At 39.7% G+C, this 562,583-nt stretch overlaps 114 protein-coding genes across 114 annotated transcripts; 48 read left to right on the top strand and 66 right to left on the bottom strand.

The window, feature by feature from the left end:
* Positions 1-137: 137 nt before the first annotated feature.
* Positions 138-2,654, bottom strand: PCOAH_00027030 (Uncharacterized protein; the record flags this gene model as incomplete). Its single annotated transcript, XM_020059508.1, has 1 exon — positions 138-2,654. The coding sequence occupies one exon, from the start codon at positions 2,652-2,654 to the stop codon at positions 138-140; it is 2,517 nt and encodes an 838-aa protein (XP_019915081.1).
* A 3,171-nt stretch (positions 2,655-5,825) lies between these two features.
* PCOAH_00027040 (Casein kinase I) lies at positions 5,826-10,495 on the bottom strand (the record flags this gene model as incomplete). Its single annotated transcript, XM_020059509.1, has 9 exons — positions 5,826-5,961; positions 6,186-6,285; positions 6,559-6,735; positions 6,873-7,022; positions 7,170-7,242; positions 7,381-7,529; positions 7,724-7,793; positions 7,970-8,107; positions 10,034-10,495. 8 exons carry the CDS (start codon positions 8,084-8,086, stop codon positions 5,826-5,828), a joined length of 972 nt encoding a protein of 323 aa, XP_019914864.1.
* A 4,670-nt stretch (positions 10,496-15,165) lies between these two features.
* PCOAH_00027050 (Uncharacterized protein) lies at positions 15,166-17,988 on the top strand (the record flags this gene model as incomplete). Its single annotated transcript, XM_020059510.1, has 1 exon — positions 15,166-17,988. One exon carries the CDS (start codon positions 15,166-15,168, stop codon positions 17,986-17,988), a length of 2,823 nt encoding a protein of 940 aa, XP_019914726.1.
* A 1,007-nt stretch (positions 17,989-18,995) lies between these two features.
* Positions 18,996-21,218, top strand: PCOAH_00027060 (Uncharacterized protein; the record flags this gene model as incomplete). Its single annotated transcript, XM_020059511.1, has 7 exons — positions 18,996-19,068; positions 19,186-19,429; positions 19,556-19,615; positions 19,807-19,907; positions 20,067-20,153; positions 20,357-20,435; positions 20,600-21,218. The coding sequence occupies 7 exons, from the start codon at positions 18,996-18,998 to the stop codon at positions 21,216-21,218; spliced, it is 1,263 nt and encodes a 420-aa protein (XP_019915130.1).
* A 1,503-nt stretch (positions 21,219-22,721) lies between these two features.
* Positions 22,722-24,428, bottom strand: PCOAH_00027070 (DnaJ protein; the record flags this gene model as incomplete). The annotated part of the gene is made up of 5 exons (XM_020059512.1): positions 22,722-22,763; positions 22,879-22,937; positions 23,131-23,227; positions 23,322-23,450; positions 23,622-24,428. 5 exons carry the CDS (start codon positions 24,426-24,428, stop codon positions 22,722-22,724), a joined length of 1,134 nt encoding a protein of 377 aa, XP_019914993.1.
* Positions 24,429-29,461: 5,033 nt separating this feature from the next.
* Positions 29,462-29,699, top strand: PCOAH_00027080 (Subtilisin-like protease 2; the record flags this gene model as incomplete). The annotated part of the gene is given in 2 exon segments (XM_020059513.1): positions 29,462-29,667; positions 29,687-29,699. 2 exon segments carry the CDS (start codon positions 29,462-29,464, stop codon positions 29,697-29,699), a joined length of 219 nt encoding a protein of 72 aa, XP_019915063.1.
* A 3-nt stretch (positions 29,700-29,702) lies between these two features.
* Positions 29,703-33,400, top strand: PCOAH_00027090 (Subtilisin-like protease 2; the record flags this gene model as incomplete). The annotated part of the gene is made up of 2 exons (XM_020059514.1): positions 29,703-32,266; positions 32,428-33,400. The coding sequence occupies 2 exons, from the start codon at positions 29,703-29,705 to the stop codon at positions 33,398-33,400; spliced, it is 3,537 nt and encodes a 1,178-aa protein (XP_019914930.1).
* A 2,700-nt stretch (positions 33,401-36,100) lies between these two features.
* PCOAH_00027100 (Uncharacterized protein) lies at positions 36,101-37,018 on the top strand (the record flags this gene model as incomplete). Its single annotated transcript, XM_020059515.1, has 1 exon — positions 36,101-37,018. The coding sequence occupies one exon, from the start codon at positions 36,101-36,103 to the stop codon at positions 37,016-37,018; it is 918 nt and encodes a 305-aa protein (XP_019915069.1).
* Positions 37,019-37,639: 621 nt separating this feature from the next.
* Positions 37,640-38,947, bottom strand: PCOAH_00027110 (Uncharacterized protein; the record flags this gene model as incomplete). Its single annotated transcript, XM_020059516.1, has 1 exon — positions 37,640-38,947. The coding sequence occupies one exon, from the start codon at positions 38,945-38,947 to the stop codon at positions 37,640-37,642; it is 1,308 nt and encodes a 435-aa protein (XP_019914723.1).
* Positions 38,948-40,143: 1,196 nt separating this feature from the next.
* On the bottom strand, positions 40,144-42,093 carry PCOAH_00027120 (Transmembrane protein; the record flags this gene model as incomplete). The annotated part of the gene is made up of 1 exon (XM_020059517.1): positions 40,144-42,093. The coding sequence occupies one exon, from the start codon at positions 42,091-42,093 to the stop codon at positions 40,144-40,146; it is 1,950 nt and encodes a 649-aa protein (XP_019914802.1).
* A 1,518-nt stretch (positions 42,094-43,611) lies between these two features.
* PCOAH_00027130 (Uncharacterized protein) lies at positions 43,612-44,919 on the bottom strand (the record flags this gene model as incomplete). The annotated part of the gene is made up of 1 exon (XM_020059518.1): positions 43,612-44,919. One exon carries the CDS (start codon positions 44,917-44,919, stop codon positions 43,612-43,614), a length of 1,308 nt encoding a protein of 435 aa, XP_019914937.1.
* Positions 44,920-46,511: 1,592 nt separating this feature from the next.
* PCOAH_00027140 (30S ribosomal protein S14) lies at positions 46,512-47,178 on the bottom strand (the record flags this gene model as incomplete). Its single annotated transcript, XM_020059519.1, has 2 exons — positions 46,512-46,615; positions 46,770-47,178. 2 exons carry the CDS (start codon positions 47,176-47,178, stop codon positions 46,512-46,514), a joined length of 513 nt encoding a protein of 170 aa, XP_019915166.1.
* Positions 47,179-48,165: 987 nt separating this feature from the next.
* Positions 48,166-49,966, bottom strand: PCOAH_00027150 (Uncharacterized protein; the record flags this gene model as incomplete). The annotated part of the gene is made up of 2 exons (XM_020059520.1): positions 48,166-49,257; positions 49,355-49,966. 2 exons carry the CDS (start codon positions 49,664-49,666, stop codon positions 48,166-48,168), a joined length of 1,404 nt encoding a protein of 467 aa, XP_019914817.1.
* Positions 49,967-50,384: 418 nt separating this feature from the next.
* PCOAH_00027160 (Uncharacterized protein) lies at positions 50,385-52,436 on the top strand (the record flags this gene model as incomplete). Its single annotated transcript, XM_020059521.1, has 1 exon — positions 50,385-52,436. One exon carries the CDS (start codon positions 50,385-50,387, stop codon positions 52,434-52,436), a length of 2,052 nt encoding a protein of 683 aa, XP_019914862.1.
* Positions 52,437-53,556: 1,120 nt separating this feature from the next.
* PCOAH_00027170 (Uncharacterized protein) lies at positions 53,557-54,215 on the bottom strand (the record flags this gene model as incomplete). Its single annotated transcript, XM_020059522.1, has 2 exons — positions 53,557-53,978; positions 54,173-54,215. The coding sequence occupies 2 exons, from the start codon at positions 54,213-54,215 to the stop codon at positions 53,557-53,559; spliced, it is 465 nt and encodes a 154-aa protein (XP_019914991.1).
* A 2,049-nt stretch (positions 54,216-56,264) lies between these two features.
* PCOAH_00027180 (Uncharacterized protein) lies at positions 56,265-58,867 on the top strand (the record flags this gene model as incomplete). The annotated part of the gene is made up of 2 exons (XM_020059523.1): positions 56,265-58,297; positions 58,558-58,867. The coding sequence occupies 2 exons, from the start codon at positions 56,265-56,267 to the stop codon at positions 58,865-58,867; spliced, it is 2,343 nt and encodes a 780-aa protein (XP_019914733.1).
* Positions 58,868-60,308: 1,441 nt separating this feature from the next.
* On the top strand, positions 60,309-68,558 carry PCOAH_00027190 (Uncharacterized protein; the record flags this gene model as incomplete). Its single annotated transcript, XM_020059524.1, has 1 exon — positions 60,309-68,558. The coding sequence occupies one exon, from the start codon at positions 60,309-60,311 to the stop codon at positions 68,556-68,558; it is 8,250 nt and encodes a 2,749-aa protein (XP_019914868.1).
* A 1,049-nt stretch (positions 68,559-69,607) lies between these two features.
* Positions 69,608-69,985, top strand: PCOAH_00027200 (Ubiquitin-related modifier 1-like protein; the record flags this gene model as incomplete). Its single annotated transcript, XM_020059525.1, has 1 exon — positions 69,608-69,985. The coding sequence occupies one exon, from the start codon at positions 69,608-69,610 to the stop codon at positions 69,983-69,985; it is 378 nt and encodes a 125-aa protein (XP_019915141.1).
* A 708-nt stretch (positions 69,986-70,693) lies between these two features.
* Positions 70,694-71,401, top strand: PCOAH_00027210 (Uncharacterized protein; the record flags this gene model as incomplete). The annotated part of the gene is made up of 2 exons (XM_020059526.1): positions 70,694-70,907; positions 71,058-71,401. The coding sequence occupies 2 exons, from the start codon at positions 70,694-70,696 to the stop codon at positions 71,399-71,401; spliced, it is 558 nt and encodes a 185-aa protein (XP_019914824.1).
* Positions 71,402-71,753: 352 nt separating this feature from the next.
* Positions 71,754-72,185, bottom strand: PCOAH_00027220 (Uncharacterized protein; the record flags this gene model as incomplete). The annotated part of the gene is made up of 1 exon (XM_020059527.1): positions 71,754-72,185. The coding sequence occupies one exon, from the start codon at positions 72,183-72,185 to the stop codon at positions 71,754-71,756; it is 432 nt and encodes a 143-aa protein (XP_019914989.1).
* Positions 72,186-73,635: 1,450 nt separating this feature from the next.
* On the bottom strand, positions 73,636-85,245 carry PCOAH_00027230 (Adenylate and guanylate cyclase catalytic domain containing protein; the record flags this gene model as incomplete). Its single annotated transcript, XM_020059528.1, has 1 exon — positions 73,636-85,245. One exon carries the CDS (start codon positions 85,243-85,245, stop codon positions 73,636-73,638), a length of 11,610 nt encoding a protein of 3,869 aa, XP_019914859.1.
* Positions 85,246-90,539: 5,294 nt separating this feature from the next.
* Positions 90,540-93,038, top strand: PCOAH_00027240 (Protein phosphatase 2C; the record flags this gene model as incomplete). Its single annotated transcript, XM_020059529.1, has 1 exon — positions 90,540-93,038. One exon carries the CDS (start codon positions 90,540-90,542, stop codon positions 93,036-93,038), a length of 2,499 nt encoding a protein of 832 aa, XP_019914721.1.
* A 1,314-nt stretch (positions 93,039-94,352) lies between these two features.
* PCOAH_00027250 (Uncharacterized protein) lies at positions 94,353-96,594 on the bottom strand (the record flags this gene model as incomplete). Its single annotated transcript, XM_020059530.1, has 4 exons — positions 94,353-94,453; positions 94,566-94,650; positions 94,713-95,972; positions 96,167-96,594. 4 exons carry the CDS (start codon positions 96,224-96,226, stop codon positions 94,353-94,355), a joined length of 1,506 nt encoding a protein of 501 aa, XP_019915039.1.
* A 1,410-nt stretch (positions 96,595-98,004) lies between these two features.
* PCOAH_00027260 (Uncharacterized protein) lies at positions 98,005-103,963 on the bottom strand (the record flags this gene model as incomplete). The annotated part of the gene is given in 5 exon segments (XM_020059531.1): positions 98,005-101,503; positions 101,521-103,340; positions 103,477-103,555; positions 103,715-103,754; positions 103,882-103,963. 5 exon segments carry the CDS (start codon positions 103,961-103,963, stop codon positions 98,005-98,007), a joined length of 5,520 nt encoding a protein of 1,839 aa, XP_019914907.1.
* Positions 103,964-105,857: 1,894 nt separating this feature from the next.
* PCOAH_00027270 (Uncharacterized protein) lies at positions 105,858-112,088 on the bottom strand (the record flags this gene model as incomplete). Its single annotated transcript, XM_020059532.1, has 8 exons — positions 105,858-105,877; positions 106,024-106,188; positions 106,437-106,754; positions 106,901-107,029; positions 107,146-107,896; positions 108,063-108,288; positions 108,437-110,649; positions 110,676-112,088. The coding sequence occupies 8 exons, from the start codon at positions 112,086-112,088 to the stop codon at positions 105,858-105,860; spliced, it is 5,235 nt and encodes a 1,744-aa protein (XP_019914775.1).
* An 8,480-nt stretch (positions 112,089-120,568) lies between these two features.
* PCOAH_00027280 (Uncharacterized protein) lies at positions 120,569-125,242 on the top strand (the record flags this gene model as incomplete). Its single annotated transcript, XM_020059533.1, has 1 exon — positions 120,569-125,242. One exon carries the CDS (start codon positions 120,569-120,571, stop codon positions 125,240-125,242), a length of 4,674 nt encoding a protein of 1,557 aa, XP_019914757.1.
* A 1,926-nt stretch (positions 125,243-127,168) lies between these two features.
* On the bottom strand, positions 127,169-128,587 carry PCOAH_00027290 (Uncharacterized protein; the record flags this gene model as incomplete). Its single annotated transcript, XM_020059534.1, has 2 exons — positions 127,169-127,489; positions 127,712-128,587. The coding sequence occupies 2 exons, from the start codon at positions 128,585-128,587 to the stop codon at positions 127,169-127,171; spliced, it is 1,197 nt and encodes a 398-aa protein (XP_019914909.1).
* Positions 128,588-130,003: 1,416 nt separating this feature from the next.
* Positions 130,004-138,284, bottom strand: PCOAH_00027300 (Malaria antigen; the record flags this gene model as incomplete). The annotated part of the gene is made up of 3 exons (XM_020059535.1): positions 130,004-130,390; positions 130,595-137,322; positions 137,465-138,284. 3 exons carry the CDS (start codon positions 138,282-138,284, stop codon positions 130,004-130,006), a joined length of 7,935 nt encoding a protein of 2,644 aa, XP_019914932.1.
* Positions 138,285-149,027: 10,743 nt separating this feature from the next.
* Positions 149,028-151,774, bottom strand: PCOAH_00027310 (ATPase; the record flags this gene model as incomplete). Its single annotated transcript, XM_020059536.1, has 7 exons — positions 149,028-149,165; positions 149,361-149,463; positions 149,578-149,609; positions 149,728-149,796; positions 149,895-150,001; positions 150,123-150,419; positions 150,673-151,774. 7 exons carry the CDS (start codon positions 151,772-151,774, stop codon positions 149,028-149,030), a joined length of 1,848 nt encoding a protein of 615 aa, XP_019915064.1.
* A 1,747-nt stretch (positions 151,775-153,521) lies between these two features.
* PCOAH_00027320 (Uncharacterized protein) lies at positions 153,522-155,456 on the top strand (the record flags this gene model as incomplete). The annotated part of the gene is made up of 1 exon (XM_020059537.1): positions 153,522-155,456. The coding sequence occupies one exon, from the start codon at positions 153,522-153,524 to the stop codon at positions 155,454-155,456; it is 1,935 nt and encodes a 644-aa protein (XP_019914716.1).
* Positions 155,457-155,990: 534 nt separating this feature from the next.
* PCOAH_00027330 (NADPH:adrenodoxin oxidoreductase) lies at positions 155,991-157,514 on the bottom strand (the record flags this gene model as incomplete). The annotated part of the gene is made up of 1 exon (XM_020059538.1): positions 155,991-157,514. The coding sequence occupies one exon, from the start codon at positions 157,512-157,514 to the stop codon at positions 155,991-155,993; it is 1,524 nt and encodes a 507-aa protein (XP_019914857.1).
* An 827-nt stretch (positions 157,515-158,341) lies between these two features.
* Positions 158,342-164,327, bottom strand: PCOAH_00027340 (Uncharacterized protein; the record flags this gene model as incomplete). The annotated part of the gene is made up of 2 exons (XM_020059539.1): positions 158,342-163,661; positions 163,708-164,327. The coding sequence occupies 2 exons, from the start codon at positions 164,325-164,327 to the stop codon at positions 158,342-158,344; spliced, it is 5,940 nt and encodes a 1,979-aa protein (XP_019914850.1).
* Positions 164,328-166,148: 1,821 nt separating this feature from the next.
* Positions 166,149-167,206, top strand: PCOAH_00027350 (Uncharacterized protein; the record flags this gene model as incomplete). The annotated part of the gene is made up of 4 exons (XM_020059540.1): positions 166,149-166,358; positions 166,514-166,714; positions 166,870-166,970; positions 167,122-167,206. 4 exons carry the CDS (start codon positions 166,149-166,151, stop codon positions 167,204-167,206), a joined length of 597 nt encoding a protein of 198 aa, XP_019914981.1.
* Positions 167,207-168,328: 1,122 nt separating this feature from the next.
* On the bottom strand, positions 168,329-169,423 carry PCOAH_00027360 (V-type proton ATPase subunit F; the record flags this gene model as incomplete). The annotated part of the gene is made up of 4 exons (XM_020059541.1): positions 168,329-168,487; positions 168,770-168,852; positions 169,119-169,200; positions 169,358-169,423. The coding sequence occupies 4 exons, from the start codon at positions 169,421-169,423 to the stop codon at positions 168,329-168,331; spliced, it is 390 nt and encodes a 129-aa protein (XP_019915117.1).
* Positions 169,424-171,139: 1,716 nt separating this feature from the next.
* On the bottom strand, positions 171,140-172,825 carry PCOAH_00027370 (Uncharacterized protein; the record flags this gene model as incomplete). The annotated part of the gene is made up of 2 exons (XM_020059542.1): positions 171,140-172,464; positions 172,660-172,825. 2 exons carry the CDS (start codon positions 172,661-172,663, stop codon positions 171,140-171,142), a joined length of 1,329 nt encoding a protein of 442 aa, XP_019914798.1.
* A 2,734-nt stretch (positions 172,826-175,559) lies between these two features.
* Positions 175,560-176,696, top strand: PCOAH_00027380 (Uncharacterized protein; the record flags this gene model as incomplete). The annotated part of the gene is made up of 1 exon (XM_020059543.1): positions 175,560-176,696. The coding sequence occupies one exon, from the start codon at positions 175,560-175,562 to the stop codon at positions 176,694-176,696; it is 1,137 nt and encodes a 378-aa protein (XP_019914789.1).
* A 1,574-nt stretch (positions 176,697-178,270) lies between these two features.
* PCOAH_00027390 (Uncharacterized protein) lies at positions 178,271-179,387 on the top strand (the record flags this gene model as incomplete). The annotated part of the gene is made up of 2 exons (XM_020059544.1): positions 178,271-178,737; positions 178,896-179,387. 2 exons carry the CDS (start codon positions 178,417-178,419, stop codon positions 179,070-179,072), a joined length of 498 nt encoding a protein of 165 aa, XP_019914922.1.
* Positions 179,388-180,753: 1,366 nt separating this feature from the next.
* On the top strand, positions 180,754-186,269 carry PCOAH_00027400 (Uncharacterized protein; the record flags this gene model as incomplete). The annotated part of the gene is made up of 6 exons (XM_020059545.1): positions 180,754-184,935; positions 185,103-185,502; positions 185,585-185,717; positions 185,746-185,875; positions 186,004-186,075; positions 186,180-186,269. The coding sequence occupies 6 exons, from the start codon at positions 180,754-180,756 to the stop codon at positions 186,267-186,269; spliced, it is 5,007 nt and encodes a 1,668-aa protein (XP_019915053.1).
* Positions 186,270-186,506: 237 nt separating this feature from the next.
* On the bottom strand, positions 186,507-193,208 carry PCOAH_00027410 (Uncharacterized protein; the record flags this gene model as incomplete). Its single annotated transcript, XM_020059546.1, has 1 exon — positions 186,507-193,208. One exon carries the CDS (start codon positions 193,206-193,208, stop codon positions 186,507-186,509), a length of 6,702 nt encoding a protein of 2,233 aa, XP_019914919.1.
* Positions 193,209-195,190: 1,982 nt separating this feature from the next.
* On the bottom strand, positions 195,191-202,300 carry PCOAH_00027420 (Uncharacterized protein; the record flags this gene model as incomplete). The annotated part of the gene is made up of 1 exon (XM_020059547.1): positions 195,191-202,300. One exon carries the CDS (start codon positions 202,298-202,300, stop codon positions 195,191-195,193), a length of 7,110 nt encoding a protein of 2,369 aa, XP_019914870.1.
* Positions 202,301-207,569: 5,269 nt separating this feature from the next.
* PCOAH_00027430 (Uncharacterized protein) lies at positions 207,570-209,945 on the top strand (the record flags this gene model as incomplete). The annotated part of the gene is made up of 1 exon (XM_020059548.1): positions 207,570-209,945. One exon carries the CDS (start codon positions 207,570-207,572, stop codon positions 209,943-209,945), a length of 2,376 nt encoding a protein of 791 aa, XP_019914705.1.
* A 249-nt stretch (positions 209,946-210,194) lies between these two features.
* PCOAH_00027440 (Uncharacterized protein) lies at positions 210,195-216,408 on the bottom strand (the record flags this gene model as incomplete). Its single annotated transcript, XM_020059549.1, has 7 exons — positions 210,195-210,338; positions 210,509-210,556; positions 210,740-212,091; positions 212,191-214,668; positions 214,770-215,445; positions 215,578-215,778; positions 215,950-216,408. 7 exons carry the CDS (start codon positions 216,406-216,408, stop codon positions 210,195-210,197), a joined length of 5,358 nt encoding a protein of 1,785 aa, XP_019915142.1.
* A 1,929-nt stretch (positions 216,409-218,337) lies between these two features.
* Positions 218,338-226,953, top strand: PCOAH_00027450 (Uncharacterized protein; the record flags this gene model as incomplete). The annotated part of the gene is made up of 1 exon (XM_020059550.1): positions 218,338-226,953. One exon carries the CDS (start codon positions 218,338-218,340, stop codon positions 226,951-226,953), a length of 8,616 nt encoding a protein of 2,871 aa, XP_019915002.1.
* Positions 226,954-228,333: 1,380 nt separating this feature from the next.
* PCOAH_00027460 (Uncharacterized protein) lies at positions 228,334-235,842 on the top strand (the record flags this gene model as incomplete). The annotated part of the gene is made up of 1 exon (XM_020059551.1): positions 228,334-235,842. One exon carries the CDS (start codon positions 228,334-228,336, stop codon positions 235,840-235,842), a length of 7,509 nt encoding a protein of 2,502 aa, XP_019914931.1.
* Positions 235,843-236,638: 796 nt separating this feature from the next.
* On the bottom strand, positions 236,639-237,139 carry PCOAH_00027470 (Uncharacterized protein; the record flags this gene model as incomplete). The annotated part of the gene is made up of 2 exons (XM_020059552.1): positions 236,639-236,813; positions 236,979-237,139. The coding sequence occupies 2 exons, from the start codon at positions 237,137-237,139 to the stop codon at positions 236,639-236,641; spliced, it is 336 nt and encodes a 111-aa protein (XP_019914796.1).
* A 1,094-nt stretch (positions 237,140-238,233) lies between these two features.
* Positions 238,234-241,272, bottom strand: PCOAH_00027480 (Uncharacterized protein; the record flags this gene model as incomplete). Its single annotated transcript, XM_020059553.1, has 2 exons — positions 238,234-238,629; positions 238,777-241,272. The coding sequence occupies 2 exons, from the start codon at positions 241,270-241,272 to the stop codon at positions 238,234-238,236; spliced, it is 2,892 nt and encodes a 963-aa protein (XP_019914941.1).
* A 1,383-nt stretch (positions 241,273-242,655) lies between these two features.
* PCOAH_00027490 (Uncharacterized protein) lies at positions 242,656-247,016 on the top strand (the record flags this gene model as incomplete). The annotated part of the gene is made up of 16 exons (XM_020059554.1): positions 242,656-242,787; positions 243,085-243,184; positions 243,321-243,433; positions 243,573-243,647; positions 243,833-244,166; positions 244,455-244,691; positions 244,798-244,859; positions 245,146-245,275; positions 245,398-245,493; positions 245,704-245,764; positions 245,937-246,037; positions 246,228-246,362; positions 246,519-246,549; positions 246,677-246,720; positions 246,811-246,898; positions 246,995-247,016. The coding sequence occupies 16 exons, from the start codon at positions 242,656-242,658 to the stop codon at positions 247,014-247,016; spliced, it is 1,761 nt and encodes a 586-aa protein (XP_019914807.1).
* Positions 247,017-247,457: 441 nt separating this feature from the next.
* PCOAH_00027500 (Dolichyl-phosphate b-d-mannosyltransferase) lies at positions 247,458-248,234 on the bottom strand (the record flags this gene model as incomplete). Its single annotated transcript, XM_020059555.1, has 1 exon — positions 247,458-248,234. One exon carries the CDS (start codon positions 248,232-248,234, stop codon positions 247,458-247,460), a length of 777 nt encoding a protein of 258 aa, XP_019914819.1.
* Positions 248,235-249,177: 943 nt separating this feature from the next.
* PCOAH_00027510 (Uncharacterized protein) lies at positions 249,178-250,874 on the top strand (the record flags this gene model as incomplete). Its single annotated transcript, XM_020059556.1, has 5 exons — positions 249,178-249,940; positions 250,098-250,143; positions 250,491-250,572; positions 250,685-250,742; positions 250,843-250,874. 5 exons carry the CDS (start codon positions 249,178-249,180, stop codon positions 250,872-250,874), a joined length of 981 nt encoding a protein of 326 aa, XP_019915146.1.
* Positions 250,875-251,584: 710 nt separating this feature from the next.
* On the bottom strand, positions 251,585-253,747 carry PCOAH_00027520 (Uncharacterized protein; the record flags this gene model as incomplete). The annotated part of the gene is made up of 7 exons (XM_020059557.1): positions 251,585-252,006; positions 252,177-252,248; positions 252,362-252,625; positions 252,747-252,886; positions 253,038-253,089; positions 253,203-253,272; positions 253,463-253,747. The coding sequence occupies 7 exons, from the start codon at positions 253,745-253,747 to the stop codon at positions 251,585-251,587; spliced, it is 1,305 nt and encodes a 434-aa protein (XP_019914938.1).
* A 3,069-nt stretch (positions 253,748-256,816) lies between these two features.
* Positions 256,817-258,364, bottom strand: PCOAH_00027530 (Membrane skeletal protein; the record flags this gene model as incomplete). The annotated part of the gene is made up of 1 exon (XM_020059558.1): positions 256,817-258,364. The coding sequence occupies one exon, from the start codon at positions 258,362-258,364 to the stop codon at positions 256,817-256,819; it is 1,548 nt and encodes a 515-aa protein (XP_019915070.1).
* A 1,208-nt stretch (positions 258,365-259,572) lies between these two features.
* On the top strand, positions 259,573-261,783 carry PCOAH_00027540 (Uncharacterized protein; the record flags this gene model as incomplete). The annotated part of the gene is made up of 1 exon (XM_020059559.1): positions 259,573-261,783. One exon carries the CDS (start codon positions 259,573-259,575, stop codon positions 261,781-261,783), a length of 2,211 nt encoding a protein of 736 aa, XP_019915152.1.
* A 464-nt stretch (positions 261,784-262,247) lies between these two features.
* PCOAH_00027550 (Uncharacterized protein) lies at positions 262,248-270,095 on the bottom strand (the record flags this gene model as incomplete). Its single annotated transcript, XM_020059560.1, has 1 exon — positions 262,248-270,095. The coding sequence occupies one exon, from the start codon at positions 270,093-270,095 to the stop codon at positions 262,248-262,250; it is 7,848 nt and encodes a 2,615-aa protein (XP_019914804.1).
* A 2,759-nt stretch (positions 270,096-272,854) lies between these two features.
* On the bottom strand, positions 272,855-273,976 carry PCOAH_00027560 (Uncharacterized protein; the record flags this gene model as incomplete). The annotated part of the gene is made up of 3 exons (XM_020059561.1): positions 272,855-273,464; positions 273,689-273,758; positions 273,892-273,976. 3 exons carry the CDS (start codon positions 273,974-273,976, stop codon positions 272,855-272,857), a joined length of 765 nt encoding a protein of 254 aa, XP_019914880.1.
* A 1,677-nt stretch (positions 273,977-275,653) lies between these two features.
* Positions 275,654-280,613, top strand: PCOAH_00027570 (Uncharacterized protein; the record flags this gene model as incomplete). Its single annotated transcript, XM_020059562.1, has 3 exons — positions 275,654-275,770; positions 275,947-280,318; positions 280,480-280,613. The coding sequence occupies 3 exons, from the start codon at positions 275,654-275,656 to the stop codon at positions 280,611-280,613; spliced, it is 4,623 nt and encodes a 1,540-aa protein (XP_019915011.1).
* An 835-nt stretch (positions 280,614-281,448) lies between these two features.
* PCOAH_00027580 (Uncharacterized protein) lies at positions 281,449-283,251 on the bottom strand (the record flags this gene model as incomplete). Its single annotated transcript, XM_020059563.1, has 2 exons — positions 281,449-282,987; positions 283,165-283,251. The coding sequence occupies 2 exons, from the start codon at positions 283,249-283,251 to the stop codon at positions 281,449-281,451; spliced, it is 1,626 nt and encodes a 541-aa protein (XP_019914719.1).
* Positions 283,252-285,053: 1,802 nt separating this feature from the next.
* On the bottom strand, positions 285,054-286,107 carry PCOAH_00027590 (Uncharacterized protein; the record flags this gene model as incomplete). Its single annotated transcript, XM_020059564.1, has 3 exons — positions 285,054-285,348; positions 285,477-285,555; positions 285,658-286,107. 3 exons carry the CDS (start codon positions 285,797-285,799, stop codon positions 285,189-285,191), a joined length of 381 nt encoding a protein of 126 aa, XP_019915048.1.
* Positions 286,108-287,166: 1,059 nt separating this feature from the next.
* PCOAH_00027600 (50S ribosomal protein L35Ae) lies at positions 287,167-288,615 on the bottom strand (the record flags this gene model as incomplete). Its single annotated transcript, XM_020059565.1, has 3 exons — positions 287,167-287,398; positions 287,566-287,707; positions 288,189-288,615. 3 exons carry the CDS (start codon positions 288,356-288,358, stop codon positions 287,270-287,272), a joined length of 441 nt encoding a protein of 146 aa, XP_019914877.1.
* Positions 288,616-290,787: 2,172 nt separating this feature from the next.
* On the bottom strand, positions 290,788-292,746 carry PCOAH_00027610 (KIR-like protein; the record flags this gene model as incomplete). Its single annotated transcript, XM_020059566.1, has 3 exons — positions 290,788-291,129; positions 291,727-292,560; positions 292,735-292,746. The coding sequence occupies 3 exons, from the start codon at positions 292,744-292,746 to the stop codon at positions 290,788-290,790; spliced, it is 1,188 nt and encodes a 395-aa protein (XP_019914740.1).
* An 8,031-nt stretch (positions 292,747-300,777) lies between these two features.
* PCOAH_00027620 (SICA antigen) lies at positions 300,778-301,158 on the top strand (the record flags this gene model as incomplete). The annotated part of the gene is made up of 2 exons (XM_020059567.1): positions 300,778-300,926; positions 300,990-301,158. The coding sequence occupies 2 exons, from the start codon at positions 300,778-300,780 to the stop codon at positions 301,156-301,158; spliced, it is 318 nt and encodes a 105-aa protein (XP_019915087.1).
* Positions 301,159-301,805: 647 nt separating this feature from the next.
* PCOAH_00027630 (Uncharacterized protein) lies at positions 301,806-303,500 on the bottom strand (the record flags this gene model as incomplete). The annotated part of the gene is made up of 1 exon (XM_020059568.1): positions 301,806-303,500. The coding sequence occupies one exon, from the start codon at positions 303,498-303,500 to the stop codon at positions 301,806-301,808; it is 1,695 nt and encodes a 564-aa protein (XP_019914955.1).
* A 1,259-nt stretch (positions 303,501-304,759) lies between these two features.
* Positions 304,760-305,608, top strand: PCOAH_00027640 (Uncharacterized protein; the record flags this gene model as incomplete). The annotated part of the gene is made up of 1 exon (XM_020059569.1): positions 304,760-305,608. The coding sequence occupies one exon, from the start codon at positions 304,760-304,762 to the stop codon at positions 305,606-305,608; it is 849 nt and encodes a 282-aa protein (XP_019914936.1).
* A 2,348-nt stretch (positions 305,609-307,956) lies between these two features.
* On the top strand, positions 307,957-309,945 carry PCOAH_00027650 (Uncharacterized protein; the record flags this gene model as incomplete). The annotated part of the gene is made up of 1 exon (XM_020059570.1): positions 307,957-309,945. One exon carries the CDS (start codon positions 307,957-307,959, stop codon positions 309,943-309,945), a length of 1,989 nt encoding a protein of 662 aa, XP_019914801.1.
* A 1,091-nt stretch (positions 309,946-311,036) lies between these two features.
* On the top strand, positions 311,037-312,179 carry PCOAH_00027660 (Uncharacterized protein; the record flags this gene model as incomplete). Its single annotated transcript, XM_020059571.1, has 1 exon — positions 311,037-312,179. One exon carries the CDS (start codon positions 311,037-311,039, stop codon positions 312,177-312,179), a length of 1,143 nt encoding a protein of 380 aa, XP_019914942.1.
* Positions 312,180-313,258: 1,079 nt separating this feature from the next.
* On the bottom strand, positions 313,259-318,202 carry PCOAH_00027670 (Uncharacterized protein; the record flags this gene model as incomplete). The annotated part of the gene is made up of 1 exon (XM_020059572.1): positions 313,259-318,202. The coding sequence occupies one exon, from the start codon at positions 318,200-318,202 to the stop codon at positions 313,259-313,261; it is 4,944 nt and encodes a 1,647-aa protein (XP_019915092.1).
* Positions 318,203-323,289: 5,087 nt separating this feature from the next.
* On the top strand, positions 323,290-324,389 carry PCOAH_00027680 (Uncharacterized protein; the record flags this gene model as incomplete). Its single annotated transcript, XM_020059573.1, has 2 exons — positions 323,290-323,413; positions 323,548-324,389. The coding sequence occupies 2 exons, from the start codon at positions 323,290-323,292 to the stop codon at positions 324,387-324,389; spliced, it is 966 nt and encodes a 321-aa protein (XP_019915165.1).
* Positions 324,390-325,127: 738 nt separating this feature from the next.
* Positions 325,128-326,129, bottom strand: PCOAH_00027690 (DNA-diDNA-directed RNA polymerase I; the record flags this gene model as incomplete). Its single annotated transcript, XM_020059574.1, has 1 exon — positions 325,128-326,129. The coding sequence occupies one exon, from the start codon at positions 326,127-326,129 to the stop codon at positions 325,128-325,130; it is 1,002 nt and encodes a 333-aa protein (XP_019915128.1).
* Positions 326,130-328,424: 2,295 nt separating this feature from the next.
* PCOAH_00027700 (Translation initiation factor eif-1a) lies at positions 328,425-330,116 on the top strand (the record flags this gene model as incomplete). The annotated part of the gene is made up of 6 exons (XM_020059575.1): positions 328,425-328,474; positions 328,727-328,810; positions 329,055-329,139; positions 329,277-329,372; positions 329,534-329,714; positions 329,876-330,116. The coding sequence occupies 6 exons, from the start codon at positions 328,459-328,461 to the stop codon at positions 329,879-329,881; spliced, it is 468 nt and encodes a 155-aa protein (XP_019914717.1).
* Positions 330,117-330,495: 379 nt separating this feature from the next.
* PCOAH_00027710 (Uncharacterized protein) lies at positions 330,496-333,442 on the bottom strand (the record flags this gene model as incomplete). The annotated part of the gene is made up of 2 exons (XM_020059576.1): positions 330,496-330,635; positions 330,814-333,442. 2 exons carry the CDS (start codon positions 333,440-333,442, stop codon positions 330,496-330,498), a joined length of 2,769 nt encoding a protein of 922 aa, XP_019915045.1.
* An 811-nt stretch (positions 333,443-334,253) lies between these two features.
* On the bottom strand, positions 334,254-335,216 carry PCOAH_00027720 (Uncharacterized protein; the record flags this gene model as incomplete). Its single annotated transcript, XM_020059577.1, has 1 exon — positions 334,254-335,216. The coding sequence occupies one exon, from the start codon at positions 335,214-335,216 to the stop codon at positions 334,254-334,256; it is 963 nt and encodes a 320-aa protein (XP_019914825.1).
* Positions 335,217-335,840: 624 nt separating this feature from the next.
* Positions 335,841-339,134, top strand: PCOAH_00027730 (Uncharacterized protein; the record flags this gene model as incomplete). Its single annotated transcript, XM_020059578.1, has 6 exons — positions 335,841-336,340; positions 336,455-337,296; positions 337,408-338,027; positions 338,168-338,341; positions 338,576-338,747; positions 338,953-339,134. The coding sequence occupies 6 exons, from the start codon at positions 335,841-335,843 to the stop codon at positions 339,132-339,134; spliced, it is 2,490 nt and encodes an 829-aa protein (XP_019914954.1).
* Positions 339,135-340,871: 1,737 nt separating this feature from the next.
* Positions 340,872-343,304, top strand: PCOAH_00027740 (Uncharacterized protein; the record flags this gene model as incomplete). The annotated part of the gene is made up of 1 exon (XM_020059579.1): positions 340,872-343,304. The coding sequence occupies one exon, from the start codon at positions 340,872-340,874 to the stop codon at positions 343,302-343,304; it is 2,433 nt and encodes an 810-aa protein (XP_019915086.1).
* A 690-nt stretch (positions 343,305-343,994) lies between these two features.
* Positions 343,995-345,488, bottom strand: PCOAH_00027750 (Carbohydrate kinase; the record flags this gene model as incomplete). Its single annotated transcript, XM_020059580.1, has 3 exons — positions 343,995-344,279; positions 344,400-345,148; positions 345,422-345,488. 3 exons carry the CDS (start codon positions 345,486-345,488, stop codon positions 343,995-343,997), a joined length of 1,101 nt encoding a protein of 366 aa, XP_019914738.1.
* Positions 345,489-346,643: 1,155 nt separating this feature from the next.
* PCOAH_00027760 (40S ribosomal protein S21) lies at positions 346,644-347,318 on the top strand (the record flags this gene model as incomplete). Its single annotated transcript, XM_020059581.1, has 2 exons — positions 346,644-346,757; positions 347,184-347,318. The coding sequence occupies 2 exons, from the start codon at positions 346,644-346,646 to the stop codon at positions 347,316-347,318; spliced, it is 249 nt and encodes an 82-aa protein (XP_019914874.1).
* Positions 347,319-347,905: 587 nt separating this feature from the next.
* Positions 347,906-348,548, bottom strand: PCOAH_00027770 (Uncharacterized protein; the record flags this gene model as incomplete). Its single annotated transcript, XM_020059582.1, has 3 exons — positions 347,906-348,028; positions 348,143-348,244; positions 348,405-348,548. 3 exons carry the CDS (start codon positions 348,546-348,548, stop codon positions 347,906-347,908), a joined length of 369 nt encoding a protein of 122 aa, XP_019915006.1.
* A 529-nt stretch (positions 348,549-349,077) lies between these two features.
* Positions 349,078-350,036, bottom strand: PCOAH_00027780 (Uncharacterized protein; the record flags this gene model as incomplete). Its single annotated transcript, XM_020059583.1, has 2 exons — positions 349,078-349,221; positions 349,347-350,036. The coding sequence occupies 2 exons, from the start codon at positions 350,034-350,036 to the stop codon at positions 349,078-349,080; spliced, it is 834 nt and encodes a 277-aa protein (XP_019914927.1).
* A 3,869-nt stretch (positions 350,037-353,905) lies between these two features.
* Positions 353,906-358,201, top strand: PCOAH_00027790 (Uncharacterized protein; the record flags this gene model as incomplete). Its single annotated transcript, XM_020059584.1, has 1 exon — positions 353,906-358,201. One exon carries the CDS (start codon positions 353,906-353,908, stop codon positions 358,199-358,201), a length of 4,296 nt encoding a protein of 1,431 aa, XP_019914778.1.
* Positions 358,202-359,674: 1,473 nt separating this feature from the next.
* Positions 359,675-360,712, top strand: PCOAH_00027800 (Uncharacterized protein; the record flags this gene model as incomplete). The annotated part of the gene is made up of 1 exon (XM_020059585.1): positions 359,675-360,712. The coding sequence occupies one exon, from the start codon at positions 359,675-359,677 to the stop codon at positions 360,710-360,712; it is 1,038 nt and encodes a 345-aa protein (XP_019915042.1).
* Positions 360,713-362,586: 1,874 nt separating this feature from the next.
* On the top strand, positions 362,587-363,642 carry PCOAH_00027810 (Uncharacterized protein; the record flags this gene model as incomplete). Its single annotated transcript, XM_020059586.1, has 1 exon — positions 362,587-363,642. The coding sequence occupies one exon, from the start codon at positions 362,587-362,589 to the stop codon at positions 363,640-363,642; it is 1,056 nt and encodes a 351-aa protein (XP_019915100.1).
* A 525-nt stretch (positions 363,643-364,167) lies between these two features.
* PCOAH_00027820 (Uncharacterized protein) lies at positions 364,168-365,964 on the bottom strand (the record flags this gene model as incomplete). The annotated part of the gene is made up of 5 exons (XM_020059587.1): positions 364,168-364,252; positions 364,377-364,543; positions 364,686-364,830; positions 364,997-365,043; positions 365,226-365,964. The coding sequence occupies 5 exons, from the start codon at positions 365,577-365,579 to the stop codon at positions 364,168-364,170; spliced, it is 798 nt and encodes a 265-aa protein (XP_019914953.1).
* Positions 365,965-366,948: 984 nt separating this feature from the next.
* Positions 366,949-375,473, bottom strand: PCOAH_00027830 (SICA antigen; the record flags this gene model as incomplete). The annotated part of the gene is made up of 13 exons (XM_020059588.1): positions 366,949-367,449; positions 368,396-368,533; positions 368,973-369,020; positions 369,160-369,192; positions 369,385-369,474; positions 369,572-370,228; positions 370,386-371,036; positions 371,189-371,833; positions 372,014-372,688; positions 372,846-372,943; positions 373,298-373,504; positions 374,468-375,269; positions 375,399-375,473. 13 exons carry the CDS (start codon positions 375,471-375,473, stop codon positions 366,949-366,951), a joined length of 4,620 nt encoding a protein of 1,539 aa, XP_019914823.1.
* Positions 375,474-377,347: 1,874 nt separating this feature from the next.
* PCOAH_00027840 (Uncharacterized protein) lies at positions 377,348-377,575 on the top strand (the record flags this gene model as incomplete). The annotated part of the gene is made up of 1 exon (XM_020059589.1): positions 377,348-377,575. One exon carries the CDS (start codon positions 377,348-377,350, stop codon positions 377,573-377,575), a length of 228 nt encoding a protein of 75 aa, XP_019915109.1.
* Positions 377,576-379,638: 2,063 nt separating this feature from the next.
* On the bottom strand, positions 379,639-381,030 carry PCOAH_00027850 (Small GTPase Rab6; the record flags this gene model as incomplete). Its single annotated transcript, XM_020059590.1, has 4 exons — positions 379,639-380,139; positions 380,448-380,513; positions 380,641-380,681; positions 381,015-381,030. The coding sequence occupies 4 exons, from the start codon at positions 381,028-381,030 to the stop codon at positions 379,639-379,641; spliced, it is 624 nt and encodes a 207-aa protein (XP_019914972.1).
* Positions 381,031-382,876: 1,846 nt separating this feature from the next.
* PCOAH_00027860 (Uncharacterized protein) lies at positions 382,877-385,775 on the bottom strand (the record flags this gene model as incomplete). Its single annotated transcript, XM_020059591.1, has 6 exons — positions 382,877-383,398; positions 383,510-383,778; positions 383,892-384,033; positions 384,333-384,550; positions 384,692-384,765; positions 385,096-385,775. The coding sequence occupies 6 exons, from the start codon at positions 385,773-385,775 to the stop codon at positions 382,877-382,879; spliced, it is 1,905 nt and encodes a 634-aa protein (XP_019914898.1).
* A 1,545-nt stretch (positions 385,776-387,320) lies between these two features.
* PCOAH_00027870 (Coatomer subunit gamma) lies at positions 387,321-390,314 on the bottom strand (the record flags this gene model as incomplete). The annotated part of the gene is made up of 1 exon (XM_020059592.1): positions 387,321-390,314. One exon carries the CDS (start codon positions 390,312-390,314, stop codon positions 387,321-387,323), a length of 2,994 nt encoding a protein of 997 aa, XP_019914764.1.
* A 2,490-nt stretch (positions 390,315-392,804) lies between these two features.
* PCOAH_00027880 (Protein kinase domain containing protein) lies at positions 392,805-398,459 on the bottom strand (the record flags this gene model as incomplete). Its single annotated transcript, XM_020059593.1, has 1 exon — positions 392,805-398,459. One exon carries the CDS (start codon positions 398,457-398,459, stop codon positions 392,805-392,807), a length of 5,655 nt encoding a protein of 1,884 aa, XP_019914842.1.
* Positions 398,460-402,815: 4,356 nt separating this feature from the next.
* Positions 402,816-404,293, bottom strand: PCOAH_00027890 (Uncharacterized protein; the record flags this gene model as incomplete). The annotated part of the gene is made up of 4 exons (XM_020059594.1): positions 402,816-403,288; positions 403,438-403,512; positions 403,647-403,704; positions 404,020-404,293. 4 exons carry the CDS (start codon positions 404,078-404,080, stop codon positions 403,210-403,212), a joined length of 273 nt encoding a protein of 90 aa, XP_019914987.1.
* A 614-nt stretch (positions 404,294-404,907) lies between these two features.
* PCOAH_00027900 (Dynamin protein) lies at positions 404,908-407,744 on the bottom strand (the record flags this gene model as incomplete). The annotated part of the gene is made up of 4 exons (XM_020059595.1): positions 404,908-404,934; positions 405,053-405,099; positions 405,265-405,395; positions 405,502-407,744. The coding sequence occupies 4 exons, from the start codon at positions 407,742-407,744 to the stop codon at positions 404,908-404,910; spliced, it is 2,448 nt and encodes an 815-aa protein (XP_019914840.1).
* A 3,332-nt stretch (positions 407,745-411,076) lies between these two features.
* On the top strand, positions 411,077-413,703 carry PCOAH_00027910 (Transport protein; the record flags this gene model as incomplete). Its single annotated transcript, XM_020059596.1, has 3 exons — positions 411,077-413,224; positions 413,372-413,534; positions 413,672-413,703. The coding sequence occupies 3 exons, from the start codon at positions 411,077-411,079 to the stop codon at positions 413,701-413,703; spliced, it is 2,343 nt and encodes a 780-aa protein (XP_019914971.1).
* A 266-nt stretch (positions 413,704-413,969) lies between these two features.
* PCOAH_00027920 (Uncharacterized protein) lies at positions 413,970-416,344 on the bottom strand (the record flags this gene model as incomplete). The annotated part of the gene is made up of 3 exons (XM_020059597.1): positions 413,970-413,997; positions 414,214-414,356; positions 414,473-416,344. 3 exons carry the CDS (start codon positions 416,342-416,344, stop codon positions 413,970-413,972), a joined length of 2,043 nt encoding a protein of 680 aa, XP_019914827.1.
* A 1,657-nt stretch (positions 416,345-418,001) lies between these two features.
* On the top strand, positions 418,002-419,189 carry PCOAH_00027930 (Uncharacterized protein; the record flags this gene model as incomplete). The annotated part of the gene is made up of 1 exon (XM_020059598.1): positions 418,002-419,189. The coding sequence occupies one exon, from the start codon at positions 418,002-418,004 to the stop codon at positions 419,187-419,189; it is 1,188 nt and encodes a 395-aa protein (XP_019915059.1).
* Positions 419,190-419,728: 539 nt separating this feature from the next.
* On the bottom strand, positions 419,729-422,692 carry PCOAH_00027940 (Uncharacterized protein; the record flags this gene model as incomplete). The annotated part of the gene is made up of 1 exon (XM_020059599.1): positions 419,729-422,692. One exon carries the CDS (start codon positions 422,690-422,692, stop codon positions 419,729-419,731), a length of 2,964 nt encoding a protein of 987 aa, XP_019914896.1.
* A 1,329-nt stretch (positions 422,693-424,021) lies between these two features.
* Positions 424,022-426,346, top strand: PCOAH_00027950 (Uncharacterized protein; the record flags this gene model as incomplete). Its single annotated transcript, XM_020059600.1, has 10 exons — positions 424,022-424,471; positions 424,624-424,719; positions 424,845-424,910; positions 425,006-425,085; positions 425,230-425,270; positions 425,389-425,431; positions 425,627-425,709; positions 425,859-425,893; positions 426,028-426,131; positions 426,280-426,346. 10 exons carry the CDS (start codon positions 424,022-424,024, stop codon positions 426,344-426,346), a joined length of 1,065 nt encoding a protein of 354 aa, XP_019915027.1.
* A 342-nt stretch (positions 426,347-426,688) lies between these two features.
* PCOAH_00027960 (Uncharacterized protein) lies at positions 426,689-428,608 on the bottom strand (the record flags this gene model as incomplete). The annotated part of the gene is made up of 1 exon (XM_020059601.1): positions 426,689-428,608. The coding sequence occupies one exon, from the start codon at positions 428,606-428,608 to the stop codon at positions 426,689-426,691; it is 1,920 nt and encodes a 639-aa protein (XP_019915107.1).
* Positions 428,609-429,666: 1,058 nt separating this feature from the next.
* On the bottom strand, positions 429,667-432,619 carry PCOAH_00027970 (Uncharacterized protein; the record flags this gene model as incomplete). Its single annotated transcript, XM_020059602.1, has 11 exons — positions 429,667-429,839; positions 429,976-430,045; positions 430,194-430,286; positions 430,401-430,431; positions 430,595-430,619; positions 430,851-430,945; positions 431,093-431,154; positions 431,291-431,487; positions 431,605-431,641; positions 431,986-432,052; positions 432,222-432,619. The coding sequence occupies 11 exons, from the start codon at positions 432,617-432,619 to the stop codon at positions 429,817-429,819; spliced, it is 1,098 nt and encodes a 365-aa protein (XP_019914761.1).
* Positions 432,620-434,558: 1,939 nt separating this feature from the next.
* Positions 434,559-435,389, bottom strand: PCOAH_00027980 (Uncharacterized protein; the record flags this gene model as incomplete). Its single annotated transcript, XM_020059603.1, has 1 exon — positions 434,559-435,389. The coding sequence occupies one exon, from the start codon at positions 435,387-435,389 to the stop codon at positions 434,559-434,561; it is 831 nt and encodes a 276-aa protein (XP_019914788.1).
* A 1,835-nt stretch (positions 435,390-437,224) lies between these two features.
* PCOAH_00027990 (Uncharacterized protein) lies at positions 437,225-438,145 on the top strand (the record flags this gene model as incomplete). Its single annotated transcript, XM_020059604.1, has 1 exon — positions 437,225-438,145. The coding sequence occupies one exon, from the start codon at positions 437,225-437,227 to the stop codon at positions 438,143-438,145; it is 921 nt and encodes a 306-aa protein (XP_019915104.1).
* A 2,310-nt stretch (positions 438,146-440,455) lies between these two features.
* On the top strand, positions 440,456-444,134 carry PCOAH_00028000 (Ccaat-box dna binding protein subunit b; the record flags this gene model as incomplete). The annotated part of the gene is made up of 5 exons (XM_020059605.1): positions 440,456-441,285; positions 441,399-443,283; positions 443,423-443,498; positions 443,701-443,753; positions 443,895-444,134. The coding sequence occupies 5 exons, from the start codon at positions 440,456-440,458 to the stop codon at positions 444,132-444,134; spliced, it is 3,084 nt and encodes a 1,027-aa protein (XP_019915000.1).
* An 872-nt stretch (positions 444,135-445,006) lies between these two features.
* Positions 445,007-448,671, bottom strand: PCOAH_00028010 (Kinesin-like protein; the record flags this gene model as incomplete). The annotated part of the gene is made up of 9 exons (XM_020059606.1): positions 445,007-446,329; positions 446,491-446,692; positions 446,818-446,886; positions 447,030-447,145; positions 447,289-447,336; positions 447,449-447,552; positions 447,660-447,717; positions 447,861-448,006; positions 448,117-448,671. The coding sequence occupies 9 exons, from the start codon at positions 448,367-448,369 to the stop codon at positions 445,007-445,009; spliced, it is 2,319 nt and encodes a 772-aa protein (XP_019915139.1).
* A 776-nt stretch (positions 448,672-449,447) lies between these two features.
* PCOAH_00028020 (Uncharacterized protein) lies at positions 449,448-457,934 on the bottom strand (the record flags this gene model as incomplete). Its single annotated transcript, XM_020059607.1, has 2 exons — positions 449,448-456,640; positions 456,770-457,934. 2 exons carry the CDS (start codon positions 457,932-457,934, stop codon positions 449,448-449,450), a joined length of 8,358 nt encoding a protein of 2,785 aa, XP_019914732.1.
* Positions 457,935-460,507: 2,573 nt separating this feature from the next.
* PCOAH_00028030 (Protein YIPF) lies at positions 460,508-462,066 on the top strand (the record flags this gene model as incomplete). The annotated part of the gene is made up of 7 exons (XM_020059608.1): positions 460,508-460,520; positions 460,618-460,673; positions 460,937-461,018; positions 461,170-461,212; positions 461,357-461,476; positions 461,636-461,772; positions 461,957-462,066. The coding sequence occupies 7 exons, from the start codon at positions 460,508-460,510 to the stop codon at positions 462,064-462,066; spliced, it is 561 nt and encodes a 186-aa protein (XP_019914867.1).
* Positions 462,067-462,840: 774 nt separating this feature from the next.
* PCOAH_00028040 (Uncharacterized protein) lies at positions 462,841-472,025 on the bottom strand (the record flags this gene model as incomplete). The annotated part of the gene is made up of 3 exons (XM_020059609.1): positions 462,841-463,158; positions 463,287-463,503; positions 463,654-472,025. The coding sequence occupies 3 exons, from the start codon at positions 472,023-472,025 to the stop codon at positions 462,841-462,843; spliced, it is 8,907 nt and encodes a 2,968-aa protein (XP_019915060.1).
* Positions 472,026-475,816: 3,791 nt separating this feature from the next.
* PCOAH_00028050 (Uncharacterized protein) lies at positions 475,817-477,080 on the bottom strand (the record flags this gene model as incomplete). The annotated part of the gene is made up of 5 exons (XM_020059610.1): positions 475,817-476,149; positions 476,356-476,419; positions 476,607-476,676; positions 476,790-476,920; positions 477,067-477,080. The coding sequence occupies 5 exons, from the start codon at positions 477,078-477,080 to the stop codon at positions 476,105-476,107; spliced, it is 324 nt and encodes a 107-aa protein (XP_019914713.1).
* Positions 477,081-479,976: 2,896 nt separating this feature from the next.
* Positions 479,977-488,292, top strand: PCOAH_00028060 (Tubulin-tyrosine ligase; the record flags this gene model as incomplete). Its single annotated transcript, XM_020059611.1, has 1 exon — positions 479,977-488,292. One exon carries the CDS (start codon positions 479,977-479,979, stop codon positions 488,290-488,292), a length of 8,316 nt encoding a protein of 2,771 aa, XP_019914794.1.
* Positions 488,293-490,234: 1,942 nt separating this feature from the next.
* On the top strand, positions 490,235-494,425 carry PCOAH_00028070 (Uncharacterized protein; the record flags this gene model as incomplete). Its single annotated transcript, XM_020059612.1, has 1 exon — positions 490,235-494,425. One exon carries the CDS (start codon positions 490,235-490,237, stop codon positions 494,423-494,425), a length of 4,191 nt encoding a protein of 1,396 aa, XP_019914926.1.
* A 12,482-nt stretch (positions 494,426-506,907) lies between these two features.
* On the bottom strand, positions 506,908-508,178 carry PCOAH_00028080 (Uncharacterized protein; the record flags this gene model as incomplete). The annotated part of the gene is made up of 2 exons (XM_020059613.1): positions 506,908-507,474; positions 507,772-508,178. The coding sequence occupies 2 exons, from the start codon at positions 507,855-507,857 to the stop codon at positions 507,327-507,329; spliced, it is 234 nt and encodes a 77-aa protein (XP_019915121.1).
* A 609-nt stretch (positions 508,179-508,787) lies between these two features.
* On the bottom strand, positions 508,788-511,649 carry PCOAH_00028090 (Farnesyltransferase beta subunit; the record flags this gene model as incomplete). Its single annotated transcript, XM_020059614.1, has 1 exon — positions 508,788-511,649. One exon carries the CDS (start codon positions 511,647-511,649, stop codon positions 508,788-508,790), a length of 2,862 nt encoding a protein of 953 aa, XP_019914776.1.
* A 785-nt stretch (positions 511,650-512,434) lies between these two features.
* On the bottom strand, positions 512,435-514,768 carry PCOAH_00028100 (Uncharacterized protein; the record flags this gene model as incomplete). The annotated part of the gene is made up of 5 exons (XM_020059615.1): positions 512,435-512,506; positions 512,662-512,747; positions 512,894-512,969; positions 513,118-513,207; positions 513,443-514,768. The coding sequence occupies 5 exons, from the start codon at positions 514,766-514,768 to the stop codon at positions 512,435-512,437; spliced, it is 1,650 nt and encodes a 549-aa protein (XP_019914856.1).
* A 936-nt stretch (positions 514,769-515,704) lies between these two features.
* PCOAH_00028110 (Uncharacterized protein) lies at positions 515,705-517,001 on the top strand (the record flags this gene model as incomplete). The annotated part of the gene is made up of 3 exons (XM_020059616.1): positions 515,705-516,422; positions 516,532-516,832; positions 516,962-517,001. 3 exons carry the CDS (start codon positions 516,299-516,301, stop codon positions 516,999-517,001), a joined length of 465 nt encoding a protein of 154 aa, XP_019914715.1.
* A 1,393-nt stretch (positions 517,002-518,394) lies between these two features.
* Positions 518,395-525,528, top strand: PCOAH_00028120 (MAEBL; the record flags this gene model as incomplete). The annotated part of the gene is made up of 5 exons (XM_020059617.1): positions 518,395-518,569; positions 518,767-524,877; positions 525,054-525,132; positions 525,273-525,340; positions 525,467-525,528. The coding sequence occupies 5 exons, from the start codon at positions 518,395-518,397 to the stop codon at positions 525,526-525,528; spliced, it is 6,495 nt and encodes a 2,164-aa protein (XP_019915122.1).
* Positions 525,529-526,895: 1,367 nt separating this feature from the next.
* PCOAH_00028130 (Uncharacterized protein) lies at positions 526,896-527,552 on the bottom strand (the record flags this gene model as incomplete). The annotated part of the gene is made up of 1 exon (XM_020059618.1): positions 526,896-527,552. The coding sequence occupies one exon, from the start codon at positions 527,550-527,552 to the stop codon at positions 526,896-526,898; it is 657 nt and encodes a 218-aa protein (XP_019914985.1).
* Positions 527,553-529,404: 1,852 nt separating this feature from the next.
* PCOAH_00028140 (Protein kinase) lies at positions 529,405-533,721 on the bottom strand (the record flags this gene model as incomplete). The annotated part of the gene is made up of 1 exon (XM_020059619.1): positions 529,405-533,721. The coding sequence occupies one exon, from the start codon at positions 533,719-533,721 to the stop codon at positions 529,405-529,407; it is 4,317 nt and encodes a 1,438-aa protein (XP_019914795.1).
* A 1,872-nt stretch (positions 533,722-535,593) lies between these two features.
* Positions 535,594-536,540, bottom strand: PCOAH_00028150 (Uncharacterized protein; the record flags this gene model as incomplete). The annotated part of the gene is made up of 2 exons (XM_020059620.1): positions 535,594-536,337; positions 536,466-536,540. The coding sequence occupies 2 exons, from the start codon at positions 536,538-536,540 to the stop codon at positions 535,594-535,596; spliced, it is 819 nt and encodes a 272-aa protein (XP_019915140.1).
* Positions 536,541-541,857: 5,317 nt separating this feature from the next.
* On the top strand, positions 541,858-551,527 carry PCOAH_00028160 (Erythrocyte binding protein; the record flags this gene model as incomplete). The annotated part of the gene is made up of 4 exons (XM_020059621.1): positions 541,858-541,920; positions 542,306-542,398; positions 542,520-542,866; positions 542,974-551,527. 4 exons carry the CDS (start codon positions 541,858-541,860, stop codon positions 551,525-551,527), a joined length of 9,057 nt encoding a protein of 3,018 aa, XP_019915062.1.
* Positions 551,528-562,583: the final 11,056 nt, after the last annotated feature.

A 562,583-nucleotide genomic window follows, 5' to 3' on the forward strand; every position in this document is an offset into this window, starting at 1 on the left:
ATGTTATTTAGGTAAAGGGGGGGAAAGCCAAAATGGGGGGTAGGAAAAGGCGAAAGATGGTAGTGGATGTAAAGGCGTCGTTATAGCATCATTGAAACTGTGTGCAATGTGTGTGGAAAGTTATGCTTCCTATGAAGTCACTTCTTGCGGCGCTTCTTCAACCCCTGCAGTTTTGACGAAGCGGCTGGATTGTTCTTAGGCTCCTCCACGACGACCACCTTCGGTTTGGGGGGGGCGTCCGCCGTTTTCTGCTTCTTCTTCTTGGACTTCTTAAACCCGGTTTTCTCATGCTTCGGAAGCCACTTCTCTGGGTCGTAACCAGCGTGGTTACCCATCCCGTCCTTCTTACTCTTTGCCTTCTTCGATCTCTTTCGTTTTTTCTTGTTCCTATCGATGGGCACTGTGGAGGGGGAAGCAGTATGGACGTTTCCCCCACCAGGAGTGGTAGTAGTACCGAAAGAGGAGGAGAAGCCGAGCGTGAAGTCTTTATTCTCAAGATCCTCTACATCGATAAGGTAGGTCTCCGCCAAAACGGCCTTCTTCAATTTATCCTCATACTTTCGTGTAAGTTCCATATTGATGTAGGTATATATATAAGTGAAGCAGGAAAAAAAGTGAAAGTCATTTTTGACGTGTCTGGACAAATGGTCGAAGAGATCCGTGAGTAACTCTTCCTTCCCGTGGTGTAGTAAATATTTGCTGACTAGAAAAACCGTCTCGTAGTTAACTATTCTTACATCTGCTTTGATAGCTTGTTTGTACTTGTTGAAGAGGTCTACCACGAGGGTTAGGTTACGCGGTGGAATTGCACCGTCACCGTCGTTATTGTTCACACAACCTTTGGTGACGGGGGTATTATTCTTCCCCACCAGGGGGAGAGACTCCCCTCCGTAGCGAGCACATATATAAACGTAAAATAAGTTGGAAAAAAAAGTGCTATAATGTTGGACATCCATTTTAAATACGTACTCATACTTCCTATACATTTTTACTATTTCTGTGAAACTTTTTTTTTCATAGCATAAGGATAAATATGCGTTTAGAAATTTTATTTTGTTCTGATGAGAGTACATCAAATGGATATTTTTCAACAGATGGTGCTTACATTTGATGTGTGCATTTTCGCTTTTTAAAAAAAGAGCTATTAATTTATCTAGGAGGATGGAATTTCCAAAACGTGTTGTAAAACTTTTCAACTTGGATTTGAATTCGTCCTTCTGGTCATTTTTCAGACTACTAACGCATTCGTTGAAGAGCGCTACGGACCTCATAAACTCGCTCTCGTTGTGTAAATAACGTTTGCTCATTCGTAGGTCGCTTTTTATTTTGTTCAGTTTGTCCTGGCTGAGGGTGAATGTGGGGTGGGAACCGGATGGAGCCTGTCCGGATGGAACCTGCCCAGATGGGGGCACGTTCTTCCCCTTGGGCTTCACATGGCGAACAGTTTCACCTTCACAGTTATGCCTCAGAGCGATGTAGTTGTTGTAGGCCACCAAAGGGATGAGACTGTCAACACCTTCGGCGTCTTCCTTTTGGCCATTTTCCAAGTAGCTTTCCAAAACATTTTCATATATCGCTATGGCGTCCTTCAGACGGTTCGACTTGGAGTACACGTAGGCTCTCTGTAACTGGACGAGAGTCCGTTTGTTCGTTAGTATGTCCTCCTGCGAGAGGGAAACTTTCACGCTGTGATCACTCAAGCGTTTTTTTGCTTCATCGAGTTGTCCTTCTTCGTCATCCATATCGTCTCCCCCTTCGTGGTTCACTTCCTCCTCCCCATCAACGACGCCAGAATCGGATGCACTTCCCCCAATGAGGGTACTCCTACAAATGGCATCTGCCAAATCGAGAAATTTTACCGCTTCAGGGTAATTCTTTTCAATTAAAAAAAAAGTGGCATAGTTAAATATCTGCTCAAAGCTATCCCTTTCTTCGTCGTATTTAAACCCATCCGTGTTTGTTACGATTTGATTTTTCACCTCTTCGATGTCTTTCTGTTTCGCCTTATCAGAACTGTTTCTCGAGTTAACACTTCGCAAAAAATTATACTCATATAGCAGTTTGAAGTAAAGGGAGAAGTAACCGCTGTTGAGGTTAATGGAGGCCGCTATTGCCTGCTTGGCATTTTGACACTCTAGCAAATTTTCGTACCAACCAATGGACGCTTCGAAATGGTGTAGTTGGAAATTTACCTCTGCCAGGAGTACATCCATAAACTGGGGCAGATTCTTTTCCTTCTCAGATACGTACTTCAAACAGCCGTTCAGTTTTTTTAGCTTCTTCAGTTTGTACATACAGTAGAAGAGCTCGAATAGGACGTTTTTCCTCTTAATGCATTCATAGCTTCCTTGGAAGAGGTCCTTAAATGTGCTCTTCCCCTTGTTACCAAGGGTGGATGGACCTTTCCCACCCTTTGCAGCGTTCTTCGCTCCATCACCTACTAACATGTGCATAATTTCGTGCAGCAATTTTGTGAACTCTCCCTTCTCAATCAGACAGTAGTACCTGGCCCTGAGTGCGTACTCATCGAACTCCTCACTGGAGTAAATCTTCTTCGTTAAATTCAGCACATGTTCAAATTTCTTCTTTTCAAAATGGGACTTTATTTCATCCAGCGTGCAGACTTCCGACGCGTTCGCTGGGGCATCCCTCATGGTTGGAGGGTATGTCAAACGGTGGATGCAACGTTACGTCTTCGTACACTTGTGCGTCGTCTATGGCAGGACACTCTTTCGTCTGAGTATTCTCCGATTTACTCAGTTTGTATGTTTGGGTAACCCATTCAGGAGTGTAACTTTTTGCGAAGGAACTTTTCTTCGTCCCTTAAGATAAAACGTACTAAAAAAAAAAACTGCTCAAAATTGTCAAACGGAGAATGGAAAACGAAGGAGCCACTACTTAGTAGGACCTTTCCCAACTCCACACGGTTGGCGTTTACCCTAAATGACCCTTTATATTTTACGAGGCGATGAAAAAAAAAAAATGGAACAAAAGAAATGCCCTATTTTGTAACCCCGCACGGGGAGAAGCTAATTTTATTCTTTTCAAAAATGAGCAAAGGCATCATAAAGTTGCAAAAGCGCGTGTAGATATTAACGTAAAACACCCGCATAGAGGGGGGAGGTTCGCCTGAGTAGCCTCCTCACATCACATGAACTGTATGGAAAAGGAAGCAAACAAAGGTGTTAAAAAAAAAAAAATAATAAAATAAATTGGTTCCCACAAGGAATACAAAACGGGGACACCGCTTTTCACATTGATATATGGCTCACCGCGCAGGATTATTGTTTTCTGCAAAATTTTCCTCAAATTTTTTTTTTTTTCGCGGGAAAACGCACAAATGATGGGAAGTACCTGTACCCATAAAACGACCCCAGCACGAAGTTTCAATGTTCTGCTTAGCATGTTGTGAAATTGTTACCTTTTTTTTTTTTAATGCTCCAAGGCAGTTGGCACCTTGGGCATGCGCGGCGTACAACGGGAAAATAAGCTTATACATGCATATGTAATATAATTGTACGTATAGCCAAAGAGTGACGCATACGTAGTTCGTTACAGGGGGTAGAGAGGCGACGAGCAACGCAGGAAGAAGTATAGAGGGCACAAATTCATTTTATGCCCCTCTGCTTCCTTAAATGCGCAGGGGAGGCCATTTCGGGGAAAATTAGCATGGCAACCTTCTCCAAGGCAAGCTAGCCGATTTGTTCATTCGTTTATCTGTTTATTTATTTATGTATTTATTTATTTTTTTTTTATTTATTGACTTTTTTTTTCTTTTTAATATTTTTTTAAAACGTCTTTGGGGGGCCACGTTATGAGGTATTTTTATACCACCCCTGTAAAAAGAAAAAGTCAAAGAGGACAACTGCCATGCTTCTTTTTTCCCCCCCGCTATATGGTCAGATGGGTCGAAGGAGTATCCCCTCATGTGTTTACATGCACATTTGTCACACCCCCGCCTCTTCATTTTTAAGGCAGTCTATGTTCGCCAAGCTGCGTAAAAATTCCCCATCGGGCAAAAAAGGAAAGGGCGCCGCTGTCCATTTGGTCCATAGCGTATCGGCTCATTTATCGGCTTATTTGTCGACTTATTTGTGTCCACCTTATGCGCGGCAAACGCAGCGTGCCCTAGACGGCTTCCACATAAGGCGCAACTATTTTTGTGTCTACTAAAATGTTATACTTTTCACTTTTTTTAGAATTTCAAAAATAAATATTTCATATGTTTGTTTAAAGGATTAGGGGAAAGGGGGGTAAAAAAAAAAAAGGGGATAATAATAATGTTTAAAAAAAAAACAACTACAACTTATAATGCAGGGTAAAAAAAAAAAAAAGGAGAGGGAAAAGAAAAAAAAGAAGAAAAGGAAAAAAGAAAAAGAAAAAAATATATCTTGAATCACATAACATTCTAGGTATTTCTAATTTCTTTTTTTTTTTTTTTTTTTCCACTTAAAATTATAATCCAATGTTAAAAAATACATACACACATTTACACGTGTACGCACATACGCGTATACACATATGTCAGTATATATGTATAAATATTTCCGCACAATTATCCGCATACATAGTAGCATATGTATGCATTTTATATACGTGTCTATATACGCACGTATGTTATGTACATAGTGTACGCACACGGGCGTCCGCCTAGATTCGCACGCCGCTGTGTGCATACAACACTGTATTGTAAAACATGGACCATTCTGTAGAGGGGTATGGGGGCACAACACACATTCACACGTACATAAATGTGTAGAAATATGTGTGTGTGCAGAAACAGGGGTATCTATACGCGCGCCTGTATATGTCGATATATATGTACGTGTATATATGTACGTATATATATGTACGTGTATATATGTACGCGTATATATATGTATAAGCCTGTACATACGTGTGGACACCCCTCTGGAGCGTGTAGCGGTAGGGGCGTGCTCACACATATTCACATGCGCGCAACGTATTCTTTAAAAAAGATGGAAAAAATGAAAAAAAAAAAAAAAAAAAATGGGCACAAGTGGCAATACGTGTGGAGGCACATAACACACGTACAAAGGGGCGAGCAACTACCAACACATGGACACGCCATGACACGACATGATATGATACGATACGACATCCACCTAGCAACAACGTAGGGACACACCAACAGCCACGCACGCACATACATACGCACAAGTTGTACACATTAGTCACATAAAGATCGTTACATTAACATGTACAATTAAACATATAGGAAGGTAGAGAGAAATAAACTGGGCTCTAATGGGGTTCGTACAAATTGAAATGGAGGAGGTTTAATAATAACAATAGAGAGAGTATTGTGCGCGCGTGGGGGGTACCAACATGTAGGACGTGTGTGGTAGGGCGTGGGGGTGCTCACATGTACTACAGGCGGGCAGGTCGACCAGCACGCACGCATCGATTTACGCATTGATATACGCATTGATGTACACATGGATGTACGCATGAATATACGCATGGGTGTACACATTCATGTAAGCGCGAATGTAGGAACATGCACACATATATTGTGCGCACATTTGGGGGGGATGTAACTTTTTCAGGTTAACAGTACACAAGAACATTAAGAAAACAACGCGAGGTTCTTTTTTACCACAATTTTTATGTCGCGAAAGGAAAAAAAAAAAAAAAAAAAAATAGCACACATACGTGCATACATACATATATGTATAAACATATATAGTATATACATATATATGTAATAACATTTTCATATATATCTACACATCGATAAATCTCCATGTAGGCATTTTAAAGTTGGCTACTTAATTTTTCCCAAACTGGACACTGAAAAATTGCTAATTCTGCTTCACTCTTCCTTCCTGATCCGCCGTTTGGTCGAAACGGTTTTTATTTTCTAACATTTTTTTTTTGTCCTTCTCTGACGCGTAGACGCAGGTCCAGTCGAACAAAAAGTCGTAAGAGAATCCCTCTCTGCGGTGCAAACGTGGGGAAGGGGGGGAATTAGTCAAACGTGGAGACACCCAAAAGGAGTCTTCAACCATATACGTATGCTCGCCTAAGCAAACGTTACCCTCGCCGGGCAGAATAACCCCCTTCCTCTTAATACAACCACCCTTGGTTGGTAAAAAATTGCCATAACATTTTGCTCTATCTGCAGGGGACCTTTCTGCCGCACACCTCCTCGCGCTACTCACCTTATGAACAAATCCTTTAGGAGTCTCCTCAGGTAGGTATAATCGGGTCTATCTTCAAATCGTAAAGATCGACAGTAATTTAAATAGGTTACAAATTCGACTGCAGGGGGGAACGGTGGAGAGGTGGGTTAAGAAATGAAGCGGGAATACATGTGCATATATGCTCATATAACAGGTTCAGCGTTCAGGGTGACAGGAGAAGGAGTGATCACATAGGCTTGTCGTCAACACAGTCCTGTCTCTCCATCCGTAGAGCATACACATTGCACACATTTCGACGGTTTATGACACCTTCTCTTCTCCCCCCAAAAAAAAAGAAACACATCCCCCTTTTTAATGCATAAAGAAAACTGCGCTCGCCTCTTTTCCTTACAGCTTGAATTTCTACACAAGACTTCTACAGAGGTGGATATTTTCTTTTCCATAATTTTATCGTATTTATCCTTTTTGGAAATAGCCTTCAGGCCTTGCCATGGTAAACTGCCTCGCAGGAAATACATGAGAACATAACCCAGGGCTTCTATATCGTCCCTGCGCGATTGCTCGATGCCTAGCGTAAGAAGAAGAAAAAAAATGAGTAAACCATGTAGAGGTACAATTTGACGAACACGCCACATTTGCAAATGTCGTTAGAGGTTTGCTGCTTCTTAACAACCCGCGTTGCTAACGCACGGAAAAAGGGCTTACCTAAATGTGTGTTTATGCTGGCATATCTTGCCGTCCCCGTTAAATTTTTTCCCTCCTTGTATGGAATGTGCGTATGCGATCTTGAATCTCTATACTTTTTCGCAAGTCCAAAATCGATGATATGAATTAGGGTAACTTTTTTTCCTCTTCCTGAAAAAGGGATATACACACAAGTGCATGCATATTTATAAGAAAATGTCACGTATGTACACATGTAGGTTGGGCTTGGATGACTCTACGTGGTCTAAATCGAACTGAGGTAACCACCACCCGATTGCAATTCCTCGCGCAATTTACCTATCAAGAAGTTATCCGGTTTGATATCTCTGTGTATGAAATTTTTGGAGTGAACGTACTCAATTCGGTTTAACTGCAGGAGTAAAATTTTGAAAGAAGAAAAAATGAAAAAATATAAATAAATATTTTATATCATACCTGTAGCTCCATCAGATCATTGCACACATATATATTGCCTTTTTTTTTTTTACGATTATGCTCTTTGTCTAACCATTTGATCGGCTGTCATGAGGACAGTCTTTAAAGAGAATTTTCTGTTACAAAGGGTGAACAAATCTTCGAGAGATGGCCCCAAGAGGTCGAGAACCATGATGGTGAAGTCCCCTTCTATGCCATACCAATACACTTTGGGTACTCCGACTAACAGGGTGGTGGTGGAAAGGATAAACAGGAGAAATGAAAACGGAACAAACGCATCTTTGGTTTGTACTCTCTAAGGGGGGTGTGTTAACGCACAGTGATGTAACCACGTGCATTCATCTATAGATCCGCGCGGCGCCTTTTGCGCATATGGCAACGTTTTAATGTTGGCAAAAAGATAAAAGTGAACGTACTTCCTCCTCCCAATATTTTGTACAACTTCGATTCGTACAGCAACTGAGGGTGCTTCGACCTCGTTGATTCCTACAGGGGGAGAGATGGAACAAATGCACACAATGTTGATAAGGAAAAGTACAACACAGATGTAAATAAAAGCAGAGCGAAGATTTATCCTTCCACGGCGGGTTCGCTGACTGGGGATCATTTCACAAGCATAACACCTCTAACGTGAAATATCATCTGCCCATTTTTGCACTTACTAATTTTACGGCGTACTCTTCCATTGTTACAATATCTTTGGCGACATAAATGTCACCGAAAGAGCCGCTCCCTAATTTTTTTCCTAACGCATATTTATTCGCTACTCTTATTTCCATGATTTCTTCGTTGTGTTATAGCTGCAGGGGTATGGAAGGGTGAAAAAGGGACGACATTACTATGGGCGCGGGTACTAATAGGGGTACACCTGTACGCACTAAACGTGCATATGGTTATGCATATGGTTATGTATATGAATGTGTATATGGTTGTGCGTGTGGATATGCACGGGGTAGGTAGCCGTCTGATTCGTGCATTATAACTGGGCATGTAAATGTGCATGGGGGCATATTCATTCTTGCATCCGTTCATCTACTAATCCGTCTGCGGATCCACCCGCTGACGCATCCACACTCGTACACGTGCGAACGAAGGCGCGTTCGGCTGGTCACACGTGTAAAGAGTAGTACTCCTTATCCAAACAAAGGAAGAGACTCTTCATACGCGAAGAAGTGGCCACGCTGTGGCATGTAGCAAGAAAAGTACATGAATGCAATTTTTCCTTTTTCAATTTTTTCCCTCAACACAATTGTCCAGCGTACATTATTGACGTGGGGGGAAAAAAAAGGGGAAACATAAAAATGTACCATAAAAGAAATGAAAACAATAACACTGAGCAATGTTGCGATAATTTTTCTTTTCATGCCAATGTCATATGCAAGTGAAAAAATGGATAAGGCCTCTCCCTGCTTGGTATGATAAAAATGTCTTCTCGTAAAGGGGATAAAAAATGACAATATTCATATTTCACATTAGGTTAAAAGCTTTTTTTTTTTTTTTTTTTCTTTTTTGCACATGAAAGCATTTTACATCATCACTCACAGCATGATCATCACACCATCATAATTTTGCGCCTTTGCAAAAATAAAACTTCCAAAGCGAGCAAAAAATGATATTTCGCGTATGTATTTTTTTTCCTTTTTTTTTTTTTTTTTTTTTTTTCTTTTTTACATTCAGAGCACCATTTCTGCGCATACAAGGTGAGCGAGCTTCACTTCTGGTGACCACTGCGTAAGTGTATATTTACACGTATGCACGCAGCGGGACGGGCAGAGGAATATATAAACGGAATTATGCATGGACGTGCTCGGACACATATGTGGTCATGTAAGTGCATTCTCTTCAACTCGGCGTGGTGTGCACATCTGCGCCAACTACCTAGCACGCCGGCGAACCGGAAGTGGCACCCATACCGGCGTACACACAGGTACGTTTGTATGCAAGCATGTAAATAAGCATGCACATAATTATGCACGTCAGCATGTGAGCAGGTGCGTATGCATATATATACATATGCACATATGTGTACACTACTATGTGCGCTGTTTTATAACGGCTCGACGGAATATGTACACCCCTCCGTAAGGCTGCCTCTGACGAAGGGAGGACGAAACCTGTCGAACATTCATACGATCGACATGAGGCAAGTTGGACAATCGACATGGAACACATAGACACACATACATATGCACATGCTCGTTTACGAGTATATAACCCGTTTGAAAACGACGTGTCATACTGGGTTGGACGGAAAATCCACTGCACGGATGAATGTACACGCCGACTATTCCTACGCTCACACATATGTACAATGAGAACGAACACAAAAACACACATATATGTCCATGCCTACGTGCATACAAACACGCCGTGCAGGTAGGCTTCGCAACTCTATAGCTGTCCCATCATGCCACGTGCACACCACAGAGAGCAAGAAGCCATCACGTTAATATAGTACATATAACTTGCTACCATGTTTACGTACATGTACCAAACACAACAGTGTACATAATTATGCACGGTGGATTATGTAGGCAATGGGATATGCTATACTCTCTGTTGTGCCCACTTTTACAAGTAATGTGTGTGCCATATCAAAAGCTCTTCGAACCACATAACATTTGCCAAGCTATGCATCTTTTTCTTTTCACCCCCCCACGTACGCATTTTCCACGTTATAAATCACACTCATCTGGCATTTGCATACATCACTTATGAATGATTACCAAATAAGAAAAGTAACACTCGTTCCTTAGTCGTGTTTTAAGTTAACATACTTTCGAATATGTATATTTGTTTAAAACAATTTCCTCCTTTTTCTTTTTCTGCTCTTCCTTTTTTTTCTTGCTCTCCTTTTTCTGCTTCTTGCTTTTCCTCTTCTTAGGATTATCTTGTTTTCCTTCCTTCCGAATTACTAATCTCTGTTCGTTTCTCGTTTGTAATGATATATTTATATATACAATTAATTATACATATAAATGCATAATGAGTAATTTATGTATAAATTTATATGTATATATATACATAATGTTTTTTTTTTTTTTTTCTTCTTTTTTCAATTTTTTTTTTTTTTTTTTTTTTCCTCTTTGGAAAAGCTACGCTTTGCTGGTTTGTTTCTTCTGATTAAGTCAGGCGTTCTTATAAACTCTTAAATTCAAAACTCATTTTTAATTTTGCTTGGTCAGTACATGTAAATATATGGTGCAGATATGCGAGGTAAAAGCGCATTATTTTTTATGTGTATACTAGGCACGAACTGTAAGCGATAAATAATGTATAGTGTATATTACATTATATATTGCAGATACATTACGTGTATATATTATTTACATATATACACGTGGGACGTAGTGCGCGATGTGAATGCATTAACATATTCATGTTTCGTAAGAATATACACGCGTATAACATATGCGTAATACGTTCGTGATTACGTATAATGGCACAAATATTTTCACCCAACTGCTATGCTATGAGGATTTGCTTCGACTTTATGGGAAAAAGCAACGCATAATGTAAACAAATGAATGTATTTATGTGAGCGCGAGGGGAGGCGTACAAATGGGCGTAGCAGTAAGCGACCAGCAAGTGTACTAGCAAGCGTAAAGTGAGCGTGCCAGTAAGCGTACAATAATAAGCGTAGAAAAGAAGCGTACTTATAGGCGCACGGCGCACAAATGAACACACAAACAGCACAATACGGAGTAGAAAAAACGCTTCAACTGGCACGGCGAAGAATAAAATAAAATTCCGGGTACAGAAAGCTTACCAGCCATGCAAATACTCTATCACGCGCGCGCAAAGTGTTTCCTAAGTACATAAGGAAAGAAAAAAAAAAAAAAAATGTTTTTGTGCTTCGCGAGTAGTTAATGGTTGTCGTTCACCAAAATGTTATAATTCTTTTCTTTAAAAACATATTAATAGCTATTTCGTTTAGGATAGCAAAAAAGGTACATATTGTGTTATAGTAAATGGTGTTCAGTAATAACATATATGCAATATGTACAATTTTATGAGGATTGAAAAAAAAAAAAAGCGAACGGACGATGGTGAAAACTTCCTTCACGAATATTTTAAGTTAGCAAAAGTGAAAGAAGCATCTCGCAAGTTTGACATGTATATAACAACTTTTTCTGGCATTCCCTTTGTCATTCATTTTTGGCGATCATTTGGCCATCATTTTTGTTTTGTTTTTTTTACCCCTTTGTGGGAGTAGTAGGATGTGTGCGATTTTTATAATTTTTTTTTTTTTTTTTTTTTTAATTACCTTTAAGAAAGCTTTATGGGTAGTAAATCACTTCAAAATAACGCATAGCTTTTTAGCTATTTTTTTTTTTTTTCCTTTTGGGTTATAGATGATTTCTTATAGTTGGTTGTACACATCATTTTATCTACCACATTGTGCGTTCACATTTATGCTAAGTTCTGTTACCTTTTTCTGTGTTTTTATATTAGGTTTCCTTTTCTTTCCTTTCGTTGGTGTTTATGTTTATGTTTGGGTTTGTATTTTTTTTTTTTTTTTTTTTTTTTTTTTTTTTTATGAACGTTCAGGCAAATATTAGTCTTTTTTTTAGAATTGGCTACTTGGATGGATATATGTAGCACACATACACGTACACATGTGAACTTGTACGTTTGCACATAAGCGGTATGCATATACCCTCCCTTTTGGCCTATGAAGCAATTTTTCACGTTCATACTGGTCGCTCAGCGCAAGGTATTGCTTGCGCAGAAGCACACATTTACTTGGGTCAGTGTATATATATGTATACATATGAAGACCTCCAGCTGTGCATGTGTGCGGTCTGGCACGCTACATGAGGAGGCTGGCGCGCAAATGCAGACACGGCATAGCTCACATGGAAATGCAACAGGTACGCGTGCGGATGTATATACACGCGCCGGTTTCTTGCCCCCCCCCTGGGTTGTTTCAAACCATGGTTTATTTTGCTTTATCTTTTTGAATTCTGAAAAGCTATTTCATCCACTAAAATGTACGCAAATGCATCCACGTCATGCTGCCCGCATCGGCTTTTTCTCAATTTGGCCTCTCACACGTTAGCCTATTTTTAAGACAGTACTGCTTGTTGCCTTTACTGCACACACGGATGCATGGTTGCATGGTTGCAGGAGCCCTTTACAAAATGGTGAAAAAAAAAAAATTCTATTTCAGCCATTTAGCCATTTCGAAGGAGGATTAAAACGTCAGCCATGTTTATTTGACATTTACTTGCTGTCACACCCCGTGGGGTTGCCCTGTCAATAAAGTTGTTCCCTGCCTCTATTGTTTAATATTATGCATTAGTATCATAACATTTATGTTGGGGGAGGTGTACACATATGGGTTTCGCACCGAAAGCATGACACCAAAAAGGGGTCATCACAACAAACCGTGACCAGTGTCCATACTTGTGCATTACTCCCTTTTTATTTCCTCCTTCTGCCAAATGATTGGTCCATTGAAAATTACTTGCGTGAGTGTTGTGCACATAATAAGGAAAAATCATCGGTGTAGCTATACAATTGGCGTGTCACTCATCTACACAGAAATTTCGCCTACTTCAACGGGGAAGAAGCACACCTTTTTCATTCGTCATAGAAAAGCGTCCCATTCAGCCCCAAATGGAAGGAAAAAAAGGAAACGGAATGGGAAACGGAAACATAAGGCATTATGCACCAGGGTTACAAATCGCACAATTGGAAAAAACTACGTACATGGTAGAAATTGCTTTTTTCGCGTCACCCTGTGAGGTGCTCAAATGGGGTGGTAAAAGCTGTTATCCAGTTGGGAAGCGTTTCGGGCAATTTTCCTTCATACCCACAGTCGGGTTTTATGCGTCCCTTATCAACGCTTCTTTTTTAGCTCCGTGCACGAACCTGAGGCTCTCCCTTCCCCCCCAAAAAATAATCCAACATAACGCATGGACGGTGGAATAGACACTGTTGGGTAACCCTTTTGCGCTATTGCAACAAACGTGCAGCTTAAGTTGTACTTATTCGAATGGGGAAAGGCCACTTCTCTGTTCCTGTGACTACATGTTGTTCCTCCCCCTAGAAGGGTATACTCTCACAGGGGTAGCTTCCCATTATAACATAAAAGAATCACAAAGCTGTATAGACGGTGGGGCAATTTTTTTCTCTTTCTTTTTTTCATTTCAGCCGTTTGGCAGTTTACTCCACTTGAAATGGAAAGAACTACGCGGGGTTCTGTATAACCAGGGGTGTTGTCCCCCTTGTAATATGCCCATTTGCTGCGTATATATTTTTCTTGGACCCTTCGTGAACAATGCGAATGACACCAGAGTTCTTTCCGTTTACATTATTCACTCTCCCCGTTCGTCAAATGGGCATGCGAGCCGATGGAACAACCTGCTTATATTTTTTTTTTCACAGACCTTTCGTTGAAAATGTACGAAAAAAAAAAAAAATTTAACTTTTCGCAAAGTGGGTATATAGTTGTAGAAGTATTTGCCTGTTCATGCGACGGAAGAACAAAATTTTTAAATCTTCATTTTTTAAGTAAAAATTTTTTGGGGGGGGTCAAAATGTTGTTATAGCACGTAAAAAAAAAAATGGTGTCGCACTATCCTTTTTACGACTCAGATTGGTGAACGGGTAAAGAAGAATATACCTTCCGCCGTGCGTATTATCTTATACGATGTGATAACATGGGTTAGTCAACCGACCAGTCGCTTTTTCCTGCGCATTCTCGCCGCCCGATTGCCACCTCTATATTTCCCATTACGCAGGAACGGTTTGTTTATATATACTAAGTAGAACATTCATTGGCGTGGAAAAATATACAACCCCGCCAAAAAAAAAAAAAAAAAAAAAAAATGCATTTGTATTCTTCATAATACGACTGCTTCCTTTATGGAAAAGGAAAAAATAATACCTATAAAATGTAGGGCAATTTTTCCTGTCGCATGAGAAAAGGAGGAAAATTGCCATTCCATTCCTATTCGTGTTTTTGAGGAAGTCCTTTGTGACACCATTTCGCGTTGCAATTTATGTAGCTAAGAGAACGCAAAAAAAAAAAAAAAAAAAAAAAAAAAAAAAAGGAAAAACGGGAGAAACGCATGCTACATATTTATATTTACGTTGTATTTTTTTTACCTACATATGATGTTTGAGCATCCAAATTGAAATAAATTTTTTGTTTCAAAAGTTTAACCCTTTTTTTCCCCATTTGGCTTTGAAAAAAGCATAATTTTGAGCATTCTTAAAAATTGTCGATTGCTGATTGGAGAAGTCGGCAAAGCAAAACTGTGTAGGAGGCATACCACATAGAGAAGTCACAAAGAGCAGACGCTGCAGAATTGTACCCTCCTGCGAGCGCAGATAGGTAGAGATACGCTGAAGGCAAACATATGGTGTGAAGGCACGGCTGGTGGAACTACATATGTAGCAAAAGGGGAAGGAGTCGTTTTGGAAAGTCACCCTGATCGCGGCAAAGGGGGAAAAACGCTCATTTGAACCACGCACCGTATACGTCCATCAAGTTTATTGCTACATATGTTCCACTTTTGCACGTGTTTCAAATATTACGTACTTTTAATTCATGTTCCAAGAGGCTGTCAGAGCGATATGCCCCCATTAGCGCACCATTTGTGAGGGGATGATCTGATCTGCTTGGTCATTTCCCGATAGGTGAGACAAAGAGAGCGCTTAAGAGTGAACCGCCACACAGGGAATTACCATACGGTGCACCTTCCCCCCCGTCCTCCACATTAGTAACAATCACTTTGGTGTCCCAAAAGGGGAACACTTTATGGGGAGAAAAATTTGCAACGTTGCAGAGACCGTTTCAACAGTTCATCCCCAAGTGTGGAAAAGAATAAATGCGTCGAACAGAACGATGGCGGATTACAACGGAGATGTCATAGACATGGAGGGAAACGACCTGCTAATAAGTCACGTGGAAAGTAAAGACAAAGGTGGAAAGTACAACGTCCGTTTGTTTAAATTAAAGTCGAAAAATGATAAGTCAAGGGAGTATGAAATAAACGACTCCATGTCGTCGGAGGCATTCTTGAAAGGATACCTACACAATAGCTCCGATTTGGTAATGCTCTCAGATGACACTTTTTCTCTCTACGATAGTGAAAAAAAAAAAAAAAACACATTAACAAATTTGAATGACTGCGAACCAAGCGACTTTGTATACTTTAAAAAAAACATCATTTTTATACAAAAGAATAAGTGTTCCCTATTTCAAGCGAGGACAAATGGCAAATGTAGCACTATGCTAAATTTGAAGGAGCCTCCTGTGAAGGTGAATTTTTGCTCCCATATGAAAAACATCATATATCTGAGTACCAAGAGTAGAGTGTACTTTTTGAAGCTGCTTCATTTGAAGGACAAAACGTTGAAGCTTAGGAATACTAATATGAGTCTCCCTACCAAATATCGACAGGAGGAACATGTATACCATTCGCACAGGAATGAAAATCCGCAGGGCAAGAATGAATACAAAGAAGTCATACACGTCTGTAGTTACTCATGTAAGGATGTCACTGTATACAAATTTGTAAAGGGACAAGTGAAGAATAAGAAGAAGTGCTTTACCAAGCTCGATATAAGGATGCTAAATGATGAGTCCATAAAGGGGGTCTTCTTTTTCAAAGTCAAACATTCGTCAAGGGGTTGCAACAATGGGGAGGAATCCGCACGTGAGGGGGGACACCTTAGTACCTCCAACGCAAGTGGTGATGAAAATGTGAATCATGTAAGTCATGCCAACGAGGGAGAAAACTCCCACGATGTTGCAGATTCTAAAGAAGTATCTGAACGGGAAGACCAAAATGGAGAGGTAGAAGTAGCCCATGAAGGACAAACAAGCAGCACATCCCCTACGAAGGAAGATGTTATAAAACTGTACCTACTCATATATAGTAATAGTGGCAAAGTTCTGATTTACCTCATCGATTACTTGAACTTGCCCCATTTTAAGTTCGGTCTAGCACACGTCAGCAAGTGCCCGCTAGCACAGATGGAGCTGCCATTCAAAGTAGCGCAAATATACGACGCATCTGATAATCTCCTTAAAAGAGTAATGAAGCAAAAAAATATCCTAAAAAAGAAAAAAGAAAATTCCCCCAATTTTTCAAAATATCTACACCATATGGATAACAAATACGCCTACATAAATAGTAACTTTTTCATGGATACAATTTTTATAAGTGAAAAATCTGCTGTTATTTATACTATACAAATACGGCATGATTTTTTAACCATCCCAGAAGAGGGTGAAGAAGTTGTGCTCCTAAAGGTCATGAACGCGAATGAGAAAATTGTAGCCATTAAAGATGTGGAGGATAGTGAAGTGAAAAAAAATTTGGTTCACAAAATTTTGAACGAATCTAAATTTTCCTGCTACTCCGATAGCGACTCCTACATTGACAGTGACATCACGTGGAATGACGACAGTGACAAAACGGACAGTTGTGATGAGGACAAATCGGATTACAGCGAATGTGACGTAACTGCCGATCAGGGACATGTGAATAACAGCACAGGTGATGATACGGTGAAACAGGATTTGCCTCTCCCAGGGGGTAAAATCCAATTAGTACAAATGGCCTGCAATGAGCCGAGTAAAAACGCTGCAAAAAGTTGTGCCCACAATGATCAGGACATCGATGTGCAGGACGATGTGCATGACGATGTGCGTGACGACGCATCCGCCCCCGAAGAAGAACCGTCCAATGCAAGCAGCCACGAAACGGATCACCTCAAACAGGGCGAAAAAGGCGCCGCAAGGGAAACCCACCAAGGGATCGACGAATTTGAGGTCACCACGAATGTGTCAAGAAATGATGGAAGTGTGTCCAACTCGACGAGGGAAAAGAACGGGACGCACGCGTCGTGCAGTTCGACGCCTTCCTTGGGGGGCAGCGACACTGTGCTAGGCAGGGTGGATGAGGAGGAACAAACAGACGAATTGGGAGAAGCCAACTTAACGGACCAAAAGGGCGAGGAAAGGAAAAAAAGAAAATTAAAAAAGGAGGAAAGTGCACCAGGCGTGGACATTCCAGAGGGAAATTTTTTACAACGCGAAAATGTGAAGAAGTCTAAAGTAGGAGACAGTTCATTAGACGAATTGACATGCGAAGTAACGGGCCAAGTGGCAGATGACGTGCCGAGACGGAACAAAATGAACATCACGGAGGACTGCTTTAACGATATGGAAAGTCCCTCCGAAGGGGAAACAAAAAACAACAACAGCGAAAATGTAGTAACCCCGAGTGATAAATTTTTAGCCCTGTCATCCATGATAAAGCTAAATATATCCCTAGGAAGATACCATATTGTTAGTATGCTGGTTAAAGTAAAAGACAAGAAATTGATAAAAGATACAGTTTCCAATTTGGGAAAAAAATATTCCATAAAATTGTTAGAGGTTCTTTTGAATTCTCTTGCCAGGAGTAGATTTTTTCTAGGCACTTTTTTTTTCTGGATTAAAGCCATATGTAAAGAACATAAAGAAACGCTGAAGGGCAAGAAGTATCGGAAATTGGTGACCAAAATATCTCTCCTCGCGGAAAATAATTTGAAAAATGAAGGTATAATAAAACATGTTATAAACAAAATTGATTTTACAATCGATCATATTAGAAAAAACCTAATTTCCGACAATGATCAAATTTTAAATTATCAAGATGGAACCATCATGAAGTGAAAATAATACTGCAGGGGGGGAATGTTTTGCCGCACTGCAAGAAAAAAAAAAAAAAAAAAAACACATCTTGTTAGGAATGGTGTCTCATCCTGCAGAACGACCCATTTAGCATTAGACGCACGCGCGGAGGGCGTACTTTATGCGTACCGCCATACGTGTGTATGAGCGTGCGCTGCTGTTGTAAAGGAAAAGGCAAAACGTTGAATTTTTTTTTTTTTTTTTCCTTGAGTACAAATTATGGGAGACCAATGTGTGTACATATTTACATGCATCTTTCCCAACGTATATGCATTTGTCTTCGTATGCAAAACAGCACCCCGTGAACCGCTTACACGTGGGTGAAAAAGGTGGTAACCCTAACGGAAAACCGCCCCAACTGCATACTTTTTTTTACCACTTGAACGTGTATTCGCTTGATCATTGTCTGTTTGCATGAAATTGCCAATCGGAAAAAAAAACGAATACCACTCCATATGGGTAATTGCGGAATCATACTTTGTGCGCAGTTAAAAGTAGAAAACAAAATCATGTTTGGTTTTATATATCAAAATTTTATGTAAATTTGTTTTAAGTGCGCATCTTCATTTTACTTAAGTGTTTATTTGTTTCCCGTTTTTTATTGACCACTTTTTTTTAATCGTTGTTTATTCGTTGCCCATTCGGCGTTGTTCATTCGTTGCATATGCGTTACCTATTCGCAGCCTATTCGTTACCTATTTATTTATTACCTAATTAACTTTTTTTTTTTTTTTCTTAAAAATGTTTACCGCCCGAAAAGGAAGTTTTAAAAAATGACACCCTTAGCGTAACAAAGGGGAAGGAGCCATCGATCAACACAGCAGCTGCTGTGACCTTTTGAAAATCCATCGGCGTCGCGTCCCTACAGTTGTATATGAACGTGTGCGTGTGCATATACGTGCATACATAAGTGTCTATTCACGCCCATTACCTTTTCGGATTTCCTCCTTCATTCTCGTTGCCCTCCGCAATCCCCATTTAATGGACGAATGAAAGAACAACCTGTCGACTCATTAATGGACGAAAACATGGATGAAGTTTTTGTGTCCTACAACGATATGAGTACGTCTACACATCCACACATCAACACGCTTGTGCAAGGGAGCGTTCATTTTCCTCTTTTCCCCCATTCTTCTTGCGCAAAAATAACACGGTTGCCTTCCTTGTCCTATTCTTTAGTACAAGACAATGATTATGCGACGAGCGTGGAATCATACAAAGATGTGTACGAATTTCTGGAGAATTCTGCTGAATCCGATTTCCACTATTCAAATGAAAGTCAAAATTCGAGCCTTGGCAACTCGTGTTCCACGGATGAAAAAAACATCCCCCTATTCTCCTACGTAAGTAATGATTTCAAGTTGAAAAGGGGGAAAAAGTATAAAAAATGCTACACAGTTAGCTACATAAATAATATGAACAGGTCAGTAAAAAAAAAAAAAAAAAAAAAAAAAACAGCCAAAAAAACAGCCAAAAAACAGTCAAAAAATGCTATACCAAATTAACCACCAACCCTTCTTAATTCACCCCCCCTTTGTACCTCCGAAAGTGCTGAGAACTTCCCGCTTAAGGCATATGGACGAGTGCCCCCCAACAGAGATAAAACAAAGTGAGTTCTCCTTAAATTTCCTCGGCAAATTCCCCTACACAATTAGACATTTTGTGTGTGCAGGGAACTGCTCTCTTGTATATAACAAAGGATGGATCCCGCGCGAAATTCTGCTTACGTGCAAAAGGTTAAGTCACTTCCAAATAAAAAACCGTACATATGTAACACTATGTATCCACCCCTCGTGTCAGCAGAGTAACCAGTTTTCAGTGGAAACCCTTAGGAAAAAATGTTCCCGAAATTGATAAGATAAACTTATCCTATAAGAAAGCTTGGGATATAGGAAAAGAAGGTATAAACAGGAGTGTAAAAAATGAATGCTTGTTTGTTTAAGCAAAATAGAGACATTACGCCCTGTGTACTAGATTAAAATGTCTTGTATGCACCATTTAAATAATTTTGCACCGTGAGAGGACAGGCACAAAATTTCCCCCTTTTTCATGTTAAACAGGTTGCAATGGGTTACTCATTAAAAATATGTTCGAAAGTTATAAACAGAAAAAGCTGAATTACATGGTGTTAGATGGCACAAATATAGGTACAACACTTACGTAATCATAAAAAGTGATAGCATTTCTTTTGAATAAGTATACCATATGCATGTACAGAATACACATGTGTCCGTCTTTTTTTTGTTCACCCATTTGGCTACATTTAGTGAACCCATTTTTCGATCGATAGTATAACTATCTATTCAATGGGTATGATGCTCAAACTCCATTCGCTGATTCACCTCTGTAGACAATTTTTTGACGGTGTACTCTCACACGTACCAGGCCGCTATAAAGGGCGTGACCCCCAATGTGCTACGAACATTCAGGTAAATACCGCATGCCAAAGGGGCGTCCTCCTAAAAGTGGAGGAGTGTGTTCATACCCATAGGTATCCCTCCGCAGGGAAGAATGGATGTACGCGCTCGTTCAGTATTTCAGAAGAGGTGGAACCTACACGCAATCCCCCCCTTTTCTTTACATGAACATGCAGCTTCTACGATCTGGAGAATGCCTACTTTATGTACGACGTTAAAAGCATCCACATTTTCAGAAAAGTGAAGGATAAGGATAAAGGAAAAGGTGTGGTATTAAAAGGCCTAAACGATAACTTCTTTAACGCTATATTGGTGTGTATGTACGAAATAGTAGTTTATTTAAATTTCGTCAATTATAATTATGATTCGACGAATAAACCGGGTAAAAAGAAGAAAAAAAAAAAGGTGGACGAGAGAAACGAGAAAACTTACTACGTTAAATCAGCGAGGAACGAACACAATGTGTATTCCAGTAACATAAAGGACGTCATATCCCATAACAAAAATAAGAAAAAAATAAATGGTACCGCGGGGAATGCCGCTTTTATCCGTGAAGAAATGGGAAAGGTGGAACGCAGTAGGAATTTCCCCAGAGGAGGGAAAAACATGGACGTTGATAGAGAGAACCCAAACCAGATCACCCTTTGGTCGTCCAATAATCAAGAAGAGTTCGGTTATGAGTATATTAAAGACATAATAAAAAAAGAAGAGAAGGAATTGTACGAGACGGACAAAATGTACCACAACAGTAATGATGAGTATTCGTCCCACACGTCTGAGAGCGTAGAGCAGTAAATATGTAAATGGAGCAGAACGGCCGAGGGAGAACTTTAGCAGCGTTAGCCGTGTCTGAGGTATCAGCTTGTCGAGCGATCATCCAATGGGAGTCTCCATCTGGGGGAACCACATATCCAACTACGCGCAAACACATACAGGGACGATGCGTGGTGCATAAACATCAACTATGTATAAGTAGAAAAATTGGGATGTGTAGCATCCGGGGATAGGACAAATAACGGGGCGAGCACGGAAGGAACACTGACCTACCCCCGCAGCGTTGGCATCCTTTGCCCTATCGTTGCACCCCTTTATTGTGTACGTCCACCAAAAAATAAGTCCTAATTAATTATTTTTCACATTTTGGGTATCGTATTACTATAAAAATTAAGTTGCGGCACAGAGCCGTACACTCATGCGTGCGCAGGGGTATATATAATACATACATATATAAGTACATACGTACGCAAATATATATGAACATACTTGTATGTACTATGCTAGCGCTGTCTGCATATACGCTTGCACACACGAAAATGTTGCCAGTGGCTAGAAAAAAAAAATTAAAAAAAAAAAAATTACAAGCGAAAAAAATTCACGCAACATGAACGATTTAAAAAAAAAACAGGAGAAAAGGGGAGAAGAAAGAAGAGCAGTTTCACATCTTATGTGCAGAAAAAATGCAACAACTTCAACAAAAATTGATAAGGTATATAATATATGCGCGGAAGGCGCAGGAAGGAGAGGAGCATAAAATAAATATATTTCACACATTCATGGGGAAGCGCGTGACACAAATGGATGGATGGTCTAGGATGTGCACCTTAGACCATTCCCATTTTGGATGTACGCACATGTGCAGGCATACATACGAACAAATATGTATGCAGCGGGGTGAGGGAAGTCGTTATACATTTATACACTTATATGTATATGCATACAATACATACTTGTGCATATGAAGTGGTTATACAATTTTTAAGCATACTCATCTAATTAGACTGAATTTAAAAAAAAAAAAAAAAAGGGGGGCAATGTTGAAACTACAAATAAATAAACGAAAAAAGTGAAAGGTGTGGAATAGGTAGGGCGGGAAAGGAAAGTGAAGCATGAGGCAAAACGTAATAGTGTAATTACGTAGTAACGTAAAAATTGTGAAACTATAGGTCACGAAATAAACGTGATTGGGAAGGCACAAACCCTATGGGGTAAACCATCCGTGTGCAAGCATTAACAACTGCGTTTGAAATGCTTAAGTCTGGGAAACACGGAGGGGCGAAGGGAATAGGGCTGTGTTTATACGCCGTGGGGCTATAATTAAATAGGGACAAATTTGTGTCGCTTTAAAATATTATTTCACAAAAGAAGGGGGGGATTATTTAAAACAAGAAGGAAAGGGTATAGCATTCCGAAATGTTAAAATCAAAAGGGGGAAAAAATTGTTTATCATTTTTATTCTATTTATTCAAACAAGGTATTTTGAATTTAAAAGGTGAATTCATCAGGTGTGTATATTTTCTGCTATCGCCTTTTTAACTTCATGATGTAGCTGTTGTATTGATCCTGTGATGGGAAAAAAAAAGGGCGTGGATAAATGTTCGCATGTAGGCAGGCGTACAGGTATATGCGTACACATGTCACCTCTAAATGGAGCGACGCAGTTGGGGAAGGAAATTACCTCTAGCGTTTTCAACTTCATACAGCTTTCGGGAATTTCGTGGTAATTTATTTTTTTTTCTGAAAAGAATAAAAAAAAAAAAAGAGGGTCACCAAACTGTTTTATCACTGGGGAAAGATACACAAAAACGTGTATACTACGAATATGCCGATGTATATTCGCATTTGAAAAGCGCACTAAACCACCCATGAAAATATTTTTCACTATATGTGGAATAACGAAAACAGGGAGGCGCATATAAAAATCGCTTACGGTATTGGTTTTTTTCTCGGTAGTAATCATTTTTTATTTTCTTCGTTAACATGTGACATTCGTGCTCGTAATATTTGTACTCAACTTCGTACTCGATCTGCGATAAGGGCGATGGGGAGGAGGCACAATGTAGGCATGGTGTAACTAATGAAATGACCACGCGTGAACGCTGCACAGTGAGGAAAACTTACTTGAAAGCGCGGATGGCTATTCTTCGGGTAATTATAATTAAACGTCTTCTTTGTGTAAAACCGTACTTTGTTCAACGAGGTATAATTTAGCGTATCAAAGTAGCTCGTTTTATTGAGCGAGTAGACAGCCTAAATGGGGAAAAATAAAAAAAAAAAAAAATCACCATAAAACGATGGTAAAATGTTAAAATTAGCTGACCTGTTCATAATTTTTTTTTTTTTTCACTTTCTCTTTGGCTGTTTTTTCATAGGGCAGACAACATAGGAGAGCGGCAAAGAATGGGTGAAATGGGCATTTACCTTGGGCTGCTCGAAATGACTGGATAAGAAAAAAATAACAAACATGATAAAGAATATAGCGATTTGAATGAAGGAATGTGTCCGTTGGTTATTGGCACTATTGTTACTATTTGTATAGGCCCTGCTGTTGTTCATATTGGTCCTGAACGTCCTGCTATTACATGTGGCAAAATTGATGCCAAAAAAATTACGAAAAATATCTTCAGGCGTAAACAAATCATCGTTATAATAATAATGCGTGGTTCTATAGGTTGGGTGATGGTGTGAATGATCCGTTTCTGAATTGTTGTCATATTCGTGTCTTTTTTCTTTATTTATTAAATGTTGAAAGGCTATCGAAACTTTTTTGAAAGCTTCTTCCGTTCCTTTTTCTTTGTTCTTATCCGGGTGATATAACTTTGCCAGTTTTTTATATGCAGCTCTAATCGTTTCATCATTGCTGTTTTTTGGAATACCCAAAATTTCGTAATAATTGTTGGTTCTCAATATTCTTTCTATGCCGTCATCCTTTGCCCGAGGATGCCGTTCATGCAGATTGTTATGATTAGGTCGATACGTTGTACTGTTGTAATTATCACTGTTGTCGTTGTTGTTTCCGTTGTCGTGGCTTGCGTTGCCCTGTGATGCGGCGTTTTCCCTCTTCCTTAATTCCTCTTCACATATTTTCACTTGCTCACTAATGTCAATATCGGGGAACATGCGCTTGGATTTGAGGAAGAGGTTCTTCGCATGGCTGTAATTCCCTGCCTTGAGGTATCGGTTCGCCAGGTTGAAACATTCGTACGCGTCTTCTTTGTTCCCTATCATTTTGTTAGACGCGAGAGGGTGGAGGGTCTACGGATAGTCTCCTTCTAGTTAATGGCCTGCCGCTTAATCAATATGCTGACTAACCAACTCACCGATTAGACAACCTATTAGCTGCTTCTCTTTCGGCTAGTTCCACGCCCTTTTCCTCCGTATACAGCCCTCTCCACAATTGCGTTATACTAGACGTTGCACTTTTTGTCACGCGTTCGGGAAATTTCACCCCTACGAATGGACCTGTATGGACATACCCCTGTGAATGTGTATATGCAGATGTCCCTCTCTCCACTTTTACCATCCGACCGATCATAATTTAACGAAATAAAGTGATGCGTATATGAGAAGTGACATTAGCATGTGTGCAATATGTCAACAGGATCTTGTGTGTGCGTATGGGGGGCAAGAGCAAAGTGAGGCGTTCATGCGTTCGTATACATGAGAAGGTATAACTGTGCTAATTTGGGTAAGCGGTACAAAATGGGAAAAACAATTCCCAAGTTTTTTTTTTCTTCCTTTTGGGGATAAACCCAACTTTGTAAATTCCCTTTTGGGGAAAATGCTCTGTTCACCTGGTGGGTCACAAATTGGTTGTCTCTTCCTCTGGACAACCGTATAAGCATGTGTGCATGTGCATATGTACGTATATACGCATATACGTATAGACGTGCTCCCTTGTGCGCATATTATAAAGTTCCCTAGGGTGATGTCTTTATGTTGCTACGCATTATGTGCCTCGGAACGCAGCTATTCTGTGCATGTACGTAAATGTATATATATATATATTTTCTTTTTCCCTGTTGCTATTCTGGTATATACTTGTGTGGTATACATTTGTGGGTGATGATAAAAAAAAAGGGGGGGGAAACATTCCTCCTTTACCAATTCAAGAACATATGAGGATTAATATACAGATAACTTGTGAGAATATTAAAATATACGAGCTGGAAAATACTTCCTTTGTTTTGTATCGTATTGAAGGGCTTCTTCACCTACGTTTCCCCTCTTTATTTGTCGGTCCCTCAAAAATATAAGTACGTATTTTTCATCATATATGTTCCAGTTATGTGTATCTTCTGGATGGGTTAACAAAAAGCAGCGCAGCAAAATTCGCTACTTCTTCCGTTTGAAGGATTTCTGTTCCTTTGATATAAGTGCTCGCATTAAATGAGGAAGAATAAAAAATAAAGGAATATCCGCATGACACGTAAAAATGGGAAAAAATACCCACGCTAACAAAATGAATAAATGTACAGTAGCATGGCAGCACAATCGCGTAAACAAATGCATGAATTTGTATACAGGAACATAACCCAATATATGCGGATGTAATTCTCGCATACGTCACGTTTGTGACTTCTCTACGCAGAGATAAGCTTACCAACGAATCAGAAAAATGAAATATTTTTCAAAGAACGAAAAAAAAAAAAAAAAAATGCCCTTTCAGCTTAAAAAAAAAATTCAGCTGGCTCTTTTACTTTTGATAAATAACTTTTCCCTCACGGGAAAATGTAGTAGTGCTTCTTCTTCGCTAATATAACCATTTATTCATCCTTTCTTCCTACATTTTTCTGTTTGTTTCTTTTTTTTTACTCTTAACCGTTCCATCATTTCATTGTTTTAAATTCGGTATTAACTTATCACTTAGCTGTTTTGGAATAAAAAAAAAAAAATGTTAAGCGGCAAATACTCTGTTGAGTTTCATTTATTTTTTTTGAGGAAGCAAAAATGGAGTATTAAAAAAATGAACGCGCAAAATTTTCACCTTTGAAGGGAAAGTAAAAAAAAACGCAAATGTACGTTTGCCTATGCGTATACAAAATAAACTAGGTACATTTTGGGGAAGTATATTCTGTGGGGAACACCATGTTCGATGCTCCAGCGGAATGGACGAATGGTTGTGTAACCGAATGGCCTAGCGAACAGCAGTGCAAAGGCGCTAAACAGAGAAAAGGGTGCAGGACAAATGCATACATGATAAACGTTGAATAAAGGGAAGAGGCCATATAATATGTTGTGTATATACGCAATGTCGTTGTACCCCTGGACGTACGTCCTGATGTGGGAGTCTGGCGCGAGTTTCAGTTGGTGGAGTTGTTACTCAGTCTGTCATGTGGCCCCCTCGATCTGTGTAGCTATTGTGTGTATATTTGTGGACAAGGAAAATACCTAGCACATAACAAGAAATGCTTCACATTTATGTGCCACCTTTTTGTCAAAACAGGGTAGAACAGGCGCACTCTTGTGTGTGTATGTGTGTTATGTTATTATATATTTGTACACACCTTTTCCTATTTGGCTACTGTCGTTCCCCCCTTTCGTGGAAAGTTTCGATTTGCGCAGGTGAAAATTGAAATGGGAAAGGCATGGACAATGGAAGAAAAAAAAAGGAGTTTATTTTGCTCCCCATTGAGGGTCCATCCATTTGGCAAAAATAATTCGTGAAAAAAAAAAACTTTTTGTGAAACTTTTTTGTGTTAAAAAATTTAGCCATTTTATAAAAATGAACAAACCTTTTCAGGAACATTTTGAAGGCAGTATAAAATTGTATGTCGCAAAATATTTTGCGCAAACCTAAATTTGTAATGGGAAGTACTTTGGGCTATCCATTTTTTCTTACAATTTTGTAGGCAAATGATTGCTCAAAAATGGCTTTGTGATGTGTAAACACCATTTCATTTGTATGTTTTCCCCAACGGAGAGTTATACACTTAAATTTTTTTTTTTTTTAAGAGTAAATGAGAAGTACACTAAATTTTTAACAACCATTTTGCATGTTATGTTTTTTCAAGTCGGCTTTTTTACGTAGGGTCCCATTCGTGAGAGTGACCTTTTTTTTTTTCTTTTTCCAAAGGAACCATGCAATACCCTTCATAGATTAGTCGCATTGAGGGTGTAGGGAAAAACATTTTTGCACAACTGGATCTACAGCAGTTGCAATGACGGAGATCGTGGATGGGAAAAAACTCCCTACATGGTCCCAAATGCTCCCTTAATTTATGGTGAAAAATTTGCGTTCCTTTTTAGTAAAATTTGTGTAACATCTGCTTAACTTATGGGTAAATTTTGCCCTGCCTTCTCCTCAACTTTTTCCGTTTTTTTCCAAATTTCCAAAAAATGACACCCAAAATGTTACACATAAATCCCCCATTGGAGTGGAAAATTTGCCCCATCGCAAAGCAACATATTTTCCCTTCCTTTTTGAAGAAGTTCGAAGGTTCGCAACTTAGCGAGGTGAAAAAAGCTGGAAACTTTTTAAATTTGCGCAATTTGTAGATAAGTCCTTTTTTTTTTTTTTTTTTTTTTTTTAATATTTTTGCCCTTTTTTCGAGAATTTTATGCGAATTTTGCAAAAGTTACAACTTCTAGGCACTCACACAGTTCTGCAACAACTTTGTGACTGTTTTCCGCTATATTCCAATTCTCCTTAAGCACTTGAATTTTCATGCGAAAAAGCATGGCTCGCTATAGAGCCACGAGGCAACAGTTGTGTGATTTGTTCTCCGGAAAAATTAAAAAGTTCCCCATTTTGATTGCGAAAAAGGAGAGACTTGCACATTATATACTTATAAATGTGTATTAAAAAAAAAAAAATCCTTGTAAGGAGAATAATGCCAAAGAGTGAAAAAGAAAAAAATTAAAAAGCTCATTTGTAATCATTGATAAGAACTTTTTTCAAATTTGACCATTTTTTCCCTTATGCCAACTATTTTCGATCTCCCTGAATGGTTTACTTTAAGCACAAAAAAAAAAAAAAAAAAAAAAAAATATTTATATATACATGTACACATGCCATTATGTACATTGGAAGAAATGTAGAACACGTGGGGGACATTGAAAAAAGTGTTATAACTCACGTCTGAATCATTCTGAGGAGTCGTTTTTTTTTTTTCCCGTTTTTCCCTTTTTACGCTTTTGATTTTTTTTTTCCCCATGAGTACCACAGCATCTCAAGTTCCTTTTCACGAATTTTTACCTGCTTAAAAATGCTTTACAACAAAAGGATTCGAAACTATATAGGCCACAAATTTTGACAAAAAAAAAAAAAAGAATTAAATGTTACAGAAGAGAAAGCATGTGTCATATGTGTTTTCTTTGAATAAATTGAATTGTTTGTATTAAAGCGCTTTTTTTTTTTTTTTTTTTTTACACATTTGTTTTGCGAATGAAAATGCTCAACTAGCAATAGAGACTATTTTACACACACCGGAGAAACACACTTTCTCGCGGAAAATTGTAAGAGCGTGTAATGCTAAAGTGAGTGTGCCGTCGGGCAAATGTGTAAATAAGCACATGTGGAAATGTGCTTAAGTGCGAATGTATATCTACAAGTGTGGATACCCTTCTATATCATAGCTTCATGCACGCGGGCAGTTAAGGTCATAGTGGAAAATAAAATTTTAAAGGGCTACGACCCTGCCAGTCCGCTCTGTACAAGTGCATTTGCACGCTCCCTTTTTTTTGTTTGTTTCACTTTTTTACGTCTTCACTTTCTAAGTTTTTCTCCATTCGCCCTTATCATATTCTCCCGTTTTTTCCACGCTCGTGCGGCTTCAGCGATTTGTGCCGTACCACCGTTCGCAACTTTTCCCCACTGCATATTTTTTCTCAAGTGGCTAGTCTGAGCAACGGCCACACTGTATTTTTCCAACCAACATGTGGGTACACCTTTGTGTTAACATTTCCCTTGATCGCTACTAATGTGCATTCCCTTAGTAGTTGTAAAGATCTTCGTCTGCATACATGATGAGCTTCCGCTGAGTGGTGATGTTTCGTCCAATTACAGCTAGCTCCACCCTCCGTCTTGTGCGCACACCGAAGCGTGCATAAATATATACGTACATGAATATGTGCATACGAGTTTATTTCATCTACCACGCTTGAGCTGTTATAACATCGGTTAATGTTAATTTTGTTCTAAATGAAAGAAAAGACCCTTCAAAATATAATTAAACTTTTATTTCCCTGTTCCTTCCTCTATATGGTCATTTTTTTTTTTTTTTTTTGTGTACTTTTGTTTTTCCTAAAGTGTTCATAAAATGCTGAGCTTACTTTATGTGCTGCCGCTCATCTTGATGGATATTTTTTTTCAGAATGACTGGCATAGGAAAAAGATTTTAAGCGAGTTGGGGAATTATAACGTCAAATTGGTAAGAAGAAGAAGTCGCGTTTTATCGGACAACACAACAGGTCGAATAAACTTTTTGGATGGAATTAAAGAAGGGTACAAACCGCTGTTTGACGTGTACGAATTGTCAGCCAAGTTTGAAAAATTAAGAAATGCCAAAGGGAAAGAAGAAGAAAAAAGAGGACGACAAAAAAAAAAAAAAAAAAAAAAAAAAAAAAGACCATATAGAGGAGGGGAAGGACAAAAAGACGCCCCACGTAGTAAATCTAATCCAGTTGTTCGCTACACAACCCGATGGAAGTGAACAAATTCAAGGAGGAAACTCCAATGAAATGCCAATTAGTGAAGCAAGCAATGGAATATCAACAAGCATAAACAAACATGCCGATGCTTCAGAACACATGTTAAATGATGGAAAGTCAGATGAAAAAGGAAGTGCACAAATGGGTATGCAGAAAGAAGCAGATATATTTAGCAACTTAGTTAACGAAGGAAATATAGAAGACTTTGGTAGGTTAGGGGAAGACGAACAGGGGGAGACAGAACAAAATCTACTGAAGGGAAATTCTCCCGAGGGGGATAATGAGGAAGAAGCGAGTGCCGCGGGTCAGGGGGAAAATTCCTATGAGGAGAAGAAGGAGGAGGAAGGTAAGCAGGGCGAATTGGATGACGATGAAGTGGACGACGAGGTGGATGAGAAAACGGAGCAGATGAGTGAATACGAACTACAAGAAGGAGAAAACGACGCACAACAAGACATTATAGTACAAGAATTTAACCACTACAAAATCGTCACAAACTCGAATGATATCCTTAACGACATTAGTGTTGACGCGTCAGACATTTCGAAGCTGAGCATTGAAAGCATAAACATACCTTACAGCGAACAGAACAAAACTTCCTTCACGCATCAGAGGCATATAGTCCTAAAGAACAAGGGAAATAAAAAATATAGAGTTGTTCTTATGACGAAGAATCCAAAGTTTATCGAATTGGAGGATGAAACGAATGAAAAAGATGCGAATAGTACATTCATTGAGAAGGAGAGGATGGAAAAGGAAAAGACATCCAACAATCAGGGTGAAGAAGATAAGGACCGAACGAATTTGTACGGAGGAATGGGAACACTCGATTTTAGTAAGGCTTATCGAGGCAACAGGAAGGGAAAGGGTGAACAGATGGCAAAACCCAATATGGAGATGCACACCAATGAGGGGGGTGGCATACGGGGAACGATAAACAGACTGTTCAGCTTTTTATCCTTCAAGGGGAATCCAAATGAATCTGCCAATGGGACAGATGAATCGAAGGACACTGACGGAAAGGATGGGGAAAAAGATGAAAATGCTAACGGAGAAGAGGACCACCGTGACAATAATCGTGATAGTAATCGTGAGAGTGCCCCCCACGATGACCGTACGCACGACTTGGGCGAAATTTTAAGTGTCGATAAGCTGGTGGACCAGTACCTCCTAAATCTGAAAAACGACACCCCCGACAAGCAGGAGCTAATATTCGTCCTGAGAGGAGACTTGGATTTGCAATCAGCATACATGAAAATGGTTATCCAAAGAAGCAACACCAAATTTGAGCAGGAGATAAAGAAAAACTTTCAACAAGTCGATAGAATAGTTTATGACGTCTCATCGCCGATCAACTTTCTGTGTTTTTTTGTTCCAACGGTTTTTGACATGAGCAACTTTCACTTGTTGAAGGAGGCCCTGATGGTGTTGCGTAGGGAGCTGGAGAGGTACATGGAAAACTGGAGCTTCTCCAACACGTATGTAACGTTGGACGCACCGCAAGTGGGAGGCGGGGTTGGCGTATCTTCGGCGGAGGGGGGAAATGATGGTCAGAACAATGCACACAAAGACAGTCATGCCAACAACCACACAAGCAACAACACAGGCAACCACCACCAGAACAACACAGGGAACAACGCGGATAAGCACGCGGATGGCCACCCATCCAAGAAGGGGGGGAAATTCATCAAGAAGAAAAAAAACCTCTACAATGGTAGGTACTCCTTTCTACGCAAACTGTGGAGCTTAGACTCAATCATTGGATTCGCTACAAGAAAGAACAAATCAAGCATGGATATAGAAAATGAAATTCTAAACTTCCTACCGAAGGAATTGAGAGAGTATTCTACGTGGAATCTTTCCGTGATCCGAGTATTTAATGCGTGGTTTCTAGCAGGGTATGGGAACAAAAATGTGAAGGTGTGTATAATAGACTCTGGGATCGATAAGAATCACATCGACCTAATGAAAAATGTTTACATTCCGGAATATTCGGATGAGTACAAAATGACAGAAGATTTTTACGACTTTATGGTGAAGAACCCAACAGACTCATCTGGACATGGGACACATGTCACAGGAATTGTCGGTGGAGTCGCCAATGGTTTAGGCATGGTCGGTGTGGCCCCCAATGTTACTTTAATATCGTTAAGGTTTATAGACGGAGTGAAATATGGAGGAAGTTTCCACGCCATTAAAGCCATTAACGTTTGCATTTTAAATAAAGCCCCTATTATAAATGCCAGTTGGGGATCTAGTAAATACGACGCCAATATTTACCTTGCTGTGCAAAGGTTGAAATACACCTTCAACGGGAAGGGTACCGTATTGGTTACTGCCGCCGGGAATGAGAACAAGAACAATGATGAGCATCCCTTGTACCCCTCCAGTTTTAAGTTGCCCCACGTGTACAGGTAGGCCAACAGGGTGGGCCAAATGTTGAGCTGGTATTCGCACGATATCGTATGACTTCCCATTTATTCGCAAGTATTTATGTTATTTCACACGTCGTACCGTTTATTTTCCGCGTGACAACCCGATGGACATTCTTCCACGCCTTTTTCCCCCCCTGCAGCGTCGCCTCCATGAGCAAGAACTTTGCAATTTCTCCCTTCTCAAACTACGGAGTGAACAGCGTGCACATTATGGCACCCGGTCACCACATATACTCCACCACGCCAAACAATTCGTACAAAATAAACACGGGCACGTCCATGGCGGCCCCTCATGTGTGTGGAGTGAATGCCTTAATATACTCAGTGTGTTACAACCAAGGGTTCATCCCTTCCGCAGAAGAAGTCTTAGATATATTGACACGGACGTCTATTAAGGTTATCTCACGAAGGAGGAGAACAATCACTGACAGTCTTGTAAATGCAGAAGCAGCTGTGCTTACAACATTGTTAGGAGGGTTGTGGATGCAGATGGATTGCCATTTTGTGAAGTTCAATTTAGAAGGAGGAAAAAAAAAACACATCCCTGTTGTGTTTTCAGCATATAAAAAAGGAATATACGAAACAGACATAGTTATAGCAGTCATATCTACGGAAGAAAATTCCAATGTGTATGGGGAAATTTTAATACCCATCCGAATAGTGACTGATCCGAAGGTGGAAAACTTTAAGGAGAGCCCACGAACTGGAAAAAAAATGATTCTCGATGAGAATGAAGCAAGTCATGATGAAGTGCTCTCCTACATTTGTGAAAATGCACTATATAATTTGTACGAGATGGACAGTAATTTCCTTGTCATCTCTTTAGTGCTATTCTTTGTGGCGTTCATTCTGATCGTCGTGGGAACGGTGGTGCTTATCAAGAGAAAGCGCCACAGCAAATACTGCGATGATGAAGACCATTACCACAATATCTTGAGGTGTAGTGTCCTCGAGCAACACCATATTTTAAACAATATCAAAAACAAGGAACACGATGCAGCCAAACGTTCGCATGTAGAAAGAATAAGAAACAGCGTCCGATTCAGTCTTGTGATGGGGAAACAAAATGCTTGTATGTTCAAGGAGAGGGCATCCCAAAGGATAAATTTCTAAAACTACGGCGATTCGGTAAAAAGGCTCCTTCTGGAATTTGTGTACAACAAATTTACCAGTCACAAGGTGGAGCAAAAGTGAGCCTGTGGGATGCACAAAGGGAAGGTCCAAACGATTGAGGAGACATGCGAACACCACATAAGGGGCAGCGCGTCTCCGCACCGGTCCTGCTGACAAAGGTGAACAAGTTAGGGTGAAGAAACTTTGGAGTTCATATTTTTTGGCGCAAATTTGTTCACACAAATGTTTTTCCCCTTTGATGCATGTTCCCAAGGGAACTGCAAAAACGTGGAGAAGAGACCATTACACGCACCTTTTTGGCAGAAAAGAACCCACAACAACCATTTGTTGTAATTTTTTTTTCTTTTCTTTGGACAATGTGCCCCCACACACATACTAATTTGTTAAGCGGCACATACAATTCATTTTTTTCACTCCACAATGCAAGCGTCCACAAGCTTACCGTTTTTTTTTTTTTTTTTAATATTCCGACTTTCTTTATGATTTTTTAGGATCCTTAATTTGTTATACATATACATACATGTGCTCATATATTTCTTCCCCCACCGTTTATTCTCTTTTTTCAAAAATTTTGTGCGCCTTTTTCACGTTACAATTACCACTGATTCAGCTCACTCGTGGGTGAATTGTGCATTTACGACGTACAGCCCGTAATAGCTTTTAATAAAGTGGGTACCGGGTACCGTACGTACCTTTTCCCCCTTTTACATAAGTGAACAGAAGGGGGAATGAATTAGCGCGCCGCATACGTACCACGCTGCACAGGTATGTATACATATACTACTACATCATCATAACCATTCACACGCGGTGCTTGTGCGTGCAGAACCAACTCTATTCAACCGCCCTAACCCTATAGTAAGGGCTGCGGAAACATTTAGCAGCCAAGTCAGTTCTAGTAACTAACCCTGCGAATAACAACGGGCGGCAGCGCTGTCATATGGCACTAAGCAGCATTTGCCGAATAAACACAACAAATACATATATGTATATATTACTACCAAACATGGCAGAAAATTATCCTCTCTTAAAGGAATAGTCATAATATGTATGCGATGTACACCCTTAAGCAGTGCGCTTTATAATATAATTTTGGTAGGATGGTAAAATTGGCCAAATTACAATCTATGAGGGTCAAAATAACGAAACGTTTATTACGCGCTAAATTATCACGCGACGTGGCCTCTTTTAAAGGAAGAATGATGTGGTATAATATAGCCAAATAAATGTATTCCATCAGAAAAGCTCCTCAAATTAAAGTTCCCACCGTTAACGGGGAAAATAACGCAATAAAACTTTATTATTAACAGTCAAATGATATAGGAACCCGTTTTCATTTATAAGCAACGCAAACTTTGCTGCGCAATGCCGAAAAATGCAGCAATATAAAAAAAAACTCCTCCTTTAATTTGTTCACATATTTAAGGGAAAAAAAAAAAAAAAAAAAAAATTAGGAAATTAGTAGCTAGCCAGCTAGCTAAAATTGCAATTAATTTGATCGCGTGAAAAAGGTTGATTGGTTATACTTGTAAAGGGTGCACTGTACAAACCTATTTGTGCTAGGGTAGGACAACGCGCGAAAGGTTACATGAAGCAAGCTTCAAATTATCCTTTCCCCCATCAAAAATTACTGTGAAAATTGATAAGGTCTCGATTGAGACCATATCAGCTATCACGCTGATAAGAACAGGTACTACAAATTGATCTTAGCCAAGAGGCCGAGAAGGTTAAACTTCAACATGCTTGAAAATTCACTGGGTATTTCTTTCCCTACCAAAAGTGTACCTATTCGTCGCATAATACGTTTCGACCCACGTGGGTTCATTTAGGGCGTTCGGAAAAAATGTAGCGCACCATGGGAGTGCGCATACGATAATGCAAGCTGCGTGGCTTTTATAGGTAAAACTTCTTGCGCACGTATGCACTACGGTTCCTAAACGTGTAATCGTTTTCCCATTTTTAAGCAAACATATGGCTAGTTCATATCTATATGTTCGAGGGACACACCTCTTCACTCTGTAAATATGTTATCAGTAAAATCGCGCGGCAACAGCTTGGCAAATCGCCAATTTGGGAAAATGCCTCCCGGTTTAAGTTGCGTATATTTGTAGTCCCATTTGGTATGCACGTTTAAGGAGTTTTTTTTTTTTTTTTTTTCCCGATAGTTCATTTTTTCCACAGTATTATAAAAAAGGCAATTAACCCTAGTAACTGCAGAATGCGTCATGCAAAAACTGGGGGAATGGGAAAATTAGAAAATATAAATTATGAATTGTAAGGAACATTTTAAAATGGGCAAAAAAGGGGACGCTCAGCGAAGTATCCCTGTAAGGTGTTAGTGTAACGCAGCTACAACAACGCAACACCGCAACTTTGCAGTGTGTTTGCGAAATCGTGATACACTAAGCATTCCACGACAGTGGAATGGTATAACACCTTTGGTAATGCAACACAGTAGTGTAACCCCTTTTTTGCACCCGTAAGAAGTATCACTTTCCCCTTTGTCGAGAGAGGCGCTGCGGAATTTACCCTCCAAAAAGAAAAAAAAAACGGCACGATCAAAATGGAAGCACACCCCTAAGAAGTGAGCGCAACAGATAGGTAGTGTGTACCCCAAGGTCATAACGAATATTCCGCAAGTGCATGTTATTACGGTATGAAAAGTCATGCAAGTAAGGAATGATGGCTGTAGGGAAGATGCTCCGAAGAATAATCATAAAAAATGGAAACGTGACCAACGCGGTGTGGGTTCCTAACCGATTTATAAACATGACCCCAACGCGGAATGAAGAAAACGTAACACAAAAAAGGAACAAACGGGATTACATATTGTCACTCGATGAAGCATTATATTTGTCCAAAGAAATGGGGATCAAGACAACGACGGAGGTACAAAAAATTATAATGAGGTCCCCCCCTTTTTCGCCAGACATGAGTCCATTTCTCATTGATAATTTTTTGTGTAGTGCTAATAGGGACAGCCACTCGGATGAAATAGCTCAAATTGATCGAAAGTTGAAAGCGCTAGAGGAAGGGGAAAACAACCCTGAGGAGAGTGAAAAAGAAGAAGAAAAAGAAGATGCTCTGCAAAACAACAAAATGAGTGATGTTGCGCAAAATCGTGAGGAAGATATTATTAACAAAATTCTTATTGATAAATTTAATAGAAAAAGGGGAAAGACTTTTACCCATAATGATATGGAATGGTTGGAAGAGTCAGAAGGAATTGGGACGAACAAAAGATCGTCTGCTTATGTTTATATAAGAAGAGGCAGTGGTATTGTTAAGGTAAATGAGGAGGAAGATCTATACATTAGGTGGCCTTATTTTTATAATCGAATGGATGTTCTGGAACCCTTTTATGTGACTAATACTTCCTGCGTTTTTGATGTGTTTATAAAATTGAAAGGCGGTGGAATCAGTGGGCAGTCCAAAGCAGCTAGGTTGGCCATAGGAAGAGCTCTACTCAACGCATGTCCTCTCATTTATGATGACCTTAAACAGCACCATATTCTGTATGAAGATATGAGGCAGAAATTTCCAAAAATGCCAGGAAGGAAAAAATCAAGGGCTATGAAGCAGTGGTCCAAGAGGTGACTCTCCCCAAGCGGCGTCACCCAACATACGTTGCTATGTTGTGTCATCTGCTTCCCTTTTTCACGCTACTAATAAATTCCGAACTTTGTTATGTAATCGGTGCATCGGTCAAGGAATGGAACGGCCACCATTTGTCCTCTGCAAAGACGAATTAGCCGTTATGAAGACACTTCCTTTGGATATACATGACCACCCGTTTTACGCGTCGGTCAGGGGAATGCGCCCTCCGAAATGTAAACTGTGAAATATTCCTTATAAATCTTCTCCGATTATACAAAAGGTTAAGTAAATCCGTGCCTCCTTGTAGGCATACCCGCAGGTACAAGTGATGTGTCGCATTTTCTATCACTCCATATGGAGCAAGTGCCATTCTGTGAGTGCACCGGCCTGGATGCCTTTTATACCCCCTGCGGAATTATCCCTTTGGACGAGCGTAAATGACTAATTAGTTTGTTTTTTTTAAAAAATTGGCCCCAAATGGGGGACCCCCAGGAGCGAGTGGGACGAGAAGCACATAGAGGGGTGATCCCCAAAAAGGGTGATTGTCCAAACGTGTGCATACCATTTGGGGGGGGGGGAAAAAAATGGCATATATAATTACCCATACCTGTACATTCTTTACTACACGACGTACCTCCCGTTGCACACCGTTTTCGTTTTATTTTCCTTCTTTGGTATCTTAAAGTTAATAGTAAAATTGGCCGCTTTTTTTCCTTCCTCCCCATTGTTCAGTAAATTTTTCAATTTGGCACTGGAACTTTCTAGCTGCTCCTTGGTCACTGAATAAATGTCCTTCTTGTAGCCTTTTTTTATTTTCTCCGATTTGATATTATTCATAACTTCATTTTCATTTGTTTTCCAGTACTTCCCCAGTTCTGCATCGATGGCGATGTAAATGTAGGGGCATTTGAAAAGGTCGTCAATAAAATTTGCATACGTGTGTAGGCTACTCAGAGGGACTAAACAATTTTTTGGGTGTTTTGTTTTCCGAACGTTGGCAGGTAAAATAATATCAGGAATTTGCCCAAACAATAATTCTTTTTTCTTAAATTCGGGCAAATCTTTTTCAAAGATATTTTTATTTTTTTTGTAAAATTTGTAAGTACTTAAATAACTTTCCAAATTATTTTCTTCTTTTAATTTTACTATAAAGTTTTGATCTTTAAAACTTAATTTTGCATATTCCTTTTGGAATTTTTTTTTTTCTTCTTCCTCTTTTTTCTCTTCTTCTTCCACATTTTTTTCTTTTTTTTTATTTATCTGCTCATTCAGTTGCATCCGTTTGATGAAGAATTCATCATCCAAGTTGTAGTACTTTCTGTATATATCTTCATGCTCGTTCATGTCTAATTTTTTCCCGTAAAGGTAGTACTTACCTCCTTCGTCTTTTTTTTTCACTTGGTAGGGCTTTTTAAAAAATCGCTCGTAATCCTTCGCTGCTTGCTGTTCCACGTAATCTTCATAGAACATGACTTCTCCGTCGTATATTTTTTTCCGCAGAGTTTTTTTTTCCGTCGCTTGTTTTTGTCCCTGTTGTTCATTTTGAGGAATCCAAATTTTAAAATCCCCTTCGTAGCAGTTTTGGTTATTTTCCGTTCCGTCTGTCACTGCTTCGCCAAGTTTCCCCCCAGCAAAGTGCGCATTTATTTGGTCATATATGTACTCCGTTTTTATTTCATCAAAATTGGCATTTTTCAAATTGGGGGGATATCTGTATGGAGACACAGGCAGCTTGTTAACCCACTTGGCTGCATTTTTTTCTTTGTATTTTCTGTACAGTTCAGTGTAGTCTAGAATGTTGTGGAGCGCCAGACTTTGTCCATCTGCTGTGCCCTCCCCCTCCGCAGCGCCCCAACGGTCTTCTTCTTCCTTTACCCATCTGCAATGCGCAGGTCTGTCTAAAATTTCGCAGTTGAACAGTTTTTCCATGTCTGCGTCGATATGCAGTACATCCCCTGTCGTGTACTTGTCAAAAATGGAAGCAATTTCTAACCAAAGGAAGCTACCAACACGACTGAAACGCCAGCGAGGTCAAATATGTCTGCAAGAACATTGACCGCTTTGCACATTCGTTGGTCACCACTGCCGCGCAATTTTTATTTTTTTATGAACAACTGCGTTGGTACAAATGGACAAATGGAAGATGTTAAAGAAAAAAAAAAAAAAAAACACTCAAACGAATACGTACACCATGCACGCACTGCATGTTGTAAACGTATGACGCACAAAAAACAACTGGCAATTTTACAATGAAGCGTGGAAAAAAAAAAAAAAAAAAAAAAACCAACACAAAACAAAACAAAACACAGCGACACGCACGTGTGAATTGCTCACATTAATATTTTTTAAAATGTACACACAAAAAAAAAAAATACATCTTCCATGGATACATGACGCATGATGTGTGCAACAGATTTAAATGCCCAGACGTATGCACACGCGTCTTTTCCTCATCGAGTAGTTAGACACAACCGATGTAATGCCCCCTTTGTGTTACTTTCCCAGGGGAAGGATTGCCAACGGGATGAACACACACAGAGAAGATTCTCCCGTTTGCTGTTCCTCCCTTATAACAGTCCGTAATTGAAAAGAGAAAGTATTATTTATTAAGAACTATTTATTTTTTCAAGTTTAGGGTTATTCAAAAAAAAAAAAAAAAAAAAAATTAATTGTAAAGTTGGGGACGCAAACTGGGCGATGTGTGTAAAATTATAAACAACGATATGCCAAAAAGGACAGCATGGAAAGGTGGGGAATGCATGAAGGGGTAGTTACTACAAGTAGAATTAAAAAGGATGAGGTGATGGGGTTTACATTTTACGTAGCAGTTAAAACAATTTTAGGAACAGACAAGAAATAGGTTTACCATTGGTGCATGCACAGCAGTGTATATGTGTGTGTGTGTGCGGGGCTAACTACTACCCTGACGAATGAGACGCGTGTGCCAAAAAGGGCAAACATGCCAGTATACGCACATGTTCCGACAAATGGGACGTATACACACATACCCACTCGTTTTAACCAGCGAAATGAACAGCAGGGGGAGGTGAATCAAAAGAAGAAAAAAAAAATTGGTAAAAACAAGGTAGACGCATAAGTGGCGTCATACAGTTGTGCAGCAACGCCTAGTCGTTTTTCTTGTCTGCCGGAGCGGACTGAGCCACCACCTGGTGCTGCCCCTGGGCCAGGTGCTCGTGCCGGTTCTTGTCCACTTTATAGATGCACCTCTGATATATGTAGCACAAAAATATAACATCGTCTCGAAAGCAAGAAAGCTTGTGCATCCACGGCATGTCAATTAGGAAAAAGGCAATGTCATCGATGAAGGTGTTTAGCGACTTGTAAATGAGAGCCTTCCATGGTAGGTGCTCCACAGATTTTAGCTTATAATTTATGTATAATTGTGGGGTCATCATAATAAACCCAAAGGTATAAACTGTTCCAGCAAGCACAGAGATTATGTAGGAGTACCAAGACTTGTATTTATAGTAGAATAGAGAATAAATAGCATATCCAATGAAACAGGGGATGAGAACAATTCCAACATATTTAACTGCAATTTTGTCGTACTTCTTGGTCATCGATTCTGTGTAATTTTTTTTGTCCTTTAATATGATATAGGGATAGGATTTACTAAAAGATACATGCACTGCTTTGGTAACTTTCCACGCAGAGAGTGCCACTCCAACGAACATCTCGAATAGAAGTAACCAGGACGTGTTCTCAGAATCGTATAAATATAAGGCTAATATTATGTCACACACAAAGGTCGTTATAACGCTAAGAGCTGACAGTCCCTCCATGGACTCATTTTGGTACCAAAATTGCATATCATTTTTGAAGGCGAAAAAGGAAAATATAGAATGGAGTAAAATAAAAAGAGCAGAAAAAATTAACATGTAAATATTTGTAGTCATAATAATTTTTTTCATCATGTTAATTTCCTTTGTAGCTGTTGCGTTTGTCAAATTTTGGAAAGAAAACGTCTGGTCATTTTTATCCATCATTTGTATCGATGTATCCAACTGTTTTATGAACATATAATACATAAAACTGCAGGTGCCATAATTTATTTCAATTTTTACTAACTTATTTTCGTCTGCATTTTTTTCCACCACGTAGGAATGAATGTCTTTTTCACTTTTTGTTATCCTATACGGATCGTACACTGAGATGTAACTCGTCCTCTTATCCTTATCCTTTAAAAAGGTTCTGTCTAAAACATAGTAATCATTTTCTATGAGCCAAAAATCGGACAAAAATATTGGGGGAGTATACGTACCATTGTGTATATTAATTTTCCACCTTTTCAAATGAGGCATATTAAATTCGTTAATTCGGTGCTTCGCTTGATCATAAATAATGTTAATATCTATTCTCTTTTTTATGTGATAGAATTCTTCTTTTTTTCCTTTTTCCCCTTTCTTCTCTTCTTCCTCTTTTATTCTTTTCTTCTTATTCGTGTAGCTTCCGTCCATTAAGTTATATTTTTCATCTTCCTCCGATTCGAAAGGCTTCATTTTCACCGTCAGGGGGATGTTTTCAATGAGAAGCTGTTTCTTGAATTCGTCTTTTATTGTGCTACCTAGCAGGTTGGACGCATTACGGTTTTTATAAAAGTGCAATGGGATCATAATGACGCTGAGGTACTTTTCTCCCTTCCACGAATCATTTAAATAAAAGCTAAAGTTAGTCGGGTCATATTTGCTGAACTTTTTATATGTGTATAATTCCTTCTCCCTCACTTGTATCATTTTACTTTTCTTTTTTATGTATTCATAGTCGACTGAATGGTTGTCACTAAGGAATAGGTAGAGGTCAAATATGTCCCCATGTTCTAGACTATTGCTTAGGGTCAAATTGTTGCCTTCTATTTTACTTCCATATTTTGACCCCGTTTTGTTTTTCCCTCCTGTTATGAAATACATCACCATGTGCATGATTAGCATTTGCGCAATGATGGATATAAGTTTCTGGAAAAATGGGGTCCTCGCATTTTCGTTTCCTGCCCCGTTATCGTTTGCGGCGTTCGCCCCGCCGCCTGGGGCGTTTGGCACACTTAGTTGGGATCCCATACTACACGGTTTGTCGACACAACGGGATCGATGAAAAGTTGATCTACGTTCGTGTGGGGTGCTACTCACTCAGCTATACACACATTCATACGTATGACGCACTTGAGGGGGGTAAATATGCTCGTACCCACAGACAGAACCCTTCACGGAACTGTTACTCCTGTAGAGCAATAGAATCACCCCTAACGTGCAGTGTAGTAACTCTTCTCTTGAGCGCTTGTACTCCTATGTGTTTTCACCTTGCGCATTTACATGGCTCCTAAGTGGTGGTCAGTTTGCTGGGGGCTAACATGCGGAAATGCAATAGCAGAGGGGGATATACATACGGGCACGCTACGTGCAGATATTATATGCATAAATGCATCCACACGTTACAGCCAAAGGGAGATTTCATCTACATGGGCATACTGAAGAAACTGATGCAAATTTAGCGTATATTACTGAGCGATAAATTCAGCACGGTCAACCTTGACACAAGTGCTTTTTCCTCTTTCCTCTTTCCTATTTTTGACTTTTTTACATCCCTGTAAAGATATGAACCCATCTGCTACAACAAGGGCAATTTTCTCCTCATATTTTGCTGAAAAGCGATTACTTCCTTTTTTCTACTTTGGCAATTTAAAAAAAAAAAAAAAAAAAATGACTGACGTGGGGGAATTAACCGAGTCGTATAGCAGTAGTGCAAAGGTTTAGAAGCCACAATCCAGTGCCATAAAATGTGTTCTCCCGCTACCGCGCATGAATTTATTATTTTGCTATATTTATTCTTTTATTTTCCTATATGTTAAAAGAGGCAAAATGGGCATTTTTTTAATCTGCCCCTTAAATGATATAGTGGCTTACATTTTACATTTGTGCAAATTGCCATGTTGCAAATATGCGAAAATAAAAAAAAAAAAAAAACTCCCAAAATGGTTAGGATCCATCTACAGTTACAGGCGTTTATCAGTCTATGAATAAATTCTCCTGTGTAGAAGGAATACATTCACGGGTGGTATATCCTACACGCCGTTGACATGCAAACTCTGCTTCGATATAGTTTTCGCAGTTGCCATGAAAAAAAAAAAGCTGTAACATTTGCCACGGTCAAAATTTTGATACGTTATGTAGAGCATATGTGAGGGAGTAAAAGCGCCCACGTGGCGAACGTCTATGGGGGGTGTATGGACCTATGCCTTTGTCATCCCCTTTTAAGGAGAGTTGGTAACATTCAGCAGGATGGTACATACATTGTATATTTTTAAAAAAGGGAAAAATGAAAGGCAAACGGGCACACGTTGTTTTTAAGTCCAAAGATATTCATGAAAGACAAAAAAAAAAAAAAAAAAAAAAAATGAACATAAATCGTAAAACATATCGCGTGAAATGTACGGCGCAGAACGCTACGCGGGAGAAACGGACTGACGGTGCGCATGCCAACAAATGAGCTGCACCATGGGGGGTAGCCAAGTGGGTAGGCAAATTGGGGGCACATCATGGGTTAAGGGGGGGATAACATAGGATTGGACGGCAGGCAGGTCAATCGACGGCCAAAGTCTTCGCGAGGACCCTTCCCCGACCACAAGAAATGTCACACACTATTTCGCCATTAAACAGTTCAGAATCCACGAGCGTAGGTTCGTTATGATTTTTTTTATCGCTTAGCGCCAAACAGGAGGAGTTGTATTTCCCCCAAGAGTACAATTTATTGTCGGAAAGAAGCATAGAATAGTAGTAGGTATTTCCACCTGCCTGTATTTTGTCTATATTTTTTTTAATTATGCTATTTTGGTAGAGAGGACTTAAAGTTATGGCTTTGGGTTCCAGCCATGCTCTTGAGCCCCAAAAGAAGATGACGTTATTTTCTGAGCAAGCAATCATATGATTGTCCCCACAAGCAATAAATTTGATTTTAATATTTTCCATGTCGAAATATTTCACTTTATTTGGATATACCTCATGGGAGTATAAATCTCCGATGCTATTTTCTATGCCAAGCTGTCCATAGTCATTCCTTCCCCAAACGTATACCTCTCCATCCGTTGACAACGCAGCAGAAAAACTATGACCACAAGAAATTCCCTTCACGGTAATATTGTTACTAATGAAAAAATCTATTTCTTCAAAAAATAATTGATCTCCGTGGTTTCCTTTACCTAATCTACCAAATTCACCTCGTCCACATCCGTACACCTTCCCATTTTTTGTCAACACTAAACTGTGTTGTTCACCACAACAGATATTTACAAAATCAGAATCATCACTTTTAAATGACTCCACTTTTTTGGGGGTACTTAAATTCTGCTTGTTTCCATGTCCTAATCCATTTGCTCCTTTGAAAAAATTCCCACCCCATCCCCACGTGTATAGGTTATTATTCACATCCACTGCCATAGTGTGTTTAAAACCACAACACACGTCTTTGAATTTTACATCGCCCTCTGTCTTCACTTCCTTTGGTGTTAAGGAATAATTTTTATTTCCATCATTTTCTTCCTCTATCGGTCTCCCTAACTGTCCTTTATCATTCAAACCGTAAGTGTATATTTTCCCGTCGACTATAAAAGCTGCGTGATTACAACCAGCTGATAATTTTTCAATTTTTGCATTTTCGAAATTTGGAACTTTTTCCGGCATTTTGTTCTTCTCCCCAACCTTGACGGAGGAAAAAATACTTTCGCCGGAGCACCCCCACCTCCACAGGTTGTACCTCTTCTCCTTCCCCTGCAGGTTTTCGTTGTGCCTCTTCTCTGCCTTCTTTTCCACCTTTACCTTACTGCTGTAAAACTTCACGTCCCACTTGAAGAAGCGACTTCTTCGCTTCACCTCGTTTTGAATTCTTTGCATTTTCGCATCTTACGTAGTGTGTGTATTTTTTTGGGTTACTCTCCTCGGGCAAAAACGAACCAGTGGGATGCTCACAGAGGAACAGCGAGACAACGCTAAACATATCTTCCGCTTTTGCGTAGACACTCTTCGGGGGTGCAGGAGATGTGCTATGTCTGTATATGCGTTTCCTACGTTAGTTCTATGCGGGAAAACGTCCGGTTGTTGCGACGTTCGTTCGTTCTGACTTGGTTTACTACCACGTGTGATGCCGCTGTGTGGATTGCCTCTACAGATTACACAACTTACGCAAAAAAAAATTGTATCTTCCAATTTGGCGACAAACAGTTGCACCTTTTCTCGATTTAAAAAGTTCAAATGGAGATTTTCCCCACAGGAGTTAGGCTAACTAGGTCCTTTTTTTTTTTTAAATTATTTTTTGCCAGCGTTGATTTGACCCCTTGGGGGAATTGTAAACATGTACTAACGCATGGTAAGCGCGCACCGCCACAAAAAATAGAGAGCAGCTTCTCACCTGTTGAGAGCTTTCTACTTAAAAATACAATACACGGGGGAATACGGAAAAAATAGAAAAAAATAAAAATCTAAGAATTACGTTGCAAATATGCGAAAATAAAAAAAGCGGACCATAATTTTCTACGAATTAAAAAAAAAAAAAAAACTCTACAAAGAACGTTGCGCAAAAAAAGGAGGCAATAAGGTATCACTGTGTTGCTTTTTATTTTTCCCCTTTTAATTAACCCCATTTTAGTGCGCTGCAGTGGTGCTTAGTATATATACATACTAATGCTCTTGCCCCTACCGATACAGGTGACACACAAATGCGGTGCAACTTACAACTCGGAGAAACATAAAAAATGGACTGTGCAAATTTTATCGCATATATGTCACACCCCCGGCACGAAATGAGAGAGAGCATTTGAAAAAAAAAAAAAAAAAAAGTTAAGCGTAGAAGACGAACGTACATGTAGGCACACAACTAGCACACAAGCGCGATCACCTCGCTGAACCGAAAAAGCACATATGAAGAAACTTCTTTTGTAACGGTGTCACCCTTTCAGGCAGCTTATATTCAGGGGAAGAACAGGCGACTCTGGACTGATCGCAAAAATGGGATTAAAAAAAAAGGACTCTGCTTTTTTCCCATATGTGTGCAGGGCACTGAACTAGGCGAAATGCTCCTCAGCACTTTTGGGAAATTGTTGGAGTAAGCTTTCACGCATTGGGGAGTTGGCAATCATGCAAGGATAACCTTCTCAGGAGGGAAAAAAAAAAAAAAAAAGTAAAAAAAAATGTCAAATTTGCTAATCAAATGTCCATTTATTATATTTTTTTTTTTTTTTTTCACTACTATGTTAACGTTGTGATGTATCTGGGTTGACACATTGCGAATAGGGGAATGCAGACAACTGTTTGCAGAACTGCGTTGTGTTCCCCCCAAAAGAGGTGAAAAAAACACACAACAGTAGAACTCATGCAAAACGTGAAAACATCCATTTGTCAATTTGGCCGTGTCTGGCATAGCGGCCAAATCATCCCTAGCGGCATCACAAAATTTCCTAACCCATCATCCCTGGAGAGCTTTTCAAAAGCTACCAACATGCCTTGACAAAACCGGGGAAGAACATTTTCTGTATGAGCGCACGAGCTTGGTGTCTACACAGGCCGAAGAAGGAGTAATATCCGCGAGCTCTGCCTGGGGGGGGAAGGAAGGACGCGTTTTATTGTGTTCACGTTGTGTAGGAGGTAGGTACATGCATGTAAATATGGACATTTCTCTTTGTTTATTTTTTTGCGCATTTTTTCGTGTATTTATGTGCATTTTTCTGCCTGCCCTTGTTTGCACCTACCTGTGATTGCACACCTGTTCCGGAACCTGACAGGGCAGGAGTCCCTGGGAAGAGAAGACAACTTATATTTCCAGTAAACATATTCAATAGGGGACGATGCTTCTGCTATGTACTTTTTTAGTAGCTCTCTTTTTTCCTTGTATCTTTCAATGAGGTACTTCCTCTTTAAATTTCTCTGTACTCTTGCTTCATGTCTTTTGATTACTGTGTACTTGTCGTTTGGGTCTAGCCTTTTCTTCAAATGCAAGGGGGTTATTTTTCCAACACAACTTTGGTTCTTCCTTTTTGCACCCAACGTTGTGGATCCATTTAAAAATAACTGGAAGGGGCACCTCTCATTTCTGTGCAGGGTCTTCTTAGCGTTCGTTAAAACGAGATAAACGAAAAAAAATTTTATGAACTTCAGCATTTCACATCTTCATCCGTTGGGGAAATACGTGCCGTGTAGTGATTTAATATATTTGTGTGAGTGTGAGGGGGGATGTTGGGACCAAATGGGGGGACAATTCCCCAGTGTGTGCAGTGTATGAAAATGAGAAAGCCTCCTCTGGCATGCCAAACTGGTGTGGCACTTTTTTAGCATCCCTCAGCAAGTGTGCACAAGTGTGTGCAAGTACATATGCGCATTTTGGCGAATGTCCTTATATGTGTTGCCTCATCACTCGGAAGGAGGAATTCCTCATGTTTCCGCTTCTTTTGGCACATCGGAGGAAGAAAGGGTTGCTCACTCGTTCGAACAGGGGATATATACAAACGTTCTGTGATCTCTTCAGAGGTCACCTTTAAGATGTTCCCAAATGAAAAAAAAAAAAAAAAAAAAAAAAATTGTACTGAATTAGCATGCCTGAAAAATCATTTTGAACAACTCCTTCCTATTTGCCTGTTCAAAGGTGAAGAAAAATATTGGTCAATTTTGGAGCAAGGGGAAGGAAAAAAAAGAGCGCCGCTGCGTTGTCGGGGGTAAGCCAGGCCGGAGTTTTTTCCCTTTCTCGGAATGGATAACATTTTACAGGCGGCCCAATGTGCAGAATATATATATATATATATTTATTTATTTTCTTCTTTTCAGGGTTGCCCTTCGCATAACTTCCAAAATGTGGCTTTAAAAATAAAAGAAGTTTTAAAAAAAAAAAATAAAAAAAAAAAATTCATAAATTTTTAAAAGACCAAAAAATGTGACCGTACAGTGGGGAGAAACATACACTATGTACTACTTTAAAAAAAGAACTGACAAGACAAACGGTTCATAATGGACACTTCCCATTGAGGGGTTCTTATTTAATGGCACAGGGGCATTATCAGAAAGGAACTCAGTAGGGTTGTCCTTTACTAACGCGGTGTGTTTTACCGGAGGGGACGTTCTACGGTGGAGCGCTCCACACATACAGCGAAGTCATTACAGGCAAATTATATGATCAACAGAATTTTTGTTCTGCTTAACAAAGTGTTGACGTGGATTCATAATTTCCCGATGTATAGTGTTATATTTGACGTACTTGGGGGTAGTGCTACTTTCTATGTGCTCCAACGAAGCCTTATGTATTCGATTATTTAAAATATCCATAATATTGCTTTGAACACTTGGGACTTTAGTGGAAGGATTGTTCTTTGCAGCCACGTCGTTATTTTTTTTGTTTCCCCTACTACTACTACTACTACTACTACTACTTACGTCGTTTACCAAATTGTTTAACCTTTTTTTTATGTCCTTATCATAATCCGCAATGTTGTCCGGTCTCTTTTGTGCATCCACTTTGCTTCCATTCATTTTTTTGTATGTCACTTTTTCACGTATTTTTCCATCCCCTAAATGTTCACTATGGGCTAGTTTTATGTCCTCATCATTCTCCAGTTGGTACTCCTGCATAGGGTCATTCTCCCACCCTGAATGGAATGTCTCACCAAGCTGACTATCTAAGGTTTTTTTTTTTTTCTTTTTTTTTTGCTTTGACGAAAGGGGAAGATTCCCATTTGGTTTTCTACTTCCATCGGAATTGCCCGATTTGGAAGACTCATTGTCTATATTTCTGAATGATTCGCATAGACTTTTTATTTTTTCGATTCTTTCGTTGCACCTGTCTTGTTCTTCCTTCATTCGTGACTCATCAAGGGGGGACATATCGGCACGGTTGGATGTTTTACCGTGCGTGTTCATCCTGTTATGTGTGCATTCCCTTGTCACGGTTAAATAATTAGACCGTTGTTTTTGTATTTTGTTTTCTTCATCTTCCGAATTGGCGTAACCGCGATTGTCATCGTCATTGTCGGATGTGCAGGCTGAAGAGGACCCTTTTGGTTGCCCCCTTTGGTGGTAACTTTCCCCATCAAGGGGGCTGCTAACACGGGGAGAGGCACTTCCTTCTCCTCGGTTTCCATCCGTGTCAAACGAAACAATCGACTGGATAATTTTATTCAGGTTTGCGAAGAAGTTTCTAAAGTACTTGTCTTGCTCTCCGATCAGTTCGCAGCACTCGTTTTGTTTGTCCTTCTGCGGGGGAAGCGGGGGGCAGTGTACATTTTGTTGCTTCCACGCAAAGCGAAGAGGCGGAATACTCCCCAAGGATTTGCTCTTCTCACACACTTACTGCGTAACCCATGAGCGCATTCACTTTGCGGCTGAGCTGCTCCAACTTGTCCTTGTAGTTCTTTCCATTTTGATAAAACTGGTCATAATTTTTTGCTAAGCTTTCTAAATTCTTCACCCTCACCGTAAGGATGTTTATTTTTTTGAGCGATTCAATGTTTACTGAGTGCAGCCTTTTATTTTCGCTGTTCAGGAAGGTTATTAAATTTTTAAGCTCCTCCACAGTTTCGCAGTCGTTTTCTTTTAGCATGTCCTGGATGCACTTCTTTTCGACCTTCCCCTGTCTGTCAGCGGATTCTGCATTTTTCTTCATTTTGTTCGTTCTTCTCTGCGTTCGCTTCAGATGCTCCTGCTAGGGATGGTTAATTACTTTTTCTTTTTTTTTCCCTGCACCTGGACCTGCTCAAGGTTCATGAAGATGTCCTATTTTATGTAACTGAACGGATTAGCGAATGAGCCAAGGAATGAAGGGGAGGGATAAAAATCCTCTGCATTTTGACCCTTACATTTGTGCATGCATAAGTGTGCCTATGTCTACGTGGGCACAGATGTCGTAAGGGATCCCAATGTGCAGTGCGCCGCGTGAGTATACTCTTTTGCCTAAAGCGCAAAACAATTGTGTCATTCCTGCTCCTCCCTTTTTAGGAATATTCCCATGAGTCGAATTTATCCCAACCGTAATAATGTGCAATTAAGCAAAAAGGGGGTGCGTTTATTATAAAAAAAAAAAAAAAAAAAAAAGACACCCATTTGTGGAACCCGCGATGAGAGTGAAACATTTCAGACCTATATAAACGCATCGCATTTTTTATGAATAAACCATTTTGATATTTAAACATTTATGATTGCATACTGTTATATGCTTCCACTTCTTACCCATATGAAATGTTTCTTTTTATCCACCGATTTATCCGCTTCGGTGCGAGTATGCTAACCACATAACACACGCTACATCCACCCATAGTAAGAACAAAGCATGAAAATATTATTACACTCCCTGCTGTTTTACCCAACCTGTTTGTGTGTCCTAAATGGCAACAAGAAAAAAGGAAAGATGTCATAAAACGGGGAAATCGAACAAACCAAGTTTCCACTCCGTCGTGTCTGATTATTCCAATGTGAGCCATTGCGACGGCGATGGTGACAGGCGAGGAAACCCTGCCACTGCTGGAATGATGAATAGTGCCATTTTCTCAGATCAACTAAAGGAAAAATATAAAAACGAACGAAGGGAATTTCTCCAACCTGGGAAAAGTGAAAAGAAGTGCGGGAAGGAAGAGTTTGTCCAACTTTTTAAAATTACTGATGGTGCGCAAAATGGGTATGTTATAGACACCCCATGTAAATTTAAGCCAAACAAATGCAAAAAAAAAATAAACGTAACGAATGTGAATTTACAAGATAGATCAAATGAGAAGGTCGAAAAAGAAATTGACGTGACGGAGTTGTGGAGCTATTTAAGTCATGTGCACAATTCGGAGGGCAGCAGGCTGAGGTACAAAATTGGCCAAATAATGGATACGCGAAATGCAAAAAGTCAGGCAGAAATGGAAAATCACACACATGGGGGGGATAAGGATCCATCCAAAGGGGGTGACCAAGAAAAATTTAACTATGACGAATATAAACACATGATCAAATATATACTTCCCAGCATGGGGGAAAACAAGATAAAATTCTCCTGGTGCGTTTTGAAAAGCAATTTAAATTGCGACGGGGAAGAAATAAATTACAAAGACTTTTCCACATTTATTAATCTCAAAGGGGGAAATGACCAAAATAGCTATGTAAACAAAATTGTGTGCAGTAAGTTAAAAAATAAAATGCTAAAGTACAATTTTAATCCAGAAGATGTGAAGCTAAAGACAATTAACTACATCGACAATGTCAGGCTGAAGGCTTCCGAATTTTCCAAACAGTTTAAGGAACTCATATCGGAGAGGGAGCTAGCCGATTTGTTCAAAGGGAAAGACAAAATAAAAATTGACGACCTGGAAAATTACGTCACGGAAATAATTGAACAACGGGGAAAGGATGTTCCGAACCCAACGGGGGGACCACGCTGGACCAACAGTGGTTATTCCCACGAATCGGAGAACAAATCAAAAGGAGCAAAAAAACGAGAAGGGTTGACAGAATTTAACATGAAGGCTTACATATCCACCCTGCTAACTAACAAAGATAATGAAGTGTCTGTGGATCACTTCATAAAAAATTTAAACATCGACTACGAAATGCTGAACAGCCAAAACAAAAGCATAAAAGACGCGTACGATTTTTACTCCAGAAATATTCCCCCCTCAGAAATTGTAGGGGAGCTATACGCAGAAGAATTGAACAAGGAGGAAATTAAAAGGGCAAAATTTTTAATCGAAGAAATAGACTACTCGGTGAGGAACAATTTCAAGTCAAATTATCTAGGCACAAAAAAGGAAAATAAAAAAACGGATTCGCAAGTTTCTTACTTATCCATTTATGAAATTTTTAAACATTTAGACATTGATAAAGATAGCTACATAACGAAGGAAGATTTACGTAAAAGTTTTGAAAAGCTAAAAATTAAAGATATCTCAAATACGGATGTTGATATACTGCTAAAATATATCGATACGGAAAAAAAGGGATTCATCAATGTGAATGATTTTTTAGCAAATTATCAACTTGAGGAGAAGTCTATGCTCAATTGGATTAAAAATACCAACAAGCCATATTTTGAATTCGTTAAAAATTTGCAGAGGGAGAGATATAACTTTGGTAAGGGTGCTCGGGAAAGGTCCTCCAGTGAGCATGTCCCGAACAACAGAAATGCCAATACTGCCAAAAAATACGACGATGTGGTTGCCAATTACAACTTGCAGCTGGACCCCTTTTGCCCCTCCTACGTTATAAGGGAGAGAATACGGGACAATTTCATGGCTAAAAAGGAAGACTTCTTAAACAAACATCTGCATGCCACTCGATTCCACTTAACGCAATACAAAAATACCAATAACCTGGTCCAACCAGTTGAAAATTCAGACCTCTATATGAGTGAAAACCTGAGGTTTAAAACGACCTATAATAACAGTTACAACAAGTCGTAAGACGTTTGCGCGAAGAGGTGAAGGAACAGACACTCCGTGGATTAGCGCATGGTGACTGTGTGGCGGTGCAGACTACTGTGCATACGGGCAGGACACAATTAAACATGGTATAAACGAACAGTACAGTGTAGTGCAGTATACATTGTAGTGGAGCGAACTTTTACCTGGCCCGATTGCTCCAGTCAGACCAGCGTCCTTCCTTTTGGTTAATATTTGTTCAGGGCGCACACATCTCGTTTGTCGCAATACTGGGAACAAATATGCAGCGGATCGATGATCAGTAAAATACAAAGCGAACCTTCTAATTCTGTTTCTTCACAGGTGTGCGTACTTTTACATCGAGGGCGAACTTTTTCTCAGGGCATCCTGGATGAGTCTTCCCTTTTTCCTACCTACCGCTAGCAGTGGTGGACTTGCAAGGGAGCGCACACACATCACCTTTTTAATTTTGAATTTTTCCAATGATTTTTTATTTTATTTATTTATTTTTTTGTAACAAAACACGAATTATTCTCCAATCGAGGCAGTCGCTTCATCGACGCACCCATTTGATTAAATCTTTTGTTTTTAAAGAAATTAACGAATGTAGAAAAATGCGTATTTTAAAGCGCTGCTTCAGTTATGTTCTCACATTAATAATGATCGTTTCAAGGGGAACATTTCGTATGAACGGTTCAGGTAAAAATGAAAATAAAAAAAACATTACCAAAAAAACATTGTAAAAACGTCGCAATGTTGTAAAACGAGTTTGTTCTTAAAGGAGAAACGTGTGCTGCTGCAACAAATATTAAATATAAAAGACAAAAGAAATTAAAAAGAAGGATATTCAAAAATATGAGCACTTACGATAAAATGAAAAAAAAAAAAAGAAAATATTCAAATGGTCATGAAGTAAGCCACTTTTTTTTTTTTTTCTTCTTCACGGGGGGATAAGCAATATGGTGCATATATACATATTTATATGCGTGCCCCGTGAGTTTTACCACGATTCGAGCTCATCGAGGAGGAAAATTCACGCACGCGCGAACCGGTGTGCAAAATGGCATATATAACATTGAGGGTAATTTCCATGCAGGCTTTTCTGCCTACACGATCTTTCTCCCTATCGCAGCGGCGAACACTATGGGAAAAGAATTGCACGTGGAACGTAATAGCTCCTGGTGCAATAGTACGGTTCCACTACGGGTACGTAAGTCCTCACCACTCTTTCTCCTTCAACATATTCATACTTCTTTTTGCCTGAACTTTTTTTTAATTCTTCCTCTTTTTCACTTCCCTCCTTTGAAGATTCGTCTTTTAGCTCTTTCTTATCTTCGTCCTTTTTCTTTTTTTTATCCTTGATTACTTTCTTATTGGATGAGCAGACGATGGAAGATTCGGCGGGGGTGTAGTAAACATAGTAATAGTAATATGGGTAGTAGTATGTCTCTGGGGTCAAGGTGTATTTTTTCGTTGTTCCGAAGCAGCCTGTCGATTTCGAGCTTACGACATATTTCCACGTCATGCCTAGGGGGTAGTAGTACGTGCTTGCTGGTTGCGGTCCTGCGGAAAAAAAAAAAAAAAAAAAACATGTACAAGTGTATATGTGCAAATGTTCACGCGCATGGACATATTTTGTAACGAAAGGAGGCGCCTCGCAAGGCACGCATTGGGAGAAATTTCCACATATGAATGACGCCCGAACGTACATATATACACATAACGAATTCTTTTTTTTTTTTTTTCTGTTTCATTACTTAAATAGACGCAGTCATAGGTATCTACAACTAGAGGAGCCATTTTGTTCGTTTTTCTGGTGTCTACTCTCTTGAGGTGTAAAATTCTTGTGCGCAGGGATTGCTATACGTATGTATGTATGTTGTATATATGAATGTATATTGCATAAAGGGGGAATTTCGCCGAAAAAGTTTTTCAAAAAAATGTGTGTACATAAAATTTCGTTTTTGAATGTTTTCTTAAGTGTTTTTATTGTGATGTTTTTGATTTAATTTTTAACACAACGAATGGTCTTTTTTTTCGCTTTCTCTGAATTAATTTTTTAATGTCTTTGTGTGTGGCTGCTTTTTTGAGCACACTTTTTCGCTTTCACCATTTTTTTGATCTTATTATCTGTCATTTGTTTCCCCTTGGTTTTTTTTTTTTTTTTTTAATGATTTAATGTGGTAGGCGAATAAACAGAGCGAAAAATCATTTCCAGCTCAAAGGCTCTAAAACAGCAGCAACTGTTGTACATGTTTGTGACATCCCTGTTGAAGAAGGATAAAATGTGCCTCCATTTCGCTCGTTCGTTGAACTTTTCCTTTTATAAATTTTTTTTTCTTCCACTATTTTGTTTAATCTGTCCCTCTGCTAACTTTCATTGCTCACGCAATTTGCATGCATGAGTGTGAAAAATATGAAAAGGCATTGTCTCCCATCAGAGGGGGAAGAACAATTTGAGCTCACCGATCTATTTTACTTCGCTCTGTTTTGCTTCATTTTATCTTTTTGTGGAAACCCCAACTTGGTTTGCATGTAGCGTACTGAGCATATAACGTATGTCCGCCTTTCTGTCAACATTGGCCCATTCTCACATGTCAATGTTTAACCCCGCAAAGGAGGAAAAACGTTCCAAGTGACCCATCTATGTGTGCGTTTCTGCTCATTTGTATGAACTGTCACAGGGGTACCATAGACAAGGGTTAAAGCAGCCTACGTCATGGAAAAAGTGTGTTGGTACATTTTTCGCGTTATTTTTTTTCTCTCCCCAAAGGATTAAAACGTGTGAACAATATGGTGATGAAAAAAAATCCCTTTAAAGAGGCAAACATTAAATGTTTGAATTGCATGCTCATTTCGTAATATAAAAAAAAAAAATTATTTAACGATATTTATGTGGAGAACAGTATGAAATGGTGGAGACGTCTTGGTCAGAACTACCTACAAAATGGTCTGTTACAAAATTAAGGGTTTCCTTCAACAAGTTCGCCGTTTCAAATAAGTCACTGGCACGCGCGTGTTCGTGTTCACGTGCCAGGGGGGGATTTTTTAACCAAAGGGGAACAGACAATGGGGAAAAAAAAGCGACAATTTGTCCCCCACGTAACAGTGCAGGAAATAACGAAACATAGACTGTGCAAAAAAAACAAACGGAGGCACAATTGGGTTAAACAAAATTACGGTTTAAAAAAACGCTCACTACACAGGTGTTCACCCCAAGTGAGTTAAAAAGACTTAAAAAAAAAATGAAGTTCACTTTGTATCTTCTTAAATCGTAATCAATAGAAAATTTTTATTTCTCTATTTTGTCATAAAAGGTATGAACCATAATGGGCGGGAGGTTTGCTCGGTCTACAAGTGTGGCGTCGCTTACGGGCAAAGTGTGCTGCTCTTTTCTTCGTTTTTTTTTTTTTTTTTTTTTTTTTTTTTCTCTCGTCCTATTTTGCGCTTTAAATTGCACCTTTAAAAAATCTTAGCTCCATTTTTGCGCTCTCACTTTCGCCTCTTAATTTTCTCCCCCGAAAATGCTTGCCTTAATATTTCCCTTTTTAAATTCCAAAGTGAATTCTCGCAAAAGTCATGTCCTATGAGTACAAATAAAACAGAATAAAATAAGAAAGCGCAGATTTTCCTGCGCGAGTAATTTTCCGGGAGGAGGAACTAAAAAAGAAGGGCGCGCAATTGAATGTTATTTTTAAGTGAGCCTGCCTTGGGGACTTGTCTATGTATATGCGTGTCCAACTATGTCAACATACGAACCCATGTCTATGCACACACAGCTGCGGACATTTCTACAAACAAGCATACGCATGCACGCGCAGTGCGTTGCCTGGCTGATCCAGCATTAAAATGCCAACTAAAAATAAAAACCTTGTGAATAACGTGATTTATCAGTGTCATGGAAAATTAAAGCTCTACATAAAAGTAAAGCAACGAATTACCAACCATGGAGCAGTAGGCAGGGAAGTGGAGGAACTGAAAGATGGTTATAAAAAGTGTGTAAATTCGAACCCAGGACGGTTTCGCCAAGTGGAGTGCTGCTACGATGGTGGTGCTAATGACGATGTGAAGTTAGCCAGCTGTGCTGACTGCTCCAGTGATGATAAAATGAATAAAGACATACTAAATGGCTTGTTGAGAAGCCACGCAGAATATGGAAGTGGGTGTGTTGTCTCATTTATTAGCAACGCGAACAAATTACACACATGTAAATACAACAGCGATGGGGTTAAAAGGAATGACCCCGTTGACAGCCCTAGCGATGGGCAAATAAGAAACTTGGTAGATATTTTTTTTAAAAAAAACAACGAACAGAGAAGGTACTCATTAAGGTATGGCCTCCTGAATTCACGCAGTTGGCACGACCTACTACAAAATTATTGTGATAATAGAACGTATTACCAAAAAATAAAAAGTTGCACTTTAAGGAACGATGAAAGAAATGTCAAAGGAAGAATTAAAAGTGAGAAGGGGAGCAAAATAAGTAGCCCTCTCAAGAGTGAATTGAAAAAATTCAGAGAAAAGACAACCCCAGTGGAATTTTCAGACCCGCAGAAGTTGAAGGACCTCCTCGACTTTGCAGCAAAGGAGGAGAGGGCCGTCAGGCGTGAGGCGATAAAAAAGGGAGAACATTTCTTCTGTACATTAATCAGCATATACATTAGCAGCACAAAAGGGGAGGATACTCTTGTTAAGGATTCTGTGAGCGATGGCGAAAGTGACACAACGGGGAGGAACAATTTCTTCTTCGTTAACGTTTATTACGGGGGGCACGGTGAAAAAAAACGGGGAGAAGGACAACTTGGCGAAGCGGCTAATAAGATCGAACTGGTAGAAGTGAACACGGCGCTCGCTCAGTTAAGCAACTTCGTTAGACAACCTGTTACGGGGGAGGACCCCCCAGTAGACATTTCAAATTTTAACAGAGTAGCCAAAATGATATGCGAGATTTACTGCAATATGGGTGATATGCACGTGAATGTGTGCCTGAACATGTGCAGCAATTCCGGTGTGAAGGAGGAGGACGAACCGATTTTTAACTTCCTCTGCTCGGTTGATGCCCCCTTGGAGGAATTCTTCAATCTTTTCATAAAGTATATAAAGAGGTCCCCAATAGGAGGAGGTAGTTTGGGGATAGAAGGCGAACTTGGAAAAGAGAGGGAATCCCCAGAAACGGGGGAAAGCCCACCAAAATCGGAAGCGCAGAAAAGGATAGAAGAGGTCCTATTCGGTACTATCCCCCTGGATGAACAAACCAAATCTGATTTAATAAAGGAAGTGATGAATTTCCCGGAGCAACACTTGAACAAACTCACGTCACTAAACAAAACGCTGCAACATAATTATACCTTTTTTAAGGAAAGGGAAAAAGAACTGCACAGTAGCATTGCGCGTATAGTGGAGAAGCAAAACCAAATGATGAAGCACTATCAGGAGGAGGAAAAAAAACGAAAAAATGAAATAATTCAAATTCTTCAGGAAATATCCTTCGTTAGTGAACAAAATATGGAAATAAAAAATGAAATAGAAAACCACAAAGGGTTGAATTTGAAATATGGGGAAATCGAAAAGGATAGACAAGAGCAGCACTTGAAGAAATTCCAGTCAGTTGATACTATGCTTGATAAAGAGTTCGAATCGTTCCTCAAGTTTAGGCACGAGTCGTTAGTAAATACAGAATCGGTTGGGAAAAGGGAGAAAGAAGAAAGCGGTGCTGGGTCATCGAACAACAAAAGGGAAGAACGCACTACCTGTGGCGCTGAGTCCACTTCGCAAGCTGCCATAGCAGACATCCGCAAAAAGGAGGAAGAGCAGTACTTGAAAAATTTAAACGAAGCGATGAACCATGCGGAGAAAATATTTCGGGAAACTCAGGACGTGAGGTAATCATCGAGAGAAAATTCACCCGAAAATATGGTGTGGAAAATGATGTGTAATTTTCTTCCTCAGTAGGATGCGCAATGGGGGTGTTGCTCCAAAAAGGGAAGAGACGCTTCCCCTTTTAGTGAACAAAAGATTGGCGCACATGTGCGGTGCACGCTTGTTAGGATATTTGTTTCCCCCCTTGCTTCTTACATCACACATAATACATAATATATAATACATTTCTTTTTTTCTGCTTTTTCCCCCACGAACCCTCCAGAAAAAAGTATGACCAGGCCATACAACAGAAGGCGGAGTTGTTTTCCATTTTAAGGGACACCGCGGTAAGGTTCAACGAAAGGGCAAATTTTCTGATGAACAATTTTAAAGGCACAAAGGGGTTGAAGCTGGTAACCCCCATAGAGGACAAGTGCGTAAACTTTATGGAAAAATACGAGCGCCAAAACTTAGTCATAAATAATGACATGCGGGAGTATAAAGCCCTACTGGAGGAGCTACAGACACGCAACTTTAATGAGACACAGTTGCGCTGGATTCACAAAATGAGTTCTTTGTCCAAGCATTTTTAGAGACCTGCGTGTATGCGTGTAACAAACGCTCAGGGAAAATCCCCCCCAGGGGCGCTTAAAATTTGGAAAATGCAAAATGAAGGAGATCCGCAAAAAATTGTCGCATGGTTGGGGGGAAAGGGCACAATGTTTGCATTTGCAATGCTACCATTTAGTCGTAATTCTGCGATTATTATAAAGGTGCATTTTTTGGCATTTTTTTTTCTTCAATTTTTAACATTTTTTTATGGTGCATTTTTTTTTTTTTTCCTTTTTTACGTATTTCCCAATTTAGCATCCTTGTGCATTTGCCACTTTTGGACAATTTCGTGCTAAACGAATGTCTGACAAAGGGGGGACACCTCTTAACAATTTTTACAATTTTTTTTAATAAAAATGTGCACCTTTGCAACTGAATTGGGTGCCAGAAAAAGTCGTAAGTAATCTTCCCAGTAGGGCATTGTTCAATTGAAGGGGCAATTTGTTTGCGCGCATGTGCATGTGTGTTCGTATGCGTATGCTTATGTACATACGTATGCCAAGGTGGAAAATACAAATTCTGAAAATTATGCAAGCGCGATTGTTACACGCTTTGCGGTGCATGCGCTGGTCACATACTGAGATTTTCCCAATTTTGCAAAAGTGGAAAAAAAAAAAAAAAATTCCCAGAAAAACTAAAGAAAAAGTGCCTCCTTTTATTTGTTTAAATTCACCAATTTGGTCTCCGTTTGAACATTTCTGAGAATGCGTGTACTGGTGGAGGAACTTAGACAAAATGAAGAATATCAAATTAGTTCAAGCGATTTTTTATCACAATCGTGGAAATGTTTTTTTTTTTTTTTAGACATTTTCTTTGTAAAGTCGTAAAAGAGTACAGATTTTTTTATGTACCCCTCTTTGAGGGAAAATTGAGAACTTTGCCATGCTAAGCGGAAGTGTGCATGCTTTGCATTGACATGTTTGTTTTCACTTTTTTTGGATTTATTTCGAATTTTTTTTCGTTGTGTTTGAGTTTTTCCAATTTGCAATTTTATAGACAGTTGGCCCTGCCTCGCCTGCGACCCATTTTTGCCGCTTTTATGTTTTCTTATTGATAGACGTATACATGCATTTGTGTATACAAAAGTACATATGCCCTGCAGTAGATTTACTGACGTGCACAATTTTTTCAGTTCCGATCGCTTTTGAGGGATGCATACAGAAGTCCCCTCAAAAGCAACACCTTATATCTGTGATTTTTTTTTTTTTTGTTTTTCATTCTCACTTTTCTTACCTCTTAAGAGGAAATTTAATTTGGAGAATTGTTCCCCTTTTGACATTCCGCCTGTGCATAAGGGGGCACTCTCAAATATGCCCTCCGGAATGAGCACAAAGAGCGTCCCCTACGTCTATGTATATATTGACGGTTAAGCTTGTGTAAAAATTTGAGACCACCTCAGCCAAACCTCAAGAGTAGCGAAAAATGAGCGAACAGTACCAATTTGGCTTTTACGAAAATACCATGAAAGGACAATTCAGGGATTACGAAACGCATTCAGACGTTTCTTGCAAAATCGGATATAGCGACTCCGAATCGGAAGGAGTGGCATCCATTAAGGACGTACCCTATTATGCATATAACTATAATTTGAACAATTCTAAAAAGGAGAAATTAGAAAAACCCGTTTGGAAAAGTATCTATGACATTGAGGAGACAACCAAAAATTCGTTCTCCGATTATGAGTATAACAAGAATGAACAGTGTGACAGTGGAGTGGAGTCCCCAAGGTTTGGGAACACGTCGGGGGAGGAAGACACAGAGGAGCAGTTCCATCTAAACGGGGGAGAAGATCCGTATGCGGAGGTTCAGGAAGATGGCAAAATCGGCGAAGTTACTCTGATGGGAAGAGCCAACCAAATGGAGGACACCGATGAAGACGAGTGGGGAAAGGAACAAACCAAGACAGCTAATCGTCCTCAAAATTTATACGCACACATGAAAGGAGATGGTCAAATAGGGGCACTTCCTTTTAGGGAAACATTTGGGAACTTTTTCAATGAAGGTACACACATTGGGAACCACCTCAGTTATAACTTTAGAAAAGAATTTGAAAATAATATGTACAACAATTTAAGCGCCTTCAAACGTTCACAGAATAAGTTTTCTGTAGACGATGGGGATGATGCGTCTAGGCATTTCCTGAAGCCCAAGACGTTTAAGGACAGCAATGGGTTATTTGATGACTTGGGTGAGGAAAAGCTAGACATTGGGTTTTTGAGAAAGGAGCATGAGAAGCTAATGAAGGAGGGGGGGTCGTTTAAGGTGGTGAATAATGGCAACGCGGCTAAAGTGGTAACTACGGGGAAAAGACCAAATGGCTATCCCACCACAGGACAGTCCCTCCACAATCCCAATGCCCCCAAACAGAAGAGCAAACAGAATGGCAGCAAATTGAAAAAGAAACACACACTCCAGTATGCTGTAAACAGTGTGGATAAAAACTCCTCCTTATCGTCTGGCAACAGCACGTCAGATACGTACGAACAGGATTTTGTAGGCAAAAGGAAGGTCCACTTTAAGGGTGACGAAATGGGCAAAGAGGATGTCGACGACGCCGAGGAGGAGGAGGTAGATAATGAAGCGGATCATGAAGAATTAGACGAAGAGTCGGAAGAAGCAGACCAAGACACGGACGACGTGGATGACGAGATGGATGACAACACGGACGATAGTCTGGAGCAGCAAGAACACACCGCCGATCCTCTAACGTGGAAAGAAAAAAGAGGACATGCTAACACGAGGGGGGAAAAGAACGCCTGGAAGGAGCATACTGAGGAAGGAGATGACCCATACGAGAAGAAAACTGGGACTACACCGAGTCGAAGCGGCGCAGAAAGTGAGAGCAAACCGTTGAAGGAGGAAGCAGACGAAAATCGCATGAATGAACACATTGCGAAACAAATTGACTTTGAGTGGTGGAAGGTTAACGAAAAAACGAACAATCAAAACGACATGGCAAAGTCACAGGAGGGAAGTGACAAAAAGGGAAGGATATTAAATCGTTATGAAATACCAAAGGATATCTCCTACTATGTGGAAAGGTATCAAAGGAGAAAGGAAGGAAATAATACAGATCGTAGTGATGACACCGAGAAGGATAAACAAGAGAGGATGGAAGATTCATCCGAGGAGGCCTCTACCGATGGGAAGAGTAACCCTAGTGGTCACATCAGTAAAGAGGACTTCAAAGTAGGGGGGATGCACCATAAGAATATTGAGCAGGTTAGTAGTTCCCCATTTTTAAGTGAACAAATGGGGGAAGTGCACAATGCAGAAGATGCAGATGATACGGGAGAACCAACGGGAGAAGAGTCACAAAATGGAGACGTCTTCACCGAAGGGAGGTCTTCGTCTTATTCCCCCACTGATGGTATCAAAACGGTCATGCATAATGACCAAATGGAAACAGGTCCATTTGAAATTTTTAATCAAAGGAAGGAACCCTACTTTAATAAAAGGAGCACAAAAGGGAATGAAGTACATACAGGTGTTGACATTGGAGGGGGGGGTTCACCAGGTGACTATTTTTCTTATGATGAGAAGACAGGGGAAAGAACTATTTTGAACATATCACCAGAGGACAGTTTGGACAGGAAGAACTATCCAATGGATGGGACCTCTCCCTCCATGGACGAAATATATGATAAAATAAACGCCCACTTTGGAACAGGTATGAACAGCAAGAATTACGTGCAGATTATGGCGGAGGGCATTCATAGCGGAAATAAAAATATTCGTACAAATCTGGAAGGATCAAAGAATGGACCCTTTTTGGAAGAAGAGAAAAAAGAAAAAATGGATATTTTTTTAAACTACTTAAAATGCATCGATGGGGATTCATTAAATAAGGCCTTCCAATACTTCGTCGAGAAGGAGAATGACGAAAGTGTGAGGAAACAACTGGAAATGTGCCTAATGGGGAAGGAAAAGGAGGGGACGGCGAATAAAGGCACACTGACTGATGAACAAACAAGCACCCTCGTGGTGAGCAATCAAAACACACAAACGGTTAGCGCGAGTTTGAAAAATGAACAAGTGCAGACGAACAGTAAGGGAGGAAACATGGAGGACAATTTTATGCAAACGGATATAAAAGATGTTAACACAAAATTGTATGTTAAAAATGAGATGATAAATAAAAAGACAAGTGTGGATTCGATTTTTTTTAGAAGCCTCAGCAGGGATGGCAAGAATACGCCCAAGAGTGGTGCTGAAAGTGGTGAAGAAGTTGCACAATTGGAAGCGAAAATGGAGGACCCTCCGCATGATGCACACAACCCTGTGGATGATAATATAAGTCGGGAAGAATACAACGAACTGAAGAAGATCAACGAATTGAAGGAAAAAATTTTAGAAAAAATTAAATCCTGTTATGATAACATGAGCGAAAATAATGAAGAGGAGGCAGCCATCCTGATGCTGCACGATAGGAAGGAACGCAACAACATGGGGAGCTCCAACGGGATGGATAAAGGAAGCAATTGTTATGCTGAGCAAGGGAAAAATTACAATGCTAAGGGGAAGAAAAAAAGAAGCAAAGGTGTCCTCACGATGGAAACATTCGAGTCGATGAAGTCTTTCGAAAAAGAAATGAATTTGCTAAAATCGCACAACGAAAGGTTAAAAAGGAGAATTGAAAAACTGTATGGAGAGAAGGAAAGACTAAAAAGCGATTACGTTAAAATGGAAAAAATTAAGGAAAGCCAAGATAGCCTTTTCCTAGCAACGGAAAAGCATATAGAAAAGTTGCACGACCAGTTGGATAACCTGTCCAGACAGAACGAAAACATGAAGGGAGATTTGAAGCAGAAAAGTATTCAGATTATTGCGCTGGAGTCACAAATAGATTTAGATGATGCGGATGGGAAGAACAACGAAGGGGATGACCCTGTAGATGAATTTGTACAGCAAAGAATGTGCAAACCAAACGCAGATAAGACAACGGATAAGCTGCCCTTCCTCGACCTGAACAAACAGTTAGACAATTTCAAGGGACAAATAAAAGATAAAAAAATAATAAAGGAACAAATAAACCAGCTGCAAAAACAACTACACGCCTTAAAAGATGATATTAAAATGATGGAATCGCTAAAAATGGAAAATGAAAAATTGAAGAAATTGTTAAGTAAGAAAAATTCCAACCTTAGCGAATATGAAAAGAGCATAAATAGGTTAGAAAAAAATGTAGGAATGTTGAACGATCAGAATTTTGACTTGCGCAAGGAAAACACAAATTTGTCTGCAAATGTGATGGCCCTATCACGTTGCGATGAAACGATAAATGATCTCTCAGAACCATCGCAAAAGGGAACACGCACAAATCGAGGGGAAGCACAAAATAGAGAAGCAATAACAGATAGGGATAACAAAATAAAGCATTTAGAAGCACACGTTGATACGTTGAAACAGCAAATTTTTGACCTAAAGGAGGAGATCTTCGACTTGAAGGAGAAGAACGTCCAGCTGAAGAAATCGGCCATGGTGTCCAGCAGTGAAGATATCCAAACGGTACAATCCGAGGCGGAGAAAATATATGTGGACAAAATTAACCTGCTAAAAGGAAAGCTAGAAGAAAGTAAGACCAAAATTAGCATGCTTAACGGATTGCTCAAAACGTCCAACAATCAAACTACGCAGTTGAATAAGAAGGTTAGGACGATACTGAAGGAAAATAAAGCCTGGCAGAAAAAATATGAAAAATGTCTTACCTATTTGGAGAGCCTTAAGGCGAAATACGATGAGGAGGTTTTAAAAGTGCAGCGAGGGAAGTCCCCCTTCCTTTTGGGTGCACCAAGGGAAGTGAGTACGTCACCTCTGCGTAGTGTAGCAATCTCGCTCAACGAACCAAGCGGACACGATCCTCTTAATGCAGATGGTCTAATAGAACAAAAGGGTCGAATGTCACTCGAAGGGGAAATTTACCCAACTGGAGAAGCTCCCCTTGAAGAGGAAAAAAAGGGAGAAATCGACCTTGTTAACAAAGCAGACACGAACGGTGCTTCCCCCGGAAAAATGCACAGCCACGTGAGAAGAACCTTGAATCACCAACATGAGGAGAAAGAAGATCCAAATGAGGGTAAGTCCTACAAAGTTTCAAAACTCAACGGTGCAGAATCGGATAGGAATATTTACCTTCCCTTTGGTGAAAACTCAAATGCCAGCTTCCATATAATTCACAACGAAAATAAGGACGTCAGCATAAATGACATTTTCGAAATTGACAACATCACGAGAGATATCCATCGTATGTTCTCCGATGAGGAGGAGAGTTCTAATGGGAGGGAGAAGCAGCATTACGCTGAAAAGGTTAAGAAGGCCGATGATAGAGGCACAACGGATCAGCTGTACTATCCCCCCTATGGAATGCCACAGTTGGCTCAAAGAAACGTTCGTGAAGACACAATCAGCTTCAGTGATACACATGTAGTTAGCGGCACTGAGGAATCCTATCTTGTGAATAACCATTTAAGAGCAGCAAACAAAACGAACATTTCACATCGTGGTGGATTCACAAACGTATTAGACCACTCAGCACAGAAGAACGAGAACAATTTGAGAAGCGTGTTCAGGTATAAAATAAACGGTGAGGAGGAAGATGTGCAGATAGGAAACTACAATGGGGGTGATTACCCACAAAGTCAGCATAGCACAGCAGGCAGGATCGCCAAAACGGAGCAAAGCGGAATAAACGAATTGAACAACTCAAAATTTGGCGGGCACCTCATGGACGACATTTACACAAAGGCAGATGCGAATAAATCGACGAACAACCATTTGAATCCCTTGAGGTATAACCCGTACGAATATAATAGCGTGTCAGTTGGCACGAATACAGATGTGAACAGGTGGGGAATTCCGAGAGAGGACAGAACGAATAACAACCCTAACAGGAACGACGGGGAAAGAGCCGAACCAAAGGGAGAGGACGCAAATGCTCAAAACAAAAAGTCGCAGGCATGGATAATAGACCTCAAAAACAATGAAGTGTTCCCGTATAGGAAGTTGCAGAATACGTTCCTAACGGATGAGGAGACACACGTCATTTCACAAGGGGGTCCTACAACTGGTCAAAAGAAGGCCCCAATTAAAGGTCACGCTCGTCCGAAAAGCGCGAAGAAGAAGGCAAAGGTAGTAAAGCACACTCAGCGGGAAGAAAAAATATATAATCCAAATAACCGAATGAACAGGAGCACAAATTTTAGGACATTCCTGCGCGATCAGAAATGCACAAAGGGACAGTCCGTCAAAAAGGCGAAGAGTAAAGAAAAGCTACACCTGCTCGTTAATAACATCTCTAAGCTAGTTAAGAACAAAATAAAGGAGGAACTAAACAACAAAAATATTTCCAAGGACATACTAAACTTTGAAATTACAAAAATAAAAAAAAAAGCAAATAGGTCAAAGGAGAGCTTGAATAATAAACGGCAGGACACCACCATCATTTTGAGCAACGATTCCATGTCCCTATCGTCCGAAACGTTGAATGGAACGTTAGAAATGGAAGACGGTTCTAAGAAAAGTAGAAAGTGGCATAATGAAAATGCGACATCTTCCACTAGCGGAAGAGGCACACGCATGCACGCAAGCACGAATTCCACAGGCAGCTCCATGGATATCAATTTGGGAAGAATTGAAATGGAAGGCAGCAGAGAAATGTGTGAAACGAATCATACAAATGGTGCACATAGTGAAAATGCATCAAGACAGACTAACCATAAGCACAACGCGAGTGAGTTGTTTACCGGTAAGAAGAACTCCCCCCCGGTGAGCAAAGAAGACTACCTATATGACGATTTACTCTCCACCAATTTCATGCTAAATGACTTAAGCCTTAACAATGCCACGTGCTTAGGTCCAAATATGATTGGCATAGAACAAACCTTTCCACCAGAATTGGCCCTTGTCAACATGCAAGGGGAAGAAGCTATCCACTTGAATAAGCTTCCTAGTACGTACTTAGACAATATGAAGTTATATCACCACGAGGATAGAAATAAGACTTTCCAGTTGGGTTATAATGGCTATATGGAGATGAACCCTTCCAAACCGTTGGACTGCAACCATGCCAATGAGAAGGCAAAAATGAATGAGGTCCCAATTAATGGCGATTTAAAAATGAACATGGGGATGATTCATGACGGGGTAAGACGCGACATGGCAGCACCTGCATACTATGGGATCAACAGAAGCGTCGAAAATGTGAACACACAGTGGGGTGTAAATACGATAAATGGTGATTACCAAGGAGTGGGCAATGTCGCTGTAGGAGGTATGTATCCCCCCTGCCCAAATTACAACAGTGATAACACCATTTTCCAAGTTGAGAAGCTGAACAGCTCGTTCCTGTTCGACATTAACTCGTTGAGGCCAGAAGCGAACCCCCCATTTTACGATCACGCCTTTTTAAATTACAACCAGCTGGATAGAAGCAGTGCAGGCATTCCTAACTTTTCTAATGAGGGAAAGAGTACAGTAGGTGCAAGCCACAATGGCTTACAGGATGCATACCCCAATTGCAACAAAGCCATATCGCATAGTCAAGCGGAAAGAGGTGATCAACCCTGCGAAGAGAAAAACAGGAACGACACGAATGATAAGAATGACACTAATGATAGGAATGAGAGCGGAAAGATAAAGGAATATTTGCGGGACAACCAAAAGGGGGGCCTCAAAAATACCAGGAGATCCAAATCGGTGGACGTTAAAAAGGTAGGAGTGAAAAACAGCTTAACTAATGACCCTCCTTCTGAGAAGCCAAAAATGAAGACGCAGATATTCAACTATTCTGGAAATAGAAAAAACGGACTAAGAGATATGTCAACATATGTCGATAAAGTTCTTGAGGACATGAAGTCGCTCATTCCTTCGAACGTTAGTAGCATAGTTGATAAATCGCCCAGAGGGGGGAAGGTCACTAGTAGTGTGAACGAACTGGTTCCTATTAAGTGCAATTCTAATGGGAAGACGAACCAGAGTAAGAATCCCAACATGGGTGATGAAGATAAGGTAGGAATATTGGGCAAAGAAAATGATAAACTGCTGAACTTGCACGAAAAGGGGGACCTTATTAAGGACAATTCTGCAGATGCCAATTTGGACGGTACAACTAGGATGTCTAATTTGAGCCATACATCGCAGGATACGCTTCCATCCTTTAGCACCAAGGAAGGAGAAAGCGAGAATTCCCTAAGGATATACAACATGGAAGACAACGGGCATATAAGGGGAATTAACAAATCGAATGATGTGCAAAGGAATGACTACTTTTTAGAACGGGTAAATAATGAGGACGAACTGCTAGGCAAGCACTTCTCCCTCGATAGAGCGCAAAAAAAAGACACCATTTTGTTGGAAGAAAAGAATAGTGATGAAGGTGCAAAATTGAATGCCCATTTAGGTACCACCATGGGTGACATAACCTTTGCCGACATTGGGGATCTTCCACTCAACGCATTTAGCTTGGATAATATGCTAAAAGGAATCCACTTAAATAGTTACGCAAATAACGGAAGCAATGTCTTAGGAAATGCCTTAATTCCCAGTCCTAGTTTTGTGGAAAACGGCTTAAGGTACAAAAACCATACGGAAGAAAAACATCAATTTCAGTCCGAAACGCGCAAGAGCTTAAGTAGCTTCCGAGAAGCTTTAAAAAAACAAGGCATTCTGGGTTAGAAAAATTTACAAGTATGTTACCCTTCCTGAAAATGGTTAACTTATGCCACCTCACCACTGTGTTCAGCATGACACTCAAAACTTTAGTCACTTATTTTTTTTTTTTTTTTGTGATTCGTTTTACCTTCCTATAGCAAGGGTTCCTATATGCAGAGCAGTGTGTGTACTTTTGAACACATTTTCGGCCCTCTCTGCTTTTTTCTAAGACTTTTTTTTCGTTTTTTAGCAGTCTGTTGGGTCATCACTGGTGTGCAGATATTCTGCGGCACACTTGGAGACCGACCCAAAACTCATCGTTATGTTACTTAAAGGAACGTTTTCTCTTCACCCGTTGCAAATTTGTAAAAATGTAAAACATTTACACATGGTATGGCCACCCATGTGTTGCATGAAAATGTTACCCCATCGGGTAGCGCAAAAATGTGGCTAACGCTGTGGAAAGGCTTCGCGGCAATTATAAACTTACCAGTCTTCATACAACATGGCAGCTCAAGTAAAATGGTTTCCCTTTTTTCTTGTATAAAATGTTTAACAACTGTGTATGCCTGATGAGAGCTAGCATGATGATCAAAAAACGGAGATCCAAATAAGCTGCAAGAATTGCGCGACGCGTAGCAGCTCATGCAAGTTGTGCACAAAATGATATGTAGCCCGGTAGTCAAAAAAAAAAAAAAAAAAAAAAAAAAAAATTACAAAATTTTCTTAAATCGTTAGATAGCCGAACATACAAGAATGAAGTCAACCCACTGTGTTGCACTTCCGAGCGGACGCAAAAGCAGCCAAAATGTTCGCAAAAAAGAAATGCTTCTTTTTTTTGTTTTTTACGCGTTCAATTTATCAACCTGAACAGGAGCAAAAAAGGGTTGAAAATTAATTGCGTTAACATATAGCCAAATTGTGGCACTGAAAAGTTGCAAAAAGTTCAATTGCACTAGCCCAACAACTTTGGAAGGCACCCTGTTGATTGCCAAGAATAAACCTGCCCCACCTTTTCTGCTTAACACAAATCTGGCAACCCATTTGGGTTAACAGAAAGCACGTCCCACACCATGACGAAGAAGGTAGAATTAAAATTTTTGGGAGGCCTGGAAAGCTATTTGGAGGATAAGTCCAAAAATGTTGTGACGCTAGAAATAGAATCTGAGAAGTTCAGTTTTGAAAATTTAATTGCCTACATAAGAAATCATATCCTCGTTGACAGGAAAGACGTTTTTGCCGACCATGTTATATGTGATGGTACGGAGTTTTGCCAAGTGCTGGTTGACAATGTAGAGCGTAAAAACTACAACTTAAATGAAAAGGCCAAGATAAAACCAGGAATTATAGTCCTAATTAATGAGTATGATTGGGAAATTATGCACATGTATGAATACCAGATTAAGGATGGTGACAAGCTCTGCTTCCTGTCCACTTTGCACGGAGGTTGACCTGGGATGGGGGCGGAACGTTTGTGTGTATACGCATGTGGATGTGCATTAGTATATGCGTGGAGGTGTGACAAGAAGGAATGTCTTTCTTGTCCCATTGCGCTGCCTGGACGTGGTATAATACACGACTGTGAAGTGTAACATTTTTCACCCCCGTTCAGCGGCACCAAAAGGGGTGGTCGTGTGAACTTTTTTTTTTTTTTTTTTTTTTTGTTCAACCTTCTTGTAGAGAGGAATAAATGCGCCTTCTTCCTTTTGTAACAAAAAAAAAAAAAGGAAGAAGATAAATAACGAGGTTACATAATCTTGTGCAGTAAAATGACATGTGTAGGTATTTGGAATATACCCAAGCTGTTCCATGCCGTCTATTATGCACCCTAGTTTGTTTCCTTCGAACTGGCCTTCGTTAGTTTGTCACTTTCTCCCCCTTACGTGTGTATAGGATGTATGCGTGTTCATGTGTTTATATTTCTTTCCTTTTTTTTACGAAGACATTTTTGTAAATATTATTCTTTAAGTGCTCACCTGTGGCCGTAAAACTGTTCTCCTTTCCTAAAACAGGGGAATTCACATCGACCTGTACTTGTCCTACATATGGGAAGTCTAAACATGTGCACATATTTTTGCTCATATTTTCTTTGCCCTTTTCAAAACCGAAGGGGGTAAAGGAAAACCCGATCAAGATATATATATTTTTCTTTGCTCGAAATGAAAATTTTGAACTATATATGCGGGCGCCCTCTCAGAAGTGCAGGGACGGCCCCTCTCATTTACAACCCCATTCGAAAGTGGCTAATCATTTTAATGATACTATACATATGCTTGTCCCTTTTGTCTTATGGAGTCTTTTTATACCCCAAGGCATCAGATTTGCATTGCTCCCCTTTGATTGACTCCCTGTTCAGCTTTTCCGTATCTATAGGTAAGGACTCCAACTTGCAAGAGTGTTTCGGGCGTTTAACCTAAATGGGTTTTAACCTCAGTTTCACCATTTCTCTCCTTTCTGAGTCATTTTTTCCTCCCTCCTCCCCTCTTTTTTTTTTTTTTTTTGGACCCTTTTCACTTACTGAAGGGGCCTCCAACCTCATGGCTCCATACTACTCCGTGATTAGCTGCAGAGAATGGGGAACGGAAAACGAGTGGTCCGTGGTGGCAGTCGTTTCAGCCGTCATGGCAATTATTGACTTGAGTTCCAGCTTCTACGGGATATATGTACTGTGCACAATTATCGATGTAGTTTTTACTAACATTTCTGGGATGCCTGACTGTACTTGTTACAAAGCTATACTTTTTTTCTTTGCAAATGCTACGTTAGTTTTCCTGCACTTAGTTGTTGCCATAGTGAGCATCGTTGTGTATTTCGTACTCATGGCGAATATAGATAGACAGTTGGAAGACAATCGAAATGTTATTTGAATTTTTTTAAAAACTACCTACCTTCTTAGGTTGGTATGTTGTTTTATGCAAATTGGCTGTATCGTCCCGTTTAATTTTACACCCCTTAACCAGTTTTTTTTTTTTTTTTTTTTTTCCCTTTGTGGTCGCGTATCTCCTCCACCGTTTTGTCATTTCATTTTATGATTTTGATTTAATTTAATTCAATTTTATTTTACTTTCAAAGGTTGTGTGTTAAATGTGTACAAATTGGGAAAGGGCACAAAAAAAAAAAAAAAAATAAAATAATAAAATTAACAACTGGTGAATTGTTCAGTTGGAAAGGGTGTGCACTATGGTTTACTTGGAAGTAAAACCGGAAGACATTCGTCGTTTATATTTTTTTCTTTTCCTCATTTGCCGCATCGGCCATAATAAGTACTAAACCGACGATGATGAAAAGTCCTCCTAACAGCCAATAGGAGTCTCTCCTCTCACTGAAAAAAAGTACACCCATTATAGCACTTAAAAAAAAATTAAAAACAAAATTGAGGACGGTTGCAAGGAAAGCCGAGTAGTGGTTCATCAGCAGGAGGTAATATTTAAGCATCAGCATGTTGAAAATGAGAAACAGCAATAGGTAAATTATTCTCACTCCAATTTCGACGCTCCATGATATATTTACTCCATCCAAATTGGTACGAAAAATAGATACATCTGATGCCTTTTTGAAAAAGACGGAGGCCAAGGTTCCTGACAGGCTGCTAATGAGCGACTTGAGAATGTGGGAACTGCATACTTTGCTGATCAGGTGGCGGGCACTCATCGCATTTATTTTTTACCAAGCTGAAGGTGGATGGGGAAAAAAAAGATAGGCATACATGTGTACATTTACTGGAATACAACAGGATATATACATACAGATACATCCCGTTTGGAAGAAAGCTTGTCCACTGAAAAAAAGGGCGCCTCGGGGATGATTTCTGAGCGGCCTATCTGTTTACAAATAGGAAGGTATTCCTTATAGTTTGAAATATGTTAAAATAGAAGTTAAAAATGATGTTCTTTCTCTGATGATTGAAATTCCCAGGGGTAGGGAGTCGTTTGGTGTGGGGACGCACAGGTTCAATTTGGTCCGCTGGCTTTCGCGAGAATTTGGGTTTGGCTGCTATTCGTTCTTTAAATAGGTGTGTGAAATGGTCTACATGGGTTAGGGTGGTAAAGGAGAAAAAGGAAAAGCGCAATGGTGCAGTGAAATAATGGTGTAATAAAGGAGTTCATGGAAAAACGCGTTAAAAAGAGTCGCGTGTTGGCAAGCCATTTTGTCTGCCCTGCAACATGTGGGCAGCTCTATGCATGGTTAGCTCCTCATCACGTAAATTTGTCCCCCTTGCACTATATGAATTCATAGTATTTCCATTTTTTCAGGAAGGCGTACCAATTTCATCCTGCTTTAGTGCCACAAGGCGCTCGGCCAATTTTAAAACCTTTGGGTTTGCATTTTTTTTGCTCATTTCGTTAGAAGGGGCAGCTTAGTTTCGTCTTTTCGATAAATAAACTTTATGAAAAGGAGTTAAAAGGGGAGGTAATATATTCATACGTTCTTCCAGTGGGCGAAGATGCCACAGCGGAAGAGAAGCTGACACAGAACGGGTGAGCGCTCGTCCCTGCATGCGTGTAGATAATGCATGCCTGCAAAGGTTCAAACAAACAACTGCTAAAAAAGAAGAATAACAAGGATTCAAAAGAAGCGCGAGGAAAAAGGTTCGTGTGCAAGTTGGCTTAAAAAAAATAAATACTGGATGAAACACAACAGGGCATGTATTCACGTCGTTCACTTACGTAAAAGCGCACGATGCGCGCGTGAATGTTGAAGGCATAAATTCTGTTTTACAAAAAAAAAAAAAAAAAAAAAGGATGCGCAGAAAGGGAAAAATCAAAGTGGAACAAAAAATGGCAAGTGCATAAGGGAAAAACATACAAAAGTGGGGTTCGCGCATAAGGCAGATCAAAGGAAAAGAAAGAAGAACAACGTTCGCTCGAAGGTATATATGCATATATCATATGATGCTTCGAAAAAGGACAGTTTGAGTTAATTATGTGAGATTAATTAGTTACGAAGTGTTTGCAGAAACGTGTTAATTATGGAAATGCGCAGATAGGTACAACACAAAAAAGGGGGACACCCACAGGTGCATATATATTTGTGCATGTATGTGTGCATTGCCTTTGGAACGCCCCCAGCGATGCTAAGAAAGCTTCGCCGAAGTAGGAGACTACAAGTTGGACTCCTCATCTTTCACATTAATGTAATACAAATCCCTGTTGGGCGCGTGGCTATTTTCAAACGAATTGGAGTTGCACATGGAGCGAGTGAAGGTGCTTGGCTTCTTCCCATCAAATAGAAGGTCAGCATCCAAATGGTTCTGTCTGCGAATTTTTCGGTTAAGTAAGTACCCCCGACTGTGTATATTCTTAGAGTTATTCGTCGCATCGATTTCTTTCTTATCAGTTATGATAAAAGATTTGACGTCCTTGTAGATAACCCGAACGGTAGTATGCGGTTTAAATATGAACCTATTTTTAAACTGTTGTAGGAGAAAATTCTTGAGCGTTTCAGAGACGTTAATTTTACCAGGGACTCCGTTACTCTCCATGAGGTTCCCTGTAAGGACATCAATTCCCCAAAGGTCATATCGTAGTCGACCAGATCCAATAACTCCCCCGACACAGGACCCATAATGTAATCCAATACGCATATTTAAATTAGGAATACATAATTTCTCTCTTATTTCTTTTATTATTCGTATCATCGAATAGGCCATTTCTAGTACCCTTTCCGTTCCATCGACAGGATCATAATCCTGGTTGTCCTCCGTTACTGGCTCACTTATAGCTACGTATGCATCCCCGATGGTGCATAATTTGTATAGGCCATATTTAGTGCTGTCGTTGTCGAACTTGGCAAATAATTTCTGCAGTAATGTCAACACCTCAGATGCGTCAACACCATTGGCCCAGGATGTAAACCCACATATGTCCGCAAAGAGAAATGTTAATCTGTCATGTGTGTAGGCAAGTTTGAGTCTATCCTGTTGGAATTCCTCTAACACATGTTTTGGAAGCATATCGTTAAGTAGCTCTGTTGCTCTGTTTTCCGTCTTTTTGGCACTTTCATTTGCGTAAAAGGTTCTCCTATCTATGGATTCTTTGCAATAGGTGGATATCAAATTGAAGGCTACATACCAGGGAATCAACATTACAGTGGAGTCCGTAGTGATAGTCTTGACCACACTGGTCGATATGAACGTCAAAGACATGGTAATGAATAACAGGTCGACCAGGATGCATGTCTGGAATAACATCCCCGTGTTATGGTGCAATATAACTAGGTAAAAAAAAAACTCTATCGTATCGTTTGTCATCCATATGGTGTAGGAAGTTGTCTGATCCGTCTCGGAAATCGCCCATAGGTACGCAATGGAAAAAACGCAAGCAGCAGATATGAATAACAAATTGAGGAAAAAGATCATCCACTTTATGTTTAGCAGGGAAGACACTTCAGGTCTCGTTCTGTAGTGGAAAAGGAGCCAAAGGATGAAGCCAAGGTAAGTGTAGAGAGATCGAACAGACCAGTAGGCGAAGTAGTTCACTTCTAACGTCTGCGTTGCAAACTTATGGTCCACGAACACGATGGACACTGTGCTAGAAATTAAAGTTTGCATGACAAAGGTAACTAGGAATATGATCAGAGCCTGCTCTATCGAGTTGATATTCGATTTGTTGCTGTAGAAATGGGCCCTATATTTGGCCTCCAAATTTTTGTCGCTAAATTTGAGGAAGATCCACTCGCTGTTGAGCGATATTACTCGTTTGAATTTGTCCTCCTTTTCGATCGTGGGGGGGGTCCTTTCTGTATAACCCCTCATAGAGGAGGTTCGCTTTGCGCTTCTTTTCGGATCATCCAGTTGGGTTTTTCCCTGCGTGTTTCTACATTGGTTCCTTTTTCCCCATCCCAAAATGGAAAACACCTTCGATAAGCAGGATGCTACATAGCTGGTGGATAGGAGTCCTCCCTTGGAACCCCTTCCATCCAGTTCTTCCTTCCTTTCCGAATCCTTTTTCGCGTCCTTCCTAATATTCTTCAGATAATTCATCCTTATGTTACTTAGCATTTTATGATACGATACATGATTGACGTGATCATAATTGACACAATCATTTGGAGTGCAGTAGTTTTCCCCACAGGTGTTGCATTTCCGTGTACAAAGTTGGATGTCCTTGTATTCACCTTCATTGTTGTCCAGGAGGTCTCTATTCGAATGGGTAAAATTTTGTATGCTCTGTTTAGTATGCTGGTCAATTATTTCCTGCGTGCCAAGCTTATTCCTGTGCTGGAAGTTGTCATTTTCTGGATCCTTTTTTATAAAGTTATCGTTTAAGTAATATAGGGAATCACTAAGGGAGAGTTTGTTCATCCCTCCATCGAGGTCTTTCATCTCCTCGAAATTGTTGTTACTTTCAATGTAGGGGTTGAAATTTGTTGTGGTGTCATTGTTCAGGCCATTATTTAAAAATGTCATATTTAGAACATCCTTCTGTTTGAGCTGATGTCCTACAGCTGTGCCAATTTTTAAATTCCTCAATTTTATAATTTCGTAGAAATGGGTGTTTACATCTCTAGTGTACTCATTGGGAAAGTCTTTAAGAGACGGCTCCTTCAAATTCACGTATTCGTTATTTGTGTCATTATCTGATTCGTTAAAACTATACTCATCATTGTATATGGTGTCATTTATGTAGTACTCATTATTCTGGTTAGCTCTGTTTGAGTAGAAGCCGAAGATGTTGTGTGTTTGGTCCAGGTTTATGTTATTACTTGGGTCATTACTGTCTAGGTAAAGATCCGACGAAAAATTACCCTTTCCATCGTCGATCGGTTCATCTACAAATGGATAGTTTAATCCAATGACAGATGTTAGTAGGTATGTGGTCATCGTTCCCTTTCCTTTAATTTCTGTTTCCTTCTTTTCATATATCAACGTCTTGTCATCCTTTACCAAATCGTATGTTGCTTCGGATATGTGTATGTAGTCTGGCTTCCCCGTCGTCTTCATCCTAGACGCCGTGTTGACTGTATCCCCGAACAGGGCGTACTGCGGCTTCTTCGACCCCACCACACCTGCGATGATTCTGCCGGAGTTGATTCCAATTTTGACTCTGATTCGAGTTGGTCTTCTCTCCGTGCCGGTGCCACCGTTATCACCACGTGTTGTTTCGATACCCGTGCGGAGGGTGTTTTTTTTCGCAGCGCCGTTTTCGCTCCCTTCCGCCCGGCTACCGAAGGAGTCTCCCCCGTTCAACATATGCTTGGTCTTCTCATACTTCATGTGACTGCTAACCTGCAGAATTGACAATGCAAAGTCGATAGAATCGTGGGCATCCCGTTGACCCTTATTTTCCTTGGACTCACTTCCCTCCTTCTTCACCAACCCGCATGCAGCAAGGTACGTTTCGAAGACGGTTTCAATTTTGGTGCAGTTAAACTGTTCTGTGCATTTGTCGAAGCAGAGGAATAGTCTGTCCAGCACTTCAACCAGTCTCGTAGGTTCAATACTAGCAACGATATTTTGAAATTCATAAATGTCACAAAAAATTATGGTAACGGTTTCTATATCTTCTGCTTTTAACGAAATGGGGATTCCTTCTTCATTCAATTCAGAGTAAATCATCTCATCCACAACAAAAGGGGGAAGCATGGTGTTTAATATTTCTCTCTGCTTTCGTCTGGACGCTTCTACTGAATATTCCAGGAGGAAATTCTTCCTCTGATTATATTCCAAACGGTAACCAACAAAACCGACAAACACATCCACCCCAATGAACAAAGGAATGTAATGTGCTAATCCTTTTTTGTCTAAAAAGTGATCCCCCTTAAATCTAATAATGAAGAGGCTTAAAAAAATGATATTACATAAAACCGCATTAACGAAGGGCAATCTCAAAATGACAAATGTGTAGAGAGGGAATAGAACTGCTTGGAAAACTCCATCGATGTGCGTAATGGAATAAGTAACTACATGATGAGTTATAATCAGAATCACCACAGCGCTGATAATTTTGTTAAAATTTTCTATAAAAATATTTTGGAAAAAAGTCGTAACCGTTGCTGCAAGGAGAACTAATTCTAGTAGTAAGGACAAGATGAGGATGAACAAATCGGTGGAAGCATTGGATGATATGTTCCAGTACTTACTCAGTGACGACTCTAACTTCCAAATGTAGAGAAAAAAAATACCTAGGAGGATAAAAATGAATCTATACCAAGGGGTGAAAATTTTGTAAAATTTATTCTTCTTATGAATTTGAAATCCTGACTCCAGTTGCATGTCCTTAAATGCTAAAGTAAATCTGTTAATCAGGTTGCTAACTTTTACTATTTCCTTCTGTGCGTCTTCCTTTTTTTTCTTCTTTTTCCCATTGCTGTCATTTAGACTATCTGTACTTGTGTAGGAGAACTCGGACGTGGATTCGTTGTCGTAAAATTCAGGCTTATTTTGTATAATGTGATAGTTCCTCTTGTTCACATCTAGCGGCTCTGGAATGTGTTCCATCCTTTCGTTGTTTTTAAAAAATATGTGTTCCTCATTAATTCGGAAGCGCTTTCCTTGGGGTAGCAAATCTACCAGGAAGGTGTTCTTTAACGGGTTCAGGCAATTCTTCAGTTCAACCATGAGGGGTTCATCAATTCTGGGAACGGACGACTCGGTGTATTCGTCGGAGCTTGGGTCGATGAGATTTGCTCGGTCACCCCGGTCATTGGGCATTTCTCCATTGGGTATTTCGCCATTGGCCATTTCGCCATTCGTTGCGTCGTCACGTGGCGTCTCCTCATTTGCTTCCCCATTCTTTGCCCCGTCGGCAATCATCCGATTAGCTTCTTTTTTCTTCAATGGTGGCAGTTCCACCTCCTCACGCGCTTTCATTGCTATGTCCCTGTTGGATGGTGCGATGTCCCTACGCTGTTCTGTGCCATTTTTAGGCAGATCAACACCTTTTCCACGTTCCTTTGTGTGTTTCTTTTCCAAACGGGATTTATCCCTCTGCTCTGATGGTTTCACGGCTTTTTTTTCCTGCTGCCCATCGTTTCCATTTCCACCGTTTGGATTATCCCATCTCGTCTTCTTACGTTCACCGGGTTTCTTCTTCCTTGTGGTGCCTCCTTGCGCGTCCCATTTTTCACTTCCACCCTCTGAGTGATTCATATTTTCCATCCCGTGAACAGCCTGCTCGCACAAGGTGACTCTAGCGCTTCCATAAGTTTTCTCCTCATCGAAGTGCGTATCATCATTGCAGCCAAGGCAGACATCCCCTCCATCGAAGGTACTTTTTCCAAATTTTGAATTTCCCTCTTTGTTGAACCCTTTGGAGGGAGAGAAGGAGCTGTGTATATTGCGCTGTTTGTCTAGGCATTTCCTGCTGTTAATTACGTAGTCCTGTTCCTTATTTAGCGGCTTCATGGTTGGCTTAAATTTGTATGTCTTGTGGGCCGTTCTGCTAAATCGGTGCTTAAATTTTCTTCCAATTTTTTTTAAATTTATGAATTTTTTCTTCCCGGATAGAAAGTAGACGTACTTGTACTTGCTGTGCTTCTCCTGGTACTGCTCGAAGAGCCAATGGTTGACAACGCTGTAGATATTTGGGAACATCACAGCTTTAACAAAATTAATAAATATGTAGCAGATGATGCAGGTAGTAAACCAGAGAATTAGGAGAATGTAAAGGGGAGCCCACATGAAGGTCTGCCTGAAGACCTCCCTTATGTAGTCATTAGAAATGTAGGCTAATAATATAAACAAAATAGATGGGAAAAAGACAAAAAGAAAGAAACCAAAACAGGTGATCAGTATGGATGGCGACCATAATGATCCTTCCAAAAAAAGACGAACAATGGAAATTAAAAAACAACCAAGAAAACAAATATTGCCAAACGTGCTAATGGTAACCACCTCCCCATTACTCAAATGAGAATTCTCCCTAACTGCTGTGTAAGCAAAAAAAAAGACAACGACAGAGTAAAAAATGCCTTCGACAATCCAAGGGAAAAATTTCAATGTACTCATATTGTACTTCCTTCTACTGAGGGCATAAAATAAAGGAATGTTATACAATACGTCGTAATTCAAATTGTGCTGCAGGAAGGCGTAATAAATTACAGGGATAAAAATCCAAAAAATGTTAAAAAAGGTGTATAGCAATTCTGGGTAGATCTTTACACAACTCCATGAGGCATATGCTTGATAAAAAAAAACGGGTAATATGAGGACAATGTTTTTAAAAAAATTCCAGTACAGGATAATACTCATGGTGTATAAATGCTTGGATCCATATATAAATAGTAACTTGCGAAGACAACAGAAATTCTGTATACAATAATCTGCATAGCCAGAAGAAATTATACACTCAGGGGTCATGATACTCACACCTATATTTGCTTCCTGTAGCATCGCTATATCGTTGGCTCCATCTCCAATGGCTAATGTGTTTGGGGTTGGAGTTAATCTATGCTTTATCAACTGTACAATGAATGCCTTCTGTTTTGCAGTTATTCTACAGGCTATCACTACATCGGAACTGCATGCCATGTTTAGAAAATGGGTCTGTAAATCACTATGGTTTAGAAACGTTTGTAAATTCTTTCCATTGATTAGTAGACACATTTTTTCATGACACTTTTTTTCTTCCTTCTCTAATTGGAATAATTCATACAACGCTTTTCCTTCTCGTTTTAATTTTTTACAATTCGTATTTTCCAACATGGCGTGAAATATCTTCGTGTGTGAATTTAAAAATTTACACAAAAAGGAAATGTGTAATGAGTACTCTACATTGTCTCCCGTTAGCATCCATATTCGGATCCCCGACTGTCCCAAGATCTCTATCGTTTTGGATACCTTCTTCTGTAACCTATCCTTAACCCCGGTGATGCCTAAGTAAGTTAACTCCGTCTCTACCATTTCGGCCACCTTTTCTAATCTCTCCTCTTTATTATATATGGATAAGCACGCATCGTCGTACATTTTTTTATATTTTACCGTTTCTTCTTCGTTTAGATATTTAAAGGCAAACACCATCGTTCTTAGCCCCCTGACGGAGAACTTACGCAGCTGTTTTTCCAGCTGCCTGTATCGTCTCGCAAACCTGCAATTTTCACTCCTGGCGTTGGAGTCCGCATCGGGATGTGCATCTGTTCCGTGATGGGGGCATTCGCAGTCCGTGTTAATTCCACTGGTGGAGCCCTTCCCCTGGCTCGCGTCCAATTTGTCCCCTTTCTTGGGATGCCTTCCCTTGCTGCTGGATATTCCCGTCGGACTCGCTCTGGCTTGGCGCTTTCCCTTGTGCGCCTTCCTTTTTTTTCTTCTTTTTCCTGCCCTTTCCAAAAAACTGCTATACTTCAAATCGAGCAGGGACAGGATGGACGTGTCGGATCCCTTTACATAGAGAATGGATCCGGACTGCATAAACTCTGGCTTCACAACAATAGACATTCGCCCCCTCTTGTTGGTAAATTCATTAACCCCAATGATTGTCCACTTGTGCAGGTTTCCATCTATTTCGACGCACATGGTATTTTTGTTTCTCAGTATGAGTCTATACCCAATATAATTGGAGGTGTAAATTAGGCATTCCTCATCGAGGGAACTGGACTGATATTTGATGGCATCCAAGTAGGCATTCGAATCGGAGGTATAGTTATCCGTCATTCGGGAATCTCTACATTTGTCTAAATCAAAATCGGAGTGTTGTATAGTATTGCGCTCCTCCGTCTTTCTGGAGGTTGCTCCGTCATCATACACTGAGGGGGCAGCATTCGCGCTGTTATTTGGGACGTTACCTGCTATGTTACATGCGCTATTATTTGCAACGCTATTTGCGATGTTGTTGCGGGAACCCCTCTCATTAACTAAGGGAGCTAATTCGAAGATCCTTTCATCCAAGTTTCGCAACTTGGCTTTGTATTTCCTGTCCACTCCAGGTGCTCCATCCTCACTGTTTCTATTACTCACGTAACTGTTCATGGAAAGTAACTTCTCTTTCGATATTTGTTTAAACGAAACTGCGCTAATCCTCTTGGATATGTAAGCGCTTTCACTCATTTTATTGTTTTTCTCATCGGAAAACAAATTTTTATTCTTTTTCAGACTGAAGTAGGTGTTCCATCTGCTTTTGTGTTTTTTTTCTGCCCCTTTGTAAATCTCTGAGTTGGCCAAAGAAGTATAACTTTTTTTTTTTTTCCTAAATTTTTTATTAAAAAGGAATTTAAATTTTATGTTACTTTTTTTTTCATCTTTAAGGTTCAGAGTGTTCAACGAGTTGTAATTGTACAGGTTGGTTTCATTTTTCTTTTTCGCATTTTTGGCCGTGTCTGACATTTCGGTGGTCCACTTTGTTTGTCTATCCGCAAATTTACTTCCCCCCTGATGTTCTTCTTCTTCCTCCTCCATCCCTTCATACCCCATGGAGGTTTGTAAATTCAGCTCATTCTTCGCCTTGACCATATCGTTTGACTGTTGCTTGGGATGATTATTGTACTTTTCTATATATTGGGAAACTCCCTTGGAGCTCCTCGAGGGGAAATGAGTTAAGTTCTTATTTCGGATGTAGTCGAATTGGATGAAAGGTACAACCGCGTGGCACAGAGTCATACATTTGAAGAACTCATCAATGTAGTATCCCCTCCATGTGTTTGAATTTAAATCTTCGTAAATTTTTTTGTCATTAAAATCGCATTTCGCTTTAACAGATCCTGTGATCATATTCTTTCGAAAACTTTGGGGTCTCGAAAATTTACGTTGCATTAGATACGCTTGATAATTTGGGTCAAGGAAGCAGGACAGGTCAGCACTTTCCTGTGGGCATTCCTGGGGGTACTTCTCCCTTCCCCTGTCTGTAGTTTCATCCTTGGTGTCATCCTGCAGATGTGTCTGGTTGTTTTTTTCTTGCCCCAATTCGGAGTAACTCCTGATGCTATCAAAATCGTTAGTCATTTCGTGATGATCCTTGTTGGACGAGGAATATAAGAAGGACGAATGGGCGTTGTTCTGGACGCCACAGGAGGAGACGTAAGAAGCATAAGAGGAAGAAGATGATAAACCAGATGATGACGACGATGTGCAAGAAGACACGCAGGAGGATGAACGGGGTGAAGAAGAAGGGGCGGAAAAACGGGAGGAAGACATGGGTGATATGGAAGAGGATAACGTCACAGAATTTTGAAAAGATGGACATTTATTTAAAGAGTTGCCAGAAAATTTTCGATTTATATTCTTCGATTGGTAACTCCAGAAGGAACTGGATTTATGGTTCGGAAACATGTTGTCCTCTTTCTTCGCATTATCGGTATCCTGCGAGTGTGCATTGTCCGATTGGTTCTTACTTGTGTTGTTCCCACGCCATTTTTCATGATGATGATTGGGATGATCCCTCTTTTTACGCGCCCCTTCAGCAGCTTGTTCACCTTCATCAGAAGACTCATTGCAGATGTTCGTGGCGAAGGAAATTTTTTTTACAAGCGCGTCTTCCGAATAACGCTTTTTAAAGAAGCGGTTACTACTGCCATTCTTTACATCTTTGTAACCATTTTGGGAGGATCCCGTTCGACTACAAATGGAAGGTATTCCTTTCCCCGTTTTTACCTTTTTCCCTTTCTGTCGCTTTCCTCCATACGTTCGACCACCAATGGAACACATGTTGAAGGACATTTCATTGCTTGTTAAAGTTCCCGTTTTGTCTGTAAATATAAAATCTACGTTTCCTAAATCTCCATGCATGTTAGAATTGAGGCATATTCCCCAGCCGTATTCATCCTCCCTGGGGGTAAAACGATCCCTGGGGAAGTGGCACTTACTGGCGCTCTTCATTTTATCCACTTTTTTGACGGCGTCAATTGTTCTGTTTGTCTTCCTTCGAAAAAATGGGAAGAGGGCGTACAGCGGGTTTCTCCCTCGACTCGGCTCACCATCAGTATTCAATCCGGTTGGTTTGTCATTACTGGGGAAATTGTCAGCGTGGGTGCTAACCTGGTACTCACTTTGCACGTCGATTTTGCCGCGCAGGGTCCCCTGCGTGTTAGAGGAACCACCGCTCTTTACGCGTCCATGGTAGGAGGCACCGTGTTTGGGTACCATATTCGCCTGAAAATTGACAAGTTTATCTTTCCTCAGGAAGGCATTTCTCACCTTCGCGAGGAAGTGACTATTTCTGTTTGCCTTATTCACCTGCACACTGTTACTCTCACCCAGGGAGCTCCTATTATAAGAACTATTCACGTGCGACTTGGAGTTAAGCAGGCTACTTTTGTTATTAAAGTAACTTTTAAAAGCCCTGAGTTTATCAAATGTACCTATAAAGTTTTTCCTGTTGTCCATATTTGGTTCTGTGTTGGTTGAAGAGAATATACTTGGGGTAAAGTTCCTTCTACCAATGTTGTTTAAAAAGAAGGTGTATTTTCTGAAGAAGTTAGACGATTTCGTATTTTTCAAATCGGCACATTCATCACGTTCATCAGTTTCATCGATGAGGGACGGTTCGGATAGTTCATTCTCGAAGGTACTGATTCGGTTGTCATTTTCGATAAATACACTTTGCAGAATAGAAATTAGGTCAACCGTTATGAGGATGCTAATAGGAACGATGTTCGAATAGAGCAGCGTATACTTTACGATAGATTCGAACAAATTATCCTTCACAGTAATTAGCAAAAAGTGAATTCCATTTTTGAACTTATCATCTTCTGTCCATTTGCACAACACTGATATGAAGACACAAATGAAGGTAAAAATGATTGTCAGAATTGTGTATATATTTAATTCTCTGTTTATATTTCCAGATTTGTATACACTCTTTAAAATATTTTTCATAATTTTTGTATCCGTTCCTGTGTAAATAATAACTCCAAAAATGTAGTCTGTGTTTTTTATGTAAGACCCTTTAAAGACAACGTTGCTAATTGATAGGGAGGTAGCACGAGGATGAGCATCTAACTTTAAGGACCCGTTAAATGATTCCATATTACTGTTTGGCTTTTCACAAATTATTCTTCCTCTTATGTTACAGATCCCATAGATAGAATTCTCATTCCTCGTTTCATTAACACAACATTTTTTGTTTAAGTTTGTTTCCCCATTTATTAGCGACGTCTCTATGTATACCAGCCCTTCATTGTTGTTACAGCTTAGTAGGAGAATATCTGCAGGCACTTGTTCATTTTCTATTAACCTAATGATACTACCGACCGTTAGGTCCATCCACTTCACTGCTTTTAGCTGACTGTTCGAACCGTCCACAACGTGGCACAGCCTGTTATTGATCTGGGAGTCTATATTAGACCTCCTAGAATCTTCATACACATTTTTCACAATAGACACGCATACAAAAAAGGCTAGCAAATAAATGGATGACTGCTTAGTATAATACATATAGTTTGACAAATTCTGAAAAGCGGGAATAAATTCTAGCAGACAGATAATCAAAAACCATATATTTGGTAACCGTAAGAATTGCTCATATAGGCTCTTAAAAAGGAAGGAATATGTTCCATACTTATTGGAGGAGATCTGATTTGTTGGGAAACTAATCAATTCCTCTGTGTCTGTTGGGTTGATTTGTATTTTTCTAAAATCCCACAAGGGCTGATTATTTGTGTCTTTGTATAGTTTTTGCTTCTTTTCCATCCAGGCTGCTTCCGCTGAGGTAAAATCATTTTGCTGCTTATTTTCGTTCACATGTTGATTCCTCATCTTTGCATGATTTCCGAATAGCTTACCAGAGTACCTTGCCTTGTATCCTTTATTTGTCTTCTCGCGGATTTTTTTCTGTTCCATCATTTTGGCTTATTCATATGTTGGCATAGTTGATCTAAGTTGCTTTAACGTGGGCATGTTTTTCAGAGCTCGTGAGGAGGTAAACATTTTCGCCCTTTGTGCGTTAAAAATGGCGGGTGGCGAACAGCAGAATTTACCATAAATGAGAAAAAGGGCACATCAGGAACGCGACTTGTGACCGACAGCGAAACGGCGCGCATGTACTCTCTACATGTGCAACCGTTAAGAGGGTACTCTCTATCCACACTGCCACTGCTGGTATACAGATATACGTGGTTGTATTTACGAAATGTTTAATCACACACAAGGGGGGAATATAAACAGGGCAAATTGGGACCCCCGGAGAACAACCTTCTGTGTTGGTAAGGAACTACACAAACGCAGACGCAGAAACAGAAACAGACACGGGAGTATGGTTCAAACGTATGCGTATACGCGAGTGTCCAGTTCGAGGTAGAAACTCACGATGTGCCGCTTCACAACATGTTAACAAAAACACCCCCACGATTTAATCGTAGTTAAAAAATGTAGCTACGAACAAGTAGGGCATAATTCACTTTGGCGTCTGCGTGAGGGTAGCTCGCTGCATGTGCGAGTAAATCTGAGATATGAGAAGTGTGTACGGGTGTCAAGCGCGGGTTACAGAAATGCGCAGAAAATTGCACAAATTTATACAAATTTTTTCCCAAGTTTGCGTCAAGTGTGCATCCCTGCTAAGCAGAAAAAACTCAAAAAAAAATTAATAAGAGGAACATTAATTAGAAGGTAAGGGGAAAATTACCAAAATGCTCTTTACACATGTGCTCATCAAATTAGCGTACAATGTGGACATGCCTGGAATGACATAATAAAAAAAAAATAAAAAAAAATAAAAAATAAAAAATAAACAAAAACTGAAAATAGGAAAATACTCTAAAAACTTAAACAAATGTGTGAACTCTTTGAGTGTAAACAAATGATATTCTCATGATTAAAAATATTTTTGCTATGAAATTATTCGCGACTGAGGCAGGCATACGGGTGTGTACGTTTTTAACGTTTTTTAAATTGACCCTTTATTTATGTTTTTAGCATCCTGTCGGCACTCGTTCGGCCTTCTTTGGGGAAATTTTGAAGCAATTTTGGGTAGCCCATTATTGGAGCAATATATTGAATCACCTTTTTCGAGGAACCCTTTTGGCCATTTTTTCTGAAATTTACTCCAGTTCCTTATGTTAATCCTACTCCATTTAGCAACATGATGAGCACTATTCAACGCCTTAAATGGTATGGAAAAAAATAGACCGAAAAATGGAACACAAATGCCATATTATGTAACATTTGTGTGCACTGAAAATGTGTATGCGTAAAAGGGGGAACTCTTTACACATTTGAGATAGCAATAGAGGGGGGAAATTTTCCCACGTGCGTACACGGGCTCATGCGTTTGTCAATACGTATGGGATGAGAAAATGTAAACTGAAGATTGAAGGAATTTAGTGCAACGGAGGCATATCGCCCTATGTCATTTTTTTAAAATGTGAGAACTGTAAGGAGAGAAAAACGGGGGGATGGAAAAATAGCTGTGCTCGCTTATGCACCATGTTGTGCTTAAAATTGAGGATCAAATGGAACAAGTCAAGCCCTTAATTTGTGAAACGCAAAATTCGTCCTGTGGCATAAACCGGGAAGTGGGAGAATTAAGGGGTGGTTGGAGACCAAATGAGGAGCTCCCACAACGGAAGTACACTGTCTTCGCAACAAATGTAACTGTGGGAGGCCGGAGCGGAACTTACCAAAACGTACGACCATCCATTGTGCACATGGGCATTTTGAAGCGAGCACGTTCTTAAATGTGAGGCAACATCTGCCAGTGCTTAAATACAGGCGTGGACCAAATGTGCACACCATTATACCAACAGAAGTATGTAAACGAATTGGTGGCACAAAATTTTAGCCACATTATAATGCTTCATTCAACCGCTTCCGCCAGTCCCGTGGCTGTAATGAGGTCGTATTTTTTTTTTCTCGCATAGGACAAAAATGTGGAAAGTAAATGTACACAGGGTGCTGGTTGCTCGGCCACGTCTTCCCCGAGTTGGTAGAAAAATATTGTACACTCAAGTTGGCTCCGCAATATAGTCACATGCTTTACCGTACCACGCTTGAGCAGGGCGAACAAATTGCAACATTATTTTTTCGCATAATCAAAATGGAAGAATAAGGCTGTGTAACAACGTGAACAAAATTTATGACCATTTTATTTTTTGTAAATTCCGTTATCTTCCAACCTTTAGAGATGCATACATGGGTGAGAAGCGATAGGAAGAGCTGCTAGTTTCTAATTCTTTAATTTTGTGTAATTAGGGACTGAGGCGAGGTCTTTTCGCGCAACGTCGTTTTTCACTCTTTCACTCGGTTTAAAGAAAAATTGAGTTAACTACTACCCCCTTTTGCATATGTGAAATCTTATCATAAGAGATGATCGTTTCGTACAAAGAAAAGTTAAAAAAAAAAAAAAAAAAACACATTTAAATGTGAGGTAAATTTATACATTACGTTGACCTCTCTTTACCTTTGCATCTCCTGTTTGAAATTGGATCATTGAGACCCCTTTAATTGTCCTAATTTGAAAGGCACAAATACTATGGGAACGTACATAAAAATGGAGATCATATCTAACGCTTCCTTTTCGTCATGAATATTGGTTTTGCCTTTTGCAGCGGAGGGATTTTTCTCTCCCTGTGTGTGTTAACTACTTCTCCTTTAATGGGAATAGAACGAAGCGTTTCCACTTCACATGTTGACATCAAACGATTTGACCGTGCCTTTAAGGCATAAGCGCGGGGCGCACACCGTTCACGTTGCACATGCATATATATGCACATGTGGCGATTGTTCATACAGTTGCGAATTTGCTAATGTGTTAATGGACAACATAAGTAGCTACGCAAAACTGACACATGCCGGAGTTGTACACATTTTTTGGATTCATTTGGAAAATAACTAAAGCCAAAAGAATGTCCTAATTTTAGGCAGTATAAGTACTTAGCTCAAATGGGAACACCTCAAAATATTTGCCAAACTGCTCAAGGAAATATTTTGCAAATTTTTTGTCACCACGATATTTGCCTTCTTATGTGCACGTGTTACATCCAGTGGGGAAAAGAGATCTTTGCGCATTTTACGCAGCATGCATTCGTGTAAGCACATGCTACTCATACTAATGTGTGCTTGTAATTACAGTCAAAAAAAAAAAAAAGAAAACATTTCACAGGGTACGTAAATGCATTTTATACCTTCGTTCGCGTGTATGTTTATGTTTACACTATGTGCTAACGTCAACGATGATGCCAACTTTGCAGCTGACGTAATTTCGAAGCGAACTTACACGTTCGTTCATTTCATATGCATGTATTTACCTGTATCAAAATGTATGACACAACATGTGAGAGTGTGAAATAAGGCAGACGCAGCATATGCGGGCCTTTACTCCATTAAGCACTGTTTTTCGAGGAAGCGTTTTAAGCAGAATTTTTTTTTTTTCATTTTCTTACATACATAGGGGATAACCGAATTGTTCACATCCTTCCAACAATATTTAAAATGCGCCATAACTGCGCGTACACATTTTGCGTACATGTATACATTTAAGTGTACGCTTAAGGTGACGACGCATACATGTGTACGTTTAAGTATACTTGTATACTTAGCATTCTCTGCTTTACAAAATGTTACGAGAAATTCATATGTAAATATGCGAAGCATAACGATCGGTGAGTTTCATTGCAAGGTATTGCGAAGGGGAAAAATTACTTCCTCTCAGTTTTGTGCAGTTTTCCCAGTTGACGCAATTCGCCCAGTTGGCATAACCTTTTCCAAGTTCGCACAATTTCTTTTTTTTCAGAGCCAGCTGTGCAAAAAGCCTGAAATGACCTTCCGAAAAAGCTTCGCGAAAAATCTCAAATGTAATTTGATATCAAATAAAATTTAATGTTTTACGAAATGTAAATTCTGTTCCAATATACAAATAGCTTAACATGCTATTTTTTGGTGGTTTAATTTTTTTTAAAAAATCGCGTAGGTGCTTTTACGCCAGCATGTACATTCTCACATATATACATGGATATTTGATGGAAATATGTATTTATGATGACATATGCTTGCTCGTATTATTGAACCAAATTCATATGTTTACATAATAAGCATACGTGCATACAAACTTGCATACAAGCGTCCATACGAACGTGCCATATGTACCACTCACGGTTTTATATGCATACCATAATATAACAATATACGTTGTGCTCAATATGGATGTATATACATGCGGAATTACAGTTTTATTTTATGTGTATTTTTGACATAATTTTTTTTTTTATTTATGCCATTTTTTAATTTTTACAATTCAAGCTTTGATGAATTTTTTTTTTTTTTTTTTTTTCCTTTCTCATAAGTATAATGTTTATATAAAAAGAGAGGAAACAATTTTTCGTATTTCAAACAGTAAGCATTGCTCTCATATTCCATACTGGGGATTATATACGGTTTAGCAGCTTTGCAAGGGAAGAGGTAAATGGTCACCTGGATGTTTTTGAAGCTGTAAGGGAAGGTCATAAAGGTAAAGGGAAAAAAAGAAAAAAAAAATACCGAGTAACTTAAGCATTACAACAATAGATGCATGCGCGTCCCTGCGTTCCATACGTGTTTTATGTGAGCAGCTAAAGTGCCATCGTAATGCCGAGAAAGAGTGATGAGAGGAGTATTATGTAAGAATTGAGCGGGAGAGCGGCGGTTAATGAAGATATAAGATTTTACCCCCTGACGCAGCACATGACCAAGCGTGCACGTAAATGTACCATTTTACGCCAAACGCATGTGTGAAAATTTAAAGGAAAAGAAAAAAAACTGCTACATGGAAGGAAAAAATTAGCTAATTGCCAGCAAATAGACTCCCCCCAAATGAAAAGAAATGACACCATAACTGTGCAACCAAAGTGTATCATAAGAAAGTGCATACACATATAAGGGGCAAAATTTGCAAAGCAGCAATAATAAACGTATGTACCGCATAAGTGCAACTTAAGCACGTTTATTCAAGCGGGAAGAAATAATAAGTGAAAGTTTCCTTATTAGTCCAAATTGCAGTTCGTGTGGTTTATATTTACCTGAGCGAACTTTGGCAGGCGCATTCGTATGATTGTATTTGCCAATACGCTGAGGAGCGTCACTGCCGTACCGCTTCTAACGCAGTGGTGATAACCCTTTTTTTTACCATTCATAACTCGCATATCGACTGCTCTACTACCTTCCAACAGATGGGAGCTTACTTGTCGGCACCTAAAACGAATAAGGAGTCCCTGGATGGAGGAAACTTAGAGCTAGACCCAAGCAGATATGGACTGTCGTGCATGCAAGGATGGAGGAAGAACATGGAAGATAGTCACATTTGCTACAACAATCTGAAATTGAACGAAATAGAGGAGGACGTATCCATTTATGGTGTTTTCGATGGACATGGAGGACCAAATGTATCAAAATGGATTTCATATAATTTCAGAAGGATCTTTTTAAAATGCATAAAAGAAGCTAGTGAGGAATTAACAAAGAAAAATCTCAACAAGTCTAAACATTATAAATTAAAACTAATAAAATTAACCCTTGAAAAAACATTTCTGAAATTAGATGAAGAAATGCTTCTCACGGAAAATCAAGAAAAATTAAAAAAATATAGCGTACCAACACAGGAAAATGAAGAAGAATCGGACACAAGGGAAAATTATTTGTACTCCATTTTGAACGACATAATATCGAAAAATATAAGCATCAAAGCTATAGAGAAAGATGGGAAGAGGTGCTTACAGGTTGTTTATAATAAGGAAGGAAATCCAGTGGATGATGGCAACGCAGAATCGTCCACCACGCTGGCCGATGAGGAAAATAACAAATCGCCAGACTTGCTAGGCAGTACGGATAGTATAGTTAAGGAGGAGGAAGAAGAAGTTGACGAAGATGGTGATGAAGCTGGGGAAAAGGGGATAGCAAAAGAGGACGGAGCGAATAACGATGCCGTGAAGAAGGAGAGCTCCAAAGATGGTGGAAGCACACAAGATGGAAACAATAAAACCTTAAAGAAAGACGACGAAATTTCGGAAGGCTTAACTGCTAACGGTGGAGAAGAAAAAGGTGCCATCAAGGGGGAAGTAGAAAAGAGCGAAAAGACGGAAGAAGATGAGGAGAAAAATAAGGAAGCAAATGTTGCAGAGGGCAAGGTGAAAGAGGAGGATGGTAAGGAACACGTCGATGGGTATGCCGACAAGGGAGAAAGCGCGGAAACAAATACGAAGAGGTTAAAGAAAGGCATGAATAACGAGTATTCGAGCAGCGAAAAGGAGAGCAACAAGGAGGAAGATCTCTCCGATGGTGGTAGTGGTAGCACATGCGAACCGGTGGTGAAAGCCGAACTGACGTATGACAATCTAAAATGCATGGAGGAGGCCGCAGCCAAAGAAGCGAAAAATAATGGGCCAAACGGGAACTTACCAGGGTTTGATGAAAGCGCACTGAGGTTATATGAAAAAGGAAGCAGCAGCAGCGAAGAAGGATTTTCCTATGACGAGGCTGTGACAAATGTTATCGATAACAACATAAGTAGTAACAACGACGCCAGTAACGAGGCAGACGATTGCAATGGGTTATATTCGTCCGATGAGTTACGCCTATTTGAAAATTACTACTCAAATGACTATGAAGATAACATAGCTTATAGTTGCGGGTCGACAGCAATAGTTGCAGTTATCCTTAAGGGGTACCTTATAGTGGCCAATGCAGGAGATTCGAGAGCCATCGTTTGTTTTAATGGGAACTCCTTAGGTATGTCCACTGATCATAAGCCCCATTTGCAGGAAGAAGAAGCCCGAATTAAAAAGGCAGGAGGATATATTTCCAATGGAAGGGTAGATGGAAACTTAAATTTGACAAGAGCAATTGGTGATTTACACTATAAAAGGGATCCATTTTTACCTCAGAAGGATCAGAAAATTTCTGCTTTCCCGGAAGTTACTTGTGTTACCTTAACCCCGGAAGATGAATTTTTATTCCTTGCTTGTGATGGTATTTGGGATTGTAAGGATGGACAAGACGTGGTTGGGTTTGTGAAGACGAGACTTGAAAAGTTCGAAGAACCAACAAGTGATGAAACTGTCATTGACAATACAGGCAACAATAATGAAAATGCCACAACGACTATTATGACGAATGAAAATATCGTTAACAGTATGGGCAATGAGGAAAACGACAAATCGAAGGAGGTAGAACAAAGTGAAGGAAGCAAGGAGAAGGAAAATGCAGAAGGAGGGGTAGTTGGCTCACCGATAGGTAAGAAGAAAAACAAGAAGACTGCCAAAGGCACGAATAGCAACGATGAGGGTGTTGAAAATGGTAGCGAGCAAGAAGGCACAAAGGAACAAGGAGGCCTTTCTGAAGATGCTCACGTGGAGGACGAAAATGAAGATGATGAAGAGGATGATGAAGAAAACATCAGTGGAATGGGAACCCACGATGGATTAGACCTGGATGGGTATGATGAGGACGACGCGAAATTCGATTCCGCACCAGTTATTGTGAGGAAAAAATTCGAAAAATTTAATAAACTCTCCCAGATTTGTGAAGAACTGTGTGATGAGTGCTTGTCGAACAATTACAAAGAGAACGATGGAATTGGATGCGATAACATGACGTGCCTGATCGTTCAGTACAACCCCGTTTATAAAATACACACAGAGAAGAAGTTTTTAAATATAGACGAAATTGAGTAGATTGTGGGAGGCATCGTGCGGGTTGTGAAGGCTATAGAATCCTACATTCGACATGTAACAATAAGTGGTTGCGTGACTAGGATGAATGGGCACACATTGCCCATATACGTGCGTTATGTGTGCGTGATCCACCCGCGATGGCCACATCATGCAGAGAATGCACGCCCCATTTGTTCATTTGCTTCACATTTATAATAGCAAAGGCGCACCCTAATTTACGCTATTTAAATGTGCACTCAGGAACATTTGCATGCCCCAATGTTCTGCCAAGCTTTTTGCACTTTATATTGCCACGCTGAACCCTAAACAGTAGGTAGTGTGTATATTGTTTGAAGGACGGAGGGAAGAGATACAAAAAAAAAGAATAGCGAATAATAAATATGAAAGTGTTAGTGCGTGGGGAGATCCTTTTCATATGCATGAAAAACGCCCCTTTCCATTTTAAAAATGTGCGTCACGACGCCTACATTTTTATTTCCCTCACATTAGTACACAGACTGAAATGCATATGCTGGGGATCTTGCGTCCCACGTGTGCCCCCTTGGCGCGCTCGCCCGTGCGTGCGCTTGTTATATATGTGTGTTATACCCTCATTACTATTACTGTTAGTATTACTGTTAATATTACTGTTATTTATTTATTATTCCTTTTTTTTTGAAGTTACAGATCTCCCTTTATTTTTTTATTTTCCCTTCTAATGCCATGTTACTGGCATGCCAATATTTTCCTCACAATGTGAATAAGTTATATTTATCTATACAAATGGATTATTATGCAAATATGCCTCTGCTCATGTGTGTGCAGGGAAGTCATGGCATCACTTGTTGCCGTGCTGAAGTGTGGCTGCGCATATCTACATGCGCAGGCGCCTGCGCTGTGGTAGGCAATGGACCTACACCCGTTAGCGCATATATTACTGCGCAAATGTAACAGCACATATGTAGTATCACCTCACATAAAAAAAGAAAAAACGCGTGACTATATATATGTGCATGAGAATATATATACGCACAAGTGTTTTATTGCCAGCTATACATGGTGCTTTTTTTTTTACCCTATTTAACTGTCAATTATTTAAAAACCCCTAAATTAAGAAAAAAAAATAAGTAAAATTTGTAGTGCTTATCTCCCGAACCGTTTTTTAAAATAAGACGAGAACTTTTGCAGGTAGGCGAAACGTCGTTGCGAAAGTGTGTCCCACATGGGAGATACTGTTGGTGAGTGCAACTAACGTCAAAAGGGGATAGCTTCTCCTGCACGGCATACGTGCCGAAAAGTGATGCGCAAGAAAGGGGGGAGAAAGTGCCTTCGGCTTCATATGAACAGGTTTGATTCCTTGGAAGACGTCAGAAAAAATGTCAGCATTTTTTTGAGCTTCTTTTTCAGTTCGTCGTCGTCTAGGCAGTCCAAAAAATCTGCACGAAGGGGGGAGGTTAAAAAGGGCACATGTGTAACGTTGCAGGAGTTAACCTTTATTAAAGTTGACGCGTAGGCCGATTATGCGCATGCAAGGTATGTGTTACCTACCCAGTATGTTTTCATATATGGACTGTATATCAACACCACGCGTGTAGAGGTGAATAAAAATGTTGTTTGAAATGTAAGAGTTGTTCTGAAAAAAAAGAGCTATCAAAATGACGTCGATCAGCTGATAAATGAGGTACCCCTTGTCACACAATTCAATGTACTCCAAATTTTTTTACAATCATCGTCAATTTGAATGTTCATTTTTTGTAAATTTTCATTTAATAATAATTTTTGTTTTTTTTTCTTCTTATCGTTGAGAATAATATCGCTATATTTCTGTCTGATTTCTAACAGTCGACTTATTTTTTCACATTTTTTTTCTCCAAATTTGTTGAGGACTCTTCCGAGGGAAGTATCAGTACAGTATAGGCATAAGTTCGAAATGACGGTGATTATATTCTCCTCGAATTCAAAAATGTGAACTTTACTCTTTTTAATATTCCTTAGCATAAATAAACAGAAGAGATACTTGAGCCCGTTTAACTGCACAAATCTGTTACACGCATCCTTCTCGTTAAGTGTGATTGCAAAAATCTTAAGAGCAGGGAAGCAAAGGAATTTCCTCTCACTTAGTAACTTTAGCATTAATTCGAAACCATTAGTGCTATCGAATACACTTCTGTTATCACTTAGGAGAAGCAAATTTCCAAGCGCTTGAAAAATGTTAAGTAATATTTCTTTCTTGTTAATATTTGGGGGATCCTTATCTTTGTACTTTGAAATGTACTTAAGAAGAGAGTTAAAAATCGAAATGGTGTAGTAAAAATCCTTGTATACATTTTCTGCAAATTGGTTAATCCTCAAAATTAGGAGGACTAATATTTCACTGGCGTTTAACGAATTGGAGTCGTCACTTCTCACCTCCGTACTTATTCTTTTTAAGAGAAAAAATAATAGCTTTGAATTGGTTAGCAAATCATTTTGTAAGTCATTTTCCAGCTCGAAAATATTTTCCAAAATGTTCAGAATAGAGGACATGGCATTGTAGTACTCTTCATTCTCCTCCTCATTTATTTTGTCCAATATATTTATAAGAAAATGGCACAATTTTTTCTTGTTCAGACATTCCACTACCATGTCGTTTTGTTTATTATTCAGTTCGTACAAATTGGATGGGTTGGTTATTTCCTTAATTATGTCAATCACCTCAATCACGATGTCATTGTTTGGGTGATTTAACAAGTCAATGATGTCCCCCAGAATTTCGCTCTCCACCATGCTACTGTACAAGTTTGAGCACACACTTAGATTTTTTATATTCACTAAAATTTCGTCTAGATCTACTTCGCTCATTACCCACTTTTCGGGGTTGTCTGGGTGTTCCATTCTGTCTCGCTCATTTTTGTTCTTTTTTTTTCTCAAAACGGTGGCCAATTTTTTGATGCTGTTTTCGTCTACGCATTCGATCTGAGAGGGGGGGAAAAGAACGGGGGGGGTATGTACAGGGCGACATGAAGAAAACACATTATGGGGGAATTCTACTTGTTTACTCGAGGCGGCTAAAGGGAGGGTGAAGTAGCGGGTAAAAGGAGAAACCTGCTTCAAGGGCCCCCTATTTCGGCCACTTCGCTACCCCCTTTCAGCCGTTCCACAGTCCTTACGTTTTCGGCCTCCTTCAGAATTTCCTCCACGTCGATTTCGTCCTCGTCGCTGTATTCCATGATGCGCCGTGGCTACATTTTATGAGGTAGAAGGGGGGCAAAGAACCCCAGGAATGGATCCAAAAATGGAAGCAAATGCAGTAACAACAAAAACAGAAATGTTTTGATAAAAGGGTTGTAAAGCGGATGGCGCGCGGTTCAACAAGAAAGGTTAGCCAAAAAGGGGTCTATTCATTTTTCACATTTTGTGAATTTCCTAACATTTGAAAAGGAAAAAAAAAAAAATTTGTCAAGTGCAGCCAATTATATTCCCCCTTGATGCATATATCCGCATGAACAAATGGAAAGAAGCAGCTACAAATGTATCAGACGTATTTCTAAAGAGTCACCAAAAGTAACTTTGAAAATTTTTATCCTGGAGGGTGACGCATAACGTGACGGGAACGCCTAAAAATATGGTGGGAATTTCTTTAGGAGTGTGAATTTTGAGCAGCATTGCAAGCGCACCTCAAAAAGAAAGGCAATTTTTATTACCCGCTCAACATACAAATAAATAGAAGGATAATTCACAAAAGGGGGAACTACCAAACGGATTATAATTGACCAAAAGGACCATTGTACCGTTTACGTGGGACGATTAGAACTTGGCAATTATTTACCAATTAAGAATCGTAAAAGAATCCGCGGAGGAAAACCGCACAGGACACAGAAAAAAAAAAAAACTACATGAGATGTGAAGATATAGCCCCTAAATGAAAGGGATAACAGGAAAGAGAGACATAATTATACATTCCCCCTTAATGGATTAGTTTCCCTTTTTTACTTCATTCCATTTTGTAAAATGGGAAATCCATCGCAAGGGAAAGGCCTCCAATTGGAGCACACTGGACCTCTACCTTCATTTCGTGCATTTCTTATGTATCAAAAATTTTTAGCATACTCTGCTGCATGTTTTTAGTGTACACCTGCTACTGGTGGTACATTTTTTACCTTATGTGGCTGCTTGTATAGGCCCCAATTTGGTTCCCCTTTTGCGAAATGGGTAGTTAGTCTAATGTTAAAAAGGCTTCGCGTAGGCAGTAAAGATAGAACGTGGTACATTTTATATCTTTACCGACGGATTTGAAAAGGGAGAAGTGGAATATGAATTTTGTAATGTTAAATTAACGCGTTAGTAATTTAGTAATTCGTAAGGGTGGGAAGTACCACCATAGGGGGCATGTGAACCAAAGGGTAGACTAGATGCAGCAGGTCTGAACCCCGCATCGATGACGAAGGCTTGACAATGAGCGAGCATCCACTGAGACCACCACTGTAATTCACTTAACGGGTGCAAAGTAGGGGGTGGAGTTAATGTTACAATTCATCGGGTTGCGGAAAAAACGTCCACGTGGAATGGAAATTAATCACATCTGTAGAAAAACGAATCACGGAGAGAAACAACATGGTGCGCTTGTTAATACGACTTTCGCAAAAAAGTGAGGGAAAAAAAAAAGAAAAAAATGAGAAAATGCAAAAAGACGTAAAATTTTGCAATCGAACAAACGGACGAACAAATGTAAAGGCGCAAAAATGAACGGGCTGAAAATAAAACAACAAAAAAATACACAAAAAAAATTCGTTTCAAGCACAGTTCGTTCGATGATCGGTTGGTGCATAACAAAGGCGCAGACACGCTGCCCCAAGGGGTATAATCAATGGTGAGGGGGCTATGAACATACTCGGGTAGGAAGTAAAAAGTAAAAAGAAATGCGGAAAAATGGGTACACAAAATGGGTGCACAAAATGGCTGAGCAAACACAACAAATCGTGGGAGAGTGGCTCTCCCCCCGGGGGAACTACAAAATTTGCTTAAACAAATTTACGGAGAAACTAATCAAGCTGTTGGAGAGAGACACAAAATGTAACTTCACAGTATCATTGGAAGCTCCATTTTTTTTTTTCACAAAATCGCACACAATTAGCAAAAGCATCTTACATTTGTCATTAACAGGATATGTGCTGTACAGAATATTGTAGGAGTCAAAATGGAAAACGTTAAAGGAGTTATACAGTTTTATCGAATTGATAAAATCCTTAAAGGTTGAGAAATCTAGCATATTGTAGTAGTAAGATTTGTAATAATATTTTTGCTTTTGTGAGAAATTTTTTACAAAACTGTTGAGATAAAAGCTATTTGGTTTTAGGAGGAATAAATGCGGCAGGGGCAAAGCGATTTTCAACTTGATCGTACTATTGTCATTGTTTAAGCATTCTACATTTAAGAATAGGGGCAATTTTTGAAGGTGATTTCTTTTAAAGCGTAAGGTGTATAGTAAGCAAATTTCGTTTTTCTTTAAATTTATGTAGTCATTTTCCTCTGTCACTTTATTATAATTTTTTTTCAAATTTCTTTTTATAATCTTTATGTGGTCCATTTTGTTTTCACTCAGATCACTTTTGATATAGATGATGTTGTAGAGAATTGACTTCACGTAGATATTCATGTAGATGTTTTCTTTATTGGGTGTTTTTTCTGGTTTGTTTTCTGGGCCCTTTTTACAGTCATTATGGTTGGTATCACCGTCATTACTGTTAACTATATTTCCGTCGTTTTTGCATGCACCATTGGTACTTCCACAGGGAGGAACTTTGCTCGTTTCAGCACTGTCATCCTTCCTGTCGGGGGTTAGCAACCCTTTCTTTTTATACCCACTGCTTTTCCCTGAATCTTCGTTCACATAGTAAAGTTTGGCATATATCTTAACAAGGGTGTTTTCAAAAATGAGGCCTTTCGTATTCTTCCTGTAAAAATTGCGTAACTTACTTTTATGCTTCTTTATGTCTTCCTCCGATAAAAACATGGACTTTATTTGCGTGCTAAGATAACTATCGAGGTAGGAAAACGTCTGCTCCTTCTTATTACATTTGTGGATAATTCTTTCCAAATTGTTGAAGTAGCTTTTTTTGTTCATCTTGACTGGATAACTTATTTTATCGCTGCTATTGGAGAGAAGGCTTCCTTGCAGATTTTTGGACACCTTCACAAAGTAGTTAAATTTTTTTTCGAAATTTTTGTAGTCACTCATGTAGTCGTTGGTTGTTTTTTTTTTCAAGTGGACGAATCGTTTATGCTTTGCGCCTTTGTCTTTTCCATTTTCATCTATTCCACCTCGGCTGCTATCGTGACGGAGTCCCTTTTCTTCGTCAAGTTGGTTTTCCCCTAGGGGGTCCTTCCAGAAGAGTGAACCATCCTTCTGCTTCCCCTGCTTCCGTCTACTTGTACCCCTTTCGTTTAAATAAGTATCACTAACTATGTTCTTCTCTTTTTTGCTTCTCCCTTTCGATGGACCTTCCACCCCCTGAAATGCGTCATCGCTGGACATTTCACAGTTACTAAAGGTGTAATTTTCGTTGTACACTAATTTGTTTCTTTTCTTCTTTTTGTAATTACTTAAGGAGTGCTTTTTCATATTTTGCTTTTCCCTTCTGGTTCCCAAGGGGAGGAAAGTCCCATCGTAATCATCATGGTCCATGATGTCTCTGCGGAGGCCCTTCTGGTCTTTTCCGCTGGTAGTTCTGTCCCCTGTTTGTTTGATCGCATAGCTCAGTTTCTTCCTGTGTTGCTTCATTCCCTTTTCATCTAATTCTGGGCGTCCTTTTTGAGAAGTCTCATTTTGCTTATTTTTCCCTTCTTTTTTCTCCTCCTTTTTGCCCCTTTTTTGTTTTTTCAGGTGATCCCAATTGGAGTCATTCTTTACGTTGAAGGAAAATGTGCTATTCGTGTCGTTATCTGAGTGGTCTCTCGAGTGGTTAAAAAAATCGTCATGGAAAATATCGTTTGTATTGTGCCTAATTTGGAAGTTGCTGTTCATCTCGCTTATAATTCGCCTCGTTCGGATTTTTTCTTTATCACTCAGTAGGTGGCTCTTTTTCTTTCCCCTTCCGGAGATATCTTCTTCCCCGTTTTGCACTTCATCCATTCGCTTCACATTCAAGTCGAAGGAGTGCCTCTGTTTTTTCATCGCCTCTTCATCGCTGCTCCAGTTCACTTGAGGAAATTTGCATGGGAGATTATTTTGGGAACTTTTCTGTTTGCGTTCATTTTGGGGTACTCCCTTAAGTGTACTTTTTTCATCCCGTTTTTCCTTCATCTTCTTCTTTGCAAATGGGTGATGAATTTCCCCCTTAAGATGATTCTCTTGATTTATTTCCGTGGATGAAGTCTGGGTTATATATTTTTTGTATCCTTTCACGAGAAAGTCATCAATGTGGATATCCTTTTCTTCATCCTGCGATGCGTCCAGTTCTTCCGATAGAGTAGCACTTTTGTAAGCATCAGAATTAACCATGGGTTCCCCTTTTTGAAGATTACGTTTAGACGGATTTCTTCCCCCTTTGCTGTTATCACTACTGTAATTGAGAATCTGCTTTTTGGCATCATTACCTATGCCTAGAATTTTATGCAAATGTTTTGTGCTCAGATTAACCCCTTTCTGACTTTTAATGAAATTGTTCAGCATAATATCTTCGTACTTGGATCCGGTCTTCACATAACTGCAGTTGTTTGTGATGTCCTGTAACATATCCTGGTAATCCCTACCAATCGGTGATCCTTCTAAATTCCAATTAATTTTTTTTAACTTTATTAGACTTAACATATTGGCGTCATCGTCGCAGCTGCTCTTGTGGATATGTTTTACCAAGTAGGATAAGTACAGTAAAAGTTTTTCATTTTTCATCTGCGCATTTTGCAATTGGAATAGCAAATTGTTTACCTTGCTGTTTAAATTTTCATTAAGTTGATCATAATCTTTTAACTTCATTTTATTTTCCTCATAATTGTTACTCAGTTTGGTAATTTGTTGGGATAGGAAAACGTTTTCTTTTTTATTTTCTTCGATAAGTTTTTCTGCCTCTACAACTCTTTCATTTTCTTTTTCCAATTTTTCTATTTTGTTATTTTTCTTCTGTACAATATTTTCAATAACTTTGATTATTTCCTTGTTCGACTCTATAATTTCCTTCAACTTGTTGTTGGCTTCTACGTAACTTTCGTTGTCCAACTCGAGAAGCATTACTGCTTTGTCTAGTTGTTCGATTTTCTTTTCATTCTCTTTGTTCTTATTTTCATAGTACACCTTTTCCTTGTTGCACACGTTATATAGCTGCTTGTATAGGTTCAAATTGTTCTGTTTCATTAATTCCGTTTCGTGATCAAAATCTTTGTTTTTTAAAAAAATGCTCATTATGATGTAGGAGCAATCGCTTGAGAAGTTCTTTTCGTTTTTAGCTAGCTCGTTTTTTTTCTCTCTCTCTTCCCCTTCATTTGGTTTTTCGCCTCCTTTGGTTATCCTGCTGATCGGGGAGTCCACCTGTGGGGATGCGTTTGCGCCTTTTTTGCTCTCTCCGATGTTTGCGTTGTTGAGGGCGAAGGGGTCGAATTGTGCTTGATGAACGTTGGGGGGCTAATGTTGTAGTTGCTAAAGTGGGGGTTACTGAGGCTTCGGTTGTGGTCGCCAAAGGATGGATCTCCAAATGGTGCACCCCTAAACGATGGACCTCCAAATGTAGGTCCACCAAATGATGGGCTACCAAATGATGGACTTCCAAAGTTGTGATTGCCAAAATTGGGCGTGGCAAAGCCCTGGTTGGCATTCCCCCAATTGTACATATTTCTATTAGCGACATTTCTGCTGACAAAATTGAAGTTGTTCGAATTGGGGCCGTTTTGATTCGTGCGTGCAAAATTGAAGTTGCTCAAATTGGGGTTTCTCTGATTTTTGTTCATGGGGTAGAAGTTGTTCGAATTGGGACGCGCCATGGGAAAGTCGTTCAATCGGTTGTGTGTGCGGTTACTGCCAGTGGGGTTAATAGCGAAGAGGTCATCATTTGGGGGGTTACCAATATGTTGGTTATGCATTCCACGACGATCCAAAGCATTTCCCCACGAGAAGGAATTAACTGTCGGTGATATAAAGGAGAAATCTTTAATATCCTTGTCGACGTTTTCGCCTTTGGAATTCTGATGGTTAGCAGGAAATTTTATCGGGTTGGAAGGATTCAAATTTTGGTTACCACGTTTGTCATCAGAATTCTCACTAACTTGTGTTAATAAAAATGCCGTGGGGACAAGCAATTGAGTTTTTTTCAAAATTTTATTATTCAAATTTATTAGGCACCTGTAACAATAACTCCTTTTTTCTGTGTCCACTACATCTACGTATAGGAATAACTGTTTCTTGTGAGAAACAGAGAATTCAAAAAGTTCAGATACGTTTACAGAAAAATTACTAACGTCTTTACTTTTGGTTTTCTTTCTTATACTAATTTTCTTATCTATCGATTTTAGGGTTAGATAAATATAAACCGTTTTAAGATTTTGTGAAATGTTTATAATGTCTGATATGTGAATTACTATGACCACTGGATGGTGCTTTCCGTGTGTACTGATGGATTTTCCCCCTTTGCTTGTTCTTCCCTTTGTGCTGTTGCTGCTTCGCGGACTTAAATCGTCTAGCGAATCGATGTGATTGTTACTTAAGAACAGGTCTTCACTGTCATTTTCGTTATCGCTACCGTGCTGTCCCTTTAATTTGCCATCATGATGTTTTTTTTTTTTTTTCTTTTCTTTCTTTTTCTGTTTTATTTGAAAATCGTCCAGATCATCTTCCATTTCGCTGCTCAGAATATTCATGGTATCATGGAAGGTGCCAAATGCTTTGGTAAAAGATTCTAGCGAGTCTGACTTCATCATTTTTCTATTATCATTCGTATCTTTTTCTTTACTATTATTTTCTTCATCACTTTGGAAGTACTTCCTTCTTTCCTTCCCCTTTTCCTTCTTTTTCTTTTTCCTCTTTTCATGTTCTTTTCTTTTTCCGGAATTTCTGCTCAAGCTTCCACTTCGGCTTCTACTTCTGCTCATGCTTTGGCTTCTACTTCGATTCCTTTTATCGCTTTCTTCCTCCTCATCATCAGCGCTTTTGTATTTCTTCCCTTTCCTCTTACTATCCCGTTTTTTATACCCTTCGTGCGATTTCTTCCTTTTGGAATAGTCCCTATCGTCGTTTGCCATTTGGATTGCCCCATTTTGCGGGGACCATCCTCCTTGGGAGAAACTCCGCCTGCGTTCCTTGTGGTCTTTCTCGAAGCTTTCGAACAGCTTGATGGATCGATTTACGTGGGTAGACGCCTGTGTGGGGGGGTTCAACGAGGAGGTGCAGACATCAGCGCATATGCTCACAAAGGAATAAACGCATTCACATGTGCAGGAGAAGAGATGCCCTACTGCACAAATGCGAACGCGTCAGAAGAAAGAATAAGCATACCTCTACTAGCTGCTCAAACAAGAGCGCGTTTCCCTTTTCCAGAGCCTCCAGCGTCAGTTTCTCCAAAGTGATTAGGTCTCTAAAGGAGGGGAAAAAAGAGATAACGTTAATGAGTGCACATGAGAAGACAACCTGTTTACGCAGCAATACCTATCGACACAGACGCATCTGCTGATTGATATATTGTGAAGCTCCTTCTAGTAGACTTTCACAATAGACATTTTTGCGCGCTCCTTACTTTTTACATTCCGCGTAAATGTCCTGCATCACTTCGATATCTACATAAAAGATAAAAAAAAAAGTTTCAAATTAAAGTCAATTAATGTTCCACTTTGTCGTTTGTTTTAAATCATACGCGCTCACATGCGTGGGTTCCCATGTCTGCAAAAGCTAATCCTTCATTACCTGTTGAGTTGTACCGTACACATGCCTCCAGCTGCTTGGCTAGGTCCTTAAAATTTATGATATTCTCCTTAACGTTTTTCATTGTTTCGAAGATGCAAAATTTTAACTAATGCTATAACTTAAAAAAAAAATATAGGATTCTGTATTTTTTTCTATTCTTAATTGGTATTTATTATGTATGTTTCTCCATTTGAAAAACATTATAGAAATGATTCTCCATAATAAAGAAAAAAAAAAAGAAAAAAGTAAAATGGGACAAAAAGAAGAAACGAATTTTATATGTTTTTAGCAGATGCGATGGTACTCTTAAACATTACGAGAGATCTCTGCTACCAGTGTTGCATAATTAATGCCATGGCGTGCAGATCATCGCAGCCTAAACAAATCAGTCTGACTTCCTATTTCTAGGTTAAGAAAAGGTATACATAAAAAAAGCGAAAGGCAAATTGGGCGGGATGGACAAAACTTGCGTATTAGTACATACAAAAATGCAAACATAAGGATTTACGGATTTGCATAAATGTACATATAAAAATAAGCATATGATTAATTAAAGGGTAAATAAATAAAAAAAAAAAAAAAAAAAAGCCGGAAAAATCAGATAGTCCTTTAGCCACTAAATTTGGCCATAAAAATATTCCGCCTTTTTTTTTTTTTTTTTTTTTCTAATTTTTCAAAAAATATTTGAAATACATCAAATGGGTATATATATATTTTTTCCTTTTTTTCTTTATGCGCCTTTGTAATGTATACTATTCATCGGGGCTTCTTATGTTATACTTCACTTGGCATTCGCTGGTGCTTAAATTCGTCGTTTATGGCTAAACGGTAATCGCCTAATCGGTCAGTTGGTCAATCACTGGTTTCTTTATCCCATGTTAAGCAATTAAGCGGGCTTCTTCCCCAAATGAATATATTTTTTTCCCTTTCCAAGCGCTTGCCCCATAAATAAATCGACGCGTAAAAACTGTTCACACTTCGACCATTTAAAAAATTGTACGCGATATTTCTTTCACCGCCCCTTCTATAAATTTCCTTAATCCAAAAAATGTGGACTTACTGGTTTTTTCCCAAATAAGCACAACTTTTTTTGTAAATTGAGGAAAACGGGGTGTCGAAGTTTATAACTGCATTTCCGCAGAGTCGGGGTGGAGGTGAGGTTGCCTGTTTGGCACGTCACTCCTCATATTTGTGCAGTACAAGCAAATTTACAGATTTACATGTTTGCACGTTTGCATTTGCATGTTTCCATTTTTATAGATTTATTACATGCCTATCCACACGCACATGGTCCATTTTCCTTTTTCTCTATACACTATTTCGCTTTGGCATTTTCCCATAAATTCGGAAAAAAAAAAAAAAAAAAAAAAAAGAAGTTTCTTGAAAGTAAACGCAAACTCCTTTGGAAAAGTCGTAACCCAGGGGTGCAAAAAGTGGTGGGAAATTTGTGAAAAAAACGTGACACGAATTGGCACAAACTCAAAACACGAAGGGGACGGGGAAAAGAAGGTGGGACAAACACTTTCCAATTCACGCATTTAAATAAGGAAAAATTAGGCGAACGTGTTTGACAATGTCAATAAAATGCAAAAGCGAAAAGTGAAAAAGGTAAAACGAAAAAGAAAAAACGCTAAATCAAACAAACAACGTGAATCACTGAATTATTAAAAAATTGCGGAAAAAATGTGTAAACAAAGGGGAAGGAAAATTGGAAGGAAAATGGACGTACGTGCTGTTTCTATGTTAGTATAATATGCATGTGCACATAGGGAAAACATTCTACACACAAAAGGAGTAAAAAAAAGAAAGAAAAAAAAAAAAAACTAATTTGTAGAAATTCCAACACGGATGTACTACTAAAACATGTTTCGCATAGCATAACATATCAACTTTTTGCATATTAAAAAATGTTGTAAAATCAAAAAAACAGAAACAATGTTGAGGGGGAACAAGGGAGAGTCCATGGCCTTTTCCTATCATATTAAGGTATTTATGCCTGCGAGGGGGGTTAAAATGTTAACATGATGTGGCTAGCGAATCAGCAATATAAGTTGGCAGGGCAAAATAGGAAGTCCATCTTGCACACACACACAGAAGAGGGTGAATAACGCAGCTACGTCGGTACAAGCACATAAGTTTTACCAAACAGGAGGAGTACATTTTCGGGCGTAAATTTTGCAGACATTAAATTTGAGTGCTTAACGCCGTACGATTTGGACAGTTTGATATATGGGCGATTCCTTCCTCCTTTGGACTCTTCCAATTTGATTTTCTTTTTCTCCGTCGAATGTTTTATCTCATGTGATGCTGTGAAGGGGTGGGGTGGGGTGGCGTTAGATGTTGATATCTGTGTGGAGGTTACATTGCAGGGGCTATTTTTGCGTGGACTATATAACCGATGAACATGTATCTTTCTACACACACGTATATTGTGAACGTGTTTCTTTTTCTTGCCCCCCGCGTGGTCACTATCAACAAGTATACACACAATAGTAGTTACGAGGGGGAGGAGTAATTTTGATTGCCCCATTTTATTTTCGCCGTTCTCTCCTCACCTTTGGAGCAATTGTAAAAATCGATGAGGTTATTACAAGACATGGAAACTAATAAGTTATTGTCATAACTAAAGTCGATACTTAGAATTCTGTCCTCAAAGGAGTTTAAATCTGTGCCAAGTGCAACCCTGCCATTTTGTGTTCCCTCATTTGTTACGTTTGGCATATTTGTATCTAAGTTCGTTTCAAACGGTTTGTAGGTTTTCGTATATTCTGCATCACTGTGACAAGGCTCCGCTGAAACAGCCATTTTGTCCTCCACGTCAATAAATTTATCCATGGCCAAATCGATTAAATTGATATTATTTGTGTAGCCACCTGGTAGAATAAAAGAAGAGGGGTAGAGGATGGGGGAAAAGAGGTGTATCCGTGATGCTAACACAGTGCTACTCAATCTGATAATGCGCATAAGGAGAACAATCAATCTTCCGATCAACGCGAAATGAAGGAAAAAAAGGAAATACCTGCATACGATAGGAGTCTTCCATTTTTGGAAAAACTCAAGGAAGTAACTCCCTGGTTGCTTGGGTAGTTATTTTTGAATCTCTTGATAAAGGAGTTTACTCTGACATCGTAGAGGTGTACATAATTGTCTAACAGTGGTAGGGGGGTTGGAAGAAAAGTGCATAAAAAGTGTTAAGGCCAACGGACGTTACGGCGGGAACATCTAGGTTCGCTCTGTCAAAGCCTCACGCGATGCTGCGCTTACCGTAGTAGCCACAAGCCACAAGCGTGCTGTTGTAGTGGTACTTGGAAACATTGGCAGGGCAGTTGTACGTGTATGTAATAAAGGGGTATGTCCTATTAGTGGAGTAGATCCTCAAATTGCCGTCATCTTCACTCGAGCAAAAAAAGTAGCCTAGAAAGGCCGTGTCCAGAGACCATATAGGTGTATGCCCACCAACATATTTGACATAATTTTTGTTACTTACGGTGCTGTACAGGTATACATCCCCATTAACATTTCCTGACAGTAATATTTTATTCGATTCACCAAAACATAAACTCGTAACATTGAAGACGTTTCCATATAAAGTGCAAATTCCATCATTTTCGTCATCATAATTTAAGTCTATGGATGTGGCGTTGTGTTCGTCTAAATAATCATGTCTCCTTGTCATGGTATCGTTTATGTTAACATTACTAATCTTTTCCATGTCTTTTTTTTTTTCCTTAATTTTATTCATTTGTGCCTGTTTGATGTTCCACAATTTGATTACGTTATTTGAATGCGCCGTGGCGACAAAGGATCCATCCAGGCCAGAAATTTCCGCACATGTCATGTCATTACAATTGTTCAGGCAGTAATACAGCATACTGGGCATTCTGTTTTTCGTCACCCTTAGTCTGTTCTTTTTTTGCACTTTCAATATATGTTTGTAGTAATAAAACGCGTCACAGTTTTCGTTGGGCACGTAGTGATTTTCCTCCTTTTCACATCCCGGTTTGTTGCTCTCGTCCTGTGGTGTTCGATGGGGGGGAATGACCCGAATGCAACAGTTAGCACGATTGTGGTAACACAAACATTTTTCCGCATAAACATTCGTACATTAATACGCACATGCGTTTCTACCCTCCAATGCCTACGCATCCTTGGGGGCGTAGTTCGTTCCACTCCGCCAGTACCTCCACAATTTCCTCCTTCGTCAAATAAATAGACGGCAGGGACCACATAACGGGAAAATCCAGCTTTGCGTTGTAGAGAAAGTTGGCCGAAATGAACGAATTGAAAAAGTTAAAATTTCTCTCCTGGTCTTCTACTTCTACTATTTTAATTTTTGTCGTAATTAAGTTGTACAGCGAAATGCCTCCGTACACGGTTAGGTATTGCCACAGGGACTTCTTTCCCAGCCTGCACGGAAGGGGTAACATGGACGAAGGGCGTGTGGGCACAATAAAGCGAAATCGTTGCGTGAAACGGGCGCCTGAAAATGGACAAGTAGGAATAACATCAAAACGTTGCACACACTCATCACACTGTGTGATCTCGCGAAACTTACTTGGTCATGTGAACAACGTGCTTGGCATTCTTCTCCTTAAAGCGAACAAGCGATATTTCAAACATCTGGCTCAAGTTAACACAGGTGGACAAAAACTTTGTCACCGGTTCGTAGGCAGAAAATTTGTTTAAATATTTCTTCTTAAAATCGGAAATGTGTCCAGAACTGTTTGTTAATATGAGTATAAAAATTTCCAGCAACAAGCAGAAGGACACATTCTGTAGTTGGAGTTTTATTTGAATTAAATTATTTTCATACCAATTTATAAAATCATCAAAGAGTGTTAACAACTTTGCTAAATCGAAGTTTTCTCTCTCCCCTTTTGGCTCTGTTATCCCTTCATGGTGAACCCCAGATCGTATAGTCACATTAATATTTCTGTTAATATTATTTATTTTTTCCTTCAGTATTTCCAGGACGTCCTTATCTATATTTAAATTATTTAACAAAGTGTCCAGGGACATATTTTTCAATAATTCCAGATTAGGCGGGGCATTATTCTTAAACGGGGAGGGTGTTGGTGAATACGGCGGCTTATTTTCCATCACTCCGTCACTTATTTTGCTACTTGCCATGTTGTCATTTTCGTCAATTACGTCCCCAAAAAGTTGGGTCAGGGCTATCAATTTTCTGTCGCTTTCCATTTGCTCAGGCGTAAGGGGTGTTATCTCTCCACCGTAGAGGTCACTTAAATTTTTCTTCATTTTCGATGACCCCAAATCGTCTTCATTTAGTAAGTCCATTCGATTTGGCATACTTTTGTCCTTGTCCACGAATACGTTTGCTGCATTTTTATTCGGGTCGTAATTTGCAAGAAAAAAATTATTCTTGTTCTGCAGATTTTTTTGGTCGTTCACGTTTGATGGAAAGTTCATGGACGTGTTGAGGGACTCATTCGGAGTTGCATTCAGTGATGCGTTCAGCGATGCGCTCATCGATTCGTTCATCGATTCCTTCATCGATGCGTTTAATGATCCATTCATGGGGGCACCCATTTGCATGTCCAAGTGCATGTTCCTAATCATGTCTGTACCGGGTGTTACATTCAACCCTCTGCTGCTCATGCACCCATCCGTCGTCTGCAGCATGCTCTGCGTTGTGCTATTAAGAACGCCTTGTTCGCTGCTTTCGGTTATGTTGTACAGATTATTATTATAATCAAGATTTTTCTTTTTGCCCTTGGAATTTTGCTCAAAGGGGAATAATCCTCCCTTTTCATTTTTAGCCATTTCGATATTTTTATCCTTTCCCTTATCTTCCTTTTTCTCTCTTTTCTTTTTCCTTTTTTTCTCCTCAACTTGTTCGTTTTTTTTTAAATTTTCACTATCCACTTTTTGTTCCGTCTGTGCATTCTGGTTGTATGACCCTAGCATATCTGTTTCGTTTCCATTTATGGCATTTTTGCTGCTACTAATGTTGTACACGCCAGTACTATAGGGAGAGCTACTGCTGATGATGGATCCCCCCGCACCTTTAGTCAGATCGATCGTGTGGATATTATTTTCCTTCGATGGGTCCCCGTTAAAATGGGTGGAATTATTTCCTGTCTTATCAAAAGGAACACCATTGTTATCCATTTTCATTTCTTCATAAGCTCTACTATTATTCATATTTATAGTAGCCCCTGTAACGGTACCATCATTATCATTTCCTTTTTTGTTAACTAAATCTGCATCCATTTTACACACTGAGGGGGTTGAATTTTCTGCTTGATCTGTTTGCTTCATAATTTTGCTCTGATTGGTGTACTTCTTTACCGAAGTACTCTTGCCCTTGTTATCTTTTAGAATATTCACTGGGTTTGCAAAATGCGGACCTTCCTTTGCATTTAGGTTTTCCTTATTCACGTAAAATTTGTATGCATCAGCATTGTCAATGTGGGTGGGGACATTCGCGTGATGGTTACTACTTGGTATGACTCCACCTGGAATGGGGCTATTGGAAAAGTCTCCAGTTTTCAAGTTCATCTTTTGATTGTTCATGCTAATCCTTCCAAACGGCGATGGAGCCATGGTAGCATTTTCGGGGTTGGGGCCACTGTTGGGGTTATTTCCCTCGATTAAATTGTTGTACCTTACTTGTTTGTCTTCGTTCCCGTTTTTCTGTTCCTTCAGAATTTGCACATTTTTGTTATACGTCCTGGCGTCTAATAGGGCGTTCGGTGCAGTGAAAAAGGGTTTTGCACTGCCGGGGGGGTTGCCGTCGGGTTGCCACTGCCCTGATGATTGGCGCTACTCACGCCATAAGGACCATAATTCGTCTGCTCCTTAAACAACATATTAACTGCTTTATTCATGTGACTGTAGTTTGCGTCCTTGGCCTGATTGTTCAGCTTCGCGTTGGCCAAGGCTTCCGCGTGAAAGTTGCCTTTATCATTTTGGTTAAAGGTGAATACTTTATTCATATTTGTTTTGGCGCCCATCGGGGTTATATTCATGGGGTTGTACATTGGGGGGCCGTCTAAACTTTTCAAATTTCTCTCATGGGGGGAGGCACTGCTCATGCCGGTAACGCCGCTCATTGTGCCACTGGAGACAGTATTCCCACTGGGGGTGTTCGCAGAGTTCAAGCTACTCAACTGCTTAGGCGAGATGTACAAATTATCCTTTTCGCTCTTACCTAACATATACTTATCCCTATTTTTATAAATATTTTCTAGATATTCTTTTTCCCTATATTGGGATATGGCGCCACTTTGACTGTCTTTTACATTGTTCATTTTGTTGTTTAATTGGATCATATTGCTCTCCACATTTTTCATATCATTGACATAAAATCTGTTCATGCTAGTTCCATCAGAATTGCGATAGAGCTTGTTATTCACACTGGTTTGCACAACCATTTTGTTACTGTTAAATCTATTAGCAAAATTCTCCGCATTCTTATTTGCGTTATTGCTATCTTGCGGAGGTTTTCCTACACTGTCCCCATTGAACAATTTATTATTCATTTCTATGTTGCTTTTCATCATGCTGTTATAATTCACATTGTTGTAATTATAGTTTAAATTCTTCACTATATTTTCCCTCAGGTTATTATTATTATTACTATTGTTGTTACTAATGCTGTTGTTGTTGTTGCTGCTTTTGCTGAAAAGGTTGTTCATATTTCTGCTGGCATTTGGAATGTCCGAGCTACCCATTTGGATTCTGTTTTTCAAATTCATGTCCGTTTGCATATTCACGCTACTGTTGCTGATGTTCATTTTGGAGTTCATGTTACCCATTGGGGCATTCGCACTGCTTCTAATCATACTAATGTTGCCATGCCCCCCAGGTAGTGTGTTCATTCCACTAGGAATATTGCTCATACCGCTGCACATGTTGTTCACTCCAACGGGAATATTACTCATACCGCCTGGCATGCCATTCGCATAGCCAGACATGCTGTGCTTCATATTACTTGCCAAACTGTTGAGGTTACTGGATATGTTCTTTAAATTCCCGTGCATCTTGCTCATATTGCCATGCAGCTGGTTCCCTGGCTGGCCCATCCCGTTGAGGTTGCTCATCCCGCCCATACCGGGGGGGACATTCAAATTGCTTCCTACCAGACCACTGGAGTTGTTTCTGATGTTGTTGTAATTCTCGTTATTGTTGCCATTGTTACTGCTGTTGCGGTTGGTGTGCTTGTTGTTATTGTTATTATTCATGTTATTCCTGTGGTTGGGGGGTTTATGTTCACCTGCACGTTTTACGTTATGTGTGTTCTCGTGCTGTGCTCATGGATGGCTTCTTCTGCGAACGACTGAAATTCGGAAGGTGCTACAAACTGGGCAGGTGTTAAGAAGTGATACCTTTTATGGGTCACTCTACCGCGAACGTTTATGATGCTAACTCTTTGCCAACCTTCTTTATCATACGTTCATCCTTCAATATGGTGTCCCCCCTTGCTGCGTTTTATTTATTTTATTTTTCCAGCTAAGTATAATCACTATTTCTGCATATGCTTATTTATTTACACTCCCATGCATTCATTTTCCTTTCTTCTTTTTGCGATGAATTGAAACGCCTGCCTTTTCAAAAATCATGATTTGCCGAGCCTTCCGATTTATTCCCCGTTTTGCCGAATGCGGTGCTTTTATTTATTTATTTTATTTTCTCGCTGCTGCTTTATTTAATGTACGCCGGAACGGAAAGCCTGGTCTCGTCCCTTCTCATCGTTTTACTCCTCCCCAAAAATGGGCAATATATTGCTGCTTGTTGACTGGTGCCGTACGGCGTTCCCAAATATGATACGTGTGACCATGAAATGGGGAAGTACAAAAAAATATGCGATGTTTGCTAAAATTTATAAGCAGCGGGTGGGTGTTCACAGTTTTGGGGGAACAAATAAGAACTCGGGCGATTTTTCCACCCAACTGTTAACTTGCGCGAATTGAGCGAACTTTGGCAATTTTCGAAAAATCCACCAATTCGTCAATTCGCCAATTCGCGATGTTTAGTCACAGTTTGAATGATCGTATGACGCTTTCTTCCCCGTTTTTTTACGAATTATGCCTCAGATAGTTCGCCATGCATACATTTGTGTACTCTTATGTATACATAACACGCACATGCATTTATTTGTATGGCACACAGTACATCTTAACATGCCCGCAAAGGTGTACGCATATCCACTTCAGATTGTAACAAACTGAAAAAGAAAAAAAAAAAAAAAAAAAAAGTGTCCAAAAGTTATGCATAATTTTGTATGGCCTTATTTTTGTTTACCCGTAGGTTTTACATAAATTGTACTTCAGCATATGGGCACAAAAAATTATCCCGTGCTTGTACGCAAAGGTATGTTATAGTATGTGTAAAAAAATTGCTTATATGGGCGGTCACCTTTTAAGTGAATATATTATCCGCATATGTTAAGTCACATGGGATAACCTCCTTTGAAATTATTTTTTCACCCGCAAAAGTGAGGTTTTGGAAATGAGCTTTTGCTTTTTCTTTTTTTTTTTTACTATTTTTCCAAGTTATAAAGAAGTGTAGATATATTGCGTAAATCCGCGCCTTTTTCGCAAATTTTATCACGACGAAATATTTTTTTCTTTTTATCATACATAAGAAGATATGTATTAGTAAACGCGATTTGTTTCTCGCTCTCCCGTAAAACCTGTACAGGGCCGTAAATCCTTTGCAACAGTTGGAAAAGAGCAACAGAACAATTTTTTAGCAGTCGCAAAGAGGCAGCAAAAGGTTATGCGTGTTGTACTGCATATATATTGTGTATGCGAATTCCTGGTGAAGAGAAAATTATGTGGATTATATAATAGGAATTTACGTGGGCCCACATCACACCTTGATTGTAAAATATGTGCAGTGAAACAATGGTAAGGATTAAATTCTGTTCGTGTACGCCTCGTGCAGAGGACTCTGTAGCGCATATTTAAAGGAATTTTACTTCGCCATTTAGCAAAATGGGGAGGAAAAAAAAAATAAAAGGAAAGGAACGAAAAACAAAGCAACCGTAAATATATGGCCAAACTTTTCAACCAATTAAATTGTTTTTTTTTTATGCAAATACCATGGCAACTATGGACATTTACTGTCTTCAGTGAAATATCATTTTTTCCTAGGTTTATTAATAACCATTTTGCGAAAGTAAGAAAAAAAAAGGAAAGTTCACCATTCGCAGCAACCCCACGGCGAAGCACGCACATGAAAAATTAATGCGTACATTTGTTTTTTCTTTTTATTTTGTCACTCCTCCTTCCGTATGCGGCGTACTCACAGAAAAACCATACCGTTCTTTTTTTTGGGGAAGGGAGGGGTAGTTTTTTTTTCGCAAATAAGCAAAAGGAAAAGGTCGCAAAAAAAGTGAAAAAAAGGCATATCACGGAGCATTGTAGGTGAAAAATAAAATTAAAAAAATATAAGCACATCTGAACTTCTAAGATCTGAAGGTACACAGTGGCAAAGTGAAATTCCCACTTTTTAAAATAGCAAAAAATAAAAAATCATGACAAAAGGAGCCTAATACACAAAAGTTTGCCATACATTTATAGTGCATACCTTCCATTTTTGTGTACTTCGTTTTGTTCCCACCTGTGTTTTTGCTCTTTTGACCTTTTTCCATTTGAATGAAATATAAGCGAAGGGAAAAAATAAGTGTGCTAGCGATTATGCGTTTGTGGCCGCTCTAAATTTTAAATCATGTTCTTCCCTCTTTTGAAAAAATAGGGGGAGGTTATTATTCTCTAAATATATTTTATCTAAAAGGAATTTTCCGTAGAAGGGATGAATAAGAGGGTTTATGCTCGATCTAATGTTAAAAATGAACGTTTTCCTTCTCTTTCCCCCTTCCGAATGGAAGGCGCGAAAGAACAATAGGAATGAAATAGAACATCGCACATATATTGTGTACACATATGAGTTTATAAATTATTATTTTTCAGAAAAACTAAAGAAAAAGAGAGACCTGTAAGCATAATTTTTTTCTTTTCACAAAAACACACCTAGCGATATTAATGTACATCGTCCTAATGTGAGCACGTACTCCATGTGCTGCATCCGCAAATATAAAATACATCATCTGAATCAATGTTTTGCTAAATTCTGCGTACATTCCTGAATCCCCCTTCCACTGAACAAATGAAATGTGCATTTTTCTTCAATTTATATATCTGAATTACATTGAATCAGGCACATTTCTGCGGCAGAATTCTCTGAAAAATTTTAGCTTTTCCCGCGGCACCACGGAAATTTGTGTGTTCTGTTTTTATAATTGCTTTGATTTTTTCCTTATTTTTCTTTGTTTTATCGCTTAAAAATTTGCTGTGCATCACAAATGTATTTATTCAATGAAAAAAAAAGAAAAAGGTTAAAGAAAAAATAGGAAAATGTGCAATGGGATTTATGTCACGGCATAAGGTAAATCAATATATCTTCGTACTGAATAACCGATTCCGTTACAAAAAAAAAAATTTCAATGTTTTTAGTGAAAACGCACATACAGATTTTCCTTTATTTTTTTTATTTTTTTATTTTCATAACTTTATATTTCCCTCGCAATGGAAAGAATAAGAATGACCAAAGCCTTTTATGCAAAAAAACGATTGTTTTCTTTTGTACATTTTTTTTTTCCAAAAAAAAGGGCTATTTCTTTTTTAAAATAGTTTCCAGAATTTTGATAAAAATTAAATTTACTTTATATGGGCAGAATGCACATTCGAAAGGGCTAATATAAATTACCCCCCTGAACAAATGTGCATTATACCTATCGCCGAAATGGCTATAGTTTATATTCGTTTAACACATTCCCTTCTTTTCCTTTTTTTAACTGTTTTTTTCACTAAATTTGTTTAAGTGCTCATTTATTTCATTAGCCATTGTGTAAATGCAAAAATTTGCGCCCCAATTTATGGAAGTACCTCAAGTATGGTTAGCGCATTTTGTGTCATTTTACGTAAAAAAATGTATGTGCAGTAAAATTGTATTTCCACTTTTGGAAATTAAATACATTTGCATGTGTAAAACAAAAAAAGGATTTCAAAATTGGCCTTTTACGCTTAAATAAATTTCCCCTCTCCCTTTAAAAATTAAATAAATCCATAAAAATACTTATTTCACCTGGATTTGCTAAACTATATGGCATGTGCAAGGGAAAGCCAAAGGCCAAATGGCTAAGGTTAAATTAAAAGGGTGAACGCCCATTTGTAAAGTTCATATGGTAAAGGACGATTGGTAAAATGGCCAAAGGGCAAGGGTCAGAAGTCAAAAGTTGCAAATCGTAGTGGAAAGTCGAAATTAGCAAATCGATAGTTGCAAATTGAGTATTGCAAAGTGAAAGTCCCAAATGGAAAATCCCCTTCGTGTGACATAAAAAAAGAAACGCTTTGTAAAAAAAAGGAAAACAAAGAAAAAAGTACAAAGGTGAATCATGGCAAAGTAATTACACATATGCTTACACATGCATAAATGCGTACTTAGGAATAATGGGAAGAAATGTTTCTTATATATGGGGAAAAAAAAAATAAAATGTTTATGCATGCACGTAGCACATTTTACCGTTAAGCGAAATAGCCAAAATTGTACAAATTATTTATGTATAGCTAGTTTTTTTTTTTTTTTTTTTTTTTTTTTATTTGGCTATTTCATAAACAGCCATGCAAGAAACTCGTTTTTAAAGCCATGCTGATTACACTGGGGGAAAATAAAACATTTTTATGGAAAATAAATAAATAAGGGTTATTGTGCATCTCATATGGCTTAGCGAAGTTGTTAATTTTCCCAGCATTTTGCAAGATTTTATTGTTTTGTCATTATATCTTATTTTTGTTTTTCAATTTTACATATATATGAGTGTTTATAAGAATATGTACATATTTTCATATGCAAGCATATACATTTGTGCGTAACCTCTAAGTGCATAATGGAGTTCGTGGAATTTGCATACTAGCACATGTTCCATAAGTGTAAAAGTATTGATCTTCGTAGTTCCATTTGTGTGATTAGTTAAAATTTGAAAATTTAAAAATTTCATGCACAAGGTTATTTCCTTTCTTATGTTTTCCTGTTTTATTTAAAAAATATATATATTTTTTTTTTCATGAGTGCATTCAGTTTTATTTGACTTTTATTTTTACATGCCTGGATGAGAATTTTTTGCAGGTTGCAAATGAAAGAAACCACACCTGAATTTTTCATGTATTTCCTTTTTCTTCAATATTTATTTGTGGCAGTTGCGATTTTATATTTACACCAGAAGTTTATTCTTTTGATTGCTTTTTGGATGTTATATTGCATACGTATGCTGTGCATATGCACCTTTTTTAATATTTACATATACTCGCATGCACACATATTAATTTTTACGTTTATGAAGGTGCACCTGTGTCGACCTGTGGATATGGCTACATGCACATGTGGCTACTTTTGCGTGTGGCTATATGTACATATACTAACTTATGCATATGATAACCCGTACATTTCTTATGTGTCGGTGCCCCTATAATAAGCTGCACATGTATGAGCTCTTGCGTAATTTAGCCAGCATACATATTAGCGCATTTTCCTTTTGGCTACTAAGTGCATCGACCTCCATACGTATTTTTTTGCGCCCATATTGCCTTCTATATATATTGACGTGCACTTATATTTTCTGGTGCGTATTTTTCCGAGCACATACACTAGCTTGTTCGTACGTATGTTGACACCAAGGTACATGAACTTGTGCATGTATGCATTTTTACATGCGTGCTTTGGTATATATACGCATACGTGAATACACATCATGTATGATACCCTGTAAGAAGTGGTTCATGTATGTGCCAAGAAATAGAAGTTTACGAGGCTTTAAAACGCCTCCTTTCAGCTCATGTTAAGGTGCATGCGCCGATTTAAAGCCAGAGTGCGCATCTTTTATGTATGTGTATAAATTTTTTCCCTTTTTTGTTCACGCTATGGTTCCGTTTTGGTTTACCTTTTCGCTACTTTCATCTTTCCCACCTTGTTTTGTTTTACTTTTTTAAAGGTTCATGTTCGATAGGTGTTTTATTTGTGTACATCTTAATTTTTTCTTGTTTTTTTTCATTCATTAAGCATTTTGTGAGTTTTTTTTGAAAAATTCTGCAGATTGCCTATGATATTTGCAAATATATTTTTTTTATGGTTAACACCAATAAATGTTTTTTTTTTCCCATCTGGGTTGTTTTTGCCTGTTGTTTGTTGTGCTTATCAACAGAGAACATATTGTTTACCCACCATACATGCAATTTTGTGCCAAACATGAATGCATTCCCAGAGTTTAATGAAAAATGAGTTCATAATTGCCCCCATGAACTGGAGTTTATGTAGAGAGAGAGGAACATTTATATGACATGGTGTAAGTGCATTTGTTACGTAGCCTTAATTTTTTCTCTTAATTTGTTAGCGAAGTGCTTTGCCATTTGTTAACGAACTGTTGTGAGAACTCGTCGACGATTTGCCTTTCCACTTTGTTGCCGAATTGGGCTTCCACATTGTTGACGAATTGCGTTTCGAATTTTTTCATAAGTGCTTCACAGAATTGTTCGGGAAAAATTTCACGAACCCCACCACGTTTTTTCCCCCCCTACAATTTTGCTTATTTAACGATAATGTGGTGACGCAACCCTGTTTTTCATAGTTATTACTTTTTAATTTTTGGTGTTTGGTGGAACAGTGAACATATTTACAAATGCACGTAAGCGTTGGTGGTGCGTTCATCCTGTATGTTCCATATATTTTTTGCACTTTCCATCAGCATGTTTCATAATCGTCTTCAGATAATGTGTATGTAAGATCTTTTGTTTTCCATGCAAGAGTTTACACTGGAAATGGTATCCATCACGGTGTCGCAACGTTTGGTATCGTTTTGTATTATTTCCTCCTATTTCACTTTCTTTCGCACGCTTACTCCTATATGAGCGTCCCTTTTGTATGTTTACATATGAGGATCGCTTTGTAGGAGTGCTTACGTGTTGGCATCATTTCGTGTTCTTGCGCCATTTTGCTCTCTGTTTAACCCATTAGTTTTGTTACTGACTTATGCGTTTTCTTTTTAACCATTTCGCTTTCTTTCGCATCATTTGACATTACTCCAAATGATTTTGTATTTTTGTCGATCCACTTAGTATCGTTTCGATCCAGTTCATGTCATTTTTAACCATTTCGAGGTATACTTACACCATTTGCCATTTTTTCGAAATATTCCCGGCCATTTCACAATTTTCGTAAAATTTTATTCTTTTTAGGGTCATGCACTTTTTAGAATAATTTTATAGCTTTTCGAATTTTTGCATTTACGACCACGTGCCTTATCGCCCGCGTATTACACAATGTACTCCCTCCAAGGTGCATCTTGCAAACGGGTACATAAAAATGTGCTCTAGTGAGAATACGCATATGAATACGTGTACGCATGAATAATATGTATGTATGCAACGTGTATATGTTCGTACGTGCGTATACCAATGTGCATGCATATTTCCCCTTGTGCTTATTTTTTTTCCTTATATTTTGAATTCCCCCTAAATTCCCCACATGCAAGTTATATTATGTGTGTGTATATAGAAAAGGGAGTTGTGAAAAAATGAAAAAAGAAAAGAGTGTGTAAAAATGTACACATCAATTGTATGCATCTATCGTCCCTGTACACACACACATTCGTATAATCGTATGCATACGTGTATTCAAGTATAACTCTAAAGGCGAAAACCTGCGAGAGCGCAATTAAATATGTGAACGAATGTATGCATGTATCCCTGCATTAACGTACGAATGTGCATGCTTGTTGCAGTTGTTAAGCACGCTTTTACAACTGTGCAAATGCTCTAATGCGGAAATTTGTTCGTACGCTCCTGAGCACACATATGCCACAGGTGTATACGTGCTTATTTGTACGTGCATGCGTGTGGGGGCCGTTTCACTCCCCAGAGAAAGTGCATTTGCTAGTAATTCCTCCAGAGCTCCATTTGCATTATTTGCGTTATTTGCATTACTTTGGTTATTATATTATTACATGCATGCTACGAAGCCGTTTGCACTTTTTCCCACAAAATACCCTACGCAATTGAGAACGCGTCTGGGATAGGGTAAAATTGAAAAAGGGGAGGGGACTACTAATGCACATTTTTAGATAAAAAAAAAAGGAAAAAGGAAGAAAAGTTTTTATATCAATGAAACAACTGAATAAATTACTTTTTTTTTAATGGTAAGTTACATTTTTAAAAAAAATAAAGGAACAAAAGAGGCGAATATTAGTAAAGCATGCACAAATTGGCTGTTCATATTACTAGACCTGCACGCATGCAGTAGAAAAATTTATTCTTTTCATTTTTGTTTCCTTTTCCTTATATATTTTACTTTGTCAATTTTTATTTTCCCTAATAATACATGCTCCATTTTTACGTTTTTTATTTTTGCACGCTACCCCGCCTTCTGAGCCTTATTTTTTATTTTATTTCTTTTGGCACAAGATGTATTTGTTTTTTTGTAATTTTGTAATATTCATATAGTTATTTGTTATTCATTTGTATTTTTTTACTTTTTTTTTAATTTCCCCCTTATTTTCAATTTCTGACCTAATTCTTTTCCTCTCCCCTACTTGCTCTTTTTTTTTTTTTTTTCACCCTGCCCCGAATACCCCACCTAATTAATTATTGCACAGCTTTGGGTCGAAAAAATGAACGGCACTTATTACGATACAAAAGATAACAACTCGAATGACAACGTGAATGACGATTTTTTGAACTACCCGAATTTTAAAAAATTCATTGACAGTAATAATAATAATAGTGAACATGAAAATTTCGAGGAGTCCAGAAAGTACATACACAGGGAGATAACGAAAACGCTTAATGCGAATTCGGTGAAGGCATGCAGAAATGTGGATGAGCGGAATTTGGCAGGAAATACGTCTAATGAATTTTGCTTAAGAAGTATGGAAAATAAGAGTAACAAGAAGGACTTTTCGTATAGTGGTAAAAATGACTCGGAAATCAAGGGAAGTAGGAGCCTAAAGAACTTTGGGCATTTCAGTAATAGTAGTACTAGCGCTAGGAGGAGCAACGAGGGGAGTACCTTTAGCGGCCAAACAGGGCAGAGCAGTTTTTGTCACCCAAACAGCTCCAGCGGAATGAACAATTTGGGCAATGCAAGCAATCTAGGAAGCATGAACAGTCACCATGCAGGAAATGTAAAAGGAAATTTCGACACAGGATCCCCTCGATCATCGCAATTTTTTCATATAACCTCTTCGAACGAGTTAAGTGACAGGAACAACCATCATTACCGTCCTATTAGCTATTTGAAGGAAGGAGAAATGAACAATGAGAATATGGATCGAATAAACGAAGCATTATTATTAAAAGAGAAGAAAAATTTATTAAAGCATGAATTTTTTTTCTCGCAACCAAGATGTAACACCCCTCTCGAACAGGGAGATAACAGAACCGCTCTAAATTTAGATAATTCTATGTGTGAAAATGGGCATAAGTTAGGTTATGCGAGAAGTAGCAGTATGAATAACCATGCGTGCGATTTAGTAAGGAGCAATGGAATCATGGAGGACGCTAAATTTAATACTTTCACCTCCAACGAATTTGGCACCATGAGAAGGGAACCTCCCGGTTTGGTTCCTATCAAGGAGGAGGATATAAGAAAGAAGAAAACAAAGAAAAAGGAAAGGGACAGAGAAAAAATGAAGGACAGCGAAAAGTCGGAAGATGACGATGCAAAAGCAAGCGAAAAAAAGAAGGCAAAAAATGGGGAGCCTGAAAAGATAAGAAAAAAGGAACATCAAAACATTGCACATTTTATTAAGCAGCAAATTTTGGAAAATGCGAAAATGGAAATGGGTACGTTTGGCGATCATTTCAAGGGTAGTGAAATTTTCCCCAACTCACATGTCAACGGTGTTGGGGTTCCCCTTGACAGTAACAACGCCAAAATGAACATGAGCAATATAGTTGGCGGCATGCACAATGGCAACCACCCGCACAGATACGAAGTAAAAAACCACATGCTGGGTTTCCAAGGAAGAATGAGCGAAAAAAAGGACGTGAATAACTTTGTCGGATTGGAGAGCGATCCAAACAAGTTCAAAAAGTACAATCACCTGAAAGACAACTTTCACCTAAATAACAACCAGAGGCAATTCTACCCAAAAGTGGACCACAGAAAAAATAACTCAGAACTTTTCCTAACCACCGATGTTAATGAGAAGGTGTATGCAAATAATATAATGTATGATGATTATTTTACCATTGAAAATATGGAAACGTGTGAAGAAAAAAAAGAGTTTTTTAAGAATCAGGGATATAGCAATAAAATGAACAAAGAAAGCTCCTTATCATTTCGCATGCATCCAAATTTTGATAGGAAGGAATTAATAACACACAAAAAAAAAAATTTTCATTTTGCTGGAAATAGAGATTTAAGTACCAGCACGAACCATGTGAAGAGCGACTATTACAATGAAAGTAGTATGAACGAGTTTTCCGTCGATGAGTTTTCTAGTCAGTATATTTTTTCCCCGAAGGACTATCTGGGTAACAACTTGAATGGCGAAGTTATAGGCATGGATGGGCATATGGAGAAAATGGAATACGCTTCTTCCCTTTTAGGGGGAAGGGTAGGAGACCAATATTCTGCACACGGCTCGAGGTTACCAAACGGTGTCATTGTTGCACCGTCCCTAATGTACGACAATTGCAATGAGCATGCGGGTCGCCATAAAAACAGGAGTGCCGTTACGCATGCGGATTTTGCAAGTACTTCATTGAACGGAAATGTGCGAAGCTCCACGGTGCATACCGATAACAACGGGCAGGAGGGAGAAAAACAAACAATGAGTAACTTGGTGAATGCATTTACGCTGAAAAGAGATGAAAATTATTATCAAAATAGGAGGGAGATGATGCACCTAAATGAGATGAGCAAAACGAACAGCGTTAGCATCACAGATGTGGGAAGCGTTGTTTTTAACTCGAACAACTGTAGCGTAAGTAATGGGGACGGCAGGAGCATGAACAATAACAGTTATGTCAGTAGTAGCATTTTCCCTGGTGAAGCCGCCCAGGGTTCTAATTCAAGCATGTTCAGAACGTACGATATGGTTTCTCCAAAGGGTGGCATCCCTAACGGTAGCAATTACCAGCAGAGTGAGAATAACGGGATCGAAAATGGGATTGATAACCGAATCGATAATGGAATGGAAAACGAGAATGAAGAGTCTGTGATAAAATTATTCTTCGGAAACCTGGCCCCGATCACCACGGAAAAGGATATGCATAACCTCTTCAGCAATTTTGGCAAATGCGACTCTTTGATCATATTAAAAGATAGGAGGAGCAAATCCAGGGGTTCAGGATTCGTCACCTTTTACAATATGCAGGAAGCAGTGAACGCTATCAAAAGTTTAAATAATAAAATAATTCTGTCCGGGGCTCACAAACCACTGGAAGTTCGATTCCCTGAGAATAAGGAAGAGAAAAAAGTGAGGACGAAACTGTTAAATGCGGCAAAATGGAAAGGGAAGAAAATTGCCCCCAGTGGATGTTTGCCTATAAGTACAGAAGATATATTAAATCAGAACAGTTTACATATGAATAATGGCCCAGGGGGGAATCAACACGTGCCTTTTCTAAACCAGATGGAGACACGCTCGTACTTTTTAACAGAAAATGAGGGCGCTTTGTATGACATTAAGGAAAGCGTCATGTTTGGTTCCACGGGTGAGGGTATGCTGGAGCGCGCGAAGGAGAACCATTATGCCTGTTCGGAAGACTTTTCCGAAGTGAGAAAAGCAGCTAGCGAAACAACCAACGATACGGTTATCACGGACTATGTGAATAGAGTAGAAGAAGGCAGCAACATTTGCAGTAGTAGCCAACACAATTCGTACAAAAGGGGGCAGGATAATCTACCCGATAATATGAACAATATGAGTTTGTCCAAGCAGAGGAAAGAGTACAGTAAGTTTTTGCCCAAATTTTTATTGGATAATAACTCCCATGGGAATTTAGCCTCCAATTCCTTTCAATCGCTTGATGAAGCTTTTGGTAGCATCCGAAAATTTTACTTTGATGCGGATATGGAGGAGGTAAGCGTGGGTTCGAATGGATTTGCGGGAGCGTTAGAGGTGAATGGAGGGTTGGATCGCAAGGTTGTTCACGAAATAGTGCATGAGAAGATGCCTGCCCTGAGGAGTGAATCGAGCACCGTGGGGGAGGACACCGTGTATCGTCATGATAGCATCGATTCTGTGAGGAGTTTCCGCAAGGGGGACATCCAAAATGGGAATGTTACGAAGGCGAGTAATTTCAGCGCAAACGGCTTCCCCTCAGGCAATTTTCCTCCTAACAGTTTTAACTCTAGTGGGCAAGTCATGGACGAGGGGGACGAGGCCCATTCGTACTTCTCCAGCTTTTGCCACGGTTTCCCCCTGCAGAGTAAGATAATGGACGAACCAAACAACACGTTTTTCTCCTACCTGAATAAGGAAAAAAGTTTGGAGAGTCATAACATGGGAGAGGAAGAAGTCTACCAGCACAAGATCGACTTCTGTAAGAAGGGAGGACAATTCCCTGGAATGAACGAGTTGGACGAAATAAACCACTTTCGGCAGTTGACTGAATTGGAAGAGGTGAGTGAAGCATATGAACGAGGAAAGAGCGAAAATGACATGCGTAATCTGTTGTTGCGGGGAGTGGAAGAAATGGCAGAGGTAGGAAAGGAGGAGAATCTGCTAAGTGACATTTATGAAGGGAACAAAGACATGAACTCTCCCCCCACGGATGATGATGGGTACAGTAACATGAACGTACATTATCTGGGGTTCGATTTGTCCCGCCTGATACAGATAAATGAAGACATACTGTTGCCCCAGGGGGAGGATATGAAGAAAAACGACAGTAACAGCAATAGCAACAATAGCAACAGCAATTTCAATGTGGATTCCACAAGCCACGAAGTGGTGGAAGTCAGCCATCTAAATAGGAAGGAAATAATGGCAAGTGATTTTTACCAACACGGGAGGAGCAGTAGTAATGATGGTAGCGACAAGTGCAAACTGAACGTTGGGCATGAGCTTGGAACCATGGATCTACTAAATGCTGACCTGTTTGGTAATAAAAAATTTGACCTAAATGATAACTTAAGCGATGAAATGTTAGGAAATTTAATAAGCCTTTATGCGCAAAATAAATCCTCCATGATTACTTCTCACATGTTTAGTTACTTGAACAATGTCCTGGGTGAGATAAATAGCGCCCTGGAGATTTTTAACAAGTTCAGTGTAAAGACGTCGGTGAAGAATGTATCAGAGGAGGAGGAAGAGGACAGTCCTCCTGAGTGACGAAGTGTACAGCTGCGTAGCGACTGATGAGGAGTCCCTGATTTACACCCCACGAATCATTTTTTTCTCTTTTTACTCCAAGATGGGTATTATAAGTAAACTGATATATACACATAGCATACCACGTGTGTACGTGTTGGTGTGTGCCACAACGCATGGGCGATGATAGGCAAGATGAAGAGGAAGAGGAAGACGATGACGGTGACGCTGGAAGTTCCTGGGACAAACCCACACATCTGCATTATATCCCTCTTTCGCGCCTCCTCTTTCATTTTCTCATGATGGGAATGGTACTTTGTCATGGCCAAACAGCACGCATGCACGAAATGCGTGTTCTGATTTTGCAAAAAAATAAGTAGCCAAAATTAACTCATGAATTGTACTCACATTCAAAAGTACACATAAAAGCACACGCCATGTATACAAAGGTACCATATGAGTAATTTAAAAAAAATAAAAATAAATGATGACACCTAGTTGTTAAGCATATGGGGATGATTCTACAAGTGCAGGACTTTTCACGAAGAAATTGATCAGAACTTCGGTTCTCAAGATATGCGCGATAAATGGAAGAATGCAACAAAAAAATAACATTCTTTTATAGCACACTTTAGTGGAAAGTGTAATTTTTTCTTCTATTTTTCTTCACCTGTGTGCGATTCCCACTCCTCACAGTGGAACGCATTTATGCACCAAGCCAATTTTCAGAAATATCCCTTTACACGTTTTTTTGTTTTATATTTGTTTATCACCATCTGCATGTAAACACGTGCATACGATGGAGATGCTTATGCATTAGCACAACTGATGCAGTCTTCCCTTGATGACGTTACTGCTGAAGGTCAATGTATTTCAGCGAATGGAACGCACGGGGGAGTAACAGAAAAGAGGAGGAAAAAAGGAGAGCATGGCAGCATACGACAGCAGAACGATAGGGAGACGGGTGACACGAGCTCCTTATATAATACTAAAGGGATGTAATTCCACAGCTTTCTTTTTTATCCTCTCAGACTGTTTACACCTATAGGCATGCGTGTACACACACATAAATAGCACACTTAATGCTTGCCTTATGTGCAAAGGCAGAAAAAACATGCCTTTTCAGTTAAATGAGAGAAAAAAAAAGAACAAAAAAATAAGCAAATTCGATATTAAACAATAAGGGAAGTTTCTTCTCATTTGATAACAACAAATTATGAGACTGACAAATTTGTTTTATTGATTACATAAATTATGATGTACTCTCTTCATCGATCATTTTTTTATTTTTTTCTATTTTTTGTTTACTCCTTATTTTATTTTTTTTTTTCATTTTAGCCAATTCTTTGCCCTGTAAAAGTGTGCCTAATTAGAGCGCACTGGGATGTCATTTTATGTTTTTTTCTGTTATTCAATCAGTTATTTAATTTTGCTTTTTTTACTTTTTGGGCTTTTTTTTCAGCTATTTTTTTCCTTAATTTTACCCCAAACTTGTAATATAAAATTGTTAAAATATGCAATGTTTCATTTGGGTGTAAAGGAGATCGGCCACGGCGGGAAGCATAATCGCATGCATGCACTGCGTGTACCATATTTAGCCATGGGTGTTTAAATCGGGGCTGTTCTCACATGCACAGAATGTACGTGTGGATGCGGGGTTAGTCTGTTAATTTGTAAATTTGAAATAGGGGAAAGGTCTCCATGATGTTTTTTGAAAGGTGTGCAGAAAAGTTTTTTCTTTTTTTCTTTGGGGGGGAGGTTTTAGGGTTCAGATGCATCGAATGTGAGTCAAAATGGAAGCAAACATAAACATAAACGGTTTTAAGAAAAAAAAAAAAAAAAATTAAAAAAAAGTCAAACGGAATAAAAATGGGGGAAACTAAAGATGGAAAATCTAGAGTACGCACCTGCCTCGATTCGGTGGACTGCCACGATGGAGTGGGTAAGCTATGCCTCCTTCATATCGCACAGGTAAATAATTGAAGAGTGAAATATTGTGAAGACAAATGATAATTTATCAATTTTTTCGGACGCCTTTAAATTATCTATGTACATGTGCAAGTGAATGGAGTGGCTAATTATGTTTTTTATTTGACCAAAAGAAATAGCCGCCACGAGAATTGAAATAAGGCTGTCACTGTTAATGTCGTAAATTTTTAAGTTTTGTTTTTTCAAGTTTTGATTTGTGCATGAAATAATTTCGCATATTATTTTGCTGATGTTATCTAGGATGTATATTTTGTCGATTGGGTTGTTGCACTTTTCGATCTGCAAGAAGGGAGGGACATAAACACGGGTGTTAAGGCGAAGGTGTACAATGTGTGCAAATGTATACAATTGGTCATGCACAGGGTGTACAAACGGTGCAACAAATGCAAATGTGGATAGTGCTCTACACAGGTGAGCGTTTCAATGTTGAAATATGAACCGTTTTATATTTAAAGCTGCCTCGTTCGTTAATTTATTTTTTGGCGCGCCCGTCTTCCTAACCTGCTTGATATGAAAGGCAGTCGTTTCCACGTGGAACATGCTAATGTTTCCTAGATTTAACTTTTTTAAAAATCCGCTAATGTCCTTCCTCACGTAATTCATTTTTTCCTGAACTCTGTGTTCTATTTGTTGGTAATTCTTAGTTAGCTGTTTCCATATAATATTATACAGATAGGAGTAGGTGTACTTAATTAGTGGCATCCTTATGTCACTTTTAAATGTTCTTTCATTGGCGGTGCTTTGTAATTTCAGTGTGTCCTCTACCATGTTACTAATTTTTTTTCCGATGCAGTTTTCGAACCCCTTGACGATAATGTACGAGTGGGAAAATTGCAAAAGTTGCGTGTGCAGACATTTGCAACAGTTTCCGTTTTGCTTAAAAAATAGCGTTACGTCGTGTTTCCACTGTATTGCGTTGGGTTCCCCCCACGCGGGGTTACTGAAGTGGTTATCCTCCTGCTTATGCGTTTGTATATCTGTTTGTCCAACTTCATCGTTTATATAACTGGCGGATTCACTATCTTGGTATCCTCCTTCCAGTGGAATGTTAATAAAAATAATTTTCAAAAATCTATAATTGGCATTTGTTTCTATTTTCAAAATTTCACAAATCCTACTCTCCTCAAATCCGTACCCTGTGCAAACACACTTGGCGTCAATTTCGATGGACTGTCCGGCCAAGTTTATATATACATTTTTTAAGTGGCTCTTATAGCATATGTGTTTTTTCATAAAATCTATATCTATGCTGATATTTACCAGGGTTTTTGCTTCGGGGAGTAGAATAATGTGCGTCCTGTTGGACAGGTTTTCATGGAAGGGTTTGTACTTGCTCCCCAGGATGCTCAGCACGGGGTGCACTCTGGCGGGTTCCATTTGGGTGGGCTTCTCCTTCGGTGGGGTTTGCTTCGTAGCGGCAGGCAGGTACTCGCACTTTACGCTGCTTTCCTGACCTTTGCGTTACCTTGCATGGTGCCCAGTCTGGTGGGTAACACCTCAGTAGGGGACGTCACTTTCACAGGCTGCCTCTCTCCCACGCACGGGGGTATAACCTCTCACCTGATTCGAACTGAATTTCATTTGGAGTAACCCTATGGCGACATCCGCTCGGGGGACCAGCCTACGTGGTTCACTTACTACCCTCTGAGGCTTCTCCTTCCGTAATCCGCTCGGTGGAAAAGTACTCACGCGTTATGTCAATCAATTTGTGCAACTACGATTATGCATTCTTCTTTCTGCTTAGCATTTTACCTTCTGTGGAACTTCTCGATATTGTCGATATTTTTTTTTCTTTCCATTTTGTGAAAACCCCCCTCGGTGAGTGCGCGCTACACGCAATGAAAAAAACAGCGTTAATTCTTTAGATAGGCTGCTTAATTTTTTTTAAATAAAAAAGGAGCCTACAATGACGTATGACTCGCCCTTGTGGAACAAAATAGAATGAGCTGCTTCACCTCATGTTGCGATTTAAAATAAGCTTCTTCCCCCGTTGGCATTTCAAATTAGTGCAGTCATTTTTGCAAAAAGGGCAGCAAAAAAAAAAAAAAAAAAGGAAAAAAAAGTTACCCACCTATTGGTTGTCATATTTTTTTTTCAGTTGTTAGGAAAGCAGCGCAAAATGGCTAGAACCGTTCGGCTGCGTATCACGCGTGGTTCACATTTTGGCCAAGCATTGCTACTGAATGCCATGCTACATTTTGTTCCTTTTTGTGGGGAAACTTTTGCCCTTCTTTCCCTTGCTGAACAGCCATCTCCTCTCCACCACTTTATGCATCACCATTCTATATATGCGCTTTGTGGAGTTGAACGAAACACATCCTTATCGTAACTGCAAAACAGCTGTTTAACCGCAAAGGCGGGAACAGATGTATGAGAAAATTTAAAAAAAAAAGAGCGTTTTGGAGTTTTTATTTATATACAATTTTCTTTTATTTCCTCTGCGTCTGCATGTCCAGCGATATATGTTAGAAACGTATGCTTGTTGCTGGGTTCCTTTGCAGACACATCGAGGGTAAAAGTTACAAAAAAACTTCAAAATGGACGAATGGGAAAATAAAAAAAGGAACTGCTAATATGCAATTTAAAAGAATACGGCGATTAAATATCAACAGAATGATATACACATTAATTATAAAAAAAAAAAAAAAAAAAAAAAAAAATCCACTTTTGGCAACGCATCGATTTAATTATACATATATGTGTGGGTGTGGGAGGCCCTTTTTTTCTCGCTGCTTAAAGGTGCATTTTCTTCCGTTCGGGTGATTTCGCTTTCCCCCCTCCTACTGGCCACACTCAGTAGGACGTGTTGTAGGTCTGCAAATCGAGCGAGTGGATGATCTGCCTCTGAATTTCGAGGGACTGGGTTGACGGCAGAACGTTGTTTAAAATTTCCATGCTAAACAGTCGAAGGTACGGAATAAGAGATGATACACCAATGGAATTCTGGGTGTACTCTATGTGGTACTTGATGGACTGCTCCTTTTTCTTCTTCTCGGTATTTAACACGTCTTCAATTTTTACGTTCGTTGTGGAGCTGATATTTTTGTATAGATGAAACAACTTGGGGATGGAATTCATTAGAATGTCATTCAGGCAAATGATGATGGCCGTTTTGAGAAGCTCATAATACTTGTCGTCAATGTTGAGTGTTGGGAAGGCATTGTTATTTTCTCTTGGGACCTGCAATGCAAAAAGTGGGAGAAGAAAAAACAAACGTAAAATATATCATAGAATATATACAGGGAGGCGATTAATGTGGTTGCCACGTGAACAAATAAAAAAGCACACCAGGTTGGTAATCTCCCCTTAGTATGCTCAAATGAAGCAATCATGCATGTATGGAGGGATCGGACGAAAGATATACACATGGGGGATGCTTCTTACCTTTTTCGTTTCGCCCAAGGAATCGTCTCTGTTCGAGTCCACTTGCGTGGATTCATTATTGTTTACATCGGGTGCTTTTTCAAACATGCCATCTGCGAAATCGTTCTGCGTTTCCTGCTTGTTCTTGTACTGATGATAGTTGTAGAGTGGGCCGTGTTTGGAATTTTCTGGGCTGGAGTTGTAAAGGTGTGTTAAGTTGTTGGAGTTTATTTGTCCCTGCTCGGATGTGTTGTTCAGTTTTCCACCGACGAGATTTCCACTACTTGGGCTGTTGCCGTTCAGGCCGATATTCAGACCGCTTAGTGCTCCGATGTGTGCCTGCCCCCGAATCTGTTGAATAGCTGCAATGCTCAACTTGTAGGCCTCTTTAACACCACGTCTTATAACTGAGTAAGCCTTCCTGTACCCATTAATCTTAATTCGAAAGCACTTGTTAGCTTCGTCATATATGAGCCCTTCGACAAATTTGCACTTGTGGACCTCTTTGTTTATTCGTATGTCTCTTTCTTCGACAGTTTCGTCTAACAGTGAGCCAAAATTGAACGACTTATTATCCCCATCGAAGTTGTACGTTTTGTATAGATCTTCTTTTCCTTGTTCATAGTTTTCGTCTCCTGAATATGGCATATTATTTGAAAAGGATAAGCACAAATTTTCGTCGATGTTGTGCGATATCAATTTATTTAGCAATTCTACTTCGGTCATCGCTTTACTGTTCTGTGTGTGCACGTCGTAGTCGTTATGGGTGACGTTTTTTCCGTAGGGCTCCTCATGTGAAAGCTGCTCGCCGAACGTTGTTGATATTTTGTGCAGGTTGTTATTTGGAGCATCATCGCTGTCCAGCCCGGCAAAGCTTACATTACCCGTCTTGCTTCCATCATCGCTGTTCATGTTCATGGCAGCTTTTATCAAATTCATGCTTGGACTCACATGGTTGCTACTACTGTTGCTCTTTCCATTTTTGTAATCTTCTGATTTATTCAAGTCAGTTTTTCCATCCTCCCCCTTCAGGTAATAATCCTGGTTACCGTTATTATTATCCACTTCGTATATATGTGTTGGGGAATAATTGGTTGGGTTCCCACCGTTGTTGCTTATGGCGCTATTGCTAGAGGACACATTGTGCCCGTTTAGTTTCTTCAATTGGCCAGTTTTGTTATCTCTGAGCAATGCCTCTGCTCCTGTTCCTTCATTTAACAGCTGCATTAAATTCGAATCCGTCATCATTGACATTATTCCATTTTCGTTCTTGGATGGGATATAATTTCCTCGGAGTCTTTTTTCACCAATGTATTTATTAGTCTTTCCATTCAGGTTTGTTTTATCGTCCTCCAAATTGGTAAAATTTTCGTCATAACTTACGCTGTTCGTGGTGCTGTTGTTCGTTACGTCCTTCTTACCTCCACTACAGTTGCCTGAGCAGATTCCGCCACAGGCTCCGCTGCAAATTGTGCTTCCCCCAATTGCGGTACACATTCCCGTGCAAACTGCACCACAAACTGCACTGCAATTACTTGCGGAGACGCCTGCCATTCCGTTGGACTTCTTATCCCAAAGGTAGTCATAAATGTTGGAGGTAACGAATCCAAGGTTGTTGTTTCCCTTTGAGCCGAAGGCACCACTTCCCATGCCTGCTACACCTCGTGGGTCTCCCCCAGGAAGGAGATCCTTATCGTTATTACCATTGCCCATGTTACACAAAGACATGGTTTTTTTTTTAAAATTTTCGTCCTCCATATTGGGCACAGCAGACTCAAGTGCAAAACTTCCTTTTTCGTCTTTAATCAGTCCATTATTGTTGGCATTTTTTAAATTATATTTATAGTTGCTAGACATACTTGAGCTTTTCTGAGGATAGCATTTCCCTTTGTTCGTTTCTAAGATTCGGTTACGAAACTCGGCAGCCATTTTGTATGCTTGGTACACTCCTCTCGTTCGAACACCAAAGGATTTCCTAAATCCGCATACACTCACAGTCCAGTAGTTTCTTCTCTTGTCAAAGAACATTCCTTGCAACTTTGGCAAGCTCGCGGCTTGGTTTAGTATTTCACTTTTGGGCAGTCTCACATTTATGTTGTTCTCAATAAGGGAATCTAGCTTCTCATTCGTTTTGTTAATGGATCTATTGTCCATGTTGGATGTGTACTTTTCATAATTTCGCAGGGCACCCCCTTTGCCGTTATTATTACTATGCGTCAAGTCTGTATTCATGGTAGTAGTAGTACCGTTATCGGCATTATTTCTAACATACTCTAGCATAGCGGCAATATCCGCCCCTGCTACAACTCCCTGTTGTTGCTTCAACAAATTTATGTGATTACTATTTGCGTTGTTCCCATTCATCATTATGTCGCTATTGGAGTCGATATTATTCCCTCCTAGAAAATTCGAGTCATAATTTGCTTCGTTCTTTATGCCCCTTCCAGCGATGGCCGTACCATCCTCCTGATAAGTATTGCTATTATTGTTGTGGGTGGAGGATGTAATGTTGTAACCATATTCATTGGTTAGATTTGCCTTTTTCTGCCTCTCCGATCCGGAGTAATCCATTTTATAACTTCCATCTTCGTCATTCAACAGGTAGTCATTACTTCCGTTAAGTAGATGGCCACTCTCTTGGAGGTCAAAATATTTTTTGCTCTCCACTAGTAGTCCTTTTCGCACAGTACGACCACTGTTGCTGTTTCTGTTTGCATCGTTCCGGTCGTTTTCGTCATCACTTTCTGTGTTATCGCTACCTGCAGCAGCATTATCTGCGTTTTCTCCAATGCCATGTTTGCCCTTTCCAAATGCTCGTTTGTTGCCCTTTTTCCTCTTTCTTGTTTTCTCATTATCAACAAGATTGGAATGATTAATTTGGTTAAAAAATTCGCTATTTTGCATAAACAGCAAGTCGCCTTTTCCATTCCCTTTCCGATCGGCTAGATCTGCTGCGTACTTATATGCTTGAAGCAGCGCCATAGCGTTGTTCCCCTTTAGGTCATTCCCATTCTGAGAGGAGTGAAGAACCTCATCGTTGGGTAACTCCAACTTTATTAACTTCCTTGCGTCTGCATAGCTTAAATTGTTACTGTCATTTGCATTGTTCATCAGGTTGAATTTTCTTTTTTCAGCCGTTTTTCCACCATTTGGAAACTGCTGCATAGAAGCTGCATCATCCTGGTCCTCCTCATTCAATTCATCGTCATACTGCTCATTGCCATTACGATTGTTGTTTTGCTTCCGCATGGAAAGCAGCATTTCACTTATCTTACTGAGGTAGCTACTATTCACCTGGTTATAGTCACCAAAATTCATGTGGTCCTTATCTTTACTATAATAATCTAGGCTTTTGCTTTGGTTCGCTTTAATCAGATCTGCCCCTGCACCACCCTCATCGTCGTTTTCATCCCCCTCATTGTTACCTTCATTCGGGTGATGCTCACCTGTCGTGTTTTCAAACTCAAAGTTTTTAATGAAGTCTCGAATGGACTCAGAAAAATCCTCCTCATTTTCGTCAAAATTATTGGACTTTTTAATTTGAAGAAAATACTCACAGCATTTTTTATAAGAAAGTATAACATCGTTATTATAGTCACATGGATTGAAAAAGCTTATTCTTAAGTTTTTATTTATGTCTTTAAAGAACACAACCCACTTTTTCATTTTTTCTTCCCAAATTATTCCTTTTACCCAAGGTTTCAAGCTGTAGGCTAACTTGGTCTGCTCGCACGTGTTACTACTTGGTAATTTTTGCCTGCACTCGAAGTAGTTCAATTCTTTGAACGTGTCGTCTAGCTGGGCGTGGTTCCTTTCGTCCTGCACAAAGTCGGCAATGTTGTGCGGGTCATGGTTGCCATCTGTTTGGTTATTCAAATTTGTTTGGTTATTCAAATCCGTTTGGCTATTTTCATCTGTCTCCTTGTTCATGTCCACCTGGCTATCCCCTTCCTCTTGGTCCTCCTCTGCATTTTGCTTCTCACCATCAGCGCGATCACCACCACTGTCAAGTTCTTCGCCACCCTCTTCTACATTTTCTGCTGCGTTGTTTTCCTCGCCCTTTCGTTTATTCAAATACTCCACGGCATCCTCGAACGCCCTGCATATTCCCCCTTCGAATGAGTACCTCTTCTTTTCCTCATCCTTGTAGTCCACCACAAAGCACAGGTTTTGCAGGTCATACGAAATTTCTTCAATTGGGGGGAACTTCTTCAATTCACTGCTTAAGTAAAAATCAAACGAATTCATTCTCAACTTTGAGCAGTAGTTATAACCAATTTCTACTCCTTCTTTGTTCTTCACGTAGACATGTTTGGTAATTTCGTTTCCACTTTCGTCCCATAATTTGCATACCCACATATTTTTTTGCTCGTTCCACTGTATGCCTTTTTTCCATGGGTATAGCGTCATAGCAATTTCGTTACATTCGTTGTTTTGCTTTGTTTTTTTTTCCTCCAGTTGGTTTGCTTCCGTTGGGTTATCCTCCTGCGTTGTTGTCACGGCATCGTTTGGTGCATTGCTGTTCTCTGCATTTTGATCGATTATATTTTCGACATTTTTTTCTGGGCATTCCTCTTCCACTTCTTTTTGCGTATCCTCATGGGGGGAGTTTTCCCCATTCGGTTTCTCCTCTTCTTCACTGCCTGGTTGGTTTGTTACTACGTCGCCATTACTGCTCGTATGACAAACAGCCACATCATTCTGAGCAGACTGCACCTGGTTTTCACTTTCGGGATCCATCAACGGGGTGGCATCTTCCCCTTGTTCCTCCTCCTCATTCATCGCATCATCGTCCTGTTCATCCTTCACTGTGATGTAATCTTCATAATTGATGGACGCCTCCACGTGCCTTTTGACCACACCTTGCAGTTCGTTCATGGTGGAAGCACCATAACTCCTCTGTTCATTATCCCTGTTCTGATCCGTTACGTTTTCATCCGTTTTATCCCCCACGGGGGTAGTAGTCATATTTATTAAGGTGTTCATTCCTTTAATAATTTTCTCATCATTGTAACTGTTATTATTATTATTCTTGTTCATTAGGTTCCTTATCATTTTGTTAAAGTTGAGTAGATTTTCGTAATTTAAATGTTCATTCATTTTGCTTTTTTTTTCTACTTCATTTTGGAAATTCTCCTCATCATCGTTGGCATGTACTGATCCTTCTGTTTCCCTTTCTCCGTGGAAATATTGACCAAAGGCGCGATTTTTCTCCACCCGATTGGTGAGGTCATTTTGGTCACCGTGGCTTCCCTCTCCAGTATCCTCACCATAGTGTCGTGATTCATTTCGCACATGTTTGTCCTCCCTCTGTTGGTCATTTTCGTCCAGATTTATGGATGAGTCTAATGGTCCATCTTTTTCGCTGCTCAATTTTAAAAAGGCTTCAAGAATTTGCGGATTCGTTATTCCTTCATTGGTACTCCCTTGAAAGGGATTCTCTTTCTTCCTACTACTGCTACAGGCGTTGTTCATGTTGTTCATGTTGTTATTACTGCTATATTGCCCATTATTGTTTATCGCTTGATACTCCTGGCTCTTTATCAGATGGTTCCACTTTACTACTCCTATAGCCCTTTTTTCACTTTCCTCCTCATCCAACGTATGGTTCACCGTGGTGCTACCACTTTCGATGGATTTATTATTCACGTTGCTATGCTTAAGTACGTTGTTCAAGAGGTGGTAAGTATTTTGGTCTTCCTCGCTTATAAGGCTGGTATTCAGAAGGTGCAATAGCTTGGCACTGTTATCATCACTGTTCCTTTTCATACTACTCAAGTAGGCCAAATCTGACTGTTCGTTGCCGTCGTTGATGTCTTTGCCTGGCATATTACTACCACCACTTGTGAGGATATTTTTATGACTATCAAAAACGCTTCCAATAATTCCATCGTCCTCTACGAGGGGGAAACTGGAGCCGTTCACTGCTGCGTAACTTGACTCGTTGTACGAGTCCGGCTTGAAATGACTACTACTACTATCATTTGCATTGTTTGTGGAGTTTAACTGTTTTATTGCATTGTTAAAGTAATGAAAATCGTTACCCAAAAACGATGTTTCATTTTTGTAAAAATTGTTATATTCATTTGGGTGGGGGGTTTTATCCGAACGAGGATTCCCTACATCCGAATCTGATTGTCCCACTTTCTGCTTCTTGTCAGAGAGGTACTCACTACTGTATGTGTTATTATTGTACTCTCCTCCAAGGAAGTGTTTACTACCCCCGTTGTACATATTATTTTCATGATGGGAAATTAGCCCATTCATTTCTTCACTATCAATGGGGGTTGTTAATAGCTTATTCGCTAGGTTAAACAGTTTATTTGTTTTTTCTTTACGTTGAGCGAGGGATGCGGAAACAACGCCGCTTTGTTCGCTGAGGTCATTTTCTGACGCTATTAGTCCTTTCATATTTTCACCTTTGAACATTTTTGCAATTGGGCCGGCGTTCGCACCGACACTTTGATTAGCACTTTGATTGGCACTTTGGTTGAGACTTTGGCTAGCATCCTGGTTAACATTTTGGCTAGCATCCTGATTGACATTTTTACACATTTTTTCCTGATTACAGACCGTCAACCTGTTGATGCACTGAACGGCCATTTCGTATGCGTTATTGTATCCGTAGATGTCCACGGGGAATTTATTCACCAGGACCTTGTTGTCGTAGTCGTATGTGACTACCCACTCCTTTTGGATGGAGTCGTACGATAGATACTTGAAAATCAATTTGTTCTTTCCATGGATATCTGCAAGGAGGACGAGGGGGTGAATGTGAGGGGGGACATATCATCATATAAGGGACGCCACGCATACATAACGGAAGTGCAACTACAGAATGGTGCAATTATAGACTGATGCAGCAGTGCCCGTGAGGCCCCCTTGGCGTACCTTTAAATCCATTTGGTATTTGCGAATTGATGTTCAGAAGATTCAGGTGGGACGTTTTCGATTCGCCCTGCTGCTTCTTCAAGTGACCCAAATTAGCCGTTTCGAAATTTTTCCTGTGTTGTATGGCTAGCCTTCTGGCCTCCTCAAAACCATACTTATAGACTGGAAAGTATCTATTGATGCACCTTCCATTAATACAAATGCCGGAAAGCCATCTGTTCTGTGATTTGTCAAATCGAACGCCAACTACGTGAGGTAGCTTCTCTGCCATTTTGGCATAATTATTTTCACTACTATTGGATAAATGTTTGGCTCGATTACAATTTGCTTTGCTAGAACCATTTGCACCAGGGTTGTAGCTCTTCCCTTTATCTGCCTTAAGGGAGTTGTTATTTCCATTGTGCTCCATTTTTTCTTCATTTTTTATGTTCAAAATTTCTTCGTTTTGCGCCCGGTGGTTTTTTATTCTGATTCTTTTTTCATTGTCACTTGAATCCTTTAAGTTGTTACTATCGTCAAAGAATTCATTTTTTTTATTCTCATGCGATATCATCGAATTGACACGGAGGTCATTCATCATTGGGTTGTTTCCTACCCTTTGGTTGTGGTTATACATGTCATGATATTTCCTCTGTTCCTTCGTTTTACTCGTCCCTGATGTTTCATATTCGTCGGAAGCTTCACCTCTTTTTAGAAAGCTCATTCGTCCTTTGGACTCCTCACTGTTTAAGTCATTACTGTAATCGCTGTTATAATAGAACGAATTCATAGTTTTCTTCCTCCTCGCTCTGACCGGTCTTTTACTTAAATCTTTCTTCATCTTCTTTTATTTATTTATCTATTTATTTTTCCTTTCTTCCGTGGTTTACTGACCTAACGGCTAGTTCGAGTCTTCTCTCTAGCGACGTATCAAAGACCTGGTCTAACGATCTGTTGATTCACTCCTCTACGGATTATCCACTTTGTTGATTTATGTAAATGTCATAATATAAAGGTTCATGCAGGGAAAGCAGGTATGGGATGGTCGTGCTATGTCTAGCTGTACGATTATCTATGGGTCTGTCTAGGGGGTTACCTATGCGCCCGTTTGCGTCTCCACCAACGTGTCTTTCCACGTATAGGTATGTACGAAAGAAACGTAAGGTAGTACACGCTGGCAGAGCACTTTGACCTCAGGGGTTACAAAATGATTCAAGTATTACGAAACGGATGGTGATATATGCCCAAAAATAGGAAGAATGAATTACATAAATGGAATAAAAAATAAAACAAAAAAATAAAAGAAGCTCCTAAATTAAACACTACTACTACTGTGGCATTATATATATATACAAATGTATGTACTCATGCGCTATGGGCAGTAGTTTTTTGAAAGACTATATAATAAAAGACTGAAAAAAAAAAGCCCAAAGAAGGAGTATTGAGAGGCTCTATAAAAAGGAACTATGTGAGCAACTACAAAAAGACGTACAACAGGAGTGGTACAAAAGGAACTACAAAAAGAGTGATACAAAAAGATATACAAAAGGAACCATAAAAAACTGTAGAAAAAACTACATATGAACTATAAAAAACTATAAATAAAAACTATAAAAAATACTATAAAAAATACTATAAAAAATAAACTATTTAAAAAAAAGTTATAAAGGGGACAATAAAAAAAATATAAAAAGTGCTCTCAAAATTGTATAGAAAGCGTTACAAAAATATGGAACATGCAAATAATATCTCTGCCAATGAATTTATTAAATAGAGAGAAAAAAAGAAATGGAAACATACGCGTGCAAAAAAAAAGGAATGTTGTAAAATTATTTGTACTACGTATCCACGAATGTAGTGGGCATATATATATATGCGCACCGGAAGTGGCAAATACAGACGCCAATATAATGAACCAACATCTACATATCCACAGGGCGCAATGGAAAACAAATGTAAATGAAAATAAATTACAATTCTAGCTGTACTAATATTATTCTACATGTCATATTATGTACCGTGTGGCGTATTATGCCATACACTATGCAGTACACGCTAAGGGATAAATCTAAACGATAAATGTTGAATCGAAGTGGGCTTAAAACTACATGTACATAGCTTATGCCCATATTTCACTGGCGTATACTTAGGTTACAAGCCTAAGTCTGATAGCATCTGCATCTGTACACTCTGCAGGTTATCAGTATATATACGCATATAGGCAAAGAGATACACGGGAAAATGCGCAAACACGTTTGTGTTTCTCTAGGGACGCAATTTCCAATTCGTGAATCTTCCTCGTCGTCTATATAAAAGGCGATTCGAAATGTAAGAACAGGTAAAAAAGGTAGGTAAAAAAAAAAAAGGAATAAAAAAATGGAGAAATAAATATGCAAAAAGGTGATAAAAAAAAAACAAGTAGAACCTAAGAAAAAGGTTCAATCTAATTCAATCTAATCCAATTCAGTTCACTTTAGCTCAGTTCAGTTTACATAAAGTTGTAAAAAAAAGAATGTATACATAATATATATTATATACACGGATAATATACACAAATTAGAATAAACTTATGGTAAAATTGTATCTTTAATGCATGCCACATTCATAAAAATAGAATGAACATAATTCTCTAAGATTTAAAAGGGTAATGGAATAAAAAAATACATCTAAAAAAAAAGAAAAAAGTTCGATTTAATTAATATTTTTTTTTTAATTAATTTTTTCAAATTTAGAATAAATTTTTTTTAATTAATAAAATGGAAAAATAGAGCAGAGCAAATTTAAAATGTATAGAATAAATTTTTCGTTTTTAATTAATCTAAAATAAATCTATTACATGTATAACGCGACAACTATTTTCTCTTTTCCCCACCTGAAGTTAATGCAGTATACCATTTTTTTCCTTCGACCACAGTTGTATGTGTTGCAATGGTACAATACATATATTATGGTTGTGGGTAAAGAGTCGGGGCACAGGAAATATGCGAGGAGTGGGTGAAGAATAACGTGCAAATATATGTATACAATGCAAGGTAGTTATAATGTAAATAGATTATACAACAGACACTTGGTGCACAGGTTAAAAGGTCTCAAGCGTATATACGCAAACGCTTATGCGCATATATTAGCACGTACAACAGCGACCCTATACCATACACGGCGGGGAAACTCCGTCACGCAATGTAAACACGTATGGTAATAATTATATGTACATATATATATTCATATATACATTCATACGCACCTGCTTAAGTGTCCATAACTTCCCAATACATTTTTACAGGCCCACGCGTGAGTGTACAAAATATACCACGCAGTTTCTGCTTACAATGTTAGTATATTTTTGTACAACTTTATTTCGCGGCATGTATTTTTATACATATATAAATACAAAAAAAAAAAAAAAAAAAAAAAAAAAAGCCTTGCTTCCACTGTGTTTGTTTTATATATTCATTTGTTTAATTTTGTATAATGCGCGATATAGATGCGAACGTGTGGCGCGCGGTGGGTGAAGAAATTAAAAAAAGCTATGGAAACAACAACGCATAAGTGTTGTAAACGAACACGTATACCTACTTATATATACATATTTATGCCTACATGCGACAAGCGCACTTTATATATGTAAGTATATACAACAACGCGTTAAATAAACAGCGCGTGTATGCAAAAAAAAAAAAAAAAAAAAAAAAAAAAAAAGCGACTTAAATCTTAAATGAACGATAAATTTGGACACTTAAAACTGCTGCGACACATAGCGCATATATAATACATATAGGAAAAAACAAACAAATAAATGGAAAAGCAAAGGAGAACAAACAAAAAACAAATAAAGAAACAAGCGAACAAATAATTCATGAATTGCAAAACATTCATAATAGCATATATAAAATACAATCATACATTTATATATATGCATACAAAATACATGCGCGCACTTTTGAATCTCGCTTAAAGGAATTTTTCAAATTTTCCTCTTTTTAATACTCTTGCGAATATATTAAAAAAATAAATAAAATAAAATAAAATAAAAGTGTATAAAATAAATAAAAATAAAATAAACTTAATTTAATTTGTTTAATTTGCTTTAATTTATTTTAATTCAGCAAAAGGGATTTCCTCTTTTTTTACAAAACGTGAATTTATAAAATAAATTCTTAAAATGAGGAAATTAACAGTGTCCATGTAATGGCACAAATGATGCATTCAGCTGAGCATATATACACGAATATACATACGTGTGGATTGCTCGGATGTATAAATATGGCGCACGTATACACAACACGTATGGTCTTTACACGCATAGATAGCTTTAATCTGCCGGTTTAATTTATCCTGTGGAGAACGTACCCATAGGCAGTCCTCAATTCATCCCGGAGTAGGAAGCCGAATGGCTTCACCCACATCTAGGTTATTTATGTATATATGCACAAGTGCATATGGGCGTATATTCGTGTATGTACAAATTTATAAATTCAAGAATCTACAGATGTACTCTTTTGTATCTACGTGGCATCATATTAATACAAGACTGTAGATCTGCACACCGAGATGAATAAAAAAGATCATGAGTTGCACGCCGCCTGTGCACGTTTATGCGCATGGGTATGTTCCCCACCACAGTGCGATTATAATGAAATAGAACAAGCACTACGAGATGTGTAACCACCCCAATTCATTCACACACAAGTTGTAAACGCGTTGTACACACGTTGTACACACGTTGTATAAACGTTGTATAAACGTTGTATAAACGTTGTGCATAGTTTGCATGAAGTGAGATATACTTCCACATGCACAGATGCGTTTGCGCTTATTTGTAAGCTAGTCGCATCGATCATCACATCGCCACTTCCGCTTTGGTAAAAACCTCCACACTAACGTAACATGGAATGAAAGTAGCCTTCAAAGCAGCTACTATATGTTCTGCGTGAAGGAACAGGTACACATACACAAACGGGTGACAACAAAAGGCGGTGTGCAAAAAAGTGTAGGTGTGACATATGTTTATACAAACTATTAATGCGTGTATGTGAAGCATCAAATATGACGGCAAGAACGGGGGGCCGCGATACAATAGGGTACGTTCACTGATGTACGCACATACTAGTAATACGCAAGAATGTCACTACACGCTAAGCAGTTAAGCGCGGATGTGAGAGCACATATGCATAGGTGCTCATTCATATGTAACGAGGGTTGCCTTAGCGTATACGCAGAGGTACATACGTGCTAGTACATATGCAGATACATGTACTTGTATGTTACGCAAGTGTACATGTGCTTACGCGTAGGCGCATTTGAGTATATCACATATCGATGCTTGTGCAAAACTTATGGATAAGCATATGCATACAAGCCTGAACAGGTAATTATGTAACGAAAACGCAAGGTTGTTCAGAAAAAAAAAACATGTACATATGTTCACTTATGGTACACTCTTAAATGTGTTTTGTATACGTAAGCCACGAAGGCAAGGGCAAACGTAAGAGCGAGCGTAAACACATACTTTTATCTACGGTCGCGTATACAACGTGAAGAATTTTTTTTTTTTTTTTTTTTGCAATAAATGATCTCTTCGGTACGCAAGTTAATTCAAAGATACAGTGTATAGGTCCGAGTTCATTTATGCCGTGCAGTTGTGCATAATATTATTTTTTCTCAACTTTGCAATGTAGCCACGTATGCAGAAGTAGGTGGAGATGCACTTCTGTACAAGCACCTGCATAACATATAAGTATGTGTGAATGAGGTATTCATATATACATTGATATGAACATATGTACACGATTGTATACATGCACAGTTAACATTTACATGCAATAAAGCACCACGTGTGGTGGGAGGAGTATGCAAGGGAAAAGGAGCTGCACCCACCGCCTGGCTGATTCTCACTCGCCGTATAACTATACCATCTGTGATCTTGAGTTGTTCATTAATTTTTTTTTATTTTTTACTCTACGATTAACAATGGGTGCAGCTCTTCCTAAATTCACAGTTGAGTAGAATATATGCTCGTATGTTGAGTAGTTTCTGTGAATGAAATTTCTGTAGCGGCAAGCAAAAATAAAAAAAAAAAAAAATACAGTCACACCTTCGAAACGTTATTTTTTTAAAATTTTGTAACGTCGTAAAAGTGACTACAATGATAATCCCAGTAGGGAAGTCAATGTATGTCAGTTTATTCTTTCGCTGTGTTTTTTTATTTTTATTTTTATTTATATTTTTTTTTTTTTTTTGCGCACAATCAAGGAATGTTGTTAGTAGAACATAAATTATTCGGCATTACAACTTTTGCGAAAACGATTTACACGTTGGTAGATAAACGAAGAAACACTTCCGCGCGGGTATGCTTACGTAAATATGTACATGTATGAATTAATATATAACTGCCATATACATTTGGATGGGCTTTTATGGCCACGCAGCTGTCGTAGAAATGGGAGCACACGGGTGTAAAAGGAGTCACGTACGAAGTGGCATATGCAGGAAAATGTGTGCGTTGTTATTTAGGTTGTTATTTACGTTGTTGTGTACGTTTTTATGCACGAAGTTATGTGCGAAGTTACATGCAGGGGTAAACAAACACGTATGCTTATTCACACGTATGTATGCCCTTTTCTGTTTTTTTCTGTTCTTCCCATTACAACTCGTAATGCGTTGCTACTGTATCGCCACTGAGTCGTTTTCGTCGAAGGATCAGAAAGAACAACAGGTGAAACAGCGCACGAGGATGTGCTAGTGGGCACATGTGCACATTCGACAAGTGCACTTAGAAAAAAAAAAAAATGGATACATGTACGTACAGGGATGGCAGCTACTCTTACGTCGCTCTATTTGCCTTCCCACTTATACTAAATGGTTCATTGATCAAAATGTAACACTGTTGTACGCAGTTTACTGAAAGAAAAAAAAAAAAAAAAAACACGTCATGCAATTAACATGTATGCTGTGGGAGCATGCAAAAAAGGATAAATCGAGGGGATTAATGGTACGTCGAAATGTTAAAAACTGTGTTTACACGGGACAACTGTACTTTTCCCTGGTTGTCTACTGGCACCTTCACACTCACTGTGTGTTTGTAAATATATGCTCATATGCGCTTTTGCCAAATGGGAAATTCATTCATGTGCATTTGGAACGTGTAGAGAGAAAGGATGAAAAACAACAGTAAGTACATGTGCTTAAAGGCGTGAAAACCTTTCTGCACTGGAAACGCAAAAATATTCCCGCACTTGCAATGTGTAATTTAATTTACTCACACATGCGGTTAAACTTGCTTTCATCTACGTGTGTATGTCAAGAAGGGAACACAAAGGGAAGTAGTTGGCCCCTCTTCTCTAATTCTCATTAACATGTGTTGTTTCTGCGAGCGAAAGTTCCTCAATTTAAAGTGAGAAAAACGCAAAAGAGAGGTGACAATTTGTGAAAAACTTTGGATGAAAAATGCTAAGTAGGTAGCGCAAAACGATAAACGAGAATGGAAAAAGCAATTGTAAAGCGATATAGCATGAAGGTAGTAAACTGGCAAAATGGTAAAAATAAGAAAAGGAAAGTTTTGCGATAAAGTAATCATTCTGATGTCGAATTTAGCTCTTGTCAATTGATCAAAATCAAGAGGCACACTTTTTCACTTTACGAATTGCATCAGTGTAAAAAATAAAAAAGAACAATAGAAATGGAAGAAGAAAAAAAAATAAGTAAAGCAAAATGAAAAAAAAAAAAAAATGAGAAATACAAAAGGAGAAAAATAAAATGAGAAAAAATGGAATACGCGAAATTGCAAACATTCCAAATAACTCGCGGACACACTTCTACTGCAGCTGAGCTAGCGCAGATTTCGGCTCTATGGCGTTGCTAGGTAAGACCAGGTGAGCACGGAATGGGGAGGTATATAAAAGTACCTATTTTTGTACTTATATATGAGCCTTCCCACTGGCGTACTTTTGCACGGTTTTCACGAGTACACATGTAAAAAGCTAGTACAAGAAGAAAACGTCCCCGCCGTTCTTGGGGCTAATTTAGGAACTACACTTCTGCAGGGTGACTAAGCTGCGAAGAGATCCTTCCACTTGTTTAAATAAGAACTGCACAAATTTTTTAAAACATTCGCGGAATGACCGAGTAAGCGTAGTGTCAACGTTCGACAGATGTACGTCCGTAAAACAAAATGTAGAAAAAAACAATTTGAGTGAGCTTTAATGCCATACTTTTCTCGTAAGGTATCTTTCGAAAATCCGTATGTCCACTTATATACATAGGTACATATATTTTTTTTTTAAAAAAAAAAAGACCTCAAAAAATGGAAACTCTCACCACTTGTTAGCACGTAAACAGTTTTGTAAACCGGGTTAGATACATGAATAGTGTGCGTGAACATGAGACAAAAAAGAAAAAAAAAAAAAAATTAACTAACTGCATGTATAAAAAGAGCAAGCAGCGACATTACAAATAATTTTACGAAGTACCAACAGCACCAATCGCGCTAACAAAAATGGTAAAGCGAGGATATTTTTATTTTTCTCTGTTAAAATATATAAAAAAAAAAAAAAAAAATGCGTACACTAACGGAGTCATGCATGCAGGTACGCACGTCTCCGGCCAGGATAACTCGAGTTCACGCGGCCAAGCTGGCTGATTAAACGTGACACGATTTAAACGCCGCCAGGGTAGGTGCACAAAAGGGTGTGAATGCGCGCTCATATATGTGCAGTTCACCTCTCTGCGGCAGCTCGTTCTTGCAAGAGGGGCGGTGAACTCACTAGGAAAATTAAGCGAGTAGCCATGCATGCAAGTACGTATAAATATATAAAAGTGCATACATTTAGGTGCATCTACATAGTTATAAAAAAAAAAAAAAAACACATCAGCTTCGAGGTGTAACTTAACTGGAAACAAATTCATGTGAGCAAAAAGGCGTGTTAAAAAGGCCCCGGGAATGGATCAAAATAGCATACTACATTTGCGTATCCCCGCACGACATTCGCGGCAGCATGTGTGTTGAGTACGTGTGCCTCTACGGAGTTTTTTCCAAACGGAAATAGAATTACGCACATGATAAAAAAAAATCGCGCTTAGCGCATTGTTACATTATTATGGCTAGCCCGCGTATAGAGGCTCCGGCTAAGAGATAAAAGGAAAAACAAAATTCTTAAGATAAAAAATTTGCAAAGAAGGCAGCCGCGCACATTGCGCACTTTCCTGGGGACATCATCGGAGTGTACTTTTGCAATGGGGAATGCAAAACGTGGGGTGTAAAAAAAAAATAAAAAAAAACTCTCCCTTTATTATCTTCCTCCAAAATGAATAAACCGCTTTTTCAACTCGTTCGAAAATGTTAGGAAAAGCAGTAACCGCGCGAAGGTGTGTAATTTTGCTAAATTTCCACTTAGCGGATAATCTTCTTTTTAGGAACAATAAAACCTATATTGCATTCGCTACTTCTTTGACATCGCCAAGAATATGTGCGCAGACCACGAGTAGATCGTGTGCCAAAATGATTTTGTTTTATTCGTACGGTTAGCATTTCACCCCACAGGAAGGGGATTCTTACTTTATTACACCTTCCACACCCATGTGTAATTATCTAAATGTTTTTGCCTTAAAACACATAGCAAAAAAATATATGCCCTTTGCGCAACACATTGGCAGTGTAAATATTTTCCTACACTAAAATGTATTTTTCGCGCAAAGGTGTAGATAAAACAGCGCGCAGTTTGCGATCCTGTGGTGAACTAATCACCCCTACACCCCCCAAAAAAAACCCTCATTTTTATGCCTTACAAAGGTTAGATATTATTAGAGTTATATTGTGGTGAAAAAAAAAAACTACAATTCTTATCATATATTTTTTTTAAAAATAACAAAAAAGGGCCCTTAAACTGGTATGCACAAAGAATACGCATTAAAAATGGATAAATTTCTTTAAGCGATAAGCCAGGCTAGTTTCTACTACTTTTCGTTTTAGCTGAACAACAGTTTTGAACTAATATCTGCTCATCCTTCCTACGTAGGTGTGTAATTTTGATTCTTACTAGAAGTGAATACTTAATGGGTGAATTTAAAATGTATTTTTAATCTACTTAATTTTCTCATCAAATGAAAAGATCGGTAATGAAAGGGGGAAAAAAAAAAAAGTGTGTTTAATTGTGTGAAGCGTGTGGGGGAAAAATTGCCTCAACATATATGTAAGTGTATCCAAGGAAGAAAGTGAACTCAACGCGAGCATGAACACTTTTACAACTCTTCTCGAAATGCATGCGGGGGACGTGGGGCTCAACCGCCTAACCCCTTTGCATACACATTATATATATGTACAAACACATATATGGAGTACTATGGAACTATTTTTGAACTGACCCCATTTTTTCGTGCACGCACAATTGGAGGCATTGGCTCTATACACCGAAATGATATAAAAAGGAGAAGGCACCAGGAGCCGAACTGTATTTTCACTCGGATGCATCATTTATATATACACAGTACACCTCAACATATACAACTTTTATTTAAGCTTCTATGTGTAATATATTACCACTTTGTGAAGTTCTTCCTTAATGCTCCTCCTCCCTTAAACAGAAAAAAAAAAAAAAAAAAAAATTAACCCCCCAAATGCAACAGAATAAGGCGAAGTAACGCGAAGCGAATGTTCACCCCCTGTGTTACTAATCACGCTTCACCATTTTAAACATTTACAGGGGCGCGAATTGGCCACTTTTGTGTATTTTCTCTCGACCAGCGTAGCGTTTACGCTGTTATTTTTGGCATCAAGCGCGAAAGCAGCCTGCTCATTCGTGTGCACATGAATGCCCACTTGCATATGTACATATGTACCCTCTCCCACATATATGCATTACCCCAAATAGGGAAAGAAAAATGAAAAGAGGGGTCCCCTGTGTGCGCATTTTTCCAAGGCCACGCTCGTCAACCCTACATAATGGTATTTCCCCACGAATCGCGAAAAAGGAAAGGCAATATAAATTGCATTCGGTTGAGAGAAAAAAAGCGGCTTATGTAGAATGGTCAATAGCGCCTCATTTTTGTTAACTCATTTGTGGCTGCCCGATTTGGCAGGTACATAGGTAAAATTTTACGAGGAACTAAAAATGGGCATAAAATATTACCTAGCGAGCTAGCTAAAAAAGAAAAAAAAAAAAAAAAAAAAAAAAATTCTTAAGCTATTCCCTGCTGCGAAATGCTACAATGTGTAAGCATTTTTTCACGTTTTGTTAAAAGGAGGTGAAAAAGACATTTAGTCTCCATTTTATGAATAACCTAATCATGCTATGTCGGCAAAAGAACCCACACAATTGTGACAAAATAAAGTAACGTTACTGTTTGAACAAAAAAAAAAAAAAAAAAAAAAAAAAATTACTCTTAAAAAAAGCTAGATAAATTGAAAATATGGCAAAAAGAAAAGGCAACACAACGGGTGCATCGCATTATGGACAGTTACTCACATGAAAAAAGAAAAACAGGGGAAACGGTGAAATGCCCGAGGAACTATCCTTGCTGCGTCAATGCGTCATTGCAGCGAAACTTCTATGCTTGTGTGCATCGCGTGAGCGAAGCTGCCACTGAAGGGCTACTTCTTTTGGTCCATCAATTTACTCTTATTCATAACTTCCTTTCGAATGGCCCTCTGAAGAGCCATCAAAAAGTCCACCAGTGAAATTAAAACCTTCTGATTGTTATTATTTGTCGAATTGTAAAAGCGTAGGGTCTGCAAAGAAAAATTATCCGAATAGATAGAACAAAACATTTTGGGCCAATGTGTGTCACCCTGGGGTCAATTTCTGTTTACATGTTTGAATCCGGCATAACTTAAATTTTGTTACTCTCTTGTGTTGATTTTCCATAGAGAGAGTTTCATGTGGAGGTTCAACGTCAGCATGCCCCCGTGTGCATTTCTCATTACCGCTTGGCAGAAGTAGGCGTATGCTTGGAAGGGAACTCTCCTCAAGCAGCGGCCACTGAAACCGTTACTCATCCTGGCGCACTTCATCAGTTCGGTTCCGTAGCTACAGGGGAGCAGGTTAAAAGGGAATCGAATGAAGAGTAATTATCAGGGGGGGATTTCCTATTTGCCATTTCGTCCCCCCCAGCAAGGGTATCTTTTTGCACGCAGCCGTTACATGTATTCATCCGTCTCTTTCCCCGCTCCGTTCTACAAAATGAGGAGAAAAATTGCCGGAGTGAGTCTAAATGGTGACAACCATATAGGGCGTGAACTATAAAGGCGCTTGAAACGGCTTGACAACGCAATGAGATCGAAAGTTACGCACCTTGAGCAATTTCTTAACTCGCTCATAATTCGGAACCTTCGAGGAAAAGTGAATTATACCCTTCTCCATCTACGCAGTGAAAAGGAGTCAAAAAAGAATGGACGGGAAAGAATAGAGGCGTACACATTTTACACACTTAGCGAGATGTTACATTTTTCTGATGATACCAATTCTTCGATGCAGTCCTTGTAAATCTCGTATCTGCATTCTTCGTTTGGCAACCCAATGAACTGCTTTAGGTCTACTCTGTCGATGAAGGCGTCATCGATCATTTCTGCGAATTGGTGGGTGATGTGCAATGTATGGAGGATACTCCGTAGGGGCCTCTCCGCAGAGGTGCCATCGGGAGTGCCGCATTTACAATTGCGCCCCCATGAGTGCACTCTTTTTCACACCGGAAATGTTGGACGTGGTGAGCAACAACGTGTTGTGGTAATATTTAAGGGAGTCTATTTGGGTGAGCAACGTGTTGACGACTCGTATAGTATCCGAGGGCTCCGTGCTGTCCATGGACCTCCTCCTGTCTGCAGACAAACTTTCCACCTCGTCTATCAAGAGGCAGATGAAAATATCATTTTCGCCATAATCCTCGATTATCCTTTTAATCTTGTTAAATAACTTTAGCACTTGCTTCCCCGATTCACTAAACCATTTGGAGAACAACGTGTGGGTGTTCAGCTCAATCAAAACGCCTGCGTAGATAATAAAGAACGGATCTTCATGGGGAAAATTAGTAGGTTTCAAGAATGAGCCAATTTGTGCACACGCATGGGGGGGGGGGATTCACTCGAAATGCCCCTCGAACAAAGAAAAAGAAAATAAATAAATAAATAAATAAATAAATAAAACACACAGGTGTACATATTTATGGAAAAACCCCTCGACGGAGCCCTAGCGCCACCTGTCGCCTACGCAGCACAACGCTGTGAGAACTATAAACCGGACCTGTCGCATATATATTTGACAGACGAATGCAAATCTTGTTAGCCAGAGCTTTACAGAGGGAGGTTTTCCCCGTTCCTGGAGGTCCATACAACAACACAAGGTGATTATAATTAATTAAATTGCGATCAATTTTTTTTGTAGCAAAGAGCATTAAAGCAGAAACATATTCGAGTAAATCTCTTTTTATATTTTCCTCATAATATAGACTGTCCCATAATTTATGAAAACGTAAGTGCGGTAAAATATATTGAGAAAAAATGGGCACGCTCTTTCCATTTTTTTTTTTTTCTTCATGAGTATTTTCCCCGTCTTGATCTGAACCTTCTTCATTTTCACTTGGTTCGTTAAATTGTTCTTCCACCAGTTCGTCATTTTTGTAGTACGTGACTACATTTACAATGCAACAAAAGTTTGGCAAAATTATTGGATCTTCCTCCATGGAGGATGTTGATTTTTCACCTATCATGGGGATCGTAAATAACAATTTTGAACTTGGCTGTAAGATCTCTTTGTTTTGTATTTCGTTATATTGGGTAGATGAATTCACAGCATTTTGTGGAACGGCTAGAGGGCCAATTAGGTTGGTGTTGCTGTGCCCATTGGGAAGGCACTGTCCTTTTTGCTCCCCCCAATGGTTAGGCATATTTGTCCTTTCACAATTTGGGTTCCGCAACAGGGTTGTATTTTTTGCAAACACATCTTCTTCTCTTGGCCCTTCCATGGGGTGAGAATTCTCCCAACTGGGTAAACCACAATTGGGTGCATTATCCGTATGGACGTCCACATCGTAACATGAATTCATTTCATAAACGGAATAATGCGTAGTGCAGAATTTCCCATACACTCCATTGTCGTAATTTTCGTTGCTCTCCTTCACTATTTTTATTGGCACAGCTGGCTCGATAACTATATAGTCGCAAGAGTTGTTCAACTTTTCACAGTTAATTTTTTTGGGATCGTGCCGCCCTAACGTTATGGTTATTCCTAAGGAGAACAGCCACTTGTGGGCTGCCGTCTTTATTACTTCGTCAGATACGTCCTTTTCGTCTTTTAAGCAAATTTCGCAGCACAGGGGGATTCGCTTTTCCTTGTGCAGGTTCATTTTGGTTTACGTAGCGAAAAGGGGGAAAAGAAGAAAAAAAGAATTACACCTAAAATGGGCACAACTTTATGGTTCACAGTAGCAATTGGATAGCTCTACGACGATTTTCTCCCAAGTAGACTTTATGCAATGTGCACATTTTACCTAAAGTGTGGGGGAAAAAATACGCGTCTACTACATTTTTAAAGATTTTCCCTTGCGCATGAGATGTTTCCAAATGGTTTTTACCCCTTTTTGCCACAATGTTAAGAATAAAATGGAAACCACACCGCTTCTTCACATTTTAGCACTTGTGGGGAATGCCCACTCTTCGGATCGCTTGCCAGACGTGTGCATGCATGGCTAATACCAAAGTTTCGTCCTGCCACATGCAAATGCACATTTGTGTGTAACCCGTTTGACCTGTAAACAGGTAAAGGTCAATTCGCGCGCGCAGATAAGTGTATAGAAAAAAAAAAAAAAAAGCAAGCGGTGTACATACCGCGATGAATAGAAGCCCATTTCTTATGCGATACCATTTTGTGCGAACAGTGTAAAAAAAAAAAAAAAAAAAAAAAAATCGCAGCTTAGTGATCTCACCTCCGTTTCAACTTTTCGAGAAATCATTAAGGTGCGAAAGGAAGCCAAACTGACTGGACGGTCACAATGTTGAGACCCACCTGGAATGTTTGTATTACACCCCAGTGTGTCACCTGCTGTCACTCGTTCGTCGCTGTGACGTATATGCACACGAAAGGCACAAGAACAAATGGACGAAATGGTTCACGTTTTATGTGATTAATAGGGTCCTTTCAAAAGAGCTGCCATTTTTACATTTTAAGTGAGTTACAACTCGATTTGAAGGAAATGGACGCCCTCTTAGTGATACTATGTAGGGCGCATAAATTGGGGAGAAATTCCTTCCTTAAGTTGGTACATGTACAATAATAGGGCACTCGTCTTACTAAAATGGTGGTAGCATAGGTACCTGCACATTCTCACTTTGTTAGCTGTAATGATGTCTAAATAGGAGAACTTGCGACTATGCGCGTGCATGGGTTTTCACAAAATTTATAATTAGCAAAAGGAGAGTTTAGTTGGAACTTTCCGCGCGAAGAACGAATTTGGAGAATTTTCTTCGTGAGTATATTTTTGCGAACGCCTAGCTTTTCGAAAAAGCATGCAACTACTCTTTTGCTGTGCGGTTACGCGTCTTTTTTTTTGCAGCCCTTCGAAGGTGAAAAAATGAAGAGAGCGCTTCGCACACCACGGCCTGGGTCTCCATATGGGATTATGTTTCCCCTCTTTTTTTTCTCTTTTTTTGGCCCAATTTTTTAAGCTTTCACCTGATCATCTCCCCCTTGTGTTCGTCTCAGAACAGCTCTATTTTTCATTCGACAGAAAAATAAAAAAAGGCACAAACTGGGGGTATCTCATCACCCCCTTTTGCGATAACAACGGAAGTTACACTTGTCCACAGGCTGCTTTAAGATGTAAAAAAATTTCAAAGCGGTATTCGTAACAGGCAGCCAATTTGCGCGCAAGTTTGTTGAAAAGGGTGTACATGGAAAAAAAAAAAAAAAAAAAAAAAAAAAGCTAGCCAATTAAGAACAATTCTTTTTCAGCAAAAATACGCACAAAGGTATACCTGTAACATATGTAAACTGAAAAATATAAAGTAAAAACAAAGCACAGGAAAAAGCTCGTTAAAAAAAAAAAAAAAAAGACAAAACGAAGAGACAAATTTGCATTACAGAACAAAAGGCAAATGAAAGTTCTTCGAATTGATATGATGTCAACAGACAGCGATTTGAGCGAATCAAATTTTTACTCGGATGGTCAGGGGAGGTACTTAAAAAAAATGGAAGAAAAAAATACGAATTGGGGTTTGTACAACTCAGGCAGTGATGTAGACAGTGACAAGGAGTATTTTATTGACTGTATTGAAACGGGCACCAAAGCGATTCCGAACGGGGGGGAAATTTTTAACGAAAATGACACCACTGAGGAGGGTAAAAAGTGCCCGGATGACAATCGAGCAGGGGATAATCCTGCAGATGACAATGCCGCATGCGGCCATGGGGACGACGACTTAACGAGCGATTCGGAAAACTTCCAAAGCTTCGACTTAAGCACGTCCGACATGGACGACAAAGGATTTGAAAAGAAAGAAAAAACTTTCGAGCAGTACAAAATCAATATAAGAACAGAATCGGACATATCTTTTGAGGAAGAAAAATGTTTTAGACATAGCATAGAACTAAGCGACAACGCAGAAGAGCTGCAATGTAGGCCATTAAACGTTTATGGCGATGAATCGAATGACAAAGAGCTAGGATGTGCAGCACAAGGGGAGCATTTTCTCCATCCAGCAAATGATGCTGCAAGTGAAGTGGACGAAAGGGGTGACCATTCGGAAGGGATAGATGAATTAACCAGGGAGAAAGATGACTCGAATGAGGAGGAAGCCAAGTGGGAGAGGGGAAATCACAGGAATAAGGAACCTGAAGTGGAAGAAGAGTCAAATGTCAAGCAAATAGACACCGACGAAAGTGAATCTGGGAATGACACAAAACTTGTTGAAACGGAAAAGACAGTGGATGACTGCGACACGTCAGAAAGGGGCGTAAATTTTAATTATAGGAATTGTACCTTCAAAAAGGAACACGTGAACAAAATGAGTTTAACCAATGAGAAAAGGAATGCGATTACTAAGGGGAGTGGCCGTCCAGCTGGAAAATTCCCATTTGTGGTTGTAGGGGGTGTGAGGAATGGGAACCCGTTGCACAGGGGTGCACAGAAAGAGATGAAGCGCGGTGACGAAGTGGAAGAACTGGACATTGGAGGAAAAGTGGGCCATGTGGGAAAGGTCGAAAGGAAGCCAAACCGATTCGATCCACAAAGGAATACCCCCTTTTCTGATTATTGCTCCACGGGGAAGAACAGGCAAAATGGCGAATGGGAAAGAAACCAGGATCACCAAACTACGGACGAACTGATCACCAGCAGCGCCTACGAAAAGAGCGAGATTGGGGATTCGCTTAGCAGTGAGCCTGAAAATGGCGAAGAAAATAATCTTGACGATGGAAAATTTAACCGCTATGAGGACCAGAACATTTTCTCCAAAGAACGAAGGTCCCAATATCTCCCCCCGTATGGGAAAAGAAACAACCAGAACAAATATGGACAGCATAAAATTTGCTTAAAATCACCCCTGATTCGGAAGCAGTGTTTTACGAACGCCCCTGAGCAGTACAGGCAAAGTGAGAAAATAAATGCGTATAACAAGAAGGCTGACCATGACAACTACATGTGCAGGCAGAAGAGTGGAAAAGGCAGAAAGGACATTAATAATCCAAAATGCTATATTCCTCCGAAGAGGCCTAATTTATATGGGGAAAAGTTGTATAAGCATGGAATGATGAAAGCACCCAATAGTGCGAGCAAACGGACTGTTGGCACTCAAATAAATTTGAGAGCCAAAAAAGAATACAAAAAAAAGGGAAACACGAAAAGCGAATATTCCATCCCACGCTACCGAAGGGTGAAGATAAAAATCCCCGTGTTCGAACTGAAACAGGCTGAGATAAAGAATTACGATTTTGATGCAGTTCTGGTGAAGGATGGGAGGGTTGTTCCACGGAAAAAGGATCCCACACGGGAATTTCTCCAGGCTTACATTTCCTACATAAACCAGCGCTAGGGGGTACAACATATTAGGCGCGTATAAAATTTGCAAAAGACTTTCATCGGAGAAGTAGCAGCTCATTTGTGAGGGGCATTTTTAAAACGAATTTTTTTTTCAGGAAAAAGTTGTACATTTTGGTGTACTGAAAGGGGTGCACGTATTGTAGTGGCCCTAGCTGGTACCCCATGGGATGGCAACGGGCGTCTACCGTTACATGGGAAAAGAGTGAATGGCTCGAATGGCTAACTTTTTTATAACTACATATCAAATTTGATGAATAGAAAAATTACAAAAAAAGGAAGAAAGGATTCTGCTCAAATGTGGAACGTTTAAAAAAAAATGGAGAGGAAAATTTTACAGGGTGAGTGACAGATGGGAGGTGACACCTCTTTCGAATCTGTTCTAAATACATCGCTAAGGGGTGAGAGGTGGACGAAGGATAAATGTGCTCATCGGCGGGTACAAAAATAAGCAGAAAGGACTAAATGGAGGGTCTACCGCTAACAGCGCGTTGAAGGGGGGCACATTTAAGGGTTGCTTCGTCCGGATTCAGTGGCTTTGCCCCATTCTGTCCTTCAGTACACGCAACACCTCCCCCATTTGGGAGAACTTTTGGCCAATTTTGTTTTGCTGCTCCCCCATTTGTTTCTCCAGCTGGTGGAGGTAAGTCCAGTCATCAAAGGAAACATAGGGAATTTGCTTTCGTCGTAACAAGATAGAAATGTCATTGTCAAAAAAGGTGTCCACTTTCTGGAGGAAGTTTAAAACGAGGTGTGTTGAATATTTGGAGTTCAAAATCTGACTAGCTATATTCCCCTTGGGTCCTGTATCAAACCACCCTGCCTTGAAAATCCCAAACTTGTGCTGCTCTATATCTTCCCCAAACATTTGAACAGACTGATTGTACAAATTTTCTGTGAAGTTGCTTTTTTTAAATCCCGTAGCGAAGATGACCAGTGGAGTTACCAAGACTTTGTTTTCTTTAAAAGACGAATAGGACATGGGAATATTTTTGTTCAGTTCAAATTGTACGTTCTTCATGGCACTGTCGATGGGTTGTATTTCTTTTATTTCAAAGTAAAAAATAAATTCGATAATTTTATGTGTTTTGTAAAAATCTTTATTTTTTTCTACCTCCTCATAATTTTTTACCATTTTTTGAAAAATTTCATGTTGCCTTTTTTTCATATTTGTATTTCCCTCCTCATCGCTTTTTAAAAGGCAACAGAGGTCATAATTTTTTTTACTTAAAATGACTTTGGTATTCTCTAACGAAATTAATTCCCTGAGCTCTGCATTGGTAAACGATGACTGCCAGAATCCCCTTCTTCCAACGATGTAGATGTGTTTAATATTGTGTCGCTTTATCACCTTCAGGAAGTCACTGCTGATGTCTGTTTTATTTAAATCGTCGGGAGATTTTATCAATATGCGTGCTATGTCTAGGGACACATTTCCGTTCCCTATGATGACAGAGGTGGTGAAATTTTCGAATGAATTTAGGTAATTGTCTATTCTTCTGCATCGCATATCTTTGTACATGTTGTTGTAAAAGTAGATGAGATCCCTTGCATGGAAAAGACCGCTTCCTTTTCCGTGTTGATTTCCCCCCCCGATAAGCGCGTTATCCTCATCTTTCTGCCAAATGGGAAGTGACACTTCAGACGCGCCGCAACAGAAGATCACACAGTTGTAGTGGTCCCGAAGTTCTTCCATTGTTAGGTCCACCCCTACGTGCACATTTCCAAAAAATCTGTAATTGGAACTTAAAAAAACGGGGTCAAAAGTTCTGTATGTATTCTTCACATTAATGTGATCAGGGGCCACTCCATACCTAATCAGGCCATACGGGTTGGGTAGCTTTTCAAAAATGTCAACTTTAACTCTTTCATGTTTTAGTAAATGCTTGCAACAGTAGAGGGCCGACGGGCCAGCTCCAATGATGCCCACCTTAAACGGTTTGGCTTCATTGGTGTGGAAGAACTTTCCCGTGAAGGGGAGTTTCCCTTCGAGACACCACCCTCCTACTTTCGCGCGTTGTGCTCGGTTGCAAAGCAAGTTGCGCAAATTCATTGTTTTGCGCCCTTCACCAAAACGCGGTTCCTGAAAGGAGAAGTTCCCTCCACAGGGTTGTGTATTTACGTGGCGTGTACATTTATATCCCTCCACGTTATTCGAATGTATGCCCAGTGTTTACCTTCCTGCAGTGACGCAAGCGGGGTTACACAGCGCGAAAAAAAAAAAAAAAAAAAAAAAAAAAAAATCATCCTTAGTTAATATGCCTCTTGCGGCAGAACAACGTAGCTGCTTGGTAGGCAGGTGGAGTTATATCAATATTGAGGGTGGCAACCCGCATCTACACCCCGCTCCCAATTGTATGCTAAGCGGTTTATATTTTTTTCAGCTTTCTCAACTTTCCCAACCTTCGCGACGGGTGCGATTAGCAGACGCGTTCACAAATGTGCAACTGCAAATTAGGTGTAAATTTTCAAGTTGCGTTGTTTTAAAAAGGACAAAAAAAAGGAACGGGGTCATATCCCTTTAATCCGTTATGTTATCAAGGGAGTAAAAGAAAAGGGGTTGAAAAAACAAACGGAAAAATTGAGAGTAAAAAATGCCATCATATGGAGGGCATTAATTGGGACTAACGCATTACTTTACATTTGTCTGCACACTTATGTAGGTTCATAGGTTCGTTTATAATAACCCAAGGATAAGCTCGCTTGGGCACGCAAAGACATGTGCCCCCCTACGCAACAGATGATGCGTTCTGACAGTTGCCCACTCATGGTGTTAAACAAATCATGCTCATTCGTGCATATAAAAAAGGGGGAACTTTGAAGGGGGGAGGGTGCTTTCCATCGAATGGTTGTGTATATTACTCTCCTCGTTTAAGCACCCTATGCCAACTGCCACACTTTTGGGCTAAACTGCAGGGAGGGCGAAATGATAAGCTGAAAATTCTCGCTCTTTTTCAAAACTTCAGTTACTTCAACCCACCTGTCATTTAATTTTACGAAATATAAAATTGGGGGGAAATTAACTAAGCCGATTTTTAAAGGAAGGATAATCAAATTAATGATATGTGAAGAATTTTTTGGCAAAAAAACGACCTTCTTTTTAAAACCATTTATTAGCCAATTGTATTCATCTTCACTTTCGGACTGATCATTTTTTTTTCTCTCCTCCAGGTATACAAAATATTTCATATAAATATCCTCCCGCATATTGTTGGACAAGACAATTTTTACATTGAGCAATGTGTGTAGCGTCCCACATTTTGGAATCTCATAGTGGACATTAATTGGCAGCAGGAATGAGGGGATCGGCACATCCAGGGTGTAAATGTATTCCTTTGGGCTGCTTTCGAATGCCTTTAAGAGCAGGATGTTACGATATTCGTATGTGACACACAGGGTGCCCATCGTCATGCTTTCATGGATTAACATATTTGTCCCATTAGTACCAGCATCACTGTCATTATGGTCATTATGGCCACCACCATGAATGGCACTTTCCTGAGCTCCCCCGTAGGTCACCTCAAACAGGAAAAACACACTCATACCCCCGTGGATGTACCTGTTGACATCAATTTCGTCACAAAAGTAACTGACCTCGTTGCTTGGGTTTCTCTTCCCTCCCCCCTCCTCGTTCAGATCGTTTGCACTCAGTAGACTCAAGCTGCTCGTGCCAGATTCCTGCATGTGGTTTGCGCTCCACAGGTTGACATTGCTAGCGTCAGACTCGTTCGGGGTGTCCGTGCCCGGGGGAGGGGCCTCCTTCGTCCCTGCGTTATTCTCCTCCTTCATATCATCTTTCACTGACACATTCATTGACTCTTTTACTTCCATCATGTCACCCTCCATTGAATCCTCCACCTCCTGCTGTGTCCCCTTTGCATCCCCTTTGCGCGCCCCCAAGGTGTAGGCCTGCAGCTGAGCCATATCATTGGAGCTGTTATCCCCCGTGGCCAGGGAGTGACCCTGGACAAATCCCCCATTGTTGCCATTCAGAAGAAATATCTTTGCACCCGTTATATCTGTATCACACTTCTTCCTAATAGAAACGTGGAAACTTTTTAAAAAAACAGAATAACTATCTTTATGTAACTGTAAGATTAATTCATATAACATGGTGTTCTTCGATCTATACGTTTTAATTTTTTCATTAAAAATGCTGGCAAGCTGGAACGTTTTGTCAATCACTATTTGGTTATTAAATGGTGGATGACATGACGAGTCTTTTTCTAAATTAATAAAATGATCGAATTGGGTTTGTCCAACGTAATTCACATTTGATAATTCATAGAGGTCTGTTTTCCTTTGTCTCCTTTTTTTCTTCCCCAAATCTATGTTTATGACGCATTTGATTTTTACCTCGTTTGGGTTGGAAGAAGGTCTATCCGATGAATCAAACCCGTGTAGGTTCTTCTCACTATTCAAATTCAGTTGGGATTGTTCACTGTTGACAACGTTAGGGTTGTTTGTCTTTACTGGGACAAAGGATATAACTGCGTAGGAGTCCTTCCATTCTGCTGTTTGGTTGTAATAACCCCCGTCGTGATAATTACTTTCTTTTTCAACGGGGCATTCACTTGCGTCCCCTCCTTTTAAAACCTTCGGCTCGCAAATTTGTACCTGGTCGTTTGCTTCGATGACGAAAAACACCGAATCGGGGAGGGTGTACTTTTCGCTCATTTGTTGGATATCGGAGCTTTCGTTCCTTTTATTAACAAACAGGTGGACGTTTTTAATTTGGTTGGAGTAGCTTTTTGTGGGAATGTCCACATGAGGAACCTGCTCGGTTGCGTCCCTCTGCGTGGAAATAAACTCGTTCTCCTCCCTCGAGTCGACATGTCTATGACAATTGGACACGATCAGCTTGACATAATTCGTACTATTGTAAACTAAAGACGTGTTGTTCAAATATGATGCAACCAATTGGCAATTTAAAACGGATTGTAACGTTTTTATTTTTATGTAAAGAGGAGAAACTAGCTGATCTAGGAAGAAGCTAGCATACTTGTTTACCTCACATAATATATAATTGGACTTTACAAATTCCGTGTAGGCATTTAAAAAGGGAGTCAAAATATTCCCATTGGGAAGTATCCCCAGCTGTTGATACAAGCAAAAGTGATTCACCTGGAGGAAGACATAATTCATTTTGTAGAAAAAATTCTTCCATTCTATTTGGCTGTTTTCAAGAATGCTTGATATATTTAACTTAATTAGATTTAACCCCGTTTTGATAACATATTTGTTTTTGGAAAAATTTAAGTGCAACTTTTTATTTGCCCTTTCGTCGTATAACTCAATCATTACTTTATCGATGAGAAGGTTTTGCGATAAGGCGGAGAAGACAAAAAAGTCGATGTTTTCATCGTACTGCATGCATAGCTGTTTTACTCTGGGTGGGTGGGCCTTCCTTGTGTCTTTCCCCTGCTTCTGGGCGTATTTTTCTATTTTTAGGCGTAGCAGGGTTCCGATGTGGGGTAGTCTGGTGGAATCCCCCGGTTCGTTCGCGTTGCCCGCTTCACCGATATTCCCAAAGAGCATATTCGACGCGAAGAGGTAGAGGTTATAGTTCGACTGCACGAAGATCTTCACGTCCGAGTGGGGGATGTGCATCTCCTCCTGTTCATCATTTTTCGAAACGGAGAAGTTAAACCTGCGTAGGCTTTTCAGAAATCGCTCATTCGGCTTGAAGTAGTAATTGTTCTGGTAAAACACCTTCCTTTCAAAATTGATTACTTTGTTTTTGTTTACATCCGTGGGGGTAGTAGTTCCCTTGCAGGCGTCTTTTTGGGAGTGGGCACCAATTTGTTCTCCCTCCTTGGGTAGTCCCCCCTGGATCATACCCCTTCCTTCGGGCAACTGTTGTGTGTGCTCGGTTGACGGGTCCATTTCCCCCTTTCCAGTAACGGATCTCAAGACATGCTCCATTACGTTACGATAAGACACAACGATGTCCTTCCCGAGGGAAGAGAAAAAATCGTTGCCATAACATTTGTTCTGCTCAATTTGTAGAAGGGAATTTTTCGCGTGGAGAAAAAAGAGGTAATCCTGATAATGGCCAATCTTGGAAAAATTTATATTAACATCCTTGAAGGAACAAATAGGGGTGTACTTGTTGGATAAAAAGAAGGAAGAGCAGAAATGATAAAATTGGTTGTTCACCTTGTGTAAAGAAATAAGTTGCATACAGAAAAAGATAACAAAATCGTGGTTACATTTTTGGATGATTTTTTTTAAAATCTTCAAGGATTTGTTGCATTTCGAATTTTCAAATAAAATAATTGCCAAAAAGAATTTATTAATCATGGCAATGTTGCCGTATTTTCGATAACACAAATTGGTGACTTTATTCATAATACTTATAAGTAGGTTATTTTTTTCTTTTTCGTTATTTTTTGAAAAATATTTTATATGATATAGGGGGAAAGTGTGGTAGACATTTTTTTTTCCATTTTTCACTTGCTGCATGTCTTCCTTTTGTATATTTTTTTCAAACTGTTTTTCTTCCAAGTAATGGAGAAAGAAGTTAAGCAAGTACACCTTTTTTGCATTTCTCTGGTCGAATAATTTGTCTGTTTTGTAGCTATTTATTATAATTTTTAAAATGACAAAGGAGAGTTTAAAAATGTTTGAAACGTTTATGCAGAAATCGTTATTCTGATAAAAATTGTAGTTGTTGTTTCTTCCATCCGAGGGGTCTGATAATGTGGAGGATAACTGCGACGTGGATGATTCATTTAGCGAATTGCTCCTTTTCGTTTTAATTTTCAAACTTTTTTTCGATTTTTTTTTTTTGGAAAAATTCTTCTTATATCCCAATTTCATAATATTCTTCTGCAGCGATAGGTACTTGCTAATATTGGTGTTGTTTTTCTTCACACTTTTATCACTTTTGTTTTTTTTTTGCTCCTCCTGGTAAAAGGAGCTCCTTCGCTCGAAGAGGAACTTAATCAGGTTAGCCAAGTTGTAAAAATAAACGGCGAAGTAACTTTCCTTATTTATGAAGCAGCACTTTAGAAGGAACGTAATTTTGTCTCGCTCGTCTGGGAACTCCCCCAGGTGGTCTCCCTGGTTGTTCTGATCAGGGCGCGTGGACAACTCGTTGGAGGTCATCTTTTCAGGGCTTTCGCTCACGAGCTTATCGTCGTCCAACAGGCCGTCATCCTGTAGGTTGTCCTCCTTTAGGCTGTCCTCTTTTAGACAGTTGTCTTGTAGGTGATCTTCGTCCGGCCCGATCACGCCTTGGCCAACGTGCTCACCCACGGTGTCCACGTTGCCTACGCCCTTTCTGAAAACCTCCTTGAACTCGCTTATGAGGCTCTTTCTGTGCTTGCCCAGGTTTTTATCACGGATGGGGGAATGTCCCCTTGGAGTAGCATCCCTTGGTGCATGCTCCAGCGAACTGTTTTGGTCACTCTTGGGATTTTCTTCCTCCACTAAATCAAGTTGTGTACCCCTTTGTTTCTTCCCCCGCTGCGCTCCCCCGGGGGGAGGGACCCTGGCCGATGAACGTCCTAGGAGATCCCGGCGGCGATATTTTGTCACCTTCCTCTGGATATTCTTCAAGTAGTTAATCTGAGTGGAATTCCTGATGACGCTATTTTTAAATCGGCTGAAATTATGCATGAAGATAAAAATTTTATTGGTGTAAAAAAACTGGGCAAACCTTAAAGCCTTACTGGAAAGGTAGGAAAATTTATTTAAAAAAAGAAGAAGGGAAAATTTTTTAAAAAAAATGTACTCCAATAAGTGAATGGAGCAGATGTTCCTTTCCCTTATGTATCTAGCTAAGGTAAGATAATTTTTCTCAAACAGGATAGACGAATGGATGAAGCATTTCTTTTTTTTTACAAACACGTTTAAATGTTTCATGAACAATTTTGCCATGGTGCTGTAGAGGACGTAACTTTTTTTAAAAAGGTTTAACTTGCAGAAAAGTAGACACAGATTTTCACACCATATGAAGAGGAGTAAAAAATGGTCATACAGTTCTATATACAGCTCTTCATCATAATCTGTTACAAATTCTATTTCATTCATATAGGAGAACAGGTCGTTTTTTTTTAAAAAGAATTTCATATCTACAAATTCGTTGCAGAATAAGAAGACGTTATGTTTTTTATAAAAATTTACAAACTGAAGAATTTGATTTTCTTCCTGTCCGCTGTCTACTTGGTATGTAAAGTCAGTCAAATGAAATTTACTTTTTTGTAAATTTTTTTTTTTTTTTTTTTTCTCCTCCGATCGACTTTTTACTATGATCCACGAAATTTAAAAAGTTTGTCATGCTTTTTGTGTACCCACTTCTTATCATGTGGTATTTTTTTTCTATACAAATTTTTAAATGATCCATGTATCGTATTTTAAAGTGTTCATACAATTCTTTCATTTTGTTGTTCGAGTCATCGTAATCTTCATTTGTGAGGATTGGCAGGGACAATATTTTGATGCTTTTATAATTGTTGTGACTGAAGTCTGACTTTATTTTTTTAATATTCTTAATTTCGTTCAAGTTGTCCTCCAAGTTGTACGCATAAATAATTATGCATTCATCGTTTTCGTCATTTGCTGCATCTTTGTACCGGTTTAAAATGTACTCCTTTTCATTTCTATACTCCTCCAAATTGTTAAGGCATAGGAAATAAATATAAATTAGGGACTTTTCCGACAGCAGGTTGCCTTCATTTTTGAAGTACTCAGATAAGGGGTTGTCATAGAACACGTACTTCAGATGGATTCGAAGCAGGTTGATTCGCTCGTCCAGCTTCACGTCGGATAATTCATACAGGTCTTCTTTGAAAAAATACTTGAGCTTGCTGGGGATCTTCTTGTCCCCGTAGCAGGCCACTTGGATTCGGTCCGCATACATCGTGTGTATGTGTTTGGGTGGGGAAACGGCGTTGGTGGAAAGACTACGTGTGAACGCTAACAGATCGTAGCCGTTTCGTCGGCGAAGAGAACCACACGGGCGATGCTCACTGCGGGGTAGACCTAGCAACGGGTCTTAGTTATACCATTTTGTTTTCCCGCGTTTTTTCTCCCAACTTTTATTCCCCTTCCTGCGCTCGCGAAGGAACTACACACAGGGGGCTGTAGGTCTATTCACTCTTCAAATGTGCGCAGGCGAACTCGTGCTTACACCTACTTATTTGACAACCAAACCAGGTATGCGCGTTTGATATACATTCGTCAGTTCAACTACCCTTTGTAACATCGAGGGTGTGTTTCTGTGGAGGAAAGAGCACGAACCTCGGCGTGGTCAATGCCACCCTACAATATATACGAGCACACAAACATTCTTGCATGCATGTATTTCCCTTTGTGTATTTGTAGTCCTCCTCCCTCTTACTGGAGTTACTGGTAGGTGTACACACAAAAGGTGGAGGCTTGCTCAGGCCGTTCTTCTTATAAGGGGTAATATTTGGTCGGCAAATGATAAGGTATGAAATTTTAATGGTGAAGAAAAAAAAAAAAAAAAAAAAAAAACCCTTTTAATCATATGGATTATTCGCTTAACCCTAAACTGTGCCTCACGTTTTCCCACCCCCCACATTGGTACTACTACCATTAGAATAGGGTAAACACCTTACTGTGTATGCTCTCTCCTAAAGCTATTTTTCTCCGTTTTCATTGTTCCAATGAGTTATCAAATGGTATGGAAGATCGTGCGTTGTTTCTCCATCCACCGGTTGAGGTCTCACATTCTTGCGCCTTCCTGTATGCATCCTCATTTGTGCACGAAGGTTATATGTACATATCTTGGCTTTTTTTCTTTTTTTTAAATTGCCAAAATGGTGAAATTATCCCCAAGGGAAAGCAAATGTCTATATGACGAATGCCAAGCGGATTATCCTTCTAACGTGCACGTTGTGTAACGCACTGTACGGATATGTAAATGTAATATGTATAATTTTTTTTTTTTTTTTTTTTTTTTTTTTTTTGAGGTCCCCCGCTTTGCTGGCACCTTTTTTTTTCCTTTTACGTGACATCTGCAAAGGGCGCTTTTACAATTGTTCCCTTTCTCTTCATTCTGTGCTTTTTTATATTTACCTTTCCTCAATTTTCCCCATTTTCGCGTTGTACCACGCGTCACGGAGTTATTCACCGGCGAGTCGAACCCTTCTAACGGGCCAAACGTGGGGAGAATTAATTTCGCGTAGGAACGTAAAGTACGAGGTTTCATTAAAATGCGTCAGGGTATGATGAAGCAAAGGATCTCCAAGCGCAACCGAAGCGGAAGCAGAAGAAGCAACAGAGCAAAGTGTATATCACCAGGAACGACCTTTTCTATTTTGCTTCTTTCCGTCTAAATATACAACTGAGGGGAAGCAGATTTTTTGTTTTTAATATTTTTTTCGGCACTAACGAGTAGCTACATTTTTACGCATGTTGATAAGGCAACGTTTTTGTTTTCTCTAGCAAAGTGAATAACCACTTGGATGACGCAAAAGTGACACATCGGAAGGTCAGAATCTACTGCTCTTCCAGGAAGTATGCGGAGGTACACGGGTTTGTCCCTCTGATACGCTGATTGCCTCAACTGGACAGTTCCACTTAGAGGCAAAATAGAACAGAAGTTAAATTTATTTACAAGTGCATACAACACATGCTCATCTGCATTTACCCTCACAGAGTGAGTAACAGCACAATTTACATCATCGCAAAGGAAAAAAAAAAAAAAAAAAAAAAAATGAAGGAGACTGAAATTAGTATAGAAAACTTTGCATACGCGAAAATATTTATGCATGGTTTGAAAAACTCATATGATGACGTATGCGGGATTTTGATTGGAAAATATTACGATGTCGAAAAGAAAAAACAGAAATGTGTCATTACTGATAGTATTCCCTTGTTCCATACGCACATGCTGAGCCCCTTCCTGAATTTGGCCTTCACTTTGGTAAGTGCTATTAGTATTTGTTTGGCGAGGGGTAGACAGAGGGGTCTACCTCTTGGAACGTTCACAGTTTCTTGCACGCGATCACCACGGTATTATGACCATTGCGCTTATCCCATTTCACCTCCTCATAACTTCCCTCCTACGCACACACCCAGGTGGAGAACCACTACAAAGGCAAGGAAGAAAGGATCCTCGGGTACTACCACATAAGCATGGAGGACTCAAAAAATGAGGACATACAAAGCATAAAAGTTTGTGAGCTAATAGCCAACAAATTGGTGAAGAATTATAGCGATGCCATGATATGCCTAGTTCAGTTGTCCAAGTTGGAGCGTGATGATACCAACTGCTTAAACGTAATGATGCCAAACGGAATGGCTTTAACTGCAAAAAAAAAAAAAAAAAAAAAAAAAAAAGTTTTGACAGTACTAACCATCATGATATGGTTTACACGCACACGAAGCTCACAAATGGATGGCCTTTTTTACTTTTCCTTTTATAACCATTTTAGGTATTCATGCAAGACGATGCCACGGAGGAATGGAAAAATGTCGACGTGAATGTGACAAGAAATAACAAGGACTTCCTGAAAAGGAGCCTTTCGAACAATGAGTAAAATTCGATTGGAGAAAAATGGAACAACTTCCTGCTGAGCGATGTTTTTTCCCTCTTGTGTGTAACCGCGTCATATGATTAACAAGACGCTATGCGTGAATTAACCATGTACTCATGTTGCCTTTTTCCCGCCCCCCCCTCTTCGCAGATATCTCAACCTACACGATTTCGACGACCATCTAAACTGCATTAATCACGATTTTATGAATCCACATTTGTTTAGTAACGTTTAAGAAGTGATGGAAGTGGGAACCCAGTTCAATTCATCCATTTGTACGGCTATATGTACGTACAGTCTGTCTTTCTTTTTCTGTCGTATGTACATGAGTGTACCTTCCCGTTTTGACATGTATGTATATGTCTCTTCCCCTTGAAAAGGGCAATAGGGCCAATTCGTGATTTTGCCTTAATCTTTTTTCTCGTATTCTTCGTTTTGTAAATTGTGCAAAAAAGAAAATTACAAAGGGGAAATTTTTTCTTTCCTCATGTAACTCCCTCCCTTTTTGTTAAATTATTTCTGTAATAGTTAAGCTAAAGGAAGGGATAAGGTGAGCATCGTGGCCCCCACAGTTGCATATCACGTTGAGGATTTCCATGTCCTTTTTGCACTGTGGGCACAGATGAAAGGACTTTTTTTTTTCCAATACCAATGGGGATAGGTGAACTCATTTGCCTACTTGTACTTCTAATGTTGTACCAGTTCGGGAGCACCTTAACTGTTCACAGTTCACTACAAGCAAAAGTGTACTTAATTCATAAACAGTCGTCGAATTCCCTCACTAATTTTTTTTTCAAATGGGGCAATAACTTTTTTAACAAACGAAGCTGCCACAGGAGGGTCTATTCGACGCTTCTTCATGTGGCGAAGGGGATACATATATATGCATAAGTATGTGTGTATAATCCTGGAAAGTCCCTCCTCCCATGCACACTTACCGATGGACTGCTTTTAATAGCTGCTTTTACGTTAATATATACGTTTACAGTTTTTGTTTTCAACAAGTGAGGAGTATAAATCCGATGCAACAAAGAATAAAGGATATAAAAAGGACGAATAAAAAATTAATAAAAAAAGCTAATTTCCATGGGTCTACAAAAAAAACAGTAATCAGATAATCCGATATGATGAATGGCTGGACGAACAGATTTATCATTACGTAGATGTAGGTAGAAATGAGGACAGCAAGAAGTATGCTCCCCTTAACCTTTACGTCCATTATTGTGAAAAGGCAAATGGGGAGAAGAGGTGAGGAAGAGGGAAATACATTCGAAAAGGAGTCACGTCAAAGTGGAGCATGACGAGTGGCGAAAGTTGGATGAGAGCCTCCGTTCGGATGGCCATCCGGCTCAGATATTCACTTCAGATTTGATAAATCTCCCCCGAAAAAAAGCTTCACTCTCTGTATGATCGAATCTTTGTTGGGATCAAACGGTTTGTCTTTGGAAGGAATTTCCAAAACGGTTGGCAGAATCTTATCGTGCAGGTCAACCAGGTACCTTATTTCGTCGGCGATCTGGAGGGGGAAAACAAGTAACCACATAAATATGTAGACATATATATATACAAGTGTATATATGTATATAACTGTGTGGATGTGTTTGATCGCCCCGCGACGTTGGAGGGAAAATTCTTCCTCGTTATAACACTTCACAGGGATGTCCATTTGGTATAATAATATATTTTCTACACTACATGAGGTGAAACTGCCTCATCAGTCAGTCATTTTCCTGCTCGTTTCGTTTGTCACGTTATGCCAGTTCGATGCAGCGAGATTTTCCTTCCCTCCTGTGCTCACCTGTTGGTTCATCAGAATAACTCCGCAGTCACTTTTTGAGGTGTATTCCTTGAATACTTCTTCTATTTCGGATTTGTTCGTTTCTTTGGGGGGAAGTGAGGTGGTGATATGCATTAAGTACGTGTCAAGTGAGGAACGCAGTGCACACGTGTAAGGATAATAATGTATATACATTTCCTCACGCTGAGCATCAGGGGAAGCACATTAGCGTAACCCTTATTTTGCCATTGCTCAGAACGTCGCTCCATTCGGGAGTGAACATATATACACAAATGGAAAGGCCCCACGGTTGTGGTAGGTAAAGGTAAGTATGCGATATGGCAACTTTTTCCTCTCTGTCCGTTCTTACTTGAATTCACGATGAAGAAATTTTTTTTCCCTAGGCCATCCCGAAAGCCTATGCCAGCTAGTAAGAAGCCCACTACAGAGTCCTGAGAAGGGGAACGTTCGCGCAGGAGCAGGTGGGCACGTGTAACTCCATGTACTGTTCTGGCGCTATTGTGGCGCTTCCCTGGAGCTGCCCATCCGCACACATGCGTACTTTCGCACGTGGGTCAGGGTTCGCCGTGCACATCCGCTGCCCCTTACCTCATCCCCAATGATGTATATCTTTAAATCTGTTTCATTAAAATGCTTATGTCTTCTCGATGTCATTATAGGTTACCAAGCGGAGCGAGCGATAATGGTCGTATGTTCCTATGTTCATATGTTCCTACGTAACTACGTTCATATGTTCGTATTCCGTATGTAACTATCTTCTTGTTACTCTTTCTTCTCATACACCAAAAAATGGGGGTCACTTTATAAAAACGTGTTAACACGATCAAATGTTGATGAGAGATGTATGCTGTTAAATGAGCGGAGTTTGGGAAAAATTATCTGAAACCTTTTTTTTTTCCTTTCTTCGAACGCGCAGAAATTCGCTAAAGTGTTACGATTGTGAAAAAAAAAAAATAATTAATTAAAATAAAATAAAATAAAATAAACGTACGGCCATGTAGCCAAAGCGAAGCCATGAATTTTGTAAAAATGGCGACTTGTGGATCGCATTGTGCGAATGAGAACTCGAGGGAGAAAAGCCTCATTTGAATTTCAACACTGTGAAGGCGCGGAACGAAAAATGGGGAATGCGGAAAGATACGGCGAGGACAAAAAAATGCAGAACATGATGGTAAAAAAAAAAAAAAAAAATGCCAAAATGGTAAAAATGGTAAAAGTATGAGTTAAAAAAAAAAGAAAAAATTTCCCATTACCATAGCATAAAAATGAAACAAACAAATAAAAAGGCAAAGCTAAATAGAACACTTGTGCCTAGGCAAAGGACATGTTTTCCCCCATCTGCGGGGCCTATGGCACATTGGCTAGCAGTGAATCATATGTATGGATATACATCCCCCAAGTTGTTACACCCTTCATGGGGAAAAAAATCTCGAACACGTAGAGGAGCATCCAGAGAAGGGGGGCGAAGCGTCCTCTCAAGTTATTAGTAATACTCGTCTGGGGGATACCCCAACTGAAAAGGGCATAGCAGCGAAAAAAACGACTGGATGGGTAGTACTCGTCTGCAGTGGACTACGCTTCTTAACTGTTATCAAACAAACCCAACTTGCAACGAGGCTGTTGCCTCAATTTGACCAACCTCACTTTGCAGAATGATGAATACAAAAAAAGTTTTAAGGAAAAGAGAAAAGTTTCATAAGATTTAAAAAAAAAAGAACTATTTAGAAAAAGATCACATTGGGGGAATTTAAAAATAGTGCTAAGGCATTCTCTTCATATGTGTATGCAAACGTACGCAAATGCACATCTCAACCAAATCAAGGGGGTCAAAAAAAAAATGTGCACACCTGTTCGTGGAGCCTTAAATCATTGTACTGAGACGCTGACTTGGCGACCCAACTAAGGAGTAGTTTGGCACGTCATCAAGGTTATGCCTACCACATGGCTGCGTTTATCACCATCTCTGTCTCTGTCTCTTTTTTTTTTTGCCTACTGTCGCTTTCTCACGAACAGATCCTATGGTACATTATGCCAATACACGTTGCTGGACTTAAAAACTGCTCCGTTTTCCGCTTCTAACGTTGTCGCGAAAGGAAACGTGCATACACACGTACGCATTAAGTGTGTGTTCCAGAATGAAGACTCATACGCGAAATTTAAAAAAAAAAAAAAAAAAAAAAAAAAACATATATATTAATAGGGGTTCGAATCATGAAATTAAAAATAGGAAATAAATTGGGTATTCTCGCGTGATTCCTTGGGAAAAGGGTTCTCCCCTCTTTTTTTAAAATATCTGTATTTGGTTTATTTTTCCAGTGGTCACTTTTTCCCTTTGGCCGTTTACTGCAATGGACGGGCAGCATCGCATGCTTAGTCGTCGTCCTCCAACACACGAGTCTTCTTCTTGCTGATTGTTTTTATTAACTTTTTCTTCTTTTTAGATTTAGTCACCCCGTCCTCATCATCATCCTGATCATCGTCATCATATTCGTCGGAATCTTCACCATCGTCACCGTCATCGTCTTCTTCCTCCTCTTCATCGTCGTTGTCATCCGCTCCGTCGACCTCTTCATCATCCTCCTCGTCATCCTCATCTTCTTCCTCTTCCTCACCCTCTTCACCTTCCTCCTCCTCATCAATCTCTGCAAAGGACTGCGGCACATAAGCGTTGGGGTTCCTTCTCCTCACCCTTGTGCTGGAGTCGAGGATGTTGGACGGGTCAATACCATCTAATTCTTCCTTCAGTTTAATTTTTTTTCTGTACTCGTGTATTTCATTCGGATTGGGTAATCTTCCACTTTCCGAGCACACGTTTTTTTTTTCGCAAAACGTGATTATTTTCTGTTCTAGTTTTTTATTGTATGCTTCTTCATCTTCTTTGTTTAAGTCTTTAAAAATAGTGGGTCCAATTTTTAAATCCAAAACTAATTTTCTTAATTTTTCTTTTTTCATGGTATGTACATTTTTTTCTTTACTACTGTTATTTCCACTGCTGCTCATGTTTTTTTTTTTTTTTTTGGAAGCATCCTCATTAGTGTCTTTACGTTTGTTTGTATCATAATCGAAATCATTTGGTTCATCGTCTTCTTCATCCTCATCATATTCATCATTGTCATCATCATTTTTTTCCTTTCCCTTTTTCTTTTTCTTTGGTAATTGATTATCCTCGTCAGAATTTAATTCTCTCTTTTTTTTTTTTTTTATTTTATTTTTTTTTTTTGACTTCGTTGTACTATCGCCCATGCTGTCATCGGTGTAGTTGTCTTCTTCCTCTTCTTGTCCCTCATCATTATCGGAGTTTTTCTTCTCTGCATGTTTGTCTTTATTTTTCGGACTTTTCTTCGCGCTTTTGCTTGCACTTTTCTTTACTCTCTCTTTCGAATCGTCTTTCTTAACATCATCGTTGTATTCGCTATTTTCAACGTCATCCGTCGTCTCCTCCTCTTTCTGTTGCTTGTAAATTTTTAATAACTTTTCTTTCAAGATACTTTTCAGTAATTCTTTTTTTTCTTTGCTCTCCGAAAAGTACGATTCATCCACATTTAAATAATCCGCCACGTCTTTTCTTACGCTCTTTAGGGTTACTACGTTTATGTCCCTATACGGGAGAATTTTGTCAAGTATAGCTCCGATTTTTGATATTTCCGAGGGGCCCAGTGTGGCTCCTTCATCTGCGTTTGCGCTAGTGGCGGTGTCTGCGTGAGGAGGAATTAACCGTATGTGAGTAAGGGCCTTTTTCAAACGTGTAAATACGTACATATGTGCAAGTGTATGCTGAAGGTCCTCCAGCTGAGACAACGTCTCTTACACGCGAGTTGGGAAGTGAAAATACCTACATGTACATACCACCCACGCCGCATGTACCATTACGAACGTATACACAGACTTACCCATTGGTTGGATGATGACAAGTGTACCAGTCGGGAGATGAGGAATTTTTTTCTATGTGTGTCCAGCTAACTCTCAGTGAAAGGGCGTGTAACCTAACATAGGAAGGCACAAAGGAGGATATGAAAGGGTATCTGACGGTCCATAATGCAAAATTAAACCACAAGTATTAACATTTATTCATTCTTTTCGTATGTAAATTTTTTTTTTTTTTTTCTCCTTTTTGGTGCAGTTATACTTAAGGTATATATTCCGATGGGGGAGAAATCTTGTCACGGCGTGTGCAAAGACGTGAAAAAAGAATTGGTAAGGGGTGGGGAGAAATTCCTTGCGATTGGAAAACGTGCTGTTGGCGATTCGTTCATCAGTTGGACTTACGAGAAAAACCGAAGTTGAGAGGGGCACAGGCGTTCGCCATTTCGCTTTCTTTAACGTTCTTTATTTCTTTCCCTGGTTTTTTCGCTTTTTTTTTTTTTTTTTTTTTTTTTTTTTTTTTTTCCTTTTTGTTGCTTTTTAATTTTTTTTTTTTTTTTTTTTTTTTCGCAGCAGTTTATCTTGCTACTATTTTTATGTACCTTTGGGCTTCAGACCTTTTCCTTTCCCCGCACGCGCCTGCATGCACGATTGTATTTATTTTATTTTTTTTTCTTGGAAATAATGCAACTTTCGCGTAAAGTGCAATTTGTCAAGTTTGGAATAATTTAAAGCTAATCGATGTGTCATGTATCCACGTCGTACAAACTATATCGAAGGGGGAATGTACACGCACATGAACGACCGCAAATGAGCACATATTTTACTTGCCTATGCTATGCCTTCGTAGTGTCGCTCTCATTAAACGCTTGGCGTCGACTTATTTTTCTCTCCCAACAGCACATAGCGTGTGTTGATTTGTATGCTAACGGTTAGTGCATAATGTTTTGTGTGTTCTCTTTGTACGCACTCTTTTGAGGCAAAACTGGTTGTCACATTGTGGCCTTTCCTCTGTTAATGCAACTACTGTGCGCAGGGGGCGCGATTCCTTCATAGGAAAACGTAGTCAATGCGCATTTACCTTTACAGCCACCTCTGCTATTTAATGATCCGTGATAACATTCTCATGTGAATTCCGTACGTGTGTAGCACTTCCGAGCGCAAACTGTCTTAACTATGTCCCTATCCCGTTAAGCATGGGAAAAAATTGGGCAACCGCTATTTCTGCAATTTCCGACAGGGCATACTTACACATACACGTGTCCTCCGCATACAGGCACTTTAACGCGCGTTCCATTTCCGAGTTGGACAATAAATCATTTTAACTCTTCCCAGTTCGTAAAAAGGAGATGCTAAATGAATGAACACATGCTGGAATTATCATGTTTAATGTATGAATGGGGGAACAATAAATATGTGCCATTCGTGAAGCATAAAGAGGAAAAAAAAAAAAATAATAAAATGCACACACAACTCATCACATGAAAACAGTTAAAAAGCACCATTAAAGGACAATAATATAGAAAATGCAGTGTTCTCTTGGTTGTCCCCCAAAATATCTGATCTATACAACGAAGAAGAAAAGCGGGGAATTCATTGTAAAGGAGGGTTACCCCCAAATGCGCAGTTTCCCAAGCGTAGCTCATCATTTTTTGGTTTACCCTTTTTTCCAAATAAGTCAGTTAACCACCACATGAGTGACACACCTTAAAATGACATTCTACAATAAGGGGGTGAATGGGAAAGCGCTAAAAATGGTCTTTTCATATTTCATTTAAAAGTGTAAAATGATGGGCGTAATGATGAAGGGCAGAAAGAATCGTCTGGTATCTTCCTCCTCAGTGTGTGTGTGTATTTTTTTTTTTTTTTTTTTTTTTTTTATTTTGGCTAGTTGATCTTTTTAAGAAGGTTAATGTGCAGAATGAGTTATGCGCGAGAGATATACGACCGTGTGTTTAATCATAAACTTTATTCAGTAATTTTTTCTTTTTTTTTTCTTTTTCGACTTTCTACACACGTACACATGTATGTAGATATGTTTTCCTCACTTCGGCACGCCTCCCTCTTCAACATTTTTTTGTAACCCCCAGTGGGAATGCAACTTGTGGATATACATGTATCGGTGAGCGTTTTTTTTTCCCTTTTTTTTGGAGGACACATGGAAAATGTGCAAATTATCTAACTCGCGAAAGGAATGGGGAAACAAAATGAAACATTCTCAAATGAGCCTAAAAGGTGTAGTGACTGCCGCTTCCGCATCTCCCCCTGAGGTATGCCTATTGACAAGTAATCATACACAAAGTTCAAAAAAAAGAAGTGGAAAAGGAGCAGTCCCGAGGAAACGTTTAGCACTTCTTCATGCGAATGTAAATGAGGATAAGTGTACTGCACTGTACTAGGCTGTGTAAGTATCCATTTTGCGAATGTGCATAAACGTTTGCTAAGTTAACGGTACTCAAATTGATAAGCCAAATGTAGCAAAGAAAGGCTGGAGCAGGAAAAGGGAAGGCACACTATTTTGGTGAAAAAAATACCCCCCTTCTTTTTTTCTTTTTCATTTCCGCACAGTATATGTTTCGAGGACACCCCGTTGAAGTTGAGAAAACGGTGTAAAGCTTGTAAAGCGTATGCATAGATATTTATCTCATTTTCTCATCTTCTAACATTAACAGTTCCCTAGAGAGAAAAAAAAAATCCAACGTTTTTGCACACAAATGTATGACGCAGGAATGGATGGGTGTTTTTCTTAAAACCCAAGGGGAACGTACATTTTTGTGAGCGCAAAATAGTAGAGGAATACGTCCAAGGAACTTGGGAAAGGGGTAACGATAAGTGGGACGAAAAGAACGACCAGACGTGTGGCGAACCGAGCAGGCAATAGCCCCTCCTACAGCGCAGCCAAGTGCACCGCGGGCAGAGGCAAGACTGCATGGCAAATAAACACAGGGAACGTTACGAAATTGATTGTACATGTTTGGACCTATTCGAAAAGTGCACAAAAGGCTACAACTTCAGCGACTGTGTAGTGATAAAGAAGTGTATCAAAAATGGAACACTGGAGCAGGCAGATAGCGTGTGTATATATGGGAGAGAAAAATGCGGGAAGACGCTTCTTTTGACGGAGATAGTAGCCGAGATGACGGCGGTAAAAGAACTCAACGGAATGAACTGCAAAGTTGTGTACCTCGATTGTGACCTTACGTTTAACTATAAGAATTACGAAAGCATCATATGGAAAAAATTTAACAAACGTGTAAACTACGACCATAGTAGTACCTGGGCCAGTGGTGGTAGTTACCAAAAAATGAATTTAGGAAAAGTCTATTTGGAAAATTCCTTTTCGAACATATACTATTTTCGAATATTTAATCCAGGTCATCTACTACTCGTTTTAAATACGTTAAAAAATTTATTAAAAAAAAAAAAATTTTTTGAAGCTTTATTTATTGACTCCCTGTCTTTTTGGAATGCGTGCAAATATGACAAGGTAAATTTGTTCTCTGATAATAATTACGTAAAAAGGAAAACGTGCGATTTGCTGGACTATGCATTTACACTCATTTTGAATTTGAAGAAAAAGTACAACTTTTTATTCTTCTATTCGAAGCTATGTAACGAGGAGAAGTTTATTGACTATACAGTTAACTTGGTTGTTGAGAAGCCAGGGGGACAAAATAAAGGCAGTGTCACTCATGGAGGGACGCACAAGCGGAGAGGGAAAATTGAGAAAAAAGAAACGCACTTAACTGCTAAGGAGCATATCACACAGGAAGAGTCCTTTCTGATTCCACACAGCTTTAATGACATTTTAAATACACACATATTTCTAAAAAAAGACTTTATCAGCAATAATTTTTTAGTGGAAAAACCATTCTTCATTTATTTAATACCAAATGAGAAGAAGAGCAAGAAGAAGAAGCATTTTTCTGATATTCACCAGAAGGAGGATTTCCCCCATTTGAACATCTTAATGTGTTTATCGTCCGAAATGAAGGACGCTGACAAGGCTCAGTATTTAAAATTTTTTTTTATGATAACAAATTCGCACACAATTTCGCCTTTGTGAAGTACACCAAGGGGGGAAAAACAGGCAGTAGAGAATTAGTCCAAAGTTTGCGAAGCTTGTGCGCACATTTGACAGTTGCGTTGAAGGCTACCGCTTGGGTCTTATCCACGGGGGAAAACCCTAATTTCCATCAAAGAGTCTGCATAATATGTGTAAAAAAAAAAAACAAAACAAATAAGCTCCCGTGCCGTTTTTATTGCCCATGAGACCGCATGCTTACTCCCGTTTTTTTTTTTTTTTTTTCTTTCCTTCCCTATGGCCTCCGTTTGGACGAATAAAATACCGAATTCTACGCATAAACCTAGAGGCACGCTTTTTGTGTAGACGAGTAGGTTATTCATCACGAGGGGGGGTACGTCCTTGTAAAGCTAGAATATATTCATGTGGACGCGCGGGCATGGACCCCCGTTTTTTTGCATGACCAAATGTTTTTGTGTGGATATTTATTTATCCTAAAATTGTTTGTATGCCTATTAACGAATTAGCATATTCAGCACCAAAACCAGTAAGCAATTTTTTTCATTGGCTGCTTTATGTCATTCACCCCTTTTTCATTTATGAGGGAAATGTTTTGTTTTGCAACACTTGTGCGGTTTAAAAGAGTAAGGCAAAAGCGAAGTAATTAACCCTGTGTGGTTCATTGCACTTATTTTGCACGAAAAAAATTAATGCATTTGTTTGGTGCGTCCTTTCGGCACGTATTATCAGGAAAAAAAAAAAAAAAAAAAGAACTCCAATATGATGATTTATTTCAAAAAATTAAACTCATTCCCAACGCTTTGCTACACCCGCATTAGTAGAGAATGCACAGTGACACCTTCACACAGGCGTAAAACCGTGTGTAAAAATATTGATTACTGTCCGCGCTTTGGCTACTTGTGAAAATGTAATGAGGGGAACATAAATGAGCAGCATTTTTGAAGGCACACATTTGAAATGACATTTTAAAGCCCATTTTGAAGGAACATTCCTGCAAGGAAAAGCAGGGAGTCCCATGATAGCACCCCCGATTGTCATACCACGCATACCACATTTGCATGCACGTGTACGTGCTCGGAAAGTAAGGTCTACATTGAACAGAAAAAAAGAATAAGAATTTATAGAATTGTTGCATAACACGCACAAAATGATGGGCCATCTGTTTGTGCTATTTTGTTTTCCGCAGTAACTCAATGGGGGTGTTCATCATGTAACACAAATCAGTGAAAATGAGGTGCCGGATGTTTTTTCACAACTTTAACCAACTGCGGCACAATTTCTGCATAAGAGATGCTTACGCGGAATACTTAACAGGAAAGGCAAAACTTCCTTCGCAACTTTTTAACTTCACCTGCAGTTTTAGTGTTTAGAAAAAATCTTCCCTCTTTTTGCAGCATCAAAATGGGTGAAACGGAATTTCACAATAATTCTGGATAACATTTTTTTTTTTTTTTTTTCTGTAAATAGCTATTCTGCATAATTTTTTTTTTTTTTTTTTTTTTTTTTTTTAAATATAGCTATTTTGGATAACTTTTCTTTTTTCCCAAAAATGTAACAGCTGTGCGTGCATATTTGTGTACATTTATTTAATTACTTTTTTGTTCGTCTATTTGTTTACTCGTTTGTATATTTATTAACTTTTCCATTTTTCCCTTTTATGCGAAGTAAATTTTGCACCCGCACGCGCGTCTCGCCTTTTAATTCCCAAAACAAATATTAGCAACTCAGTTTTAACGACAAAATGGCGTCTTCCGAGGCACAAAGTTTAAAAGTTGTGCAGAGCAGCGCGAATGAACAGAGTGTGTACAAAGACACACACACCACGACGCTGCCAGAAAACTACAATGAATCTACCATCAACGTAGGCAAAACGAATCCCCTGGAAGGGTATTACACAGTGGCACAGGACAATAGCAGACCAATAGATGCTAACAATATTCCCTATATAATTCCTGAGATTAATGAATCCGGTATGACCGTCGACCCAACAGCCATGCAAGCGACTGCCGCGATTAATCAGAGTATGATGTACCAGAACCACGGCATTCCATCGGATTACCCCGTAAGTCTGCTTTTTTTTTTTTTTTTTTTTAACTTTTCTCTTTGCACATCGGTACAGGCACATGCATATACGTTTATATACATATATGTGTAATAACTTAACCAATTTGTTCTGCTTTTTTTTTACGGCTTCCTTCTCCCCCGCCTCTTCTGACGTAGTATCAAATGTTTAACGGAGCGAACCCAATGTATGGAGGAATTCCCCAGTATTATGGAGGTGTGAACATGCCAATGAACCCTTACTATGACCCGTATGGAATTATTAACCCTTTATCGTGTGCACCCCTAAACTCAGAAAATAGCAAAAAGAGGATCAAGAAGTTTTACTGTTGCTGAAAATGTCGCTTGTGGAAAATTATTATTTTTTTGTCTTTTGCGTAAATAAAACGAGCTGCTATAACTGCGAGGGAATTAAACTTGTTCGTTTTTTTAAAATATATGTTGTATCTTCACAACGTTCTCCCCCGTTCGATGTTGCACATTGCGTAATTCTGCGCGCATGTGTGCAACCAGGTTTGCTAAAAGGACGAGGAGGCACACTTATCCGTTCGTAAAATTTACCTTAAATTAAAAGGAAAGCAGCACACATGCGTGAGCTTACATATTTGTACACACGTCAGTGTGACCACCCCATATGTGAAGCCCCACAGCTGTGCGAGTTACAAACGAAAGAGACATTTCACTTGCTACATTTTTGTTTTTTTTTTTTTTTGTTGTAGTTTAACTTGTGAACCTTATTTCTTTTTTTATGATGAACATATTAAATTATTATTTTTTTCGTGCTACACGTTATTTAGACTTTAAGCTTTTACAAAATAATAGCTTACTTGTTAAAGGGCTCAACTGTGTGCGAGCTTCGGATGGGCATTTTCGTCTCCACATGGGAACGTCTTTTGGGGAACCCTTCCGGTGAGCAATATTGGACACATACGATACCCCTCGTTGCGGCTATTCCAACAGGGTGTTTAAAAAATGAATATACTCTACAATTTGACGTGTATTGCCCTTTTGACGAAACATTAGCAGAAATGTGAATGCAAATATTTATTTAAAATGAACTGAAAAAAGGACTGTGTGTGAAAGGTAGGCCATCAGGTATGGGGCGTTATTTTCCAAATTCGCTTGTTATATGCTGGACTTTTTTACAATTTGGGGGGAAATGTATTCTGGTTCGTTTTGTTAGTTCTGGTTAAAATGTATTTTTTCGTAATTGTTTATAGTTGGGGAGACATAAAGGATTTTTTTTAATTCCCCTATTTGGCCTATCATGGGTGAATGATCTAATAATAGAGAAAATTCAGTTGCGAGGATGTTGGTGGGAATGGGAAAAGGTTAAGCAAGTGCGCGAATATGTTCAGATACATATGTGCCCCTTCTTCCAGCGTTCCTGGGATATGATGCAAAGAAAAAACGTCGACGTGAGCGCGTTGTGGAACATTCCCGCTGTGTAGAAAACTTTAAAAGATCAGCGCGCACAATTTTCTTCTTTTTTTTTTTTTTTTTTTTTTTTTTCTCATTTTAGACATTGCTATGTTGAATGTTTTTCTAGTGTGACGCAAGAACTTTGGCAGAATGGGAAAGTCACATGCAAGTATTCATGAGTTGTTTTAAAATATTTCCTTTTCTTCACGTGTGAGTAGGAATAGGCAAACGCCTTTTTTTTTTTTTCTGTGTAGAGATTATAAAATTGCCATTTACGCGGGCATTAAAAGGCGTGTCTTTTTTTGACCAGTTTAATCTGTCAGCCCGTTTGTCAAAATTTCCCCCTTTTTTTTGTGAGGAACACTCGTTACATAGATCAAGCTAATTTCCGTACGTCATTGCTAGACGGTTGGAAATAGGCAAAACGGTAGAGCGTGCAATGTGAGGAGGTGGGGAAATTCCTTATCATTTGCATCCTTCTTCACGCAGTGCAGGGATACTCACATATAGCAACAACTATATTGGCCATTTTGACGCGGTTTATTGTGTTCACCCCGGTGGAGAAGAGCCCCCCCAAAATTGGGAGAAGCAAAAAATGTACAAACAAAAGTCGCTAGAACTGAGAGACATCAATTATGTGTATGAGAACTCATGGGTCTGGGTTAACATCAATTCGATAAAAAAAAAAAATGGAAATTTATATAAAGAAATATTCGAATATTACAAAAATAAGAATAGAATATTTTGCTTCTTCAAAGGAAAGGTAAAACGATTCGTGTCTAGCAGGGACGTAGAAATATGCATCAGCATAGACGACAATTATACCAACTTCAAAAGTAACATAAATTATAACATCACAGAAAATGTAAAATATTTATTACCCATTGATAGCAATTTTGGGTGTAGTGATAATACAGAGTTAATATATTTGAATGCGCCGAATTTGTTGGAAAATATTCGACAGAGATATAGTAAGGCATACTTAAATGAAGGAAGCAGAGAATGTATTTATACTTACATTGGGTACATCCTCTTGTCAGTGAATCCTTATGAGAATTTTAAAATTTACGATGAGAGTTACATGAGGAAGATTAAGAATGAGAATAATATGTTTGCTGTTCCTCACCCTTTTTCCATTGCTAATGATGCGTACAATTGTATGGTTAAGGATAAGGTGAGCCAGTCTATCATCATAAGCGGTGAAAGCGGGGCTGGCAAGACGGAGTCGTCCAAGCAGGTGCTGAGGTACCTTACCTACTTAAGCGCTTGCCACACAAGGGATAATGTGGCAGGAGTTGTAGACACATTGGAAAAATGTGACTACTCACGGAAGGGAGCCCCTCCGGGCAGCAGCAACCAACCCATGGGAAACGGCGACACTGGGGGTCGTCGCGCCAAACCGCCTGCCAAAGAAGGAAAAGACAAGTTCAACCCAAATATTAGGGATGCCCCCAAGCGGGAGGAAATAAACGGAAGGGGCTCCAAAAATGATTCCGAAAAAGGGGAAAAAGCCGTTCCGTCAAGGGAGGCATGCTTCGTCACTGTTTCTACCGCCGCATCCACTTACACCGCTACTACCCCCTCCTCCTATGAAGACAAAATCCAGAACAGCAACCCCCTGTTGGAATCGTTCGGAAATGCAAAGACGATCAAAAATGACAACAGCAGTAGGTTCGGAAAATTGATGAAGTTAAATTACGACGAGAATGGTGTGTTACGCTCTGCGTCGATTGAAACGTATCTGCTTGCAAAATCCAGGGTGGTGGATGTTCCCCCCAGGGAAGGGAATTACCACATTTTTTATTCCTTGTGTGAGAACTCGAAAATAAGTGAAGAGTTCGATCTACTACCATGGTACAAGTACAACTATTTGAAGGCCCAAAATGGTGTGAACAAATCAGGCGATAGTTCCCCCAATGGGAGGGAGGATTATGAGGAAGACGAAGAAGTGGACGATGGGGAGGACACTAACACAGATGGAAAGCGGAAGAACAAAAGCAGAAGCAGGACTAGGAGTAAGCGGAAAAAAGTGGACAAGTCGGACGAAACGGATAGGGAGGAAGTAACCTTGGATGAAGGTAAAAGGAAGAGAAGTAAACTTAAGGGGAAAGAAGGAAACGACTCACATCCATGTGATGACAGCGGGAAGGCGAACAAATGTTTATACAATTTGGACGCCATTATAGAGTGTTTTCACAGCATAGGGGTGTATGAAGAGGAACAAAAGGAAATTTACAAAACGCTTATCTGCATTTTGCTGCTTGGAAATGTGGACTTTGTTACGAACGAGGAGGAAGGAGGGATGCTCAAAATTAAGAGTGGAGAGGTGTGTGAAAAATTGGGTGACCTTCTTGAAATTAGCAGTGACCATTCGGGGAACAACGGATATAGTAACGGTGGAAACGGTGGGGCGAATAAGATCGTCGAAATTTTGACCATAAAGAAGGTGCGGGATACGCAGAAGAACTACACCTACCAGCAAGCAATCTACAACAGGGATGTCATATCGAAGGCCCTGTACCAGCTCCTGTTCGAGTATGTGATCATGCGGGTTAACGACTCATTGAATGTGCGCGAGGGGCAAATAAACCACGAAGACGGTGACGGCACGCATATGGAGGGAACGCCCACCGATCGGGAAGACGCTGGGGGGTACTACGCGGAATGCACAACGGTACAGGAACACGTGAAGCCTAACAAAAGAAAAAGGAGCAGCAATAGCACAACGCACCCCGATTGTGCTGCACGGAGAACGGGAAACAAGACCTACTTCATAGGCATTTTAGACATCTACGGATTTGAGAATTTCGCCAAGGAAGGCATGAACTGCTTTGAACAGCTCTGCATCAATTACGCAAACGAAGTTTTACACGCATTTTTTTTAAAGCAAATAATACACAATGAGCATAAAATACACTATGAAGAAAATTTGTTTCTCGAGAAAATACCTTACCATGATAACAGCGATGTGATCTCCCTGATAGGTGACACTAGGGATGTAAGCATCTACACCATTTTGGAAGATTTGTCTTTGCTATTCTCATCGAAGAAGTCCAACGAAGAGAGTAATAAAAATTTGTTCTTTGAAAAGTTAAGTAAAAATGTGATGAATTCAGCCAAGTATAAAAATATCGTGCGAAATTACAAAGCCTCGAGGAACTGCTTCATCATTTCGCACTACGCGGGAGAGGTCCTTTACGACTCTCATGACTTTTTTAACAAAAATGTAGACATCCTCACGAATGATATAGAGGAGTTTTTATCAAGCTGCAATTCTTTTATTAGGACGAATTTGCTTAAAAGGAGGAGATTCATTCCTGGTAAGAGTAACACACAGGGGAATCATCCCAATAGCAGTGGCAGAATGGTGGAGCTGAAAATTCAGGAAGAGCCAAAATTAGGGAGGAGAAAATTATCCGTGAAGGAAATGATATCCCACCATGAGATTGAGTCAAGGGCAGTTCTTCCTGTAAATGTGCAGGGGGATGATCCGTATATGAGTGATGAGGATGAGGATGGGGGCGAAGTAGAGGGGAACCATCGACACAGCGTTCGCAATGGAGTGAACAACAACGTTCTCACATATCAAGCAGGACGAAAGAATAAAGTGAAGAGCATATTTTCCTCATTCAAGAAGCAGCTAGAAATTCTAACCAACAAATTGGACAAAACGGCTTCTAAATTTATCAGGTGTATAAAACCAAATGAGCAAAAGAAGGCCAAATTTTTTAACAAAAATTTGGTGCTGAATCAGCTAGTAATGAGCGGAATGGTGGACGTCCTCAGTTTGATGAAAAATGGATACCCTTGTAGAGTGCTCTACGATGATATATGGATTACCTATAGTCACATATTGCAGGACGAAATGAAGTCCTTCCTTACCCCCAAAATGTTCTGCGAAATTGTACTCAAATTTTTAGACATCCACTCTAACGAATACACATTTGGAAGAACGAAAGTTTTTTTCCGCTTTGGTGTTTTATCTACCATAAATGAAATATTGAATAAAAATTTGGAGAAAAAAAATAAATTTATCGACTGTGTGTATAATTTCTGGCTACATAAAAGGAAGCGAAAAATTCTAAAGTTTGTCCTCTGCGGATGCAGGCTTAAAATGCTAATAAAAAGGATGAGAGCTAAACGTTTAATGGAGCACGGACTCTATTATTATAATAATTTCTTAACACAGAAGAAGAGGCAATGTCTTCGGAAAATCCTGTTTTACTACTTTTATGTGTATAAACAGAGAACCTACTTCCTACAATTGAAGAGAAGCTCCCTCGTCATTCAGAGGCACATTCGGGGATTCATGGCGCGCAAAAAATATTTACACATAAGAAGACAAATTCTTTTTATCCAGGATTATTTTATATTTCAAACGTACTTTAAGCAGAGAGTTACAGCCTCCAACATTATTAGGAAAAATTGGCTCACTTATATCACCAAATCGGACTACCTCTATGTCCGAATGGGCATTATAAAAATCCAGAGGGCCTTTCGAAGGTACATGAAGGGAAAATATATAAACTACTGCTTGAAGGTAGTCAATGTTAAGAAGCAGCCCAAACGAACCTACAGTGCGTTCGTGAAGAGTGAGGTCGGCCAGGGGAAGAAACTCCAGTTGGGGGCACAGCGGACGGTTCAGAGGGAATTCGCAAAAGGGGTGAAGCAGGAAAGAGGTCCTGATCGACAACGGGGGAAACGCCTCTTCCAGGAGGAGGAACGCATAGGATCCTTCATCTGCGTGGAGAGGACCAACCGTAGGCACTCCTTCGCGGTAAGTATACACGTGTAGTGTGCATACCTCTTTGTGCATGTGTGAAGATTTCCTTGCCGTAACGCAAGCACGCCGTAATGTCAGCACGCCGTAATGTCAGCACGCCGTAATGTCAGCACGCCGTAATGTCAGCACGCCGCAACGTTCTTGCACTTCTCCCACCTCAGATGGGCCAAAAGTTGGACGCCCCCTCGAGCAGCAGAAGCATCCTCAAAAGAAGAAAAACCTGGAGCGCTCGGGAGAGCACATCAAAGTATTACTACAACCGAAAGAGCTGCAGACACGCCCAACCAAATTATATGGACAGAGCTATTTCGAACCATAGCAGGAACCATATCAGCACAGGGAGTAACACACAGGAGAAACCATTTGTCCGTGTTGCATATGTAGGGATTAACGAAAAGGGGCAAATAAACGGAAGTCGTAGCCATATTTTTGGTAATGCTAGTCAGGGTAAGGATAGAGCAAAAAACAAGTTTAGGTTCAGCAACCTGAGCATATGCGATGATAACATACATGCGAAGGGTAGCAGCGGAAGTGGTGGTAAAAGTGGCTCGTTCAGCGTGGGTGCGTTGTGCGAATCGACACGTTTGCACCGATGCAGCGATTCGCTACTGCACTACTTCACCACTGCGTATTTCCCCCTTAGGCAAAAGCCGCATGAAAAGAAAAACGTACAATCATGCAAATCTGAAAAAGGACTTCTCCTCGAGCTACAAGAGGGAGAAAAATAAAGTGTCAAATTTTTTGAAAAACACCATTTATGACAGATACATCAGCAAGTACAAGCAGAATTACATGAGCAGACAGAAGGATAAAAAGAAAAAAATCGATTTACATAAAAAATAACTACAGCAACATCAGCAACATATACAGCGTTTACAGGCCTTCACGGGAGGAGAAGCTAGATGAACAGTATGACTTCGATCGCACGGACGCGGTAATGGCTTCTTCCATGTGATTCCACACATGGCATGTATATTGGCTAATGTATCTGGAAAGTGCACCTACACAGGGCGTTCACAAAACACGCACGAAACGAACAACCCCCTTTCCCCCTCACATCAGCTCATCATTCCGGAGGACTTTTACGTGAGCGAGTCGAACATTCCCGATCCAGACATAATGCAGGAAAATGATGTAATCGTTTTGTTATACCTGCATATAACACCACGCGTGCATGCAGCATTCGTGTGGACGTTTGTAAATACAAAAAAAAATTTACTCCTTGAAACCTTTTGCAGGAAAATTACCTATTGTTTTGTGCTTACCTGGACAACAATTTGGATTCGAAGATCCCCCTAATAGAGCTAAGTGCTTTCAAGTGCTCGTGAAGAAATGGCGGTCGAAGAATTGGCTCTGCATTTATAAAATAAGGGGAAGTTTTGTGATTTTTTTTTTTTTCCCAATTATATGCGTAAACTGTTCCTTCTCGATTTTGTGAAATGGGCGCCCGTCCTCGACTCTTGCAGTGAGACATTCGCATGACACACTCGCAGGACGTACATGCCGGACAAGGCAAGACTCCACTTGGCCCCCTCTTCCGTATCCCTCGAACGGATACTACGCAATTAAAATTTCGAGGACAAATTTTTTTTCAAAAAAACGTATTCATCTTTGTAAATCAAATGGTTCGATGCCATTCCTTCACGTTGTCTCCGTCTGAGGAATTCAATAACATTTTTCCTTTTAACTTTACTTGGTACATTTTTAATTTTTTTTAGCGACATTTCCATATTTTTTAACGGGCCTGATGTTCTCAGAGCCTTTGCATAGTTATCGATTCTCCGTCGTCTTTCTATCGAATCTTTCGTTCTGTAAATTCCCCCGGTGTGGAAGTCATAAATTGGTTTTTTCCTTCCGCAACTACTAGCCATTTTGGAATGCATTTTGTGCTTCACTTGGATGGGGAAAAGTGTTGTATATCCAGATGGAATATTTTTGCCACTTTCAATTCGATGAAGTGTTTTTTTTTTTCTTCTGCTGAACCATTCATTTAATGTTTTCCTAGCCATTTCGTTCACACGTGTGTCTTCATCTTCCTGTATTGGGATGTAATTTCCTTCCGTTGATACTTCACTTCGCTGATCTGTATAGTCAGCATTTTGACACCCCCCTGTTACTTTCCTTGGTGGGTCTCCTTTCTTCCCAATGGAGGAAAAATCCCCTTTCGTGATGCATTTAGAAGGGATCCTCTCCCTTTTGTTCCATTCATGCGTGTAATCTGATGGCTTATACTTTATGTTTCTTTTTGACACCCTCAGGGTGCATCTTTTTGGTTCGTTCTTGCTCTGCCTAGGGGAAAGGATAATATCCGTGTGCTCATTTTCGTCCTCTACTGCGGTAAAAAAATGCGTCTCCGATGGGGATGGCTCATATAATTTTTTCTTAAAAAAGGAATCAGTGAAATGGTCGTCAGTCTGGTGATGAATATAATCTTTGTTCTTCTCATTATCGAGGGTAACTTCGTCTTCACAATTTGTGTTCCCCTTTTTTAAATTCCTCCTTGTTTTATCGTTCATAATAATATTATAGTCCAGTGGGTTTGCCACTCCTTCTGATGTGTTAACTGCTTTTACGACATCCTTTTGCACTCCTTCATAATTTAAAATTCCATTAAGTCCGTTTTTTCCTGAACCTTTCAGGTGATTTCTGTCAAATGTGTAATCATCAAATTTGGTTAAGTGGTTATATGAGGGCATTTTTTCATGCGTAGTAGGAGCACTCTCCTCTCCATTTAAGTCCCCCAAAGGGGGCTTCTTTTTTCCCATTTTTCTGCATGTGGGGGTGGAATTTTTCAAATTGTCCAGAATGTCCTCTACGCATTTTTCCCCCCCCTCGGAAATAAGATGTGACGAAGCGCTTTCCGTATGGTTGCTAGGAACCTCCGTGGGGTATTCATCAGTGCAGATGCCCTGCCCCTTGTTTATCTGACACCTGATCACCGTGCCTATCCCGTTAATATCCTTCTTAACGAACGAGGTAAACAAGTCTTTTTTTTTATTTTTCAGTCCCCTAATTTTTAACAGCTTTATGTTGTTCCTTTTTGTAATTTTATTCAGTTTCCATTCGTTCAGTTTTTTTTTGAATTTTTCTTGTCTTTGAATTTCTTGTACGTGTTTATAATTTTTTTCAATTTCTTTTATCTTTTCAATGTTCTCAAGGATTTTTCTTTTTTTCTTTTCCTTTTTGTTGTATAGTGTGTTTTTTTCCTTGTTGCCTGACTGTTCAGGGGTATTTTGCTGCTCGATCAAGGCAGACTTGTATTTACAGCATGTGCGTCTGTCACTTGGGGGTGGCACGCCTCTTCCATTTGGATTGGTTTTGCAGGCCGCATTTTCCATGGAGCTGTTTTTTCTTAGGGGGTGCTTCTCTCCTTTTGCTTTCCTCCCCCGCTCGTACGTTTTGAAGACTTTCCTCATTTGGTCAATTCCATTTGCGACGATTTTTTTTTTCCTGGTGCAATTTAATTTGATGCAATTTTCTTCATTTTGGGGGGTAGGTCTGTTTAAATGCGCCTGAACGGTTGGGGGGAAGGAAAATTTCGACTTTTTTCCCTCACTGCATTTGCTTTTGTATGTCTCTTTTTTGTTCTTCCCCGAGCAGTTGTTTGATGAGGAGAGATTGTCTATATCTAGGGATCGTCTGATATTTTTTACTAAAGTTAGCGCATTGTTCGTTTTTAAAATTTTGCCGATGTTTTGTAAATACTTTGAATCTTCGCAGTCGTTTAGGGAGGAGCAGGTGGACAGGTTGTTCGTTGTGACATTAGACGGGACGCTCTCATTAGATTCTTCCACCAGTTCGTAGTTGTTCCCGCTTGGACCTACACCTGCGTCATGTTTCTCGTACTCCCCTTTCTGGTTTTCTTCTCCCCCTGTGGGTACGTTCCCCTTTTCATCCGTTCCAGTTTTACCACCACAAGGATTATTCCAGGCATCATGCGTGTTATTTAAATTACGAGGCGGTTTTCCCTTCTCTTGGAGAGACTGCACAGAAAGTTCGTCCGACGAGTTCCCCTGCAGTGTTTCTTCACCCTGTTGGCTGGGATGACGATCTGCCTTGACGCCGCCATTACGCAAAGAATTTTTCATGAGGCCATTTAGCTCATTGTAGAAAAAAATACTTTTTAACGTAACGTAAGCATTTTCCCCAACGGTTGTTTTAATCTTCTTCAAAATGTTATTTTTAATTTTTTTGTTCAAAAAGAGTGCATATATTTTCTTGTTTGTCTGAAAATTAGTGATGTCGAAATTGTGGCATATTTTCCTCACACTTATTTCACAGAGACTTTTCGATTTAACGAGGATGGAAAAGAGGAGAAGATCATATGGACATTTGCAATTAATTAAAATGTTAATTTTGCCAATCATATAATCTTTTTGGTACTTTTTAAAATTTTTCAATTCGATTAAATATATTTCTAATATTTGTTTAAACATGAATATTTTCCTGTAGTGAATATTTAAGTGATTTTCTAACTTTTTGTGGATTTTTTTGAGTGTGGATTTTTCTTGCCTGTTTAGGCAATTTTGATCTGCTTCCTCATTTTGCATGTTTTTTATTTGGACATAAAATGTTTCTATTTCGATTACACTGCTGGATATGTAGGTGGAGAATTTTTTTACAAAAAATAAATAACTGTTAATCATTTCGTTGTTAAATTTGAAATGTGAAAAAATCGCATTTTGTGTTTTTATCAAAGTGACGATGTTGCTGTATATGCTAGTTATGCGTAGGAAGAAGTTCATGCACTTTTGTATGACTGTAACTTTTGCCTCTTTTTTTACACTCCTTAGGAATTCCAATTGGGGTGTAAGGCTGTCTATTTCTTCTAGCTTCTTTTCTATCATTATGAGAAGCCTTCTTATTTCGTCTGTTATTTTGTTAATTTGTAGTAACAGAATGTTCATTTTTTTTTTCATTTTTAGGAGTGTAAATAGGACTGTGAAATTTTCCACGCTGAGCGAGTTACTGATGGTGCGTTGAATGTGTTCCTTCTGCTCACTCAGGGTCAAGCGATTGCAGTAACTTTTTATGATATCTTCCTTTTTGATAATGCGACTGGTCGCTTTGGTGGGGTTTACAGGAAGATCACTGCAATTTTGGCCGGCACTTCTGCTGACAGCTCGACCTAGATTTGCGTCCGAATTGGTGACTACCCCTGAACTCTCGCTTATACCCTTAAACAGTTTGCAGTTCTGTTCGAGTACCTCCAATTCGATACTAAATTGAAGGACCTTCGTTCCATTTTCTCCATAAAAATGTAGAGAGACATGCCCCTTCAAGAGGTTCAACTCTATTTCATGCACTGATTGATTCATTTGGGATGAGCCCATATCGCTACTGTGGTGGTCCAAAATGGCGTTATCAGGGAGTGGATCTTCTCCCTGGAAAGTGTCTCCACGCGTTCGATTTTTCGACGTGAAGACGTCACTGGATTTGTTACCGTATGTGACGATACCCTTTTTCCTTTTCAAATGGGTGTGCTCGTTATTACCCCTATGAGCAGTGAGATGGTCATTTTTTATGGGATTCGCTTGGAGTGGCTCACCGTTCGGTGAAGTCTGTGCATTACTTTCCATCCCGTTTGGAGTGAAGCCATTTTGGGAATGTTGCTCTCCTTTAATGGAATTTATTTCCGCTTTGTTATTTTCTTTATCAACATGTATCTCATTTGGAATGTTCCCTTGGGGGGTGCTTGTGTGTGTACTTCGATTTCTTACGTTGCGATTTGCCTGACCGACAATACGGTTTTGTTTGTCTTTCCCTTTTGCTGTTATTTGGACGCTCTCCTGAACGCTCTTAATGGTGGACAAAACTTTATGTTTTTCCTTTTTTTCTTCCAAATGGTAGGCACTTTCGGAGTCCCCACAGGGAGAAATGACATTTTGCGCCAGAGTCACAGGACATTCGTTACAATTATCCCCGTGGCTGTTTACACGTTTTTTTTTTTCTCCTTTTGTGGTTAAAAGGTTCTTCTTATAAAAGCGAAAATAGCTGATGGTTTCATTATCCTTCTTATCATTTTTTTTTCTTCTTATGTGTCTCTTATTGCATGCACTGTTGTGTAGACGGCAGGTAGGGGTATATGGGAGTCCCACATTAGGGCATATTTTCATCTTCATTTTGCAGCAATTTTTTTTTTTCTTCCCTTCATCTTTATTTGTATTTTTCTGGTCGGATAATGCCCCCTTATGATGGTCCTTCCCTACGGGTAATAGTACGAATGGATGTTTATCTTTCACACTTTTGTGCAATTTTTTCAGTGCGCAAATTTTTTCACCCTTGTGCGTGTCATGCTGTGCGTGTGTGTACAATTCTTCTTTATCCTGCCCCGATGGTCGAAACTCTTTCGATGCTATTTCTCCTCCTGGTGGTAGCACTTCGAATTGGTGAGAATTAATTTGGCCGCTTCTGCGCGAATTACGCACATATGTTGAGTTGGGGTTATTCCTGTGTTTTTCTTCTTCAGGGTGTTTTTTCTCAAGGGAGGAGTCGTCACAAATTGGTTGCCTCTCCTCTTTTACCAGTTGGCATTTTTCACCTTTTGGATTTGTTTCCCTCGGAAGGGTTCTTTCTTCTTGTCCACGATTTAGGTTCATAACCCAATCGTCATTAAGGAGGTCAATTTCGTCATAGTTCTGTGGGTGGAATTTGACGGAAAAGGTCCCCTTCCCTGTGGCCTCTGTCTGATTCGCTTGGGAAAAATCCTCCCCCGGGGGTTTGCTGGAGTGGTTGTTAAAAATACTGTTGCAGTTGCTTATGAGGGTTTTTATGGATTCGTCCAGGGAAAGGTTAACCTCACACGAATCGGCATGACACGGATGGGCATCACAACAGTCAGCGTCACTACCATGCACCATTGAAACGCTCCCCACGCAAAATTCCTCTTCGAGAAAGTTCTGCTCAAAATAATCTGCGTTTTTGTTCAGGTAAGAATCGACGATGCCACCGGCAGTCGACCATTCTGTCACTGGGGAATGATCATTTGGTTGTTCCCCCATGGGTGCATCCTCAGAATGTTTGGTCGCTGCTTTGTTTTCAATTTTATTTAGAAGTCCATGTGTATGGTCATAACTCCGGTTCGAACTGAAGTTTCCTTCCTGAGTTAAATTACTCATATTGGAAATGGCCCCACTTGAGTCTCCCTCCTTTATTAAATGAGTCAGTGGTCCAGTTCCACCAACTTGGTATGGGTGAGTATTACCCCTTTCCCCCCCTTTGGACTCTCCCAAGTAGTGCTTATGTTGGTGAAAAATTTCCGTCTTCCACATGAAGGGAATTTCATATTTCAACAGAATTTTCACAAACGGGTTGAAAAATCCTTCTGTTCCTTCCCCCTTTTGCATTTTCATCAATGCATGAATTTTACTCCTCATTAATCTTCTCCTAAAAAATTTAACATAGTTATCATTAACGCTTTTAAAGGTGCAAATATGGATGTTACTATAATTAAATCGGTATGTTTTTTTCGTTAACTTTTGGCCAATTCGGCTTGTGAGTGGATTGTCTAAACGCATGTCCAAATTTGCGGCCTCTTTCCAGGATTCCACTGATGGGCTGTACTTTTTAGGTGGACAATTTGGGATCCTCTGTTCTGGTAGCGATTCTTCAGATGGGATGATAAAATGTTTTTTTTCTTTCATGAATGGTCTAACAAGTTTGGCTGCGCGGAGATGGCTGCTGAATTTTGAAGGTGAACCAACCCATATGTTTTTGTCATTTGCAACACCATCAATCTGCTGATGTTTACTCCCCTTTTTGTTTTTTTCAAATTCCATTTGAAAAAATTTTCCAGAGTTCATTAGCCCTCTTTTCTCTATCAAATTTTTGTACATTTTAAGTTTTGTTTTTTTTACATTTTCTTGCAGTGCAGTTGGGTAGTTATTTGATCCCCTGCCCTGGAAATGAGAAGTATCCCCTTGAGGCATGTCTCCCCGATGAGCGTTGTTGCCCCACTTGGATACGCCTTTCTTCGAGTTGAAGTTTTCCTCTTTGGCAGATGGATTTCTTTTCTCGTCCCCATTGTGGTAGTGGTGGTAATCGCCATAATGATAATAACGTTGATCGTTCCGATCATCACCACTGCCACCGTCAACACCATTACAAGCACTGCCATCATGTTCATAGCGCTCGCGTAAGGGGGCTGTGCTTTTCATTCCCCCCCTGGGCGAGTTCCATTTTGGGGAAAACGGGTGTCTTATCCTGCCTTCAATGACCACGTCTTCATCACTCTGGTAGTCGCTCTGCAGTGTTTTTAAAGTGTGCATTTCGGAAAGGCCGTGCGATCGTGAAAAAGGTGTGCATATATCTATGTGTATGTGCCAGAGTATGCATGTTTGCTGGCTATGCCATTCTCGCTTTAACCCACCGAGTAAGTCAACTGTGCGTGTACGTAAAATGCATGCATATCTGATCAGCCGTTACGATGACGCCCCTTTCTTATTCATAAGTGTGAGGGAAAATTTTGTCCCATTCGTGAAGGAGTCCCAAAAAAAAAAAAAACTTTCGCCCAGACTGAATGGGCACAACAATTTGGGCAGATAAATCTTGGCGCCACTAAAATGTGCCTTGCGAATGTGCACACATATTTTGCTTAAGGGAGGATGCCATCCCCGCCTTTTCCCATTTTTGTGTTGTAAAAATGCGGAGAATTTTACCCCAATTTTTTTAAACTGCACAATGGGATGCGTTCATGCTGCGCAGGGCTAAAAGGGAGGAAAAAAAAATACAACGATCAGTGCAAAAGAACGATTGATCAGTAACAGACGGAAGTAATTTTTCGTGAGAACAGCTAAGTTCAACAATGCGGGAACAACTCATACGGCAAAAATACACCATAATGTGTGGGGCAGACAAAATTTGGCCAAATGGAAAAATGGAAAAATGAAAAAATGGAAAAATGAAAAAATGGGGGGAGTACCAAATTATGCGAAATAACACGGGGAAAATAAACTAAAAACTTACGTGCATACCTGGGTGACGGTACGCAGCAGGTACTTACTAACCCTAACGAGTAGCACAACTTCCATGAGGGCGCTTTCTCCGTTTCAACACATATAAACGTGCCGTCCAACAGGTGATGCAACTAAGCACACGCGAAGGAAAATCTTTAAAAGGAAGTTAACGTGGGAAAAGTCTTTATTTCATGAAAAATGTTCCGTAAAAAAATACGTAAACTTATATGAACAATAACAATTGCCATGTGGATAGAAGGATGATGTTAAAAGGAGCACAAGGAATGGTGATAAACGTGCAGCGTATACCACGAATGCACGCATTTGTGGCGACGCGTCTGCAACCTTTAGAGAGCGAAAAATAAAAGGTACCGAATGCATTAAAATTTAAAATGCGTATGATACCGTTGCAGGTTAACAACATTGTAATGCCATCAATTTGTTTTCCTGGCGATTTTCACATTTTTTTTAAAGCGACAAAAAACTCGACTGTTTTGCACATAATGAATACACACATATGTGGCTTAATAAATATGCACAAATGTGTTTCTACATTGTTCATTTTTTGCCAAGAAAAATGTCGGCCTGTCTTCGGTTGGGAATATGCGGATAATAAATGGGGCCAACAGTGAACGTCCTTCTGGGTGCGCGTTCACAGAGAGGTCCAAAGGTCTCAGTAGGAATGAACACATACACACATGTGTGCGTCCGTGCATGCATATGAGATGCCTCCCTTTGGTTTATTCTCTTAATATGTGTTTGTTGCCTTAACGAAATTGACACGGATGCCCCTCCCAAATAATTATGTGCAGACAAAACGACAAGAAAAAGGAAGCTAAATGGAATGGCTTCTTGTACTGGGGTGGAAAATATGAACGCATAAAAAGCGTTATGATAATTAAATGTTAATCCGTTTGGCGATATGTCACACTGGGGGGGAAAACCACTTTTTACCAACCTGCATTCTTGCACGTTCCTTTTGGGACTGCACAAAGTGGTCGCGTCTTGCAAATATACTCTCTATCACCCATTTTGCGTGCACAACGTGGGAAAGCCTCACAGCCGATTCTGCTTACAATCGCTAAAATGCAATAACGGGTATGCACACACCTATTAGCAAATGTTGCCACTTACAGGCACTGCGTCACGACAACTGGAATGTTATTATCTTGCTGACTGGTATGTACGTGTCAGGAGTGAGGTACTGTTTGCATCTTTGTTACCTTTTTCTTTTCACACGGTGCGGCGTATCCCCCTCCTTTTACCCGTTTTGTTTGAATAAATGCAGTAAAGGATCACGCCTTGAGAAGAGAAATCAGGGGGATGTCGCTCTGACTGTCATCTTCATCCAGGATATTGTCATCCTGTTTGAACAGGTCCTCGTTGTTGCCGCTGTCGTTGGCGTTGTCCTTGTTGATGTCACCGTTTTCATCCTGCTTATCATTATCGCTGCCGCTTCCCTGGGGGCTGTTCGAGTCGTCATTCCAGAGGCTCTTATTACCCAAGCTGGGGGGTGCATTCCCCTTAAAGACCCTTCGCCCAGCGTTCTTATTATTCCTAACCTTATAATCGCCTTTGTTTGTTCCATTCCTACGGCAGGGGTTAGCGTCCGTGTTACCTTTGCGCACATTTTTCGCACTACATTTGACGCTCACAGTGGCGCTGATCGCTGTGGCAGTACTGCTGTTGCTACAGTTTCGCTTATTCAATTGTTTGTTCCCTGATTTTTCGACGGTCTCACCAATTGGATCATTTTCGCCTACCTCCGTGGGGACAACAATACTATCCTTTTCTTCATCCCCCTCATCCTTATTAGAAATAATATCACCATCGGTCTGCTCATTGGGGGCATCACTTTGCGAGGATTCCTTTTCTCCTTTACTACCACGTAGTGCACGTACTCCACTAGATTTGTTCATCCGGATATGGTTTCCATTTTGCGTATCGCAAATGGATTCTAAAAGTGTGTCCTTGTTAACCGGATCTTCTGTAACCTTTTTCGAAGTGTCATCCCGACTGAGATTATTTTGCTGCACGGAGGAACCATCCACTTGGTCGATAGAGCTCATGGGGATGTATTCCAACTGACTGTTCGAATCGAAGTACATACAATTATTCATTCTTTGTATGCTGCTTGGCGAATTAAACTCACCAGTATTGGTGTCATCAGCAAATAGGTTGGATCCATTGTCTGTTGTAACAACATGGGGAAGCAGCACATCTGATATATCATTTGGTTCTTTTTCAACTAATGGGTCATCATTCTGCACTGTAGCATCTGTTCTAGCCTTCCTTCCGATATGGCTTCCATACGTTTCACCACTTGGTGCGTGTTCCTTATCATCCTCATGGGGATCGCCTTCTACTTCATTGTCATTTTTATTTTCCCACTGGATTATTGATCCATCAGTCCCTCTGGACAAACGCAATAAGCGGGAAAATAGTTCTTTTTCCTCCATTTGCCTGATATGTATTCCCCGCTGTGCGTTGCTTTCTTCCAGCAGAGGGGTACTGGCTCCTTCGGGGTACATGTCAGTGTCGTTCCTCACTTCATTGCTCACTTCATGACTGACCTCTTCGGTGACCTCTTCGGTTACTACTTCTGTAACTTCTTCGGTAGCATCTTCCTGTGGTAGGCCGTTCGCTGCTGAGTCCTCCCAAGGGTAACTACTGTTGGTGTTTCCCTGCGTGTGGCTTTCCTCGGTGTGCATATCATGGTGAGCCTCTTCATTGTCTCGTTCTTCCTCCAAGGTTCTCTCCTCCTGGCTGGCCTGCTCCGCAGCAACTTCCTTCTTCTCACCCAAGTGCAGGTAAAATCGCTCAAAATAATCCGGAGACGGAAAAATGAACAAATTTGGCTTCACATTTATGGACAAAAAAATATCCTTAAAAAATTCATTTAATTTGTTATTTAATTTAAAAATTTCATCAAAGAGCATAATATTTTTTGCCAGTTCGTTGAGCGAATTATCTGAGCTGAAATTTCTGCTCTCTGTTTTTGTATCGCACACATAATCCAGCAGAATATTTATAAATTCACAATTTTTATAAATAAAATTATAATTTCTGAAATCGCTAAAAATATCAAAGTAGAGGAAAATATTCGTGTAAGATTCTAACAGGTGTACTTGGAAATTTCCCTTAATAAAATTTATGCTGTTTTTATTTTTTCCGTTATAGAAATTTATTATGTTCATATTTTTTATGAGTGCGTCTATATTGTTCAGCGCTAGCTTGTTGATGGATTCGCTATACTCCAGGTATCTCTCCATGTAATTCATTTTCACAAGGGGGATGTTCAGCGCGTCTAACTTTGCGTACTTCACATTCGGTTCAACATACTCTGCACTATTCCTGTTGCTGCTTTGGTTGGGCATATTTTGTGGCGACAATTTGGGTTTCTTCGCGTGATTCATTTTTTGTGCACCCGTTTTGCTGCTTGGGTTTACATTCCATGCAATATCCTCATCATACACTTGTTTTTTCTTTTTCTTTTTCTCGCTTTTTTTGCTCACGTGGGATGTCACGCCTTTTTTCTCTCCATGTGTTTTTCTCACAGGGTTCGGGTTCTTCCCAACGTGGAAATGATGAACATTTGGGTGGTTCATCTCCTCCGCACGCAAATCATTGGTACCCTTAAATGGGGCGCAATTCTCACTAGAGAAGTTACCCCTGTTGTAGCTGTAGAAAATGTTGTTGAGTAGCACCTGCTTCGGGTTGTCATTATCCTGGGTTACCTTTTCAAAAAGGACCTTCTTTGGGTACTTGGGAAAATTTCCCATCTCGTGGGGGAACGTACTATTCATTCTGACATGATTACACATGGTGACCTGCTTATCCTTAAATAGATGCTGCAAATCTTTGTGCGAAGAATTTCGGGACTTCATCATAATTTCCACATTTCTCGGGGAAGCTAACTTCAGCTTCAGTTCGTTTAACAAATCTCCCTCGTCCGCTTGACATGACCTCTTTTCCTTCAGCGCGCTCAAAACGTTTTCAAAAAAGTTAATGTAGTAATCGCACTTTTCATTTTCTGTACTCAGCACGTCCTTTAAGTTTATTATCATGTCGGCGTCTTGGCAACCCATTCCGGAAAAGCTACCCATAGCGTTACCAATAGCACTTCCAAAGGCGCTGTCCGCTGGACCCACTGAGCGATGATCCGTCCTATGGTGCGCCTTCTTATAGTGGCCCTCTTTCTTCGCTCCTTTCACCCTGTGTGAGGTGTCACTGGAACAGTACTTTCCCTTACGATTATTCATCACTCCCTCGTTGCGTGAAAACAACACGTTGCCTTTGCTTTCCTGCAGTTTGAGCCTCATATGGTCACCGGCATCGACCGAAGTGCTAATGCGTTTCTTTCTTTTCTTCTTTCCTTCTTCACCTCTTCCCTTATTGGGGGCATCCGAATCGGTGTGCCTCATTTTTTTAAAAGAGAGTGAGTTTTCCATTTGTTCCTTTTGAGCAATATTCCTGGCGTATCCACTTAAATTATCCTTTTTGTCACGTATACTGCCGTTAACACTTGGGCTTCCACTAGTGCACGATCTGCTTTTGTTGAACACGTTCTTGACATATTCCAGTATTTCTTCCTCATCGTCGTAGTTGACTGCGTTGTGTCCGTCCTCTTTTATGCTGGCCTTACTCTTCACATCGCTTTTGCCACTTTTCCTGTGCGTCATCATCATGGCGCGCTTTCCCACAGATAAGCCATTCACATATTCAGCAAAGCTAATCGCATCATTGCCCTTCTGATCGTTGTTTACCAGATCAGGGTATTTTATATCTTCCGGGGTAAACTGGTTCAGGGCATATTTCTCTTCCGTCAGGCCATACAGATGAGGGTGACTCTTTTGCTGACTTTTCCTACTTCCCGAGTTGGCATTACTGGACACTTGGCTACCGGCACAATCCTTCAGTTTATCATCCATACTTCTTTCGTAGTTATTCATTTCAACAAAATTTTCTTCCCTTGGGTAACTTCCCTTGTCGGGACATTCATTTTCATTCTCCTCATATTGGGTGTTATTCGTATTAAGGATCTCGTCGGAGGTGTAATTTTCTACGCTGTTAAATATGTGCCTCGGAATGGCATTTCCCCTTTCGCTGTTTTTGGATTCCTTGCTTACGTCGTCTTGCATAAAATTGATGACGCTGTTTTTGGTCATGCTATCCATCGTGTTTTCCTTCTCGGGAAGAAAGTTTACCTTACCCTTTGGATACCCTTGTTCTTCCTTTTTGTCCTCTTCCTCTTCATAGTGGCACTTGTTTGCTTCCCCTTTGCTTTCCTCCGGTATGCTGGCCATTCGGTCGCTTCGCTCATTCAGGTACATTTCGTAGAGGGAGTTCACGTTGTGCAGTCCGCTGGAGAGATAAGGATCGCACCCTTCGAATGTGTGTTCCTCTGCTCTGTTGGAGGACCTTCCCTGGTAGTTGCACGCGTTTGAAATGTTCAGCCCACCAATGCTGTTACTTGCGCTTCGGACGCTGCTTCCATCCACATTTCCACCAGTGCTAACGGTTTCCCCCTTGCTCATGTCTACCACGTCCATGTATTCGATACTCGGATGAGCATCACCATTCTCTTGCATGAAGAAACTCTTTGCCTTCTTCTCCCCATGATCATTAAAGTTCATTATCTCATCCCTGTAGAGGTGCATGTCTTCCGTTCCATACTTTTTCCTGTAAACAATTTCTCTCGAATTGGATCTGCGTTCATGGTCTCGATAGCTAGCCTTCTTTTCACTCATTCCATGCGTTCCGTTCAGCCCGTGTATATTTAAGGCGTGCACATGTGTGCTGATCCCGTTTTTGGAAAACTTTTTCAAGCTCTTCTTAAAGGTACTCACTTTTTTTTTAAAAATATTTCCCGACGACAATTTGGATGGAGACTTATTCTTGTAGAACGGTTTCTTGTTGTGGTTGTTGATGGTGATGTAGTTCGTGCTGTTGTGGTTTATAATGCAGGTGTTATTATTATTGTTGTTGCTATTGCTGTTGTTGTTGAAGCAGGTGTTGTTGAAGCAGGTGTTGTTCGTGTTGTTGATGTTGTTCTCTCCGACGTTCAGTTTGTTCAAGCAGTTGTTTCCGCTCACGCTACTGCTAGTGACGTGGTTGAGGTACTTCTCCCGGTGGTCGATTTTTATCTTCTTCTTCATCTTCTTCTTTTTTATATAATTCGTGTTGCTGTTGGTGGTGGTACTGGTGTAGTGGGGTGCACCTGCACCGATGGCGCTATTATTGTTCAGGCAGTTGCTGCTGCTACGACTGCTGTTGTTAGCCTTTTCGCTCTCTAACCCTTTGGCACTACTCAAATGGGACGAGACAAATTTTTCCTTCTCCTTCGTGCTCATGCTTTCGTCATCCATCAGTTCTTTCTTCACTATGATGTACTGCTGGTTGTTTTTGATCCCATAAATATCGTCCATGTAGAATGTGTCCTTTCCAACATTCCTTCCATCGGATGATACAACAATTTTGGGATAACCATTTTTCGTCTTGTTACTGATGAATGGTTCTTGTTCGTCTACGTCCACCTTTTCTTTGCGTATTTCAAAAGTGGCCTTCTCCCCAAACTCACCAAATACTTCTTCCGTCATGTAGATTCGTTCAGATGAGCTCGTCGAATTGCATCTTATTTTTGGTAAAAATTCATCCTCATACGTTTGGTCCACGGTATCTGTGTGGTCAACCAGGTTGCCGTTCACGCCTCCATTAATATTGCTGTTGTTGCTGCCATTGGTGATGTTGTTCGTGGCGTCATTGTTACTTGCATCGTGGTTGGTTGCTATGTGGTTCATATTACTATGGTTGCTACTGCTATGGTTTATACTGCCGTTATTGCTTCCTGCATGGTTACTACTGCCGTGCGTACTGCTTCCATTGTTACTGCTCCGATTCAATTTCTTCAATCCATTGCTTTCGAACCCAAGGGGAACATCCCCGTTGCCCATTCTGCCGTTTGCACCTGCGAAGTTGTTGCTGTAACCCTGGTTGAGGGCCTCATACTTTCTCTTGTCCCTGACTTTCCAGAACAGATACGTATCATCATTGGCCACATTTTTCGAAACGCTTATTCCATTCTGCTTCTTATAACTCTCCGTTGGGAGGTTATTTGGATCGTCGTATGCGCGTGTAGGGGGCAGGTTGTGGTTGTGCATTTGGCTGGTCATTTGGTTGGACATTTGACTAGCCATTTGACTGTTCATTTGGCTGAACAGCTGCCCATGGAGATGACCGTGGCTCCTATTTCCATTGCGACTGAGACTATGGCCGTGGGAGAGAGACGGATAGTTGTGCATGCTTCCCTTGTACTGGTCATACGTACTTTCCAAATGGTCAAAAATGTTTAAGTCGTTACTCCTGGCACTTTTTCCCGTTTCATTACTCATCTCCCGACTTCTGCTGTTGATAAAATGGTCCAACAGGTTTTTATTATTCTGCAAAATAGCATTAAATTTATTTTTTTGTCTCACGTAATAATTATTGTCAAGGCGTTCCATTATTTTATTTTTCGTATGGCTAGCTATTTTTTCATTTTTATTTGAAATTCCCATACTGTTAATTCGGTTGCCTATACAGAGGATGCTTTTTATGTTTCCCAATTTTTTTCGATGACTAAATGTTGCGTCGTTTTTCTCGTAATGCTCATTTAGGGGGTTGCTTAGATTTATGTTCCCGCTCATATTTTTAAAGAGGCTGTCATTTTTTATGAAATCGTCGTCTTCTTCATGACCGTTCATCATATTTCTTGGGAAGAAATTATTGGAATGAAAATTTGCAGAACTGATTTCGTTTGATAAAAGTTTTGGTCCCCGTAGACGTCCCTCTTGTTCCTCTTCTTCATCATTCAGTCCTGTTCGATTCTTTTCCATCATTCCCTTTTTCTTTTTTCTTAAATTGTTCACACCGATCCCGCTCATGACGCTCATTGAAACATTACTATTCATTCCGTTTAATGCATTGGAATGGATGTGTGGGCTTCCTACCATCCCTGTGGAGACGCCAGCAGAATTATCCATGTTGGAAAGTGGAGTGCCTCCATTCCCATTTGGAATTTCCAACTCTTCCGTCAACTTCAGTGCTGCCTTCCTCGCCTGACCTTTCAATGTTGAGCTTAAATTTTCGAAAGGCTCCCACGTATTATCATCACTATCGTAATTTTTCCATTTTATGAAAAATTCAAAATTGTCAAGACTTTCTTCCTTTCTATTTTTTTTTCTCTTTACGTTTAATTTGTACCTGGCCATGACGATTTTTTCGACTTCAAACACTTCATTGTAGTCGGGTTCCCCGACTGCCGTTAGGCTCAGTTCCGAGCTGTAGTCATCGTCGATAATGTTCTTTAACTTGTTTTTCTTCTTCGGTTTCGTGGAGGCACCTCCTCTCCCTTTTTTTATTGGCATTTTATCGTTCGAGGGGGGAGTTATTAAGCGGTATGTGGTGGCTTCTTAGTATCCTTTTAGCAACGTTGTAGTAGTGTTGGTATGGTGTGCCGTTGTGTACGTTTGGGTGGATGGGTTCGTCAGAGGGGTTTGCGCGTGTAGGCGCGATCTCCTTGTGCGTTTTAGCGTAGGTGTGTATATATGCAGTGACACTCACATGTGCAAGTGCAAACATATGTTTGCTGCTTGTGGTATGTTCTCACGCACGTCAACGTGAACGCGAACAACACATGTATGCATACCTACAAGCACATACGCATATATTTTTGCAAGCCAAAAGTTAAAAAAAATTCTCATGACATATTTTAAAATTAATACAAAAAAAAAAAAGTATCAATGACCGAGTGTTACAGGTACAAAAAAAAAAAAAAAAAAGCGAAATGAATCTTATCCGTTTTGCGTGTAAAATGAATGTAATTCGGTGTATGTTTTATTCTTTTTGTTCTTCTTTTTCAGTGTTTTTTCTATCTCTCGCTCTTGACAAATAAAACAATTTTCCAGTTCAATGTATTACACGCGGTAGGAAAAAAGATTGATGTAATTAGCTTATATATATATTCATGCAGAGAAATGCAGCTCCAATCACTTCGGCTGCCGGACCTTTGGGTTCAAAATAAAAGATCCTTTCTTTTAAAGGCCGATGAACATTATTTTATTCGCGTGTGTGAGTGTATGTAGGAGCATGCAGAAATGCTAATCAATGTAAACAGGTCGAGTCGACACGTAGGGTTCAATGGGTGAATGCAAAATGTGAAAACATATAATTGATCATATACATGCACGCATATTTTTACGTGTTATCCTCTCTTCAGTGCTAAAAAGAAAAAAAAAAAAAAAAAAAAAAAAAATCCTTCCAACTTAGGCATACATATGCTCAGGATTTTTTATTTTATTTTATTATTATTATTTTTTTTTCTTCTTTAGTTGTGTGGAGGATGTGTGTCAGTCAAGCCAAAGTTAAAAGGCAAACGATGCATACGTACCTCGGCATGAAGGCACATAGGCGCATACGTTCATGCACAGGCATGCAGTGAATGGTTTGTCAGTCTTTTCTACGACTCCCTCTCACTGTGCATACAAAAAGGAAGTAAAAAAAAAAAAAAGAAAAAAACAATGCAGTGTGGTGCAGCCACTGGGACAAAACACAACAAGTGGTATATCAAGTTACGTAAAAATGACAATTGTAATAGGCGCAATTCTTTGATGCAACTTTTTTCCCGATCTAATTAGAATAAATCCTGAGAACAACGAACGGTTATTAAAATGTTCAAGCTGCCAGTGTGAATGCACAATCAAAGGGGGTGACGCAGTTACTGTAATCAGGCATGCACATAGGGGGCACATTGGAATATCTGCGTGAAAATACACATGTGCATATATTTAAATGTAAGTGCAACGGTAAGTGTATATTTTTTCCCTGTACGTACAGGTGCACATGCACCTTGGCATACACACCCCCGCCCACGCGTGTCTCACGGTGAATACTTCTTTTAAAAGTATGCACATTTAATCATTCATCAATTTTCCGTGTAAACGGGGACGGTGGGGGATATAAGTAATTAATGCTTAAGCACTTCACACAATTTTCACGTTGGATAAGCATGTACTGCATATAAGGTTGGTACGCCCCTGGTGGTTCGCATGAATTGTGTCAAAAGGTTACACAAGGCGGAACGGGACGAAATATGAGACATACAAATGAATGTAATCAATTCGCTATATGTCCTTTTGGAATACTGATATGTATGCATGCAGCGACATTCGGTTTTCCAAAAAAAAAAAAAAAAAAGTTTTTAATAATTTGTGAAATTCCCTCATTCATCAGGAGCAGTGGACACGGGAAGGGTACATGTATGCACGCCTATGCACCCATGCACACACAAACGATCGTTTCCAAGCTCCCCTATTTAAAATCGGGTGGGAGCATCATATGTGCGTACATAAAGTTGCATTGACCTAGACATACTTTTATGAGCACGGAAATCATTTAAAGCACTTGTTCGCATGGATAAAAGCGCACATTTTTCCCCTTTAACATTACAACGGAAAAGTGAAGGGGGAAACTCACGGACTAGCAAAAAGGGGAAATGCTCATTATTTTTGTCAGATCAATACAACAAAAAAAGGGGGGGGAGAATATTCGCCGAAAAGAGAGGCGTTGAAAATAGGAGATAAAAAAAAAAAAAAAATGCACATGCAAGATTAGCGGTGCTGAGCGGGTACAAGCGCATGTACATAAAATATTATACAGTACACAGGTAAGTACGTGGTAGCGTTTGACATAGCCTGGTCATTTGGGCACCTAAACAGGGGGTAGCGTTTTAAAAAAAAAAATTCATGGTGCGCGAAGGAAAGGGGTGAAAGGTTATCCTTATCTACACACAGACACGCACGCATGCATCCATATGTGCATACACATACAGTGTTGCACATTCACTCGTTTCACAGTTGCATTTAACGTCCGCTAGCATTGCATGCACGTTTAGCATATCGATTGTGTGCGGAATGTGACTTCAAATTGAAGCGTCCATGCGGTGCCTTCTTTCTGAGGGGTAACCTCTCACGCGGTAAAATGTATACACATAAAAATATGCACCATGTAATGATATATACTAAAAAAAAAAAAAAAAAAAAAGGTGACAACTATTCGTTACAGGGCCATTAATTTTTAAAACAAGATAAAAATTTCCTCGCTCTTGTATGCCGGAAAAAGCTTAGCCAACTTAATCTAACAATTTTCCCATTCCACCGTGCACACGTCCACCAATATGTATGCTTACTACGGTGAAATATGTATCCCCTGTTGGCAACGCCGCACAAAAGCGTAGCACGTCTTTCTTAATATGTTAAAATGGCGCTTCGTGCACATGTGCCCGGTTACGGGAGTTCTAAAAAATTAGCAACTGGACATTGGTGGGTCGCATCACTGTGCAAATGGTACGTAAGCAAAGGGAAGACGCCAATATGAAAATCGTGTATGGATGTATGTATGTATATATATATATATATATATATGTGTATTTTTTGGGGGGCTATCGCTGCGGGCCGTACCTCGGGGGACGCGTCACATAGACGGGTTTACACGTAAGCGCGTATATGTGAACACACATGCAAAGGTGTTTAGCTCCATGCATGGTGTGTGCCGGTTTGCCTGTAGGCGTATACGTACACATGCATGCTTACAAGCTATACGTGCGAAATGTGTTCATGTGACATGTTATAGCAGCTATAAAAAGTTTTATAATAGTTATAAATGGTTATGCATGGTCATAAATAACCATGAACAGGCATAAACAGGCATAAATAAGCATAAACATGCATAAATAGGCACAAACAGGCATAAGCATGCATAGATATTTTAGCACACCCCTTGTAAACTGACACAAGATCGTGTCAGCGACTGTGTTTGGGGGTTACTGAATCATCCGTTGTGCTTCACTAAAAAAAAAAAAAAAACTCGCTAAATTTTGGAAAAAAGAGGGGAAAAGGAAAAAACGGTAGGTAGGGGGTCTCCTGAAGAGGCTTTTTTTCTACTCTATTGAACAAGTATAAAATGGTTGAAAACAATAAAAAAAAAAAAGAATATGGGAAACGTTAAAATGGAAGAACAAAAACATCCACAACAGAAAGCGTAAATATTCGCAATATACGCTCGTATATGTATATGTGGATGGATATATTTTTCTTTTACCCATGCAAATATACATATTTTATTTATAAAACAGCAGCGCAAAAAATATAAACGCGAAAAATGGATATGCGCTTTGCTTTTTCTGTTATATACTTCCGACAGCTCGATTATATATTTTTAAGGGCTTACATATTTTTTTTTGCTGAAAAATTTCACGGTGCATTTTTTCTGTCACCTCGTTCGTTCACCATTGCAGGTAGTTCACAGTATACCTTCCACGACGCGTTATGCGTTTTGCCTGCCCCCTTCAAGGTCAATCTTCTTGATTGGTTCGCGTGTTTTTTCATATGAAACAGGTAGGCATTTGTAGGTCAGTGGTGAAAATTTTTACTTTCATGTACATGTGCTAAGCGCTTAGGGAAGATGCACAAAATGTACACGTAAATGTTTTTTTACATCACCAGGTGGGGTAAACTGCATCGTAATATACATCAGGCTTGGTATGGTGGAAGGTGCGCTCTCGAGACTATGCCGTTATGTAAGTTATGCAATTGTGCAATTGTGGAAGCACATTTTGAAGGCAAATAGGCGAACCTGTAAAACACGAACACTGCGTTACGTCGGCGTAAACTTCAACACAACGTGCACGCGTGTATACAAAAAATAACGTTCAAAAATTGCGCCTGTGAAATATACGCACATGCGCATAATTTGCATATATATATATATTTATTTACATATTTTTTATGCCAACTATGACGCGTAAAAATGCTTACGCGACGCGCGAACAAAAAAAGGGAAGAGCATATCGAACCTCGCAACAAGGATCGAAACAAATCGCAAAGCAATCCGCCATTAACGCAAAAAATGTAGATAGGGGAAAGAGCAACCCCCATTTCGAAAGGGATAAGGAAAAAAAAAAAAAAAACGTAACGAATCCGAACATGCGAACATACGAATGCTCATTTTATAAGAAGCAATCGTAACATTCACCTCGACCATGTGCCAGAAAAAAGAAAATATTTTTTCCAAATATGTGGTTAATGGCAGCATTATATATATACATATAATATTATTTTATATGTACATCTTTTGGGGCGCTCTCAGGAAATAACAAAGAACGTATGGGGTTTAAGCTTATATGATCATATGCAGCGCATTTTTTTTTTTTTTTAACATTTTAGCGAATGACTAGTTTTACGCAAAACCAACGGACATGGGTTTATTTCACTACATGATGATTTAATTTTTTTTTTTTGTGAAAGGGAAAAAATTTATATAAGGTTTGGTTTATTGCCGAGGATGGGTAACTCAGCATTCGCCTCATAGGATCTGAATGTTTGTACTTCACGTGTAAGCTGTTTCCGGGCAAGCCGTTCGTGTGTAAAAATTGGTTATAAACTTCACGAGGGTGTACTTTACCAAGGTGGACATTGCGAGGGTGTATATTGTGCAGGGGAATCCTCACGTGACATGCCCACGCATGAGTGTGAATTACACTATCTGGAAGGACACCCCTTATGTGCCACCTGTACGGACCCCTCTCCCCCATCTTGACTGTCATATACATTCTCCTGGTAAAGGCGCTGGACGTATAAAATGAAATATGAGAAAAAAAATTGGAACAATGATAAGGGGAAAAAAAGAAGTGAGAAATTTCCGAACGATGGCAGCTACGGCAGGGGGAGAGGCAGGAGGTATGGAAAACATGACGAGGGAGGAGGAGAGGGCCGGTTTAACAACATGTTGTATCCCCATGAAATGCGGCGTGATGAACCCATGCACAGGGACATGCGGCAGGGCGACGAGTTCAGTTCGGAAATGCCCACTTACACATCCGCTTCTTCCAATTTTAAGAGAAGCAATAATAATTATGATGTGAAAAATGAAACGCTAGATCAGTGGGGCCATGTAAATAGCCAGTACATGGCACCCCCATATAAAAAGGGGGCGATGAATCAAAAGGCGAACGTCCGAGGTGGTAGGAAAAATAATCATTCCCGTTATCGCAATAACTACGTAGGATATGATGGCGAAAGGGGGTCTAAATTTAGTGCGTACGAAAGTGGCACTCACAACGTAAATGACAACATTCAGGAGAATGGCCCACCTAATGAAGACAATTTCGACTACGCAGGTGATTTTTACAACAGTGATGAGTACTATGCGGAAGACGGCCACCATAGGGGGGATCACTACGGGGATGGAGACAATTACCACGGCGATCGAGACGACTATTACGATAATCGCGACGACCAGCACAGGCCGTACAACGATAGCTACAACAGGAACTACAAGCACGGCAGCAGTAACCACCCCTACAGTAAAGATGGATCCATGCGGCGTTCCCGCAAAAACAACCATGCGTTTGAGGACAGCCCAGACGATAACTACGCTGACAGTTACGATGAAAAATATGGCACCAATTTCGGAGACCACAGTAGTAACCCCCGTGGGGACTCCAGAAAGGCCAACATAAATGAGGAGCTGAGCAACCTCCATAGGAATCTGCACAATTTACTTTTCTCCCCTGCAAAAGCGGAGGGGGAGAACCCCCCTAGCGAAACGAACACCACATCGAAAAGCAAAGACTGTAACGAAAGCGTGTTGAACCAGTTGTCCATTCTGAGGAACATTCCTTTTAATGTGAAGCAGTCGGACGGGGAAGGCGACAAAGACGATGTGCCTACTAAGGACCAGGTCGATGCCGGGGTAAGCGACCAACGTAGCCTTTCCCCGGAGCAGAAAAAAAGCAGCCAGAGCAGCAAGACAGCCATGATACTGGACGACTTGAAGAAATGTCTCTACGGAAGTAACAGCAAAGAATTGCAAACGGACAGGGGGTACCAGTCAAACAGTTACCTAGCTAATGACGATAACCATTTTAATGTCACCAGTGGTAAAGGTTATAAAACGGTTGGGGAGGGTGAGATCAGAAGGCGGAATAGCAGCAACAGTAGTGGAATGCAGAATATTCCATTTTCCCCGCAAGGAAATGCAGAACAGATGAAGAAGGGTAAGGAGGAGGATGATATTACCAGTAGGCGTTACCGAAACGACGCTAATTATTACAACACCGATGACGTGGACGTCGAGTCGTCCATATCAAGCGACGACCACGTCGTCATGGATGTGTATAAGAACGAAGTGCATGAGGACCACATGATAACTTCCAGTGGAAATATATTTCCCAAAGGTCAAATAGCCGAATCGTTGCGGGTGTTAAATACGTTACAAGTAGACATTGAGAGAGTCTGCTGTTATATTAAGCATTTCATAGATCCTCCGGAACAGCTGTTCCAGGTCATGACGGATGTTTTCGTAGACAAGTCTGTTTCGGTAAATTCGAAAATTGCCATTTTTTATGTGTATAATCATTTAATACAAGAATTGAGAAACAATTTAAAAAACGATTTGATAAAATATTATTCCATCGCGGAAAGGGGGTTACAAATTTTTGTCGTCCCAGTATTGAGGTGTGTACTACACGAACAAGTCAACGTAGAGATGGTTAACAAATTTTACCGATGTGTAGCCATATGGAATGAAAGAAATGTGTATAGCAAAATAGTATGTGAACAGCTAAAATTGCTTCAGAAAAATCCACAAAAAAAAATTGATTTTACGGTGAAAAATGTAGCTAGCCAAGCTCATAGTTTGCTATCAAATGAACTATCCAAATTTGTACCCATAAATTTTATTTTAAAAATGCCAAGTGTGAATAATGAAAATAGGAAAGCGCTCCAAGATAAAACCCTCAGTGCGCTTTTTCAGAATATTTCCAAGGATACTCTCAAGGGGTACAATGAGGCAGACGTCGAGGAAGCTTCCAAAATGTCAGATAAGGTTATGCGCATGTATGGGCAGGAATTAATTTTACTAAATTCTCAAATTTTGGAGTTATCCTCCTTGATTTGTGATAATAATGACCATTTGGTGAAGCTGCAGAATGCGCTGGAAAATCTGCGGGATTGACGCGCCAACACGGGTGTATCATAAGGATAGCAAGGAATACGCCTTTCCATTCTGTCGTATACGCCGTCGTGGCCCGTACCATCCGTGGGGCCCCTCAATTTTTTTTTATTTGTCTTTGAATTTTATTGATTTATTTGCCTATTTATGCTCACTCGTGGGTGATCCGCATGTGTTTGCCCATTCGCTGACGCCCTCCTCCGTATCGCCTGTCTGCACTGCGTGCAGCCTATCTGCGTTGCGTCCCTTGTTTTAGTCCCGATTTGTGCTCCTGGTTTTAGTATTTCTTCCGTCTCTCCGGCGGGCGTAAGGGTCGAGCCGAGCCCAGTCGGGCGTCTGCTTTTTCCCCCCCTTTTTTATAAACGCCCATTTTTTTTTTAAGTCATTTTTACACGTCTGCGAATGTTAAAATGTTGCAGAAAGGAATGCGCTCCTTTTCCTTTAGCTGAATATGAGGTGTAATCCGGAAGGGTAACGTATTACATACTCGCTGCGAATGGGCTAAATGGGAAAGGGAGGAGACAAAGCGGGGCCAGATCGCAGAGGTGTTCCTTTAACAGGTGCACATGTGCAGTCTTCAGCAGGGCGGTCAAGTCCATTTTCGTAGCCACTCCCTGAAGGTAAGGGGAAAAAAAAAAGAGGGGAATGTGACCAGCGCGGTTGCAGCGAAGAGGGCGTGAAAAGATTGCGGCTTGGCGAGGGGGGAAGTCGGAAAGGGGGTAAAAACATCCCCCAGAATCTGCATCTCCCAATTGGCATTTCCGAAGCATGTTTTTCCCATCGCTGGGCAAATTTACGTACGAGGAAGTCATTTGTATGTTGAGCGAAAATGCCAGAGAACGTTTCCAAAGCTCCCTCGTATAATCATCGAACATGATGATTTTTATTTTTTTTTCCGGCAACTCTCCATGCTTGACTTTGTAATTAAGCGCTACTATACTTTCGTAATTATTGACAAATTTTATTTTGTTTAAATTTTCGTTATTGTATTTGTGTACAATTTTTAGGAAGGATTTGTTTGCAGATAGGTAGCTCTCGTTATGCTGGTAATGGTCACCACGCTGGCCGTCCGGGTGGCCACCACGCTGATCATCTGAGTGACCGTCTGGCTGATCGTCACTCTGCGTGGTGGACGTGGTGTTCGTCGAGAGGACCACATGCTCGTTCGTGTACTCCGTGTTGTTTGACGAGTACACCTGTTTGATGGTGTTCCGTACTGCACACTTCCTGGCGAATGCAACGTTCTCATCGTCAGTAGGACTGGCACAGAGTCCCAAGAAATTATTCAAATATATTTTTTCACTGGTGAAGATTTTTTTTTTTCCCCTGGTGAGTTCTTCTGCACTGTCCAGACTGGACTCAACGTAAAGGTGTATATCATCCTTTTCTCCATCGACAAATGGACTTAAACATAACCACTTTTTAAAATTCAATTTAAAAACGTATAAATGATTTTTCGTTAAAACGAAAAAGAACAGTTTCCTCTTTCTCTTACTGTTTGTGTTTCTCCTAAAAATGTTAAACTGTTCATCGTTCGATTCGGCTGCAGAAGAAGGTGGTTCTTCGTGGTTATGGAGTGTATGACTAGATTCGCTATAATGCGGGTCCGAGTTTTCTTCTGACTGGAGCGACCCTTCGTTTGGCTCCTCATCTGACCATCCATGAGACTGTACACCACTGTTTAGGTTGTCCTTCCTTTTGCTGCCTGCTTTCCCACTCTTTTTAGAGTACTCATCCGGTTTCATCTCCTTATACGCAAAAGACGTTATAATAATGTTCCGTATGTTCATATGCCTCTTCAGGTTATTTGCGAAGACCGTGTCCTGCACCAAGTCTACCTTCGTTTCTAAGCTCCCCCCGGATAAAAATTGCGCGTAGGAAATTATTTCATCGCGAAAATGTCTATTAACACTTATGAATATGTCATACAGTTCGTAGCTCTTATCGTCCTCGTGACTTATGTAACCGAAGACGAAAAAGTTTTCACTATGCTTGCTCAGGCATATTCTAGTTATGTCAGTGTATTTTTTCTCCGAGTGGATCACCAGCTTGATGTCCTTATCTTCTGTTATGTTTTCTTCAAAGTTGTCAGGTATATAAATTAGGTAGTACTTGTCCAGTCCGATTGCCAGGAAGTACCATTCGACGGCTGCAGGGGGGGAATGAACACAATTTACCATTTGACCGCCCCAATGGGGTAGATCCTCCTATTTACCACGAAGCGTTCGTCTTAGTTGCAAAGACTTACCATTCTCCCGCACGTAGATCACCGGGGAAATGTGATACACCTGCACGGGGGTGCGTCTCTCCAGAGACAGCTGATTCTGCAGGACGATCCGCAAGTATATCAACTTTTGGTAGAGAAAAAGCGAATGTAGGACGGACCTCCTGAAGAGGACCTTGTGAATATATTTCTTATAATTGATAAAGTACAAAATGAAATATTTCAACTTTTTGGAAAAGCACATCAAGTACGACAAGGTGAAGAGTGTGTAAAAAAAGATTGTATGAATGGAGGTAAAATTTTTCTTGTGGTAAATATAGGAGGCGTAGACAGACCCGTGGTGGACGCTGTTAATGTATATAAACAGGTAAAGTAGTAGGAGAATGTTATTTTTGTAAAAGAAAAAGAACAAGGAACAGTCCACACACCATTTCTGGATTTCGCTGTAGTGAGAAAATTGAATATAAATAATTTTTTGCGTAAAACAGTAAAAAAGCTTACAACATTCTGCGTAAAAATATTGCTCCTTCAACGAAAGGACGTATTCCTCATTAATAAGTTTGTTGATAAATTCCCTACTCAGCAATTTACAGTAGTAGAAAAAAATGTTGTAAAAAATTAGCATATCCATGGACTCCACTGCCGTCAAATTCTGCTTCAAAATTTCGCTGTACAAACGAAAGAAATGAGCATAAACGCTACAGTCGTAAAAACTGCACTGCGCTAGAAGGTTGATCATCGTCTTCAAGACAGTCGTTTTTAAAAAAAATTCCTTCACCCGTAGGTAGTGATCATGTTCATTACTGTTTACGCTATTTATTATGATGCTGAAAAATATGCGCAAAAATGTGTGCAAAATGTGCGCCACATTTATTTGCCCTCTGTTACAATTTACAAAAAGTCCTCTTTTGCTAAATAGGAGTATATTCAAGTGGTTATTTTTCTGCTGGTAAATTTTTTCCTTATCAAAGGAGAGGAGTTCACAGGCCATTTTGTCTAAGACCGTTTCGTTTGGATTTTCCTCTGCGAGGGAGGAGGCTGAAGATTCGTCATCACGGTAGGAGGGTTCACTCGTGGAGGAACCAAGGTGTACACCCAGGGGGGGGATATTCCCCGTTCGTGGTGTTTTCCCTTCGAGTTGGCTTGCGGCATTGTTTACACTTGTGGCATCCCCTGCTAGTGATTCCTCCAGAGACCCATCAGGAGGGTCTTTTCCGTTGTAGACATTTCCCCTACCAGGTCGAATGGTTTTTTTTTTCTTCACCACTTTGGGCATTTCGAACATGTGCTCAAGATTACACTCAATGTAATCATCCACGAGAGAAATATCAAACGTTTGCTGGAAGTTATTATTGTGTAACCACAAAAAGAGTTTCTTCTTTTTTTCCTTCACTTTTTGCAGTTCATCAAGGAGAGGAGTATTTACCCTGTTATCCCTTCCCTCCATTTGTTCAGGTAAAATTTTTGATCTGATTTCTTTTTCCTTTAATTTCAATTTGGAAATTCTTTTTTCATATTTCAACTTGTTAAACTTAAGCACCCCGGGGAAGTAATTTTCCCGTTGCTCTTTCTTCAATTCGGAGAAGATATTTTTCTCGACAAATACGTCCAGCAGAGTGTACAAATTTGTCATATAAAAGTGGACAAATGTGTGTAGCTGCTTTTTGTAATCCTCAACGTCAGCGCTATTCATCATGTAAAAATATTGCAGAATTTTTTTCCTCTTCCAGTGTTTTTCTTCCAGAGTACATAAGTCGAATATGTTGCAATGTGTATCCGTCTTGAACTGATAAAAGTAACCACTGAACATGTCAGCCACGTTGATTAGAAGACGTAAACATATCTTCTTATCCTTTGAAATGTTATTTTTCATTAATGCTTTGAAAACATTTTCAATGCTCGAACACCACGTCCGTTCGATTAGAATGTCGTAATCTACGTTTATTTCGCTGAACAGGCTGTCTTCATTTGTCAGGACGTTTATAAAATAATAGCTCGCGGAATTGTTTCTCATGAAGTATCTCAGGGGAGGGTACCTGGAGCACGTGCGTAGTAACTCCACCGTTATCTTGTTCAGGTCAACTTCTGCATCATCCAAATCGACTGTAGCGTACGTCTCTTGGTTACTGTAGTCTATTTCACCTCCTACATAATCGCCGTATCTTCCTGGAGCCGCTTTCCTCCCTTTGAATGTCACCAAATCGTTTTTCCTGTGGAGGATAACGGCCCTCAAGAGGAACTGGTTCATGATGCGTAGAATGCCCGTGAGGGTGTCCTCGAATTTGTACTGCTCTAAAATTTTGGAAATTTCTTCATTTTTTATCACCTTTATGTATATCCTAACGCAGTAGTAGTAGATTTCCTTCCACTTTTCGTTCAGCGTGATTTCCCGTTCACGGAGGAGGAAGAATATTTTGTGGAACTCGATGGACTTGCAGTCGTCGAAGGGGATGAGGTGAATGCACCTGAGGAGGCGGATCACCACGTCTTCGTTCTGGCTTTCTGGAGGGGGGGAAGTTAAACGGTGCAAGAATATCAATGGAGCAGACACAACAGACATGTTGTGAATGGCGTGTGTACCCCTGATTATGGAGGATACTCACCCAGGCAGACGAGCAAGTAGTAGTTAATGTCGCTGTCCCTGAAGCCCTTCTTCACCTTCATGGAAAATTTATCCACCTCCTTTATAAAAAAAAACGCAAAAATATCAAGTGTGCTTTTGACGACATCGTGGAGGTAGATTTCCACGTGCTCATCTTCTTTGTGGTAGTGACGAAGCATGGAGTTATATTTCTGTCCAAACAGAAAGGGTAACACTATTTTCAAATCCTTGGTGTTCTCTAAGATATATTCAATATTCTTTTTGTACAGCTCTTCATTTTTTAATACTAGTAATAGCCCAGCCAAACTTGCGCTTAAAAAGTACGGATTGCTCATCTCCATTTTTATGCCAATTAGAAGCAGATCGATCAGGTGGTGAGAGTTACACAACTCGAACAGAATTTCCTTCTCAAAGGTGCAAATATTATTTATCGTATGGAGAATAATATTGCAGAAAATGGATTTTTTTTTTTCAAAATGACTCATAAAATCCTTTTTTATTATTTCCTTGATTTTCTTGAAATAGAAGTTTAAGTGCATTTTTTCCTTTACGAGCATTGTGCAGTGCTTAACATGGTTCCCGCATAGTTGCTGTACGATTCGGTATACCATCTCGAGGTGGGGAGGCGCCTCTTCGAATTTGTCTTCCTCCCGTTTGGTCATCTCCGTGGTGAGGATCTGCGGTAATACATGGGCGTTCATGTTGGGGCATGTAGGTATTGCCATATATCCACGGAAGGGCAGAAAAAAATATTATCTGCCGGAAGACGCACTAAATTAAACGCCAAGTGTGCTACAAAATGAACGCACCTTCAGGAGCCCCTCGTCGTAGGCTATTAGGCAGTTGTGCCGATCTAACGTTGCCACGGAGAGGAATCCCAAGATGTGCTCATCAAGGGAATCCCTAAGCAGCTTGATGACTTTATGTATGCAACTGGAGAAGCTTTTTGCGACCGCTTCATCCCTGGGCATGTGTTGTAGTCCTCTGAAAATATTCTTCAGCGTTTCTTTCTACGGGGGGGAAAAACAAAGGGGGGTGGAATAACCCATCGGAAAAGTGTTCACACCAAATGAGTCATGTCAGCATGGTCATGGTTCGGTAGACCGCATTACGCGCACACAAGTAATTAATAAATAACAGATGAAAACTATTGTTCATTCCTCTGAGTTGTCCTTGCTCACCTCGGCCGAGTTCAGCATCGCCGCCGCCACGATTTCCTCGAAAACAGAGAGCACGTCATACTTGTATTCCTCGTTGTATGCCAAGTCACAGAGGGTGCGTAAAATTTCGACGTTTAAATCAAAAGCATTGATAAATATTAATTTGGCAATTGCGCAAAGAAATGTGCTCCTTGCGTCTTCATATTTTTCAAGGACAATTAATATTCTGTCCACTATCTGGTTGGCCTTCTTTTTCTGTTCTACGACATTTTCATTTTTTACAAAAAAAAATTTCCGAAAATTTAATGGATCCTCATAACATAGCGTTGTTAATTCGTTTAATATGTTCACATATTTCCAGTAGGAATTTTCGTGTATAATTATTCCTTCGATTAGGTTTAAAATATTTTCGCTGTGGCTGAAATTCTCATCCTTTTCTTCGTTTGAGATGTTCAGGTTGTTCAGTATCTTCTTTATCATTTTGGGGGGACCTACTGGTTGGGGTTACGTTAAATTAGGGTTATATCATATTAGGGTTATGCAAATATTTGGGTTATGCCTGCCTTGTTCTGCTTGGCTTTGTTACTCCTACTTGGGTGGGGCACTGTGTAATGTGTGAGCGTGTCTGGAGGGAAGGGCTCTCCCCACATGTACGCCCCGCGTGTAACTTCCTCGAAGGAACTTTCTCACGTTTGATGCATCCTTTGAGGGCATATGTGCTCACATTTTTATCTTGTCAACCCACTAGCCAATTCTTTGAAGGACTAGTTTGCTTATTTGCTCTTCTTTGCGATGGGGAAATGAGGACACGATATAGTGGGTGCATGTAATGATCTGGTGAAGGGGGTAAATCCCTGGTTGTAATGCTAAAGTGAGGGAGAAATCATCACGTGAAAATCTGCTTCAGTTGTAAAAAAGGGGGAGTGGAACAGAAGGAGAAGGAGTGCACTGAGGTGAGAAATGGGGTAGTAACTAGTAGGCACATAAGATTACTCCTACTGGATTGTTAACCTTGGGACGACACACTTGCTAGCTTAATAAACCACACCCGCTCTCACCTTGTAAGCGTCAAATTGGGTAACTCAACGACAAAAAAAAAAAAGAAAAATTCTTGCATCATACTTATGTGAGTGTCAGTCCTTGGGTGGACAAATTTACAAATAATTACAGCCAATCAGCGAAGGGCCAAAGAAGTGAACAAAATGAGGGGCAGTCAAGCAATTACACAATGGCAAAGTAGGCCAATCCTATGAAGGAGGCACAACTCATTTATTTCATTTTGATATTACACCTTCTTAACGTTTGTTACGCCCCAAAAGGATTCCCCCCAAATGTAACTTTTTTTTTTTTTTTCTGCTAAATGCTTCATTATGGTCAAACTTGTACAGACAAATTCACATGCAGGTGGAATTACCCAGCAGTTTTCCTCGCATTTGCCATGTAAGGACAGTTTGTGTGTGCCTCGAAATTTCTGTTTCGTTTTGTCCTGGGGTCATTTTGCCTGTTCGCCGTGTGCAACTTTTTGGGGACCTGTGTTTGACAAATTGAAAGCGCAGTTGTGGAGTTGGTAAAAAAGGGGCATACATAATCATCGAATGCGTGGGCGAATATATTGCCGCTTAAAGAAGCAATTAGGGATGAAAAAAGGGTAAACTCCAAAATGGGAAAGCCAAGAAGCGTTCTTTTCGATGATGTGCGTATTTCCCTGTGTAGACGGCGATGGGGTCGTAAAAGCAAAACGAGCCAAAATTAATTGAAAAATTCAGCTCCAAAATGTATGTTGCTTTGGGGAAGGGTATAAGGACAACAACTGAGTCAGGATAATGAAGGGAAAACGTGATTCGATCGGGTATGAAAAAAAAAGACGAAACATTTGAATAGAAAAGCGACATGTTGGAAAAAAAAAAAAAAAAAAAAAACGCTAAAAAAACAAACTTCACTTGTGCTAAACAGCACTTCAGGATGAAAAACTAAAGCGTTTTTCTTTTGTTTTTGTTTTTTTGTTCATAAGACGCGTTTGCCGTGACTGACTTTGTTTAAAAATAGTTGTCTTGGGATACTTCCTCTGTGCCGCTTCGCTGCGATATGGAAGTGGCAGAGGGTGAATGGCCTTTGTTGTGCACATAAAAGTTCGCAGTTTTGCAAATTACATCTGCGAGGTTGTTATGTTTGTCCTGTTTTGTCCCGTCTTTTGCACGATTTCTTTTTTACCTTCTATTTGTAAGCTGTCCCTTTCCCGTACATGGGTTCACTGCAACAATTACTGGATCAGAGAAAGGAGGAAGAACTGAAGCGCGTACTTCATTGTATGGGGAGTTGTTCACATCCACACTAAGCAGATAGGGAAAACCAAAGTGCATCCAGCATAACCGAATTCTTCACTGGCGAAGGGTGGACCATGTGCGTGCCATGAATACGGTGAAGTGCTATGGGCGTTTTTTACCTTCGCCAAAATTAGACAATGACCGAAAGGGAGAGAGGAATTTTTTAAAAAGTGAAGAAATTCTGACCAGAATATATGGAGAGAAAATATCCAATTTGAAAATTTATAATGACATACTTAAAAAGAGGATAAAAAAATTAACAGATGGGGTGAGTAATTTATTCATTGTTTTAAATAATGAGAAGAAAGACGCAACAATGTTGACTGTAGGGGATGGAAATACTTCCTCTGGGATTCTTTTTTACCTCATCAACGATTTGGTACATAACAATCGCTCCAACTGTAAGCTCCTTATCACATTTAGCCATTTCGAAATTGTCAAAAATAGGGTGAATGATAAATTGAAGAGGTGTGTCCTTCCTCAAAGCAACATGATCGACGTTGGCAGTTTTTTGGGATGTCAGAACGGAGACTACGACTGGGTTAGCAGCGGGAATAAACTTCGCAAAGATGCCATTCCCTCCAGTGGGTGCCCCTTAAAAGCTGAAAGGGATGAATGTCAACAAAAAAAAGAACGTTCCCCTGGTGGGCACTCAGAAAAAAGGGAAAGAAAGAACCCCTGTAGGATGTGCCCCGAGTGGAAAGAGAATCGACTAGTTAACTCGGATTACCTCCTTAATGCTGACACTTTTGTAATGGGAAAGAAAACTGAAAAGTACGGAAGGAGACACACTAAGCAGAGAAGTACAGGAGAGTGGGACCCCAGTGCTGTGAGAAAGGTGTACCTAAGTGGTCAGAATATAAGGCATATCTTTAAAATGCTATGCAGAAGCAGGAGGGGCAAGTCTGTGGAGGGCTTGAACGATGAGGTGACTTACGAGGTGGTTCAGTTCGACGTGGAGATGTCCGACGTGAGGGGTCTAGACGTGTCGAGTGTGAGAAGCTATTCTTCCCTAGGCAACGAATCGTCCATTTGTAGGAAGTCATCCATTTCCACCTGCTCCATAATCATCATCGTAGTTAACAATCTGAAAGGGGCGGACTCCTCCGAACGAGTCTTCCTCTCCCACTTGTGTGAGCTCTTCTTAAAAAGGAGAGAAGACACGAATCGGAGAAGAACCCCAAATTTAACCTTCCAAAAAAACCACTCACTAATAATTAAGTATTTGTTCAGTTTGTACAAATTACCTCCCTTAAGAGGAAGCGCCACGGGGGTGAATTGCCTCCCCTTTGAGCTAAACTTTATATACATTTCCAGCAATTTCAAAAAGTACAGAACAGCTAGCGAATTCATTTATGCCTACCTAAAACGCTTGAAGAGGTCAGAATATTTTGTGCAACCAAATAAAAAAAAAGAGTATCTGAAAAGTGGATTTCACAAAGTGGATGAAAATATCTACGTAGTTAAAAGTCTGTTGAATTATTACGCAGAGTTGGAGATACGGGGGTGGGAAATTAACCGGAGGGTCTTTAACTTGAGGAATTACCTTACCCTATTAGAATCGTCTGTAATTGTTGGAGAGAAAAGGAGAGACCACCACACATGGACTGAAAACAGAATCAACAACGTTTTAAACCTTTGCAGGAGCAGCACGTCCGAATCGGGTGAACAAATGCAACAAGTAGGAACAAACAATTCATGCTCTCTAGAGAAGGGAAATTTTTTCTTCTTGAACAAGGAAGTCAGAATAAGACGAAATGACAAGGAGGCTGAAAGGGGAAAGCAACATGGGGGAAAATACGAAGATAGGGGAACATCCCCAAGAAGTACACAGATGAAGGACAAAGCGGAAGATGAAGTAAATCATTTAAGGAGCGTAAAAAGTGTAAGGGAGATAAAAGAAGGAAAGCATAATCCGGATAAGATGCACTTTAAATTAAACTTGTACAGAAGGGGGAAAACAAATCTGGTTGGAAGTGGGGATCACCCTAGAATAGACACTGACTACTCAAGTGGGAATGCCATTTTAGAAAAATGCAACCAACATTGTTATAAACGCGCGGGGGAGAAAACGAACAATGTGCTACCCAATTCTTGTAAGAAAAAGGAAGAGACAATTTTGGTAGACCCCAATTCGCACAGAAAATGTTTCCCCGTCGAATATGGATCTAGTGGGGCGTACACACAATGCGAAAACGATGATTCTTTAAAATGTAGGGTAAAACTTTTTTTGCCGAGTGGTGAGGATTTACGTCATTCACCACAATTGGATAGGATTAACCATGGCCCTTTCCCTAGACGAAGCACCCCTATGCAGAATTTTGTGCCTACAAATGGAATGAACTTAAAAAGGATCCATTCATCATGTATGGATCCCTTCGGCAATACCATGGAGGTGGAGAAGCTATGCGATAGGAACATCGTCAGTCATAAGGGGAAGGAGAAGAAATTCCTGTCCTGTGACATTCTTGGGATGCCTCACCCGAATGGGTCAGCTAGCTCGTGCGAGGAGAATGAGAACCAACTCGAATCCGTTCTACAAAATATCGAACAGAATAGAGATTTCCTGAAAAGCATTTCCACCTTAAATTCGGATATTAAGAAGGGTAAGAAAAAAATCGACAGACGAGCGAAGAGCTTATTCGAGCAAGTGGACCAGTGCCTCGGGGGGGATACGCGCAGCGGCAAGGGCAGAGCAGGGTTGGAGAAGCGGCATGATCTGGGACAGTACCCTGAGCTGGACGGAAGGGACCACCCAAACGGAACGATCGAAGGGGTGCGAAAAAATGGAGAACCTCAAACAGGTCGACAAGTTGGGAAGCACAAAAAAAAGAAGGACTATACATGTGAAGAGATGGAGGTAAAAAGAGGATCCAACAAATTAGCCTTACAAGAATGTGCCAAATCGAAGCTAAGACGTGGGAAGAATAATCTGAGCTGCTCTGGAAAAGGGAACAAGTCTGCAAACAGCATGGATGGGCATAGAAAAACGGAAATCTCAAATAACAGTCTAACTTCGCCCATGTCAGAAGGAAAAGGGACGAATAAATTTGATGACCCGATAAGTGATCCTGTGGACACCCTGACACACCAGTCTTCCCTCCATACAAAAAAAGTTGATATTAAATCCAAGTGTGGAAAATTCCCCGTGGATGGACTGAGTAGTAAGCATATCTTCGATAGGGCAACTAATAAATTACCTGACAAAGGAAAAGAAAAAAAAACACGAAATTGTGTGGAACACCCTGTCCAATTGAATGGTCGCAAAATAGATAAAAAGAGCGTAGAACGTATTTTTTCTCCTACCAAAAGGGGGGATTCCAATTTGGCTTTAGATGCAAACGAATTAGACCCTCTCAATAAGGATAGCCCTTGGTTAGGTCAAAATGGAGGTAATATAGAAAAGGAAATCGGCATGGAAGAAAATACGCCGGGAATAGAGGAAGTTTTGCTTTACGAAGAGGGCATCAATTACAATGGTGATCACATTCTTATGTGCGTTGGAGAATCGCAAAGTGGGGGGCTATCCAGCATAGCTGAAATTGGCGCACTTACGCATGTTTCTAATAGTAAGGGTGATGATAGGGGAAAAAACACAATTAAGAAGGCGCAAGAGGAGGAAGAAAGTCATGTGCGTCCGTCGAACGAAAGCGTATTCTCATTTTCATCAGAGAATAAAAACGAGACGAGCAAAGACAACCACTACTGCAGCAGTCAAACTACCGACGATGAGATAATTAGTGGTTGCACATTAGACGGAGAAACAATCAGGGCAGTATCGCCAAATGGAAAAAAAAAATACGCAATAAGGGGATCAAGTGGAATGGCGAAGGTGAGAAAAAAACGACAAAACAATAGTTCGGATTGTGTAGATAATGAAAACGTGACGGTGACCAGTTCAGGTTCCCAATCGACAGAAGCACGCAGCAATGTCAGCGATTCCTGCGAAGAAGAACTGGAGCAAAGCATTACAAACTATCATAGTCATTTTAAAAAGCTGCTAAAATCGCACATGAGTTTATTACAGAAAAAATTTGTAGACGATAAGAACGATTTGGAGCTTCTGAAAAAGATAAAATTTGCAAAAGGAGTCCTGCGAGAGTACAACAAAGTTTTGGGTCGTAATTGGAATGACAAGCATGAGCAGAGCGTACTTCTGCGCCAAGTTATTTCGAACGGATGGGGAGTCGGAGATGCAATGTGTGAACAACACTGCGGGAGCAGTTGCCGTGATAGATACTCAAAACGTGTGGACATGTGCAAAAATTGCAAAGATGGATTTTTAAGAGGAAGGAATAAAACAACTGATGGTGAATTGGTACACAAAGGAGTGCACCCAGGAAGAGATGCGGAAAGTGCGGACGCAGTAATCTGCCTGACGGGGGGTCAAATGGATCTTTCTCCTCCTTACGGAGATGTGAGTGAGGTGGAACACACCGAAGGGTATAGTGTCGAGAGGAGTACTGCTCCCTACCGTACTGGTAAAAGTGTAGACACCGATAAGAGGCCCCCTCCTAGCGGCAACCCCAAGGAGAGCAATTATGGCAATAGTGACTATATTGACAATTTTGACGGGGCAGAAATGGAAGACAGTTATACCCCAGAGGGGGAATATGTCCAATGGGGGGAGCCCCAATTGCCCGTCAGTACAAACAGGGAAGAAAACGTATCCGGTGAAAATGATAAGAATGTTAATGCGTCTACACACTACTATGAAGAAAATGTCCCCACGGATGATCCTCCTCACAAGGGAAACGTCATGACATGTGACCCAAATGACATTTACAATGAATATGAGGAAGAACCATCGGGGAAAGAAGAAAAGAGCGCCTTACATGTCGACCATTTGGACGAATTACAAAGTGGAGGACGTGCCACCTCACAGGGAAATTACCCCTCAGAATCTTACGACTGGGAAAACCCTCCTCCCACGAATGGGGATAACGATAAAAAACGCTATAGTGGGAGCAGAGAAACGGACAGAATTGGACATGTGATGGGAAGGGACATGCACAAAAGTGACATGGTGGGAAACTTACATAGGGGCGAACTATTTTCGCAGAAAAGCTTCAGTTCCAAGTGGGACGAAGTTGAAAATGTCGTAGTAGAGGATAATTCACCTGACTGTACAGGCGAAAAAACAACTCTACGTAGACACGCAGTTATCCACAAAATAAGGAGAAAAAAAAAAGCGCTGAAAAGGGGTATACAGGATGAGGTAAACAAATTAAGCAAACTTTCCTCAAAAAAGAAAAAATTAATGTCCTTCATTTTGAGGGCCATAGAAAGAGGTGAAAAGGATGAAGAACTCATCGCAATTGTAAGAAGTGCTATTTTTAAGGTGGAATATTTTGAGCAAAAAAAAATAAGCAAACTGAAGAGGATGGAAAAGGAATTTCAAAAGTTAACTCATGTAGAGGAAAAAATTGCCAGTAATTTTTTCATGAGGAAAAGTCAATCTAGCGGGGAAATGCACAACAGAACTGCAAGGCGCAAAAGTGGACACGTGGGGAAAAACGACAACAGGGTTTACCAGAAGTGCGGCAGCCATTTGGACGAAAAGAAAAATAAAGACGCACACAGGGATGAGGACAAACGAAACGATAAAAATGTGGAAAACCATTTTCAGAAGAAATCGCAAAAGGATCACCAAACCGGTGGTGTGCATCCACTCCGCGGTGGGGAAAAAAAAGAAAAAAAAAATAACTGTGCACATGTGGACGCGTTTCAAAAGGGTCGTGTTTGCAACAATTTTTACAATTTAAATGGCCACAATAGGGAAAGCAAAAAATCGATCGCATTTTCCGACTTGTGCGTAAATTTGAAAAAGGAAAAGGACACCCCTAGAGGGCACCACAACGGGGGAAGCAGCGGCACTGGTGGAAATAAATGCAGAACGCGATTCACGCCAGCTGAGGACGCGAAGAAGTGCGACGCATTTTTCCAAAATTGTGGGGATACCGCTGACTGTTGGTCTGAACTAAGCGGCAATAAGTTGGATGGGGGTCAACAGCACATAGGGCATTTCCCCCAATGGGACAGGGACTCTTCCAAAGAAACAGATAAAAATAAAGACAGAAATATAACAGTAGCGTACAGAGATAGGAGCAAAGTACGGGGGTCCACCCGGAGTAGTAGTCATACGTTTAAGAAAAAGGTAAAGGGAAAAAGAAGAACCAAGCTGGGACACTCCTATGACAGATCGTTGGAGGGACAAAATAGAGTCCACCTAAAAAGGAATCCCGAGAAGGAGTGCACAACAGAAAGAGCAGAAAATTTAAGATTGGGTTCCTCTTGTTTCTCCAACGGGGGTAGAAGCAGAAGAGAGGGAATATCGCCATCCATTGGGAGTGACGACAAATCGACACGTCGATTCCAAGTCGGGGTGAAAGTCCCACTGACTGGGGGGAGCATGCCAACCCAGGAAAGACACAGAAGTAACCGGATTGAAAAAAAATCCTTACGTGGAAATCCAAACAACTTTCACGTAAGTGTAAGAATGGACCCCACACGAGGTAACCATTTGCAGAGAAAAGGTTCATTCCGTAGAGGACACGCAAACAGGGGATTTTTTCCCTCAGAAAATCCGCCATCCAGTCACACCCCATTTTTTTACGCACAACGTGAAGGTAGATACCAAGAATTGATTCCCCATTCGCCTAGCCTGCACCGCCAACATGTAGTCTCACCAAATTGGGATGAAACAAAGAGAACTGGTGGGAGTTCCCTACCCAGGTGCCAAGCCAAAGGCAAAGCCAAAACCAAGAGGTGTGAAGAAGAAGAAGAAGAAGTTGACGAAGAATTAGACGACGAAGAACAGACCAAACGGAACAGGAACCAACGCAACTTCATAAACGTGAAGCATAAGTCGACGCCCGAAACGGAGGAAAGCAAAAATATGGAAAAAATTTCAATCAAAACGGTTATAAATCGCCATAGAGAAAAAACGATCCCGTGCATTAACTACGACACTGATAGGTATCGCTTCAAATTGGGGTGGTGGAATTGGGGGAAACAGTCGAAGCTACTCGAAAATATAGAAAAATGTAAGGAAAACATTAAAGAGAAATACTATCAAAATAGGAAAGAGTGCAAACATAGGTCCTCTACCAATTGGACAAGCAAATATTTTACAAAGTTCCAACCAAATGAATATTTATACATCCCTGTGACGAACAAGAATTATTTTCGGAGCAAAAACTCCCTTAAAATTAGGAGCAACCCAGTGAGCGATTTCCACAAAGTCAATTTGAAACCCATAACTGGGTTTCTGCAATCTTATGAAAAGGAAAAGCAACGACAAAGAAAAGTCCCCCAAGCGGTCATTAGAGTATCTACTGTTCCATACGTTGTAGACGATTATAATGTGAAGAGAGCGGTACCCAAAGTGGGGGGGAAAACGGGGGTCAGCTTGGGAGAGGCAAACATTCTCCTTTCGGACGATGAGGAATCCAATTTGAATGACACATCAGGGTTTTTCGCCAAGGTTTCCAAGAAGAGTGCCCCCAGAGGGTACTTTCCCAACGGACGTGGAAGCTACTCCAGCGAAACCAACTCGAATGATGAGGAAAACTCCAAGGGAATTATATTCAAGTGCAGGACGAAACAGGCTCATAAAGGGGAAAACAGAAACAGCAACAATGGAAGAGCGCATGAAAAAAGGAGTTCTAAAACCAGGTTATACAACATTGGGGACGACATAAATGGGGGAAGGACACACGCTTGTAGGAAGGGTAAAGCGCATAGCGGTGACGAAGGATCGAATGGAAAAGACGGGTTGGGACAAAGGTGGGACCCCAAAAAAAAGACTACCGTGAAGGTAAGGCAATATAGAATTCGCTCCATCGAGTCGCTTTCTTCTGTGCACAGTGGCCCAGGGAGAAACCCCCAGGGGTGCAGCGCCTCTATGGTTCCTCTATCCTTTGGGAGCCCCGCAAGCGGAAGCGCAGAAAGTAGTGAAGTCGTAGGTCCCACTAATGCCAAATATAGGGTCAATTTAAAATCTAAGAAGAGGGCGGATTACCCGCAGGGGGAGGATCCCAGAAACACACCCTCATCCAAATGTAGCAATAAATCAGAAGTGCAAAACAGTAGCAGGCGCAGTGGTAGCAGCTGCTATAGTACATCCTCACTGGGAACCCAAAATGAGGAATTTCAAAAGGATGCCAAAAGGGATCCACACATGTGTACTCCACAGAGAAAAAAGTTGACAAATGATGAGGAGAAAAATTTATCTGGACGAAGTTACAAAAACATTAGCATGAGTAGCAAAAGGGAGTATCCCGGATACGCTAATAACAATGACACGCATTATAACAAGTACAGGGAAGGTTACACAAGCATGGAAAGTGAATTAGGAAGAAATCGTCACAGAATAGAATGGGATGGAAGCGAGAGGAGAGATTCGTCCTCTGGTTCAATTGGGAAAGTTTCAGAGGAAGGCCCATGCAGAAGGCAGTACCGTCCAAATGAGATAAACGAAGTAGACTACATACAGCCTGATAGGTACGACAGGGAAAGGAGAAAAAACAAAAATAAACAGACCTGTAAAAATTCCAATCATAATTATTACCCTCCCACGAATGATGGTTACTACGAAGGGCAGCATAGAGATAGTATCAACCCTCAGACACGTGGAAGGAAGGGGCACGATGCCGATTCTTTGGAAAAGCAGTACGATGAATATTTTTACGATAATTAGCAGGTGAACATGTAAGTACATTAATAATGATAAAGTTGTTGTTGGATGACCACAAATAGACTTGGGCAGAAGTTTCCCTTTTTCGTGTCCCCCAAATAACCAAAGCGTTAGCATGGAAGGGATTAATAGTGGCATTATATTTTAATCAGAAGTTTTGTTTTCTCTCTCTTTATAACTATCTCTATTTCAATTTCAATTTCAATTTTTTTCTTTTTTTTTTTTTTTTTTTTTTTTTTTTTAGCTTGCCAGCTAGCCATTTTGCCCATTTCGTGCACACGTTCGTCTGATTAACCTGTTCCCATAAACTGCGAAAAAAAAAAAAAAAAAAAAAAAATTGTGCTTCGAACAATTGAGAGGTTACCATTTTGTTCGTAAAAAATGCTGTTCCGTTATGTGGACAGGAATACTTATCTGGGGGGGGAAGGGCTTCCTCATTTTCTGTGTCCTGCAAAGTATGACGTTGTGGAATGTTGGACGTTTATGCCAATGTGTAAAATTGCACCTTTGATAAGAAAATTAAAACTTGAACTTATATGCGTGTCCATCTTTGGTGCGCACAAGTCGAGTGATCATTTTGTCGCGTGCGATGGGAAGCTTGTTTTTCTGTCCTTGCACTGAGCGTGTCGTCACCTCATGGTGTATTCTTTGAAAAAAAATGCACATGTCGCGGAGTAGAAATTTGCCTGAAAAAAAAAAAAAATAAAAATAAAAAATAAGTTAATCAAATGAACGGTTAAACTAACAACGATCTCCGATTTACTTGTTGTCTTATCCCAACTACAACGTGTTGGTCAATTTTTTACCAATCGTATGGAGATTTTCATTTTATTTATTTTTTTTCCTTTAGCCACACTCAGTGTAGCTAACACCCAGAATTGTTTTACACCTAAGGGGGCATCACCATTTAGTGGTACAATGTACACACACAAATGGGAGGAAAAAAAATAAAAAAAAAATGCCTCCTATATTTTTTGTTTCGTTTTGTCTAAAAGATTCACCTTGTTGATTTTTTATGTAGACCATTTTGTTTCAAATGAAGGGATGGAAGGTCCTCCTTTTTTGTCTTACAGTCTGGAGAGATAATTGTATTCGTTTAATTTTTTTTTTTTTTTTTTTTTTTTGTATTTTCGCCCAATTAGCGAGGATTCACTGGTGTTATTTCCTCCATTTTGTGTAATTTTTTTCATTTGTCCCTGGGCACAGCCCATTCCACGTTAAGGGGCTGCTCTAGGCCCTCCACTCAATGCCGCCATAAATTACGCAGCATAATTTTTTATCATTCACTTGTTAACAACGCAGTGTGCGTCATTTGTCCACTGGTGGAGCCAAAGCGAAGTAAAGCATAAAAACAAACTGCGCGTATCGAACGAATTGCTATAAATGCCAAAAGGAGTGTCACAACGGGAAGAACAAAACTACGCCAGACAAAATATGACACGAACGGGCAGGAGACCCTGTGGGGATTCCCCCCAGGAATGTCCCTTGTCATTGGGAAGATGTAAATCGAGCGAAGATAGCGTGTTAATCGACGAGGACAGACGTAGGGGAAGCGAGTCGAACGGGTCCAGCACCGAAGAAAGGTTGTTTACTCCAAATTATTACAGAGGAGGAAGTAAGAGAAATACGATCAACATAAGGATAAAAAAGAATGCAAACGGGAATTTACAACACTCTGGGGGAGGGAAAAAAAAAGAGGAACAGAAATCCTTCATCAAGTCGCTAATAGATAAGATAGAAGAAATGTACAAAAAAGGATCACACGGTGAGAAAGGGAATTCACATAAATTGCCATTTGAGTCCAGACCTGCCTTTCTTTTAAATGAATATATAAATGTAGAACCAACGAATAACGTGACGTATAGACGTAGGACACCACATAAGACTCTACGTCGAAGCGACTTCGTTGGAATAAATTTAAAGCCCTTTGTTAGATTTAAGAGTCATTCGAAGGGAGATGACGATCGTGCCAATCGGAGCGGTGATCCGAGGAAAAGGGCCATTATAAAAATTTCCAACCAAAGTCCTCACGAAATATTTAACCCCAGGTGCATCAATACGAATCGATGCTCGTCTGAGTACCCCAAAGCAGCAAATTTTTACTCCCTAAGGAATGATGTAATGGGGGGGAATTTCCCCTTCTGGGGGGGCCAGGGAGAGAAAAACAGAATAGGTACCTCGGTAGGCACGCACCATTGGGGAAAATTAACGGATAAAGAATGTAATTATCGCAATATGTATGACGCACCTTTCGTACACTTGAACCCAGTCCAAAGGTGTGCAACGTATAATCCATGGTGTGGGGGAAGCGCAGCGGGGAATGTGAACAAAGCGGGGGTTGCTTGTCACGTTAAGAAGAACCACCCACATAGACGCCTCGATAACAGTGCAGAAAAGAGAGAACACAGAATAAGAGTAAGAATAAACAGAAAGGGAGCAGGAAGAAAGAACGAAGGTGATGGTGACGGGGAAGATGGAGATAGTGAGGGAAGCAAAACTGAATCTGGCTCGATGATCAAACGTCCGCACCATGGAAGGAGCCCTCTAGCGAAGGATAATGATCACTTAGGGAAACATAACCCGAGAAATTTACAGGAAAAGGAGAGAGAGAAAAAATTCCTAGTTAACCTGTCTCTACCTTTGAAGAACCCTAGGGGGAACAATTGCACGGAAGGGAAAAGAACAACCAATTTGGGTGGCAACATCAACGGAGATGCTCCCTCCCACGTTTTATTCACTTCGAAAGGAAAAAGAGGAATGAACCTAAATGTGAAGAACAGATCGAATGAAAGAATTAGGCTTCGATATGCAGGTAAAGATGGAGAAGATAAGGAAAGCGCTAAAATGCGTTCCAATTCTACTTCTACATGTGACACCGCAAAGCATAATAAGCTCCTCTCCGGCACTTATTCATCATTTGGGGGGAGTCAACAGAGCTGCTGCAGGGAACCCACCAAATGCCATAGAAGCGGCTTAAACATACACTGTATGCATGGCAGCAACGATGGAAGCAACGATGGAAGCAAAGATAGAAGCAACAATGGAAGCAAAGATAGAAGCAACAATGGAAGCAACTCTTCGACGAACAAAACAAAGAAAGGGACAGAGATGCAGGTCCACCCAGAGGGGACGAAGCGGAGGAGTTCACACACATGGAGTAAAGCTCCAGAAGAGTATCACGACCAGTATGAAAGAAGACTTCACAACAGAGGGGATCACAAAACAATGGGGAAAAATTCATCTCAGCTTAGAGCACAGACGGAACAAAATAGATGCATAAGGGATGCCCGTGGGGTCAAGGGACAATATATCAGTTCCTATCTCCAATTGGAGGATAATAAAAAAGGGGAAAAAACTCTATCAACAGAGGGCTACGAATCGGGTGAATCAAAAAATGAACGCCATAAATACGAAGTGGATAAAAAAACGGACGCAGTGAAGAACGAAGGGAAGCTTCTCTTATTAGCGCAACATAATGAAAAGTTGATAAGCGATCGTGGAAAAGAGGCACCGCAGCAATACTGCAAAATGTTAACTTGGGGAACCTCAAATAATGGTGGCAACAGAAGCTACAAATCAGACCGTATTGCGCGGAAAAAGGGAGAAAAAAGTGCTAAAGGAAATGGAGAGAAATCCCTTACTTGCAGTAACTCCTTAGAAGGGCAACAGAAATATAAAAACTTGAGGACCATTACTATACCGTCAGACAGTGTAGACGGAACGAATGAGGAAAACCCAAGAGGAAGACAACCTATTAAGGGGGGTGGTGAAAAATCTACGGGGGAACACCGCATTGCAAGTTCCTTCAACATGTCAAACAGAATAGATACGCAAGACAATTCAATGGAAAAATACCAAATGGTGCAGTACTACAAATCGAGGGATAAAAAGGTATGTAGCGGTTCGTCCTGCATCTGCGAAGATAGTGCCCACAATGTTTGCTACAACAGGGTGGGAAAAAATAAAGGGAGTCACACAAATGCTAACCCATTTGGTCATATAAATGAAGTGTTAGAAATAAAAGACAAAGGGGGGAGGAGCAGAAGTGTTGCTACAGCGTTGTCAAATAGCCAGCGTAACAAAAAAAGGGAGGAATTTTTCCCTGATGAGGAAGGTAGAAGTTGCCCTTGGGGAAGTTCATCACGAAGGGGGGTACACACAACTGCTGTTCCACCGAAGGAAGTTGGGAGTAGCGATAGTGAAAGACATTATAAGAATGAGGAACGCCTATACTCGAAAGAAGAAAAAAAAAAATCGAATATGCATTCGAAGGGTAGTTCCCACTGCATAGAGGGAGAAGTAAATTACAACTCGGGGACGAATCAAAAACTTGACAGGTATAAATCACGCCGTGGGGACAACTCCAGTCGTCTCCACAATTTTGTGGAAGGTACAAAAAGTGAAGCTCGAGATTGTCCAGTTTGGGAACACAGCCAGGTGGATGACCCAGAAAAGTTCTTATGGCACCGTACAGAAAAGACATATGCCCCATCGGGTGAAGAAATTTCAGGCAGGAAAAATGAGGCGCACCAAGGTGTTGTGGGTCCGTTGGGGGAAGGCAGCATCCAAGTGAGGACAAGCAAAACAGGGAGTACTTCTGGTCCGCAAAAAATGGGAGGAAGGACAGATGATGGCATTTTAGCCAATCCTGATTTTGAAGACCATACAACAAATTACCGCACGAACAGCAAATTGCGTCACCGAAGTGACTTCCAGTCGACATCACATCGTAAGAAGGCTGGACGAAGGGACAAAACGGAGAAGCAACGGGAACACTATACAGAAGGCAACTCTCATTCGCATCACAGTTCTAAGGAGAATTTTGAAAATGTCCAACCATCGCAGTTGTCTTGCTCTAACAGCTTGCAAAGAAAAAGTAAAAAAATGAAGAGTGCTTTATCGGGTGACATTTTTGCACAGAAAAGGGTTTCCCATTCAAGGGAAAGAAGTAGTAGCTCGGGTGAAAGTCATGACAAGAAAGGGGCACACCATGGGGATGAAAGGTATGATAAAGGGAGAAGCAGCACCAAATGGGGAAAGGACTCCTCTTCCAATTTTTCCGATTATCATGCGATGAACAACATAGAAAGGGTTCTTTACAATTCGAGGGGGGCATCCAAGGAGGAAGAAAAGGTAGGCACTGAAGGTGGAACCATTGGTAGAAGAAGTCGTAGTATCGATCGTGGAAGCGTTGTGCATTACACACACGGAAGTCATCCCTATGGAGACACGAAAGAAATCGCAAAACGAAGCCTTCATCATGATAGTAACAATAATATGTCGTCTTGTAAAGGTGACGGTTCGCAAAAAAATGGAAAGCAGCATCTCCCCGTGGGCACTACCCCAAATAACTGCATCCACATGTCGCACCTAAGTAGAAGCCCCATGACATCAAAAAAGCCAACCGTGATAAATAGCGATGTGCATAGTGATAAGAGTGCTAGTACGCAGGGTGAACAGGTTAACGTTGAAAAGAGTTTCCACTACGGGGAAGATAGCCAATTATGTAGCGATAAGGATGAAGCAATAATTAGAAAAGTTAAATCGAAGGATGGAGAGAGTAACATTTATCAGATTCACGAATCGGTTTGTAGTGAGCGAAGGGGTGAAACGTCCAGCGAGCAAATGGTGGCTGGAAGGAGACTAAACAACGGAGGCACACACCAGAGTCGTCAGAACACCTTATCGAATGAGAAATATCGAACCCTGCAGAGGTCGCATAATTACCACGATGAAGATGAACACGAAAGAAGGTCAAACCGTAGAATGAGGAACTCGCTGAGGGAGGGATCAAAACATAGTGGGAACTGCTACTCGGAAGGGGCATCCGCAGATCAGTTAGCCATATTGGACAATTTAAATTATCGTCACGATGACGAATCGGACATGAACAGAAGTGATCATGGGGTAAACCTAGATGCAGCAAAATGTGGAAACAGCGAAAGGGGTAACTCCTACGTGAGGAGACACACAAAAGTGAGCACCTCTTCTGCGGGAAATATCTCCAATTGGGGAAACGTATTGAGAGAGAATTCTTCAATGGACAAAAATGGCTTCCCATATGGCTCCCACTTAATGCTGAAGGAAAGAAGTAGTGGAGATATTTTCAGAAAAGAAAATAGTAACTCGAATAATCAAAGCAGATTCACGCAAGGTACATGTGATTTCTCAAAAAATGAACACCATAGTAAGCATGAGCGTGATCAGCACATGAGCTTCATTTCGGATGCACAGAAGGAACCCGTAAGTATGGGTGATGAGGCAGGTAGAAGTATGTCTTTAGGTGGGGGAAGAGCTTCATCCAGAAGGGGCAAATGTGGCAAGAGTGAGAACAATTCAGGCCACTCGATCGATGAGCAGATAGACCAGCGAGGCGACAATCACTGGAGACGTGGAAGTAAACACACCCATTCGAACCGAAAGGGCGATTACGAGGAGGGGGAGGAAATAACCCCCCATAGTGGATCACCCAGAATGGAAGATAAAAAGAAGCACCATAATGGAGATGCTAATAAATATAAAGAAGGAAGAAAGCAGAAAGGAAGCCACATATCGGGTCGTTCTTATGGCCACTCCCAATGTTCCCAAAGAAGTGGCAGCATATCTGAGGGAAACATCACCAGCTGTTCAGGCAGTCATGCTATCTACGACAAGATTAACCCCTCGACAGTGTCCAGGTCGAATAGTTCCCTTCATCATGAGGAAAAAAAAAAAAGGGTTAAAAGTAGTGGTCCAAATTTAGGTGCTCATCATGGGGGGAATCGTCATTTGAGCAAAACATCCCGAGATTGGCACAGTGGCCATATCGCACAAGGGGACAAACACCGCAGCTACGATAGGGGCGCTTCTAAATGGGATGCTGAAAGATCATGGGTGGGGGAAAGGAATAGACACGATGAATATGTTCACGTGAGGGAAGACGGCATAAGCTCAGATCACAGAAGCGCACAACCTGCTGCTAATCAATTATGTGGAAAGGACTCAAAGCTAAAAAGCATCCCCTCCGTGCACAGCAATCAGGAGGGCACACGCGAAAGAAGACGTTCACATTGTAGTAGTGCATCGATCTGTATTAGCAACTGTAGAGAAGAAGAGGTTACCCTCCAACGACATCGCAGCAATTACGAGGGAACTAGTGAGATGGAAAGAAAACGAACTGTTCAGGAAAACAAAAATACTGTACGAAACAACTGGACAGGTAATGAAAGAATGAGCTGCTCTCGTGAGAAAGAAACCACTTCTTGCAATAGTGAAAAGGGAGAAATGAGGAATGGAGGCTTCCCCAGCAAAACGAATGAATACCAGCCAAACGTCAACATAGGAAAAGAAAACGACATGCCTTCTGCGCGAAGGGATATTCCAGTGATGAGTCGTACGATGGAACCCAAAACGGGAGAATATACGCAAGGATATGTAAATGAACAGATGGAAATGTCCAAACTAACCCCAATGATAACCCCAACCCAGTTCAACATTGTGGGAAGCGCAAATACTGTGGAGGGACCAATCCGTATGGAAAATCCCCACCCCATTTATCCTTCCAGAAATAATGGCCAGCAAATTATGATAAGCAAAACGGTTAGCGGAGTGGTGGGGCTGAAAAAGGCCAATGAGTACATGAAGAGCGAATTAAATTATTACCTATCTGGTGGTGGTAATTTTACCGAGGGGAGTCGTCATTCCTATGAGGAAGCAAATGGAAAAGTGGTAAACTCGTCTCAACCGTTGAGCGAAACAAATAGAGTTAAGAATGGAATAATCAGCGTAGATGTGGATTCCCCCAAATGTTGTAGCATCGGTGCAGTAGACGCTATCGACTCGACATTAGGGGGAGAATCGAACACAGGTAACCGTTTAGTAAATTACAAGGGGGGGGAGTTACGTGAAAGGAATAGAGGTCATATGAGCAATGTTAGCATCTTCAGGGGAGGTCAGGGTGGTACTGGTAGTTTAGGCCTTCCTAGTGAGAACACAAATGTGGATGCTACTAATGTCCAAGTAGGTAGTGCACCCCTTAACGACCCACCTGCGAATGGTGAAGAGGGAAATTTCTCCACGTTCAATGAAGACAAAGGCAGAAGCGCATTAGGTCAACAGAATGAAAAAATAAAATTTAACAATGGGATGTATTACTATGCCAATGTTGGTGCGAGTCAGGGTGTGCAGATTTTCAACCCGGGAGATACTTCCAATCTGAGGAATAATAACACTCTTTATGGACCCCCCAATAATGCCATCCCCATGAGCAAGCAATATTCCTACCTGTCTGACCCTACACATAGGCAATTCTTACCTCATCCTCCCAGTGTAACCCCAAACGGTAATAACTTCAACGGAATGCATTACGAAAATAAGGCGGTGAGTATGCCCAATTTAGGCAACATAAAATTTCAGGGCAATTTATTTAACGCTGGGATGGGAAACAAAATTGGTGACCCCGTTAATGTAACGAGAAGTGACATTCCCTCAGTTGTGCATGCTCAGACGGATCAGCTACCCCCTCAGCAGATCATTCACCCAAACTTTAGCAAAGCGTTGCAAATTCCCATTAACTATGCAAATATTTCAAATGGGTTAAACTACAATGCGACCAACGCACGGAGGAATGATCTGTTAATTAATAGCCGACCTTATGGTGGGAATATTTTCTACGACGTGAACGGTAAGGCGTACATAGTTGGCACAAACGGGGCGGCCCATACCAGCTCAGTGAAAACCCTCCGTAATTACGCCCTTCCTAGTTATCACCGTCCGATTGATAATGCAAATCAGAGCAATCTCAATAGGGACCAGCTCATCGGGCAAACCGGACATGCTAATTTGGTTACCCCTGTTGCCATGCATGGGGGGAGCGACATCGGTCTAAAGAAACCTTCCGTGGTGTTATCATAAGCAAGGTTATCATAACTATGTTGGATAGAAATTTGCAATTACCACCCGGAGAAACAGCAGAGCGGAAAAGTAACCACACATATACATGCTTAGAGATTAAATGGATCGTCACAACCGTGCGGTGCACTTCACTCCTTTGTTGGATGACCCGTTCGTCGCGCAGAAGCAGAACGAACTCATGTAACTATTTAAAGGAACATATCTGTGGAAGGCATCTTGGTACACTTTGTCGAATTTACTTCCTAATTTTGTTGGCCCACCAGTCGGGTTAATCCACCCTGGTGTGAAAAATTGTTCTTCATTTGGGGGGCCCAATTTACATTTCAGGGATACTGTGCCCGTTTTGTTGATTATATGCCCCCCTTTTTTTTTTGTGTGTATATTCTTTCCACCTTTGATAATTATTTCTCTTTGTTCTTATGTGGACCCCCACTGGCGCAAACCTTTTTTTTTACAGCGGCTGACGGTACACATGGTGTTGGCACCATTTGGTCATATCCACCTTTGTTACATTCATGTGGAAAAAAAAAATTTTTTTTTTTGTAATTAACAAATATGTTTGTGTGTTCCGCACATGGGGGAGCTACCGGTTAAATTAGTTTAACGACGAAAAAAAAGGAGGCGCTGTGCCAACAAGCAAAACGTGAACACAAACAGACACTGACACATATATGTGCTTATACGTGGCCATACTTATGGGCATCCGCCCCCCATAAAACAACAAACGGGGGGAACGACGTGGCCACCCTGAGGGGGACCGGTATTATCGTCATATCGGGAAGAAATCACTTTAGGCTCATTTCGGCACGGGGTTGAGCCACTGTCCACCTTGGCCATAGGCCGATGCAACGACCTGCGCTACCTTCCTCTGCTTGTGGTTCATGTAAACCATATACCATGCCTTGTACCCTAGGTAGAAAATGAGTCCCATGCCGAAGGGGTTGGCCCACCACCAGTATCTGTACTGGTACCTGTATTAAAGGGGGGAAGGGGTAGAAACATGTTACACTGCTAGGCATGAGCAAACACATGGGAGTGTCCCCCAAGCACATAATGCAACAAAGTCACATATGCAAATGCGTTGTAGGTGCATTTTGTTACGTTCGTTTTTCTTTTACAATCCATTTGATACTTACACTCTTGCGACTTGCGCTATTTGGTTATTCGTAAACTGGGCAGCTCCATTATACACATCTATGAGTTGCTTGTTCTTGTAGTTGATCCACATTTTCTTCCACGTTTTGGGGTTTATGCCCCTGCCCATCATGGCGATGTAGCCCTGGATGTGGAACCCCATTTTGTTGCTCGCCTCCGTTCTACTTCTTCTTTTTTTGCCGCTTCGTTAAGTGCGTTTCTGTGGATAAGCATACGACGAAGGGGTGGCGTTGCTAGAGATACCCCTTAAAAATGTACACTCATGTAGAGGTGTATATTTACACGTATGCCACTTGTGGTAGGGTATCATCCGCTGATTGTTCTTTGCGTAAGCTGGGTGATCAATTTGGGCGATAAATCCTTCCCCGCGTTTTCGCTGTGGGGTACACGCTTACGTAAAATACATTTGCCTTATGGCATGCGTGGTTTTTAAAAAAAATAAAATGTGATGAAATGAAATGTGAAGTTCGGCTTTTGCTGGTGACGCAAAATTGCGCAAAGTGCTGTGATGTACACCCTCCTGCGGGTAGATATGAAATTTTTTTTTTTTTTTTTTTTTTATGCAACACCTCACATGGCATATAAGGAGGCATGCCACTGCATTCATTTTCTGCTTGCCCTTTATTTGGCAGTAAATATATTATATCTGTGAGGACGGCGAGAGGATGTAAAATATAACAATTCCGCCAAAACAGGAGTGGTGCTTTTTCTTCCAATGGGCACCCTTTTTAAAGCCTTTTTCCGTTAGGATACTATTCTCGGGTTATCATTTTTTTAAGAGGAACACATACACAGTTTATCACCCTGGCACATGTTATCTCTTTGCCAATATGGTGAACTGCATTTTTTTTTTTTTTATATAAAAGTGGAGTTACAGTTAATGTATTTTTTTTACAAATTTAAGTGGATCTGAGGATACGAATGCGGTTCCCCTCTTCGGTTAAAAAATGATGCTTCTACAGATTAGGGGCGTGGAGCTGCGAATAGGCGTCCCAGCTCGAACCGCCCCATACGTAGGATGCACATTGGTGAGCAGCGTGAACGTCGCGACTTTGCGCAGGGGCGTGCTTCGACAGAGTTCGGCGGGCCAAGGAATGACGGAAAAAACGAAAGAACAAAAAAAAAACAAAAGAACGAAAAAATCATGTCAAGCGGGCTAAAGGAGGAATGGACAAATGACAAAAATGTTCCGGCGAGAACGCTTTTGCGCCACAACGACGGAGCGGCGCGTGGAGGTCACTCCGGCAGTTGCTCCTGCGTGCGTGTGATGGCCTCCTTCCAGAGAGTAGTGTAATTTATGTTCCGCTGAAGACAGTGGAGCTGCAATTTCAGCTGAGCCTTTTTTACAACAAATTCGGACCGCGATTGTATGTTGGCAGACTTGTTGTACTGGTAGCATAGCACGCCAAGTCCAACAACCCACGTGGCGATCGCTTCTTCATCGTTGGAGAAAAAATCATACGTCCTTTCTCGGGTGCGCAATGTGAAGCACTTACAGGGGTGTATTCCGTGTGCGTTATTGTAAAATTCGCTTGGTTTTATTTTTTTTTTCTCGAGTTTCTTTTTGTTGTGCTTTTCGATTAGCCAGTAGACGGGCGTGCTGTTCAGTCCGTAGTCTATGGAGGTCACGTCCTGCGGGGTGAACGGTGTGCAAAATGTGCAAGGTGTACAAGGTGAATAATTAACGGAGGAAACAACAGCGCAGCTGACGGTGTAGCAAACTGGGTAATAAACTGCTTCACCATCGATGTGCATTCGCTACACCACCACGTAACCAACCTGGATGTCGATGAGCTTCCTCCTCTTGAAGCCCGCCTTCCCCTTAACGTCCCTGGTCCAGGTGATAAAGCGGCCGTCCATAATTTTCACGAAAACGGGTACCGGTTTGTGCGTGAAGGAGTGATATTTGCACTTGTGAAGCAACATCCCGGCGTTCATTTTTTTGAGCTCTTTAATTATTGGTTTATCGTTTAATCTTCCTTGTGCAGTAGAAAAGAGTAGCGCTTTTTTCTTCAAATTATTTCTTTGCAAAAGGACGGACATGAGTTTATTTTTCAACTCCCCGATGTATTTATTGGCAACTTCCACATTGTTAATATTCGTTTCGTACATTTTCAAAATTTGGTCATCGAAAATTATTTCCATTTTTTCTTTCTGTTCAGTGTATTCCTTTTCTCTTTGCTTGAAGGAACCCACAAGGGAGTTCACCAAATTGACGTCTAGCAAACCAATGACATCGTCACATAGGTTGTCATTGTCTGCTAACTTCTCCTGAATAGAGGAAGAGTTTTCCTTAAAAAAATCAGCATAATTTAAAATATTTTCCTCATTGGATTTGAAAATTTCCAGCAGTTTGTTAATTATGTCTAGCAAATTTTCTATCTTGGGAATGAAAAAATTGGTGGTGGTATCTCCACTTTTGCTCATAGTTTTGTACTTATGTTTTATGTTCTCATTTTCCTCCTGCAAAATTTTGTTTTGGTTCTGCGATTCCTCTAACTGGGTGCTCATCTCGTTTAGTTTGCACGTTAAGTCGGCATTTTCCGAGTTGGCTTTTTCGAGGGCATTTTTCAAATTCACACATTCTTCCTTTTTTTTATTTAACACAACTTCTTTATCTTCTATATCTTTTATGTACTCATAAATTTGTCCCTGTATTTCTTCATTTTTTTTTTTTAAAAGATTCATTTCTTGTGTTAATTTTAAGCTCTCTTCACTTTTTATTTGCATAATTGCACAGAGGTTTTCAATTTTCGTCTGTTTTTCACGATAGGCATCTACATAGGAAATTCGGTGCTCATCCAGCTCCTGATACATATTAAAAAGTTTGTTATATTTGGACTCCAAGTTTTTTATAATTAATTCGTAATGCTGAATAGTTAGGTTATCCCTTTCTTGTGCGTCCATCAGGGTGTAGGTATTATCATGTAGGTCCTTAATTTTGTCATTTAGTAACTCCTTCTTGTGTTCCAAAATGTGCACCTTTTCCTCTAACAGGGTGGATAGCTTATTACATTTCTTATATTTCAGTTTGGCCCCATTTGGTTTTCCACCGCTGGGTATGGGTATGTCTTCATTACTATTAGATTGTAGCGTCGTGGAGGAGAAATTGTCCCTCGCGTGAATTGGGGATGCACCTGGCAAGAAGGTCTGCACGCTTTCGTTGGATGATTTGCAATGCGAAGGGTTTCTCGAATGGCTGCCTCTGTTATGGTTTGCATCGTAACCGGCGTGGTTCTTTTCAAACTGCACGCCAGACAGAAAATTAGCACCTAGCTTATGATCACTTGAATTTAAAAAATAGTTGGGGCTGCTTCTTACTTCTTTTGTTTTCACCTTCCTCGTTAATTTTATTCTCCTCTTCTGGTTAGCAGTGTTCATATTCGGAAAGGTGTTATCACCATGGGGGTTCCCTCCGCCCTTTTTATTTTGCACCTCATTGGGGACAGCTACTCCTGAGTTTTTTCCTTCTTCTCTCATTGGAATTTTAAAAAAATTTTCCTCAGTATATACAGTGGGTGAGAAATTATCGTATTCATAACTTACCCTTTTGCTAATTTTATTGTGGGACGACTTTGGTCCAATGGAACCTTCCGAACTGTCGTCACTGATTGGTTCCTCAAATTTGTTGCTTTGATGTTTATCCCCACGGTGATTCTTGTTTGCGTACTTTGGTCCATCTGAGTATTCCTCATCTTGGCTTTCTCGTCCATAACTTGATCCGCTTCCATATGTGTCTATTCTGCTTTTCTTGTTGTTATTCTTTCCCAAGTTGGACAGCATATTTTTACGTCCCTCCCTTAGTGGGTGTTCCTCTCCCAACATGCTGTCCCTCACCAGTGCGTTGAAGTTGCTCACGTTATCTGTACTTCCCCTTAGGGTTATTTTGTCTTTGTTCGCTCGCTGATTTGCACTCACGCTGTGGTAGTCATCATCACGATAGGATACGTTACCCTTACCGACAGTTGTGCCATTTTCGTCATCATCAGCCTCCTGTGAGGACGCACCATCCAGGAAATTATCCAATTCTTTACCTGCATTGGCGCTCCACCTAGCTTTCTTCATTTCCCCCTTACGAACCTGGGCATCGGAACCCCCCACCTCCAGCGAGTCATCACTTGAGTACTTCCTTTCCTCATCCAACTTCTCAGAATTTAAAAAAGACGAGTTATTATTCTTTAACTTCTGGGACCACTGAATTAATTTCTCCCTTTCCTCCTTCAGCTTCAGCAGGGGGTCTACCTGCTCTTTCGATTTCTTCGATGGCACGCTCATCCTACTTTCTTCTTCAGCAAAATAAAGGGCTTATCTAATTGGAACTACTGAGCGTGTGTGTGGGGGGGTCCTCTATTACGCAGCGTTGTAACAATGTGGGGGAAAAAACGGGGAGGTTGGTATGGAGGGGTGGGCACACGTAAATACAAGACGAATTAAAAAGTGTTACGAAAAAAAAAAAAAAAAAAAAAGTGTTATCTCCCCTTTGGAGTGTTGCTCCCCCCAAAATGGAATTAACACACTTGTCCATTTTCCCACTCGGGGGCGCATCCCATGCACATCGCGAGGGTACATTCGCAGAGTACCAGTAGGTCTCTATTCACACACTGGCCAAGCCACTCGCCATTTAACCTTACACACAAATATGCTGCGGATGTGCAAAACAAAAGCGTGTTAAAAATGAAAAAAATTCTCGTGTAATTTTGTCAAAGTGGGAAAGAAAAAAAGGTAAAAAAAGAGGGGGGAAACAAAATGGCAAAATAATACACTAATAAGATGGACGAGACGGGACAAAGTCACTAAAATAGTGCAAAAAAAAACAAACAGCAAAACGATGCAACAAAAAAATACAACAAAACAATACAACAAAACAACCCGTGCGGAAACGGTCTCTTATTACATACGTGCTATTCGTGCTAGGCATATTTTTCCTAACTCATTTTTTTTCTTCCAATTCCATTTCTCCTTGAAATGGTGTTAAGTGTGCAGTGAATTTTTTTTTTTAAAAAGAAATATTCCAAAATGGGAAATTAAAAAAAAAAAATCACCACACATGTTTAGCACCCCGCCCCGGAATGTTCCATGAGGCCACTTTATTTTGCCAAACGAAACGGGAAAAAAAAAAAGTGCCAAAGGGTTTCACGCTCCCGAGGGCTGTGCTATTTTGTCCGTCTTGTTTAATTTACCGGGCGGGGAAACACCCACGTGACAGCACGTGTTATGCCCTTTTTGGGTACCCGTTTGGACACCCATTTTGGAACTTGCGTGGGTACCCCCTCGGATCTGCTCCATTCTGTGCACGTCGCATGGTGACCGTATTCATTCGGCGTGTGTTCGGCCTACCCACTTGCCCTTGTGCACTCCGTGGGGGAAGAAAAAGGAGCAAAGGAGGAAGTACAAAAAGGTAACAGTGGAATGCTACAAAGGGAAAAGCCGAATTGGAAGATGAAGCAGAAGGGGGCACGCTGCAAAAACGGTATCGTCATTTAAAGCGTTCCACCCACGAAGCGAAAACAATTGCAGGAAGAGCAAGAAATGAATAAAAAAGAGAAAGAGTTTAATTTGGTGATTACAGGAGGAAGAATGCTGGGATTTTTTTTTTTTTTTTTGCATTCCCTTCCTTTTTATTCCTCGGATGACTAGCCAAAATTAAAAAAAAAAAAAATGAAAAATGAAATAAGGAAAATTGTGTATGACTATGGCATTGAATACGTTTCAGAACGAAGGGAAAAGAAAAGGGAGGTTTTGTTGGCCATACTAACTTTGACCACGTACTACCTGTATTGTCTCTACTCGGTATGAAAGTGTGAGCACACGGGTGTGTATACAGAGGGGCCCCTGATGAGGGGACGATTCGTCTGCTCCCACGTACGTAGGCACCCGCGGCACGAAGTCTAAGAAGAAATGATAAAACATGCAAAGATGGGGTGGGAGAATTGGCAGAGGGGTGCAATTCATGGGAGAGAACCCGCAAAGGCGAAAAGATGAAAAGATGAAAAAGTGGAGAGTCGTTGGACAAGTTTTTCGTTGCATTTACGCAATTCGGCACACCCATGCATGCTCAACCTTTTCCGGGCGTTACGCCTCTACCAGGGATTCAAGAAGGGCTACGTTTTGCTGGACGAATTTCAAATTTTCCTATTTGTTCTGTACATCTCGTTTATCATAATATACCTGAATAATCACCACATAGGTTAACTCCTAAGAGGAAAAAATATTTTACACAATAATGGTTGCTAGAGTGGGCACATGTGTATGTCACAGCTGCCCACACGACGTACTATGGAACTTTTTAATTTTTTTTTTTTTTCACCCCTACTGCTCAACAGAAAGACTATTCCTCGTGAACAACATTGGAATACAAATTGAGAGGAAAAGTTGGTTCCGACATCGGTTAAAATTTATTTGCATAAGTGACATAAAAAGCGTTTTTATTAACGAGGTAGGACTTTTTTTAAAAAGGAAATGTATGCAACGTGGTTTCCTCACTGTAGTTACCCCGCGTCCAGTTAAATCGTGCTTCCATTCTTTTCTATTCATATGTCTTCCCCGTTTTACCAATTTTTTTTTTTTTTTTAAAGGCCATCTACATATTCGAGATTTGCCCCTATTTGTGCATCACATTGCGGAACAATAAGCTCATCGTCCTGTTCGAGGTGGGAGAGGAGCGGAAATAGACACGGCAATTCAGCCGGCTATTCGGGTGTTTGCCTATTCTACACACCCAATGGGCTGGACGATAGGTGCACGTCCCTACAAACGTTCAATGTAGTAACAGTTTTAAGATGTGCGCTTGTCCACCTCACCCCAACTGCGATATTTCTGTTTCCCCCTTTGGCAGAACTTCAACCTAGGAATGAAGAGCCTCGTGAATATATACAGGGACGTGAAACAAGTAATCGTTCGTGGAGAGAAGGAGCAGTTTATAGGTGTCAAAGCTGTGGAAGTGAAAGAACAGGAAAAACACGGAAGTAGGGAAGAACAAAATTGCGCAGTCCCAAATGAGGTGTGCTCAACAAATAATCCCTCCTCGAGCGAAGAGGAAAATATTTTCAAGCTCTTGAATTTTAGTTCGTGCGAAAATTACAAAATGAATGATGAAGTTAGGGAAAAGGGAAAAATAAAAACGTACGACATATACATAAATAAAAAATTAGCACTGGACATAATGAATAGTTGACTGTCTTTTTTTTTTTTTTTTTTTTTTTTTTGATCTCGCTTATGTGGCGTTCATTTTCATCGATGATCATTTCTCGCCGCTGCGAGAGTGTCACTTTGTTTTTTTCTTTTTCGAAATTTACCAACTTTTCCAACTTTGCCTAACTTTTCCCAATTTTGCCAACCGTGCTTACATTTTTTCCCCCTCTTATGAGAAAAAACGCGCAATGGAAAACTGAAATGCAACTGACTTCGTGCGTCTGTGCGGTTAACACTTTCGCCTCTCGCAAGGGGATTTTTCACAGACCTGCGAAACGGATTTACATACATGCAAGTCTACCCTCATGCTTACACCTATCTCCAAACGTGCATACCGATCGCCATACACGCCGACAAAATGGGCGATTACAAAAGGAAAATCCCCGTCTATAACGATTATGAGAAAAAGAAAGATCTGTTAAAATATTCCTTTTTAAAAGATGGAGAGGAGGAACAAAGAGACGTCCAGAAAAAACACGCGATGGAGGAGGTCCAATTTATTAGTAAGTATCACAAAGGGAAAGAAAAATGGAAGGGCGTCTTTCGAAAAGGTGCAAAAATAGGGGACAAAAAAATACCCATTTTGCTTCTTCTACACTCTGTTTGCAGTAAAGAAAAGGGAGAACATGCGGGATATCCTGACCCACCGCCGGGATTTAAGTTCGTCCAATGTTCAGTCGTGCGAATGAATAAGCACGTGGATGTGTGAATATTCAAATGAACAAATGGGGGCGTCTGCATAGCTCTCCCCATGATTGTTCGTCACACATTGTGGTAATTCACTCGTTAAGGCAAACGGACGCAGGGGGACGTGCTGACTGAGAGGAAGGTACCTCGACTATGGGTGCACTGTGTGTGCACAAGTCAGGGACCACGAGTAGGGGCCAACTAAACTGGAAGGCAGAAATATACATAGGTATATATACATATGTGCAAACATTTCCCCTTTTCTGTTAGAACAAACTGAAAGAAGACAACAGCGAAAGGTACTACGCCCACGAGAAGAAATTCCCCTTCCTCATCGACACGACTGTGAAGAAACCTGATATAACGAGAAACATGCAGGATGTGCTAAATAACGTCTATGGTGAGGCAGTTACTACGTTGGAAGTGCGAGTATACACATGCGTGTAGACATGTATAGGAGCGCGTAGGAACATACACTGGTTACTACTTCCACATATCTGTATCACATCCCCACGCATGTAGAACAGGATGACGCCGAAAAAATTCGATTATCCGATGACATTAAAACGAAAGAGGTGTTGCTTGAAAGGAGGAAGGAATTGTTTCTTCAGGAGTTAAGTACGTCTGCTCGAAAAGAACACTGTTGCATATATTTTTGTGTAAGCTCCTTGGTGAATAGCGTGCCGTTAGCTGATCCTTTTAAGGGGGAATTCAATGGGGAAGATCAGGTTATCCCACCGGTGCAGGTGCATATAGTATGTAAATAAATATACATGTGTCGATCTGTATGTCCTTGCGGACCCCCTTTTCAACGCTCTCCCCCCTCAGGTGGTGGCGAGCTTGTAAACGTCCATACGGAGTTATATTTAGACCCACAGAAGGATTTCATGTATGCGATAAATGAACACGCAGGTGTTGTGCTCTCGGGGTGGTGGGGGGTACACCCGTGAGGGCATTCCTTTAAATGAAAAAAAAAAAAAAGAAAGACGTAACATGGCTAGACATACCATGACATAACCTAACATGGAACCGCGCGGAACGTTGCAACCTCCCCCTTTCAGTGACGCAGTAAAGAATAAGAACAAAATGTTGACTCTGAAGAATTACGGGTTGGGGCAGTCCCCTTCCGATTTTGTTTTTTCCTACCCGCATGTTAAAGCCAGTAAGTATAGACCCCCTTATTTAACCAGCAAGGAGCTAGTCTCTATATACGTACATTTGTGATCATAACGAGGAACATCATGCCCAGGCTACACACAAAACGGGGGCAAGAAAAATGCCAACACATTGACAGATGATATATATTGACTGATGCACCACATTTTTTTTTTTTTTGTCGTGACCCAAAACAGAAGGAAGAGGTGGATATGCCACCGAAATGGTGAAGTCGAACATATTGAAAAACAAAAACGAGGGAATCACAAAAAGGGTAAGTGTGGGGACAAAAATGTCTACCTTCTTTTTCTGCGTCTCATACGATTTTGCCCGTACATCATTTTTTTTTTTCTTACCTTAATTCAGTTAAACGTGCACAATGTAGAAGGTAAAGGGCAAATTTTTGGACTGAAAATGGGAAAAGAAAGACCAAAAAAAAGAAAAAAATTGCAACGCAATAACATGTCTCTATTTTTTTCACCCTGAAGATTTATACACAGGAAAAAATCACGAAATAAGGTTACCTGACCATTCGATGAAACAGTTTTTTTTTTTTTTTTTTTTTTTTTTTTTTTTTTGCGCTCATGCCGACGTTGGCGTGATGAACTCTACAACACTGTCTTCTTTTTTTTTTTACTCCGTTCAGGGAACAGGCGGGTTCGTACGGAGGAGACATCACAACGAAGAGCAGTGCATATAAATGTTATATATGTACACAAATGTACAAATTATGCCTTCATACACACACACTGGATTGTCTTTTCCCCCCTCCCGAAAAAGTCTTCTTGATGAAAAACAGACTGAGATATATTAACCACACCCGAAATAGCCACTTCGTAGAAAGTTATCTGAAGGTAATTACACCCATGTGAGAGAGGGGTATCCACCGGAGGCCATGCATTTAACTACCCAGTTGGCTTTCCACCTGACATGACCTCTTACCCCCCCCGTTGCTTCACCGAAGGAACGCCCGCGAATTGTTCTGAGATATAAAGGATTTCAAAAAAGGTTATAAGATGGAAAAAAAAAAAATTCATGTAAATAAATACATACATAAATGCACATATATATGAAGATAAAAAAACTTCGGGGTGACTTCCAAATGAGCACCTGGACAAGCGAGAGGACGACGTGGAGTCCATCCATTTGAAAAATGCAGAGCGAAGTTAACACAAAAAAAAAAAGAACAAATTGAGGCCAGTTTGGCAAAAAAAGGGCAGCTCGGTGAAGCGGCGTGGTGCATGCGTCTACGACCAACTAAAATATGGCACAGATGGGAAAAAAAAAAAAAAAAGACCACCTAAATTTAATCACTCATGGAGGATAACAGTTCGCAAAATGTACAAAAAGATACATTTTCACCCTTCTGGAGGTAGGATACGCTGTGACCACTCCATCGTTTCGCTGCTCCACCGTTGTGTCCCCCGCTAGACGGTCCAGAAGAGCCTCAAAAGGCCAAAGAGGTATTGAAAAATCTCGTTCGACGATAACTTGGACTGACCAAACATCCGGTCGACAAAGACGTATCCAACTTCCTCAATTTTCTTGCCCAACTTATTGGCCCGTACGATAACCTCCATTTGGAATACATAGCCACGTCCCTGCACCAACTGGATTACTTCCCTAAGAACGTCTGTTCTGTACAATCTAAACGAACCAGTCAAATCGGTTAGGTTAGTGAATAGAAGAAACTGGGAAAGGAAATTGGCCACTCGACTAATTATAACTCTTTTGAAAGTCCACCCTGATATTCCTCCTTGTTTATTATACCTAGTCCCTGTGACGATATCACAATTGGTCTCTTTCTGTTTTTTTATGAAGTCGTATATGTACTTAGGATGGTGTGATAAATCAGCATCCATAATTATTACAAAATTTCCTGATACGATTTTTAGAGCATCCATGTAAGCAGAACCTAATCCCAGTTTTTTCTTCCTTTCTATGAGTAATAAATTTTCTTCTGTAAAAATAGATTGCAACTTTCTGTACACATCAGCTGTCTTGTCTTCACTGTTGTCATCCACCACGATTATTTCAAAGTCGATGTTTTTTTCTTTCAGTTCCTTTATAATCATATATACTACGTATGGCAAATTGTCTTTCTCGTTGTAAGTTGGTAAGACGATGGAGTATTTCTGTGCTAACGTCATGCTTAGGTGGATGCACAGAAGGGGCATCAATAGGAGCCACACGTATTTCAGCATGTTCCGTGGGGGAGGTGCTGCTGCTGGTGGTGATGAGACGGTTTTACCCTTTTGCGGGTGAATCCGTGGGTGTTCCTATTTGCACACGCGTGGTTACCCGCAAAAGGGTGAACATCCCCTAACGTAGGGTCACGTGACAAGCACGCTGCACAAAAGGTAGAGAGGTTCTTCAGTACTCGCGGGAAGAGCCTCTAACATTTTGTTCTTCACAAGGTGTAGCTGCCAATCCCAAACGGAGTGATATGCCTTTTGCCCTTCTACTCATGGGGAAAAAAAATCCAAACTGTGTGTATTTTCATTGTGCCCAATTACCTTACTGGGGCTTCTTTTTCCCGTGCTTGCGGGGAGATAGGAAAATTCGCTGCGGCATAATGGCGTGGCAAAAATAGCAAATGCTTTTTTTTCCCCGCAAGGGCACATTTGATTAACGATTCTGCATGCCGTGCTTGTGCAACATTGTTCAGTTTGCAACAATTATTTTCGCGGTTTCCATTTTGCCGCATTGCGCTGCTGTGCAGCTGGTTTCCACTCCACGCTTTGCCCGAATGCTCTGTAACGTTTCGCTTCGATCTTTCGTCTGTTTGGTTTCGTTGAATTGGTTCCCTCATAATCTGCTCATTCGATTTTGCTGTGCCCCCTTTTTTTTAATATTTGAAAAAGCATGGGAGGGACACCATTCGCCCAAGGCTCATACCAATACCAACCAGCAAAAGAGAACCAATTTGTTCATCCGATAAGCGTGTAGAGTAATCTTTTGACCGTTTTTTTTTTTTTTTTTTTTTTTCCCTTTTGTGGATCACTGAACGTTTCATCTGTTGTGAAGAGGGAGGTGAAGTTCCTCAGTGGAGACATTTCCCCGAGGGAAGGAAGCAACTGCAGGTTCGCACCCCGTTGTAAAAATTACCTACGTTGACTAGAGTCAGTGTCCATTTTCCGTGCCAACATGGATGGGGGAGAGAACGAAACTCGCATCAGCTACCATGAGTACAAAAGGAGGTTGAAGAAACTCACGGAGGAAATAAAAAAAGAAAAGAAAAAAAAGACGATTAACAAAAATAAGAATAACGAAAATTTGACCAAACTGGAAGAGGAACTGAGCAAGCTAAACGCAATGTACAATCTTGGCAATGCAGACGAAGGAAGCGAAATGAATAACTCAGAAAAGCATAAGGATGGCGACAGAGAAGCAAATACACAGGAAGACGTGATCAATGGTGTAACTACCACGGAGCTATACTCATACAATGCAGTCTCGAAAAAGGCATTAAGAAATATAAAAAGGACACAGAGAAAAGAGATGGAGATAGAAAGGATTGAACAGTCAAGAAGCAAAGTAGGAGAGCTGGAATATGACGAATTGGCTGAATGTTTAAAAAAAGTAAATAAAACTATCCATCCTATCGCTCCTGATGGGAATTGTCTGTACGAGTCGATTTTACACCAACTCAGGCAGAGGGTAAACGGCTGTAAATATCACGAAGAAGACTTTTTAAATCTCCTACGTGAGGAAAGTTTTTCTCTGGATAATGTAAATTTGAGGGACTACCAAAACGGGGGTCCCTTTGACTTTGGCATTTTCTCCGATTTTGACCCACAGGGCTTGAGCAGTGACATCCTGCGCTTTCTCGCTGCCGTGTATATTTTGCAGAACGAGGAGCAGTTTGTTCACTTTGTGTGTGCCACTGAGGAGGACGAACCGTCTGCCGGTGAGTTGAAAGGGGCGTAACAATCCATTGTGATTCTAAGCATGCCGTGCCAAGGGGCCACATCCCCAAATGGTGATCCAAGTAAAAGAGAACGCTCCTCCACTGCAATACTCTCGTGTTAGCCTATCATCGTATACGCTTCTCCCCACTTCCGCAGACACCTACTTCTGTTACTGTGAGGCTATTACCAAGGGATGTTACGGGTGAGGGAATGGAACGAGAGCAGTGCGTACACACCCCTCCCATGCGAACACTCCTGTCGAAGTGAAGGAGGGGGGTGTTAGAAGTACCCATTTTATTTATGATGATATTCACGTAGCGGGGCATTTATATATAGAAGCTTTTCCATCATCGCGCTGGTCCACTTTGCTGTGATGAAGCCATTCGATGTGCACCCCCGCGTATTGTGGACTCCACTCCCAAATTATGAAGAGCCCCTATTTGACAGACTCGACGAAAGAAAACAGTCCATTTAGTTGCTACATAAAAAGGATGCCTACTTCCTTTTGCTTCCCCGTCACGCATTTTATTTTCACTCCCCTCTTCTCAGGAGCGAAATCGAAATCAATGCCCTGTCGAAAATTTTGAAGAAGAAAATTACTGTCTATGACGTAAATATGAAAATTTCCTATGTAAGTACACGCGCTGAAAATGACTCAAAAAAATAAAATGAAGTAAAATAAAACTAACACGTCTGCATATGTGTGTGCACCGTTTTCATGGCTCCCCCTTTTTTCTTCCCAGGGAGAGGAACATGAAACTGAGCTGTTCATATGCTTCCACCATAAGCTGTATGCATTAGGTAAGCGCGGGGAAAAAGGCCCATTCCAATTTCCATTAATCCCACATTAGTAACTTTTTACGTCCCTACTTCCTATGTCTGCGCTTTTTTTCTTCCGTAGGGAAGCACTACAATTCTGTCGTTGACATGTGAGCGTGTGACGTTGCCAGGTAGGTCCGCACCTGTGCAGTTGCGGAGATAAGTCTGATCAGTACACCCCACCGAACAACTTGGTGATAACCTTCATTTGAATCGTTTCCTATCATTTTTTTTTCAAATAACACAAAAAAAGCAGCTACGTCCAGACATGATATACACACACAGATAAGTAAAGTGGGGAAAAAATACCCCAAAATAAAACAGTTCCTTTTTAATTAAAACGTTTTGACAAATGTACAGGGGAAATATCATATGGCAATTATTTCAACAAAAAAAAAAAAAAAAATATGGAAAACTTTAATAATGTATTCTTTTTTTGTTTAAAAAATTACGTGCACATATGGGTACACATATATGTACATAATGCATTCACACACATGTACGAGATGGGCAAATTGGAAAAAAAAAAATGGTCCATTAGGAATGTGTACATTTTTTACATAATATACACAAATGTTGTTACAAATGGGGGTGGAGGCAGCCCGATGGTAGGTGCCTGGGGGAGGGGAAGAAACTGCAAAACGCAAAAAAAGGGGTGCAAAACTGCACCGCAAATGAAGGACGAAAAACGCTACGTCGGTGCGTGGACGCATTAGAACCATTTTTCACACCTTTGCCAGTTATAGAGACATTCATGCCGCACACGGGAAGAGACGAATTTCAAAGCAACGAAGGAGTAAAGAAATTAAATCGACTGAATCAAACTATTTATAATCCTCCCCATTGTATTCTTCATCGTCGTCATCTTCTTCTTCTTCCTCCTCTACTTCCTCCTCTTCCTCAGCTTCTTCCTCTTGCCCCTCTTCCTCCTGTTGTTCTTCTTCAACAGCTTCTTCTTCCTCCTTTTCTTCGTCTAATTCTAATTCTTCTTCTTCCTCTTCATTGTCCTCGCCAATGTCGTCCTCTTCCTCTTCCTCATCGTCTTCCTCGTCCTCCAGTTCCTTCTTCAGTGCATTCCTTGTCCGTTCGTGTGGGTAACTAGATTCTATTATATTGTTTTTATTTATTTCACAGTAGTACCTATTTTTCTCATTCATGTGGTAGTTGTACTTTTTCTCATCGAGCGAAATTTCAACGGAGCGTTTGATGTAACTTTGCAGTAGTTCCGAGGAGGGGTATGGCGAATCTGCTCGGGGGAGGGGGGCGAAGTGGTCACCATAGAAACGCACTGCATACAATACATGTGCTGCGTGAATTAAACGACGGCACAAACTGGCTTCTACTCTCTTATGCCTACGAAGCGGCATTGTACCAATTGGCACGGGCATCTTTATTTGCGTCCCTGCCGAGGCTTACCTGATATTTGGCCGCGCTTATCCCGTGGTCTCCACTTGTTCTCGTATTTTCGAATGGGAGGATCACATATTTCTTCGCATGGGAAAGGGGCATAAAGACAGTATGTGTCGGGATGAAAAAAGGGAGTTATTTGGTGGCGCATGCAAAATGGGTAACGTGAAGTTGCCACTTTATTTGTGGCTTACCTAAAAAATTAAAGTCAGCGCTTTTTAGCAGTTCTATGGCCCTTTTAGGGTTGTAATCCACGCGGTGTAAAATTTTGAAGGCGTATTCTGGCGTAAATGGGTGCCATCCAAGTTGACACTTCCAATTTTTCGCTAGTTCTTTTATAAAAATGGCTAGTTCGTAATCGTTTTTTATGACCAGTTCGTACTGTCCCTCGCTGAGGTAACTCTCTTTCATTCGTTCGAGCAGGTAGGGCGAGTAAACGAGCTCCGATTTGTTGGCCTCTGCGAAGGGGTAAACAGGGGCGAAATTTGGACCAGGGATGATATTATATCAGTGGGTACATCCCAATATCGACATGGGCATATAGAAGTGTGCAACTCATGAACGTGCAATTCGACATACCATCGTATTTTTCCGAATGGCTATTTAAAAAAAAAGTGGAGACATTTGACACTTGGTAATTCTCGCCCACGTTGATCTGACCCGTGTATTTGCTTCCTTCGCTTTTCTGTTTCACCTTTTCTTTTTTCTTCTCGAATGTGCTGTTAATGTGTGGTAATGATAGTGGTAGTGGGGGTGAGAATGTGAGAAGTTGCACGCTGGTAAAAAAAGAAATGTAAAAAAGGGGGGGCATCTCGGTTCCGCCACGAGTGTGTGAGTCCGCTGTGTCGCTAGTTCGACTTGCATGCTAACCTTATCGTTTTTAACTTTTTCCTCCTCTTTAAAGAAATATCAAAAGACACTCCTGTGAAAGGGGGAATAAAAAAAATAAATAAAGAAGTAACATTAGACGTGCCATTTTGAGTGGATGTTACCCTCTCGAAGTAGCGGCCAAATCGATCGACACGTGTGCTTTACCGTTTCTTCTGCAGAGGGGGCAGTACCAGTAGTTGTAGTTTGGTTGGGGCTTTTCGGATTCGCATATGCACTGCGAAGGGAAGGGGAGAAAAGGGTAAAAGTTGACGTGAAAGTAAAAGCGGAAATGTACGTAGACGGTTGAAAACAACAAATAGGGGTTATACACCCTGCGCAGAATGCAGTACACATATTATAACGATATGGGTGTGTTATACGGGAGAGAGGGTCGTTGGAGTGACGACCCCCGAAACGGCACTTACATATATATGGTAGGACCTAATACAATTGTCACAGCAAATTAAGTTACCCCCATGGTAGCATTCATAGCAAAAAGGATCATTCTGGTTATTCACATTAATATTCTTAAATTCTGCGTTGTTTTTGGAGGTCCTTCCATTTTTGCCATTTATTTTCCTGTCGTTACATGTGCCATTTTTATGATTACTCATTCGGTAGTTGTCAATTAAATTCATGTCCTTGTTTTTGGATTTGTCTATTTCTCTTCTTTTTATTTTGTTGTGCACAATCACAGACCCCTTTTCCATCTTCTTCTGAGCGCAAATAGGGGAGGGGGAAAGAACCCTGTTAGTGGTCAGTTTGCAGTGGGTAGTTTCCAGTGGGTAGTTTCCAGTGGGGCGAAGTTTCCTCGAGGAGAATGCTCCATTGGGTTAAGGTAAATTGGACACAGAGAAGCGATAAAATCGAAAAATGCCACAACAGGGGGAAATTAAATTCCCATGCATGGTTTCGAATGGGAGAAGAGACGTACTTACAACTATTCTGTTAAAAGTTGCGCGGGGGAAGGAACTGGTTGCATTGCTCCGTGTGACAACTTGAGTGTGAGTGGGGGGAAGTTACTAATGTGCCTTTTTTATGTGTCCCCCGGTTTTCTCACACGGGAAAAATTATCACTGCTTATAATTGATCTCTTCGAATTGGATGAAATGAAAGTATACATGGGCACGCACATGCGTGTATGAATTTATAAGTGTACACTTTTGCGTGTATATTCATCTCGCACTGTATATTTTTCACACTCTGTACATTTCGCAATACGTAAGTTTCACACTACGTTCTTCTATTTTTGGACAAAAGCACATTCAAATTAACCAATCAAGGGATGAATGAAAAAAAAAAAAAAAAAAAAAAAAACTGCAACTTTTCTTTTTTTTTTTTTTTTTTGTCTTACCAAAATTTATTTTTTTGCTCTCAAGCGCAAGATGTATTTTTTTTTTTTTTTTTTTTTTTTTGGTTACTCTCCCTTAATCTGCAAAATGTTGACGCTCGAATATTTTACTTTTTACTTTGTTACATGAATGAAAATACTTTTTGAGCCTTTTCATTTTCACTTGAGGACTTTTTCTTTGTCTTTGCTTGTTTTTGTGGTGAGCTATACAACATTGTGTAACAGATTTAATTTACGCTGCGTGTATGTGTCGCTGCACATTCGTGAGTACGTGCATGCACGTGGGGCCCCCCGCGTGCGCGTATGTATATGTGAGTAGTTATCTTCTGTATATATGGACGTATGTATTTAATTATTTATTTGTTCACTTGTCGGATTCCTCACGCGCGTGTATGTGCACTTTTGCAGCTTCCCCGAGCGCGTGACCGTACATACATTCCTTTTTTAACAAACCATGCTAGCAAGAATCGCAAGGTTATGTTGTGTTGTGTTATGTTATGTTATGTTATGTTATGATATGTTTTTTTTTTTTTTTTTCTCTTGAGCATTTCAATCTTTACAGAAAAAAATTGGACTGCGCGAAATTGCTCACTATTTAGACATAACAATTCACATGGCGGAGCACTAGAACTGTGCTTTTCAAGGTCAGGGGTGGGGGGTTCGTGTCCAATTTTTTCTAGCGCTACTGGGGGAAGCGGCACATAGACGCTAATTTACCTACATGTATGTGTGTGGTCCACCTACCCATAGGCACTCGTGCGCTTTTACTCCCTATACGAATTTGAAGACACGCAAGGGTGGTTGCACATATATCTGTGCGCACTTTTATGTAAATAAATTTTACACATCACGTGGGCACTTTGCCGATACAATACCGGGCAGTACCAGTATGCAGCAGAATCGATGCAATGTTGTGCAACTTTTTTTTTTTTTTTTTTCTAATTTTCGAGGCGGGATGTTACAAATGCATAGTATGTAAAAAGGCAGTTGGGAAAATTTTGCAAGTGGAAAAAATGGAAAAGGTGGGCAGAATGGGAGAGATGCAAAAATGGGAAATTTTTACAAAATGTAACAAAACACCGCTAAAAAAAAAAGGAATGTAAAATGAAAATACAAATTTGTTTATTCTGAAGTGTACACAATAATAATAAAAAAAAAAAAAAAAAAAAAAATGTAGCCACAAAAAAAATTCAACCGGTTGCATGAACTTGTGCGCACAGTCGGTAATTCACCTCCCTCACACGTTAAGGATATGAAAATTTTCACATTTGACATTATTCCCTTTTGTGGAAACTGACGAAAAAGATGCAAGTGTATATAGCTGTGGAGAAAATGTGAACGTACACACCGCTCACAGTTGACAGCTGTGTGTTCCTCGTTTTACAAGTTTGAGCACATGTGGGGGGGATGTACAGATAAAGGTGTGTACGAAAATGCATAGGCAGACATACAGTTTGCAAATGCGTATAATATATTTTTTCCTCTTTCATTTTTCATTTTTCATTTTTCATTTTTCCTTTTTTTTTTTTTTTTTTTTTTAATTGTCCCGCGTTAAACGAAAATACACGCGACGTCTTCAACCAGCGCTCTGCATGCAGCGTAAAATATTTCCCAGTTTGGTGTTCCCCCAGAGGGACATAAACGAAGGAAGCAAAATGTAGCAGATAGAAATCGATTTGTCTGCACTTCCACCGTCCATAATGATCCAGTCAGTCCAGTATTATTTTCTTACCGTCGAATAGCCTATACCTTGTTTTTAACGCAGAGGGGGGCATGGCGAAAAAAGGTAGACACTCTGCAAACCTACATTGGCGTAGATACCGCGAAAGGATTATACCCCTAAGAATGACACTCCTTAGCGAAGTTATGTATCCATTGGGGAAATAAAAACGGTAGCCCCCCCTTTAACAATATTCATACGAATGACCACGCAGAGAGGGACCGTTTTCACCATTTTTTATTCCTCGTTGTGACATAAACAAACTTGGCAAACATGTCGAACGAGAAGGAGGTTTTTCTATCAAAGTGCTGCTCAACGTGGCCATATATTCACAGTTCCAAATTGAGTAGACGGTTACTTTTGCACACATATAGGCACGAATGGCTATAAAGATATAACATATAGGTGAGTTCTCTTTTTTCTGCTCAAAAATGGGGAGGAGAAGTTTGGAGTTATTTCTTCCACGCGGCGGAAAAGAAAATCAATTCGCGCAAGTTCCCATTTGAGGGGGAAACAAAAAGTCATGCCGTTCAGTGGATGCTACACAACGTGCGCTTCCACGTGCACGAGAAGAGGTAATTGGGGGGGAACTTCCCCGACAAATTTAGCAAAAGGGGGAAAAATATTCCCTTGCAAACGCAGAAATGGTCGAGATTTCTACTTGCATATGTGTAAACATTTACACCCCCCCACGAAGCGAGTAGCTAATTAGTTGCCGCACTCCCGCTTCTCCGTGCACCGCTGCAGTTGCGCTATTTGCCTCACCTCTATCTCTGCCTCTCGCGGAATTCGAGTGGCCAAGTTAAACACTGCATTTCTGTGCGCGTCGAAGAAGCCGTCCTGGTACAATTCCTGCATTTTTGTTGTGTCCTGCTTGATCCACTTATTCTGCAAGTGAACGATTTCGAGGGGGTGTCCCGGGTGAATGGGAAGCGTGTCCAGAACATTTTCATTAGACGACTTGATGGTAGTTGCCCCGTCTTGGTAAGAATTCAACTCTGTAGTGGAAGAGCATTCCTCAAACGAATCCGAGTTTGAACATTCACATGTACGATCAGAGCAATTGTCTTGGCCCCTTTTCAAGGCGTCCTTTTCCTCTTTCAAGTCAGCATTTACCCTCATCCATAGTGCTAAATTATCTACTTCATATAATTCTTCTGGATTTATTTTAGTTATTCCCCTTGGGTACTCTCTAACGGAAATTTTCGTATCAGTTGGCACAATTTTTACAATATCGTGATAGACCAGATATGGCTTTTCCACCACACAATCCACTTTGTAAACTTTATCTGTCCATGTAACCTTTGGTATGATCCTTTGTCGAACTGGCACGGGCACATACTTATCATTAAACTTAAAAACGGGAATGTCTACATCTACGATTTTCGGTTTAGGAACAATGTAAGGAACTGGTAAATTAATCGGTATGTCAATTTTATTTTTCACTTCGACGACTTTTTCCACCTTTGGTATGAACACATTTTCGAATACCTTATTTTCTGTTATGTTTACTTGCGGTCCGAATGGTTCCAATAGGGCGGGTAACATACCATCTGAGGCGCCCCCCATACTGTTCCTGTTGTCGTTATGGTTACTGCTATGACGGATACTATTTCGTCTGATGTCGCTATTTTGGTAGGGGCATAACGCCGATGAGTCACACTCTCCTTCAGTTATCCCCGTAAGGGGTAAAATGGACCTACTGACGGATGGACTTCCTTCATCAGCGAAGATCCTGTTATTATCCTTATCAACGTAATTATAAACCTCCTCCACAATTTCCTGGTCTTTAAAACTTATTTTCTCCTGAACATAGAGAACGTCCACTTTTTTTTCCGATACGATGTTTTTTATTACTGGCTTTTCAATAATATTATATTTAGTAACTTGCTTCGGAACATACCTTAACTTCTCGATAACAAACGGGTCATATTCAATTTTATCTATGAACCTCAATTCGGGGACTTCTATCACTTTAGTTTTGTTTAGAGGGATATACGTTTGGGTGTCTACTTCCTTCCCTGCGAAGTCGGGGTTTGCGCTATCTATCAGCTTTGTTTCTTTTGTCTGGCCATTCGCGTAGTTGCGATCTCTGCTGAAAGGTGGAATACCCCTCTTCAGTGAGAGGGCGGACTGTTCTTCGTCTGCGCCATTTTTTGTCGCCGCAGTTCGTTCCATTTCGTGGTGCCTTGACAAATTCGTCATGCTTCTTTCGCTGCTTATGGCGCTGGTGCTTTTGCTTTTTGTCGTTTCCATGTTGGCGGCGTGAGGGGGAGTGCACAGGTCGAGCGAGCGTAAAGTGTAAATAAATAAATATATATATATAAGTATGAATGTGTACCCAAACAGGTAGTCGCGTTCTGATGCAAAACCGCGACAAAATGAGAGCACAAAAAACAATTCGTTTAACAATGGAGCGTGGGCTTAAAACGAAGCGAATCGAACTTGTAACGTTTCGAACAATACGTATCTACAAAAATGGGGAAGACGGCCACACACACGCGTGGGAGAACAAATATTTAACTACAAACAGGCTCATGTGCATTAGGCCTTGACCAGTGTCTTACCCAAAACAACTTTTAAAACATAAACAAAAAGGTGAAAATTGTAGCATACCGTTATATTGTACCTTTTCAAAGTTCATTTGGTGAAAAAAGTGCGAAATGTGTGCGCATACGGAAGATGTAGAGCATTATACACTTGGAAAAAAAAAAAAAAAAAAGCACCAAAAAAATATATGCCAGTTGAACGTTGCTGACGAGCAACAATCTGTGTTTGTGTGTGTGCATTTAAATATGCACTATAACGTATTATTCAAAACAGCGGAAAAAAAAAAAAAAAAAAAAAAAAAATGGTGACCTAAATAGCTAGCTGTTTCTTTCTCACATGAACAGAAAAAAAAAAAAAAAAAAAAAAATAGTTACCTAATTAATAAAATGGCGAAAAATGTATGACCCGTTCATATTTTTGCAACGTCCGTAACGCAGAAAAAGGTATTCTAACAAATGAGCGTATCATGGTTCGCAAAACCATTTGCAACCTTTTTGTGTGAAAATGATCTGTAGAAAATGCAACCGACAGAGGTCCAACTCGTAGCCTTCGCTTCACGTGATAGGTAGACTCATGGGAAACACGCGATGATAGAACCAATGAGGTGTAAGAATACGTAGCATTTTAGCTGTGCATGCATTATGCATATGTTTATGCGCACCGAAGGGAGAAAACTGTGGGAGTGAAAAGTGTAACGAGCGCGAAAAAATTCACCAAAAATTGAAGAATAAAAAGGCACCACGGGGAAAACGGCAAAGGGAACTGAGAAATGCCCAATGTAGGCACAACGTAAGTGAAATTAATCGCATGAATGTTCCGAACAATTGACCATTTGGGATCCACAACAACGTGATTTTTTAAACAATGCTCACTTCTTTTAAAATGGTGAGGAATGTACATTTTACGAAGGAAGGATGAATGAAGTAAAATGCATTTCGAGTCGCTTGAGAAACCTCGGAATTGTTCAACAGGGTGATTTGTTTTTAGATAGAAGGGTAGGCACAATTTTCAGAAATTTCCACAGCGCCTCATCCAGCGAACATGTGTTAAAAAATAAAGAAATAAATCGAAATAAGAAGCAGCAAATATGGATGAAAAAGATACACGTAAAGGAATTGCCGCGGAAAAAGTTTGGAAATAAACTGGGAACAGTGGCAAAAATGCTCTACATGAGGCATGTCCGTGGGGATGGAGCGGAAGAGCGTGTCCTTTACACGAACAAGGGTGCTGGCAATTGTGGGAAAAGTGTTCATTCGGATGCATTCCAACGTGGAGGAAATAATCCTGTTGATGAATCAAGTGACACACAAATTAGTCATAATGGTAAGAGCTATACCAACACATACCATTCAAATGGGCATAGCCCATGGCCCACTGAGGAGGAACAGCAATATAAACCGAACGGAAGAGAAATCATTCAACTTAGGAGCAACGAAAATGAAGTCGCTTCAACCCGAAGTAGCACAGATGTGCTCAGAATGGGCAACCCAAGTGATGACCACCGTGATAAACACCTGTGGGACGACATTTGCAACGAACTGAAGTACCATTTGCCGTTCCTTCAGCCGTATAGTATAACCACGGCTTTGAATTATCTGTCCAAAGTGAACTATGAGGAATATGACATTTTCAAGCTAGTTGCAGAAAATGTCGATGAAAGATGGATTAAAAATTTTAACATAAAAGATCTGTCCCAATTGCTCTTGTCTTATTCAAGACTTCACACAAAATATGACTCATTCGTAAATTTAATTAGCAGAGAATTGTTATATAAAATATGCTTTGCGAATATGGAGGAGATAGCTTTAATAGCCTATTCGTACACAAAAATGAAAATATACGATTATGAGGTTTTTCTTCATTTGTGTAATGAGACAAAACGGAGGTTGGAGAAGGAGCTATCACAAAGTGTAGAAAACTGTGTTGATGCTACCGGGGGTGGTTCACATAGCACCGTAGCGATAGCTGATAAGGGAAGGGATGGCCAATTGCATAGAAACTGCGATAAAGGGGAAAGGTTCCCCAGGGAAGAACATCCCTCTAAGTTATTGGAGGATGCACAAAGAGGGAAAATTTCCCAGATGAAAGTAATTCAGCAAGAAATGAACAAAACGGAAACAAACGATGGTGAAGCACACCCCAATTGGGGACACCACAACATGGGGGAATCATCCCTCCAAGTGGATAATCCTTACAGTAAGGAGAATATACATAAGGAGTCAAATTTTAGTGCCATCCTCACTCAGTTAAATAGAGGAGAAACGCAACAGGATAATGGCGAAGGAGAACCAAGCAAGAAATATTCCCACATTTGTCTGTTGACTTACTGCCTTGGGAAAAACAAACATCGGGATGATGCACTCCTTGGCTTAATTTCGAAATATGTAAATGTGCAAAGGATTAACAATATAGATGTAAGCAATTTGTCTTACGCATTTTCTCTGTTCGATTTTTATGAAGACCGTTTTTTTGAGCAGTTCTGTGAGAAGAGTCGCCAAATTGTGCACTCTGCGGAGCCTTCTCAGAAGGTAGTTATCATGTCATATCTTTTAAAACACCCAAGGGAAGAAATGCTAAGTGTATATGTGTTGTATGCTAAAAATATGGGAGACGAAATGGGACAGAATGATATATATAAAGAACCGCTCCTCCTGAACATGTGCATAAACAGCTTTTCGAGTGACGTATTTTTGAACTTCCTCCTTAATGTAGTAACTTCCCCAGGAAGGGATGGTAATGCGCAGGAAAAAATAAATCAAGCCAGTTTCGTGTTAAACTTTTTGGTTGACTACGCAACTTTTTTTATGAGAAAAAAGAAAATGTGTTCACGTGATTATCCGAAGGTTTTAAACATGCTGTTAAAAATATTTCCCATTATGCGGGAGAACAATAGCGGCATTGCTTCTCCATGTCCAGTTCCCTCTCCCGGCAGGGTTACCCCCCTGATAGAAGACCTCCTCGATTTGATCATAACAGAGATGCACACATTTCATGCCCTGGACTTGGCTCATATTAGGAATGTTTTTTTTCGTATGAAGGGGGAAAGTGGGGCTGCACAATTTGGCAGAAGGGAAGAAGCAATTTTAAATTTTGTCAATAAGCATGTCGGTAAAGGGGGAGGGTAATCAGCCATGCGACGATTACGCGGGGTGGCATATCGTCCCTCCCTGTATTCTTATCAAACTTGAACAAAATACACGTACTGCAAATTTTTTTTTACCATCTTGTGTGTTATTACAAAAAGTGGCGAGTTCAAATGGGGATGTAGAAAAAATATTCTCCCGTGTGCGTCTTTCAAAAGGTATAGAAAAAGTTAATTAAGAGAACATGACACAGGGAGGCTGTTGCAAACGGTTAAGCAGATCCAAGGAGGGAATAAATAGTTACATGTACACAGGTAGGAACGTACCTACGTTTACACACTCATGCAGCGCCGTCGCAGTTAAATGCCCAAAATACTTCGCAGTGAATATTTTTATACTGTTTGATCCTTTAGCTTCGTTGGTGAGGCGACCGCTTGGCGCGTTATACCTTTTGGGTTGGCCAGTGTAGAGGGTACACAACGGGCTTTACCCATCGCACGGACTGATCACTTGTTTTGCCTACTGCCGTTCGTGACGCCGCTGTCCGTGGTTTTTCCCTTCCCCCGTTTCATCTGATCGGCAGTCTTGTGTTTGTCATCTGCGTTCACGTTTTTTTTAAAAATTTTTTTCGGTAGAGAACCTTCGACGGGTGCAGTAGCAGGGGTAGCGGTACCACCCATCGTTGTCCCCGACGATAAGACAAAGGGCTTGGCTTTACTCGCATCAACTTTGGGGTTTCCCTTATCTAGGGAGGACTTCTTCAACTTGATGTAATTATTTTCCTCATTGGGGACTTTGCCATTTTTCACTTTCTGTTTGTCCACTTTTTGATTGAATGAGAATTTACTCTTCTGATTAAATTCTTTATCCAACGAAATGGAAGTTAAATCATTCGAAAATATTTTTTTCACATTTTTATTTTTTTCTTCATTTTCGTTTATGTGCATAAGTGAATTTCTCACTTTTATATTTTCATAATTGTATGACTTGTTGAGTTGATTTGCGTAAAAGTTGGAACTACTGTTCGGAAAATTATTGTCATCATAGAGGAAGCTATCTTCTTTGGAGTCCATCTCCTCTTCAGGGAATGGACTGTTCATATCATTGTCATACAGATGACTTGTATTACCTTCATTTGTGTTAATATCTGTTTGGAAGAAATTTTTTTCATCGTCATTGTTTGGACCACTTGGTGTGTCTTCATCCTCATCGGGTGCGTAGTAACTGTTGTGTCCCTGTTCGTGCTGATAATTTTCCTCATACCGTTCGTTGGCGTAGTGGGCATCGCTATTGGGGCTGTTATAGAAGGTTCCCCCTTCTGCATTTTTGTATCCCTGCTGCGACATGCGAATTGGCGTCTGTTGTTGTGATTCGACTTCCTGTTCATATTCATAGCTGCTTAAATGGGGAGGAAAAGCTTCGGCGTTGTTGCTGTCCCTTCGTGCGGTTGGGTTGCGATCTCCATTTTTTCTTCCATTTGCGGGTTGGCTAAAAAACGGGGCATCGAAGTTGTTCACTTGGTGATCACCACCACTATGCCCCCCAATACTATCATTATAGAGCCCGTAAAAATTTTCGCCTTTTCCTACTTCTTCCCCATCGCTGGCATACTTTGTGCCTGTCTGCTGCTTGAAGCTACTTCGCCTCCTCTCTCTGTCCACGGCGTCATTAGAGTACATTAAATTTTTCTTCACAAATTTCTCTGCGTAGGTCGAATTTAAATTTGCAGAGGAGTTACTTCCTGCTAGGTTGGCGTCCATGTTAAGTAGGTTAAACATATTTTGGTCTACGCCTTTGTTCGCGTAGCTGTTGCTACCGGGAAATCGCATTGTTGCGAATTGCTCCTCCTTCAAGCTGTTGTAGTTAACTGGGTCGTTTTCTTCACCGTCTATGTTATGGTCTGCTTCTTTTTTGGGGGGATGCTTTTTCCCTACACCGTGTATATGACGCTGATTCGTCGTTTCGTAGGGGTCATTTCTAAGGTAGCTATCATCGCTGTGGTTATCAGTGGAGCGATCCACGTGGAAATTGTTATTATAGTGAGAGGAGCTACCAGGCACTGCGCTATTTGTCATGCCATTATTTGTCGTCATCCCAACGCCGTGCTGGATGTCCTCATCTCCGTCACTTTGTTCGCTGCTATCGGAGCTGTTGCTACCGTTCTGGGGGACCTTCTTCACATTTCCAGGTGTCCCATTTGGGGTGCCCATCATATCCTTCATTCTTCCCCTGTGGTAGTCGTACACATCCTCCTCATTCGGGAAATTCATTTTATTCGAGTTGGCATTTGCGCTGTTCCCCGAGGCGATATTTGGGGCTTCCCCATCACCGGTGCGACTTTCCAACTCGTAATCGTAATTGCCTACGTGGGGGAAATCAAACGGGCCCCTTTCATTCATCGATTTTGCGAAATGTTGACTGTTGGTCATTGGACTGTTACTTCCTACTTCGTCTTCCCCTTCTACGTCTTGTTGAGCCGCATCCCCTTTTCCCTTGCTAGCAAAACTGTCGTTCTCATTCCCATCGTAAAACGATCCCGCTGCATTGTTCAGGCTGTTCTTCCCTTTGTTGCCCTTACTTGAGAAAAAAAAATTGTTCTCCTCTAACCTGTCACCAGTGAAGCTTTTTTCATATTCCCCCATGGAGTTGCTCTCTCCGGGTAGTCCGTTTGAGTGCCTAAATGGTTGGTTGGCCTGACTCGGCTGATTAGCACTGACACTGTCGAAGATGTTATTGCCATCATTTTTGACTTGACTTTTCCCTTGGAATATATCAGAACCCTCGAAGATGTATGATGTCTCCTTCCCCTCGTGGTGAGCATTCCCCTTCGCATCCCAAAATATGAAGTCCTCATGGTCGTTCTCTGTGGCCATTTTGTTTTTCACGTTTTTTTTTCCGTCACCTTTCTCCGTTTCGTCTTCCTCCCACTGTAGGTTGTTGTCCTTAAAATCTGCGTTTTTCTTTTTTCCCATACTTCTCTGATCGACATTGTCACCCCCTGTAAAATCGTTGCTGTTTCCACTTGGAGTGTTTTTATTTTTTTGTCTGTCCTCGAAGTATTCCCTGTCGTCATCGTGGAAGAACTTCTTGGCGGCGCCTTCGTGCATTTTATCTTCCTCAGCTTCTTTCTGCGTATTTTTTGCGTGTTCCATTTGGTCTCCGTTTCGCTTATTGGCACGTTGCTCTCCGGAGTCATCTCCATCGTCACTAACATCCATGGAATGATCGCCTTCTCCACCATGTTCATCACTTCCTTCGGGGTGTTGTTTCTTTTGGTCTGATGACGCAAGTCCGTTATCCCCTTTACTGTTCTGCGCATTTTGAAAAAATGCTGCATCCTCGAAAAAGCGGTCACCATTATCATCGGCGTTGCTTTTCCTTCTGGATTTTTCCCAATTGACCTCCGGTTCGGATGCGCCCTTTGCAAACTTGGATGAGTTCTTTTGCACATAATCCTTTTCCTTTCCGTCTTCCCCTTGTGGATCAGCAGCATCCCTTTCGCCTTCGCGTGGGATCTCCTCTTCTGTAGCGTCAACACTTTCATTTGTTTTACCCTGATTAACGGATTGTTCCCCACTTCTTCCCTTAATTATGCTATCTAGCACTTTCAGCTTCCTCTCTTTATCCAATCGCACACACAACGCTTTTTGTATCTCTTGCAAAATGCAGAGGCGGGCATTCATAATGACATTTGTCTTTTCCTTTATGCACAGCTCCTGGTATTCTCTCTTCAAGTTCAGTTCCGTCTGTATGAGGTTGTTAATCGAGTTGGAAATTTTCGTTTTAAAATTGGTGATCTCATCATCGGAGAGTCCTTCATATTCCTCTTTCAATTTTTTGTAAAAATTTTCATCCACTTTTTCGTTATTTAGGTTGGTGAGTTTCCCATCGAAGAGGTTCAAGAACGGGTTGGCATTTTTGTTGCTGTCCGTTTCGCTGTTCAATCCTTTGTTGAAGTTTTTTAGCTTCTCCTGAAATTTGTCTATGTCGTCTTTATACGTGTGGTAGAAGTTGTTCTTTCCTTCGCTGGAAAAGGTGGACCCCTGCGTGGTTGAGTTGTTAAATGTGCCTGCGTTGTTGTTAACGGGGGTGTTTCCTACATTGTCTGTTAGGTGATCCTTATGAGGGGTACTACCACTGTCATTCGTGTTGCTGGAATTGTTGGCAACGTTACCATCTCTTTGGTGAGATGTAGCGTTTACGCTATCACTTGACGTGGCCGCCTTTTTCTGCCTGTTATGCGAGCCGGTTCTGTTATTGCCAAATAAATGGTTGTTGACATCTTCGATAATTTGAGGATACACATAGTTGGTCTCTTTTTTCTTCTTCTCCTTCAACCTTTCCGCATCATTCAGGAGCAGCTGCTTAGCCTTAAAAAGTCTCTTAAAATGATTGTTGTGTCTTTTTTTAATATCTGGACTACTGTTTATGCCAAGTTTGTCAGGGTGCCACTTTTTGGATAAATTGGAGAAGGCCTGCTTGATTTCTGCGACGGAGCAATTTCTGTTCACATTTAGAATTTGAAAAGACGTGGCGTTTATTTGTGACTTTAGCTTGTCTTCCTTATCATCCGGTTTAATGTTACATTTCATGCACATATTTTTATACGTCATGAGGGCATTTTCATATTCTAACAAATTTTCATACGCGTGTATCTGTGTGTCAAACGCGTTAATATATTTGGGAATATATTTCAAGCAGTTGTTGCAATTTTCAATAACGTCAATCCACTTGTTCAGGTGCATTAATGTCCTAGCTCTGTTGTAGTAAAGCTTCCCTATATTTTCATTCATTGATTTACCCATCCTAACGGATTCGGAAAGCTTTATTTGTTTCTCCAGCGCTTCACTGTATAGTTCAAACGCTACGTCGTACTTTGCGTTTTTATAATTATCTGCTCCCTTTCCTGCTATGTCTAGGATGTACCCAGAAATGAGGTCAATTTTGATGTCCTCATTGTCTAGGTAGTCCAGTGGAGTTTTGTTTTCTCCATTTTTGCTAAATATATAGTTGTAATTTTTGCCAGACAATTTTAACAATTTCAGCAGGTCGAAGTTCTTCTTCTGTAACACATAGTGGTATATGTTGTCACAGCTTTGGGGGTTGATTGGGTCCTTGGCAAAGTTCAGGAACATGCTCGAAATCAGTCTCTTCAGTGTCTCATTGGAGCAGTAGAACATGGGGTGTTTAATGTGGTACTGCACTTGGTGGGAGTTATCCAAGTGTAGATTTTCCTGCTGGTAGGGAAGTACTTCTTCGGGCGGGACGTGGATCAGCAGCGCTTCCTTCACGTTTGGTAGGTTCATGCTCCCCTTCACATTCGAGTCGATCAAGCAAAGGTCGAAAAACTTCAAAAAAAGCGACTTCTTCATTAAACGTATCCACCGAAAATTATCGCATTTTAAGCAAGTCACGAAGAGACGATATAAATTATACATGTGCATATTTTTAAACAGTAGGGTTAGCATAATGGAGTTGATGAGGGGTACCTTCTCTTTATTCTTGTCCGAGTCTGGATTTTCGAGCTGCCTAATGACTTCCTTCTCCAGTTCCTTAATCGGCACATTGTCGCATCTTTCCCTCCGTAGGGACAAATGCACATTCAGCATTTTCGCTTCCACTAGGCAATGCTCCTGCAGGTGTTTCAATACCTTCCTGTGATTGCATATGTCTTTATTTTCTAAAATAAAGTTGGAGATGTAGCAGCCGTAAATTGTTGCCTTGGTTTCATCATCATACCTTTCGATATTTTTCTCATAAACAATTCTGACTGTTTTCATTTTTACTATTAAATCGTCAACAACGGATGGTTCAATTTCTTCACTGGTACCATAGTAAAAAGGGAACTCGTACAGAGTGGTTATTGGTTCTTTGGGGTTCTTCTCCTGGGGGGGTCCTCCAGAGTCTCCTCCGAGCTCATGCTTATCACTCAGTGCGGGGATTCTATTACCGTTGGTATCTGCGTTCGTGGAGTTAACAGCCCCATTGGCCATTTTCACATTACCGAATGGACCATTTGTTGCACTTGCATTGCTAATCCCAGATGCGTGAACAGTGGAGGGCACTACTCCTGTCCCTGTTGGCATTACGACATTCTCCCCACTTTGCTTCTTCGACAAGTCATTCCAATTTTCCATCTTCTTTATTTCGTTGTTTTTTTTCTCGATCTCCATTTTAAGTTTCTCGACTTCCTTCTTCAGCACATCATTCTGCGTCTTCGTATCGATCAATTCTTTGGCAAAGTTTTTATCAAATTTGTTTATTAAACTGCTTAGCTCATTTTCGAATGTGGAAAGAGTCAGTTTCATTTCTTCGTTCTGTTCCTTCAGCTTGGTTATGTCCTTTTCATAGTTAGCCATTTTGCTTTTATTGCTGTTGTTAAGGTCTTCCAGGTTTGCTATCTCTTGCTTTAGGTTCCTCGTTAGGAGTACATAGTCGTACAGTTTTGACTCCAATTTAGATCCTTTCTTTTCTTCATTGTAGATGGAATATTCCAAAATTTCTACGATTTTTTTCAGCTTGTTCATTCGTTTCTTGGTTGGGTTTTTTAAAAATTTCATGCTTCCTTCTTTCTTCGCGTCTGCCATTTTTCCCTCTTCCAACGGGTCGTCCAGCTCGATGGAGCACGAGCTGTCCAGGCTGATGTTGCTCGGGTTGCTGAGGTTGCTTGTATCACTGCCGTTACTCACGTTGCTGGTATTGCCCACATTGGTGACATTTCCAAGTTTGCCTTTCCGGTGGGGGGCTCCACCCGTGGCATTCATTTGCGACTTGGCCCTCTCCTTCACCGGGTTCGCATACTTCGCATAAACGGTGCTGCTGCTCAGTTCGCTATTTTCCTGGTTGTCAAACAGGCCGGGTTTTCTACCTCTCCCCTTTGACTTCCTACCAATACTGGCCACGTCCTCCGCAGGGTGGCTGAACTTCTTCTTCACCTTTTCCTTGCTTGTGTTTGCGCTTCCCCTCATGTCTGAAAAGTTGTGCTTGCCGTAGATGTCATCTACCCCTTTTTTCGGATCGCCCAGATTCTTTTTAAATTCAATCACGCTTGGGTTCCCACGTTCGGCACCATTAGCAGCAGAAGTCTGGTTAGTACTCTGGTTCGTGCTAAATTGCGTACTCAAATTGTCCCTATCGTTCACACTGATATCTTCGCTGGTGCTTTTTTTTTTCTTCTTCCTTTTTAAGGGGACGAATTTCTTCCTGTTATTTTTGAGCATCGAGTCTTTGTTCGCCTCGCTCTTTTTCAAGCTGTTTCGCTTCGCCCTCAGGGAGCCACTTCTGGCATAGAACTCATTCCGCAGGTCATTCATCGCTGCGGCCACATCAGTGCTGTCATGGTTAATGCTGTTATTGCTGTTGTTGCTATTGTCCATATTTGCCTTATGGCCCCGTGGGTCCTTCCCATCACCATTTTGGAAAACATTGTTGCTCAAAAACGCAAGGTTGATGTTACTACCAAGTTTAGCACTTCCCCCAGCGCTGTTCGAGTTGCTATTTTCTGCACCGGCGAGGTTGGGAATTGGGTGAGAGGCGTTTCCCCTGATATCCTTCGTATAGGGCTTATCAAAATGGTTTCCTTTTTTATTCGGATGGGCAATGGGGATGTGTTTTTCCTGCAGCTTTTTGCTCAAGTCCACCCCGTAGTTATATTCCTTATTTTCATACTTCTGATCGAAATTGGAAAAAACGTCCTTAAAATATTTGAACTTTTTTTTTTCATTTTTATCTTCCGTAAAAATATCATAATAGGAATATATGTTGGAGTAAATATCGTAATAATCGGAGTTGTAATTTTTTGGATTGACTTTATTTTTTGTACTGGATGTTTCTATTCCTTCGTAAAAGTTGTCATTTTTATGTGGGTTTTTTTCCTTCCCTTTTTTTTTCACGGAGAAATCGCTAATTTCGCTGCTGTTCGTCTCGTCGTCGTCAGCGTCGTCATCGCTTCCCTCATCGTCTTCATCTTCACTTTCCTCTTCTTCGTCTTCTTCCTCTGATAAGTCGTTCCCGTCGTCCTCCTCATCATCATCCTCATTATCGTCGGAATCTTCCTCGTCTTCGTCTTCGTCGTCATCCTCCTCTTCCACCTGCTGCTGCCGTTGTTTGCTTCTTCCTTTGCTACTTACACCGTAGGCTTTTCCATTCCGACTCGTGCTGGAGCTCTTGTCAGAATGCGTTCCGTCCAGTTTCTTACCGTAGCCATTATACTTCAAGTCGCTCATGAACTTGAAAACCTTCCCTCCGTTCGTCTGTCCGTAGGTGTTTTCCTTATAAGAATTATTCCTCCTCCCCAAATTGGGGTTCCCCGTTTGCCTCCCGACTTTGTTTAAATGGTTCTTTTTGGAGTTCATCTTCGGTTACGTTTATAGCGGTTTGTTCGTCTATCGGGGGAGGGGGTAGCTGATAACAGATTGGCAATCGCTCAAATGGGTTGCGTCTTCTTCAATGCCTTGCACGTAGAGGCGCATATACTTCTTTATATATATAATTTACACTTTTTTACACAGCGCGCTTGGTGCATGTGAAGGCGCACCCCTCCGTGGGATTTGCCTGATCGCTGCACCTCTTGAATTTTTTGGAAGGAAAAAAAGATATCATTCTTAAATTAGCTGCATGCGCAGGCGTGATCGGCAAAAAAAAAACACATACAGATATATACACATAAAGACGTGTGCGCCCTTCTTGTAACTTCCTCGGTCAGCAGCCCTGTGCTTCTGACGGCACAGCTGGAAGTATGCACAGTTCGCTGCCCCAATTAAACGCGCATTTATGCCACTACGCTCAGGCAAACGTAACAGCTAGAGAAAAAGTGAACTATCCACTGGGGTATGTACTTACGTGTATGGGCGTACAGGTACGTATACCCATTCCCAATGAGTCGAAAAAATGGACCACTCAGGATTTAAAACTTTCCCCCTCCGTGGCACAGCAATTAATAACAGAAAGACATAAAATTGTACTCGCGCGGGGCAATTACGCAACGTATGAATCATAAGGCGTGCATGCAAAGTGTGTATACATGATACATGGACAATTCGCACTTGTGGAAAGCATAATCCGTCCTTCGCATGTATGTACCCATTTAAGTGAGTTTACAAGTGCGTAGTAACTTGCGGGCGCGCTTAAGTACATACGCGTATATAGTGATAATTACAAAAAAAAAAAAAAAAAAAAATTCAGTAATGTCGTGCACGCGTAAGGGGAGGGAGGAAGAAAGGCAGGTGGGAAATACTTGGAGGGAGGGGAAAAAAGTAAAGTATAAAAAAAGTGACAGGTACATAAAAAGTGGGAAAAAAATGCGTGGTTTATTTGGTTCTTCCTTACAATTGTAAAGATGGGAAAAAGAAAAAATTCATACTAAAGGGATAAAGTTGGAGTGCCCTCTGCGCATACGCACGTTCTTATTAAACGCCTCATTCGCATAGGAGTGCCGATCGGCATGTAAAGCAAATGGGCTGGAGGGCGTTTATATACCTGTGGGATATGCTGCCTGCGCGAAGAAACGCAAAGGACATATAAGCCGTATTTCACACAAAAAAATGAGCACATAAATATGCCGCACGAAGCAGTGGTCTGTACACTGAAATTTCATATCAATCTTGTATGCTAAGATTGCCTAATTTGCATTTGGGACTTGCCCTTTTTGATATTTTGGGAAAAAAAAATATTCGCAAAAGTTACCAAACTTGCCTTGCATGGGGGTTAAGGCATTTTCACGAAAGTAATCATATAAAATCAAATTTTAAGTTAATATAAAACTTCCTGCGGTTGTATATTTAGTGGTGTTTTCCCTTCGGATGGCATGTCGGTATGCTCGACGCGCTCGGTTTTGCCTTTACATGGTTATACCAAGCATTACGTTCGTGGGGACGCATACTTACATATTGTATGCATGCAAAAAAAAAAAAATTCTGGTATGCAGCGCTAAAATGTTAGCTGTAACGTGAATACTATACCTTATTCAATCCATTATCAAGTTTTAAATTTTCCCAATCGTTTTTTCTTCCCTTTTCGTATAGTTAAAATTGCATAATAACCGATTTTGAGAATTGCAAAAAAAAAAAAAAAAAAAAAAACGGGCTTCTCTATAAAGCAGGCATATTTGGACGACCAAGCATGTTGCATATATATGGTACGCTCACTCCGTGGTGCGCATTTTTATGCAGTTTGCTTATTTTTCAAGTTGCTTGGCATATTCAAAAAAAAAGTATGAAAGAACGCAGATAAAAAAATGCTTACATACGTCTGCAGCAGTATTACTTATATATGCATGCTACGTGCGTGCCTAAATGGCGCAGGCAGGGGCACATACAACCGTATGCTTATTTCATTGTGGGCAATTTTTCCTCTTGAGAAACGAACTGGGCGAAAATATAACCTTGGTTGTTCTCTTACGAGCGTTTTTTGCAATCCTGCTAATATGCTTACTTTGGGAAGAAGGTAAAAAATTCTTTCAGAGCGTAGGTTGCGTCGAGGCCACTTTCCCTGCCACAGCCAAACTTTCTCTCAGTTGACAAAATTGCACATGTATACATACGTACTGCTTACTTGTGTGCATAAGAAGGTATATAATTTAAATTAAAAAATATGGAATTTTTTTTTTCCTTTTTTCCACTCACTGTTCCGCTGCACTTTTACGCGAAAAGTTTATGTACACGAATAGGCATTCAGGGATGATTTAAATAGGCGGCGATGTGTCCTATGCATGTACATGCTTGCACGTGCGTGTCTGCTGTGCATGGGTGCATACATATTTGTTACTTATTCACACATTTGCGTGATGGGAATGGGTCAATGCGTCCATTCTTGTATGCATTATTTCGCGCACCCTTCACATACTCGTGATGGCTTTACCTCCGTTGTCCACGGTGCAGGGCATTACAAAAAAAATGCTTCCTGCGTCACGCACGTAGGTGCATGTACATGATAAATATATATACGCGCACACGTGTGAGTCCCCCAGCGGGTAAACTTAACAAGCTTACAAGCACATAGTCCTTAACTTCTTCACAGAGGAGTGACGCAAAATGGTTACAAATTATGTAGTTACATGTCCAGGCAGTTAAGCCTAACATTGTAGCACGATTGATATGGTCGTACGTTTCTGTCCTTATTGGGTCACCCTCCCCAAAAGTGTCCTACTCAATTTCTGTATTAACTGAGCCTCCATATCTTGGAATATTTTTTTCTTCTCCAGATCGTGAACGCTCTCCGCATGAGTAGAGTACGTGTGGACGATCCGAAGAATGTCGTTTTTTTGCACGGCATGTAGAGTGCCATCCTTTGGGGAGAACTTGCAACATTTGCAATGACATGGATCTATCTGGTTATTTGTTGGTAACTCCATTTCGTGACAAAAGGTTTTATGCACCTGCGCTATTTCCTTATGGGAAAAGGTGTACTTGTTAATAACGTCACACATATTTCTGTCCAGGAGGAGATAGTCTTCTTCAACCTTTTCGATAAAGTCCTTTCCAAAGTGGTTCATAAAATGAGTGCGTACATTTGATGTGTTGCTAATGCTTAATTTGTTTGCACAGTAGAGGATGTTCCTAATGCATTTTCTTAGCCTCTTTTTATTTTCACTCTTCTGATGATTTAGCCCAGCTAGGGAAGTTGACTCGTTACATAGTGCAATCAGCTTACTACATATGTGGCATATGTTTTCGTTTCGAAGCATCCGGCAGATGCTCTCGTGGGCAGCTTCCGTTTGTCCATTTCTGTGCGCGCGTGAGGGAAAAGGAAAAAAATTTTAACAGAAAATACAATAATGAACAGCTAGGTGTGCACGCCTGCGTGATGAAGTACACAGGGGGGAAGGTCAAATAAGAAAGGACGAATAAACATACGTACAAGTTATGTGGGAATAACTGTGGGTGTAGCACTATGTACGTGTGACACCATTATCTAGAAGTGCCCATGTGGACATGTATGCAGACCTTACAGGATGAAAAAGAGGATGTTCTTCTTTTGCACCATGGTTTCAGTCCTGCTTTTTATTTGGAGCAGGTTGACTGCGAGGTGGGGGGGGATGCGCATGTGTGGGTGACGGTGCTACATACTAAACGCAACGAACGCATGATCTACTTTGTAAACGTTGTTCGGTGGGAGAAACGCACCCGACTGAGCAACATTCGCTCGTCTTACCTCTCGCCTTAAATAAATTCAAAAAAATGCCAAACCTCTTTGAGTCCTCCTGCCCCATGGGCATCTTTACTACTCCTGCGCTCATCGTTTTGGTTGCGTTTTTTAGCGTAAGGGAACACCTCTTTTTTTTATATATTTTGTGTCCCTACTGAGATGATTGATGGAGGAAAAATATAATTGCAGCCGTTTTTGGTGTCACGTAAGTAGGGGAAAAATTATAAACTCAGGTTCATCCCATATTGGGGGGAAATGCATCACATAGAAAAAAAAAAAAAAAAAATTGGGAACAAGCGAAATAGGGACGAATGACAGAACTTCGAATAAAGGTTGTGTGAGACTTCCACAGGTGGCCAAATGGTTATGCCGGAAAAAAGGGAAACGGAGTTATTCCCCCCATGCAACGGATCCTAAGAGCACCCCATTTTTAATCCCAAATGTGAAAATCCCGAACGTCACGGAGTTGTGGAAAGGTGAACCGTTGTCGTGTGTCTTCACCTGGAGCATGCACCTTTAACTTGACATGTACCGCTAAGCAGCTGTTCACGAAACTGTCGCACATGTTTTACGGAGATAAGTGGGAGGGGGGAAAATTAATCAGATCGGGTAATAACAGTTTGAATATCCTACTGTGTATTTTTTTTTTTTTTTTTGCCATTTTTCCGTCGATGCAACTTCGAAAAGATGCTAATGAATGCTCCCCCCATGGGGCGACCAAAGGTGTTGTTTGACGATTCTGTGGATGTTTTTATGAAAGGATTATTAAGTCTTATTCCACCGTGTTATTCTTTTTTTTTATAATTTTCGAGCCACGTAATGGTTATCCTCTATATGTCCAAGAATGTTGCCACGGTGGACATTTCGCGACAGCATGGCCCTTTGCAGGTTAAGGAGAAAATGTGCATGCATGGACTTACGTAAGGAGAGTTCAAACGGGGGGAGGAGGACAGCCTCCTTCGTAAGCAGGTTTGCACATTCGCATGATTTTTTATGCTTCCCCCCTTGGCTATTTCCTCTTCCATTCGCGCACACTTCTTCACGCTTGTGGAAGCACTGTTCTTCTGGGCCCTGCGAAATGGGCCAACAGTATAGGAAGCGGATTTTCCCGCAAAAAAAAAAATTGTGACCGCCCTGCGATGTGGTACTCCTCCTTTTCGCGAGGAAATATGTACAGGAAAAAAAAAAAAAAATTCCATTGTGCAGTTGAAAAAGCTCATGATGTTAAAATTCAGGAGCAGCTTTTTTCTTCTTCAAAAATATTTCACACATTTTTACTCCTTTTAAAGAATCATACGCACATATGCATAGAGTGATTTTTTTTTTCCATTTGGAAACATGCAATAGAAAATTAAGTATACATTTGCGAAGCTTTTTCACAATTCGTTTGGTCCCATGTGATAGGGGTACCATTTTGGGAAAAGAAAAAGAAACTATAGTGACGACGTTGGCTCTTCTTCTGATCCCTTTTCACCGCCATTCTGTCGCCTCCTTATCGTTTTGCTTTGCAAGCAATTTTCAACTTTATGTTGTTTTTAATTTTCTCCGTTCGTGGCTGCCTCCCACTTCTTTCCAACAGAATTGGTGTGACGTTCGACGGGGCTCGAGATCGAGGTTCACCCGTGTGTGGTACTTAGCCAAGCGGGGAGGGCGAAAATAACCCCCTCGAGAGGGCGCCTACACCTTTGCGTAGCCACAGAAAAAAAGATATTCTGCCCCCCGGGGTAGCGTTTTCCCCCCTTTGAACCCCATCCATATCGTTGCAACCATGTCAACATGGATAAACAAAAAGCTCATATCTATATCAGAGAAGGTCATCGAAAATGTAATAGATTCTATCGCGAATAAGAACACGCCCATTGATAACTTACAGAATATGCAAGGGGTAAGCATACTGGGGGTGTCTGTACGAGGCAGTTTTCACCCGTTTTGATTATAATGCTCATTTGTGTGTTGTCTGTGTGGTTTATTGTTTCATTTGGTGGTTACAGTCTATGTAGTTGCACCGAACAAGTGGCGCCCACATATTGCACCTTCCCCCCCGAAATACCCACATCGCAGACGCAATTAGGAAAAATAATAAGCAAGGTAATTTCCTCCAAGTACTTTTTCAAAAATGACGACATCTGCTACAACTCGAGGAATCTGGACTTCAACTGGAACATGAAGAGCATAACGAAGAGGAGAAAAAAGAGAATAAGAAAGGATAAAGGAAAACGGATCAAGCAAAGGACATCAGAAGGAAGAAGAAGCAACGGTCGGAGGGCTCATGGACACAGTGCAGGGGAAGAGAAAGAAACTGATTCGAAACATGACTCATATAGCAATATTTACATAAATTCGAAGAGCCCCAATTATTTAAACATTGATGAGTCGTACATTCGTACTTGCTCCCCCGTGAATGGCAACAAGGAAGGTGAAGGGGAAGACCATGAGAAGGAGACCTGGTTGAAAAAGGAAACAATAACATGCAACTCCAGTGTGCAAAGCATCCTTAGCGAAGCTCCAGAGGGTGTCACGTCAGTAAATTCAAATCCCGCATCGAGTTATGGTTCCTGTGCGGAGTACACAACGGAGGGTTCCAGAGGATCCTCAAAGAGGACCTCACACGATACGTCAGGTAACAACTCCGGGGGGACATCTTCTCGTAGTTCCCACGAAAGGGTAAAAAAAGATAACTCAGAGGAGGCATCTCTAAACCTGTCTACCAGTGCATCTGTATCGAGTGAAGCGAATGAGTCGTCTTCACGAAAATCGTCTAAAAGGAGAACGTCATCTTCAGAGGTGGCCCAAAGGGAAAGCTCCTTCAACTCGAATCAGTACGCAGAAGCAAGGGAAAACTACATGCTGCAGAAACAGGCACATTTGTGCAAAGTAAACCTTTTCATTAAAGAGGCCAAGTTATTATTTTTTAACAAAAATGTGAGCATCAGTGATATATCTATATTTGTGACAACCATTATGGAGGACAAAAAATACGTTGGCAAAATGAGAAAGCTAAGTTCAAGAAATCTGCCAATGAATAATTTACTAATCAACGAATGTATTAAACATAACGTGAAGGACATATACACCGATATTGTGATAAATATAAAGTACGTAAACAAAAAAAAAAACAATGAAGAAATAATCCTGGGGAGAGTAATAATTCCCTTCTTTCTTCTTCTAAATACATATAGATATAAAATTAAAAGGGTAAAGAATAGAATAAAATATTGTACCAAGTGCTTCCTATGGCTACACATCTTCCCATGTAACAACAAATTATTTAACTATAAATTTTTTAAACCAGTGGAAGGGTTCGAAGAATATGGAATGCTCAACCCTCTGTACACCTTAGGCTTTTTAAATATAAAAATGAAAATAATTTTTAAAAAAAATCCCCTTCTTTTAACTCTCTATAGTAACATGAGGAAACCTTTATTTTACTATAAATTACCTGTACAATTTGAGCCTCTTTATTGCCAGTACTATAGTGAAAATTTCTTCGTCTATGTTACTCAGTTGCCCATATGGCTATATAAATTTTTTTACCTCTTCAACCCCAGGAGGGTTGAAATGATTCCTTTAAATTATTATGATTACGTGTTTATTTTTTCCTTTTGGTTATTTTTTTTCCGATTAATTGTTATTTCTCCTTTTTTCCTCATCTTTGTTCATATTTTTTTTTGTCTGATTTTTATTTCTCTTTCGTACAAGTTCGGCCACGTCGACACTTTCTCCAGCAGCATGGCGTACAACTTTCGCCCCGTCCATGTGAAGAAGAGGCTGTCCCACGGGAATTCTTGTCACGCGAAGAGCCCCCAGGTTCACCAAATGCTCCCCCCCGAGAATAGACGCAATGTGCGTTTTTTTGACAGCAAGCGTAGGGAGGTTCTTCTTTCAGCGCATGATATAGACTCGAATTATTGCGGCGGGGAGGGAAGTATCAGTGCACAGGGGGGGAAGCAGTTCCTCCAAAGTAACCCACTTGCGGAGGCAACCCAGGGTGGAGTAAACAGTTCCGATGTTCCCCAACTGGTAGTGACAAATGATAAATTGAAAAAGAACCCAAGTGGGAACACACACGGTGGGGAACACACCAAAAGTGGTACCTCCCAGAAGAATGACGAATTTAATGCAGAACCAGTTAGTGCAATGAACAGCCAAAACGAATGCAGCAGTAATGGAAGCTTCTATGGAGAGAGTTTTAACAGCCCCGAAAGTCCACCCAAGGACGGAGGTAACCATGTGGCCCATTTCCAAATTGAAGAAAATTGTTTTGTAAATCAACCCAACTTGGATCACCAGGACGAAGAGTCGAATGGACAAATGAAGGATGGAAAAAATGAACTACCAGAAGAACAGAAGAAAAAAAGCCTAATCGAATTTATGCAAAATACACCTGATGAGATAAACAATAAATTTACCAATGTGACAAAATTTGCAAAGAAAATTCAGAACATGATGTTCGAAAGTAGAGATAAGAATCCGCTGGATTTTTTCAACGTGGGTTCACATGCAAATGGGCTAGCTGGGCTGTTTAACGGGATGAACGAGAAGCGCAAGAAAGCAGAGGGGGGAGAGACTACTCCCAGGAGGGAAGACCAAACTGAGAAAGTGGAAGATTTGCACCATTGGGGGGATACTCCAATAAAGGGAAAACAACGGAGGAACCACCAACCGGGAGAGGGAAACCAATCAGGAGGGAGTAACAAACCGAGTGATAGCGAACATAAGCAGGTGAGTACATCGAAGCAGGGGAAGGAAAATGTCTGTAGAGCGTATCGCAAAAAACAAAACGGAATGGAGCATAATATGCAGGGAGAGGTGCACACAGACGACTCAGCGGTAGATTCTTCATCGTGCCAAAATGGGACAGATGAATATTTAGCGCATTGCAAAACGGAAGTAAATATTGACGGAGTTTCTAACTCGAACGCATTGGAAACCACCAAAGTGATAAAACGTAGTTGCATGACCAGGAGCAGCGATGCCATCCCCTCGTTTGATCATATGGGGGTGGTGGAGGAGAGCCCCTGTTCCAACTCAAACACGTCGATAGAATCCAAATTTTTAAAAAAAAATTTCCTCTTCGATGCGATAAAGAATAATCTAGCATCCCCAAATGAGGAGAAGGCCGCCGAGTTTATTACGAAAAATGGTACCAGTGCAACAAATGAGAAGAAAGACATGTTTGCATTTAAAAAAAAATATGCTTTTATGCCAATCGTGAAGTCTCCCTTCCATAACTTTTATTTGTTTTTTAATTCAATTGAAGGAAAGAAGACATCGATCTTTTCAAACAACGTGGATGTACCAAATGTTCATTTGCTTCTCAAACGGTTCATAATGCTTATAACCTTAACGCAGAATTTTACAGGAGCCTTTACCATGGTTTACGAAAAAATTAACTATGCCTTCAATTGGGATTTCACATGTTACACGTTCGTAAATTTGGTCATTTTGTTTTTTTTAAGTTACGGCTTTTCTTTCATTTTGTATGCCATGTCGTTTGTCCCCCTTTTGTTTTATCGCTTTGTTCTGTTTTTGCTTATTTCTGTGTTGCTGATAAGGAGTTATGAGTTGACGGAGGTAGGCCACAGGGCTAGCCTCTACTATGAGAGGGTGCACAGGAAGAAAGCCCCCTGGTGGAGGTCTGCTTGGAGATTTATCACCAGGATGGGAACTCGAGTGGTTAAGGCGAAGAGGAAGAGGGAGGCACAGGAAGAAAACGAGCACGATCAAACCGTCACCCCCCATTTTGTAAGACGTCTTTTCAGATCGGTCTACCGAGCAGTCCGCCGATGGGCACGTCGATTGGTAAGGAACACCATTTACAGGTTCTTCCAGGTCACCTCCAAACAGGTAGAGAAGCTCTCACGCAGAGCGGTTGTCTATATTTACTTTGTAATTTTTTTTTTAAAAAACTGGGTGACAAGATTACTGATACTGAAGGATATTGAGCACATGAAGATAGCCAAGATGCAGGGATTTAAAAATTTATTTTTTTTTATTCACAATCGGATGATGCGCAGAGATGCGGGAATGAAATTATTCCTGAGGAGCAATGAAACTTGTCCCAGCAGTGGCCATAACAGGGGTGGTGACCCCGTCGGGGGAACTCCTAAACGGGTGGACAGCATGAAAGATCCCTCCAATGAGGAAAAACATAATAAAAATTTCATTCACACGCATATGTATGATAACTATAAAAATGGGGAGTCTTGTATATACTCTTCCAGTGATAAGGATGCTTTGAGTGTGAAAAATGGGGGCTACGATGCTGACCGCTTTACCCATGATGGGGATGACGACGATCGGGAATCTCTCAGCCAGCTCACCGACAACGGCACGATGAACGTAAATGTGGACATATTTCTGCACTACTATTTTAAGCGAAAGAAATACGACCACTTTAACAATATCATAAATATCAACAGGAACAATCTATGTAAGAGCGGCAACAAGCGGATCGACGCGGAGCCAGTGTGTGCAAGTCCGTTCGGACATACATTCACCCGTCTTCTTTTTCACGTTATTCATCTTTTCTCGATCCGTCCCTTTCAAACTTCCCATTTTTTTTTTCTCCCTTTCTTTTTCTTCCCCCCTCAGACTCCTACAAGGACATAAATCTGCTTCACTCAAACGACGACCAAAATATCAGCCACCTCAATTACGCAGAATACCTCAACAGTGAGAATAACTACTCCAGTTCGTATGACAATAACAAGAAGAAGAGGAGTTGAGGTGGGCACAACTATTGAACGGGGCATCAAATGCGATTGTCTGACTGTACGCCCTGGCTGGATTAATCCCCCGTCAGAAGGCGCGTGAACATTTGGGGGGGTTCGCCATCGAGGGTTGTTGCTTCCGCGTAGGGACCTGTTGTGTTTTTTTTTTTTTTTTTTTGAATGTTACTTAATTGCAGGGTAATTTTGGTTCACGTCACGTTTACTTCGCTATGCTTTTCTTTTATTTTGTTTCTTTTTTTTGTGTGTAACTGCGACCCATTGGATGCCCATATTCGTAGTTTCCCGTTGTGGAATGGGCCCCCACGGGAGGAACACATATCACCACGTCCACTTCCATTGCCACACCGATTGCTGCTTCGGCCGGTAGCGATGTGCGTGTATTGATAACGCGAGCTGGTTAAACAATGATTATTCAAACGGGTTCATCCATCAAGTGATCTATATCACGAATGAGACAAATTTAAAAAAGGCCTCCACAAGGTTAGCAGTGCACATGCGGGGAACTCCGCGATGTGGCTTGCATGTGTGGGGCCCACATAATACGTAGTCTAATATATGCGCCAAAAAAAAAAGTGGAAAGAATGAAAAAAGGCAAAGTTGAGTTGGCGCAAAATGCTTCCTCGACATGGTATATCAGTGTTGGTTACTAACATTGCCATGTTACGAAGGTAAGACGTTAGCCAGACGAGGTGATCCTTCTCAAGGGGTAGTACAAAGCCAAAAGGCAAGCTGCTTCTTCCCCCGTATGAAGGGTGGCTCCCCCTGGAGATGGCACACTGGGGAAATTCCCCCATAAGGTAATGACCAACCGAGCACATCGGTCGACCACCTAATAGTCGACCCACCGCTTTGGATGCTTCAACACCTGCAGCGTCTCATGCTCGCGCGAAAACTTCACAATTTTGTACTTGTAAAAAAATTCGCATTTCAGAGGGAGGGAGGAAAAAACGTTGTCGATCTTTTCATGCTCATCTGAGACGTAGTCAGAATTTTGGTCAGAAAAAACTTCATCCTTCAAAAAGGTGGAGGCATAATTGTCAATTTTGTCTGCTTGTTTTTTTCTCTTATAAGTTTTGTAAGTATTTAATTCGAGTCCAAATTTCGTGCCCCGGTCATATAATAAATTGAACTCTGCGTATCTGCCCCGGCAGACACGTTGCCAGTTAACCATGTTGTCGTCATACTTACAATGAATTGTCTGGGCGAGAATGTAGAGGTAGGATTTACGAAAATTGATGATGCACTCTTGGACAAATAAGAATATCATTCTGTAGCTGTTATCCATGATGGGGTTGCAGCTATGACATTTACATGGCCTCTCATCGGAGGGAAGTTTTTTATTCGTATGACTGTTATTATAGTTGGCGTTTAAGTTATTTCCGTTTCTGTTGCTAAGGTTGATGCTTATATTTTGCAGTTCCTTTGCTTTGCCATTTTTCGCTTTCCCTTTTGTCTTTGTCTTTATAGTGTTGTCCAATAAATTGTCGAAAAATATCCCCCCAATTCCTCTGCTCATATTTCTGTGCCGAATTCGAAAATACATGTCACACCATTTTTTGAAATATTTGTAAAATAAGTGATTATACTTATCGCAGACTACCTTAAAGGAGTGATGAAAGTGGATGAATAATTCTGGGAAAATATAACTAGGACTTAAGTCACATCCTCCCCCAAACCAATGTTTCAAACTTCGGTAGTTGTTATCTATATGACTCTTCGCAGTGGCAGCGCTGCTAACACCTGCGTTTATACTGGTGGCCTGTCCATTTTGGCATCCTTTATTGGTAGCGGGATAGGCATTTGCGCTGACGCTGCTTACCAGATTGGCGTTCCTATATGGCGTATTGTTACTATTCACCCCTGGGGTGTTTTTCTTTTTTTTACGCCCCGTTTTGATGAATACTTGAAAAAAGCGAAAGTTCATGTGGATGGAGGGCGCATTGGGGTTCACGGGATGTGCAATGATAGACAACCCAGAAGCATAGTATTTGTATTTCTCTCTAACTATCTTTAACCCTCCATTGTTTATTATACGAGAAATAACTTGGTTAAGATCATCTGTGAAGCAAATTTCCTTGCTATTGATGTATTCTTTATTGTACTGATTGACGCACATCTGTTTGGCAGTTTCCCTGTCAATGGTTCCATACACACACGAATAGTTCACTGCACATTTTTCAAACACTCGTCCATTTTCCAGGATCCTCGTTATTCCTGATCCTATTTTTTTCTTCTTCGAGTTCTTCTTCGTCCATGTTTCTTCGCGAAACTTTACTGTATCTAGTGACTCGAATAAACTACATATGTTGTTCTGTTCGAGCTTTAGGAGATTTTCCCAACAGTTCCGGAATTTTTCATTGGGAGATGCCTGCATGGGGAGTGGCAAACGGTGGAAAAACACATTTACTGTGAGACACTACACAAATGGGTATCCTCGTCGGAGGCTCCTCTAACGCGGAAGTGACTTCCCCAAGTGTTGGAATTCACATGGACTACCCCAGAATCATGTGCACGAGCGAACCCATTGGTCTTCAAAGGGGCATACTTCAAATATAGAACGCACAGATTGGGACGATACGTGCGTCTGCTTTGGGTTCTTCTTCATCCAGTTTGGACCTACCTCATCTTTCATTGTATATGAATTGGTGGAGCTCATCGAGGCGTTTACTAAAGGATAATTGAATGGCACCACGGCGTGGCAGTGTTGATAGAGGGTGGTTAAAAAGGATGAAATGAGGGAAGGTTGGGAAGATGCCAATGCGCCCGCTCTTCCTCTTCCCGTAGCTGCATCCAGCCCAGAAGAAAAACCGCTATCGGATCGAAGAAACAAAAAAAGGAATGCCCACTACGGCTGGCGTGATAAGTTAAAAAAAAGGAAAACAATACAATACAACAAAATGATACAGTCGACTAAAAACTATTCCATGTCGTAGAAAAAAATTGTAAAATGAGTTGCGACCGGGGAAGGCAGCATCTGGATGAATAAACTGAAAGCGTGATGGAATAAACAGAAGCAGGGTACAGGTGGTGGTGGGAAGTGCCCCTTGTAATGTTAACAACGAAAAAGAGGGACCCTTAATTGGGCTGCAAGGTTAAGAAGATTAAAAGGGGGTAGAAAAAAAAAGGGAGGAGTTTTTGAGAGGGCCCTTAACGAGGGGGGTGTGGAATTAAAACGGGCACCATCAGAAGGAAAAGAACGAAATGAAGCAAAAGAGTGGTAGAAGAAATATGAAGTTAAAACTGTCAATGTTTATTATGGCCTACATTTTTTTTTTTTTTTTTTTTTTGAATGTAATTCCGTTGGCATTCTTGTGCCGCACCACCGGTAAAAAAAAATTACTTCCCAGGTTTTACCAAAAAAAAAAAGGATAAAATAAAATAAGTGAACAACTGGACGATGGAACGAACGGACGAAGAGCAGCAGATTCGGTTACAAATAATGTTCTTCTGAGATGTACCCAAAATAATGAGCGCATCGGAGAGTCAGAGTCAATTCTTCCTGGCGCTAGTTTTTAAATCGATCGGCATCTACGTATTTTTCCGGGAAAGAAAAGAAAAAGAACAAATACCATGCTCGAATAATGCGTACCTGCTACTTATAGAGATATTTACAGTTTTGCTGGAGGGAACGAGGACCTAAACACATTCATACGTGGTGGCAGCGAATGACAACGTGCGCTCTCTGCTGGCCTTTTTAATATTCGCCAAGCGGGTTAGTAATTTCCACAGTGGGCATCATACAGCTCCACAGCAGACATACATGAGAGAAGGGGGAATCACGGATTCTATGTGCATAGGTTTTCTGGGCAACTGTGCTGCGTGGTGAAGCGCGAAAACGGCTGCACAAGGTTACGCAAAGATGAAGGTGTTGTTTTTATCGGCTAGTTAGCCTAGGTTGGATTCACAAGTTGGGAGACCTTTCACCATTTTAGAAAATTTTCATTTGGATTGGAAGGTGAACAGGAGGGGAAAGTACGACTGGCACGGTTATTATATATTAGGGTGGGTAATGCCATTTTGCCCTTTTGTTGCGTCTTAACATGGGAATGTGCCCCTTATGTTAATGCTTCAAGTTGTTCCTTTGGTATCCCTTTTCGATCTACTCACATATGTTTATGCCAGCACGTTTGTGCGTTTTTTTCGTCACATTTTTCATAATTGGAGAGCTGTCACAGTAGGCATTTTCCCTATAGCCCTTTGAGTACACTTTGGGTGATGTTCCCATTTTTTTGTTTTTTTTATTCTTTTTCGCCTTTAAGATTTTTTCATAAAGAGGCAGGGGAAAATTACGGCATTTTTTCCGCGTAGATGTTGCCTAATTAATGCTCATTTTTAATTCACTCTGTGTGGCATTTGTTTCTTTTTAAAGTTCAATTAGGACGGCACGAATACAGGGGGTGAAAAATAAAAAAAAAAAAAAAAAGAAAAATTTTTCTTCTCACATTTCCATATAAATTGTACGAACACATATTGGCGGTGGGTTCAATAAGCAAACAAATTGCAGGAACACGTCGTACAAAACGTTAGGAGATTTTCCTGCCTTCTTTCGGCTCATACATATTAATTGGTTTATTTATTCCCCTTGTTGCAATTGTACATTTTGGACATGCGGTTGTACTTCTTAATTAGCTGCTTCTTGCTTTTGCTACTTACAAGCTTTGCGTGTTCATCGATCAGCTTCATAGCCGTTCCATTGTTCTTCGTTTTGTATACCTTGTTCGTGGTGGTGCTGCGGGGAAGGGGTATAAAGATGGGTAGCGTTGTTTTGGCGCAAAAATGTACGTGGCGCATCATGCTGCATAAATCGCGCCACTCATTGCGTAGTGGCAAATTTGCACGTTTGCGTGTCCGCCTTACTTTTGGTCCGTGGATTTGACGCACAACACAACTTTTCCCTTGTGCAATCGGAGATTTACGCCATTTTGTTTCACGAGTCCTGAGCGGAAGGAAGAAAAACAAAGGAGGAACATGTATTTTTTTTTCTACGGGTTGGCAGATGGCAGCGCTTGAATGCGTGCACGCCCAACCGTCGACATACCACTGCTTGAGGGCGTATTCTTGCAGCTCATATTGTACGAGTCGCATAGGAAAATTCCCTTTTTTCCACTTTTGTTTTTTTTTAAAAAGCAGTTGTTCTTTTTGGTTAGTTCCCAAATGAGGGCGTTGCTGACGTTTGCCATTTTGTTCACAATTTTGGTTAGCTATTTTTCTTTTTTCGAAAAGGTGTTTTTATATACTTTTACGGTAAGAAAAAGTACCCTTTGCTGTAACGCGATTTTTACGCTGCTTCAAGATGGATGAGCAAGCTTAAATAGGTAAATAGTTTTATCACATATAGGGTCAATTAAAATTCGGGAAGAATTTTAGATGAATGCGTGAACAATTCGACGCTTTGGATTTCCGCAAATTTTTATTTTGATAAAATAAATGGATTGGGAGTATTATCCCTTGAGGTGGGATTAAATTTGTGGAGGATTTTTTTCCAAACCCGGGGGGGTGAGGGTCGGAAGTATGCACTGCGTGTCGCTCATATGCAACAACGTATGAACGAAGCATACATAAAAATTGTAGCACTATGCGTGCGTAAATGCCTTGGGATAAGAACATCTTCCGCTGCTAACTTTCGGAGCGCCCCCAATTTATTGAAGCTGTGCTTTACTTTCCCCATAAAGGATGAATAAATTATGCGGGGAAAGGGGAGTCGTTTTTTTTGTATTTTATTTTTTTTTCCTGTACATACTAGCTTTTTTTATGCCCCTCATTTTTGTGGAGAAAATGTTGCAATTTTTTATTTTCCCTTTTGACATTTTTTTTTCCAAGTTGAGAAAAAATTAGCCATTTTAGTAGCTTCCCATTGTACACCTTCGTTTGTGAAGCGCGGAAAAAAAAAAGAAAAACTGAAAAGTTGCAAAATCAAACAAAGAACAGTAAAGGAAGGAGCAGCATGTGGCCACCCGAACCCGTTATTTCCGAAGCGGAGCCACATGCGCATACATGTACGGTATTCTTAAAGAAACGAAAGAAAAAATTACGAGCCCCTTTAGTTGCCAAAAGGGGGACACGCAGCACATTCGTTCATTTTTTCCACTGTTTGAATGTACACCCCGTTGTGAAGAGAAAAAAAAAGGGAAACGAATGCAGCGTAGGATTTTCATCATTTTAAGGATTCTCTCGTCGCCAACAATTAGAACGGCATAAGTTTCAACTTGCGCAGGCACCCCTCTATCATTTTAGGGGGAACAAAATGGGATGATGTGCGACCCAGCTGGATGCGCGTGTGATTCCTTAAACCCAGTAGGGAATTTGAAAGTTGTTATTTTTTTTTTTTAAGTCTATTTCGTGAAATACTTTTTTTTTTTTTTTTTTTTTTTTTTTTTGTGTATGCTTCATACATTCCCCACGTAACATGCATTCACTCACATGCGCATTTTTATGGAAAGATTCGAAACGGTAAAATAGGATGCGCGCATGGGGTGGTGACGATGATGTTAAGAAGGTGGGTCGATTGAAAAATAAAAACGATGCTAAGTTCTTTGTTCATACCACGCACATGGCAAAAAAAGGAAAAAAATTACATTATATAATGTTACCTTATGTAACGCTACTCAGCACATCGTAACACCACGTCACACGCACGGAGCCCCTTCGAATTAAATGTTCGACGGGTACATAAGTATCCTGACTCTATCTCCAAAGGCCTTAGGTGGGATATTGGTTCTGAACTTGGCGCGAATCACTCCGCTATTTCCGTGTGTTCTGCATACCTTTCCCCATATGCACTGCGGGTTAAGTGAAACGGAGGTGAGAAAGAAGAATGATGAGGGGTGCAGCAAAAGTAAGGAGATGAGGAGCAAGATTGGGGTACAAACTAGCATAATCACGATTGGAGCAACATGAGGATAGACATGGAAGGGCGCATTGCGCTATCAGTTTGCCGCTCGCATACCTTAATCTTCACTCCGTCATGGTGCTTATTTGTCCTGTACACGTAGGCAACCCTTTTGCCCACATAAAATTGGGCATGCTTTTTCGTATGCACATTCTTTATCGAAATGAGGGTAAAGTTGGGGTCTTGGTTTCTTTGGGATCTGTAAATAAAGAGAAAGGGGAGTGGGCGTTAAGGTATCTATACATCAATCAGGATAACAGAGTGGCGGGAGACAGAGGGACGTGCCCAATATGCGTAATGCCTTTTTCGCATCACTCAGCAACGACATTCGTTAGCAGAGCACGTATTTTACTACATGTACTGGTGCACTATCTCTTTGGTAGAGTCCACCATATCTTCGTTTTATTAGCGCGAACTATTTTGGTACCCAGCGTTATACATATATATATATATATATTTCCTGTGAACTGCAATTGTTCCGATTCGTACGTACAGCCAGCACCACATAATTGGCGCAACCCACAGGGTTAACGCCATTACGGTCTGTTCATTGTTGGATGCTCTTCATTTTGCGAAATTCCCTCATGCGCGGTGATTTATTTTTGGTAGGGTGGATGGGCTGATTTGTATAGCGTTCGCTCTCGTTTCCCAGTTGGCCGTTGCCTGTTGTGTGTGCTTACCTCTTGTATCCCAAGATAACTCCCTTCTCGTACAGTCGAACTGCATTAAGTTTTTTCATGGTTTTTTTTTTCTTCCCCAAAACTTTTTTTACAACTTTTTTGATAACCTTCTTGGCGGGTTTTTTCCCTTTGGCGTTGCCAATTTGTTTCTTACTCTTCGTTTTATCCATTTTGCGGTTCACCGTTTTCGGTATAATGTATCGATCAGCGCGTTGCGATTTCGTAGAAACAGATGGGGGGATATTATTTTATATCCTGCTCGGTAAGCAAAAGAAAATAACTAGCAGCAGCATAAGCCCCAATGCGGGTAAATGTACATATGCATATATCTTAAGATGAAAACCATATGAACAATTTATTTATTTTTTTTAAAAAAAAATAAAAATTGCGGATTGGTAGGAAATTAAAAAATATTTGTAGTCATTTGGAAAAAAGAAAAAAAAAAAGAAAAAAAGGTGATGAGGGTTTTTTTTCAAGGAAATTCTCAAATTAGCAGAACTCCAAACGCGCAGCACAAAATATAATTATATATTGGTATGAATGTGGCGGATTATGTAGATAATGCTTCGGGACTTTTTTTCCAGTAAGGTCAGCACATCTTTTTCCGGGCGTTGCCCCGATTTTTCGTTTCACTGTTGGAAGGGGGGATGTTATGAAGTGTTTACAGCGAACAAAATAGGATTACCCGCAAGGGGGTATTATATGAATGTATAATAATATGTATGCACTCTGGAAGTCGTTTTTTTTTCTTTTTTTCTTGGTCTCCACGATTAGCACGCTCTGTTAAAAGGGCTGTTTTCCCCCTTGTTAAAACAGTTGCGCGCAGTGGAGATGGCATATATGTCATAGGTAAAAAGTACCCTGCACGAATATACCATGCAAATGAGGCGTAGAATGCGCCTCTGAGGAATACGAAAAAAAGACCCTTTACCTGCGCGGATAAATTAAATAGTGCACTACCTTGGGCTGGTCTTACTTCCTGTCACCAGGCGCGTATATTTATGTACTATATATAATAGGTACCCCCCCTTAAGCTACTTCCTTAGAAAGTTGCCCTATTTGGAAAGCGCGTGTTTGTTTTAAGCTCTCGCGCTAAGAATGTTCCATTAGAGGAGCTGCGTGCAGTTACAATGCTAACAAATACGCGGCTTCCTTTCTGCCCATTAGCGCCATACATTCAAGTAAGGAATTAAAGTTCCGAAATAAAATGTAAAAAGCAAATGAAGGTAGGATAACAAAATTATTATGCAAAAAGGAAGTACTAAATATTTCGTGAAAACAAATGCAGCCTCCGTATAAAAATACGCCGCGGCAATATATAAGTAGCGGCCATTGTGAAGGGGAAAGGCCTCCCACCTTCCCCCCAGAGAAAAAAGGAAAGAAATAAAGAACAGCAGAATTTTCCTTCCACCTTAGCTACCAATTATAAGGGGGGAAAAAAAAGGAGAAAAAGAATATTTTATATAAGCACTCATTATTTGCAGCTCATTTAGATATTTTTCTCCTGAATTTGCTTTATGGAACTTCCCGTAGTGCCATGTGAGCATGCTGTAGAACATTTTTCTTGTGTTTCCCCTGTTTGGTGCTACTTCCCTACAGGAAGATCCAAAAGGTCAGACGCAAAGAATGTTAGTAAGGGAAGCAAACGAATTGTTTAACGCCTGATCGCATGGACATATATATGTGGATATACATTTTCTATATTATTGTTCTTATTGATGCACCATGAAAAGCCAATGAGGGGCACACATAGGAGAGTGTTGAATTATTCGTTCTAACTGTTAATTATAATTTAGTGTTCGTATTATATTTCAGCGGAGCCGACCTAATCCATCATAAGGTTGATCATTCTCCGTATTTTGTCATGCGCGATGTGTTATATAACACCGCACAAGGATAACAATGAACCGTTTTTTTTTTTTTTTTTTTTGGTAATTAAGCACCTGTCATTGTTGTAAACAGTGTTGGTACGCCATATATTTATACGTGACCTACCATGTAATAGTGGAATATGCTCCTTTAAAGTATACAATGTGGCGTGGGGAGGGAAATTGCGCCTTCCCTGATCATATGTTCCGTCATTATTCCATTTCCCTATGTAATGCAAAACGGTGTAGGCTTAGTACATTGGGAAAATTCCCAAGTGTAATTTATCTATTGAATGAACTCAGTAACTTTCATTCGTCAAAACAGCAGCAAGTTCCTTCTTTTTGGCATACTTCCTATTATTGCCCAGCACATGCGCAGGAAGGGTATAATATATTATCCCCGCAGATGGGTCATGCTATTCTTCCGTGGAGACCTGTCGCCCGTTTTAACTTACGCTTACAATTTATAAAATCCCTTTTAAGCATTCTAAAGTAAGGTCTAACCGCTTCGTGTTAATGTTAAAATTTACTCAGGAGAAATAAGACATCCATAAAAGAAAAAAAAGAAAGAAAAGAAAGAATAGAAAAGGAAGGAAAGAAAGGAAAAAGGGAAAAAAGGAAAAAAGGAAAAAAGAAGGAAAAGTGTCATTTTGTTCCTTACGCACTGTACATATAAACTATGTGCATGGTTACTTATGCTCGCCCTCCATAAGGGGGTAAGAACATTATATTCAACGGTTCATGCGACCATAAACTATATTCTGATGGTGGCCCGGTGTATTTGTTCCTGTTCTTCCTTCTCTGTTGGTAGACACTCTTGTGCGTGTAGCAGAGCTTACTGCTTCGTCTATTGTTGAGTTATCTGTGGAATATTCTGTTAAGCTGTCTTCTGTGGATGAACCAAAGTTCTGTCCAGTTGATCTTCCCTTTCTTCTTGTGCTTCTTCCGTTCCTTCCATTTCCAGAAGAATGGTTACCAAACCAAGAAGACCATGGTTTATACTGAAAGAAAAGAAGGAAGGAATGAACGGGTCTAAGGAAGGAAAGGACATCTAAGGAGGAAGGAAAGGATGTCTAAGGAAGGAGGAGAAAAGAATGGAAGGTAAGGTAAGGTAAGGTAAGGAAGGATATCTAAGGAGTGGAAAGAAGGAAGTGGTTCTAAGGAGGAGGGAGAGTCTAAGGAAGGAAAGGAAGGGGGGTCTAAGGAAGGAAGGAATGAAAGAAAGGGAGGTCTACGGAGGAGGAAGAAAGTTTGTTAGGGGTGGAAGGGAGGTTGTGTTGTTAGGTGGTAGGGTGGTGGTAGGTGGAGGGAAGGTTGTTAGGGTGCTTGTAGGTGGAAGAAAGATTGTTAGGTGGGTGGTGGAAGGAAGGTTATCGTTAGGTGGTAGGTGGAAGGAAGGTTATCGTTAGGTGGTAGGTGGTAGGTGGAAGGAAGATTATTAGGGGTGTTAGGAAGGTTGTTATGGTGGCGGTAGGTGGAAGGTGGGTTGTTAGGGGTGGTGGATGGAAGGTTGTTAGGGGTGGTGGATGGAAGGTTGTTAGGGGTGGTGAAAGGTGGGTTGTTAGGGGTGGTGGATGGACGGTTATTAGGGGTGGTGGTAGGTGGAAGGAAGGTTGTTAAATAATTCAAATTTTTTTATTTTTTTCAATTTTTAAATTCTGGATTCTTACTTTGTATAATAGGAAAGGAGCACCTATTGTTGCTAAGGTACCAAAGATAGAAGAAAGAGCAGTGCTGGTAGTAGCACTGCGTGAGTTTGCATGTGCTTCCGATAATTCATGTGATAACTTCTGGACCTTTAATTCCTGTTCCTTACAGGGACATTCCTGACATCTTTCTACATGCAGTTCCGATTTCGTCTTACACTTTAATGTTCGCAGATTCCCCGTACAGAGAAACTTATATGTGTCCTTAAATTTCTCACAATATGGGTCACCCCCATTAGTTGTACCTGCCCCTCCTGGTGCGCAATATGCAGTTATAGAGGAACATGCTTTAGTAATTTCTTGTTTGTAAGGGTGCCATTTTTCATTACAATCATGCCTCTCTTCCCCGAAGTAACCTTTTATAGAATTATAGTTATGGGAGAAATCGAATACTATTTTCTTATGCTGGAAAATGTCTTTGTCTATAAGTTCACAATTAATTTTACATTCTTGACTGCTGCATTTACTCTTTATTAATTCACAAATCTTCTTCAGGAGGTCTTTGAACTGGTTCTCCTTATCTGTCTCACTTTGCAGTGCGCTCCATATTTGTTGTCCTATCCAATAGTAGAGGAAATTCCATCGGTCGTCATAGTATGGATATTGTTTGTATGGTTTCAATCCAGACACGAAACAGATGGCATCTTTAATCTTATAAGGGTTGGTGCAGGTAGTGCAATGTGTGCTAAAGGCGCTCTGTATATTTTGCTCACTGTCATCTGTACAGTTTTCGACGTCGTTCTTCTCAAATGGTTCATAAAAATATAAATGTGAAGGTAACTTCTGCGAAAATAGGGTCTATAAGCATAATTAATAACGTACATTTATTTTTTTCACATTCTTCTTTTCATTTTACACTACACCACAATCACACCATGCATACATATATGAAATATTATATTTCCTTCATTCTGTGTACTTCTATTTGTATTGTAAGTAGAAGGAAGGAATCTTTAATATTATTTCCCTTACCCCTCTTGACATTTTCTATGTTCATATTTTCCTTCTATAATTTTCTCTAAAATTCTTTTTTATATATATATTTATACACATTATATATACATACATATATATATTGAGCATGTTCTTCAGGATGATTATGCTTGAATACGTGCCAAATTTTTATTTTTCTTCCTTTAATTAGTAATACACACGGTTCAATTAACAAATGATGATAATACATTATACACATATGTATGAAATTATGACATGTATATTTTAAATGAAAAAATGGAAGCAAAATATATATAAGAAGCACAATGAAATCAAAAGAAGGGTCTACTAAAGGGAAGGAAGGGAAGAAGGGAAGAAGCGAGGAAAGAGTGTTCATTTAAAAAATATTTGTTAATGTACATGTACTTCTTTTATTTATTCTTTAAATTGTTATTATATTTAAAAGGGGAGAGGTAGTGTGAAGGACGAGAAGAACTGGTGATTGTTGTTCATTTAAAAAAATATTTGTTATCACATGCATATATTGTAGTATAGTGTATAGTTCATATATATATGTGCATGTGCAGAGGGGGAGAGCATACATTCTACCATTCCTACCCCTTTTTCCTTTTGGAATGTGAATATGTATTTCATTTATTATTCAATTTCTGCTCTTTGTTTTGTTATTTTATGTTTCTTTATTATTATTTTATATTTTGTTTTGTTATTTTGTTTTTTGTTTTGTTATTTTGTTTTTTGTTTTGTTATTTTTCGTTATTTATTTCTTCTTTTTTAAAAGAAGGGGGTGGTTGCCAGAAGAGTGGGATTATTATGAAGAACTTTTCCTTAATGTACATATGCAGCATAGTTTATATGCACTATCGTCCTTAATAACTATGTGTGTATGTATTAGTCATTACCGTTTTGCTATTTTTTTCTTTTTTAAAAGGAGGGAGTGGTGGTGTTTGTTGTTCATTAAAAAACTGTTCACACATATATGTTTAGTGCAGTTCATATATAAGAAAGCGCTACTCTTTCTTCCTTCTCCTTCAGTTTTCATAGATATACATATATATTCATGTATCTAATAAAATATACAAATGTATAAGCAGGTTGAATGATGAAGCAACAAAAAAATATATATCTATTCATATATATATTTGTATATATATATATGTATGTATATGTGGTGATTATCACTCATGCAGTTAATGTTACATACGTTTATGAATAGTAAACAAATGAGTAAAATATAAATTATATTACATGTAAACTTGCGTCCTCCATACGTGTGTGAAGTATTAATTTTACAATTAAAATGTAGAATGTATATTAAAAATGGAAAGAGAGGCAAATTACATAATTCCACACAGCTATCAACTTCCCTACTTCATAACATTAAATCATTGTGTTCCCTTTTTATTTTTACACATAATTTTTCCAGCGTTCTGTTCCATGTTATTCATAAATACAAAAGCAGTTCCTTATGGAATATTTAGAATAAAAGGAAAGAACTATAAATTCATTAACATCGTACAAATATTGAGTACTGCACTCTGCATGTATCGTAATTACCTGTTTCTAACATGGTACTGCATGTATTAAACTATTTTCCCCCGTATGCCTACTTAGTTTATTGCATCCATGTGAAAGCTGTCACTGGGAGTTTTGTCTGAATCAAGTATTTACTGATAATAACGATGTTCCCACATGAGGATGGACATTGTAGGGAGGTCCCAAATATATTCACACAATGTGAACATTACTAACCAACTCAGCTTAGAAGTTTGTTATATTCAAAGTGTAACGATAGAAGCAGTTTTAAGAGAGGGGGGATTGTAACATACGCCTATGCTTACAAGTTTACTGTAATGTCGCTATTACAGGCAATGCACAAAACTATATTCTCCTGAGGAATATCTATTGTTGATGTTGAAAGGAGGAACCAGCTCGGGAAAGGAGGTAATGTATCCTATGAAAGTTGTACTACCGGAAATTTTAGAATGAGCTTGCGCTCCTGTGCTCCGAGTTCATACATGGATATGAGACCCCAATTATAAATATATAAGACTGAGTAGACCACATGAAATGTATTTATCAATATATAATCTGAGAAGCATAAAATGAAGTGTATTTTGAATGGAAGTGATATTGGAAAAATTGGTGGAAGGGCGATATTGCACTACAACGTTGTTCAGTATGCACCCGTTCTCTTAGACGTGTCCTCATATTGTTCGGATAATGCGGTATAAGTATATTGGGTCGCGTTATTATAAATATTGTAGTTGATAATGGAATAAGGAAGGGAGAAGTATGCGTAGGATTACCTGTGCATAGTGAGCGAGACATATATTCCATTGGACCCGTGAAGTATAGTGCAACAAGGTAATTACTATGCTAACAATCTATATTATAAGTTAATATATATACAATATGCTCTATATAATGTATAATAGTGACCCCTACATCGTTACAATTATGATTACATATCAATGGTACATAAGTTCATCTCCCAATGGGCACTATCTAAATTGGACACTTCACCCATGTAGAGGGGAAGGAAACAGTAACATTCTCTCCCTTCCCCTCGCACTGTTTGTATGTAGAATAGGTTATATTTGTTCCTCAAATGCCCAAATGATCAATGTACACGCAGGAAGGATAGGTCATATTTAGTTTCCACAGTGGGAAACCACATTAAATTAGGGGAAATGTGCATTCTTATGAGCACAACTTAAAGAAGAGTAGGGATAATATATTTATAAACATATAACATAAGAATATATAAATTATAGGGAGGACTAAGGGCCCTCTGTGCAATATTGGCATTTCTTCCTATATTGTAATAATACTTGAATATTTTGAACGTAGAAAGTATTGTTATGAATGATATAAAGGAAATGCTTGAAGTTATCCTAATTTCCCTCTGTATTGTGTTCACGTATAGGTACCATGAATGTAGGATGTAGTGCTATTAATTAAAGTACTATATAGCAGTGTTCGATTATTTTCTATACTACACAGAATTACGTACTAAAGAATGTAGACTGAGAAATATTAGAATAACCTGATTCATTTAGTAGATTCTAAATTCGTGATGGTAACTTCTTTTCTTTGATGAATTTTCTTTTGGGGGAGGGGGGATAATTGTTCTTGGCGAAAATTTTTATTTTTGCCCATTCACCAGGGGCATAATATTTTTATAGCAATTTTCTTACATGAAATTTTTCTTTTTTTTTTTTTACAATAGAGGAAAGAAAGTAAGAAAAAGGAAGGTAAGGGGAATGTAAAAATTTTAAAAGCGGATATATTAGAAACTGCATTGTGTGAATAGCTATGGATACAGAACCTACAATAGAGTAAAAAATTTCCCCCTTAACTTCCTGAAGGATATCTATATTGAGCGAATTCTGTTGGTACTAATTTAGAGGGGAAGGGGGGATGTTTACAACAATAATATTTATTGTGTATGGTCACGCTTCCTTTAGTTAATTTTTTCCTTAAGAACAAAATTTTCTTACAAAATTGAGTGAACACTGTTGTTATTCACACTTTTTTTTAAATAATTCTGTTGTATCATTTTCAGTAAATTTTTCATCTGGACTATTTTTTCACAATTATTGTTAAAAAATTTTCTGGCGACCCATTTTTGTACAGGGGCAAATTTTTTTTTTTTAAGTGGTGTAACGAATTTTTCAGATGCACTTTTAGTGGGAACTTCTCTTCTTAAGAACAAATTTTTGTTACAAATTTTTACGTGTAACTTTTTCCAAGGGAAAATTTTTTTTTTTTTTTGTAATTTTATTCTATCATTCTCAGTAAGTATTTTTTCTTTGACTATTTTTTTATAATTATTATAAAAAAATTCTTCGATGATCCACTTACCTTGAAGGGGCAAATTCTCCTTCAAGTGGTGTGATAAATTTTTCGGATCGGCTTTTTTTTTCGGTGTATGCTAATTTTTTCTGTATTCACCGATTTCTTCAACACTTGCAACAATTTGTTGCAACAATTTTTTTTTCTGACTATTTTTTTATAAGCAATAATGAGGGAAAAGAATTTTCTGCCGGAACCACTTCTTTGAAGGGGCAAATTTCTCTTAATTAGTAAAGTGAATTTTTTTATCAGCCCCTTTTTTCGGTGTATGCTAATTTTTTCTGTAATCACTCATTTTTCTTAACACTTGGGACTATTTTTTCTGGCAATAATTTGTTTGAACAGTTTTTTTTTTTGGCCAATTTTTTCTGTGCACAATTTTCTTTTCCTTTTTTTTTTGGTGCATTTTTTTTTGTGAATAATTTTTCACGGAGAAAGCAACTTCCTTACTTAGTCAACCATGTGATTCGCACATTATTTTAAGGCCACCTTGCTATAACAACTTGATCTTACCAAGTTGTAAAAGGAAGTGTATATAGCAATATTCCTTCCAGGATAAGTTCCTTATGATTATTTCTTCTGGCTCCTGCTCCTAGGGATAATTCCTCCTTCCTTTTTAATTTGGAACAGAATTCATGTGGATGAAGGGGCACCTCTCACAAGGACACTGTTTTGAAGAGGTGTGAAGTTGAATAAGAAGGAAAAAAGGAAATAATGGGCGAAGTGCTATATGAGATAATATATAAGATATGTACAATGATGCTTTTAAACATGGATAAAAGGAAAAAAGGGAAAATAAGGAATTCCGTACTTGCGGAAGAACCAGTTATAAAATGATAACATGAGAGGTGGACCGTGTGCACAGTATGCACTATTATGTAGGGGCTATTTTTAACTGATAAATGATTAAGTATGTAGATAGTGGTAAAAATGGATCCGCTGAAGAGTGAATTTCAAATATTGAAGGATAGGTGGTTCCAGGAAGAAGGGTATAAATTGAAGAAGAGTGGCTGGATGAAGGTACAGTAGTATAGTGTGTGCTACATGTGAAGTGCGAATGTACTACTGCCTCCCTGAATAATATTATTCCGTTCCAATAATAATAAATAAATACTGCGCAAAGAGAATATACATGAATGCACTGTTCCTAATTTACAGACAATATTAGCTGGGAAAATAGTACGCTGGGTTGACGGAATGATAAATGAAATGATGAAGGAAGAGGATGATACTGAAACCTACGGAAAAGAATGTGAAAAAATGAATAAAGGAACAGGGCAAATGACGGAAGAAGAAAAGAAAATGTGTTCGTTCATTATAAATAATTTGCTAAAAATAAAAAGCATTAGGGGAAATACATGTAATAAGCCGAACATAAATAAAGAAATGCAAGAATACGTATACTGTACAGTAATGAACATGTGGTTATTCTTGTATGGACGTAAGCATTGTGAAGCAGCAGATAACGTTATAAGTAGTGCTTTTGAGGCAATAAAAACTCTGAACAAGGATTTTGATGCAGAAGGGAAGTGTAGAAAATGTGAATATGGAAAATTGGATTTCATGGAGGTAAACGGAACACAGATGTTAAAGTATGTTTACCTTTCTATGGAGAAGAAGAAGAAAATTATGGGAGTAACAATTAATGGAGAGCAGAATGAAGAATGTAAGGGGCAGAAGCAACTTCCATATGCGCCGAGTCTCCCACCGCCCTTTCCGCCCCCAATAATGAATACATGGATCAAAAAAGTAGCACAGTCAGGAAAACGAAAACAGAGGGAAAAAGATGTGAAGAAGGAAAAAGGAGAGGAAGAACAAGAAAATGAACTGGAAGATATGATTGCAAGAACTTGGGGAGTAAGTGTAGTATAATTTATATGTCTATGTATGAAATATATAGTATGGAAGAAGGGAATGTGATGTCATATTTAGGAAGGAAAAAATTAAGGGAAGAAGAGAAAGTTTGAATATATAAATATATGCATGATATATTTATTTGTAGATGGCGAAGTTGAGTGAAATACTGGAAATGTTCCAAGAATATTCTGAGGAAGTGCATGAAATAGAGAAAGAAGAGGAGTATCAAACACTTTCGGATTTATGTGATAATATTGAGGAGAATTATAAGGTATATGAAGGTTGTATGGACAAGGGAATATGCAAGATTTTAATAAGGAATTGGATAATGGCAACAAAGAAGCCAGATGGAGGTAGTGATAGAGGTGGAAAAAGACACTGGAAGGATATGCAACCGGATGCAAAGTGTGCTATATTGAACTTGTGGTTACACTATTATCAATTCAATATATGTTCAATATTAGTGGAGAGTGAATATATATCCTCAGCCATGGAAGGAATGTGGGATATGATACAGGAAGTTCAAGGAAGAGAGAAGTGTGAGTACAAGAGTGCGTATGGAACATTAGATAAAATGAATAAGGCGGAGATTGGTAAAGTATTTGAATGGTTGAGAAGAAAGGGAGTAGAGGTGAAAATGCAAGGAATAAATAAGCGAAGCAGGGAGGAGTGTGGAATAATGAGAGGAAGATGTTGGGGAAACGTAAAAGGAGAAGAGTCAGAATTGAGGACGGAGGGAGTGCAAGGTAGTGAAAAAGAAAATGTTATTAAGGAAATGAAAGTGAAAGGAGGAGAATTGATAAGATTGAAAGAAGAAATAGAAGAAAGTAAGAAACAACACCCTCCCACACAACCTCCACCACCACCTCCCCCTCCGGAACCAGCGGGACAAGCAGCAGCAGGAGCAGCGGAACCTGCTCCGAAGTCCGCACCAGCACCTAAGGTCATCGAAGCAGGTAAGGAGGCATCATCTCCTAAGGAAACTCTCGGAAAAGTGAATTGTGATGAAAGAGTAGCTGATGCTAGTGCAAATTTTGAAGAATGTCTTAGTCTGGATGGCGATTCGCCACCAGCAACATCATCCGTTCCTCTTCCTAATGAACACCAGGAAGCTACTGCAAGTTCTGGTCCTGTTGGTGAACCTGGTACTGAGGTAGCTACTACTGATTTAACTAAAAGTACGCTACAACTTCCTTCTGCCCCCGCTAATGCTGCTCCAGCTCCTGAAGAGAAAGTTCCAGTTAAGGGACCAAAGGGTGATGATAATGTTACTGGCGCGAATGGTGGTACTAAAGTTCAAGATAATGATAAAGGTCAAGGAACAGCTGTAGATGGTGCAGTTAGCCAAGGTGGTCCAGGTGGTAGTCACACCAGTGGTGGTGGCGTGCCAGGTGGTAATAATATAGATGATGACAACAGTGATCCCCCAAAAGTGCCTTCCAGTATCGTCAGTACTGGTCAACAGGATACTCTTACCACAACCGTACATTCTGGCAGCGCACCTACACAAACTGTCCCTGAACCTGCCGAAAATAGTAGTAAACAGGACGGTGCCACACCTGATCCTACTGGTCTTTCTAAGGACCGTGAGAAACCAAGATCTCAAGATTCAGTGGACAGTGTATTAAACCTTGGTGGAGGTGCTGGTGGTGCTCCAGGGAAGGGTCCCCCTGGCACCCCTTCCCCTGCCAAACTTATTAACATGAAGGATAACCCCGTCCTTCCTTACCTCCCTCTTGCTCCTGCTACCATTGGAATCATGACCATGAGTTATCTCCTTTGGAAGGTAAAGACAAGAAGAATACATTTTTTTCTTTAAAATGAGAAAATTATACATGTTTTATAATGATAATTACTCTTCTAATAACAAAATTTCACACTTTAAAAACACACCTTAACAACCTTCCACCCCTAACAATTTTCACTCTAATACCCCTAACAACTTTCATTCTACCACCCCTAACAACATCATTCTACCACCCCTAACAACATCATTCTACCACCCCTAACAACATCATTCTACCACCCCTAACAACATCATTCTACCACCCCTAACAACATCATTCTACCACCCCTAACAACATCATTCTACCACCCCTAACAACATCATTCTACCACCCCTAACAACCCTTTCCTTTTTTTTTACAGTATTTTTCCTTACCCAGTAAAAGAAAACGTTACAGAAGGGTTCCTCAAGTACACGGTCCTGTAACTTTGGAGGAACAACTCAATGCTCATGTGGCCCAGGATGATCCACGTGAATATACCTTAGTAAAGGAACGCAAACCTCGTTCTACGCCTAAAAAAAGAAGGAAAAAAACTTCTGGTCATCGTGGTGTACGTCGCCGCATGATTATTGATATTCATTTAGAAGTATTAAACGAATGTGAAAAAGGGGATCTGCATTCGACGAAGGAAGACTTTTTTGAAATTTTGGTTCAAGAATTTATGGGAAGCGAATTAATAAAGGAAGAGAAGGTTCCAAGTTCAGATTCCGGGTTTAGGGAAGGAAGAATTTGTTCCTAAGGAAAAGGTTCCTAAGGAGCATATTCTAAGTTCAGGCTTCAGGGTTTAGGGAAGAAGGCTTCCTTCCTAAGGATGAGATTCCTATGGAAGATGTTCCTACGGAAGAAGTTCCAAGTTCAGATTCCGTGTTTAGAGTTAATGCTGCTAAGGAAGAGGTTCCTAGGGAAGAGGTTCCAAGTTCAGATTCCGGGTTTTAGGGTGTAGTAAATATTTTTCTTTTTTTGTTGTTTTGTATAAAATTAATTACCTTCATGTGTAATTAATATAAGTCAACGAATTCTTCTATTTTATTTTTTTCGTTTACAACTTCTTTATGGAAGATTCAGAATACTTATGTATTCCGTTATAAATTTTTATCCCTGAAATTTTTATTTTAATTTTTTTTTTCGTGCATAAATATTTTTCCGAAAAGATCAGCACTTTTTTTTTTTTTCTCATGCCTGGCTTCAGAGTATCTTTCCTTAAGCTGTTGTTCAAACACAAAAATGTGGGAAAGAAAAAAAAGAAAAAAAAAAAAAAAAGTAATACACAATAAAATGATCAACATTAATAAATATAAAAAAAAAAATAAATAAAAACTATAGCACATGAGCAGGTGCCATGATCGCACAAGTGTGCTTGCACGATTTTATTTGACAGTGCATTTGGAAGAAATAAGAAATGCGTGGTTGGTCTCACATTTGTTGATAAAAAAAATTGTTAACAATTTGGGGGGAGAAAGGGACTCTAACGTGGGAATAGGAGTTTAATACCAGATAAGCATACCACAAAATGGGCTGTAGCATATTCAATAATTCCCTGCACAAGGGGGTTTGCGGGAAGTATACCCAACCTCCCGCTTCCTTTCCCCCTCAATATTTCTGGCAGCGCATCATGACGAAGTTGGAGGTGTCGGTAAATTCGGAGAATTTTGCCTCATACAGGTCCTGGCTTAAGTTGAGGAAGGGGCTGATGAAGTAGTGACTCGGGGGGGTGAACAATTGTATGTCGTAATTTCCCCTTTTTAATTGTTCGAGGAATTCTTGTGACCCATCCCTGTTCTTTCTACACAAATAGAGAAAAATACCCTTTGTTTTCAAAGTTAAGTTAATTATATGGATAAGTGACGGTACAATTTTCTTATCGTATATTAAATCACTCCCAATAATGTAGTCATATGTGACAATTTGTTCCTTTTCACGTGGGTACGTATTTTCATCGGTCCAATCGATGTTGCATACTTTTATTTTATTCCTCCATGTTGGATCTAGTTTGCTAAAGAGTTCCTCGTTTAATAGGACATTATGCGAAATGTTATTTAGAGTGAACGGGTTTACATCGCTTATGACTACTTGGTCCGGTCCTTGACCAGTTCCGTTGCGAAAAATGTTTGCATGCGTGAAGAGCGAAATGCTCCCTAGTCCACTTCCTGCACCAAGTTCCAACACTACTTTGTTGCTGAATGGTGTGCTATTTTCGAGGCACAAGTCGGAGATCCATTTGCTCATCATGAGGCAACACTCCCAAATATTAATCCCGGTAATGTCATTATGCGAATGGATCTCTTCTCCTGATGTTTTTCCATCCTCAAATGAATTTCCAAAATAGTTTAGTCCAATTTCTCTTATCCGTATAATGGCCTCTTCTTCGCTTTCCGCGTTTTTTACTTTTGCCTTTTCGTTGATGAGCAACTGATGGGTGCACTCCTGAATTATTTTTGCATCCTCCAGGTTCGTCGTGAAGGCTTCTCCGTTATGCCTACTGGGTGCGCTGTCCTGACAGTTGCCTACACCGTTTATGCCATCCATCGCGTTTTTATCTTGCTCGTCCAGCACACTCGACATGGGGTGGCTCAGAACGAGGTGCAAAATATTTTCGTCCTGGGCGTTGAAGGCCTCCGACAGAATGCTCTTGCTGAATTCGTTTTTCTTCAGTAGGTCGATTTTGTTGGCTTCCTTGTACAGGTTAATTTGCCTCCCCCATTTTTCTCCCTGGCCATTTAAAGTAGCACCCCCGACATTCTGCCTACTGCCGCTCTGATCGTCCGTGAGAATGCTCCCGAAAAAATTCATCGAGTTTATTTTATTTTTAACATGGGCATTCAGCTTGTATTCTTCCTTCATGAGGGACATTGGTAAAAAATCTTCCTTCATATGTTCATACAGTTCGTTCTTTTTTCTTTCCACTGTGGTATATTCTTTGCTATATAAAAGGTAGTCGAAGAGTAGCACTTCCTTCACAGCTTCACAATGTTTATTCTGTATGGCCCACATGAGGGGGCTATTCCCACTGGCATTCAGTTGGTTATGTCCAATTGCGCATTCGTATAGCAGAAAGCGAATCATGTCCACATTATTATTTGCGCATGCAAAATGAAGGAGGGTGTTCCCATTTTCGTCCTTCACATTGTTAATTGAGCTTATATTTCCGTGTTCAAGGATTTTCTTAACTTCCACAATGTCGCCCGTCCTTACGTAATAAATCAGGTCATCGATCTCATCATCCAGGTTACTGTTGTTATTTTCAGGGGGAACATTCTGATATTCTTCCTCTGCCATTATGACCATTTTTTGTGTAGTGAATTTCCGGGGAAAGTGCGCTGAATATCGACTTAAATGTATCCTCAAAGGTTCTTACTTCGTCGTGACGACGATGCGGGCTCATATCCAGCGTGCGTTTGACCTCCCTAATGTGGTGTCCTACGCGCTGCGCTTTGCAGAGACCACAGGACGGGCTCGTTCAACGTGTTTATGCCCCCGTCAATGTTGGGAGGGGCTTGAATTTAACAAAAATATACAGAAAGGAAAATACGAAAATAAGAATGTACTAACGTATAAATGTATGCAAGTGGAAAAAAAAAGGATTCATGGGAGGTACCATGCGAGCATGCTCCATTTTGCGCCGCTTTGTTCTGACAACCGCGCGCAACTGCAAAATTATACGTCCATCGTAGTGATGTTTTCTCGTATGCTATTGATACGTATACTGCTTGGTATATTTTTTCCTAATATGTTTCTATATTACATAATCGTTTACTTTCGAAAAAGGACAATAAGAGAACAAAAAAAAAGAAAATTAATTCAATCCACTTTTGTAGAAGTAACGCCGTTCTGTCATTGCGACCTTTTCTTTTTTTTTTTTCTATATATAAATATTTTTTTTTTTGAAAGGTCTGCACTTTCTTTTTTTTTCGGGGCGAATTTTTTCTTTTTTTTTACATGGGGGGAAAAAGCGGAAAAAAAAGTTCATATGTGAAGAAGAATTTTTTCATTCCGTTGCCACTCCCAACTTATGCAAGAGTATAAGTGAGGCAAAAATTTAACGGTAAGGAGATAAGCCCCGTATGCACATTAAGAAAATAATGACTGTTAAACGTTGGCGTAAATGATATCATGTCACCATACAGTACACTAGGTGAAGAGATAGCCTCACCCTGACCAAAAAATAAAATAGAAAAAAAAAAAAAAAAAAGTGAGAGGAATGTATACCCTTCAACAGTTGGAATAAGCAATCCGCTAAAAGGAGAAAGATTCAAGTGCGCAAATTGGGGAAAGCAAAGTAAAGGCGGCTTAATATATCCAACACATCACAGTCGTGTGCGCGGAACTCGCTGAACGCGCCGCTTTCGAGATTGTTGCAGAGGGCGCAGGAACGACGATCAAGCGGGAGCCTAAAAGAGGGATAACCAAATGGCTAGGAAACTGAACGACCAAACGAACTGATGCGTACGCAAAGGATAAGAAGCGAATATTACACACCTCAATATATAAGAAGCCATTTTAGAACCTCTAAACTGGGCCTTCCCTGGTGAACCTTCCCCATCAAAATGGAGTTAAAGATTTTTAGCTCCTTCCTCCCAAGGGGAAATATAAGCCACTGTGAAGATGCGCCACAAAGTGAACATGTACCAAAAGAGGAAAGCGCGCAGTCCCCCTTCGATGACACCAATGGAGGGAAGAACAACGACTCCATTCTTGATGTGATAAAAAAAATTCCCATAAATCCATTCATCGATAGCAATGAAAATTTGAATAAATACAAATACGGAGTGGAGAAAAAAGAAATTCAAAGGTACACAGGTGTTCAAGTATACGAAGAGGAAGATAAAGATCACAAAAAGAACCAACCAATAGATTACCCATTTCCTGTTAGCAAAAGTGTTATTTTCGAAAAGAACAAAGTGAACAAATCGGAGGATCGCATAAACATAAATTATAGTAACATAGCCGGTGACTTATATCCAGAGGAAGGATTTAAGACACCAAACAGAAAAAAGCATTTTTCTTCAGACTGGGAAATGCTACTAGCACATAATCATGGGCTGTACAATTTTAAAAACACAGACAATAACACCATTGTTAACAAAGACATGTATGCTTTAAATACTGAAAATGACATACGAAATAAATTAAATTTGTACGCGGACAGAATAAATGTTGATAACCCTAATGATGCTTGTAAATATTTGGCCATAGAGGAGTATAAATGCTTGCTAACTCATTCCTTCCACATGAACCCCGATGTCAGCAACCAAAAGTGCGTTAAGTGGTTTAATGAATATATGCAATGTAAGTGGGACGAGCACAAGCTAAATCATGGCTACAATTACATTGAAAATAGGAGAAATAAAAAATCCAAGGCATATATTGCGGCCCCCGATTATCAGTACTCATAAAGGGGAACATCGGAAGGGTAAGGCAAAACGTAGAAATGGTGCATTGCACAGGGGTAGCAAAAGTAACCATTTTTTTTCTTTTTTCTGTTTAATACATGGCGTTACTCCGCTCAGTGAATTAATTTGCAAGCACTTTCTTTCGTCCAAAATAACACAGAATGAGCGTCCCATATGGATGCGTCTTTTCTTTGTGCTAAACAAACAACTCCTTTTGAGCTACGTTTGCTCGCACATTATCATATGTGTCTGTCCAGTTGGATGCACATAGGGAAACATGCTCCCCCGAACTTTAATCGTCACAAAAAGTGATAACCTGTGCAGATTAGCCAACAGAGACGCACGTTGCAATCCACATGGTTTCCATCGAATAAGGAATATCTCATGGGGAGGGGGAGAATAAGAAAAAGGAACAACATCGGCGTGATGTACAAAATTCTGTGTCCAGTGCGGGAGTAGCCATTCTGCGACATTGTTATTTTTTTAATTTTTTTTTTTCCTCTTTCTTCATATTTTCTGAACAGCTAGCTAAAATGAAATAAAAATGTCACTCCATTTCGCCAAAATGTACAAAAAAAAAAAAAAAAAAACACACACACACACACATGTATATATTTGTGTACACTCTTATTGGTCTTATTTTTCCTTTAATGGGCAAGTAAATTCCCTCCCCATGATTGAGCCATTTGCGTGTACACAAATGTGCGTGTACATTGTTGCCTGCACAATTTGGCAACTGCTGTGTGAACAGGAGTGTATTCATATTTGTGCGCGTGAATTACACTGCTCAGGACAGAGGGAAAAACTGAGAGAGCAAAATTTCTGCTTTCTGCATGTGACATGGTGAAATTTACTTGTCCCAAAGGGGGCTCCCCCATTTGGTTCACCTGTCTGTATGCATGCAACATGTGTACGTATGACATGGTGGTAAGTGATGTGAATTGTTAAAAAATACTGTGGCATCATGTGGGGGATGCAACATAATAGAAACCGTGGAAGAGGGTCCCAAAAATGTCATTGAAAGTTCCAGCATGGTTGAGCCACGCGCTGCACATAAATGACATGATTGATGCCAGTCGGCCCCTGCCTCAAGTTGTTAGCCCGAATGTTGTAGCATGTTTCAAATTCGTTAACAGTGTGTTACAATTTTCATTGTTTTTTTCACTTTTTATTCGCATTTTTTTCCAAATATTTCTCCAACCGCTTTACCATTTTTTTCATCCTTCTCCCTGTATGTGCCAATTTTGCAGACCCACGCGCTCTTATCAGATGACTGACTGTCAACACATTTTCACGGCCATCACCTGGAAATTTGCTCGAGCGAGTAGATTGTTTCGCAAGTTCAATTCGTTCTCAAGTTAACCATTTTAAATGCAGACTTCATTTTGTACGCATGCACTTGCCATTTTTTGCATATCCAAGTTTTTTTTTTTTTTTTCCTTCGGCTTTGGACATGCACAAACATGTACACAACACTGACTGCGGGTGTATACGTATTTTTCCCCGAACATACATTTTTGACCGATACTTAAAGGAATTTTTTTTTTTTTTTTCAAATTACTTCGTACTTGTGAGAAACGGTGTGTCCGGGTAATGTCTTCTCCATTTGTGTTCTCACACACGTTGAGATTACATTTCTGTGAATTCCTACGCATATTATTACTACGTATACGTAACTGTGCACACACCCCTATTCGTTTGATTCTTTAATCACGCTAGCAAACATTTGTGTAATTATTAGAGCGAATTCCACATTTGATGCAACATATATGTGTGTCACTGAAATATCACCATTCGTCTTTTCCTGTGTCTACCTATTTCTTTACTCCTTTATGCAGTGGGACGATCGGGATTCGTTGCTGCCCCATAGCGAAGAAATCCATTTGAACTGCCTTTTTTGGTTCCTCCTGGTGTTTCCGTTTAGTAAGTACCCTCTGGGCAACCATAAAATTTTTTACTCGCTTCGATATGTGCTCATGTCAGTAAAGTTAAAAACTGTAGGAAGTTCAGTTTGTGCGCGAAGTGTGCTATCTTTCAATTTGACCCAGTCTTTGTGGACGCATTTGTGAGGACTTATTTGGTCAAACGGAGAAAAGATTCATTATCTCCACTTGGAACAACGCATGCATGTGTACATGTTATTGCCCAATTCAGGTGGACATCGGAAGGGATAAATACATGGTGACATTGCAACCGCACAGACACGAAGGAGAGACGATCACACCGATAGCCACCATTTTGTGTCTTTTCCGCTTCTTCCCTCCGTTTGCGTAGCACCGCATGGTGAGGGCAGAACATACTCTGAACATCACGTAGACGTACTATCCAACATAGAAACTAGTGGATCAAAAATGCATCTGGAAAAGGAAGACAACTACATTACAGATAAAAACAGGATCGAAGGTGCGAACAAATATATTTACACGAAATTCCCCACATTTGACCTTCACAAGAAAGTAAAAAATTACAACAACAAGATATCCGAATTGATGACAGAAAATGAAAAGTTAAAAAAGTATAAAAGTAATTTGGAGAAAAGAATCATAAGAGGTAACGAAAACTTTGAAGTCAATTTTATGAAGTATGAGCTAGCCATTTCGAATGCCTTACGTATTGGCTATTCATGCATATACCTGTGCAACGCACTAAGTAAAATTGTAGACAGGTATAAGGTAAGCGTCTTGAGGGAGCTACTCAGAAGAAGAGATCAATTTAAGAACAACCTCATCAAATCTTATATGAATAAAAACTCGTACGATAAGCTGTTCATAAATAGCATGGTTATGAAGATAGAGGGGGTGTATGAAAGGAACAGGCATTTTGTCACTACCGTTTTGGTAAATTTGGTGAAGAATAAGTTGAGAGATATTTTTAAATTGTTCGTCTGCAATGTTTTGGGGAATCCCACTGGGGGGGTCTACACCTTCAACTTCAACGGTTTGTCCTCAGGAAGGGAAAACTCAAACAGGGTAACATCCTCCAGAAGGGGGAATGGCCCCAATGTGGAGCTGACCATGGATGAAAGAATCCAATACACATCCGGGTTTATAAAATTAATGGACGTTTTAAAAAGTAAATTCTACGGAACTGTTAGAGTTTCCTTCATCAGTCTGAAGAGGCATAATGATGAGTACGATTTGTATGCACGTGGTGTGTGGAGGTCCTTCCCACTTAGCAAAAGGGAGAGCATCCAGTTTGGCAGGAACAGTGATGATGCGAAAAAAGGTGCAACCCGAAATTATGTAAGGGATAAGGGTAACAGTCGGAATGATAAACCATTTAGGAGTTATAACTCCTTGGTGGGTCAAAAATTAATTGCCAGAGGGGACATCGAGGATGATCGGTCCAACTTACAATTTGGCCGCTCAAGCAATAGCATCTATTTGCCCCACCCGAGTGACGTCTACAATTATCTGTACTACCAGGAACTGCTAAACGTTAAGGATAAGTTATCATCTAGGCTTATGGATGATGAAAATAGAGATCTGGTAAACTATATTAAATTTATGGAGACAAACGGGGAAGTATACTGTTTGAAGGGAAATGGGAAGGACAGGGGTTCATCGGTTGGGAATGCAACCAACCGGAGCAGCGCTATAGGGAACACGCCTATACGAAGTTGGTTAGGGCAGGGTGATAATCGCCCACGCGGGAAGGTAAATGAAATAATTCGCTCATTCTCTGACCAAGTGGGCACAGCACCAAATGATGTCAACATTGGTTTGAACGATCGGGGGGGTGATGATGTCTACAGGGGGAAAGTTGTAAATTTTTCCTTATTAGACGAAGGGGGTAATCAAAATGTAGATAACAATTTTTATGAGCATAAAAAAAAAGTCGAGTTTAATCTAAGGGGGAAGGTAAATTACAAGGACTCAGAAGGTTTGCGCAGATATGGATCTTATGGGGACGAAGCAAATATTCTGAACCGGTTAGGTGAAAATGGGGACGGGGTTCAATTCATGGCTAGTGAGGGGGGGTACTCCCCACCACTGGAGGAGGGAGGAGTGGATGGCGAGTATTGTGCAACTGATGGGGATTACACAAGGGACGGAAACTTCAAAACGATGGTTTCCTCCAGCGACATGGGAAACAATTCCAGGAGCATAATATCGCAGGGCAGTGAAGATACTGAGAATGCACCGGAGGATGAAACTTATGAGGACAATCCAGATTCGTGTGAGCAAAGTATTGTCAACATAAGGAAAGGGCTGAGTAGAATCCAGGACAAGAATTTTATATGGCTTGTAGGGGAAGGCCCACCGGATGATCTGGAAGTCAACCCCATGGGTCAGTACTACCTCGGGGAGGACGAGGGGTATGGTATGGACGTGGGGTGAGTCACGCAACATATTGTGCAGCTTTAGGAAGTGAAAAAGGTCCACCAAGGTTGGCGAAGCATTTGTGACGGTGGTGGTGGGTGACAACGCGGGGGAAGACCACATGTTTCGAGGTTCATATAATTTTTTTCCTTCCCCTTTTTTTGCATTTTTCACTTATTATTTTTTAAACGCTTCACATATGGAGTCACAAAGCTGTGGTGGGCTCCTTCCGATTGGGTAACACGAAGGGTTATCATTGAGTTATTTCCCGCCTGCAACAGCGGGGGGCATTTCACACACCTCTGGATAGTACGCGAATGTATGTACATTGGTAGGAGGTACACACAGGGGGGGGACCTCGTCTGTAGGAATTTATGTCCCTTGGCCATCCCCGTTTAACATGTTACTCCGTTTTTCCTTTTTTTTACGATGTTTGCCGTTCTTTTTATTACACATGTGAGTGCCTCTGACAGTTCTTTTCTTCCCCCAACTTGTTCCTATGCTGAAACCCGTGGTAAATGAGCTCTGATTTGGCTCATGCAGTTTGCAATTTCGCGTTCCACCCGAAGGGGGTTGACTTCATTGCGGTTTCAGGCACAACAACGTACATGTGAAACCGCCTTTAGTGGAAAAAAAATTAAATTCCTTCGTAAATTATAAATCCGAGTGTGTGCGTTAAAAGGGGGAGGAATAACCCTCAGGTGGGAAGAACTTTAACGGAAAGGAAGAAATGACAGAATTAAGTCAAATAACAAAAAAAAAAAGGGACTTTCTGTAGATGTACTACAAGAGGAGCTGCAAAAGCGTGTTCTCCATTTTGTGACGTAGTATAGGGGGCAGACTGTTTGTTCCTTTTTTTTTCTCTCTTTGCGGAGAATACATTTGGAGTAGGCGAAGAAAGGGAGAACCCCCTGTCGGGGAAGCGGCAGTATATTAACTTGGCAGTCTCGCTTTGCAGTTCTGGCAGCGGTATGCCTTTACCACTTGCGCGAACTATTTTTGCGCTTTTGTACGTAGTGAACCTTTGCAGGTGCTTCTTCCCTAATTCCGGAGGGGAATCCACAGGAACCCACAGACAGGGCGTACACCCAAGTGAAGGCGAAAAGCAAATGCGAAGTGTTCTGAGGAAGGGAAACATCACACATCTGTGTAACAAAATAAAATGTGCAAATTATATGCAATGGTATGAAGGTAGTAGAAGGCGAATAAGCAGTGCCACGGGGAGCATTGGAAAAAGGAGTCCACCTAGTAGCCGCCTCTTCAGCTCATTCGAAACAAAAATACCCGGAAGTTCAGTAGAACAAGTAATCGACGGAATAGCACTGACCGTTTATGATAATACAAATATATTCAAGGAGGAGACCAGTAGCACCCCAATAGTGTTAATTCACGGGTGCTATGGAAGCAAAAATAATTTTCGTGTTTTTAGCAAAAGCTTAAAAAGCAATAAAATTGTAACCCTGGACTTACGAAACCATGGCAACTCAAAACATACAGATAGTATGAAATATGAAGAAATGGAAAGTGATGTGAAAAAAGTTTTGGATGAGCTTCACATTAGGAAATGCTGTTTAGTTGGTTTCAGTTTAGGTGGGAAGGTATCCATGTACTGTGCGCTAAAAAACCAGTCTCTTTTTTCTCACCTAGTGGTGATGGACATCCTTCCCTTTGATTATAATGAAAAGAAATACCATGTGAAGCTTCCCTACAATATTAGCCATATGACAAAAATCCTTTTTAATATTAAGACAAAGCTGCGTCCGAGGAGTAAGGCCCAGTTTGTGGCCCACCTCCGAGCACAGGTCCCTGACATATCCAGCTCCTTCGAGCAGTTCATCTGCTCGTCGCTCAGGGAGGAAAAGGCAAAAGTGGGAAAAGCAGCTGGAGTGGTGGATAAGCCCATAGGTGGGACGGACTTCGTCGGTGCTGCGGACGCGATTGGCTGTTCGGAGGATCCTCCCGCTGAACAGCAAAACCTCGTGTGGAAAATTAACGTCGACACCATATTCAAAGAACTCCCCCACATTCTTAGCTTCCCACTAGATCACCAACAGTACAAGTATCACAACCCCTGCAGTTTCATAATCGGCACGAAGTCAGATTTAGTCTATACCATGCCGCAGTACGAATCCATTATACAGAATTACTTTCCCTCCAGCGAGAAATTTATTTTGCCTGACGCGACTCATACGGTTTATATTGACAATGCGAAGGAGTGTGCCGATATTGTTAATAGGACATTGCGTTTGTGATTTTTTTTTCTCTCTTTTTTTTTTTTTTTTTTTCCGCTTTATTGTGTTGGTTTCCCCCTCTTGCGGTAATTACACATGGTAGGTTTTCCATCATCGGGGGAACCACCCGTTTAGCGATCACCCCATTCGTGCGAATAGGGCGTACACATCGATGTTGTGATTTGAACGGAGCTCTGCAGGTATCGTTTTATTATTATTATTTTTTTTTTTTTTCCAAGTTTGTAAATATGTATTCGTCCTTGGACGGGTGCAAATCTCGTCCGCCATAACACAACAGGGGGGTTACCCTTCGGATGAACGGCCTATATCTGTTCTTTACGGTGACAACAAGGGGAGTGTTAAAATATGCGCAACTCAGTCTTTATAAAGCTCACTTTATTGAAGATTTTAAGTTTTTACCTTAAAAAAAATGGCAACATGGTGACGTGAAATGACTGAAGGGTTGCATGTACAATGGGAGGCGGGGCAATGCGTCCCCACGACAACACAGAACAACAAAAAGGGCGCACCGAGGAGGCGTGCCCAAGAACAACTTGTGCGGGGGAACAAATGATTAGGCGAATACGTATGCAAGTAAATCCGTGCACAGAAGCATTACTGTGCAGATGAGTAAATACATACTTGCACATACTCACACGAAACAACGCAAATGGGTGAACAAGGAAACACTCATGTATGTAAAAAGGGGGGTAAATGGAAATGCAAATAAATATATATATGTATGTGTATCTTTGCATGCCGGAATGGCTGCTCTTTGCCGGGTTCCGCGCTAGCCGGCACGCCCAGCTACATAGACACTGACGCAGGGGAGGGTTACAACAGAGTCAGTCACTCTTTTCTTCGTAAAAACAAAGGAAGCATTTTCCTGCTTAGTGAAATGGAGAGGGGGGTACCGTTCGGCGTGGTTGCTTTTCCACCTGGAAGAGTATTCCGTTTTTCTTTTTCCACCAGGTTGATATGCACAAGTTAGCCTATACACCAGTTCATATACTTCCACTGCTTTATGTACCAACTCTATATGGCAATAAAAAAAAAAAAATAACCGTGCCTTCCCCCTGACATGCACCTGCCGCGGCTCGCTAGATATTCCCAAGAAGTACGTTATTGTTCTCACTTACAATGGAGCTGTTAAAGGTGAGGTTGTTATGGACACCGTTACTCCCCTCCGCGTCCTTATTCTTGCGGCAATTCTTCCCAAATATTGTTTGGCCTTTAACTTTGGAAAGTCTAACTTTGATTGCCCAGAATTTAGACTTATAAAAACCATGTGTCTTTGCAGAGAAGGATTTATAGTAACGCTTGCCGTTGTCGTACCAGGAGGCAATCCAGCTTCTCTTGTCCCAATAAACTCCTGCAACATCACATTTGAGATCATCGGGGTTCTCCAAGTTAGGCCCTTCTTTATCGGATAACTCTAACAGGTACTCAAATTCGCTTTCATTTTTTATAATTTTGGCATTGGTTCTATTGACCGTTCCATATTTTTTTATATTTTTTTTTTCCACACTTTTGTTGTTACTGGTTGTATTTCTTTTGCTTCCTTTTTTTCTCTTGGTGGTGTTTGCTGATGTGTTATTTGCGTTTAGGGATCCGTCATTGTTTTCATTTTTCACGTATTGCATGAATTCCTTTGCGTTTGGAAATTTGGCCATGGATAGAGGGTCTCCGTTTCGGGGGTGTGTATCCATACTGCTGTTGTTTATAACGTTGGGGATGCCGTTACTGAAGGGGGTGGCGCTGCGGTGGCCACAGTTGGTATGGTTTGCCCGGTCTGTACCATCACCGTGTCCTTTATACTGGGGAAGCGCATTATACAGTTCGACTTTGCCATACGCGTGGAGCAATTCCAGGGCGTCCTTCGAAAGCGCACCAGGTAAGACTGCGATGTTTGTTTTCATGCCGTTTTTTTCTCTGTCATAAAGGTGGGTACTATCTTGCACGGTGTTGCTATTTCCATGGTTGTACATTTCCCTCTGGAGAGCATACTCATGTTGTATTTTCCTGCCACCTTTTCCATTTTCACCTTTCGTTTGGATCCTCCTTAAATGATCATCACAAGATGAGTAGACGTGGGCCAAATCTTTGACGTATTGATTGTTGCTGTTTATGTTATTCATTCCGTATATGGATCTACCGTCTTTGCAATTATTTTTTACATGTGCAGAGAGACCATTTTCGAAGTTATCCTGGGCAAAGTGGTCATGCCTTTTCATCGGTCCTTCGTTGTGGTTGCTCACCTGGGTAACTGCATACCTGTAGTTGCTATTGCCACTGCTGTCACTGCTGTTTAGGTCGTTATAAATACTCGGTGGAACAGTTGCAGGGAGAGGAGCAGAAACTTTGTCCACTTGATTATTCTGCGAAAACATTTTCAAATTGTTGCTGTTCTGAAATGCACTTTTCAAATCGTACACATTCGGGTTGCCATTACTTTCCCATATGTTCATGGAGTGAGGATAATCCGAGTTCAACTTACAACAGAGGTCGTCCAACTTTACGCACACTGTGTAGATTGTGTCGAACCATTGGCTGTATTTATCGTCTGTGAAATCTACGTTACTGCAGGTGTCTACTTCTTTGGTGTTGTTGCGCATAGTGTGGTTGTTCAGGCCGTTGTTATATGCGCCGTTTACCTCGCACTGATTCCCCAGGGTATCGTTATGTGCACAGCTAATTAGATTTCGCTGATCGTGGAAATTCATCATGTTTTGCGGGTTTATTTCTTCCTTAAAATTGCGACCATTCATCTGATTGTTTTGGTTGTATAGGACGTGCTGGTGGTGGTACAGATCGTCACGCGTGCTCTCTTCGTTCGAGTCGTCCACGTGGTGCATGCCGCTAAGCAATTCTCCCACGGATTCGTGCTCACTCAGCTTGTTCAGGATAATGTCCTTACCAACAGTTCCGATATTGCCACTTTGCATGCATCTCATGGTGGTGTCTAGATTTACATTTTTCACCATGCGATCGCTACTCACGTGACCACCGTTTGGCTTATGCATACTACTGATGGCTACCTCTTCGGTAATTTTTTTAAAAATCATTTCTTTGTTCCTTTCCATGGACATGTTACCTTCTTCGATCACATCATTAACGATCGTATCTTGACTAATTTTTCTCATCACCATTTCGTTGTTCCTATATTCCATGTGGTCGTTTTCATTGTCCTGAATGGTGGTGTCTTCACTTGTTTTTTTTTTAATTATTTGTCTGGGGATGGTGTCAAGTGGAAGTTCCCTATGAACCGGATTGTTCGTCCTGATTTGCTCATTCAGGTAATTTTCCAGCTGCTCGACGTTCATGAAGACGGCAGCTCCCTGATCGCTCACGCCGTTTAGGTCGCTTTCACTACGTAGACTAGTTCCGCTCTGATGGGCGTTTGCCACATCCGCTGTTTTGGGACTTGTCAAAGGAAGCTCCCTTGCCAGGTCATCATCGATAAGTCCATTCGTTCCATAGGATAGGTGTCCCATAAGCTCTTCTCCTTGGTCCTCTGATCCTAATGTGCACATGTCTACGTGATCATTTATGGTGGCGCCGTTTTTTAGATTTTTCATAGGGGGATCCTTCTGCAAGTTGTTCTCTCCTACCGGTTCGACACTGCTGCGGTGGTTTGTGGAAAAGGTGTTTGTCCCTTGGTCTATGGCGAAAGGTTGGGTGTCGGATGGGAACTGCTTCGAGTTTTGCCTCTGCATCTGCTTATTGCTCAGGCCCTGGTTCAGGTTTCCCAGCGGCACCTCGTTGAAGCTCATGCTGCTTATATCGGGGGAAGAACTGCCTGCGGGGTTTGGCGCGTGCGCGGTTTCCTCCATCGGTGTGTGAAGTGCGACTTGCGTGGTTTCCACTCTTGGTGTGCCTTTTTGACCTTTGGAATTTTTCTCACTGGACGCGATTTTTTCGCTTTTAAAGTTTTCCGCCCTTTTTTCACACTTTCCACTTATTTCACGCTGTACACCTACTTCGTGTTCCACAGCTATTTCCTGTTCTACACCTATTTTGGGCTCTGTTTTATTTTCTATTTCAAGGTTGCTTACAATTGTATGGCTGCTTAATTTTTTTTCATTTGCGCTTCTACTTATGTTTGTTTCATCTTTTCCATCTTTTCCGTTTTTTTCCCCCCTCGGCAATTCCCCTTCAGCGTTACACACATCGAAATGTGTCCATTGCAATTTTTTCACTGGTGCATGCGCATGTGTGACCTCATCCGGTGGGGATATTCCACTTTCTGCATGCGTTTCTGGAGGAATAGCGTCCATTTTGGAATACACCGAGGTAGGCATTATGTTAGCATTTCCTATTCTTGCCAGGTCGTGAATTTCATCACATGTATTTTCTGGTGCGTTAGGAGTAGTACACACGTTCGGTGGGGCGTTTGCATGCACGATCCCGTTTGGTGGAAGGGCAATATCGCATGGCTGTAAAACATCGCTTGGTGTTTCCCTTCCTGTAGTGGCTTGCTCACGGGGCACACCTTCCGTTGCGTGTGCAGCTATCAATTCGCTAGATGGCATGGGTGCGCATGCATTTATATTTGGCTTGTTGGCCCCTACCACATCGACCTTTACCGCATTAAACCCTAGTGCATCGCACGGGGGACTACTCATTTTACTTCCCTCAAATTCGTTAGCATCACAGTTTTCACCCCCCTGGTGGTTACACATTAAGGCATTATTAACGGGGCTAGAAAAATTAATTTTTTTTTTGGCGTTACTTAAAAGGGAATCATCGCCTACCTCTGTAATGTCTCTTTTTTTTTTGTATTCATTTTGGGTTATTTCACGATTGGCCCATTTTTGACTATTCACTTCGATTTGGTTCGCAGCTCCTTCGCTGCTTCCCATGCTGTCACTACTTCTACTGGCATCAGTGCCTAGACTACCACAATTTATTGCCTCATCGGAGGGGGCGCTAACTCTTGGCCCATTTTCCTTCTCTATCACCTCGTCATTATTCTTATATTTTCCATTTTGCTTCTCCTGTATGTTAAAATTTTCCTCTTTTTTTTTTTCCTCCTCGGCTGATGCGATTGTTAATTTGTTCGCGATCCCATCATTCGAGTTATTTTCAGAAGAGGGTCTGACTTCCTCGCCTTCTCCGTGTGTTTGCTTGGAGTTACTGCTGAATGTATTTACCTGAGCAGGTTCGTACTGATTATCCGAACTGATCAGTACGTTTGGCTCCTCCTGAATGGGCGATAAAATTTCCCTATCAGCATCGCAGTAATCACCACGTGGGTCCTCCCCTGGGAACGCTTCACCTTCGATAGGTACATTCCTCATACATTCCACCTCTACTGCTTCCCTCTCTCGTTGTCCAAAAAGTGTATAATCATTGACATCGTTCGAATGACTTCTTTCTGAATGGTCATTTTCTCCCCACGCGGGTTGAGTAATTTCCTTTGTTATTTTGCTATGCTCTTCTTGGGGGGTCCATTTGACACATCCATCCGCTTGCTCCTCTTCGATTTGTCCGACGTGCAAATTGTTTTTGTTCACTTCGAAGGGTTGCTTGTCTTCCACGGGGGGTGCGGCTTCGCCCTGGTTAGCTCCGCGATCATTTGTGTGGTTACCCGGGTGGTCATTCATAGGTCCACTTTGGTAGTCATTTGATTGATCACTTCCTCCCGCAAGGGTACCTGCGTCACCCTGATCTCGTTCAACATTTTGGGGAGGGACTTCCATCCCTCTCAACGCCGAGTTCGACAAAGTATTGACACACGAGTCGTGCCCCTCAAGGCGAATGTCATTGTTTGCACTCACTTGTTCACACATGTGTCCTTCCTTTACCAGGCTAACATTCGAGTTGGTAGATTCTTCCGCAGATCCGTGTTCACTGGTTTGCATATATGAACTAGCCGCTTCCCCCAGATTAGTAACCTCACTGTAACATCCCAATGTCTGCAGCTCTTTCATTTTGCATTCATATGTAGGGTCTCCGGCTGGTAGATCCTTCTTAGTGTCCTTCATATTTCCTTGGTCTCCCTCACCTTCTATGCCATTGGTCCAGTTAGATAAGTTACTCATTTTAGTTAATATCGGTGTGTACGCTCAGTGGGTCCTCCTTCGTAGTGTCACACATGAGACTTAATCGGAGGAGACACGTAAAAGTTAAGTGACGGGATGGTAGTAATTTTACAATGATACCTCGTACGTTATTTCGTTGTCTTCTTTGGTTCACCTATTCGAAGGGGCGTTTCTGCAGTGCTGCACATGTATCTTCCTGTATGTATGTGTTCCTGCGTGTTCCTGCGTGTGCGTACTTGTCGTCTCCACGCGGATGCCGACGTGAGTCGTCCTTTGGCTCTCCCCTTATTGGTTTTTTACTGTGTGTATTTTTTTATAGATTTTTTTCAACGTATCAATCTTACTCTCCCTCAACGAACATACAATTTGCGCCTTCCCAAGTGGTGTGTACAAGTGGGTACCTACAGTGACCGGTTCTGTTGGGATGGTATATTTTCCACTTCACATGTGGAAGTTATCGAATCGATGATTAGAAGCATAAACTGTGCAACTTGTACAACGAACAGGAAAAAAAAAAAAAAAAAAAAAGATGGCTTGACAAATGCAGGTGCATCGAACTATGATTGTCCCCGCTAAAGTAAACCCAGTTCGACACGCGCTTGCATGTGAATAAGTCTATAACGGTCGCCCCTCTCGTGACGATTTTTTATCGTCTCCCCTTATCGCGCCTTTTGAGAGAAGTTGCTGCAAGGCGTGAATGCTACAATACACACATGCGAATAGGGGTCTCGTGAGGAACGAGGGATACTGTGCATGCACATCCGCACGTATGAGAAGATACGCCGTTGTGAGAGTGAACAGGCGCTTTTACAAAAAAAGTTCACACATCAAGGTGTGCACATGTAACTGTCGTCGTAGTTGTAGGCGCAGGTGTGTGCACATAAACATACACATTCGCACACACATACAAGCACAAGGAAAAATAGTTAATTAAAAAATTGTCCCACAACTTCTTTTCCTTCAAGAAGAGGTGTGAAAGTTCAACAAACTAATTAGTTTTTTTTTTTTTTTTTCAAATGAGCAAACTTAATTTTTTACAGCTAATTTAATTAAACCCGACATGTAAAAAAAAAAAAAAAAAAAAAAAAAAAAAATATGCAACAAGCTCGATTAATCTATATGGTTCACATGTCATACTTTGCGTGCGCGTAAAAATAAGAATTATTTTTTCTTTCTTATTTATTTTTAAAATTTAGCAGATCATGCAAATGAAAGAAAAAAAAAGGAGGGGGAGACAGAGAAGAAGAGAAGGAAAAGATCTATTTTAATTTAATTTGAATTTGACTGTGTTTTTAAATAGCAGCAGTCATGTGGGGAATTACGCGAATGCATACACGTGTGTGTGTGTATATGTGTATATTCCTACACGTACACGTGCACGGGATGGTTGAAAAATTTACAAATGGGATGCAGGTGTGGGGGCAAATTAACAAATGGAGAATGGCCAAACGCGTCGACCGGTGCGACAGAGAACAAAGGCGTAAAACAAGGGCGTAAAACAAGGGCGTAAAACAAGGGCATAAAACAAGCGTGTAAAACAAAGGTGTAAAACAAGAGCGTAGAATAAGGGACAAATAACAAATGAAAAGAATAAGGGTATAGAACGGCAAGAACAAGGGCCAGCAGCGACCATGTAGCAACGAACAACTATCGTGGAGCGCGGGAAAAGCTGCTGAATTAACAAACCCGTTCCTGCGTGTTAGGGGGATTGCCGTTCCGCATGGTCCTCGAGGGGAAAATGCGAACTGCGAATTACATGGAACCACACAAAAGGGAACACACAGTGTGGATGCACACAAACGCGCGAGCTAACATAGTGTGTGCAGGTGTAAAAGCATAAGCACACGAATGAGAACGCGAAAAAGAGCGTACGGATAAGTACACACTCGTAATAAAGGGGTGTGTAAGTATACGGCACACTTCACTAACCACAAATGAGTTGGCTAAATGGAGGAAATAAAATCATCGCTTTTCAGTTGCGTAAATGTTACATGTTGCCAATACTTTCCCTTTTTTTTTTTACAACATATTAATAAAATAAAGTAAAATGTGATGAAATGTGATAAAAGAAAAAAAAAAAAAAAAGAACAGATTTAACAAATCAGCGAGTTGTGAAAAAATCTTAAAGAAATGGATAATGCAAATAATTCCATTTTCACAGGAAAAGTCAATTCATTAATTACACAAATTTGGGGTAGATTCAAACGTGAGAATATGTTCAGGGGGGTGGGGGTTCCTTTTTTTCTATTTGCTTATATTTATTTACTTGCATTTAGCTGTACGTATTAATATACACTTATGTTTACTTGTTTATCTGTTCTTTTTTTTTTTTTTTTTTCCCCATAACTGTATTTTTTGCCGTGGAATCATAGAACGCGAAGTTAAAAAAAAAAAAAAAAACCAAAAAAAAAAAAAACAGGCTGCATGGACGAGTGGGGGTATAAAGCACAGTAGATGTTTTCTTTGGAAGGGAAAAAGGCAGAAGAAGGTGCAGGAGAGGCGGAAAAATAAGGGGAAAATAGGGGTGGCATCACCGTTTCACACCACCCCGCCGTTCCGAGTTGCAATTGCCGCATGTGCCACGGGAACCGGGAAGCGCGAATTGCGAATTGTAAATTTAGGGCTACTCTTTTTAGCTTACCTTTTCCCGGTCACACTTTTCACGGCGCGAATTACACTTGAAAACTGTTTTTCCCTATTGACAAATAGGAGGACCACGACGTGGAAATTCCAACATGGGGGGTTTAAAAATGCGAATGTTCGCCACAGGGGGCGTCAGAGGCAGTTTAGGAGATTGGGGTTGCCGTGAGAGCGTGGTGTAACTGTGCCTGCGGCGTGTTTTCCCGCCCCTCTCGGTGCCTCGCTCACCCCGCCCATTTTACACATAAGTTGAGCGCCTCCCCGCAGAATAAGAAAAAATGAAAAAATGGAAAAAAGAAAAAAATTAAAGAGAGCAAAAATTGTGTTAAATGGAAAAAAAAAAAAAATTAAGAAGAACAAAAAATGGAAAACATGGAAAAACACACCAGGGTAAAGGTTGCCAACTGGTAAATTTGACCCCCCCCCAGAACAAGGGGATGGTCCCCGCGGCGGAGGCGCTTGGAAACGTCCACTCAAGGGTGCCCGATTTTTTGGTCTGCTTCTACCTAACCCTAATTTTGATTTCCGTGAACAGTGCGCAGAAAGGCGTTCCTTTTTTTTTTTTTTTACGTAAAAGGAAAAGGGAAAAAAAAAAAAAAAAAAAGAGCTAAGTCAAAATCACCGCAGTTCGTCCCAATTCGCCCAAATTTAATAACACAAATTACGCATGGACACAAAGAGGTTACCAAAAAAAAAAAAATAAAGGAGTTCTTCCTTTTGGCCATTTCCAGTCAGGTGGAACATGCCCAATTGGGGAGTCATTTCGTTATCTGAGTTCCTACATGCTCCGAGCCAAATACGTGTGCGAGGGGTTACCATTTTTGTGCGTTCCGTGGTAGGGGCCATACATGTGCGGCTTAAGTGAACTTACACGAATCGGAAAATGGGCAGTCCCTTTCCCCAGTTGGTTCACTTTGATCGTTCTGTTTGTTCTGTTCTGATTTGTTCTATGTTGTTCTACCTTTTTTTTTTTTTTTTTTTTTTTTTCGCTTCACTTGGGCGAGGGAAAAGGAAAAAAAAAAAAATACGCAGACGCATCAATATATGTCATGTTATTCCTTTTTAATCGAGTGGAGGATGAGGAAAAATGACTTTACGCAAAGGACCATAGGGTGTGTTTCCCTCCGCAGTGGAGTAATGTCCAGGTGTAATAATATCATTCACGTGTGCAGAGCGAAGTGACGGGGAACCCTCTGAAGAGGTCGGTGTGTTGCATGGAAAAACATAAAAACAGGCATTAGTGTTGACCTTCCAAAGGTAGGAAAGGAGGGTTATGCATCTGTCGGGGAGTAAACGAACAGGCGCAAATTAACTGTTAACTGGGACCTAAATGGCGACCTACGGGGTTGACTCAACCCCCATTCACCTCGCCTTTGGTGAGCACGCAGGGGGGTGTAACTACATGATTGAGTGCACAGTGGCATAATTTTATTGGCATGCATTCAATTTTTTGCGAAAAAAAAAAAAAATATAATTTCCGAAGTGCTAAAATATGTGTTGTTCATACACATTTTGCATGTAAGAGGGGGAAGAACGAAATCCGCTTTGCCGGTAAAAAACGATCGGGCGAAAAGGGACAACTGGGTTGTAAAGTACGCTGCCCTGACAGGGGTATTGATGCTTTTTCAGGTGAGTGTCATCTTTGAAAGCTACATGCATTTGACGATGTATAATTCCCTTTTATGTGTGAATATTTATCTGTGTTGTATGAACCGAACGGTATGCTACTAAATGGGAAGACTGCCAACCGGGTTGTTGCCAGGAAGGAGGAGGGGTAAACATACACAAAGCAATGGCATATAAGTGCACTTCTGTATAACCTGTTTGAGGATGCCAACATAGATATGGATCACCTGAGAGGGAAGTCAGCTAATCTAACCACACCCATAGCATACGGATGGAAATCCTCATTTGGGAAAGGTTTCATATATGAGTTTCCTTTGGTGTGCATACAGGTTCGGGTTGCCAAGAAAGAGTGGGGGGAGGTGGAGCTCCCTCATAATGTGAGAGCTTATGTGCGCAATTGGGTAACAGAGGTTGAACGATTTTTACAGCATTGCACAATTTTGAACAGTTGAAAAATTTGAACATTTTGAAAGTTTTGAAAAGTTCGAAAATTTTGAAAAGTTTGAAAGTTCCGAAAAGTTTGCACAATTTGAGCAATTTCGAACAGGTTTTACAACTTTTTTGGCCCCACGTTAAGATTTATTTTTTTTTATTTTTTTTTTATTTTCACTTCCGTGCATGTGCCTTTGCGTAAGCGCAATATATGCATTTGATTTGCCAGATTTTTCGTTTTTCCTTTTTTGACTTTCTTTATTGTAAGCCTTTTATAGCGCGAAAGCGCAAAGAAGAAGCTGGGGAAAGTGACACTAATTGCAACGAACTGCGAGGAAACTAAGGATGTATATATGTATATGAACATCCCGCCCCCCCCCTGGACTAAAATGAAGTTATATTTCTTTTCCTTCGCGTTGGTTTACCTCCTCCTGGTAAACAATGTCAACTGCCTCTTCAAGAAATTGATCAGTGGGTTTTACTGCAACGATGAGAACTGCTACGGAATTTTAGGTAAGACGAGCGGGGGAAAATAAGTGCATGACAGTCCTACGAATGGCTGTCTCCACCGCGGGGGAAGTGCGAATCGAGGTCAAACGTTGTTCCCCCCAGTCATACGCGAACGTCAAAAATTTTTTTCCCTGCAGGTGTGAACGAAAAAGCGAGTGTTAACGAGATCAGGTCGTCTTACCACAGGCACCTGATGAACATGAAAAATAGCTACGACTTGGAAAAGAAAAAAAGAATTGTCAAGGCATACACCGTTCTGGCCAACAAACAAACGAGAAAATACTATGATTATTTTTTGAAAAACCCAAACAGTTTCCTCAATGTGATCTACTTCCTTTTTTATTATGTGTTCAAGCTGATAAAGGTGATAATTGCGTTAATAATTATAGGCTTCCTTTTATGTGGTTTCCAATATTTGAACAATAAGTATGAAATGAAGAGGCGGGTGCAGAAGCTGTCCAAAAATAAAGCTTTTAAGAAGGAGGTGCAAAATAGGATAGGGGTAAAGCATCCCGATTTCCGCACCTATGACATGGCAATGAAGAGAAAGGTAGAAGAAGACATCGAAGTTGAAGTGGCACATGAGATGGGACTTATATACAAGAAAAAGGATGAACAGTTTGCCTTCTCCGACTTAATAATCGTTAAGCTGTTCATTCTTCCGAAGCAAATTATCTGCTATATTCTCTGGAACATCAAGTGGTTGATAAAGTACCACATTTTAAATGATGAATATGATGAAGGGGATAAATTATACATTACGAGGAAGTGCCTGAATATTCCTGCGTATAGGTGGGAGGCCCTCTCGGAGGAGGATAAGAAAATACTCTTGAAAAAGAAACTTTGGGTGAAGGAAATTCAGGACGAGTTTTTTGAGGAACAAATGGAGAAGGAGCGACTGAACAAGATCTCCAGCGCCAAGTATAAGAAGCAGATGCGCATGAAGAAGAAGGGAACCAGCTTTAACTACAACGATTAGAATGTGTGTGTCAAGGGGTGAACATGATCTCGTGTCCAGTTCGTTGGGGCGTTGCATCTGCGTTTCGTCTTAACTTGTTCTTTCTTAGCGGCTGCACGGGGGGATCGCAGGTCAAAGGTTTTTTTTTTTTTTTCGCTTTCTCCATTTCGCTAACTTTTTTTGATCAGCGCCCATTCATGTGACTAGCATGACGTAACGAAACTGGGCGTACCCTCCAACGTGCCATTATTCGTTCCATTCTGGAGAAACATCTCCCGAAAAAAAAAGGAGTTCGCCCCTCTCAGGGGTGCGTCCCACCCGGTAGACAACTGCGCGGACGGAGAAGGTAACGTATGTGCCATAACATTTCCGATACGCATCGGAAGGGGGGCTTTATAAGAGTGCAACTCTATTTTATGTTCTACCCATCCTGGCACCTTACAACCGCGGATGGAATTTTTAAAAAGGGGTAATTACAAATGATGGCAAAAAGAAAAGATGAGGGGGGAGTTATTAAAAACACAAACATATGGGAAAAAAGGAGCAATTTTAGCCGAATTGATCGTGGAGGGAAACAAATAGAAGAGCACATTTTCCGCGTGGAAAATCAAACTATGGCAGGAAAAAAAAAAAAAAAAAGGGTTAAAACGAGGGAGGGGCCCCAAAAATTACACACGCCTCCAACGTTGGCATTTCCACGGTTGTAACTTCTACCAATTGTGCTTCTCCACATTGCGATGGGTAGGTGGACATCGTATGTTATGTCTTAGTCTGATCCTCCAACACCTCCTTGACGCTGACCACCTTGTCCTTCAGGATGAGGAGCGCCTTCCTGAAGATGTCCGCCGAGGAGAAGCAGCCCGTGGATTCGATTGTAAAAATAAAATGATTTTTGACCTTTTCGAAGGATATTTTTTTAGGGTACTTTTCTATGCACACTCTGCAGGATGAGCAATTTAAGGGATTTTTGGCAACCAAGGTGTCACTGTCCTCCACATCGAAGACATTCTTTGGGCAAATGTTTACCAGGTCTTGTTTTTCTTCCTTGGTAAAATTCTCACAAGTATTAAAAGAGAACGCAGGGTACATTTTATACACGGCAGTACAAACAGGAGACCATTTAGCATGCGTCTTCCCAATCCCTTTCTCCAAAAAGCAAATCAATTCTATCTCCTGTCCGTTACTTAATTTTGTGATTAATATATTATCGTCGACAACTCTGGGTGGATTTTTCTGAAAGCGTACTTTTTGTTGTTCATTAATGGGACACCATTTTAGGTCCCTTGAGTAAATGCTCTGGGACGTTTCGCTACTTCCAGCTTTTTTCGTAAACTTTACATGAAGTTTAAAACAAAAACAATTTAGGTGATTATATTTTTCGTACTCTTCTTTGAAGTTTATCAAATCAGCGTCAAACTTAAATGGGATTAATCCCAAACGGTGGCACAAAATTTCATCGGCAATTATTCCAGTGTTTTGAAAAATGTTAACCTTTTCTATAGCGATGGTGGGTACCTCTGCCAACATTATTCTTCTCAGGGCATTTGCAATGGATACGTTTAAATTTTTTATTTCCAGGATTAGTAAGTTTTCTTCATTTTTGTGCATCTTCATTTCCAGATTTTTTTCAAATTCGTTTATATCAAACATGTGTTCATTTTCGGACAGGAAATACGATCCGTAGAAATTTGTTGTCGTTGCGTTTCGGGGTCCCTCCTCCTTCAGCTTCACGAAGTTATCCCTGAATTTCACGCCCTTCATCTTGTCTCCTGTGTGGCCTGTCACGGGGGAAGCGTTTTCACGGTGAGTAGCACACGAAATGTGCAGCGCGGAATTAAGCAATAAAACGATGTACCCTTCGTGCAAGTTGATACGCACAGTACAACTTCACGCGGGGGACTCTCCCAAACCGCCCACACGGTGGAGTCTCCTTTTCGGTCCGCTCAGTTATACCTTTCTTTTTTGCGTCCTTGGATGGGGCACTTCAGCTGGGTTTCCCTCGTAGCTGCGCGTTTTATTTGTCCGTGTTATGTGACAATTTTACGGCGATGCTGTGGCAACTGTGTGTAGATTACGTGACTACACTCCCTTGATGTGCCTTCCCTTGTGCCCTTTTTTTACAACGTTCCGTTAAGACGTCACGAAAGTTCGCACAATGTAGAAGCAGATATAAATTATTGCACATCTGTACCACTACATACGCACGCGTGGGGTAGAAACCTCAGTTTTTGCGGCCCTGGGAGTGCCTACGCCTGGTGGCCATTTTTGAGCGCCTCTCAGCGGGTGGCCATCCGGGCAAAAATATGTTGCAACGCGGGGAAAACGAGCAGGACAGGAAAAACGGGCAACGCACAGCGGTTCGGGCACAGAACGATGGAATACAAATTTATGCAAAATGGTTTTCCCCTTGTGCATGATTTTTCTTCCTTCAAAAGGTCTCTATGCAAACGTTGGACGTACAAATCTGGCGCTTATGCGTTTATGTACAGGCAACGGAGCTAAATCATGGCGAAGCGATTAACACGCCGCGGGGGAAAAAGAGAAAAAAAGCGTTCCTCGTCCTTTTCCTTTCGCGTATGCAATGCGGCAACGCAAGGAATTCTTTTTTCCCCTATGTAACATTTTATGCGAACAAGACGGTTTTTTCTTTCATTAAAATGATCGCAGTTATTTTAAAAAAAAGAAGGAATTCCAGAATGGTCGCCGGGTTGGGTACTTTCGCATTATTCAGCTATTTGCAGGAAAAAAAAAGGGGGGCGAAAAGAAAACTGACGAAAAATGGGGAAAAAAAAAATCGTCGCATCAGATAACCTTCATCATGCACTAAGGCAGTACGGCTGCAATATATTATATGCTCGCATATATGCCACCATAGGGACTATATATGCAACCCTCCCCTTTGCTATATCCCTAAGGTTGGCTTCTGAGGAAACGGATAAGCTTAGTAATCACATTATTGCGCCCCAATACGACGCCTTTTTTTTTAACGGCACTATGACTTAGATATGGCAATGGTATATAAAATAGCAATCTAATAAAGCAAAAAGTGCTTGTTTTTTTTTTCCTTCCAGTTGCTTTTTCGCTGTTTTCCGCCCCCACGCATCCTTTTTTTTTTTTTTTTTCCTGCTTCACCCATTTGTATATAATACCGCATATATTATTATATGCACAATTGCATTTTCTCCTTTTGCAAACTTGTTATAGGGTGCCTCTTTACTATTGCCGATATAGTGGCTCTCAGTGCTATGCAATTTTTGCCGCAGCAATTTTATCCGCCATTCTGCATTTTGAAATTTGCCCATGCCGACGTTCCGTGAGAAAAAAGCATTTTATGATTATATGTATACATGGCTGCCACAGCGGGTAGGTACCATATACCACGTTATGTGCAAGTAACTAGTACATATGCTTGCGCAAATAGGAGGAGCATTTATTTATATTTACTCATTTAGCTGCCAATCATTTTTTAAAATTTGCCCTTCGTCATTTTTCCCCTTTTGAGGCATCCAAATAATAAATGTAACTTTACATTTGCGCGCTTGTGCGGCTTACAGCGTAAAATTCATCTGACCATGTTATGAAAAAAAAAAAAAACATAACTATTTTGAGTATATATATATATTTCTTTAATTTGATTTATTGAAATGTAAAGAGGAAGGAATATAAGTAGATAGAACTCGTTTATTTTAATTAGATTAAATTTCCTTCCCCGAGGGGAAAACAATTTTTCTACCCTTTTGGGAAAAAACGCCTACGATTTTGTACAAATAATACACAAGAGGACTAGTTCCTGTTGTATCGCCGCGTAGAAAAAGAAATAAAATATAAAAACTAAGCAGCAACTTTTTTCGTCAGTCAATACGTAATAAGGCAGACTCGTAAATTCCAGCGCGCATGCAGCCTCCTCCCCCTCCCTTCCTACACTACCAGTTGTCGCACGTTCATCTGCTCATCTGCAAGTTATCACAGGCGCACATGCAACAGTTTAAATTGTGAACCTTTTACACTGTCAGAACAGAAAAAGGAAGACAAGCAACTCACCGTAGTTGAAAATTTCATCGGGAAATTTTTTTATGTGAGCTTTTAGAAGATGCCAAAGAATAAAGGTTAAGACCGTTACGTTTTTTGGAGCGCAGCCCCTTTGGGGGGCAACACCCAGTGTGTACTGATGAGACGTATAATTATTCCCACTCTACACACATAGAACGTACTTTGCAGAAAGTACCCCCATTGGGGGCACATCATATTTACCAGTTGTATGCAGCCCCGGGAGGCATGCTTTTTTAAAAGGGAAACACGTGCTTATGTACAAATTTATTTCACTTTTTTTTCTTTTTTTTTACAAAAATTATGAGCAGGTAAGGGAGGAAAAAACAGAAGGAGAGGAAAAAATGACAACGAAGGGGAGAAGCGGGAATTGCTCTACAAGGAGGAAGACCAAGGTTACATTTGCATATCACAGAGAGAGCGAGGGCTGTTTGTCTAATCACATGAATGAACGTCGTTATTCTCTCGTGTCCATGTCTTTATGGACATGTGTGCTAGTCCGTTGAAAGGAAGTCGTAGCGTAGAGGATCCCATGCACTGTTGACTTCCGCACCCATGAATATGCGAATACAGCACCCTTTAGGCGAGAAAAAAAAAAAACGTAAAAAAAATTCGGTGCCTTCTCCTTTCCTTTTGTAGAATACGCACAAGTGTTAAGGATGTTGGGGAATGGCCGATTGGAGGCCCACTGCTTTGACGGGGTGAAGCGACTCTGTCATATTAGGTACGTTCTGAAAAGGCATCAAAAGAAAGAAAAAAAAAAGTACACATGGTTTATGTCCAAACGTGTGCGCGCCGCGTAGGTACGTGCAGTTTAAGGTTATATGGTGGTGAAATATCCAATTTTTTTTTCCATTTTAGGGGGAAAATGAGAAAGAGGGTTTGGATAAACTCTGGTGACATCATTTTAGTATCCCTGCGGGACTATCAAGACAGCAAGGCGGACGTCATTGCAAAGTAATTAAGAACATTTGAGAGGGACTAGTCCATCGTAGCTGACTCCATTAGACCTACCCCCTTTTTGCTGCGTGCGTTCACATATATAAATGGGAAAAAAATATAAAATAAAAATGTAAACCCAATTTGCATGGCTTTCCCTTTTTTCCTCCCCTACGTAGATACACACCTGACGAGGCAAGAAGCCTGAAAACGCACGGAGAATTGCCCGAAACGGCCAAAATTAACGAAACGGATATTTTCGATGACGACGCACAGAACGGAGTCGAATTTTTGGACGATGAATCTGACGAGGAGGCCCAAGAAGAAATGAACAACGCGAAAAAATTGGAAATAGAAGACGTAAGTGGAGGAGTTAACAACGGAGGGGGGGAAAAGCAAACCCCCCTATCTACACCCAGGATGATGAACGTGTGCACATGTGTATGCATATGTATGTAAGAAGTTTGCACTTCCTTTGGATGTATTTACCCATTTTTCTTTTTTGCTTTCCCTTTTTGCAGATATAACGACAACGAGAGGGGACCAGAAGATGCCCACAATTTGTATTCACATGTGCGTCGCGGAAGAATCGAATTAATTATTTTCCGTTTTGTTTGACAGCGCTGCATGTTGATGTGTGCATGTGTGTGTTGTCCTCGTGCCACAGTTGCCCTTTTTTAAAAAATATACCTTTATCAATTTTTTTATTTTTTGTAGCTCCTTTTTTTTTTTTCCTCCATAATGTACATATTTAAACCAAACACATATGTCACGCGTATTAGCAAAAAAAATAAAATAAAATAAAGTCATAAAAAAAATGAAGCCAAAATGGCAAGCATAAAGACAATCCCGCAAAATGTTACGTAACGCGGGGATGGTCCGTACTAGGGAATTATGCGCACATTTTGGAGTCACCCCTTCATGGTATGTATATATGTGTACTTGTTAAAATGACAAATGGATAAGCGTTGAAGGGGTGGTGGTGGTAACAGATCTGCACATGGAAAGGAAGATACTGCGTTGGGTATTTTCCCATTTGTGATGCCGCTTAACATTGTGTGTGCCATTATTTATATCTCCGTAAGAAGGGGGAAAAAGTCACATGAACGAATGACATATTCTTCGTAGTGTTCCTCCCATATTATGCTTCCCCCTCGCCACTGCCCCCATTTGTATCATCCATGCTTCCTTCCGGGCTGACATTTGAGATGGTGAGGATAACTTCGTTCTGGCTGTATTCTACATTGTTGTAAGAAACGAATACGTGGAGTGTGATGAATCCTAAAGGAGAGGGGGGAAAATAACATTTTTAACTTTGGAAAGTGTAGGTGATGAGGATAAGAATTATTGTAAAAATGGGGAAACAAATCTCTGCGAAGAGTGGTGTCCCCAAGTGAGCGCACTACTTTCCAGCGGTTCAGTCGATCCCCTAATTTTGTTGCCCCCTTTTTTGCGTTACCTAGCTGAGCCTTTTGGAAGACCCCTGTAGGAATTGGAGGGACAGCGAAAAAGAAGTTGCCCTGTTCGCAGTCGTAGTAGGCCTTGGTGCGTATAAGTGGCAGACGGGGGTTACTCAAAGTGACATAAATATGTTCGAAGCTGCTAGAGAGGTGAAGCATGTTTATTCGAATAGGCCTATTGTCGTGTATGTGAACAAAATTGGGGGTGATATTGAGGATGTCCGGTTTTATGATTGTGATGGGAAGGGAGCTTCCGTAGAAGTTGCTACCCAGTGAGTAGTGCACGTTGCATTTGGTGAAGCGGTGAGTGTTAATCGTGTCTTCGCCGGTGGGGGCGTCCATACAACTGTTGGGGACGTCGTTCTCGTCACGTTTGTTTGAATTTCCCCCATCGGAGGCGGAACTATTGACCTCATCGTAGTCGTGTTTCCCTGCTGTTCTGTCTCCAACACCCTGTGGAAAGTCCCCCTCCAGAATGGAAGGAACCTTTGTGTAAATATAATTTCCACCTCGCTTAAGTCTCCCTTTGCTATATTTGAAAACCTCATTTTTGAACTCATCGGTGAAGTGGAAAAGCACGTAGACGTTATCGGACTCCACTTGGATAGGTGCCTTTTTAATTTTAATTTTTAATTTTATATTTTTCATAAATGCACAATTATCCGGGGAGAGATGCAACACCTGTCCGTTGTAGCTGCTCAGCATGACGCTGCACTGATTGTACTGAATGGAGAAATGCTCATTGTATAAGTGGAGGAATAGTTTCCTTTCCATTTGGCTTTGGTAAAATTGGCAGGATGTCCAATATTTTTTTTTTTTTTTTTTTTCCCATAGTGTGTGTGCAGATATGTCGAAGGGGTTCCTACTTCCAGAAAGGGTCGTGTCATCCTTACGATCACTTATTTCCTGTGAGATGGCCCCCTCCTCGTCGCTTCCATTGTCATAGCTTAGGTAGAAATTCATCCTCGAGGGGGTTTCCCCATTTTGGCAATCAGGGAAGTTTTCACCCTGCCAGGAACAAGTAACCGAATTCGCCCCATCCCTGTGGTTAAGGCCAACCCTGCAGTTGAGGGAATCCTTAAGGGGGAAGTTCAAGTGGAGGAAAATGGCCCTGTCGGAAGAGGGGTGAATAATTTGGGGAGAAATTTTCTCTATCTTTAAATTATCCACAAGGATGATGTTAAAAAAATTACAAAAAATGTCATCAATTTTTTTTTTTTTATTTATTCTGAGAAGGGCGTCTGTCTTTTCCGTTTTGCTAGCACTTGTGGGGTTGGTCTTCCCCACGACGTAGCAGTTTTGATTCTCCAAAAGGAGACAGGAGAAGGAAAACCCGCAACATAATTTTGTAACTTTGAATTTATTTTTGTCTCTCCATTTTTTCGTCTTCCTATATGCATGATTATCCCTATTGATAAGTTCGATGGATTTTGTAAATTCGTCCGTTTGAGGGTACTCCTGTGGGGGATGTTGTTCCCTGTTGCATGTCTGTGAGGGGTTACTACTTCCACTTTGGTTGGCGGCATGGTCAGTAAATGGGGCGGCCCGCGTGTAACTATTGGTGAGCGTTCTGTTGACCCTTTTAAGCCTCCTCTTTTTTACCATAAATTTGTGCCATTGTTTTGGGTCGAATATAAGCGTGGGCCCTTTTACAAAGGGGTCCTCCAGAAATAGCTGACCGTGCAGGTTATTCCCCCACCCGTACACCTCATTCTGGTAAGTACAAACTAAGTTGTGTGAATATCCAGCAGAAATGAATTTCACCTTTTTGTTGGAATCTTCATCCAATCTGATCAATTGTGGGGAGGAATAAAAAACAATTTTTTTTCCGTTTCTTTTTTCTGCACATACTTGGTAAGTGTCATTACTGCCCATCGCATAGCAGTTTTTATTTTCGGACAAAAAGAGCGCGTGACTCTGTCCACATGCTACATTAACTATTTTTATTTTATCCAAAAGGTTTACATAATTAATAAATTTTGTTTGATAGTTGTAAATTATTTTGTCTTTCGAATGGACATCAGTGTGCCAGGTGAAAATTTTATTTTCCTCGTCCAGTCCGTAAAATTGAAATTCCCCCAGAAAAATTTTCTTCGTGTTGGCAGGTAACCATTTTGCGTAGTTTTTCGCGTTTTCCTTGAAGGGCGTTATAGCGGTTTTGCCTTTTGGTAGATAACTCTCACTTAGTAGGGGGCAGCGCCATGTAGCTACCCTTCCACGATGCACCGTCGTGGATTTTATATCCCTCCTCTGGAGAACACTCCCCTTGTTGTTGTGACCGGAATGGTCTTCATGTTGTGAGGATGCGCCAGGGGAAGTTCCCCTCTTCCGCAAGGCATACAAAACAAAATCGCTAGCTAAAAATTCACAATCATTTATGTCACTGCAGGATATGTTCAAGTAGCTCTTTCCACTGGGAGATGCACTCGACAGTGGTGAGCTGTCCAACTGAATAAACGTATTGTGTGTGCTTCCTTCGTTCCGTTTTATGAAAATATTTATGCTGTGGCCACACGTGAATACTCCCCTAATGAGGACATTCTCCAACTCTTTTATGAGCTCCAGTTGGCCATCTCGATGCAGATACACGTTGCTTATTTTTAACGCTTCTTCCTTTTGCGTGGTCATTTTGTCACGAATGTTATGAGGGGTATGCGCTTGTGCGTGTAGGCAGGTAAACCTCCTTGTGCAGATGGGGATTCTATCTTAGGTGCTCCACATTTGGGTGTAGGTTCGCGCCCCAACACTGGACAATCCCTCCTGTCCTACACATGGACACGCAAAAAGGGAATGCTCTCTTTAGTATCCTACTTATGAGAAGAAGTGCAAAGAAAAAAGATTTTCTTTCTGAGAGAAAAAAAAAAAAAAAAAAAAAAAAGACCGGTGCGAAGGCTACGCAATGTTGCGCCGAGGGGGAAAAAAAAATAATTAACTAGGAAAAGCATAATAACATTGTCAGATATCCCACCTACGCCCCTACACATGATAATAATTTTTTTTTTTTTTTTTTGCAAACTTCTTCCCCAATGTGATGATTGTGGACAGAAAAAATGAGAGTCCCCTTAAAAGCACATAAACATGGCTCTTGCGAAATTTTTCAGTTACACCCACGCGGCGGTTAGTTAGAAAAGTGGGAGCCCTTCCGTTTAGCCTTTTCATTTTTGTGCATTCAGGAGAGCACATGGTAACATTTAAAAGGAGTTTAGTAGGGTTGACTAGTAATAAATAAAGGATGAACGTGTAGAAGTTGAGCATGCAAAAAAGGGGAATAAAAAGGGGAGATATTAAAAATGGTGAAAAAGAAAAGAAATGCTAAGAGAAGCGCGAAGTGGTCTTTCTTTTTTCTGTCAAATTCGCCATCGTGATGATGGGTCTTTATTTAAGACTAGTTCCTGTGGAGAGTAAGAAGCTTTCTTCAGTTCATCCGGGGAGGCACTTTCTATGAATAATTCAAATCGTCTTTACCATCTCTGTAGTGATTTCCGCTCAGATGACTGTTTTCACTGTTGCCACTGCTAGCTTCACTTCCGAAGTCGCTGTCGGGGTCCCGGTTAGACAGATTCTCGAGCATGACGGAGGCGATACTGGCCCTCTTTACATTGTCCTTTGTGGCTTTGCTAATCTTTAAAAAATTATTCTTCAAATTGTTACTATGACTGCTATTATTTTTTCTGTTTTTTTTTTCATTTTTCCTTTCCCTAATTCTCTCCTTATGTTGCAAGATGTACGTGTTTCTGTTTTTTTTTTCTGCTCGATCGTTTGCCCTTGTTTGTAAAATTTCGTTTACGTCGAGGGAGCTCTGTGAGGAGTTCTCACTGCTATTGTAAAAATGCATCGATGATTTGCGTGAATTTCCTTTCTTCTCATGGTGATCTTTGTTCCCCATGTGGTTGCTTTTTCTGAGGTTATCTCCCCTCTGCTCGGTTTGGTCGTCTTCCTCATCTTCGTAAGGGGTACCCTCTCCGTCCTCCTCCGTGTCCTCTGATGTGATTTCAAATTCGGGACCATCCCCTGGTTCTCTTTCGCTGAGCTCAATACTCACGTCGAATATGCTCTCATTGAAGGTATCAAAATCGATGCTATATTTCTTAATTTGCGCTTCCTCCTTGGAGGCATTTTGTGGGTCTGTGCAACTCGGGGGAGATTCATTGGTGGGGTCATCTTTGGGGGGTGGTTCCTTGTCTATCTGTTCCCTTTCGGAGGAGAGACGTCCCTTTATCTGCACTTCACTGGTGGAACTTCTTTCCCAATTGTTCTTCCCTGTGGAGTGGTGAAACTCTTCCGTTTTGCTTCTTTTATATGGGGGTGACTGGTGCAGGTCCTCACGCAAGTGCTCATCGGGTTCACGCATATTGGGCGTTCTACGCACGCTGCACGTTTTACTGCGGGGTAAATCGTTCATGTTCGGTTCGCTCAGGGGGGGAAGGTTGTTTTCATTTTGCTGGCCATTTGGGGGAAGCGTGGTGACAGACGGAGAACACAGTAAGCAGAATAGGAAGAGGTGGGCCAAAAAGGGCCAATTTTTATCGCAAAAAGAAATGAGTGAGAAATTTCCCCCTTTTTGTCCTCCTCTATACGTCCTTAACGCATCGAACGTTTGCGGTTCGGTTCACCCGTTAGACGTGTTAAAAAGAAAATGTCAATTTGGCCGTTCGAATGTTATATTGTGGTTAGGCAGATTTCCCTTACTATTATGTCCATTTTGTCACTTTTTTTTTTTTTTTTTTTTTTTTTTCCCTGATGTTGCACATAAAAAACGGCGCACACGTGCTGCAAAGGGTAAAGTATTTTTGATTGACCCTTGGGGAAGGAGCGACTGGGGAAAACATCTCAAAGTGATAGGTATCATGTCCATTTTGTGAGAAGGTTGGACAAACGGGGAGAGAGGTGTGTCCCACTATGCGTCCTTTCACGAGTGAAGCTATGCCCATGGGGAGAGAAAATAAATAAGTAGAGGAACTCCAAAAGGAAGATGCTCCTTCCGTAAAATATAATTCTTCCATTCCTCTACGCACAGCTTGTACCCATGGGGGGACCACGTTCCAATTCGTCCACTTCTCGCGAAGTGACTTTTAACCAAATTTGCGAATTTGTCTGGGGGGAAAATGTAAAGGGGATGCCTGATCAAGTGCAGGAACAAATAAGTCATTTTCTTTTTAAATTTTATGAATCGCGCAAGCTTTTTACATGCGTCGAGTTGGAGCATTTAAACAATTTCTTAACATTGCTTATACGAAATTTTAGGGAGCATACGAATGACAAATTTTGTACACAGATTTTGTTGCTCCATTTTAGAAATGCGTCTGCTTCGTTTGTAAAGGCTAAGAGAGCCGAGGATGGGCTATACGTAAAGCAGGTCACGCGATACTTTCTATGCCTGCACGAGTTGGTCAGACATTTGAAGGAGAGGCAGCAGGGGGGAAAACTGCAAACAGGGGAACTGCAAAGTAGCAGTTCAGAGGAGGACCCCCGTTTGGTGGTGTCTATAGTGAAATATCTGAACTTGTTCCTGGTGTCCGCGATCAGGTAACTTTGGCGCGCTGCAAAAAGAGGCGCATCTATTTCTTTTGCGTAGAAATGCGTCCAGGTAATTTTTCCCTGCATATGCCTTCTGTTTGACTGCTTTACGCCCCGTCTCAGGCTGATCCAGAGGAACTGCTTGGCACGTTTGTACTGTACGATAATATCTCATGGGAAGATTGCCGAAATTCTAGCCAATGCATATGGCCAAAATGAGGATGCTGATGAGGACATTATACACAGTTTTGTTTTACTAACGGAGCGAAAAGAATTTGACAAAGATATCATAAAATGCGGAATGGTGAATAAGTTTACCACGTCGGAGGCACTAAACCAGAGTAGCTCCTCTCCTAAAAACAGCTTCCTCATTCAGGTAGTAATAAAAATAACTGAGCGAAATTTGAAACAGCTGAGCATATATACCTCCAAGAGTGACCTCCAATTTGTTATCTCCTTAATAGAAGTTGTGCACCATAAAATTACAAAAGGAGACTTCGATCTGTCTTGTGCTGACTTGTTAAGATTATTTTCGTACATCATAGAGGGGGGAGGGAGTTCCGCTAATTCTCCCTCATTTGATCATCATACTGGCGACATTTCTCTTACTGATGAAATTCTATTTTTCCAACATATGAACAAATTAATTGAGCATGTGGACTGTCTTGTTCGGTCGGCTAACCTTTGCAACCGTGTACGGGAGAAAGATGATCCGTTTGGTTACTTTCTCGGCGCCTTTTTCTGTGCCCTGCAGAATGTACTGCAAGCTGTGCTGAATTGGGACGAGTCGGTAACTTCCGCAGGGGGCGAAGATAGAGGGAGCTTTTCACATACCTGTTGCTCCTCCAACCCAATGTGGACATTTCGCCAAAACTCCCAAATGAGGGAAGAAGTGGAAAAACTGATTTGTAGCATTTTGAATCTGATCCTTAGCTTTTTAGTCCACTGTAGTTCTCCCCTTCCAGGTGCGGCTAAGACGTGTGCATTATGTGCGTGATTTTTTTTTACACTGAGCCCCTTCTTCAATATGTCCACCACTTCCATTATTGTCCTCTTCCCACTTGTTCCACCGACAGATGAAAAAAAACTGCTGCACTTGTTATGCTTCGATATCGTTAACACGATAAGTAGCTGTCATTGCGAATCCACCATGGGGAAGAAAAAAATTGCAGAAAAGGTGATACCTCTCGTGATTCGCATCAATAGTAACGAAAAGGATGCAGAATGGCAAGACAACTATCTGTACCTCAAACATGTGGAAGCTTTATTTTTCCTGTGTTTACATAATGAAGACGTGTGCAGGGAATACTTTAAGGAAGATTTTATCAAGCTTGTGGAAGAGCTATATCTCCAAATTGATCAGCGTGAAAAAGTTGAAAATGTAAAGAAGAAGGAGGAATGTGATTTATTGAAGCTATACTATTTTGGTATACTCTATACGTTCGCGCAAATGAGCATAAATAATGAGGGGGAGAAGGAGAAGGTTTCCCTCCCCTTCGTTAATTATGTAATAGTGAACGAGTTGCAAAATAAAAAGTTCCTTCTCGAGAACCCCGTCTACTGCTTGCTCTTTTTGCGTTTTTTAAATATGTCTCTGTTGAACAATTTATATGATTTTAAAAAATTCGCCCAAGGAGTTTACTTGGTGCATTTCCTCAAAGTAGTTAGGGGGGTTGAGGCTAGCCTTAAAACTGCGGTACGTTTGTTTGCAAGAGGGGCGCATTGACGTGTGTGCATATATAGATATATTCGGAGGAGTGCATTTCTGTTTTCCCTCGGACTCACCCCTAATGCGTAACAAAAATTCTCCCCCCCAACCATTTCGACCCATCTCAGGCATTAAATGTTCTCCTACAATGGGTGGAAAGAGATCCCTACTTGAAGTTAATCAAAACGCACGTGAAGACAAATAAGCAGATATTTCACATTTTGCTTGAAATTTGGATACTCGTCCAGGACGAAATGGCAGGGGAGAAGAAGGATGCTTTGGCAGCGTCTGCAAAATGGGAGGTGAGCATAAGTAGCGCCAAGTTCGAGAATGTGCAGTGTGTACCGTGTCGCTAAACATATGCACACATGAGGAACGGGTTTATCTTTTCTAAATGATCTACACCACGCAGTGTAAAGATACCAGCAGATTTTACCCGTTACAACTTAAAAAAAAAAAAAAAAAAATCAGCAGCTAGCTAAAAAATGGCTAGCTGAGTTTTTTTTTTTTTTTTTTTTAATTTCCCTTTTGTTCAGAACGTTCTGTACATGATACATCACATATTTAAAAGACTAACAAATGGATTTACCAAATATTTGAATTACTTTTCGGAACACGAGGACCTCCTTATCAATTTCAAAAGAGTGATGACTTTCGAAGAGAAATTCGTTTTGGAAATATATTCCCAAATGTGTCAGGATGTTGAAGGTGGGCACCAAGTGAGAGCGGCGCGGGAGAAACAGCTTCAGCGCAGTGTACATAGACATAGGGGGGACCCCGCAAATGTGTTTATGTGTTTATGCGTTCATGTACCCATTTGGGAGATAGGTCAATAACATGGCACGGCTACACCGATGCGAACCACCGTGTAGTCACTGCTTTGAACTTGTTTCCCCTTTTTTTTTTTTTTTAGCAAACCGGTTGGCAATTCTCGAGAAGGACAAAAACTGCCTTAGCGGCAAGGTAAAATCGTGCGCGGAGAAAATAGAACAAATGGAAAAAAGGCTCCAGATTACGACGGAGGAGGGTTATAGGAAAAATGTCGACGAATTGGAGAATTATTACAACTACGTTCGGGCGGGGGGTGAATTATAATGGTGGAACACAAATGTGTAAGGGAGTAAGAGCGCCCTTTTAGCATGATTCGACTTTTTGGCAAATATTAAGGGAGCGCTTTGCATATTTTCATCACCTTAAAATGATAGAAGAACTAACCAGTGGGGGTGAAGACGTGAATTATAAGGAACTTCCTTAAAAAGTATTTTTATTTTTAAAATGAAAAATTATTTGAATTTGAATTTTTTTTCTAATATAAACTTCCCCCAATAAGAGTGCTACACAACAAATAAATTTATAAAAAAAGAAAATTTTCCCCCCCTTTTAAAACTAGCATATTCGTGCTTTTCTCAGCAGTGCTTCTTACATAGTACAAATTTAAATTAATGCCATTTTGGAAATGCAGAAAATTGGTGCCATGCTCTGGGGGTAGCTATGTCACATTTCCGTTTGACTAAAAAGAACATTTAGCGCGCTCTTACGTTTGTAGAATGGCACAAATGTGTACGTAATATGTGTAATTCACGTGTGCGTGCATGTACGAAAGTATGTTGTAGAGCTGGAGGGGGTAATTATTTTAAGGTGCCTGAAAAAGAACATTGCTTTCCCATTGGTTGTGCGCTCCCTGAATTTTGCTACATCCGTTTTTCCTCCACAGTTTTTGTACCTCTGCCCGGGCTGCAACTATTTATGTAGATATATCTATGTTGGCCCTTTGCAAAATTTGTTCTTGGTTCCTCCACTCCGCTGAAACGTTCTACCCCCCAACATGCAATGTGTAACCCACCGCCGTTCTCGCTTAATCTGAATTCTTTAAATTTGTGCATTCAAATTTGTGCATTTAATTTTGTGCATTTAAATCTGTACTTTTTAACTCTTTACATTTAAATCCTCTTTTTAGAGATGTTCGCAGGGGTATTTTTATTTTTATACTCGCTCTTGAAACCGATGTTGGAAGAGCTCCTGGAATTTTAGCTCTTAACCACTTCTTTTAGCGCCCATTTGTAGGGCCCATTTTATAAATTAGTGTTGTATATTAAATTTTTTTTTTTTTCGCAACTGTTCTTAAATGTACGGACGTATATGAGAGGATAAAAAAAAAAAAAAAAAAAAAAAATCAGATCGATTAATACGAAAAAGAAATAACTGAATTGCCGTGGCAATGAAAAAAGGATTACGCAATATAGAGGATTGTAGAAACTGTTTTTCTTCCTCTTCGACACGCACGAGGAAGTTTGCCTTTGCCCGGTGAATCAGATATGCATGAATTGCCGTTATGAACGCGCAGCTCTGCAATTGAATTTCTACGCGGTGAGTACGTTTGAACGTATTTATATACATTCAGCGATTGGTCCACTGGCCCACTAGTAACGTCGTGCGGTCGTCTATCTGCATACGCATCGTTGATGGGTGCCTACCTTAGATATCCTGAAACTGCATAACCGGAAGGGCATCGCAAAATAGGGCAAGCGCGACAAGGGAGGCAATCCCCGTGAATAACGCAAATCTACAAAAAGGGAAAAAAACAAAATTTCAGCTTTAAAATGTAGAGATGAGAAATTGCGCTCAAAAGGTCAAAGTCGAAGAGAGAGTTTTATTTTTTCCCTTGTTTGTACTAAGCGAGTAGTGTACGTGGGGGAGAAGAGCCCAATTCCCATTTTAATAGAACACGCTCGACAAGACGAAGCGTGTGTTTCTGCTCACAGCTCCGACGGACGGCGTAGCCAGCATGTTACTGAAGGCCAGGGGGCGATATTCACATGGCAGAAGGGAAATATGTTCTCGAGCGAGCTGAACGGAAAAGACGTGTGCGGGCCGGGTTCTGAACAGAGGTATGAAGTGCAACTCGGAGAAGCGCGAAGAGAAGAGGTACGTAAGGATGAAGCACAAGGTGGGGAAACTAGATCCGATGAGGCGTCCAGTCTGGACGATGGGGAAGGAGATTCCCCAATGAGGGATGTCAACTGCATGGAGGGGGTCAAAAGAAGATACGCGAAAAAAAAGAAAAAGAAAGAATCCATTTTTTTTCCATTCCTGAGTGAGAAGTCATCGAAGAAGAAGGACTGGCTTGCTGGAAATGTCATATCTATTTTTGCGTTTTTTCTATTGTTGTATATCGTAAGGAAGGGAATTAACACTCTGCAGGAAGTATCAACCGACGGGGGTAACTATGCCGAAAACGATTTTACAAATAGTGGGAGAAAGGGGGGGTCCTCCTTGAAGCCCTATTTCAGCAGAAACGGAGATAGCGAAAATTTCCCCTTTGAGGACGACGAGTTTATTTACATCCCCAACAGGAAGAGCGACAACACGATACGTTTAAAGAATGTTGCAGGGACCGAAATTATAGACAACAATTTTCTAAGCGTGTATTCAGAAAACATGAAGTATTTAAGACAGACAAGTTTGAATTATTCCCTTCATCAGAGAGCGCTATCCACAGAATGTTACGTCTATTTTAGGAGTTTTTTAAAGCAAGCTATTTCCCCACACAGCTTAACCAAAGCGATTAAGATCGACAAGGAGTATATCTACCCATGGGATGTGATCACGCAAGAGGATGTAGAGAAAATTATCGAAAATGCAAAATTTTATGGGTTCTTATTTACGTGGTTTAAAAATCATCGAAAGGCACAGAAGGTAGATAGAGTGACTTTGAAAAGGGAAATGCCTGTTTTGTCTCCTCGATTTGTACAGAGGCCAGATATATACACACACTTCTTTAAAAATAACAATGTGAAGGAGCCTAATTTTTATGGTATTCACTACACGTGGTTAGGTCATGCGACAGGATTGGTTGTAGTTGATGGGTTCAAAATATTAGTAGATCCCGTTTTTAAAATTGAGTTGTTAAGTTTGAAGGGAATAACCAGATCCCTCATTAATTGGGCAAATGTAAAAATCATGGGAGGGTTAGGAGAAAGGATAACAAGATCCCCATGTAACATATCGAATTTGCCTGACGATTTACATGCGGTGTTCGTTTCGCATAACCACAATGATCACATTATGGAGGAGGACGTTCGAATATTATGTAAGCTAAAAAAATTCCAGCATGTGTTGTGGTATGTGCCAGAAGGTACAGCTAGTTTTTTCATAGAAGAAGGTTGTAAAGCGGCCAAAATTTTTGAGATGTCCTGGGGTGATGAAAGATGGGTTTCCTGCTGGATTTCTCACAAACAATTCAAGTGTAAGGATGGCATTTGGAACAGTAAAAGTGCAGAAAAGGAAGTATTCAAATATAAGATAATTTATGCTCCTACGTTGCATTGGTCAGGTAGGAAGGATAATCTTAGTGACATTAATCACTCTCTTTGGGGGTCGTTAATATTGAAGGGACCAAAGCATCGATTTTATTTTTCCGGTGATACGGCCTACTTGAAAGAAAACTTTGAAGAATTTAAAAAAATCGGACGGCTACATGGGCCATTTCATCTAGCCGCAATTGCCATTGGAGCGTATGAACCGAATAACTCCTTGAAATATCACCATGTGCATCCATGGGAATCGGTAAAAATATGGAGGGACATAAAAGCAGAAATGGCCATTGGAGTTCATTGGGGGACGTTCCGATTATCAGCTGAGGAGTTTATGCAACCTAGGGATGAGTTAGAAGCAGCCCTGTTGGGTGTCGGTCTGCACACCTTACGTAATTCTATCTTACCATTCGAGAAGAGAAAAATGGAGATATTGAAAAAGTATTCCCTTAAGAATGAAGATGAGGAAGAAGACGAAACGGATGACCTGGAGGATCTGAAGGAGTATTTTTATCCCCCCACAGAGGAAAACGCACATGAGTACACAGATAGTTTCCATTCACTTTTTGCAAAAAATATGAACCTCTTCTATAGTGACATTGATAAAAATTATGTTAAGCATATGTACCAACAGAAGAGGCTATACGGATCTACGTATAACAGATATAAGAGAGCTCTGTTTTTGCGCAATTCGAAGAAGCTTCCAAAAAGCTGGAAGAAGTTGCTCCTAAATTTGTCTATACGCTTTCAAACCATCCCCATTGGGGGATCTATGGAGGTTATTTCGAAGGAGGACAACACCATATCGATGACGAGGTCCACTGAATATAATGCCATGCAGTACGAGCACTACACCTTTCCCAAGTGGTACAACGACAAGGAGAAGGAGGAGACCCTCAGTCAGAACTCCCTTTCGCTGGAGGATCTCATGGACTTCCACATAGTCAGTTAGGTGTATCCGTCAGGGGTGACCCTAACTAATGTTTGCAATACGGTACCTGTAGCGCGCGCAATTTTGTTCAGAGGTGCCAAATCGTTCATAATGTTTTCTACTTAATACGCCCGTCACTCCCCCATTATGTCTTTCCCCCTGCTGATTCTTTTCCCCTTGGCAACCAGTTGTTGCTTCCCCTTTTGCGCGCACATTTTTCGTCCACACCGTGGTGTGTTCCCTTTTTTCATTACTTCCCGTTTGTCGTTCCGCCATGGATCATTTTCTTTTTTTTGTTTTTCGGCCGTGATTCGCGGGGCACGTTTGCATGTGGTTTTGCTGCCCTGTGCACTGCTCCCTTTTGCCCATTTTTAATTTTCTTTTTTGTTTGGAACATATTAACTTCGTGGTCGCCTCGCGGTGACCCTCTTCAATCTCCTAGTGTATATGTGTCCATTTCGCGAAAACGACGCGCCTTCTCATAGGTCCTTTTTTAAAAAAAAAAAAAAAGCGGTGATCAGTATAGGGGTATTCCGACTGTCCCTACACAGGGAACACCACACAGCTGGTACGCCATTACACCATTACACAATTACACCATTTTTTATTTATGCAAGGGGGTTACATAATTAAGTAAAGCGATGTATATACGCTGTATGTACAGAGGTACACGTGTACATGTGAGACCATATGTAGGGTTGCTTGAGCCTGTTATCCAGGAAAGCGAGGCTGATTATCGCGCCCCCCATCGTAGAGGAAGTGGAAATAGAGGGGAATTCCTTTTATAACATCCGAAGCGAGGAGACCTCTGTGGTACTTTTTAAATTCCTCTCTGCACAAATATTTTAAGAAGAAGCTGCCGCAAAAAGTGGAGAGCGCGTCGAGACATTCGTTCTGTCCGTCGGTGGAGTCCACGTGGAAGGCCTCCTTCAGGGTTGGAGAAATCTTATCCTTCTTCTTCCCCGCCCAGGAGAGGAAAACGGCCAGCAGTCCGGTCTGCAGGTGGGGAGGGCGTAAATGCGTGAATGAACACGTGAGGGCACGAATATATATATATATATATATAGATATAGATATATATGTATATGTATGATGCGCTCATGTGTATGTGCTCACCAGAACGTCGCCCAGCCCCGCTGGCCTCTTAAAACACGGGTCCTGCACAGAGGAAACGAAAAAAAAATCCCTGGAAATAAACACGTCGTAAAAACCCTTTATCAGTATTTTGGGACCACCAAACAGTTGCATCAACTTATGACCCTCATGGACAATTCTATCCGTGGTCAAATCTTCGAAGTTTAAATTTTTGCCATCCTCCGTGAGAAGAAAAATCATTTTCCTGAACTCATTCTTATTTGGCGTAAATAAACAATGCGCATAATTTTGTATTAAAGAAAATATCTCCCTAGTGGTTAGAACAAATTCAATAATGTCTGCGTCGAGTATTAGGAAGATATTTTTTTTTATCATTTTTTTTATTATATAGGTGAGGCACTCTTTGGTCACCTCATCGATGGACCCAAGACCTGGTCCCAAAACACAACAATCAATTCGATTGGCCAAATAATCTGTGCAGTTTTTTAATTCTTCCCCTGGGAAATTGTTTATTTTTGACTTTTGGTTGTATAAGTACGGGTAGACAATTATCTCTGGGCTGTAGCACTTGAGGGGGATCCCATTTTCCTGTGCTGTTATGACGAAGGATAAATCAGCTCCGAGTTTTAAGGCGCTCATGGCTGATAGGAAGGGGGCGCCGCTGTATACTTCGCTGCCCCCGACGACGCATATTTTTCCTCCGCATCCTTTATAATCCTTGGGGGATAGGTCGGGTATGACGTACTGTTGGAGACGGTACAGCGTTTCGTCTTCGAGGGGGAAGGGAAAGAAAATGCAAAAATGGCAAATGCATGCATATAGTGTAGTGAGGCTAGGAAGAAGTGGCGTGGGTATAAGATGAGGAATATCAACCAAATGAGACGTGTGTGTAGGGCAATATATTCTACCCTCTCGTTTCTCTCTTTTGGTTTATTTGGGTAAGTTTTACTCAACTGTTATAACTTTTTATCAATTTTTATCAGTTCTTTTCTATCATTGCCAACTTTTCTCACTTTTTCAATTTTTCTCATTTGCGCTTTTACTTGGCAGCTTCCTATTCAAGTGGACCCTGGTCAGCTGCGGATCTGCACTGACGGAATACTCTTCCATGGTTTAGCGCCCTATTGGGGGAGAACGTAATGACGTGAGGGGGGAAACTCCTTTTGCTTTCACGCAACATGGAGGATGCCTATTTAACTACAAACAGTGGAGCGTATTGGTGAGCCCCATTCTTTCGTGTCATTTAAAAGGGGAAGGAAGAAGTGATAAAATTTTGAAAACTCTGGATATTCGAAGTGAACAGAGGGAAGGAGACACACGTACGTTGGAATTTACGTATGATCCAATTGTGGTGACAGATGTGTGTGGGGGGAGAAGACCCCTCGCTTTTGTGGTATAAGTGGAAACCCTACGTGACCTACATTGCCGATATGCGCAAATGTGTCGAGTCACATTTTTCTGTTTTTCCCGCAGGGGGGTTTTACCGTGGTGTTATACAGAAACGGGTGTTTGCACAATTGCACGTTGCATGTTCGTATAATTTTTTTTTTTTTTTTTTTTTGCGCCGAGATGATCTGCCCCAAGGGGCAATAAACACTTCACGTTATGTTACCTTTGGCCCACATTTGCGGGGGCGAACTTTTCTAACTCTATTTTGTGACCAGATTAAATTTGTGGAGCGCCATTTAGGGGGTACTTTTCCTCAAACAAAAAAAAAAAAAACGCATAATGTTGAATAGGGCGTTACTTGTCCCCCTTTATATGTATCTCCAAGTTGTTCCTTTATTATTATTTTTTTTTTTTTCTCCCCACGGGTGGGTTGTTATACTATGCCGTAGAGGGGTGAATTTAGTCAGTGGTATTTTTTTTTTTTCCTTGCCCCTTTAAACCGGTCCCTCATCCCCGTTTGGCGCTTTTTTTTTTTCTTTTTTTTGTATTCATTTTTTCTCCCCCCAACTGAAGCAGCATAAAAAAAAAAGGAAAAAAAAAAATAAAGAAATATACGGCTCGGTAATTTAGCAAGTATATCTCGCATAATAATAATTGCACAAAAGGAAAAAAAAAATAGTGAGTCACGAAGCAAACAAAAGAATAATTTTGCGCGAACTAAACCCTTCGTATTATCTGCTTTTTTTTAGCAATTATAAATTCTTTAATAAAAAGGGATTTCCCATTTGGAGCATTCACACTTTTGTATGCTTTTTACTTCCACGCGGTTTTTACCATTTATTTATCCCCATTTCCTCAACTTTTCCGTTCATCAAAATGTTTAACGACCAGAAAGTTTTAGTCGACATTTACATCCCAAGGAAATGTTCGGCTACATCGAGACTCATCCACGCCAAGGAACATGGAGCTGTTCAAATTAACGTTGGCATGGTAAGCAACCCACGTGGAGTGAAAAAATAGAGCAGTTAAAACTGAAAATTGAAAAAAGAAGGAACGAGAAAGGAATATTTTAACCGTCGAGAGAAGAGTACAGCCCCGCGTATAGGAAACATCGGCGTGTGATTTGGGGGTCCCACAAAATGGGACTTGGGCTCGTAGTTGAACTGCTGCCAGTGGAGTGGTTAATTAGTTCCACTTAACATAACAAACGAGGGAGAAAAAAGAAGCGGGAATAAAAGTGGAAAAAAAAAGAAATGGAGTTGCACGGAACTCCATAGCATTATTACTCATTTTGAAAAGCTCGCTCAGTAGCGTGGGCTTCCATATAAATCATTCTTCTCACGTTTTTGTATGCCAACGAGCGTATACTCAATTTGGTGAACACGTATTGCATCTTTCTTGCACCCCAACCCGCAGGTTAACAAGAATGGAGTGTACACGGGCGAAACGGAAACCTTTGCCATTGCTGGCCACGTCAGACAGAAGGGAGAATCGGACGCCTGCATGAACCGTCTCCTCCACGAGAAGAAGATGTTGTCCTTCCCGAATTAGGGCAGCGCGCCAAGGCGAAAAAGTAAAAAAGTAAAGAAGCATGGATGTGAAGACGTGTGAACATTTCTCGGACGTAGCCGCATGTTGTGCGGTTGAAGCGCATGGTCGTCTGCCAGGCCATTTCTTCCATTATGCTGATGCCCCTATTTCGTCATTTTAACTTTTTCTTTTTTTTTTTTTTTTGCATATTTTTTCGCAAATTTTTTCCCTTTTTGGGATATGTGAAGCATATACTGTGTTTTTCCACCCAATTCGACGTCCATTCTGCGCGTTCGCCTAACTTGGCGACGCAACTCGAAAGACAAAGAAACGAAAACCGAATAGAGAGAGATTAAACGCGTGGAAAAAAAATGTGCAATGTAAACTCGATCGCAAAGGTGCAGTATAAAAAACTGACCTGAGCGTTGAGATGCTGTTTTATTAACAAAGGGAAGTTTGCACGGATGGACAAAAAAAAAAAAAAAAGGTGAACATGAAAAGGTGCTAATATGTAGTACCGCTTAGCATGTCAACCTGAGAGGGAGCTATCCCAAAATAGTGAAGCGCAAAACGGGTACAGATTCACTGAACAGGAGGAACAACCAGAATCAGAACCCGATGTGCTGCAACCACTGCTTTATCTTCATCGTGTGGAGTCCCTTCACTTCGATATAGCCAATGTGTTCTCTCACGGGCGCTTCGCATATGGTCCGCAGGTGTTCCTTGAACGCCTGAAAGTGGAGGAGTGTCAGAAGTGGTTTTCCTCATGTAGGCAGACACACATATATGCATGTTGATCAGTGTAATGTAATTATTCACTGAGGAAAAAGGCAATCACAACTAACCTTTATGTCGCCATATATGTGCCGCACAACGGTAGTGACAATCGTTCCATGTTTTCTAATCTTTGGATAGACGGGTAAATTCCCAGAGGTCGTCCTGCTGACCTGCGAGGAGGACAAAAATGGGATCCACATTGTGGGATTGCTAGTTGGGTGTTACCAACCGGTGAGAATAGAGTATGGAAAGGGGGGAGGGATACAGATACGAAATGGACAAGGGAGCAAATAAATGAAAAAAGATGGTCTCCCCGTGCAGGAAACCTACCTTAAAGGGAAAGTTAAAGGACGTTTCATTTTTTTTTTTAAATTTGGACTGGAGAACACCCCTTTTGGGTACAAAAAAAAAAAGGCTCGACAGAGTTACCCTCCTGTTAATATCTGTGCATTTGAAAAAGGGGTAGCCATTCATCGTTCGTACTGACGGAACAGAGGAAGGGGCTTGATTGGACGTTTGGTCAGAGGTTAGTGTATGTGCTGAATGGGGGTGTTACAATGGGTCCTTTTGCGCGCTCTGTTTGGTAGGACTTTTAATGCATACTTGTGGGTTACCTCTGTGTGGCTTTTCTTACCTTTTCCTTTTTGTTCATTTTTTTTTTTTTTTTTTTTTTTGCTTTCCTCATGGGGTGCAAAAGTGTATAGAAGTATCAAGTGATTCTCCTCTGGTGGTTGAAAACCCGGTGAGTAATGGCCTCTGCTTGTTAATGCACAGGGGGCGTGGGGGAAGCGCAAAATGGCATAGCTACTTCGCCTCACCTCGGAGGTGCAAAGCGAGGTGAAGAAAATATCCATTCGTCTAAGCATCCCTCTTGGGAGTATAACATTTGTAATCCACGTGAAGCAATATTTTCACTACACTGTGAATATACATGAAGGTGCATTTCAACTTTACCTCCTCACTGTGTTCACACCTTGTAGGACCAGATACCTACACCTGCCCTTCACTTCAAAGAAGAAACGGCCCGCTGGCCCACGTTCATTATGCTCATAATTTTGTGCAGGTCACTTTTGAGTGAGGCATATTCGTTGCGAAGATGTTCTATTTCTTCATCGTTGCTGGTGTGTATTTCGTTGATTTGGTTTACCTGCCCAGGGGGGAAGGAAAGTGCACATTGGTTTTCGGTTGGAATTGCCATTCACACTTTGAACGGTGGTGTAATTGATCGCAGGAACTGCGCACAACACGTTGGGCCTCCCCTCAGGGGATTACCAGTCGACCGTGTTTTTTAATAATGGCCAGGGGGGACAATTCCTTCTTCTTCGTTTCGTCATTCCTTGTGACGGTTTTCCCGATGTGACCCCTTGGAGCGTTCCCCGGTGGAGGCTTTGCCCCGTCCACGCTGTACTTATCGTTGAGGACCCCAATTGTAATTTTTTTTTTGTTTTTATTTTTGCCGGAGGGGAGGGAGTTTTTTTTCGTACCGCCACTGGTAGGGACGCATTTATTTTTTAGTGTAGCACTGTCATCTGTTCCGTTTGTTCCGTTGGGATGTTCTTGTTTGTCCGTTCGCGCGTCTTTTCTGTCGTCGAGGTTGATTTCTTTGTGTGTGAGCGTGGGTTCCTTGAAGTAGACGACGCTTCCGTTTTTTGGCTTCTTTGTGTTATGCCCGTTCTGAGTGACCCCATCGGAGGTATAGCTCTGCTCCCCTTTCACATTCTCATTCGTGGCGAGGCAAAAGACCTCCCCCTCAGTTTCGAGCGCCCTGTTGATATTACTGAGGATGGGGTCGTTTTTGATTATCTGCTCGATGTCATTCTTCTTTATTTTGTTTTTTAGCAGACTCTTTTTTTTTATTTCTATGGAATTTTTTTTGAATTTGAACTTTGACTTGTAGTACGAGTCACTGGAATCGTCGTCGGACACGGTCTCGGGGGCGTTTTCCTTCCCCGGGTCGCTCATTTTGTGGAGATGTGCAGCGGCGGTGGGGGTGAATAACCCGATAGGGGAGTTCACCCGATTGGAAGGTTCACCCCGTTGGTGGAGGATAGTCTAACAGTGCAATGACTTGCTCCGCGATTTGGCGACTCACCGGGGTTACGCTATACCATGTAAGAAAGTACCATTGTGGATTTTTTTTCATTTTCATTTTTTTCTTTATTCCCAGAGCGACGATGACTTTAGAAGTCTTCCCCTCCTCCATTATAACATCTCTTTTAGCCCGCAAAAAGAATGTCATATTTTGCGCATCAAAAAAAAAAAAAAAAAAAAAAAAGAAGACACAATGTGGCGTACGACCAGCAAATGAGGAGAAAAAAAAAAAAGTTAACCACTTAATTGGGGAAACCACATACCAATAGGGAACATTAAAACGATACTCCGTGTCCTCATCCGGACGTATATGAGACAACACCAAATACACCTTTCCCCTTTTTCTTTCATTATTTGTACCTATACCTGAGGCATACTTTTTTTATTAACATTTATTTTTGTTCTTTAAAGTTATTTCGATATGCACATGCAAAAATTTGTGGAGCGTGAATAACTTATAGGGCCAAAAAAAAAAAAAAAAAAAAAATCCTTTTCAGCATAAGGAAAGTATATCCATATGTATGTCATAAAACACCTTCTCATTCACATGTGAAGGATTTTTTTTTTTTTTTTTCCAAGGATGGGTTGTCCCTATCTGGCCAAAGCGTGCGTGCATATTTGTGTATGTTTGTGTGTATAAGGTATACTTATGGCTCTCTCGTTCTTCCTTCGGCGTTGCCGCTTGAACACAACAGCTGTTTTGAGGTGGTGGAAATTACCTCGATCTCTGTCTCATCTTTCTTCTCTTCTTTTGCAATCTTCTCGTTCTCTTTTTCTTCCACTGTGGGGGGAAAAATGAAAAAAAAATTACAATGATGTTGTGGCATATTGGCGGAGGTAAATCTCTTTCGTACTACTACACCGCCTCCTTCTCACAAACATGCAGCATTGACAAAGCTTCTTTAGGAAGAACAAACAAAATGTGCATAGAAGTTTTATTTAAAGGCATAAGGGGAAATAGGCCCACAAATATGTTGTTTCCACGCGGTATCCACGCACGATACAAAAAACGCGTTGAATGAGAAACAACCTTTGCGATGTAAACGCAGTGAAGTAACACGTTTGCCATTTTCCATTATCTCTTTCTTTTTTTTTATTCTTTTCTTTCTTACCTTCCAGCGCATCTTTGCCCTGGACTTCTTATAACGACTAGCCCCATGTGCCATGGTGACTTTTGAATTGGCCTTTTGAGGGGAATTAAAAGAAAAAAATGAAAAGAGATTCCTTCCTGACTTGGCCCTACGCAAATGAATGAGAATGTAACTTCCTCTTAAACGTTCTTTTTTTCAGGAAAAGCTGTTCGCTCCTCTGATTCGTTTTGTTTTTGTTTAATTTTTTTTAACTTTGAAATTTGTTGTTTGGATTTATTTTATTTTATTTTTTTTTTTTAAATATATACCCTATGAGGATGTTCAAGTGAGGTGTTTTTTTTTTTTTTTTTTGCGCCGCATTTGGTACTCTTCTTTTCGTATTGCTCTTCATACCTCCTTTTTTCTTTACTTTGATAAAAAAATTGCCAAAAAATAAAAAAAAAAAAAGAGGGCCTCAAAGGGGAGAGGGTATGTTGTGGGGTCAATGGGGAATTATGTATGGCAACCTTGCCGTCGCTTCTACGACCGCGAAACGGGTATTACGGAGAAAGGGGAACGACATATGCCAACCAAACTGGCTCATAAAAATATTGTACACGTATGCAGCCAAGGCGCATAACATGGTGCCCCCCACAATAGGGAAAATCACCAATCCACGGCATACATGTATAAACGCAAATACTCAGGGGTATATTTTTCAGCCACGGCGCTAAGCGGAATGCAGAATCTCCGCCCCGCTCCTTCCACGTTCGACCAACAATATATGAGCACATCGTATGACGCACCACGTCGTGTATATGCTGATAAGCCAAGTGCGTATAAGTGAGCATACACGAGGAGTCGACACCCCCCCTCTTATGCAGGGGCATTTTTTATAGCTTTAAATTTCTTTCGCACAAAAAGGGAAAATAACAATAAAGGGAAAAAAATAAAAAAAAGAGGTGCGCAATATTTTGTACCTTTGCATTTTTTGCTATATCAGGTGGGTTGTTGCGATATTTTTTACATGCATCCCTTGAAGGATATCACCAAAAAAAAAAAAAAAAAAGTGAATACCAAAGGGGGAGGATTGACCAGTAGGAATGGCCACCCCCGAGTAATGTGACACTGCTGAAATGACCTTCAAAAAGGTAATGTTCCAGAGGCAAATTAAATGAAGATTAAAAAAAAAAAAAAAAAAATTGCCACTGGAGCTAAATGATAAATGGGGTTCCATAAAGCAAAACGCATAGGAAGGGATGAACCGAACCCACTTCAGCATTCCCAATGTGCAAATTTGTTTGCTCCCTTTTGGTATATTTTTTTTGCCCACTTCCACCATTTTGTAAAACCATTTTGTGGCTCCCATGTGTTTTAGCAGAACAGATGGAATAGGCCAACGGATAAAGAAATGACAAATGAGGTGTAAATGCACCACGTAGGTGCTGCATATGGAGGACAAACTAAGTTTCAACCATTGGGCGCCCATCTTGGTTCATTGCGCCGAAGGGAATTGAAAAACGTGGAAAAAAAGAAAAAAGGAAAAAAAAGAAATGCAATAGTGGGGTAGCTATAGAAAGGGAAGAATCACCGACGCATCGTTGTACGTATATGTATGTATGCTTAGCTGGGTGTATACTTTCCAGCACGTTGCATTTGTGTGGTCTCTCCTTTGATCTTCCAAAAGTGATCACCACCCCAAGTGATATGTTCCGCATTTGGCCGTTACATCCCTATTGGGTAACACCTGAAGGGGAAGAACTGCATTGAAGGGGGAAATCACATCTGGAACAGCCCAAGTATTCCCTCTCCCCTCATTCGAGGCTGAGTAATGGCTTTTCCTAAGCCCTTACGATCGCTTCTATAATAATTGCGCGCATAAAGACCAGACGGGGGTGACCCCATCTTATATCATGCACATGATGCACGCATTTCCAATTTCGCTAGTAGAATGGAGGACCGCTCTTATGGTGGGGGAATAAACCTTTTAGAAATTCTTGTAAAAAAGGGGAAGGAAAAAAAAAAGGATTGACAAACAGTGTGTACTGTGTAAGCTTTCTAACAACTGTTCTTTCATTTTTTTGTTTTGTTTTGTTTTGTTTTGGGGATGTTGGAGGGGAAATTCTCTGCACGTTCATTTATAAGGTTACTCAATTGGTAGGGGAAAAAAAATAGAATGTATGGCATGACGCGTGCCTCTATTTGTGGTGAAAAGCCGCCTGTCTTGGAATCCTCCTCCCCCCCTATGTTGTAGTGCATCATCGGGAAAAAAAAAAAAATTGTTTTTTTTTTTTACTTTACAAAAAGAAGTTATCTCAACCGCTTCTACATTTTAAATGAATTCTGCCTACACCGACTGTAACGGAAATTTGAAGAACAGCTCACTAGGTGTTTCTTCCTTGTTTAATTTTTTTTTTTTTTTTGGTGAAGGGAAGCACTGCTTAAAGTGTCCATTTTGTGAGACATTTTTTTCCGTATGACGAGAGCGGTAAAGGGGTCCCAAATTTTTTAAGGGTGAGAAAACCTAATCAGGTGCATGCTATGTACACGTATTAAATGTAGATTCTCTCCGTGTGGACAATTTGTTCCGACTCTGTGGTGAGCCAGACACATCCATCAAGTTAGTCTTCTTTCCGCCCCGTTTCCGCGTAGCTTGCACTTCCTTCCCCAATGAAGCAGCGATCAGAGGCAGAATCGGGGCGAGGCAGTTCCCTCTCCCCCAGTAGACACCCTAGGAGGGAGAAAATCGCTCCGCTGAAGATTCTGAAAAAAGCGCTGCTGGATGCAGACGTGCTGATAGATGTGTCCAAAATTAGAATCTATGCGAAGGAGAATTTCGACCTTGAGTTAATAAACAACGTAAACGATCGGTTCGTAGAAAAGACATATAACCTACTGGTGGACACGAGGAAAAATATAATTCCCGAGGACGAACTCAATGATTTTATATTTCTGCTTATGAATGAAAGGAAGGAAAACAACCAACTCGAAAAGATGAGCAGAAAAGGGCACGACAAAAGTGAGTCCGCCAAATGTCCAATAAAAAACGAAGTCACAAATTTGATAAAAAAAATGAATAAGTTCCACTTTTATTTTAAAGAATTTCTCAAGAAGGATAAATTATGGATGGATGTTGCAGATCGGGGCGATGTGAAGACTACCACGTGGGGTACTACGAAAGGTACTACCCTGGATAATCGGAAAACCCACAAACAGTCAGATCTTCAACAGAAAGGTGACAATACGTGCAGAAAGGGTGGAACCTGTTTGTCTTACATACAAAAGAAAGGCGAAACGGGAAAGGGGGAATCATTGTATTTGCAGAGAAAGGAAGAGCGAGAAAAAACAGAACGAGCCATTCGCAGTTTGCTGAGTAGTGGCCTCAGTGAGATGGAAGAAATGACGGAAGTGACTGAAGAAATGCATGATAGTTTAGGAGGACCAGAAAGCGTAACAAAGAAGATGGATCCATTTAGCCTACCCATAAAGGTACAGAATGTTTCCCCTTCCTCTTCTGATGAAAATAAGGTGAAAGAAGCGGAAGACGTGCAACCCTACCGTTGCGATTACTTACAGAGAGGAGGGTGTACCTTCCAAAAGGGCTGCACCAAATTGGTTGCAGGGAGAAGCACACATAACCGAGGAATGCACAAACAAAACGCCAGTCAGTTAGGAGGGATCCCAGACGGTGACAACATCGGTTATAATAATAGTAGTGATAGCAGTAGCGGTGGTGACGGCCGTCCCAGGGAAGTTTTGCGAAGGAGCCAGTCCGATGGAGCCAAGTACTACCTGTACAAAAAACACCTCTTTGAAGACCACCACAGGGAACTCGCACACGGGGCCTCCCTCACGGAGTACGAAAGGTACATAATCCGGAAGAAGAAAAAAAAAAAAAAAAATCATAAAAAAGATAAAGGTAAGCAAAACAGTGACAGTCTAATTTTTTCACAAATCCCAAATGTGATAACATGTGATTGGAAAAAAAAATGGGGGAAGAACAATAAAGGGAAGGTACCTGGAAGAAATAATGTGGACAACTATTTGGGGGACGCCTACAACAGTTGTGAGAACCCCGGTGGAAGGAACCCCATGATGGGGGTAAGTTACGAGAAGGTGTTTTCCCGCGGCTACCTCCACGAGGAGAGTAACAATTTAGTGCACACCGTGTTGGGGATGAAGTATGAGAAGGGGGAGTTTTCAAAAAAGTCAGGTTACGCTAAGGGCAATACTGAGGGGTATATTAAGGGGCATGCTATGAGGGGCGGCACAGGGCGTGAGGACGGGGGATATTTAACCACCGGCAAAAAGGACCTTACCCCCCCCTCGGCAACCACGTCATCCGCCCCGATAATTCCGCAGGAAGATTATTCTAAAAAAGGGATACTGATAGAGTCGGGTAATAATTCCTGTCCTGAGGGGGAAAAACGTTCGGATCAGTTGTGCCCACACGATGGAGAGGGGCAACTGTCAAAGTTACACAAGTGGGGTAGGGATGATATTCTTCCGAAGGTGCCGAATGGACCCTGGCACTTGGCACCATCAGATAAAGGAAATAGCGTCATAAGTGTATCAGGAGGGAGGAGACCTCTTCCATGTGGAACGGCTATAAGTGCCTCCTCGAATGGTAACCGTATAAAGAAAAAAGGCTCCAGTGGGGAAGTAGATACGGGGGAAGATGAAGTAAAAAAGGAAGACAGAAATGTGGACCATAAAACAAATATATCGATAGAAAAGAAAAAAAGGGAAAACGCAAAATTACGTCGTCCCGTTGGTGAACAAACTGGTGGCAGTACAAAAGGGAGCGTTGATGGGAGTCTAGTAGTTAGGGATGCACCCAGCCAGAATGACGACACCACTGCCCATTTAGATGAGGATCTTACGATGGATGATCCAAATGAATGGAACAGTGATATTGCAACTGAGGGAGGGGTGAACACCTTGGAAGAATCAAACAGGGGAAATAAGGATTTTGTGTGGAGCGTGCAAGATTTGAGGCCACCCCAGGATGATAGCCCTACTGTCAGCGCGCAGGACACCAACGAATGGGAATTCCTCGAGAGGAAAGAATCGACCCCGTTACATCACAAAGGGGAAGTAACTCCCAACGTGAGGAGTGAAGAAAATTACCATGTGAGAGATAAGAACGTGAAAAAATATGAACAGGCCATGTCGACTTATACGTCCAGAATGGAGTACCCCAGTGAGATACACATTTATGAGGAAAGAGATGTTTGTTCATCCGTTTCGCAGAATGGAAGAAGGACTGTGTTCCCTGATTATGCATCCACCTTGGGCGGAGATAATGCTGATAGCTATGACTACTCAGATGAAAGGTTTGAAAATGTTCATCTGGATAAAAGGGACAGGACTCATCTCAGGGGGGAAGAAAAATATAATTTTTTGGAAGAAGACACATTGAAGGGACCAAATGATGTGGCCATGAATCAAAAGGAAAGAGGTAACACGTGGAGGAGGAATCAAGACAACATTGGAGGCACCCATTTAGGGGGAGACAAAGAAGACATGCTACACAAACGTGGAAGAGACGACGTTCTTCCAAAGGGTGCTATGAAAGAGGGGGAAGGGTCAAATTATTCGAAGACTCCCACGTATGATCGAGCGCTGATTAGACACATAGAACGGAATGTTGCTTTTTATGAGGATATTTCGCGCGATATGGAAGGTGTCACGAGGGGGGTACAGAACGAGTCGTTTTATGGTCCCCGTGAAGACAGTGTGATCAGCTTCAACCAGAAGGATTTTTTACTTTTGAAAAAAAAAAAAGAAGAAGATTCCAGGCTGAACAAATGGTTAAACAAAATAAACGCCAGAGAAAATGAGAAAAAAAAAAAAATCCTGGAAAAAAAAAACGAATCCATAAAAAAGGAATTGGTAAATTGTACCTTCCAGCCAAGGGTCAGCATCCAGCCAAACAGAGTGAAAAGTTTCATCAAAGAGGACGGCAGAAAGGGAGGTCAGATTAACATACACGAGAAGGGGTGCATCAAATTAGGCCCTCACAATGGTAAAGGCGAATATGATAGGGACCTCCATGTTGTTGCGCGTGGAGGGGATAGACGTGCATATCGGGTGAAGACAATCACACGGGTTGGCAGCGGGTGGACAGATACTGCCTATGACAACAGCGGCACAGAACGCATGAATATATATGAGGATGCATTTATGCGTGAAAATGTCGTAGGTCGAATGGGCGAAAACGTCAGTGTGGAGGGTCCCCCTGGGAGGGTAGCTGCAGGAGAAGCAGCGAGGAGAGGATATAATACCAGGGGAAGGTATACTGATGAGAAAATCCTTGACGAAGAGGACATGCACAGTGATGATCGAAATAGTGATGGTAGGAGCAGCGGGGAGGAGCCCTACCGGGAAAGTAAAGTAAAACACAGAGATAGAAATGAGCTTCTCTACTGGAAAGCCATGAAGCAGAAAGAGCACCTCCAAAGGAAGAAGGACGCTTTTGAGGAAGCCAAGGAAAATAAATTTAAAAGCGAATGTAAGTTTAGTCCAGAGATAAAGGACAACGTGAAGATATACATGTCTGACCTCCCAAAGGGGTACAGTAAAACTGTGGAAAGAATCAAACGGGGCGTCGAGGAAAAGAGGAGAGTCCATAACTTCTTGGAGTATAGGATCCCACTAAGCACAAATGGAGATAAGAATGCACAAAATGGTATTCGCAGTAGATGGCAGGGGGGAAGGACTACCACACTCTCCCCGTTCAGCTTTGACAAGGGATTCTACAAGGTGAAAATAAAGCCCGTTTATTTTGAGACGAAAATAAAATTGTCCGAAAATAAAATTGCCTCTCTGGCGATTCGGGAAGATGAAGACCCCTTGTATATTATTGACATATTTTGCAAAATCCATGCAATTCGGGATGAAGACAAGAGGGTGCTTTATGAATATGTGATGGATGAGTTGGCGAAAGCGTCCCAGGGTAGCTAGCCAACCGACGTGTGGATGATTATGGTGCAACTGTATCTTTGGGGGAAGGGGCCCTCTTCTGCTTCCCTTCCCCAGGAATACACTCCTGAGGGGTAGAGTCCCATTTATGGATAATCCCCCTTTCGTACTTACGTGTGTGCACACTGATGGGACATTTGTGAATTCCCCCTATGGGTGATAAATGTCATTCTGCCATTCTGTTATTTTATTATATTTATTCCTTTTTTTTTGTGTACCCCTTTTAGCGTACAATTTATGGGACGCGCCAAAATGTATTCAATTTCATTGTTAACTCTGCCACTGTACACCCTGTGCTGACCTTTGAGCCAATTGCCATTGGGGGGGCAAACGCAAAAACAACGGCGCGTGGTGTCATATACAGTGAAGTGCAAACAAACTTGCTTCCTCGTGAGGAGAGAAAAGATGGCGGTATTTCCTGCGTTGCAAAAGGGGAATGAAAAAATGGAGACATTTTTCTCCCACTTATTTTGCGCGTTTCATTTTCAGTATGGGATATAACTAATGCGGACAAAAATGGGCCAGCACCCTTGATACATCCCCTTGCTCGGAAGGGACATATCTATGCGAAGAGGGCGTCCGTTCCCTTTTTCCTCTTAGCAACTTTATTTCTCCTGCACGTTGATCAGCTAAATAAATGCAGTGCTGCATTCAAAGAGTGAGAAGATCCCCCATTTTGAGGATCCCCTCACCGTAGGGGCGGCGTGAGCATACACATTACAGGTACATATGTATTCATCCATGTGCATTGGGAGCTTTGCAGGAGGCACTTCCGTCACATATGTATATTCAATCCGCACGCACTGCATAAGCATGAGCCAGTCGTAAAAGGTAACTCGCGTGACAAATTATTTGTGCAAAAAAGGAAAAAAAAAAAAAAAACATTTCTATACACTACTGTGAGGGCATTTTGCTTGGGCACAATTACAGATGGCCACATAAACAAATATATAATTTTACAAAGGGTAAAACTTACCATTCCGTCCGATCGTTTAAGCCGTTGGAGAGCGAATATTTGCCCATTTCACTGCGATGGATGCGAAGTGGCAAAGTGAAAGGGAAGTTACTCAGAAAGGACCATTTGATGACTGCGCTTCGGAGAAATTGCTTCCTCCTGTGAGACAGCCCCCCAAGCATGATGTGATGTTCGTTTGAAACGCCTTTTTGTGAAAATTTACCTTTTTATCCGTACTCCTTTTGGGGTGTTTTTATTTTTTCTGTGTGAATGTCTCTGTCAGTTTGGCACTGTGCAATAAATTTGCACTAAGTTTGAGTCTCCTCCATTTTGTTGCACAGATTGGACTTCCGTCACTTTACTGGGGAGTTGTAGAGCATCCGTCCTGCAGCGCGTTCGCATCGGAGTGTCGACTTCCATTAGCTGTGCATCTCCATTTGCGTCATCCGTGTAGCTTTTCTCACCACGCCCATTGGTGAACTACCCATCCGCCCGATAAAATGAAAAACAATGAAGAGTGGGAAAAGGAGAAGATCTACGATCGCCAGCTGCGGCTATGGGGCGTGAAGGCACAAAACCGAATGATGAAGTCCAACGTGCTAATCCTTGGGTTAAGCGGTATCAACATAGAAATATGCAAAAATTTAATCCTCAATGGAATTAACATAACGATAATTGATGACAATATAGTGAATGAAGAAATGGTCGAGAATATTTTTTTTTTGAACGAATCAGACATAAACAATTATGCATGTGTAGCTATTTTTAAAGAATTGAAAAGTATAAATAAAATGATAAATATGAAGGCATACATTGGGCGAATGGACACTTCAAATGATAGCATAATTATTGACAACGAATTGGCACAGAACGGAGATGGGGAAATAAGTAATACAACGATGGGAAAAACATTTAGCGTGGAGGAGTACATAAGCACATACACTTCTGTTTGCGTCTCTTGTGAAGATTACCCTTTATACAAATTAGTGAAGATGAACGAATTTTGTCACGCGAAAAATATTGGCTTTTTCGCTGCAATGTGTAATGGGAAGTTCGCTTTTTTGTTCTCCGATTTTGGCAATCACGTGATTGAGGAATCGTATTATAAAGCGAATGAAGGGCAAAAGAAGGGTGAGACAGGTGCGAATAAAGCGGGGATCCAAATACAGTATTGCAAATTGTCCCACTTTCTCAAAGTACCATTTGAAAATTTTGACAAAAAAACGAACAAAATTATTTACCCCATGTTTGCGCTAATCCTATTTGAACAAAATAAGCAGCTCAATAAAAACGATAAATCGATTGACGAGAAGGAATTTTATACTTTTTGTGATCAATTTGGCATATCTAAATGCAAGGAAAGTTTGGGCGAAATAAGCAAGACTTATAGGGTTGGCTTTTCACCATCCTGCTCCATCATGGGCGGTGTAACTTCGCAGGAAATTCGGAAATTCGTGTCCAAGCAGCACGAGTCCATCCCCAACTTTTGCGTTTTCGACATGAACCAGAACGTCGTCTGCACGGCCATGATTTCGTGAGGGGGGAATGAGGAAGTGATGAAGATTATGTGTGCACGTACATATGGACATATGTACACATTTGCATGACCCGTTCAGGCGAAAATGACGGAGCTAGCCATATGGAAATAAAATAAAAAAAAAAAAAAAAAAAAAACAGCACAGGCGTAAGCGCATAAAATTACTAACACATGCTGCAGCCCTCTCGTGAAAGAACAAATAAGGCCCAATGCGTGCTTATTTTGTCAGTTCATTTTGAAGACCCCTTTATTAAAATTGCCAAACCACATTGTGTGATAATTGCAGTGTGCCATTTTCGCTTAATTCGACGTTTACACGTATTGCATGTGAATGTACGCCAATTCACTTGCGCGCTACCCCCCGTTTGTTTAAATTCCTGCACACGCTTTAAACCTTTTTGTGCACAGGGAAAATTAAAGCAAGCAGTAGCAGATATGCGCGACTGCATATGTACACTTGTTGGTATGTTTACATTTACCTCTACAGGGAAAATTTCCCCTCTTGCTCAATTAACACGGGTTAACGGCGTATATCCATTAACTACCCCTTTTAGTGACCTTACGTTTTACTTTTTTTTTTTTTTTTTTTTGGTACAACTTTTTGAACCCTTTTGAATTGTCTTAACCGTAGGAAGCATATCAGAAAAAAATATATTGCATGGTCATGTAAAAGTTTTGAATGTATCTGTTTTTAACGTTAATACATGACAGTCCCTATAGGCTTCAACATGTGGAAATTTTCTGCAAAAATAATGCGCAAACGGGAGTTGTGCTTCATTTTGAGTTTAATTCATAAAGGGAAATATTGCTTCATCTGATTTTGTCGAAAAGAAGGCGCACATAAAATATGTGAATGCGTAAAAGGCTATGGCAAAGGCGCGTATGTAGTGGGGCTGTGAATAATTCCTCCTGCGGGCGCCGCCATACCAGCAGCAAAGGGGCGAACGCGGGGGAAATTATTGCAACGTTTTTATTAAGCTAAAGGGAACCATTATTTATTCGAACGTACGAATGCATGTGATGTATGCATTCTTTTTTCCCCGCCAAGTGATATATATAAATACATATATGTATAAACTTATCTTCACTGAGTAGTACTTACCCTTTTTACGGAGTGTTAATATTACCGCTTTTTTTTTTTCTTTTTTTTTGACTGCGTTTGATTGAGAATTTTTCACAAATTAAAACGTCCTTCCGACTCTGGGGCATTTTCCCATTTTGTACGTTAAGAAAAATAAAAAAAGTATGAAACTTTTTTCATCTCACAAATGGGCCAATCCCGTGAGAGCGATTTTTTTTTTTGTACATTGAGCGCATGAATTTGTTTGATGTAAATGAATGTACGTATCTGACGTGACAGCACTTGCTTACAAGCGCAAGTGAGAAGTGAGCAAATGAGTATGCTCTCACGTAGGTACTGTAATTACATGCCGTGCGTGTACCCTTTCGCAGAAGGGAAGGCGAAGGAAAAGGGTAACATTCCCAGTGTTCCACAACGCATGGCAATACCTTTTTTTTTTTTTTGTGATAAAAATTGCTTCTTTTTTTTTTAAACCCCCTCCGTTAAGCTCCTACATTTTATGGAGTCATTGGTCCAGAACAGATCGATTTGGTTTGATCTGCGTGGTGCCCACATGCGTCCATGTTAAGTGGCCATGTGCCTGAATGCGTGCACCGGGTAGAACTTTAACGCTGGCACAGCTTCGCTCCATTTTACCGTTGCAGCGTCACGGCATTGTAAACATTATATCACCACCCCAGCAGACCAGTTTTGCCCCTGTACACAAGTTTGTACGCCAGTGTAGCAGCTGCCCTGCACTGCCCGCTCACACATCTGACTTCGCCCAACTATCCAACCGTCCAATCGCGGAAAAAATGCTCGGTGGAAGAGAAAATGACGGCTCCTCCAAAGCGTCGATGAAAAGTAAAAGCATAAAGTTAATAAAAGTGCCAAAGTTTGTTTCAAATAAATGGCTGCAATATAACAATAAAGATATTGTTGGTTTATTTGAGCAAAACAACAATGAAATTACAACCCTGTATGTGCAGAAGGATGACACTGATAACGTGAAAAAATTGAGGTGCAATAAAGCCAGTACGGTAAGTACATACATACTAAAGCAAAGTAAAGTGTCGTTAAATCCGAGTAAGGGGGTGACTCCTAGCAGCTCCCCGTCCGCCACGACGTTCACCACTGCCCATACAAACTCGAATAGTAGAACTAGCGAAAATGTAAGTCAAAGTAAAGTTAAAATTCACCTGAACAATCCTGCAAAGGAAAATGCGGAAAGGAATAAAGAAACTGATTATGTAGTGTGTGCAGATGTGTTAAAAAATTGCGAGCATACATACTCGTTTTTGCCAACGTTAGATGAAGACTATTCCTTGGTACTAAAGGAAAGACACTATAAAACCAATGTGAAAAAAAATCGATTTACAATTATCGAAACAAGGAATGAAGAAAATATAGATTCCTCTCACACTCTGTTTAAATACTACACATCTGATGAGAATACGCTAAATGTCAGTGGAGCGGGAAGTGCTATGGGTGGTGGGGCCACGGTCCCCGGTGCGGGTAACACGACGAATGACTCTGGCCTGAATAGTGCAAACAGTAAGGACAACAAACTGGGAAAGAGTAACAAGCGGACTCTTCAGGACACTGATGGCCATTTCGGTTCCTCCTCTGCTTCCAAACAAAAAGCCAAACAGGTTAAAAAAATGCACGTTTTCGATCTCGATAAGGCGAAAATTAGTATGTTCAAAATATTCGAGCGAGAGGGGAAAAAGGGGGTCCCCTTTTCCGTTTTTGCCAAAAGTTTTAACATCCCGTCCAATTACTTAAAAAATATCTTAGACGAAATAGCCGTCAAAAAAAAGCGCGTCACGGATAAGAAACCGGTGTACTTTTTGAAGGACTGCATTGGTTGACGCGGGGGCAGTTGTCATCGCGTAACTATCGGGGCAGGGGTCACGCGCATAAAGTGATTTATTCGATTGCACAGTATGGCGCACCTCTGTCACGGGTCAGTTATGTGATGAAAGATTGACAGAAATGCTTACCGGGGAGATGCTCCCCAACCCCATGAGGGGAATTAGTTGCAAGAGTACGTCTTCGCGCAGTTCTGCACTGTGCAATATTTTTTTTTTTTTTTTTTTTTTTTTTTTTACAAATTTTATCCCAGGTGTGCAATAAGGATAGCACGCGCGCCATAAGTTTGTGGAATTTTCTTTTTTTTCGAGTTTGGTGAATTGGGACGACGTGGCTAGCTGGGCAGTTAGACTGACTCTGTCGACTTTTCTGATTTGACTATTTGACCTATTTGGTGAATTTTTTTCCGTTCTTCTTAATCGATTTCATGGGCAATTCCCTGTTTTGACGAAAAAACTGAATAACACGGGAGGGGTATCGCAGACAGCGGCGACTTCTTTGTTGTGTACTGCGATTGGCTGAGGTCAGTTGTGTTGCTTCACTCGTTTTTTTTTTTTTTCGCCTATGTGTAGCTTAATAGCGTCGGATATGACTGGTATTTCGATGTAGCTGCGGAGGGGGGTGATACAGTGCAAGTGAGGGTGACCCGTGATAACAGTTATGCGCTCATGTGTATATACACATGTGGTGGAAAAGAGGCGGAATGCCCCTATGGGTGATCCTTTTTTCTTACTATCCAAGCAAAGACGAGAGGAATGGAATGATCAGCGAGCCAAAGTAGATGGCCATGGTGGAGTACAAAATGGTTAAGTTGAAAATGTCCGTGTCGTTGTAGGAGTAGGGAAGAACTCGGAAGTAAAACAAAGCCAGCGCATAGCCAAACATGGACAATATTAAACTCTGCAGAATGGTAGGAGGAATATACATGATGGAATGAATGTGCGGGAAGGGGAGAATTACCTCCTCTTTTATTGTGTATTGATGGGCCAATTTGCGATGTTCACACTGACGCATGTTTATACGCGTAGTTGGTCCTCCCTACCTGCATATGGTGGTACCTAATAAAATAGTGAAACTTGAAGCGGTTCTCTTTGACGAACAGGAAGTACAGACCCATGAAGGTGCCAAAGGATAGGAAGGGGATGGAAGAGTACAGCTGGTTTAGTTTTTCAATTTGGAACAGGTATCTGGGGGAAAAGTGGGAATCGGAGTGACTGCACATGATGTACCCATGAAGGAACGGACCACTGCGAACGTAGGTGATGATTTCCCCGTTTCGCTGTGTCTGTACTGCACGCGTGGTTCTCTTTTCTCATTTGTCAATCGTGCGATGGAAAAAAGATAAATTCCTACTTGTGTAGCGACGACGGGAGCATATTTACGAGTGGCATGACGAAAGCCTGCAATTGATGCGGGGAAAATTGGAAGGGTCAATGTTGTGATGAGCATAGACAGCGGGGGCATAAGTAGGAGGTGCGCACTTTTGGGGGGGTGAAAAAATGGCCAGGGTGTGTGGCAAAACGTAACTGCGAAGAGGCCATGATGTAGTTAGACGTGCCTAGTGCCCCCCTGGAGAACCCACCTGAATAGCATCCATGAAGGGGAGTATGTAACTCGTGGAGGCAATCAGTTTGTCCAACAACGTAATGTCACTTTCGCCTTGAAAAATGAAATTCATTTTTTCTTTTAAAGACATGTGGACGTGGCTGTGCCTAATTGTAACATTTGTCTTTGGGGTTTTGTTCAACGAATAAAATAACTTTCTCCCCGATGTCCGAACATCCCTTGTGCCTTTCGCATCTCCTACGCTTCCCCATTGCTTCAAATTAACGTTCGTAAAATTTTGCATTTTGATAATCCTCCCGTTACGAAAGGCTAGCACATTGAGGGTTAAAGTGACACATGCTAGAATGCAGGTTAGCAATTGTATACCCATTTCTTCATGTGGTGTAATTGACGTGTGTGTGTGTTGACTGGGGGGGCTTCATTTTTTTCCTGCGCCAGGTTCAGAAATAATTTGGGGTCACTTTGGTTCGGCCGCGAATTAGGTCATCTATTCCCAAACTAATAACCACAGGAGAACCTTAATCAAACAAACATGTGTTACGCAAGAATGGATAAGTATATTTGCAAAGTGCATCGTGAGAAAAATGTGAAAAATTAAAAAATAAGTTTTTTGGGGGGAGGAGGCCCACATAATTGAATTTCTTGAGGGCTTATCTCCGGGGTGGGCGCTCCTGGTGGCCATCACGGGTGACACTGTAGCCATGGGCAGGGCTGGGCACACATGGCTTGCGAGTTGCAAAGCAGGGAAAAAAGGAAAGGGGCGGCAAAAAAAGGAGCGACGAGAAAGGGGTTCGGCTTAAAGGGGAGTTGAATGCAACTGTGGCAGGTGAGCGCAGCGCGGAAAATGGTCTCACTCATTTTACAAGAAATTGTATTTCCCTATGTTTAATGTACCATCCACATTGGTAACTGTGCGAAACAATAAGTAGGACAAATGTGCACTTTAAAAAAAAAGGAAAAAATTTTCTGCATGACCTGTTGAGGTAATTTTCCACATTTTTCTAGCTACATTTTTTTTTCTTTTTTTTATTTCTTTTTATTATTTTTTTTTTTTCCTACATTTGTATTTTTAAATAACTGCATAAGGGGAGTTATTCCAAATTGGGATGCGGAGAAAGGAAAAAGGTGCTGAACTTTTCGGAAAAATATTTATGCAAGAAAAAAAAAATTAAAATAAAAATTATAAAGATAAAAATTTTTGTAACAAAAAAAAAATTTAATGAACATATATTTTGAATCTACAGTGGAAAAAAAAAATTAACCAAACAAGTCAGAATAAAGTGAAGGAGGGGATATTTTTTTTTCTTCTTGAACTTATATTAATTACACATTAACATAAGCACCTTAGTACAATACGAAAAAAAGGAAAAGGAATGAAGAGTAATATGAGCATTATAGCAAATTATTTATGTTGCTTAATGGAAGGGAGTGAAATATCGTTATCGTACTTTACTCCCATCTACTTATATGATCGTATGCTTTTTCACATATTTCGTAATAAATGATATAAATAAAACGCCTTTATCCTACACACACATATATTTTCTCTTCCACTTCACACATTCCTCAAACACCAAACCCAAAATAAGCATACACAATTTGGTGGCTACAAATTGTTTCTTCCTAAGGAAGGTGTCCTTAAGGAACATCTTTCATAGGGACAAACTATTCCTCCCCTAAACCCGGAATCTGAACTTGGAACCTGTTCCTTAGGAACGTCATCCCTAAGAACTTGTTTCCTAGGAACACCTTTCTTCGTCCCTAAACCCAAAATCTGAACTTAGAACCTGTTCCTTAGGGATAACTTCCTCAGGAATCATTTCCTTAGGAACATTTTCTTTAGGAACATCAACCCTAAACCCGTAATCTAAACTTGGAACCTGTTCCTTAGAAACATTTTCCTTAGGAACATTTTCTTCTTTTATAAACTCACTTCCCATAAATTCTTGAACCAAAATTTCAAAAAAGTCCTTCTGGGCCAATTGTTTGTCCCCCCTTTGATATTCGTCTAAGACTTCTAAATGAATATCAATAATCGTGCGGTGAGCCACACGGCGGCGGGGATCTTCCCTTTTCCTACCCTTTGGAACATATCTTGGTTGTTTTCGTTCCTTTATTAAGGTATATTCATGTTGACCAAGGTGGTCGTCCACATGAGAAAGGAGTTGTTCTTGTAAGGGGGGAGAGGTTAACTGTTCCTCTCTTCTATGACGTCGTCGTTTTTTACCTAGTGCAAAATACTACAAAAAAAAGGGAGAAAATGTTTTTTTAAAAGAGGATGAATTCTTCTTTTTAAGAAAAATAAGTACTACTTTTTAACCTAAGTCAGAAATGTGCACGCTAAATGCGAAATCCTACACATACACCCCTTAAATGTGAAATCCTACACAATCACCCCTGAAATGCGAAATCCTACACAATCACCCCTAAAATGCGAAATCCTACACATACCCCTTAAATACAAAATCCTACACACCCCTAAGTGCGAAACCACACATTTTAAGTACAGAATCCTACACACACCCTAAAATATGAAAAACCTTACATACCCCTAAAGTGTGAAATCCTACACAACTGTACTCATTCATTCACCTTCATTTTTTTTCCTCTTTCTTTTTTTTTTTTCTTTCCTTCTTTCCTTTTTTTTTTTTCTTTCCTTCTTTCCTTTTTTTTTTTTCTTTCCTTCTTTCCTTTTTTTTTTTTCTTTCCTTCTTTCCTTTTTTTTTTTCTTTCCTTCTTTCCTTTCCTTTCCTTTCCTTTCCTTTCCTTTCCTTTCCTTTCCTTTCCTTTCCTTTCCTTTCCTTTCCTTTCCTTTCCTTTTTTTTTTTTTTTCTTTTTCTTTCTTTCTGCGGAAGATATATTTTCTCTTTTTTTTGTTTACCTTCCAAAGGAGGTAGCACATAGCAGAAATACCAATGAAGACAGGAATGGTAGGAAGGTAAGGAAGAAGGTCAGAAGGGCCAATCTTCTTATTAACTGGGACCAGAGCGGAAGGGGTGGTTGTTCGGTGACCCCGCCCGGCAACATTTCCAGTTCTTATAACACCTGCTCCGTTCTTTCCTGATTTTGATAATGATGTTATTGATGGTGGCGGTGGAGGGGGAGGTTGTTGTCCTGGACCAGGTCCTTGACTAGGTCCCTGACCAGCTGCTTGAATACCGTTACCACCTGGACTACCACCCTTACCACTATCACCAGCAGGACTAACAGCCCCTGGAACACCTGCACCTGGGACCACAGGGATACCTGCTCCAGGGACACCAACCACACCAGGACCAGAAGAACCAGGATTCCAGCTTCCTGTACTACCGGGTCCAGAAGAACCTAAGAAAGAAGTAAGAAAAAAGGGGTTATTAAATTTATCCTTCTTCCTTTTTCTTTTTTTTTTTATGTGCACCTTCCGGTGCTTACACTTCCTTATTTTATTTTTTATTCTTTAATTTTTAATCTTTAATTTTTTCCTTTTTAATTTTTTACGACCTCATTTTTTTACTTCCTAATTTTTTACACGTCCTAATTTTTTACGTTTTACTTTAATAATTTTTTACTAATTAATTCCTTACTTCCTTATTTTTTACTTTTTTACTTTTTGCACTTCTTTCACTTTCTAATTTTTTACGTCCTAATTTTTTACACGTCCCTATTTTTTGTACACTTTCTTTTTACACTTTTTTCACTTTGTAATTTTTTACTTTTTTAGATGCATCTTGTACAGGTGCACACATTTCTTAGAGTGTTCATTTTTTTTTGTTATTATTATTACTTTGAGAATGATGAGTGGGTTGAGTTTGTTCCCCAGAAGGTTGTAAAACTGTCAAAATAAGACAGAAAGTGGGGATTATATAATATGTGATTAGTACCATAGCAAAATTCAAGATGCTACATACACCCGCTCGCATTGCAATGCACATTTTTCTGGGAAGTGTTCACTTCTTTTTTATTATTATTACCTGCTCCTGCTTGAGGTGTGGGTTGAGTAGGTTCTAGGGAAGGTTGTATAACTATGAAATGAATGGAAGGATAAGGGAAGGAGGAATATATAATATATAGTGAAGGTTACCGTAAAGCACAAAATGTTGCGTGCATCTTCGGTTCACAACTTAGTGTGCTCCCTTTCCCTTTCAGTTCTCACTTTTCACTCTTATATTTCTTATCTCGTTTAGTGGAATCCTTACCAGTGATGCCTGGACTAGGGGAAGTAGGGTTTTGGTCACCTGTTGAAGCAGGTTGTAAAGTTGGGGGCTGCCCAATGGTTCCGTGTGGGTCTGTAATAGAAATAATGAAAGGATCAGGAGCAAGGTCTACGCTTGTCCCCCTAGACACGTATATTGACGATTTCCCTGGAAGAAGTTGTGAATTAACTGGAAGTCCATCATCATCGTCCTCAAGTGTTGCATTAGGGGGAATCCAATCAGTGCTAAGAGTTGGCAGAATATCAATGTCGTTACCTGTAACATCTGACCTAGTACTCCCTATTTCAGGTTGGTGAGCGTTGGTTTCCGCTGCCTTTGGTACTTCAGGAACTTTGGCAGGTGGTGGGCATATTTTCTTTAGAGCATTCTGTATTTTTTGATTACCGTCGAGCTTCTCTTTTACTGTATTCCATATATTTCCTTTCTTCCGGCCCCCTGTGCAATTTAGGTCGGGTTCCATTTTACACACCTCACAATCACCACCTGAGCACGCAGTTCCCATAATTGTTCCACTGGCATCAAATGCCTTATTTACGCCTTCCTCTGGTTTACACGGAAGCTCCTTTAATGTATCTGCATAAACATTCAGGAAGGCGCATTTCATAGTTTGATGGAATATTTTATTATTTCCCTTTGCACTTGTTTCACTGCTTTGTTCCACTTGAGTTTTGTATACATGCATCAGTCCACTGACAATTTGTTTGCATGCTGCTTTCTTTGCTCCTTCGTCAACGTCATTGCAATAACTCTGCATACTGAGGTCTTCCTTAGATATGGCCTCGGCAAGTGGGTCGATCTTTCCCTTCATACCATCCCAAATGTGCGTCTACACATACAATGGAAAAAAGAAGGAAGGAACATGTACGTACATTTAACACTTATACATAAAAACTTTACTCATACCTTCCCCTGAGTACGTATACAACCTTTCTACACGCATCATATGCGTTTAGATACTAATGTCCAATATGTATTTTTCTTACCTCCCAAATTTCTTTGACCTTCTCCCCGACCTTCGTTTTTCCCTTTTCCTCTTCCCTTTTGTCCCTGGTCCATTGTGATATTACACATTGTGAACGTTGACATAAGTTACTACTTAGAGTACTCATAGTAGTTACAGTTTTTGTTATTTTGTCATTTGTGTCGAGCATTGGTTTCAACTTTTCCTCCACTTTCTCTGCACCTATTGTACACTTTAGATTAGGTTCTCTTTTACATTCAACACAATCACCACCCTTCTTCTTTTCCACACACCAATTATCCTTATTTTCATTTCCTTTTTCAAATGCTTGTGCTATTGTTTGCTCATCGACCTTACAGGGGGCTTTAACCTCCCGTTCCAACTTATCCGCATAGGCATTTAGGAGGAGGCATAACATGGTTTGCTTAAATAACCGGTCATCTTCAGCCTTTCTTTTCTCATCGGGAGTATTATTCCCTACATCTGCTTTTATTTCATAAATATGCTTTAAACCTGCACCTATGAGTCGGCATGCTTTTTTCTCTGTGTCCGTGACTATTTTACTATCTTGCCCTTTAATAATATTACAGTAACTACCCACAATTGATTCATTCGTAATTATGTCCCCAGAGAGTCCTCCTACATAACCCTTTACATCCTCCCAAGCTTCACTCTATTCATAAAAAAGGAAAAGGGGGAAGGAGCATGAATGAATAATTAACACCTAAACAAAGAGTTCTTATTCGTCCTTCCTCCTAACATATATATTCCCTAAGGCATACTTAATATTGCTAGACTCTTATGGTAAATATGATTTTTCCTTACTTCAGGTTTGCCGCTCCTATTCTTTGACCATTTCTTCGTTACACATTGTGCTCCTTGACATAAAGTACTTGCATTATTTATGGTAGTGAGAGTTGTTTTTATGTGCTGATTGTCGTTGAGCATCCTATCCAATTTATTCCTTATATTTTTTCTGTCTTCTTCGCATTTTTGACTTTTTCTTTCATCCAACAGGTCTGTCTTCACGCTTAGTGTGCACGTTGAATAGCTCTTCTCTCTTGTACATTCAACGCAATTAGGATCATTATTACATAGAGTTCCTTTCTTAATTTGGTCACTTAAACCAAAGGCCTGATCTATTACTTCTTTGCTTATACAAGGCTGTTTTTCCAATTTATCTGCGTATAAGTTCAAGATGATGCATCCCACAGTACGATAAAATTGTTGGTTGTCCTTGTTTTTTTCCTCATCAACTTTGTGCGTCCAATGCCCATATGGCTCCTTCTTATATATGTCTTCCAAACCCCTAACAATAAAATTACATGCTTTTTTGTTTGCTTCGGAAGGTGTACCATTTGTCACTTTAATACCCTCACACAGGTTGTTATTCACTGTTTTTCCATTCTTCATAGCAGTAGACAGATCTTTCAATACTTTTCCAACGTCCTGCTCCCCCCAAAATGTACACTGTACAAATGAAGGAAAAAAAGAAGAATGAAAGAACGGAATATATATGTAATTCTAATGTATGTGTAAAGGGTTTGTCGTTGTGATTTCGCCCTCTCCCCCTGCACTTATGTATAAGGAATATTATTCTCTTCCTTATAGTGACCCAAAGTGCAGTAGACAGCATTGTTTCTCATTTACCCAGTCTTGTTTATCCTTGGCAGCATTTATTCTGTTTTTAAACCATTTGGTTGTTACACATTGTGCACGAGCACATAAGGTATTATTTATAGAATTTATATCAGTCAGAGTTTTTTGTATGTTGGTACCATGCTCCCCATTGAACAGATTATCCACTTCGTTCTTCACATTGTATTCGTTCTTATCGCCTATTTGGCAAGTTAAGTTGGGCTTCCTTTCACACACTTCACAATTCATGTCTTCATCTTCCTTATTCTTACCCCTACACCATTCAGCGCTCTTCCTATTTCCTTCCTTAAACATTTCTTGTATTATTTCCTCTGTGATAGGACACATGTGTCCATTTGTTCTCTCTATCAATTTGTCCGCAAATGCATTTAATAAGACGCAGGACATAGTTCGATGGAATATTTGGTTATCAGCATGTTCCTTCTTTTTCTGTGCCTCTCTATTTGGGTCTTTCCTGTCATTCTCCTGTACCTTCCCTTTTTCAATTTTATATATATGTTCTAAACCCCTAACAATAAAATTACATGCTTTTTTGTTTGCTTCTGAAGTTGTGCCACCTTTCTTCTCAAGTTCCTTGCATAGCTCATGGTCCTCTTTAGTTTTATTGGTCATAGCAATGGACAGTGGGTCCAATCTCCTCTTGACGTCAGAAACCCAGAAGAGATTCTACAAATGCACATAAGAATAAAGGGCAAACATATATATGTGCAATTGAAGTATATTCATAACACACAATTGTACCTATTACTGATGCGAAGAGCGCGTACAACGCGCACTACCCATGGTCCTTCTCTTAGACACAATGGACAATATTGTTTCTTACCCAGGGAGTACTTCCTCCATACACTCTATTTTCTCCCCATTGTGTTGTTACACATTTTGCGCGAACACATAAGTCAGTTTCCTTACTGCAGTCCTTGCCTATAAATGGACGAAACAGTGAGTGAAGGCATGGACAGTAGGACAGATTCATTCCTTTCTTCTACAATTCCCATTTTTTTTTTCCTTCCTTTTCCATTCTCCTTATCTTTTCTTTCTTCCTTTCCCTTTTTCCTTATCTCCTTCCCTTTATTCCTTTCTCAATTTCTCTCTTTTTCTTTCTTTTTTTCTTTTTTTATATCCTCCCTTCAGGAGGATAATGGAATACACCCCATCAACCACACCCTTCCATTAGATTTTTCTGCCTCCCCAATTCCTTCCTCCTGTTGTCCCGTTTCTTTCCCCTTGTCCGGTTAGACCTGGTTCACCGGTTGTCCCCATCGTAGGGTTGGATACGGGATGTCCCATTCCTTCTTGTCCGGTCAGATCCCTTGTCCAGGTACTTTCCCCCCTTGTCCAGGTTCTTTCCCCCCTTGTCCAGGTTCTTTCCCCCCTTGTCCAGTTTCCTTTCCCCATTGTCCGGTTTGTTCCCTTTATCCAGCTTAACCTCGGGTCTCCGGTTAACCCCGTTGTTCAGTTCCTCCCCCTTGTCCAGTTGGACCCCTTAATCGGTTGGACCCCTTAATCGGTTGGACCCCTTAATCGGTTGGACCCCTTAATCGGTTGGACCCCTTAATCGGTTGGACCCTTTCTCGGGTTCCTTTCCCCTTGTCCGGTTCGACACGGGTGGTCCCATTAACCCATTTGCGCGTTGGCCTGTCTGCGAAGAGCTTTTCCGCTTTAAATCACTTTACTCCTTTAAACACCAGGCCATATTGTAATACCCTAAACTCTGAACCCTAAAGCCTAAAGCCTAAAGCCTAAACCCCAAACCCTGAACATAGAACCCAAAAACCTAAACCTTGAAGCCTAAAGCCTAAACCCTAAATCCTAAACCCTAAACCCTAAACCCAAACCCTGAATTCTGAACTCTTAACCCTGATCCCTGAACTCTAAAAACTGAACCCCGAAACCGTAAAGCCTGAACCCTAAACACTGAACACTAAATCCTAAACCCTGAACACTAAACCTAAATCCTCCGCAAACCCTGAATGCGAAATCCCACATTCAACCTAAATGTTAAATCCTACACACAGACATCCTAAAATGCGAAATCCTACATACACCCTAAAATGCGAAATCCTACACATACACCCCTAAAATGCGAAATCCTACACATACACACCCTAAAATACGAAATCCTACATACACACCCCTTAAATGCGAAATCCTACATACACCCTAAAATGCGAAATCCTACACATACACCCCTAAAATGCGAAATCCTACACACACACCCTAAAATACGAAATCCTACATACACACCCCTTAAATGCGAAACCTTACACACACACCCAGTGATTCATTCACTCCTTCCTTCCTCCTTCCTAAGACCACCTTCCTTTTTTCCATCTTTTGCTCCTTTTCTTTTTTTTTTTTTTTTTTTTTGTTCTTTTCTTCTAAAAATATTTGTTCTTCTTTTTTTTGTATTATACTTTTAGTAATATTTTTGATAATATTACCTACCTGCTTTACTTGCTGCTAGTGCCGCTTTCTTCTGCTGGTCCTCCTTAACCTTCTGCTGAACCACATTCCCTAGGTCTGTATCGTCGTTTAACTCATCATTCTTTACTTTCCCTATTAGTTCTTTTGCGCTACTTTCCGTTAGAAATTCTTCATTTTCAACTACTTCTTTTATTTCTTGCATTTCCTTCTGCCCATATCCAGTTATCTCCTTCATTTTACTTTTTTCCCCATTCACTCCACTTCCGGGAATTATTTTATTACTATTCCCTTGGCATACTTTATCTTCCCAATCCTTAACAGTGCTGTAACCACTTAAATTTTTTTTATTTTCGTCCACCCACCCTTTTACTAAGGTACCTAATAATTGTGCACCGATTCTTATTTGACTAAAATCGTGATGACCACATTTTCTATCTTCCCCCTGTTTAAAAAACGCTAACAATATTGCATCCACTGCCTGCGCTGTATATTCCAACATCATTTTCAATAAACAATGATTGCCAAACATAGCCCAAATTACTACATTTCCTGCAATACACCGAAACATGAGTTCCATATCTTCTCCTTCACTTGTTCCCATCCCCATTTGTTGCTTCTCACCATTCTGATTTCGACCATTCATCCAAAGGATTAACTTACTTAACATTTTACATAATGTTGGATCCCATTGTTTCTCCTGAAATCCTTCCACCGTACTTCTTGCGGTCTCCTTACTACACCAGGCCTGCAGAGTACTATCTTCAACTTCCAAGTAACCAGGAATTGCTTTCAACATTTGTTTTAAATTGGTCCATAATTGATCCTGCAATGATATGGAGGAAGTGGGAGTGGGTACTTATTTATATTAGTGCAACTCCGCGTACTCCACTGTCCTACATTTGTGCACTACATACTTCCTTAAATATATTCATGCGGTTCATTCTTCCCTTACACCAGCAGCTTCAGGCCCATGTTTCTGCATCTGCTTCAACTGGAAATTGAGAAAATCCCTTATGCTAGGTGCCATGATTATATACTTATTGTTATAATTTAAGCCTTAAATACTTTTCCAACGTTCACTATTACATGTACACCTATTCTTTGCAAGGTGAATATTATAATTCACCATATCAACAACATTACACAAATGCATCCTTGTACGAATCTATTCTTCTGTCTTTCCATTTCCTTCTTGCAATCGTCCTTTATTCACATTCTTCCTCTTTTTCCCCTTTTATGGTTTTCTTTATTCCCCGTTTTTCTTCCCCCTTTTCTTTCTTTCCTTCCGTACACTTTTTCAACTTTTTCCTTAAGTAAGGAATTATTCATGAGAAATAATCTAAAAAAAAAAACAATCTTTTCTTCCATCCCTTCCTATCCTTCCTACTCTCATATACCTCCTTTGCAAGTTTTTAAAAAAAAAAAAGAGAAGAAAGAATTATTCACCTCACCTCTTCCTTCTGTTTTTTTCTTTAAGAAAAAACAATATCCCTCCTTCCCGTATACATTACACTCTTCCTAAAGAACAACAAGAGGAAGGAGGAAGAATTAACAAAACTCCCACTTTCCTTTTTTTTTTTCTTCTAAATCTTCTTTCCTCTTTTTTTAATTGCCCCTTTCTTAAATTTTTCCTTCCCTCCCTTTTTATTTTTGTAATTTCCTTAGACTTTTCAAGGAAGCAGAAATAAAAAAACTGGAAAAAAAGGAATCCCATTATAACCATCCTTTTTCATCCATATATGTATACTATGTGCATAACATACTCGGCACCCTTGCTTTTAACAATACGTTTTTTTTTTTTTGTTCTTTTTTTGTTCTTTTTGTTCTTGTTTTTTCATTTCTTTCTTTATGGAAAAAGGAAAACAGAAAAATTCTGCGCATGCAACCTTCCTTATTCTCCCCTTTTCCTGTACACCTCTTTCGTTCTGAAAGAAAGAAAAAGAAGAAGAGAGAAGAATTGAGGGAAACAACCTTCCTTTTGTTCTTTCCTTCCTTACATACACTTGTATTTTAATTAAAAGAAGAGGGAGAAGTGAGCAAACTTATCCCTCCTTCATTTATACACTACACTCTTCTGAAGGAAGAGAGAAGCAAACTTCCTTATCCTTCCCCCTTCTTTTCTTTACATACACTGCACTTTTTTTAAGAGAAAGGAGGTAGGAATTACCTACCTCTCCTTTTTTCTTTTTTAGCCCTCCTTTTTTTCTTCTTTCTTCTTAAAGAAGGAGCAGCCTTCCTCCTCCTTTTCATGCATTGCATTCTTCTAAAAAAAGAAAAACTCAATAACCTTTCCCTGTCCTTTTTGCTTTCCTCACATACATTACATTCCTTTTAAAGAAAAGTAGAAAAAGGGAGGAATTACGCATCTCTCCTTTTTGTTTTTCTTCTAAATCTTCTTTCCTCTTTTCTTAATTTCCCCTTTCTTTATTTTCTCTTTAAAGAAAAAGAAAACCTTTCCTTTTTATGTACTTTTCGCATTCTTCTAAGAAAAAAAGGAAAAGAAGGAAAGGAAGGAGTTACCAATTTTCCTTCTTTTTTTTTTTTTTTTTTTTAACTTTTTATGAAATTCCAAATTGTAGGAAGAGTATAGATAGAATGTAGTTGTATGTAAGGAAAGAAAGGGTTTTTTTTTTTTTTTTTTGAGAAGAAAGAAGAAAAAAAAAAGGGCTAGAAGAACTTCATACTTTTTGCATTAATTAAGAAAGAAAAAAGAAAGGGAAGAAGGAGCAAAAAAGAGGAAGAAAAGAAATTAAAGGAAGAGAATTGCCGACGAGGAAAAGCATAGAACAGTCATCAGATAGGGATCCTAACGAAGAGGACATAAAAATGTTAAAGCACTCCTTTCCCATTCTTGACACCTCCGGAAAGACAGACTGAGAGAGAAATAAAAGCTACCTCCGCATGATGAACAAGTATAACTTATTCCTTGGAAACAGTGAGAAACCCTGTTTTATAATGCAAAAAGGTGATCATATGATAGTGAGAAAGAATAACCCTGCCGGTGACTTTAATCCGCGTAGTAGCAGCACCATCAAGAGGGACATCTATAGTGACAGCACTGATGATTTCGATGACGATTCCAACGATGATGGTGAAAAAAATAACAAGTTCTTCTTTAAAGAGGAATAACGTACGTGGAGAGATTATGGATGGGGTTCAGGCTCCTACATTGGGAGGATTCCCCCCGAGAATGAAATAAAAAGGGGTGAAAGGGGAAGTGCAAACAGTGGGGGTGAAAATAGACCTAGCCCAGACGGAAACCTGACGATCACTTTGAGTACCCACCAAAGTAGCAGCCCTAATGGTACCCCCTGTCAATACCCAAGTGTAGAAGGCAGTGACGCCTCGCATGACACCGAGAACACACCTGACATGCACACAAAAGAAGAGAAAAAAAAAGGAATGTAGCCGTATTGTCATGTCATATGATGTGAAACGAAATTCTAGCACCGACAGTACTCACTTAGGGGAAAGGTCCCAGATAAATGAATCCCATAAGCAGGTCGTAAATGCCAACCTCAGTACCAAAGGGGAGGAACAAAAAGGATAGTAATACTGAAACAAAGAAACTGCACAAGTTATGGTGTGACACAGAAACAACTGACTCGATCGAGAAGGAAGCCATTCTCACTTTTGTGCATAGCAGTAGTGTAGAAAATGAAAGTAATAAAAAACGTGTTGTAATCATCCACCCAGAAGACCGTATGCGCCAAGTGGATCAGGTAAATCCGTTCAAAACTCCCGCTGCGGCACGTAAAAAGCATTTTCAACCTGACCCCTTCAAGGTTGTCAAAATAGAGGAAAAGGGCTCCCTTGATGTGCAAACGGTGCTGCGAAGACTTGAGGGAGATGCGAAAAGTCCCGATCTGGATAGCCAACTTTCCACTGACAGCATCAACTAAGTGGACCCTTTCAACAAGAAGCATTTTATTTTTCTTGACTTTGACCCGATAAAGGAGCAATACGTAGAAATTAAAAAAACACTCCAGATGTACAAAAAAGAACGGGAATTAACGGAGGACCAGGATGACAAAAATGTAGAACGACTAAAATGGGGAAGACAATTTGGAAAAAAAAAATGTGAAGGAAAAATTAAAAGATAAAAAAGGAAAACAAAGTTGTCATCAAAATGACGAGAATGATAATATTAAAAAAAATTTTAATCCCTTGAAAGAGAAGATGCGTCGGGGAAAAATAAGAATAATGAGTTACGCCTTTGTGCGCAATTTGTGTTACATCTCAGTTAGGGGGGATTCTTCATTGTAGTTATATTTGTGACTCTTCTTAGCGTCCTCCCAGCTGAGAACGACCTCACAAGGTTATAAAAGTGGCCCCCCTTCAGTTATAATCGCGTGGGTATGCCTCTGCAGGGGTACACTCGTACACACATACGTACATAGGGACCTGCACTTTTTCCAACTGAGTGAACTCTTTTTGGGTGCACAACCGAATAAGACGCTCGAAATGAAGCAGAAGTACCATGTACGTCCTCTTCACACCAGTTACGAAGCGTGGCGAACACATTTTGAAAATTAATTTAAAAAAAAAAAAAAAAAAAACGTAAAGAGAAGCACGAAGTAGCAACCCCCCATCCTTGTAGGAATCATCTAGATTGAGAAAAGCACAGGTGGTTCCACAGAAACGATGGAAATGATTGGGCGGGTAAGCAAACTTATTTAACAGGTTAACAGTGCGCGATGATCATATGCACCTCACTTCGTGTGTCCGTGTGTGTATCCACCCTTAGCGATCATTCTGCGGGCCATTCGATCACAACTCGGAGGCAGGTCAAAAGGGAATGACACATTAAAATAGGAACGTGTGGGTAAAAAAAAATAAAAAACTGAAACATTTGAAATTAAAATCAAGCTACTTTAGTTCTTGTCACTAATAAATGTAAGTACACGCACGAGTATGCATGCACGAATGCATGGGTGGATGTGTATGTACACACGCAGATGGTATATATGGGGGGAATTTTTAATATTTTTTTTAAAACGCTTAATATTCCTAATTATAAAAAAATTATTAAAAATTCGATAAAAAATAAAATTCTGGGATTATAAAAAAAGAATTAACAATATTAAAAAAAAAAAAAAAAAAGGGAGAGGGGTAGGGGGGGAAATATTATAACATATTGGCATGTGTCACTTGGACTCATAACAGCGCGTGGTTAGCCGCGTGATGACGCTTTAACACATACACTTGCTGAAAATATTTTTCTCATTCGCCGCAGCATTGTTTGTGAGCTGTATGTCGACGACATTCGCATCGTTCGAGTTGGAATTATCAAGATTCGGTAACTTGGCGGCAATTTTTTTAAACAAGACTTTTATATTGTGTCCCGCTTTGGCACTGGTTTCATGGAACATTGTGTTGTACTCTTGAGCCTTCTGCATACCTTCTTCGTATGTAACTTTCCTGAGATCTCCTAAGTCAGTTTTATTTCCCACTAGGGCGATGATCACGTCTTTCCCTCTTTCGTTTATAATGTCTTGTATCCATTTGGTTGTATTTTCGAATGACTGCCTGTTGGTAATGTCATAAACAACGATAGCTGCAGCTGAGTCTCTGATGTAACTTGGTATTAAACTTCGGAATCGTTCCTGACCAGCCGTGTCCCATAGTTGCAGGCGTACTGGCCCCTCATCCAGGTACAAGGTTTTGCTGAGAAAGTCGATCCCGATGGTGGACTTCGGAGGAAAAACAAGGGAATGGGCACAAATTAGTGCTTACATATGCATGACACTATATATATCAACTTCGTCCGTATGAACAGGGAAAAAAAAAAAAAAAAAAAATACTAGCTAGCTAGCTATTTCGCAACGGGGTGGACAAATAGCTATTTTTTATATTCAATTTATTTCTCTGAACGAGCAAGGTTTTAAAATAAATATGTGGACGGTGGCAACGCGGACAAACGCACACAAACGCAGACACGTGAAGGGTGGACAAGTGTTCGTTCGTTTTCTCATCCAGTCTGTGTCTGCGTTGGCCATACCTGATAGTTGTTGTCAAAGGTGTCATACATAAATCTTGTAATTATCGAAGTTTTCCCAACAGCTTGCTACGGGGGAGGGTGGTAGAAATGATAAAGGTGGCAAGGAGAGGACAAAATAATTTGAAGACGCTGTTCACATCTTAATGTTTTCTTTTTTCTCTTTTTTTCTTTTCTCTTTGTTGCTCATTCGTACCTCTCCTAGAAAAACAAGTTTGTACTTATTTAGCCCTGAATCTGCGAAATAGAGGGAAGCGAAGAGACCACACACAAATGAGTGACCTCCTCGGCGGTACGAAAAGCATGCAGGAACATTCTTCAGACATATGTGAAGTATGTGCACACGTCTGTTCACAACATTCACGAAGAATTATGCACGCACAGGGAGCATTCACGCGAGGGTGAAAAATGTCAAATGTTTAGTAGCCGTCCGGGTATGCATTCCGATCAGGCAACATTTCTCAAAAATGGTGGTTTCCTCTTGTATTTTCAGCTACTAATAAATGCAATTTGTCCTTTTCCATATACATACAGATAAAAGCGTATGTATACGCGTATACAGGTACTTACTCTGAAATTCGTCCATTATTAAAAGGCAAAATTCTATAATTCACGAATTATTCGTTTCTATAACTTTGAAAAGGAATTGTAACTGCAAACAGAAACTCGTTAATCCATAATATTCCCCCTGTTGCTTCTTAAATACTGTTTTTCTCTGGTAAAAAAAAAAAAAAAAAAATACTGCTACTTTTTCTTCGCTTTTATGCTTGTAAATGTGACATGTAATGTTTACATTATGCTGTTTGCACATACTTGTTTGCAAACAAGTGCTTTTTTGTTTTTTTTTTTAAAAGTAAAAATGTTAACAGAGTCCAACTTAAAGCCGTGGAAAAAAAGCGTTAACGTGCATGTAAATTCCGTGAACAAAAAAAAGTATGCAAATACAGAGGTATGCGGAAATATGCAAAGTGTGGTAATGCAAATTGTTTAATTCCTTAGGTGCTCAACAGTTCATGAGTTCATCAGTTTACCATTTCGCTCGTTCAACCGTTTAACACTTTAGCCGTTTAACATTCAGTTGCCCCGCACGTATTTTACACCGCAATTTTTCCGTATATTGTGGTGACCAAAAATGGCAGAATTTATGTGCACGTAAAACATTTCGCATGAAATGAAACTCCCCAAAGCGAATTTAAAAGATTTGTACATTTTGTGACAACCCTCTGTTTGTGTTGGCGCAAATGGAAGAAAAAAGGCGAGCGTTTTGTATAAACAAAAATAGTGTAAAATGTGAATACCTATTTGTACAATTAAAAAAATATGGGTTAAAAAAAAAAAAAGTATATACATTTTTTATTCATGGGTGAATGGCAATACGATGAAAATTCTCCATTTAAAACCCCGTGTTCTTCGTTCGTCCGTCCGTCCGTCTTCGTTCATCGTTCTGCGTGGCTGTTTATGTTTTAATTTGAAAGGAAAACTCGTTAGGGCTGTGAGGCTCATAAATGGTAAGAAACAAATACAACGAAGTTGTAGTATTTCCACTAAAATGGTTTGATGCCCGTCCTGAGGTGTACAAGTTTGTGCCGTTCGGGTTTTCCTTTCTTTGTGTTACAATTTTGGGACCCTTTTTTCTGTTTATATACGTGTAAGGCGATTTATGGAGGCACACATTTTGCGTTGTCCGTTTGGTTCCCATGTGACGAGGAGCAGAATGAAATGTACGTAAAAGGGATGTTGGGGGAAGGGGTATAAATAGGGTGCATTTTTCTATCCGCCATTTTGAGCCCATTAAAAGGAGAAAAAATATTTCATAAAGCACTCGTCAGGAAGAAGCAGCAGTCATAAAATAAAAAATAAAAAAATCTTCCGCCACAGATAACTGAGGTAGAAGATCAACTAGGAAAACACTAAATCAAATGCATGGTAGTAGAACCGTTCCACCTCTGGGTGGTAAATTAACACGTGGAAAACGAGCAGCAAAAAATAAAATAAATAATTAATTAACTGTGTGGAGCTTCAACCGCGGTGCATATCAAAAGCATAGAGAAACGTTGATGTGCTAGGACGAACGAGGGAAGGAAAGAGAAAAGCCGGAGCTTGCAAAGAAGTACAATTGTTTAGTAAAGAGGGATTAAAAAGAGGAGGTCAACCTTTTCAGCACATGTCAGTTACACAGTGCTCTCAATTTGTATGGAGAAAAGATTTTTTTTTCTTTTTTCACGACATATTTTTGCAAAGTAAGCGCTACACGCATATGAAAAGGATGTCTATTTGAGCCGTCTGATCGGAGAATATTCTCCGGAGTGGTAACACACATGGCGTTGGATAGACTTTTCCGATGATGATGATGACGATGTTAATTTTTGAAATGTTTGTCTTGAATTAGCTAGATATCTCCACTTTGTAAATGACCCGCAGTTCAGTTTACTCTACTGTAGGGAAAGGTCACCCTTGGGACCCCATAATGAGTTTCCTACCCATTCTCTGTTCTTCAAACTTTCGTTCAAAAGTACGAGGTACTGCAAATCGACGTTAAGTGTGAGTGAGCTGTTTACAGCTTTTCTAAGATGATATAAAATTAGGTCATCATTTAGAAGGTCTACATCGGGGTCTATCCAAAGTTTTCCTTGTTCTTGTTGTGGGTGCGTAGTGATACTTCTAGCAGAGGCTATGCTCCCACTTCGTTTTGTATTCTCCTCCTGTGGGTTTTCTTTTCCTTTAGCATGCGAATGATGAACCGTCGAATTTGACTCACACAGGTATCCCCCGGCATACCCAGGGATACATAACAAACTGGACACATCCATGCAGTGATCCTTCATTATTTTGTCTCCTCCGTTTTGGTAGATGCTCACAAAATCGTCGCTTTGGTATATCACTTTGTATGAGTTCACCTTTTCTATGTACTTTTCCTTTTCGATTGACTTTACTTTGGTTTTCTTCGCGAGCAGCTGCGGGGTGGGAGGGCAGGTGGGCGTAGTTACCATGCGCCATTACTCAGTGAACAGATTTCATGCACCATTGCTGTGCCGTAGTGTACGTCGCACAGAGAAGTAACTTACCCTCTGAAGGGTCAAATCTCCCTTTTTGCCCCCCACTGGGTAGCTGCTACATGGGTTGCTGTCTACTACCACTTTGTGGTAGTCTTTAACGGAAGAGGAATTGCGGCGAGGATAATCCACTTTGTCTATTTTGCCATCCACCGTAGGTTGGTTATCCATTTCTTTTTTTGAAAAAGAACTTGGTTCAAATTGTACCTCTTTCTGCTTCGCATTGTTCTTCACGTTCTTAGTCGTTCCTTTGGCGTGGGTCTTTTCGTTGCCTTTCATCTCTGCGGGGAGGGTTGCGGCGGTAGGGGGCAAGTTTGCTTGACCGTTGGTTGTCTACACGTGTTAGGTGTTAATCCATATGTGCAAGTGGCTACAAAGTGAAACTACGATTTACTTTTTAACTGGCTCAGGATCATATTTGTAGAATGCTTTAACAGCATGGGAATGCCGTACGGTTTTAGTACACTCGTCTGTGGAGTGGCATCCCTCTTCGGAGCGACCACTTCTGGTGAGCAAATTGACAACGTGGTTGTGTTCTGAGGGTGGTGCAGTGAGAAGAGACCACGGTAAAAAAGAAAAAAAAAAGGGGGAATCTAGATTGCTATGGTGACCGGGGAATGGTACTTAGAACGAACAAGCGACAACCACGCGAAGGAATGCTTCAAAACGAGGAGCAGCATTTTTGAAGGAAGAAATGAAGAGGAGCGAATTGTAATTAGCCACCAGATACTAAAACGATACGTTATATATGGTTAAACAATATCTTACGGGAGGGAGAAAGAATCCCCCCTTCCACTTTGTCACATATTTGTGATCCCCTTATCAGCGGAATTACCTGAGCAGACTGAAACCTCCTAATGGGACTTTTTCCACAAGAAGGAAAGTTCGATCCCCCTCCTGGGGCGTTATACCATGTTTGCACATTGGAGAATGTTCGTTTCTGTGAAGTGGATCTTAGTCCGTTGCTCGGGTGGCAAGCAGAAGGATTATAAATGGTATTGTTGCAACTGAAGCTTCTGGAGGGTGGCGGCGCTTTTTGGTACGAACTGCGAGCTGAATTGGAAAAGGAAAAAACGGAATGGACATAAAATTAGGCACATCATGGGGTAGCACCATGGGGGCACAGGGCTGGCACTTCCCATGCGTGAAAAGTTTTTCCTAATCCCTGACGGGGGGTTACTCGTGTGAACTTACCCGTTGGACTTGTGGGGGTTGTCCCAATAGGCAGTTTGATCTTAGCCGAGGGTTTGACACTTCGTTGGCGGATTCTGCTCATGGGGATGCAAATCGAGAAAAGGGGAACCAGGCAACCATATGTATATGAAATGGTTTGTAAATGGGGAGGTGGTAGTGAAGAATAGGGTAAAATCAGGTGACAGTGGTGATGTGTGCGTAGCAGATGTTGCACTGTGTTCATCAGAAGGGAAGGGGTGTGAGCCCCCCGCTTTTCGATAGACACATATTTTGAAAATTAAAGAAAAGGGAAACAAAATAATAGTGGAAATTTTACAAAAGGATGAGATGAGCACACCAATTGTGCATTTTTCATTCCCTCTATTTTGATATATACATATATATATGCATATATATTTTGTTACTGGGAAAAGGCCTTCCTACTTGTGGATGCCTGTCTACACTTTTTCACGAGATCTAAGTTCAGTTCCACATTTTGATACACAACAGGGAGGTTAGAAATGTCTCCTACCATGCCTTGGGTTTTCTCTGTATCTTCTGGGGAGCTGAACACTGATGAGAGGAATGTGCTCTTGTCGTCTCTCTCATATGGTATGTAGTTAGGAAAGGCGGTCTGTATATCCTTCATGTCAATTTGTTCGACCTTTCCGTTTAACCGTTTCACCAAGCATATGGATGTAGAGCTGGTTTGGGTGTTGGGACGTGCGTCTGCACGGTAGGCATAGTTACTTCTGTGCGGAGCGGTGCTTACGGAGGTGTATGTCTTTTTTGTTTCAACAATATGGTTATCATCCATATGCGTCTGTTCTTTTTTTTGTGCGTTCCACTCTGGAGGGGAGTAACTCCAGAAGCTGCGTGATGAGCCTGTTTTGTTAGCGATGTTGGAAGCTATAGAGAAAGGGATGCCTTTTCCGTTTTTTGCTTCGCGATACGATATGCTGCGTTGTTGTTCGGGTGTGGCAGCCCTTTCAGCTTCCCACCCTGTCAAAGGAACCCCTGCTGTGGCATCTTGGCTCAGTACATAGTTGGCCCTGTTAAACGATTCCCCAGAAGTTTTATTTTTCCCATGGTAAAATTGCTTCATAGTTTTATATATATATTTTTATCTTCTTCTTTTGGTGTCTTTTTTTTTTATTTTCTCTTTTGTGTTGACAATCTGTGGGTGATTCAGACGTTATTTTGAGGTGTGCACTTTTTGTATAATCCTATGGACACATTTTTTTTTTTTTTTAAAATAAAGTTGTCTTCATTTCTCCTTTTTGTAAAATTCGAACGTGTCTACCAGTTGGTACGTTTCATCAAGTAGGGCAGCTCAAATGAGAAGTGGATGGCAATTTTTTTTTTTTTTTTTTTTTTTTTTTTTGTGAATAATTGAAACTTGGCCAAGTGAGGAAGGAGTAGTTTCAGCATCGTTAGAGTTGTCAGTGGTAGTGACTTTGGTTGTGGTACAAAGGAAAGTTCTACAAAATTAAAGTAGCTCTTTCGCGTGCTGGAATGCGAGTTGGAACACATACCTGGGGACCAGATCGCGTGTGCATCGAAATGCATGTTGGTGTATCTATCGGGGGGAGATACCCATGGAAGAAGGGACGCCACCTTTTGCAAGTCCCTTGAGCGAGTTCAATGAATGAGTATGTCGCGCAGCTTAACCCCTCCAGAAAGTGCACCCATGTGTACACATATACATATGCGCATTTATACAGCTATGATGATCTGCTTTTTTTTTTTTTTTTAATGTGCTCCCTTGGGCACAAAAGATGGAGTAAATTTTAGCCTCACTCATTTTCACAATTTCTACAACGTTTATTTTGGAGGTCCCACTTTATCATTTAAAAAAAAAGGACCCATCGGTGTGTGCACCCCCAAAAAGGAGAAGCAAAATTCGGTTGACACGTTCATTTGTGAAACTCGCTTAGGGGTGAGGACAAAACGGAAAGTAAAACCAAGCATCCTAATTCTGCCACCACAGATATGCGTACACATTTCTATACGTGCATTATGGTATGCGGTTTTATGAACTTGTTCTGTTGCACAAATAATTGAAAAAGGTGGTTTGGCTTTGTTTTGAGAAAAGGGGGGCAGAGGCAGGATAGTCAAAATGAGGGTATGTTTACTTTTAGTAAGGCCTTTCCTTCCCTTTTTAGAAACCTATGGACGGAGAAGACGTGCATGTTGGCACTGCCTACGCATGGTGAGATGAGGCAAAAATGGTGGTGAAGAATTGGTTGCGTGTATACATACAGATAGAAACGCATGAAAAAAGGAATTAATTTTTTAAGAACATTTGAAATTTTGTTAAGATGACACACGCTATGAAGGGTGGTCATCATTCGGTCATATCGACAGTCCGTGGTGCGACTTCCCAATTGTTTAGCACCCCATTGGTGGGACTGCCCAGTTTACAATCCACCACGTTCACATAAATGCAAAAAAAGAAAAAAAATTTAATAATATTCATACATTTAAAAGGATGAATAGAACAAATTTAAAATTAAAAACAAATGGGGAGGAGACGTCCCCCGAAAGGTGTGTAGCTGCGGCGTGATGCGCTTGCCTGGGCAGACATGCGAGGGTCTATCTATCCATATATATATACTTACATATATGTGTTAGTACATGTGTTGGGGGCCTACTCGAGCGACTTGAGGAGCATCTCCGACAGTTGCCTCTCGTGGGAGCGGCACACGATCTTCAACAAGCAGCCGTACTGTTGCGAAAGAATGAGGGACGCCTTACACAGAACATGGGATTCGTTCATATATCTAGCAGAGAGAAGCATGTTATGGTTGCTGGTGTTGGCCTCCACACTGTCGGTATGATCGCATGCCATCATATTTAACGTATTTAATAACCCAACAACGGCAAGCTGAATATTTTCGAAATTGAGGCTAAATTTGCTCACAGCTTCTGAGTTTAGATTTTCCATGCTATCCCAGATATGTTTGAATTCTCCATTTCGTAAAATTCGTGGGTAAATAAAGTCGGTAATTTGTATACTCAAGGGGTTAATGGAGTAGGAATCGGGGAAGCCATTGTCCATTTCGTTCTCTTTGGTGAGGAAGTGCAGGGAAAGTTGAAAGTGTTGGTTGACCTGGTAGTCTCCATTCGTGGGTGCTTCCAATGGGGGGGTGTTTCTTCCCAAGAGGACATACAAATTTTGTGGGGCGTTAAAGTATAAGTTAGGAATGGTAGTTTTTTCTAAAATGGTCCATTTTTTATCGAATGAGTTTATTTGCATATTTACGTCTGCCAGGATTTGTTCAGTTAATGTGTTCTGTATGATAAATTCTAGTAAGATGTGCTTATCGTAAATGTACTTCTTCACAAGGACGGTGTATTCAGCTTCACTTTCCGTTAGTGGTACGGACTTGCCTACCATTTTTAGTGCGCCCAATTGGTACTTCTCTAAAAGGTTAGACACATCTTCTGATAGGATGGAATCCATATTCTGTTCAGGTAATTTTGTCCCATTTAGGGATCCACCATACGCATCCGCGTTGGAACTTTTCTTTTTCAAGTTGGGGGACGAAGAAGGAGTTACTAACTCTTTAAATGTATTATCTCCCATTTTTTGTATTTCCTCCTTGGCATTGTTATAGTCAAATTCTTCCGTCACATTGTCCTCCACATGTTTCTGGATTAAGTAAAGAAGATTGTCCAAATGGGTAGGTGGTTCATTTGTCAGTAGTTCATCAATGAGGGGTAAATGCTCAGAGGAGTCTTCCCCTTGGGGGTGGTCCCCTTTGTTTATTTTTTCCTTCAAAATGTGATACAGAAAATTGGAGCGATCTCTGACTTCATCATCGTTATCAGCCAAAAGGCAATTCAAAAGGAATAGGATATCCTTCGAGTTTGAACCACATTTTAGGGCAATATGAAAGAGAGCATATAATCCATCGACCCGTATTGTTGAATTTTCCAAAATGAGCCTATTATATATGTACCTTATGTATTTAGACGGGGTGGTCGTTTTGGGAATGTGAACCAGCAGAAATCTAATCACCCTGAGGAGAAGAGAGTTATACTCACAGTCTTCAATAAATTCACAAAGTTGCAAAATGGCTGCTTCTTCTGAGTTTGGAATTTGGCTAATAATTAAAATAATTGCATCTATCGTTTTGGACTTGAATTGGTAAGATTCTTCGTCCCTCAAATTGTTGGAGAGGAAACTGAGGATAAGGTTACACTTAGACGGGTAGATAAAGCATAAATTCTTTAACTCCTCTATAATTTGAATTTTAAAAAAGGTGTTATCTCCACTCATGTAATTATTAATCTGACTAAGCAGTCGATCTATGTTGGCTTCATTTCCTGTTTTCAGTAACGTGGTGAATGCCAAGACACAGATACTTTTGTTGCTATCCGTGAGGAGATTTTCTATGTCTTGATTAATTTTAGATGCAACATGGGGTCTATGATGAGACAACTTATTTATCTGTCTGATTATACTAAATTTGTCCACCACCTTGGATGATAATAAAAAAACCTGACATACCTTCATACACTCGTTCAGTATATCTACGTTAAATACGGTGGTGGAATTTCTCCCTCCTTTGTCGTAAATGGCTAGCTCAAATATGCACTTAATGCACTCAAAAAGGATAATCGGATCTTTACTCTTAAGGCAGTTTTTCAGATAATCGAAGCAGACCTTGGTGGTGGGGTGGATGAAGTTTCCTTTATTTGTTGCGTAATCTTGTATGTTGTACATGTCATGCGTTCTTCCTGCATATTGGTTCGCCTGCGTGGTAGAGAAACCGCTATGGGGGCTACCAACCTGGTTAGAACCTTGGGGGGTCGTCGCCCCGGGGGGAAGGTGCTTCGTATTGCCCAACTCGCTGTCCACCTCAGTGCAATAAATCAAGCAAGAAGCATACTTAATTAAGAGGCAGTTGGCCAACGAACCGGACAAATTACTTGAGCTTTTACTGTACGAAGCGATAATTTTTTCCAACGCTAATTTATCTTGATATTTAATGGAGCACAGCAACGTTAAGGCGTGAAATTGAATCATCGGATTTTTGCTGTTTATACATTCGCTAACTTCATGAATCCACTTCTTCACTATATCGCAGGATGCATTCAAATATAGGTTCAACCCACAAAGCAAGGAAGAACAAGAAACGAAGGGGTTCTTATCCACTATGGCTGTTTTTAAGTAGCGCTCAATTTGCGTAGCCATAGAATTATCTATAATTTTACTTAACACACGTATGGCATTGGCCCTATAGCAATCATTAGCTGAGTTCATATCCTTCGTGAGCGAACTTGTTACAATAAAAACTTCCTTCTCATTGACTGGCAAACTTTTAATGAGTAAATAAACCATCCTTCGTAGCCTTTCATTGTTGGATTGAAACAATTTGGTGATGTTAAAAAATATGTCAGTACACTCCTGTGGTGTTAGTTTTTCTTCCCCTTTATTTATGAGGTATAAAATTTTTGTCAATATTTGCATGCACTTTTGCGTGTTTAGGGGGTAACTGGAGAAGACTCTGGTCTCCTGGAGGATGCTGGCTTTATCTCCCTCATGGGGGTTGACAATGGATTTTTCATCATCGTACTTGGAGTCCTTCAGCAGGTTCCGTTGAATTTTGTCCTTAATCCCTATTGGCTTCAGCATCTTCCCTGATTACTTAGCTGTTTAACAGTTGCACAGTTTCAACGCAGAGGAGAATGGTGCCCACGAGGTGCGCTGTACTAGAGAGGCGACCCCTAAGGCACTCAAAAATGGTGGCCTGCTGGACGTGCATTCACTTTCTGCGCAAGAACAGATCAGACACATGTGCCAATGTGCCCTTCTGCGGTTGTTTCATTTATTTTAACGTTCAAACCTTAAATGGGTGGTCTTTTTGGAAAGTGGGGAAGAATCACGTTTCCACACAAATAGATGAAAAAAAGAAAGAACTAAATTAATCAATTAAAAGGGTTGGAAAAATACATCACGCGGGGGTGGCTGGGGGAAGAGCAGAAAAAACTCTTCCGTATTGTCAGCACGGGATTAGGGACGCTGATCAGAAGGGGGTTTCGAATAGGTCAGTTTGTTTGCTATCTATTCAACAACTGGAGGGGTGTACGCGCAATAATAACGTTTAATATATGTTATTGCGCTTCTCCAACAGAAATGCTTGCTAGGCTGCTCAAGTGCTTTGGCCAACTAACACCCTACGTATGCGCTCGTTTAGAAATCCTTCCGGTAAATTACAGCATGATCAAATTTGTGAAGTTCTTTTCATCATTTGGGTGTATCCTTATTTATTTTTTTTTTCTTTTTTGACATCCCCTCAGCATGGCGAAAGTTATCCCTTGTTAACGCGATAAGGGGACATTTTTTTCTAACCTGGAAAACTGATAACTCGATCGTTCTCCTTTACAAATATGCATTTATCACGTGGGGTTGTGGTGGAGAGGTAAAGATATGAGTAATTATTTGTGCGATTTTTTTTTTTTTTTTTCCATTCGTTCAATTTTGACGCAGCAAGGGATGGGTTACATAAATATATGCTCTTATCGTATGCTGTATTACCATATGAAATTTTTTTTTTTTTTTTTCCTGCAAGAAAAAATTGGTGCTATGAAGCAGTCGGTGCGTATTATGCGCTGTGGGCTTTTCTTCCCTCTAGGGATGAACAGAAACAGGGTTTGGTTTGCCTAGCCAGGAAAAAGTTATCCAGGATATACCGATGTACTAAAAATTGCGCATACAACATGAAAATGCATAAAGGGTACAAGGATAGCCCCAAAAAATATGTCATCCGCGACGATGTATGCAAAATACTTCCGTTCATTTTTTCCCCCCATATGTTCATAACCTTGCGTGTAACTCCAGGACGTTCAATGCAACCGAGGGAGTTGCGTTCTTCTTTTTCGTATAATAACGAATAGATTTTTGACCCATGTGTGTTGGAGCAGAGGAATTCAATTGGCCCATCCGAACTTCGCGCACGTAAATGCATTGTCACTGCAATGCCCCCAAGTGGTTCCATCCTCATATTGTATGCCCCTATAGTGGGCAAAATATGTTGTACACGAAGGGGGGGCAAATGAGAAGCTAAGCAATGGTACAGTTTTGCTGCTGCATAATTTGGCCTAATTGCTAATCGTTGCAACTCATCCATATCACTTTAAAAATCATTGCAAAAGAAAAAAAGATACCTTTCTCGCCATGCCCAAGGCAGAACACATCCTGATGAGCCACTTCAAATGCATTTTCACCAAATTGGGTCATGTTCCACACCAGTCCTACGCGAACAACACGGCTCATTGGATATGGCGCATACAGATCACTACGCACCGACTGGCCAAGGGAGTATTCTCCCCATATTATAAAAGACAACTTTCTTTTTTCCCTTTTGTACTAAACAATTTGTACTAACATTTAAAGAATCATCCGTGTTGGTTGTGATATATTTGTGTAGACATAAAATTTTGCACATGATGTGTAACGCCCCTTTTGCAAATAAACAATTACCAATAGAGCAAGTAAGCATTTGTAGGAACTTTTTTTTTTTCTTTTACGAATATGTGTAAATTTAGCAGAAACAGTTTACAATGCAAACAAACTGGGAAAAAAAAAAGAGAAAAATTAAAAAAAAAAAAAACCATTTCTTTTGGGGGGAAAAAGGAAGGATAAAAATGCACACATGTGCGTGCATATGTGAAGGTATACTTCTTGTCTGTCTTTGTGTGGCTTATTTTTGGCTACTCATTTTCGTCCTTTCTGTGTATCTGTGGCGTCGCTCCGTTTTTATTTTTCCCATGGGTAATTTCAGCATCGCCCGTTATTAATACTTTTGTTTATCATTGCGTCACTTCTTATGTCAGCGCCATTACTGCCTGTGTCCCTTGCGTACCATTCGGATTACCCAATTATCGCTTCTACGCACGTGGACCCCTGAACAGCCTCGAGGGAGGATTCCCCTGTGAGACACTCTTTGAGGGCATGCTCCCTGCCGGCTATTCCAGTTCGAATTTCCCACCTAGGCAATTCACCAACCTCCCCTGCGTTTGTGTAAGTGTCACATATGGATGAAGATGCATTTGGTGGTGTGCGTGTTTGCCTCTTCGCCGTTTTATTCATCCGCTCGTTGTCACCTGATCAATCATTAAAGCATTAATTGTGGACCTGGAACCTGGCGCCCGTCTGGTGGTAGCAGAGTCTTCCCTGCTTCTCCTCCTCTTCCTTCTTCTGTCTCTGCTTAACAACCTTCTCCCTCGTCGTGGTTACCTTATATTCGGTGTTGAATGAGTCCACAATGTTGTCCTTGTTGGAAGAGCAATGGAAATCGAAATCGCTGTAGTCGTATGTGGAGGAGCTGGACGTTTTGTTAAAGTTATCGCGAATTGTTTCGTCTAGTCGTATGGTGGCCTTGGTGTAGCTGCTTGGGTGGGGAAACGCGTTCGGCTTGTGGTTATACGCACCTCCGCCTCGGCGGTTGCTTTGGTTGTTGCTTTGGTTGTTGCTTTGGTTGTTGCATTGGTTGTTGCTTTGATCATCGCTTCGATTATCGCTTGGGCTTTCACCTCCCTTTCCCTTTACACTTCCCTCCAAGTAGGCATGCGTGCTTACCGCCTGGGCACGGTGCACTCCGTCGAAAGTTTTATGCCCCCCCGAGGCGTAATGCGAAAGAGCACCCTGATTCGCTGCCTTACCTTCCATTTGCGGGTTCAATAAATTTCTGTCTTTCCCCTCCTGGGGGAGGTCCCCCAGCAGTAGGTCCTCGTACCTCTCCTTGCCTGCCACAAATGGGTTCCGACTACGATTTTCACTACGATTGTCACTACGATTGTCACTTCGGCTTCCGCTGGCGCTCCCGATGGCGCTCCCCGTGCTGCTCATCCAGTTGCCGCAGTGTTCCTCCCCGCCCAGCGCTTTCATCATTTTCATAAAACCCGAATGGTCGCTCTTGTCCACACTCTTGCTGCTGCTATTACAGTCATTCTCCTCGTAACTCGTTTCGTAATTCGCCACGCAGGGGTAGCTGCCACCTTGTGGGTCAACTTCATTCTTTCGTTCGACTAACTTGGTTAGATTATTGGTTGGGTAGTATTGCTCGTTCTTGTCGTAGCTCTTTTTGTTGGCAAAGTAGTTATTCCTCGTGTTTCCATTGGAGATGCCGTAATTCCCTTTTCCATCGTAATTTGTACCACCTTTCGTGTTATTCATAAAATTGTTAATAATAATATCGTTAGCGTCGTTGCTGCTGTTGGGTTCGTCTGACATATGAGTAGGGGAGTCATTATTGGGAGGGGAATTCTTTCCACTTCTGTTTACTCTGTCATTACCCTGTTTGGCGTTTGCACTTTGTCTGCTGTCGTCTGGAATGATGGTGTTTATGGACATGTGTTTGTTGTTCTTCCCATCTTTAGCAGGAGCTTTTACTTGTTCCACGTAACGACCCGTCGTTGCCACATCATTGTTGAGGTGATTTTCTCGGTGTAATTTTTTTTTGTTCAAGATAGAGGAGAAGCCATTTTCATACTCATAATTTGATCCCTTGTTATTACCACAGTGGTTAATGCTATAATTGGAGAGGTCACTTTTGGACGGCATCCTCGCCATTCCTTCAATCGGCGTATCCTTCTTATTGCTAATGCGCTGCCCCTTATCATCATTGTCCTTACTACCGTTCGTATGATCATTCACGCACTGTTTTGTTTTATCGTTATTTGGAAATATTTCCCAATTTGTTTGGTTGAGCTGTTCGCTCTCTTTTATGGGTAACTTACTCTTCTCCTTTTCCATGTCACCTCGCAACGGGTGGCTCCTTTTCTCCTTGTCTGCTACATTTTCCCCTTCCGCATAGCAAGCAAACCGATCTGGATGGCTGTTTTTTACTCGCGAATCTTCCATATACCTGACGCAGCTGTCTATGATGCTTCGGGAAAGGTCGCCCGGCTTGTCCATCTTTCCGTAAATATCTGACGCAGGTGATGCGGTACCCTTGTTGAAGTAGCCCTTCAAATGGGGGGGACAGTTAAATGGTTCCTGTTTACTATTTAAGCTCCCCACGTGGCACCCATTTGTTCTCTCTGCAATGTTGTGACCTTGCCCTTTTGTCGGACCCTCCTCACAGTCATAGTACACCTTCTCACTATTTTTACCTTCCGCCAGGAGGAAAGAATTATTGTCCATTTTTTTCTTTTTCGACAAGGTGTTCTCATCATGGAGGTGCTTCCCCAATTTGTCTATGTCAATTTTGATCGCTTCACCATTTGCGGAGAAGGAGGTGATCCTCTTTTGGTGCGCCCCGAAATCAGTGCAACGGACGTCGCCCTTCTTGCTGGTAAAGTTGTTATCCACATGATCCCTTACCTTTGCGACCTTTTCCTGATTGAGGCTAACTTGGACGCGATTTCCATTTCGGCTTTCAGTGCGAATTCCGCTACAGGTGCTGATACTTTCTGCATTCAGGGGGTCTAACTGGTAATGCTTCTGTTCATACGCGCCGACGACCTGGCCCCCTCTCCCCCCTCCTTCGTTTAAACCCATTTCATACAAACTGGATAAATTTTTTTTTAATTTATTTTTTAGCTCCTTCGAATTCTCCAATATTGAATTGACTTTGTTCGAAAAGGACTCCTCCTTCTTCTTCGCGCACTTTCCATTCCTCCCCGATTTGTTGATGCTGAAGTTGTTAGCGTAAATTTTTATGTAATTCTCCTCCTCATTGGCTTCATCGTCTACTTCGTCCTCCGACTCTTCCTCCACTTCGATCTCCTCATCACTATCGTCGTCATCCTCCACTACGTGAACATCTCTTGGTGTGTCTTCCCCCTGCATCCACTTGTTCCCGCGGGGTGGAGGGTCTTCCAGGTCCAGCACTTCCCTTTCTCGCGTTCCTTCATACTTGCATGACATGTCTTCCCCATCCGTACTCTCCTCTGCGTTCACCCCATTGGATCCATCCCCTTTGTGCGAGTTTCTCACATTAGCAGTGGTTACCCCTCTGTAGATTCTTTCCGCCACCTCGCCCTCCATTTGGTCCTTCGGTAATCTCATATTTTTGGACTCACGAAAGGTGAGAAGTGCGTCTTGAAAATTCCCCAGATGGGACGTCGTCTTCTTTGCATAAGTCACTGACTGCTCCGTTTGCACCTGTTGATCCTTTTCTGCACAAAACCATTTCGATGCTTTGCTGTCTAAAGCGTTTTTGAAGTTTGTGCAATTGGTCTCTTCCTTCTCGTCAGATGCGTCAATGGTAACATTACGATTCCTTTCCTGAAAAAGGGAGTCCTCCTTTGTGGTCATTCCCTTCTTACCACTTTTCCCGCTCCCATTGTGGATCACCTGTGCGGGTTTTCCATACCCATGTGCATTCTCTTTTCCCTTGTAGTTTAAAAAATCATCGTACATGTCGCTCCTGCTGTAGCACCTTTCTCGTACACTTTTCACTTGGTTATTATTTTTCCCGTTTTTCATGTAGGTAACTTGGTTGTTTTTGCTGTCCAGTGTGCGGTTTCCGCTGTTCTGATCCTTACTGCGGTGGTCTGGCTCGTGGTCTTCTTCTTCCTCCTCATCATCTTCATACTCACTTTCTTCTTCCTCATCGTCTTCCTCAGTGTAGTCATCCCCATCATCACTTTCTTCTTCTTCTTCTTCTTCGTCATCGTTGTCGCTCTCTATTTGCGTTTCTCCTTCCACCTCGTCTTCTTCCCCGTCGGTGATCCCCTGCTCGATGTCTCGTACCTGCTCCTGTAGGAACTGCTTATCTTGGCCCCCGCTACAGGCTTCGTGGCAGGTGCCTTTCTTTTTAACGTTTTGGCTGGCATGACTGACCTGGCTAACTTTGCCATTCTTCGATTCTTTCCTCAAACTGGCACGATGAGCTGCTTGTTTATTCTTTCGCACGTAATTGTTGTGCACTGCACGATTGTCCCCCACGTCACCTCCTTCATCTTCTTCATCGTCCTCCTCGTCGTCTATAACGATAGCTTCATTTTCGTTTGCCTTGATATGGTCCTCCTTTTTCTTCTTCGCAAGATTGTCCTTGTTCACATTTTCCCCGTCATCATTGATGACGAGGAAGTTATCCTTCTTGGCATCTTCCACGTACACGACTGGGGATGCATGCATCGCGTCGGTGTTCCCATGTGGACCGTGGTTGTTATTGTGAAGAGACGTGGCAGAAGCAGCATTGATCACCCCCCCGTTGAGGAGTCTATCATTGTTGTAGCTACTGTTGACTGTTCTCTGGTCTGTTTTGACTGCACTTCTAGCATCTCTACTTTGCTTCGTTCTACTGTCGTTGCTCCTACAAGTGCATGGGTCGCTTTTCTTCACGGAGCAACAGTTTATTCTACTTTTAAAATTATTCTTCATCATATAGTACAGAATTTCGTAGTCATTTTTGAGGCAGGCATGTGAATATTTACTGTTACTAGTTTTTTCCTTGGGGTTGTCTGCGTCCATGACGACGGTTGCCTTGTTGTTTCCCCTCGGAGCAGAAGCGTCGTCCTTGTCTACTTCCCCGTTTTGCTTCATTTTACCGTTCGCGCTGAGGGAAATGTCGTTCACTGCGTTAACCGCGTTAACCGTGTTGACCATGTTAGCCGTGTTGACTGTGCCGGCTGAGTAGACCGCGTGGGCTGCAGTGGGCGCATTGGCCGTATTGGCCCCGTTCGGCGAAATGGAGGAAATATTTTTGAAAAAGTTCCAGTTATTCGAGAGCAGGTAAATCCACCTGCTCTTAACCTTCTCATGCCACAAGAATTTAGAATTCTGAAGGCTAAAATTGTTTAACATTTCTGTCACCCAGGGGTGGTCCAGAACATTCTGCAGACTTAATCTTTCACTGGGGTTGGATGAAGTCAACTTCACAAATAAATCCCACGCTTTAAGATTTTCTCTGAATCTGCTCGGAGGTTTGGAGTGCCTCAAATTATGCACAGTTTTCAAAATAGTTTGCGCGACTTTAGAACATTCAATTCCTTTTTGTCTACATACGAATCTTCCAGAAATGAATAAAATCATATTCATCCCAAGGGCGTAGTTGTCAATTTTTTCCGTCATGGGTCCCGTATTCCTGAGTACCTCTGGGGGATTAATTTCTAACGTGCCTGGCCATTCCGTCGGATGTAAATTGCAAGAATCAATATGTTCTGACCATCCAAAGTCCGCTATGACGATTCTTTTATTGTCGTACCTTAAAATATTTGTTGGCTTTAAATCTCTGTGAACAATATTCATGTCTTGGATGTACCACATGCCCTGCAACAGTTGAATGAAGTAGAGAAAAGCTTCTGTCATATTGCTGGATAAATTTTCCTTCCATAAAGTCCCATCATTTGCATAGTCTTGTATCAGAATCCATCCTTCCTTCCCTCCTATAACTTTGTGTAACTTTATCACTCCAGGACATTGACATATGGATAGGTTAATTATTTCTTTTGTAAACATTTCAACAATACGATTAAACGATTCCTTCGGAAATTGATTCGGTTGTAACAACTTGGCTGCAAATATTTCGTTCGTAATTTTATGTTTCACCTTCCATACTTGTGCGTACGTTCCCTTTCCTAGATTGTTCAAAACGACGTAGTCCTTAAAGCAGCTGTCATTTGTCCGTATTATCCTAATTTGGTTGTGGAGCACGCTCGGTAGCTGTAAAACATCATTCTGCGTAGACAGGTTTGAGCCTATTTTAACTTCTTCATTTTTTCTCCCTTTTATGTAACTCCGTTTGTAATAATTATCAGCAAATTCGGGGTTGTCTTTGCTGTTATTATTCAACGGTTTAGGGTTCCTTTTGATATCTGGAAAATCCATGTTTTTTTTTTTTTTTTTTTTAGAAAATATTTGTTCGTTTGCGTGGATGGGGGGATGATGCCCTCTTTCACAACAATGTGCTGTTCCAGGTCCGCCGTTGTAGAAGGCTCAAAATTGGGTTACATCTACGGGTGTACATGTGTGTACGTATGTGTGCACGCGTACCAGGTAAAAGTGTCCCTTCAAATGCGTACGCATGCACAAATATGTGTACATGCCAGAATACGTATACAAACATTAATATTTTTATCTGTTCCTGTTGGTTACACATACATGTAGAGCGTCGAATATACACTCACTTAAGCAAACGACTTTTTTATTTCTTAATTATATTCCTCTTCTGCGATTTTTCCACTTGGTCAAAAATATGTACTTCATAAAACAGCTTTTCTAACCTGTTTACATTTAGTCGAACTGTTGCAATGCTGGTGGTCAACGTATTCTCACAACTGTGGTATACTTATGTGTTTTTAATTTATTTTTCTGTTTGGTCTCTCTGCAGAAGTGCTTCAGGTTTGTGTAACTCTCAAGTGGAAACTGTTATCTTATTCTTTATTTTTATTTTGTTCTGTACTTCATTTACCTTGATCTTTATATAGTGAAGTGGTTATGTGTGTGGTTTTCTTTTTCTTTCTTGTATGCCACTTTGCAGCCTCTTTGTGTACTTTCCTGTACACTTGGTTTTTCTTCTTTTTTACACTTTTTTCTTCGTTTGTTTTTTTTTTGGGGGGCGGATATTTTCTTTCTACAAATTCGCTGACGCAACCAAATAGAACCAAACAAAGGGGTTAATCAAATTAATAAAACAATCAGAAAAATACGAAACAAAAAAAAAAAAAAAAACACATATATGTATATATATGTGGTAAAAAAAAACAAATGAAAGATAATGCTATGGAACGTCAAAAGATGCACATAAACAAAAATTAAAAATTAGTACATAGACACACGGTAACAAATTTACATAGGCTTAAACAAAATGTTCTACAGGGGTATACAATTGAAGCATTATTGCAGAGTGGACTGTTACGGAAAAAAAGAAGAGGGGTATAGCAAAATGGAAACAACGTTGAAACGAAGTGGCATGAATTAGCATGTAATGGCAAAAGGGGCGCACGGCAAGCGGAACAGAAAAACAAAAAAATTAAAACTGAGCTAACTGGCGTAAATATTAGGGACAAACTTAAAAATTAAATGAATCACAAACTCTATAAATTTACAGAAAACAAAAGGTCGTTAGCCCGAATACAGTTGGACACATTGCAAGCGTTACATCTGGAGAAAGAACAACAAAACAAAGAGGAGAAAATAAAAATTATAACTAATGTAGGTGTACAGGAAGTAAACTATCATTTTTGATGCAGAGTTATTGAAATGGCAATAAGTAGGAGGGGTTAATTTTTGTTAAAATTTCATCTGTGCATTAATCGCAGACGGTTACGCGGTTAAGCGGTCAACCGGTAAACTGGTTGACTGGCCAACTGACCAACTGGTCAGCTGTTCAAACACTTGTGCAAGTATAGAACGTTGCAAACAGATTAATTCCTGTCTACTCGCCCGAAGGTGCAAGTACACGAATGCAACACACTTGCGTAGATACACGCGCAAACACACACATAAATGTATATATGTGTGGACATCCACGCGAACGTACAAAAACATACAACACAAAAGAAATGTTATTATTTGCAATTCGGTCAAAAGTTATAGAATTGTTTTACTGTTTTTTTTTCTTTTTTCATTATTCCGCTTTCTCATGTATTTCTGTCTCTCTCTCACTCTCAATTTTGGAATTTCACAAATTAATACAAATGTTTGTACTATTGTGGCACAAAAAAAAAAAAAAAAAAAAAATCACCTTCATTCAGAAATCATTTTACAAAGGCAATACAATAATTTGTGTGCACTTCATATCTTTTTTACAGCTTTTTTTTTTTTTTTTTTTTTTTTTTTTTTTTTCTGATTGAAATTTATCAAAGCAAAGTAACAGCAACAGAAAAAAAAAAAAAGAAAGCTGAAATGCTCCTTTTTTTACTATATTAAAAATGTTTCATATTGTCTTATGGAAGCTTTTTTTCCACTTAACACAAACATTCTTTACACAGTGGTATACGACACAACAAAAACGAAGCAGTGGTAATAAACAATTACAAACTTTTTCCGGTGTTCGCAGTGATCATAAATTCGCCTGAACTGTTCATAAAAAAAAAAAAAAAAAAAACGATGTGGTGTAGAAATGCACTAAATGTTTATTAGCCGTTCATACTTCTTTTCCCATATATTAGCGCACAGTGTGGTTAGCTAGTGCGTAACGATAGGAAAGAATGACAGCCAAATGTACGAAGGAGTAAAAAACGAAGAAAAAAAAAAAAAATATTAAAATAATTCAATATGTAGCATTTACAACACAAACTTTGGCTAGCCAAAAAAAAAAAAAAGAAAAAGAAACACACAGCACGATGTTATGTAGGACGTTGCTTTCTTGTGAAATGTGAACGGCAGAACACATGTGTGTATTCACATATAAAAATTGTTATTGGTGTCGAAAAAAAAAAAAAAAACTTATGCTTTAAAATGTGTAAACGCGGTGATATGGATGAATTTGTGTACTTTACTTTTTCTCATTTTTCGCTCATGAATGTTATGCGTTTATGGTAAGTTTTTCTTTCTCTTTCTGTTTCTCTTTTCCTTTTTCGCGATCGCATCTATTGGTGGTTACGGCGTGAAACGTTCATGTCACTCTTCGGAGCAATGGTGACTCTACGTCTTTGTTTCATTTAGCATGTAGAAAAGCGTTGGCATGGCGTTGAAGGTGCGACGGTAGCCTACGCTCAGGTGCACATGTGTGTAAGCGTGTGCGTGTGTACATATATGGGTGAGAGTACACGTATATAGGCGTGTCTGTATATGGGCGTACGGGCAAATGTGTATTCATCCAATCACTCATTCATTTGGCGATACACAAATGAAGGCATTTATGCACACAGCATTTCGCATGGATATGGTTCTCTGCTTATTGGTCTGAATGGTTGCAATTATTACACAGTGCCTGTACAGGCGGTACGCACGGACGGGTGTGAAAGCGTGTGGATGGGTGGGAAAGCATATGGGTGGATGGAAAAACATATGGACGGATGTGAAAGCGTATGGATGGGTGTGCAGATATTCTGCTTCGCGTAAAAAGACAAACAAATGTATACCACTATCTTTTCATTTTTTTCACTTTGGTAATTTCTGCAAAAGTGTGTAATGTTTTCCTTGCTCGACTGCACTGGACAGGACATGCCATTTCTTTTTTTTTTCTTTTTATGAACATTGCTATGGGAAGTTACATTTTTTCAAACTTAGCTTTTCTTCTCACTTGCATTTTCCACATTTTCGTTTTTCTATTTTCCGTTTTCCTATTTTCCATTTTAATTTCCCCCCCTCGTAGCACATTTTTTTTTAAGTCATTTACACTGTTGTTATTCACTGCTATCCAGTGCACTCTGTTTGCTGCTTTAAAAAGCGAAGACAACAGTTAAATGCGGGCGGGTGGTAACTTTTTCCAGAATTATATGTGATCAGAACGAAATGTATTGGTTGCAAAGGAAATGTATAATTTGTGCTCTTCTTTTTCTTTGAAAATTCCAGCTGAATTTTTCATGAGTGGCAAACGCAGGCAGCACTGATGCGCGTTGGTGTCATTGTGCGTTTGTCATATGACCCACTTGGGAAGCTGCTCGATTGCGCAACTAACCACCTGTGTGATGGGTCGATTTTCCCCCACCGCCTCTTCACACATTTGTTTGTTTTTTCCCCTTTGGCGCATTTCCTCCTGTGTTCGGTCCGCCGTTCGCGCGCCAAATGCTCCCAAGGGGTAATAATTGCGTCTGCTTATTATTTTCGCCGTGTGAAGATACTTTCTTCTAACTGAAGGAGTTACGCGATGCCAACGCGTTATTTCGAGGTGGAAATTTCGTCAGGGTCCCACAAACAACGAATCGAAAGCTTAAACAAAGCAATGCTATATGACGCGATGCGATACGATGCGAAATGAATTGAGACGAAGTTAAGTCACAAAGGGGGGAAGAAAAACCATGCGTGCGTAGAAGAAGAAAAAAATGAGAGCATATTTTCCTTACTACTCTGCTGTGTGTTCCAATACAGGGTTACACAGAACGCACGTTCCATATGCTGTTGTATTTTGCATTAACTGCGATGAAAATGCCCCCAAAAGTGTGTGTGCAAATGTGAGCGATGGGGTCAACACATACACTACGCAGTGCGCATGCGAAGTATCAGTATGTGTCTGAATGTGAGTACTCAGAAATTTGAAGGGGGAGAATCTGTTCATCCCTTGGCTCATTTGAGTATTTAAAGCTGATCTGTTCACAATGGCATGCCAGATGGAGACCATGCAATAGCTTATCATTTAAAGTGGTTTGTGGGGTCGGTAACACGAAAAAGTAATAGAAAAAAAAAAAGGATCTTACATAAAAAAAAAAAAGGGAGAGTAAATGCAAGAAGGAGGGGTAAATTGAATGTATTATCTCCGTCGAAGCAATTTCTCACATATAATATACATGTACATTTCAGGTGTGGTCATTTTATGGGGGAGGGAAAAAATTTCTGTTGCACATATTGTGTAGTTTAGAACCCATCATGGGGGTAACTACTCCTAATTTTTCCTTCCCCCCAGGGTTGCTTCTATTTTTATATTCTTGTGTTGACGTTTTTCCAGCTTGGTTTTCTCATGTGCCAGGTCGACCTAGATGATGGACATATTGTGGGCCGAGTTGTCCGATATGGTTTTTCCGCACAAGTGGCATTTGCCCAATTTGTAGGCACTAAAAAGGGGGTGATAAAAAGGGGGGATGTGATGAAGGAGGGGGTTCCTTTGGGGGGGGTGGACCCATCATAGATGAATGTGCACATGTAGGCAGATATGCACAAATGCGGGTACATGTGCCGCGTTGGGCCCCTCTATCTGGCTAACCATGTGGAGCAGTATTTTCCGTCAAAGTGCAGTTGGCTGTTGCACTTTTTGCACTTGCTCTTGTTGGGGTTAAACCTAGTGGGAGGAAAAGGAAAAATGAAGAAGCGAAAAGTTACATCTTTAAAAGTGCACCCTTTAAATGACAAAAAGGTGTGTAGGTTAAAAGCCACGGGGGAAGACACTATTTTGTGCAGTTCGATGGGACATACTTTTGCTTGTTGTTTTTGTACTCCAGCAGTTTGTTCCCTCCATAAGACCTGCTTGAGCCTGTCGAGAAAAATGCATTTGCGTGAATTATTTTTTTTTCTGGGGGAAAAGTTGCACATGCGTTATTTTTAAGAAGTGCAATTGATTCATCGTAAAGGGGGGTTTATTGCAGCATAGTTCTGTTCAAATGCGCCGAGAATATGACTCATTGATTTGTGGGGAGGGCACGAAAATAAGCATAAAAATTGGTGCACATGTAGATATATACTTATGCTTTATTTATCGATGAGGTCCGCTTCCTCGACGCACTTTGAACAGGTTAATGTGCCATCAGGAAAATGGACGCATGTCGCAAAAAAAAAAAAAAAACATTACTGTTCTTTACGTCCGGGGTTGGCAGCTTTTTCAGCTTCTTCTCACACTTATCACATGGCATTTTTCGGAAAATATATTACGTCATTTGAGTAGGAATTGTTTCCCCCCGTCCAACAGAAAATGTTGTTGTGTGTTATTGATAATTCATTATTTGAGTGTTCCTTCCTGCATATGCGCCAGAGTTTTATCTATATATTTTTCCCCTTTACGTTTAAAAAATTGTTTTACATTTTACTTCACTTGGCTTTACTTCGCCTTTCTATGTTTAGAGTTTAAAAATGGGAAAAACTGTTTTTTTTTTTTTTTTTTTTTTTTTTTTTTTTTAATTTTTACCCTGTCAAAATGTTGCCACGTAAAAACATGCCAACACGTTGACATATCAGCGTATAGTTCATCATTTTTTTTTTTTTTTCTCTTTTTTAGCATAAAATGGGCAAATTAAAAAGTGGACCGAACGTATGCAAGGACGTGGAATGCGCACATGTTGCTTTGATGTGAAGGAGGGTATATGTACATATGACGTTCATACAAGGGGCACTTTTTTACTTTTATGCTGTATGGAAAAGCATGAACTCATGTGGAGAGCGTTTTTATATGACTGTCCCGCTCCCCACTGGTACATTCGCTAATTTTTACACATGCAATTTTCACAAAAAAAAAAAGAAACGCAAAACGAAGGGAAGCGAAACGAAGCGAAGTAACGTTTACTAAATGGTTTATCCAAATTAAGCAAAAGGGTGGATAAAATGGGAGGGGGGCGCGAAAATATATATAAAAGGAACCTGTTCATATATGCAGCGGTACACATTTGTATAATGCGATGCGCTGGACGGGGGTAGGGAAAGGTTCCTTATCGGATGCGACTTCAATGAGGGGTGCGTCGTTGGGCTAATCGAACAGGGGATTATACTGCACCTAAAGGGGGGGTTGCAAAATCGGGGATAATTTTCACGTGTGCGATGGTGGGGTGCATTTGTATGAATACGTATGTGCTGCACCTCCGTATGTATGTTTTACGGTTCAAAGTTGTTACCTTTTTTTTCATGGGCTCCTTTTCGAACAAGTGCTTTCCCTTGGGATCTGGACGGGGGGGGGGACGACAAAATGGTGCAAACGTGGTGTAACGGTGGGTGGAACATCTACAATAAACGGTGGGCACCAGATGAACTGACACCTGCCTAATTGTCGCAACTAATTTTGGTGCGAATCCCGTGGGGTGCTACATTTGGGCTCTGGCGTATTTACCGTTGAGCAGGTTCTGCTGCATGTAGGTGGAGGAGGGCATCTTCTGATTCATCATGCCGCTGGATTTTATCGTATTTGAGTTCATGGAGGTGGGAGAGGCGTTCCGGTTTTGCATCATCGGGTTGCGTTTGCTGTGTTGGTTAAAGGGGGGAAGAAGATAAGTATTAACAGGCGGAACGAACATGTGGAGAGAAGATTTACGTGTGGGGAGGCACCCCGTGTGGAGGCTGTGCGTACCTGATGGAGGGACCGTCACCCATGCTGTGCATGCTGCCCTGGGAAGAGCTGATAGTTTGCTTGTACGTCTGGGTGGCAGATTGCGTGTTTCCAGTTTTTAAGCTTTTCTGGAATTCGATCAAGTCTTGCTCATAATTGGCGTCGAAGAGATCCAAATTGATGGAAGTAATGCTTGGATCCTTCATGAGAACCTGATTGGCTTTTTTAAGAATTTCTAGTTGTCTATTTAGGTGTTCCCTTTCTTTAACAACATGAGGAGGTTCATTTAACAGGTCGTAGAGTTTTTGTTCACTGTTTAAATCTGAGTAGAGTTCGAATTGCATTTTTTCCTGGAGCTTCCTAATGAGGAAGTAACCGATAATTTTTGGCACACTATCTCTGACATTACGTAGGACAATGTTAAAGTAGCAATCTAACCTTCTTCTAATTTCTTGGATAAACTGCGCATTATATCTTGTTTTTTTTTTCTCCTTTGCGTTCCACATGTTCATAACAGATTTCTGAGCTGTACTGACAAACTTGGCAGCCTTCCCTGTGATGTACTCCTGGTCGCTCATCATATTAGAGTAGTACTTACTTTGCATGTTATTACTATCCACATTAGAATTGGACATATTTGATTGTTGTCTTTTGTTTTGTAACCTCTGGTGAGAGTTAAAGTCTTGACTTCCACTTTCATTGTTGGGGTCATCTTCATTGGCATTAATTATACTTCCGTGTTCGATAAGGTAGGAAGAGTCGTTTGTGAAGAGATAATTGGTCTCTGCGTCGATAAAATTTTCGAGTATATTATGTGTGTTTTCCTTCTCCCTGAGGAGAATTGTTTGGGATAGGTCCAGCACTTGTTCGGATAATTTTGGAAATCTTGCTAAAACTCGGTTCGCAATTTTCTGTGACAGTATTTCTAAAGTTTGGCTAACTTTATCTAGGCAGTTAAATACTGGTGCGTTGATCTTTTTCAAATGTGGTAGGATTAGGAACTCGAAGGTATCCGGGGACGGAAACCCTGGTAAACTATCCCCTTCATGCAAACATATAGCATCGTCAATATCGTTATCGCTCAGTTCGCTTGTTACATTTTTCCCAACGTACTCATCGAGGAATTCATTAAAAATGCTCCTCACCTTGAGTCCGCAAATGATGTCATTATTTTCTATAAAAACTTGTAACCTCTTGTCATATTTCCCCTTTAATGTGTTTTTAAATATTTCACAGTAATCCGTTATCATGGACCAGAGGAGTTGTGTCTTTTTCGTTGCGTCCAGGGGAACGTTGGTTCCTAGTTCGTACAACTTATCATTTATGAGTCTAATTTTATCATTTATTTCGTTCTTAATATCGGGGAGGAAATTTTTAATATGTCTGAGAAGTACTTTGGTCAATTTATCCGTCAGAGATGTGGTACCATACAATGTTGGTGGCAACTTCTTATACACTGGATGGTTTTGAAAATATTTCAATTCGTCCTTCAACGATTGGGCTATGGACTTTCCACTTTTAATATCCGCTGTGGATCGGTTCACCACTCCTGTGTAGCCCAACCGTAGGGTAATCTCATCGTTCATTAACATTTTACTTGCATCCGCTCCTTTGTCCATTAAATCAATTTTTGTAATTACCCCTATTGTTCTCAACCCCTTTGGATCTACCTTCCTCGCTATTTGTAACGCATCACTTGTTGACATATCTGCATTGGCTGGTAGGACAGCCAAGATAATCGTCCTGGGGTCCTTCACATAGCGGAAGGCCATTTCTCTTGTTAACCTTTCTATGTCATCTGTTTGGTCGGAATTTTTAAGAGGCACCCTTGTGATCCCTGGAAGATCTATGAGTGATAAGTCTGGACAGCTAGTCGAGTATATATTCAGTACAATTGGCTCATCTATAATTCCCTTATTCTTTCCAGCTAGTTCGTCCGTTAAGTTGTTTATGTGTTCCCTGACTTGGTTAAAGTCGGTAAACTTCTTACTTTTGTCATCTTCGAATATGGCCCAATGTTTAATTTCGCTATCCTCCTTTATGTGGATGAGCCTGAATTCTATTGGCCTCCTCGTAACTATGCCTTCACCTCTAGGGAGGAAGTCCAGCCCCACAATCGACTCCAGCACGCTGCTCTTGCCACTGCTCTGTGTACCCACCACGCATATTCTCGGCAGGTTGATGTATTTTTGCAGCCCGATGTCCCTCAGCTCGTCGATCACCGTGATCAGCTTCCGCAGGTTGTTGTACATGCTCGACTCCATGGTGCACAGTCACGATTAGGGTGGTAATGCTTACGCCTTCTCTGGGCAAAAATGGTGGTCCCTGCTACAACGCGCACGGCGAGATTTGCTAAAAACGGGTTTGCGCTATGGCGGTTCGTTGGAAGGCACCCCTCCTTGTCAAAACTGGTTTATAATACCCTTCGTTCCTCCCGTTTATACAACTATAAATATATGCTAGGAGGTACACTGTACGCACTTTTTTTTTTTTTTTTTTTCCTTCAGGGGAACTGCTCAATGTGTGCAACTTCGTACTGGCAAGCGTGGCACTTTCGAAAAGGATAATACTGGGAAACCGATCAATTGGGCAAAAAAATGGCAAAAATGTTAGCCCAATGCTGGCATAAATTTGCGAAAAATTGGCGAAAAGATTGCCAAAGGCACAGAAAAATGCGCCAACTAACCGGAAAAACGCTACGCAAAGGACGATTGCACACACCCATTCGCACGTACGCAGCGGGCAAGAAGATCATAAATAGTCGGCCTATCAGCAGATAAGCAACTGTTTTTTTTTATTTTGGCGAGGGGTAACATGCGAAAGGGTGTACATTTGTGCAATTTTCGAAAGACCGTACTATGTAAAATGTGCCGACTATTTCCACGTGGTAACAAGGGTAAAAAAAAAAAAAAAAAAAATATAATGAAACAGAAAAAAGGAAATCAAAAAGAAAAAGAACAGGGATAAAATAACAAAGAACGCTCATGCGATGTACTCCATACACTGATCATGTCTATTAGGAACGTTCCATCTCACAGTTGGGGGGCGGCGCAGGCAAAGCATCATTTGTAAACATTTGTGAACGTGCAGGGTGGTAGCTAAAGGTATGCGTAGGACGTCCGTTTAGAAGGGGCGCAAAGAAGTCACACAGGAGAAGCATGGGATGAATGTACCACCTATGTATGCACCCCCAAGGGGGACAATAATATTGTTTTGGGTACTTCGTCCAGCTTCGCCCTCTGGCACAAGGGGGATGTGCCTTAGCTGGTTATATTTGAAGAGGTAATTTTCGAGGATACTCAAAAATGGGTAATTGCTCGACGAATGGTTAAAAAAAAAGGGGAAAGATGAGTCCATGGTAAGGCCGCTCTGCGGGGTAAACTCTAAAAAGTTCAATTCGCCTGATTGAACCAGTGAGATTTGCGAATATGCAAAAATGAACGAAAAAAAAAAAAAAAGTTAATTAAATGTGGTGCTGTAAGCCTAGGCTAGGTCATTATACGTACATGCAGAAGTACATAAAAATACGTACACGTACTCGTAATAGAGTCATACGTACATATACGTGTACCGTAAATTTTTTTTTTTTAATACTTATATTAGGCTTCCCATTCTTACGCGTGCTTTAATTTGCCATATTGACGGCAGGCGCTTTCGCGGGGTCGAAAAATTTGCCCCTACATTTATTCACATATTAACTTATAAATTTGTGCTGCTTCTGAATACGATGCAACGTTTTGGTGACACGCCGAAGAGGGGGAAAGAAAAATGAACACATCGTTCTTCGGTTGGATTAGTTTCATGGTGACAAAATTTATGCTGTACAGTTTATCGGCACGGTTTTCTCAACTTTGAAGCCACTCGGCATTCCTCCCACGAAAGTGCCTCTCCTAAAAAGGGGACTAAACGACAATAATATACATATAGTTTTTCAACTTAGGTAAAAAATTACCAGTTCGTTGTTCATACAAATAGGGGCTATTTTTGGAGGCACAAAAGTTTTCCCCCTTTTGACGCAGTTCCGTTTTGGCTGTTGTTTTCTGGGCAATGTGAATCCCCCCCTCTGGGAGATCCAAAAAGCCCCCCCTTTTTTTCTTATTGCCTCTACGAGGGTCTATATTTCACAACGGGGGGGAGGTATCGGAAGGGATACTCTGAAGCAGACTTAGGACAGTGCACATAAGAACGCAGTACGGTAGGGAGGGAAAGCAAAAACATTTGTGCAACATGGGAACCTCCCCCAAATGGGACAAAAGCAACCGTCTGCTCATTTTCACCTTTTTATTTTGAGTAAAAAAAGATTAAACTGTTAGCCCCCTATGCAAGTGGTAGTCATTCTGAGTCCTTTCAGGGGGATAGCCCTTCTGCTGATACAGTGTGCATTCGTAGAGTTCCCCTAATTTGTCCTTAAAAAATGTAGAACCCCTTTTTTGCGACCATTGGAGGTTATAATAACTGTGTCGTAAATTCACCTTTAAATATATAAGTACATTTTCCATTCAACCACATTCTTTGATTGACTGTTTGTTGTACGAACAGCACACTGGGGGTGTGAAGTGTTATCGAGTGAGTTCGACCCGGTGAGGGGTGAACTCTTTCTTCAAATCATGCAAAGTTGTTTCCCATTTTGGTGGTCCCTTTTACGAATCTGTTTTTTCACCGTGTTGATGGGCATGTGTTGGTATAGGTGTGCAGAAAAAAAAAACAATGAACACGAGTTCTTCTTTCCCCTAAATTGTACAAATTGGCCGTGGTGCCCCCTTCGCCCGCAGTGGTAATTTGTCATGACGAACAGGTTAGGCCCTTGAGGAGAGGATGCTCTCCATGGGGATTCCCAATTAATGCCTATAAAAGGCGCTTTCCTTGTTGGTACTCACTTTTGGAAGCTGCTACACTCCGTGTCGTTTGTTTACTAGGGCGACCTATTCGTGGTGTTCATCTTCGGTGCGTGTAACGCTTCCCTGCGTTCGGTCACTTGTACTGGGGTGTGCACGCATCGCGAAGCTTCTCCCCCATGTTTTGCAATAAAAAAAGAATGTTGCTGTGATTTGCGAAGTTGGGAGGGCACATTCCTCTCCTCTTACTTTTGATGATAACACGTAGCAGATTAGCCATTATTAGGTGTAGCGGTATGCCGCCATTTCTGTAGAGTCTTCTCTGGAGGGGAATTTTTTTTTTTTTGTAGCCACCACTTGGAGGTTGGCGGATCTCTAATATGTGATGGCCGCTAATAAGTTGCAGATCCCTTCTGTTGTGCAATGTTGGTAGTTTTTTCCATTGGGTTAGAAGCTTCCTCTTTTTTTCATGTACTGTGTTGTGCTCCTCCACACCTGCAACTGGAGACCCTCCAAAGGGAGATGAGAAAAATAAAAAAATTAAACGCATGAACAGTGACCTGACGAAATGATCTTTTCATAGGACAAGAAAAATTTCGAAGTTTTTTTTTCCGTAGGGTGTATGTAATTTTGGCTACCCATGTGTGGAATGACAACATGTTATGAGAGAAAGAAAGAAAAAAAAAAAGGAAGTAGGAAAAAATATAGAAGAAAAGGGATGACAAAATGGGGAAGAAACATCAGCCGCGTTGGAAAAGAAGATGCGGAAATGTCCCACCGTGTTGCTCCTGTTTGTGGTTCTCCTGCCAATAGTGAGTAAAATAGTTAACGGAAAGAAGAGTAGCTTGGTGAGGAAGGATACCATATGGGGTTACAACACGAAGGTGAAAAGGAAGAAACGATTTAAGGTAGTAACGAATAGGGGGAAGACCGAACTAGACCGGCTGGGGGATACCCCCCTATGTGGTGCCGCACGAAATGGGGAACATTTGAACATCGCGTTGCGGAATGGAGGGCTGAGGGAGGCACGTCTAAACGGTTATCAGAAGATGACGTTTCTGTTGCAAAAAAACGATTCATGCAGGAAGTACACAGCAACGACGCGTAGTCCCCAGAGGACAATACTTGGCGGTGAAAAATATCGAGCAATGCTAGGGATAGTCTTTAAAGGCACTCACCTTTGCAGCCAGAGGGAAAAACCGATAAGCAGTGTTATATGTGAAAAGGAATCAACTGGAAGGGGTGCAGAAAATTGTCTGTCTTCCTTTTTTAACAAGATAAAAAAAGGAATGAACAAATATGTAGACCAAGTGAACAAGTATCTGGAGGAAGACAACATGTTGAATTTTTTGTGGGTATGTAAAAATGTCTTGTGTAAAAAAAAAATAATTTTTTTAACATTTTTTGTAATGATAAATAGCGCAATTATTAGTATCACAATACCTCGATGTGATAATTTGATATTCCAACATGTATCAAATAGAAGGTTCGATAATTTTGGGCGTCTTCTACTGAATTGTATTTTGGTGAGAGTGATTAACATGAGTTTGTGTGCGATGCGGAACTACATTTTCATGATTACCAGTTCGGACTCCCTAAAGGAAGTGAAAAAAATCTTGTTCCAAGTTTATATCCATAAGGACAGTGAATACTATGACCAAATGGATCACAGCGAAATTGTGAACAGGGTAACTTTGGAAGCACACGACTTTGCAGACATCATCCCCTATTATATAAACCCATTCATAAGGAATTTTTTTTCCATCATTTTAAATTTTTCGTATATGTTTTACTTGAATTATAAATTATCGTCAGTCATTATGAGTTGCTTTTTCATTTCCTCCGTGCTTACGATAATTTCGACGAAGCTGAAGAAGAGGAGGATAAAATCCATAAACAGGGAGAAAAGCAGAAACACGAAAATATCGCTGGAGGCACTGAGCAATATTAATGTGATCAAACTGTTCAGTACTGAACTGTATGAGTGCAGTAAATATTCCCAGTCGTTGGGGGACATTCTGGGTCTTCAAATTAAGAAGGAGCGTTTTAACCTCCTCCACATGGTGATAAGCAAGCTGTTTGTTTTGGTAACATATCTACTCATTCTGGTAAAGGGGGATGCACTCTTAAGGGGGAACGAAATTGACAGGAATACCTTCACGTCTTTTTTCTTTTACATAAATAATATATACTCGTATATTGATATTCTGGACTACTACATAGACATATGCGACATTGTGAATCAATACCGCCACATCATCCGGCTGATCAAGGAGCGGGCGCAGACAGGGGGGGGGCACATTGAACCGTCTGCTAGTAACTCCTCCGACTTGGGCAGTTGCCCCTCTAATAACAACGCAACTGCGAAACGAATGGATCTACACTTAGACAGGACCGCGCGAAGCAGCGAATCCGACGTGGTGCTGCAATTCAAGAACGTCTTCTTCAAATACAAAAATACAAACAACTACGTTTTGAAAAATCTTAATTTCAAAATTTTAAAAAACACAAATAATGTCATCCTGGGAAAAAGTGGAGGGGGAAAATCAACGCTGCTAAAGTTGATGCTAAATTTTTACAAATGCTCCAAGGGGAAGGTGTACCTTTATAACAAGCCAATTAGCCATTACAGGGGAAGAGAAATTATGGACAAAGTTTCCTACGTCCAACAGGATTGGAAGCTACTTAAAGGGACGATAAAGGAAAATCTGACCTATGGCATCACAGACGATTACACCAATTTTGACATGCTTGATTTGATTAATATTTCCAAGTGTTGTACTTGTCATGAGTATATAAGCAGACTGAGGAAGAGGTACGAAACGATTATTTCGAATAGGACCGAATTGCTAACTTCCTCTCAAAAGCAGAAAATTTGTATAGCCAGAGCGCTAGCCAGGAATCCGAAGGTACATACTTTTTTTTTTTTTTTTTAGCTAGTTCATAATAATGGGAGGTTTAGCTAGCTACAGGCTATATTCACATCCTTTTTTTTTTTTTTTTTTTTTTTTTTGTCATGCTGATTGTTTCCATTTGTTTTGGCGTCTTCTCTGCAGATCCTCCTCTTGGATGAGTCCACCTCAGCCGTGGACAAGGACAACGAACGAGTCATTTTCCAAAACATAAGACAGAATTCGCTTTTTAAAGACCTAACTATAATTCGCATAACGCATAAGAAGGCCAATTTGGACTTGGCGGACAACATTTTCGTTCTGAAGGGTAGGCCGTTCAGCGCATCTTTTTTTGTGCAGCATTGATTTGTGTGTGCACCAGAGGAGAAGCTTCGTCGTGGTAAAATACTCGTTGCGAAATTCGTTTAAATGGTGCGCATTTTTTTTTTTTTTTTTTTTTTACAGAGGGGTACATAAGCAGACAAAAAAATGTTTAGTGTGTTAAACGGGAAAGTTTGCGAAGGTGATAAATGGCGCCACTGTCAGCGTGTGCATTGTCATTAAAGTTTGAATTTGTCCTAGTTGGTACTTTGCCCGTCGGAAGTACTTGAAAAAGGGGCGTCAAAAATAATAGACGCGCGTAAATGTTCGGAGATGGGGAAAAGCCCATTGGGAAAGTCGTATGGCACATCGTTTGACGTGTCGCATGACAAATCGCCTTACCCCTTTGGAAAACCTTCCGACACCCTTCTTCGCTTTTTTTTTAGTCGTACACTATTTTTTTGCACAGCCTGAAATTGAACAGGGTGGGATGAAGGAAAAAAAAAAAAAAATGAGTTACCACATTTGGGGGCGTTATAACGTGGCCGTACTTTCCATGATGCTACTTTTTGAAGCGTTCCGCGAAACTCTCTTCTCATTTTAAAGTCCATTTAGGGACTTATTTTTTGCACTTTTTTGCTTCGTTTATAGTATATATAGAGTGCCATTTGGCCCCGTTTGCTCACCTTAGGGTGCCGGACAGCCCCTTGTTGTCCTCCAGCTCCTGCGATATGTGCGAGCAGAACATGCTGAGGAACTGGGCGTCCTTTTCGGAGAAGGAAACTTTATCCTTCGCGTTGAGCGCCACCACGACGGCTTTGATGGATTCCTGACATGGGGGGTGGACAGAGAAAGCATGAATGGGGGAGTTGGACCAGTGGGTATGGCGCCGGTTGGATATGTGCCAATGTAGGTACACTGTAGAGGGGGGTTCTCTCCACTTACGTCTAGGCCAAACACCGGTGCGGCAATGACCTGGTGGACGTCAATTCTCTTTCCGTCGATTTGGAAGTCCTGATTTTTGAGAAAATGCAGGGAATTTTCATTGTTCCTACGCCCTTGGGGTGCGTCCCCTGGGAGGGATAGTTCTGTCCCTCCGTTTGTTTGCTCACTAGGAGGTAGATCTTCCCCGATTTTATCCTTCTGCGTACTCGGCTTATACGAATGAGCGAAGTTTTTCATAAGGCTCCCACTTTCGTAGTTGATAAGTTTCCCACTTTTATAAACATGTCCAATGATGTCCTCATCAAGGGGGAACCGCACAATGGTGTTATTGATGAGCGAGTAAAAATTACGAGCGCCTTCATCAACAACAAATAAAAAGGCATAATTTGAATTTACAAATTTTGGAAGCTGAGTAGAAACCAAGTGGAAGAGACTTTTATCCACATTGTTAATTTTGTTATTTTTTTTTTTTTTTTTTTGTCTTTTTTTTTTTTCTTCTAATTTGTTACTATCGATAAAGAAAAGGGGGATCATGCCTAGTAGACATCCTATGGCTATCCCTATGGCACTTCCAATATAGTAGTATCGTCTAGTTCTGTTCATTTTCAGTTGTTTATTCGTTAAATTTATCCTGGGGAATCCTATATAAACGATGATTTTTTCTATGTACCCTCCAATGAATATTCCCAAAACATCGCTGGTTAGATTTCCCAAGCCTGCTGCAGCCAAGGTGCTGAATCCTAGAAAGACGCAGAAGGTAGAATCGAATAGGTCCCCTGCAATAATCATAAAGGAGTTATCAACAAAGCCGAAACAGATAAATGGGATGCACCCTGAGAGGGCTACTAAGATTAAGTCGTGCCTCTTTATATTCATTTCTCCCTTCTCGTGGGACTTTTCTTCGAACGTTTTTTCACCATCTTTGCAGCTGTAGTAGTCGCCCTTTTTGGACACCAGTTTGTCGTTCTTTTTGCACTTGTTTGTGTGGTCCGTTTTGCTTTGTGCACTGGAGGGTGAATTTCCCCCGTGCTTATTTGGGTTCACATCATTTGGGTGAATTTCGCAACTTGCTCCTTTCACATGCGCGAACGTGTTTTCACCGTTTGACTGGCCACGTTCATGCGCCTTTGTATTCTGTTCAAGGTGTAGAGGCGGTCTCCCACTGGAGGGGAATATCCCCTGATCATTCGACCTTTCGACCTGTCTGATCCTTCTACTTCTTCGACCTATCAGACGGGCACTCCTCAGGTTTCCGCCCCTTCGGTGTCTGATTACCTTCGTGTGGAATGAACTAATGTTGGTGAGCCATCCCCATTGAGTGTGCCTGTCCCGGGTTATGTTGTTTCCAGAAAGGGTGTGTCGAAGAGAATCGCCATTTTGATTAATCAGTTGGTTCTTTTCTGCTCTGCCGCTTCCCTGTTGTGAATTTTTCGCCAGCTGAAGAACTGTGTGTGAATTCCCCTTTTTGCGATAGGTCCCTATCCCATACTTATAATAGTTGCGATGCTCCTTCCTTTTCTTCCTCCTAATTAAACAAATGTTTTGCTTTTTTTTAATGGCGCTTTTTATCTGAGTTTGCAAGTAATACTTGGGGGTCAGGTAAAAAAAACATTTTTCGAGAAATGCGTTTTTTCTTTCCGTGGAGCGGAAGCTGTGCACATATTTCACGTTTTTTTTTAAATTGGAAAAATCACTTAATTGAGTGAACTGCCGGTGCGCATGATGTTGATTGAAACACACGTTGCAGGTTAAAGACTTTTTAAGGAAATTATTTATCACTAAATTGTGTAAGGCGATGAAATTTCTCCTTTTCTGTTGTAAGAAAAAGGAGTTGCTATTCGATAGACGGGAGGAGAAATGTTGGACGCACATTTTCTTGGCGAGCGAGGCAGTGTGCGGGGGGAAAATGTAACAACAGGAGGAAAAAAACACACGCATATAAATATGTAAGTATACGCTTATGCATACGACGTTGTAGTGGCGCGGTGGATTGGGAAAATACAATACTAAATGCTTTTCCGTGGAAAAAAAAAAAGTTAAAAAGTGCTGTGTGCTTTTTTTTTTTTAATTTAACAATATGAATAAAACAAATGTTTGCATAAAAAATTGTTGCGCTGCGCCAGCGTTCTGGGAGAGGAATTCATTAAGAATGGGGAATTAAAAAAGTGCAGGAAAAAAAGTACGGCAAGGACACATGTGCAGTGCGTAATGCTAGTATGTTCGTGAAAAAATGGCACAACTGTGTAGCTCTTCTGTTAAGTGTTTATTAAAAAGGACAGAACAAATGAGGGGGTTCCTCTTGGAAGATGAAGCAAATAGGCAAATGTGTTTCGTTCTACAAGAGGGACTGCATGCTGTGTCATGTGTCGTGTCGCGGTGGGGCCCATGGAGGAGGTGAATTTTCCACCTTTTTTTCCGGAGCGCTTTGTGATGTGCTTTTCGCATACTTGTCCGTATTTTTCTCGTACTTTTTTGTGTCACTTTTCACGCGATTTATTTTTTCTTCCCTTTTTCATTTTTCATTCTTTAATCTGGGGGAAAAAAGAAGCCAAGTAGTGACCATAGCGACCATGGTGACCAGGTGACCATAGGGAGATTTACCTCTTTTGACTGTTGCCAGCGGGGCACCGCGTCAGGACGAGCACCCAAATTGGGGGATCCATGTATACACTCCTTACTTTAGCAGTAGTGTACTCCCAGACATATTTTCCCTGCACATGTCCTCACATGAACAGTTTGTTTTTTGCAATTCGCAGAGTTTTCCTCGTTTACCTTCTTTTCCATGGCATATGGGGATTCCCCGTGGATGGCTACTAGTATGCTTTGGAGCCGCTATAGGGGAGTACCGCATTTGCATGCGAAGGTATATAAGTGGTACGCACATTCAAGCGCATCCCTGTGCAGGCAACGGTCATTACAAATGAAGTGTGAATTCCCTCCAATTTGAACAAATAAAAAAAAAAGGGGGGATAGGGAAATTACCTCAGCTGTGTAAAATTAATTCAGCGTGAAATGCGGAAAATAGCGGATTATGCTCCTCGGTTTGGAAAGCACGCGGGGAGAGCCCAATCGGTGAAGAAGTTAAAACGGGCAAAGTTAAAATGGTGGAAAAATTGCTAAGCAAATGTGTGGAGGTCCTGGATGCGAGCTTCCCTTATTTCTTCGCAGCTGCTAATTTTACCGAGAATTTCCAGCGTGCTTGTGTGTATGCTTAAACTTGCTTCCCTTTCGTACGCCCAACACACGTGCCGCATTGAACAAATCACCATTTAAGGGTTTCCTTTTTTTTTTTTTTTCCACATTGAACACATTCCTATTTAAAATATGTATTAAAAAAAAAAAAAAAAAAATTTCCATTTTGGGTATAGCTAGCTAGCAATTTGTTAGTACATTATGAGGCACAAAGGATGGTACTGAAGGTCCTTTCTCTTTGTGTGCATTTATTTGGGATGAGACGCAGACTGCGGGGGAAGGAAAACCGGCCGATTGGCAAAACAGGGAATGGACATAAGGGAAGACGCCTAACAGAATGACGAATTGCATTTTCAGCAACACGGAAAAGAAGGAACTGCAGATTTTGAAGAGGCACTTTAGGGTTACCCACCCAGGTGTAGTCCAACCAGACAAGGTCATATACAAAAGGAAGAGGGGGAAGAGGGTGAGACAGGAAATTTACCTGCATGGGAATTACCCCAACTATTTTTATGAAAGGTACTGGAAGAGGAAAAAAAAGTGCGAAGAAATCACCCCAAGTGGGGAAGTCACCCAAGGGGAAGATGAAGAGGTCAAGGAGAAGAAGGAACCAGATAAGCAATGCAAAGCGAAGGAACGAATTTGCAAAGTGGTTGACGTTGCCGAGACGGATAAGAAGCAAATCATCGATGATTATAGATTAACCCACGTGAATAATCTTATGAAAGGAATTTTTTATGGCAAGGACATCCTTGACATTGGCTGTAATTGTGGTGTAACCACCTTTTTGCTTAGTCTTAAATATAAGTGCAGAATTGTAAATGGCATTGACATTGATTACACCCTCATTAATAACAACATTACTTTGCTGAAATTTTTCATCGAATTTGTTTTAGTGTATAACAGCCAGAACCACATTGTCCCTTTTTTCCTGCGCCGCCGCAATTTGACGCAAATGCAGAGGGACATCTTCCTCGAGGTGCACCTACTGCGGGAGGCCATAAAAGGTGAAGCGACGGAGGGGGAAAAAAGTGATGTGTTGGGGGACAAAACCAGGAGGGACGAGAAAATGTCCCCCACGTGTGAGCACGTCTTCCCCTTCAATATATATTTCTCCTGCTCGAACATTTTTGACGATGTGTTCCAAACCGCGCAGAGCAAGTACGACGTAATTATTTGCTTCTCTGTGTTGAAATGGATACATTTAAACCATGGAGACGCTCAGGTGATTCTTTTTTTCGATCGCATCCACAGTCTGCTAAAAGAAGGAGGGCATTTCATCCTGGAGTATCATAACGAAATAAAATACAAGGTTAAGAAATGTGACAGGGATTATTATACGCACGAGACAAATTTGAGTTATAAAAATTTTGATGCCATTGCTCGGGGGGCTTATCAAAATAGCAGTAGGATGAATCTCGTTGAACGTACCATTTTTGACGCCAACTGGGAAGAAGGCCCAAGTGGGAGGAAGAAAGGGGCCGGCATGTTCAGCAGAATTGTTTGCATTTATCAGAAGGTGTGAAAAGTGGGATTTACGCCAGTGCACATGGACATACCTGTTCATTTTTGTTTGTGTCCTTTCTTTATGCATTACGCATGCTCGTATGTATGAACAGGGGGTATGCCACTCGGACGGGAAGCAATCATTTGTACCGTCACACCTTAAAGGCATATGTCTTTATTTGTCAATTTTGTTACGTTGGTAGAGGTGCGTCTGCTCAGGTGAGCGCGTGTAGACGCCAAAGCGGCACCAACCCACCTGGCGAAATATTTACCAGCACATTTTCAACAAAAAAAAAAGTTACCTCTGTTTAAAAGGAATACATGGGATCGTACATGCTTGTATAAGCAGGGGACGCAAAAGGGTGAGACCGCAAAGCGGAGCAAACACATCCGGGGAGGAGATATACACAGGGGGGGGATGAAGTTCCACTGGGGAAAATTTACGAGCATGGCAGCATGGCAGTATAGCAGCGTGAGAAATTAGGTATGCCCCAACTTCGCCTCCTCATCCGCCGCTCATACGGTACAAACACAAGGTGTGGCCACGCGATGACGACGCTACGAGTTAAAAATAAAAATTAATTTGTCGAGGTTAATTAAGCTTATCTCCAGGTAGTCCACGGCATACTCACGCGACGTCAAGCTGATTTTTTTTTTATTCTGATTGCTTCTGTTCGCTGTGTTGGAGGTCTGATTGGTGGATACGTTCTGTCCGGAGGGGGCACCCTGGACAGTACGGAGCTCTGCCGGGGGGTCCTTCCCTACCTCGTTCGCGCACATGTTGGACTTATTGTGCAACGTGTTTATTTCATTATTTTCGTGGAGTTTCCGTATGTAAATATTTTTCGCGATGGTAAATAAATTTTCCTTTATTTTATTCGTTGTGTAATACACGTTGGTGGAGAAGGACAAGGAATGCTTAATGTACGTTTTGTTAACGTTACTGTTGTTACACTCATGACATTTGATGTACCCATGGTAGAGCAAATTATACAATTTTTTTCTCACATCATTTAGTGGGATTAAGACATTTTCACTTATCACTTCATCATTAATTTTCTCCTCAGGTGTGGCTATGAGAAAGTTCCAAATGCGTAAAGCGCCTGACCCGTTCATATTTTCTATAATATTTGTTGTAATTTTTTTTTTGTAAATATTTTTAATATTGCAAAAATCGGCAGCGTAAGTTATCATTTCATTACATTGTGTTTTTACCAACTGGTCTGGATTTTTGATTAAGTTGTTTAAATTTTGTAAGACGACATTTCTGTCCATGTAGATATTTTTTTTCTTAAAATTTGCTATTACGTATTTTTCGACATTTTCAAAGGTACAAAATGAGGGCGTGTGTTTGTAATTATTTTCTTCAACAGAGTAAGTGAGTTGCACATTTTTTAATAAAAAAAAAAAGATGCCTTTTTCGACTTCGTTAAAATTGTAATAGTGTGTTATGAAGTTAAAACACTCCTGCTTCAGATACAGGACGGTCAGCACTTCGTTATTCGCTTGGAAGTATGTAAATCGGTTGTCCAGATGTTGTAGGAGGTTATTTTGCATGTTGTCCTCATTTGTATACCTGTCTGTTGTGTTTTCCCTGTGGTTGAAATAGTCGTGCTGATTTTCTGCGCTCATCGGTGCGTCATTCTTCCTGTCTGTCGCGTGAACATTCATGACGTTGGAGCGATCGAAGGAGGTGCCACTCCTCGGATAGGAACTTCCCCCTGCGGCTAGATATGAGTTACTCCCTGGGTAGGAACTTCCCCCTCCCCCAGGGTAAGCACTACTTATGACGCTGTTATTATCCTCATTCAGGTAGCTACTACTGCTGAGGGGGTCCGAATTTCTGTTCATCTCTCCCCTGATGGAGAATAAATTCCCATCGAAGAGATCGTTGTTGGAAAAATTCCTACAATTTTGATTTCCCCCCGGTTCATTCTCCGTTGTCTTCCTCCGTTTTGAATGATCTACCATACCTGGTACATCTCTCGTAATTTTCGCGCCGTGTTTTTTGCCATCATTTGGGAAGGCGTTCGTTGCAGGATTGTATGCGCTCATGCTATTCACATTGTCGACTGGGGCGAAAAGGAAACTATCACTGGAGCTGTTGAAGGACTCGTTGGAGTGTTGGTTGTTCCTGTCCAATTCGGTGGAGTTTAAAAGGCTGGTTGTTCGGTTCAATTGTTGGTGGTTGGGGTGAGCCGTATGATCAGTGTGCGTTTTATCCTTGCCATGAAAGGCTGGGTTTGTTCTTTGGGCATTTGCCTCCACTTTGTTCATTCCCACGTGGTTATTCCGATTAGGGTGATATACAGAGGCATAGTTATTCGCATACCCTGGGGGATCGACCCCCGCGTTAATATAATTTATCGACTGATCATACTTGCTGGTAGGTTCATTACCACTTGTGTCATTTTCACATGTATGCTCATTAAAATACTTACACTTTTTTATATATTTTTTTTTTAACAATTGTAAAAAAATTAGCTTTAGTTTTTTTTTTTTTATATTTGGTATTTCCTTTTTACACACTTCTACGTAATCGTCTTGTTTCAAATTTTTTACACACGCGTCGATTGTGATTCTTCCATTTTTAATTACCCTTAGGAGGATAACCTTTTCGATGAAATGTATAATGTCCCTTTGGGGGGATTCGCCGTCGCAACTGTTATCCTCCTCCTCTTGGACAATGCTACTGCTATTATCGTGAATCATGTCTGACGTGAAAAAGTTATAACTCAAAATGCTGTTCATTCCAGGGGGAGGAAAAACACCATCATTTTGTGTGGTCACATTTTTTCCCTTATTCTTCCCTCCAGCAGCGGCAGGGATTGAGTCAACCGCAGGAGCGGTGCCACAGACATGGTGGTACTCTGCCACATCATCAGTGCTTCCACTTTTAACACGCGTCGGGTGCATGTAGTAAAATATAGACGAGTATCTAAGAAGGGCGTATATATTATTCACGACGACCCAATACTCTACCCTCTTAATTTTGCAAATGCAGGAGGCGCAGCTGCATCCCTTCATGTACTTGTATCTTCCGTGGGAGGTCAAAAAGTGCATTTCTTCTCTCAGGTTGGTTTTGCTAGGTCGTTCCGCCATGACGTCGTCCTCATCGGTATCACCCGTAGGGGAGTCATTTGGGGGTACCACCTCTTCCGTTCCGACGGCTACTTCACCCAGTTGGTCACCTTTGACCACTTCTATGGCTTCTTCCACGGGCGTCTTGCCACAATGTTCGTCCCTTTCGTCAGGGAGAAGACCCACCCTCTTCCCGTCAGATGATTCGTGATTACATTCGTTCGTCTTGCCATAAATAATCCGGATGTCCACGATGTTGTGGATGAGCAAGCAAAGTAAAATATTCCTCACAATGCTAAACTCATAATTTGACAAATTTATAATTTCATTAATTGTAAGTTTATTTCCATAGAGCAGAATGAGCTCCACGATCTCGCTGCAGCACTGTCCAAAGATGTCACCCACGATGTACTTCAGGTAGTGCAGTTCGTTACTTATCATTTTGCGAAAAGGGAATCATGGGTCTGTTTTATGTTCTACTTTTAGCGCTGGTTCCGAAGGTGGCTTCTCTGTTTCTTCCTCTGAGGAGGGTCCTCACGGGGTGGATTGGGGGCTGGCTTACTCAAATTCTACTGAGAGTAAAGCATGGCCCAATAATCAAAGATGGGACATCCCACATGGACGTAATCGATGTGAAAAAAGAAAACGTGTTGAGCATCCAAGCGTTGGTTTATGCTAAGCCAAAAATATCAGCGGAGAGGGGGAAACTTGCCCAATTCGTTGAAGCGGGGAAGGCGGCCTGTACGTGTGCCCCCTCCTTAAACATGGGGGGAGAATCAATTAGGCCACCACAAAATTGGCTAGAATAAAAAAAACTGGTATGACAAAATGGAATGTATTTCAACGGCGGGGGCAGGAAGAGAAAAAAACACTCTATGCTAAACAAGTTCCCATGTGCGGAATGGCAAACGCGTTGTGAAAAAAAAAAAAAAAAAAAAAATCCGCGTAAGGGGGAAAAAAATATATTATTTTTTTATACGAATGAGAGAGTCATCACTCTACAGAAAAAAAAAAAAAAAACACACCTTCTGGCAAAAAAAAGAATAAATGAATAGACGAATGATTAACCCTATGGAGGAACGACATGGAAGGTTCATTTTTGTCCTCACATATTTTGAGGGAGAACTGGACCGGATATTACGCCCCCGCCTAATTTCTCATGTTTAGCGCCTTATGTGTGAATGGCATAGAAATATTAAAAAAAAAAATTGTTACCTTCTAACCAGTTCGTCTGTAAATTATCGGACAAGTGAGGAGGATGGGTAAGAGTTGGCAAAAAATAGAACATACCAATTTCGCAAAATTAGAAAAAAAAAAAGAACACCTTGCATGTGTATATCTGTCCACGAGAATGCTGTTTTTGCCAGGCATACATTTAAGTGTTTAACGGCAGAAGTGAGCCTTTTTTTGTCTGTAAAATTTTGGCCCCACCCGTCCCCCATCTTGGCAGGGTCTTCCCCATTATATTCTCCTCTAATTTTTCAACAAGGAAATATATTGCACCACTTTTGTGAAGCAGCTCCGCTAACGAGGGTCAGTTGAGCAGTGTCTATATGAGTAGCTCCACAACGTGGCGCTAAAAAGTGTTTTCACTTTTTACCCCCCGTTTCTTCTTTTTTTGTGGATGTGTAGGGAGGTTCACCCGAGCGTATTGAAACAATCCGGATGAAAAAAATAGAAAAATAATAAATCGAAGGGATGAACCCGCTACTAGAATATAGTAAATTACATGTTTTTTTTTTTCTCGTTTAATGTGCCATCCATATTGGCATGGTCTTTCAATCCCCCCTCCTATTAAGTTTGCCCCCCCAAAAGGTTCCCCATTTTGTTCCGTTTGCTGTACTAACAGAGAGAATTAAAGAGGCCGTTTTTAGCAAGCACCCCCTCGGCCTGAATAGAACGCTTCCAAAAAGTGAAAACTGTGAATTTAAAAAAAAGGAAAAGGAAAGTATAAAGAACCCAGGAAGAGCAGACATTTCAACCCCACAGAATAGAACTGCTCTGCAAAAGAGGAGCAGTCATAGCTTTTCACTTCGACCCCGCCAGGCCTTTCAACACGAGCACATTAGCAATGTTTACCAATTTAATGAGGCGCCTGATCGGGGGCATCCAAGTGGAAGAAATGAAAACTGGGAAAGACAGACATACGATATTTCGCAAGAAGAAAAGTGCGTAGCGAGTGAAGATTTGGAATTGTCCCTCGTCTATCCAGACGGGCCGGTGTGTTTGGAAGAAAAAAAAAAAAAAAAAAAATATATATCTCGTTCCGTCGGACGAATCCCATTTAACGCTGACATAGCGAATGATCCAAAGTGAAAGATCCTTTTTTTCTTCTTCATAAAATTGCAAACATGTGCAAAACTTCTTTGCAGAAAAGCAACGCAGGGATGGTGGTATACAAATACTGCTACATTTGCGAAACGGGGAAGCCCTGCTTTTGCAGTGAGGAAAACTACGACTATGAGAAGGTTATAACAAGAGGGTAGATACATGCATATCTACCACTTGGCAACTCCGATGTTGCCATTTTTGAAAAACTCAAAGACACACATTTTATTTTTTATTCTCTTTCTTACTATACTGTGCTGATTAGGATACCTCCACATGGGATGGCGGGAAAATAAAGCCAAACATTCATTCAACTTTTAGGGATATATCAGTAAAACTTCTTTCCCATGAGGGAATTTTTTTTTTTTTTTTAACATCCCGTTGGGTTTTAATCGTTGACGATGTGTTTTCCATTCTTTACCCCAGAATATCATAGAGACAATTCATTCAAATAAGAAAAAACAAGAAGGGGATAAGACTAATGCTCGGGTGAAGGGACAAGCAGGGTGAAATAAGAAAAAAAAGTCGATATATGCCCATCTGTTTACCATTAAAAAGGGCTCTGATTTAAGTTTCCTTATTTTCCTCCCAAATTAACAAAAGAAAATATGTTTATCCAAATAGTGCACTTGGTTACCTTTTCAACGCAGGAAGGCTACAGGGAAGAAGGACCCTCCTTCCAAGAAGAAACGTATACGGACACAAAGACTGTGTCATTTTTTGTGCCACTCTGAAGCTACTCATTTGATTTACCACCCAATAATTTTGACATCAGAGCAGAAATAATTTTCCTATTTTTCCACGGACAGGCCAGAAGAACGAAACGACCAAACAATTGAGTAGTTACGATAGGTGGGGAAAATGTGTGCAATGTGAGCGTCACATACGTGGGGATGTAACCCCCCATGTTGTGTGTTGCTTGCGTGTCAGGAAATGCCCTGGATCATCTGCATGCTCCATTTGGAGGGGGAAAAAATGTTTTAAAAAAAATAGACAAATGGAAAAGAATATCGTTTTTTTTCTTTTGTCCCATTTTGGCATTTTCAGATTTTACCTTCAGCAAATGAAAACAATTAAGGGGAAGTTAGACTGCTGCAGAGAAGGGCGGGTGTGGAATGAGGACACGGCGGGTAATACTTCATTTGTCTTTGGAGCAGCTTAGATTGGCGACCCGGTGTGGTACGCACTTAAGTACATATGTATTTTTCGCTATGTGTTCTTGTACCTGGGATAAACTCACTTGTTATGGACCATTCTTGTAAACGTGATGACGAAGCAGACAAAGGAGCCCACGCGAAAAGGAAAGTCGACATGGTAAGATTACCCAAGGAAGGGGGGATGGTTGAAGAGAGAGTTAAAAACGTTCGCCTACTCCTTTTATAACTTTTTTGTAACAAGTTAGATGAAGCGGAACCTATGACTTCATTTCAAAACGTTTGTCTAAGCAGGAAATGGACCAGAACGGATCGGCCATGGAGAAAAGGATGAACGCTTTGATGGAAATTGAAAAGTACCCAATGGTGGAAAGGCAACTGATTTTTATTTTCACAACGTGGAGGCAGCACTAATATGATTGACGCATCTGCCGTTTGTCTGTGTAGCTAATTTGTCCATGGATGGGGAGGATTTTTCCTTTCCCATTTGGATACGCAGCTAACCAGATCGCGAACGAAATGTGCTTCCTTTGTTCCCCCTCCCAGAAAGCACCTGCAGCTGCTGGTCAGCCTATTCGATGAGTACAAAGATTTGGAGGAAAGGATGTTATGATGAGAAAGTTCAGAGGATCGTTTCCTTTTTTTGCCACAAATGGGTAAATACACAGATGTGTGGATAGCCATAAATAAGTGTACAAATGTGTGCATTCTGACCCCTACGATTGGACACTTCAAGCGTATCCACCAGGTGGTTACTTAAAAAACGTAGAGGCCGTGCCATTGCACGAAATAACAAATGGGGAACCCGTTACGGGGCGAGTTAACGCACGAGTGAAAATACACATGAGCAAATTGCACTCATACGAATATACAAATAATCGTACTCTTGCGCATGCACAAACGGCACAGGAATATTTTCATAGCAGCGTAGCAAATGAAGCAAATAAGGCAGCGCTCAGTAGGACCATATCTTTAGAAGCTTGTCTTTCCCCCCGGAGGCAACATACTTGCCGTCGTTGGACCAGTCGATAGCGTAGACAGCGTCTGAGTGGCCAGGGAGGTCCACAAGAAGTGTTTTCACCTTTTTGGTGTTTTTCCCGTTACGGCAGTCCTTTCCATTTTGTTCCTTTGAATCGCTTTTTCCTTCCTGCTCGTTGGAAGTCCCATTAGTTGATGGAGTTGCATCTTCTTCAGCTGGGGGGGTTACCTTTTTGTTTTTTAACTGGGAAAGGAGGTGACTGACCTTCCACAATTTCAAGGTGCTATCTTGGCTACAAGAAACAACATAATTGTTATCGATGGACCACACGACTTTGTAGACGGGTCCGACATGACCACGATAGACAGTTAAAAATTGGCCATCACTTCCGGACCAAACTCTAACTGTATTATCGAACGAACATGAAGCAATGAATTTCCCATCTGGAGAAAACTGTGCATGAATAACTGTCTTCTGGTGACCTATTAATCTGATAGGTTTGAACTCATCATTTGGTAGACAGTCAATAAGGTAGAGGGTCCCATCGTCGGATCCACTTACTAGTTTTTCATTCTTTACGCTTTGGAAAAAATTTTTGAAAATTTTTTTCGATTTTTCGATATGATTTTCTATGTGTATTTTGTTAATGATAACGTCGAGGTTGTAAATGCCATTTTTTATAATCCGTTCTGTGTTTATGGATAGGCAATTAACCCAGTGTTTGTGTCCCTTGAAATTGTGAAGGAGCGTGCCTTCGTTTGGGTTCCATACTTTAATGGTGGTGTCTCTGGAGCTGCTGTAAATTCTGCTATTTTGCTCGTCTGAACCAGACCACAGTATGCACGTGATTGTGTTTGTGTGTCCGGTCAGGACTTTCTCCACGGAGTTGCTTAGGACGTTGCTGATTCTGATGCAGCCATCTTTGCCTGCGCTGGCAAGTCTGCATTTTAGGAAGTAGGTACTTTTGGGGGGGGCTCCTTCCGTGTTGTCACTATTTGGTTCGTATTGGTCACCCTTTAGCTTAGTTTCGCCCCCCTTTTTGCTTTTATTTTCTTTCGCTTCTGTACTTGGCGCTTCGTTCTCTCCATTTGGGGGACCACCAGAAGAGGTGCCCAATTCTGTTCCTGCGTCGGATTTTGCCTTTTTTGCCCCATTCCTTGTATCTTTATCCGTTTCGTTTTCTTTTTTCCTCTTCTTGATGTCAGACGCACTTCTCTGTATGGATTCTTTGCTGAGCAAGTGGAGTGGCTCAAAGCATAACGTGGTTACTTCCTTCTTATGTCCAGTTAATTTATTTACTAATTTTCCCGTGTGCGTTTCGTATATAAAGACATTTTGGTCCATCCCCGCTGTAGCTAGGAATTGATTATCTGGGGAAAACAAAACAGATAAGACCCAATTTGTGTGATCCTTTAACGTTACTATTGGTGTTTTTGTGTTGATATCCCACAAGCGAACTGTGTTGTCCCCTGCGCCGGTAGCCAGGTGGGAGCTATTAGGACTGAATGCTAAGCATAGAATTGAATTCGTATGACCAGGTAAGGTAGAATTGCACGTCGTAATTTTCTTAATTTTAAAAATATTTAAAGGGAAATATTTTATACGTAAAATATCTTCACTACTTATCGTATTATCCTTTATCGTATCATACAAGTTATTTTTTATGGCCAATTTGTCATTAACCATAAAGGAATAGCTCATATTCTGTTGTTCGTCATCGTCTTGAGTAAAATTCTCATTTTTTGCGTTCAAATCGTTTATCAGTTGGTCCAAGTTTTCCTTCGTTATGCTCAGGGGCACGTTGATTACTGGGCCTGTTGACTTGTTCTCGTGGTTCACAAACTGGATGAGGATTTGCTTGTTCAGCCCGTCCGTAACACCATCCTCCTCTTCCATCGTTTCAAATTGAAGTTGTAATAAAAAAAAAACGAACAAATGAATAGACGAATCGCGCAGACGGGAGGGGGGATCATACAAATGGAACAAATGGGAACAAAAATGGTAATATTATATTTACAATAAAATGGGGGTGGAAAAAAAAAAAAAATAATAATAATAATAAAAGGGAAAATACTCCAAACGGAGGAAAAATAACCACACAACTGAATAATTGTGACAACGTAGTGATCCTTTTTTTTTTTTTTTTTTTTTTTTTTTTTTTTTAATAACGGCTTCAAGGTTCTTTCGCTCTACCATTCTGCGGCACCTTTTTTTACCGCCCATTTTTGCCTCTCCGTAGTCGTACATTTCGTGTAGAACCGCTTGAATATTTTTTACCCCGCCCAGTGGGAGGTCATTGCCGTTCTTATTGGCCAGCGCATAGCGATATGACGGGGGGCAGTAAAACGCGCTGCGAACGACAAGAGGTGCGTCTGCCAATTCGCGAACCCGATAATAATCTACTAATCTGGCAATATGTTAACCTGCCAACAAGCTAATTGGTTTTGCATTTCGCCCCCTTTTGTAACGTAACGATGGCAAATAGCCCCCCATGTGGCGCTCCTCATATGCGCAAACCTACCAAAAAAAATTTTCCCCTTTTTGTAAGTCTGTCGGGCACTTCGCCCAGTGGTGACATAACGCGTATTATGACAAAATGGGGGATGAGCAAGTGCCAAAAAAAAAAAAAATTGTTTTGAACGAAGGAAGCACTATCTCCCGTTTTTACATCATCATAAAATTGTTTTTATGGATTTCTCAAATAGAGCAATCATTTTTTAAACAGACAAGTGCGGCTACATTATGCGTTGACGAAGATGCTGGTTTGGGTACCCACTTTCAGCATCGCAAAAAAAAAAAGTGGGAACCCAGTGGTGAATCCTTCACAATGGAAGGCCACCATGAGAACAGGGACACGCATGCTTTGCATCATGCCTTGGTGGAGTAAAAATTTAAACATGCCAATATGGGAGCGAGGCGCTGTGTGCACATGTAGGCATACAAAAGTGGGCTACTCGCTTGGGCACCATCGTGCTGGTAAGAACAGGAAAAACAATTGGTCATGCATGACAAAAAAAAAAAAAAACACTTGCGATCATATTTTTTTTGGACAAATTTGCTCAATTTATTATCTTTGAAGTTAAGATGCTTTCCAAGGGGCCTTTTCACGACTCCGCTTTGATGACAACTGTGAAGGGGCATTGGGAGTGCGTTGCACGGAGGTGAAAGGTGACCGGACAAGTCGGTCAGACGAGTAGCGCTACAACCGAATAGCTGCATAGTCGAAGAGTAGTGCATTTCGTTCGGCTTCTTTTTCCCCTAACCGTTGGGGATATTCTCGAGGTCCTGTTCTATGTTAATGGAAACGCCATCGAAGTTGTCATTGTTTAGGATCTGCATTGTTAAGAAAATTAATTTTCTGTTTGTTAGTATCCGGCCAGGTGGAGGAATGTTACCAACGTTATTTTATTCATTTATTTATTTATTATTATTATTATTTTTTTTTTATATAATTTTTTTATTGTTTTTTTTTCAGTGGTACGTTGTATTGAACGTCCTCCAATGTCTTTTCGTCGTTCTCGTTCCGCATCTCGCCCGTATTGAGGCAGAGTATTTGCTTCGTCAGGAATAGCCACTAGGAGGGGGAAAAAAGGAATTGCGCAAATTAGTTTTTAAAAAAAAGGCAATGCCTGCCAATCGTTTAGCCTGTGTATGTTTTTTTTTTTTTTTCGTGTGTGCAGTTTCTTACCCAGTTATTTATGCACTCCTCTGTGTTGCAGCTGGATGGAAGCGTCGGGGAGAAGAATTGAAAAAAAAAAAAAAATGATAATTGGTCATGGTTAGGTAAAAACATGTTTCTTCTTTTTGTCCCCATTTATTTTATTAAACAAGTGGTACAGATGGAAGGAGCAGAAAACGTTTGAAGTTCCTTGATTGGCTAACCATAAGACTACGGCATCCTTGTTAACTAAGGAAAGGTAAAATTGGGAAATTGTTGTTTGGGGTGGTCCATATAATGCAAAGGGAGGTTAAATACTTATGGAAGGAATTTCCCTTATTTGACGAACGCAATTGAGTCAGCACGACAATTTTGGCAATAACGTAGGAAGTGCAGCACTGACTTGACTTGTACTTTGCAGCACATATGTCTGCTACCCTGCGCGCTTTTTTCCTTTTTTTAATTTTTTTTTTTACATACCCATATTAACAGTCATGCACTCAGGGCTCGTTGAAAAAATGGACAGCGGAGTTACAACTTCGGTTAGGTCTATGGTGTCGTAAAGGGTGGAGCCTCTAACGGAGAGGGGAAAGTGGCCATGTTGGTGAGAGTGGCTTCACATTGGAATGACATAGACGGGCATAGCGTCTCCCTCTGGAATGGGTACTTGGTTGCATGGATGTATGCCCCTAAGGAGACGCGTCCCTATAAACAATACACACCTGTAAAAGTCGAGCTTGTCATTTTTCAAAAGTGCAGAAACGGTGAAGTACTCCTGTTCGTCCTGCATTGGAAGGGGGACGGGATGAAATAAGAGACCCACGAATTCCAACGTTTAAGTATGCATATGCACCAGCTTATCATATCACATATGGTCGACTCATTTTAGAGTCACTTGTTAGAGAGTCTCTGTCGTGTACCTTCTTCTTATGATATTTGAGGATTCCCCTGTGTGTTTTTTTGCAAAAGGACGGATCATTTTCCGTTGCGCAGAAGGTGTAAGCCGCAATTAGGAAGGTAAACAACGTTGCGAAGTTGAGGATATGCATTTTTTTTTGTGTCTTATTAAATAGGGTGGACAGTGTTTTAAGGGTCGGAATTTGTAGGGTTGGAAGAGCTGCTTGATTGCAGAGGGAGAGTGGCTTAATGTTTACACGTGTGTGTGCTCCTTTACCTTTCCTTCGTATTGTTTCGCGTCATTTTTATTTTTTTTGCCTGTCCGAATTGGTATCACCGCGGAGCAGAACATTTTTCAAGTTGCATTTTTTCCACTTGAAATTGAAAAAAAAAAAAATAAATAACAGGAGGAATCACCTAAGGTGTACATACACCACGTTTTTCGTTCTCCTCATCATTTAAAAAATTCTTGTCATTCATTTTTGCGTTAAAGGGGACGCACAAGTTATGCCATTTGAAGTTATCATAGACAAAAAAAAAAAAAAATGCGGGAAGCAACAGTAGTTGTATTGCGCAAAATGTGACAAACAACGGGGAAATATAAAAGGGGGTTCTAAAAAAATGAAAGAAAAAAGTTTTTTAAATCCGATCGGAGGGAGAAAGCCAACTTTTTTTTGGCTACTCAGAAAAACGCGAAAATAACAATAAGAGTAATGACCATAATGAAGAGAATGACGTTGCAAACGATTTGAACTCTACTGCATCCGAAGTACTCCCTCGTGTCACTAAAAAGTGGGAAAAGAAAAAAGGGGGAGCACAAACATGTTGGTGTGTTAGGTATATTTTACCGACATACTCTGCCCATGTGTAGCGCGAATGGATATCCCCCTGGGGAGGAGATACAAATCCTGCCGTGAATCGCGCTCACGCATAATGGGACGCGCAAGAATTTACCTGCTCGAGAAGAAATCCCGTATCCTTCGAGAGAGGGACACCCTTGAGACATCATCCAAGATGCTACGTGTTGCTCCATCTGACATGTATGTGTAATGAGAAGAACCTATTAACCTCTCTGTGTAGTTGCTCAGCATAGGTAAACTATCATCGGTGCTAACCGTGTTTGCTCGATGTAGATTATTTATTTCGTGGTAATATTGTATTGAGTATTCCCTGTCCTTTTCAATTTGCAGCTGCTTATAAGCTTGTTCCTTTTTGCTCTTTTCACTAGCTACTTCTTCTGCTTGTTCCTTTTCGAGAAGCTCCTTTTCTTTTATGAGTCTTTGCTCGTAGTTTTTTTTGTGGGCTTTTTTATATTCCGCTAGAGCGTCCGTCTCTAGTAGCTTTTCTTTCATTCTTTGGAGGGGTGCATAAATGGTGAAATGTCTGAAGCGCAGTAATGGTCCGGCGTGGGAAAACACATCATTAGCCAGGTGCAATACCCTGGAGTGGCATCTGCAAGAACGAACGGTTTATGAACCGCGAGGAGATGGGGCTGAGCCAGGTTGTTTCAACTTACGTACCAATGCGTATGTTTATACTTAAGGTTGTATTTTTCTTATGAACAGCTTAACACACAATTGTTCTAATTTTCCCCTTTGGAAATTTTCGCCAGAAATGCAAACTGGATGACACTCGGCTGAAACGAAATTTACGTCAAGGTAGTAACTCGGTGTGGACACATATGGCATGTTGGTCTACTGCATAGAGGGGAATTTTATTTTTCCTTTTTTTTTACGCATTTAAGGTGGGCATCCAAATATGCGCTGTCCTTCAGCTACACAAAGTTGTGAGATTTGTTTCTTCTCCCTTTATATGATTACTTTAGGAGGACATAAAAAAAAGGGTGAAACCACTTAGGACATGCAGGCCTTCCACATAGTTGTTCTAATAAGGGCGGTGTCAAGGGCTCTTTATACCGTCTGCATGGAAAGCAATTTTCGCCATATGTCACACGTGAGCGACCGGAGGAAGGTTGGTAAAAAATTAGAGTTAGATCAATACTGACACATTTAAAATTGCCGCGTGAGTGTACCTTACCGTTTAGAGGGCTGCCATTTTGTGGGCGGGCAAATTTGGGTATTTTTTATATGAACCTGCTGCCACCGGATTTAGGTGAGCATTACCCCGAAGTGTGGTGCGTTTCAGCTGAACGGGGACGGAAGCAAGAAAAGGAAAAAAAAGGAAGCTCTTCCTTTTAAGCTATCTTTTTAAACTCATGTAACGCGCTAATAGGATGCCGCAAGAAGCGGTTTGTTAGCCAAAGGTTTGCAAAATAAACACGTGCATGTGTTGTTAGTGATAGATGGGCCGAGTAAAAAAAAGAAAAATGTATAGAAACAAAAACAGGAAAGCAAAAATAGCTAAAAGGAGGATAAAAAAAAAAATTGACAAAAGGCAAATTGTAAGGAAAACTAAATGATAATATGAGTGAAGATGAATAATACCAACGTTAACATGAACACGAAAAAAAAAAAAAAAAAAAAAGATTAGTTTAGATAAAGAATAAGATGCATATTTAGAATAAAACAGTTATACCTTAGAAGAAACATTTAGGCACTCAGCGCACCCCTGCATGGGCCACATGCACATATCCGTGTAAGCCCTTAATGACAAAAACATGTGGAGCGGGGAATAGAAAAATAAATGAACACTCAAACAAACGTTGTATAGGTGTCCTTCCCCAGAGGCAGAACAAAAAAAAAAAAAAAAAAAAAATTGAGGGGCGAAAATTATAAAGAAAACACTCCCTCAGAACATACAAAAAAATATGCGCTGAAAGGTGCAAAAAGATTGCAGGATTGGATAGCCATTTGGAGGGAGAAACTTCAAGGTGTGACAAATGGGAAGGATGTCGGCGGGGTTCTTTTTTAATTAACCTCTTCGGGAACACATAACAAGTGTGCATTTTTTTTTTTTTTTCTCTCTCTTTTTTTTCCGTTGCGAGGTGCCGGCGTAATGGGTGAATGCCGTGGAGGGGGTGCCTATATAATGAAAAATGGAAAGAGACGAATTGGAGGATTGGAAAAAACTGTCAACACTGCACACGATTAAGAATAAAGCTGGAACACGTAGTGAATTCCACTGCGCCTTCAAAAGGCGCATACTTAGAGGAAGAAAACAAAAAAAAAAAAAAAAAAAAACGACGGTGTGCGTGTAAGTTTCGCATTTGCAAAAAAGCGAAATATTTTTAAGCGAACCCTTTTGTTATTTCATTTTTTTTTTTCACGTAGGATGCATTATCTTGCTCAGTTTTTTCTGCAATCATTATGTGTATTCCCTTCCTTAGTGGATCTAATTTTTTTTTTTTTCTTTCAATAAGCCTTTTCTTTTTTTTTCCTTTTCTCTTAAATTCATGTGAGAATTGGATATATCAACATAAGGCAGAGACACGTTGTCTAACGAATTTGATGTGACCATTTTATTCATTTGTGTCATTTCTAATCCTGTTCTTCTAGTTCGTTTTGTATTTATAGGGGAGTTTTCCCGTTGGATATTATCCTTTTGATTTCTCGCCCTGGATCTTAAGCTGTTTAATATGCTTGCCACATTTTGCTCTTGTTCCAAGTCGCTGTTTCTATTCTGGTTGTCCTTTGGAGCTTTTTTCCCTTTGCGTGCGTTTCGCCCTTTACCAGTGTTTCGTGTTTTGCTGGTGGTTCTTCCCTTGCTTGTTGCGCGACCGTTATTTGTGATTTGTGCCTTCTGTTTGCTCCCACTCCTGCTTTGGTTTCCACCCCTTCTTTGACTTCTACCCCGTCTTTTACTTCCACCCCTGCTTTGGCTTTGTCCCTCCTCTTTGCTACTTCCCTCCTCGAGGGGGGCATCCACCTGCTTGCGAGCAAACCGTTGGGAGGGGTCTTGCCTTTCGGTGCGTATACATTTATTCCTATATTTCATTAGCAAAAATAATAGAAATACAATGAGGAGGAGGTTATATATTACGAGGTAAGAGCGCAATGATTGTCTGGAAGGAAAGTTCTTCAGTTGGATTAAAAAATTGTGCAGGCAAGTGGCACTGCTATTCATGATGTTACTCATTTTTTTACAAGTGACGGTAAATAGATTTGCGATATAGCTGTGCGTTGCATAGTCCGGCGTATTCCTACGCATGTTCATGTATTCCATTTTTAAGAAAGGGATGAGTGCAATTGGAGGGGAAAGAAAAAGGGAGGCAGCGCACACGCATGCGGTGAATGCGTGAATATAGAATGTGTATTTATGTGTCTGTGCAGTGGCAGTCATTACAAGGTTTGAGCCTATCAGGGAAAATTTTACAAAAAGTGGCCATGCGAATGTAACCGTGCAAGTGCGAACATGCGAATGTGTGTACATTCAGATTAGGTCTATCCCATGAAGGAAATACGATGCAATTGTTCAGCTTGCCAAATGTATATATATATTTTTTTTTTTTTTTTTTTTTTTTCCCTTTCATATGTACATGGGTAGAGCTACATTTTACAATTGCGTGTAAATTCGCTGCAACCATTTGGGTTGCAGGTCGGCGTGCGGAAAGGACAGAATGGGAACAGGCGTAAGCATAAGCCAGGGGGAACTTAAGTCAAACTGCACGCCAGAAATGGGCCTCCCCTACCTATAGGCTTTAAGCATTAATGTCTTATGTTTGCATTTTTGTCCTAAACTGCTCAGATATGTAAAACCATTTGTGCCAAATAAAAGGTAAATTTTTTTTTATAAAGACTGTGCCCAAATTTTGGGGAATTTTTTTTTTTTTTTTTTGCGAGGGTATGTGCTACAGTAGGGTGCACCTTTTTTCAGATTAAAAGGAAAAAAAAAAAAGTTCGCCTAATTTGTTAAAGAAAAAGAGGATAAAATTGAAACCTTCTTTGATGAGACATACGCATGCTTATAAATTGGAGGGAGAACAAACATGTGTGTGCTTATTTCTACATGAAAGGGAAAGGAAAAAACAGAATAAAACAGAACAAGAGTGAACAAATGGGAAGAAAAAAAAAAAAATTGATCAGGGAAATACGTCTATGTGCATTTGTAACACGAGCAGTAACCCTCCCCCTGTAGGAGGCAAAACTTAAAAGTTTCTTCAAATTAGACAAAATACATTTGTGGGATAGTGCCCCCTGTTTTTCTCGCCTTACTGGGAGAAAATGTTCCATTCATTTGGTTTACTTCGTTTTCCCATGTTTGTAAAAGAGCGAAAGTGTGTGTACCTATGTGCGTTCGTAAGCATCCCTACACGGGTATGGTTGAGGTGATGTGGGGGAATCCCTTTACAATGTGGAAAATTAAAAAGAAAAAAAAATTGGAGAACGTGAAATGGAAAAAAATTGCATATTCGTAAAATTATCCCACTCGTATTTGTGCATGCTTCGCCGATGATGTTAAGAATATTTGAAAGGAAGAAATACCTATACCTTTTCACTGTTTCGAAGTTGGAAAAAAAAAAAATTGGGTATACATGCGGGTCACTGTTTGCATGTTGATGGCCCATAACATCCTCATTTTAGGTGGAGATCATTAGAGAAAAAAATTTAACTTAAGATATAATGAAGGAGGAATGATGTGACCGGTTCGTTCCATGAGTAGTGAGGGGTACCTACCCGTGTGCATGTAGAGGGGAATACTTCAACCTCCGCATGTACTGTGATGTAGGCACTTGCGGGGCGGGAGGGGTTCCATACAAAATTGCCATTCGCCAAAAAAAAGGGACAGGGATTTTTATATTTTTCCGTTTTCTCTTTTTTTTTTTAACTGCCACGATATTGCTGCTTTGTTGGGAGGAGCAAAAAAATAAAAGAAATTAATACAAAAATAAAAGAAAAAAGAAAAAGACAAATAAAATAAAGATAATACAATTTTTGAAAAAATAAAAAAACGGATGGCCTCCGGCAAAACGGAAGAGGGTGAAGCTAAAAAGAAAAGGCCACTCATTTTGAGGGACATTTTCGTGCGTCCAATTATGTTCACATTTGGGTGGGGGGAAAATGAGCAGTGCAGGTAATGTAGTCAGTGCGCTCAAAAGTAACAGCAGCAGTAGGGGCGATGTGACCATGGAGAGTAGCAAAGGGGATGAAGTGGATCAACCAACGGAAAATGAAAAGGAAAAACCCAGCAGGAGTAATGAAGATGCCCTGTTTCATATCAAGGATGGCTTGTCCCAGTTAGAAAAAACGCTGAGCGGAGACGGGTACGCCTTCAGCAAATTAACCTGTAAAAATAAAAATTTGAATTGCATCCCAAAGGAAATAGAAAAATATAAACATCTCAAATATATAAATATGTCTCATAACAAAATAGAGGATATAGACAAGCTGTACAATCTGAGCAATGTCGTTTTTTTAGATATGTCTAATAATATGATCAAGGCGATAAAAAAAGTGGCAAGCGATTGCTTAAAAAATTGTGTCTACATGAATTTATCTCACAATTTAATTAAAAAGGTGGAAGACATAAAAATGGAAAACCTAATAGAACTCGACTTATCTCACAATAACATAGAAAGTATGAACATCAGTCTGTCTAGTAGTGTAAAAAAATTAAACCTCTCAAATAATAATATAAAAACATTAGCTCTTAAAAATCAGCTAGCCAATTTGGAGTTCATAGACCTTTCATCCAACCCTATCGAAAATATAGAATTTAGCGAAATCTCTCCCAACATAAATTACCTTAAAATTAACAACAACAGTACCATGCCTATGAGTCAGCTGAGTAACCTGAACAACTTCAAGCAACTGCACCACCTCGACATGGACAATTATCTGCATTTTAAGGATATATCGTATAAGGAGATTAAGCAAATTTTGGAGGCAAACACAAAGGATATTGACCTGCAGAAGTTCAATGGAAACCGGATAGACAGGCAAGGCGCCGCCGGGCTCACAAAAAAAAAACCTGCCCAGTAGGTCACCAGAGGGGAAGACAAATTTTAATATTTAACAAACACAGATGGGTGAACAGAAGTTAGCGCAAGGCAAATGTGTTTTTTTTTTTTTTTTTTTTTTTTTTTTTCCTTGGCGATCTTTCCATTTACCAATACTCTGCTGATATGGTAAAGTAACCTAAGCGTAGGACACACCGGGTGTGCACATATCTATGCGTTGTGGGTACATCTTTAACAGGGGTTGCGCCTCCATCCCCGATGTGGAAACTGTGCAGACTTTGCAAACCTCCTTTTTGTTTCCCCTTTTTAATATAACTGGTATAGGGTTGGGAGCAAAGGAAACGCGCATCTACAAATGATCAGGTTGTCCTTTTTTTTTATAGTAGTGGTTTTCCCATTCGATGATAAAACAGCTTCATGCTGCAAATGTCTACATAAGAAAAGGCGTCCGTTTGTTTCTTAAAAAGTGTCCTCAGCGAAGGGGGGAAACGTTGTTCTTAGCAGTGGCCGAAGCGCTTGGACTGCCTGTAGAGGCATTTCAGAATTGTTCAATTTTGAAGCCCACTGTGGTGTTCGTTACGGTGGCATCCACATAGGACGCACGAAAAGGGTGAAAACTGACCCAATAACTTGTCGATGACTGCACTCGTAGCAAGCGAATGCGTAGAAGGGTAGACTCCCGCTCGATCGCCTTGTGCAGCGCACCATAACAAAAGAGTTGTAGCGTGAAAGGGGGAAAAAATGCCCGGCAGATGGAAGAAACAAAGAATAACTGACTGATTGGTTGAAATAAACACCTTTGACCCCTTTGGTGAGATTGTACAAAACACCCCATGCGTGAAAACATATCTCCATCTTAAGTAACAAAAAAAAAAAAAAAAAGAGGATGACGAAGAAGGAAGAATGAAAATTGCCTTACGTTTGCCGGAAGAAAAAAGTACATGTACGTATTTATATATACATATATATATGTACATAATTCTGTACATCCGTACGTACTGGTACAAAATTACGTCCACACATATGACACTTTGGCATCCATGCAGGCCCGTACGCGCAGGCAGTACACTTGAAATGTAGATATAAAGAAAAAAAGGAAAAATAAATCAAACATGTGAATAATTTTGAATTTCTCGTATGTGCAGGGATGTTATATACCTTTGCAATCGAATTTGCATTCGCCTTTGCATCCCCGTTTACTTATTCGCGTACACATCAGTTCCACGTAGTGACAACATATGCACATTTGTACTTGAGCGCACGTTTGGAAAAATATTTTTTGTGCCCGCAATTTATTTTCATTTTCTGTCGTATTTTACCTTTGTTTGGAAAATAAAGGAAAAAAAAAAATGAACATTCATGTGCACAAATAGTTGCCATGGAGGAATCATTTGTTTTGTTTTGTCACCCAAATTTTCCATTCGAAAAGGAGTAAGAAAAAAAAAAAAAAAAAAAAAAAAAAGGGTGAAAGGAAGAAAGGAGGAAGGTGTAAGCGTGGAAGAAAAGGAAAAGTCAAAACGGGCGAAGTGAAAGTTGGGAGGAAATTCCATCGAAGGGTTGCAGCATAAAGCGTGTAAGCGTATAATTAGATGAACGAGCTGCAGGGGACAAAACGAAGGTTAGAAAAAAGCTCAGCCAAAAAAAAAAAAGAACAGGTTGTGAGAGCAGCTAAATTGTGGCTACATAACAGGAGGATAGAAGTGAAGAAGCTGGGGAATAGCCAAGAAGTGAGCCACCAACTGGGGCAACCAAGTAGACCACCCAATAGACCACCAAGTTTGACGCAGAATGTGTCAAAAAGTAGGCAGAGCTATAAGCCAGCGGAATAGCTCATAAGGAACTGTCGACAGATAGACGCTTTTCCGTTCTTTCCTTTTTTTTTTTTTTGCAGTATGATTTTTATTTTTTCGCATGGCCACGAGTGACTCCCTGAAGGAAATTTTGTGGCCCTAAGGGATGTGCATTTTCACACCTCTGTCTTTGTTAATTTACCACCCACCCATCCACGCTCGTGCGAGCACGCATGCGTGAGTTACGATATATGTACGCACATGTGTGTAATGTTGTTTCTTCTCCTCTGTTTATGTTAGCCTGCCTCCGTGTGATTCCTCAAAGTTTTTTCCCTTTAACTATTTTTACGTGAATGCACAGCGTAGTCAGCATTGTGTGATTGCCTTTTTTTTTTTTTTTTTTTGGCGTTCCTTCCCCCTGATTAATCAGTAGCAGCAGTGAGGGAATAGACAGCACCAGAAAAAGAGGCATCACAAGTGGCCCCTCCAGGTGTGGCCATTCTTCATGTGCATGATTGCACCCTATTTTTGAAGTGGAAAAAATGAAGAATGAGGAAATTTACGACAGTTCACGAAATGTCCAAAATGGAGATCCATCGATTAAAACGGAGATGAAAGACGATAAGGATGATTCGAAAATGAATGGAGTTCTACACGATTACATAGGTAATGCAGACATGAATGTAAGGTACGATGCGGACAGCAATCTTAACAACAAGCCAAAATCCACATTGGAAAGTAGAAATAACCTGAACGATGAATACAAATATGTATACGATAATGAAGTTTTGGCTAGCCAGGAAATAAAAACCATTTCAAAAATCATGAAAAGTAAAAATATGAGTTGTGCGCAAAATGCTTCCCCTGAGAATAATTTTGTGCATACCAGTCTGCCTCAAATTGAGGGGGACGAATCGGTAGGCATTAATCAGAGTGGAAGTTTTAAAAGTGCCAACAATTTAAACATTAGTTATAAACTAAATTGTAACGACACGGAGGTGGGTGATTACATGTATGACGTGAGAAGAGACAGTGATGTCAGAAGGGGTAGGAAAAGTTTCCAAACTAATGAAGTTCATAGGGAAAAGATTAAAACGGATTCTTCCCACACGTTGGAGGAGTCCAATATGGATGGGGAGGGACCACATACCTACCTCAGTGCCCAACGGGGCTATATTTGTGATGAGTCAGTTTCTAATCAACATTATGTAAAGATGCAGTATAAAGAAATGAAGGGAGATGGGAAGGAGTACCTCCATTTTTATAAAAGGGAGAAAGATGATGAGCAGGGTCTGAGTGAATGTAGAGGGGTCGATGCCGATTTTGATGCGGTAGAATCGGATATAAATTATTACGATGAGGAGGGCTTACGGTTAGAAGTGCAGGACGGGCGTTGTCTCGACCCGGGGGGGGCAAAAGTGAGACCCGGAACGGCTATCACAACGCTGCCAGTGCGGACATCCCCCCTGTTCATCCCCAAAATAGCCTAGATTATGAAGCCGACCAGAATGACTACCAAAATTATGAAGCACAAAAAAGTGTAGACAAATCTGAGGAGGACATTTCAGACGCACCCTCCTCTCCCACAAGTGAACAAGGTGAGAAAAAAATTCTCCCAATTTTCAAATCGAATGTCGATAAGACAAATGGTCTAGAAGGAATTATTGCCAATGATAATCCAACATATACACAAGTGCACAACGATCGTAGTAACGATAGTGGGTTATACAGAGACGGCAGTAACGCAAGTCTGAGTGGCCCACCCTGTGCAAACGATTCACGTGATGCAAATAATAATGGCAATGAAAAAGAAGCTCTAGATGATGTTACGTGGCGGAGTCACAAAAACGACAAGGAGGGCACTGTCGAAAGTGATAGTGGTGATCAGAGCGAAGATGCAGATAACGCAACGAGTTCGCTTATCGAAGTGGATAAATCAAATGAGGGAGGTGAAAATGGGCATGTAGCATATGTCAGAGTGGAAAAGGGCAAAGATTTCCAATGTAGTGAACAAAAAGTAGGTCATGAGAAGAACGTGGAAAACGATTTGAGCGTGACGAGAATGAAGTCCTCCAGCGATGATGCAGAGCAGAAGGGGGAGTACGGCTCGAACGTGACTACTGTGAATAGCCCCCCGAAGGAAGGCAGGGGTAATGACTATGGTGAGGATGGTGCCACCACGCAGGAGCAGAAGGGAATAAGAAACCGCAATACAGAATGCGTGAGGAGTAAGGACAACCCAAGAGAATTCAAAGTGACCATGTTGAGTAACACAAACGGGAAGGATAACAAGGACAGTCTGTACTCCTACATGAAGGCAAGCAACACGATGGATGATACTATCACTAGCACGATAAGTGACAACGCAAATGAATACGAATTGGTGGAGGATGGCAGTGAAGAGAAAAACGAAAAGGAGGATCCCCAAATTGAGTCGGAAAATGTCCAAATGGGAAGTCCCTACTACACAGTGGCAAATAATAATAAAAGACGAAGAGATAGCTTCTCCAACGATGAAATGAACAAGGAGAGGAAATTAAACAGTCAGAATGCAGCCCTCTGTGGACCCCACTATGCATCCGCTTATGCATCTCCTTATGCATCGCCTTATGCACCCCCTGAAGAGAATGCAAATAAAACCTTCATCCTACGTGCACATGGCGAATCGCATGGGGAACAGAAGGGAGATAAGACAAGCTACGAAAGTTGTAGCAAAGATGAACAATATGTTAACCCCCAACAAGGGGATCAAAACAAACCGGGAGGAAATTTTGTAAGTTATTCAAAGGAGAACCTTGGGGGGGTTATTTTCGTGAACAGGGAAAACATAACTAGTGTTGATCCCTCATATGACAATGGAAAGTCCTTTACCATACATAGAACATTTGACAAGGCCAATGTAGTGGAAAAAGATGTGCAGGAAAATGTGAACTCTAACGGTGCATATGTACCAACTCACCCACAAGCCAATGGTGTGGATTCAGGTCCAAATTGTAAAGTAGAAAGAACCGATAATTTTAATGACGCCCCAATTGAGGATAACGCAAATGGTTATTCGGAGCATATTCAGGTGTCAGCCAAAAGTGTGAAGGACAATTGTGATGAATATATAGATATGGACAACGAAAATAATAACCTGTCCGATGATTGCAAAAATTCTAGTGATGATAATATGGAGAAAAAGGACTCAAGTCAGTTTGATGGAAATGACAAGAAGAAGATTAAACCGGACAGTGAGACATTATTGCCAATAGCGAATATAAGCAGAATTATGAAAAGAATTTTGCCGGCATCCGCTAAGGTGGCCAAGGAAAGTAAAGACATAATACGAGAGTGCGTCACGGAGTTTATACAGTTCCTGACGAGCGAGGTAAGTGAGAGTGGTGCGCAGACACATGCGTGGAGGAGCGGTCTGAATTTGCTTCAGCGGGGGTGGAAAAAAAAATATTTTTTTTTTACTTTATTTTATTTCATTTTATTTATTTATTTTTTTTTTTTTTTTTCGACAGGCCAGCGACAGGTGCCTGAGGGAGAGGAGAAAGACCATCAACGGCGAGGACATTTTGTTTTCCATGGAGAAATTGGGTAGGCCTCCATTGCATAGTTGTGGTGAAGCTACAGCGAAGTTGCAGCGCGGATTTAGCGCAACATTGCCGTGACGGTCTTCTTTTTAGGCGCACCTATACAAGCATGTGCGGTTACTTATATACCAGAACTGGTAGATCAATTCGTGTAGAGGCACCCCCCCTGCATTCGCCACACCGCTATTCACCGTTGCCCCCGTTAGGATTTAACGACTACGTTGAACCTCTTTGTAAGTACCTCACCAAGTGGAAGCAGGTAAGGGAGGAACGCGCCTAAAATGGAAAAATTGTCAAATGGCCAAATGGCTAAAATGATCGCCGAGCGAGTAATGTGGGAGAAACCACCCGCTAGACACGAAATGCTCATAAAAAAAGAAAAAAACTACCCCCCTTGCAGCTCAAAGGAATGAGCAACTCTAGCAACTGCCAAGAGAAGAAATGTGAAGGTTCCAAGTTACTGCTTGAGCAAAACGCCACAATGAAGAAGAGCCTGAGCGACGTTAACATGAACAGCAGTGCAATTGTAGGCAAGGAAGCAGACAATGTCATCCTCACGAAGGATAGCGACCATTTGATGAACAACATGTACAGAAACCCAAACGAAATATTTGAAAACAATATAAATCACATGGAATAAAATTCGAGTGAGAAAAAATTACGCCACAACAGGTTTTAATTTTTTATGAATATATCCGTGCGGACGTGTGCATATGTGCACCTTACATTTGTTTTTTTTTTTTTTTCCTTTTTTTTTTTTAATTTTTTTAATTTTTGTTTGTTAACGATACTGATATGTGTATTGATTGATTTAAAAAATGACCAAGTGAGGCCAAAGGGGGAAGCTGCGAATGGTAGGTGACTCGCTGGGATGAGGTAACTTATACGATTTGTTGCTCCCCCCTTTGGAGTTTTTCGTATTAATGCCTGTTTGTTTTTTTTTTTTTGTTTTGTTTTCTTTTGTTTCGGCCAGGTGTTGTCCTTTTTGAAGAAGACTTCTGCGTGTGCATGTGTACGGGTATATGCTTACCCCTCGTGTGCACCTTTTTTCCTCTCATTTTAAGACAACACAATGTGATAGACTCTTTTGTAAACAGTTTCATTAACTTGTCCTACCCCCTCGACATTTGAGCTTTACTACAACGTTACAACATCGTGCAGGAAGGTCGATTATACGCGTCCGCATGTGGCTGTGCGCCAACTGGGGGGGATTAAACGAAAAAGCTAACAGAAGGAAGAAAAAAAAAATTCCTTGTGTGCAATTCATATTGGCGATCTGTGCATGGGAAAAATTGGACAAACTGGTGTGCGAATATTTCAAAAAGGGGAGCAGTAATGTTGATTAAAAATGAAAAAGGTAGAAAAAGTTTAATAAGAAGGAAATGCCCCATTGGGGTGGATACAAGGGAGTAGCCAAATGGGATTCATCATGCGGTGAAGTATACCGTTGGAAGGGCAACTGATGGTATGCAATTAAAATGGCTTTTTTTTTTTTTTCTCTCTTTTGTTTGGCTAGCTGTCTACCTGCCCGTGTGTAACTTTTTTTCCGTTTATCTTTCGATACAGGGAAACTATGTCCAGATCGAGCCCTTTTAAACGCGCATCGTCCTCACCCGTCTGATCACCCAACTCTAACTCTGGTGGGGAGGAAAACTCGCACGATTTTTTAAATTCATCATAATTGTAATTTGTAATGTTGAGCGTTTTTTTCCCGTTCCTCAGCACGACGCTGTATTTTTTCTGGTACACATTTTGAAGAATAGTTGCTAACGTGTTAATGTTTGTAAATAGGGAGATGTTCTGAAAATTTAATTGGATTAGCATTTTTATTTTTTCACTCAATTTATTTAACTCCATTTGGAATAGCTCATCGATGTCTGCGTGTGTTCGTTTTATGTCATTTGTGCCGTTGGTTGGGTCATCATCGGGGGGTGAAGCAATGGAAGCAGTTGACGCGGCAAAGGGTACGGGGGGCGTATCCATGTCGAGTGTAGCCATGTCTTCATTTGGACTAATATCTTTTGGACCACTTTGTCGCACGTCACCATGCAAAACGGGGGTGGTACTCCCCCCTTGGTTCACAAAATTTTGTTTTTCCTTTTGGAGAGAGATGGAAGTATATTCCTCCCCGCCCTGAATGTCCATGGAATGTAACCCATCGGGAAGATTTAAACTGAGCTGACCTTTTATATCCGGTACCACATGTTTGTGTGCACGAACTTCACCCTGAAAATACTTTCTCAGGTTTATCGCTTTAACTCCCTTTGCATGAATAAGACGATTTAAATGCTCCTTGTTTATGAGTAATTCTTTTTTTTTTTTTTTCAAAATTTTTTTGAAATAATTTTTATTTCTGAGCAACTCTTCCTGGTTGTTTTCCTCAAACTTTATAATTTTAATTAAATTGTTTGCTACAGAATTTTTCTGTTTAACTAAGTCATTGTATTTCTTTTTAATGATGTGAGTGAACAGGACTAGCAGTTTGTTAATCATTGCGTCACTTCTGTTATTTGGTGCTCTGTTTTTGTTCCTTCTTTTGTTGTAAGCAAGTGTGTCCAAATGGTGGAGGTCACTTTCTTTATTTTGTTGAGCTAAGAAATGATAATTTTCACCTTTTGAATCGAAACTTTCGTAGGAGTTTTCGTCGGAAGGGGAGTTACTTCCTGAGCTGTCCGACTGGGATGAATATTTGGCTACTTTATTTTTTTTTATTTTCTGTTTAATCATTTTGCACCTCTTTGCGAATATTAAGCTGTTTATAAAGTCTTCTATTTTGTGGCTGTTCAGGTTTAGGCATATCAGGATATATGTGAAGGAGTTCCCGTTGAGGCTGTTCTGAGGGCGAGTGCGTGTGTGTGGGGAGGAAATCACAAAGGTGAAGCAACACTACACCAAGGTTATTCTACAAATAGGAATTATTCGCTCATCTTAACCAGGTAGGAATGACAATTTTCCCTTCTTTTAGGAAAATTTTTTCCCTTTTTTGAAGACAGTACTTTCAGTAATCTCGTCAACTTGGAGTCCCTATACGGAATGTGCACAGTAGGAACACTGCAGGCTTCACTTTTTAATTCATCCGTTGTTTTGGCTTTGTCGGGATTTTTCCCGATTTTATTTTGGGTGCTTAGCGCAATTATCACTCGGTTCAGGACGGACAAGGTGTTGTTGATGTTTATGAGTTCCTTCTTGTTAATCATCCTTTGGGGGAAAAAAAAAAAGGGGGAGTGTATTTATCTGGGATGAGGAATGCGTGGGCTGCTATATATTGGAGTGGGACTTTCTTTAAGAGGGCACCCTTTTTCTCCTTTATTAGTAAGACTAACTCTATGTCGTTAAATTTTTCTGATCCAGCCAAATCGATGTAGTTTATCTGCGAAATGAATTCCTTTTCTCTGCAGGATGGGGAAGCAGGGCAGGTGTGCACATGCAAGTTGAGTTACGGTTTGGGCGTGAAAATGTACACCCAGATGAATAAGCTTGGCTAAAGTGGTGAAAAAAAAAGTGCAGTTTGGAGTTGTCATTAGGGGGGTCCTACTTGGCGAGTCGGTGCTGGTAAACTGTTAGTAGACAATGAGATCTGGAGGATACCAAATTTTTTCTGGTGGCGTGCGTTTTCCTGTACTTGAAGCATAGGTTTATAATGTTCTTCACCTGAGGTAGATGGAGCGGGGTGGGGGAAGGTCCGTTGAACAGGAAATGACTCTATGCATGTGGGCATATGTGTGCATGTCTGCGAATATGTGCTACATAGCAAAACTATTTAGGACTCATTTTAATGGGGAAGCACCACTCACATCGTCAACGTTCTTTATGGGCAGCAGAGTGATGTTTTCTACGTACGTCTGGAATTGTAGTGGGGGATGGGGGTGTGCAGGGAAAGGCTTTTTTTTTTTTTTTTCTTTTTTTCTTTTTTATTTATTTATTTTTTTTTCATTTCATCTTTTTCCTTTTAACATTCCCCTTTTCATCTTCTCTAATTAGGTTATCACGAAACTGTGAGTAATACTTGATGGTGTCATCGGTGGTCGTGGGCAACTGCGACAGTTGGAATATCTTTCCTGAAGGAGGGGAGAGTACAGAACAAATCGGAAGGGTTCATATCTGTTTTTCCGTGCATGCGTCCTTATTCGTTTATGCGGCAGATGTTACAAAGGATGGACCTTACCCAAGTCCCTGATTTTTTCGAGGTATATCTCTACGATGGACACTGAAATTTCAGTGCTCTGAGGGGAGGCAAAAGGGATGAAATGGACAGGTGGAAGAAGGAATCGTATTGGCACTTGTTTGAACAATCATACAGATGTGTCCATACATATGCGAATGCGTTTTGACGAAGGGGATTTTTTTTTTAACGTGCCTTGTTCACTTTTTGCAAGTGGAAAAAGTAGCTGAGGGATAAGTAAATGAGCCCGTGGTGTTGCCTGTTCTCTGAGTCAGTCCCGTCCCCATAGAGGGTGTACGTCTTCCCACTGTTTGTGTTTCCATATGCCAGGATGGAGCTGTTATACCCGTCTTATGCGGAGGGGGTAAGGCATCGGTGAGAAGGAGCATTTTCAATAAAGGTGTAGCGGATAATACAACAGAATAGCAACGCACTTAACTACAAGCGAAGGCGCACTTACTGATGAAGTTGTTTATGAGATTCTTCCCGATCAGCTCAAATACATGACTCTGCTGAACGTCTACATCGAAAATGTGATTGAAGTTGAACGTCCTCGTTTTTAGCTCACTGGTATCATTGTAACTTTTTTTTTTTTCAAACAAGTGCAACTGGTTATTGTTAACTTTGTATATGGCACAGTCTTCGGTTTTTAACTTGGACAGATTTTCCACGTTAGGTTTAATACGCAGAAAGACTTTGATGTGGTCGTTCATGTTTAGGCGTGCATATGTCTGTGTGATATTTTTGGGGTGTTCATTTAGGGTGGCGCCATAGACCGGACGGTAATAACCGATATGCGGGAGGCCCTAAGTAACCTGCACGCATGCGACGAAACATGTGCATTTACTTAATAAGGCGGATGTACTTATGTGTGGACAAAGGTGTATCCCCCGAAAGTGCACCATCCGTGCGGATGCCCCTAACGCGCTAGTTCATCAACAATTGGCTCATAAATTTGCCACACAATGAAAAGTAGGATTATATACACGGACTTTTTGGAAAGTCCATTTGCTTTGCCAAGAGGGTCCTTCCCCCCGAGCATAATTTTACTACTGAGATTATTTTCTCTTCACCTTTTTTTTTTTTTTTTTTTTTTTTTTTTCCGCCACTTGTCTTGCGATCATTTGTTAGGTACTACGCCGAAGGGGTGAACAGTGAAGAGGGCAAATAATCACATGAGAAAAACGCAACGGAACGGAACACATTACGAGACCATTTCAGATGCGTGTGAAAAGCATTCCACATGGGGACATTTCGGGAAGGGGCACTTCTCCATATTATATGCAAAGGTAACCATTTTCCCCAATTGGAAATCCATCTGGGGGATGAGTCTTATCATCCGCACGTGCTATGAATGTATGATGCGTAGGCAAATGCAAACAGTTGAATTCTTCCCCAACTGGGGGTTCCTTCGAGGAGAAACATCTCCCTTTCGGAGTTTTATTTTGGAAGTTGAACTACATATTACGTAAAAAAAATGGATCGATTGGACTAAAAAAAGAAAATTTGCTTGTGATGCGTTTTCGCACAATCTGGATCTATACATGTGTCTGTAGGCATGTATAGATGCGCGGTGAGCAAAATATATTTATTATCCAACCAGGAGATGGTTGAATATATCATTATTGCTTAGGCGGGTGCGTGCAGGCAGGGGGGTAGGCAAAAAAAGTTTTAGTGGAACACCCTTCTCGTGTAAGCGTCTAGATGCTTCCAACCCGTTCAGCTATGCGGTGTAGAGGAATGTGATGTTGTTTCGTTCATTCGATATTTATTTGTATACCACCACACACCCTACTGGGTAAACTGGTTCGTCGCATTTATTCCCCCAGACATAACATTCAAATCGAAGTTGTTCTGATTGACCAACAGGTCGTTCGTCTGGTGAAGCTCCTTCGCAAAATTTGTGTTAATAAACGTGTTAGAAATGTTAATAAAATTATTATTCCCTTCAAGTATATGTGACAAGTTCAGTGCACTTTTCGTGTCTGCGTTGTTTCCGTTGAAAGAACTCATTTGGGATTTGTTCTGATTTTTTCCTTTTCGTGTATTCGCATTATTTGCAAAGTTCGATTTAAAGGCGTTTGGATTGTTGTTAAAGAAGTATTGGCTAGTTGGCTGGTTGTAGTAGGTGGTTGGAGGAAGGTTGCTGAGGGCGCCGCCATTTGGGGAACCTTCCTCATGCAGGTTTGGATAGGTCCCCATCTGATGGTGATCCTGATGGTGAGTCGAGAGAACATCACTCTGTTCACTAAAATTTTGATACATTAAATTTGGGAAAAAATTATTTCTACTGACGTTTCGGGTGGACATATCACCCAACATGTTATTAACAAAAGGGTCGTTAAAGAATTGATCGTTTTGGAGGAGGTCATTCTGTATTGCCATTCTGTTGACGTTTCTGTTCACGTGTTCGTGAAGGAGGTAGTTGTGTTCTCCCACATTGGCTGCATGCATTTGGTTCGCACTGAGTTCGTTTCGCGTGTTGAAGTGGTAATAGTCTCTGTTGTCATCCCGGGGTTGGTGATAATAGTTCGGGTGTGCTTGGTCATTGGCGTAGTTTGTGGCGTAACTATTCGCATAAGCGTCTGACTCATTAAGGGCGTCATTTTCCTCACTGCGCTGTGTACCATTTTCACCGTCGATGCTGGGATCCCCCTTGGCGTCCTCCCCTAGGGAATCCTGGCGGCTTACGTTCTTCTTCCCCTTATATTTTGTTTTATTGGCCGTCTTGCTGTTCCCACATTTGGATTTTCCGTATGGGTGGGCGTTGTTTTCCTCGTCGCCTTTGGACGTACCTTTGGGGGTACCTTTGAGGGTACTCTTGGACGTACTTTTCGGGGCACCCTTGCCGGTACCCTTCCCATTATCGCTGCTATTATATTTCCGTTTCTTTTTATACTTGCACAATTTTTTAGTCAGTCTAATAATTTTATTTTTATTGTTGAAAAATTCGCTAATGTGTTCTTTGTAAAAGTGCAACACCGTTTTGTCAATGTCAATCATCCTTTTCCTTTTGGTGGTTCTTGAGCTAGCTACATTTTTGCTGAACCTGGTTTCCATAAGTTTTAGATTTATGCAGTCGATATCGATGTGTTCTTCCGGCACGTGCTTATCTATTTCGTTGGCGTTTAGGTAGTTATTTTTTAAGAACGTTCCGTAGCTTCCGTTGCAGCACCTGGGGACCCACAGAAGGTCATGCGAATTGGTCTTGTTGTGTATTATGTCGATGATGCTGATGTTGAACTTTACTTTTCCAAAGAGGTAGAGCATAGAGAAGCTCGATTTGTTTTCTTCGAAGGTTCTCTCACTTCGTTCGCTCTGTTCACTGCTTTTTTCACTACCCTTTTCGCTACCCTTTTCACTGCCCTTTTCGCTTTGTTCGTTATCCCTTTGCTTTTCCTCACTGCTTCTTTCGTTTTTTCCTTTCACGTTGGCAGAATTTATGCATTCGCTTATGGTGATGTTATCCTCTTGCAGGTGCTTCAAATTGATATCCCCCTCATAGGGCATCATTTGGGCGTAGTGATTAGAAGGCATATCGTGCGTCGTGGCGAAATTTCGTTGTCTCATTTCTTCTACATGCATGAAGGTGCCCCCCGCTGCGCTGTGCATCCCTGCTTGGTTAATGTTTAAGTACCCCCCTTGACCCACACTACCGTAGTAGGTGTCCTCCTTTATAACATTATTGTCTGCATTTCTGAGGTTTCCTACGCTGAAGGTACTGGAGTAGTCATTCGTGTTACTATTCATCAGGTAGGTAGACGCATCGAACGAAATGTCATTGTAACTGTTTGTGGGGTTATCACTTTGGGGGTAGGATGGGTGGTAACTCGTTTTGTGTGTGCCGTACAAATCGTGGTGATCGTAGTGGAGGTTTCTTTGCAAACTAAACTCGTATTCAAAGTTCGTGAGTGAAGTATGCATAACAGGTTGAGTCGGACAATTCACACCATCATTATTTATAGAAGCAGGGGAGGATGGCCTGGCAGGTGCAACATTGGGGCAGACATTTTGGTCACTGTGCGTTATTTCTCCGTCACCACTATGGGTGTATTGCTGATTAGGGCCCACTATGTTATTCCGCTTTTGTTTACTTTTGTCAATTTCGAAATTTTCCTCTTGTACAATTTTTTCCTTCTGACCTTCGCACAGGTGGGAATTGAACCTTGCTTTATCGGCTTCCTTGTGCGGGGGATGTGAGCCAACGTAGAATGGAGGTTCTTCCGGTAGAGACTTTTCATTTGGCATAATGTTATAGGAAGTGTGTTGATAGTTTTCATTGACCCGTTCGGGGGTGTTAAAATGGGGGAAGTAAGTGGCGTTTTCTTTTGAGCCTGGTTTTCCGTTAAGGGGTTCGCTCCATTGGCTGTTCCTCTGGTTGGCTTGTTGTTCTCCATGCTGACTACTACGCTCAGTGTTGTGGGGACTGCCGTGCGGGGTGCTATGCCTGATGCTGTGCATATAATCGGTCGTGTCCACTGCCGTGTCTACGGTCATAAGAGTATTGGAAGTGGTGTGTAGGCTGCCATTATTCGTGTAGTGCTTCCCCGGGGTGAAGAAGTCTACCCCATTTTTATTACTCATCGGTAGCATGCTCATGTAGTAGGGATTATGGTCATTGATCGGTTGGTCGTTTTTTTCATTATCTGTTTGCATGTAAGTCGTATTTGAAAGATCCTTTTTAAAATAAAGTGACGTCTTATGATAGGCACTATTTTTATTTTCCAAGTTGAGCGAATATTGATTTTTGTTAACCATCTGGTTGGTATATTTGCTGTACGGGTTGTAGTCTGCCAAAGGGGTAGTCTTGTGAAAATTATCGGCGAACTCATTTGGGATGGTATTACCTCCACTCTTTGGGGAGCTACTACAACAGGGGGTGATGTTCCCTTCCAGATAATTCATTTTGCTATTCGTGTAAAAATTCTCCTTATATAACTTATGTTCCCACAGTTTGTAATCCCCTTTTGCATTTTGTTGGGGGCACAAATTGGGCTTGTCTTCTCTTTCGAATTCGCTAAGTTCAGTTGTGTGCATTGGTCCAGTGGGCATATTGCCGCTAACACAACTGCTACTTTCGTGTGGATTAATTAGAACCATCTTTTGTATATGGTGCAAATAGGTATTTTGCTCGTTCAAGGGAGGGGAATCTTCTTCACTATTGAGTTCTTCATTTAAGTGGGGATGGTATTCTAGAATGAGTTGCTCCGTTTCGGTAAGGCCGTTTGGGGGAATACCTTCCCTTTGGTTAGATGTAAAAAAATGGCTACCTTCACTATCTTCGTTAAAATGGTCATTTCTGAGAATTACCTGAGTTCCTTGTTTTTTATCGCCTTCGAAATTATCCTTTTTGTCAATTGTCGAATGGTTGTGTTGCTCCTTTGATTCCATTTTTTCTGGACCTAAAATGGGTTCCTCTGTGTTCCTTTCTCGGCTTGGTGCATCTCCACAGGGAGAGGCGTTTTTTCCATTTAACTTGCTAGAATGGTGTACTTCCCTGTTGGTTGAATTTTCGGTGGATGTTCGAAGCACTTCCTTGTTTCCTTGTATGTTTGTTTCCCCCTCATTTGTTTTTTCATATGTGGAGCCTTTTTTTATATTTTCGCTTTGAACTAAACCGGTGGGGGGGACATTGTTTCCATTCTGTTCACGCGGAAGTTGGGGACCCGCTGATGTGTACTCCCCATTTTGTAAATATGAATAATCCTGTTCCTTTTTCTCTTCTTTCTGGGTGTGGGATTTTCCTGTATGGCTGCATTCAGCCTGTTGATCTGATTTATGCCCATTCGTTGCACGTTCTGTATCGTTAAAAGTGTTGTAAAAATTGGAGCCTCCCTTCTGTTCTGTTCTAACGGGGGTGCTATTCTTAGGATCATCGTATGTGTTTGAAATGTTGCAGGTGTGTGCATTTTCCATTTGGTTAAAATTCCCCTTCGTGATGATCTCCTGGTGGATCACTTGGGCATGTGTAGAATCTCCCAATTTTCCTTCACATGCGGTGTTGCAAGTCACAGGGTTGGATCTTCCGCCCTTTTTGGCATTTTCGTCATCCGTGCTGTGAGCACTGAGAGTGCCGCTTGCTTCTTCGCCATTCCCTTCCTGCGTATCTCCCTTTTTTGTTCCTTCCACAAGGTGGCTATGCTTCATTTTCTGGGTCTCCTCCTTCAGTTGGCTTTTTTTAAGTTCCTCTTCGTCATTTTGGTATTCTGCGCTGTTCGTTTCAACGTTTTTTTTGTCATTAATTTCATCCTTACTTAGTCCAACATCATTCTCGTTTTTACTACATTTGGGGGTGCTTCCACATTGTAATCCCTTGTACCTTTTGCCTTCTTCCAAAGGGTGTTCTTCTCTACGTGAATCTTCCCTGTTTATGTCATTTTCAGCGGCACAATCGTTTGTTCCATTCGGTTCGCCTTGCTCAGCGGTTCTCCCACTTGGGTGACGTTGCAGGGCGTCCGGTTCGACAAAATTTTGGGGTGGTTCTTTCCTCAATACTTCAATTGTTTCTTTTGGGACCTCCGGATGATTTTCTTGACTCTCCATTTTGCTGTTCAAATGGGTTCTTAGATGCGTTATAGGTGTGGAATTGTAATTGCCCCATGGGGGATTATTTCCAGTTATGCCTTTATCGCCATTTGGTTGTACGTTCTTCATGGCGTTATCCTCTGCATTTGTGGCAACACAACATTCATCAGAATTGTTATGTTTTATTCGTTCCGAGATTTCTGAGTATTCTTTATTTTTACAGCTCTTAGACGAATCAACGGCTTCGTATTTTGAATCACCCCAGTAGTGGTTTGTCTGCTGTGGATTGAAAGTGTTATCCAACGGAGAAGCTGCAAATGTGTTGTCCATGTAGGAGGTTTCCGAGGATCCATTCGCATAAGTGGCATTATTTGACTGGGGAAAGTGTTCATAGGGGATGCACCAATTGGGATTACTAACATGGGAAAAGTCTCTCTCGAGAAAAGTGTTGTTCATCACATTTTGGTACTCCATGTGGTTCTCTTGATTGTGCATGGGATCATTATAACTGTAGGCGGTTGGCGCATTTTTGCAATGAACACTGAGGTCGTTTCCATTTTTGTAGAAGAAATAATTTGGCGTATTTAGCCCGTTTATTTTGTAGGGATAGTCGGGAAGAGCACCCATGGGGAAGAAAAAAGGGTTCGACGGATCATCATTTGGGCAGTTACCATCAATTGTTGGATAGTCTGTATCGTCCATGGTTTGCCCATTTTGTGTTCCATTTTTCTCATCCAAATTGTGCATGCTAAGGGGGGGATTAAACTTCATATGGGGGCTAAACTGGGGGGACAGATTTATAGAATAGGGATAATTTGACTGCAGGTCCTCATTTGCAAATTCATGTTGTTCAGAAGTTTTCATTCCATTAGGATGGTAGTAGCTGTGTGTATCATTCTGTTGTGCGTTGGATATGTAATTATTGCCGGCGTTGAAAGGGTGATCACTTTTTGTAGGTGAGTTGGTAGACATGGCAAACGTGGCAGACGTGGCGTTCTTGTAGGGGCTGGAATCACTCGAAATTGTGTTAAACATGCAGCTTGAATTTTCCTCCTGACTATTCGTGTAAAGGTAACAGGTGTCCCTACCAGTTTTGGGGGATAATACTTTGTGTGCTTCTTCGCATGGCTTGTTTAGGGGGTGCCCATCAGCATGGGTTGTGTCCGCATGGGTCGTATCTGCATGGGTTGATTCGTTACTGCGGAAGGGGGTGTCGTTCTGCGGGTTGATATGGCTTCCATTTTTATCGTTCCAATTTTTGTAATATTGTCCCCTTTTGCATTTTTCCCCTTTGTAATCATCTTCGGCAGTGGCGTCCTCCATTTGTTGGGCATCCTCTCCTGAGTAGTTTTCACCCGAAGGTGGACCCTTCATATCGCAGTCATTTTTGTCGTTTACTTTTTGGCCATCTTTTTGTAGTTCCACGTCGGAGTGGTATTCCTTCAAGGGGAAATTATTTGATTCTTCGTTCGTTTTGATATTTTTGTTCTGAATGGGGAAGTTACTTAAGTTGATGTTGTTTTCGCTTGGGTCGTAGGGGCCGTTGCGATTTGCTCTACCTCCGTTCGGATTGCCACTGCTCATGTTGACACCTCCGCTTTTATGCGGATATTCCCCCGTAAATGTCCCACTTTGTTGGCTACTGTAGCTAAAGCACATGATCCTGTTACATGCCGTCCTGTTCAGACTCTCGCCGGAGATACTCCTTCCGTTATTGCTAATATTATTACTCATGTTGTAAGGTTTGTTGCTATCCACATGAGTGTAAAAGGTGCTGGACGAGTTGGTTAAATTGGAAAATTTGTTTGCCTTACCAATGGTACCTAATGTGGGTATACTAACATTGCAGTGGTTCATCTGTGTTGCATTCTCCACGCTGTTCAGCATATCATAGTTAGGCATTGCATTTGCTTCTACAAAGGTTTGTCCAGTCCTCGATTGCCCAAGGGTTGAAATGTCCATTACGTTGACATTGGCACCCACGTTTGTGTTGTGTGTGTCTGGGTTGTACAGGTTGGCGTCACCGATGCGTTGGTCACCGCTCTTTGGGCTGTTCTCGCTTGGGTAGCCACTATTTTGACTGCTCTCATTTTCGCTGTGCACCACCTCGTTCGGATTGCTCTCTCCACCGTACTGACTTTCCCCATTCGCACAGGCCTTATCATCGAACGTGTTTGAGCAGTTGACGGGAAAATCGTTGCAAAAGTTATTTTTACTTGCGTCCTTTGCTTTGTAGAGATAGAGCGGGGTTTTGACTATGTGCTTGAAGGTAATGTGTCGGTCCGTGTTTATCTGAATTTTCCTGATGATGCTAACGCTGCATTTTTTACCGCTCCCATAAATGTTTCCATTGTTTAATATAAAAACGTGCAAGTAGTTGTCCGTGTCTTCCTTCTTCACGCCCAAGCATATGCAGATGCACCTGTGTATGTTGTATAAGGTCATTCCGCTGTGGATGCCTGAGAGGGGGAAAAAAGGAAAAGGAAATTGCATTTGCGAGGGGAAACTAGCGACTATGGCTCAGTTTAAAAAAAAAAAAAAAAAAAAAAGTGGTACAAATAGCCCGTAGCTAGCTAGCGAAATGTTACCTATATAGCGACAAATATATTTGTTGTTAAAAGAGGCGCTTATTTTGAGCTCGATTATGTCATACTCATTTATGTTTTTATAAACACGAACATTTTTGTCCATTGATGGGATGGACATGCTAGGATTGTCTCTACTTATGGCATTATTTCCATTAGTCTGATCGTAGTCACAGTTGGCATTCTTCATGTAGCTATTATGGATAGCAGATGAGTTTTTCACGTTCACCTTAGTGTTGTGAGGAACATTTTGTGTGTCCACATTTCTACCTGCATAATTGGATGGTCCCTGATATGGAAAGAGGTCTGCGTCTTTCCTTTGATCTATTACTTGTCTGTTGTAATTACAGTTGGGAAATTTTTTATCTATATCGTCAATCTCGGGGAAGGAACCTGTCTTTATTTTGTCACATTTTGTGTTGCCCGCATGGGTAGGTCCCCCTTTACTGTTATATCTTGTGCGATATGGGTGGCTTCCTCGTACGTTTTCGCTTTGGGGAATGTCATCTTGCATTACGTCTAATTCGGTAGATATGAAAGTGTTCCTTGTTTTGGCGTCTTTTCCGATGTTCAGAAGAAAGGCTTTCTTTTCCGCGGTTTCTGCGGCATTTTTTCCCCGAGTTATTTCATTTTTAACTGGACCGTTTGTAAATATGGCATTATCAATGAAGGTGCTCGCTCCAAACCGATGACCCTCGTTGGGGGGTGCGTCCAGGGGGGGAAAGACAAAATGGTCATCATCCTGGCCTCCTAGAAAGGTAGCTTCGTTTTTTATTTTTTTCACCCTCTCAATAATGATTTCAAAATGAGGAATCAAAGAAGGATATAAAATTAATGACTTTGTTAAAAAATTTGAGTAGACAAATATTTTGTACAAATCATGAATGCTTAATTTTTTAAAATAAAAAAGTTTATCGATGTAATTATGTTTTATAATTTGAATCAACTTTTTTAAATCGTCTTTTTTATCATCCGAGCTGCTATCATTCCCATCGTTTAATGAGTTTTTTATTGCACCGGAAGGAGAGTTTTTTTTTTTGTGGAAGGAATAATCAATTTTGAAGTCATCAAATCCGTTGAAAAGGGGCAATTTTTTTTCGTCCCCCTTTTCGCCCGTGTAAGCCGTCACAGAGTTGTTAATTTTTTCCTTTTCGTCATCGCAGTTCATTTTAGGAAAAATGGGAGAGGTGTAAGATGGGAAGAAAGCGTAGCAGGTGGGGAGAAAATAATAAAAAAAAGGGGTGTAAGAGAGGTGCAAAAGAGCTAGCAGCAGTTGCCGTCAAGCAGGACGCTGCAGATTTGCTACACATGAACCGTGAGGAAAACTCTTAACGGAGATCGAAAAATAAAAATCGGAAAAATATAGGTTGCATGCCTACACATGCACATGTTGGTGTTCTACGTAGACACAGAACAAATGCACACAGGCAACTTTTAATGACGGATGTTGTATTACCCTTATTTTATTTATAATTCTACAAAGAATTCTGAAGGGGGAATACAAAAAAGGCTCATATGTGCACACATGTGTACATATGCTTAAATGCTCGTCAACATTGTAGCTACACTACGTTGACAGTTTATTACACGAGGGCGGAAAAAAATAAAATAGAAAAACGGAAAGGTAGAGGAATTAGTACGGTCTTCTGTCATTCAAAAGGAATGGGAAACTTAAAAATCTAAACTTTCTAAAAAAAAAAAAAAACTAACATAGCTTGGCATAGTATGGCATAACGTAACATAAAACAGTGTAACCTATCGTACCGCTTTGTAGCATCCCATAGCATGGTTTGAAAAAATAAACAGTCGCCTTTGCACATTTTTAAAACACCCTGCTGTGTTCGCTAGACTACCATGTGCACACTTAAGCTAGGTGTACATACACCAAGAAAAGTGTAAAGAATGAGGAGGCTCTAAATGCTCAGTGTGCGGTTAGGTACCTTTTCCCCATAAAGGGATCAATCCAGTGTAGCGCCTTTTTGGAAAATAAGGTGGGTGTGCATTTTGGTAGTTTCCACCTGGGCAGAGGTATGCCCACGGGGCTGTGCTCAGCTGTTCCCGCACCATCATGTTGGCACGCTCATGCCGCTGCAGAGGTGTGGAAACAAGAGTACGTAAATGTGTAGGTAAATGTACACACATTTATATACCTACATTTGTGTGTCCTTTTTTCCAGACTACCCTCTGACAAAATACCTTTCCAGCGGATCAAACGTGCTCCTTATGATCCTTTTTTCACCCCTTCCGTTTTTGTTAGTGCACCGTTAGGTGAAAGGACTAACTTTTTTTTTTATTTTTTTATTTTTTTTATTTTTTTTATTTTCCTACAATTACGCAAAACAGTTTCGCAGAAATAGCATTGCATTATTTTCTTTGAAGGGTTGGATAACACGTCATTGATAGTGCTCCGATTTTTGCATCACCGTATGAGCTAGTTATGATAATGCAGGGTGGCGCCATAGAAATGTAGATGTGTGGGAGGTGCTAAAAAGGTGGAACATTTAGGGACTTAAAATGTTGAAATTTCATTACACCTATTTGAATGGCTTTTCAATTTGTGTCCTTAAGGTATCCAGATTCCTCATTCGACCAACATGTCATTTATGGCAAAGCAATGCACCTATTTATTTGCATTTTTTTTTTTTTTTTAATCTTAGGTTGTTTTATTGGGGGGAGAAAATGGCTCGCGGGCATGTGCACATGTGTTACACTTATGTAAGGACATGCGGATCGTTCCGCAGACACAAGGGACACTCGCTTGTCACATAGCACATAGGCCGTTTAGACGCCAGTTCAGCGGCAACATGGTGATATGTGCGTTGTCAATAAGGAGGGAATTCCCTTCCTGCATAGGTAGCATATGTCTACATGCATACAATCGTCATATGATTCTTTTTTTTTTTAAATGCACTTAAGTTAAATGGGCAAGAAAAAAAAAAAAAAAATTACTCCTTTTCATTGGAAAGATTTGAACGGAAAAAAAAGGAAATGTCTGAAAATTGTGCACATTTGGTGAAAGCTAAAATGGGAATTCTCCTTAACGTTTTTATTTCCAGTAGTTCCCGTTCCCGCTAGAGTCTTTAACCGATTTAAAAAAAAGGAAAGATATCCTTCTGTATAATGCATACATATATGTACTTATACATTTGTATGCGCGCCAGTCCCATTCTTGAAAAAAAAATGAAGCGCTAACTTAAAAATGACAGGAATGGCATGTTATAACACATGCATTAGGGGAAAATTAAACAAAATAAGGCAAGATTAAACTGACAAAGCGAACAAGGAAAAAAAAAAAAAAAAAAGCTGGTGAAAGAGGGAGAGCGAAATAAGTGTCAATTTTAAGTAACCCTAAACCCTCATATAACACAAAAAAATGTTTACTTAAAATTACAAAACGCGGAAATATGCACAAAGGGATGAAACTTCTAATAAAAAAGAAAAAAAAAAACGATGAAAAGGAATGAACAGTTGAAGTGTAAAAAGAAGCAGCGAAACAGTGCGAATGGAGTTGGTTTAACCCAGAGGGAATTCACTTGCTGTGCGCCCTTAACATTTTAAAAAAAAAGAAAGAAACACGTACGCATGTGTATCTTAAAGTGTATGCATAGAACCATATCGAACACGTAAAGGAAAGTGCGTTCGACCAGGACACGTTTTCAGCTGAGAGAAAATAATAGACACAGACACGTGCAGCTCACAATCGAATCTTGACAAGTGATCATAACAAGAAAGTTGTTCAACATGGTGGCAACAGGTAACCATCAGGTCGTCCTGAAAAGCTCTTCCCCCTTCGATATAGTTTTTCTCAGATGACATATCTCCGTGGTAACACGTACATTTTCTTTTTATAGTTCCACATTTTACGAATTATGAGTTCACGATGGATGAGCCTGTTAAGGACACAGTGGTTTGAAAAATAAAAAATGGGAAGCTATCCAATTTGCTGCCAGCAAATTAGGCGCTCAGTGTGTATATGTGCATATATACATGTGTATGTATGCGAAGAAGCGATGGGGGGGTATCGCCCCAGTTTGTCAAAAGGGCGATATAACTTTGCTTCTTCATTTTGTAGCAAGGAGCCATCTGACGTTCTGCCGTGTTGCTAATATAGGTATATGTGTGTAAAATTTTTTTATTTTTCCCTGCTTCACCGTTGCAATCGAAACGCAGATACGAGACGCGAAAAGTATCTACAAGAAGATATTGCACATCTGCTTTCACCAGTACGATGACGATAACACCGTAAAGAAATGTAATTCTTATTTGGAAAATTAGTGAGAGAAAGGTGTTGGAGAGAAGTACATTTGTGCATTTTTTTTTTATGTCCATTTATATCACATTTGAGAATCTTCGTGTATAATTTTATTATTCATATTTTATTTTTTTTAATTCCTTTCATTTAGGGGATTTATGGGGATCCTTTATTGTCTACATAACACTGTCCATGTAATTTTTGGTGACGGTTCCACGATTGTTGGCAATGTCCCAAGTGACACGGCGGGCCATGTGGGTCTTTTCAGCACCATGCGCATAATAGCATATGTCCGTACATGCATTCACTCTGCCAACCCCTGTTATTCCCCACCAAAGAATAATATTTTTAGATAAGGAAGTATCCGACAAGAAGAACACCTTTGCATATTTCTTTTTTTCCTTCATCGTTGGACATATTTTGGTTTCCCTCAATTTATCCCTGCTGCACACAAATATGTAAGGGGCGCATAGTCTTCTCTCACCATTAAGATCAGTTGCCTCGACTGTGCCCACTGTGGGGCATGTTTAAAGGAGCGCATCCTACTTGGGAACGTGCTTACATTCATCATTACGGGTAGACACATATGCGTATTTCCCTTTTCATCACCAATTTAGACACTTTTTTCAGCTCTTGTGCATCATTAGCTATGCCCAATTTCCGCTGGTGTTTTCCTCCCTCATAAATTTGCTCGTGCCTTGTCAAATGCTGCGGCTTTTATTTTCCCTTTGGTCGATCGTCTGGTCCACGTACAGTAAGCATCGCGCATATGAGTAGTGAACTGGGGAAGCAATGCGGCAGTTTCGTGAGATTAGCAGATTGCGGTGATGCATACGCGTCGGAACTGTAAATGTGTTTTTTTTATTTTGTACACATATTTACATATATGCACATATATATATATATTTTTTTTTTTTTTTTTTTTTTTTTTTTACCAGATTGCATCCTCATTTTGGGGAAGTTTATAAAAAAGAACAGGATGCTGATTTGCTTCTTCCCTATTTGCTTGCTGCAGTTTTTTGTTGCCACCTTTTTGTTGATTAAGTGAAATTGAAGGCGCGCGTTTAAGCGTCGATGCGGTGCAGATAGCAGTATAGACGGCGGCATTGAAAGCTGCTCATTTTTTTTTTGTGTTCCTTTCAACCTTTAAGAAGCGTCGTTTTAATTCGTTTGTGGTTGACTTTGTGCGTTGTATGTTTTACACCCATCAATGCTTAACTTGAGTGACATCCCCCAGAAGGAAGGAAGCCGTTTATGCGAAAAGAGAAAATTAAGATTGAAAAGAAGGACAAAATTGTTACTTTATTGAATTGTTCCCCTTTTTTCTTGGCCTGTTCTGCGTGTTAATAAATCAACACAAAAAAAGGATTCCCCTTTGGGGAAGAGCAGCATGAGTAAAGTTGGCGTCTCCTAATCTGTAATTGAAGTGTCTACTAAATTTTAAAGGCTTAATAATTATGTCTTTTAGCATTGTCAAACGTAATGTTGGGTGATTTTGCAGAAAAAAAATACTAGCGTGAGGAGGGGGGGTACGCTTTTGCGTAGTGCACTTCTCACAAATGCACATACATTGTTTAAGCATGGGATGGTTCTTTGTAAATATGCAAATACGCGAGGATATGTACATATATTTTGAGGGTAGTGATGATGTAGTGGTTGCTGTTTGGGGGATGCACATGTCTAGTGTACAAATTTGTAAAAAGGGGGCGTGCACACAAATAGGCATAAACATAGATAGGCATGGATATACAGACATGCACAGGTAGACATGGACATACATTTATGCGTGTGCATGCGTGGGGGCGTATATCCGGTAACGCGCTCAGTAGAAGAGGAAGCGATTCATGAGCTCAAAATTGATATGGCTGCTTTTGAGGGAATAGAGGAAGGACTTTATATGCTCATATTTATCAGTGTCATTTTTGTAGTCATGGGTAAATTTGAAAACTAGCAGCATCAACTTTATCAATTTTCTTTCCGCCTTCTGGACTTGGAAGTCGTCCATACTGTAACCCTTTTTTAGTAACCACACGGCTCTCGTGTATAAATTGCTATCCAGGAAGAGGATAATATTTTGTATGTACTGATACTTTTCCTTGTTGAGCAGGTGCCAGTACACGTTGAAAATCGTTTCATGCTCCTGCAGGGGGGGGACAGGGATATAAAATAGTTGTGCATATGTAAGTATATAAAAATGCACATATGTATGTGTGCACTAATGTGAGCACGTTGCTACGTAACTATCGCGAAAAACATGTCAGTGCGTACCTGTGCTGAATGCTTGGATAGGTAAGTTTGTTGTGGACACAACGTGGAGGTAAAGTAATTATGTTTGTTCATAATATTTTTGTAGCAGTTGAATACAGCACATGGAGTGTTAAACGTATTGTAATTCTGGTTGAATTGCAAAAACTTGAAATTGCACGTGAGCTTGAATCTGCAGAGGGCGCTGTTGCAGCAGATGTAAGAGGGGCAAATGGTCCACCTGCGGGGGGTGAAGGTTGTGTGTTAGGGGTGTGTTCCCACGTAAAAGGGTTAGCGCGATGTGGTGGTGCTTGGTATGTGGATGAACATATACACATAATGCATACACCTGCACATGTGAGTTGGTAAGGAAAGGGCGTCTTGTACTTACCTCTTGCTTCTGTTACTGAACCCTACGGAGGATATAGAATAGCCGTGCTTCCTCATTTTTTTGACGATTCCCCCTTTGGCATTCGTTTTTCCACAATCCTTCTCAGCATCCATAAAATCGTCCTTGAGGGTGCTTTTGCCATAACCTCTGTTCTTACTGTTATAGTCGTTCCAGTTGTTGTTCGCGATGCTGTTCATTCTGGCAGTCACATTATCGCCATGGTCCTTTTTTCCGCTCATATGAAAGGTAGCCTGCGTAGCGTCTTGGTTCATCGAATTGTAGATCTGTCTTTCCCTCAGGTAGCTGAGTAGCAACTGCAGATTGTAATAATTTATCAGCGGAATGTGGAGGGGGATGTCACCATTTTGGGTTCTACCGTCTCTGTGGAGGATGTTGTTCCATTGGTTAGAAGGGTAGTTAATGTTGCTACCTACGTGGTTTTTACTGTTGTCATTTAATAGGAGCTTATTCTGTTCAGTCAAATGGTGCGTACTATAATTACTATGCTGGGACGGGTGAGCACTGTTTAATACATTTAGGCAAAGCGGATTGCTACCTAAGGGGTTACTACTTTGGGGGGTGCTACTTAGCGTGTTGGAGTTTGAGAAATGTAAAGGGTAATTTGGTGAATAAATTTGTGGATCATTTTTATAAAGAACACCTACGTTATAGACATTACAATTGAGCAAGTTATCCTTAGTGCTGTTAATGCAGTTTAGTTGGTTTTGATAATTTTCGATGTACCTGTTTATTTCGTTGCTCACATTTCTGTCTGAGCCTACATACAAGGGGTTGTTGTTAACAGAGTTTTCTGTTTCTCTGTAATGGTTTATGCTGTCCTGGTTAGTATTTTGTTGGGTGTGTATTTTCTGACTGTTTCGGGGTCCCTCATTAGCGTGCTTCTCGCATCCACCGTTCGTGCCACCTGCTACACTTATACTGTTGCTGTAATTTCTGTTCTCCATTTGTTTATATAAATAGAACAAATACATGTAGGTATTATAATTATTACTGCTCAGGCAATTGAGGCTCATCGGATGGTGATTAACAAATTCTCCGCAGAGCATTTGTTGACTTCCTCCATTTCCTAAAATGTTGCACAAGGTACTTTGCTGCTGCAAAAAGCGGTTCTGATTATTCAGGCAGTTCCCACTGGCAATGGTGTTACCAAAAAAGGAGCTTAACTTGTCGATGCCGTTTGGGTTGTTACTCCTATTTGTGAAGGGCAGAAGGGAATTTACATATTCCGTCCTCTCCTCATTCGGCGTGATGAATTTGTTCACATCGTTCATACATGTTGCGTCAGTTGGGTTATTCCCCTCTATGTCGTTGTTCCCTCCGTTGAGTGGATAATTTGACAGTGTTCCAGTTTTCCCTTTCTGCTTTGTCAAATTTGGCATGCCGTGTTGATTGTCTCTAAGTTTGCACGTCTTATCTAACCTGAAGGCATTCATAAAATTGTTGCCGAACGCATTTACGTTGTTTATATTATTACACGGTTGGTGTTTGTAATTTGGGAGGTCATTTGTTGTGGCACTGCATATGTTATGACACGAGTTTAGCATACGAAGGTTGAGAGAATTTACGTCTTGGTTGTTGTTCAGTGGGATGTTTCTTTTATCCCCATTTGGGTCAAATGTTAGATGGTACCCATTTTGGAAGCTATCCAAATGTTTGGTGTGTTCTAAATCGTGTGAGAATACTTCCTTTTTTACTTCCACCCCATTATGTAGATTATAACAGTTAGTGTTGTAATTGCTTTTTTGTGCAGTGTTTACGGGTGGGTTCATATCGTTAGTCACGTCGTACGTAATGGTACTGTTGGCTTGTTCAGACGTGGGTCCTTCGTTTATGCACAAAAATGTGTTCTTAGAATGAGCGGCATTGTTTTCCTCATGGCCGTTGATTAGGTTAAAATTGTGAGGAGCAAAATAAGGATGGTAATTTTTTCCATTGATGAAATTAGGGTGATAGTTTACGGGGTGCATAACATTGTAGCTGTTATTGTATGGGTTGAAATGGCTTATGATCTGTTGGAGGTGGTTATTTTGTGGAACGTACGTACCTGCGCTGTTGGGGGGGCCACACAGATGTGCGTCATTTAGTTCATCTCCATTTCTACCTCTATCGGTGGAAAACTCATTTTCCTGTTTTACGATGGCAAGGGTATCTTCACTCGTTTGGTCACCGAACAACTGGTTTAACCGTTTATCCGTTCTATTATCATCACTTCTGTAGCCATTCGTGGCGTTACTAAAAGGGAGAGCATCCCTGGGGAAGCTTTCTTTTTCTATATTTCCATTTTGCATTTTTGCTAAGCTCAAATTGGTTACAGGTATTCTTTTAAAAGTACTACACTGGTTGTAGTTGGTCACGTCATTTCTGTAACAACTGTTGTTGTTGTTTTGGTTGGTCATCCCGTTGGTGAGACTGCTTTGGAGGGTGTCATTTAAGCTAGCCAAATTGTTATAAGGTGGTATATTTTGCATATGGATTCTACTTTGGACACCATTTTGGCCACTACATGTTTGATGAAAATTGTACCCGGTGGGATCATGGTAGGTAGGATTGGTGTGATCTAGGAAGTGGTCCCATTTGACCTGTTCTACGTTGTTGGAAAGGACATTTGTTATGTGGTCCGTCGTTTGTACATTGAACACATTAGCAGTGGCATTGGTAGCATTAACGTAACAGTTGGGTGATTGTCTAGGTGCTAAACGGGCAATCATTTCGTACTGATTATTATTTTCGCTCTGCAAGAAATCGCATAGGGAACTGTTTTTAGTAATGTCGCTTTGTATGTTGCCATGTAGATTGTTACTTGTGTCTATCTCTGATGGCTGATATTTTTCATTTATTTTGTTAAGGGTGCCACTTCCTGGGGGGTGCGAATATGCTGGGTTGTTTTCGTTCAGATTTTGTGTGGTTTCCATGTTGGCTTGGCTATATAGGTTGTTTGTCTCACGGTTGAAGAAGCTGTGTGTTTGGATGATCGTGCCGCCTTCATTATTGTTGCTGTTGTTGCTGCTATTGGTGATGTTGTTTCCGTTTCGGATACTGCTTGCTGCACTAGCGTTGTTATTTGCTTCATCAATTTTCGCTTCATCGTTCTGGTTGAAGTCGTTCCTCTGTTTGGTTACAGTCCCCTCTGCATACGCACTTAATGGGTTGTAAAAGGGGAAGTGGTTTTCCCCATGGATACTTTTAAATTGGTTAAGAAGGCCTTGCTCATACATGTTTCTTTCATTTGTGTTGTCGTAATGATTATTCGTGTTGTACCGGGTTAAGTAACAGTTGTTGTATGAAACATTTAGGTGATCATCGTTAAATGGGTTCATGTTTTCTACATTGCCACCATAGAAGGAGGAATTTTGGTTAATCTCTCCATTGTAGTAGGTAGAATCGTAGGGCATATAAGTATGATGGAGATAGTTTTGCGTTTCCACCATGTGACATGGATCGACAGTGCTTAGATCTTCTACATTGGTGTTAATCCTACTGTCGTAATTATTCTGTTGAGTATGCTGCACTGGTCCTACGTTGCTAGGTTCAAAATGATCTTTATTCTCTAAGGGAGGAATTTTATTTTGCACATAATAAGCATTCAGATGTGGAAAGTTAGTGGGCATCATATGATTCTGTGTGTAATACTGCAACTGTTGTGGCGTGTTAAAATGGGAATCCCCCAAATAGTTGTTCGCAAATACGTTGTTGCTTTGTTGGTAGTTTAAATTTTCAGCTGGGAATTCACTTCTGCTTATCCCTTTGTCTACGGTGCTGTTGGTGTAGACGTTCATGTTGTTTACCGTATTGACGGGAATGCCTTTGCCGAGGCTACCGTTGAAGGTACTACCGGCACTGTTGTTCAGCTCGTCCCGTATGATGTCCATATTCACATTTCTCTCCATCATACATTGCACCAGTTCACCATTTTCCATCGAAGGTGTAAAGTCATTCATACCATGTGGTTGCAAGTGTGCAGTGTTATGAGTGGCATTCCTATAAATTTCTTGCTTTGTTAAGACGTAATTTTCACTATTCTGAACGAGCACTTTATTAATCTCTTTAACTGTTCTGTATTTATCTTCCTTATTATTGTACCCATTTTGCAAGGGGAAATAATTCACCTGGTTTAGAGCATAGTTGGTGTCGCTTCTTTGTTCATTCGTGTGGGCAATTATACTTTCTGCGTTACTTTCAAGGAGAACCTCGTCCATCCTGTTCAGATGATCTGTGTAATTATTTCTCCTAACATGATAATTTAACGCATCCTTATTTTCTTCTCTCACTTGATTATACACATTTTGGACATGAAAAATAGGTTCGCTTTTTATCGGATGGGGGAGGTAATTCACATGGCACGGGGGCGGGCACATAATTATTTCGCTATTCCTTCTGTGTGCCTTCTTTTCATTCCCTGCGTCGTTTTGCTCGTGCGTGTTGAGCTGGATAATGGGACCTTCCGACTGTGGGCTGTCCCCCTGGTTCAATGTGGACGGAAGGATATTATCCTTTCCGTTGAGATGTTCGTGTTGCGCGTTCGCCGAAAAGTGTGGGTCCTCCACGTGGGGAAGGTTCCCTTGTTCCGATTGCTGTTTCTGTTGCTGCTCACTGTCAAGGTGATAGATCTGGTTGGGCGTGCCCTCTAATTCGGCTCCCTGTGTACTCACTTCGCTCAAGGCCATCCAGTGCAAATCCACCTTCTCCTGTTTTGCCATGTTTGTCGTGTTGCTATACGTTCTCATTGTTTTATTGTCTTGGGGGGAATCTGCTCGGACTTCCCCTATACTGATTATATCCCCCGCAATTCCTGACTCTTTGTTTTCTACCCTGTGAGACGTATTTGTTAATGCATAATTTGGGCCTTCCTGCTGATGCGCTTCCTCGTTATTATTGGGGCTTTCTCCTTGCGTAATCATATGCTTACCTTCGACGTGGTGATCTGGGTTCGATATTTCTGCGTCTTCGTGTGTGTCTTCTATTTCATGTTTAACTGTTTTGGGGGAATCTCCTGTTGCATCGCCGTTCTCATTTCCAACGGGTAATTCATCGCTAAGATGATGCAGGGCGACGTTTTGGAGGCTTGCCTCTCCATCCAGCGTTGGTATTCCATCTTTAAATGAGCAAATCTGGCTAATTGACGTATCGGTTATGAGTGATTGCATTTTTTTCACTTGTTCTCCATGTGCACTTTGCACGTTCATTAAAATGTTCGCAGGAAGGGTAGATTGGTTCTGTAAGTTGATTGGACTGGTGTTGTGGAAACACTCCCCAGGTATTGATGCGCCAAATGGATTCACGTTATCGTTGTATGATGCGCTCAGTAGTTGGTTACGGTTTGTTCCTGATGGATTATGAGCGTTACCTTCCTTTTTGTCTCCATGGGGAGTGCTTCCAATGTGACTGCTATTGTACTGATTCATATGGAACAGACCATTTCTGCTGTTTGTCTGGTGGTTTAAATGGTCGTTCTGGTTACACATGGAAGGAGCGAAGTTGTGGTTACATATGCGCGATGATCTGTCTTGGTTGGAGTTATTCCTATAATGGAAACTCCTTTTCGTGTAATTTTTTGAAAGCATGTTTATGTATTCCCTATCTGCGAAGGGCAGGGCCCTGTTGGCAATCCTTCCGTTAGTGTAACTACTACTTCGGTTGTTCATTCTGGCGTAGTCATTGTTGTAATAATTGTGCATGGTCATGCCGGGATGATTATTATACTTGAAAATGTAGTATGGATTTAAATGGTGGTAATAATTATTATGGGAGAAACTTTTTCTTGCATTGAATAAGTCATTTTTGAAGCAGTTCAGATTTACATTACAATTTGGAAGGGGATTATCCGTGAGGATGTTCCCATCGGAGAATAAACTTATGCTACTTCTGTTAAGGATATAACTGTTACTACTCATGGGGTACATACTATTATGGGGGGTTTTCATCACAGGGTTGTTCTGGACATTTGTTGGGATACTTCCATTTGGGTTGAAACTCATATTTATAATCCTACAATTTGTGCCATCTGTGTTGGTGAAATAATTCTCCACGTGGTTATTACTAAGGTGACTGCTTATCATGGGGTTTCCTTGAAAATTTGAGTTGTAAGGGAAAGGTGAGTACTGTGGGTACGCTGGGTATTGTGGGTATGCTGAGTATGTACCATTTGGATAGCTGTTACTGCTTGGGTTGTTGTCTTCCAAGTGGGTGTTTACATTAAAGAAATGCTCATTCCTGTGGTTAGGGGTTGCCACATCATTGGGATTAATGGAGCATGAAATACAATCTCCCTCGTTGTACATTTTGTGGTGACCATCAGTTGTGGATAATGTCGGTTCGCGCTTTAGGAGGTCGGTTAAATGGTTCATTGGGCTGAACTGTTCTGTTGCTTTTGCGTTATTCCCCCCAACTTGCTGTTGGATTTTATTTTGGAAATCGTGCTGGTCGTTTCTTAATTTTTTACATGAATCGCTTCTTCCATTGGTTGCAGCACGCTGGTCATGGCTTCCCTTGGCGGGTGCGTCCCCTCTGCATCCTTCGTCCTTTTCGACAACACCTTTCTCGTTATCCCTTTTCATGATGTTAAAGCTGAGAACACGTGTCCCTCCTTGGTTGCCTGCATTTCTCCCGCTAGTTGGTATGTCCACCTCGTTCAAGTCGCAAATAGCATTTTGTAAATTCTTGAAGGAACAACAGTTGCACGTATTATGAACTACACTTTCGACATTATCGAGGGTGTATGTATGGTTGGATATGTGGTTTTCGTCTACTTTGTAGAAGCTTTGTAAAATGTCGTATTCGTTAAATGGGTCACATAAATTGGATGATCTTTTTTCTGCACTATTCTGTGGATGACCTAATTGATTGAGGGTGTCTGTAGTGAGAGGGTTTCCATTTAGGTGCTTAAATAACTTAAGGTTCATACGCATCTTGTTTAAAGGTTGTACTTCCCTACTAAATGGGACGTATTGGTTGGTGATTAGCTGGTTTGTAAATTTCGGGTAAAAGGGAAATTTATATTTATATCTATGTTGGTTGGTTAATTGGTTCATCTTGAGCGTTAGCATGGTTCCCTTTTTGCACAGATCCGTGATGTAAAAGCAGTGCTCGTCTGAGTAGTCTACAAAATCGTTTATTTTTTTTCTGTTGATTCTTTTGCTGAATTTTTTGTAAGTTTCGTTTTTCTTTCGTTCGGGGAAAATTGTGTCATTCGTCTCTCTGTTGGGTTTTATCGTTTCGTTCGTGTGATGCTTGCTTGCGTCATTTGGTTTCTCCCCGTTTGGGATCTCACCATATTTGCTACGTCCACCCACGATCGCTTCATTTCGCACAATTTCCCTTTTCACTTCTACCGACATATGTTGTTTCCCCCCTTTGTTTTCCTTTCTCTTCTCTCCGTTTTTAGATCCTTGTGTTTGTTTTTCCTTCTGTAGGCGCTTCTGCACGTGTATATTCTGGCACATATAACCTGTCCTCATTTGGCCCTTACCATTCTCTTCACCAATTGCCTCTATTTTGATAAGCTTTCCTATTTCTTGTGCATTTCTTTTTTTTGTTTCTCTCAGGTTGTGGATCTGACCATTTAAATTTTTCAGCTTAAGGGAAGGATTCTCATTTGAGCTCAATGTGTTGTGACCGCTAGTGCTGCTGTTATCTCCCTGTTCCGGGTGCTCAGTTACTCTTTCCTCGTTTTCACCATGGCATTCTTCCACCTTTAATTTTAATTTTTTTCGACACATTTCATCATGGTCAGTTGTTCCTTCTGATTTTAACGTACTTTTGTTTGTAACTTGGTTGCAAGTTATTTCGTGGGGATTGGTCTGTGCAGTTCGATTAGTATCTGCGTTTTGGGGGTCATCCTGCACAACGCTGTGGTTATCCCTGTGGTCAACTTTTTGAGGAGCTCCTTCCTCTACAGTATGAAGCTTGTTATGAAACTGGTTATTATCTCCTTCGCGTTTTGTTCCCTCCGTCTTTCCAATGGATGGAAAGGAATTACTCTCCCTAACGTCTGATTTGTTGTAGTTCTCCCCATCCGTTTGGTCATTTATGACATCCATTCCACCCTTTTTATGGCAATTATTGTTCCCATTTTCTGTGTTCTCATTTTGGCCATGTGGAGGGTCCATGTTATAGTTCAGGAAGAAGGCCCTGACTTTTTTTTCAAACGACTCTTCATCTTCTTTGTCCAGATTATTGTCGTCCTCCTGCACGCTATTTTTTTCATCTTCATATTTTTTTCTGATGTTGTGAATTTTGGTGAGAACAATTAATCCGATATCGTAATGCTCAAAGATGATATCCAACTCATTTTTTGACATAAAATATGAAAAAAATGCAAAAAATATATTTTTATTTTCCCCTCGTAGAAACATTGGCACGTGCCTCGGTTTCCCTTTTCTCATTTTTTACTTAAAAAAAAAAAAAAGAAGGGGGAGAGAGGGAGGACTGAATAAGTGGGTCTTGCACAAATGTGCAAGATTAATGTATACGGATATATGGATATATCCGCAGATGGAAGGCATTTGTGCAGGGGGGGTACATGTCACTGTGTTGTAATATGCTGCGATGGTTACGCAAACATTTCTCCTGTTCAGAGAGCTTTCACGGGGGCACATATATATCCCCCTTGTGCGTATGTGTAGATATACTTATAAATGCTGAATCGATGGGAAGTGCATATTAGGTGTACCTATAAAACCTGCAGCTGGTATAGGGGTGTCTATCTCTGTTGCAAAGCACATTACACGATTTGTTCTCATATATATGAATGGGATGAAACATGGGTAAGTTAAAAAATGAATGCGTGTTCCTAGGGCTGGTGGTGGCTTGTTCATTTTATACAAGTTGTTTGTTTTGTTAGCTGAGGCATGTGTAGGTATTAATGTGTATACGTGGAGGTGCGTGTGTTTATGTGTAGATATGCATTTGCGGAACGTGAAGGAACTGCGTGAGTTTAATTATTATCCTTCGAACGTGTGCACGTAGGATGTTTGGCTTCTTCTTTTTTTTTTTCTTTTCGTTTTCCTTAAATTTTCTCTCACAATCATGCGGCTAGTGTGGCGACGCCTATGTGTTGTGATCGTTGTTAGGAAATTACTCATGCAAAAAGGGTGTATCGTTTCGCGATCTGAAAGGTGCCCTCTTTTTGAAAGGGGATTCACTATGGGTGTGGAAAAGATGAAATAAAACGGGGGATGGTACAAAGAAACAGCAAGAAATGAAAATATAAATAAAGAGGAATGACGACAAAATATTAGCGAACGCGCAGGAATTTTTTTAAAATGAAATATGAACAAATATGCAACCGTTTTACACCTCCGCCACAATATTTTTGTGGGATGCAGGTTCTGCAACGGTGTGTGGTGCATAGGATACCGCGACAACGGTTTTTCTTTCGTTAATATTTAATTAAATGTGAGTAAATGCAAATAAATACGGGGAAGCATAACCATAATGGAATGCACGGAAATGTAACTAAGCAGAAATTTGCAAAATAACCACTAGCACTTGTGCAAATTATCGTGTATACACATGCATATTTACACATGGGCATATACACAACATTTGGCTATTTTTTTTTTTTTTTGAAATATAACATTTTGTATGTAGAACTACATGGGAAAAATAATTTTAACACCAAATGAAGTATGCCGTTTGAACTTAAAAAACACTTGTGTGAAGGTGGCGCAAAAAAAAGAAGATGCTACATAAACGTTTGCTTTAATTTTACACAATATATGTTTACATATTTAAATTGTATTTGCGTTTACATAAACTTGTTCATTCAGGTGACATTCCATATACATGGAAGCGTGTGTTTTTGCATACATATGTATTTTCATGCTTATATGTATGCACAACTTTTAAACACATACATTTATTCCCTTTCGCTATGATGAAAAGGAGTAAAAAAAAAGAAAAACCCTTTTTCACTCGTTCATGTATTTGTTCTTTGTATTGCGGTATATTTTACGCATTTATGTTACAGTTAGGATGTGGTTAAGCATTCCCTTACATATTTGAGCGTACAAATGTATGTCGTTTCGAAGCAAAAATATGTTCCCACTAATTTACGGGTATGCGAGAGCTTTTTCCTGTTGCTTTATTTTTTTCGTCGTACGTTTTCAGTTTCTCATTTCCAAAATGTTAAGAATGCATTTTTTATTTAAAAAAAAAAAAAAAAATCATAAAAAGGATAAAGCATTAAAGTATGTAGGTGCACTAAGATAATTGCTAAAAAATATATTTAGGTTTAATCTATCAAATAGCTATAAAAAAAAAAAAATATATATATATTTTGTTTTGTTGCATGTAAAAATGAGACCACTAAATTTTTTCCGTCAAAATGCAGATAAAATAATTCATCATCTTTTGGAAAAATTTTATAACAATGAGAAGAAAAAGTATGTTTATGTATTTGTATAGAAATTTATTTGAAAAAAAATGTGTAACTGCGTTTACGCGCGTTTATATATATTTGTTCATATATAATTTTTTTTTTTTTTTGGAGTGTGTTGTCGTTTGTGATCATTTTAAATTCCCCTCCCTTGGGGCTCTCGCGTGTATATTTTTAAACGAATTTACGCGTATATAAATGTATATAAATTTATATATAAATATTTAAATGTATAAATATGCATTTATATGTACTGGCCGGGCGAATAATGTTACATGCAGAAAAATACACAAATTAATTTTTCCTCTGTGCTGTTCCTTCAGCTCAGCTTATGATTATATCTGTGCAACATCTTGATAAATACTCAAAAAGCTTAAACTGTTTCCGTGCAACGCCCGTTATTTGCGGATATGTGATTAGCTTTTCCATTGTTGCTCTCACCTGAACAGAGTTAAAGAATATTGTTTCTTCTTTTTTATACGTTTTGCATGCTTAGCAGTTTTGTTGATGAACTGCACCATGTTGTGAGGAAATCAGGGTATGCGCAAGTGGGGACGTGAATGTGCGCCCATTGTGTACATTTGCATATGCACATATGAACGCACATTATATGTACCTGTTTAACCGTGTTGAGAAACCACGCTGTGGGGTTCACATGGAAGGCCATGTGGAGTGAATCACCTTTGAAGTGATGACCGCTTCCACCACCCCCAAAAAAAGAAAAAAAAGTATAAATGGTAGGCTTGTCAAAGCAGTGGGTGTTTGCATAATGGCAATTTTTAATTTTTCCTATTGCACATGTGAGATCTCTGACGTCAATGAGTGAATGACACCAAATGAATGGAAAGGAGAAATTAGCAACTTGGTGCACATTTCATATTGCTTAACTGCTGCATTTATAATGTCTTTCCCTGTAGTGCAAAATATGTTCTTATATATTTACTAACCCATTCGGGGAACTTTTATAATCTTTTTAATATTTTTTTTTTTGTGGATTATATCCTTTTTTTAATGATAGAGAAAATGCATCAGGTTGCTTAACTTGCTGTTGCACGCAAAGTTAGTGAACGAACGGTTTTCTTTTCTTATTGTGAAAATTAAAAATCGAAAATATATTATAAAATTTTGTTGCACTTTCGACATGCATTTGACATGCATTTTCTACAAATTGAAGAAGCACGTTTGACGCTTTATCCGCCTCGTATATGTTTTATGCGGAACATCAATTAAGGGTCGAATGTGTGGGCTTATTTTTCCCCATACATGCCTTAAACATAAATGGTGCATTTTTTATAAATGTTTTGCATAACAGGGTTTATTTATTTTTTCGTGCATAATGCCACGGAATAGGTCAAATATTAGAAGTTTATATGCGAGAGGGGTACTGTTAAATGGAGAAAACATGTAATACTCCATTTGTGCTGCTAGAACTGTTCGAGGGGGAAGAAAAACACCATACAAAATTTTGCTGTATGGGAAGGCTAAACAGAGAAGCGCGATGCAGCATTTATTTTATTTTTTTTGTGATTGATTTTTTTCATAATATGTTTTTTTTCTCTTTTTTTTTATGGCATTTTTTTTTACACGTAATATTTCGTGTGTAAGTGAGCTCGCAGTTTATACTTTACGAACAAAGGCGAAAAGCTTATTTATTTTGTGAAGGCCTGTAGGATGGGCCTACATGTGCATACTTTGCGTGTTCATGTACGTATATACGAGGTCGTGTATCGAAATTATAGGCGAAGACTTTTTTTACGTCATTCTTTTAAAACATTTTATCGTAACTATTTCAGTGTTGTAACGGAAAAAAAAAATTTCTGCCTTTTAAAAAAGCATAATTTTTCTTTTTTTTTTTTTTGGATAAATTATGTCATATCCATTTGGTATGCATATACGTATATGCACAAAATGGGTTACCTCTTTTGCTGCGTTCACATAGTGCAATGGAGAAAAGACTTATTCAGATAGACTTCACGTAGTAGTGGCCCCTTCACTTAGCATGTTCACGTGAAAGTCCTTGACTCTCCTTCTGTGGTTAAAATTTCTGATTGTGCTTTACACATGAATTAAGTAAACCACCACAAAACAGTGAAAGGTATCCTACAACGTGTTATAAATAAAAATATACAAAAGGGCATGAGTAAGATGTGGGGAAAACGCCCTTCACTGGGTGCAAACGGCACATTTGCTGAAATGTGCGGAGAGCTCAGAAGGAAGGATACACGTTTTATTTTCTTGTGTGTGCCTAAATGTACATATGTGAGCATATGGACATGAGTTTGCATTTTTTTTCTTTTAGTCATTACGGTGTTGATGCTTTCCTTAAAAAAGAAATCTGACTGTTTGTCGAAAAAAAGCCTAGTAGAAACACTGTTACAAAATGATAAAGAAAAGGGAAGGAATATGTTTTAAATAGAGTGCTGCATATTATTGAGTCTTAACTGGGTAACACAACATTGGCATGTACTGTCCAGTATCGGAGGAAATAAGAAGGGTGTTACTACATGGTGAACGGATATGTACGTTTTTTTTTTTTTTTATGCCTTTCTTTATTTACTTTATCCCTTGTTCTTTGCTCTCGTTAAGAAGAATTTCAACGACAATTTTATATTTGTTTGAGGTTAAGCCTGCGTAGTTAGTGCGCGTAGATGTTGTGTCATTTATTGAAAGGTGTGTTGGGGGGGGAGTTGTGTATATTGGCTATTTTTTCATTCGATTTGCTTTTTTTTTTTTTTTTTACTTTTTAAATGATCCTTTATGAGATTCGAAAGGTTGTCAGTAATTTCCTTCTTACTGTCGCAGTTGAAGACGGTGCTCTTCAAATTTGTGTTAACTAATGTCTTTAAAGAATTGATAATGTCTTGTTTCAATCTGCGGAAAATTTACGCACACATTTTTTCCAAAAAAAATTGGCGTTTAACTGTGGCAGTATATATGTGTATATATGTATTTTTTCTTATCGCGGGTGTGCGCATTTTCTACTTATGCTAAATAGGTTGTTATTTTTTTTTTCCTACATGCTTTTTTCCATTTTACTGATGTGTTGGATTGACCCTTTTTTTATCTTTTTCTTTTGTGGCTAAATTTGTGAATATTACTTGTAGGATTTGTAAAAATTGGCGAATGTGGGAGGGGAACACAAATGCATATGCGCAGGTATTGCCTCTATCACGTTAGCTTTATTTTTATCGATTTTTTTGTGTGTACCCCTTAGCAGGGCTGTCCCCAATGAAAATTTTGTTTGTTGCGTGAAGAAGAACAATACCTCTTCACGATGTCGCGAAGTTATGCGTACACATAAATACATATATGTGTGGCATTATATAAGTGTCCACTTTTGCATTGTAATGTGCCCCCGTTTTTGTGTGAAGGGAGAGGTAATTTTCGTCTCAATTGGCCTGCCATTCATTTGGAAAATGTAAAATTAAAGGAAAAAAGAAAAAAAGAGAGAAAAAAAAATGTCACCTACGTGTGCGAGATGAATTGAGGAACATTATTTTTATGTACGTGTATGTGTTCATTTGTTCGTTTCCATATTTTCCTTTTTTTTGGAGGACGCAAAAAGTTTGCGAAACGGCAAAATGCCGAACTTAAATGGGAGAGGGTTTTTCCATTTGCATACGTCGTTTTTCTCTTACTCGATGGGAATTATTTGCCGTTTGGCATTAAGGAACTTTTGAATGTGCGAATGTCGTTACTTTGGGAAAATATTTACGCGCATTTTGATGCTCCCCTTTTGTACCTTAAAAAAATGACGGAGCGTAAAGCAAAAATGGGTAGGACTTCACAGTTCAAATTTTCGGAAAGAAGAGAAGGATGTGAAAAAGGGATTTACAATTTCGCCCTACGAATGAATGCTTTGAAGAGCGGCTTCACCAAAAATACCTTTCTGTCATACCTTTATCCGTACATGTAACTTTGCACTCTTGTATATGAACACATAATGCAAAATAATCAGTCACCTGATGGAAAAACTGTGTGTAATGTCCCATAAGTGGGTGTAAATATAGGGTAAGACAAACTGCTAAATTATGTGTTGCGCTTTTAACTACGCCATTTCGAAGTAAGCGCAGAACAAATGCTGATTAAATGTGTGCAGGTAGTAGAAACCTTAAATGGTACCCCTATCCCCCCTTTTTTCCTTGCATTAAGATGGAACATTTTTGCAAGTTGTTGGACATGACTGAAGATAATCGCGGCGTTGGACTTGGGCAAAATCCAGAAATGTTTAAGTGGTCATTATTGGGCTTGTTATTTCAATTTCTTACCTGTGCTACTCGCATTTAGACTGCTTTTCTTCAATTTTTTTTTTTTTTTTTTTTGCACTAATTTGCAGGCTTGTTATTTTTTTCGATATTAAAAATTACTTATTTTTTGTACAAGGTTGCGATAAAAAAAAAAATGCTCTTAACTATTCATAGTCCCGATTTGCGGACGGAGTGCCGCATTCATTATATCCATTTTGACATTTTCCAAATTAGGTAATAGGAAGCATGTGGAGGTGTAAAATTAGCCTATTCTATGTTGTTTAAAGGGAGTGTCTCCTTTTTTTGTTGTACCATTTACCGTTCTCTAGCTCCGACCTTAAGCGTTTTCCCTCACATCTAGGGAAAGGGCATATATTTGTGCAAATATTTTTACTAAAAGAAATGCGCAACTTTGTTTTTTATATTTTTCTCATTATTGGCAAATTCAGCAACTATTGTACGTACAGGTCTATTTTGCTATTTTATGTTTTTTTTTTTTTTTTTTTTTTTTGAGATAGCCCTGAGATTATGCCTTTCATTTGATAAACACATTTTTTGCACATTTTTTCGGACATAATTATGATTAGCATTGTAAGGGCTCATTGCGAACTGGCAGTTAGTAGTTACAGCACTTATGTCTGTGTTCCCCACTTGGGGCTTGCACGATATTCTGCGCGAATATGTTTCTTATCATTGCCCATGTTGTGTGCAAAGGAGTGACGTATGGCTTAAAATAATTTCTACACATATGCTTAGAAATGTTCAGCATGGTAACAGAAAATAAGAGAAACTCGAAATAAAATTGTTTTAAAATGTGCATGATTAGAACTGGGAAATTAATGTGTTTTTTTTTTTTTTTTTTGCGTAATTCAAGTTATGTTCATTTAGAGTGTTTGCGTGTGATTTCGCTTCTCTCGTTTGGTCATTTTGTAACTTATTTGTTCATTTGTTTGTTCGTTTGTTCATTTGACTACCAATTTGCTTATTTGTTAGCTTACCCATTTGCTTATTTATTTGCTTTCTCAATTGTTTATTTTTTTTGTGTGTGCTCTTATTCGAACTGTTTCAAGCAGCCGCTCACATTTTTGTGCCCCATTTTTTGTTCACAATAAATGGGCTTATTGCTTACAACAAGGAAAAGGGCAATCATTGTTCCTGCATTAGTGGGGGGTGGTTTAATCAGGCACTTTTGTGCATATTCTTGGGGAGCTACTTTCTGAAAATTTGTCTGTCCAGTTTTGTTTTATTCTGTCCAAGACAATTTATCAAGTGTTTGAAATGCCCTAACATGGGAAGGCGAGCAGGGGGAAGAAAATGACACAACTGTTTCTGGCAAGTGGAGCGTAACGGTGTGTGTATATTCGTGTACATACTGATATGCGCACCGTTTCTCTGTATAATGAAACGGAAAGGGGTGTAGCAGCAATATTAAAGCAAAGTCGAAGAGGAATTAGAAGGAGTGCACTTTTCACTTTTCTGGACAACACACAGCTATAACCCCTGTAGCAGCATAACTGACACAATTGTTCAGATTAAGTATAGAAAGATAGAGCTCCTCCCCTTACCGCTGTGTAAGTCACGTAACAGGGAAGCGCACAAGACATGGGGATTCATGCACACCTCCGCATGTACATATGAAGAGATATATCTCTTCTGCAAATACGATAAGAAAGTAGAAATATGAATACGTTCAGTAAGCTATTCAGCAACGCATATAACAGCGCACATAACAACGAAGCAAATGAGTGGAAAAAAGGAAAAGTGACAAAAGTTGGCGCCACGGGTACGCTGTTAAAAAGTGCACCTAATCAGTATATGCAATGGAATAACGTAAACTTTGGAACAAAGAAAAATGTGGACACTGGAGAAGTAGTTATAACAAATCTTAAAAAGGAGGAACCGGTGTTACTACCACATAGGGGACATAAACTTGGTGCATTTTCCAACGGTTCTGCGTCTAGACAAGTAGGAAAACAAAGCAGTTCCTTCAGTAGAAATGGAAAGAATATAAATAACAGTGCGTACTCCTTATACAATCCGCACAATTTGTTCAATGCGTACAGATTGAAGAATGCGTATCACCACCAACAAAATGCTTTGCTCAAATATGAGTCTAATTATCCTGCCTATGAGGTACAGAAAGGGAAATCGAATAGTACCACTCAAAATGGAAAGGTAATTTTAAGGGAAAAATGGTGCCCTCCCAAGGATTACGTACCTCAGGTCGATATTAATATAAAGGACAATTATGAACAGAGGAAAGTAGCGTATTTTGATCATAACGATAATAAATATAATGATAAAGGCAGTAATTTAATACTTAGAAATAATGCCTACCCCAATTCTGGGTTGCAACGTAACTTAAAGAATTATGTGAATTCCCCTCCCTTTGAATTAAGCACGAAGAATGAAGCACAACGTAGTGATAACTTTTATGGGAATGAGAAAATTGGAAGGTCATTAAGTCAAATGAATCGGAATGAAAAGGGAAAGGAAAATCATGTTATCGAAATGGGGATAAAAAATGTCACACATGGAGGGATCTCCAGTAAGACCATGGGGATGCCTCTTACGGGTCTTCTCAGCAGTACCAAACTTGGGCAACTCCCCGATGGTAACACCAGTAAGAACAGCCGGAATGGCAACCATGTTACAAGTGAAATGATCACCAAATCAGGTGGTCCACTGCACAGGAATGCACATCCTATGACGCACTTGACCCCAAATGGAAGTGGGACCCCCCTAAACGGAAATTCATATTGGAAAAAGGCAAATGAAAATTTCCTTAGCAGAACATACTCTCTTAAAAGTATTAGTCAGAAAAGTGTAAGCAATTCGAGGAGGACGGAAAATCAATTTAACCCATCTTCACTTATTTCGAATGAACAGAGAGTGGGTGAAAAACCCATTCCAAAAGCAACTACTGGAGGAAAGGTGGTTCACGAGGTGTATTTACAACGAACGGGAGGGGAAAACCGTTACGTGATGCAAAGCGCAAATGGAAGCAAGGATGCAGAAGCAGAATTGAAGGAGAACCTTAATATATGTGAACTGCGCAACGGACCAGTACTCAATATACAACAGAACAGATTCACGAACAGGTTTGATGACCCACGTGCGGTGCAGAGAAGCAATCTGTTCTTATGTTCGTCGAAAAATGGCAAATCCTACAGCGCCAGTTATGGTAATTTCTTTGCCACGCAGAAGCATAACCAGTTCAGAGACGCGTGCGGCCGCAACCAACGCTATCGCAGTCAACGTGGTAACAACAACTCCTTAACCATATTGAGTAAAGAATGTATTGCTTACAAGAATGGCAGAGCAGCATGCCTTTATGCCCCCAACAAAGGAGCAGAAAACAGGGGGGAAGGGAGCCACACCACCTTGAAGTACATCCAGCCTGAACCAGCACACAGGAGTAATGCCCAAATGGATGGTAATAATGAAGGACATAATTTCACCCTACGCAAGAACTTAAACCAAAGCAGCTGCAATTTTGTGAGTCCAATTGAGTACTACGCTACGGAGGTGGGCAAGGGAGGAAAAGAACACAGCTCCATTACGCAGAACATCATGCAAAAATTTACAAATGAAGACCTTCAAAAGTATTATGTACTTAAAGGGAAAATTTCTCCAAATTGGAACCATAATGGTAGCGGTCACACGAATGATATCAACGGCATGAGGAATGGCAGCACATGCAATGGGGGTAGCAACCATGTGATGTTATCCAAAGGAATGAGTCGTATTCGGCATGGTTATATTCATCCACCTTCTCCCGCTGGTGTCAATGACAGTAGCGAGGGAACGGTTTCAAAAAATGTAAAAAGGATCCACCCTGATGACAGTGTAAACGTGGTTAGCGGTAACTGTGTTAAGAAGATGGCAGGAGAGATAGACAATAGGAACCATCATGGAAATTACAATGGTGGAGAAAAAACGGACAAACAGTGTAATAATAACGTAATTGGATACGTACCTAGTGGAGGTGTAAGTTACTGGGGAGGAGCAGCTAAAGGTACGGAAAAGGGCAGTACGTCCGAAATGACAATAAATGAAACATGTAAGAGCAGGAGGGCGGAAAAAATATATCCTCAGAGTGGCTACTGCATAAGTAACACCAACGATCGCAGTGGAAAAGACGATGATAAAACAAGTGCATGTGGCACACGAAATGGAAACACCGGTAACTATTTCAGCACCGCAGCGCAGTTCGCGGGTTTGAACAGAACACAGGAAAGGGCTACTCCTGAAAGTAAAAGGTCAGGCCCTAAAGGGGAACATGTTAAATGTAATACCGTAATGATGGATAGCAATAACCACTTGTCTAGTGTTAGTAAGGGCATTTATTTTAGCGAGGGACGAGACGGAAATATCGTCCATTTTGACCAAAATGGGAATGGAAAAATAAGTACAGAAAAGAGAAAAATTAATTTTACTGTACCAAGTGAAGGTACCCACTTGAGAGAAACACCACAAGGGAGATCCACTATGTGCTGTGATAAAAAAGAGACGTTAGGCATTTCTGCGAACGTTCATGGAACTGTATTTGATGAGGAAGAGGCGAAGGAGAAAATAAGTGAAGCATCCCGGGAGGATGATAAAAAGGGGAAGGTAAATTTATGCCCCCCAAATGGTGGCCTTCCTATTAGTAGCGCTAAACGGTGCAGCCTGACCAAGACAGGGATTGAAGACAGAAGTAGGGGCACTCCTGTTCTGCAATGGAATAAAGCATCTTACCCTAACGTAGGAAGTGCTGGACAGAGTACAGCGCGGGAGGAAGACAAAACTGCACTCAAAGTTGATAATAATGGTGACAATAACGAATGGGGGAGCCACCCAAAAAATGAAGGGAAAAATAAAGAAGGAACAGGGGGCTACGTTCAGGGAAGCATAAACAATAGGGAGTTTTGTGCGAGTCATTGCAAACGTTCGGAAGAAGAAAACCACTTAGGTGTGGAAAAAACCCATTTGGACATGCAGAATGAGCAGAATTGCGAAGTGAGTTGGTTGTCCCCATCCAAACCGAGTATTATTTTAGCAGGTGCGCAGAGCAGCAGCAAGGTGGTCAAAAGTGACAGTCGGGAAAACTGCCATTTGTATGAAGTGGTGGCCTCGGAAAATCCCGCAGATGGGAATGGTTACCAAAGAACCAATAAAGGGAATACACAATGGAGTAAAGAAAAAAGGGGAAAACACATTTTGAATAAAAATATAAAGGAATTAAAAAAGGGCACGATGAAAAAGTACAGCATGGAAAACGTAACCGACTCGTACATTTATCATTTAAACAATTTGAATAGAAATGCCAAGATGAGAATCGGAAAGGGGAAGTTAAAAATGAATACAAATCGTTCCAGTGTTCTGGAGAAGAATGTTCCATGGGGTAGTGGCCCTGAAAGGGACAAGGGTACCAAAAAGGAAGAGGAAGTGCATTACATGGGGAACGATAAAACTGGAGAAACACAACGCACTAATTTAGACGCGCCAAATGGGAAAATTAACTACCCAATTTGTAGCGAATTGTCCTCCCAAAAGGGGGATAGTAGCAATAATGGAGGACACTGCGAGGTGCACTTAAAGGACAGTTCCCATTCGGAATATGTGAACATACTTAGTAGGGGGAACCAAACGGATAGTCATTTGGAAGTGGGGAACATGGAAAGGAACGATATTTTGTCACATTTTAGAGGAAGTAAACGTAACCTGCAGGAGGGCTCCGTTAATGGTGACGCTAAAAGTAAGGTCGATGGGTTCCAATCAAACGATGGGACGTTGGATAAGGGTGTGAATGGTAGCAACGAGGGGGACAGTAGTCGGAGTAGTGTAGTAAATAGTATGAGTGATGTGAGCGGCATGAGCTGTCTGAACGGTGACAGTCCTGAACCGAGCGACGAAGGGGAGAGAGTGATGCGAACGGGGAAGGTAGCCCTACCGTGGAAGAAGGACCACATAGTTAAAGTCAACTACAGGAGCAGGAGCATGAGGGGGAAGAATAATATCACTATTAACACCAAGTTGGCCAGGTACGAAAGGGTGCTGATCCACACGTGCATTAGCAAACTGAATTGGAAAAAATGCATTGACAATGCAAACAGAGGAATCTTCTACTGGATAGGATATAACATAACGGACTTTGACCATTACAATTATATGAAGAAGAAAAAAATTATAAATAGAATCCCATCGATGTATATGTATACGAAGAAAAAGGCCCTAACATTTTTACTGTCCCACTTGTCATTGATTTTTCCCTCCCTATATGACTTCTACCCAAACACATTTGTTTTGCCGGAAAATAAAAATATTATAAAGTACATTCTGAACAGTAATAATAAGGATTACTACATTATGAAGCCAGATTGTGGAAGCATGGGAATTGGAGTCAAAGTAATACATAAATATAGCGACATTAATATAAATATATTGAACGGGTACAACTGCTACATTGTTCAGAAATATATAGACAACCCGTTGTTGATGTATAAGAAGAAATTTGACTTTCGTATATACATCTTATTACTTCCAGGGAAACATTACCCTAAAATATACTTGTCTAAAATTGGGTTTGCCAGATTATGTACAGAGGAATATAAGAAAAAGAAGAGGTACATTTATAACACCTTTATACATTTAACTAATTATAGCATTAATAAAGACAATGAGAAATATATTAGAAGGAAGAATATCCATGATAAGAATAATAATAAGCAACTACTAAGTGATGTTTTTATTTACCTGAAGAATAATGGATACGATATTGACGATATATGGAAACAGATAAAGAAAATTACTTGTTTAACCTCTTTGGCAATTTATTCCTACATTAAGGAAAAGATAAAGTACAATTTTAATAACAATTTTTATTTTTATCAGTTAATTGGGTTGGATATCCTTCTGGATGATACTGGCAAAGCGTGGTTGCTGGAGGTTAACTCCAATCCGTCCCTCCGTATTGACTACATTGACCCAAGTTACACCAACTTTGAAATACAGTTAGAGAGCATGTTCGACAGGTACGTGAAGGAGCCCGTGATAAGCGAAATGTTCCTAATCGTGTATCGGAAAATTTATAAAAAGTATTTATCGAGAAGGGGCAAGAAGGGTACCCCCTCAGGTGTTAATACTGGGGAAAACCAAACGGGGAAAGCGATAAAGGCGGAAAAAGCGGGTAAAGTGGGCAAAACTAACAGAATGGGCAGAGTGAAGGTTCAGAGCGGGTTCACGCACGACACGTTTGTCCCCGTAAATATCAGGAATGTCAAAAATTGGGGGACGCACAAAAAAAAAGTGGGGAAAAAAATGGTCGAAAAAGGTGAATCTAGTGGCACTTATTTGGTAAAGGAAAATCTCAAATCGGACGCACCCTGCAATAACAAAATTGACAAAAAAAATGGCTTAACTCGGAATAGGGGTGTAGACAAAGTCCTCTCAAGTGGTGGCAAAATTTACCCCGAAAAGGGGTGCATAGATGACTTATCGTGTAATGACCAGTGTGAGTCAATAAGCAGATGTAAATTGAATGGCACGCAAAAGGGGAAGCTAGGAAGTAATGCGCAGGTGATGAAGAGGGTGATAAAGGGGAAAATGAAAAATGGTTTATTTTTGAAAAAGGAAAACATGAGCATCGTCGACACGTGCGTTGATGAAAATGATATCGGCAGCTTCAGTTTATCCAACGAAATGGACAACGAGGCTGAGGGGGGGAGCAACCTATTAGGAAGTAGCAATAATAAGGGGGTCCAGGAGGGATGCGCAAAGAGGGTAACAAACCGAGCCGGTGGGGAAACACCACCAAACGGGGAAATCACTTCAAACGAAACAAGCGCAGAAATAGGACAAAACGGGAGGTATTCCAACCGACCATCCAATAGCACCACCGGTTGTCTAAACGGCATAATGGAAAAAACACATGGTGGTGATGCCCATGGGGGAGGCCATCCACCGAGGCAGGCAACAAATGTGAAGAGAAAGTATACAAATGAGCAGGAGATCCATTATGACGAAGGAGTGTACACGAGCTCAGATATGGACTATGAAGATAGCCAAGTGCAAAATGGGGGATACGAAAAGTCGAATACAGTGGGGGGAACACAAAAGGGAAGTAGGAGCACGTACACATACGACTGTTATAGTAGCGGTGGAAGCAGTGATGGCAGTGTGAAATATGTGGACAGAAATTTTGTTAACCAATTAGGGGGAAAGCAAAATGGCGTCTTAAGTGTAAAAGGTAATAAAGAAGGACGACTGCAATGCTCCACCAAAGGGGAGAAGGACGATCCACACGAAGAAGAAATGAACACAACGTGCAGTTATGAAGAATTACTAAAAAAGGAAAACAAACTAATCAAGAACAACATTTTAAATAAAGAGACGTACGTACAGATCGATAATCAGGAGGATATCGAGTTTGACAGATTCTTAAACGATGATGTGGAAACGTACAAAACGCTGTCAAGAAATATTAGTGACAGTGTGTATAAAAAGAAAATAGAAAATTTTATTATGCTTAGGAGTAACCTGTATAAATACATGAACTGCTTAAATGTGCTGGGAATTCGCTACATAAACAATAATGATATAAACAATTTTGAAGAGCTGTACAATAAAAACATTTCGTTCGACTTGAAAAAGACGTACACAAAAATCAGGAAAGATATTTTACATCCGCTGAAAAATAATGTACTAGAAAAGAACGTATACATAAATTTAAAAAAAGAAACGAGTAAATATTATAACGAAATGAAAATATACAATGACTGTTATTTTCTCTTCGATTTTGTTCTAAAAAAATATGACAAGAATTTGAGGAAGAATAATAAAAAGGTCGAATATTACATTGATAAAAATACCTTCCTTTGCATGTGTGCAGATGTAAAAATAAATAAAATAATTGAAAATGTAGACATCCCCACAAGCAGTTATAATAATTTGTTTGAGGTAAATAAAAGCACGCAGGAAAATCAAATGTTTCAAATCGTTAGGGAGGTCTTGAAAAATAAAAATTGCGAGAACAAGGGGAATTCTGGAATGCACAGGAAAAGACACGTTAGTGATGAGAACTGCTCGAACAACTCCAGCTTTGGGGACCCTACTGATTTGTCAAACGAGATTTTATCGGATCAGGACAGGGTTCACAGGGGTAGAGGGGGAAATACGGACAATGAATGCACCACTGGTAGCCAAAACCGCTCCAAGGAACAACCCGCAAACGGCTCGTATTACGCGTCCATTTTTTGCCCCTTTTCCCTCGTCCCAACGTCAAACAATCTAGTCAATTTCAACAACATAGGAATTGGCAGCACCAAGTATAAAAGCAGGAGGAGGAAAAAAATGAACATATACGACTTGGAGTATTTATTTATGAGGCAAGTATTCTTCAGCAAATACATTAACAAAAACCAAGGCTTAACAGTTATCGATTTTTTTTTACTAATGCAACAGGTTGCCCTTTTGATATTCCCATTCATTAGCTACGTTAGTGCGTACAACGTTTTGTACCCGTATAATGGTGCCCTCTTTGATGAACTGAGCAATCAAGGGAATAATTTTTTCGCTAGTGGAGGTTTAGACACTGGCATGGGAGGTACGAAAAAATACGTTAAGGCTAAAAGGAAAGGAGAGAAGGACAGGTATAATAACGCGTACGTAAAAAGGGAAAATAAGGATTATAACGATCGTAAGGATTGTAACGGTTGTGACGATGTGGCCAATTCGGTAAAAAATGACGTCAACAGTTTTCATCAAAAAGGAGGAGAAGTACTATATAACCATTTGCATCCCGAGTTGAGTAGAACAAATTGTACCAGAAATGGTATTCACCAAGTGGAGGAGAAGAAAAAAAATAATTATTTATGGCATAAAAACGTTTGCAGCAATGTTTACAATTTGTATGAGTACATTCAAATAGGCGTTAACCCCGCTGTTAAAAATGTGTGTTTGGAAACTTTTTTAAATTTTATTTTTAACAAGTACGGAATAATACAGTTTTCGTAATGCCCAAGGGGTGTGGGGGGTCCATAAAAAGCATGAATAAATGGTGTACTGCATTTAAGACATATTTACCATTTAAGTGTCATGCGTTGTCTTAATCGTCTTTTTTTTTTTGAGGGGGAGGAGCACCACCCCACTGTAGTGTTTTATTGTTCCAAAATTTTGTAAATATATTTTTTCTCCCATTATAAAACCATCTTTGTTGCAAGCGTGTCGTTATGTTGTCATAATCTGGTTGTGCTGCCGCTGCACAGCTCGTCTTTTTTTGGTGAATCCACGCAACCATGGTCTAAATTTTTACGTTAATTTTTTTGTGCTCCCAGTTTATCATTTTTTTTCTGTTTATTTTTTTTCGTACCATATTATACTTTCCGTTTTGAATTGTATTTTTTTTTTGTTGCCATGTTTGTAGTTTTTGTGCTCGCCCCTTAGAACACTATACTTATGCAGATCTTTTTTTTAAATTAATATTGTGAAGGAGAAATAAAAGGAATTCTACCTTTTTAAAATTCAAATTGTATGAAATTTTTAAGCAATTTTTTTTACTCACCTGTTCACCTATTTTTTTTTCCCTATTATGTTTTGCTTCATTTGAAAGAAATGCGTGTGCCGTTATTTTAGTGCGTTTTTGCAACAAATTCATTTTTATCTTAAGGGAAAGTGATAAGCCTAAATCTGCCAATTTGTGGAAGAAATATTCATATTGTTCACTTGCTAGGGATGCCGTCCTGTGATGGTGTCATTTGGATGATGACCCATGTGTGTATGCTTACTGGTGGGTGCTCATTCGTGTGGACCTCTTTTCTGTGAACGTTTTTAAAATTATATTCGGTGAAATTTCAGAAGGTTTTAAGGGGTGAAGGGCAGAATGTTTCCAAAGTGTGTAATGAGCATAACTTATAAAGAAGGCAAGAAAAAATGTTAAAAAGGAAAGAAGCATGAAATGCTATCATATAAAAAAGAGAAATGGAAAATGTGTACACACTTTTAGGCGTCAAGAATGGCATCAAATTGGCTCAAAAAAAAAAAAAAAATTAGAATTAGGATGTTTGTGGGAACAAATAGGAAAAGTACTATACCTTTGCGAGTTTGCCAATCTGGAAGAGAAAGTATATGCGTCATATTTGTGCAGTATTTTAACCGCTTATCCGATAAGCAGCTTTGGAACCCTTTTACGCCCTTTTGTTTTATTTTCCACTTTGCGACTACACACTTTTTGCATGAAATTCAATTTTCACTTGTGTAAAAGTCTGCAGGTGTGCCACACATAAAAGACGACTTATGGAAGGGAAAAAGTTCTAAAGGAAAAAAAAATAGAGCAAAATACGTATGCCGCTTAGGGGACGTACACCCCATGCATTAAAATTTTCCGACACACCTTTTTAATTACATAAAGAACGAGAACACACATGTTATGTATTTTTGAGCTTGTTCGGTAGGGCATTATTTGTTGCATTTTTTTCGCCTGATTATTCTGAATGGGGGAATTCTCCAAAAAAAAAAAGAAAATGAATAAAAAAAACACACACGTAAATTAACGCGTATGTGTACACGGGCTTATAACATTGTTTAAGGTTTTTTAATTTTCCTGTCCCCACACTGCAAAATAACAAGGCAAAAAAATAAAAATGTTGTGCGATGCCTTAAGAATACTTTAGGAAAATAAAATAATAATATAAAGAAAAGAATAGCTTCACGATTTTACTTCTGTGAGAAGTAAATAGTAACCCGTCCTTTTTTTCTTTTTTTGCAACACCCAGTTGGTATGATATTCCGGTTTACAACTCTGGATACAAGTACCTATGCACATGCGTGAGCATATATAATGTGCAGAAGGGGATGCTGCTTACTCGAACAGCATTTTAAATGAAATTGAAAGCATAATACAATTTAAAAAAAAAATTGTTCAAAATATAAGTTGCGTAACGGCGAAGATTCGTATAACATGAATCTGGAAAGTAGCCACAAAATTTTAACACACGCGCAAAACAAAGCAAACACAAGCAGTTCCTGTAAAGATATGAATCAACATGTACTGAAAGGTGATTGCAGAAATGGAATAAAAAAAAAGGAAATACGAAATGAGAAAGTGGGGTATGTCAACAAGAATGAGAAGCATTGCAACGTGAAAAATACAGACACACATTTTGCGGAAGACGAAGGGGATAAAAATGTAGAAGAGAAAAAAAGAATACCCTTAGATTTACACGATATTGACAAATTGGCATATGGAAGTAAAAAAATAATAGCGTTTTGCATGGGGAGGAAGGATGACACCAGTTGTTCTACGTACTGCGAGGGTTACCCGCACGAAAACTACAAGGAGGATAGTGTTGCACTGGAGGGTGCAGTGGCATGCGAAATGGAGAGGGGCACTGATAATAGTGCAACGGATGAGGGTGCCAATTATGACTGGAGTGAAAGAAGGAAAGCGGGGAAGGATAACATATTAAGGGGGGAGGCGGAAAAGGTGGAAAAGATAACTGAGAAAGCGACCCAGAAAGGGGAGTTTAAACAAAACGAGGTTATCGCCCAAACTGGGTTGGAAATGAATGACCATGTCACAAATGAAATTGGAGAGGAATCCAAAGCGAATTCGCCCAAAAATAGTACGAAAAAAAGCACCTCCAGAAGGAGCATGAAGAAGGGGAAAGAAACGAACACCCCCTCGATTAAGAATGACAGAAACTTAATGAAGCAAAAATGCATCAAAATTAAGGAAAGCAAGAAAAAAATAAATGACGATAATTTAGAACTGAAGTATGAACATAATAGTTCGAAGGAAATCCAGACAGGTGATGGGGGGGGCCCGTGTAATGAAAAGGGTTCAGGCGTATCAAATGGAAAGGCGATTAATGAAATACCAGAAGATGAAAAAAAGGAGGACCAAAAGGAGAGCTCAACATATGATAAAGGAAATGTTAAAAAGAGCAAGAGGAAATATTCTGAAGAAAATGTTAACGGTAAAGATGACATAGGTTTGCACGAAAAGGGGAACACGAAGAAAAAAAAAAAAGACTCTCACGCGAAAGATGGGGAAGACGTAACGAAGGAAAAAGCGAAAGGTAACCATAAAAGTGGCCAAAAAGGCCAACACATAAGTGTAAATAGCGGAAAAGCGGAAAGTGAGAAAAAAAAACAAGCGGGTGCCCAACTGGTTATAGAAAAGGAGAAAAAAGGCCAAAGCGGAGATGCCACTACGGTTGAAAGTGTATCTCAAGCACGTGCATATAAGAAGGAAAAAATGGATGACGACAAGACATATAACGCTTCAAAAGGGAAGGAAGTGGCCACGAAGGAAAATAACGTAAGTAAGGAAAAGGGCAGCAAAGATAATGCAAATGAATTTGAGGGTAAAAAAGATACGCCAAAAATTATTAATCCAAAGGATAATGGACAACCGAAGAAAAAATATGCAAGACTTTTGAAAAGCCTGCAAACAAATTTATCCAGCAAAATGATAGAACAAGAAGGCGGAAAAAGAATTCAAACATGGGGAGGAAAGCTAACTTTGCAACAAAAAATTAATCAATTTATAAAGAACAAAATAGCGACAAGGACGGAGTACAAATATGGGAAGAAGCCAAACACACTGTCCATATGTAATCAGTTCAATTTGTACAACCACTTAACCATGCTGAATGATTTTAACAGGTTGCATTATTACAGAGCGGCGATGAGATGGACGGGGCATAAGGACATGTGCGAATGTGAGGACAACCCTTTGATTGCACTCTGTGGGAAGGGTGAAAAGAGTTATCTTCATGTAGGCAGAACGGGTAACACCATAAACGCATATGATGAAGAAGTTGAGGGAATGTTGGAGGACCAAAAGGGAGAGAAGAATCCATATATATTTTTTGAAAATAATAAAGAGTGCTACGTTTACAATAAGAAAATAATTGAAATAGGAACAGGACCACTTTCCTTATTATCCATTAATGCCATTCTGAATGGAGCCAAGCATGTAGACGCGCTAGAGGTTAATAAAGACGCGTCCGAAATGGCAAAGAAATTGATAGAAGGATATAATTTGGAAGATTTTATTAAAATTATAAATTGTTATTCGAAGATGTATGTATATAAAGAGGAGGATCATCAGAGGAGACTGAAAAGAAGAAGCTCCTTTTACAACTACTTTGATTCTAACGTCGATGAGCAGCACTGCAGCAATTTTAATTACGACTTGATAATAAGCGAAGTGATAGGGGATTTCGCCTCACAGGAAGGGGTGGCAGACATATACCTCGATTTGCACAGGAAGATATTTTCTTACCGAAAGTATCAAGAGTATTTGCAGAATTGGGGCAAGGGGGACGGTCCGAATGCCCCTACTGAGGAGGAAGGAAGGCCAATAGACTACGCAGAAAATAGTAAAAACGAACAGACGGACGAGCAATATGAACGGGATAACGTTAAGAGGGTGAAAAAAATATCATACAACGAATTCGCAGCAGATGATAAATTATACAACTGTGAAGAATTCTACAAGATGAACGTGAAGAGTATACCGTATAGCGTTACGACATATTACTGCCCCGTGAAGTTTCCTTACTACGACAATATAATATATAAAAGTGAGAATTACCCAGAGAGGACAATTATTAGCCCCAAGAGTAAGCTATTACAATCCGTTATGTTGGAGTGGTCTAACTTACCATTAACTGAAGAAGAGGAAAATGAGAACACCCATTTTGGTACACTAGAATATTTATATTTGGAACAAAATGTAGCGAACCAAATGGTACAAAAAAGGAATCACATCTTTTCGATTCAAAAGAGTGGTCCTTTTTGTGGTTTTTTAATAACCATAGATGTGGAAATTCGAAAGGGGGAACATTTTGGAACCAAATATGGAACCTGCGACAGTTGGTACACCAACATAGTTTTATTAAAAGACGAAATTAACGTTAATAAGAACGATTTGGTGGTTAGCAAAACGTACACAAATTTGTTAAATTATAATGAGAATATTATTGATAGGAAAGTTGTTTTGGTTTCAAGGCCGTCCTACACGTTTTATGGCTACATATTAAAGTCGATGAGGCACAACACGCTTTCTGAGTGCACGTCGGATAGTGATGGAGATATTAGCAGTAGCTGTTTTGAAAATTCCGATGGGGAGGATTACCCATCCAACGGTAGTAGCTACATCTACCTGGATGACGAAACGATACTGTTACTAGACCAGATGCATTTTCACGAAAAAGTGCTAACCATGAGGGGAAGACAGAGTGACGAGGACGTTACAATGGGTGATTCTAAAAAAAAAAAAAATACCGCAAGTGTTAAAGGGGAAGGAAAAAAAATCAATGCAAAGAATAACCATATGGAGAAAAACAAATTAAATGGTTTGGATGAACAAGTGGAAGATAATGTTGAAGGTCATTCCAATGTTGCCCACGGATCAGTGGAAAATCACTTCGGGAAGAAGGGGATCGATCAAGTTGTGGGCGTAACATATGACAGATCAGCAAGCAACAGTTCCAGCATCGGCACGAAGAAAAAGTCGCATAAGGACGCCTCGGTGAACAAAACGAAAAAGGGAAAGAGAGCCAATTTGGAGGAAAAATGTCCCAAGAAAGAGCCCATTTCGGACAGAGACAAACAAATCAACAAGCACGACCATTCCCCCACAAGTAAGGAAAATGAAAGGGGCAAAAGCGTTAAAGGAGAAAAGACCAATTTGGTGGAAACAGTCGAAAATGGCAATATTGCCAACAGCAGTGGCGGAAATATCAATAGTCTCAATAGTCCCAATAGTCCCCAAGAAGGGGCACAAAACAAAAACACGCCGAAGAAGAACGCCATGAATCAGGCGAATAGGAAGAAAAAAAAAGACAATCTGCAAGGCGAAAATAAATACAAAAAGAAATTTTCGGATGAAAGCAGGGAAGAATACGAAAAGGACATAGCAGACATTATAAATAATTACAACATGAATGCGAAATTTTATTATGAAAATTTAAAAAATAAAATCCTGGTTTATAGGAACATGAAGTACAAGTTGATGCATATTTACGAGCCGGTAGTTATTGACTACGATGAGCAAGCAACGGTGATTTATAAGAAGGATGATATTTATAATAGCAAGGAAAATAACATGAGTGAGTTTGTGAATAACGTATACCATTGAGGAGTTTGCGAAGAGGGCAACATTTTCCTTGAAAATATATCATCTTTTGGTTATTCGTGCTCTGATTAGCAGTGCGTCTGGTGGTACTACTTGTAGCATTACCAGTGGTATTATTACTGATGTTTTCATTATTGTTAATTACAATGCATTCGTTATTTATTCCCAACATGCGAGGTGTGCGCCCGCACCTGCAATGGCCACTCCATTTAATGATGTGTGTCTGGGGTGCCCATTTTGTAACCTGATGAATCTCACCGTTTTATGTTTTTTGGGGGGGACATTCCACTACTTGATATTTCCGACTGGAATGGGCCACCGTTTTGCATATTTTTAAGGGGGAAAACATCCATCCTTTGGCATTCTTTCACGGGGAAGAGTTCCCCCCCGTTTCGCCCTTTTTCGAGGGCATGTGTTCCACAACATCCTTTTGTTTTAGATGATCCATGTTTTCCTCTAGCTTTATTTTTCTTTTTTTGTAATTTTTTTTAACACATTTTAAGTTGGAAGAAAAAGGAAAAAGTGTCTCATAATTTTTTTGTATTCAAGGAATAAAATTAGTGGGAAAAAAAGGGTAAACACAGAAAAGGTCATGGTGACCGAGTTTGACGCATTTATAAACATAATTCCTTAAAGAGAAATGTTTCCATCCCGCTTGGATGTGCATAAACAGTGGCGTAAAAACCTGCGACGATGTAGTTGCGTGGTAAATTTTTTTACGGGATAGGGCCACAATGGCGCAGAAATTGGGGTAAATTATGTTTCTTTTCCGCATCATTATATGTTGTCACGGAAAGCATTGCAACGTTAGCTCCCTTCACTATAATAAGCAGATTTATTCAATCAGGGGCGCCGAGATTTTTTCTCGTATGTGTTTGAGGGAATGATGAAAATGTGAGTAGCCCCGACCTAATACGGATCCAATTTGGAGGATACAACTTACAGAGGGGTTCGCATTAGCCTACGGAGACATGCAAATATGTGCATATGAATACAGGCACGTGCATTAACGGATGGGCTAAAACACGGCATCCGTCTACCTGCATGTGACCAACATTTTTTTTGTGTGTTATTTTAAATTTAAGGTTTTTTTTTTCTTTTTTTTTTTAAACCTACGTTTATGTCGTTCAAAAAGTATTGCAAAGATACAAATTAAAAAAAAAGGGGAGTTGTGATTCAGGTGCGTTGCGGGGAATGAGCCTTTTGAGGAGGCACTAAAATGTCGAAGTTTTCTCGTCGCCTGATTTGATACACGTGGAAGGTCGGGCAAACACGTATCAAGCGGAACGCAGCACACATCACACAGCATGTATCACGCGATTGTGCATTTGTTCCTTCATTCTTATATATTTTTCTTTTTTTTCTTTTCTTCCATTCTTTCCCCCCCCTGGGATGACGAAGTACCAGGATATATTATTGTTTTTATAGCCTAGAACCTTAACGCTAAGTGTGAAATATTACACCCTCAAATGGGAAATCCTACACTCACCGTAAAATGCGGAATCCTACATACACCCTAAAGTGCGAAATCCTACACTCACCCCAAGTGCGAAATCCTACACATACACCCTAAAATGCGAAATCCTACACACCCCTAAATTCGAAATGCTACATACACCCTAAAATGCGAAATCCTACACCACCCACTAAATGTGAAATCATACGTACACCCCTAAAATGCGAAATTCTAAACATACACCCACTGATTCATTCACGTTTATTCTTTTTTTTTTTTCTCTTTTTTTTTTTTTCTCTTTTTTTTTTTTCTCTTTTTTTTTTTTCTCTTTTTTTTTTTTCTCTTTTTTTTTTTTTCTCTTTTTTTTTTTTTCTCTTTTCTTTTTTTCTCTTTTTTTTTTTTTTTTTTCTTTCTTTTTCTTTCTCTTCTTCTTTTTTAGAAGAAAGAAATTATCTAACATATGGGACAGAATATTCAGATGGGTTCGTTATTGAATTTGTTGTCGAACCAATGGTTGAATATTCGGTAGAATAGTCCCCAAATTCATTAATTTCTCTTTTAATGGTACTTCTTTTTCTTCTGCCCCCTCCCCCAGAATAGTTATGGTTTCCAAAGAAAAGTGGCCTATACTAAAAAGAAAAAAAAAAAAAAAGGGCATGGTGGGTGGTAGGTGGGTTGTTAGGAGTGGTGGTAGGTGGGTTGTTAGGAGTGGTGGTAGGTGGGTTGTTAGGAGTGGTGGTAGGTGGGTTGTTAGGAGTGGTGGTAGGTGGGTTGTTAGGAGTGGTGGTAGGTGGGTTGTTAGGAGTGGTGGTAGGTGGGTAGGTGGGTTGTTAGGAGTGGTGGTAGGTGGGTTGTTAGGAGTGGTGGTAGGTGGGTTGTTAGGAGTGGTGGTAGGTGGGTTGTTAGGAGTGGTGGTAGGTGGAAGGAAGTTGGTCTAAGGAAGGAAGGAAAAGAGAGTCTAAGGAAGAAGATCTAAGGAGGAAGGAAAGGAAGGGGTCGAAGGAGGGAAGGAAGGTTGTTAGGGTGGTGGTTGTTGGAAGGAAGGTTGTTAGGGTTGTGGTTGTTGGAAGGAAGGTTGTTAGGGTGGTGGTTGTTGGAAGGAAGGTTGTTAGGGTGGTGGTTGGTGGAAGGAAGGTTGTACTTACCTTATATAGATAGAAACCAAGTGCTGGTAAGGCTATTGTTGCTGCACCACCAACAGCGGAAGGAATGATGGGGATGTCAGTTTTTCCCCCTGATGCTAGTAATTGTGGAACTGGCTGTTGTTGTTGTTGTTGTTGTTGTTGTTGTTGCTGTTGTTGTTGCTGCTGCTGGAGCTGCTGTATTTCTGATGTTCCTCCTCCTCCTTGACCCTGGGCACCTTCGGTTTTTTTTCCTTGGTTTTGAGCACCTTCTGCTTTTTTTCCTTGGTTTTGTGCTCCTTCGGTTTTTTTTCCTTGGTTCTGAGCACCTTCTGCTTTTCTTCCTTGGTTTTGTGCTCCTTCGGTTTTCTTTCCTTGGTTCTGAGCACCTTCTACTTTTTTTCCTTGATTAGGACTTCCTTCTGCTTTTTTTCCTTGCACATAACCTAAAAAGTGATGTAAAAATAGGGGACGTTGTTTTTTTTAGTGTAATAAGCAAATGTTTATACCTAAATTCCTTACGCTTAAGCCTTCCTTCCACCTACCACCACCCTAGCACAACATTTCTTCTTTCACCCCTAACAACCTTCTCTTCCACCTACCATCGCCCTCACAAGCTTCCTTCCACCAACCACCCCTAACACCCAAATCAGCAGCCAGCTGCGCACTTCCCCCAACATGCTCTCTTCCTTTTTTTTTTTTTTTCCTTAAAGGAAGTAACCTTCCTTTTTTTCACCCCTTACAATCCTCCTAAGGTGCACCCTTCTCCACACTTCCCCGAAGAAGCTTCCTTTTTCCCCTTTAAACTCTTTCTTTCTTTTTTTCATCTTTAAACTTTCTTTCTTTTTTTCTCCATTTAAACGTTCTTTCTTCCTTCAAATTATACCTGCAACCTTCCTCTCGTTCATTTTATTTGTCTTACCTGCTTCCTTTCTTAAGCGCGATGGTTGCTCAGGGCATGTTAATGGCTTCGGGGGCCCATATTCCTTCCCGTTGTTTTTTTCCCTATCAAATACTGTGCAATATGCATCTCCGTGAGTACGCCAGCAAGTATCACTTAAGGTTATATGTGTTGATTCAGCTTCCTTAAGGGAACTCTGGTATTTTGAACTGCTGCAATATTTAGTTCGCTCCCCACTATTCTGCATTTTATTATAGTCGTAATAGTAGTCATGTAGTATTTTAGCTTGTGGGAACCTGTCTTTGATAATACCACCGTACAAATTGGTGCACGTACATGTGCCCATGGAACCCCTCAGCTTGTTATAAATTTCTCTCATAAGCGGTGAAAAATTGTTTCCTTTCGTAAATTTATCCTTTATTTTTTCACCTAACCAGAAGTACAGGAATTTACAGGGATCATAATAATCACCTGGTTTCGTCTCCATTTTACAAGCGTAATCGTAGTTACTAACAATTCCAACGGCTAGATTCTGATCATTCCCCCACTTTTGTAGTTCTCCTTCTACCTTTTTCTTTAAATCTAGGTTACAGTATTGATTTGCCTCACGACTTTCTGTACAATAATTCCTTCCATCGAATGTAGTGTATATTTGTTCGGAGGGTAACTTAACTGAAACTTCCGTTCGCTAAAAAAAAAATATATAGAATTGGTAACACGGGGAATAGTGCAGTATATATATATATATATAAGTGCTCTTTTCCACATATATATGTATATATATGTGTATACATTTCCCCTTACACATATGTGTGTACATTTTTCTATTATTACATTTTTCCTTATTATATTTTTTTTCTTATTACATTATGTATAATGTAATGTATTTATAATATTTATTTGTCCTAAGTAAGGAAAGGAACAAACCTGTGTTGCTGGTGCTAGATTTTCCACTGGAGCTTCTGGTGGTTTGGCAGCATTGCAGTTTAATTTTTGGGGTTCGTTATATTCCTTCCCCTTAATTTTTTCCCTATCATATACTTCACAATATGATTCTCCGCCCTCCTTTATGCAAGTTGAAGTTAACTCCAAATATGCTGCAAGAGCTGCGCTGTAGAAGGAATCACATTTTTCATTATTATTGCAATAATCACGACACTCCTCATTGTTCCTTTCTAATTTGTTAAAATTATAGTACCAATCGAATACCTTCTTAGCCTTTACGAAACGTTCATCGCTAATATTAGGATATATAGCAGTGCAGTTACATGTAGGACTGAAATTCTGCAGCTTACCATAAATTGCCTTCATAACCAGTTTAAAATGGCCTGGCGTTTGGAAATTCTGCTTTACTTTATCCCCTAACCAATAATAAAAGAAGGCATAAAGATCCTCATCGCCCACAGAATTCAACCACTCCTCCTTTCCTCCTCTGTTACATAAGTTACAGTAGTTTTTTACAATTGTATTGATCAAATCCCAATGTTCCCCTCCGTATGGAAATAATGATAATTTCAGTTGTTCTCCCAGTTCACTAGGGTTCTTCTGTTTTTTCCCCTCTGGGAATGTACAATGTCTTCTTCCTTTTCCTTCGTCTAAAGTATCGTATATTTCCTTTGATGGTAATTTAATCTCATATGGACTCTGTAAGTACAATGAGTGAAAAATACTTGTACATGCGTATATTGCCCTATTATTATATGATATACACGTGGAGCATTATATATATATGTATGTGTACACACATACACATATACTACTATGTGTATATATACACATTTTTTTTTTTTTTTTTTGCAAATAGTGGAAATGTGCATAGATTGGTTGTATTATTCCCTTTTTACCATTGTTTATGAATATTCTCAATATATAATTCATTTATGTTAAAGAAGTGTTCATGTGCTCACATAGTTCGGGAACACGTACCCAAATTTTGATTGATTTATGATGATTATGAAATGAGGAGGTATTCAATTTTTATTTTTTCGAATTATACACACATTGTTCAATTTATCAAACAATGATAATCCACCGTGTACATTTTGTGAATTAGCATGTGCACATAATTAAAGTAAAAATGGTAATGAATACACACAGAACGGTAACAAAGTAAAAAAAGTAAAGAACGAGCTCTACTCCCTTCCTCCCCCCCCTTTACTACTTTCTCCTTTATTATATATTACTGAATTTTGCACGATTCAGTATAAGAATATGCTGCAATACACATAATCTTCTCTTGCATTCATGATAAATCCATAATTACAATTCCAAACATTCATACTTTCTCAGTTGACTACACTACAAATGAACTTATTCAAACATAAGGTGTGTATATCATATTATATAACCTTCCCTTTCCCTTTTAGTGCACATTCCAGTTCATCTTTTTTTACCTACACTTTCCCTTCTTTTTCCTTCCATCCTAATATATACAGCCTGCATATTTTTATTTATATGTGTGTGACGTGTACATTACACAATGGAAGCTACTCCATTCCCACTTTCATCTAATGTTGCATTTTTAAGCGTATTTGTGCCTTATTCTTCCTAACCTCACCTCCTCCTTTCCTTTTTTTTTTTTTTTTTTTTTTTTCCTTCCTTCTTTTCTTTCTGCCTTTACATGCTTTTTTTTTCTTTTATTTCTCTCTTAATCCTATTTTTTATTTTCCTTATGCACCCCTTGGGGCGGCCAAAGTAGCAGGCCATATTATTGGGTTATTAACCTAGAATAAGGTCTACCACTGAACCATAAACCCTGAATCCTTAACCCTAAACACTGAAAACTAAATACTAATATCCTTAACTATACACCTACACCCTGAACCCGTACACTTACACCCTAAATCCTACTCCTACACCCTGAACCCCTAGACTCACACCCTAATGCTACTCCCGTATCCCGAATATTAAGCCTACACCCCGAACCCTAAACCCGAAATCCAATTCCTATAACCATACACCCTGAACTCAAAACCCCGAACCCTACCCTCATACCCTAACACCTACTCCTACACGCTTACAACATCATAACCACACCCTTACAACATTATACCTACACCCTTAAAAATCATTCCTACACGCTTACAGCATCATTGCTACACCCTAACACACTTCCTTCCTTAGTCCACATACCTTCCCTTCCTTAGACACCCTTCCTTTCATTCCTTCCTTAAACGCTACTTAGATCTTCTTGCTCCATAGACATTCTTTCCATTCCTTCCTTAGACTCTCCTTTCCTTCATCCCTTAGACAAACTTTCCTTCCTCTTCCATAGAATCCCCTCCTTCTCTTCCCTCCTTATACCTCCTTTCTTCCACCCCTAACAACCCTATCTTCCACCACCCTAACAAACCACCACCCACCTAACAAACCTCCTTCTCCCAACCACCACCCCTCTGCACAATTCCTTCCACCTACCCCCCAAAACAATTTCCTTCGACCAGCCTAACAACCCACCTATCACTCTAAAACCCAAATCCACAAACCCCAAATTCTGTACCTCAAATCACCAAAGCCTAAATCCTAAACACTAAATTCCCGAATCCCAAACCCTGATATGCATACCACAAAAGGTAAACCCTAAACCCTAAACCCTAAAACTAAAACCCTTAATGTTAAAACCTGAACCCTAAACCCTAAACCCTAGGCCCTAAACACAGAACCTAAACCCTGAATCCTAAAACCTAAAACCCTGAACTCTGAACCCTGAATACTAAACCCTAAGCCCTGAGCCCTGAACCCTAAAGCCTAAAACCTAAATCCTCAACACTGAAGCCTTAAGGTTAATCCCCGAAAGTTGAACCGTAAACCTTGAACCTTGAAAAGTAAACCCTCGGACATTAAATACTAAACCCTGATCACATCAACCCTAAACGCTTAACCCTAAATCCTAAGCCCATGAAACGTAAACTCAAAACCCTGAAATATAAATACTAAAACCTAAAATCTAAAGTCTAAACACTGAACCCTAAAACCTAAAAACTAAATACACAACACAGAGGAATAATGCTTAAAGTCTCAACCCTAAATCTGCAAACTTGAAATCTAAACACCGTAACTTTAAACCCTAAACCCTGAACACTAATCCCTGAACCCTAAACCCTAAACCGTGTACCCTAAACTACAGTATATATAAGTTAATGGGAACATATAGTTCGATTAAAACCTTCACTTAAGTTAAAGGAAGAATATAGGGCACATTAATGCGTGGAAAGTATTGTACAGGCTAAGATTGAGAAGAGAAAAGAACTCCTATAACCTAATTCATATTCTTACTATAGGGGAGTTATTTATGTAATTGACTTATCATAAAGACCAAGAAAAGGTAGTAAACTAATATGTAAAGTAGAATGTGCATTAAAAAGGGAGAGAGAGAATTAGCTGAAATAGCACATTATTTATGTTTTCAGTATGAAGGAATTATTCGTAGTATACCTATCAGAAAAAAGAAAGAAGAAATAGAAAGAAAGGAAAATGTTATTATTGGCGACTATAGGTGAAAGGAGGTGTACTACAATATACTATTATGGCGACTCCTGTGTTGGTTCTCTCTTTCTTGAGTATAATTAATTCAACTCTTGGCACATTATATACTGTTCATGTATTCTAGCAGTAGGAGCTCCTTACTATATATTCATATAGGTGTGCACATTCGTAATGAACATGGGAGAATTTTCTCTACGTGAGGTGCAGTTTATATATATGTTAACAGTTTCTTTATAACAACCCTTCTTTTAAATAGCAGTGAAAAATAAATTCAAAATACACATATTAACATTTATATTAGGATGGGGAAACCATACTGTTATATATATACACATATACATTCATATATATATGTATATGTGTATGCATATGTTATATATGTAAAGGCAGCTAAAGAATGCGTGTATAAATAATAAGTTCATATTGCTAATAAGTTTATATCATGCAATAATAAAATAATACATAAATAGGGAATGTATAGAGAACTTTATTCTTCCCTGTTATATGTACGATTTTGTAAGGAGTATATCGTTCTTCATATATTTCTTTATTACATTATATATATACGTGTGATGATTTTGATATGTATGTGTATGTGTTGTATAATGTATTATCACCACTTTGAGGGAAGTTAAAGAATTACGCATTTTTTTAAGAAAGGGAAAGAAGAGTACGAATATTTGCTACATATACAATTTTTAAATGGTGGACACCCCACCCTTCAGAGTATATAACTGAAGAATCTCACATACATACATTAGTTATAAATAAGTGTAAGGAAGTAGAAAGGAACAACTTCTATAGAAATTTGATTCTGTACAAAAGGAATGTATACATAAACAATGAGCCCAAAGGTAAGAGCACTAAGTGTCCTTTCCTTCATTCCTTCCTTGCCTTCTTTCCTCCTTAAACGCATCCTTGCTTAGACTCCTTCCTTTCGTTCTCCTTAGACTTCCTTCCTTCGCAACATGAACAATTATATATATGATGTATATAATATTTTATTAATAGTGTAGTAAGATTGGGAGTGAGGAGTACATACATATGTTTCACGTCAATTCTATATTTTTAGGGGGAAGAGGATTCACTTAAGTTACCCTCAGAAGAAATATATGCTAAATTCAAGGAAGGCGGGGGGTGTCCGGAAAAGGTAAGGAATGAAAAGTTCAAGGAAAACGTAGAGAATAGGTTCAAGGATGTATTACAACAACAGAAGATTAAGGAAGCAAAAGGCTTGGCAAGTGAAATTGCAGAAGGATGGTGCAATGCATATAGGATAAGGAATGAAAAGATTCCACATGGCTATAAGCCTGGTTACTTCTTTTATTATTGGTTAGGGGATAAAGTAAAGGATAAATTGCCTGAAGATCAAAATTTTCCTGAGACCATAAAGGCAATTTACAGTGAAATGCTGAAGGACAACGGGAAGGAAATTTTTAGAAGTTTATACAACCATATTGACAAAGACCTTTTCGAACGTGCGAAGAATCTATGGGACTATAAATATAATAATAAAATTTTAAAGAACAATCAGAAATGTCAAGCATCCTTACATAATCCAAAATATACAAAACTCCAGGGCGATGCTACGTCAGCATATGAGTGGTTTTGTTCTAACTGTGAGGATATGCTTAATGATTCATATTGTAAAAAATTTATGCAGGATCATGGGACACGCGCTGCATGTAAACAGAAGAAATCGCAAGTACTACCACAATTAGAATGTACTAGCGCATCTAAAGTAGAGTCTGAAGAAGAGGAAGAGGAGGACGATGGGGACCTGGACGAACTACTGCTGGAGGACGACCCTGAAGAGGTAGGAAAGATGGAGGGAAGGTTAGGTTTCCTTTCCTTCTTTCCCTTTTATTTTAAAGTAGATAATTTAGTAGTGCTATGCATACAATGCTTCCATACACAGTGTAATAATGTGTTGAAAGGGAAATGTTGAAAAACATGAAAAATGCATATATATAATCCCTTAATTACTTTCGTAGGCGGAAGATTTGAGTAAATTACCCTCGAGACAAATATATAAAAGGTTACGTGAGGGAATATATGAATATGAGCAGGATGCGAATGTTGAGAAGGTAAGGAACAAATTAAAAAGCGAAGGAGTGAACGAAAACATTTATGGGGAAATTATGAGTGCACTGTATAGTATAATTGGGAAGAAAGGTAAAAAGCAGGAGCAGCAGGAAGATTGTGAGTTCTTTTATTATTGGGTGGGTGATAAATTATCCAAAACTCTAGGGGACGAAAAATTCCCAACAGCTATGAAAGGATGTTACGACGAAATGTATGATAGTCAGAGGAAATATGACTGTGATTTCCCTCGCAGTCCAGAAAAAAAAAAAGTCTTTAAAGCCTCAAAAATAATGTTTGATTATTACAAAGACAAAGATTCTATGAAGCAGCATTTAGGGGAAGGGTTTGAGAATTGTACTAATGAATATTACAGGTACGTGGAGAGAGCTATTTCTGCTTATAGGATCATGAGGCGTGAGTGCAAAAGGGACAATGAAACTATATGGTGTAAAGAATTTGAAAAAATGTATAAGGAATGTAGAAAAGGGAGAAAGATAGATAAGGAATGTACGGTGGCAAATGAACCAGAAGAATTATGTAGAAGCAGTTCCGAAGCAGAAGCCAGTACATTCCCTGCAGTGTATAACGAATCCTCCCTCGAAACAAGCACCACCACTACCGCTGCCATCTCTTCCATACTAGGAATAGGGGGACTACCATTAATCATCTATTTTTTATATAAGGTAAAATATTACTATTATATATTGGAAGTAGGAATAGTACTATTCACTCATATTTACTTTTATTTAAAATAAATATAAAGAATAGATTGTACACTGTGCATTGTGAATTATGTATATATATATATGTATGTGTTTATATGTATCTATACACACAACCACACACATATATATTAATTGAACTGTGTGCTATATATATGTGGGGAATACATACATATATTTTCAACACCCATTCCTTTGCCCTCTTCTTTTTTCTTCAGTACACATCTATATTCTCTGGAATAGGTGGCACCCTCTCTGGTAGGAGAAGCAGAAAAAGGTCCACCATCAAACATGAATTAAACACGTCCTTCTCAGGCCACGAGGACACCTCTACGGACAATTCTTCTACAGCAGAATATGCAACTACCATAGTAGGTTCGTTATCAAATTTAACAAGAGCAGCATCTTCAACCATAGCAGATTCTACGTATGAATCTACCGCATTTGGTGGGCCAACATCCACAAGAGGAAGAGCAAACAATAGAAGGCAACCACAAAGGCAACAGAACTTAAGAAATATAAGTTATGGGCGTATGTGATGTAACATTCAATGAATACAACTTTCCAAATTGTAATTAGTACGTAATGTCCCCTCAGGAACTATAATAACTTACCGTTTTAAGTACATTACCACAGTAACCATATAATATAAGAAGGAGAATTGTGGTTCAGGGTTAAGAGTTTTACTCTTAGGGTTAAAGGTTTGAGGTATAGGACCTAATGTTTAAAGGTGTTAGAATGGAAGGTTGTTAGGGTGGTGGTAGGTGGGTTGTTAGGGTGGTGGTAGGTGGGTTGTTAGGGTGGTGGTAGGTGGGTTGTTAGGGTGGTGGTAGGTGGGTTGTTAGGGTGGTGGTAGGTGGGTTGTTAGGGTGGTGGTAGGTGGGTTGTTAGGAGTGGTAGATTGACGGTTGTTAGGGGTGGTAGGATAAAGGTTTAGTGGTGTTAGGGAGGAAGGTTCCAGGTATTAGAGTGAAGGTTAAGGGTGTGCAGGTATTATAAAGGGGTCCTTTTCTAGATTAATGACCCAATAATATGGCCTGGTACTTTAGCCGTCCCAGGGGGGAGTTACACCCGAGGGGTGTGTAAATAGAAGAAAGGAAAGAAAAAAAAAAGAAAATAAAAAAAAAAAGAGGTAAGGAAAGAAACAGAAGGAAAGGAAGAAAAAGGAGGAAAAAAAAAAAAATAAATAAAAGGAAAAAGAGGAAAAAAGGAAAAGGATGAAGGGTCAGGAAGAAAAAGCTAAAATGTACTAAGTAAGGCCGTTACAAAATATGAAGCATTCTGGATGGGTTCATCACAGGTGGAAGGAAAATAAATTCCTTTTAATTTTTTTAGCATGCTGCATTAATAACCTCGTTGGTGCCTTTTTTTCATTTATTTTATTTTTTTTTTTTCTTTTGGCGAGAACGTAATGCGCGCATACTATCCATCATCAGTGACGTTCCGCTAAAGAAAGGAGGTAGTTCAAAAAAAAAGAAAAATGCAAAACGCAAAAAATGCACACTTAAAAAAAAGAGGTACAACATTAGCAAATATTCTTTTTTTTTTCTTTTTTCTAATTCTTATTTTGTACGACAATGGTGGCAGTAGCGTCCACAAAACAAACGGTGCGTTGTGTCCAGCCTGCACAATTGGTTGGCCCCCGGGGCAGGGATGCACACTAGTATACGTATATTTTTATATTTTATATACGTATGTACAAAAGTGCATATACACTTTTCGATCTTATGTCCGGATGTGCGCATTCCGTTTGGATTCTAATGTCAACTGTATTCACGTTTTATTTAAATTTTTAGTTTTTTTGTCCAGTGATTTCCTATGCCTTTTAATGTGTTTCGTGATAAACACAGCGTTCAATTGCGTACATTTTTTGTTACAAAAAAAAAAAAATGTAAAAATAAAATAATAGTATTAGATATGTACACTAAGGTAATGCGAAAGTGTAAAATTAGAGACAGTCGCACATGTAAACTACGCGGAAATGCAGGTCATCCTTTTTGTCCTGTTGGCACGAAAATTGAATTTCTCACATTATGGGGGTGAGTGCACTATTCCGTTATTGTTTCTTCCGGGGTGAACAAATTATATATATATTCTTGATCTCCTGCCTATTTATACATGTGTACGTGAGAGTTTATCTCTTTAGAGACATTAGGACGGTAAACATAATAAAAACCATATACGTTACTGTGTGGTTGTGAAAATTGATAAGGGATTCTGCTTGAGGTGTGGCTGGGTCTACCCCGCCCATGGCTAATCTCCACATTTTTGGCGCATCACATCTGACAGGGTAAGCGAAAACAGAAATAGAATACGTGAGTGATACGTCTGCGCCAGCTGTGTAGGAATTACTCGTGGGAGAAAGACAATCTCAGAGCAGAATGTTTACACACACACACTTTCGTTTCTGTTTCATGGAATGAAGTGGCACGAACTGAGGATGTCCCTTCATACCATATGAACCTTTGCTCACATCGGTATGTATAGGCAAGTTTAATTTGTATGAAAAGAAGGGTAGCAAAACTGCTACAATGTGACATATTCGTGCAGGTTAAAAAAAAAGGTGAAAAAAAACTTACCTTGCTACTTGAAAACTTGGCACTAAGGTACTTTTTAACGATTTAAAACAATTGAATAGGAAATTATTTTTCTTTTCTCCTTGCATGGTGGAAGAACTACTTGTTTTAAAAATCTGCGTAAACTTGTTTATTATATTGGTGGAATTGCTGCAGCTGAACAGGGGGAAGAAGAAAAAAACTTTTTGGCCCTCTTAAAAGGTAACATTCATTCGAAATGTTTTCTTCTAAAGGTGTGGAAATTAAAAAAAAGTTTTTGCATATTTCTTCTTGGCATACGATATGTGAAAATTTAATTTATAAAAATTTTGAAAAATAAGAAGAAAAAATAAAAGCAGGAATGTTAAACGCGCGCAAAATATTTAAAGTGTACGATAATGCGGTTCGAAAATTGTAAGGTGGCCCGCAGCATTTAAACGCACATATGTTTACGTAAAAGATTTTTTTTTTTTTTTTTTCATTTTTAATCTGTGAAATATATCTAGTTTTTATATAAATGTCATTGCTAATCTTGTTAGCCCTTTTTTGTTATGTACACCAAGTGTGTGATAAGGGCGCCAAATGTTGAGGGGGAGGGGGAAAGAAATACGCATTAAGGGAAGAATTAATGGAAGACGAAAACTGGAAAATCGTTTTGCTCATTGCATTTGTGTTGCTAAATATTCCTCACCTCAGTGAGGTTCTCGATGAGGAACAAATTGTTAAAGTGTTAACTGACAGAGTTGCGGAATTGCGTTAAGCAAATGGGTCACGGGAAAAAAATTAAAAGGGATACAAACCAAGACAAATGAGCAGTTGTTGAACGGCGACCGGGGGAGGTGTAAGGAAGAACAACAAAGAAAAAAAAAAAAAAAAAAAGGAAAATGCCAAATTGTTGAAGGCGTTTATAATTTCTTTCTTTTATTTATGTTATCACCCTTAGTGCAGCTTTTTACTGTGTGTTATCGGTACATAATGTGTAAGAAGCAACTGCTTATAGACAAACGTGCATAATTGCCGCCTAGCAACAGGTGGTAATGTCAGCAAAGGAGGCGCTTCAAATATAAGTAAGCACCTTTCCCAACTCGGTGATTAATCTTGTTTTCACTTATCGGGCAAGAGGGAGAAAAGTAGGTGTAACTTTTGTATACCTCTGAAACGGTTATATTGTAAAGGATGTGAATTCTGTTCAGATGGTTTATATGGTCCGTACTGTACGTCTCATCGTTTGGCTTATGTGACAACATGTAGTTTTCTATTATGGACAAGCCACTTAAGGCATAACACGTATGATAATAATCAACTTTTTCCATCGGCTTGTCTTTCATGCCGCCTTTATTGCTTTGAGAGCATACGAGCAAATAGAGCTTCAGAAAATTCATATTAAACATGACGTTTCTATGCAGGAATTCATTTTTATAATTTTCAAAGTTTATTTGTTCTTTCTGTATTTGATTTGTCATGGGGGAGTTCTTACTACTCATGTGGTCATATTTGGACGGCGCATCGATGCAGTCGGAGTGGTGACTGTCCTTACCTTTGTTACGCGCTTTGTGGTTATCCGCTTCGTCGATAGAGGGATGTTCACCTTTTATCCCATTTGAAATGCTTCCCGTTACATTAATTTTTTCAAAATTGCATGGTACATTAAAATTGGGGAAATCCGTGTTATCCACAATTTGGTCTTTTCCAAGGATACGCTTTTTCTTATTTCCATTTTTGCAACTCTGCAGGAACTGCTTTAATATATGCATTTCGTTTATTAAGAAGAAAATGGATCCAATCCAGAATGAGTAGCAAGCGTCCACTAACTTATTGGTTCTTCCCATGAATGCGCCCTCTAAGTTCCCTTGTTTGTTAATTAGCCAGTGTACTAATTTATTCATATTCACTTTTTGAACTTTTCCTAGAATGCACAAAGTAGCCAATGCGCAATAGGTATAACCTCCGTGACTTTCCTGAAATTTCTCACTTGTAAATCCGCCCTCATAATTTTGACAGGACAGAATATATTTTTCCACATTTTTTTTTACTTGATTAGTTAGTATGTGACACATGGAACATACTGCTATAGCACAGTACGTGCCTCTCATGTCTATCTCCCCATTTTTGTGTAACCTAAATGAACCATCTTTACATTTTAACTTAAGGATATAGGAATGTAATTTCTTCCTATCGAGAAAGCTTAAAAAATTATTTTCCTCATCGTGTAGGTATATAAAGACACATACCGCCGCGTAGGTGGTTGCTATGTGGGTGTACTGATTTAGTCCACCTCCGAAGGCTCCATTTTCGTTTTTTATTTTATTTAAATAGGTGAAGACGCACTGTTTTATGTAACGGAAGGTGGTCTTACCTAACTTCTGTTCAATCTCCAAATCGTTATGTAGGATGTATATAGTGTGAATACACCAATAGAAAATCCACGGCTTGGATGCTTCCAAAAAGCTCAACCTTAAATTTTTTACGAAAAATATATCAGTGCAGAATCTGAAATGTTTCTGCTTTTCCAGTTGTACATTTAAGACGCTGATAAATTTGTTGAGCAGAACGGAAGATTTGTTTAACTGGAAGTGAAAATTTTCAACGATTAATGTGTCCTCTTTGATGAGGGCATTTCTTAATTTAGCGACGTCCCGAGGGTCGTTGCTGGAAGGGGGGAGGTTTATATCTTTTGCGGCTTCTTCTGGCAACATTTCGCTTAAGTAGTGGGAACTGCTTCCCTCTTCATTTGCACAATTTGCGCTATCATCATCTGTGACTTTTTGCGTGCTGGTGTTGGCAGTAGGCCATTCTTCATTCAGACATGGACCTCCCTCTACCTTACTTTTGGCGTCTAAGGGGGGGAATCGTTCCTCTGTATTTTGTCCTGTCATAGTTTTTTCGTCCGAACTCTGTCTCCCCCCCTCTTGTTCCTTCCCCATTATGCACTCACTTTTAGTATCATCTGTTTGGTGACTTTTTTCAAAATGGGGTGGGTTGTTTTCGCACGTGTGTTTATATGTTCCCTTACTTGAAGACGTCACAGAACGACGAAATTTTTTCTTCTGAATGTATTTGTGTATCATCTCAAAGGTGTAATGTCCCTTGGTAAAGAAGGAACTAATATCGTCTATACTTCCAACGTTATCGAAAAGGAAGAATAAAATAATATCTGAAATTTCTACAGTGGGACTATTTAAAAGCAGGTCAATGATGTTGGAAGAGAAGGTTTTATAGTAGATGCTTAATATTTGTTTTTCGACCTTCTTCTTTTCCTTCACCGTTTGTGTATTTTGGTTGCATTTTAAATTAAAGTTGAAAAAATGTTCGGACATAAGGTTATTATTTCTATGATTAGGTGATTCTTCTTGACGATTTTGGAGGGATGCCTTATTGGGTCTGTCATTCTTTTCGGGTACACTTGTGACACGGTTTATACTGTCATCTGTGTTGGGCGAGTCACTAGAAGATGACCTGGAGGTCTCCATGGAACTCTTGTTAGCATTTTCACCCCCCCCTTTGGACTCTATACATTCGAGTTTGTTCTCCTTTTTGACATTATCAATATGTGGGATGTCTCCTTCTTGCGCGTGTACCACCTTGAGTGGGAAAAAGTTTGATAGTTCCTCATCGTCTTCACTAGAATTTGTTAAAATATCGCTTAAATTTTCGGAAGAACTGGAATGATAACATTCATGGGGGACGTCCTCTTTGCAGTCTGTGTAGTTTTCTTTACTTAAATTAAATATGTAATTAAATAGCAACTGTATGAGGTTTTCTACCTGGTTGTAAAATTGATCGTTTTCAAAATCTGGCTTGAAGTCATCTTTTCGTTTTTCATATTTTGTTAACTCGAATAGTAACAGTGCTAGGTGCTTTTTTCTGTTGTGCCTTAGCATGTAGGTGTCATCGGCATTCATCTTCGGTTTGGTCTCTTTTATGCTTGCTGCACTTCACTTGTTAGTTCTCAGTCGCAGCTGCTTTACGCGGAACGGAAAGTGCAACGCATGGTTCTTTGGAAGGAAGTTCAGAATGAATGAAAGTACAGTTGAAAGGTAGAAGTTGTGTATGCATTAAGCGAGTTAGTTGGAATGAAATGTTGCAGTATAGAAAAATATTGTTTGCATTTTTTCCGTTTTTTTCCTTCCTCGCTTTTAATAACCAATTGACGCGCTTATTTGACCTTCTGTGCAGACGTGCAGTACGACAAAATTAAATTAGCTTTTACGAAAAAATTCGGAAGTGCCCAGAATATGTTAAAAAACATGGTGCGGGTTATGCGCAGAAGTGGAAAAAATGATAACGTATATAGAAAAAATGAGGTGCATATTGAGAATTGTTAAAAAGGGAAAACCAGCATTTAAAGAGTGTATAAAGAAAGAATCTTTAATAATTAAAACAAAGTTGTTAATTCGTTAAAAAAAGGGGAACATAAACGTGTACTTATTCTTACAATAAAAAAAATAAAATAAAAAATGCAAGGGATTCAAAATAATAAACAGTACTTGGATAATATTTGAAAAAACATTCCGGTGTAAGGAGAATGATTAATTATTCCTTAGTCTTTTTTGGTTACTTATGTGCCTATTATTTTGTGTCATCTCATTTTATTCCATTCTTCTGCTAATTTGTAAAAACACGGCGTTAGTGATAGCTCCTTTTTATCATAAAAGTGTAACACGAAAACTATTTCAGGTCTTCTTTTTTAAAGAAAGTTGGCCAGCATAAAAAAGGTTCCCTTTGCAATGAACTTGGAAACTTTCGCATTTTCACAAATCTGTAAGAGGATAGGTGCACAGTGCACATGTGGTGTATATATAAAGGTGTATATTAACTGCGGTTACGGGGACAAAAGAAGGGGTTCACAAAAATTGTGCCACCATGATTACATCACGTGAAAATGCAGTAATTTTTTCCCTTTTGCGTTCGTACGTCAATGTAGTATTTTATGATATCGTTATTATTCGTGCAGAGGATTGCATTTTCCTCCATGGCCAACTCGACAAACAAATCTGTATCTGCGGTGGGGAACAGGTATAGGAAAGGAATATGCGGAAAATACAAAAGTAGGAGCAAAAGTAAGAGCAAATAATTTCTTATAAGAGAAGGAAAAACAGCATGGGGGGATAACACCCTTTCTTATTTACTCAATCAGCGCAGTTACCCTTTTCATCCATAGTTAGCACAGAAGGATCCTTCTTTTTATTTCCAATTTTAAGGAACCCGTCTTTTTCTAATTCCTGAGGGAAAATAAAAAAAAAAAAGTGGAAGAAAGGGGGGATAATTTAAACGGGGTGCACATTCCTTTAAAGGATACCCAACGTTTGAAGGCATAAAATGGTGCGTACATGTTACATGTAGGTACATACATGTGTAGGTAAGCGTTACCTTAAAAACGAATAAGTGGAAATCGCCCGATTCGAGGATGCTATTTTCGCAAAAAGGTATGTCATGGTACCACCAGTGGGGAATATATATCTGAGTTGTGTAAAGTTAGAAAAGTGCATTTTGTTAGAGGTAGGAAGATGTGTGTTGTACGCGTTGACATGTGGAGTGAAAAAATGACAAAGTTGGGTGGTAACTCTCGCCAAGATTGTGTATTCTCATATATGCAGCTACAAGATCATGTATATATGCGTGTGCGGGCACGTAAAATGTGTGCCTCTATTGGATTGTTCATTTGTTATTTTATTATTATTTTTTTTTTTAATACAATTGGTCGCATTTGGCTCTTCAGTAGGGACGTAACTGCGTATATCAAGCGGAAGATGGACAACTGGGTTTTGTATTTCACCAAGTAGGAGTAGGCGTCATTTATCAAAATATCAAAGTTAAAATTTTCTCCATCTATATATCCATCCATTCCGGAACATATATTTAGTCCATCGAGCACAACACACTGCTTTAATTTATTTGAGTCGTTTAAGTAGTTCCTCCATGTGAGCATCGTGTGATATTTGTTTTTTTCTATTATGTTTTTATTGAGCGTGTTGTTATTAGTTTCCCTTGGCACCTCCTCATTTGCATGATCATTTTCTTCCCTTTTTTTGCTCTTGTGATGATTTTTTTTTGTAATTTTTCTATATTCATGGGCCTGGTTGTGTATATGATTATTGTAACTTTCCGTCGCGCTACTGTTTTTGTAAAAATGAATAATCTCGTACGAATACCTTAGGAGGATAATATCATACCCTCTCAGAATCCCATACTCATTACAATCTAATTTTTGGACATTTTCATTGGGCCAATGTTCTGTTATCTCATTTTGTTTGCTAATAGAATTGGTAATTTCTTTTTCCTCTTTTGTTTGGACTAAAAACAGAATAGAAAAAAATTGTGGCTCAAAAATATCGTTAATATAAATCATACTTTTTATGTTTTGACTTTTTAAATAGTTTAGAATTTTCAGTTCCTTTTTATCTATTTTGCTGTTTGTGTTTATTTCTTCTTTGTGCATAATAATCTGTTCTATGCGCTTAAAAGCATTGTGGTTAAAACTGGAGGTGAATTTTTTTTTCCTATTCCTCCTATTTACCAGTTTCACTGTGAGAGTTGACTGTACCAAAAGTATGTTACGCTTCTTATTTATGCCACTACTTTTTGAGGGGGTGGCCATGTTGTTAAGAATGTAGTAGGAGTAGTTCAATATTTGGGTTACAAAGTTGTCCAATTTTAGGACCAGATTTTCAAAGTAATAGAACCATGTATAATGGGGTACTTTTTTTTTCATGTCTTCATTGAATATTAACTCCTCAAAGATGTAATACACGTTTTGATCATCATTTGTATACTGGCGGACGTCTGGTTTCGGGGTACCCTTATGGAATCCACACTTTTGCTGGTTTGTGTACTCATCACAGTTTTTATTTACTTTTGTGCTTTCGTATTCCATAATGTTGCTTACATTTGCCGCGTTATTTTTTACACCCTTTTTAGCGTTTTCGCCTTCATTTTCATTGAAAGGGTTATTTCCTTCCTTATCGCCTTTTTTCTTTTTTTTCCGATTTTCACTTTTTTTTTTCATTATATCATCGTACATTAGAGCGGGTTATACTTTAAGTGCGTGTTTTGGGGGAATCAGTTTTTTTTTTTTTTTTTTTTTTTTTTTTCCTTTAAGCCTCTGCCTGTTAAATCTATTTGTTTAGTTCTATGGGGCAGTTGATTTTTTGTAGTTTGTGTTACACAGTTAGGGAGAAACAAGGAGCGCTTTGGGGAAATTTACTTATAAGTGGAACTTTTTACACGCGTAGGAAGTTTGAAATGTTGTGTTGTTCCTCTCACTGCATGGAAATATGCGACAGTGGAGTAACGCGGCTCTGAAACAGGCACATGAGATACAGTTGGAAAAAGGAGAAAGGGCAGGTGAAGGCGCGTGTGTAATTCTTCTACACGTGCATATGCATATATATTTATATAAATACATGTATGTATATTTTGGTGGAAGCGTAAAAGTGCCAAAATTTCAGAAAATACAGAAACTGACTGTAGCCCTTTTTTTTTTTTTTTTAGGAATTTTTATTTTACGGCTGTGCGAGAGGTGTAAATTAAGTGCTCCTATGTATAAATGTATACCCACCTATTGCGGGCACATTTACACTTCGGGAACCCATTTTGTTATGGTTCTAGTGCACTTTACGTTTTTTAAATTTAATTTTTTGTGTCATAAAATTTAGAAGGTTCCTTTTTGTATATAGTTATTTTCGACCGTGATTCACGTAGCACTGCTATGATGGATACACCTCATTTTTCGCGCCTTCAAAAAAAAGAAGCAAAAAAGTATGTATTTGTTACATACACGTACACGCGCTTGCATTTTGTGGGATTATATTAACATTGCAATTTTTGCTCGCATGTACTTATAATTTTACATCTTTGCGTGCCCCCAATTGTGTAATTTTAATGGCCATTCAGTAAGAGATCATCCATCCGAAAAAGAACCAACAAAGAAAAAAAAAAAAACGCGACATTTTGATATGTTCAGAAGGAAAATCAGATGAACAGTATCTTTGCAGAGGATTTCATTTTTCGTTTCCGAAAAAATTCTTTTTTATTCCGTTGGGGGGAACATTTCGAAATATTTAATATGTTAACGAGGCAGTAACTAAATCGGGAAACAACAACGCAAGTATTTTCCTTTCATTACAGAATGTACTCGAGAAAATATGCAGCCATGGAAAAAGGAAGAATTTTTTTGTATATAAACGGCTCCATTTAGAATAGTAAAAATAGAGCTACATTTATTACCCTTACAGAGGAATATATAAACCGCTTTTTATTATTAAAAATAATTTCACCAAAAGGGGGGAAATAAATAGCCAGCCTCATTCTATACCGTTTGAACAAATTTAGAATGCGCCAAATTGCCCGGGGTACTGTGTAAGATAAATGATCCTTATGTAAAATGCAGTTAAAATAAAATATAGTCTGACAGAGCAAAAATTAGCAAAAAAAAGGTGCCACAAAAAAGAAAAAAGGTATTGGCGAAAAATAACCTATAAGGCAAGACAAACCAGATTAAGTAAGGCAGAACGCGAAATTTTCACACACCTGATCGCTTAAGTAAATAAAAATGTTGAACAGAACACGGAGGATTTTTTTCAGTACAGCAAAAAGCAGCAACTTGTACCTAACCATATCTTCGTCTAGCGAATCCATATTCAGAAATCAAGTAATTAAAAGGGCTTCTTTTCCAGGTTAACAAAATAGGAAGCAGAAATTTTAAAAAAGGCGAATCAGTAGTAATCACGTCTAAGTGGGTATATTTATTTTATTATTTTTATTTTACCTTTTTTTTCTTTTCAGGAATTGAAGGATATTTCACCGTAACAAATAACCACAGCCCCCTAGTTACGTTATTAAGAAATGGAGTAATTACTGTCGAATTTGACGAGAAGGAAAAGAAGCAGTTTTTTATATCAGATGGAATATTCATATATAAGAAAAGTAATGACAACAGCAACAGCAACAATGCTGAAATTGTGGGGGTTGAAATTGTGCCTCTGGAATATTTAGACAAGAATAAAACCGTTAAGGTTTTGCAGCAGATGTGCGCAGTAAATGATGCTACCGATGACAAGTGGAGAAAAATCAAGACCATGTTGGGGTAATACAGGAGCACTGTCACATGAGGGTGTGTGCATGCACTAATATGTAATACCCATTATTTGCGTAAAACGTAACTATTGATGTAAATATAAGTAAACAATTTTATTCTTTATTTTATTTTTTTTAGGAAAGAGCTGTGCTCGTCAATCCTTCGAGTCGCCTCGTGAAAGCAGAAAAAGCAGGTGTCTTTCTGCATGCATATTAGCAAGCTCATAAATGTGAGAAGGCTCTGCATGCACATTTAGTGTTAGGGTTTTTCCACATATACTGCACAGAAGCCGCTATAAGTGGAAGTGCCATTTTATAAAATTGATGTAACAGAAAGTAATAGCCTAGTTGCGCATATTTCTGGTGTGTATGCGCACATGTTCACGGATACATGTTGCACACATTTATGTATCCAGCTGTTACGAAATTTTTACAAATTGGCGTAACAGAGTCGAATAAAAAGATGCCGTTTTGGTTCTTTTTTTTTTTTTTTTTAATCAACTTAATTTTTTTGGGGGGGGGTTTATATGAATAGTGAGTGAACTGTTTTTTACAGGAATCAGAACTTTAGAACAAAAATGCGTGTTGCGCAACATGCGTAAAGGTTGAGACAGATAAAAAAAAAATTTGCATGTACTCTACAAGAAAGGTTATCATCTTCATTTTGAGGATCATTAAAGCTCCTTTTAAGAAGAAATAAACTCAAAATAAAGGTAAATCGTGTATCTGTTTCGCGCAGAACAATTAGCCTAAAGGTTTATTTTAATTGTGTTGGAGGTTTATTTTATTTTGTAAAAAATATAAAGGAACGTTAAGAAGCGGCTCACAAATGTACGATCTGTGTGTGTGTGTCTACATCTTATTGGTTAACTTTTTATTTCACTATTTTGCCATTTTGCTATTTTATTTTTTTCTTAAAAATTATTTTCATCTTTTATTCCCTTTCAAACGGTTACTTGACTTTTTTCTGTAGAGATGACTCACACGAATGTATGTTGCTCGCTTGTCTGCGTGCCTAATTTTTTAAAGGAATATTTAGATGCTTCAACATGCCATGTGGAGCAGCATGTTGCTATTTTTTTTAAGATAAACGTGTACCCCGATGTGTATATATATGCAATACGCACGTAGATGTGCTTGCATGTTTGTGTGGACAGCTAAGTGATTTTTCTTGGCTCCAAATTTTACGTTGTAAAGGAATTCTCCTGGGAATTCAGAATTTTCCTAAATTTTTTTTTAACGAATTTTTTTTTTTTCCGTTCGCTAGTAGTGTACAGCTAGCTATTTTTTTTTTCTTTTTTTTTTTTTTTCCTGAATGGATCTGTCTACCAAGTTTTTAAATGCGTTTATTTAAACTGTCTTTAAGGCAGAAGGAAAGAACTGTTGGAGTGATTTGTATAGAGATCCTCCACGTTTTTTAAATTTTTCTTACTGATTGTAATTGGTGATCATTTACGATCAAATATATTTGGCCTGGTTCTCTAATGCAAGATTATAATATGATTATTTTTTCTGCATAATACAGGTACATATATATATATTTTTTTTTACACCCTCTAATGAGTGACTAAGATGACGCTGTACAGCTTTTTAGCCCTTGTGGCATTTTGTTGTATTTGTAAAGCGAAGCATATAGCAAATCCTCAGAAGGAGTTTATGGACAGATTTGACATAGCCAAGAATCACATAAACATAAGATGGTCTACAAATGGTATGTTAGGAGAAGGGGACTATAAATATGATATAGGTAAGCAGAAAAAAATGGAGAGGGTTGATTCTTTGCTCATGGAGAATGTGTGCATGCCAATGTTGTGTCGTGAATCACGTTAGAATATATCATCCCACATATTTCTATAGCAGTGTGAAGTTCTTTCCGTGTTGCGTGCACATTGCTGGTTTGGCTAACGATTGTGGGAAATAATTTTTTTTCCTCCCTCCTTTTAGATGATGAGGAGAATGCAGACTCTAAGCTTAGCACACAGAGTATGACAGGAACCTGCCCAAATGGTGAAGTCCATGGAATGTACAAGGGTAGCTGTCCCGATTACGGGAAAACATTCATGATGGGTCTAAACGGAGATGAGTATAGTGAAGATTTTTTAAACGAAATTAGTTTCGGTTTGTTGAATAAGAAATTGAATCTTTCAATAGAAATTCCAGTGGAGGAAAGTGGAATGGCCATGTACCAAGGCCTCTTTGAGCGTTGTCCTTTGGACGAAAATCATAGTTTGCTGATAAGGAAGGAAGAAGCATATGATATGTGTTTTAGACGAATTTACAGTCATATGCAATCCGCTGGAAGAAATAATAAACGTACGTTGAGGAATAAATACTTACACTTTGGATGGCACGGATTAGGAGGTCGATTCGGGTCGAATATGAATTACCCCTTACATGATTATAATCCGTCGGAAAGTCATGTGACTAGAAGAATGAGCTTCTCAGGTTTAATAAAAGATTTGTCCGACTGTTCTATTTATTCCCATTGTATGGGTCCCTGTTTTGACAAAGATTTTAATAATGCATGTTTTCGAAGTTTACCCGTTGTTTTTAACCACAGAACAAAGGAGTGTGTTATCCTAGGTACACATGAAGGAAGTAGAAGAAGAAATTGCCTGTCTGAAAATTCATATGGTTTTGAAAGATGTTTCGTGCCAACGAAAAAGGAAGCAGGGAAAGAATGGACATACGCATCGTCCTTCTTGCGTCCAGATTATGAGACGAAATGCCCTCCAAGATTTCCATTAAATGATACAGTATTTGGCTACTACAATGATAGCACTGGTGAATGCAAATCTGCTGTAAAGAATGAGCGTGATAGTTATAAGTCAACTTTTAGAAGTTGTATTGAAGGACTATTCAATCATCCTGAGAGGGATAGCGAAATTCGCAGAGATAATTTCTTATGGGGGATTTGGGTTTTAGAAGGTAGTTCCAAAAAATTAAATTCCATGGATGACATTGGAATGTGTTCCATTTTGAGGGAGAAGCCAAATTGTGTCTTGAAAAAGGAAAAGCACTATTCCTTTACGAACCTGACGGCGAATTCCTTTGATTTCGAGCAAAAAGTGACGTATCCACAGGTGGAGGAGATGCATGAACAGGACGATGAAATGAGTAAATTTGGAAAAATCGCATCGGACGGAGGGGAAGAAAAAACAGATTTAAGCGAAATGGATAGGAGGGAAAAAACGCGAAACGGAGATAAAGAAGCAGAACAGACAGAAGCATATCGAATTTTGCAGAAGAGGAAAACAGGAATAAATGAACACACGGGATTGAGCATGAAAAATCTTAACTATATGCCTTCCGTGCAGAGGAGTCACGAATCAACACATACAAATGGGGACGATTCTATTTATAGAAGCAAGGGTGAACCTATAAGTCAAATGCTTGAACTGAATCAGTCTTCCAGGAGTTATTTGCACAATCCAGGTGTTCGTAGCAGGGGAAGATACCAAATTCCGTATGTGCAATCCGCCAGAATAAATAACAGGTCAGCCTCTCAGAATGGAGCAAATATCAATTCCGAATTGTCGAGAAATCCTCAAGCTAAATTTATGGAAAGATTCGATATTCCAAAAAATCATATTTTTATCGATTGGAAAAAGGAAGGAAATTTCGGAGAGGGTATTTTCAAGTATGATGTTTTATCGAATAAAACTGCTGGTACCGCTCAGTCCCTATTAATTGATAATTATAATGACGTCTGTCCAAATCATTCAATTCCAGGAAGGGCACAAGGAAGTTGCCCAAACTATGGAAAAGCTATCATTGTTGAAACGCTGGAAGATAAAAATAAGGATGATCATTTTAATTTCCAATTTTTAAATGAAATACATACTGGTTATTTGGGCAGAATAAGCGTGAATATTGTCGAACTTCCATATGATAAAAGTGGAATAGCTATGCATCATGGTTATGCAGCATCGTGTCCAATAGATATACATGAAGAAAGGTTGCTAGAAGGAATGGATGATTACAATTATGATATGTGCAAGTCTAGGATGTTATCATCTCCTCTCACCATGAAGGAATATGATCGCAAAAGTAATACATTTAAGTATTATGGCCTTTATGGTTTTGGTGGTCGACTAGGTTCGAATATTATAAATAATGCAAAAAGGGCAGGAAGAGGTGAAAGGCGTACGAATAACATAACGCTACCAATGAAGAACCCAGGGTTAATAAAAAACTTGTTCGATTGCTCTATATACTCCTATTGTTTAGGACCTTGTATGGAGGGCACGTACAGAAATAAATGCTTCCGGAATTTACCAGCTTATTATAATCACGCAACAGGTGAATGTGTCATACTTGGTACACATGAACAGGAAAGAACAAGTAACTGCAGAAAGGAAAAAAATGACTTAAGTAAACCCAACTGTCAGAAGATTAGGAAAACCCCAGATTCAAAGGATTGGACATATGTTACTTCATTTATTAGGCCTGATTATGAAGAAAAATGTCCACCTAGATTTCCTCTCAATGACAAAAGTTTTGGGATCTACGATGAACGAACAGGAAAATGCAGAAGTATCGTCCAAAGAAATAATTTCATTGGTATTCAAAATTTCAACGGCTGTTTAGAATATTTGTTTATCACCTCTCCAAAGGATTTATATAGTAGGGGGATAGGTAAATACTGGGGGGTATGGATTGCAAAAGAGCCCGTTAATCAGGATAATATTTTTAAGGTTACTGGGGAATGCTACTATGTACTTCAAAGACCAACGTGCGTCATCCACAAAGAGAACCACTTTTCATTCACATCTCTCACTACAAATGACATTGATTTTTATCAGAATTTTAATATAGAACCTGTGGAAGAATTAATTGAACCGAGTAATATTGTTGGTTTTGCTAAAGAGCGTAACAGTAATAGAAGGGCTAAGAGTAGGACACAGGTAGCGGAAGACAAGGCGCTCAATCCATCAGATTTTGATTTCAGTGCTAAGCATGACGGACGTGCAGGAGGGGAAAGGGAAAATGAAGAAGAAATAAGGGTAGAGGAAGCAAGAAGGTTAGAGGAAAAAAGAAGGTTAGAGGAAAAAAGAAGGTTAGAGGAAAAAAGAAGGTTAGAGGAAGAAAGAAGGGTAGAGGAAGAAAGAAGGTTAGAGGAGGCTAGAAAAGCGGAAGAGGCTAGAAAGGCAGAAGAGGTTAGAAAAGCGGAAGAGACTAAAAGAAAAGCTGAGGAGGTTAGAAAAGCGGAAGAGACTAAAAGAAAAGCTGAGGAGGTTAGAAAAGCTGAGGAGGTTAGAAAAGCGGAAGAGACTAAAAGAAAAGCTGAGGAGGTTAGAAAAGCGGAAGAGACTAAAAGAAAAGCAGAAGAGGCTAAAAGAAAAGCTGAGGAAGCTAGAAAAGTAGAAGAGGTTAGACGGGCTGAGGAGGTTAGAAAGGCAGAAGTGGCTAGAAAAGCGGAAGAGGCTAAAAGAAAAGCACAAGAGGCTAGAAAAGCGGAAGAGGCTAAAAGAAAAGCTGAGGAGGCTAGAAAGGCAGAAGAGGTTAGACGGGCTGAGGAGGCAAGAAAAGCTGAGGAGGCTAGAAAAGCAGAAGAGGCTAGAAAAGCGGAAGAGGCTAGAAAAGCGGAAGAGGCTAGAAAAGCAGACGAGGCTAGAAAAGCGGAAGAGGCTAAAAGAAAAGCAGAAGAGGCTAGAAAAGCAGACGAGGCTAGAAAAGCGGAAGAGGCTAAAAGAAAAACTGAGGAGGCTAGAAAAGCAGAAGAGGCTAGAAAAGCGGAAGTGGCTAAAAGAAAAGCTGAGGAGGCTAGAAAAGCAGAAGTGGCTAAAAGAAAAGCTGAGGAGGCTAGAAAAGCAGAAGAAGCTAGACGGGCTGAGGAGGTTAGAAAGGCAGAAGAGGCTAAAAGAAAAGCAGAAGAGGCTAGACGGGCTGAGGAGGTTAGAAAGGCAGAAGAGCTTAGGAAGGCTGAGGAGGCTAGAAAAGCGGAAGTGGCTAGAAAGGCTGAGGAGGCTAGAAAAGCGGAAGAGGCTAAAAGAAAAGCAGAAGAGGCTAAAAGAAAAGCTGAGGAAGCTAGAAAAGTAGAAGAGGCTAGAAAGGCTGAGGAGGCTAAAAGAAAAACTGAGGAGGCTAAAAGAAAAACTGAGGAGGCTAAAAGAAAAACTGAGGAGGCTAGAAAAGCAGAAGAGGCTAAAAAAGCGGAAGAGGCTAAAAGAAAAGCAGAAGAGGCTAGAAAAGCGGAAGTGGCTAAAAGAAAAGCTGAGGAGGCTAGAAAAGCAGAAGAAGCTAGACGGGCTGAGGAGGTTAGAAAGGCAGAAGAGGCTAGACGGGCTGAGGAGGTTAGAAAGGCAGAAGAGGCTAGAAAAGCGGAAGAGGCTAGAAAAGCAGACGAGGCTAGAAAAGCGGAAGAGGCTAAAAGAAAAGCAGAAGAGGCTAGAAAAGCAGACGAGGCTAGAAAAGCGGAAGAGGCTAAAAGAAAAGCAGAAGAGGCTAGACGGGCTGAGGAGGTTAGAAAGGCAGAAGAGGCTAGAAAAGCAGAAGAGGCTAGAAAAGCGGAAGAGGCTAAAAGAAAAGCAGAAGAGGCTAAAAGAAAAGCTGAGGAAGCTAGAAAAGCAGAAGAGGCTAGAAAGGCTGAGGAGGCTAAAAGAAAAGCTGAGGAGGTTAGAAAAGCGGAAGAGGCTAAAAGAAAAGCAGAAGAGGCTAGAAAAGCAGACGAGGCTAGAAAAGCGGAAGAGGCTAAAAGAAAAGCAGAAGAGGCTAGAAAAGAAGAAGAGGCTAGACGGGCTGAGGAGGTTAGAAAAGCAGAAGAGCTTAGGAAGGCTGAGGAGGCTAGAAAAGCGGAAGTGGCTAGAAAGGCTGAGGAGGCTAAAAGAAAAGCTGAGGAGGTTAGAAAAGCGGAAGAGGCTAGAAAAGCGGAAGAGGCTAGAAAAGCGGAAGAGGCTAGAAAAGTAGAAGAGGCTAGAAAAGCTGAAAAGGCTAGAAAAGTAGAAGATGCTAGAAAGGCGGAAGAGGCTAGAAAAGCAGAAGAGGCTAGGCGGGCTGAGGAGGAAAGAAAGGCTGAGGAGGAAAGAAAGGCTGAGGAGGTTAGGAAGGCTGAGGAGGTTAGGAAGGCTGAGGAGGTTAGGAAGGCTGAGGAGGTTAGGAAGGCTGAGGAGGTTAGGAAGGCTGAGGAGGTTAGGAAGGCTGAGGAGGTTAGGAAGGCTGAGGAGGAAAGAAAAGCTGAGGAGGAAAGAAAGGCAGAAGAGGCTAGACGGGCTGAGGAGGTTAGAAAGGCAGAAGAGGTTAGACGGGCTGAGGAGGTTAGAAAGGCAGAAGAGGTTAGACGGGCTGAGGAGGTTAGAAAAGCGGAAGAGGCTAGACGGGCTGAGGAGGCAAGAGTCGAGGAAGAGGCAAAGAAAAAAGTCGCTCATGTGAGTAAAGAAGGCGTGGACGAAGAGGATGATAGGAAGACAAAGGATTTATTTTCGGATAGTGTTATAAGTATTGAGCAAGAAAAAAATGGGAATTTAATTCTGAATGAGGATAAGAGGACTGAGGGTTTCGCAACGACGGGAGTTGCTGATTCATCTAATAGCAGCAGGGAAGAGTCAAAGGAGTTTCAAAAGCATAAGTTCAATGACAATAATCTTTCTGGTGAAAATGGAAATTCTGAAAGTAATTCGAATGAAGAAGAATATAATAAAGAAATTTTCGAAGAGGAAATCGAAGAAGCGAAAATGAGAAAGCAGATTGATGATAAGGATATGGGGTCGGAGATTCCAAAGAGTAATTCTGCACCCGAAAAATATGAATCGAGAGATGATAAATTAGATAAGGATGAATATATAAAGAGAGACGATAAAAAAACGCGGGAGGAGATAATAAATTTATCCGAAAAAAACCCATGTACTGTTGACGTTTCTTCAAAGTTTTGCGATTATATGAGGGAAAGCATATCTTCTGGTAATTGCTCTGATGGAGAGAGAAAAAGACTGTGCTGCTCAATTTCAAATTATTGTTTAAAGTATTTTAGTTATAGTTCAAATGAGTATTATAAATGTATGAATGAAGAATTTGGCCACAAGGATTACAAATGTTTTCAGAAGAGTAGAGTTTCAAGTATGTTCCCATAACATTGAAAGGAAAAAAAAAAAAATAAAAATAAATAAACACATACACACATACATACATACATAATTTGCTCACTAGGACACACATGTGTACATATAGAAGTGTCTCAATTTCTGTGATTAACTTCACTATATGTATTTTTACCAAGTTATTTTTTTTTACAGACGCGGCTTATTTTGCTGGAGCAGGAATAGTACTGATACTCCTGCTTGCCATCGTTTCAAAAGCTACTCTGGGAAAATGGTAAGTAGAAAATTAAAAAGGAAAGGAAAATAAGTTACAGTATTTGTAACCCCTCTTAAAAATTACTTTCTACTAAGAATGAAGACCCTTTTATTGCAAAAAAATTTTCATTTATTTTTTTTTTTTATTTTGCTGCGAAGGTTTAATGAAGCTACCTTTGATGAGTTTGATGAAAATTATGAAAAAGTCTACACATTAGCAATGATAAGTAATAGTTGTTCAAAAGGCAGAAATGTCTTATGATTTAAAAAAAGTGCATAAGGAAAAGATGCGTGCACGAAATGGCATCGTTATTTTACTAATTTCTGCTTAATTTTTTTTACCTTTTTTTCAGACAGGGAACAGATACAGGAAGCGGGGTCGTTAGATTTTTCCGGGTACATGTCTGATAAATGACATTTATTTCGACCAACCTTTTGTACATACTTAAAATGCTCAGACTTCGTATGGAATATTTATTCCTGTAAAATTTCCCCACAAATTTGCAGTGATTTATACAGGTTAACTATTTCAGTTGTAAAATGTTATGCCGAATTAACGCCAAAACTGAAATATATTATTCATATTTTATTATGATAAATATGTGTACATAAAATTTGTCCAATGCATCGTTATTGTTCCTCTGATTTTTAACGATGAAAATTGTGTTTATTTGAATTTTTTTTTTTTTCAGTATATTTTTATGTGTCCGTAATTTTGCGAATGTGAATAGAGAACATTCCACACTAAACTTCAATATAATGAATTGCATCATTTTTGGAAAAATAGCTTCACGAAATAGTTAGTAAAAATGTTAACTGTTGTGAATAAAATTCTATACTAAATTGGAAGTTGTCTTGTTTTTATTAAAACAAATGTAAATATAGCGAATGTTGTAAATCGGTTTTAGTTTATTCATGTCTATGCTTCATAAAGTAAAAAAGAGTAGGCAAAAAATGGTGTGAAATTATTCATCCCGGAAGAAGGGTATCTATTTATTACGTTGTTCATGAAAGAGTAATTTGTGCAATTTATTATTTGCTTTTCCAATGTTCCTTAGTGTTAACTTATAATAATTTTGCGCATTTGCATTTTATGTAAGCACAGTGCATTGTTAGCGTTCCTATTTCACTATTTGTGGAAGGTCACAAAATTTCATTCAGCTAAATGTACCTTTGCATATCCAGGGTGTAAGAAATAAGGGTCAATTAGTTATTTCATTTATTGTTAGGGGGGGAAAAAAAAAAATCGTATTTAAAATAACGCAAAAAAGGAGGGAAGTAAAAAAAAAATGTCAAACAAAATAAACAATACAAATTTAATATATAATGGCGCATCAAAAATGAAGACTATAATTTTAAAAGTTCCTTTCGATGTCGTATTTTCAAATATAGTGATATAGGTCCTGCTTCGTTTTATTTAATAACCCATATGTATCTCTTACAGTATATTAATGTTCTTTTTTCTTATATAATAGAAAGGGTTAAAATACAAAAACATATAACTTACGGTAGTAATGACAACTTAAAAAAAAAAGTCAAAGAATGTACATCAAAGTGCATCCATTGGTTTAGAGTTTTTGTGAATTTATATATAAAACGTTGTAAAAAAAAAAAAGGGTCTTCTTGAAAAGCAAAACAGGATGCACTACAGACTGTGTGTACACATTTTCGCATGTGGACATGATTAATAATTAAAAATTATCAAATAAAAAATTGGGCACTTTTTTATAAATACTTCCGAACAAATTACAATTGAATGAGATGGATACAAATAAATTTAGGCTAATTTATACCTTCGACGGATGCAACAGCACATATAACCTGGGTAAAGGCTTGTAGGGAAGTAAAAAAATTGGAATGGTCAGGGGTATTTAAATTTCCATATATTTGAACAACATTTGGAATTTTCCCTGTTAACGTTTTTATTACAGTTTCATCATTATCGACATGAGTAAGTGGGCACAGCTGACGTATCATCGATGCTCTTCCATTTGACGTTGTACAAAACATTAGGCGATGTTCTTTCAGGCCTTTATCAAACAAGCCCAATCTTTTAAAAAGATCAATTATGTTCTTTTCCTGTACATCATTTAAAATTTGAGCAATTACAAAGAGTTCTGAAATTGCGCACAATTTAATAAATGGTTCTATGGAGCTTTCAACTATGTGTACGTTGTTACCAATAATCTTTAACACTATATCGTTTAGGCATAGGGAAATAATGGGTTTGGTGCTAATATTTTTATTATTTAATTTCCTTCGATAATTTTCATTATTCGCATCATATCTTCTTTTAAATATACGAAAGTAAAAAATATAAAACATAAAAATCATGCCAACTAAAAGTATTGGTTGGAAAATGGAAATGTTTTTATCTTCAACATTTTCATATGATTTATATTTTCTACAATCCTGCCCATTTTTGCACGTCCTAGGCATTTTAATTGAAATTACACTTGAAAAAACATATATGGTGGTGGGGGGATGTATAACTAGTTAATTTTGATATATATATATCAAAAGGGGGAAATGAGAAAAAAAAAAAAAAAATTAAATATTTTGGGAAATCTTAATAAAAAATATGTTGTTTTTTGCTTTACTTACATGTATGTGAAATTGAACAGAAATATTTTGCTGCTATTGTTGAAGTACATACATGGGCAGTCCGTGTCCCTACGTGCGTATTGCCTTCATGCGCACATAATACGTATGATATATTACGTACATTTATATGCATATTTGTTTACGCTTCATTTATATGAAACAGAAAGCATTTTTGAAGAAAAGGAAGGGAGCCTCAAGGGACACGAGCTTTGTTAATTCCATAAGTATAAAAAGATTGGCGAACAGGGTTTATCTGCTTCCGTTAACATTTGTAAAATTATTTTCCCGGCTTCCCTTTTTTTGCTGGGGTTACATGACTAAATGAAACATAACGCTAGCGGGAGGAGGAAACGTTACGTGAAAATGCGTAAGCCAAATGTGTTTGCGCGATTTCATATTCATACAAACACTCTTACAAACTTACGTACATACGCACATGCAAAATACTACGGCACGTTAATGTCTGTACTTTGCCTTTATGCAAATAAATGTTTGGAAACCTTCAATTTTGTTCAACTGACTCATTTGCGATAAGTTTGAATTGCTACTTATAACTTTTTTTTTTTTTTTTACATCATTTTTCGCGTGGTGGTGATTTGTATGTATGTGAATGCGCCAAGTATGTACCATTTTTCCTGCGGGAATAAATATGTACGGCATAACACGTATGTATTAGTTTTATGTATTTTGTATGTGCTATGCATTTATATGCATAGTTAACATTATGCTCCAGACGCGTGTACACGTGCTTTGAAGGTTGGTGCACGATTGGAGGCTGGGACACTCTTGTTCCCATGACTGATTTAACGAATGATCGACTTATTTTATTGCCTTTTTTTCCTGCGTATTCCCCGTAAAAATAAAATGTACACGGTGAAAATTAAAAGGAAAACCTTCCCAATTTAATTTTCACCGTGTACAATTATAAGCTGGTGGGGTTTATTTATTTGTAAAGAATTCATAATTTTTTATTAAGGAATTTTTGGCGCAGCGCAAATTTGTACTTATTTAAGATTTTCCCCCATATAATGTTCCCGTAACAGTGGAAAATAAATATAAGTCCTTATGCATTTATATGAATACGTACATTTCCAGCATACATGTACCTGTAAATGCGTAACGTGATTTATAGCAAATAATTACGTGTTTTTCTTTCCCATTAGTAACACTTAAGTTAACGCGTTTTGCTATTTTTAAATGTGAAAATAGTAAATGTGAGAATTTAAGTGGCACAAATGTACCTGCATGTATGACAAAAAAAAATAAAATAAAATGATACAGTGATCAAATGAGAGGGCATTTTTATAAGAAAAGTTTTTATATATGGTCAAGCCTTGCACTGTATGTCGTAATGTTCGGAATTGGCTTTTCCGTCTTATGTGAAATTTAAAAAGGTTATTCTAAAATTACAGGAAGTTTATATTGTGAGGTGCAGTCACTGCTGCGTAAGAAGGTGTATAAGAATTAAGTGAAGATAAATGTGCATACGAAGGTGTACAGCACGCACACACCGGTATGCATGGGGGCATTCATTTCACACTCGACGCAGTGAATTGTGTACATAGTTACGTACCTACTTACACACATGCATATATACATGTATTCACATGAGCGTACCGCGAAAACAAAAAAAATGATTTAAAAAAAAGTGAGAACAGTTCAAATTCGTGTAACGGGCACGGGCCAGTTAAGGTATATGAAAAAAATTAAAAATTGGATAGGCTAAGGCCTCCTCTATGGAGGGTCTAAATTCATAATCAAAATTCAGCAAATACTGTATATAATTTAGGGTTACCTCTGAAATTTGTTGGTTAATTTTGGGGTAACTTAACCCTTTTTTCATTTTGTTAACTAACAACTCTTTGGAACATTTCTCCAAATAATTAAATTGAAAGGGTCTTTCGCAGAAAAGCATTTCATACAAAATACATCCTAGTGACCATATGTCAATTTTGTCTGTGATGAGAAGATTCTTTTTATTTCTTAAACACTCGGGTGGTTGGTAGTATAGAGTCCCTCCCCCGTTATAGTACTGATAAGTATCAGGTAAAATGAGTTTAGCCAGTCCAAAGTCAGATATTTTTATTACTCCATCTTTTATTAACAGATTAGCCGGTTTTAAATCACAGTGGTGGACCTTCCCTGTGGGTAATGTTTTCATATATAACAAACCAAGTAATATTTGTTTAACCCAACATAGCGCTAAAACCTCATTAATTGGGCCATGATATTTGATGTACTTATCTAAATCTATATCGCATAATTCCATTCCAACTAGTAAATTCGTTGCAGATCCAAAAACAAAAAAAAATTCTAATTTTACTATAAAAATGTGTCTATGACAGTGGATATGGATATTTATTTCATTTTCCGCCCTCTGAATGATTTTATTTTTAATTTCGTTGGTCATACTGGGTTTAATTTTGTGAATTTTGGCTGCATACATTTCTAAATTTATGGAGTCGAAAACTTCCCACACTTCTGCGAAGCCTCCTCTTCCGATTAAATTCATCATACGTATATTCATTTTTAATGGATTGTAAAAGGAGAATTCGGAGTTCTCCTGAAAATTGAAATGGTCTAGTCGTTTTTCAAGTATGGCCCTTTTTTTATCTAAATTTAGTTTCATACTAAATAGTTCTGTATTTAGGAACTGAATATTTTTCTTTAAATATTGCTTCAGATTGACGTCGATATCACTCTTTGTCAATAGGGATAAAAGGGACAAAAAGAATTTCAACGTATGTTCCGTTGCACGGCAATTGGAGAAATGCGTACCATCTCTAAATGTGTCTCTACTTGGTGGTAAAATAGATTTATTATGAGTTTTCTTTTTTAGCATAGTTAACCAGGATAATTCGGATTCTTCCTTATTCTCATTTAAAATTAAATTATAATTTTTGACAGATTTGGTAAAGAAACTGTATGGGTATTGCTCAAATACTTTGTAAAATATTTCGTTATTTATTTTTTCTTGTTTTTCATTGGCAAATGTAAAGTTTTTTTTCTCACATGTAGACCTAATGATGTCTCTTTCGCATTCAGTTTCGTACTCACTTGGCATTTCTTCTTCATGGTTTTTATATTTTTCTTTAGAATTTGCTTGTTTTTTATTTTCACAGCTGCTCGATTTTTTAAATACTGCTTCCTTTGTGCTTTTGTGTGTGCAGTTCTTCGCAGAATTCTTCTTCTTATTGCGACAATTTTCTTCCTTACATGCTTCATTTTTTTTTTCATTGTTAATTGTTCTGCTTGAATTCTGTGTATTTTTGCTTTCCACAATTTGGGAGCAGTTTATTCTTTTATCACATTCATCTTTATTTTGTTCATTATTATCAGCACTGTTTGTTTTTTTAATTTTGCATTCGTGATGGTCCCCCTGGTTGTTGCAGTTATCAGATGGTTCCTTTTTTCCATTTTGTGCCTCCTCCTTCGGCACATTACTGTTGTCATTTTTGCTAATTCCGCTTTTATCACTTTCCTTTAGAATTGCACATTGATTTTCTGATGATTTATTCGCATTACCTGATGAGGCACTGTGTTTATTTTGATCCTTGCCGTTGGAATTGTCTTGTTCGTCTTTTTTGCTTTTGTCTTCTGCCTGCTTTTGTTCTTCCCCTTCGGCGTCCAATTTACAGTTTTCACAAGATGTTCTGATGCTTTTATTTACTTGGTTGTGACTTGACGTGGTTGCGTCGTGTTTTAACGCTTCCTCATCGTTATCTTTTTTTTTGTAGTTAAAATTTCTTATGTCATGATATGCATGTTTGTCCAGGTTTCTTTTATTCAGAATGGTATAAAAATTGATGGGTTCTTTGGAAAAATTTTCCAGTAGTTTTCCATATTCAGTAGTGTCCAAAGTGTTATCATCACTCTGGTCCACTTTATAAAAATAACCATACTTTGATTGTTCATGATTTAGGAGTAGTCTATTTACTGATCTTTCTAATTGTTTTTCTTTTAGTATGGATTCTAATATTAGATATTTTAGGGAGTTAATTTTTTCCTCTATTTCATCACACTGTTTTTTGTTCTTTTCTAAATAATTTAGATCGTTTTGAAATAAATTGTAAAATTCTTCGTTTTTTAGATGCTCTTCATTTTTCTTAAATAATTGCACCAAATTCTTAAAATCTATAGCAGATAAATTGCTATTTCCAAAATAGGTATTAATCATGTTTAGGTAGAATTTCTTCACATTTTCATTTTGCATGTTTTCTACAGATTTTGTGAATAACTGCACTGCGTTTTTTATTAAATCGTTCAAATTGACTTTGTTCGTTAATTCTTGGTATAGTCTTTTTATTATTAAACTGTTTTGTATCTTTGACATTAATTCGATAATAATTAAGTGGTTCCTTTGTTTTCTTATTTTTTCTATTCTAAAATTAGGAATAATCATTTTTTTAAATCGCTTTATGAATTCAATTTTATCCCTAGACGATTTAAATGTTTTTTTGTTAATAATTTCTTTAAAAACGTTGTTTGGTTTTTTCAACTCTTCCAAATTTTTTTTTAATTTTTTCATAATGTCTAGGTTTTTATAACAACTCTTTAAATCAAACACTATGTAGCACTTGACATTGTTTATGTATATTTCATATTCGTTCACCAAATTGTAGAAGAAGTGGGCGCTTTTATTGCTGCTGCTCTCGTCATTGCGGCTACTTTCGTACTCGTATTCTTCTTCCCTCTCCTTCTCTTCTTCTTCTTCGTCGTCTTCTGCGTCGTCATCATCCTCTTCTGCGGTTATTTCTGTATCTTCCACATCGGCTGCATCCTCTGCACACTTCGCACCTTCCGCTTTTTCTTTTAACCCATTCGAGCAGACATTTTCGCTGCTCTCCTTATTCACTCCGATGCTCGTATTATTCGTTTTATATTTTTTGTTGTAATGCGCGCTATTGTTGCTTTCCAGGGTGCAGGTCGTGCTGACACCCTTTCGCTTTTTTCGTTCCCGTTTATCCCCTTCTTTAATTTCATCATCAGAAGGGGTAGTGGGAGCAGCGGAATTGTTATCATTTTTGCAGTTATCGTTACCAGTTAGCTCAATTTTCCTGCTTATTTCTCCGTTTTGCTTCTTGTCTGAGCCGTCTTCTATATGGGTAGTTTCAAGTTCACATTTTGCTTCCTCACTGCAGTGTTTATCAGGATCAATATGTTGTTCGTTTTTCGAATTCATGTCTTCTTTTGAAACAAAATTGGTGTTTAACTTTTTGGAGTTGGACAGTGTGCTTCTTTTCTCAAAATAGGATTCAATGTGCTGTTCGTTTTGTTTGCCATCCGGTTGGCCATTATGCTTGCCATTTTGCTTGCCATTTTGTTTGCCATTTTGCTTGCCATTTTGTTTGCCATTTTGCCTACCATTTTGCCTATCGTTCTGCTTATCATTTTGCTTTTCGCTTTTTTGGTCACTCCTCTTGTCACTCTTTCTGCTATTCTTGTCTGCTTTTCTCGAGACCTTGATGATGTTTTTAAAATGGCCATTTCTCAATTTAATGAAGCAAGGGTTATACAGGGTGTTACTTTTTATATCTGATTTTCTAATAAAAAATTTATTGACCTTTTCGTCAAAATTATACACCTTAAATTCGAAGCTTATGCCAGGTATTATCAGTAATTTGTTAAGCGTATCAATAAAAATCAACGGATTTGTTTTTAAGTAGTCTACATAGTTTTCATTTTTATATTTTTCTCTAAATTTAATTTTTTGTTTCAATAAGTACACAAAGGTGTTTTGCTTAACATTGGAGGTGTTGTAATCATTATTATCGTCATAGGAATACAACAAAATGAGTTTCTGAAATGTATCTACATTCTTGTATATAATTCCGTTCACGTAATGCAGTAGGTCATTTATTTCCGTTAAATTTGATTTCAGTTCATACTTGAAGATTTGATCAATTCTAGGCATTTCATTTTCCTTAATTAAAATATTTTTCACATTTTTTATTCTTTGCTTTAAGAAGTTTCTCGATATATTATCTTCATTGTCGTCTTTCATTTTATTTGTTCCTCTCTTGTGTGTTTTTTTTTTTTTTTTTTTTTCGAAGTGGTAAATGGGAAAATAGTAGTTGATGAAAACTTTTCCTGACAGAAAGAAATGTTAAGATTAATTTTTAAAACACAACTTGTGCTGTCAAAATTTTTCTGAAACTTCCCCTTGTGCGCAATTTTACACCTTTCTGGGGTATGAAAAATGTTTCTTCAGAATTGTTTAAGTTGTAATTCAGAAGAAATTGTTATTAAAAGTTGTGAGGTGAAAAGGAGTGCGCACATCGACGTATACGCATAATGTAACATGTGTATTTTTTTTCTTCTTCTGTAAATATAAGAATTGTAAGGCAGCCATGCGCGTTTATTTATAAATTACATTTCAGTCGGAAAGGCTGTACAATATGGTATAAATAAAAAGAAAAACATTTTTTCAATCATCTGAAAGAAAAAAAAAAAAAAAAAAGGCTAAGTTCCTAACGGGCTTAAATGTGTACGGGCACAGGTTAAAAGGTTGAAATTAAATTTTACACCTGGTATTATACGCGGGTGTACATACTGCACAAATGAGCAATAGCAAATATTTCACATTAGCAAATTTTCCATTATATTTCCCTCTGTGTGACATTTTAAAATCCCATCGTATGATCGATCAATATTGGGAATAAAGCTTTTATTATGCATTTCAGTATCAACATATATGTGCACATATAAATGTGAGGGTTAAAAATAGAATGTTCTATATAAAAAATATACCTTTTAACTTTTTTTCTTTCGAGCATATACTTTTGAAATTCCTTAAGCGTTATTTTTTTTGCCCCTCACATTAAAGTATATAGATTTTTACGTAAGTCCAAAAGCCGAATGTGCTAGTTGAGTTTATATGATTTTTTTTTCCCTCAAATTGTTGAAGAATTCGAAGTTTTTTTTTAAAGTACAAAATGTTGCAGTACAGGTTGGTTGAAATTATGTATATTGGAGACACCTTTACAACAACATGTGCTATTTTTCGAGCATTATTTTCACGGTGTCTGGATAAATAACACAAATGCAGTTCACACTGTTTTAATTTATGACCATGTTCTGAACCGTGCGCTGAAATTGGAATATACCAGTCGGTTTAGCCGGAAAATGGTTCAATTGAAAAATAACACAAAATTGTTAAGCCCCTCTGGGGTTTTTAAAATGCGTGTTGGCTTCAGAAGCTTTCTGCACATAACAGAATTCCACTTTCTTTTTATTTTTAAGAAGTTGGAAATGAAGAAAACTATATTTTGCGGAGTGTATATAAAAATATTTCGAATTTTTTAAATTGCCAAAATGTACCTTTGGGTACACAAATAGAGAAGAAAGAAAAAGAAAAAAAAAAAAACAACAAAAAAACAAATATACTGGTTACTGTTAAAACAGTACTTTAGTCGCGATCAACAGATCAACATTTGGTACAAAAAGGAGAGACCACATAAATGTGATATGCTTATTTTCGTATATGTGTATGTATATATATTTACTACGAGTGCTATTATAAACGTAGGCATTTCTTGAGACACTGAAATGGGACAAAAAAGGCGAATAAATATTTGTACCAGATAATATACTAAATTGAATTTCATAATTGTTCCATTTTATTGCTTTGTATGCCTGGAAAGAATATATATTTTTTTTGCTTTTTCATTTTATAAATTCTAATACATGTACAATAACGAAGTCATCATTTCTCCACTTTGTAGTTAAATTGCTGCACAAATTAGCGCTGCGCAGGGAACATATGTTCTATTACATACTTCATATTTACCCCGATTGACGACGAGCTCCGTTTAGTTCATTATTCTTTCGATTCCTTAGTGTCTGATCCACTGACTTATGCATCCAATGCGTTCTCTTACGCAGTTCCTTCGTACTCTTGAGTCTTCACTTTCAAAATGGTGGACCATTTTTTCTCAGTTTTATCTATACAATTTTTCCACATGTTGAGAAATTTCCTTAAGGATGAAAGGAAAGGAACGGTTGCTACTGTATCGGCGTGCATATTAATACGATAAATTTCATTATAATAATCGTCTACTTCTTTAAAATCTTTCGATATTTCTTCTTGGAATTCATTCCACAATTTCATTTTCTCTTCCTGTGACAATCCATATTCCGAGGCTAATTCATGCAGTTCACTCAATAAATTATCCATTACAATTTGGTAGTCCGATATTTGAATTTTTATACATTCAACAAGTAGAAACTCGACTTTATCTTTCGGCACAACGAGCACATGATCCTTCAATATGGATGCTATATCTATTCTTCCTTCATAATCCATCAGGTCTTCTTCATCGTATTGTTCTTCTTGCTCGCATTTTTCCTCTTGTCCATCTTCTAGTTTTTCCAATTCTTCTATTCCTCTTACTTCATCCTCTTTTTCCGATTCGATATTTTCTCCTTGACCAAAAGCACCACCATTGATATATTCATCACCTAATTCAAAGATGTACTCATTATCATGAGGGTGAAGATTTAGCTCACTTGGATCAGCATACACACTTGAAGGAGCTGTAAATTGAGACAGCTGTCTTGGGGATGCTCTTACATCTAGTTGTGATGACAGGAGTTTTCCATTTTGCTCGATACCACTATTCTGGAAGAAGGATTATTAACGAATTAGAAAAAAATATATATAATTTTAAGGAGTGCAATTTTTTTCAGCAAAAACGTGTTTTTTTCTTGTTTCTTTGGCATAAACATAATTCCATTTTATCTTCTTACCAGCAGCACAAAATTCATCATACTGAAAAAAGAGAATACAACCCTGGGTGAGCTCAATATTTTGAATTTTTTCATCTCGAAAAATTGAGAACGTTACTTGTGAGAATACAATTGAGGCAATTACTAATTTTCAAAATTTTTTTACAGAAGTAATATCAGTTTGGTATATTTCCAGAGGAAAAATTTTATAGCATTAAACGGTTTTATAGAAAAAAATTCTGCTCTTACGGAATGTTACGTGAAGAAATGCTTCTGTGCCCGGGATTGGGGTTGAAATTTAAAATGAAGGAATTAGAAAAATTAGATAAATCAGAAAAATAAAATAACACATGAGAAAAAGGCATACAATGAATAAATATGAACCTACAGAAACTCCCTTTTTAACAAATTATTAACGAACAAAATTTGTGTTATGTCCTCATAAGGTGAATATAATTCAATAGGTTAAGTCAGTAAGCTAGCTAACGCAACCGCAACAGCTAGCGAAATAAACCCCAACAGCTAGCGAAATCAATCGCAAAAGCTAGCTAAATCAATCGCAACAGCTAGCTAAACAATCGCAACAGCTAGCTAATGCAACCGCAACCTTCGCATAAAAATCCAGTGATTTTTATATATGCACGCTTTATTCTGCATTTATTGCACTTTAACATGTATGAACTGACAAAATATAAGTAGAATACACACAACCCTATTTGCATACCATAATCTTTAAAGAAGAATTGGAAGATACAACAGAATAATACCTTCAGGAAAAGCAAATGCGATTAATGGCAAATGGATATTTATTTATGGTTTTTTTTTAAAAAGTAGTAAATCGCTTATACACCGAGCGCAAGGCTACCGCATTATAGTTCTTTGCGGAAGGTCGAAAAAGGCCTGCAGGACAGGCAAAATGGTAATTTTTTATTGTGCTTAGCTTTATGACGAATACGATGTCATATCTCATAAAAATGGAAAGAATATTATAAATTCCATCACGTCATCAACTCTTATATATGCGCAATTGAACTGATTAATTTTTCCATTACGTCGGAACTCAAAAAAAAAAAAAATGAAAAGTGTTTATATTCTCTTAATGTTTGCCTCTTCCCATTTGGTTATGCATAAGAGCCGGTGTTTTTTTTTATTATTTTATATGACACCTTATACGAAAGAGACGTTGTTCAATATTCACCCAATAAAAGGAGAGTAGGTTTAAAATGCAACTTCCCTGTTTATCACGTGAAGGGAATGCGTATATATACAAGTATATAGCGCATATGTGCCATCTGTTCCCTGCCCGGCCCATATCGTCCGTATAATCGCTATATGCAGGCATGTACAAACCCGGATATACGTATTAAAAAGAAGTATAAGTCCTTGCCGCGTGTAGTATAAACTTAAGGTCCATTTGTAAAAGCCGAAAGACACATTAATGCACAGTTGTATGCACGCATATATACGTAATACAGCTCCCATTTATGTTATTGCTCACTTTTAAAAATATTTGTTATCCCTTTGAAGTGTTGTACGGGTCATTCGGTCGAAAAAAACATTTTTTTAATGAACCGTACTACAGCTGGATAGCACTTGTTCGGGGAAAAAAAAAATAAAGTACAACAGGATGATCGGGCAAATGTGCCCAGAAGAGAGAGGAGGAAAAATGGTATGACATATGCTTAAAATATGCACAGAAAAATAAAATATAATGTTATAATTAAGCTGTACGGTCAAAAAAAAAAAAAAAAAAAAAATACACTTAAATGGACCCTTACAGTTAAACGTAACCCTTACATTTAAAAAAAAAAATTAAGTTTATGCTTACGCGTAAGCACAGAACTAATCTGCATGCGCGGAACCAAACCGCAAAGTTGAACATAGGGAATTCAAAAATACACCTCAAGGAACATAAAACCAAATCCATTGCAATTGTTATGTTTTCAGCGTAGTAAATATTTTGTGAGCTTTTTAAATAAAATTCCTTGAGAAGTGAAAATTACGCTGATGAAAAAGGCGCCTTTTAAAGTAACCCTTTATAAGCTTTTAACGTATATATATATATTTTTTTAACTCCACAAGGGATTGCTGTTATTTGAGTATGTATATATGTATACATACGATAAAGCATATTTTTCGCGTAACATTCTCCATATTATTTCATATGTCACTTTACATAAAATGTTTAAAAAAAAAAGCACTCAGCAAAATGGGAGTTGATACATATAAAAAAAATATATGTAACCGTTTTGTTTGCGTGGATTTTCGTGGATTTTTCCGAATTTTCTCGCGTTTTCTCGTGCACCAGATTTGTACACCATCTCAAAGGAAACATTCATAAAAGGCATAAGTTCCTTATATTTCTTACCTTTATAGGGATGATTTTTAGTATGTTCGTAATATATATTTTAAAACGGAAGCAGGCAATACGAAAAAGCATGACCTTGTAAATTTTCAAATTTGCACCACTTCTTGTGCGCACTTCGCATTCAAATCATGTGAGGAACGCTCATAAGATATAATTTTTGCAGTATCCTTCTTTTGGACGTATTCTCTTCTGCATACACTCACGTAATTTCTTTGTATGCATGTACTTTTTTAAAGGGAATACACGTAGGTTTAGCTTGCCATGACGAGGGAGCTAGGTACCAGGTGCCGTTACACATAAGGGGTGTGTTTATTCTTTTTCTTATTTCCACTTTGTGCACGTATGGTTCTTCGTGCGAGGGAGCATAGCGGTGCCACCATAAGTTTAAAACGCCCCCAACTCGCAAAAATGCGGAAAAACCTCTTATAATGAAAAAAGTGTTTTGGAAAATTAGTGTGTTTAGAGAATGCCTATATAGTCAAAGAACCCATTAAAAAGCAAAGCAGAAAGAGCTGCATTCAGAAAATCATGTATTATTGGAACAGGTGTGTTGCAAAGGAATATAATTGTTTGTGCTAGTGAGCCTTTTTGAGATCATATTGGAATATGCGGAAATGAATGAGGATGGTGATATAGGCATGCAATTTTTATTTAATTCTTTGATCGGTCGGCTAGCCTGATATGTGCACAGTTTTGTAAAATGCTTAAAAATAAAAACAATTTTTGTTAAAAATTTCGCGTTTTTTTGCGTAATTTCATTTTAAAAAAGGTAAAAATATATTGTTTTTTTTTATTTTAAAACATTTATTTGTTCGCTTTTACGAAAATTTTTTTTCACAAAAGAGCACAAAAAAAGTTTTTCCCTAGTATAAGTACAACCATGCAAGGTTTTCACTTGTTTGTGTATACTTAAGTGTTAAGTATGTTTACGCGTGTTTTCTGCGTTTAAGATTACATGTTTTTGTTCGAAAGCAAATTTTTGTTTAAGGAAAATTCATGTAATTTTTGCGAAGTTAGCATATGTATACTTACGAAAGTACTGCTTACGGCAAAACTTCTCTCTCTCAAAACATGACTTACAGTCGTGTAAATTTGTTTTCATTTTTCATATGACATATATATTTGTAAATCACATACATGCTCATCTCATACACTGCTTATAACGCATTTCCTCTTTGGAGCTCACACGCATTCATTTGAAAAAGTATATTTGTATTGCATAGCCCTACATAATACGCTGCAACGTATTTATGTTGGTTTATGCTTACATAGTATATACTTGTTTCTACAAGCACACCTTATTGTTTGCACCCTTTTATTCGTAAACACACTACTATTACACCTCCACATAAGATACGCTCTAACGTATTCTTTGTTTGACATGTTTGTTTTCTTATAATTCATACCCATTCATTTGCAAAAGTATACTTGTATTGTATAGCCTTACATAATACGCTCTAACGTATTTATGTTGGTTTATGCTTACATAGTATATACTTGTTTCTACAAGCACACCTTATTGGTTGCACCCTTTTATTCGTAAACACACCACTATTACACCTCCACATAAGATACGCTCTAACGTATTCTTTGTTTGACATGTTTGTTTTCTTATAATTCACACCCATTCATTTGCAAAAGTATACTTGTATTATATAGCCTTACATAATACGCTCTAACGTATTTATGTTGGTTTATGCTTACATAGTATATACTTGTTTCTACAAGCACCCCTTATTGGTTGCACCCTTTTATTCGTAAACACACCACTATTACACCTCCACATAAGATACGCTCTAACGTATTCTTTGTTTGACATGTTTGTTTTCTTATAATTCATACCCATTCATTTGCAAAAGTATACTTGTATTGTATAGCCTTACATAATACGCTCTAACGTATTTTTGTTGGTTTATGCTTACATAGTATTTACTTGTTTCTACAAGCACACCTTATTGTTTGCACTTTTTTATTCGTAAACACACCACTATTACACCTCCACATAAGATACGCTCTAACGTATTCTTTGTTTGACATGTTTGTTTTCTTATAATTCATACCCATTCATTTGCAAAAGTATACTTGTATTGTATAGCCTTACATAATACGCTCTAACGTATTTATGTTGGTTTATGCTTACATAGTATTTACTTGTTTCTACAAGCACACCTTATTGGTTGCACCCTTTTATTCGTAAACACACCACTATTACACCTCCACATAAGATACGCTCTAACGTATTCTTTGTTTGACATGTTTGTTTTCTTATAATTCATACCCATTCATTTGCAAAAGTATACTTGTATTGTATAGCCTTACATAATACGCTCTAACGTATTTATGTTGGTTTATGCTTACATAGTATTTACTTGTTTCTACAAGCACATCTTATTGGTTGCACCCTTTTATTCGTAAACACACCACTATTACACCTCCACATAAGATACGCTCTAACGTATTCTTTGTTTGACATGTTTGTTTTCTTATAATTCATACCCATTCATTTGCAAAAGTATACTTGTATTGTATAGCCTTACATAATACGCTCTAACGTATTTATGTTGGTTTATGCTTACATAGTATTTACTTGTTTCTACAAGCACACCTTATTGTTTGCACACTTTTATTTGTAAACATACCACTATTACACCTCCACATAAGATACACTCCTAACGTGTCCTGTAGGTATTATTTTTTTCATTTTTCTTTCCTTCGCACCCTTCATCTTTTTTCATTTGTTTCTTGTACACATTTTTTCTAGTACATTTTCCCTCTTGTACTTGTATTTTCCCCCTTTTTTCATTGGCATTTTCCCTATCACTTTTACTTTATGCCTTTGCACTGTTATATTTAGCTTTTACATTTGCCCTCTTGGCACTTGTTAATTTCCAGAGAAAATATTCACATTTATTCACTGTTTGCATTTATTTCTTACGTGTATTCACACGCCTACATATATATAGAAGCCACTTATTCTTAAGAGGTAGTATTCTTTTCTTAATATCCAAATATTCTATTACGTGTAGCCATTGGTGGTAAGAGAAAATGGGGCACAAGAGGAACCAGCAATATAGGAGACCCAAAAAGGGCAAAAAAAAAAACAAGAAGGTACGTAATGCTCATCATATTTCTAGGCATATGTATAGGAATATTTTTGTTTGCATTTCACCTTGCATGCGTGAAGTCTAAATTTCACGAGATTCAAGTGTTTGTCTCGAGGAGATGTTTTTTGGGAGACCTCTTAATATCTTCCCTGTGGCAATCACTTGGACGCGTAAAATTAGATCGATCGTTTGTAAGTTGCGTAAATTGGCGCGCAGAATTTCGTGCGAAAAACAACGTATGGTTTGCGCACCTCGAACGTTGGGTGTTAGTAATAATTTGTGTGAAGGCTGTGTAACTCACATATTATGTATTTTTCTTCTTCATTTTTTCTTAACTTTTGTAAGCTGGGGAAAATAAAAATATGTTTTTCTCTTTCATCAATCCGCAGAATACCAAGAATTCTAGGAAGAAGAAGCAGAAATATCAAAAAAAGAATATTGTTCAAGAATTCGTCCAAAAAGTTACCCCAGTAGTTATTCCAGTAGTTATTTCAGAAGCTATTCCAGAAGCTATTCCAGAAGCTATTTCAGAAGCTATTTCAGAAGCTATTTCAGAAGCTATTCCAGTAGTTATTTCAGAACCTATTTCAGAACCTATTTCAGAAGCTATTCCAGAAGCTATTCCAGAAGCTATTCCAGAAGCTATTTCAGAAGCTATTCCAGAAGCTATTTCAGAAGCTATTCCAGAACCTATTTCAGAACCTATTTCAGAACCTATTCCAGAAGCTATTTCAGAACCTATTTCAGAACCTATTTCAGAACCTATTTCAGAACCTATTTCAGAACCTATTTCAGAACCTATTTCAGAACCTATTTCAGAACCTATTCCAGAACCTATTTCAGAACCTATTCCAGAACCTATTTCAGAACCTATTTCAGAACCTATTTCAGAAGCTATTCCAGAACCTATTTCAGAACCTATTTCAGAACCTATTTCAGAACCTATTCCAGTAGTTATTTCAGAAGTTGTCCCATATGTTGTCCCAGAAATCGTCCAAAAAGTCACCCCAGATGTTGTCCCAGAAATCGCTATAGAGAACAATTGCGAGTGTGAAAGAACAGATGTAGAGAGAGCTGCCAGAGTAGATGATGCGCCAGGAGATCAACTGGACGCAGATCTAAAAGCTGCAAGTGAGTCGGTTGCTGTTGAAAAAGATCAAGAGAATGTCCTCAGTGTTGTTGAGCCACCTGTTCCTACAGTTTATTCCATTCCCTCAGTGGTGGAGAGTTCAGAAGAAGAGTTGGAAAGTGTGGTAGTTACGAATTTGAGTAGTCCTCGAAATAGAGAAGAAAACGAAATCGAGAAAGAAATCGATTTATTGGAAAACTGCGTCGAGGGATCTATTGAACAGGGCTTGGAAGTGATGCCCAATGCTGAAAGAGAAGATTTTGTGCAAATGGTAAAATGCATGAAAAATAGAATTCAGGGAAAATTGATGCATTTTATGACGCTGTTTAAGGAGAGTTGGGCAAGAAATGCAAAAAGCGTATTAGATTTGTCCAAGTTTATTTCATATGACCAAGTGGAATGTGTGCAAGATCTGATGAGTTGTATAGAACATACTTTGGAGCACATTAGTCAGCAGTTTGAACCTGCTTCGCCTGCTTCAGGGGAACGCCTTGAGTTGCTGCCAAAAGGCACCACTGAATGCACGGTTGATAGTAAAGAACTGTTGGCCAGGGATGTGGAAGAGTACGATTTGAAAGGTGTTAGAGCGCTTTTCAAAGAGTCTGTGGAAGCCACAAAGGACTTGGCGAATTTGTTGTTGAAGGACTATGCAGTGTGCGATTTGAAAGGTGTTAGAGCGCTTTTCAAAGAGTCTGCAGAATCCAAAAAGAACTTGACGAATGTGTTGTTGAAGGACTATGCAGTGTGCGATTTGAAAGGTGTTAGAGCGCTTTTCAGAGAGGCTGCAGAATCCACAAAGGACTTGACGAATGTGTTGTTAAAGGACTATGCAGTGTGCGATTTGAAAGGTGTTAGAGCGCTTTTCAAAGAGTCTGCGGAATCCACAAAGGACTTTGCGAATGTGTTGTCGAAAGACTATGCAGTGTATGATTTGAAAGGTGTTAGAGCGCTTTTCAAAGAGTCTGCAGAATCCAAAAAGGACTTGACGAATGTGTTGTTAAAGGACTATGCAGTGTACGATTTGAAGGGTGTTAGAGCGCTTTTCAGAGAGGCTGCAGAATCCACAAAGGAATTGACGAATGTGTTGTTAAAGGACTATGCAGTGTGCGATTTGAAAGGTGTTAGAGCGCTTTTCAAAGAGCCTGCGGAATCCACAAAGGACTTTGCGAATGTGTTGTCGAAGGACTATGCAGAATGCGATTTGAAAAGTGTTAGAGCGCTTTTCAGAGAGGCTGCAGAGTTGTTGGAGGTTGTAAATGAGGAACCCCGTAGTGTTCTTTATTTACCTCATTCAAAGGGATTTTCTACTTGTTTCTGGAAAACACGGTACTGCGAGGTGAGAAACATCTGCCAAACATCGTACTATGGTGTTTTTCAGTACATTCATGGTAGAAAGTACGACATGCACAGGTCGCTTTGTAATGTAAAGATGGAATATAATTTTGATAGAGGACTAGTTAAGAGGACGAAGGCTGTTTACACGATCACAGTGAGGAGGGGCAAAGAGAAAATAACGAAGAGAGCAAGTGCAGAAGTAATGAAAGGGCCATATTTTTCCAGGGAAAAGAGCATGGTAATAGAGGACTGTGGTGCTGATTGCGGAATTGTGAGTAAGATCCAAAGTGAAAGCGGAAATGGAAGTGGAAACGGAAGTGGATGCAGAAGCGGAAACATGCGTGGATGTGACTACGTGCAGGGAAGCGGAAGCGTTTGTGGAAGCAGGAATGCACGTGGAAGCGGAAATGTGTACCGAAGCGGATGCAGAAATGGAAGTGGAAACGGACGTGGAAGTGGAAGCGGAGGTGGAGACAAACGAGGAAACAATAACCAAGGAGATGGTCCTTCGGGTGGAGAAAATTCCTCTTCGGATGATCAAGGTCATGCAGATGATGAGCAATCATCAAGTGAAGATGACCAATCAGATGAAGAAAAGGAAAAATGGAAAAGGAAGGGTGGTCAGAAGAATGGTGAAAGGAAAGTAGAGAAAAAGATGAGCAGAGGTCGCTCTGGTTTTGTGCTGCCCTGGAGCTCTTCCGGAAAAGCTGGTGAGGAAAGCTTAAAAAGAGAGGACGATACGGGTAACAGTCAGTATAGGATGCCTTGGGAAAGATGTGCCGAGAAGAAAGATGTTGTTATGCCCTCCAAAGGTGAAGAGACCTATGTGCGCAACAGTTTTAGAGGAAATAGGCGGGACAGGGGTGTAAAGCGAGAAGAAGAGAGTCTAAAAAGGGAGGACGACTTTAAAAGGGAAGATTGCCAGGATGCCACTGGTGATGTTGCACCGTGGTACGCGAGTATTGAGAGTGAGCGTAGTGGTTCAAAAGGGAGCCACGAAAAAAGAAGTAGCTCATTGTTGATACTAGCGCGTAGGATCCAAAAGAATAACGGTACAGGTGAATCGAATGAGGGAAATGGGACAGGTAGTTTGTTTGACGGTGTTGATTTAGGCAATCTTGCAGTTGCAGCTGCACAGAGTGTCGGAAATCAGCTGGGTCAGAGGGGTGCAGCAATTAATGACGCACAGCCTGGTAACAGCGGTAGTGGAAGCAGTGATGATGGGAATTCCGATGTAAGCACTCATATTGATGAGGAAAGTAATGACAGCGAAAGGATCCCGGAACCAGATAATGAACACAATGGTGAGACACAACACACAGATGCTAGTGAAAAGGGAGAAACAACTATAACCCCTGATGAAAGTGACTTAGAGAAAGAGACTGTGCATATGAAGAAAGTGCTGATAGGGAATTATAGAGAAAGAAATGCATATGTTATGAACCGAATGCGTGACACATCAGAATATATGCTCCCAAAAGTAAATGAAATGCCTGAGGACAGAAAGCTTAACAAGATTAGAAACATGTATAACCGTCGTCCAAATGTAGCAGGTAGAAGAAAGTATAGAAAGTATGCAGACAAAGAAGGGGGCAAGAATTGGAAAGAAATTTCACGTGTTCTAAAATATGCAGAAGGTATTGTATCGGAATTTATTTCATGCTTCAAGAAAAACAATAAATTCAGCCGTGAGTACTCGACGAAATATTATTATGGAAAGAGAATTCAAAGTGTATTCCCAAAGTATCGCTTCTCTGAGTGTAAGAAGGTGTTTACATATTTTGAAAGGATGACAACGAATCCCATTATTGAAAAGGAAAGAGACGATTATCTAGAAAGCGCATTCGAAATGTTCCAGTTGGACAGCAACGACGATTCATATATTGAAATTATAGAGTGGTGCAGAGAAGCTATTTTAGAGGTTATGAGGTCCATAAGAGAAAATATAAGAGATATAGGATCTGCTGATATGAAAAACAAAATTAGAGAGTATAGAGAGCGTTACCGAACAAGCACTGAGGAGGCAGATGGTATATATGCTGAAGATCATCCGTACATTATAGCTTTGAAAAAAATCGATGATTGTTTCAGCGAACTTCAAGATAGAATGTTGAAAGCGCATAAGTTTGTGAATTTTTACGATTATAAAATGGACAGAATTGTTAGGACCTACACATCTCAGTTGAGCTACAGTTACAGATTTGTACATTATTGGCTTCATATATTGACAAGATTATTTACTGATGTGCCTCAAGTGTGGAATTTGCCAGGAGAATTTCCTTCCCACGTGTTTGAAAGTTGTCAAGAAAAGAAGAAAGTGGTAGTGGTGCGATTGAAGTTAGTACAAATGATGAAGAAATTTAAGAGATGTGTTGAAGACGGGAGCTACAAGCCTCATACCTACAAAGAGATGGAGACAGTTCGTGACGCATACAATATTTATAAGTACACCAAAATATTTTATGATCAGTTATGTGAAGGGCTTAGAATTCTTTCCGGGCGTGAGATTCATGGGGTGCAGGACGTATATAATGAAATTTGCGCACCGGGATTTAACTTAGAGCCTTCAAATAGCATTGTGCATTCTGCAAACCGCATTATTCGACGTATTGGGTCGACGAACCCGTCCGAGTGGCCAACTGATGACCAGGCGCTAAATCTGCTTGGAGAAGCCGACGAAGAGAATGACAACACTGCAGCAAATGGAAATTTAGAAAGGGACAACGCAGCAGACGACGAAGAAGAAAGGGACAGCCCAGTAGATGAGGAAGCACAGAACAATGCTGACAACGGCAGTCGTTACGATGGGAATACGAGTGACTCCTCATATATTTGCTATGGGAATAGACTAGATACGATAGAAGATTCCACGAACTACTACAATGGTATGTTATATGGATCCACGGAAATTGAAGATAGCAACGATTATGGGGCTGTTCCATGCTTAATGGATATTCCGAGACAAATAGGCACAGAAGAACTATCTCCAACAGTAGAAAATGTAACACACGACAGTTCCAGAATTGTTGTAGGGGAAGTTATAAATGATGAAAATGGTAATGATGTTGAGGTGGCTTTAGAGAATGTCCAGGAAAATTTAGAGATCGTCACAGTCGTACCGATGGAGGCTCCTTCAAGTAACATAGAATTTTTAGACCTCGTACTGGTAGATACTGCTGAGAATAACTCGACACTTTTGGCTCAAGAACCGGTGGCATCTACTCAAAATGGATTCATTTCTGCGCACCAAGAATCAGTGGCTCCTGTTCAAACCCGGGGGGGTTTTGTGCAAGCTGCTGTGGGTGCTATTCATAACAGTTCCAACTTGCGTTCAGAAGAACAAGTGGAATCTACTCAAAATGGATTCATTTTTTCACCTCGAGAGCCAGTGGCATCTACTCAAAATGGATTCATTCTTCCAGCCCAAGAATCGGCTGCACCTACTAAGAATGGATTCATTTTTTCACCTCGAGAGCCAGTGGCATCTACTCAAAATGGATTCATTCTTCCAGCCCAAGAATCGGCTGCACCTACTAAGAATGGATTCATTTTTTCACCTCGAGAGCCAGTGGCATTTACTCAAAATGGATTCATTCTTCCAGCCCAAGAATCGGCTGCACCTACTAAGAATGGATTCATTTTTTCACCTCGAGAGCCAGTGGCATTTACTCAAAATGGATTCATTCTTCCAGCCCAAGAATCGGCTGCACCTACTCAAAATGGATTCATTTTTTCGCCCCGAGAACCAGTGGCATCTACTCAAAATGGATTCATTTTTCCAGCCCAAGAATCGGCTGCACCTACTCAAAATGGATTCATTTTTCCAGCCCAAGAATCGGCTAAACCTATTCAAAATAGCTTCGCATTTTCGCACCAAGAATCAGTGGCTCCTGTTCAAACCCGGGGGGGTTTTGTGCAAGCTGCTGTGGGTGCTGTTCACAACAGTTCCAACTTTTATTCACAAGAACCAGTGGTGTCTGTGCAGAATCATGGGGGTGTTTCTGTTCAGGAACCAACTTGGACTTCACAAAATAGTGTAAAATTTATGGAACAAAGGAACAACGAAAGTGCTAGAAGTGAAAATATTCGTTCATATAATGGAGCAGCCGAAAACACAAGAAATGATTTAAGTTTCTTCGCTCTCGCCCAAGCATCAAACGAAGATAGCAATTTCTGTGGAAACATGGGAACCTCACCGAGGAAATTTGAAGATAGTGAAACAGTGCATGAAGAAAGAGGCAATAAGAGACAAAGAGGCAGTTTCAACTTTAGCAATGCTATACAGACTGGGTATAACAACTACAACCAAAATGATGAAGAGTTGCCAAGACCAATGGCAAATTATCCCAGTAATTATGGCATGTGCAGTGAGCATTTACCCGATTTTCCACAGAACAAAAGAAGTGCGTATATTCTGGATCCAAGAGAAAACCACAGGTCTGACAACATGTTCAAGAGCGAGTCAGCACAGGACCAGAATATGTATAACAGCCGTACGGGCACATGGGAAAAACCTAAAAGTGAAGACGCATTTTTCAAGGGCGAGGTGCACGAAGAGAGCAACAAAAATTTTTTCCATTCTACTAATCCTATGAAGGAGTACAACTCTGAGCAGATAAGCATGCAAGACAACTTATCACAACCACCTTTCACTAGCCAAAGCTACAACAACACCAACAACATGGACGACATATCATACCATTCAAACTTTAGCACTGGCAACTTCAACAGTGACAACTCATCACAACCACCTTTCTCTAGCCAAGCCAATTTTGGCACAGGCAACTTCTACAATGACAATTTGTTCAATAACCAAGATCCGATGATAGGTCTCCAGAGCAATATGGACAATTTGTCACAACCACCTTTCTCTAGCCAAGCCAATTTTGGCACAGGCAACTTCTACAATGACAATTTGTTCAATAACCAAGATCCGATGATAGGTCTCCAGAGCAATATGGACAATTTGTCACAACCACCTTTCTCTAGCCAAGCCAATTTTGGCACAGGCAACTTCTACAATGACAATTTGTTCAATAACCAAGACCCGATGATAGGTCTCCAGAGCAATATGGACAATTTGTCACAATCACCTTTCTCTAGCCAAAGCTACAACAACACCAACAACATGGACGACACATCATACCATTCAAACTTTAGCCAGGATAACCTTAACAATGGCAATTTGTTTTATGACATAGACCAAGAGAACGGTCTCACGAGGAACATGAACAATTTGCCATTATCACCAGAGTTTATCCAAGGCAAAGACTACACTGAGGACTCATCACATTATTCACAATTCAACGAGAGTGTAATTCAACATTCCGAACCTTTCATGGATGATAAGTTTACATACGGAAGGCAAGAAAATCACCACCAAAGCAACATAAGCAGCTGTTCATCCTCAAGAGGAATGTCCCCTACCACCAGCAGGAACAGCGCAACACAAGAAAACACAAACGAGAGCAACATAAACAATTGGCCACACTCAAGAGGGTTTGTACATTTCACCAACAGCAACAACAGTGCCACCGTGTTGAATAATATGCACACGGAAAATATACATGAGAGACATAGCACCACTGAGTCCATATTCACAGACGATGAAGCAGACGACGCATCAGAAGAGGAAGAGGAAGATATATTTGAAAGAGAGCTTGTGGCACAACAAAAGGTAATAGCAGAAATATTGTCCAGAAGGGCCGTGGCAGCACTTGCGGAAAGGAAAAGAAGAAAAGCACAGGCAGCTTTATTGGCAAGGGAGGCGGTTGCGGCCACTGAGGCAAGGAAAGCAAGAAAAGCACAGGCAGCTCTATTGGCAAAGGAGGCTGTAGCAACCACTGAGGCAAGGAAAGCAAGAAAAGCACAGGCAGCTCTATTGGCAAAGGAGGCTGTAGCGAACACTGAGGCAAGGAAAGCGAGAAAAGCACAGGCAGCTCTATTGGCAAAGGAGGCGGTTGCGGCCACTGAGGCAAGGAAAGCAAGAAAAGCACAGGCAGCTCTATTGGCAAAGGAGGCTGTTGCGAACACTGAGGAAAGGAAAGCAAGAAAAGCACAGGCAGCTCTATTGGCAAAGGAGGCTGTTGCAACCACTGAGGCAAGGAAGGAAAGGAAGGCAAAGGCAGCTCTATTGGCAAAGGAGGCTGTTGCGAACACTGAGGCAAGGAAGGAAAGGAAGGTAAAGGCAGCGGTATTGGCTAAAGAAGCCAAGGTCGTGCGTGATGCTAAAGTCACTATGGTAGCGAAGGCGGCTCTACTGGCAAGAGAAGCCGTGGCGTCCAAAGAGGCTATGGCAGTAAAGGCGACTGCATTGGCAAATATCAAGGAAGAAATGGTAGTAGGCTCCAAGAAGAGAAGAAAAAGAGGCATGCGAGAACAAGCAGAGACAACACAAGAAAAAGACAGCAGTGTTACGGAAAAAATACCTGAACGTACTAGGAAGATCAGAAGGAAATTGGTGCAAGAGCCAACTATTGGGAAAAAAGCCAAAGTGGAGGAAGTAGCCAAAGTCGAGGAAGAACCAAAGGTCATATTAGAAACCAAATGCAATGTCGAGCGAACAGAATCTGATTTGAAAACAAATGTGAATGTAGACACCTCAGTGAAATTACCTAAGAAAAGGGTCCATAGCAAAATGACCAATACACCAGAGGACAATAACGATTGGGTCGTATTCAAGAAAAGGCGAACAGGTGAAGTGGACGAAATGGAACTTTCAGAAAACACAAATGGAGTTAAGAATGAAACTGACGAGGCTAAGGAAACTGACGAAAGTAAGGACAGTAACAAAAATAACGGAACTAAAGAAAAGAACACTGCATTAGACACCAACATTCAGACAAATGGTAAAACACCTAATATCCCGAAAAAAGAAATAGCCGAAGCGGATGAAAATTGTGCTAAAAATGAAGATGTGAAGAGCAAAAAATTAACTTGTCCCAGGCGCGCAACCAGGTATTCGACCATAACCACAAGACATGTGGGACATTTTAATTTAAGTATAAATAGAAAGCTAATAAAAAAAAGAAACATAGCAAATAAAAAAAAAAAAATCAAAAAAAGAATTACGAAAAATGAACGAAACACTAAAAGAGTACACAGGAAAGAAAAAAAGGCCAAGTTACATCCGTTGCCCCAGACATAAACAAGACCTCTTCGACCGGGAACATTGAGAATTTTGGACATTAATGGTAAACAATTGACCCAGACATATTTTAGGAAAGACGTGTTTAAGAGAGCACACTTCTGTATGCCCTAGAAGGAACTGTCACATGAACAGAGACAGAATATTTGGCATAGCTAAGTATCAAAAAAAAATAATACTAGGGCACTTAACACAGTCAAAAATTATCCACGCACGTCGTGTGTAAAAACACTAATCCTGCCCCCCCCAAAATTATACATATATTAAAGGATCCCTCCCCCTAAAAAACTATATAACAAAATCCCCCCCAAGAAAACTATATTATAAAATTCCCCTCCAAGAAAAATATATGATAAAATCCCCCCCAAAAAAACTATATTATAAATTCCCCCCCCAAGAAAAATATATGATAAAATCCCCCCCAAAAAAACTATATTATAAACCCCCCCCCCAAAAAAACTATATAAAAAAGACCCCAAAAAAAAACTATATAACAAAACCCCCCAAAAAAAACTGTATAACAAAAAACTCCAAAAAAAACTATATAACAAAAAACTCCAAAAAAACTATATAACAAAAAACCCCAAAAAAACTATATAACAAAAAACCCCAAAAAAACTATATAACAAAACCCCCAAAAAAACTATATAATAAAAAACTCCAAAAAAACTATATAATAAAAAACTCCAAAAAAACTATATAATAAAAAACTCCAAAAAAACTATATAACAAAACCCCCAAAAATACTATATAATAAAAAACTCCAAAAAAACTAATAAAAAAGACCCCCCAAAAAAAACTATATAAAAAAGACCCCCAAAAAATATATATATAACAAAAAAAAAAAAAAGAAGAAAAAACTGCATAATTACCTATTCACATATCTGCATATTTACTGGTGCTAGTTAACCTACATAAGAAGCACAACCTGAAGAATGAAAATAACCTATTTTCATACATGCTGCACAACGGCATACAAACCGACAAAAGTGATGTGCACTTAATTAAGAAAGGGGGGGAGGGATATCCATTGTTCTTCTGAAATGAGCATTCTACGAGTGCCACATATATTATGCAAAGAGCAATTTATTCAGAGAGGGGCAGGATTAATCTGAGTGCGCAATACAAAGAGGGCAATACCGAAGGCACAAGAGCAAATACAAGATCGCTATAAATTGCCTATTAAGACTCATCAAAATGAAACACATGGGTCATATATACTAAGAATACATGTATACCAGGTTAACCGAGCTATATTAATAAGCATGTTTGCTTAACAAATACAGGTAATTTACATAATTCTATACATTGTTATCATTTATCGATAACAGTCTATGCGTTCTTCAGCTTATTACAACATAGCATGGAACATATATATAGACATGTACATATATATTTTTATTTATCTTTTTCTTTTTCTCCCCATATATAGGATTAGTTCATCTGTTATAGAAATAAATCGAGTTCACCTGGTAAATTATGAAGATAATCTGGCGTCATACAAAGAACCCAAAAAAAAATACCAAAAAAAAAAAAAAGAAGTCAAAAAAACAAAAGAAGTCAAAAAAACAAAACAAAAAACCAAAAAAAAAAGCACATAACAATACTAGACCTACACATCCTTATCCAAAAAAAAACAAAATAAAAAACAAAAAAAAAGAGCACACAACAATACTAGACCTACACATCCTTATCCAAAAAAAACAAAACAAAAAACAAAAAAAAAAGAGCACATAACAATACTAGACCTACACATCCTTATCCAAAAAAAAACAAAAAAAAAAGCACATAACAATACTAGACCTATACATCCTTATACAAAAAAAAACAAAACAAAAAACCAAAAAAAAAAGCACATAACAATACTGGACCTACACATCCTTATACAAAAAAAAACAAAACAAAAAACCAAAAAAAAAGAGCACATAACAATACTAGACCTACACATCCTTATCCAAAAAAAAACAAAACAAGTCAAAAAAACAAAACAAAAAACAAAAAAAAAGAACACATAACAATACTAGACCCACACATCCTTATACAAAAAAAAAACAAAAAGAAGTCAAAAAAACAAAACAAAAAACCAAAAAAAAAAGCACATAACAATACTAGACCTACACATCCTTATCCAAAAAAAAACAAAACAAAACAAAAAAAAAGAGCACATAACAATACTAGACCTACACATCCTTACACAAAAGAAAAACAAAAAGAAGTCAAAAAAACAAAAGAAGTCAAAAAAAAAAAAGAGCACATAACAATACTAGACCTACGCATCCTTATACAAAATAAAACAAAACAAAAAACAAAAAAAAAAGAGCACACAACAATACTAGACCTACGCATCCTTATCCAAAAAAAACAAAACAAAAAACAAAAAAAAAAGAACACATAACAATACTAGACCCACACATCCTTATACAAAAAAAAAACAAAAGAAGTCAAAAAAACAAAAGAAGTCAAAAGAAACAAAAAAAAAAAAACCAAAAAAAAAGAGTACATAACAATACTAGACCTACGCATCCTTATCCAAAAAAAACAAAACAAAAAACAAAAAAAAAAGAGCACATAACAATACTAGACCTATACATCCTTATACAAAAAAAAACAAAACAAAAAACAAAAAAAAAGAGCACATAACAATACTAGACCTACGCATCCTTATCCAAAAAAAAACAAAACAAAAAACAAAAAAAAAAGAGCACATAACAATACTAGACCTACACATCCTTATCCAAAAAAAAACAAAACAAAAAACAAAAAAAAAAGAGCACATAACAATACTAGACCTACACATCCTTATCCAAAAAAAAACAAAATAAAAAACAAAAAAAAAAGCACATAACAATACTAGACCTATACATCCTTATACAAAAAAAAACAAAACAAAAAACCAAAAAAAAAGAGCACATAACAATACTAGACCTACACATCCTTATCCAAAAAAAAACAAAACAAGTCAAAAAAACAAAACAAAAAACAAAAAAAAAGAACACATAACAATACTAGACCCACACATCCTTACACAAAAGAAAAACAAAAAGAAGTCAAAAAAACAAAAGAAGTCAAAAAAACAAAAAGAAGTCAAAAAAACAAAAGAAGTCAAAAAAACAAAACAAAAAACAAAAAAAAAAGAGCACATAACAATACTAGACCTACACATCCTTATCCAAAAAAAAACAAAACAAAAAACAAAAAAAAAGAGCACATAACAATACTAGACCTACGCATCCTTATACAAGAAAAAACAAAACAAAAAACAAAAAAAAAGAGCACACAACAATACTAGACCTACGCATCCTTATCCAAAAAAAAACAAAAAAAAAAGCACATAACAATACTAGACCTATACATCCTTATACAAAAAAAAACAAAACAAAAAACCAAAAAGAAAAGCACATAACAATACTAGACCTACACATCCTTATACAAAAAAAAACAAAACAAAAAACCAAAAAAAAAAGCACATAACAATACTAGACCTACACATCCTTATCCAAAAAAAAACAAAAGAAGTCAAAAAAACAAAACAAAAAACCAAAAAAAAAGAGCACATAACAATACTAGACCTACGCATCCTTATCCAAAAAAAAACAAAACAAAAAACAAAAAAAAAAGAGCACATAACAATACTAGACCTACACATCCTTATCCAAAAAAAAACAAAATAAAAAACAAAAAAAAAGAGCACACAACAATACTAGACCTACACATCCTTATCCAAAAAAAAACAAAAGAAGTCAAAAAAACAAAACAAAAAACCAAAAAAAAAAGCACATAACAATACTAGACCTACACATCCTTATACAAAAAAAAACAAAACAAAAAACAAAAAAAAAAGAGCACATAATAATACTAGACCTAGACATCCTTATACAAAAAAAAACAAAAGAAGTCAAAAAAACAAAAAGAAGTCAAAAAAACAAAAGAAGTCAAAAAAAACGAAAAAAAAAACCAAAAAGAAGAGCACATAACAATACTAGAATTACACATCCTTACACAAAAAAAAACAAAAAGAAGTCAAAAAAACAAAAGAAGTCAAAAAAACAAAACAAAAAACACAAAAAAAACCAAAAAAAAAGAGCACATAACAATACTAGAATTACACATCCTTACACAAAAAAAAACAAAAAGAAGTCAAAAAAACAAAAGAAGTCAAAAAAACAAAACAAAAAACACAAAAAAAACCAAAAAAAAAGAGCACATAACAATACTAGAATTACACATCCTTACACAAAAAAAAACAAAAAGAAGTCAAAAAAACAAAAAGAAGTCAAAAAAACAAAAGAAGTCAAAAAAACAAAATAAGTCAAAAAAAACACAAAAAAAACCAAAAAAAAAGAGCACATAACAATACTAGAATTACACATCCTTACACAAAAAAAAACAAAAGAAGTCAAAAAAACAAAACAAAAAACAAAAAAAACACAAAAAAAAACAAAAAAAAAGAGCACATAACAATACTAGACCTACACATCCTTACACAAAAGAAAAACATAGTTGCCATTATATCAATATTCAGATCAGAACATTATTCATATTGCATAAACCTGAGCCTTTTAAAATTACATTACTTTTTACAACGTTTTTTATATATACATATCTAGAAGAAATAATATACAATTCGATTTGAACTCCTTTTATATATACAAGTTTTATTTGAAGATTCGACCTTAATTCCATGTTATATACGATTCAAAAGATTCTTATTGAGCTTATATGTGTTAATGCCTTTTGTGGAAATCCCTATGAGTGTAATGAAACAGATATATGAAGATCCACGAGGCAGAACGAAAAATTGTAATCACTTGTATCTAGCTGTTTATATGTCTTCATGTTGCTGCATTACTATAAGTCCATATTTTCATACTATGTGCTACCATCACAGCACATCTTCATGCTGTGCTTCTTTTAGCTTCTGTGGGTGTCTGTATCCATACCTATGTGCTACCATCACAGCACATTTTCATGCTGTGCTTCTTTTAGCTTCTGTGAGTGTCTATACTCATAACTATGTGCTTCATTGTGTGCAGATTTTCATGAAGATAGCCTTTTTTCCTGTGGAATCATGATGATATTTTTTTTTGGCCAAGACATTATGAAGATTATTATTCGTGTCCAGCATTTTTATGAAGATGATGTTTTCCACGGAATTGCCTTGAAGATTATTTTTCCTGTGGCATTTTTATGAAGATGATGCTTTCCGTGCAATTGCCTTGAAGATTATTTTTCCTGTGGCATTTTTATGAAGATGATGCTTTCCGTGCAATTGCCTTGAAGATTATTTTTTATGTAATATATTGTTCCAAGTAGATACATTTCTTTTCTTTGGGATTATGAAGATATGTTTTTTTTTGCCTTGTCATTATGAAGATTATTTTTTATGTGTAGCATTTTCATGAAGATGATGTTTTCCGCGGAATTGCCTTGAAGATTCTTTTTTATGTGTAGCATTTCTAACAAGATGATATTTTCCGTGGAACTGTTTTAAAGATTATTTTTTATGTGTAGCATTTTTATGAAGATGATATTTTCCGCGGAATTGCCTTGAAGATTATTTTTTATGTGTAGCATTTCTAACAAGATGATATTTTCCGCGGAATGGCCTTGAAGATTATTTTTTATGTATAACATTTTCATGAAGATGATGTTTTCCGCGGAATTGCCTTGAAGATTATTTTTTATGTGTAGCATTTCTAACAAGATGATATTTTCCGTGGAACTGCTTTAAAGATTATTATTCGTGTCCAGCATTTTTATGAAGATAATATTTTCCGCGGAAGTGCCTTGAAGATTATTTTTTATGTGTAGCATTTCTAACAAGATGATATTTTCCGTGGAACTGCTTTAAAGATTATTTTTTATGTATAACATTTTCATGAAGATGATGTTTTCCGCGGAATTTCCTTGAAGATTATTTTTTATGTGTAGCATTTCTAACAAGATGATATTTTCCGCGCAATTGCCTTGAAGATTATTATTCGTGTCCAGCATTTTTATGAAGATAATATTTTCCGCGGAAGTGCCTTGAAGATTATTTTTTATGTGTAGCATTTCTAACAAGATGATATTTTCCGTGGAACTGCTTTAAAGATTATTTTTTATGTATAACATTTTCATGAAGATGATGTTTTCCGCGGAATTTCCTTGAAGATTATTTTTTATGTGTAGCATTTCTAACAAGATGATATTTTCCGCGCAATTGCCTTGAAGATTATTATTCGTGTCCAGCATTTTTATGAAGATAATATTTTCCGCGGAAGTGCCTTGAAGATTATTTTTTATGTATAGCATTTTTATGAAGATGATATTTTCCGCGGAACTGCTTTAAAGATTATTTTTTATGTATAACATTTCCATGAAGATGATGTTTTTCGCGGAATTGCCTTGAAGATTATTTTTTATGTATAACATTTTCATGAAGATGATGTTTTCCGCGGAATTGCCCTGAAGATTCTTTTTTTTGTGTAGCATTTTTCGATAAAGATATCTTTTTTTTCTGTAGCACCATGCTGATATACTTTTTCGGCGTTGTCATTATTAAAATTATTTTTTGTGTGCAACTAGTATTTGAATTGCATTAAGAATCCAGAAGAATGATTACCTGGATATAGTATCGATGTGCCTGGATTTTGAAGTAGTGATGACCATGGCACCAGTTCCCATAGTACTGTTATATGGATGTACTAGTGGTTGAGCTATAATAACGTGTATGAAGATGTGCATCCAGAATCCAGAAGAATGATTACCTGGATATAGTAGCGAAGTGCCTGGATTTTGAAGTATTGAGGAAGATGGCACTAGTTTCCATAGTACTGTTATATGGATGTACTAGTGGTTGAGCTATAATAACGTGTTGGAAGATGTGCATCAAGAATCCAGAAGAATCATTGCCTGGATATTGAAGTAGTGATGACGATAGCACCAATTCCCATAGTACTGTTATATGGATGTACTAGTGGTTGAGCTATACTAACGTGGGTGAAGATGTGCATCAAGAATCCAGAAGAATGATTGCCTGGATATAGTACCAAAATGCATGGATATTGAAGTATTGAGGACGATGGCAACAGTTCCCATAGTACTGTTATATGGATGTACTAGTGGTTGAGCTATACTAACGTGGGTGAAGATGTGCATCAAGAATCCAGAAGAATGATTGCCTGGATATTGAAGTAGTGATGACGATGGCACCAGTTCCCATAGTACTGTTATATGGATGTACTAGTGGTTGAGCTATAATAACGTGTATGAAGATGTGAATCAAGAATCCAGAAGAATGATTACCTGGATATAGTATCGATGTGCCTGGATTTTGAAGTAGTGATGACGATGGCACCAATTCCCATAGTACTGTTATATGGATGTACTAATGGTTGAGCTATAATAACGTGTATGAAGATGTGCATCAAGAATCCAGAAGAATGATTGCCTGGATATTGAAGTAGTGATGACGATGGCACCAGTTCCCATAGTACTGTTATATGGATGTACTAGTGGTTGAGCTATACTAACGTGGGTGAAGATGTGCATGAAGAATCCAGGAGAATGATTTGCCTGGATATTGAAATAGTGATGACGATGGCAACAGTTCCCATAGTACTGTTATAAGGATGTACTAGTGGTTGAGCTATTTAACGTGTTGGAAGATGTGCATGAAGAATCCAGAAGAATGATTGCCTGGATATTGAAGTATTGATGACGATGGCAACAGTTCCCATAGTACTGTTATATGGATGTACTAGTGGTTGAGCTACTTAACGTGTGTGAAGATGTGCATCAAGAATCCAGAAGAATGTTTGCCTGGATATTGAAGTATTGATGACGATGGCACCAGTTCCCATAGTACTGTTATATGGATGTACTAGTGGTTAAACTATTTAACGTGTTGGAAGATGTGCCTGAAGAATCCAGAAGAATGATTACCTGGATATAGTACCGATGTGCTTGGTTTTTGAAGTATTGAGGATGATGGCACCAGTTCCTATAGTACTGTTATATGGATGTACTAGTGGTTGAGCTATTTAAGGTGTGTGAAGATGTGCATCAAGAATCCAGAAGAATGATTGCCTGGATATTGAAATAGTGATGACGATGGCAACAGTTCCCATACTACTGTTATATGAATGTACTAGTGGTTGATTTATAATAACGTGTGTGAAGATGTGCATGAAGAATCCAGGAGAATGATTTGCCTGGATATTGAAGTATTGAGGATGATGGCACCAATTCCCATAGTACAGTTATTTCGATGTACTAGTGGTTGAGCTATAATAACGTGTGTGAAGATGTGCATCAAGAATCCAGAAGAATGATTACCTGGATATTGAAGTATTGATGACGATGGCACCAGTTCCCATAGTACTGTTATATGGATGTACTAGTGGTTAAACTATTTAACGTGTTGGAAGATGTGCCTGAAGAATCCAGAAGAATGATTACCTGGATATATTACCGATGTGCCTGGATTTTGAAGTAGTGATGACGATGGCACCAGTTCCCATTGTACTGTTATATGGATGTACTAGTGGTTGAGCTATAATAACGTGTTGGAACATGTGAATCAAGAATCCAGAAGAATGATTACCTGGATATTGAACTAGTGATGACGATAGCACCAATTCCCATAGTACTGTTATATGGATGTACTAGTGGTTGAGCTATTTATAACATGTGTGAGGATGTGCATGAAGAATCCAGAAGAATGATTGGCTGGATATAGTACCAAAGTGCCTGGATATTGAAGTATTCAGGACGATGGCACCAGTTCCCATAGTACTGTTATATGGATGTACTAATGGTTGAGCTATAATAATGTGTGTGAAGATGTGCATCAAGTATCTAGAAGAATGATTGCCTGGGTATAGTATCGTTATGTGCAACGTACACATATTTCTGCAGTACCATCCTATGAAGTGTACGGGCATTCCCAGAGAACTATTAGTAGTAGAATACCCCACCCCCGAGGAATGTCAACTGTAGTGATTATATAAATGTACCATGTGTAACTTTGACCAAGTTGGACACAGTTATCCATATTGTATAACGGATGGTTATTTTGGGTGAAGGGGAAGAAGAAAAAGATGGAGTAACAAGAATGTCAATAATGAAGTCTACACTTGGGAACACTCAAAGACATCTGGCCCAGTTATTCATTTCGAAGGAGGAAGAAATGTATAAATAAAGAACCATATGAATGAACCGGAACTATCTGCAAATGTGAACATAGGGATATGAAGGGAAAAATACCAAGGGGCTTAACAAACCTTGACCAAGCAAGACCAAAACAACTGAACAGACAAAAGCACCTGAGGAAATCTGCGCAGAATAGAGAATCAGGCAAGAAAGGCGAAGTGGGAACGTTTTAAAACACTTCGAAGGATATATATGGGAAAATGCTAAGAGAGGCTAATTTCCCATCAGATATGAGGAGAATTCATTCCGCACGCCCATCTCTATTCTAGGGTACTGCATTATCCGCAGCCGCAGAGAAATATGTGTAAGTACGGAACTGCTTACATATATTAATTCGTGGAATGAACTTTTTTTTTCTGTTAGTATTCAATGCTATGGCTTGAATTACAAATTCTACTCTTTTTTTTTAGTGTAGCACTGCGACCTATTGTCCTATGTTATCTGTTTTTGATTTTATACATAAAAGTATATAATCATTTAAAGTTGATTTATTTTTTTTTTTCCATTTAAAGAATTTAATCTCTAGTTAAAACAAATTTTGTTTTTGTAAAAATATAATACAACATTTTTTGGTGTAAAAAAGTACGGGCAAATTGCCACTCTGGGTGTTCTTATAGGGTTTAGGGTTTCAGTTTTCATTTATCATATTAATTCCTGAACGATCAGGAATATTTTTAAATATGTAACAAATATATACATAAAGGACAAGTATATACAATCATATATATACATCGCGTGTACATGAATCAGCTTCAATCTTGTGAAATGTTGGAAATATAAAATGAAGAGGAAAGCGTTTTGAATAATGAGTTCACGAAAAAATGTACGATAAAATTTATAAAGTGAAAATATCAAGCTGCTATCATCATCACATCATGTATACTGAATACATTCACTCTTTTCCTCGCAATTGTGATAAAAACTGTGTTCGCGAAAAAAAAAATTTAAATAAAATTGATCAAATTGTGCTAACAATTTTATTAATAGGAAAGGATTAATGATTTACTACCTACTCGTAGTGCAATTTATAAAATCCATTGAAGTTCCATGAGCCAGAACGCCATCCAGTAATTGTATATTTTTCTATACATTTATTTGTTCATTATATGATGAAAAAAAGAAAATAGAATTGCATATTATTACAAATGTATATAATACCAAGTGCATTTCTTTTCCGGTTATTCTTTTAGCCTAATCCCAAGACATATATGTTTTGCTCGTATTCTTAATTCAAGTGGAATTCCTTTTTTTTTTTTTTTTTTATCTGTTAAACCTACACATATTATAATAACTGTGCTCGGAGTGGTATATTGGAAATAACGCAATATTATTTTCTTACAGCGGTATGCGTGTTCCAACATCCTTTTTGCATCATTTTGTGAAGTTAGCTCATTTAGTGGATATTTGTTTATGTAAATTATTGATATTTCCTTATTGCTTGAAAAGTAAAAAGGGTATATAAGTGAAAATAAAATATGATAATAGTATTTCACTTCCCTCCATTAAGCGATATGCCATAATATGTTACTACGTTTACACTGCTTTATATTTCTTCCAATACTACAATTTGTATTCTTCTTAACTTCAAACATCAGTAAAGCCATATTTTGGAAATATTTTATAATTGAAAAAGTCGAAAATTTAAAGAATTCTCATATCATAATTTGACTTCATATTTATTTATTTTGTAAGAGAAAAGTTTCTTCCCTTTTTTTCCTTAGATCAAATTTTTATTTCATTAACAAATTGATTCCATTCTTCCTCGGTTAGGCGTTTTCCAGAATATGTTTTACACATTAAATTAATCACAACAGAATTATCCCTTTCCCAATGAGTCCTGTTCTTCCATTCTCGTCCTAAA

This window comes from Plasmodium coatneyi, chromosome 9 (assembly GCF_001680005.1).
Source record: "Plasmodium coatneyi strain Hackeri chromosome 9, complete sequence".
Lineage (NCBI taxonomy): Eukaryota > Apicomplexa > Aconoidasida > Haemosporida > Plasmodiidae > Plasmodium > Plasmodium coatneyi.